This window comes from Neolamprologus multifasciatus, chromosome 22 (genome assembly GCF_963576455.1).
Source record: "Neolamprologus multifasciatus chromosome 22, fNeoMul1.2, whole genome shotgun sequence".
In the NCBI taxonomy this organism is placed as follows: domain Eukaryota; kingdom Metazoa; phylum Chordata; class Actinopteri; order Cichliformes; family Cichlidae; genus Neolamprologus; species Neolamprologus multifasciatus.
Window position 1 is genome coordinate 4534857 of NC_140459.1, and position 489497 is coordinate 5024353.

General features: G+C 40.4%; 2 protein-coding genes, 7 long non-coding RNA genes and 1 pseudogene across 10 annotated transcripts; 4 read left to right on the forward strand and 6 right to left on the reverse strand.

Moving 5' to 3' along the window:
• Positions 1-2443: 2443 nt before the first annotated feature.
• LOC146492689 (uncharacterized) lies at positions 2444-248770 on the reverse strand. 2 transcript variants are annotated; one of them, XM_085148350.1, is made up of 19 exons: positions 247950-248770; positions 215226-215854; positions 210906-211043; positions 200134-200400; positions 185350-185537; positions 175006-175146; positions 121286-121400; positions 105101-105306; positions 95010-95178; positions 85582-85735; positions 65037-65162; positions 61359-61471; positions 55595-55711; positions 53129-53289; positions 45606-45675; positions 44843-44960; positions 26376-26437; positions 24711-24881; positions 2444-13964 (listed from the first exon to the last, which is right to left on the reverse strand). In XM_085148350.1, exons 2-19 carry the CDS (start codon positions 215673-215675, stop codon positions 10803-10805), a joined length of 5928 nt encoding a protein of 1975 aa, XP_085004476.1. In that variant the 5' UTR covers positions 215676-215854; positions 247950-248770; the 3' UTR covers positions 2444-10802. The 2 variants fall into 2 exon arrangements, with proteins under 2 accessions (XP_085004476.1, XP_085004477.1); XM_085148351.1 differs by lacking the exon at positions 247950-248770 and adding an exon at positions 212130-212197 and having other exon boundaries at positions 215226-215340.
• Positions 28390-29550, forward strand: LOC146492690 (uncharacterized; annotated as a pseudogene).
• Positions 90290-91609, forward strand: LOC146492691 (uncharacterized). The gene is made up of 2 exons (XR_014871893.1): positions 90290-91392; positions 91443-91609. It is a non-coding gene; the product is annotated as an uncharacterized LOC146492691 (long non-coding RNA).
• On the reverse strand, positions 106959-118375 carry LOC146492692 (uncharacterized). The gene is made up of 2 exons (XR_014871900.1): positions 112446-118375; positions 106959-111385 (listed from the first exon to the last, which is right to left on the reverse strand). It is a non-coding gene; the product is annotated as an uncharacterized LOC146492692 (long non-coding RNA).
• LOC146492693 (uncharacterized) lies at positions 136291-165294 on the reverse strand. Its single transcript, XR_014871896.1, has 2 exons — positions 139062-165294; positions 136291-138792 (listed from the first exon to the last, which is right to left on the reverse strand). It is a non-coding gene; the product is annotated as an uncharacterized LOC146492693 (long non-coding RNA).
• LOC146492694 (uncharacterized) lies at positions 166431-171699 on the reverse strand. The gene is made up of 2 exons (XR_014871901.1): positions 170827-171699; positions 166431-169903 (listed from the first exon to the last, which is right to left on the reverse strand). It is a non-coding gene; the product is annotated as an uncharacterized LOC146492694 (long non-coding RNA).
• LOC146492695 (uncharacterized) lies at positions 176027-185341 on the reverse strand. The gene is made up of 2 exons (XR_014871902.1): positions 177805-185341; positions 176027-177766 (listed from the first exon to the last, which is right to left on the reverse strand). It is a non-coding gene; the product is annotated as an uncharacterized LOC146492695 (long non-coding RNA).
• Positions 248771-324464: 75694 nt separating the features above from the next.
• On the reverse strand, positions 324465-342524 carry LOC146492696 (uncharacterized). Its single transcript, XM_085148379.1, has 3 exons — positions 341860-342524; positions 333909-333978; positions 324465-333784 (listed from the first exon to the last, which is right to left on the reverse strand). The coding sequence occupies exons 1-3, from the start codon at positions 341966-341968 to the stop codon at positions 333658-333660; spliced, it is 306 nt and encodes a 101-aa protein (XP_085004505.1). The 5' UTR covers positions 341969-342524; the 3' UTR covers positions 324465-333657.
• Positions 342525-353778: 11254 nt separating this feature from the next.
• On the forward strand, positions 353779-356930 carry LOC146492697 (uncharacterized). Its single transcript, XR_014872109.1, has 2 exons — positions 353779-355072; positions 355827-356930. It is a non-coding gene; the product is annotated as an uncharacterized LOC146492697 (long non-coding RNA).
• A 59523-nt stretch (positions 356931-416453) lies between these two features.
• Positions 416454-416905, forward strand: LOC146492698 (uncharacterized). Its single transcript, XR_014871868.1, has 2 exons — positions 416454-416702; positions 416785-416905. It is a non-coding gene; the product is annotated as an uncharacterized LOC146492698 (long non-coding RNA).
• Positions 416906-489497: the final 72592 nt, after the last annotated feature.

The window sequence follows — 489497 nt, forward strand, 5'->3', positions numbered from 1 at the left end:
TGCGGGTGTGGTGCCTGTTATCGGACCCGGAGTCAGCAACATCCCCCAAAAACCCGAAGAGGAGAGTCCTGGCCCCTAGCCCTGCCAGTGTAGCAGAAATGATGAGGATGATGATGCAGCAGCAGCCGTTCTTCTCTGTGTGAGTAGCTTAATGTTGCTCGTGTGTAATTTACGTTGAGTAGGCTAACCACGTTATTACATTAATGCATGTAAGGTGAACTAGCAAACACCATCATAGCTACATGCGGCTGTCTTCTTGTTTGATGGCAGATACTCCCTTCACCCTGGACAAAAAGGCTAAAATGACCAAAGAAAAAGTGGGAAACAGCTAAACATGAGAGATTTTTGGACAAAGTTTGTGTTATTTTTCCCATTGTTTAAGCACTGCTTCCAGCCAAGAGTGATACCATATATGCCCCATAGCTGCAGAAAAGGCTAACATTGTTATCTTTTTACAAAAAAACATCTGAACATGAGAGGTTTTTGGACAAAATGTATGTTCTCCATTCTTTAAGCACCGGTTCGAGCACCGTTTAAGCACCGGCACCGTTTTAAAAGTACCGGTTTGGTACTGGTATTGGATAAAACCTAAACGATACCCATCCCTTGCTACATGTCAGTAGATTGCAGATACTGTTTACTGAATACTGTTTTCTTCTCTTTCCCAGTTCAAGTGCATAATTCTAGCTATGGTGGGTGCTGTGGCAGCTTTTTAGTCAGAAAATATTCATCAAAAACATTACATTCAGACTGTAAATGAAGATGACTCTGGCAACCCAGCATGTTTTTCTGCATGTTTCTGTGTGTTAGAGCCCTGACATCAGTTCAGGAGATGAGGCTAGAGGTGAGGATGACAGTGGCATTGTCTCACTGCTTCAGCTTTTTATTTCTTTGGTGAAGGGGACTCCATCTCCAGCTGTAAAATTGAGTCTGAAGGTGCACACAAATTTAAATGCCCCTCTACAGCAAACACCTACGGCTTCACCTCTGCTAGTGTTTCACCTACTTGACCAATCTGTAGCCACATTACTCAATGTGATTATTCAGAAGGGAGATGTCATTCCCTGCCACTATATTCATATGGTGAGGCAAACCCACTCTGATGCATTTTTAATGTGTTATTTACAAGTTTATGGAAATGCTACAGTTTGATGGAAATTATAATTACACACTCATCTACGTATATTTACGAGCCCAGTATCCTTTTTTTCTATTAAATAACCCCCAAAATTACCAACAGTACCTTTTAACAACTAATGCATGAAAATTCTGCCCATCAACAACACAGCATATAATAAATGCCTTGATCTATTGTCACTATGTGGGTTTTCACAACGTAGTCTTGCAAATGTTTCTTAATAAAAGCCACGGTGAGAAATGAAGGGTGTCTGTTAAATTGAAACAAATACAGAGAGTGCTTTAATTCGTACAACAAAATTCAGTAACGCTGCTTTTGATGCATTGTTTCAAATAAAGCCCTGCTAGCGTCTGCAACCCTTATTTTCTGAGGTAAAAACTGCACAAACTATATGTAGTGCTGCTGGATATCAGTGAGTGTCAATCAACGGCTGCAAATACTGAACTTAAATTATGACTGGCAGTGATTGGTTCTTAAGAATTACCGTATTTCCCGGACTACAAAGCGCACCGAATATTAGCCGCACAAGCTAAAAACAGGGGAAAATCCTGTTTTGTACATACATTAGCCGCACCTGACTAAAAGCCGCAGGTGTTTCAATGTTGACTTATCACATGTAAGAGAATATGCACAAAGGGAATTGTCAGGAAAGAGATGGCTGTTTGGAGACACACCCCTTTTATTAATATTTTGAAAAACAAGTTATGGGTACATATTTGCATAACTTTTTAGGTATATGTACAAGTAGCGGTAATTACAAGTACGAAACATGTACTGTGCTTCATTACGGAGCCCCGCAGGGGACATGGGAGAAAAAAAAATTAAGACGGACTTTTGCGAGATCTCGCAAAACTAACTCGGGATTTTGCAAAACTTTTGCGAGATCTCGCAAAACAAACTCGGGATCTTGCAAAACACACTCGGGATCTCGCAAAAGTTTTAGCCGCATTCTTCCCATTAGCTCGAAGCTAACGGGAGGTCGAGACCTCCCGTTAGCTTTGAGCTAAATTTCTTAATTTAGCTTTGAGCTAAATTAAGACGGACTTTTGCGAGATCTCGCAAGACTAACTCGCAAAAGTTTTAGCCGCATTCTTCCCATTAGCTCAAAGCTAACAGGAGGTCGAGACCTCCTGTTAGCTTTGAGCTAATGGGAAGAAGCCGGGAGGAACACCGCTTTCCCGGTACATCGTGCCTCGACCGCCCGGTCGGCTTCGAGCCAGCGTCCGAAGAATGCGGCTAAAACGTTTGCGAGATCTCGCAAAAGTTTTGCGAGATCCCGAGTTTGTTTTGCGAGATCTCGCAAAAGTTTTGCGAGATCCCGAGTTTGTTTTGCGAGATCTCACAAAAGTTTTGCGAGATCCCGAGTTTGTTTTGCGAGATCCCGAGTTTGTTTTGCGAGATCTCGCAAAAGTCCGTCTTAATTTTTTTTTCTCCCATGTCCCCTGCGGGGCTCCGTACTTCATAAATGAGTAACAAATGTAGCACATAACAATAACCTACAGCATACCAGATAAATAGATTTCAGAATCCACCGGTGGAGTTGAGCATAACTTGCTTTTCGCAAGTTTATCGCCGCTTGTCATCCACGCCTCCCACTGAACGCGTAGCGCTACTTTGAAGTTTGTTTTTCGTGCTACGTCGTACGGCACTACGTTGCCTGGCGGACGGACATGTGACCAACATACCACTCTTGAACCCCGATCCTTCCGCCAGGCAACGTAGTGCCGTACAACAGCGGAACAAACAAAACAAATCCTCTTACGATATGACAAAAATCATGGACAATCCATAGAAAAGCCGCACCTGACTAAAAGCCGCAGGGTTCAAAGCTTGTGCAAAAAGTAGCGGCTTATAGCCCGACAATTACGGTAATAATAGAGCTTTTGCATAAACAGTGAAATCTGTTATGCAGACTGGAAGCAGTGAATGAATCCAACTGATAAAGACCCAAACTGACGGGGCTTGATCAGTCCAACTGCATTCGTATTTTTATCGGAAATGTTTGACCTTTGACCTGATTTGCTGATTTCACCTGAACTGCTGAAATCTGCCGATGTGTGTTAATGCATTTTAATATTTACATTTTGAAGTGGCAAACTCATAATGTCCATTTACCATGACGACAAATCAAGATGTCTCATAAATATGACACTGAGTGCTTTGCGGGGAAAAAGCTCCATCTTGATTAACTGTAACTGTGACATTTTACGACCTTTCACAGAGGAAGTTATTGAGTTGGGGGGGTTTGTAGACACACATGTATGCTGGTTGGCACCCCACGAGAGACATTAAGAGGAGACGTTAATCAAAGTGCACAAACACTTGACAGCAGAAATTTAGCGCGTCGCCTTTTTATGGCGTGTGCTTTCCATTTTCAGTCAACGCGTTTGAACTCCTGAACCTGCTGTCTAAGTATAGGACTGCAAAACGTCAAGCAGAGGAAGTATTAGGAGGTAATTCCTGCTGAGTTGAGAGGGAGAAAGTGTGTGTGCTTTGTGTGGCTGATAATATGACTGCAATATGTTTCACTGAAGGATGGCAAGAGACGGAGGTAAATAATGTGTGCGAGTGTGTGTGAGAGAGTGATTTATCCATATCTGCTGTGCTCCTAATACAGGCGATGCTCTGTGGTGGCCTATTGTTGGCAGAAATGACAACTGCCTCTATCTTGTCCTGCAGAGAGTCACTTCTCCGCTTCCTTCTACATCTCTCTTTAGTCATCTCTATCAGAGTTGGTGTCTTCAACTGGCACTTCCCTTCTTTTCTTCATTGCCTAGTTCTGTCACTTGTTCTCTAACTGATTTACTTTATCTTGGCCTTTTCTCCCCCTCTTTTCCATCATTTCTGTTGCATTTAGCAGGCAAACTTCATTGGCCTTCTTGGATTTTTGCCCTATTATGCCCTATATAAACTGTGTTAAACTAGCCACCACATTGTTCATTACTTATGTCTGAGAGATCAATTTTCAATTCAGTTTCATCCATCCATCCATTCGCTTCCATTTATCCTTTTCAGGGTCGCGGGGGGCGCTGGAGCCTATCCCAGCTGTCATAGGGCGAGAGGCGGGGTACACCCTGGACAGGTCGCCAGTCTGTCGCAGGGCCAACACACAGGGACAGACAACCATTCACTCCCGCATTCACACCTATGGGCAATTTAGATTTTCCAATTAACCTATCCCCACAATTCAGTTTCAGTCCAGCATTAACCAAGGCGTTGGGTTACAGTCACTCTGTCTGCAGAACGTCTTGATGCATTCTCAATCATCCAGGAAAATAAATCTCCAAAAGGCCAACAGGCTAGTGGACACTCTTTCAAGGAGGAGGATGTACACATCCTGGACAGGGAAGAACGCTGGTTTGAGCGTGGAGTCAAGGAGGCCATTTACGTGAAAAGGGAAAGACCATCTCTGAATCGAGGAGGGGGCCTAAGGGTACATCTTTCACCATCCTACAATGCTGTGATTGCAGTCATTCCCCAACTCTCTGTGAATGGTACTCATGGCCATTGATCAGTGGTCTTTGATCAATGGGTTTTGATCAGTGGTCATGAGAATTTGCATTATTATGATTAAGGAACTGACCTCCCAGCCCATTGTTCCTTCAGTGCGCTGGTTTCAGTCATTATGCAAATGTACTGTTTATAAGTTTGGGGAAACCTGCAGTCAGCTGAGACTGAAGAAGTCACTTGGATGAGTGACGAAACGTTTCTCCCACAAAACGCTACGTCCAGATGAACAGAATCAACTTTTGGAGATCTGTCTGCAGAAGACACACCAAGAAACTGCTGTGCATTTCACTAGCATCATGTATCTCTTATGCAGAGTTCTACCATGCTGATCTCTTACATGTAAGATTCAAACGAACACACGTCACATGACAGGCTAGTTAGCGAAAACACACCTTCCTAGTTTATCTCAAGCAACTCACGCACACACACAAAAATCCACCTGAATTGAACAAATCATTCCTCAGATTTAACCTACCTTTATGTTTTTTTAAACATGTTGTCAGGGTAGAAATTCACAATGGTAGACTGACATATTTTCCCACCACTTTTATCATTTCTTTACTAAAATGACTTAAATGATACTAAAAATCAAGCATTAGTCAGTTTATAAAGATGTTTCGAAAACTGATTTTGGAAGAATATGAAACTGATAAAGTTGATCACCCATTGTATATATAACTATGCTAAATTGTATCTAAATTATATCTATCACTGTAGTTGTACTTGTTTATTGTGTGGGGTAAGTGATGATGGGAATTAGGTGAATAGTGGGATTCAATAGAATGTTGAGCATGGGGTAGGGATTAATAAGTATGTTATACTTCTTCCTACTCCATTTCAGACCTAATAATTGTCATTTCATGTCATTTAGACTCTGTTTTATTTTATTTATTTTCTTTTTTTGTTTTATCTGAGCACATACGTGTGTGTATTTACATATATATTCATATTTGTAAATGCAAGTATGTGTACTTGTGTATATATTGTTTTTTTTTCTGTATATGTCTGAAATAAATAAAGATACAATACAATACAAAAAAAATCGTGTTTTTTTCCTCACCTGGCTAAGAACAAGTCTTTTCCCTTACATGTTCTGGGGCAAGCGTCAGCCAGGATCCTCGAATGTCAAGAAAAAAATAAAGCTGAAAATAAAATCAGACCATTGCTTCAGTTCTTTATTAAAATCATTTTATTTTTGTCCTGCTTGCAGTACAGCACAGTATTGTCATTATCCCCACTGGTGGTAGATGTGGCTGAAGCAGAGGGATGGCAACATCTAACCACATCTGTGCATGTGTGTGGTGTGTGTCTGTGTTTGCGTGTGTGTGAGGTGCTGACAATAAAGTGCAGCACCACCAGCCATCAACCCATACAGTCACTCAAAACAGCAGTATTATTACAAGGCCTTGAGACATTGTTCGGAGGCATACAGGCAGAAATTGTGGACAACCTCCCACTGCAGGCGAAAACTGGGCTTGCCAGGGCTCAGGAACAATAAATGCAATAAATGTTAGAAGCTTTAAATACACTTAAACACACTTTGGAATATGAATATATCAGTGTCCATAGAGGAATACTATACATTTAATGCATCTTAAACATGTAAAAGTATAAGATGTTCTACATTTGGAGCTTTTACTTTCTCGTTGGCGAAAAGTGGCGATATCGTTTATGTTGTCTGAAAATATGATGATCAAAGTAAAGCCCTGGTTCGACCATTTTTGGCCTTAGTGGAAACCACACTAGCAGATTTGGCTCTGCCCCTGACATGTGTCGTATTAGCTTCCCCAGTTTTGTAAAATTAAGAAAGAAACTTTGTGTTTGTTGTGTGTAACTATTTCTTTCCTTTTTTTTTGAGTTTTGTTTTATAGCACAGCAGCTTGGCAGATACAACACACTATGTATGGATATCAAAGTCCTTATACAGTATTTACCATATAGGTTGGTTGGCAGGGGTAGCTGTGCATGGTTCGTATAGCAATACAGCTACTAAGAGATGCAAAAGAGCAAAGGAGGAAAAAAAAGAAGCCTGTGCTGCTCGCTACATTGTTTTTTAAAGAGGTCACCTCACTGTACACTAAGGTATAAAGTCATGGGTCTGGAGAACCCGAAACAGGGTCAAGAATGTGACCCCCGCCTACACAAGTGAGAGTTGTGGTAAAAGCTGCTGTATCCATAAAAGGTTTAATTAGTCATTAATCTGTAGCCCAAACCAAAAAGAAAGGCCCCTCTGGGTAATCAAACACATGCCACCACTGCTACAGTGACACGGTCGTAAGACACTCACGCACGCCTCCATGTTGTCACTTTGATGAACCCTTAAATGTTAGCTACAGTACATAGCTAATGGAGGTGGATGGTTGGTCTTAAGTGAGCAAAAACACAGTTACATACTGGTCTCTGTTTTCACTGGGCGCTAAGGAGCGGTGCAGGAGTTTCAAGACAAGGAGAGACGGACAAACGGACAAAAAAGACACACTCGTTGAGATAATACCGTAAATTTAGTAGACAAACTTATATAACATAGATTTTAATCTTGAAATATAGTGCCATATATATTTAGATATGCTTTTTTTTGATGAAATAAATATATCCACAGATACTCTTCTTCTTTTTAAAAAACAGACCAGCTTTACAGTGGCAGACACGCACTGATGCGATGGATCGACATGAGGACAAAGAGGAAAGGGGAAAGAAGGAAAGGTCGGTGGCTCGTTTTTCTAAAGAAACACCCGAGCTTTGTATTCACACCGCTAGCAGCTGCTGTGTTACCGAGCTAGTGCTTTAGTGTAGGAGTGTAGCAACAAGGCTTCTTCACTCAAATGAATATGTTCTTATTCCTAGCATCAATAATACCAGTGCTATTTACACAACCGCACTGGCAAAACTGAACACCGAGTGCGAACATTTTCGAAAAAGTGACGTAGTCTAAAAAAGACATGCAGAAAGGGTAGTGGCGATACCAATCACCAGACATTTGACCAGTTGTCTGAGCTTCATATACAGTGTTAGAGTTTTGTGAACTAATTTTATTTTTTAACTGACTGGTTTTTGGTTTGTCGTTCATCATTTAGGCACAAAAATCATTTGGCTTTTGGGAACAGATCGTGGTTTGGGTCAAAATATGCATGCATGATGACAAAGCTAACCCTGCAGGCTGGACAGTTACCCTAAAGCAGGGGTGTCCAACTCCAGTCCTCGAGAGCTGCTGTCCTGCAGCTTTTAGATGCATCCCTACTCCAACACAGCTGAATCAAATGGATGGATTACCTCTTCAGTGGGCCGTCACATTTGGCAAAGGCCTGATAACAAGCCATTCATTTGATTCAGATGTGTTACAACAAGGATGTGTCTAAAAGCTGCAGGACATGAATGGAGTTGGACACCCCTGTGCTAAAGGATAGCCACGGCATTCAAGTATGATGCATTCAAAGAGTTGGGAGTGAAAGCGTGCTCGCCAAACGAGATTAAAGTATTGAGTGTAATTTTTGGCAACAAACATGAATAGCTTGCGATGTGAATGCACAGAAACATATTACCCTTCATGTTTTTCCAGCTTTCACTTCAATTAGTTGTTGCTGCTGATTGTAATAAGTACTGAACTCTATAACTTGATGTAATACAGTCTCACGTTTGAAGAATGGAAATCTATAATCTGGTGTAAGGAACGTCCCTGTGGTCTGTGAAGATTATTAAGACAAAGTAATTATATACTTTATTTTTTATTATAATGAAGTGGAAATGAGAAACAATATCCCCAAATATCAAGATGCTAAACAACAATTTTATCTAACGCTACCCACCGCCACAAATATATATATATAATATATATATCTAGATTTTTAGTTAAAAGAAAGTCAGACAAACTCTACACAGCAAGTTCATGTTAAAAAACACAAGTTCTTTTTTTTGTTTTCTTCAGCTGAAGTAAATTATGGCTCAGATGCAGTTAGAGGCAAACGACATGAGCTGACCGGACGTATGGGAACGTTGGCTCAGACACCTTGACCAAATGAAAAAACACAAACAGCATTGTGCCGGCGGGTCTTGCCTATTTAATTGTACTCCGCTGATGTCCAGTGTCCTGATGCTGAACGCTAACGTTGATGGTTCTAACAGACTACTCTTGCTAAGTGCTTGACATCGGAGTGTAACTGCTGGTGTCAGCTCGGTAATGGATTAAAAAGCTATAGCTCTTGGTTACACGTTTACAAGGTGAGAAATACTTAAAAACAAACAAAAAAAAACAAAAAAATATCACAGGAGGTTCTACTGTGTCTTCTATACACTCAAACCCAACACTTTCTCAAACCCCGCTATCATAACAACACAGCCATAATCTCTTTGACATCAAAACGACGCTCACACAAGGTCTAATTTTGCTCCAACAGAATCCTTGCCTGACCGTCCTGTCCACACATGTTGACTAAAACTTCATAATTTACACAAAACATATGGCAGGAGCAATTAGCATAAGGCTATAAGTATTTATTTCCCTGCATCTTTGCCTAACAATCCGTGTAGCCCCATGTAAAGTAGACTGATCCATCATGTCACGCAAAACCTGGATTGCTAAGTTTAACACAAGCAAAAATCAAGTAATTTCTAACCCATAACCCCATTGCAGCTTCGCTTTTTCAGTAGCTTACCTTACCAGGTTAGTACAGCGTTGTTTACGTCAGCAGGAACTGAGCTCTGTCACTAAACTGTCAGAGATGCTACAATTTCCTTCTTAAAGTGTCTTAATTGTTGTTGCAGCGCACTTGTTTAGAGGCTGACTTTACATTCAGTCGAATACAGGGAGGAAACAGACACTCCATTGTCGCAGTTAGGTAGTTGAGAGAATGTTTCATTTGCACCCAAGCTTGAGTAGTATGGCACAGTGCTTACATTGTATTTGATTTAATACGTGTGTTGATATATAGAACACCATCAATAACAACAACAACTACAACACAGAAGTAAAGGTTTTTTTAAAGAATAAAGCTGTGACATGAACAGAGGGTGAACAAGATATTGCTCAAAACCAGGATTGGATGAAGTGACTTTTTAGGCTGCACGTGTCATTGGATGTAGCTTCATCTGAGTGTGTGTGCGTCCATGTGTGTGTGTGTGTGAGTGTTAGCATGTGTGCATATTTTGGAGATGATGGAATACTCCGCAAGATAAAAGGAAACACAGCTGCTAACGTTGTTACAGATTGATGTCGAGCTCTACTTAAGTTTGGCACTCAGCTTTTCATTAAGCCAGTAGAATATCAGTCACAGTTGACTTACCCTGTTGTCAAAAATACAAACACAGAAAAGCACAGACACACAGAATAATCACATCAAGGAGAAGAGCCGAGAGGGGAGGACGGGAGAGGAGATGACAAGAGAGATGATAAGGTAGACGTGTGAATAAGGCGGGAAAGGAATTGGAAAACACATTGAAAGAATAGAACAAAACAAAAAAAATAAAGGGGGTAGAATACGTTGGGGGAAGGGGGCAGTGGTGTAAACGAAAGAAAAACAGAAAGACAAGGTGGTTACCACCCTCCTCTTCTTCTAAGCAAGAAGGTATTGATCATACACAACAAAGGTGCCTCAAACGGGCGTCACAGTTCTGCGGGGGTGTAAACAGTTTGTTAAGGACAAAGAAAAAAAGGGAAATAAGGGGTAAGCGATTTGTGTAAGAAAAAAACAACAACACAAAAACAAAAAGCAAGAAAGTGTTCTGTTTTAAAGGCTTCCGAGAGCAGCAGGTATACAGTACTACAAAGTTCCTGAGCCCTCAGTAAGCATTAAGAATCCTATGAATACAAACTACTGCTCTGCTTCAACATCCAAAGCCCTTTACTTTCTAGAGCAAAGGATTGTCCTTCGTTTGTACCACTTTTGATGTTTGATTTGCTTTCGGTGTCTTCGTTAACTTACTTCAGAATGCAAGTTGTCGCTGTGGTTGTAGTCTTTCACATACTGAGAGGAATAAAAGGAAGTAACAAGAGATTGCTCGTGTTTTCCTTTGACCTACCCCATTGGGTTTGTTTGGCTTTCTGGTTTGTTTATTTGTGCAGAACTTTAGGAAAGGGCTCAGTGCGTATGCTGTACTGTCCAGTTCAACCGCTTTAGCCTCGAAGGGCTCTCTCTTATGACTTTTGATACCTTGTTGAACTTCAGACCTCACTCTCCACGCTGGAGAAATGGGCAGAGCCCCTTCGGGAGCAAAGGCTCTTGGTTTTCAGGGGTAAATGAGGGGATTGAGGAAATCTCTGGGGCTGGGGTACAGAGCGCAATCTCTGGTACTGCAGTTTGGCACTTGCCGAAGCCATGGACGAGGCTTGGGGTGCCCCTGGTGTCGATGAGACCACAGAAGGTGAAGATACAGAAGAGGAAGGAGTAGGTGGAGGGACGTGTATAGAAAGAGATGAGGAGGGTGGAGCTGGAAGGGCAGGGAGCGGAGGTGGCATGTTAGGGATAAGTGTTGGAGGAGGGGAAGCCTGTCTTCCTCGATCTCGATCCCTGTCTGTTCTCTGTGTGCGCTGCTGGATGCTGAGGTTTGACTGGCTGCCAGATTTCGATGGATTCTGTGAGCGATCGGGTTTGGACGAAGATGAAGAGTCATGTTTCGACTTCATGGGGCCACTAAAGCTCTGGCAGTGGTGGTAAAGCTCTTCCTGGCTTCGTGAAGTTACGCGAGCCCATTTGGAGGAATGGGAGTGCGGGTGGTGTCTCGGGGAGTGACAGGAGGAACAAGCAGCGTGCCCTCTTCCCTTATCCTTTGATTTGCGCTTACTCCTCTTCTCATCCTGTATGTGGAGCTTGTCCACTGACCAGTATCGCCGAGGAGGAGGTGGCGTGAGAGGAGGCGGGGGCCAGTGAGAACCTGATCCCCACCCTCGCTCTGCTCGCTCTCCTCCCCCTGATCCCCAGCCACTCTCCGCTGTTCCCCACCTCTCGCCTCGCTCCAGGAACAGGTCATCTCTGCTGATGATGCTGCCAGCTTTTTCCCGGGAAGGATAGGTACTGAAAAACCAACCTCCCCCTCCAATCCCTCCCACTGCTCTACCTTCGTGATCTTCCCAGTACCTCTCGAATTTCCCAAACTCCCCCGAAGAACCGTCATCATCAGAATATATCCCGACTACCTTATCACGTTCACGCTCATCATCAGACATTGTCCTTCCTCCTCCACGCCTCTTCACGTGCTCCGTTTTCCTCCTGTCACGCTCCGAATCTTCTTCTTCATCATCCACTTCAGATTCCCACTCATGGAAGGACAGCCCCTCCTTGGAGTGCACCTCCACTCTTTCATTACGTCCCAACAATGGCCTCCTCTCTCCTTCTACTCCTACAGCATCCCTGTCTGAACTTTTACTCTTCCTCCTTTTAGAAGAGGCAGGCAACAAGGGCAGGAAGGCAGATGGGATGGCATCAGAGGATGGGTTGCCCCCTCCCCAGAACTTGACTGATGTAGAAGGCTTGCTACTCGAGCTCTGATAGTGCTTGCTGTTTCTTCGCCGGTGTTGTCTTTCCTTTCCTCTGCTGTCTTCCCCATCATCCCTGGTTTTCTCTTCTCTTTCTTTTCGCTCATCTTCACCTGGGATGTTCCATCCGTAACTCCTCACCGAGCTCTCACTTTTTTTCCGAAAGGACTCTCGCCTCAGTGCTGGGTAAGATGGGAAGTCTGGTGTTCCCGATTTGAGTTCCTCTCTTTTTTCAGGATCCCCTCCTTCCTGCTCTGACCTTTTCCGGTCTCTCTTCCTCATCTTATCATCTTTCTTCCTCTTTTTCTTTGCTTTGCGCCGCTTTCGCTCCCTTTCTCGCTCTCTCTCCTCCCTCTTCTTCTTCTTTCGACCTTTCTTCCTTCTCTTTTTTTCACGCTCCCTCTCTTTGTGGTGTCTCTTCTCCTCTCTACCCACTCCTCCTTCTCCTCGGCTCGTTGCTCCACTTCTCCCTCGGTCTCTGTCACCCCATGATGCCCACCACTCCTGTAACTGGGCCAGTTGGCTGCCAGTCCTCTCTCTACCATAATCTCTTTGGGGCCGTGGCTTGCGTGGTGGTACCGGTGGAGGTGGCGGGCTGCACGGCAGTGAGCGCGATGACATTCGGCGTGATCGAATTTTCTTCCTCCCAAGAAGGAGGCTGGACTCCTCTGTAAGGAGATCCGAGTCATATTCATCGTCTACGATAAAATCCCGATCACCTGCTCGATACCGAAAACTAAGCGAGGAGTTGTAGGAGCTGTCACTTGAGCAAGAAGAAGGTGAGTTTGAACGAGAAAGTGACACTGAGGATGAAGAAGAGGATGAGGACGATGTGGACGAAGAGGAAGAAGACGAGGCACTGGAACAAGACGAGTAGAAATGGCACGGGGACGAGGGAGTGGTAGGGGTGTGTGTTGGAGAAGAAAGAGGGGCAGGAAGAGGTGGAGGTGGAGGGGGACGACGTCCTCTTCTTCCACCTCCATCGCTTGCTCCGTATCGCCCACCTCCTCGCCTCCCCAGAGGGAGGATGTTCTCATACAGGGGACCTCCTGAGCCTTTTCTTCTTGTCTGAGCTAAGCTGCCTCGTCGCCAGAAGGGAGGCCTTCGTGGAGAAGATGGGATTGGTGGAGGAGGCTTGGAGATTAAGTGCCCCGGGCCTTGTTGGGAGCCTTTAGGAGGTAGCCTTGGCATACCTGAGGCCTTGGGGCCTCGAGAATTGGCTTTGGGAGTCTGCTGGGGGCCCCCTGCCTGTTGGTCCGAGTTAGATCCTAGCCCCTCTGGATCAATAGGACCATAGTAGCGCTTATATTCATCTAGCCCTGTGTCACCTACTCCCACTGCTCCACCTGCAACTCCTCCTTGCAGGCTCCAGCGCTGCCCAAGGTTTTGTTGATACTGCTGCTGGGCCTGTAGTTCAGTGATCCCACCAGCTATCCCTCCAACACCAACGCCTCCAGAACTGCCTGCGCTCACAACCTTTTCTGGCTTTGGCCTGTTCCAGCGATCAACCACAGCCAGTCTGCGGTCGTGTCGAGGCAAGAAAGTGGAGCAAGGCATGGGGCCCTCTAGTAAGGGACTAGTCGAGGGACCAAGAGCCATTGCTGAGTGTCCAGCAGTTGGCGGAGACCCAGGCAACATAGTGGTATAGGTCTGCCCTGGTTGCTGTTGGTGGTGCTTCTGTGGTTGTTGCTGCTGCACCATGGCAATGGCAGTTGTGTTGTTTACTGTGGCTGTAACAAGGTGTTGTTGGGGTACACTAGGCATGTTGGTCACGGTGTGGTACTGGGGCAAAGAGCTTTTGCTCCCTCTCGGTGTTGTCTCATCCTCAAACTGGCAGCAACTGTACATCCCCTGGGTGGAGAGATAACAGAGAGATTGCAATTAGACCAGCAGGCTGTCAAGAATGATAAGAAAGAACTGTGTGTCTATGTGTCAGAGACAGAGACACAGAGAGCCTGACATCCCCAATTTTGAAAAGGAAACTCACAGAGCTGCTTTGATCTGATATCTTTACAAACCAAATGAAAGCTATCCACAGAAGACTGTGCAGGGATGAAATACAGTACAGCAGGACCATCAGTTCAACCTTTACTAGCATCAAGATCCATTCGTCAACCCATTTTCAACTGACACTAAACAATGTGTTTTTGTACATTCGACAAGTGTGAGAGACGCATTTTTATAAACACACTTCTGTTGATGGTAAATGTATCGTTACAGACCATAAAAATAGAATAATAGTGTTAATGAGATACTGTATGGTGTTATACAGAAAGTCTCTTTAAGGCAGCTGCTACAGATACCTTCTATGAGTGATATGTTTTATTGATTAGCATTCAAATATCTCAGTGAAGACAGAACAAAGATCTACCACAAAGCAAGAAAGCATGAGACAAGGCTAATCAAAAGGTATTGGCTGAAGCATTTGCTGATTACGCCAACCCTTTTAACCCAAAAACAAAACAAACAAACAAACAAACAAGAAAAAAAAACTTTCCACCTTAGATAAGTAACTACATCAAAGCAAAAGAATCAATTGTTTTTGGGGTTTTTTTGCTCTTTTCATTCTTGATATATATATTTTTCTAATTTTTCTCTATTTTTAAACATATTTTTAAACATGGAAAATGAACTACACCTTTTTAAATCACTGTCATAACTATTCCACAGGTTAACTCCTCTAACAGAAACACATCTCTGCTTTATATTTGTCCTTATCTTGTTTTTTTTAAAGAAATCTGTTCCCCTTAAGTCATAGTCACAGATGAATGATGATGATGACATGTACAGACAACGATGCAAGCTCTATGTGCAGGCAAATACGATTGCACGCAAATTCAGCTTTTGTTCACTTCCAGTTAAAGTGGCTTTGTTTAAAGCGTATTGCACACCGCTATATACTGCCCCCTTGTGGTCATCCTACAAACAATGTAGCATGCTGAAGCTGCATGTTGCATATAATGATGCGATGAGAATCCTTTGCAGGATACCTAGAAGTGGTAGTGCCAGCCAGATGTTTGTAGCTGTGGGTGTTTGGACTTTTAAAGCACTTTTAAGAAAGTTAATGTTCAATTTTAGAGAACGACTGGATGGTTCGAGTAACAGTATAATTTTAGCACTTACAGATCCGACAGTGAGTGGTTCCCGTTACTCATCCAGTCTGAGAAAGCACTGGTTAAAGTGTTTGTGTATTTATTGATTTATTTTAAGTAATTGTGTTTTATGTATATTATGGTTTTATATTTTTACAAATGCTTTATATACTTATTTATATACTTATATATATTTAATGGTCTATACCTTGTGTTGGGGGGGGGGGGGGTGTGTTTCTGTCTTGTTCTTATGGACATGAAGTCTGTCAATAAAGATTGAATTGAATTGAATATTGACTCTCTCTGACTTTGAACAGCTTCTGAGTACTGGGCCAAAGCAAGTTATTTTGTGCTTTATACATTATCTGTGCCATTTTATATTCAACTAAATCATAAAATTTCAGGGTATTCAGATTAATAAACAAAATGTTAGTTGGTTCTATATAGTTTGATTGGTTTATAATTCTTATAGCTCTTTTTTGTAACTTGAAAATAGGAAGAGTGTTCGTTTTATATGCATTACCCCATATCTCCAGACAGTAAGTCATATATGGAAGCAACAGAGTACAATAGAGTGTGTATAATGATTTTTTGTTCAGGACATGCTTTGTTTTATAGAGAATAGCAATGGTTTTTGACATTTTTGTTTTCACATGGTTTATATGAGACTTCCAACTCAGCTTATCATCAATTATCACTCCAAGAAATTTATTTTCGTTCACTCTTTCAATTTCAATTCCATTAACCCTGATTTTTGATCATACCTCACAGAGCATGAGTTAAAATTGCGTGCATTGTAACCTTTTACCAGAATATTATTCAGACTGAGAACACAGACTCTGTAGCTTAGCAGGTTCAAAATAAAGGATTTCTATTCTGTAAATAACACATTTTCCTTTCTCTCAGAATGGTGGGAATTTGCTGTAGGTGGTTTCCAACTACCTATTGTTTTCCGCTCGATCATATCTCATCTGAAGGGAGTAGTCAAAGAGTGCTGCCCACTAAATATTAATGAGTTTTGGGGGGAAAAAACAAACACAACTTTGGGCTGAGTTTACCAGGCTTCTGGGATTGTCAATTTTCCCACTATGAAACCAAACAAAGCTTTCAGCAAACAAAGTGTCACTCAGTTGGAACAGGACTATGTTTTCTCCAAAAGCACTGTGAAAATCAATTGAAGAGAGCGCTATGTGCAAGTAGCATCCAGCTTCTGGAGTGGAGTCAAAAGAAAGGGGAGAGCAGAAGCAACAAAAACTATTTTGTCACTGAGCAATAAAACAAATGATGACTGAAGCTTCATTTAACTGAACCGCTCTTCTTTCCAGCTGCCAGTTTGGTTACTTAACCGAAACTAAACACAAGCTTCGTGTGTCCGCACTGCTTATTTTCCCAATGCACAAATTAAGATTAACCCTTTAAGACCTACCATAGAACCAAGTCCGCCAGAGCTTATATTATATTTTTACATGCTGTGGAGCCATTTTTGGGAGCATTTCAAGTTGCTATATATCAATTCAACCATTACAGCCTAGATTTTAATAATATGTCTGCATTAAGTGCATAGTAATTACATGAATTGCAAAAAAGTGCAATAAACTACAAAAAAATTGAAAATCGTTTTTGTTTTTTTAACATATATTTCTAGTTAGAGAAATTTAAGAGGCTTATCCCTCAAAACTGTAAATACAAAAAAGTGGCACAAAATAGTTTCCCACCACAGGAAATTTATTTTGAGTGTCTTCATAGTTTTATTTTTGAAATACACCAATTTTTATATACTGCAGGAAAAACGAAAATAAATATTATAGTGCAAATTTGCAAAAAAGCAGCATGTGCATCAAAATAAACTATTTCCAGCAGTGCAATATGAGTCCTAAGCATCCCAGAAACAACACGGAAAGTCATAAAGTCAAAGATAACTTTTAAAAACACCAGTATAGGCTCATGAGGCTTAATGGTAAAAAAAACTACATTTCCGCGAAAATGACGTCACTTCCGGTTTCGGGCAGGTCATGGCGGACATGCGAAAGTTCGCGCTGACGTCTATTCCAACGTAGGAAGTGTTATGAACAGCTGATCGGATCGGCAAAGCGTGTTTCTGGAATATTATGTTTTTGTTGCTGCAAGTGCTTTTTATGCAGTTTTTGCAAAGCTATATGTGGAAGGAAACTGTGACCGAGGACAAGCTGATGGCATAAGATGTAAGTACAACTCCTCCGGTTTCATATGCAAAAAAAATTATTGCGCTAGCTTACGTGGTTGCAGAGCTACCAGGATTTAAAAATAGTTACGCAAAACAGAGCGTGCTGCTCTGACCGGCTTTAAAGGGTTAAAATATTTTCTTTGATCTTAACTAGAGGAGATTTCAGTGGCAACCAAAACAATTCTGCTTCTAAAACTTTGTGTAGATTTCACTTTTCTGACATGTTATTGTAAAAAAAACTGTCCAGAAAACAAAAAAGAAAGATTTTTTTTGTACTTAGAAAACATGGATATAAAATCAAATCTTGATAATTTTTCTCATATTAAATATTTTGGACATCCTTCCATTGTGGCTAGACAATATCAGGACAGAAAGGCTCACTTTCAAATGTACTGCTGTTGTTATTTTCTGTCATTTGAGCAGAAAGAAATGAATAAAGATTCTTACTTGGTTTTAATGAACTACTCCAAACTGGAGAGAGCACTTTAAAATCACCAGTCAAGTATTTTCCATCTGTTCAGCAACCTTTCAGCAAAACTTATGAATAACACATGACACGAGTGAGTCAGACTGATGGCATCATGACATTTTTAAACATTTTAAAACTTTTGCAATTCCAAATCCCAAACAGGAGTAATCAATTCTAACTTTGTCTTAGGTGAGCAACTCCATCTCTGCTGTGTCTGGATGCTCTTTCTCTCCTGCCTGTGTTGTTACAGCTTACTGTAGACAGATGGTAATCCATTAGCACTACTAAATAGCTATGTGAATCAAAGAAAGAAAGGAAACTCCATTATTCCTCACATGTGAGAATGATTTATATGATCTACCGATATCTGCCAGATCTCAGTGATAAAATGTGTGGAACTTCCTGTGAATCTCCGCTCCTCACCCGAACCCAGATCTGATGGAGGGGCTGTAATAATGGCCTTTCTGGACGCATGAATCAGCAAACCTAGTGGCAGAAGTGCTATCACAGTCCCCAGAGCATGGGGCGCAGCACACTGTGAAATTGAAACTTGGGAGTCTCTGACTGGGTTAAAGCAGGCCAGCTGCAAAGACTTTGCAGCGAGCATTGGATATAGCATGGGAGGTAGAAGCTAACTGGGCCTTCTACATCTAAGTGAGATTTTTATTCTTAAGGTCTAGAGATCGAGAGACTAGAGATTTCTCAGGTAAGAAAAAATCCTGAAACGTTCTGAATGTATGACTGAAGGTTAACGTGCACTCCAAAGGATCCGACAGCAAGCCCAACAGGGAATACGTGCATGGATATCAAAGATTGCAAAGAACACAATAGATTTTCACCAAGATGGTAAAAACAAATATAAGTGCATACAGAAAATCACACTTGGTTCTTGTATCTTTACACACAGAACCAACAGATGCACTTGTACACACATATTACCTGACAGAGCTAACAGAGTAACAGAGAGAATAAAAATGTCAGGAATCACTTAAAACAGATATGGAAGCATCTTTACCCTTCCATATCCCCAGTACAAATTCCATGTACCGTAATTGTCGGGCTATAAGCCGCTACTTTTTGCACAAGCTTTGAACCCTGCGGCTTTTAGTCAGGTGCGGCTTTTCTATGGATTGTCCATGATTTTTGTCATATCGTAAGACAATTTGTTTTGTTTGTTCTGCTGTTGTACGGCACTACGTTGCCTGGCGGAACTTCATGTGATCAGACACACAGTATCGGGGTTCAAGAGTGGTATGTTGGTCACATGTCCATCCGCCAGGCAACATAGTGCCGTACGAAGTAGTGCAAAAAACAAACTTCAAAGTAGCGTTCGTGGATGACAAGCGGCGATAAACTTGCTAAAAGCAAGTTATGCTCAACTCCGGTGGATTCTGACAGCGTGGAAAAGTGTGAAAACATCCACGATCACCAACGGATTTCGAAGGGCTGGACTGCTGCATGATGGAGAGCAGGACACCGCCACGGCCCTTCTGTTCGACTCTGACACTGACAACGAGGATTTGTTTGGTTTTGAAAGTGACAACGAAGGAAAGAAGCGGAGAGTGGATGACGAAGCCATCCTGAGCCTGTTCGTATCCGACACTGGAGAAGAGGACTTTGGTGGTTTTAGTGGCAGGAAGAAGAGAAAGATGGCGGTGAATGACTGACTTTTCTTCTTGTTAAAGCCGTGTCACTGCACCTGAGCCTAAAAGGTAGTCCGAATCTATTTTTCTGGTGTGCTGTAGGTTATTGTTATGTACTACATTTGTTACTCATTTATGAAGCACAGTACATGTTTCGTACTTGTAATTACCGCTACTTGTACATATACCTAAAAAGTTATGCAAATATGTACCCATAACTTGTTTTTCAAAATATTAATAAAGGGGTGTGTCTTCAAACAGCCATCTCTTTCCTGACAATTCGCTTTGTGCATATTCTCTTACATATGATAAGTCAACATTGAAACACCTGCGGCTTTTAGTCAGGTGCGGCTAATGTATGTACAAAACAGGATTTCCCCTGATTTTAACTTGTGCGGCTAATATTCAGGTGCGCTTTGTAGTCCGGGAAATACGGTAACATAAGACTGTGTCTATGTGAGACAATCGTCTGCTGAATTCTCAGCAAGCAGTTGGATCATTATGTGTCATGCCTCCTCAATGATCACTCCAGGCAGTACACTTAACCACAGTTAATGTGTGTGTGGTACGTGCACATTAAAGGAACAGTCTTTTCCCTCTAGTTTATAGAAACATTTAATTTAAAGTATTTCAGATTATACTCCTTTCTTACTGGGGTCCCCTTAAGCTTAGCTCAACTGCTACCTGCACACTTCCTTTGGCTGGTGGATGGAGACGAAGAAGAAAGAAAATAGTTCCTACAAAATCTGCAACAACAAGATTTGTGGGTGTTTTTGTGTCTGAGTCATGACTCTGGAAAGAAACAGTGCTGCTGAGTTTTTCCTTTCATTATTATTTCTTTCTGGTACCACAAGGCCAGGGCTTTTTAGTTCCTTTATACTAAACACAAAGGACATCTCGCATCAGCAGATGTCACCAAAATCAGGCAAATCACTAAAACAGTCCACATGGATACATTTCACTATATCTAAGCGTAAAAAAGCGAAACATTGAATTTACTAGGTTAAATTCCTTAAAGTCAGGTGTTTAATCAGTGCAATGCATGACTGCAATGATCAAATCTCGACCTTCCTTTTATGACACTTTCCAAAGAAGTTCAATTCTGTTGTATCACAGACCTACAAATCTACATTTGCGTCACTAAATCTATCTAAGAATGTGTACTATAGAGTGGAAAAGCAATCAACAGAAAGTACGAGTCAGACTCTAGTGGCGCTTGAGTAGTCTCCTCATACAGTATGCTGGATCCCAAATGTCAGAAATAAACACCCCAGTGTTCCCATCTGTGTAAATTAGCCGTTTCTGCTGCACTGTGTCACAGGAGGAGCTAATAAATCAATCTTTTGTTTTCCTTCCAGCATGGTGGTATTACAGTTACAGCCACAGGTACACATCAGGCATCGCAGCATCTTCTGACAAATAAAAATATCTCTGCGGTGCTCGATGAAGCCTGCTTCGCACTTCAACAGTCTCACCCTCCCCTCCACCTCACCTCTGTCATTCCTCCTCCTATCTGTCCCTGTGTTTTCTTTCCCTCCTCCACCTCCTTCCGGCATCCCCGTCCAACTCCTGTTATGCTCCACTACCTCCACCATCCAAACCTCCAGCTGTCTCCTCAGCCAACTCTTTTCTTATCTCAAAGTTCCCCTCCCTTACCTTTCCACTTCCCCTCACTTCCTCCCTCCCACTACACCATCCATCCCCTTTTCATCCCTTTTGATACCTCCTGTTTACTCTCATCTTTCTAGTCATTTCTTCTCTCATCACTTTCTTCTTGCATCTGTTTTTCACTGCAACATATGCACAAAGTATTTCCATGACCCCGAGCTGAACTTGCAAAAACTGTACTGGCAGTAAAAGAAAATAGACGTGCAACAGCTAAGTGATCACTCTGCCTTGGACCTTTGGGTTAACCCTGGACCAATGCCAAGGATAAAGATTGCTGATGTTCCTGTTTTTGGCTGTCTGCTCTTGTCCCTGCTGAGTGCAAGAAAAAAAGTCCTGATATTGGTATCCAATTCTGCACAGTCCACATCTCGATTGTGTCTGAAAACAGTCTATTAACCTTCTATCTCTTTTGAGTGAACCTCAAGGCTGTAAGCACTGATGGATATTCATTGTGTTGCTTGTGCCAAAAAAAAAGAAAAAAAAAAGCAGTAGATTAGCAAATATTTCTTCACCTTTCTGTCTGTCACAACACAAGGCCTGCAGAAACCATTTACCAGTTCTCCTTGAGCACACTTTTGTGAATTTTTAACAAAATTGCACTGATTAGTTCTCCCTTCTCATGTGAGAGTGCACAAATCAGTGAGATCAGCTGCTTCACTGTGGCTCAAAATGAATGAAAACATTCATGTGCTTATTTCTCACTTCTTATTGGTACTTTTGAGCATTTTCTTTACATCTGGCAGGGATAAACTATACTTATCCAAACCATCATTAGGCATCTTTGGATTTAAATTCATGCGTATTATTTCAAAGTAGCAAAAGAGTGAGCAATCTGAAATCTTTTCATCTGGGATCGACTCCAAAGCAAAAACAAGTAGTCAGTCTGAGCATATGAACAACACGTGGTTTACCACAATATATTCTGGTACGTCCTGTACTGCAGTGTGGGACATTTTCATCAGTCTCCTAAAAAGTCTCCTAAAAGTGAAGCTGAATCCAGGCAATTACAGATGAAAAAACACTATTGACAGCACAAAGGGGGGGCGGGTCCTCAAAAAACGATTCTAAACTTTGAGACGAGTGAGAGTGACCAATTAGGAAAAGTTCAACGGTGAATAACTATCAGTGCAACAAGCAAATCGTTCCCTGAGTGAAGAAAGATTCAATCCTGCTGTGTGAAAGTCTTGAGCCAACCCTTAGTATGCTAGACTTTCAATAGTGGCTGCCTTTTCACTCATTTTCAGTGCAGCACTTGTATCTGCCTATTTTAAGGGTTTTTTCTTCTTTATTTTTGTTTTATTCACTTAACACTATAATGTGTATGTGTTAGTCCACATAGGGAAATTGCTCCTCTGCATTTAACCCATTCACCCAGTGAACCACCAATGCAGCGCCCGGGGAGCAGTGTGTAGGGACGGTACCTTGCTCAGGGGCACCTCAGGGTAGCCGTTCAGTGGAGTCGAACCCCCGACCTTCCGATCATGGGGCCACCCACTCTACCTACTGAGCTATCCCTGCCCCCACACTAAACCATTCAAACAAAAAAGCACATCATTCAAACATGAGCCAGTGTTATGTTTAGCATAAAATAGTATTGTTGTACCAAGAAGTTGATTCGTAAAGAACTATCAGCTGAAACTTGGCATATCATGACACGCTGTGCTGTATGTTCTTTGAAACTGTTGATCTAGACAAATAGAAGACAAAAGGCCTAAACTGAATCTGTTATTTTCTCAAGAAATAATCCAGCTAAGACTGACACGGGACTTAAGGATGTATAACAGTGAGTGTCTACAGGCATCTGTAAAAAACAGTGACTGGCTCTGTCATGGTTTGGAGCTTCATTTCAGTCAGTGGTTTTGGATCTTGTCAGTAAATCCAAAAAAGTACCGTTAGATATTGATCCACCATGCAACAGTATCTGGAAACCCTCAGCTTCATTTGACAGCATGACATTGATCCCAAACACACTTCCAATGATTCATGCTTGGATAGAAAAGCACACAGTCACCACACAGTCACCACAGTCACCACAACACCATCGGTCACAGTTTGGTCTCTCCAGAACTCAGACCTCAAAATTAATATTAAAACAGTGTGGGATCATCTTAACAGAGAAAGGGAGAAAAGGCTTTGAAAGTCTTTCAAGAAGCCTGGAGAAAAGGCTTTCTTAACCCTTTAAGACCTACCATAGAACCAAGTCCTCCAGAGCTTATATTATATTTTTACATGTTGTAGAGCCAATTTTGGGAGCATTTCAAGTTGCTATACATCAATACAACCATTATAGCCTAAACTTTAATAATATGTCTGCATTAAGTGCATAGTAATTACATAAATTGCAAAAAAGTGCAATAAACTACAAAAAAATTGAAAATCGTTTTTGTTTTTTTAACATATATTTCTAGTTAGAGACATTTAAGAGGCTTATCCCTCAAAACTGTAAATACAAAAAAGTTGCACAAAATAGTTTCCCACCACAGGAAATTTATTTATTATTTATTTATTATTCTTTTATTTTTGAAATACACCATTTTTTATATACTGCAGGAAAAACAAAAAATAAATATTATAATGCAAATTTGCAAAAAAGCAGCATGTGCATCAAAATAAACTATTTCCAGCAGTGCAATATGAGTCCTAAGCATCCCAGAAACCACACAGAAAGTCATAAAGTCAAACATAACTTTTAAAAACACCAGTATAGGCTCATGAGGCCCTGATGGTAAAAAACTACATTTCCGCGAAAATGACGTCACTTCCGGTTTCGGGCAGGTCATGGCGGACATGCGATAGTTCGCTGACGTCTATTCCAACGTAGGAAGTGTTATGAACAGCTGATCGGATCGGCAAAGCGTGTTTCTGGAATATTATGTTTGTGTTGCTGCTGCAAGCGCTTTTTATGCAGTTTTTGCAAAGCTATATGTGGAAGGAAACCGTGACCGAGGACAAGCTGATGGCATAAGATGCAAGTACAACTCCTCCGGTTTCATATGCAAAAAAAAATATTGCGCTAGCTTACGTGGTTGCAGAGCTACCGGGATTTAAAAGTAGTTACGCAAAACGGAGCGTGCCAGATCTGACCGGTTTTAAAGGGTTAAGGTTTCAGGCTGTGTTGGAAAAATGAGGGTAATCATAAAAACTGATTTTCAGTGGTTAGGCTACAAAAACTGTTTTTGACTTGTATGCTACATTATCAGTTATGTTTGCATAAATTGCTGCACTTATTTCCAATAAGGGGTGACTCAAGACTTCTGCACAGTATTGTGTTATTTTGCATAGTGTATCAATCAAACTTTACTTAATGCTCTGTATTGGGCATGTAAGGTACACATCTGTCAATTAATGATAAGTATTCACTGAAATTACACAATAACTAGTATCTTTAGAGAAAATATCCTTACTATGTTCTATTACTTCTACATAATTTCTATGATTTTACATTTAAATATCCAAGAGTTTTTATGTGCCTGATAGCAGTAGTTTGATTACTATTGTTGTTGAATGAGTCTTCCCTCTTACCCTGCTGAGAGCCAGGAGAAAGTCCATCCCGCCCGATCGCTTAACACAGTGCCGTAGTTTCCAATACACCAGATGCTCCCAGGCAAACACCAAGAGGCTGAGGCCCATTGCCACCAGCAGCATATAAAAGACCCCCGCCATGTTGTCAATGTCCAGTTTACTGCTCATCACCTGACAGACAAGGACAGAAAGGGGAAAGGTTATGGGAGGACAGGAAAGTGTATTTATTACCAACAAGAACCAAAAATACTGACAACAGCCAGTGCGACCCCTCAGTCTCCTGGTAGACTCGCCTATAGTGTTGGTTTCAAAACCCTACAGTACGTCAACTTGTTTTCAAGTTATTCACGAAATCTTTAAAAAACCTTGATCTCTGAGGTTCAAACTCACCAGAGATTTTTAGAGATTATATGCTATCAATTGGAAAATCCCTAATTGCAGCATTCTTGAGTTATTGCATTTATACGATTTTTTTTGAAAACTTGACCTCTGACCTATGGGTTTAGGCCAGGGGTGGGCAATCTCAGTCCACAAGGGCCGGTGTCCCTGCAGGTTTTAGATGTGTCCTCAAACCAACACAGCTGATTTAAATGGCTAAATTAGCTCCTCAACATGTCCTGAGGTTGTCCAGAGGCCTGGTAACCAACTAATCGTGTGATTCAGGTGTGTTGACCCAAGGTGAGATCTAAAACCTGCAGGGACACCGGCCCTAGTGGACTGAGATTGCCCACCCCTGGTTTAGGCCACTGAGATTCGAACTTGTTCGAGCTTTTTCGCAGATACACCTATGCTATCAATTTGACACTCCTGCGTTGCCTCATTCCCGAATGTCCGTGCTGTCCGCCCGTAGGGTGGCAACAATACCTCATCAGCCTTTTAAGGCTGAGGGCTCAAAAGTTCTACACATCTGCCCATCAAAAGATAAACACAACATGGTTTTATTCTTAATTTCTTAGGGTCAAACTTCCCACACTGAGTTCTGCTTTCTCATTATGAGGCATGAAAGAAAGCCATGCAGAAGTGATGGGCTATATCTAGAGGCAGGCTCAGCATGTGGCACGGAATAGGGGTAAACTGAGGGAACATAATGTGGTCTTACTACCACACACTGATGGGGATAAGAATAGGAACATTTTGGGGCATGTTGGGGAAAAAATCCCATATAAATGATCTCAACCCTTGTAAAACCAAGAAGAGCAGTGGAGACATTTTTTCTTTCCACATCAACACAATGTTCACTCACTAACTGAACCACTTTCCTGTCCTGTTTCCCCAAATTAAATTCAATTTGAAGCCATTTTGACAGTGCACATTTATGTGCATGTGAACATAATCAGAACAGAAGCAAACTAAAGATTGCAGAAACTCTGAAAGCAGAGCATGGCGACAATATTGAAATGGCTATTTTTGAATAAGGTAAGGCTCCTGCTTTAGGAGGTCACATCTAGTAGGTATGAGAGATTGAGTTAGTCCTGTGATTTTAGACATTTTTGTCATACATACTTTTCTGCCAAGAGGAATAAATAAACAACAATAAATAAATAAACACCAGTGATTCCCTGGTTTGGTGTTTGGTGAAAAGGACTGACGCGAAGCTCATTTTGAAATAGCTGAAGAGGATATATATTCATCAGGTTAATGGAGAAAAGTTGTAAAACATCATACCTCAATCTTATCATTGTGGCAGATGCCCGACAACCAGAGACGCTCCAACATATCAATCTCATCTGGAAGAGAAAGGGTAAGGGGAGAAAAAGAAGATTAAAATGAAGGGAATGTGGGGAAAAGACAAGAAAAACAAGAGGTTTAAGGTTCAGTGAAGAGTGACATACAGCAGGGACGAAAACGGGGAAAGGGAAAAGAAAAGTAGGAAGTGAAGAAGTAGAAAGGAGAAGAATCGTGAGAGAAGGACAATTAGGAAGAAGGATTTAAAAATAAGAGTGTTAAAAAATGAAAGTAAGAGAAAAAAATATATAGAGAGAGGATTACCACCCCTTTGTTATGAGAGCAAGGTGTTTGATCCCCCGAGGGAAGAAAGAAGCAAGAGAAGGAAAGCTGAAGAGGCGAAGAGACAGGAGATGAGAGGAATGGAGGAGTGTATTGTTACGACTAAAATATAGAGTAAGGAGATGATGAAATATAGCGTGGAAGAAAGAAATGAGAGGAGCAAGCGAAGCTTTGTTTGTATATTGTTAAAATAGGAATGACAGATGAGACTGATTGGAGTTAGCAAACCAAAGAAATAAATATACAGCTGTGGGCAGATGTTTACATAGACACCATGGACATGGATGTCATGGTAATTTAGGACTTTTTGAAATACAGCACTTTAGAAAACAACGATTGGTTACAAAGTTTGAATTTATTTAGGATTTTCTCTAATCCACACAGGTGTAAAGGTATACATATTGCTTCAGATATATACATACACCCCACTTGATTTGGTTAAATGTATTTGGTAGCCGTCTACAATCTTGTGGCATAATTCCGACTATTTGAGCACACTTCTTGGCAGAGTTGATAGAGTTTCCTAGCATGTGCTTTACCCAACTTCAAAGCTTAGTCCTATAGGGTTGAGACTAGGTTTTGGTTAGCCCATTTTACCCATTCCAAAACCAGTTTAGATGTGTGTTTGGGATCCCTGTCTTCCTAGAACACTCAGCTCTGTCCAAGTCTAGTCTAGCTGTTGATTTAAACTTAAAGGTTGGGAAGCGTATCTGTAACCGGAAGGTCGCCGGTTCGATCCCCGGGCTCTCTGTCCTGGTCGTTGTGTCCTTGGGCAAGACACTTCACCTACTGCCTACTGGTGTTGGCCAGAGGGGCCGATGGCGCGATATGGCAGCCTCGCTTCTGTCAGTCTGCCCCAGGGCAGCTGTGGCTACAACTGTAGCTTGCTTCTACCAGTGTGTGAGTGTGAGAGTGAATGAATAGTGGAATTGTAAAGCGCTTTGGGTGCCTTTAAAAGTGCTATATAAGTCCAAGCCATTATTATTATTATTATTTCATCATTATTCCATTCTCTTTGTGGAGCCACTGATATCAAAACAGCCCCAGATAATGATGCTACCACCTCCATGCTTGACAGCTGGTGCTGTCATGAATCGCTGTATGGCAGGCAGGAGATTGGACCCAAAATGCAGGACTCACAACACACGGGAATAACCTCAAAACTAAACTAGGCAGGGAAAATAAAAACTAAACGTCACTGAGAGGCACACAAGGGAACACACAGCATGAGGGAGGACACGACAGAGGACTCAGGGAGACGCTGACCTAAATTCAGTGCGCATGCGACAACCAGCGTGCAGCCTGTTACAGTCGCTCCTGCTTTTTCTCTTAGTTTAGCTGTTTTCTTACGTATTCTTTGATTTTCATCTGTTTATTATCTTTCACTCAATCATGTGGATCGAGAGAGTTTTTGTTCTTCTGGTGGCCGTGGAACTGTTACTTTTATCAAGGAACGGGACCGCGGCACATCTCCTACATGCACGGACTGTTTACTCCAGAGATCAGCTGATCGCCCTGATGCCGGCCGGCTCGCTGGCCAGACCCGCAGAAGTACCAGCTGAGATTTGGAGAAAAACACATCGCGGATGCAGAGGTCAAGGACAGAAGAGAAGAAAGAAGGAGACAGTGAGACAGCGGCGGCACGAAGCGAGGTGGAGGTATAAACCGTGTCTGCCGTCTATCGTAATGGAAATGTGCGATCGTTATCGAATAAAATCGACGAGCTCTCAGCACTGGTACGGAGTCAGGGGGAATACCGAGAGTGTAGCCTGATGTGTTTCACTGAATCATGGATGCAGCAGGACATTCCCGACGGGAATGCTTCCGTGGAAGGCTTCGACACTGTTCGGGCGGACAGGGACAGCATCGCTAGCGGTAAGCGGAAAGGAGGTGGGCTTGCTGCTTTAGTTAACAACCGGTGGTGTAACCCTGCCAACATAACAATCAAAGAAAGGATTTGTTGCCCGGACATTGAACTGTGTGCTGTAGGACTCAGGCCGTATTATTTACCCAGGGAATTCTCTCACGCCATCTTGGCGGCTGTTTATGTTCCTCCCTCTGCTAACATTCAGACAATATGTGGACTGTCCCACCAGGGGAGAGAAAATTTTAGACCTACTGTATGCTAATGTCAAGGATGCATACAGCTCCTCCTCCCTCCCCCCACTCGGTAGGTCAGATCATAACCTGATTCACCTCACGCTACGCTATGTGTCAATTGTGAGGAGGGAACCTGTGACCACGAGGAGCGTTAGGAGGTGGTCAGAGGAGGCCTTAGCGGAACTACAGGGCTGTTTCGAGGTGACCGACTGGGAAACACTGTGAGCCTCACGCCGAGGACATCAATGGGCTTGCTGAGTGTATCACAGACTACATAACTTTCTGCACCGACTCCGTTGTTCCAGCTCAGACTGTTCATTGTTACCCAAATAACAAGCCGTGGGTGACTAAGGACATCAAAGCCCTCCCCAACGACAAGAAGACGGCTTTCAGAGGGGGCAATAAAGAGGAGGTGAGGAAGGTCTAGGTGTTACTAAAGGACAAGATCAGAGAGGCTAAGGACAATTACAGGAGGAAGCTGGAGTGGAAACTCCAGCAGAACAGCATGAGAGAGGTGTGGAGGGGCATGAAGACCATCACTGGATTCAGGCCAACCAACAGCAGAGGAGCTGAGGGAGGTGAGGATAGAGCTAACGAGTTGAATCTGTTTTTCAATAGATTCGACACCACAGTGTCTGCTCACACCCCCACAACCTCACCTGTAGTCAGTCTGGAATCCAGAGCCACACCACTGTGCCAGCCTCTCTCTTCACATGCTCAGGATTTTCTATGAGTCTGTTGTGGCCAGTGCGATCCTCTATGCTGTTGCATGCTGGGGGAGCAGGCTGAGGGTCGCAGATGCCAACAGACTCGATAAACTGATTCGTAAGGCCAGTAATGTTGTGGGGATGGAGCAGGACTCCCTCAAGGTGGTGTCGGAGAGGCGGATGCTGTCCAAGATAAAGACAATGTTGGATAACACCTCCCACCCACTCCATGACATGCTGGTCAGTCACAGGAGCTCGTTCAGTGAGAGACTGAGATTACTATAAAGCACCACGGAACGACACAGGAAATCATTCCTGCCTGTGACTCCCTGTACGACTCCTCCACTTAACACACTGTTTACTGCAACAGCTACACCCTTCTTGCACATGTTCTATGTCAGCTATTTATTAATAGTGACTTTTATGTATATATATATATGCCTGTATATATTGTGCTATTCTTAGTTAGTGTATTCTGTCTCTGTTTACGTTTGTTTATAACGGAGCACCGTAACGAAAAATAATTTCCCCTAGGGATCAATAAAGTATTCTGATTCTGATTCTGATTTGATAAATGCACAGAGGGATAACAAGGAAGTGAAAACACACGAGAAACACAGCTGACACGAATAACCATAATGAGACAGGGGAGGCTGGACTGAACAGAATGAACATGCAAACGCGGGACCTTTGCAATAAAACGGGAATCATGATGTGGGAGTGGAGGAGAGGCAGACGAGGGAGAGCACGGACATGACGCGCTGAGGAAGGATGGAAAACATAACACAAAGGGAAACACGGCACAAGAACTCACACCCCGATATAAACACAGACACAGAGGGAGACACAGAGGGCAGAGACACACGGGGGAATCTAATAAACGAAACGGAACAACCTAGGAACCATAAAAGAAATAATGAACAAAATAAAACAACACAAGAAAACTAAGAACGCTGAGATGTACATGTATATATTTGACCCTGTGTTTATAATGTTGGATTAGAGAAAATCCGCACCCATGATGGGTGCAAGTAAACTCTGGAGCACATCTGTACATTTATGTAATGCAGGATAGAAGCGATTTTAATCACCACAATGTAAATTTGACATGCTATAGAACATCTTACAAACAACTAGTCAACAAACCCGTATACTTAAGTTGTACTACGGCTGTTATAATACGCAAGCACATGAATGCAAAATGTGCACGAACACTAAGAACAGGCTCAGGAAATAGGGAAAGGGAGCAAGAAAAAGATTTAAAGGATTTAGGAAAAGATTTGCAGCAAAAGTTATGAGATCGAAAAGGGAAATTGGGAATTAGAGACAGTGACTGCAAGAGACAGGAGCCCTTTGAAGCGGGCTGTGAAATGGCCTGGTGTCTACACCGAGGGCAGAGCGATGCGACAGCACATGGGAGATGAAAGGGGGAAATGCACACAAACATTACTCTTCCTATTCAAACGATCAAAAACGTGCACACTCGTGTGATACACACTTTGAGCTCCAGCGTAATGGGACTCTCAGCGCTGGCTATTAATGCATTAATCAAAAAGACGGAGGCAGCGGGGAAGAAATCATGCTTTCCCCTCCCATGCACACACACTCATGCAGACAGATGTGCGTGACCGGGGTGCAGAGGTCTTTTAAATCTAGCACACACACACTGTTTTGAAAATACACTCGGAATGTGGAGGTTCCAATTCCCAATCCTCACTGTTACAATATTAATCGACCTGTGGGTTAATTAACCTTGTCTGAAAACCTTTCCATAAAGCCCTGCCACATGGATTAGTCTCCGTCGTGTTGACTAAAACATCAAATCTGAGTCCAGCGTGAAGGATCGTGTGCCACGTTTCACTTCGCCAACAGTCGTGGAGGAATTCAAATGTTCTCTGACAGCTGAATTAAACTGAGCTCAACTCGATTGACCCTTCTTCCTCTCACCCCACTTCCTGCGCAAATCCTCACAATAAAGGCTAATACGCATGTTCATCCTGCGTATGGCTCGCTCCCATAATCTAATTCATCAAGTTTCAATGAATGTTCAGTTGATTTCTCTCCCTCTGCCCGGCTCTCTCCCTCGCTCCCTTTATCTCCCTGTAAATACGTTAATCGTGGCAGTCGGGGCTGCATAAAGCTGCTCTTTGGGAGAAATCTTCCCTACAAAGAGCTGACAGACGGGCAGAATTTCCTCCTTTACCTGCGCGGAGGAGGAAAATGCCACGGAGTGAAGATGGAGAATCGTCTCAACAAATGAAAGGAGCAGGCGTGCAAACCAAGACAGACCATAAAATCGAATCCGTGTTTCATTCTGCTGATTTTTGGCAGTTTTGTTGTGATTTGGGAACAATTCAATTTATGCTATTCCTTAATATTCTAACCTGTGCCTCTATAACATCAATGGCTTTATGTTGGTGTGCAGTGAGGAATTAAGCTCCTTTATTCTTTAATCCTCTCAGGGGCATAATAAATATCCCCTTTATCCAATCTGTGCAGAAATAGCATTAAGAAAATTGTATTATGACCTGGGGCAGTTTTATACTTCACCTACAATGTCTTCTAAAGCAGTCAAATAATAATAAAAATAAAAATAAAACTGTGTATCTGATCAATTCCAAGTTTGTGTGTGCATAAAAACTATAAATAGCATAACCATGGACACACTCTATAACGTTTAGTTGGCTCTTAAACACACCTAAGCACAGAGGTGAAGCACAAATATAAGTTTTGATCATTTCTTTATAAACCAGTGAAGAAATGTTTCCCTTTCTTCATGAGTTTAGGCCAGGAAAACTATATCGGTTTGGCTTTCAGTTTCTTTTTCCAAATCAATGCTAATGCTGTCATTGTGTAATACGGAGCCCCGCAGGGGACATGGGAGAAAAAAAAATTAAGACGGACTTTTGCGAGATCTCGCAAAACAAACTCGGATCTCGCAAAAGTTTTGCGAGATCTCGCAAAACAAACTCGGGATCTCGCAAAACTTTTGCGAGATCTCGCAAAACAAACTCGGGAAGTTTCGGGAATGGGAAGAATGCGGCTAAAACTTTTGCGAGATCTCGCAAAAGTTTTGCGAGATCTCGCAAAAGTTTTAGCCGCATTCTTCCCATTAGCTTGAAGCTAACGGGAGGTCGAGACCTACTACAGCCGGGAGGAACACCACTTTCCCGGCACATCGTACCTCGACCTCCCGGTCGGCTTCGAGCCAGCGTCCGAAGAATGCGGCTAAAACGTTTGCGAGATCTTGCAAAACTTTTGCGAGATCCCGAGTTTGTTTTGCGAGATCTCGCAAAACTTTTGCGAGATCCCGAGTTAGTTTTGCGAGATCTCGCAAAACTTTTGCGAGATCTCGCAAAAGTCCGTTTTAATTTTTTTTTCCCCCATGTCCCCTGCGGGGCTCCGTAGTGTAATAACAATAATTTGCTAACCTTTTCAAGTAAAAGTGTAAAGTTTCATTCAAAATCCCCAAAACTGGGGAGTAGCACCCTGACTGACCAGATGATCTGCAAAAATGCAGCTCATGGCGTCCATTCTTCACAAAAAGAGCTTTAATCACCAACATGGGATCATTTCCCTTATACAATACTGATTAAAAGCCAGTTTTTCCAAGTCAGATTTGGGCATATTGGAAATTCTTAAAAGAGGAAGTCAAGTGTTTTTTGTTTTTGTTTTTTTGTTAACAAGTCTGCTTGATCATATAGTTCGTTTGGCCTGGTCTCTTCAATTTTGGATCACATTTACTGTCATATGTGTAATATTTGGATTGGATTAAGTTTTATTTGTAACACTGTGGACAGCAGCAATATTTAGCATATAAATAACCGAAAGAGAACTGTGCTGGGAAAAAAGCAAATCGTTTGAAGTTACTGTAACTGCTTCGTGTGAGTGACAGAAGTAAATTATAGGAGATACAGTTCCTCCATCACAGAAAGAAATTGCTTTGTTCAGACATCAGCCAAAATGTAAAAGTACAAATAAGAACTGGGACATGGAGAGGCAAAGGCTGTTTTTTTGGGCGAGAGTGATGGGAATCGGGTGGAGGAGGTCGTCAAGTCTAATTGATCTCTTAGACCAGCGGTCCCCAACCTTTTTTGCGCCACGGACCGGTTTATGCCCGACAATATTTTCATGGACCGGCCTTTAAGGTGTCGCGGATAAATGCATAATAAATAAAACTAGTAAAAAAAGAAAAGAAAAAAAGAAGATTTATTCATAACAAACATGAAAAGACCCAGGAAAACCGAGTTAACGATAAAAACGATAACAAAATAACGCTGAAAACCGATAAAAACCCTGAAAACTATACATTTCACACCTGAGTCTCAACTCTCGCGGCCCGGTACCAAACGACTCACGGACCGGTATCGGTCCGAGGCCCGGGGGTTGGGGACCGCTGTCTTAGACCGATCCTTTTCCCCCCTAAAGATGCTAAGTGTACATATCTTGTCCAGCAGTCAGATAAACTTGACTTTTATAGATATCAAATTTACTTCTGTGAGAGGACTGAATTTCGCTTGCTAAAATAATTATAACTGAATATTTTATAATAGAAGGAAGATCATATTAATCAGCTGCACGGCTCAGACTTTCTGCATGTATACGTGAAAGTGTACGCTGGAAAAAGCAGCGTCAAATGTCTTTGCTGAGCTTAAGATGGTGAAATCCTATACAGATAAAAATCTATTGTTTCAGGGATTATGATTCATTTTCTGCCATTTTTAGTGCTTTGTTCATTAATTCATTTATGTTTAAATGCTGATCACAAACAATCTGCAGCTTTGGTTCGTCTGTGCAAAGTAAACAAAAGATTATAAACAAAATTGCAGGTTCAGAGAAAAATCTGTGGCTCTGTTCCGAATCTATAAAATGAAAATCAACATCTGGGTCTCTGAAGACTCAAAGCCATTTACACACAAAAAAAGAAAAAATGAAATCAATTTCCCCAGGGTGAGCTGTGTCGCTCTACTTTGTTCCACCCTTAGTGCCAAAAGCTGTTCATATTCACATCCTGTTATCATTCTTTTGTGTGCGAGCTGTTCTTATTGGCTTTGCTCAGTCAGCATGAATCACTGTGAGTGACACAAAGGGGAAGTGGAATGGAGGCGAACCTTGGATGCATGCTACTGTGGGATTTGAGCTCAGGTGCAACATCAGCATTTGTAACAGTGCGCATTCCTGGATCTCTGTCCTTTTCGGCATCGCTTTGAAGAAAGTTTATTTCTTGGAAATACAGTGCAGCCACGTGGGACCCGACACACAGATGCCTCATCTTCAAACAGTTTTCTTTTATCAAAAGTATTGCTGTGCATCTGCTGTCCTTTGAATTTTCCTCTTTATACTTTAGCAAATGAGGGTCAGCAGCGCGACAAAATCAGAGTTCAACAGGTGGTAGCTGCTATAACAGATGGTAGCTAAAAGAAGACACGATTCTTTATCGGGAAATAGATAAATGGTTGAATCGAGGAAGGCTAGTTCAAGAATGTTTACAAGACTCGTAGGGAAATTGCCCGTGTTCCCACAACGAAGATTTATGAGGGAACTGATCAGTCAGTATTTCAGAGCTGCAACAAGGGTCTAAGGCTAAGACTTCCTGTTCTGTGTACAGTTGTTATTTAGAAATGCACATAAAGTTTTTAAAAAGGTGTTAAATAACAAAATTGTTTAGATTTTGTTGAGATTTTAGCTTACCTGCATGTAACCAAAGCCTGATCAAACATGACTTCTCAATGCTACATTGGTACCAAATGGGAACTAAAACCCTCTCAGAAGCTGGAAACAAACAACAAAAGTAGAAGAAACTTGAACTTTTTAATAATATGTTAAAAAGTGTTAACACACAGGGACAGTGTCTGTCCCTGTGTGTTGGCCCTGCGACAGACTGGCGACCTGTCCAGGGTGTACCCCGCCTCTCGCCCTATGACAGCTGGGATAGGCTCCAGCGTCCCCTCCAGCGGAAGCGAATGGATGGATGGATGTTAAAAAGTTTAAAATAATTTCTTCTATTTCTTCTACATCGACAGCTTTGCAGTCGTGGTTGTCGTCCAACCAAACAGCCAGACATCTCATTTTAAGGACAAACTCACACATCTCTGTTTGAATTTTGTATCACATACCATCAGCCTCCAGTGTTGTCTTCCCCTGGGAGCTGCTGTCACCGCTGCCACTGAGGCATTTTCCACCTGCCTCTCGCTCTCTCTAATTGCGAAGAGGCTAAATTGCTCCCCAGAGTAGGCAATTTGGTGACTGACCAGTCATGTGCTAAGAAAGGAAACGACAGCACTCTAACAAAGAGATGCATTGCTAGGAAACCTTATAGGACTCTTAAAGGGCCACGCTGCTTGTGCAGTGCGTAATGAATTCATGTCATGTGTTTGGGGTTGGTTATGAAACTGCTGTAGCTCGGTGTTGAGGTTTTAAAGAGCGCAATTATCACAATTAGCCAAATATGTGAAATGCAGTTTGAGCAGGTCCTCTAGTGCTGTTCACACAATTATTGTTTTTTAATCAAATTGGGATTATTACACAGAACGAGGATGTTAGTCACAGCCCTGGATAAATAACAGCGTTACCTATTTATACACTCTTTCGAGGATGCCAATGTTCACATTTTGGACAGAGAGGACAGATGGTTTGAAAGAGGAGTGAAAGAAGCCATCGATGTCCACTGTGAGCGACCATCTTTGAACAGAGGCGGTGGTTTACGACACCAACTCTCTGCCATCTATAATCCAGTTTTGAGATCCCTTCCCAGACGCCTTAACGCCCACTCACACCCTGGGCCATCTGACCTCAGGAATTCGCATGATAAGGTGGGGCCAGTTTTCACAATGAAATCACCCGAAACTCTGGCTGATTGGGACCCACACCCAGTTCCACACCTTGGCTCAGGCGATTAGAGGATCATCAGGGGGTCCTTTTGTCCCTCTGTGGGGGGACACTCCCACTAGGGTTATATCTGGGACTCTCCACCATTTGACCTTAGAACTGAAGAAGCTTCTCGGATGAGAGGTGAAACGTCTTCAAGTAACTTAAAGAAGTCCAGACGCTTTTCTTTGCAAGCTCCTTGACTACGATGACCTGGATGACTGAGAACCTTCACAGACATGTTACCTATTTATGCAGGTGCGCTTTTCAGATTTTTATCTACTTCTTCTACTCTCGCTTATCTGTTCAGATCAGGAGGAACCAACTTCACCTAAAGGCTGATGCATTTTAATGACATCTGCTCAATTTGGCTTTTCTAGCATTTCACTATAAAATACTATAGGAACCAATCATATGTCAGCTTTGCAGATGCCAGAATTTAAAAGCCACTGTAAGTTATTTATCACCATAAATAAGACTTATAAGCCATGTAATCGGATATTTGTATATAAATATATCAAATATTTTTGGGATGAGAAAGGACAGCCAGTAAGACTGTGTGTGGCGTTGGTTTTTAAAGGATAGTATTATTTTATTTTATGTCTTTTGTTGTCAGATATGTGTGTGCTAATCGTCTTTGTGACTTTTCCAACGTTCCTGTTTGTCAGTGGCTTTTATATTGGCATAGTAATAAATCTGAGCTCCTCTTGGTCGGCACTAAATCAACATCCAGAACCAACAGTTTCTCTATTGCTATCGATAACTCACCGGTCTTCATTTCTTCCTCTGTGAAAAGTTCGGGTGTCATCCTCGACAGTACTCTATCTTTCAATTCACACATTAACAATGTCACTCGGTCTGCATATTTTCAATTGCGCAACATTAATCGTCTCCGTCCTTTTCTCCCCCCACATGCCGCTGCCATTCTTGTCCACAGCCTTGTTACTTCCTGGATTGATTATTGTAATTCCCTTCTTTTTGGTCTTACTCAAAAATCCACCCACAAGCTCCAACGCGTCCAGAACTCTGCTGCTCGTATCATCACCAGGACCCCTTCTGCCCACCACATCACTCCTGTCCTGCAGCAGCTTCATTGGTCAAATATCGCATCAATTTCAAAATACTCTTGTGCACATTTAAGGCTATTCATCATCTCTCCTCCATATCTCTCTGACCTGGTTAAGATCACCGCCCCATCTCGTTGTGTCAGATCTTCTTCTTCCCTTTCACTCTCCGTCCCTTCCCCCCGTCTTGCAACCACGGGGAGCCGGGCTTTCCGCTGCTCTGCTCCACGACTCTGGAATTCCCGACCTCCTGATTTAAGAAACATCTCTTCCTTCTCTCTCTTTAAGTCCAAACTCAAAACCCACTTGTTCAAAATAGCTTATCCCACACAACCTTTCCACTCTCCTATTTTATTTGTTTATGTCTTATGCTTTTATGATTCTGTCAACTTCTTGCTTTTATGTTGCTTTTATTCTACTGTGTACAGCGACCTTGAGTGTTTTGAAAGGCGCTTTCAAATAAAATGTATCATTATTATTATTATTATTATTGTCACATGGTTTAATTAATATACTGACATTTACTGAATAACTTTAAGCAATTTTTTGTTACATCATAACTGCATAGATCCAGGCAGGATCTGACAATGTTTAGGAGCTAATTTCCATCCAGCTTCGTCCACCAGGCTGTCAGGATCTTCCTGCTGTGTCCCTCTCGACTCTCACACACAGACTCCAGACCTGCATCCACTCCTTCTCTCTTCGGTATTTAAAATTAAGGCTTGTAAAATTTTAAATGCATAACTGAATTCCTTCGTGCATTGAACAGGAAGTCTTTGGCCCAGCTGACAACAGCCTACAGGTTCTATAAAGTATATTAAACTATGTTTTTGAAACATAGTCTACAAATATCTAACACCAGAATTCATCTGAATGAATGTTGTAGTCTTTGTAGTTCATTGGGTACAAATTCATCCCTGATATTCTTTTTTCTCATAGTTCAAATGCAGTTTTAATACATTAGTATCCAGAATCAGTGCTGACACATACAGGAAAAATAACAGAACATTTCATTTGGTTAGAAATAGGCACAGCAGAAACTTGACAAACGCTTTCATAAAAACGACCTGTGCTGCCAGAAATGATCAGAAAAGACCAAAGCTGGGTATCTACTTATTTAGTACGTGTTTCTTATTTTGTCACACTTGGAAAGTTTGAAAGTTCAAATGTGACTGCGACAGACTGGTGACCTGTCCAGGCTCTTCCTCACCGTACCTCCTGACCTCTGACAAGACAGCGAGCTGCTGAAATAGACTGCTGCCTCCCTGAACCCTGCACTTGGATAAGTGGAAGATGGATGGATGTTCAAATACAGCTGGAAATGTAGATTTATCTCATGTTTTCCTTTGGCTGTAATCCACAAAATTCTATGAACCTTCTCTTGTTGTGTCATCATGTTGAATTGGTGCCACAGATCATGTTCACTCGTCTGCAGGATTTGCTGTAACTTTATTGGAGACTGTTTAAAACAAACAACCCAGAGGTTCAAGTGTTCAGTATTTCAGCTGCTGCTAAGAGACCAGGACTGAAACAATGAGAAACAGGCTGGTTAACATTACCACTGTTTAAATGTACTCTGTAGTACCAATGAGCGCTTTGAGCTCCTTCACTGCTCCTCAGATCTTTTGTCTCCTGTTTCTTTCTGTGCTGAACGGATCCACTCATCAATCTTCTTTGGACGCTTTGCCATTACTGAGCTACTAATGACAAATATGTAAATAAAAATGTGATTAACACATAAATAGCCAGAGTTCTTGGAAATGTTCACGATCACCAAATGTGATATCGTCATAGCAGCATGAACAAAGTCTGAGAAGAGCTGTGTTTAACCCTTTAAGATCTACCATAGAACCAAGTCCTCCAGAGCTTATATTATATGTTTACATGCTGTGGAGCCATTTTTGGGAGCATTTCAAGTTGCTATACATCAATACAACCATTACAGCCTAAATTTTAATAATATGTCTGCATTAAGAGCATAGTAATTACATAAATTGCAAGAAAGTGCAATAAACTACAAAGAAATTGAAAATCGTTTTTTGTTTTTTTAACATATATTTCTAGTTAGAGAAATTTAAGAGGCGTATCCCTCAAAACTGTAAATACAAAAAAGTTGCACAAACTAGTTTCCCACCACAGGAAATTTATTTTGAGTGTCTTCATAGTTTTATTTTTGAAATACACCAATTTTTATACACTGCAGGAAAAACGAAAATAAATATTATAGTGCAAATTTGCAAAAAAGCAGCATATGCATCAAAATAAACTATTTCCAGCAGTGCAATATGAGTCCTAAGCATCCCAGAAACAACTCAGAAAGTCATAAAGTCAAAGATAACTTTTAAAAACACCAGTATAGGCTCATGAGGCCCTGATGGTAAAAAACTACATTTCCGCGAAAATGACGTCACTTCCAGTTTCAGGCAGGTCATGGCGGACATGCGATAGTTTGCGCTGATGGACGTAGGAAGTGTTATGAACAGCTGATCAGATCAGCAAAGCGTGTTTCTGGAATATTATGTTTTTGTTGCTGCAAGTGCTTTTTATGCAGTTTTTGCAAAGCTATATGTGGAAGGAAACTGTGACCGAGGACAAGCTGATGGCATAAGATGTAAGTACAACTCCTCCGGTTTCATATGCAAAAAAAATATTGCGCTAGCTTACGTGGTTGCAGAGCTACCGGGATTTAAAAATAGTTACGCAAAACGGAGTGTGCAGCTCTGACCGGTTTTAAAGGGTTAAATCCTGTTTCTGTGATCTTTTTACATCATCACGAGCAACACAATCAAAAACTGAAGTCTTGAAATTCAACAGAGACCTAAGAAAATGCAAAGAGGCTGAAATTACTATCAGACTATAAGTCAGAGGATGGGAACAAAAACAGGCAAAAATGTGTATGCAACAAACCAAACAATAACTTTGAGGGTAAAATATTTAGAGGAGTGAAGTCAGTCTGAAGTCTGAGTGCAGTAGGTGTATTTGTGTATAATCAGGTCAGACAGAGAATATGGGAAGTGTTACTGAGTGCATGAACCAGAAAAAGAGAAATGTGTGTGTGCAAGTGTGCGTATGTGTTATCTGACAGCTTTAGCAGAGATCACACGACCCTCCCTCTTCCTCTCTGCTCCTCCTCCCTCTGACCTTCTCTATTGATCTTCCTCTCCCTCACAACCACCACCTCTTTAATTTATCTACTGACCCTCACCTATCACACCTTTCTCCATCCACATCCCTCTTGCCTCTCTTCTCTCTTCCTCACCCCCAGCTTTAAACTTTATCCTCCTATAACACTCAACCATCAAAACCTGTGTAAACTTTTTGATCATTATTCATTTGCAGTGGAATTAAAGAACTAGAAGTTAAAAAAATAACTAAATAAATAAATAAAATCTTTTTCTCCAGTACAAGCTCTTCCTGAACATCATGACCCAGCCATTTTTAAAACGTATAAAACTTGGATAATCTTCATAAAGAGGACTCCTGGTCAACCTGCTGTTACCATAAAAATGTAAGTTTTTGCTGCATTTTCACCAAAAGTGTTGCCACCTTCCCAATCGACCCACGTCAGTGAGCTTGAACAGCATGTTTAGATTCTGCAAGGTTTGTGATTTTGTTTACAGAGGCGCATATCTTGGTGACCTTGGGTGCTAACTCCATATTTTGGGGTCTGATGAGCAGATTCCTTAGTAATTCTCAATCAAAGGTTTTGACATGTCTTGGTTTGTGGAGCGGTTATGGCGTAAGAGGGACAAACGGCATAAGTAGCGAATCAGAATTACCTGTTACTTCTGTAGTAATTAGCGCAGTAATTAGGACGCATTAATGAAAGGATCATTTAAAAAGGAAAATTAATATAGTCCTCAGTACTGCAGTCATGAACACAGACATGAATGTGATAAATGTTTTTGACATATGACGACTCTTCCTTTGAATGTGCTGTTTGCTGCTGGGCAGTAAGATTACATGAAATGCGGTGGGAGTGCAAAGAAAACGGCGAGCAACAATGGCGATCAAGTAACTTATTAAGCTAACTGAGCTGTAACAGAGTAGCTTTGCATGACATGTAGCTCAGCATAATCCTTATTTCTCTTAGGTAAACATATATAATATCCACTCTTTAGCTTTGAGGAGGCTGTATGTTTAATCCCAGCCCGTTCTCACTCCCGAGGCGTAACATGCCGACGTTTTGTCACGTCCCGCGGCGTTCCTGAGGAACGCGAAAGGAGACCTTCGGCGTTCTTATGGTACGCGGCCGGTTATGGCTGAAATCCAGTGAAATGACGCTCCCGCGGTAATAGACGTTCCAGCCCTGTATTCCAGCCCTAAACCTAACCTTATCCCTAGCCCTAACCATAACCTTTTTCCTGATCTTAACCAGGACTTTAATGATGTTAAATAGCGTGTTTCTAAGCGATTTGAAGAAAAAGAGCGAACATGTGTAGATTGAGTCCATACGGTTCTCGTATTTCCTCATTTTTCCGAGGTCGTCATTTAGGAATGTGGTGGGTAGCCGAAAACGTAATATGTTGACGATTTGTCACCTAGCGTGAAATGTTACGCTTTGGGAGTGAGAACGTGTTGGTAACAGAGTAGCTTTGCATGACATGTAGCTCAGCATAATCCTTATTTCTCTTAGGTAAACATATATAATATCCACTCTTTAGCTTTGAGGAGGCTGTATGTTTAATGCAGTTGTCTGATGAGTTCGCTCTGCTCAACAGAAGATTTCAACAGCAGATGACTGGGACCTCCATGCTCTTAGTAAGAACTAGCATCATACAGAGCCAAGAGTAGAACAAAAACTGGCTGAAACACAGTTTAGAGTAGATTTTGATTCACTGCCATTTCAGCTACTTATACCATATAGATACACTGACCTCATTATTTAAAAGTTTGGCCCTGTTTAGCATGAGAAGGTGTGATCGGTCTCCTTTAACCATCATCTGTGCAGACCTCTCAAAAACTTTTTTTACATTTCAATATTTTATGACTTTGTCACGTTGTTCCTAATGATTTGACATTACTATTTTCTGTTTATACTTTGATTGGAGCTTTTTTTTTTTAGGAACAATGGTTTGGGGTCTCAGAGGATCCCGGTGTGAAGGATCCACTTCTCCCTACACAGTTTTAATAAATTAAACTATCTGTTCAATAAATATATTCTATGAGTCTAAAATTAAAGTAAAATACAACATAACGTGACAATAATAAAACTCTGTCAATCATTTAAAAAAATGATTACCTTCATTTTTCTCTGTATCTATGAAGCGCCTTGAGGCGACTTTTGTTGTGATTTGGCGCTATATAAATAAAATTCAATTGAATTGAATTGAATTCATCATATACATGAGGAATTTCCCAGATTGGAAGTAATCCAAATGTTGGGAATGTGGCTGGATTAAATGCGCCTGAGAGAGCTGGGGCATGTGATGCTCATGCTGTATATAAAAAGAGCTGATACTACATTGCGAGCCCCAGTCTGAGCAGCAATGACTCTCCAAGGAGACAGGAAAACTCTACCTCCTGATGTGACTGTCTAATGCTCAGCTGGAAGACCTACTTGACAAAAGTATTACCTTTGCTCCTGAAATATAGACAGCAAGGTAGTAACTCTCCCTCCTCCTGTTACAGGCCAGCATGCCCTGAGCAAAGCATGAGGCAAATTGGGTGTTATCAGTGCCTGAAGTGTCTGACTAGCTTCAGTCGCTTTAAGCTGTTTCTGAAACAACCCTAGTGAGAGCTTGGTTCGTATCAGCAGACAAAAGTCAGACTGGGCAGGCAGGCCGTCCCTTTGTCATCAATTCTGCTTAAAATATTTATGGACAGAATGTCCAGGCACACCCAGTGGGTGGGGGTATCAGTTCAATGGTCTCAGATTTCAGGTTCTGTTCTGGAGATCATGACTTCATTGAGTCATTTCTTCCAGCTTGCACTGGGAGACAATTAGCTCCTCCAAGTCTGAGGCCATGGTTCCCAGCTGGAAACGGGTGGAGGAGTTTAAGTTTGTTCATGAGTGAGAGGGAGAGATTGACAAACATACTGAAGTGGCATCTGCAGAAATGTGGACTCTTTACCGGTCTGATTCAAAGGAGCTTGCAAAGAAAAGCGTCTGGACTTCTTTAAGTTGCTTGAAGACGTTTCACCTCTCATCCGAGAAGCTTCTTCAGGTCTAAGGTCAAATGGTGGAGAGTCCCAGATATAAACCTAGTGGGAGTTTCCCCCCACAGAGGGACAAAAGGACCCCCTGATGATTCCTGAGGTCAGATGGCCCAGGATGTGAGTGGGCGTTAAGGCGTCTGGGGAGGGAACTCAAAACTGGATTATAGATGGCAGAGAGTTGGTGTCGTAAACCACCGCCTCTGTTCAAAGATGGTCGCTCACAGTGGACATAGATGCTTCTTTCACTCCTCTTTCAAACCATCTGTGCTCTCTGTCCAAAATGTGAACATTGGCATCCTCAAAAGAGTGACCTTTGACCTTAAGATGCAGATGGACAGCTGAGTCTTGTCCTGTGGAGGTGGCTCTTCTGTGTTGTGCCATGCACTTGTGAAGTGGCTGTTTGGTCTCTCCAATGTAGAAGTCTGGGCATTCCTCGCTGCACTGTACAGCATTACAGTGCAGTACATTATGCCAATGTTCACATTTTGGACAGAGAGGACAGATGGTTTGAAAGAGGAGTGAAAGAAGCATCTATGTCCACTGTGAGCGACCATCTTTGAACAGAGGCGGTGGTTTACGACACCAACTGTCTGCCATCTATAATCCAGTTTTGAGTTCCCTCCCCAGACGCCTTAACGCCCACTCACATCCTGGGCCATCTGACCTCAGGAATCATCATGGGGTCCTTTTGTCCCTCTGTGGGGGGAAACTCCCACTAGGTTTATATCTGGGACTCTCCACCATTTGACCTTAGAACTGAAGAAGCTTCTCGGATGAGAGGTGAAACGTCTTCAAGTAACTTTAAGAAGTCCAGACGCTTTTCTTTGCAAGCTCCTTTGACTACGATGACCTGGATGACTGCGTGTCTGGACTCCTTTAGCGATACGTGCTAAAGGTACGCCGCTATGCCTCCACACTGAAAGGAGCCACTGGAGGTGGTACCAGCATCTGACGAGGATGCTTCCTGGGCAACTTCTAGGTGAGGTGTTTTGGGCTCCTCCTGCCAAGAGGAGGCCCCGGAGCAGGCGAAGGACACAACCAGGTTGTGATTGGCTTTATGAAATTTTTTGTTTTTAGATGATATTAATTACTTAATTAACTTTTATTATTACTTATTGGGGTTTTCAAGTTGGTAAGATGAGCGTTAACTATGCGCTTCTTGTTCTCTCCTTCGTCCTTCCTGCTAGCGCGTCTTACGTGTTGCTTTCTGGTCCCTTTTTCAACTTACCATCTCCAACTAACTGCAGCAGAGCCAGGTCCAGTGGGCGTTTCCAGCGGGAATTCTTGTGCAGTGCAATACCGTAACCCGTAGTGGCGAACACCTTACCAGAGCCGATGGTCATAACCTTTTTGAATTAAACACATAAAGGTCCATAAATCCACGTATACACACAAACACATTAATTCACACAGAGCCAGATATGAAGACGCAGATGGCAATGAGAAAAAGATAAATTAGTTTAATTTTAGCTGTAATTTCTTTGTGTACTGTCACGGTCACATAAATTCAGTTGGCTGAGGTCTAATATCGACATCCCAGAGTGCGGGATATTGTTTCAGTGGAGGAATTAATATAGATCCACATCAGTTGTAATAATTACTGCAGCAGTGGCTGTTGTATGAGGCTGCTGGGAGCTCCGGCCTCCCACAGACCTTATTATAAATGATCACCAGCAAGGATTTTCATTCTTGCTGTGGGAGCCGTATCAAATACAAACTTATAAATAAATCAACACCAGCGCCAACCAGAAATGACAATATTAACCAGCTACAGGCCGCAAGGGGAAATATAAATGCATTGGGTGTGTTTGATTTATTTAATGCAGATGTACATCTTGTACAAGTGCTCATTTAGCATGCTTGTTGTGTTTTTTGTTTTGGTTTTTTGCACACGGTAACAGGACAAAGAAACTTGAGCAACGGTTGCCCGTATGCACGAAAGTGTCACCGTGCAGAGGTGTGAAATCACCGCGCACAGATGCATTTCCTACCTTGCAGCCCTCGTCCTTCCTGGCCATGTAGTTCAACACTGCAGCATCATAAATGAAGGCATCTAGTTTTCTGCAGGGGAGAAATGAAGGAGGAAAATTACAACAAAGCAATGGAAATCACTGACCTGGATCTAAATGACAAAAGCAACTAGAGAACAAAACGACAAGATGTGATGGACAAACCAGCAGTGAGACAATGTCTCTACAAAGACATCAGCAAACAGACGGCTCTTTCCAAACACAGCTTTTCACCAACTTTCAACAATCACACAGTGAAACATTCATAAATGGAGGAAGAGATGCCAATTCTCCTCCTACAATAGCTTGAATAGAGCATAATTGAATGCAGCGACAGGAGAGGGGGTAATTTAAGCAAAGGATGTGAAATTCACTTTTGCTCAGAAGGAAAAAATCCAACAGTTGTTGTAATTTCTGACAGCAGCTACTCACAAAAAATGCAGTTTTTTTACATAAATGTTCAGGAAGTTTACAAAAGCCTCGTTTCTTTCAAAGTCACCACATGATTGGGTAAGGCTTAGTATATTTCGGCAACATTTAATCTAACTGAAAAAGAAATAAACCATAAATCACTGCGAATGATGATATTTAAAGCTAACTAGGAAATTCATCTTACGGCAGATCAGTCTGTAAATGTGTTATGTAAAGGCTGTTATCAAAGCTGTTGGACTGCATTAGTCATACCCACCTGTTTCAAATCTTATCAGCCCATCGAATGCCCATTATATGTTGTTATCAGTCCCTAGCAGCACCTCTTAGTGGTGGTAATTTCACCCTGCTGAACAGCAGCAACCCGAGCTGTGTTTCTAGGTTAAAACAGCAGCAAAAGCATCTTTTGGACGTTTCCTTTGTTACGTTGGAAGGTCTTTGATTTCTTTTTGAGCTCAAAAGGTAGTTGGTAATGTTCAGGAGAAGATAATGGTTTAAAATAAAGATACTTTTACATTTATTACAATGAATAACAGCCTACTGCGTCTGGCGGAAGGTAGAGGAAGGTGTTTCATTGGTGATGTGTGTGAACAACGATCTGTTATCACACATATTCAATCAATCAAGTGAAGTAAGTAAAGTGAAGTTCTGGCTTGATGATAACAAATTATCATTAAATTTGAATAAATCTAAACTTATGTTATTTGGAAATAGTCGTTTAAATACAAATGCAAAGATTCAAATAAATGGTGTTGATATTGAAAGAGTCAGTGAAAATAAATTTCTGGGGTAATAATAGATGAAAAACTTAACTGGAGAGCTCACGTAAGATGTATTCATTCCAAAGTATCATGAAGCATTGCAGTACTCAACATGGCAAACCAGGAATTAGACAGAACATGGGTAACAGGCATCTCCGAAAACGTTATTCATTCTCGCATGAAAATATCTTAAAAGTTTATTTTGTGACCCAGAAAGAGTAACATTTCAAACTCTGCCACTCTGTGTTCCTCCGCCACTGCCTCGTTTGAGTTTTGGACGAAATGGTCAAATCGTCATTTTGAGCTGATTGGAGACCAGAACAGCCAATCAGATATTTTTGCATCCAAGTCTGTGATTGGCTGGTTTTGTGGCACAAATATAACGGTGTAGAGAAAGAGTTGAGCGCACGGGCAGAAATGTTGAGAGCGCGAGCAACACATTGCGAGCGAGCGCAAATGCAAAAACTGAGCGAGAGGGGCTGCTATTGTGTGTGTGGATAACAGCAAACACTGAAATACAGTTTTTGCACGCAGGAATGAATTTTGTTCACTCAAATTCAGCTTTTCTTCGCTCAAAATAAATCTCTCCTCAAAATGCAACACTTGCACCTGCAAACTTTTTTTCACGTGCGCTCAGAATAGTGGCACAAAAATAACGCCATATGTTCACTGGTTTCACCATACTTAAGCTATTGTGCAGAGGTCTGAGGCAATAACTATAAAACAACATTACATTCACTTTTTACTCTTCGAAGAAAAGATATTCGAATCATCCACAATGCAGGTTATAGGAACATACAAACTCACTATTTTTGCAGTCTGAAATATTGAAGATTGACGATCTAGTGAAATTCCAAACCGCACAAATTCTATTCAAAGCAAAAAATAAAGAACTGCCAGGTAATATTCAGAGTTCTTTTTGAAAGAATGAAGTTATAATTTAAGGGTTTTTTGTAACTTCAAAACAGGGAAGGTACGTACGACAAGAAAAGACTTTTGTGTTTCTGTTCATGGAGTGAAACTATGGAACAGTCTGAAGATGGAATTAAAGCAACGTCCAAACATAAAACTGTTCAAAAAGAGTTATAAAAATATGATCTTCTCGAACTATAAAGAAAAGGAAAATATTGAAATTAAGTGAATGTCTCTCCATCCATCCATCCATCTTCATCCGCTTATCCGAGGCCGGGTCGCGGGGGCAGCAGCCTAAGCAAAGAGGCCCAGACCTCCCTCTCCCCAGCCACCTCCTCCAGCTTATCCGGGGGAACACCAAGGCGTTCCCAGGCCAGCCGAGAGATATAATCTCTCCAGCGTGTCCTGGGTCTGCCCCGGGGCCTCCTCCTGGTGGGACATGCCTGGAACACCTCACCCAGGAGGCACCCAGGAGGCATCCTTGTCAGATGCCCAAACCACCTCAGCTGCCTCCTTTCGATGTGGAGCAGCGGCTCTACTCTGAGCCCCTCCCGGATGGCCGAACTTCTCACCCTATCTCTAAGGGAGGGGCCAGCCACCCTTCGGAGGAAGCTCATTTCTGCCGCTTGTATCCGCGATCTCGTTCTTTCGGTCACTACCCACAACTGAATGTCTCTATTTAAAAAAATAAAATAAAATCATGATGTGATATTATAGTATATAGTCTATCAGAAATCTGTTCACTATTTTTATTACAAATTATATCAGTAAGGAAGCTGACTAAATATTAACTGATAATTTATGGCAAAGGGGTGGGATTAAATAAGTGTTTACTTCTTCCCTTTCAACATGTAAATCAATCAGAACGTTTTTTTGTATAGTATTTTTTTTCTCTCTTATTTTTCTTTTCTAAATGTATATTGTTCACATGTTGAAATAAATTACCAATCAATCAAACCAGCTTTAATTCATTTTCTACAGCAGTGATGTTGTAGCTACTTTGGATAATGTGGTTCAAATCTGAATCATGTTGCAGATATGAGGAGTTTTCTGTGATGCAGCTGCATTTATATGCATTTTTTCTTTGCAACATTATCCAGCTGTACATATCTTAGGAATTAGAAACTGACCAAGTGCCATTCTCAAAACTGCAACTCCCAGGGTGTCATGGGAGGGTTTCCTAAATTCACACACTACATCATATGGTGTGATGTCTTGATGCATTCTCAATCATCCAGGAAAATAAATCTCCAAAAGGCCAACAGGCTAGTGGACACTCTTTCAAGGATGAGGATGTAACATCCTGGTTTGAGCGTGGAGTCAAGGAGGCCATTTACGTGAAAAGGGAAAGACCATCTCTGAATCGAGGAGGGGGTCTAAGGGTACATCTGTCACCATCTTACAATGCTGTGATTAATTATGGAGTTCCACAGGGTTCAGTGCTAGGACCAATTCTGTTTACATTATACATGCTTCCCCTAGGCAGCATCATTAGAAGACATAGCATACATTTTCACTGCTATGCAGATGACACCCAGCTCTATCTGTCCATGAAGCCAGCTAACACACACCAATTAGTTAAACTGCAGGAATGTCTTAAAGACATAAAGACTTGGATGGCCACTAACTTTCTGCTTCTTAACTCAGATAAAACTGAGGTCATTGTACTCAGCGCTGAAAAGCTTAGAAATATGGTATCTAACCAGATTCTTACTCTGGATGGCATTACCTTGGCCTCCAGTAACACTGTGAGGAACCTTGGAGTCATTTTTGACCAGGACATGTCCTTCAACGCACATATCAAACAAATATGTAAGACTGCGTTCTTCCATTTGTGCAACATCTCTAAAGTTAGAAATATCCTGTCTCAGAGTGACGCTGAAAAACTAGTTCATGCATTTATTACTTCCAGGCTGGACTACTGCAATTCATTATTATCAGGATGTCCAAAAAACTCACTGAAAAGCCTTCAGTTAATCCAAAATGCTGCAGCAAGAGTCCTGACAGGGACTAGAAAGAGAGAGCATATTTCTCCTGTTTTGGCTTCCCTTCATTGGCTTCCTGTTAAATCCAGAATTGAATTCAAAATCCTGCTCCTCACATACAAGGTCTTAAATAATCAGGCCCCATCTTATCTTAATGACCTTGTAGTACCATATCACCCTATTAGAGCACTTCGCTCCCGCTCTGCAGGCCTACTTGTTGTTCCTAGAGTATTTAAAAGTAGAATGGGAGGGAGAGCCTTCAGTTTTCAGGCCCCTCTTCTGTGGAACCAGCTTCCAGTTTGAATTCGGGAGACAGACACTATCTCTACTTTTAAGATTAGGCTTAAAACCTTCCTTTTTGCTAAAGCATATAGTTAGGGCTGGACCAGGTGACCCTGAATCCTCCCTTAGTTATGCTGCAATAGACGTAGGCTGCTGGGGGATTCCCATGATGCATTGAGTTTTTCCTTTCCAGTCACCTTTCTCACTCACTATGTATTAACAGACCTCTCTGTATTGAATCATATCTGTTATTAACCTCTGTCTCTCTTCCACAGCATGTCTTTATCCTGTCTTCCTTCTCTCACCCCAACCGGTCGCAGCAGATGGCCCCGCCCCTCCCTGAGCCTGGTTCTGCCAGAGGTTTCTTCCTGTTAAAAGGGAGTTTTTCCTTCCCACTGTCGCCAAAGTGCTTGCTCATAGGGGGTCATATGATTGTTGGGCTTTTCTCTGTATCTATGAAGCGCCTTGAGGCGACATTTGTTGTGATTTGGCGCTATATAAATAAAATTGAATTGAATTGAATTGTGATTGCAGTCATTCCCCAACTCTCTGTGAATGGTACTCATAGCCATTGATCAGTGGTCTTTGATCAGTGGGTTTTGGTCAGTGGTTGTTGATCAATGGTCATGAGAATTTGCATAATTATGATTAAGGAACTGACCTCACTGTTGTGGCGAATCCACTAAGCCAAAAAAATGGATCGGACATCAGTTGTAGAAATGATAGTCTTTATATAAGGCTTCAAAAAGGGAAATGTACAACAAAACTTCTCGGCATTCGGAGCAACATATAATGGCTTCCCGAAACTTTCTTTGCTAGCTAAAACCCCAGAGTAACTTTTGTCTACCACAAAGAATTCTGGGAAACGCAGTTTTCTAATGAAAATACCTGTTAAATGCTCCCCTTTAGCAGAAAATTAAATCTATAATTAACAGCTCTCACTAAACATGTGACTAGCATTTAAATCACTTACAAAATAACAACACTCCCAGCCCATTGTTCCTTCAGTGGGCTGGTTTCAGTCATTATGCAAATGTCCTGTTTATAAGATTGGAAACCTGCAGTCAGCTGAGACTGAAGAAGTCACTTGGATGAGTGACGAAACCTTTCTCCCAGAAAACGCTACGTCCAGATGAACAGAATCAACTTTTGGAGACATATGGTGTGATAATTACACAGCCTGTGGTTTCACTCTTTGGGAAAATGAAGAAATTCTTAGTTATAATAATCTAAAATATTGAGACTAGCATTAATTCAGGCAAGACAAAAACTGAAGCTCAGACTGTAATCCTCACAGACCGGCTGATAACAGCGAGCCTCCCTGTGGTTGCTGCACATCTGAAACCCGGCTCCGTCCTAGCTTCTTCTTTTAATGCCACATCTCATTTAATCACTGTTATATCACTTCTCACTGATGCCAGATTGTTTCTGCATGCTGCTCTCTCACCTCAGGCTTTCTATCTGCGCACATGCAAGGGCAGAGACATACCACCAAATATAAATTACTGCAGGAAGAATCTTCTCCAGTAATCCAGTAGTAACAGTAATAATTAAAAAGAAAAAAAATCAGGATTAAAGTATCGGGAAAAAATGAATCATTTGAAATCTGCTACTGGAGTGGAAGCAGTGCAAAAGGGATATACATCAAAAGTGAATTACAACAGTTCATCATCAAGTAATGGATTAAATGTAACAGCTCAGCTCACACTGGTGATGTACATCTGAGAGGCGGATGATAGATTTGTCACTACACCTGCTCTTCTACTTCACATTCATTTATATTCACAGTCAGGGAGCTGCACAGATCCACCAAATTGTTACTGCGGGGAAAGCGCTCGGTTGAAGGGTGGAAGATTTTAAAAAAAGGTGACGAAGAGGCTACACAAAGCAGGAGGGGAAGAGGTGGGTGACAGCAAAAGGAGAGAAAAGGGAAGCTCAGATATTATTATCGGGTGGCAAAGGAAGCGCACGGGAGTTGATGAACTGGGAGCAAGGAGTTAATGAGAGAGGGAGGAATAGACCAGTGAAAGGACAGAAAAAAATCATCATGAGAAGAAAAGGAGAAAAGATGAGATGGAGAGGCGGTGCTCAGTGCCATCAAACAGAAATCTTCATATCACTTTGCCTCGACGGATATTTCCTTTGTATATAATGTCAGGATGAGAGGGGAGGATAAGGAAGAGGGAGATAAACAGCGTGTAATGAAAGAGACGACGGACAGACTGATTGAAGTGAGATAGAGAGAGAGGTGGAAAATTAATGTAAGAGGGGCAAGCGAGTATGATAAAAAGGAATGCATCGTTGTGTTTTAATAACACGCTACGTCAAATCTACTAAAGAGCGCCCGCTGCTCGCCAGCTCGTGTGTGCTTGCTTGTCCCATTAAACATTTGAACCCTAATCTGCATCACTCCCCCCTTTCCCCTCCACCTCGCCCGCTTCCACATCAAACGCAATGAGCGAGTGTATATTTTATGGAAAGTGCTTTGTGTACTTTGTAGTCCCACAGGCGTATAATAACCCCCCCTTTGTCGAAGACAAGAGGCGCCCGAGTGTCAGCCAGTGCTGAGATGGCGCAATTTCCCACCGCACTGCGGTTGCTGCTAGCATCTATTATTTAAAAGTTTCCAGCCCTCCACACCTCTTCTCCAACTGCATTTAGTAGCCATGATCCTGATGGGGCTGCACAGGTTACAACAGTTTGCCGTGGCTCCCGGGGCGAGGCGATCGATGCGCTAACAGGGTGAGTCAGGCAAAAAACGGCTCGCGTAATTGAACCGAGCGCGGACGACAACACCGCCTCGAGTTAAAAATAAAAGATATATAAAAAGCAGGGGAGATGGCACGGTGTCTGTTTAAAGTAAAGTGCTGTTGTCGAAAAATGTGCAGCTTTAACTTGAATCTGGGTGGATGACAGCAGAAGTATATTTGTAGAAATGAGATGTCTAGTGCAGGCAGAGTGTGGTTGCGTTCGGTCGTAACAATGTCTGACATTTTTTACTTCATGCTCTTCCAAGTCCTGATCTACTTCCAATATTGTTCTGTTCGTATCTAACCGAACACGTAGGCTTTGATTTCTTCTATTCACATGACAAATCCACACTCCAAGTGGTTGCTAATAGTTCTTCTATCCTTACCCAGTCTTGAGGTTTTCAATGGCTTCCTCTACACCCTTCTGGTTGTTGCGAATCATATACTGGTGCATGTTGGGATAGTTGGAGCGGATGTTCTCCTCGGTGCTGCCGTTTGGCACCGTGCCGAAACGCAGCGGTGGGTACTGCTCTGTCGGCTGCTGAAACTGCACAAGGAGAGGAAGAGGAGGAGGTGGGCTGAGATTAAAGTGACAGGAGGAAGGACAGAAGTTAAAGAGCGGTAGCTGAAATGAGGGAGAGGAGCCGATCCGTGCTGCGGGATGAAGAGCTGCAGAGATTCAAAGACTTCACTTTCAAAGAAGAGCTCCTGTGCTACACTTTTCTAAAGAGCTCAGACGCAGAGAGAGAGAGTGATAAAACAGATGAGGTTTTAAAGTGTCAAAGCAGCGGGACACAGTTTTGTGAGTTGTGGTGAAACTGCGCTGGAAAAATCAAAATAATAAAAAAAGGAAAGTACACAGTTTTCCACTTCTGTTAACTTAAGCTATTCTGATGTGCTCTCTTAAAGGCAGATATGAGAGAGAGCATATTTGTGGCATAATCGTATTTACAACCCCGATTCCAAAAAGATGTTGGTTTGCTGAAGGTATGAGGGGGAAGGAACTGCAGCTTCTTTTAGTCTGCGTCGATAACAGACGGGTGACATACTCTCTGTGATGTGCAAAGATGAATTAAAATTTGGATTCGTGATCCCAGTGAAGAGATTCCGGCTTCTCCCTGCTTCTTTATTCCACCCAAAATGACCTTTGACCCGGAGAACGTGTTAGCATCTCTCTCTATTCATTTATTCGTCATTGTAAATGGTAAAATGGTAAATGGCCTGTATTTGTATAGCGCTTTACTAGTCCCTAAGGACCCCAAAGCGCTTTACATATCCAGTCATCCACACATTCACACACTGGTGATGGCAGCTACATTGTAGCCACAGCCACCCTGGGGCGCACTGACAGAGGCGAGGCTGCTGAACACTGGCGCCACCGGGCCCTCTGACCACCACCAGTAGGCAACGGGTGAAGTGTCTTGCCCAAGGACACAACGACCGAGACTGTCCAAGCCGGGGCTCGAACCGGCAACCTTCCGATTACAAGGCGAACTCCCAACTCTTGAGCCACGATCGCCATCGCGATTGTACACAGCATTCCATGTTTTTGGAAGCAGGGTTGTATTTATTTTGAAAGATGACCCTGAGTCTGGGGGACTTTGGTGCTGTAAGTTTTAAATCACGTAAAATAGCCATGAATCTCTCAATATCAAATATGTGGAATTTCTTGCTAACCATTCAGTCCATCATTTGACTATTCACCTGTTTGTAAATCATGTATCCTGTCACTGTCTGCGGAGACAGGCCGTGTGGTGGTGTGTGTGATGGACCCAGGTGCGTACTCAAGTGAGGGGACGGGAGTGAACTTAACAGAAAGTGAGCCTTTATTATGGCCGAAGACAAAGTGTACAAACACAGCAGGGATAGTGTAACTAAACTAGACTATAACTAAACTGGGAAAACTAATACTGTGACAAACTAAGAAGACTCAGAGACTATGATGATGATCACTGCAAAGACTGACCGTGAAAACATGGACACAGACGACGCGACACCGAACACAGCAAGGTCGTGTCCAAATTCATGGGCTGCATCCTCCTGAGGACCCGGCCTTCGCGGTCTACGTGGGCCGGGTCCTCAGGAGGTCGGGTAGGCCGGAAGTAAATAGCTATGGAATTGGACGGTCTAGCCTTCTCGATCTACTCCCGCCCTTAATTCAGAGTATTTCCGGTTGTCAGCGCCACGGCACGAAAATCGAAAATGGATCCCGAAATCTTTCTCCGTTTTTTGTGTTCATTTTTAATTATCAACGAGCTAACCCACATTCTCGCCTGAAAATATGTTTAAAGTTTATTTTGTGGCCCAGAAAGATTAATAAGAGTAATTTTAAAACTTAGTGGCGGCCGCCATTGCCGGAAACTGGCTGGGCCGCGCTATGAATTCTGGGATATGGTGGGCCAAGAAGGACACACCCGACCCATCCTTCAAATTTGGGGAAAAGGAGGACGCATTTGTCGGCTGCATTCGGAGGAGTCTACGAATTTGGACAGCCTTCGGCGCATCGCTGTGACGTAATCGGTCTACAAATGCGGCCTCAGGAGGAAGCAGTCCATGAATTTGGACACGACCAAAGAACACCAGACTCTTTCAAAATAAAACAGGAAACCCAGAGACATGAAGATAAATCATGACATGAACTTAACATAACCACACAGACATGAAACATGACAGGTAGACGCACGAATCAGGGAGACTGAGTACAGGGGGAGACGACAGAAACAACTAAGAAATGAAGGACTAAATAGCCACCTAGAAATTAACTCGATCAAAAATGGATACAAAAATACATAAAACTCAAACACTGGGTCACACGACCCAGCCCATGACATATCCATCCATCCATATCATACCTTCTTATCTGACAGCCCTGACACCGTGTCGATGTACTCCTCCTGGATCATGAAGGCAGCCAGGTTGGCAGTGTAGGAGGCCAGGAAGATGACAGCGAAAAAAGCCCACACCAGCACCTGAAGGTAGAATGTGGTGGAGGAAGATCAATGAGGACTGAGCCTGACAGGTGTGAAAGTATTTTAGGATCCCGGTGACTCTATTTCCACTCCCTGGCATTTCGTTGCTAAACTCACAGCTCTGAAACTCTGTCTTGCCTGCAGGGCCGGTTCATACTTTCCAGCGTGGCATTTCTGCCTCCTAAAGCTGCAACCCAGGAATCTGTCGCACAATTAAATGAACTTAAATTGTAAATAATATGAAACTAGTTGCATATTTTCATGCAATACACTCCTTACATCATCACGTCCATCACAGTGGATATAAAAATACCTTCTGCCCACCTTAAAATTCATTTAGGACCATTGATGCAAATATGCTAGTTGAATCAAAGCACTTGGTTAAGTATTTAAGCACAATTTTGAAATACATAATTCAAGTAATTAATTAAATTTAAAAGGTATTTTTCAAATAAAAAAAAATTGTGTAAAAGTTATTTAATATTGCATCTCCACAAAGGAGGGAAACTTGGTGAGATATGTTATGTTTAGTGCTTTGTATAATTCAAGCTTCAAGCGCTACATCCTTCATCATTCAAGCAGTTGAACTGCTATTTCATTCACATAGCCTTTAGCTCAGAAAACAGATGGTGCAAATTTATTCCAGGCTTGGGCTGATTGCCTGTTAGCCTGTAGCTATTTGATTGGTTATTTGCTACATAATCGTGTTTTTCTTGCACAGATACTCGTTGGCAGAAATTCATATTTTATTGTTGAAGACGTGATCAAATGTATTCAGCATAAACAAAGTGGATTATCTTTTGCAGTATAAAAATAAAAATAAAAAAATCTTCCATTTGAAGAAGAAGAAAGATTCGAGAACGGCCTGGAGACTCAAGTACAAAACTGTGGCTGACTGATTTGTTTTAATAGTTTTTGGAGAAACGCAAACATAAGGTGAGAAATCGAAAATTGTTAAAAAAGGAAAAAAAGCATCCCTTTCAAGGTTACATATTTGCACCCCTCTGGAGTGCTTCCAGCACCACTGCAGTTTTTAGATCGCTCCTTGGAGGTCCTATTTTGGCATGTCAATGCCACCGTCTTCTTCAGGAGTTCTTCTTCTTCTTGATGTTTACTTAAAGAGTAATCAACTTCTGTGCCAAACTGATGCAAATTTCCTCCTGATGACTGTGGGTATCACTAGTGGGCAGTGCTGGGGAGTAACGGAATACATGTACCGCCGTTACGTATTTAAAATACAAAATATGAGTAACTGTATTCCGTTACAGTTACCGTTTAAAAAGGTGGTATTTAGAATACAGTTACTTTGTTGAAATAAATGGATTACACGGCGGTACTTCCCTGTTTCATATTGTGGCGGGTCAGGACTGTTTGGGTTTTGTTTGACAGCTACATTCTGTTGTTCCAGGTGGCAGCGTTACGGTTGCCATGGTTACAGGGTGACGCTCTCTCTCTGCGTGTTTCCTGGGTGAGAGAGCGCCTGTTGTTGTTGTGCTAAGCTAACAGGCAGAATGCTACAGGTATAGCTCTAAAGAATGTAGCATCATAGGCAGTGTAGTCCGTGCTGCAGGGAGAATGGACTGCCATACCCGTTATGTGTCTGTGAGCGAGGGAGGGAGAAAAAGGAAAAGTACGAGCTGTCATCGAGCAAAAACGGGAGCTGGAAGCATGTAAATATAATAATAACCACTGCAGCCAAGAAGAGTGTCTGACGAGCCCAGCTGTAAGTAAGCTATTAAGACTCGACTGTACACCGTGTTCGTGTTTTCCTCCAAAAACAATAAGTTCTGTTGGAGCAGCCTTTCAACGCCTCTCTCTGTCTCTGCTAGCAAAGTTGACCCAGACAACTAAGTAAAGCTAGTTTTCAGCTACGAGCCGACACAGAACCCACCGTATTAGCCAGAGGTCCCTTTACTACGGTTCGGAGCCGCGGACCTTCAGTAACAGTAATAAATCACAGCAATAGTACATTCATGTAGTTGTAAACAGCATGATAATATATTAAGTAATCCAAAGTATTCAGAATACGTTACTCTCATTGAGTAACGTAACGGAATACGTTACAGAATACATTTTGGGGCATGTATTCTGTATTCTGTAATGAAATACATTTTAAAAGTAACCTTCCCAACACTGCTGATGATCATATGACCTGGTATCATATTCAGCGACAATCCAGCGACAATCAAACAACAGTCTTCAGAGGAAGAGTTTGCAGTGTTTGTCATGGCCTAAAGGTGGCGCACCGGGTCAGTTTTCATGAAGTGGTGCAGAGGTATACAAAAAGCCCTTAACGAGCATGGACGCCACATTAAATCAGATAAAGATTATGACTTTTATGAGAGAACTGCAACAAGTGAGGTTAATATTTCTTTATGTTTTTTATTTAAACACTAGATTTTCACCAGATAATGGCTGTTGTCACATTGTAGTATTGCTGTCTGAGTAAGGAATCAAAATATATTAACTACCCCAAATTACTTTAGCAAATTAATACGATTCTTCAAAAGGTTTTTTAGGCAATTCAGTATGGAGACATTTAGCCGTACAGAAGAGCTTTTACTGCTATAAGATGGTTGAATGCTGACATTCAGCCAGGAAGCAGAGATGTGGATTAGCCGGAGCAATAAATTTGCACTTGCAATTTGTGGTGAATAGGACTATTTGTTTCCACAGTACTCTGTTTGTGCCAAAAGTTAATTTGCATAATTTTCTTAGTGATTAAGAAAGTAAATGCACACCCCTACTAACTGTGGCAAATCAGCATAATTAAAAAATATAACTCCTCAGTGGAGGCTTGAACTGCTGTGGACTGTCTGTTTAAATGGTTAATATCAATAATAAATGGTTGACAATTATCCTTCCAGTGCATAGTGGGGTACTTACTGATAACCCTGAATAAGCTTAGGCAGGTATGAAAAATGAAGTGGAAGTCATTTGGCAAATAAACCGCCATTAAAATTGGATTTATCTTGTAATCATCCTTTCTTTTTTCCTTTTAATTAGACGTGGTTGCCTCGTAGAATATTTTGGCTGGCAAGTGTTGCAAAAACATATCAGATACAGAGTGCTGGTGCTGCTAAAGGGGAACCTTAAATACACAGTTTTCTCTTCAGTGGATTTTTTAATCTTAAATTAAACATAGGAAATGGTTCAATGGGCAAGAAAACCATTAATAACTCTTACCTGCAGGCTGAAATACAACTAACTTTAAATCCAGGTTAAAAAAAAAAGCACACATACGATGTTGAATAATCATCTTCTCTGCTCTAACCCCCTTTTGTGAAGCCTATCAAGCAGCTAATGAGCTCTTAAGATGATTGGGGTTTTGTTGAAAAGCACTTGGGCAAGCAGTCGAACAAAATACACCTCGAGTTTTCCCCTCCTGTGGCTTTACTCTGCATTAGAGATTGCAAGCCCAAAGTAACAGCAGGTACTGAAAGGACCACCACGGTGAAACAAGTGACTAAATAGTCTGTTAAATAATTGTCTTGTAGACACATAGATTACACTGAAACATGACATTTTTAATGACTACAGTTTGATGTCACACAGGTATTCGCTTGATGGTGAGAATGTAGTCATTTGAAAGTTGAACTACTTTTGACTCACAAATCGTTAATTTACGCTTGTTAATAGATAGAAGTTTTATCATTTTGCTTCTGTAGACCACCACAAATTAACATCACTCAAAATTATTGTTTTTAATTAGGGATGCACCGATACCGATACTGGTATCGGTATCAGTATCGGCCCCGATACCCGATACCAATACTGGTATCGGGTATCAGGGCCGATACTGTAAAATGTGTGTGTACTCATACTCGTAAAAGTTAACCGATACCATGAACCGATACCAACTTATTTCATTAATCAGAGGGTGGCTTGTCATTTTTGTTGTAGTTTTTTAGATTGGCCACTAGGGGGACATCCCACGCTACACAGGCACAGGGTTAGGCGAGTGAGACTGGCGACTCCAGATAAAAAAGAGAAACTGGAGGCGGCTGTAGCTAGGCTAAACAAAATGTCAGCAGTGTGGAACAGCCAACTTTAACTCAGGTTTTGGAAAAGCGATGAAAAATGTCAAGAGAAAATCCACGGGCAGTTAAAATAACAGAGGCTCTGACTCATTTTATCGCTCTGGATGACCAGCCAATGCCGGTCGTGGAAAACATAGGATTGCACCGTCTTCTCAGCATACTCGAGCTGCGATATGAAATTCCCACCCGCCCAGACAGTGCCAATAGTTCAGTGATATTTTGTAAAATTACAATGTGGAGACTGCAATAATTTAACAGAAGTGCTTATTTTTCACTTGAAATTTTTGTGGGCATTTTTATTAAGATTTTATTTTTTATCGGCAGGGAATATAATAAAACCTGTCTTCCAATTAATTGTATTTGTGTGTGTGTGTGGTAGAAGTATCGTTTTTTGTACTCTGTATCGGCAAGTACTCAGATCCAAGTATTGGTATCGTATCGGTTTGAAAAAATTGGTATCGTTGCATCCCTATTTTTAATACTTAATGAAAATCAAGTATGAAAATCCTTTGTATTCAATGACGCATTAAAGTTTAGAACCCGTGGCCATCTCCAAACGCTGTGTTACCTCCTGAGGGTGGCTGCAGTAAAGACCTTCCCTGCACTCACCTTCAGTTGCTCTTTCTCTGCCGGCCTTTGGTTTTATAAAACTGAATAAATTTTAGCGCTTTGGTTAAAATCCCATTTCTCATCTCACATTCCATTGCCTTAAGAAACTCTTGGGTTCCTAGTATGCTTTGGTTCACTATCCATTTGCACTGTTTGCCAGCATTTGGAGTACAACCCTGTACACTTCAGAAGTCATCCTGCTACTTTTATTAGCAGTTACAGCCAATGAAGACTAACAGCACAACATTCCCTCCACTGTGTCTGACAGATGACGTGCTATGTTTTGGATCATGAGCTCTTCCTCTCCTTACTTTCCTTTCTGATCTCTAATCTTGGGTTCATCTGTCCAAAGAATCTTTTCCAGAACTCTGCAGGCTCTTTTATGTGTTTTCTGGCAAAGTGCAATCTGGTCTTCTTGTTCTTGTGCGTAACTAGTGATTTATACATTGTTGTATCCATCAATTTTCTTCTGCATACCCAGTTCAGGATCTGGAATCTAGCCCAGCTGTCACACAGGTACACCCTGGACAGATTGGCAGTCCATGTACATAAACAACCATTGACACATTCACACATATGACTAATTTAAAATTGCCAAGTAGCTCAAACTTTGTAATGTGGAGAAAACTGGAGCTCTCAGAGAAAACCCACCCGAGTATGAGGAGAACATGAATTCAAATCCAGGACGTTCTCGCTGTGAGGCAACCACTGCAAAACTGTGCTACTCCACTCGGTTGTAAGTCCTCTGTATTATATGAAGTCACCTGTTCATTGTAGACCGTGATGATGATAAAACTTCCTCCTCGAGAATGTTCTTGACTTGGTTAGATGCTATGAAGCTATTTTCCTTAAACATGGAACAAATTTAATGGACAAAAATTGACCAATAAATATTGGACCTGGAGTTGACTGTAATCAATGCTCTAGTTTGATGAGTCATTCACACAATTAATAAATTAAAAAAACAAAATAAAACACAGCCATTTGACTAAATTTACCATGATCTTGCTGGTGGTTCCTCTGGGATTCTCCACAGGCACAGAGTTATTGAAGACCAGAGCCCAGAGCAGCCAGACAGATTTCCCTATGGTGAACTTAGATCCCCCTGACTCTGAGAAACAGACAGACAGACAGTGTGTTTATGAAGGAAAGTAATACCTGTTTAAGACATTACTGGAAATTTTGCTGGGTGATGAATTAAGGCCAGAGTTGGGGGGAAAAAAAGCTATTTTCAAAGAAATATTAAGAGATGACTTAAATATCCAAATTTATGCTCTTAGGAAGAAACACATCACTGTTAGAGTAGCAACAAAGACATTAATATTTGTGACACGGTGCTCACATCCATACGGAGAACTGTTATCCTTGATGGATAATCCTGAGTACCCTTTGCACCATTTACCGGCAGGCTGATTCAGCACCGCTGCCACAGATATTATAGTATTCTATAGCATGTACTATCATCCTCTATAACTACTACTAGCAGTGGTAATAGAAGTATAAATATTTCCCATATCTTCACTCATTCATAAAGACTTCCTTTTAGTCCTTTTAGTCACTTAAGATCATTGCTGAGGTCCAGGTTCCAGGTCCGGGTTCATGGTTCTGGGTAAAATTGAGTCTTTTGTGGTTTCACAGAAAGCAAAGCCAACAGGTAACAAGTAGTGGAGGTTCTGTGGGGCAGGACTGATCCAACAGGAATTTTCAAGACAATGAGATGCAGAAGAAACAGTTTTATATAAAACGTATATGAAAAGTATTTCAAAAGTTACAGAACACTATTGAAAGTATTCTGTACTTTGAAAAAATAATTCCAGGATGCTTCTGTCACAATACGGCTGTGTGCAGGCAAGAGTAGGACCCAAACGCAAACTCGCAGAGACAAAAAGTAAACTCAAAAAACAGCTTTATTGCTGGCGTGGAGTGGGACACAAAAAACAATACAAAACTAAACTAAACTGGGAAAACTAAAGCACAAGGAGCCACAGGGAAAAATCACACAGCTATGAGGAAGGACGCAACACTGACAAAGAGAAACATGGGGCTTAAATACAATGAGGGATAACGAGGGGGAATGAGCCACAGGAGGAGAGCACAGCTGGGAGTAATTAGGCAGGACGAGACAAGGGAAGCAAAACTAGAGACATTAACAAAGGACAGACTGTGAAAGTAAAACAGGAAACATAGGGACCTGAAACATGGAACAGAAAGGCACAGTAGACACAACATGAACATAACGCCACAGGGGAAGAGTAAAACAAAATGCAGGAACACAGGACCTCTTTCAAAATAAAATGGGAAACATAATGAAACACAAACATGAAGCACATGAAGGACAAGGGAGACTTAACAGGGGTTGGATACACAAGGGGAATCTAATAAACAAATGAACTTAGATAACCTAATGAGCAAAATAAACTCAAACTTAAAACGCTGGGTCAAAAGACCCAGGATCATGACGGATTCAAGGACAGAAACTAGTTGGTTTTATTATAGTTTGGTTAACCGCCATTACAGAGCAGCGCATAAGTGTGTGGCCTTGGTGACATTGTGAATGAAATATTTGCCTAAAATCAGGTAATGCTAGCAAACAGAAGCACGTTGTTATCTGTAATAGTCACAGTCCACTGTTGCTTTAAGACTTTTAATTGGAAATACAGGGACAGAGCCCAGACTTTGAAATGAAAGTAGAAATTAGACATGTGGACGCTGTTGCTGTGACAACACAGAACGTCAACATTAACACGCTGAGTTGCAGCGATTGTATGGACCAGCTGCCCTGCAGTGATCTAAGAAATGTCTCATGTTGAAAGTTCAAACAGACGTAACTGAGAAGAGGACTTATTTAAAGTTATTAAGCCTGGCAGTACACACCCTCGTGTTGAATGTAAGGTCATTACGCTGTGAATCACTATGCTGTGAAGTCTCAGAAGGATGAGAAAGAAAAGAACAAAAAGACCCCGACTATAGCTCATTGTTCAACATTAAAGGTGAAGCTGCACGTTTATGGAAACAAAGTCAGTATGTAAATGTGGTACAGATGTGTGGAGATTACTTTGAAGTATCTGAAGTACCTTTTCTTCAAGTAATGAGTGCACAAATTAAGCACACGAGGCACTTTATAGTGTCTTTACACTTTAAAGTGTATTATATTTGAGTGAAGTGGAAGTTAATTTGACATATTTAAGTCATAGAATGGATAATATGTTACTGTTTTGTCAAAGCCACTGAAGTGTGAACTCATCACATATAGATCCTCCTTAAACTCAAACAGTACTTTTAAATGTTTAATGTGTAGAGACCATAATATTTTCCTAAATCTGGTGATTAACTCTGACTAAGTAGCAAGGAAAGCAAAAAGCATGTTAAAAGATCCCAAAGTGGACCATCGTCTAGCTACCAAACTGGTGAAGTAGGTCAACACCAACCCTTCCATGAGCTTTATGCTCTTGGAAAAAAAAGGACTCAGGGCTCGCAAAATCGCTAGCCCGACGTCCCGGGGCTAGCGATTTTTCCAGTCGGGCTACCAAAATCTATCTCTGCCCTGCCCGTCGGGCTGTCATAGGAAGGAAAAATTTTTGTCAATGCTTTTGCATTCTTTTGGAAATGTAGCTGGGTAATTATGTCATTGGCATCGGTGAGCCACTGTCAATATGTGACATATTGAAATCGCGTTTGAATTTGCGCTTGTTTTTTGCTTTCACTTTGCAATCGCGCGAACTGTGTTCAACAATTTTTTGATTAATGTTTTGTTTCCGTTACAATATTATACTTTAATGTATAATATTGTAACGGAAACAAAACAGGAAACAAAACATCAATCAAAAATTGCTCTCTTTTTTATTCGGGCTACTTAAATTTATTTTGGGCTACCAAAAACTGAAGAGTCCCTGCCCGAAAGGCTACCAGGGATTTTGAAATTTTGTGAGCCCTGGGACTGCTATATAGTACGTCTTATACTATCTACCATTGCAATGGTCAGTGTGTCAAGGTTTTGTATTTCTGGGAAGCTGGCAGCTTCTGACACAACACTAGTGTTTGACATCCTGGAAATGTTGGAAAAAAAGAGGACGACAGAGATGCACAAGTCTCTGCGACCGCCAAAAACTGGTAAGTAGACCGTTAAACTTTAGCTTATTCGACTTTTGTCAGGATATAAACTATAGAAACGATTATATAATAAGATAAGAATAAGATTTAAACATGCTTGAAGCGGATACAGAAGAAAGAAAAATGACGAGCGTGCGCAGACATCTACCTGTCACATAAAATGAGTTCACTTCTACTTGTGTCAGTTTATTAAAACATAAAGAACAACAGGTTCTAATTAAAAATAAATGTGTCTGGGCAGAGACGCACACAGTAAATCGTTGCAATAATGGTGAAGTGACAAGTACTGTAAAGACGTCAACATCAACCACCACCACGCAGTCGGCGTTTGTTTCATTATTATTAAATAAGCCACATTGTGGGTGTGAAGTGATTGTTTTGAATCATGTGCAGTCAAAAAAAAAAGCGGAACGCTTAATTATAATAATTTGGACAAACACCCTCCTCAAATCAGCCCCCCCTCGCTTACATAACTGACAAAGTGACAAGTTGGTAATAATGCTGTGAAATGAGCAGTGGTGGTGGGTTGATTGGCGTGCAGACACTGGAGCGACTCCGTCACTTACTCTTAGCGCTCTGCAGGCTGCGGTTGTATCCCACGGGGCTGAAGAACTCGAAGATGAAGACGGTGACAGCCACGACCGACAGGCACATCACAAACATCATCACCCACACCGCTGGGCTGTAGGGCTCTGCAACACACCAGCACACACACACAAGAACGAAAACTTTAGGAAGTTTTCCTGACATTTACTAATTACCACTTCATAAAATGGGAATCTGTGTGGACAGTGAACAAAGATTGATGTCTAACAACTATAGGTTTGAGAAGACCCTTGTCATCCCATGCACCAACTGTTTCTGGTGCAGGGTTAGGATTAGCACATGGGGTTACTTAGACCCCAGAGGGTTAAATCACTTGTTCTAAACTAGCAAACAAAACTTTTCACTGCACGTTTCTAAATGTCACTGTGAACCTGATCTAAACACGAGGCATCGTAAGGCAGCGACAACGAGAAGTTGTTTGATAGTTTGCTGGGATGAGCTACACACAATCATAGCGTCAGCACTCTGTAGTACAAGTACAACCTGCATCCATCCTTTTCAAGGTCGCACTGGAGCCTATCCCAACTGACTTAGGGCGAGAGGCAGGGTACACCCTTCAATTAACCTATCCCCACTAAGAGTGTCTTTGGACTGTGGGAGGAAGCTGTGAGAACCCACACAAATGAGAACATGCAAACTCCACACAGCTTTGCCTGATAGTGGAACTGAACCCAGGACCTTCTTGCTTTGAGGGAACAGTGCTAACCACCGTGCTGCCCCAACCTGCAAGTGAATCACTTTTTTTATTTCAACCTGCAAGTGAAATAAAAATAAAAAAATTTCAAACTATATTTTGGTGCAAAGTAACTGAACTTTTTACAGGGTTTTATCGACTCTGACGGTTGAATCTATACAGTACACACAGTTTTCACATCCCAGTAGCCATTGAAATTGCAGTTATGGCTCGCTCCATATTAATTTTCACAAGAGCTTGATCCTTTTACCATGAAATACTCAGACACAGCAGAGTGTCAAGCTCCAAGCGTGACCTTACCACTGGTACAACTGAGCTTTTTTTGCCTTTGTAAAAAGACTGCATTTGAACTAGGGCTGGGTATCGTCACTGATTTCTAGAATCGATTCAATTCCGATTCACAAGGTCCCGAATCGATTCGATCCACGATTCGATTTAATTCGATTCGATTCGATTCGATTCGATTCGAATCTGGGAAATTTTGACAGTCAGAAATATTATAATTCAGATCAGTACATTTACATATTTTTGTATCTATAAAAAGGAAGCTGACACACGCAAGACTTTATCAAAGGTGTGAGCGTCACAGCAGAGGCCTTTGTGTCAAAGTAGCTGAAGATAAAACAGAAAAACATGAAGGTGATTTTCCTGTTCTGGGATTTTATAAAAATATTCTGCAGTAGATCAAAAACAAAAGAAAACCATTAATCAACATATGAACATCACCTCTGAAGTTACAGCGGTTTTATTAGTGACACGGCTAAGCGTTTTGCATTTTGCATAATTTTAAAAAGTTTCAATTTGGTCAGTATTGAACGGCAGAAATTAGGTTTTCTTTTAGGAAGTAAGTAAAAGGAAAAAAAAAACATCGGCCGACAGAATTTTAGATGGGAAACTGTTCTTGAAGTACAGTACAGAGAGAGAGAGAGAGCTGTGCATCGTGGTCAAAGCAAAACAGTAAAAGTCAGAGTGAAAACATGACGATGTTTATGTGAAGCCTACTTTGGATCTTCTTTTGCTGCTGGTTCGGTCAATATTGTTTGGAGAGACATCAAACTAACAGCTTTAGAATCGGCGCATAAAGGGCGTGAACACAAAGCTCGACCCGCCGACAGATCAGAATCGGCGCGCTGTCGGCTTTCAGCTCTGACTGTGAGAAAGGCGACATCTAACTGATTCTGATCCGCGGGTCGCGCTGTGTGTTTACGTCTTTGTGCAGAATCCGTGTTCCTGCTCTCATTTACTGTCTTAGCTGTTTGGTGGTTGTTGAAATTTTGTGAGATTTCACCAGAGATTCTGGCATTTCGGGGAAAATAAATTTATATTAAAAAATCGATTCAGAATCGATTTTAATCAATAAATCGATTATAAAAACCCACCCCTAATTTGAACGTCTTGATGGTAAGATGAAGATGGCGAAAGATGGTGAAATCTTACAATGCTGTGATTGCAGCCATTCCCCAACTTTCTGTGAATGGTACTCATGGCCATTGATCAGTGGTCTTTGATCAGTGGTCTTTGATCAGTGGGTTTTGGTCAGTGGTTGGTGATCAATGGTCATGAGAATTTGCATAATTAAGATTAAGGAACTGACCTCTCAGCCCATTGTTCCTTCAGTGGGCTGGTTTCAGCCATTATGCAAATGTCCTGTTTATAAGATTGAAACCTGCAGTCAGCTGAGACTGAAGAAGTCACTTGGATGATGACGAAACGTTTCTTCCAGAAAACGCTACGTCCAGATGATCAGAATCAACTTTTTGGAGACTGCATTTGAACATTTTGAAAATTACAGAGAAAAATAGAAACCAAGGTAGTAAAACAAAGCTAGATACTTTCTGTTGTTGGTTCTATTCTGTGTCAGCTCAGATTCATAGTAAATTCAACCAAAACATAAACTGTAATGAGAGAAAAAACATAGAAGTGATGAAACATTGAATGGGATGTAAATATTTTAATCAAAAATAATATAAAACATCTGAAGTCCGAGTCAGGGATTTGATTTTAATGTTTTTATTGTGTCCATGAATATGGAGCGAGCATCCATGTATCATACATTTCAGGAAAAGAAATGTGCGCTGAATAATTTACACATTGACACTTTGTGTTTTTGCCACTGTGTAGCTGCATGACACAGCAAATGAGCACTCTTGTATTAAATTGTTAGACGTCTGGATGTAGACAGGAGGAAATTGTCTCTCCTCATATCAAGTAATGGGTGCTAGTCTAACTGCCGGCAGAGGAAACAAGCAGATTCTCCTGAGATTTGCCAAATTAGTGAGGGATTTGCTGCCTAGACCGACATTGGCAGATGTAACACTAATCAAACAGCACCGGAGCGATGGGCTGAGCTACTGGGTCGCCTCATCAACACTTTAGTCTCTCCTTGTGTTACTTCCAGGATGAGATGCTAAATCAAACGTGACTGTGTGCTGACATACCAAAGAGTAACGAGCGCTGTTTATATACGAGGCTTTCAGCTGTGGCTCCCGTGCAGAGAGACACACAGCGAGGGAGCAGGTGGAGAGGCTCAGGATTATCCATTAAACTTACTGCCAGACAGGGTTAATATGCTTTTAAGGCTGCACGGGCTGCCAACCCGTGTGCCACAAGGACTGCGACGATGCATTATCATTTCAGCTAGGCTTTCATTGTTAAATTGAATAATAATTTCATTTCATTCTGTTTATGATAATCATTTTCTTTTTATTCAATTTTGGTAGAAACATTTTCAAAATATGCACGGAGGATAGATTTTTAACACAAAAAGCATCAAACTAGATATGCATCATAATCACAAGGAGACCTGAATTTTAATCGAGCTTAATGCTCGTACAAGCAGGCACAAAGTCAAGCTTAGCTGAAATCACAGCAAGAGAGCTGATGTCAGTGTCAGCCCATATCGTCTGATGGCTCAGATTACACAACTTTAACCCTTTAAGACCTACCATAGAACCAAGTCCGCCAGAGCTTATATTATATTTTTACATGCTGTGGAGCCATTTTTGGGAGCATTTCAAGTTGCTATACATCAATACAACCATTACAGCCTAAATTTTAATAATATGCGTGCATTAAGTGCATAGTAATTACATAAATTGCAAAAAAGTGCAATAAACTACAAAAAAATTGAAAATGTTTTTTGTTTTTTAACATATATTTCTAGTTAGAGAAATTTAAGAGGCTTATCCCTCAAAACTGTAAATACAAAAAAGTTGCACAAAATAGTTTCCCACCACAGGAAATTTATTTTGAGTGTCTTCATTGTTTTATTTTTGAAATACACCAATTTTTATATACTGCAGGAAAAAACGAAAATAAATATTATAATGCAAATTTGCAAAAAACCAGCATATGCATCAAAATAAACTATTTCCAGCAGTGCAATATGAGTCCTAAGCATCCCAGAAACGACACAGAAAGTCATAAAGTCAAACATAACTTTTAAAAACACCAGTATAGGCTCATTGAGGCCCTGATGGTAAAAAAAAAACTACATTTCCGCAAAAATGATGTCACTTCCGGTTTCGGGCAGGTCATGGCGGACAAGCGAAAGTTCACGCTGAGGTCTAATCCAATGTAGGAAGTGTTATGAACAGCTGATCTGATCGGCAAAGCGTGTTTCTGGAATATTATGTTTTTGTTGCTGCAAGTGCTTTTTATGTAGTTTTTGCAAAGCTATATGTGGAAGGAAACTGTGACCGAGGACAAGCTGATGGCATAAGATGTAAGTACAACTCCTCCGGTTTCATATGCAAAAAAAATTATTGCGCTAGCTCACGTGGTTGCAGAGCTACCGGGATTTAAAAATAGTTACCCAAAACGGAGCGTGCTGCTCTGACCGGTTTTAAAGGGTTAAATGACAAATTCCATTTTTGAGTGTGGTTTAAGCTGCTTTAGTCTGCCTATGTTGCTATGCATCTGCAAGCTACTTTGCAACCCAACTCCACACCTTTTCATGCTATATCTGACCTAATCAGTTTCAGATGGTGTGCTTTAGGTGGGGTGGCTGTGGGTCATCTACTAACAGGAAGGTTGGTGGTTTGATCCCTGGCCGTTCCAATAGACATGCCAAAATATCCTTGGGCAAGGCACTGACGGAAAGCACTTAGGCACAGAAAGAAATGCTTGTATGAATAGGTGAAAAACGCATGTTGTTTAAAGCACATTGATAATGTTTAATATTTGCAAACTAATCTTTGTTTGACTATCCTGAATGACATACAGAACTGCCTGCAAATAAGATTGTTTTGGAGAGCGAGGATTTCATCTTTCTTCCCAAGTGTGTAACTACAGTATGTGTGCACAAGGTTCCTCTGTTTAAACACCATCGTTTGAAACAATCTGTCCACCTGACAGTTACATTTATTAAAGAACAAGTCCTTCAGGAGCAGCAGGGAGGCTCCAAGATAACTGCGTTTTTTACCAATCGCATGTGTGCTGTTAAACATGTAAAGTGAGAGGTGTTGGTGCCTGTAATTTATGTACGAAGATGTGCATGTTTGCATTGGTTTACGGTTGACAGTGCAAACAGCTTCTTTGCTCAGATGTTGTTTTTTTTATGTGCACCCATTTAATATGTTTTTATTGTGATGTTTAGTAATATCTGGTTTCATGCAGCAGTTCCTTTCATCCAAAACAGTTTTCTCCTTTAGGGAGACAATAAAGTAATCTCAACCTTAAAACATTTAAAAAAGATTGATGAACTACAGTTTTGGGGAAAAGGAGGCCTACAGAACAATAGTTTGTTTTTATTATAAAACATTATTCATTGCAACCCACATTAAAGTTTTATAATGAAAATAAATGCTGAGTTTATTTTAGTATATGTGAAACCTTCTTAAGTTTGCCATGCAACATTATGGATGATTAATAATGTAATAAACTGTGTGTCACAAAAACAACATAAAAGTTGCATAAGAGTCAATGAATTATAAATTTATAATGATTTTAAATTAAATCAAGAGTTGGACTGCATGGACACGTTTGCTGGATTTGTGCTGAATCTAGCCGATGCCCACGGTTGCTTTAGATGTTTTCTTCAAATTTCTTTTAAATTTTCATATTAATTTATTTCTTTTCAGGTTCTAAATCTAGTTTTGAATGACGCGTTCTGACTTTTGAAAGGCACTCACTGACGTTTTTAACAAAAGCCAATAAATAAATACTGGTTGTCTGCTTGTTTTGTGAATGACTTTTCCTATACAAAGAAAACGGTTTAATGATTGTTTTGTTTTCTGTGTCTAGTGTTGTAGTGGAGGAGAGCGAACATAATAACAGTCATTAACAGAATGCTGAAAATGATGCTACTGAGTAGAATAATCTTTGTAATATCTAATTTTAGGAACACCTCACAGACACGACAGACTACAGTGCAATGAAACAAAACAACTACAAGCAGAGGTAATGTACACGTGCCTGGCGTAGCACCAATGACGAATCAATACGGTCCTTGTTGAAGCGACCACACAAAAGAGGATTTATTGCAGCGTCATTGGACAGAATTATGCCGCCATGGTCGTAAAGAAATTGATAGCAAAATGTAAAGCAGCTCATTTGTGTGACAATAGCAGCACAACTGCAGCAGTGTTGCAATGCTCGAGGGGGTTTAAAGAATTACAAACAACAATGACGATTATGTAGCAAGTCATTTTTGTGTATCTGTGAGACATTTCAAATGATTTTTTTCTTTAACCATTTCAAAGCATTTCGTGTGAGTTTTGGAAGCAGTGCTGAGCCTCTCTTTAGTATATTCTGAGGGAAGTGATTCGATATGTTTGATTACATTTTTTGGCATTTTCAAACTCAGCAGCAGCGAACGCTGAACAAGCAAAGTTTGGGGAATTGTGAGTTCAGATTAGACACAGCAGTGGATTTATTGACCTGCAGGTGTCGGGAGGTATTTGTGTCTTTGTGTAGTTGAATCAAAGTTGAACTTGATCAGGTTTACTTCACTTTCACTTATTGATGACATGCGTATGCTGGGTTTTGTAGTGCTATGAGCTTTGAGTTGTACTCTCTCAGTGATGTTTGGTTTCCAGCAGCTACATCACCATTTTGCAGAGGAGTGCGTTTTGTGATGGCATCAGCCACACAGGGGTAAATTAGTCCATTTTTTACTTTATTAGTTTGCTTTGCAGTTTCTTCATTAATCATTTGGTTAAACCTAACACTGGTATTATGAGGCGCGCACATACTAACATTGTGTGGTTTTTCTAAAATGTTTTGTTATATTAATTATGTTTCTCTTTCTTTGAGTTATCTGGGTTTGGGCGGTGGCTGTTTCCTGTCTTTTGCCTGGCAAAAGGCGTGGCTGAGGACTCTGGGAACAACAACCAACCATGGGCTTACCAGGAGCAGGGGTGTTTTAGGTTTAGTTAGGCTATTCTGTGCTTAGTTAATATTAGTGTGTTTTTGTTTGCCCCCCTATTGTGTTCAAATGGTTTGGCCAAATCATTATAAAAGCTACCCTCATGTGTCTTTGTAATTAGGTCAGTTTGTGAGTTAAGTTGTGTCTTACGGAGCCCCACGGGATGTCGCAAAACTTTTGCGAGATCTCGCAAAACAAACTCGGGATCTCGCAAAACTTTTGCGAGATCTCGCAAACGTTTTAGCCGCATTCTTCGGACGCTGACTCGAAGCCGTCTGGGAGGTCGAGGCACGATGTGCCGGGAAAGCGGTGTTCCTCCCGGCTGTAGTAGGTCTCGACCTCCCGTTAGCTTCGAGCTAACGGGAAGATCCCGAGTTTCTTTTGCGAGATCTCGCAAACGTTTTAGCCGCATTCTTCGGACGCTGGCTCGAAGCCGACTGGGAGGTCGAGGCACGATGTGCCGGGAAAGCGGTGTTCCTCCCGGCTGTAGTAGGTCTCGACCTCCCGTTAGCTTCGAGCTAACGGGAAGATCCCGAGTTTCTTTTGCGAGATCTCGCAAACGTTTTAGCCGCATTCTTCGGACGCTGGCTCGAAGCCGACTGGGAGGTCGAGGCACGATGTGCCGGGAAAGCGGTGTTCCTCCCGGCTGTAGTAGGTCTCGACCTCCCGTTAGCTTCGAGCTAACGGGAAGATCCCGAGTTTCTTTTGCGAGATCTCGCAAAAGTCCGTCTTAATTTTTTTTTCTTCCATGTCCCCTGTGGGGCTCCGTAGTGTCTCACTTTGTTTTGTTTAAGTTTCTGGAAATTCCTTTTTGTAGTTATATTTAGTTGACCTCTTTTATGGGCCTGCTAAGTATGTTTTTTTGGACATTTTTAGGGTTAAAATAAAGAAAACCCTTTTTGAAGATACTTTTTTTGCCTGTGTCCTCTTTGCTTTGGCTGCTTGGTCCCTCACAATTTAAACAGGGAAAGTCAATTCAAGACACGTGTTCTTTTTCAAAGATGGCCTCTTTAATATTCACACCTGGAAGCCACCAGGTATAACCACAGTCTGGTACTGGTGCCAGCAAGCAGAGCCACTGGAGTACAAGAACCTAGGGCTGGGTTAATAAGGTGTATGCGGCCTTGCTCAAGGGCATTTTAGCAGTGGTTGTTAAGTAAAGTGACAATATTATTAATTCAATTTGGTTGCCAGCATGTTCCCAGCAGTAATAGGCAGATTCAAACTGGTGACCCTAGTTCTCTATAGAACCAGAGTGGGAATAACCCAGAAAAGTCGCCTTATGTCATAAGTCTGTTTTAGTGAGAATGGTAACAACATTATAAAACTGAGTGCTGATGCAGTTAGAAGCTGAACAGCATAGGACATGGACACAGTTATGACATATTTAACACAGTAATGTCATTATACTGTAAAGTTCATCTGCTTAATTTATTTTGAGATTTTACCTCATGCACCAATGCTCACGATAAGGAATACAGCTTACTAGTTCAACACTGATACCGTGTCAGCATGCACAGGTAGCCATGATGTTGGTATGGTCTCACAATTAGAAACCGCTGAATTGCTGTAACGCACGTTTAAGTAGTTGTTATTTAATTTGCTTCTATAGCATGTGCACAAAGTTTCACAACAATTTGGTATAATTACCGGCTTAATCCAGAGTGCCATAAACAATTACGACCACCTTCTCTGCCTCATCCCACCAGAGTACTTCAGTAAATGGTATGCTAATCTGCATTACGTATACAGCAGGCCAAGGAAAACGATAAGTACAATTAGGTTTGCCTGCCACTACACATTTAAAGCTTAACTGTGCAGAGGCACACATGTAGAAGTACATATATTTTAATGTCTCTGGGAATATTAATACCAATACAATGATTGAATCCTGTATAGGAGGTAATATTAACAACTGTAACACTGTTGCTTTATCGTGCTTTTTCTTAATATTGAATGATAACAAACATTTGGGAAAAGTGAAATATTGGAATATGAAATATTATAATATTTAATTTAAACTTGCATTTCAAAATAAAATACGGCTTAATTTCACCTGTTGGCTCATAAGATGCCCATCTGGAGACAACAGTGCTGAGAATGCAATGCTAAATCAGTGACGTACTCTTTGAACATTAGATAACATAGTTCATCACTCACTTTTATTGACTTTAACTTGTAGAAGCACGAACACACACACACACACACACAGAATTTTTTTTGAGAAGCTGAATTCACTAAGCTCACAGTACGGAGCCCCGCAGGGGACATGGGAGAAAAAAAATTAAGACGGACTTTTGTGAGATCTCGTAAAACTAACTCGGGATCTCGCAAAACTAACTCAGGATCTCACAAAACTAACTCGGGATCTCGCAAAACTAACTCGGGATCTCGCAAAACTAACTCGGGATCTCGCAAAACTAACTCGGGATCTTGCAAAACTAACTCGGGATCTCGCAAAACTAACTCAGGATCTCGCAAAACTAACTCAGGATCTCGCAAAACTAACTCGGGATCTCGCAAAACTAACTCGGGATCTCGCAAAATTGAATTCCAACAATGGCGGCAGCTACTTAGTTGTAATGTTACTCTTTCTGGGTCACAAAATACACTTTTAAGATATTTTGAGGCGTGAACGTAGTTGTGTAAACGTCAGATACCTGCTCCGTTTACAAGACATCACATATTTGCAAAAGTGCTCCGACGTTTTCGGAGATCTGACACCCACTAGCTCGTAGCTAACGGGAGGTCGAGACCTACTACAGCCGGGAGGAACACCGCTTTCCCGGCACATCGTGCCTCGACCTCCCGGTCGGCTTCAAGCTGGTGGCCTCCGAAGAATGCGGCTGAAACTTTTGCGAGATCTCGCAAAAGTCCGTCTTAATTTTTTTTTCTCCCATGTCCCCTGCGGGGCTCCGTATCACAGAAACTCTTAAGAAGATCCTCACAAATTATGACTTGGGAGTTTTGTTTTACTGTTAGTGTTTAAAAGCTTTTACCTCTGAAACGCCAATATGAGTGGCAGGCCTTCTGCAGCTGACCATCCTTCAAAACAAAGCACACGCACACACACACACACACACACACCTCTGCCTTTATTTCTCTTCAGTCGCTCAGTTTTCACGTCCCCCTTTACTGGGTCCCTTGGCAGTTTAAGCGTTTGTTATTATCCAGGCTTTGAGTGTGTGTCCTGTCTCACTCTCAGCTTTGTAGCCTGGAGTTTGTGCGTCTGTAATAAGACCTTTGTGTCTGTTTCACATTCACAAAGGTCACTGAGACTTTAGAGAATTAAATACGTCACAATTATTACTCTGAGTTTAGATTGTAGAGATTTGAAAATATTATGTAAAGGAAGAAAAAACAGAGAAATAATAAATAATAAATTTTCATTCAGTAGCACAACAAAGAAAACAGATCTTTAGAAAACTGTGAGCCCAGCTTTGAAAGAAGCACTAATGCACGCTGCAGGCGAGTAAATGCACCAGGACAATAAAAACTGCAGAGTCAGCCATTTCTCTGCCAAAAGCGAGAGTTGAGGCGGTGCTGCAGCATGCGTTTGGCATGGTTTTATTCAAATCTATGACAGCAGGGCTACACAAAAACTACCAAGCTGAATTTCATTAAACTTGGTAGAAAGGTGACGAAGAGTAAAAGGAAAGAAATGCAGTCGTTCATGTGTGGATCAGGATCATTTCGCTCCGGTCAGGGGAAGCATGTAGTTCTTTCTGAGTATCCTCGTAGTCATTTTTATTTATCTTTCTCACTGACGCTGAGAGAAGCTTGCTCAATAATTAATGTTTAGGTATTTCAAATCTGTTAATTAGTCATTAGTTACAGTAACAGATATGCATTTAAATGTGAGTAACAGCAAATCACGATAAATTAGTTACTTCCTTATTATTAATGGATCATTCCCTAATGTGGGAATGGTCTGGGAATATGCAGAGGGCACCCTTGGAAAGGTTCAAGCATGTGCAGTTCAAAGTGCAGGAGGTATCTGCATGCATTCTCATGTCATGTTTTGCTACTATGAAAGAAAAGTACAGAGAAAGTCCAGAACAGAGACATCAAACAAGGTTTTAGTGAGAAAACGCTGCTTTAGAGGATGTCAGGTTTGAGAAAGGGACCCCAGCAGGACAGTCTTAAATATTTAAAGCCACAGAAAATGTTTTCATGCTTTTTTAAACTGAACACAAGAACCTGACAGAAGAGCATGAGACAGAAAACAGAAAGAAGGAGCTCAGCCCAACTTTGAGGATATTAAACCAATGAGTCCACTGCAGAATGCATCTATTTTCTTTAAGATAAAATCGCCTCTTTAAGGACTGTACTGCTTTATTGTTGTTGGTTTAATTTACTGTATTGTCGTCTAAGGAGCTTGGGAAAAAAAAGCATCTGGACTTCACCTCTCATCCAAGAAGCTTCTTCAGTTCTAAGTAGGGATGGGTATTGATAAGATTTTCACGATTCCGATTCCATTTTCGATTCTGTTTAACGATTCGATTCTTTATCGATTCTCTTATCGATTTTTTTTTTTTTTAAAAAAGGAGAACACTAAGGTCAATTAGCTTAGATCTTTGTTTTATATCTTCTCTTTGAACAAGATAGAAATTTAGGAGTAACATGGCCTTACAAACCCAACAGTGAGATCTTAACAGATCCAACCTACGGCTCTTCAATGGGGTGTCACAGGGTCCCCAGGAAAAAAAATTGTGAATCTAAAATAATAAAATAAATATTCTTCTGTAGCAATTACACAAGAATATCCAGTAATGTCCCTGCCTACAATTAAACACATTCACTTACCGAAAATCGGGGCATCTGCTGTGGCAAATGGGTGCAAGCCTTTTACCACAAACTTAGTCACAGCTCGGTGACATTCGTCTATCCTGGCCTGAAAGGAGACGCTACCGATAGACTGTAGCAAGAACTGCCAGCATCTGAGCCAGACTCTGTCTCTCTCATCATGGTCACTTAAATGCACAGTAATGACAGGTTTTGTAATAAGGCAGATCGCGCTAACATAATACACACTGTTAGTTGATTATTTACCTGCCGCATTAACGGGAGAGGACGTGCAAACGTTACCGCTGCTGCTGGGTTGAGATTCACGAGTCCGGAGCGGAATTAAAAACACGACATTCATTTAAGGTTATCGCGTGTTTTGTGAGCAAATGCTTTTGCATATTCGTAGTGTTTCCTCCCTTAAATGAAATATCTACTTTTCAAGTATTGCAAGTTGCCCTGTTGTCATCCGTTCTCGTAAAGTATAACCAAACTTTTTAGCGTTTGAGCCGCCATGTTTCCTGCCAGGTAAATGACGCTCCGCAACGTGGTGACGTCATTCGGGGCGACTGGAATCGATAAGGGAATCGTTTGCAAAAATGGCAAACAATTCCAAAGAATTGAAACAGTGGGAACCGGTTCTCAACAAGAACCGGTTTTCGATACCCATCCCTAGTTCTAAGTCAAATGGTGGAAAGTCCCAGATTTAAGCCCTGTGGGAGTGTCTTCCGGGAGGGACACGGACCCCCCCTAGTAACACAATCACACGAGCTAAGGTGTGAAAATGGGTGTGGGTCACAATCAGCCAAGGTTTCGGGTGAGCTCATTGTGAAACCTGGCCCCACCCTATCATGTGATTTCCTGAGGTCAGATGGCCCAGGATGTGAGTGGGCGTTAAGGCGTCTGGGGAGGGAACTCAAAACTGGATTATAGATGGCAGACAGTTGGTGTCGTAAACCACCGCCTCTGTTCAAAGATGGTCGCTCACAGTGGACATAGATGCTTCTTTCACTCCTCTTTCAAACCATCTGTCCTCTCTGTCCAAAATGTGAACATTGGCATCCTCGAAAGAGTGACCTTTGACCTTAAGATGCAGATGTACCGCCGAGTCTTCAAGCAACTTAAAGAAGTCCAGATGCTTTTTTTTTTCAAGCTCCTTAGACCACAATGACCTGGATGTCTGAGAACCTTCACAGATTTACTGTGTTGTCATTTAAATGTAAAAATATGAAAAAAATAACCCGAATGCGGCATGTCTCTTTTAATTTTATACATGAACATTTTCAGAGATTCTTATCATCAAGATAATATCGTTATAATAAAAATCTGGCCAATGAGTTTTTCTTCCACATTGAAAGAAGAAACTAAAACTAATAAAAAGAGGCAAAGCTTTTACAAATGACACATTTTCTTAACTGCTTGTCCAATTCTAGGTTTTTTGGAGCCTATCATAGGTGCACGAGCTCATCACATTAACCATCAACTGACATTTAACCCTACCATAGAACCAAGTCCGCCAGAGCTTATATTATATTTTTACATGCTGTGGAGCCATTTTTGGGAGCATTTCAAGTTGCTATACATCAATACAACCATTATAGCCCAGATTTTAATAATATGTCTGCATTAAGTGCATAGTAATTACATAAATTGCAAAAAAGTGCAATAAACTACAAAAAAATTGAAAATCGTTTTTGTTTTTTTAACATATATTTCTAGTTAGAGAAATTTAAGAGGCTTATCCCTCAAAACTGTAAATACAAAAAAGTTGCACAAAATAGTTTCCCACCACAGGAAATTTATTTTGAGTGTCTTCATAGTTTTATTTTTGAAATACACCAATTTTTATACACTGCAGGAAAAACGAAAATAAATATTAAATTTGTAAAAAAGCAGCATCTGCATCAAAATAAACTATTTCCAGCAGTGCAATATGAGTCCTAAGCATCCCAGAAACGACACAGAAAGTCAGAAAGTCAAAGATAACTTTTAAAAACACCAGTATAGGCTCATGAGGCCCTGACGGTAAAAAACTACATTTCCACGAAAATGACGTCACTTCCGGTTTCGGGCAGGTCATGGTGGACATGCAAAAGTTCGCTCTGACGTCTATTCCAACGTAGGAAGTGTTATGAACAGCTGATCGGATCGGCAAAGCGTGTTTCTGGAATATTATGTTTTTGTTGCTGCAAGTGCTTTTTATGCAGTTTTTGCAAAGCTATATGTGGAAGGAAACTGTGACCGAGGACAAGCTGATGGCATAAGATGTAAGTACAACTCCTCCGGTTTCATATGCAAAAAAAATTATTGCGCTAGCTCACGTGGTTGCAGAGCTACCGGGATTTAAAAATAGTTACGCAAAACAGAGCGTGCCGCTCCGACCGGCTTTAAAGGGTTAAACCTATGTTCAATTTAGAACCACTAATTAAACTGACAGCAGCTCACTGGTGGATTCAAACCACCACAGCGTCGACCACAATGGTATCAGATTCCTAGGATTCATTACCATTTATTCTATTTTTCTTTACAAGGCCGAACGAACAGCAAGTGCATTTTAAACAAGTCGAGCATCGTGCGGTTTGTCCACATATTGCAGCTGCCTTCCTCACAGTTGGCCTCTTGTTGGCCTGCACGTTTTTCCCTCTTCACCTCTTGTTATTATTCTCTGGCTTTTCTGAGACTCCTCCGTCAGAAAGGATTACCCTGCCTCTCAAGGCACTTCTTCCTCACTTGATTATTTCCTTCACCGTTGACCTCTCCTTACGTGTTTGTGCTCACTCTTACCTCTGTCTGACCCTAATTTTTTCTTTTATATTCCATGCATTCACATGCGCCCACACACACACACAAATGGCCAAAGCAACAGTATGGACTTGCTGTCAGCCCTGTGGCCCAGCAGACTTTAGACAAAATGGCCTTGGGAGCCTTGCACCTCCGTCCAACCATGACATGTTTCAGATTGTCTCTTAAATCTCCTCTGACAGATGGATAGATGTACTACTGCAGCTGTGCAAGTATGAAATCAATCCCTTAAGGAGTCCTGCGGAGGAGTCGGGTCTATGATGGAGGAATATTAGTGAACTTTTAGAGCAGACTCGGTCGTTATTAAACAAGCAAAAATGAAGAAAAAAAATTGCACTTTTATTACAGGCTGGGCTTTAAGGGCTATAGAGAAACGGACAGTATATGGCAATATGATAGGACGGTTATTTCCAACTATTTATGACATAATTCGTCATACAGTGTATGATGTTCTGCAGGTCTGATTTATAACGTCATGCATACAGTATGTGTGGCAGTAGAATATGCGCTTCATTCACGCAGGCAGGTTTTAAGCACAGGTTTAAAAAGTAGTCGCCTGAGACGCTGCTCTGTGTTAACAAGTCATTTTTGCTACAGGTTATGATCTCATCTGGTCTGCACGACACGCGCACACACAAATGCGCAGCAGCATGTCAACCAGCCGCTGCTCAGATTAAAATATCTGAGAGCATCTGACACAGCTCTATCAGTCTCTCTATCAAAGCCACTCAACCTTTCTCTCGCTCTCGTTTGTGTTGGGTTTATAGTGGTACATGACAGCACTTTCTCTCTGTGTAACACCATCTCTTTCTTCATCCATCACTTCCTTTCTTTGTTGTCATTTCCAACTCTCTACTTCTCTCAAATTCCATCTTTTCGTGGTTGGAAGTGCCTGGAATTAGTCTGAGAAGATTTGTAAATTAAGAGGTGTTATCTTAGGAGAGGCCAACTTTGATTGAGGCATAAGCTGTATTTTTTTAAAAAATGACTGGAGAAAAAAAAGTTAGCTTGTATTGCTGTGGGGGCTTCTTTGAATGCAGGGAATAGTAAAGCTAACTGTGCATTTTGAGCTGCGCTTTGAGATGCAAAGCTGGGAGTTTGAACCTTTTTTAACTGAAAGACAAAAGTCACATCAGAAATGAAGGCCACTTACATAATTTAGAGAAAATGTACAGCGTTATGTAAGCTATCAAGGCTGTTTTAGTACATTAATTAATTAATCCTTCAACAATCCTTAAGATTAAAGGAAACTTGAAAGCATTGTAAAGTCCATTAGTGAATAATAGCTTATGCATCTGGGTCCTCTTTTGATGACTCGTGTAGTTGTGATTTAAAAAAATAAAATGTTACTTTGCTAATAAGCAAGTGTGTAAGAGTCTCAGATGTTCAAGACCCCGGGGTCAGAGCTGCACAGTAATGTCCCGTGGGAAACAAACTCTGACTTGTACTGCACCATTGTGCACCTCAACACTGTAAAAAATTGTTTGGCTACCAAGATTATCGGTGACTGCCATTACATTCTACTCGACTCCCTGCAACTTTGTTGTCGCCGCTGAAACTCAGGTTGCAGGGTCACTGTTGTGACACAGTATAAGAGATACTTGGCTGTTTCCCAATTCAGGGTCTGCAGCCTTAAAGTACGCAGCCTCAACGATCCTCAAGGGCCGCGTACTCAAAGACCGCTAAGGCCGGAAGTGCGAGGCTTGTGAAATGGGACGGTCTAGCCTCCGTTGCGCTGCCCAGGTTGCCTAGCAACCATGATACTAACAGCTGGAAACGTTTCATACGGCTTTGTTTGACAGAAATGAAGGAGAAAATCTTTTGTTCGTTTGTTTGTTTCTACATGAGCTTTGATCATTCTCTGATTAAGCTCAGCTATTGAACGGCGTATATTTTAAAGTAAAGGCTTTAAAACCAAGTTAGTACAAACGTCACTAATGTCACATAACTTTGCCGACATGTGGCCAACAGGAATGTTTTAATGTTCTTCGTTATTAAACATTTGCACATAAATAAGTGACATAATATTCAGTACTTAAAGTTTACTCTTCGGGCGCCCCTCATCCGCCGTTTTTTTTTGGCAAAATTATCCACACCCACCGCCGCGCTATGCATTCTGGGATATGTTGGGCCACGAAGTCTACACCGCCACGTCCTTAAAATTCAGGGAAATGAAGGACGCATTTGAGGGCCGGATTTCGAGCAGCCTTCGAATTGGGACAGCCTTCGTCGCGTCGCTGTGACGTAATCAGCCTTAAAATGCGGCCTTTAAGGCTGCAGACCCTGAATTGGGACACAGCCACAGTCTAACGCAGGTGGATGTGGACACGATGGGACTTCCAGGTAGCAGCAGTGCTGAAGTCTTATACATCTTACGTTAAATTTGTTTTAGCTATGGTCTTTGTCTGGAGTTGAGATTTTCATTTGCACCTCGTATAACCCCACAGTTTCATCAAATTGATTTTGATTCAGGTTGATTTTGAATTGTTATGCCGTGTGTTACGTTCCCCTGAGGGGTCTAGGCAGTGAAGTAACATAAAGTGTCCGGGTCAGGAAAAGGAGTTAAGGAGGCAAAAGGGTTAAATTAAATAGTTTTATTAAAGTAGCTCAACTAGAAGAGACGGACAAGCTGCTATCACCATTTAAGGAAAACAAACAACTCAAGCGGTGGTCAATAAAGTAAAAAGTAAGTCAAAAAGAGAGAAGCTCACTAGCTGCAACCACACTAATGGCACTCTGGCCCAGAGCTCACCTTTCCCTGGGCTTAAATACTTTTAATTACTGATGTGAGTCAGCTGTGTAAAAGGTGGCACCTCAGGCAGAAGAGGTGGTGGGACACGCCCACACAGGCACCTTCAGGAGGAGGCCCTGCTAGGGCCGTAACACCTGTTACAGCTGCCCTCTCCATTATAGGACTGTGCAGCATTTGCATGGTGTTCTTGATGGGCAGCAAACAATAGTTTTATAATCACAAAATGTTCAGCTGAACATCTTGACAAATGCTTCACAAATCGCCCAGGTAAGGAAACCCCACAAAGTTGATTGTGTTCACCTTGACATTGTGTTTTCAGCAGGAGAAACTGCAATGGACTGACTAACAATGGCTCTGACAGCCCATTGTTAGTCAGCGGTGCTAGTTTTGACCATTATGCAAACGATTGTTTATAAGGTTTGGGAAACCCGCAGTGAGCTGAGATGAAGTCAGAATCAACTTTCTGGATGTTCAGCTGAACATTAACCCTTTAAGACCTACCATAGAACCAAGTCCGTCAGAGCTTATATTATACTTTTACATGCTGTGGAGCCATTTTTGGGAGCATTTCAAGCTGATATACATCAATACAACCATTATAGCCCAGATTTTAATAATATGTCTGCATTAAGTTCATAGTAATTACATAAATTGCAAAAAAGTGCAATAAACTACAAAAAAATTGAAAATCATTTGTTTTTTTTAACATATATTTCTAGTTAGAGAAATTTAAGAGGCTTATCCCTCAAAACTGTAAATACAAAAAAGTTGCACAAAATAGTTTCCCACCACAGGAAATTTATTTTAAGTGTCTTCATAGTTTTATTTTTGAAATACACCAATTTTTATATACTGCAGGAAAAATGAAAATAAATATTATAGTGCAAATTTGCAAATACAGCAGCATATGCATCAAAATAAATTATTTCCAGCAGTGCAATATGAGTCCTAAGCATCCCAGAAACGACACAGAGAGTCATAAAGTCAAACATAACTTTTAAAAACACCAGTATAGGCTCATGAGGCCTTGATGGTAAAAAACTACATTTCCGCGAAAATGACGTCACTTCCGGTTTCGGGCAGGTCATGACGGACATGCGAAAGTTCGCGCTGACATCTATTCCAACGTAGGAAGTGTTATGAACAGCTGATCGGATTGGCAAAGCGTGTTTCTGGAATATTATGTTTTTGTTGCTGCAAGTGCTTTTTATGCAGTTTTTGCAAAGCTATATGTGGAAGGAAACTGTGACCGAGGACAAGCTGATGGCATAAGATGTAAGTACAACTCCTCCGGTTTCATATGCAAAAAAAATTATTGCGCTAGCTCACGTGGTTGCAGAGCTACCGGGATTTAAAAATAGTTACGCAAAACAGAGCGTGCCCGCTCCGACCGGTTTTAAAGGGTTAATGGATGCGTCCTTCATTTCTATAATCTATAGATTATATAATCTTCAATCTATATTAATATGTAAAACAGTTGTACAGCTTCCACAATCTTTACGGTGTATGCTTTGGAAAAAACACGTAATGAAAATAGACGACTCCATGCAGACGTGTGAAATGTAGAAAGCTGAGATTTGAGAGTGGATTTTAACACAAACTGTGTTCTTTTCTTTAACCTGATCAAAGTGGTTTCGGTGCCTAAATCCAGCCAAACAGCTAGTCAAACCAAAAGCAAAAAAACTCAGTACGAACTTTAAATTCAACACGAGACAGGAGGGTCAGGCCTCCAAGTTGAAAATCTTCTGCTTTTACATGAGTACCAGCCTGCTGTATAATAAGACCTCAGGGCCTCTTGTAAACACTTGGGCAATGAGGTGGATTTAGAAGGATGTTCCACACTAGCGGTAAAATGATATTTGGTCAATACTTTAAGAGCTGTTTGTTCTTCTAATCTCTCTCTAACGACTGCCACACAGCTCTCACTACATAACCACACACAGCTCTACCTCACTCAGTCAGGATGTCTTTTAGTAAAAGAAGTCCAGACGCTTTTCTTTGCAAGCTCCTTTGACTACGATGACCTGGATGACTGAGAACCTTCATAGACTTTTAGTAAAAGTATTTCAACATGTAAATTTCAATTATTTTGATGAGCTCATCTTTACCTGTGGAAGGGAATAAAGTCCGACTGATGACAAAAACAAAACAGCGAAAATCCCCTTTGGTTTGTTTCAAAACGACACAGCTAAGTAGGGCACAGAGAGAGTGCATAACATGTGAGTGTTTCTAAGTATATATTCTTTATGCTTTCTGGGCCTATTATAAGCCCGGTATTTCATTTTGTGCAGTGCACAAATTTAACATTTAAATTTAGTTTAGCGATATTTTCTTCACAGTCTACCCGTCTTTCATCCACAGCTGACCTGAATTGCTTTTTAAAGGGATTCTTACCTTCCTCTTATGTAGCACCATTTAGAGTAGAATTTAATTTTGCATTAGAGAGCTTGAAAAGGGTTTGTGATGCTTCATGCGCATCTATAAATCCCATTTTAATGTTGTGTATACAGAATTTAGTGGAATACAAATAGACTACTGAGTTTATGATCCCTACTTTAAAGCTGAACATGGAGAATAAACATTCCTACGCAGACTTATAATCCAGGGTGTTCATATTCAGCAATCTCATAAACTACGAATGCAATGTCAATTATTGTTTTTGGATTGTAGGTGAGCCTCTGCTCATTGAAACAGCAGCTCTTCACCAGTGGCAGAGTTCTATCAGTTTAGACACAGCTTATAGAAGCAAAATAGGTATTGATTTAAGCATTTTTGCCAATTTGTCCTGATGGTTTAAAATACTTCTTGGGAAAATAGACTGAAAAAAGCTAAATTAAAAAATGAGTAATTTCATCATAAATTCACTAAAAAACTTCACCAGAACTTCAGATTTGTCAGATCGCAATAACAAGGGAAAATATATAAAATGAGCCCAGTAAGTAAGACACAAGATGACACAGAATGAAAAGAAGGAGCTAGGGTGGAGATGGGTTGCCAAGTAGCTTGCATCTGCAGGTAGGCAGGCATGTTACAGGTACTAAGCTTGACTTGGAGAAATGACAGACTTATAAAATGCTAAAGTGTACGTTATTAAAAACATCTTACCAAGGAAAGCAGAAGGTGATACTGTGCCGTTACTGCGCGAAACCATGACACTGATGCCAGTCTCCACAAATGGAACCGAAAACTCAACAACCTCTGACCTCTCTTCATTAATGGTGAGTGAGCCGATGGCCATGTCTGCCCTGTTGGACACCACCTGTAAAACAGGAGATCTGAAGTTAAACACAAAGAACTATAAAACATTATATACAAGGTAAAAAGAACCAAGAAAAAGCTGATTCAATTTTTAAAAAATAATTTTTGTGGTATACAGATGGCAAGGAATAGACAGTTTCTCATAGTCATTGTGCAGGAGAAATGCCATAACATGGTTCTGTGTAGACCTATCATTTCAGATCAGCATGCTGTGTCTATTTATATGAGCAACACTATAACAAACTCATTAAAAAGTCATTAAAAGTGCTTTTAATGACTTTCACAGCTACTACACACCAAGAAAACCTGATTGAAGCTGATGTCCTGTGGCAAATCTGAAAGAAGTCCATACCCTGGTGGAACGAAACTCTGTGTTGGCACACAAACAACACCTGTCCCTATCCAGTCACTACCAACTTGTGACTGCTGAGGATAGAAACAAAGATCAATTTGTAAACTGACAGTTTTTGCTGTCCGCCCAGCTTTCTATTCACCACAACAAACCAGAATAGCATCCTCACCAGCTTGTTGCTGTCCTAATTCACTCTCCCCTCACCTGTGAATAAGATTACAGGATACTTCAACTCCTCTAGTTGGGGCAGCGACTCATCTCTAACCTGCAGTGGATACTCCATCATTTTACTTTTAAGAACAATGGCCTCAGATTTGGAAATGCTAATGCTTTGCACTCAGTTGCAAACCAAGCTGCAGGTCACCCAGAGAGAACCACATCATCTGCAAAAAACAGAGCTCCTGAGACCACCAAGTCTGACACCCTCCATCCCCTGACTACTGCTAGAAATTTTGTCCATAAAAATTATGAACAGAATTCTTGATGGAGACTGAAAACCCACCAGGAAGAATCTTGACTTTTCCTGGCAAGATTCAACCTCTCACTCTCATCAGAAAATAAGAAAGCAACACGATGAACAGACTCTATAGGCAGTTATAGCACACACATTTCAATTATAGCACACAAATTTTACCTCATGCAATGCAGTCACATTAACAGGTGGAATTTTCTTGATCGCTTCTTGGATTAGTTCTTGGAATGTAGGCAGATCAGCTCTTCTTTTAATCTGTGGCAAAATCTTTTGACTGGGGTCTCTTGGCAAATGTGTATTTTCAAAAAGCACTAACCAAAATATACCTCTTTGGTCTCAATGGATGGCAGTTGGTAGGACAGAGCTACAATGTTATGCTCTATAACTATCTATAACTAAAACACCTTGAACAAACAGCATAGGGATCCTTTTTGCCATGACTTGCAACATGAAGCTGTGCTGTGGTCCTCCTCACAGCTCCTCAGGCAGCTGTAAACGAGGCTCAGGTGGACAGAAGGTGATGAAGTCAGGGGATTCACAGCCCTGTTGGTGTTTTGCCTGGCAGGAAGCAGAGGTTACTTGACTGCAGCAGAGGGACTGTGGAGGTTAGAGGAGCTGGCTGCTGACCAGAAGTTCATTAGTCAGGTCTGGCCTGGCACCAAAACTCTGTGAAAGACAAAAGGCTGTGCAGTCTCTCAGCAGACACAACGGAGATGCTTTTCATCAGGCTCATAAAGTAGCCTCCTCTAAAATGTTCTTCCTCCTTATTTGTTACAATCTTAAGCACTGATTGATACATTGTTTCACACAGTTATCAACTGTGAACAGTGGAGTGTTACAATTCTGTACATGGAACTCTTTTGGCAAGTAATTTTAGGAACTGTATATACGGTCAGTGTCGTGACTATTTGGAAAACAACAAAACAGTTTTTTAAGTGAAGCATCCAAAGTTTTAATTTACAGGGTTCATCAAAAGCATTGTATGAACTATTTGCATGTACAGCCATTTTTAATCAGTCTTCCATTTTCAAAGGCTGAAAAGTAATCGGACAATTGACTGAAAAGTCGTTCCATCATTTTTCCCATGAAGGATTCTCAACTTCTACTATACCACTAATCACCAACTAGGCATTGCGGAAATAATTAAAAAATCTTTGTATTTGGTCTTTTAACTTTTTGCAAGAAACATTAAAAGACCAAATGCTGAGCGTTTAACTGTCTGCTTCTGACACATTCCTCTAATTAGGATTTTAATTTGTTTTAACCTCTTGCAACTGGACAACTTCAGTCAGTTTAGCAGCTCATTTCCTGGCTGGTCATGCAAGAGAGGCCAGTGGAACGGTCGAGTTTTAGGTTGGCAAAGGGACCAACATGAAAAATCTATTTCATCTTTTTATACTTAGATTAATAATGTTGATATTTACATACAATAAACTCCAATCCATTGATTGTTTTTTTTTTAAACTAGTAACTTTAACTTTATTGCATTATAATAATCAGTGTTGTTTCAGGAGACCGTGTTGGTAATAGATGATTATCTCCCATGTGAAATGGCATCTTACAGTTACCTCCAGTTTTGTTACTGATGTTGTTCAGATATGTCTGTAATGCAATCGCTAATGATTAAATATGGTAAATTACACCTATAAAGATGGTGAAAGATGATAACTGCTACAGATGCAGCAAATCAGCAGCTGCAATAATGAAAGTTTGTGTGATACAGTTACAGTGTTACATTTTTATTTTTTACTTCTGTTCCCTTTTCACTCCCACAGCCACCCTGTTAAAGATTAATGTGTAGATTATCAGTAAAATACTGGCAGCAATGCTGCCGGTGGGTTAGCTTTACAGTTCTCCAACTGTTATCTCATGCTACTCAAATGATGTCATGCTCTGAATTACAGTGCACAGCTGTATTCCTTCACTTTTTCCCCTCTGTTTGCTTATGAACAATACATTTATATTATATAGCTTTCTTTTCTTACAATTCCACTTAAAAACTTTGTATTTTTTAACTGAAGTTCGTTACAACCCAGCAAGCTCAGATGGCCACATAACAGCAACTGCCAGCTATTACTCATCAGTTATCATGTACTGTTATCTCTTGCCATTTTTTTTATGTATTTTTTGAAATACATTGCTGGACATTATTGGACAGTCCTCAAAATAAAGTCCAAAGTCAGCTTAATACATGGTGGGTTCAGTTATTTGAGATACAGCCAATACTTTTAACATTGAGAGTGTAACGGTATTCAAAATTGATCACAATGATTTTGACTGACTGTTCAAATAAATAAAATGTAATGAATTCAAGTGTTTATAACTGTCGCACTGGAATTACTCTGTCTCTTCTCTTTTTTGATACTTTATACTTATTGGTTAATAGATAAACCTCACAGCCTCATTGTGTTCTTGAATGAAGCACAGATGAGAGTGACCGAAAAGAAAAGAAAGACTCCATGTTCATGTCCTTTATTGCTTATGATATACATACTGAGCAAGTCAACACTCTCTGTATGAGATCAATCGACCTTCTTTGAATAAGTCCAGCCAGAAACTGTTGAACCACTAAAGTTTTTTTTATTGGAAAAATAGTTTGTGAAGCCTGTGGAGACCATAAACTTCTCTAAGAGTCTGATAACAGGTTTCGCACTTTTCATAACCTGTCATTAGTTTCTTTTCTGCTTGTCAAACTCAATCATTCCATGGTAATTACTCCATTTAATCCAACTTGTTAATTTCAAGATTTTTGAATACAGCGAGGTCTGAAAGCAACACCTGTGACACTTCTCTTCAGGAAGTGCTTCACTGCTGCATAGACTTCAAGCTGCGAACAAAAATGATTATACTAGGGTGATTCACTGTAAAGGGTGAAGAAAAAAAATAACTTTAAGAATGTAGGAAATTACTGGCTGATTGAAAGGCATTCAGGGAAGAAGGTCATAATATAGGTTCTGATAGAAACGATGAAAAATAAATTTTTTTCATCGTTCAAAATTTTTTTTTTTTTAATTTAATTTTATTTTTTTTTTCTGCTTATTCTGTTGGTTTTTGTTTTTTGCCCTTCTCCCCCGTCCCTCTTCTCAACTGTTTTTCTTTCCCTCTTTCTTTCTCCCTTTTCTTTCCCCCAGTCAAGTCTGTCCCGTATTCAGCAAGTGAAAATAAAATAAAGAATAAAAGGTGAATCAAATGGACCGTTACGGCAAAGCTGGGATGGTCAATTTGGTAAAGAAAATCCGTTGGGCATCTTTCTTCGCCTTTAGACAATAATTCTGATGGCAAAAGAGCCAAACGGGACAGGCAACAACAAAAAAAAAAAAGAAACGATGAAAAATAGTAAAAACTGCGCAACTATAAAGTCTTTCACTTGAGAAGCAAGGTCACTGAGGTTTGCTGATGTCTGAGGGATTATACGCATTTGTCTCGGTGATATGTAACTTTGACAGGATATGATAGTTGGTTGGTTGGAATAGGATGAAATAGCAGCACAGAGGAGGAAAAGGACAAACAAATAAAAACAGTGCACTGCTGCATATTTTCAACAGAATTGCATATGACAAGTAAAGGAAAAAAAAGGGGGTTCATGTGGGCGGGGCTGTCCCTGTGCACATGTGTTTGTCTGCTGCGATAATTAGGCAGCTTAATGAGTTACTTAGCAAAGCTGAGCAAGAAGCAGCTGGGATGCAAGAAAGAAGGCCACCTGCATCTCTGAGGCCTATCTGAGAATGAAGCACAGCATACACAGCCTGTCCTCACACTGTGATCGCATAATAATAATATTTAGTCAGGACCAGTAGACTCCACATTGCATATTTAAAAATTATGCTTACAGGATATCCAAAGCATTGCAGAGTAATCCAATGGTCAATAGGCCTTCAGTGTCTCAAGAAGACACCATGAGTCGGTTTGACCATGGTAAACAAAGGTAGGGGAAAATAACTGGAAAAGCATGAAGGGCAATACTCCATGCTGCTGGCATCACAGTCACGTTTTCATACGAAGAATATTAAAGATGTGCTCTTTTAGGAATATCTTTGGAAGCTCAGGAGTGTCAAACATTAATCATTGTCGAGAAGGATTCAGTGCACCACCATACAAATGAGACCCAACAAACCACAAAGCATTGCAGTAGTTTGAGGCCGCACATTCAAGGAGGTGCCACGGACTCTGCACTCGCCTGATCTCCATCCTATCGAACGATTACTTGAAAATGTGGAAAGCCAAATTGTTATGCCTTTTGGCCAGAAGTCAGTAGTTAGTGCATAGTCTGATTAAGTTACATAAGCAAAGTGATAAATAAGTTCAAAGTTAAGAAATGTTATAAGTAATTCATGCTAAAAACAGTTAAAATGTCTGGGTTCGAAATTTGCTCAGAGTGAGACATCGTTATCACAAGCGATCTTTGTATTGTATGTGCGGAAATGGGAGCGAGGGAGCGCTCTGATCATTCGCCTATCTTTGACGTATTTTCTCCGTTAATGCTGTGAAAAGTGCTTCGGCAGTATTAAAAGAGTGAACGAGTTCATGTACACGCTAAGAGTGCCCTACACGCTTGTACCTTGGGGAATGTTCGTGTTTGTGAGTATTAATGTGTTCAGAAATAACTTTTATATGTGTTTACATGGAGTTAACTGTGATGCTAATGTAACGCATGTGTTAAGCTAGGCTAATCTTTAAGTTTGTCATTAAGATGTGTATTAGCTAGCAATTTATTTTCACTTTCTGTATATTTCAGTTACAAATAAGAAATAGCAAGGAGAAGCCTTGAGAGAGGATAAGGCTTTAAAGGATCTTCATTAAAAGCAAGAAAAGCAAGCCTTGTGTGGAAGATCTCGTCTATTTTGTTCGCTAGCTGTATAGCTTCACATGGTCACGTGTCGTGAGGGCAGTGTTGCCAACTCCTCAGTAAGGAAAATCGCTATTGGCTGTCCTAAAAGTCGCTAGAAGTCGCTAAATGACGTCATCACCTAATTTGCATAATTGGTCATGCTAATGTAATTGTAACCTACGTTGTTGGAGAGAGAAATAACATCGTGGAAGAGACATAAAGTGAGTAAAAAACGTCCTAAATGCATTTAGAGTTTATTTAGAACTACAAATTAAATTTATTTTAGCAATTATTGTTTTTTTAATGTCACAATACCAACCCTGCTCCTTTACCCAGGCTTGGACCGGCAAAAGTGACCCGAAATAGGCACTCTGGTGGAGTTACTTTGTGTGTTTATAAGTAGTTTTAAACCTTGTGATCCACAAAACAGCATAAGAGTAAAAGAGTAAGAGTACTGCGTTACAGCACCCGCTGCTTGTTGGGAGTAAAAGCGATATGTGCTTTCACATCTTTTTTTAGCGACTTTTTTTGAAAAAAAGTCGGGGGTCTGAAAACTCGCTAAATATAGCGACAAAGTCGCTAAGTTGGCAACACTGGTCACGTGTCGTGAGGGCAGTGTTGCCAACTCCTCAGTAAGGAAAATCGCTATTGGCTGTCCTAAAAGTCGCTAGAAGTCGCTAAATGACGTCATCACCTAATTTGCATAATTGGTCATGCTAATGTAATTGTAACCTACGTTGTTGGAGAGAGAAATAACATCGTGGAAGAGACATAAAGTGAGTAAACAACGTCCTAAATGCATTTAGAGTTTATTTAGAACTACAAATTAAATTTCTTTTAGCAATTTTTTTTTTTTTAATGTCACAATTCCAACCCTGCTCCTTAATCCGGGCTTGGACCGGCAAAAGTGACCCGAAATAGGCACTCTGGTGGAGTTACTTTGTGTGTGTGTGTTTATAAGTAGTTTTAAACCTTGTGATCCACAAAACAGCATAAGAGTAAAAGAAGAACTGACTGCGTTACAGCACCCGCTGCTTGTTGAGAGTAAAAGCAATATGCGCTTTCACGTCTTTTTCTAGCGACTTTTTTTTTAGAAAAAAAGTCGCTAGGGGGTCTGAAAACTCGCTAAATATAGCGACAAAGTCGCTAAGTTGGCAACACTGCGTGAGGGCAGCATACAAATATTCCTGGCAATGCACAAATGTTTTTGGAACGTTGTCAAATGGGAAAACATGTTACGAGGTACTGCACAGACTTGTGGAGCTCATGCCAAGTCGAGTAAATGCTTGTGCAAAAACGACATGCAATCCTCAACCTTAGAATGAGTGCACACCAGAAATGTCTGACTTTTTCCAAAACTGTCTTCATTTGTATGAAATAAAACTGCCCTCACAAAGTCCACACACACAAATACACATCGACTGTGATAATTTGCATTCCCATGTTTAACTCCATGTTAAACCAACTTCATTAATCCAGCCGCCGCAGGGGGGACTGGCATCACAGAAACACCATGGTATCTGCCAACACACACATGGTCATGTACAAGCAATGCACACACACAAACACACACACACACACACTTCTCCAGCACTAATCTTTCTGACAGACTCCCTCCATATTTCCTCGCTCCGTCTTCGATTCAGGCCCAATCCTCTCTCTCAATGGGTCACGTTTTAAAGGGTTTGAAGCAGGATAAAAAGAATTTCACAGGAGCCCTCGAATCAAACCCCTTTTTTGTAAACACAACAAAAGAAAGAAAAACAGAATAGAAAAAAATGATAGCAGCGCTCTGTACTGGGAAAACGGAGAATTAAAAACATAACTACAATATCTTACTGAGACACACAAAAAAGGGTCACGGTGTGTTTGTGAGCCGGGCTGCGAAATGTTCAAACACACTCCCAGAGGAAATGCTGGATCTTTTTGCTACTGAGCACACATTTTTATAAACTTCCACTTTATCTCTCCCACATGCTGCTATTTGCATTCTGTCAGACAGTGACAAGAGTTAGATACAAGTTATTTACTTGTGCGTTAAATACAAACATCCTTGAACAGAACGTAAATAGCTTTGCTAAGGAAAAGAACTGATGGCAAAAATGTAGTACAAATTTATACTTTTCTTTTTTCGTGCAAGAGTTAAACAAAACAAAATATTATGCTTTGTTTTAAACAAATAAGGGATCAAATTTATTCATTTCAACAAGGAGAAACCAAGCACACAGCTGTAACTCGGGTTCTTATGCTTATGAAACAAAATATAAAACTCCTGAATTATCACGATGAAGATTATTGACTCAGTATCATGCCTACTGTTACAGGTAGCAGTGTGGTCCTAACCTGAATAAGAGACTGGACAAATGAGTGGATAAATGCATAGATGGGCCAGCCTATTCTAGTGTCTATCACTGTGTAATTTTAGTCAACACCCTGTAATCAGAAGCATGTCATCTATATGCTGGTTGAGTCAGTCCTCTGCTTAGACCATAAAAACCTCGGTGTCTCCTAAATGTAGAGATGTTTACAACAGCAGTGCCTGTTTCCTGTTGTCCTGCTAGGCTGGCTCCACCTTTTACACAGATGTCGAACCAACATTGTGAAAAGATCTCCTGCCGACTTAACCCTTTAAGACCTACCATAGAACCAAGTCCGCCAGAGCTTATATTATATTTTTACATGCTGTGGAGCCATTTTTGGGAGCATTTCAAGTTGCTATACATCAATACAACCATTATAGCCCAGATTTTAATAATATGTATGAATTAAGTGCATAGTAATTACATAAATTGTAAAAAAGTGCAATAAACTACAAAAAAATTGAAAATCGTTTTTGCTTTTTTAACATATATTTCTAGTTAGAGAAATTTAAGAGGCTTATCCCTCAAAACTGTAAATACAAAAAAGTTGCACAAAATAGTTTCCCACCACAGGAAATTTATTTTGAGTGTCTTCATAGTTTTACTTTTGAAATACACCAATTTTTATATACTGCAGGAAAAAACGAAAATAAATATTATAGTGCAAATTTGCAAAAAAGCAGCATATGCATCAAAATAAACTATTTCCAGCAGTGCAATATGAGTCCTAAGCATCCCAGAAACGACACAGAAAGTCATAAAGTCAAACATAACTTTTAAAAACACCAGTATAGGCTCATGAGGCCCTGATGGTAAAAAACTACATTTCCGCGAAAATGACGTCACTTCCGGTTTCAGGCAGGTCATGGTGGACATGCGATAGTTCGCGCTGATGTCTATTCCAACATAGGAAGTGTTATGAACAGCTGATCGGATTGGCAAAGCGTGTTTCTGGAATATTATGTTTGTGTTGCTGCAAGTGCTTTTTATGCAGTTTTTGCAAAGCTATATGTGGAAGGAAACTGTGACCGAGGACAAGCTGATGGCATAAGATGTAAGTACAACTCCTCCGGTTTCATATGCAAAAGATTTTTTTGCGCTAGCTTACGTGGTTGCAGATCTACCGGGATTTAAAAATAGTTACGCAAAACAGAGCGTGTCCGCTCTGACCGGTTTTAAAGGGTTAATGGCAGCGCAACATTGCCCACATCCCCCCTGGTCCCACAAATAACAGGCAGCATACAAGAGGTTTCGAAGGCTTACCTCTCCTACCATGCCGTTCCACTCCCCATCAATGTTTTTCCCGTGCCTCCCATTTGTCACCAGGTAAAGGTCATAGGTGAAGCCTACAATCTTGGCGAGGCGCTTTAGTACGTCGATGCAGAACCCTTTACAGCAGTGCTTCATGGGTCTAACACCATCCACCACCAAGCTGAGGAGATGATGAGAGAAAGGTGACATAGTTAAAACACTCTTAAAAACATGTTGTAAGATTGTTTTTCAGGTCACTTTGATCTAAACAAGGTTCTTTTCTGTTAAAGAAATTGAAAATGAAAGAAGTGAGGTTCTTGGGGAGTGAGAAAATGAGTTCTCCCCCTGAGGTGCTCATAACGGAGGAAGAACTAAAAGCTGAGGAAGGCGAGGAAGGTATGAATTATTATCGAGGGACTGTGAGTGGATCGATTCTGACAGTTTGGCTGTTGTGTATGGGGAAGCAACGCTCGACAGGTCAGACAGTTCAGGAGGAAAAAGTGTTGCATTATTAAAATGGAAATCAACTCCTTTTTTTGCACTTATTTCCAATTTAAAGAAACAAATTTCCTGCAAAGACCTTCACATGTCTCCCTTCTCCCTTGCTTCATACAGCAAACACTTTACCAAAGCACCATGCACATCTATATGGACATATGGGAATCCAAGTACATTTAGATGACTATCAGTCAAGTGCCTTCTGTGCCCTCCATCAGCTCTTTACAGCTCGTGGCCATTTGATGGTCCTTCAGTTGTGGCCCCCTTTTGGCTCTGTTCTCTAACAATGCAGAATGTGCATTTGTCTTAACTGACAAAACAATGTCCAACCCACAAGATTGAAATATTTAACTCCTCTTTACGTTTGTATAGATGATAAAATTACTATTACAGAAACTGTTAAAATACGTTTGAATGGATCATGTGAAATCTAAATGGTTTTGTTTGTTTATTTAGAAAGTCAGTATTTGGTGTGATTGTCTTTACTCTTCAACACTTCCTGAGCTCTTTTAGGCAAACTTGCACATAATTGCTTTCTTCAGGCTTCTTGAAGGACATTTAAAGCTCTTCTTTGGACACTGCTAATGTTTGTCCTGTTATCTGTCAAAATGACCCTCTGGAGAACTTCAAGACATGTTGAGGAGGTAATTTAGCCATTTAAATCAGCTGTGTTGGATCAAGGACACATCTAAAACCTGCAGGACACCGGCCCTTGAGGCCTGGAGGTGGACATCCCTGCTCTAGGGAGACCATTGAATGGCTCATAGTTAGGGCTGCCACAAACGATTATTTTGATAGTCGACTAGTCACCAATTATTTTTGTGATTAGTCGACTAATCAGATCATCATCCATTGAACGTAAAACGTACAGCTTATTGCACCAGCAGCATCTGCTCTTATAAAACTATCATTAGCTTACAGCTTTAAGTGTTTAAGGTATGTGCTAACTAAAAATAAAGACAAGATGATAGTTTATTAAATTTTAATGAAATTTGCAGATTGTTTCGGTGAAGTTTAATAAACTCCTTACTATCTAAAATATAACAGGACACAGGAGTAAATTCTCGAGCATCTCACACTTCTGATAATCAGCTGTCTGCTAATCTCAGCCAGACAGATTTACTCAGGAACAAATAAAATACTAAAAAAAGCCAAACAATAACATTTTTAAGTTATCTAAGTGACTTATATATCATGTTTAACCTGAGTAGCGAAGACCGCGGTGGGTTTGAAAACGATTTGCGTTGAGTCTGGTGTTCTCACGGCTCTAGTGAGCCTAGCTCCCGGCTAACTATCGAGCTAGTGGGTAACAGACATCTCTGAAAACGTCGGAGCGCTTTTGAAAATATGTGGTGTCTTGATAAACAAAAAGACAAAAAACAAACAACTTAAACAATCACAAAGAAAGAATAATACAGTATCCACATCTGAACCAAAGAGTAAAATAGTGAAATGTGGATTATTAAATATTAGGTCTCTCTCCTCCAAGTCTCTGTTAGTACATGACTTAATAATTGATCAACAAATTGATTTACTCTGCCTTACAGAAACCTGGTTGCAGCAGGATGATTATGTTAGTTTAAATGAATCAACACCCCCGAGTCATTCTAACTACCAGAAATCTCGAAGCACAGGTCGAGGGGGCGGTGTGGCAGCAATTTTTCACACCAGTCTATTAATTAATGATAGACCAAGACAGACTTTTAATTCATTTGAAAGCCTGATGCTTAGCATTGTCCACCCCAGCTGTGAAACTCAGAAACCAGTCTTACTTGTTATCATCTATCGTCCACCTGGGCCTTACACAGAGTTTCTGTCTGATTTCTCAGACTTTATATCTAATTTAGTTCTGAGCTCAGATAAAATAATTATTGTGGGTGATTTTAACATCCATGTTGATGCTAAAAATGACAGCCTCAACATGGCATTTAATCTGTTGTTAGACTCAATTGGTTTCTCTCAAAATGTAAAAGAACCCACCCACCACTTTAATCACACTCTAGATCTTGTTTTAACATATGGCATAGAAACTGAACATTTAACAGTGTTTCCTGAAAACCCTCTCCTGTCTGATCATTTCTTGATAACATTTACATTTACAATAATTGATTACGCAGCAGTGGAGAGTGGACTTTATCAAAGTAGATGTCTTTCTGAAAGCGCTGTAACTAAGTTTAAGAATATAATCCAGCCACTGTTATCATCGTCAATGCCCTGTACCAACACAGAGCAGAGCAGCTATCTGAACGCTACCCCAACAGAGGTCGATTATCTTGTTAATAATTTCACCTCCTCACTACGTACGACTCTGGATACTGTAGCTCCAGTGAAAACTAAGGTCTCTAATCAGAAGTACCTGACCCCGTGGTATAATTCTCAAACACGTACCCTAAAGCAGATGACTCGTAATCTGGAGAGGAAATGGCGTGTCACAAATTTAGAGGATCATCATTTAGCCTGGAGAAATAGTTTGTTGCTTTATAAGAAAGCCCTCCGCGAAGCCAGAACAGCTTACTACTCATCACTGATTGAAGAAAATAAGAACAACCCCAGGTTTCTCTTCAGCACTGTAGCCAGGCTGACAAAAAGTCAGAGCTCTGTTGAGCCAACCATCCCTTTAACGTTAACTAGTGATGACTTCATGAACTTCTTCACAAATAAAATTTTTATCATTAGAGAAAAAATTACCAATAATCATCCCACAGATGTAATATTATCTACAGCTACTCTTAGTTCCATTGATGTTAAGTTAGACTCTTTTTTTCCAATCGATCTTTCTGAGTTAACTTCAATAATTACTTCCTCCAAACCATCAACGTGTCTTTTAGACCCCATTCCTACAAAACTGCTCAAAGAAGTCCTGCCATTGATTAATTCTTCGATCTTATATATGATCAACCTATCTCTAATAATCGGCTATGTACCACAGGCCTTCAAGGTGGCTGCAGTTAAACCTTTACTCAAAAAGCCATCTCTAGACCCAGCAGTCTTAGCTAATTATAGGCCAATCTCCAACCTTCCTTTCATATCAAAAATCCTTGAAAGAGTAGTTGTCAAACAGCTAACAGATCATCTGCAGAGGAATGGTTTATTTGAAGAGTTTCAGTCAGGTTTCAGAGTTCATCACAGCACAGAAACAGCTTTATTGAAGGTTACAAATGATCTTCTTATGGCCTCTGACAGTGGACTCATCTCTGTGCTTGTCCTTCTTGACCTTAGTGCAGCATTCGATACTGTTGACCATAATATTCTATTAGAGCGATTAGAACATGCTGTAGGTATTACAGGTATTGCACTGCAGTGGTTTGTATCATATCTATCTAATATACTCCAATTTGTGCATGTAAATGGAGAGTCCTCTTCACACACTGAGGTTAATTATGGAGTTCCACAGGGTTCGGTGCTAGGACCAATTCTGTTTACATTATACATGCTTCCCCTAGGCAGCATCATTAGAAGACATAGCATACATTTTCACTGCTATGCAGATGACACCCAGCTCTATCTGTCCATGAAGCCAGATAACACACACCAATTAGTTAAACTGCAGGAATGTCTTAAAGACATAAAGACTTGGATGGCCACTAACTTTCTGCTTCTTAACTCAGATAAAACTGAGGTCATTGTACTCGGCGCTGAAAAGCTTAGAAATATGGTATCTAACCAGATTCTTACTCTGGATGGCATTACCTTGGCCTCCAGTAACACTGTGAGGAACCTTGGAGTCATTTTTGACCAGGATATGTCCTTCAACGCACATATTAAACAAATATGTAAGACTGCGTTCTTCCATTTGCGCAACATCTCTAAAATTAGAAATATCCTGTCTCAGAGTGACGCTGAAAAACTAGTTCATGCATTTATTACTTCCAGGCTGGACTACTGCAATTCATTATTATCAGGATGTCCAAAAAACTCACTGAAAAGCCTTCAGTTAATCCAAAATGCTGCAGCAAGAGTACTGACAGGGACTAGAAAGAGAGAGCATATTTCTCCTGTTTTGGCTTCCCTTCATTGGCTTCCTGTTAAATCCAGAATTGAATTCAAAATCCTGCTCCTCACATACAAGGTCTTAAATAATCAGGCCCCATCTTATCTTAATGACCTTGTAGTACCATATCACCCTATTAGAGCACTTCGCTCCCGCTCTGCAGGCCTACTTGTTGTTCCTAGAGTATTTAAAAGTAGAATGGGAGGGAGAGCCTTCAGTTTTCAGGCCCCTCTTCTGTGGAACCAGCTTCCAGTTTGGATTCAGGAGACAGACACTATCTCTACTTTTAAGATTAGGCTTAAAACCTTCCTTTTTGCTAAAGCATATAGTTAGGGCTGGACCAGGTGACCCTGAATCCTCCCTTAGTTATGCTGCAATAGATGTAGGCTGCCGGGGGATTCCCATGATGCATTGAGTTTTTCCTTTCCAGTCACCTTTCTCACTCACTATGTATTAATAGACCTCTCTGTATTGAATCGTATCTGTTATTAATCTCTGTCTCTCTTCCACAGCATGTCTTTATCCTGTCTTCCTTCTCTCACCCCAACCGGTCGCAGCAGATGGCCGCCCCTCCCTGAGCCTGGTTCTGCCGGAGGTTTCTTCCTGTTAAAAGGGAGTTTTTCCTTCCCACTGTCGCCAAAGTGCTTGCTCATAGGGGGTCATATGATTGTTGGGCTTTTCTCTGTATCTATGAAGCGCCTTGAGGCGACATTTGTTGTGATTTGGCGCTATATAAATAAAATTGAATTGAATTGAATTGAATAAACTGAGCAGATATTTGAGGTTTACACAGCTACATTCTCGCCTGAAAATATGTTAAACGGTTATTTTGTGACCCAGAAAGAATAATAAGAGTAATATTAAAACTAACTAGCTGCCGCCATTGTTGACAACTGAGCTGGGCTGCGCTATGAATTCTGGGACACAGCTTCTTCTTCTTCGGGGTTTAACGGCAGCTGGCATCCTTGTACATGCAGTGCTGCCATCTTCTGTTTCACTCCGTTATTACACTCTTAAATCCTACTACTTATTCCTGCGTCTTTTGTGATCTTACAAAGCTTCAAACGACGCGTCGACTATTAAATCAGTCGTTGACAATCGTGACTAGTCGACTAATCGTGGCAGCCCTACTCATAGTGTCCCACTGTGTATTTTTCTATACAGGTATGTGTTTGATGCACTGGCAGTCATTTCGGCATCATCGTCATACTGAAAAATCAAGCTGTGGCCAATCAGATGCCTTCCAGATGGCCCTGCATGGCGAATCAAAGTCTGCTGGCACTTTTCTGCATTTATAACTCCATCAATTTTTACAAGATCCCCAAAACCACCGACTGAAATGTAGCTCCAAACTATAATTGAGCCTCCGTGTGTTTTGATCTTGGCTGTAGACACTCAGAGTCGTATCTCTCTCCTAACTTCCTCCAAAACAAATTGACAATTTGAACTGAAACTTTTTTAGTCAGTAATTTTGTGTCAGCATTCCTCACCCTTGCTTATGAATGGCTTCTTGACAGTCAGCCTTCCATTTCTGATTAGGCTACTACGTGAATCACGTCGAGATTCATCTCTTAGGTCCTGTCTCAGATCTTTGTTGAATCTTTCTTCCCTATTTCTTAAACACATGCCATTCAGGCACTGTTCATCTGCTGTATATTTTCTGTACTCTGTGATTCATTGGTCAGTGTTCCTCTGGTCAAGTACGATGACTGAATATCTACAGTTCTGTTGCTTTTACAGTACGATTGATCATTTTTCGTGCATGTTATTTTTCAAGGCATTTTACAGGAGTGATGTGACACTGAAAAAGGACAAGCAACGTGTTGAGAAAAATACAGTTGCCATTTAGTGGCTGCTTTTGCTCAGGTATTTTTTTTGTGTGTGTGTTTATTTTAAAAACTGAGCAAACAACCGTGACCTTGGTGGTGATCACAGGAGAAAATAAAAGGAAAAACAACTTTCAAACACAGTGCAGCAGATCAAGGGAGCTGTGACAGGTTAAGAAAAACGATAGCAAATCAGCCAAACAGAAAATGCTTATATGTGTAATTAAAAAAAGAAAAATGAGAGTAAGAAGCAAGTATAGAAATGTATATAATGGAAAGTTATAAAAAGAAGTGGGTTGATTAGTAAAGGAGCAAACGACTCTCAGCCAAAAATAATTGATGGAGGATGAACTTGTTATCTCTCTGTTGGCCAGGTCATATACTGGCAGGAAGGAAGCTTATCTGGGATAGACAAGGGGTGCAGAACACACACACACACACACAGTGTTGGGAAGGTTACTTTTAAAATGTATTCCATTACAGATTACAGAATACATGCCCCAAAATGTATTCTGTAACGTATTCCGTTACGTTACTCAATGAGAGTAACGTATTCTGAATACTTTGGATTACTTAATATATTATCATGCTGTTTACAACTACATGAATGTACTATTGCTGTGATTTATTACTGTTACTGAAGGTCCGCGGCTCCGAACCGTAGTAAAGGGACCTCTGGCTAATACGGTGGGTTCTGTGTCGGCTCGTAGCTGAAAACTAGCTTTACTTTGTTGTCTGGGTCAACTTTGCTAGCAGAGACAGAGAGAGGCGTTGAAAGGCTGCTCCAACAGAACTTATTGTTTTTGGAGGAAAACACGAACACGGTGTACAGTCGAGTCTTAATAGCTTACTTACAACTGGGCTCGTCAGGCTCTCTTCTTGGCTGCAGTGGTTATTATTATATTTACATGCTTCCAGCTCCCGTTTTTGCTCGATGACAGCTCGTACTTTTCCTTTTTCTCCCTCCCTCGCTCACAGACACATAACGGGTACAGCAGTCCATTCTCCCTGCAGCACGGACTACACTGCCCATGATGCTACATTCTTTAGAGCTATACCTGTAGCATTCTGCCTATTAGCTTAGCACAACAACAACAACAAGGCCTCTCTCACCCAGGAAACACGCAGAGAGAGAGAGCGTCATCCTGTAACCATGGCAACCGTAACGCTGCCGCCTGGAACAACAGAACGTAGCTGTCAAACAAAACCCAAACAGTCCTGACCCGCCACAATATGAAACAGGGAAGTACCGCCGTGTAATCCATTTATTTCAACAAAGTAACTGTATTCTAAATACCACCTTTTTAAACGGTAACTGTAACGGAATACAGTTACTCATATTTTGTATTTTAAATACGTAACGGCGGTACATGTATTCCGTTACTCCCCAACACTGCGCACACACACACACACACACACACACACACAGTTAGAGACATGCCCGATTTCTGCAGGACAACAAAAGATTAACCTGCCTTTACTTTGCTTCTTCCATCATGCTTCTATTAAAGAGCTGTAAGAAATCCATGTTTCTTTCAACACGCTTTAATCTGATGTCAACTAACTTCATACATATACACACACAGATAGAGAGACAGAGACACAAATGTATTTTCTCAAATTCAGCCAAAATAATTCAGCTGTTTTTCATTTTTTAATCTACTGATTGCAGAAGGTAAGCCTTTCTTTAAACCTTTTTCTGTATGCACGCTCCACCTGGAAACGATAACGATTTACTGTCCTGTTCTTTGATGTGTGGCCAGACGGCTCAATTTTACAATGGATTAAGGCAGAGGTCCTTGTGGTTTCAGGGCGGTCTTTATCTAACAACTTTTTGAAACTTCTTTTCCACTCTCTGCTACCGTTTACCAGCTGATAAGAGCTCAGAGAAAATAACACTAGGAGAAAACACATATTATGTACTGAAGCACCTCGATGTATTTGCTGATAGAAAATTGGGGTATCTAGTCTTCTGTTTCTCTCAGCTTATGGCCAAACAACAGGTCATCTTGCCTTGCCACCTATTTCAAATTGTTACAAAAACATATTGCAACTCTGTTTCTATTTGTTTTCACAGCAATTACTTTGTTTTTCATATTTTTGCGTATACCTATGGTGGTTCTTGGAGGTCAAACGAGAACAAGAGCCAGCAAATGGGAAAAAAAACAGCAAAAGCTAAAAATAAATAAATAAACGTATAAACAAAAGGACTCAGTAAACACAACAGAAGTGAGTTTGAGGAGAAAATAATATGATGGGGAAAAAACTAATTGCAAACATATATCATCAGTATTATTTGAATTATGCAAAAATAACAGATTTTTCTTGCATTTTTTTCTCGCTCACAACACCAACAAATAGGGATGCACCGATACCGGGGCCGATACTGTAAAATGTGTGTGTACTCATACTCGTAAAAGTTAACCGATACCATGAACCGATACCAACTTATTTCATTAATCAGAGGGTGGCTTGTCATTTCTGTTGTAGTTTTTTAGATTGGCCACTAGGGGGCCAATTATTATTTTATTTATTATTTATTTTATAATAATTATTTTGTATGTTTGTTTACAATATGGACACTCTGCAATAATTTAAAAGTTTATTTTATTCTCAAACCTAATTTGTATTTATTTTATTCCAAACAGAAGTGTTTATTTATTATTCTGAAAGCTCGAGACAGTGCCAATAGTTCAGTGATATTTTGTTAAATTACAATGTGGAGACTCTGCAATAATTTAACAGAAGTGCTTATTTTTCACTTGAAATTTTTTTGTGGTCATTTTTATTAAGATTTTATTTTTTATCGGCAGGAAATATAATAAAACCTGTCTTCCAATTAATTGTATTTGTGTGTGTGTGTGTGTGGTAGAAGTATCGTTTTTTGTACTTTGTATCGGCAAATACTCAGATCCAAGTATCGGTATCGTATCGGTTTGAAAAAATTGGTATCGTTGCATCCCTACCAACAAACCTTATTCTTTGAAGTGCAATCTGTTGCATGTTTCAGTTTCTGTCACTTCTGCAGCTGTTTTGCGATGCTGTTGTCCTTTTAACTTCTATTTTTTTTGTATGCTTTTGCAATATTTTCCTATTTGCTGATGTTGTTATAAGTTGCATTGCACCTGACGTCTCAGGGCCGCCGTACATCCCATATATGATCTCTCTCTGTGAGCCAAACCAAAGGTTTCACCCCTGCAGTGATGAAGACAGTGTGGCACTTTGAGTAGCGTAGTGTAGACGTGCACATTTTCAGGCTAAAGATGGATTTTTGGATGCTACGAATAACCATTTAATTTGTGGAGTGTTTAGAAGTGTTGTGTTGTGTTTATTGTTTAGAAGATTGTTTTTCTGTACATAAATCATATGAACTAAAATACCATCTCAACCAGTTTTTATACATGCATGAAAACCCGAACATTTTGACATCACCAGCTAGAGCAGTGTATGAGGATGTAAATGACAGATTGTACATTAAATGGTGTTTAACTGAGCAATTATGCATGTCTTGTTCATACCCATGAGAGAGCAGCACATTACATTTTTTAACAAAATCACAGTGATCTGATGTCTCCTCATTAGCTACCAGTAGGAAAACTGAGCCCAGAGCCGAATATATTCCCTCTACTTGTGAGGAACGGCAATTCCAAATGTTCTCCTGATCTCGTGTGGAGTTGATGTGTGGAAACGGCAAGACACTTGAATAATTTATTATTTTTTTGCAACGCAATGAATGGATTATTTGATGTTTTCACTTCTCTGTTCGTCCATCCATGGCTGTGAATTACCTGGAGTTAACGGGCATGCGGCAGGGTACAGAGTCCCGGATGCAGGAGCCAGTTCCTGGGTCAGCAGGTTCCACAATGACAAAGGGCCTCTCCTCCAATGTGACCACTCGAAGATGTTGGGAGTCATCCAGGGGCTTCAAGAAAGAGCCATAGCGAGACCAGGGGTGATACCGTAGTCGCAGGTGTCCATTCTCCCACCAGCCAACCTGTAGAGCATTCAAACCCACAATCAGCTTATTTCAGGACATGTAGCTGCAAACATCTGGTCACTTCTATATGTGTATGTTGGTTTAAAATATAGTGCAATATAATAAGAAAATGTTGAAGTTCCTTGTTCACGTCATCTCTAAGACTGAGACTGGGTGCCTTATGTTGAAAACTCATTTCAAGCAGCTGGTATAAAGACACTGCTACAGCTAATGACAAAACCTGAGAGTTTAAGCTTGGACTGATTGAGAAAAGCTTTGCCCTCCAGGTTTGCTCCTTCTTTGCCATAACAGTGTGACCCCGCATCAAATGAGCCTCTTCATCTCATGCTTTATTTTACCACAGTGTCTCTGGTAAACAAGAACCAGTGTTAATCCCACTTTTCCACAGTTTTTCCTTCAAAAAACGATCACCTTGTATATTTGCACATACATGGAAACTGAGCGTCAGCTGAAGGTTGAGGAGGCCGACAGAACATCATATTCAAAAAGCAGAGCTACTCAAACCAGACGCCCTGCTTAATTCAATTCAATTCAATTTTATTTATATAGCGCCAAATCACAACAAAAGTCGCCTCAAGGCGCTTCATAGATACAGAGAAAAACCCAACAATCATATGACCCCCTATGAGCAAGCAGTTTGGCGACAGGCTTACATCGTTTACTTTCTCAGATCCCATCTCTAAAGATTGTGTAGTTCAAATAGAGCTGAAAACACAGGTCATCTATGACAAAATGCAACCATTTCTGACTTTGTGTGAAGAATATTGAAATAGTTATACGTCTGCAATACTAACACTTAGTTTCATTTCAAAGGGAAACTCTTGATTTGTCCCCAGGATGCCCCTCCAGAGGTCAAATTCAATCGCATTGTGGAAAAGTAAAACGACCAACAATTTCAAACCACTATAACGTTCCATTGTTCCAACCCCAAGTATTTTGAAATTTGGGGTGTTTTTGTGTCCCAGCGCTTTATTTGCACATGATTTCTCCTCCTTTGTCTTTGGTGCATGTCATGTCATCTAATGACACAGTAAAGTCTGTTTTAAAAATCCGGGCATGTCCGATGTACTTTATTTCCCTCCAGTCTTTGGATGCACAAAGTAGCGATTCAGAAGTAGTTAGTGCTCATCTGCCATTGTTCATGTTAGTTGAGTCGTTACGCACAGTCAGTTGAATAGTGTTTGTATACATTTGTGCTGTCATTATGAACTGAGTTTTATAGTTTGCTACTATCCTGTGTGCATCCATTGTAGGGCTGAGCGATATGACCAAAATCTCATATCCTGATATAAGACATCTATCGTCCCGATAACGATATAAATCACAAAAATGTAACATTTTCTGTAAATTCTGTGAATCTCGGGCAGCTCGACTTGCGTGAAGTGTTTCCAGCTGCGCGTCATGTAGCTGGAGTCGAGTGTTTTAACAGATGCATGAAACGATACATTTTTAGACATAAGTTGTAACGGCCGCCGTTTTCTTTGTGAGTATTTATTACACGGCGTGCTGCGGGGAAAAGCCTGTTCTAACGTTTGAGTCTAAGGTTTATTTTTTAGCACCTGACGACTCTTTTTTACTTCTCATCCGTAAATAATCTGCTCTTTCACGCGATTCAGTTTATTTTGAAAAGTCTCAACAGGATCTTGAGCTTTATTGTGAAAGGTTTATGTGGAACATAAACAAGCGGACACGCGATGGTGTTACCGTTGTTGTTGCTAACCACAACGCATAAACAGGCGCTTGTCCGTCTGTAGTGTGGTTATATTAAATATAAGAGAAAGAGAGAACTTTAAGAAATTAATATAACCACTACAGTGACATCAAAACGGTGAAAAAATATTGCTGTAAACAATTTATTTTGCGACACCACGAAACAAACGATAGCGTAAAATGAAACATTTCGTCAATAACAGGCCTTTTATCACAAACCAAAAATGTTATCTGTGTCTCTGATTTGAATTTCTGTCTCTTTCCATAGAGAAACACTTGTAAAACCTGCACTTACACCATATCAGCAGTTGGTACATTGCTCCAGCCCTCATTGGGTCATCTTATATTATGTGCACTTATAACACCATCACATACAGTTGCCATTGTGACTATGCCCTGCTCAACTTCATCGCCTCCTCCTTGAGACACCTTTTTCATAACATAACACTTTGCAAAAATAATGATTACTTCAGACATTGTCTACCAGTCACTGCACCCAAAATGCTTTGCAGGATCAATCATCATACAGAACACTGATTTTCTACCCTTCTCTTGTCAATAATTTGACAATAATCCCACCACTTCTTACAAAGCTTTTAAAATCAATATTTAGAATATTTGATTTTCTTTATATTTGTACTTCTGCTTACTCTCACACACACAAACACACACAAACACAGCTCATTGTAACACTGCGTGTCTTCTGTTTACTATAAAACAAACCACTGCTGCTGCAGCTGTGAAGGTAATACCCATCACCATCTGAGCACCAGAGGACCCTTTTCATTCAAAGACCAAACACTCAAACGCTCAGTGATGATGAGAGTAGCAATTGCAAAGATTGTTTCAGGCCAACTCACTGTTACAACAGTCTCTTTTTACTAAGTAGCAAAGCACATTCAATTACAAGACTATAAATGTTCTTAAAATAAGAGCTGCCTATGAGTTTACATCAATATGAGTAAATCTGGCAATGGATAAATGAGGTTTTAGTTGATTTGTGAAAGCTATTTTTAACTCTTTGGTCCTACTCATCAGTTTTATTATTGTTTATATTTTTGGTTAAATTCTGTTCCTTTTCCAAGTGATGTTTCTCAGCTATGTAAACTTCCAAACTTCTTAAAAAAAAAGTTATCTTCTAGCATTCGTTAAAACTCTACTCCAATGTTTTAAAGAGGCAGATCTAGATGGATTCTTCACTTCTAACAAAAACAGTAAGAATACATGCAACTTTTTTTCAACAGTGGCCTCATAAACCACTATTAAGTGATGTCTGGCTTTATGTTACTCTGTTGGTCTGTTATGTGTGCACAACAGCTGCATCAAGCTCTCCAAGAAAAACCTCTCATAAAGCTGCAGAGACAAGACGATTCTAAAAGCATTATAAATTATGGTGTCGACGTCATCATCTTGAGTAAAGAGTGATTTAATTAAATATATTCTGATACACAGAGATCAAAACAAGACATCAAGATGGGAGCATTCGGTCTCTAGATCCGGCTATAAAAAGTCTGTGTCTATATCTGACTCAAACAGGAGTTGCTGTATTTTAAATTCTCATTAAATATGAAAAAAGGCTTTTGGTAAGAACAGGTAAGTATTGATGAGCAGAGACGTGGAGACTGTGGCCTTGAGATTTTAAAGGGGAACAATGGCACAAAAAATCGGTAAACTCCAAAACTTTAGGTTTTTTTTTTATATATATCAAAAAACTTAGATAAAATCATACCTACATTGCAGCTTTTTTAGTGATGCAATCAAATACATGCATGCAACCAAAATGCTTTCAATGGTTTTCTTATTGTAACCAACATTAGTCTGCATATTATTTTAACAATTTGCATTTGTTTTTAAAACCTCATTTGATGTTCCTATCCTCCATAGGTGGCCGGGAGTGTACACTGTGTACAAGTCCACTGTGAAAGCCTGGTCTCTTGTAAAGTACCTTCTGAATCACTGTAATCGACCCACATCTCTTATCAAGTCCACAGTGCACATACATTGTGATCCCTCTGTGTTATGAGGTTGTAAAACTCTTATTACACTTTTAAACTCAACTGAAATTGGATTAGGACTTGTGTGGTTTAAGATTATAGCTCTCTTATCAGATTGATTAAATAGGTAGTCATCTTTCTTATTTTATTTGCTCATCGATCCTCTGTAAACTCCAATGTTTACGCTTCTCTCAAAGAACAAACTAATGCAATACGACTTGCTGTAGTGTTGCATCACATAACAGCCAACTTCATAAAATTTACAGAACAAGATTTTCAAATCGTCATGTGAAATAAGGCTTTGCTGACAGCTGAACATCAACAATCAACAAGAATCCTTTCATTTCCAGCATCATTTGTATTGGAGTGCACATTCTTACAACACATTAGACAACATTATAATCCATTCATCTAGTCACTGTCACAGTTCCCCATCACTTAAAACCAACAGAACTGTATCATCTGCAAAAAGCAGAGAAAAGATCCTGAGAGGACTGAACTTTACACCCTTGGCTGCATCTAAAGTTTGGCCCTTAAAAAGTATGGACTAGAATCAGTAGCATCCCAGCAGAGTCCAACAAGCAATGTGAACCAAGATCCCTGTTGATGTACACGGTGTCCAGCACATATGGCCTTAAATCACATATGATTATTGCGCTCACATTGACCAGCAGAAAAGTCCAGCAACAATGGAGGAGAGAATTAACAGTCACTAATGAGTAGGGATGGTTATCGTTTAGGTTTTATCCGATACCGGTGCCAAACCGGTACTTTTGAAACGGTGCCGGTGCTTAAACGGTGCTCAAACCGGTGCTTAAAGAATGGAGAACACAAAATTGGTCCAAAAACCTCTCATGTTCAGCTGTTTTTTTGTAAAAAGATAACAATGTTAACCTTTTCTGCAGCTATAGGGCATATATGGTATCACTCTTGGCTGGAAGCAGCTTAAACAATGGAAAAAACACAAACTTTGTCCAAAAACCTCTCATGTTTAACTGTTTTCCACTTTTTCTTTGGTCATTTTAGCCTTTTTGTCCAGGGTGAAGGGAGTATCTGCCATCAAACAAGAAGACAGCCGCATGTAGCTATGATGATGTTTGCTAGTTCACCTTACATGCATTAATGTAATAACGTGGTTAGCCTACTCAACGTAAATTACACACGAACAACATGAAGCTACTCACGCAGAGAAGAACGGCTGCTGCTGCATTATCATCCTCATCATTTCTGCTACACTGGCAGGGCTAGGGGCCAGGATTCTCCTCTTCGGGTTTTTGGGGGATGTTGCAAACTCCGGGTCCGATAACAGGCACCACACCCGCAGTAGATGTGCTCGGTGTGAGGTCTCGCAGCAAGCTATCAAATACGGCGCATTTTTCGGCTTTTAAAAAAAACGCTATGCGTCGCCAGGTGTTTCATCAGATTTGAGGTGTTACCTCCTTTGACAGTATCACAGTATCAGCTTAAAGCACTTGTTGCAGGCTGCTGAGTTTGACTTTTGACCGCTTCGCCTTGAGCATTTTAATCTGTAGCTCTGCTCTAAAAGAACGTACGTACCTGGACCCGCCTACTATCCTTGGAAACGTAAAAATGATTGGCTAGAATCTAAAGTGTATCACATCTCAGGAAAAAAAAGCACCGATATAAAGCACCGAAATGTGCGCTGCTTTTCGGTCTGGTTACTACCGTTTATGTCACAACCGGTGCCATCATGGCACCGGACACCGGTACCCATCCCTACTAATGAGTGACTACAAACAGCACTTCCTGCTCCCACAGACTACAATTTTTTTTAAACTATGCAATCTAGAGATTAGTAACACCTGACACCCATTTCATATAACTGATATATCATTCTTGAGATTGTGAAGCAAAGCATCATTGTCATCACATGACCCCTCAACTTGAATGTAGGGAATAAACCTCCCAAAATCTATGGGAAACTGGAGGAGTGTCTGAATCCTAATGATGGAAGCATAACTTTAATAACATGATTTGTGAAATATATTACGTGGTTGTCTTAGCAGTATTTTTATTGATAATGTTTGGATTGCATCATTTTAATGCAGTAAATCGCCCGTTGTGAACCACCTGTATTTTTTATTTAAAGCCTTCTGTGCTCTGCACGTTTCTGGTAAATCTCTGCAGTAATTTTAAGGCCAAAGCCAACACTCCACAGGTAAGAGAGTGCAGACTATCATCAACATCACAGCAGATTCAGTTCAAATGAGATGTTTTCTTTTCTTATTTAGTGTTTGTTGTTCCGCTGCTGCACTTTACATTGAAAGCATCACCACCTTCTAATGATCATGAAATAAAAGCCTTCTACAGACAATACTACACCTTCATTTGTATGTTTGCAAAGTTAAAACCTAGCTTGAGAATCAAAGGAGCTTGCAAAGAAAAGCATCTGGACTTCTTTAAGTTGCTTGAAGACGTTTCACCTTCATCCGAGAAGCTTCTTCAGTTCTAAGGTCAAATGGTGGAGAGTCCCAGATATAAACCTAGTGGGAGTTTCCCCCCACAGAGGGACAAAAGGACCCCCTGATGATCCTCTAATCGCCTGAACCAAGGTGTGGAACTGGGTGTGGGTCCCAATCAGCCAGAGTTTCGGGTGAGCTCATTGTGAAACCTGGCCCCACCTTATCATGCGAATTCCTGAGGTCAGATGGCCCAGGATGTGAGTGGGCGTTAAGGCGTCTGGGGAGGGATCTCAAAACTGGATTATAGATGGCAGAGAGTTGGTGTCGTAAACCACCGCCTCTGTTCAAAGATGGTCGCTCACAGTGGACATCGATGCTTCTTTCACTCCTCTTTCAAACCATCTGTCCTCTCTGTCCAAAATGTGAACGTTGGCATCCTCGAAAGAGTGACCTTTGACCTTAAGATGCAGATGGACAGCTGAGTCTTGTCCTGTGGAGGTCGCTCTTCTGTGTTGTGCCATGCGCTTGTGAAGTGGCTGTTTGGTCTCTCCAATGTAGAGGTCTGGGCATTCCTCGCTGCACTGTACAGCATACACCACATTGTTAAGTCTGTGTTTTGGCGTTTTGTCTTTCGGGTGAACCAGTTTTTGTCTGAGCGTGTTGCTGGGTCTGAAGTACACCGGGATGTCATGCTTGGAGAAAACCCTCCTGAGTTTTTCTGATACACCGGCTACATAGGGGATGACAATGTTGTTGCGTCTGTCCTTCTTATCCTCCCTCGCTGGTGTCTGATCTTCTTTTCTGTGCCTCTTTGCTGACTTTAAGAACGCCCATTTAGGATAGCCGCACGTTTTGAGTGCTTCAAACTCCCCACCATTTGACCTTAGAACTGAAGAAGCTTCTCGGATGAAGGTGAAACGTCTTCAAGTAAACTTAAAGAAGTCCAGACGCTTTTCTTTGCAAGCTCCTTTGACTACGATGACCTGGATGACTGAGAACCTTCACAGACCTAGCTTGAGAATATATTCTCCTTCAGGTACAAGAACTGAACTGAAAATGATTTAAAAAGCAGCCGACTTTGAAAGACCTTCATAAAGCCTGGCCTCTCTTATACAAAAAGCCAGAGAAATTAAGGGTCGCACTAGACTTTTGCACAATGTTAAAGAAATTTTAACCTAACAGAAAGCATGTAAGCCATGCTTATAAGTCAAAGAGAAGTCTGAACAAGTAACAATGCAGCAAATGATAAAATGAACTAACAGTCTCAGTTATAGCCTCCACATCTCGTTTGAGATCTATAAGGAAGCCTGTGTGCAACAATATCATTTTCTTTATTTAATTTTCTTTTATATTACAGGACTGTGCAAAAGTTTCAGGCAGGTGTGAAAAATGCTGTTAACAAAGAATGCTTTCAGAAATATAAATGATTGTTTATTGGCTCCAAATGTATTCTCCAGCAGGACAACGACCCCAAACATGCAGCCAACGTCGTTAAGAACTATCTTCAGCATAAAGAAGAACAAGAAGTAATGGAAGTGATGGTCCGGCCCCCACAGAGTCCTGATCTCAACATCATCGAGTGTCTCTGGGATTTCATGAAGAGACAGAAGGATGTGGGGAAGCCTACATCCACAGAAGACCTGTGGTTAGTTCTCCAAGATTTGGAACAACCTACCAGCCGAGTTCCTTCAAAAACTGTGTGCAAGTGTACCTGGAAGAACTGATGCTGTTTTGAAGGCAAAGGGTGGTCACAGCAAATATTGATTTGATTTACATTTCTCTTTTGTTCATCCACAGCATTTTGTTGACTGATAGAGGTAAAGACTCTACAATAATACTGCGAAAATCTTCTGTAGCTAACATTAGAAACTGTGTTTGTGTCCATGATGAATTTAAACGCACTGTTCTTTTATCTCTAATCTCCATTGCATTTCTCATCCTTAAGCTGATAAATGCTCTTTTTCACCCCTAAATGCCAAGAACAATATGTTTGACACCTAGTTAGCATTTCTTTAAATCTGCTGTTTGATGTGGTTGTGGCCTCGTAAACCAAAGATGATGAGCTAAATGCTGAAATGCTCGACACAGTTGGGGTAACATTCTCTATTGGGAAATTTCTCTACAAAATAACCTGATCATAAGATATAAAAGAGCAGCACAACAGTCACCTTTGTGAGCAACGGTGCAACATAACCTCTTATCTTTCAGTTTTTCTGCTTGCTGCAGCCAGTTTTCTTTTTTAATTCTATCTTCCCCAAGCGTATGGAAAACAAGTCAGAAGCCTATCTCCTCTGTCAATATTGCAGCCTTCATTCAGCAAAAATTCAATAAAAGGAAAGGTGAGACGCTTCAGAAAAGGGCTGAAGATTGTACTATGATTCCCACTGATAGAGCAGTACTTCAGTTTGCTGCCTCTTAGCGCCAGGCAGAACTATAAATCTTCGCTTTTGTGTAAGGTTAACTATTGTCAGAAAACTGAAGAAATACAGCAGAAATACAGAACTCAAAAGCAAAGCGAGACGGGGTGAGAAAAAACATAACTAAAAAAGCCGAGACGTTACAAAATAAGTGCCCGTTGTTCAGCAGTCACTAAGCGTCGTCAACATTATCACTGATCTGAATCTTGATGAGGCTTGTTATCTGCTGCAAAACAACCACCACCGCCCTCAAACCACACCAGCATTCAATTTAACATTTTAAACCTCAGAGTCCAGCATTGCAGCATGCTGCAAGCATTGCAGTGCAGCATTGTCAAGTTAATATGTTTTATCAAGAATGTGGGCAAGTGAAGAGAGAGTCCTAGAGGCCCTCTCAGATCATATATTTGCCATGACACACAGAGAAGAAGTGAAGCTGGTGACAAAAGAAAGGCCAAATGAGATTGTACAACTGAATCTGACATCAAACAGAGCAAAACATTTCATTTGTTCTCTCAAATACTTCCACAGTCTCTTACTGTCTCTTTGATATATTGTTCATATTTCATGGTTTAGTTCACTATAATCATATGCTGTATAATCAGCATAATACAATGAGGACCAAATCTTGCAATTGCAGTGTGGCCACCTCTATAAAAGCAGATGTTTTGGCTATTTGCTGATCTTTGCAGGCGTGTGTGTCCCAGCAAATACACCCCTAAATCATATTGTACTATGCTCTGAGAAACCTAAAAATGCTGGCAGCCAGTGCCAGCGGTGCCTCAGCCTCCTATAGTAGATGTACCTATGGGATGAATTTGAAGTTCTAGGTGATTTTCAGAAAAAGTTGACATCTGACCTCGACCTTGAAGTCAAGGTCACTGAGATTTAAAATTTTCTAAAATTTTGAGTCAATATGGTGAAGAATTTCAAAATTCTAGGTGACATCATTCTTCAGTTATTCCATTTACAAGACTTTGAGAAAACCTGACCTCTGACTTCGACCTTTAGGTCCTCAATGTTAGGTTTTGTATTGTTGATTGTCATTTATGCTTAGAAATATCTACTTATATATGCTTAGAGTTTCATAATTAGTTGTAGATTGGTAGAGGTTTGATCCTTAACCCTTTAAAACCGGTCAGAGCAGCACGCTCTGTTTTGCGTAACTATTTTTAAATCCTGGTAGCTCTACAACCACGTAAGCTAGCGCAATAATTTTTTTTGCATATGAAACCGGAGGAGTTGTACTTACATCTTATGCCATCAGCTTGTCCTCGGTCACAGTTTCCTTCCACATATAGCTTTGCAACAACTGCATAAAAAGCACTTGCAGCAACAAAAACATAATATTCCAGAAACACGCTTTGCCGATCCGATCAGCTGTTCATAACACTTCCTACATTGGAATAGACGTCAGCGCGAACTATCGCATGTCCGCCATGACCTGCCCGAAACCGGAAGTGACGTCATTTTCGCGGAAATGTCGTTTTTTTACCGTCCGGGCCTCAATGAGCCTATACTGGTGTTTTTAAAAGTTATCTTTGACTTTATGACTTTCTGTGTCGTTTCTGGGATGCTTAGGACTCATATTGCACTGCTGGAAATAGTTTATTTTGATGCATATGCTGCTTTTTTGCAAATTTGCATTATAATATTTATTTTCGTTTTTCCTGCAGTGTATAAAAATTGGTGTATTTCAAAAATAAAACTATGAAGACACTCAAAAGAAATTTCCTGTGGTGGTGATCAACAAATTGATTTACTCTGCCTTACAGAAACCTGGTTGCAGCAGGATGATTATGTTAGTTTAAATGAATCAACACCCCCGAGTCATTCTAACTACCAGAAATCTCGAAGCACAGGTCGAGGGGGCGGTGTGGCAGCAATTTTTCACACCAGTCTATTAATTAATGAAAGACCAAGACAGACTTTTAATTCATTTGAAAGCCTGATGCTTAGCATTGTCCACCCCAGCTGTGAAACTCAGAAACCAGTCTTACTTGTTATCATCTATCGTCCACCTGGGCCTTACACAGAGTTTCTGTCTGATTTCTCAGACTTTATATCTAATTTAGTTCTGAGCTCAGATAAAATAATTATTGTGGGTGATTTTAACATCCATGTAGATGCTAAAAATGACAGCCTCAACATGGCATTTAATCTGTTGTTAGATTCAATTGGTTTCTCTCAAAATGTAAAAGAACCCACCCACCACTTTAATCACACTCTAGATCTTGTTTTAACATATGGCATAGAAACTGAACATTTAACAGTGTTTCCTGAAAACCCTCTCCTGTCTGATCATTTCTTGATAACATTTACATTTACAATAATTGATTATGCAGCAGTGGAGAGTGGACTTTATCAAAGTAGATGTCTTTCTGAAAGCGCTGTAACTAAGTTTAAGAATATAATCCAGCCACTGTTATCATCGTCAATGCCCTGTACCAACACAGAGCAGAGCAGCTATCTGAACGCTACCCCAACAGAGGTCGATTATCTTGTTAATAATTTCACCTCCTCACTACGTACGACTCTGGATACTGTAGCTCCAGTGAAAACTAAGGTCTCTAATCAGAAGTACCTGACCCCGTGGTATAATTCTCAAACACGTACCCTAAAGCAGATGACTCGTAATCTGGAGAGGAAATGGCGTGTCACAAATTTAGAGGATCATCATTTAGCCTGGAGAAATAGTTTGTTGCTTTATAAGAAAGCCCTCCGCAAAGCCAGAACAGCTTACTACTCATCACTGATTGAAGAAAATAAGAACAACCCCAGGTTTCTCTTCAGCACTGTAGCCAGGCTGACAAAAAGTCAGAGCTCTTTTGAGCCAACCATCCCTTTAACGTTAACTAGTGATGACTTCATGAACTTCTTCACAAATAAAATTTTTATCATTAGAGAAAAAATTACCAATAATCATCCCACAGATGTAATATTATCTACAGCTACTCTTAGTTTCATTGATGTTAAGTTAGACTCTTTTTTTCCAATCGATCTTTCTGAGTTAACTTCAATAATTACTTCCTCCAAACCATCAACGTGTCTTTTAGACCCCATTCCTACAAAACTGCTCAAAGAAGTCCTGCCATTGATTAATTCTTCGATCTTATATATGATCAACCTATCTCTAATAATCGGCTATGTACCACAGGCCTTCAAGGTGGCTGCAGTTAAACCTTTACTCAAAAAGCCATCTCTAGACCCAGCAGTCTTAGCTAATTATAGGCCAATCTCCAACCTTCCTTTCATATCAAAAATCCTTGAAAGAGTAGTTGTCAAACAGCTAACAGATCATCTGCAGAGGAATGGTTTATTTGAAGAGTTTCAGTCAGGTTTCAGAGTTCATCACAGCACAGAAACAGCTTTATTGAAGGTTACAAATGATCTTCTTATGGCCTCTGACAGTGGACTCATCTCTGTGCTTGTCCTTCTTGACCTTAGTGCAGCATTCGATACTGTTGACCATAATATTCTATTAGAGCGATTAGAACATGCTGTAGGTATTACAGGTATTGCACTGCAGTGGTTTGTATCATATCTATCTAATAGACTCCAATTTGTGCATGTAAATGGAGAGTCCTCTTCACACACTGAGGTTAATTATGGAGTTCCACAGGGTTCGGTGCTAGGACCAATTCTGTTTACATTATACATGCTTCCCCTAGGCAGCATCATTAGAAGACATAGCATACATTTTCACTGCTATGCAGATGACACCCAGCTCTATCTGTCCATGAAGCCAGATAACACACACCAATTAGTTAAACTGCAGGAATGTCTTAAAGACATAAAGACTTGGATGGCCACTAACTTTCTGCTTCTTAACTCAGATAAAACTGAGGTCATTGTACTCGGCGCTGAAAAGCTTAGAAATATGGTATCTAACCAGATTCTTACTCTGGATGGCATTACCTTGGCCTCCAGTAACACTGTGAGGAACCTTGGAGTCATTTTTGACCAGGATATGTCCTTCAACGCACATATTAAACAAATATGTAAGACTGCGTTCTTCCATTTGCGCAACATCTCTAAAATTAGAAATATCCTGTCTCAGAGTGACGCTGAAAAACTAGTTCATGCATTTATTACTTCCAGGCTAGACTACTGCAATTCATTATTATCAGGATGTCCAAAAAACTCACTGAAAAGCCTTCAGTTAATCCAAAATGCTGCAGCAAGAGTACTGACAGGGACTAGAAGGAGAGAGCATATTTCTCCTGTTTTGGCTTCCCTTCATTGGCTTCCTGTTAAATCCAGAATTGAATTCAAAATCCTGCTCCTCACATACAAGGTCTTAAATAATCAGGCCCCATCTTATCTTAATGACCTTGTAGTACCATATCACCCTATTAGAGCACTTCGCTCCCGCTCTGCAGGCCTACTTGTTGTTCCTAGAGTATTTAAAAGTAGAATGGGAGGGAGAGCCTTCAGTTTTCAGGCCCCTCTTCTGTGGAACCAGCTTCCAGTTTGGATTCAGGAGACAGACACTATCTCTACTTTTAAGATTAGGCTTAAAACCTTTGCTTTTTGCTAAAGCATATAGTTAGGGCTGGACCAGGTGACCCTGAATCCTCCCTTAGTTATGCTGCAATAGATGTAGGCTGCCGGGGGATTCCCATGATGCATTGAGTTTTTCCTTTCCAGTCACCTTTCTCACTCACTATGTATTAACAGACCTCTCTGTATTGAATCGTATCTGTTATTAATCTTTGTCTCTCTTCCACAGCATGTCTTTATCCTGTCTTCCTTCTCTCACCCCAACCGGTCGCAGCAGATGGCCGCCCCTCCCTGAGCCTGGTTCTGCCGGAGGTTTCTTCCTGTTAAAAGGGAGTTTTTCCTTCCCACTGTCGCCAAAGTGCTTGCTCATAGGGGGTCATATGATTGTTGGGCTTTTCTCTGTATCTATGAAGCGCCTTGAGGCGACATTTGTTGTGATTTGGCGCTATATAAATAAAATTGAATTGAATTGAATTGAATTGGGAAACTATTTTGTGCAACTTTTTTGTATTTACAGTTTTGAGGGATAAACCTCTTAAATTTCTCCAACTAGAAATATATGTTAAAAAAACAAAAACGATTTTCAATTTCTTTGTAGTTTATTGCACTTTTTTACAATTTATGTAATTACTATGCACTTAATGCATACATATTATTAAAATCTAGGCTGTATTGGTTGTATTGATGTATAGCAACTTGAAATGCTCCCAAAAATGGCTCCACAGCATGTAAAAATATAATATAAGCTCTGGCGGACTTGGTTCTATGGTAGGTCTTAAAGGGTTAATAGTCTGCAAACTTTGTGTGCATTCCAGAGCACTCTGGGAGCATGGGAGAGGTCGTACCTTCTATTATTGTTTTATGGTAGGATAAACGTATCTATATCTGTTTTAGTCTAAGTGCCTTTTGTTTAGATGAACTGCTGGACTTCCAGACCAGCAGGTTTAGGGAAGTCATTTATGGGGTCACACTCTGACTCCACACACACAGGCAAGGTACTCTTTGTTTGTATGTAGACGTCGTATGTTAATGAACCTATGCATATTCATGTAACCTCAATAAAAGAGCAGTGTTACGGGGGAGCGGACGAGAGCAACTGGGGTCAAGCGAAGGAACGGCGTTTGTCCCGTTCTCTCCCGTGCACGAGAAACATGAAGAACTTTGCCTACTCGTGTCTTGGTTGCTGTGTAATTATATTGTCTTCAACGTTCCAGCGAATAGGTTCAAGCTACAAACCTATCACTCAAGATCACTGAAATTTGAACTTGTCCAAGATTTTTAGCAGATGCACCTATAGTATAAAGTTCAAACTCCTACATCATCTTTTTCTCGAGTTATTGCATTCACAATCTTGGACCTGGGTGACCGCATTGTGCTTTTAAGCCTGCAGGGTAAAAACAGTAACCATCCTAAATGTGAAAGTTCATGAAAGCAAGAAAAAACAAAACACTGAATAAGTGTGGCCTGGTTAGAAGGGTTCCCAGGAGTAAAGCGTCCAACTTCTAAAAAGAACGCCTTGCAAAGTTGCATCGGCATAACCCACAGGAGTTCTGGAACAATGTCCCTTGGACAGACAAGATCAAAGAGGACATGTTTGACAAAATGCACAGCGGCACATTTGCAGAAAACAAAATATAGCTCAAACACTTCATGCTAATTACCAAACGTAACGGTCGGGGGGGTGATTTGGGCTTTTGCAGCCACAGGAACTGGGCACCTTGCTGTCACTGTCACAAACTCCTGTACATCAAAGTATTCTAGAGTCAAATGTGAGGCCATCTGTCTGACAGCTAAAGCTTGGCCAAAAGTGGGTTATGCAAAAGGACAACGATCCCAAGCACAACTCAAATCTACAACTGAATGGCTAAAAAGACAATAATTAGAGTTTTGAGTGACTCGACCAAAATTCACCCACTTAAATGTTACGGCAGGACTTTGAGAGAACTGTGTATAACTGGATGCCTGCAAACTTCAATAACTGAAGCAACATGAGAAACAGAAGTGTTGCTGTGAGAGACATTAACATAAACAATCATGTGATTGAAATTCCCTTTGAAATTTACAGTATTGGCAGATTTGTTCAAAACAATATTTCCTTACTGTTAAAAATTATTTGCAAAAATACTTGATTCTAATATTATTTTAGTTTGCATACTATAATTTGCTGTAAAAAATATCGGTACTTGTTCCTCAAAGACATATGTATTTGCAGTATTTTGTGTTATCTTCTCTTTAAATGCTCCTTAAATCATTTTAAATGGATCTTTTGTCCAGATTCTTACATGAATACTCCTTAAATCTGTACAGTGCTGAACTTTTAGGTCAGTGTCGAGCGACTGTAGACAGGTAACACACTACAACAATGAGGGACTTACTGTGATGCTATGCAGTTAAAACAATGTTCTTGTGTGTGTTTATGTTTTTCTTTAAAAGGTTGATTTTTTTTCCTTTCAGGTTTTCATCCTCAAAATTAGGGAGACCTTGAGTCTGCTACTTGCCAGTAAACATATTGAGTCTTAAAAGGTCAGGAGCAAATGGAACACAGTGGGAAGAACAAAAAGGTTTACTTATTTCTTCAGGTCGAAGGAAAGCTTGAGGAATTTAAAGTAGCCACAGAGGGAAGACCTTGGATTTAGTACTATTACCGTACAACTGCTCCTGATGTCAAAGATATTGGACTGTGCATTAGCACCTACTAACAAGGCTGAAAAACACAGACAGGAGTAGTAGGATGGAAAGGAGGAGGCCTAGGGGACATCTAATATTGGAGAGAGGAAAGGAGGAAGAAGAGATGAGCTTCAGGCAGAGAGAGCATAAAAGGTGAAATTGAGCAGTGATGAGTTAGTTTGATGGTGTGTGAAATTGTGGTTAACCTATCTAGTTGCTACGTTTGGGTAATTAGTGCCAATTTACACAGATATGTACTGACCTCCTCCCAGCCTCTCCCGTTGGAATAGGAGATAACATCAAGCAGCGGGTTGGATAAGTAGCCGTCACTGTTGAAAGAGTAGTCCCGTCCACCTATGGATATATTGGTGAAGTACCTGCAACAGAGATTGGAGAGCAGATAAGTTCTTTTTTCTTTAATCTATATACCTCAAATATGAATCAATCAATTTGAGTGGAATAGAAAATGGGAATGATGATATGTTTCTGCTGTTTTTAACCCTTTAAGACCTACCATAGAACCAAGTCCGCCAGAGCTTATATTATATTTTTACATGCTGTGGAGCCATTTTTGGGAGCATTTCAAGTTGATATACATCAATACAACCATTATAGCCCAGATTTTAATAATATGTATGAATTAAGTGCATAGTAATTACATAAATTGTAAAAAAGTGCAATAAGCTACAAAAAATTGAAAATCGTTTTTGTTTTTTAACATATATTTCTAGTTAGAGAAATTTAAGAGGCTTATCCCTCAAAACTGTAAATACAAAAAAGTTGCACAAAATAGTTTCCTACCACAGGAAATTTATTTTGAGTGCCTTCATAGTTTTATTTTTGAAATACACCAATTTTTATACACTGCAGGAAAAACGAAAATAAATATTATACTGCAAATTTGCAAAAAAGCAGCATATGCATCAAAATAAACTATTTCCAGCAGTGCAATATGAGTCCTCAGCATCCCAGAAACCACACAGAAAGTCATAAAGTCAAAGATAACTTTTAAAAACACCAGTATAAGCTCATGAGGCCTTGATGGTAAAAAGCTACATTTCTACGAAAATGACGTCACTTCCGGTTTCGGGCAGGTCATGGCGGACATGCGATAGTTCGCGCTGACGTCTATTCCAATGTAGGAAGTGTTATGAACAGCTGATCGGATCGGCAAAGCGTGTTTCTGGAATATTATGTTTTTGTTGCTGCAAGTGCTTTTTATGCAGTTTTTGCAAAGCTATATGTGGAAGGAAACTGTGACCGAGGACAAGCTGATGGCATAAGATGTAAGTACAACTCCTCCGGTTTCATATGCAAAAAAAATTATTGTGCTAGCTTACGTGGTTGCAGAGCTACCGGGATTTAAAAATAGTTACGCAAAACAGAGCGTGCTGCTCCGACCGGTTTTAAAGGGTTAAGGCATTAATGTGTTATTAAATTGTTTCCAGAAAAGCATCTGTTTTGCCATCTTATTTTTCACTGACGAATTTCCATGATGTCTACTGAGTGCATCCATGAACCCACAGCATTAAGCTCTGCTCACTTCTACTCTATTCCTATCCTTGTTATCCTGTGTCTAATACAAAAGTTCTAGGAAATCTGCAACACACAATTTTCAACCTTATTACTTCTTATAGAAATTAAAAACAGCAGAAACGTTGAGCAATTTCTGCTTCTTTTTATTAGAAAGAAATAAAGAAGCAAAAAAGAAAAAGTCCAGAAACAAGAATCAAGTAATCAGAGCTGTGAAGGTAGGGCTGAGACCTGCACTGCAGGGCACAAACATCAGGGATTCTGTGCTAAAGACAAAACACATTTCTAAGAGGAAATGACATTGTTGAGGTGCTGAGACCATGAGGTGAAGCAAAGACAAGATGAGGTGAGGCTACGAGGGGGATGCGAGATAAAGCGGTAAATTCGCTAAAATGTTTCCCCGACTTCAACTACAACAGCGGGAGGCTTGCAGAAGAACAATGTGAGTGTAAGCCATGAAGGTCTTGAGCGCATTTTTAATACTTGAAAAGAAGCAAGTAGCATTGGTGCAAAACAGATAGTGAGAGAGAAAGAGAAGGCTTTGCCTTTGATGTTTTGTAATGAAACATCTACCCTAAAAGCACCTGGAAAAGAGCACATCAAAGCATCCTAATGAAGCCTGCATGTTCCCAAAAACAAGCAACCGCACTGAAAGAAAGCCTCAAGTAACCCTTAATCAACAGTAATCAGTCGTGGAAACACAAAAGTATACACTGCAGAAACGAGATGAAAAAGTGACATATCGTAGTAACTAAACTGTTAGCAGCCCAACATCTGACTATACTGAAACTAATTCAATTGAATTCAGATGTTTGCAGGCCCATTGCCACAGGAGGATAAAATCAGTCTACCTCTGCAAACATTTATGAAAGATTCGGTTGTTCTAAAGAGCTCACTGAATTTCAGCATGGGACTGTAATAAGATACGAACAGAGCAAAGAGTGGTATTATTACAAAGTGGAAGCACTTTGAAACCACAGCATCTCAGCCACAAAGTGTCGGACAACATCAAGTTAAAGAGTGAGGCTGCTGAGTGCTGAGGGGGCAACGACATGTTGACTCAGTATCTGCAGAGCTCTAAAGCACCTCTGGTGTTAACGCCAAAGGTGTTAACACCACAGGGAGCTTCGTGGCATGGGTTTCCAATGCGGCCACAGAACCTGGGCACCTTGCACTCAATGCGTCAATCATGCAATTCTCTGTATACCAAAGTATTCTAGAGTTAAATGTCCGACAGCTAAAGCTTGGCTGAAACAAGTTTATGCAACAGAAGAACAATCCCGTGCACACAAGAATGGTTGATAAAGAAAGGAACCAAGGTAATGCAATTGTGCAAAGTCCAGACTTCAACCTGATTGAAATGTTGTGATGGGAACTTGTAGAGGTGGGAATCACCATACATCCCACGATACGATATTATCACAATACTTAACGCACGATACGATATTATTGCAATTTTTTAAAATATTTTGCGATATTCAGATTCTGTACATAAAGGTAAACTTTATCAATATTCACTTTATCTAATATCAAAGTCTCACACTCAGTCTTTCTCTCATTTCAGTTTGATTGTTGACAAACTGAACGGTTTGTATTACAGTCTAGTCCAACTTAACTGAATCAACCATCTGGTACAATTATAGCTATTCTGAACTATGCAGTTTATGAAAACTATGCAGCCCCTTCAGCAACTGAAGAATTTGAAAGTAAATTAAAACAAAATATAATTTTAAATAAAAAATAAAATAAATAAAAACGTTTTAAACTTAATTAAAATAAAACATGTCTTAAATTAAAATAAGTAAACTGTCACATTTGGACAGTGAAGGAATGTCAGGATTCTTGCTCGGAAAAAGGATCAACATGCTCTGAAGTCAGAGCACAAAAACCTTTTTTGTAACAAAATATCGATTTCTGCTGTCCCTGTATCGATACATTATTAGCAAACAAAATATCACCATACTACACAGTATCAATTTTTTTCCCCCACCCCTAGGAACTTGCAAGTGACAGCAAACCTTGAACTGAAGCACCCTTGTTATGATGAGTGGATCAAAACTCTTCCACACTGATTTAAAAAGACTGATAAAGTCATCTAGAAAATGATTACTTCAAGTTATTGCTGATAAAGATGGTTCCACAAGCGAGGGAATTATTGAGTGTACTACAGTTACACTGCCCACTGTCTTTGGACTGTGGGAGGAGCTGGAGGACCCAAAGAAAGCACATGAAAAACTCCAAACAGAAAGGCCCGAGCTGACCAGAATCCTTGAAACTACTTGATGTGAAGTTAAAGTGGCAACACTGCATGACCTTGCAAGTAGGTTCTTGGTTGAAAACACTTCTAACTTCACATCTACTCAAAATATACTCCAGTCAGAAACTCTAAGATCAGAATAACTAATTAATGTCTGAAAAATGAGGCTAAAAGCCTGCTGTCATAACCTTTCCCATCCAGGCTCACAGTGCAGAACTGCTGCCAATACAAGAGCTCTCAGTCATTTTACTTATTTTTCTTTTTTAAATTCAGCACAATGAACAGCAAAGGAGCACAAGTGAAATGAGATTTGGCTCCTTTATAAGCAACAAATGGTGGATTCAGTTGACTTTGTTCCCACTTCTCAAAGGGAAACTGGCAGGTTTATAGCCACTGCTGTAAAATAAAAACTTTCTTTCAGCACGGTCATGCAATCTATGCACAAAAATGATAATTCGCTTCACAGCTTATATGCAAGAGATTTGGGCAAAACTGAACTGCAACTTTAACTTGTCATAAGCAAAAAAACAGAAAATCATGAGGCTCGGTGGATTAATTTTCGGTTATATTAACCGGGCACGCTCTGTTTTGCGTAACTATTTTTAAATCCCGGTAGCTCTGCAACCACCTAAGCTAGCACAATAAATTTTTTTGCATATGAAACCGGAGGAGTTGTACTTACATCTTATGCCATCAGCTTGTCCTCGGTCACAGTTTCCTTCCACATATAACTTTGCAAAAACTGCATAAAAAGCACTTGCAGCAACAAAAACATAATATTCCAGAAACACGCTTTGCCGATCTGATCAGCTGTTTGTACCACTTCCTAGTCCATCAGCGCGAACTATCACATGTCCGCCATGACCTGCCCAAAACCGGAAGTGACGTCATTTTTGCGGAAATGTAGTTTTTTACCATCAGGGCCTCATGAGCCTATACTGGTGTTTTTAAAAGTTATCTTTGACTTTATGACTTTCTGTGTCGTTTCTGGGATGCTTAGGACTCATATTGCACTGCTGGAAATAGTTTATTTTGATGCATATGCTGCTTTTTTGCAAATTTGCATTATAATATTTATTTTCGTTTTTTCCTGTAGTGTATAAAAATTGGTGTATTTCAAAAATAAAACTATGAAGACACTCAAAATAAATTTCCTGTGGTGGGAAACTATTTTGTGCAACTTTTTTGTATTTACAGTTTTGAGGGATAAGCTTCTTAAATTTCTCTAACTAGAAATATATGTTAAAAAAACAAAAACGATTTTCAATTTTTTTGTAGTTTATTGCACTTTTTTGCAATTTATGTAATTACTATGCACTTAATGCAGACATATTATTAAAATTTAGGCTGTAATGGTTGAATTGATGTATAGCAACTTGAAATGCTCCCAAAAATGGCTCCACAGCATGTAAAAATATAATATAAGCTCTGGCGGACTTGGTTCTATGGTAGGTCTTAAAGGGTTAAAATACATTTCTACCCTTTTATATATCCATAACAACCTCAAAACACCACAGCTGCCATTATATCAGAATACAGTTGTGTATATGATCATCTCAGCCTTCAGCAGCCGAAACAGCGAGAACACCTTCGGCACATCAGCTACAGATGTAACCTCGTAGACCACGCACCTCTGATGGCATTCTTACAAAAAGAAGGCACTTGTGTATGTGCCTCTGAATTCATGAGTACCCATTTCATGACTGGAAAGTGTTTGACTTTCCTGAAAATGGAAAGCTTCTAACCCGCTGCTGTGCCCACAAGCAGCTGATGTTGCCTGACATCTGGCAGGTCCCCGAGGTCGTCAGTATTTCTGTTTCACCTGCTTTTACACCTGAGAAAAAGTCTGCCTCGAGGCTCGCAGTGGCACGAGAAAGAAATGTCTCCATCCCTTCTGCCAGGTAACGCTGGATTGCAGCTGAGTGTAGGCTACAATGTCACACCCCCCACCCTCACCTCCCTTTTTCCTTTTACTTCCACTATCCTTTTATCCTTTACTCTGCCTCTGCTTCTTGCCCCCACCCCACCATCTCAAATTCTCTTGATTCCCCCCCCCCCCCCCCCACACACACACACGGTACAGTACAGCGCAGAGATGCAGAGTACCAGCAGTGACAGCAGCAAGAAAGTCTGAAAGAGCAGCAGGAGCTGGAGGAGGTTGAGAGAGAGCATGAGAAATAAAGATAAGGTGGAAGGGAAAAAAGAACATCTTGGAAACTGTGACTAGGATAAAAGTAAGAAGATAGAGAAAGAAGAGTGCAACAGAAGAGGGAGACAGACGGAGACAGCGAGAGCGTACGCAATACAGAGAATAAGACAAAGAGGGCTGCGTGGCACAGAAGCATGATTCACTGAAGTGCTTCGCTGAAATGGGTCCCAGCAAATAGGCCTGCGCCAGCAGCTGCTACAGGAAACATCCAAAAGATGAGTTTAAGAAGCTCTTTAACCCGCAATGTAAATTTAACAACCATTTCTCTCCCCGACAATGTCAAATCAAAGGAACAGTTAATAGAATAATAGTTCATTATTTGACTTTTCAAGGCAAAGATAAGATGCAACGAGTCACCTCTCAGTAAGTGCAAGGTTTCATCTCAGTGGTTTATTCTGTTATACATAAATCGATCAATGACTGAAATCACCAGAAATCCCAAAGAGGCAAAGGCATTGGCTCTGTAGCAGGAAGCAACTGGATGTAAGGGGTGCTTCGTGTAATTTTAAGTGCCTTTACTCTAAAGACCCCTTACAAGATCGCTGTTGTATGTGTGACGTCTTCATTGGAAAGCTTTGGTTTTGTTTGCGTTTTCTGTCCTGTAGGTTCTACTTGTCAATCAGACGAGCCGCGAGTTCCTTTTCTATGAATGTTTGTGTACTGAGCTGCCAGCGCTCATGCTAACTGCCCAGAGCTTATTCTACATGTACCAAAGAAACATCTGCTAAAGCCTCAGGAAACACCTTTGTTAAAAAAACAAAAAAACAAAAACATAACTAAACATGTTTGTCACAGTTTTGTTTTTTTCACCTTCTGATGTCACTCCTGATACAAGTATTCGAAATTTAAAAGAAATCACTTGATTTATTCTTTATTATTATTATTTTCAATCAGGGTAGGTCACTGGTAACTGCTAACTTTACTTTGCACACTGTTTAGCATGAATATCCAAATACCCCCTTCTTATTATTCTTATTATATTCTTATATTATCATTATGGTTGTATAAATGTTGGGATAATTATCCAAAATTCATCATACAAATTGTAAAAAATAAATAAACAGTGTTCTCTCTTCTGTCATATCTCTAGCCATCTGATAAGATAAATTATGGATTTATATCTGTGGAATTGGTTTGCAGTGTTGGAGAGTAACGGAATACATGTACCGCTGTTACGTATTTAAAATACAAAATATGAGTAACTGTATTCCGTTACAGTTACCGTTTAAAAAGGTGGTATTTAGAATACAGTTACTTTGTTGAAATAAATGGATTACACGGCGGTACTTCCCTGTTTCATATTGTGGCGGGTCAGGACTGTTTGGGTTTTGTTTGACAGCTACGTTCTGTTGTTCCAGGCGGCAGCGTTGCGGTTGCCATGGTTACAGGGTGATGCTCTCGCTCTGCGTGTTTCCTGGGTGAGAGAGCGCCTGTTGTTGTTGTTGTGCTAAGCTAATAGGCAGAATGCTACCGGTATAGCGCTAAAGAATGTAGCATCATGGGCAGTGTAGTCCGTGCTGCAGGGAGAATGGACTGCCATACACGTTATGTGTCTGTGAGCGAGGGAGGGAGAAAAAGGAAAAGTACGAGCTGTCATCGAGCAAAAACGGGAGCTGGAAGCATGTAAATATAATAATAACCACTGCAGCCAAGAAGAGAGCCTGACGAGCCCAGTTGTAAGTAAGCTATTAAGACTCGACTGTACACCGTGTTCGTGTTTTCCTCCAAAAACAATAAGTTCCGTTGGAGCAGCCTTTCAACGCCTCTCTCTGTCTCTGCTAGCAAAGTTGACCCAGACAACAAAGTAAAGCTAGTTTTCAGCTACGACCCGACACAGAACCCACCGTATTAGCCAGAGGTCCCTTTACTACGGTTCGGAGCCGCGGACCTTCAGTAACAGTAATAAATCACAGCAATAGTACATTCATGTAGTTGTAAACAGCATGATAATATATTAAGTAATCCAAAGTATTCAGAATACATTACTCTCATTGAGTAATGTAACGTTCCCAACACTGTTGGTTTGATAGTGGTTAATGGGACTGACATGAAGTCTGATGGAATTTATATTTTGGTTCACCTTATTTGTGCAGTTTTACACTTTATTCATATTTGCAGATTTCTGTTAAAAAAAGGGTGTAAATATAAATCTTATTTTCATAAGCTAGCTAGAGACACAGTGACCACCCAGTGACACAAATTTTTGTCTGTCATGGAAGCTTCTGTAGGAGCAGTTCATTGCAGCTTGATCCATAAGAGACCTACACAGCTTTGTTAGTGTCTTCTACATGTTCTTTTTCACTGATGTTGTAGCCATTTCTTAATGTTTCACCAACTTCCCTTTATCCACTAGGAGGTATTTAGCTATTAAAAGTCATCACATATACATATTTTTAGATTCAATATGTTTTAAAAGTGAATGAAAATAAATAAGTTTTAGTAAATATTATATTTACATCAGTAATGTTGACTGTGATAAAATTAACATGATTTCCTGAAAAAAAACAAAAACAACTTGTGACCTTGTGAACAAGGAGGTAGAGTCACGTGAAGACAGAAAAGAAAAAAAAGAGGAAAAAGAACGACAGAGTGAAGCAGGAGCTTGACAGACTCTCAGCGGGAAACCAGGCTCTATGTATTACACCTACACAACAGCAGAGCTCAGATGGAGCCTGATGTAATCGATGAATCTACTACTGAGACATGTGACAGCTGTGCATCAAACAGTGGAGGAAGAAACGTTCCCAGTGGAATTAGTACCTGTTTTATGAGCATCCTAGCTGGGAGGCAAGAGAAACATAAATATCATGGGGCTACAGCTGAAAAGAAGAAATTAAAGAACAGAAAGACAGCGGAGGGAAAAAAAGCAAGACAGGGAAAGAAATAGACCCATCAATGTTGAGAAAGAAATAATTCAGGGATTCGGTGGAGGATAACACTCGGCTCACCCTGGTTAATCCACCTTTTCATTTGTAGCAATAAAGTTTACCCAAGCCTACATCTATCCCAGCTCACAGAGGGGCAGAGAAAAGCTCGCCTAAAGATTGTGGAAATCCTGGGCTAGACGGAAAGAAGCTCGTCTTAGCGTCGATTTTCAGTAGGATGAATTGGATGTCAAGTATTTAGATCTGATTCAATACTGATGCTAACTTTAGAAATACTGTGCCATTAACACAGAAAACATGTTGAGGTCAGAATCTATTTTTCCCATTTTTCCCTTAACATTAACCAGAAGCTGAAAATTAACCAAAACAAAATTGTGGTATACAGTGTATGTATTTATTTATTTATTTGGCCTCTGCACACCATAAACCACTGCCACCATGATAACATCAGCCCCTCCCCTTTTCAGCTTTAATTCAAGGTATTATACCCCAAAATCCATTAACTATTTAACCTATTTTTAGAGGCTAAAAAATATTTTTTAATACTGCCTACCTTGAGATATTCTCCTAGGCCATGGAGAGGGGGGGGGAACTCCAGGCATCGAGGGCCAGTGTCCTGCAGGTTTTAGATGTGTCCTTGATCCATCACAGCTGATTTAAATGGCTAAATTACCTCCTCATCATGTCTTGAAGTTCTCCAGAGGCCTGTAATGAACTAAACATTTGATTGAGGTCTGTTGATGCAGGGTGAGATCTAAAACCTGCAGGACACCGGCCCTTCAGGCCTGGAGTCCCCCCCCCCGTCCTATGCCTTTAGTACAACAACCGTCAGCTGTTCATGGGTGTTTTTGGCTTTGGTTTTGTCTTTGATAACTAAGCTCTACTGAGTTGAAACCAGAGGACTGACACTGACTTGATCATCAAAGAATAACTAATTCATTCACCTTTAAAATCTCTTGGGTTGCTTTTGCAGTGTGTGTTGGACCATTATCTGTTGGCACTGTGAAAAAATGATCAGTTTTGAGCAGAGAGAGTCCTACAGTTCACATTCATCCTGCTACTTTTGTTAGCACTCACATCATGAATACACATTAATGACCCAATTCCAGTGAGAGCCATAGGTGCCCATATACACCATCATGTTTCTCTCCTTCTCCATACTTTTCTTGTCCAGTAAATCCTGGTTTCATCTGTCCAAACATTTTTTTGTTCAGAATTATGCAGGCCTTTTGTGGTTAAATCTATTCTCTTCTTGTTGTTCTAAAGTGGAACCAGTGGTTTGCACCTTGTGGTAAACCCTCTATTTCTATTCATAAAGGCTTCTCCTGATTTGACACTGACATGAATTTTGCCACCGGCTGCCCACATATTTGGTCAAAGTTGCTGGTTCTAATTATATGTCATCAACAATGAATGCAGATTGTTTTTTTTTTTACATTATTTAAATTTTGTTATTGTGTAAAGCATCTTCTTTTATATTAACTGTGTTAGTCGTCACAAAAAAGGGGGCAAGCAAGTCTATTGTTCTATGGCAGAAAAGTGAGTTAAAGGTAAAGTCATTACAGTATATCATTCACTAAGGCCAGAGACTGACTAACCAGTCGCTTAATAAATAAAAAACTGTGTTATTTAACATCAAATAAATGGGGGAAAAGAAAAAAAAACACACAACCTATTCTAATCTCAGAACATGAAACAGACACAAGCCTCGATGCATCAGCCGTGACAAAAAGGGGCTAATACTCCTGTTTAAAATAGAAAATGGTATTTATTCAGCACTTTTCTGCTCTTGCTGAGCACTCAAAGCACTTCTACACCACAAGCCACATTCATCCACTTACGCACACATTCATACAGCACTTTAATCTATGCACTTTAAGCACTTAAAAACAATCGATTTCTGATGGATCCATCAGGGGCAGTGGATGTTGGATCCTCCAGATTAGCAGACAGCCTAATCTACCACTAAAGTCAAACTTTGTTTCTGTGATGTGATAACAAAGTCACCATGAGAAGATAGAAGGGGAAGTGAAGTACAAGTTTGTTGACTGGGAAACCTTTGATTGTATTTAATAGGCTTAGACAGAAATGTTTCATAACAATGAAAGGTTAATAAATACTAAAGGGTAGAAAGTGGATGTGAGGATCCTCGTACATGGTGATGGTGATGGGGCTAACACGTTTCAACTGCTCCTTTTACCAGAAAAGTCTTTGTTGGTTTGTTTGTCTTAACTTTACAGGGATATTAATTCCATGCTGATTATGAATAATTATGCTTCATGTTTGGTTATTGGTTGATCAGTTACCTATAGCTCACTGTTCCGTCATTCGCCACACTCACCTCGCTGTTGTTTCTTCTAACCAATCACACTAAACTCCTTCACAGCTTGGCAACTACAAGTGGAGCTGTCAGGACAGGAGTTGTTTCAAATTACACAACAGAAATTAGAGAGTCCCTGTGGTGAAAATGATGAATCAATACGGTTTCATTTCAGATTCTGAAATGAAAGACTGAAAAGATTCGGCATGAGCCCCCGCATCCTCAGCCCCCGCATCCTCAGAACCTTCTATCGCTGTGCCATTGAGAGCATCCTCACTGGATGCATCACCACCTGGTACGGCAACAGCACCGCTTACAACTGCAAAGCTCTCCAGAGAGTAGTGCGGTGTTCTGAACAGATAATTGGAGGTGAGCTTCCCTCCCTCCAGGACATCTACAGGAAGCGGTGCCTGAGGAAAGCGGGGAGGATCATCAAGGACTCCAGTCACCCCAGCCATAAACTGTTCAGACTACTTCCATCAGGAAGGAGGTTCTGCAGCATCTGGTCCCGAACCAGCAGACTGAGAGAAGCTTTTTCCACCAGGCCATCAGACTGCTGAACACTTCATAGACACCTCACCTCCACTACTGGAACTTCAACATTATGCACTACATACTGTACATTAATGCCACTGTTTTGCACAATATCCAACTACAAACCTCTGTATATTTTATTGTTTACTCTATTTAATTTGTAAAATATGTACACACACACACACACACACGTAGAAAAACATATTTAGTATACACATCCAGTAATGCATATACTATTATATATTGTACATATATTTATTCGTCTCAGATTTAGCCATTCTTATATTTTGCTTGTTTTATTGTATTGTCGTTATTGTATTTTTGCACAACTCTGTTGCTTGTGAAGCTCGCACACAAGAATTTCACTCGCATGTACTGTACCAGTGTACCTGCACATGTGATGTGACAATAAAAGTGATTTGATTTTGATTTGATGAATCGATACGGTTTCATTTCAGATTCAGCAACTCACATCTAATATACTGGAAAAACAGGTGGAAAATTTGCCAAAAAACAGGCAAAAAATGGTTACATTTTGACAAAAAAAGTTATCAAGGAATTAGCGAACCCATCAAACATTAAAAAGCAATATATATATATATATATATATATATATATATATATAATATATATATATATAAATAAAATAAAAAAATATATATATATATATATATATATATATATATATATAAAGAATTCTAATATCTTATCACATATTTTGTCTCAATCCCAGTATCTATGAACATATCTTAAGATGAGGAAAAAAAATTATCAAAAAATACTTTTGATTTTTAAATATCATTTTTCATTCAGTCCATTACAAATGACAAGAACATCAAATTCCCCACTGTAATCAGAGGAATATCTCAGACGGGAGGTGTGCAGTACATTAGAGAGAGACTGTTCAAATGATCCATTTGGGCAGAGACATGACAAAGAGACTGCCCGTCTCTCTGTTTGATATGGAGGATGTCCTAATGGTTTTTATCCTGCCCTAATAAGCTGGCTGGTGTGATTTTTCCATCAGTGAAAACATTCAGCCTTTTTGCAGGCAGTTGCAGAAAAGATTTCTTTGTAACCATGACAACTTATTCAAAAGTAAAAAAGAGATGCGCGGAGAGCAAGATGGAGAGTTAACGAGAAAGATGAAAAACAGCAATGGAGAGAGAGTTAGCCGGAATGATCAAGAACCATTTCATGCTCGGTGTAATGAAAGTCAGAGATTTGTCAGCATTTATTCACCATCTCTCTTTATCTTATATCCTCTTATCTTCACTCTCATGTTGATGCTACATATTCCTGAATATATTTTCAGGAGGAAAGAAAAAAAATGAACAAAGCATTACAGGAAGATAGCTTTGTGATCACCACCTTTTCAAAGAAAATATCACTTCACGCACATATGTATAGATATTGTACTGGAAGCTTGCACAAGTGTTCCAGAACTCTAAACATTAAAAGCCTGTTAGGATGTTTACATAGGAAAAACCTTGTTTACAGATAGTTTATCTTGAATGCATTTGGCCATGGATATAATTATTCAGCATTTTTGAAAGAGAAATGCAGAAGACTCATCTTTAAAATTTACTACTGAAACTTGAAACAACTTAGTGCAAACACCAACACAACTGGAAATGGATTTCTTCCATTCTGAATCTATCCATGGCTTTTCAATATGCCGCCAAGTGCTGGCAGTGTGTTTCAGTGGGAAAGCCAGCGCTAAAAGAAAGAAAAATGAAACATATTTCAAGCAGATTTGAATCAAAGCAGATCCTCATGAAACATGTAGGAACATTCCTACTGAGTGCCAAACAGGTGCCTCGCCATCTACATAAGAATTCCCTGCAAAGGTGAGATCTGCAACTTCTCACTTGTTCAATTGCAGTCATGCAATAAAACCATTAACCCTTTAAGACCTACCATAGAACCAAGTCCGCCAGAGCTTATATTATATTTTTACATGCTGTGGAGCCATTTTTGGGAGCATTTCAAGTTGCTATACATCAATACAACCATTATAGCCCAGATTTTAATAATATGTCTGCATTAAGTGCATAGTAATTACATAAATTGTAAAAAAGTGCAATAAACTACCAAAAAATTGAAAATCGTTTTTTCTTTTTTAACATATATTTCTAGTTAGAGAAATTTAAGAGGCTTATCCCTCAAAACTGTAAATACAAAAAAGTTACACAAAATAGTTTCCCACCACAGGAAATTTATTTTGAGTGTCTTCATAGTTTTATTTTTGAAATACACCAATTTTTATATACTGCAGGAAAAACGAAAATAAATATTATAATGCAAATTTGCAAAAAAGCAGCATATGCATCAAAACAAACTATTTCCAGCAGTGCAATATGAGTCCTAAGCATCCCAGAAACGACACAGAAAGTCATAAAGTCAAACATAACTTTTAAAAACACCAGTATAGGCTCATGAGGCCCTGATGGTAAAAAACTACATTTCCGCGAAAATGACATCACTTCCGGTTTCGGGTGGGTCATGGCGGACACACGATAGTTCGTGCTGACGTCTATTCCAACGTAGGAAGTGTTACAAACAGCTGATCAGATCGGCAAAGCGTGTTCCTGGAATATTATGTTTTTGTTGCTGCAAGTGCTTTTTATGCAGTTTTTGCAAAGCTATATGTGGAAGGAAACTGTGACCGAGGACAAGCTGATGGCATAAGATGTAAGTACAACTCCTCCGGTTTCATATGCAAAAAAAATTATTGCACTAGCTCACGTGGTTGCAGAGCTACCGGGATTTAAAAGTACTTCCGCAAAACGGAGTGTGCACGCTATGACCGGTTTTAAAGGGTTAATATACAAGATGCCTCTGTAGAAGCTCGGCGTTTAGGGCTTGTTAGTTATTCCAGTTGGTGGTGATGCTATAATAAAGTAGCCGCTCTTGCATGATGATCGCTCCACAGATAAACAAAGACGGCAACGAAGCAGATTGTTATCTTATTCTGACCAGCAGAAAAACATGGCAGTAGCCTAAATGATCAATTATCTATTTGATTGAAACATTTGGTTTAATGTGTAAGAATTCAAATTAAATATTGAAGCTGGAACAAAAGGTTGAGTGATGCAATTTGGAAAGGGAATGAAAATCTGGCTTGTTAAAATGCCATTTAACTGTTTTAATTATGTTTGATTGTATCCCCTCTGTCTACAAGAGAACACGTGACACTGAAATTATTGTCTAAATGAATGCTTTTATACAGGCATTAATCTTGAGAATGTACATTGAAATTTTATACTTTATACTTTTGTAAATGTATAATTATTCTGTAGATGTTACACTGAGAGCAGTGATAAATAATCACGCTAACAGGTATCAGAGTCTTTGTCCTTCTGTGTTTTTATTTTTCTACTTTTTGTTCCAATCCAATCTTATTTATAAAGCACTTTAAAATACCCAGCACAGGAACAAAGTGCTGTACAGAAAATAAGTTAAAACAATAGAATAACAGAAAACAGCAAAATAAATAAATAAAACACATAAAACATAAAATTAAAAATTTTGTTCTTTCACAAATCACATCTAAGTCACATCCAGCACACGACTACATGACACAGTTCAGTGAAAGGTTTGTTCAGGGTTGGCAGAATCATATTTCTTGTTACTGTCAGAAAGCAGGAAATACTGCGACCCAGTAGGTTGTCCTGTTGTATCTCCAACCTTAGGTGCCACCCTCGTGTCCAGCTGACTCTACTCAGCAATTAGGTCACAGTAGTTAAGACAAGACAGGGTGTTGTTTAGTGATTTAGACTTTTTAACTTACTCTTTGTTGACCAGCTTCTGGGATTTGTTTTGTCTCAAACTCATGATGGTGATCGTGTCTTGTCTGTCTCTTTCAATTTAATTATGAACAGAGTTTCTGCTTTGACCAGTTAGCCTCCTTTTTCTACCTGGACACTTTTGTTGCTTTCCTACATCCTCTGGATTTGTTCAGGAGAATATAACAAGTGGGGGCTTGTCTAGGATCTGAAAAAGGGGGTCCAGCATAAGCAGTATTTGGTTTTTGATTGTATTTTGCTTGAGATGGTTGCCACTACCTGTGGTTTCATCTGTCTAAACATAGTACTACCTGTGCTAACTGTGGAAAATGCAAATTTACCCTATCTCGAACACACCAAACTTCACCTAATTATCTTCTGGAGCATGCTAGGCGTGAAGTATCTTGAAAGGCAAAAATATCGGTAACTGGCGCCCTTAACTGCCTAACCCCAACAAGGAAGTTATGTCCACCCAGGATTATAGTGACATTTTTTTAAAAGCAAAATAATAAAAGAACGCCCAAAGAAAGAAGGTAAAAAGCTCAATAGGACACTCAACTCACCTCACAGTGTTTCACTTGTTCCACATTTTGTAATATTACAGCTTTATTCCAAAATAACCAAAATTTAAAACTGCTTTTGGTTAATTTTTCGCCTGTTTTATTTTCTCTTTTTAAATCTTTTTATGACTTGTAATCTCCTGTGCAGCACTTTGTGATTCTGTCTTGAAAGGTGCTATATAAATAAAAATGTATTTATTTTATTTAAAATGGACCAATTTTTAATTCTAAATTCTAAACACCAGATAACAAAGTGCATATTATTATTTTTATTTTTAATAAGAAAGCTAAAAAATAATTTCATCATTTTTTCCACTTCATTATCATGCAGTATGTAGAATTTTGAGATGAAAAATAAAAAATAAAGGCTGTAACATGATGAAATGTGGAAGAAGTGGAGCGCTGTGAATATTTTCCGGATACACTATTACCAGGAAAGTCACAGTTTACGAGGGAATAGCTGATAATGTTGTAGTCATGAACCTGAGGGTAGACAGACTTCAGACAGGTCACAGAGTCAAGCTCAGCTTTAATCCTAGAAATTCAGATGATCTCAGTGATGCCAAAATCAGCTGATTGGTCAGCCTCTTAATCCAGTTGGAAAGCTAAGTTTTCCAGTTTTCATAGAGGATAATTAAGCTGATGTAGCCTGCTAACACTGCCTGTGCATCTGGAAGCTGCAACTTTTGCTCTTGCTCATCTGGCTTTTGGGGAAGTGTGGTCGGAAAAAAGCAGAAAATGTTGTTGGTGAAAATGAAAGTCTTTGACCACAGTGGTCAAGTTTTTTTGTTTTGTGAAAAGAGCGAAGAAACAAATTGACAATATTTTCTTTACTTGTCATGAATAAAGTATAATTTCAAAGAAGTTTTAAAATGGATGTTGAGAACGGATGTATCCATGCAGGAGTGTGTTCAAAAAAACAGTTGCATCATTGTTTGTTACTGAAATAAAAAAGAAAAACTGACCAAACTAAAAATAGATCAATCAATCAAAAAGACATGCAGTGATTGACCAGCAAACTACAGGGCGCACAACAGCAACACACTAACATGTCTTTAGCGTCTCACTGTGAGTAAAGACACAAAGTTTGCCAAAGTAAAGTGCAGGAGTCCACCGTGAAAACATTTCTAACCACAAACCTAATCAGACACTAATTACCGTCACCTTCAGTGAACTCAGAGCCGACCACAAGCCAGTAGCCTCAGTAAGAGCAGTGAACACATCAAAACAGTTACAAGGTAAGTTATGGAGATGAGTGAAAAAGAGATAAGAGTTAATTTCATGGTAGTCAGGTGTGCCTTTGTTGGACTACTTGGTTGTGTGATAGACTTTTACACATGATCAAGCTTTTCCCCAGCTACAGTGATGGGATTGTGCTATATTATTTTAGCTTTCTTTGGATGGACTTTGGTGCTAATTAGGTGTTGACCTTACACTGAACAGCATTTTGTAATGCTAGAAGCAGTTATGGTCGTTCAAGGGAACCAAGCAAATTAACTTGCCCTACCTCCCATTGCTGACACAGAGGATACCGCCAATTAAATCATAATTTAATTTTTTCACCATTATTTTAAATCCTTAAATTATCACAAAACTGCTAAGTTATGACTGATGTCGTAAGGTGCTGCTTTCAATATATAAATCTAAGTGTACAGGTGCCTCTCTGTGATTGGTGGATACAGACTGTGTTAGATTTGTGTTCTCATAAGTAAATATATCAACTTATCTTATTTTGTACAAACGTTTTCTGGTTGTCATTTTATTTTAGAAATGATTTTATTTTGGTGATTACAGGTGACTTCACTTCTTGTTCCGTATGTTGTAAAGCACACTCTGCAAAAGGAATGTATGTTTTTCCCTCCGGTGTTGCTGTCAATACAGAAAAAGGGAAAAGTAAGCAACAAACCAAGTGTGTGCATTATTGAGAGAACATGGCCGAAGAAGAAGAAAACTCTTCGAGCTCAACAGACTGGTTACCTAAATAGTGGTGCTGTCAGCGTTAATCTCGTTAAAATGACATTAACACCATAACCGCATTAACGTGGCAAATCTCCGTTAGCACGGATCGCCCTTGCGTGGGGCTGCACGGCATCAACACGTTAGCATGGTTAGCTCGTTAAAGCGTTAGCGGCGTGCAGCCCCACGCACACCCTATTGCAGTTATGGTGTTAGTGTCATTTTAACAAGATTAACGCTGACAGCACTGCTAAATAGAGATGACATAGATGATGATGCTACTGTGGACTATGGAGGGCCAGGAGTGACAAAATGAATTAATTAAATACATCAATAAATGTCTCATTAATGAATTAAAATAATCATATCGATAATTAAATGCCCATTCATTTCAACACTTAATAAATTATTTATTTCAAATTGTATTTAATTAATGACAGATTTAATAAATTATTTAATGACGTATTTAAATAATTCATTTTGTCACTCCTGGCCCTCTATAGAGGCCGGCCAGTCATTCATCCTCTGCTCATCCCAAACAGCCACACCTTTACCTGTGAAGCATATTCTAAAAACCTTAAATGTTGTTTGCTACATCGAGGAGTTTGTAGGGATGGACTGATCCTAGTTTTCTCCTGTTTGACTTTGTTAGGGAGGCACCTTATTGTTACCTGGTTTATTAATTTTAGAAATGTTTAGTAAATAATTCAGATAGTTTCCTTGCGTTTGTTGTTTTGGCATAAAGTCCACTGTGAACTTGCATCCAGCTCCTTCTAAGTGTTCAAATCCAAAGTTAAATAACATATTGCAAATAAATCATTGTAAAGTTGTACAAACTGTGTGTCGTGGCTGCTTGAGGTCTGAGGATGGATCACCTTTATGTTGTGGTCTGGCCACCCCTAGACATGCCATAACAGTTAGTAAAATGAATAAAGAGAAGGTTTAATAAAGAAAGAAATGCCAGCCCTGTGCAGCAAATATTCAATGAGATTTTTTATCAGTATCCCCCTCCTTCCTGTTCCTTCCTGCTCTCTCTTGGACTCTCTCACTCATTCACTCCTTCTCATATCGACTGATATGATTCATAGTTCATTACTTTTCATGACAGAGCCACTATGAGCCAGAGTCCTGTCCTCTGGTTTTGAACGCACCAGCAGAGCTGTCTCTGCTCTTACAGTGTGGAGAATAATGCTTGTATTTTATGCTATTGTGCACACACACACACACACACACACAGTGTATGAGAGAGGTAGAAATGAGCTCGGGTTGAATCACACAACACAAATGAAAGGCTTGTGACCATGAACTCCAAAGGGAGAGGCGGCCTGACAGCTGAAAAAGCTATCGTGACTCCTGTGTGATTCAGATTCTGCAGTGAAGGAGAAGGTGGTGTGAGCTAGATGGGCTACGTGTATCTGTAATATTCATAAATCATCACAGGATATTTTGTGAGACATCTAGAGATGTCATCATGAAGAAGCTCTGCAAAAGTCATTCTCTCAAAGCCTGAATTGCTGGATTTTAAACAGCAAGTCAATGAGGAGACATGAGTAGAATGGCTTAAAGGAGACTGTCCTCCACCAGAAAATGGCCACGATTTGTTCAACAGAGATGTAGTAATTGTACATTTTTTGGCCATTTCTGTGTGACTTGCCATTCACAATTTTTGCCTATTCCAATTTTATTTTTAAGAACTATATAAAGTATATGCATACAAAAATAAACTTTTCTTCATTGCACAATTTTATTTTCACAATAGAGTAAATTGGTAAACTTGACAATTTCTCCCAAACTGCAGTAAGTTACAGGATCGTCTCTCATCTAAGGCTACGTCCACACGTACACGGGTATTTTTGAAAACGCAGATTTTTCTATGGTTTGCACCTTTCGTCCACACGTAAACAGCGTTTTTGGTCACTGAAAACGGAGATTTTTGAAAACTCAGTTTTTGCATTTACGTGTGGACGAGAAAAACGGAGAAAACGCAGCGTCAAAGCTGTGCGCATTTTTTGACGTCACACTGTGCGCCACGTTATTGTTTCGGTGAAATGAATTTCTACAATACTGTTACTGTTAATTGTTCTCTCTGCAGTGTTTAAATGCTTACATATACACACAGTTACTGTCCCTCCACACATACCAGTCGGTTCTGCTTCTATTCCCCAGCTTTGTTTACTTTTTCCCACCGAGGCTTCTAGACTTCTGATTGGCCAACATTTCTACACGGTTAGGAATATAGCGCCACCTGCTGCTTTGGCATGTTCCTAGCAGCATTTTCCTTCACTTCTGCCTTTACGTGTGGACGGGATTATTTTTTAAAACGAAAACAGAAAATCTCCGTTTTCAAAAATACCCGTGTACGTGTGGACGTCGCCTAAGTTAAAATAAAGTGTCCTGCTACGGCAAAGAGGTCAAACTGATGAGCTTAAAATAAGCTGCTGAACACCCACCTTTATTTCACATTTTCATGATGATCCCCTATGTGCATGCTAACAAAATGTTAGTGTGTGGCTGTAAGTGTGCGTGCAGCTATTTGACTGCACCACTCTGAGTGATGCATGTGCGTGAAACGAACTAGCTCATAATTGGATCTCTACTCAGGGCAGAGATTGCTGTAAATCTGGAGATTCCAGTCAGTCTGTCAGTGCACGTCTATTGTTGAAGTGGCATTTAGTAGAGCCTTCAACTTTCAGCAGAGCTATGCACTCTGGTAACATATGAAATAATGTTGTCTAACATGTTTTCTTACAGCCATAATTTGGTTGTCGAAACTAGTTGAAGTGATTTCTGTAATAATTCGTCAGAGTCCGCTTGATCAGCTTTTGTGTCCTAGCTTATACTGTAGTGTGGCGTTTCTGCAGAGGAGCCTGTGAGGTCCCGAAAACAGGTTTTTTGACAAAATAGGTGTGTGGTTTTCTGAACTTGTAGTGATGGTTTCATTTAAATTTAGAGTTAAAATGTTCTGGAAAGTGAGTTGTATGTAAACCATCTGACTCAGGCACCTCCAGTTTCCAATTCAGTTCAATTCAAGTTTACTCATATAGCACCAAATCGCAACAACCGTCGCGATTCGGCACAACAATACAGAGAAAAACCCAACAATCATATGACCCCCTATGAGCAGCACTTTGGCGACAGTGGGAAGGAAAAACTCCCTTTTAACAGGAAGAAACCTCCGGCAGAACCAGGCTCAGGGAGGGGCGGGGCCATCTGCTGCGACCGGTTGGGGTGAGAGAAGGAAGACAGGCTAAAGACATGCTGTGGAAGAGAGACAGAGATTATCATCCTTTGCTAAAATTCATAAATATTTAGTTCAAAATGTCTGAACCATGGATAAAATTGATTTTAAAAAAAGTTTTAATTAAAAAAAGTTTTGCACACTTGAACGAGCCTTTGCAGAAAAAAAAAAACTGTGAAAAATTTGAGTTGTGTATATTTGTCACTACACAAATGATGAACAGATGGATCTTGAGCCCCTGAGAGCTGGATAATGAAAGTGAAAAACATCATAAGAAATAATCAATATGTTCCACGGTGCACAGCTCACCACTCGAGCCGTCACTGGGGAGGAAGAGCAGCACTAAGCAACAGTCCAAAAAAAAAAAGATTGAGAGAAAATGTAAGCAGGGAAATAAATAAATAATGATAACAAATAAAAACCAAGATGTTGTCTGGAAGGACTATGCCCTTGGTCTGTGGTCCATAGCAGAATAATTATTTTGTGCTTTTGAGATGCGAGTTTAAAAAAAAAAAATCCTGCTGACAAATAAGAAATTATTCATGCAGCCGGGCCTTTGATTCATCTGTGCACCAAATGCAAAAGTATTCTGCTTTTTCAACAAGGATAAAAATGGGCAATATATCACGAGAAACTCTCACTTCAGCATGTTATTCCATTCCATTTCTGACCTGAAACTCAAATCATCCTTTCCGTTGCATACTGCTTCCTCCTCTATTTGTCTTTCACCCCTCATTTCCCTTCTAAACTGTTTGTCTTTTCCTTCCCCTTCCTCCCACTTTAAATCGCATAAAGCTCCAGTTGCTTGGTTCTATTCTCTACCCAAGTCTATCAATTTCTGTCTTTCATCTTTTAATCTTTTGTTCCATCACTGCCTTGTTCCAGTGGGCTTTCTCGTGGTAAAGTAGGTTTTCATTTCAGGTGGTTTTAGTTTAACCCTTTAAAACCGGTCGGAGCGGGCACGCTCTGTTTTGCGTAACTACTTTTAAATCCCGGTAGCACTGCAACCACGTGAGCTAGCGCAATAATTTTTTTTGCATATGAAACCTGAGGAGTTGTACTTACATCTTATGCCATCAGCTTGTCCTAGTTCACAGTTTCCTTCCACATATAGCTTTGCAAAAACTGCATAAAAAGCACTTGCAGCAACAAAAACATAATATTCCAGAAACACGCTTTGCCGATCCGATCAGCTGTTTGTAACACTTCCTACGTTGGATTAGACGTCAGCGCGAACTATCGCATGTCCGCCATTACCTGCCCGAAACCGGAAGTGACGTCATTTTCGCGGAAATGTAGTTTTTTACCATCCGGGCCTCAATGAGCCTATACTGGTGTTTTTAAAAGTTATCTTTGACTTTATGACTTTCTGTGTCGTTTCTGGGATGCTGAGGACTCATATTGCACTGCTGGAAATAGTTTATTTTGATGCATATGCTGCTTTTTTGCAAATTTGCATTATAATATTTATTTTCATTTTTCCTGCAGTATATAAAAATTGGTGTATTTCAAAAATAAAACTATGAAGACACTCAAAATAAATTTCCTGTGGTAGGAAACTATTTTGTGCAACTTTTTTGTATTTACAGTTTTGAGGGATAAGCCTCTTAAATTTCTCTAACTAGAAATATATGTTAAAAAAACAAAAACGATTTTCATTTTTTTGTAGTTTATTGCACTTTTTTGCAATTTATGTAATCACTATGCACTTAATGCAGACATATTATTAAAATCTAGGTTGTAATGGTTGTATTGATGTATAGCAACTTGAAATGCTCCCAAAAATGGCTCCACAGCATGTAAAAATATAATATAAGCTCTGGCGGACTTGGTTCTATGGTAGGTCTTAAAGGGTTAACATAAAAACAATATGGTTGGTGTGGATTCTGGGTTAAACCACGTTTCCTCGGAAAAGTGTGCATTTTCTCTCATTTGATTAGAAGTGTTACCAATGCGCAAAATGTGCACACAATGGATGCCACAGATGTTACGTGTCCCTAACAAAACATGGTGTTCTACCAGCCTGTTCTCATCTTAGGGTGTCAAGTTACTATTGTGTGTACATACTCTGACTTTATTACTTGAATCTTTTGCCTGGCTTAGCTCTTTCCTCCACAAAGACAGCATGTAACAACTCCACTAATAGACCTCTGAGGGGGTACGAGTTGATATGAGCATCCACTAAAGCAGCACAGGTCCCCATTAAAGCATGTAGGATATGCAATAAACATGTTTCACGGAGGACATTCTGACTTGGCGCCGTGAGATTTATAGTGAACCATGACAGTGAACCAGGGTGCAGAAAAGGTGGGCATCCCTAAGTGAAATGCAGCTTTCATCTAACACACCTAATGTACCTGCGCTTTCTCTGCTGTGACAAGTCAAGATGTCTGCTGTGAAGAGGAAGCGCAGGAAACACACAAACGTGCCTCCTCACCAGCTTTCCTTTCAGCAGCAATAAGGACATAACCTGAATCACAGTAGTAGTGTTTTGGTAAACTGGCATTGTGATAACCCTCACACGAATCCCCTGCATCAGCACGGCCTTGCAGCATCATTGTGAAGGTCGAGGCTTACATGCTACCACACTCAGTCATAAATAATATATATTAAAATGTCAAATTAAGGGTGGAGTAATAAGTCAAAAATATGCAATCAATAAAACATTAAATAAGAGGTTGTAACGGTGTAATAAAGTGTCTTTAAATTAGTTTTAATTTGCATAATTATGTAATAAAGTGCTTGAAATGGAGCAGCGTCTGGGAGGGAGAGTAGGTCAGAGAGGGTGAGGGTGAGAACGAAGACAGGAAGTAACTGTTTGGAGCAAAGAGAGAGGGAAAGAGTAAAGGAGAGATGGAGGAAACTGCAGGAAGGAGGACAGAAAAGGAGGAAGGACACAAGGAGCTAAGGGGCAAAGAGGAAACAGCTGAAGAGAAGCAGACAGAGGAAACATGAAGTGATGGAGAGGCAGGGAGAAGCAGAAAGATAATTAATGGGGAAGAGAAAGATGCTGAGGGGGAGGAGGAAGGAGAGCGCTGAGAGCAGAGTAAGAGTAGCTATTTCAACATCAAACAGCATCGGGAGGAACTTAATGTTCCTTTTACAGCTTCATTTGCATGTTTATAAGCAGGAGTGGCAGCTCTTGTATTGGACACACACAAACAAAGCAGAAGGGCACACATTCATATTAGCACTTCGCCGCCATCATCACACTACCTTCATTAGCACTGATAGCGCAGGTCGCAGCAAGGATAACAGGGGAGTGCAATCACGCGTGAGAGTGTGACTTGACAGCTTTCACAGCGATGGCGGCAGAAGTCACAGGGCCAGAGGAGATCCGCTCCCCGTTACCGACGACTGGTAATTTAACATGCAGCAAATGCACATCAGCAGCATCTGCTCGGTGCTCTTCAGCTGAGGCGAGAAGGTGAGTCTAAGTGAGGCCTTCGATTCCTCACTGATTAAATTACATCTCAGGTAATGTGATTGTTAGCGGCTTCTTGTCCTCGTTGGCTCTCAGGCGGGCCGTCATTATATGCATACAGTGTGAGGTCATAAAAATGCCGCGATGTGTAAATGGCGGAAAAAGCCATTTCATAATGACACATACGAGACACAGAACAGAGGAGCTTCTAATACAAACATTTTTAAAAGAATTACTGCGATTACAATAACCTCTGAGTGAGCCCTGGAGCAAAGCTTTTATTACAACCCCTAAATTAGGCTCAAGCATCTATAAAGAAAAGATTAGTGCTTAAGAAATCCTGTAAAATCAAATAGCCAAGGCTCCCTTTCCCCTGCAACTTATTCCAGCTCTTTCACAGGGTGGGCTAGTCCGACGCCAGCACCACCTTAACTGGCTCCTTTTGATGTGTAGGAGTAACAGCGATCATCTGAGTTACGCCCGAACTCCAGCTGACTGCTTGTATCAGCAATCGTATCCTTTCTGCCATCACAGTTCATGGCGATAGATGAAAGCAGGAATGCAGATTGACAAGCTCTTCCTTCACTACAGCTTCCACATTACTGCCGATGCAGCACCGCTTTGTCAGGCAGTCTCCCGTCCACGTGTGAACAACACGCAGAAATACTTGAACTCCTCCGCTTGGGGCAGAAACTCATTCTCCTCCTAGAGTGGGCACTAGGGATGGGTACCGGTATCCGGTGCCATGATGGCACCGGTTCTGACATAAACGGTAGTAACCAGACCGAAAAGCAGCGCACATTTCGGTGCTTTATTTCGGTGCTTTTTTTTCCTGAGCTGTGGTACACTTTCTTCTTCCTTACATTTATATTGGCGGTTGGCAAACAGCTGAAAGGTGCATTACCGCCACCAACTGGTATGGAATGATACACTTTAGATTCTAGCCAATCATTTTACGTTTCCGGATAGTAGGCGGGTCCATGTACGTACGTTCTTTTAGAGCAGAGCTACAGATTAAAAATGGCCAAGGCGAAGCGGTCAAAAGTCTGGCTGTACTTCACAGCAAAATATGCAAACTCAGCAGCCTGCAACAAGTGCTTTAAGCTGATACTGTCAAAGAAGGTAACACCTCAAATCCGATGAAACACCTGGCGACGGATAGCGTTTTTTTTAAAAGCCGAAAAATGCGCCGTATTTGATAGCTTGCTGCAAGACCTAACACCAGCGCATCGACTGCGGGTGGGTTGCCTGTTATCGGACCCGGAGTTAGCAACATCCTCCAAAAACCCGAAGAGGAGAGTCCTGGCCCCTAGCCCTGCCAGTGTAGCAGAAATGATGACGGATGATGATGGCAGCAGCAGCCGTTCTTCTCTGCGTGAGTAGCTTAGTAGGCTAACCACGTTATTAAATTAATGCATGTAAGGTGAACTAGCAAACACCGTCATAGTTACATGCAGCTGTCTTCTTGTTTGATGGCAGATACTCCCTTCACCCTGGCCAAAAAGGCTAAAATGACCAAAGAAAAAGTGGAAAACAGCTAAACATGAGAGGTTTTTGGACAAAGTTTGTGTTTTTTCCATTGATTAAGCACTGCTTCCAGCCAAGAGTGATACCATAAATCCCCTATAGCTGCAGAAAAGGCTAACATTGTTATCTTTTTACAAAAAAACAGCTGAACATAAGATGTTTTTGGACCAATTTTGTGTTCTCCATTCTTTAAGCACCGGTTTGAGCACCGTTTAAGCACCGGCACCGTTTCAAAAGTACCGGTTTGGCACCGGTATCGGATAAAACCTAAACGATACCCATCCCTAGTGGGCACTGCACCGTTTTACAGCTGAGAAGCAGAGCCTCACACTTCCCATCCCACACTCTGCTGCAAAGTAAACGTGAAGTGAAGCCAGAAGATAATACTTCCGGAAAATCTCATGATAGTGAGCGCTTTACATAAAATATGTTTTTCTGTTCTGTTATGGTCTTTAAGTTTGTATTTATCGTCTTCACTTGTGTGTTGATGCATTCAAATGCGCAAAACACTCATTTTGTCTCTTCCATTTCTCCTGCTTCTTTTCATGTTTCCTCATATCCCAGATTTCCTTCTTTCCGTCCTTTCTTCCTGCGTGGCATCATTATGCATTGCGTCCAAATCCAATTATCCAATTTGCATGCAAAAGCGGCACATCAGATGTTTTTGTGAATGTGTTTCTCAGAGGAGCTGAGAAACACATTCACAAAGATGGAGGGCAGAGATGGTCAGAGTGGAAGAGATAGATGAATGGAAGGAAAGCTGGACAGAGGGGTGGGCGTGGTGGGGGGTAATTTAATAGGTAAAAAGATGAAAAAAGAGATTAACAAAAATCAGACACATGACAAAAGTTAAAAGGCGTATAAGAAGAGAGAAAGGGGAGATTTGTATAAGACCTGGAGAGATGGAGGAGCAGAAGAAAACATGATGGAGAAAGATGCAAACCAGTTGAATGAATGCTTCAAATCAATGAAATTAAATCTGAGTTCATTTTCCACCCAAATATAATATCAGAGAGATCAGAAAATTCTGTGAAATCACAAAAAATGGAAACAAAAGAATAAAACAAAAAATCCAGATTAGATTTGACAATACTGGATTTCAAGAGATGAGACAGGCTCTGTTGAAATAAAACGTCTCATTGTCTAAAGGTTATTTGTAAACCAGCTAGCATGAATTGTTATTGTAAATACAATCCATGCTTCACAAATGCTTTACAAAGAACTTCATAGCAGTAACAATCTTGCTATTGCAAAGTTGCAACTGATGTCGATAAAACCTAGTAAACTGTTAACTAGTAAAAAAACTTTCCTTTTTGCTAAAGCATATAGTTAGGGCTGGACCAGGTGACCCTGAATCCTCCCTTAGTTATGCTGCAATAGACGTAGGCTGCCGGGGGATTCCCATGATGCATTGAGTTTTTCCTTTCCAGTCACCTTTCTCGCTCACTATGTGTTAATAGACCTCTCTGCATTGAATCATATCTGTTATTAATCTCTGTCTCTCTTCCACAGCATGTCTTTATCCTGTCTTCCTTCTCTCACCCCAACCGGTCGCAGCAGATGGCCCCGCCCCTCCCTGAGCCTGGTTCTGCCGGAGGTTTCTTCCTGTTAAAAGGGAGTTTTTCCTTCCCACTGTCGCCAAAGTGCTGCTCATAGGGGGTCATATGATTGTTGGGTTTTTCTCTGTATCTATGAAGCGCCTTGAGGCGACATTTGTTGTGATTTGGCGCTATATAAATAAAATTGAATTGAATTGAATTGAATTAATAAACATTAAAAACAAAAATCTGAGCAGTAACAATGACTACCAGATATCATCAGTTAATTATTAATTAACAATACCTATTATAAAGTGTTACCACAAAGGGGCACAATTGCATAGTTGAATCCAAAGATTGTTCCAACACCTTACAGTAATGATAAAAATATAAAAAGAACAAAACGCAAACAGAAAACTCTACATCAACATAAATTAACCAGCTGCTCTTGCCGGCAGGCTGAAATGCACTACTGCATGAGTAATTGGCTACAGGCAGTCCCTACTGCTACTTAACTTAGTCCCTCTGCTTGTGCCTTGAAACTTCTCAGCATAATGCTGCCTCCTATTGATCTCTTAGAGGCTGTTTGTTTTCTTTGAAGGCTGTCAGGGGTCGGGGTGAGACGGTTTCTGACCCCCAGGCTGATATGCAGTCTAACCCCATACCCTGAATATTACCCACAGCCAAGTAACTTTTCTAAATGTTTATTTTTTTATGTACAATAATAGGATTGTTTATTGTCCCCCAAAAGGTAGTCCTATCCATAATATTGTCTGACACCAGTCGAGGTAAAAATAAGTTCAGCGATCAGCTGTTCCATGATTTCAGCAAGAAAAAGTTAGTGACAACATGTCTTTGTTACTCTTTTCTTTCACTGTATAGAGTACACGACCTCGACAAACCACAAGACGATACTGTGTATGAGCAAACAGCTCATTCACTGCTGCTGCTCTGTGCCGCTCAGTGACCGGAGCAGACACCGAAGGGCCTGCGGCGAAGGGACTGAAGGATGAGGCCCCCACTCCCAGGACAGCACTGCAACTGTTTGCTCAAAAAGTCACTGGTATGAGTCTGTGAGTGGGCTGAGCAGCTCCTTTAGTCAGAGACTGAAACACCCTCGCTGCAGGAAGGAGCGCTTTCGCAGATCATTCATCCCAACAGCAGTTAGACTCTAAAACTCCTCAATCACGATGTCGTAAGTCACTGGACACTGTGAACATCCACGGTCACCACTTCATGCATAATGGACCTTCCATGTGTACGGACATGTGCAGGTATATATGTCTGTATATGTATACATATGTATATTTAGTGTGTACATGTGTGTGTGTCTGTAAATAGGAATAGTAGTGGTACAACAGCTATATCAAGCTATATAGTTTATGTCTTCCATATTTCCAACTATATCCATAATCACATACTGTGTATGCTACCATTGTATATAGTGTATTATCTTACTTTTTTCATTGATTGTACTTATTTGTATTTTTGTATTTCCTTCTGATATCTGTACCTGAGCTGAGGTGACGCAAAAATTTCCCCGTTGTGGGATCAATAAAGTCTTATCTTATCTTAAACAGTGAGGTGAGCTGAAGTCTCATTTGGAACAAGTGTAAATGTTCAATCAATCAATCAATCAAAATTTATTTATATAGCACATTTAAAAACAACAGTTTTGATCAAAGTGCTTCACAAATTAAAAAATATATAAAAAAAAATAAAAATAAAATAAGACAAATACAACGCAAGACGAGACAAACATAGAAACCAACCAAATGATAATCAAACTATCTTACATCAAAGCCAGAGTAAAAAGATGGGTCTTTAAACGAGATTTAAAAGACTGAACAGTCTCAGAGGAGCGAATGGCAATAGGGAGGTTGTTCCACAGTTTAGGAGCTACGATAGCAAAGGTCGCCTCTGGTTTTCAACCTAGACTTAGGTTGCATTAAGAGCATCTGGTTAGAAGATCTTAGGGCTTTTATAGGATTAAACAAATGAAGAAGTTCTGTTAAATAGCTAGGGGCAGTGTTATTTAAGATTTTATAAGTGAATAAAATAATTTTAAAATCAATGCGAAATTTCACAGGAAGCCAGTGTAACTTGGTTAAAACTGGAGTCACATGGTCATGAATTCTGGCACCCGATAAAAGACGTGCAGCAGCGTTCTGTACTAATTGCAACCGGTGAAGAGAGGAGTGGGGGAGGCCTAAATAGAGGGAGTTACAATAGTCCAGTCTAGAGGTAATGAATGCATGAATAAGCTTTTCCAGGTCCTTGGGGGAGAGGAAAAGCTTAACTTCAGAAATTTGACGTAGCTGATAGAAACTGGATTTAACCACAGTAGATACTTGTGTGTTGTAACTGAAAACTCACCTGACCAAGTATTCAAATAGTTCAATCCAAGAAGCACAATAACCAAAGAACAAAGAACACCAAAAAACCCAAAGTGAACCTAAGAAAAAAATATATAACAAATGTAACTGATGCACCAGATTATTGTAAAAAGACAAAGACATTTACTTCTGAGAGACAAGCAAATTGGGTTTTGGGCAATGAAGAAACACAAAGGGAATGTGAATCAGTCTAATGAACAATGGGGAAAACACTGAAGGAAAAGCTCATATTGTTTAGAGAAAATGTAAGACGGGCAACTCTGAAGCCTGTGCTTTTATTTTTTAATGTACACCTAGTAGGCATCTGTGCTTATTATGTGTGCATTGTTTTCCCAGTAGCAGGGCCATAAATTAAAAACAGCTTACCTACAGCAAGTTCAAAAAAAGAAAAAATACCTTGAAAGTTCCCAAAAAAGGCCCTAAAAACAAAAACCCAATAAGCCCACTTTTAAAACACTGTGCTAATTTCTACAATTTCTAACAACACTGTGTATTTACTCATGTTGGTTGAGAGATGTTGGTTAAAGCAGTGGTTCCCAAAATTTTTTGCTGAGCCCCCCTTGTTTTACAAGAAAAATGTTCGCGCCCCCCCCCTCGCACGCACGCACGCAAGAACACGTCCTCCAAAGGCAGAGGCGTCACGGTGTAATTATTTTACATGTAGTTGTTTTTTTTTTTTCCTGTGTAATAATATTTAACATTGCTATCAATACATTTTTCAAAAAATCCCTCTGCAAAATGGGTTCAAAAACATAAACAACTGTTGGATGCTGTTTGTCCGTGATTTGAACCGGGGGAACAAATCGTGGCAGGATCAGCCTGATATTATTTGTATCCCGCTGTAACTTTACTGTATAAAGAGCTAACATCTCCAAAATGTCAGGAGTAGTTAGTCATTACAACAAGTGTTTGTGAACTACAAATCAAGAATGTGGGATACTGTTTGTCCGTGATTTAAACAGCCCAGCACTGCTCCCGACGAAGGGAAAACCAATCCTGCAGGGAGACCTACCTCGGCACTTGTGCAGGTAAAACCAAAGGGAAGATGTGCTTCACCATATTTTCTAGTCTTTGGCTTAGAATGAAGTTGGTTTGGAAACATATTCAGCTATGCTTCATCTCCTGCTTTGCGTTTGTGTGGGCGCCCGTGCTAGCAGTGTCCAAGCGTTGTTGTTGTTTTTTGTTTTTTTTCCCTTTTCATGCCGCGCCCCCCCTGCAATGGCTCTGCGCCCCCCCTAGGGGGCGGGCCCCACACTTTGGGAACGTCTGGGTTAAAGGAAGATGGAGTCCCTCGGGAAGACGAGCCAGTGTTTTGAAGGCTTGTCACATAATTGGTCAGACGATGAGGAGAGAACAGAATAACATTAGAGCCACCATTACTCCAGGCAGAACCATTAACAAACCCTTGGTATAATTATGCAGTAAATTTGACCCTCTGCTTTAAAATCCCCTAAGCGCCCTTTACCGATCTCATTCTCAGCTTGCCCTCTCATTGGTTATTCCATGTCGCTAAATTATTCCGACCGCCGCGGACGCGAGTCATGTAACTTTAACTCGACTCTCGGGGACACACTTCATGTATGTTTAAGAAGAGTCAGAACATGACAGGTCAGTGCTGACAGCGAGCGAGAGAGAGACGCCACAGAGGAGGACAGATATCATGACCTGAGCCCGAGTCCGTCTACTTGTTATTCAAAAGCAAATTTCAGGTTTCGTGTCAGTTCTTCAAAGCAGACATTTTGCACTAACGCTCAAAAACGAGGCAGGTAAGAAGCGAAGGAGGCAACAACATACAGAGCAAAGCAACCGCAGGCTCAGAAGAGCAGAAAGCTTTGCAGGGGCAAAATATGTTGAAGAGAGTTAAAGGCTGAAATGCTGGAGATCCTTTTACTCTCTTCTCGTGCTTTTACAGCAGCCCTGTTAGGTATGGCAGATTTCATGGGCTGAATGCAAGCTCAGACTCACACTGTTGGTGCTGTCCTAAGGAAATATAAAAAACTTCTCAGTAAAGGCAGACATGGCATCCATCCATCAACTTTTCAAACTGCTTATCCAATTCAAGTTCGCAGGAGGGATGGAGCTTATCCCGGCTGTCGTAGGGCGTAAGGCAAGGAACAGGGCAGGTTGGCAGTCTATCACAGGGCTACGGTAGACACTGAATGTTTGAGCACAAAGACACCTCTAAATATTAATGTACTTCTACTATTCCAAAAATATTAGCGTAAGCTCCACAGTATGGTTTGGAAAGAAGCCACACAGTGTTTTAGAGATTCTTGGGATAAAAACAGTACATGTCTGTTGAATTTGTTTTAAGGGGCTAAATTTTCTGTTCTGTTAGATACTGCATAGAGTGTGCACTGGAACTGGTGCATTGACCTACTGGCTTGGGCAATACTGGATGCCTAAACACCATCATGTATAATTCATGCTCTGATTTGTTTTGATTTCACTCACTGGTTAAGTTTAAATCCAAAAAACATGCTTTGTTGGGTTTACGAGAATCACCGTACAATCACCGCCTTGTACAGAAATTAAGACACCAGCAGCTCTGACAAACTGGTATAATCAGGTAAAAGATGGCGCTGCAGTGTGGTGAGGTATGGCCATCTGAACAGGGGGTTAAATGGAGGAAAAACAGGATTATTAGTCTACGCTCAGTTACTTGTCCATGAAAAGGCAAATGGTAATTGCTTGTCTGTGACCCCCAACCTCCAGTTATTTTGTGTCTCACCACAGAAAGCCCACACTACCTGCTGTTGTAGTTTATGAGGGAAAAGGTTGTCTTATTAACTTGTAACTGGCATGTTTCCTTAACAGATGCTGGGATTGTTCCAAATTCAGATCATTTAAACTCTTTTTTTTGTTCCCAACAAACAGTCTTGTTTTTGATGACAGAGAAGGACAACTATACAACCTTTGCAGCCACTTTGTTATATTACCAGCTCATAGTAAAAGCACACAGACCTGTTACAGGCAAGGCAGAGACAGTTTAGATAAGCCAGTGAGTCAGAAATATTACTGAAGCTCCTACATAAAGAGGGAAATGAGTTAGAAGCCAAGGAAACCAGTAACAGGTGGCCCTCTGCATCAGTAAGAGGAAAAACTAAACAGAGCAGATTAATGGCTGGAGGAAAAAAAGGGGAAATACAAACACTAGTACATGTAATGAATCTAAAGCAATAGTTCAGAGCCAAAACACAATTTAAAAATGGCTAAAACAAGACAGCTGCAGGAAATACCTGTTAGAAATGAATAAAAAGAAAAACAATTGTTATCCAGAGTCCATCCTTCCACAAGAGCACTCAGAGAGCACAACTACCCCCTAGGGGCAAAGGCTATGCTAAAGCATTGATGTTTTATGATGTTTTCATTACAGCGTGCTGATGTCAGCCTGTTTTTTTATTAAAATGCGATGACATCGACGTTTGTTATAGATCATTTATGCTGATGTTAGCATTGGTAGTATAGGCATCCCCAATGAAGGCATCAGTATTGTTTTCATAGATCATTTGTGCTAATGTCAGTGTTGGTAATACTGAAATCTACTGTTTTTGTGTCATTGTGAAGTCATACAATAGTGTATAAAAAAAACTGTTATAACGAGATCAAAGAAAGACAGAAAGTGCTCGTGTCCCCAAGTGACTCATATGTTGCTTTAAACTTTGTTGATGATCCAATGGAAATGAAACCTTTTTCTAATTTGTGTGACCCTGACCTTTGACCTTGAAGCATTACAGCTTCTAGAAGCGATTTCAGCCAATTAAGCTTCAATCATATGGATAAAGATACTCAAATAGACCATTTTAATAAGTGAAGTTGAGATTTTAATATGTATTCATGCAGGGTGTGATTTTGCAACACTGTGACATTATATGGCAAAAATTAAAACACCACCATCTGTCAATGGATGGATGGATGGATGGATGGATGTGTGGATGGATGTGTGGATGTGTGGATGGATGGATGGATGGATGGATGGATGGATGGATGGATGGATGTGTGGATGGATGGATGTGTGGATGAATGGATGAATGGATGGATGGATGGATGGATGGATGGATGGATGGATGTGTGGATGGATGTGTGGATGGATGGATGGATGGGTGGATGGATGGATGGATGTGTGGATGGATGGATGGATGGATGGATGTGTGGATGGATGGATGGATGGATGGATGTGTGGATGGATGAATGGATGGATGTGTGGATGGATGGATGGATGTGTGGATGGATGTGTGGATGGATGGATGGATGGATGGGTGGATGGATGGATGTGTGGATGGATGGATGGATGTGTGGATGGATGGATGGATGGATGTGTGGATGGATGGATGGATGGATGGATGTGTGGATGGATGGATGGATGTGTGGATGGATGGATGTGTGGATGGATGGATGGATGGATGGATGGATGGATGGATGTGTGGATGGATGGATGGATGGATGGATGGATGTGTGGTTGGATGTGTGGATGGATGGATGGGTGGATGGATGGATGGATGTGTGGATGGATGGATGGATGGATGTGTGGATGGATGGATGTGTGGATGGATGGATGGAGTCACACTGAGCTCCCCATGCCCTTTATATTGATGATATTTTACTCTGTGTTTTAATAAGATTTTTCCCAAGGTCAACTTTGATCTTAGGCACTAACATTGAAGGTCAAACTCGAATCCTTAGCAAACCTAGGTACGCCTATCCCCCAAGGCCTAATGTATCCTTGTCAAGTTTGAACACAGTCCATAAAAACTGTTGATATGTTTTTACTGATTTTCACATCCTGACTTTGACCTGATTTTCACCAAAATTCAACCAGCTCAAGCTGTTATTATTTTCTACCATCACACAAAATTTGAACATGATAGCTTAAAAACTGTGGATGAGAGACTGCAAACTAACAGACAAACAAACAATATGGACTTCATGCTGAGGATGACTTCATCTTACTACCAGGCACTAGTCAACCAAACAGAGAGCTGAGCTATAACACCAGGATCTGATTGTAACAGAAAGAAAACTCCCTAAACATGGTTTAAGAGTTCCATTTTCAACATACCTGCAACCAGAATGAGAAACAACACCAAGAAAAACTGAATAATGGATTGCAGGTGTTCCTTCAAATCAAGCTCTGAATGGAGAGCTAAAGGAAGAATCAAGGTCAATGCTGTGTTCAAAAGCACTACTCGGGCGAGGAACATATTTCTGAGAATTCCCCAGCACAGGACCAAAATAGTCCACTTAAGATGAATTTGCACTAAGGCAAACACACCATGTTATTTGATGTCTGATGTCTAGAAGAGTTCAAGGTTGCATGTTCATGTTTAAACAGTTTTAAGTGATATTTATTTGGGTTTAAACGGGTCCACCTTTTCTCAGGTGTATTCTTGTCTAGTTCTGACTCTCATCTCCCAGTAACCTTCAGATTGAAGCATTTTTAGTGACAATTACAGATTTATTGATACTGACTGATACTGTTGGGATATGTATCAATATAAAGGAAAGAAATAGATATAGAGAGAGGGAACTACAAGCGTTGAGAAAGTGCAACAGGAAAGAAAACCAACAGAGAGGAAAAGGTGGAAAGGTGTCTCACCCAATAATTAAAACAAAGAAAGTGAATATATGTGTGAGCCAGGAGAGCGAACGAGCCCTTACCAGGAAACTCGACAGATGGGAAGGTGACAAGTCGACATGTTGATGAGCAACAAGAGAAGGTGTGAAAAGGAGGGAAGGAAAGGCAGGGAATGGCAGATGAGAAAAGTCCCGATATTCCTCCATTACAGTTCCTGTCTTTCATTGCAATTGTTTTTTATTGAGAGGCATAAAGGTTGCAAAATCATGTGATAGCAAAAGCAATAAAGTCACATTTTACCAGTTTGATCGGATTAAATGTGTGTAGATTTCATCCTCAACATAAACTGTGCAAACAAGTCCCATCTCACATTACTAATTAGGATTTTATTTGACAGTAACTTTGGCTTCCAGCTCCCAGAGATCTCATCTGATCACATTTCCTGTTTCAGTTGAGTCACTGTGAGTCACTGGTACATCTGACAGCAACCTACATGTTTGTCACCTATATTTTTAGATTTATTTAAACTGTTTACACTTCATAAATGCCACTGTTAGCTATCGAGACTGTAGGTTTAAGTGTTAAATGAATATATACTGTCGTTTTGAAAAGGACAGTGAAATGCTTTAGTTAATGTAATCAGAAGCTCACCTGCTGTGTGATGGCGTGATCAAAAAATAACTAAGAAGATTTAATGGGTGTTGGAAATGTCAATTAAAGGACAAAGTGATGTAGTTTCTGAAATCTTGCAGAAGTCAGGGGGAGAGTTTAGAAGATTGTGGTTAATCAAGCTCACGTGGAGCGGTTATTAAAGAGTGAGATGGACAGCGAGCATGTGCCATGACACTCCTCCGCTCCAGATGAGCAGTCAGTCCCCCTGAGGGTTCGAGGTGACTGGATAAGCTTCGGTCTGACTCTTCCTCCTCCGCTGTCTCCCTTTACTCCCACCACTTTTGGCATCGTCTTCTTCCTGCTCTCCTGTTTGTATTTCACGTTGCCTTATTTCTTCCTCGTGCTCTTTTTTCCAGCTTCCTCCCCTGCTTTAAGTTTTCCCTTTCTCAGCCTTTTTTTAATCTACAACTTTTTTCCTATTCTGACCTTCCTCTTCGGCTCCATCTCATTAAGTTTTTGCATTAAGCTTTATCATTTCAGTGAGAAACAATACGCTATATTGCAATTAACGGCAGCTACTTATAACACAGTACCCATTTTCTTCCATCCCTTCTGCCTTCTTGCCTGCATGTTATGGCCTACATTCTGCTTGTCTGTGTTTCTATATTTAAGCTAATGCTTCGATTTAGTGAAAATTACAATATGCAATTTGAAAAACACAAATAGAACTGTCAAACGGAAAAGATGTGCTCCTTTACGGTGATTTTTCTTATTAGACAGAACACATCCTGGCTGTCCTATTCTGGTCCTCCCGACTCACTGTCTCCCTTCTGTCCGATCCTCCTCTAGACACCCCCCCCCCTTCAGTCCACACTTGTGCATTTTACTTATTCAGTTACAATGCACTGCAAGTCTCAGCTGTCTGAAGGCATTACATCCTTTTTAAGCCAATCCTTCCTACTTTCCCTGCATGTCAGATGGATGAAGTGGCTCTAATCGTCATGCTCAGAATGACTGGCTTTTACCCGGATTCACCTGGGTGAGTTTATAAAAAGCCAGGAGTTAGTGTTTCTTTCAGTCCTGCTAAAGTAGCTTTTCCCCCCTCATTAGTCTGGTAAAAGGATTCTGATTATTGGAAAAGGTGAAGTGACAGTTTTAAGTTTAGGCCTTTATAAAGTGAGGTTTAGGCTAATTCATTGGTATTCAGTTGCTGAGCAGGTGGCGATGTACTGCTTCGGGTACAAGTAAGACAAGGGACAGAGCTCGGCTATCATCACAGATTGAGTTGAGGATTCTCTAAGGGCATGTCTGAGCAAGTCATTTGAAAATGTACAACTGTAAAATAGCTGATGTGTGCTATCAACCCTTGTAATGAATGTTTTAAGTAAAAGTACCCAAAGGAAAATGTGAGGATTATGATATATTAGTGTTAATATAAAAGCAGCATTTAGCTTTTGTAATTGATGAAAATACAGCATACCTACTATATATCAGGTTTGGTCTGTAAAACCAAAAATTCTGCAATTCTGCTTCGTCCAACCAATAAGCAAACTCTCTAAATTAGAAAAATAATGAAAATGAAATGCTCCAAATCCCCAAATATACAGTATACAGTTATTGCATGAAAATGAATTTTTGTGCACTTCTATATAGTCTCAACCTAAGATCTCCAAGTAATTCATTCAGTACTAATGTATGCTGTTATGGCCACCTGCTTAACCTCTCGAGGCAGGCGTTGCCGATTTGCAACAGTTAAAAACGAACAACCTGATTACCCCACATACATATTTTATGAGTTTTTTTTACTCACAAGTACCACTGCAGGACTTGGTTGTGCATTAGCAACAAAACGTTTAATTTGAGCCTGAGAGGGTTAATATTGTGCTCTGACTCATTGACTCCACAAAGTCCCCAAAGGTGTGCTGCGATATCTGCCACCAAGACGTTAGTAACAGATCCTTTGAGTCCCATAAGTTGCGAAGTGGGGGCTTCGTGGATTAAAACTGTTTGTCCAGCACATTCCACAGATGCTTAATTGGATTGAGATTTGGGGAATTTGTGAGCCAAGACAACACCTCAAACTCACTGTTGTTCTCTTCAATCCATTTGTGAACCATTTACATTCTGTGGGATGTACTAATCAGTGTGTTTTTTGGGAGTCCTCTGCATAACCCATTGTACAAGGCCACTATGTCAATTCAAAGATTTAAAGATATTCGCCGTTTCTTGCACTTTAATAACAAGAGGACCAGAGCCTACCGACTGAAAACAAACCACATGGCAGCTTTCCGCTACATATGGGGCCTGTTCCTGGTCAAGTGCAGGCAGAAATTCATCCTCAGTGATTGTGTTACAGTGGATGAACAACTTGTGCCTTCCAGAAGGAAAACCAACCTTCTGCAGTATATGCCGAGCAAGCATACAAAAGTGATACAACTGATACAAAAACTGCAATTTCTTAAAATTAATGAATAAATAAATAAAAATGCAAAGGGCCTTATGTCACAAACATGTTTTATGAGGAATACCTCAAATATGAAAATATTACAACTCTTCGTTTTAAAGATTTTGAAGAATAAATACAGAGTTTATAGCAAAATGCATTGATTTGATTTGGGGTCATTTTTGACCCCACTCATGGAAGAGTGTAGGTAATGGTAGGTTGTGCATCCAAGGGTTGAGTCCCATAAGTTGCGAAGTGGGGGCTTCATGGATTAAAACTGTTTGTCCAGCACATTCCACAGATGCTTAATTGGATTGAGATTTGGGGAATTTGTGAGCCAAGACAACACCTCAAACTCACTGTTGTGCTCTTCAATCCATTTGTGAACCATTTACATTCTGTGGCAGTGTGCATTATCCTGCTGCAGGAGGCCACAACCATCAGGGAACACCCTGAGAGGGTATATACGGTCTGCAACAATGCTGAGGAAGGTGCTACGTGTCAAAGTAACATAACGTGGAAGGCAGGACCCAAGGTTTCCCAGCAGTACACTGCCTCTGCCAACTTGAGCTCTTCCCATAGTGCATCTTAGTGTCAAGTGTTCCCCAGGTAGGCGACGCACATGCTCAGCTATCCCCATTGCTCTGTGGTCCAAGTCTGAAGTTCATTGTTGTTGCAGCCATTGTTGGTGCTTTTAACAGGGGACAATGGTGAGCGTGGGCACCCTGATTGTTCTGCAGCTTTGCAGCCCCATATACAAAAAATGTAATTAGCATTACATTTTTCAGCTTTTGGAGCTAAAGTGGCTCGTGTGTTGGACTGGACAGGCCAGCCTTTTCTCCCCACGTGCATCAGTGAACCCAGTGGTGGTTCACCACTGTTCCTTCCTTGGACCAGATTCTTCCTTTTGCCAGATATTGATTCCTTAATACCAGGAACACCCCAAAAGAGCTGCAGTTTTGGAGATCCTCTGACCCAGTTTTCTAGCCGTTACAATTTTCCTCTCGTCAAACTCTTAAAGCTTAAATCTCTGCACTTACCAATTTCAGTGTTCTTTACTTCACCTGTCAGTACTCATAAGGTTATGTTTGATCAGTGTATATCTGGTTAAATAGCTCAGTGCGTCTGACTGATAAAAATAGTAGATTGCAAAGAAGCCTCTATCATTTGAAGATTTGAAACTGTTAAGTAAATAAAGATTGCAACTTCATACTTCAGTAAAGCATTTAAACCACTGTAACTGTCACTTACAGTACTGTTTACAGCACTGTAATGTTTAAGCGCTGAACTGTTTGTAAATTGATTGACAAACCCATAGCCTGCAGGTGCATTTTCTCAGTACTGTGTCTTTAAAACAGACAGCAGTAGAAGACTGTACAATGGTCAGGCACTAAGACAACAGCTGCTGAGACTGAGCAAAGAGAGGGGAGCAGAAGATGTTTGCAGCACTTTACTTCACCTCCTTTTGACACACCTTGAGGGCTTAGGGACTCACAGTAGACTAGGAAACTCCCATCTGCTTTTAATACTATTCAGCCAAATATTCTAACCCAAAACATGTTGAGTGTTTTTATTCTTTATTATTCTAAATAGCAACAACTGCAGAAGCCAGAATGCAAACAGGCATATCCTTAAATTTGAAGACAACACTGGCTGTAGCTCAGGTGGTAGAGCAGGTCATCCACTGATCGGAAGGTTGGTGGTTCGATTCCTGGCTTCCCCTAGTCTACATGCCAAATATCCTTGGGCAAAATACTAACCCTAAATTGCTCTCCGATGCATCCATCGGTATGAATGTGTGTGAATGTTAGCTATGAAGCACTTAGAAAGATGTGCTGGTGTGAATGGGTGAATGCACAAGTTGTGTAAAGCGCTTTAAGTGCTCAGATGAGTAGAAAAGCGCTATATAAGAACCAGTCCATTTACCATTTACCAACACAGTCATCATCACGCTTAATACTGATGTAGATAAACATCGGCCGGTGGTGGAGAAATTTGTCCAATGAGTGACCAAACCCACCAACGGCTAAACACTGAGAACACCAAGGACATGGTTATCAAGTTCAAAAAGTTCTCTCACCCCCATTGAAGACCAATATGAAGTGTAGATATATTGAATTGGTGGAACATCCTATAATATAAATACTTTGAATTGGTCATTGATAATAATTTGATGCCAATGTGGAGGCAGTTGTTAAGAAGCGCTATCAATGCCTGTAATTATTGAGTAAGTTGCACATATTTAATGTAGGTAGAGAAATGACGACTCGGCTCGGTTTGGAAATGTTAGAACCAAAGATAGCACAACAGGCAGCAAAGTAACAGGCCTCCCACAGAATCCACTACCTGCAATATATGAGCTGCAGGTAGAAAGACCCGAGCGACTGCTTCCTTCAGGCTGCAGATACAGAACACCATGAGTAAGTGTAATAAGACCAAAAAGACTTTGTTCCCCGTGCACTTGTTAAATCAGTTTATGTTATATCTGAACCCTACCGTCATGTGTTTTTTATAACTGCAGGACTATGTCTTATGATTTAGTATTGTTTTTATTTTTGGAATATATATATGGATGATTTCTTGAGACCTTTCTGTAAAACTAATTTCTAGTCGGGACAATAAATCAATAAATAAATGAATGGAAACAATCTATACTAGATTGTTTTCTTGGCATTTCACACATGACTTGTTCTCCCCATCGTGCCGTTAAAGTTACTCATCACACTTTCTGTTTAATTGCATCTGCTTTGTCAGCATCTTCTCAAATTTTACCATTTTAATAGATTAAGAAATAATAATAAAAACATTTTTAAATGGGGCATCAGGCTGAAAAATTGTGTAACTTCCCACTGTTAGTAGGGAATGCTGCACTCCAGCCAAACACTAGCTCAGCAGGACCCTGGCTGGCCTCCATGCTCCATGTGATCTAAAGAAAAAAAACTGGTTCGCAATCCTCAGAGGTAGCTTTTTCCAAAAATTGCATCCTTTGTCAAAATTATCAGAAGACACTTTGCACTTTGGAATCATCATCCTGTTGAGAAGCAACAATTTACCCACAAACACGTCTCGACTTGATCATTTTGGATGTTGCCAGAAGTGATGAGTGAAGGGTGCACCTGACTGCAAACTGCATGCTTATACAGGAGTAATCACAAAGTACCCACAAGCTAATAATAGATGCCTTTCCTTATATTCCAGTTTGCATTGACAGGGATGCAAATTTCCAAAATGAACATCATGTTGTATTAAATAAGACTTAAGGAACTTGGCTTTAAAACAAATTCAAATCAATGTTTTAACTTAGGTCAAAAGTCAAGTGATAAGTAGGGTAATTTTCTCTTTACAGACCAACTTTTTTTGCAACAGGCAGGGTCAAACCGCGTTGAAAGACTGCACAGGGTTAACATTTCCGAGTCTTTGGTATCAAGTAAACTGAATCTTTTTGCTTGTAGCGTTAACAGAAATGTCACAAAGCACTTTACCAGGAAAGTCCGCTTTGCTGTCATTTATCTGAATGCTCTGTACCAATGTAGTGCAACGACTCTCCAGATAAAACTCTTAAAGTCAAATTCATGCAGGTGGTTTGACAATAAAATGGCATTTTTTGCTGAAAAACAAATCTTTTGACATTGTAAATACTCTTTATCTCAAATGCGTATCTTTGAATAAAAGCTAAAGTCTTGCTTGTCACGGCATCTTTTGAAATGTAGTTTATTTCAACTTTTTGAGTGAGTTTACGGCACTGACTGAATGTCATCGTTACGGCTCGATCTGTTGTGCCGTACGCGTTCGCATTCTGCACTGCTGCTGTTGTTTGCAATCTGATGGCTGGAAGCTGCAAAATGATTTCCGAGCAGACAGCCAAATCACCATCATCATCGTCGTTATCGCTGCCTTTGTCTGCTGTCATCTACATCTTCAATTTACTCTCTCTCTCTCCCCTCATCCAGCCGTCCTCTCGACTCTCTTCCAGCTCTGCCTGCCAAACTTCCATCTCACACGTTCCCTTTCTTTCAGTCCCCTCCTTTTCTTCTTTCTCCACATCCTGATATTTGTGTGGCAAAGTCTGTCTACACAAGTGAAGCTCTGTAGCAATAGTTGTGTATTATGTGTTTTACTCACTTGTCAGAAACACAAAGAGTAGAAAGACTGACTAATGGAGATTGTTATGAAGCAAAAAGGCTCCAAAACGTCCTTTTTCTCCACCTGATTTTTCATAGAATGAGAGTTGGCTGAATGCAGCAGTGGAGTGGGAATCTGGCATACCGCGCATTTTCCCAGTGGGCTGACGCACTTTTGGGCCAATGGGCTGGCTTTAAGGGCCCCTGTGCAGCTGTCGTACAAACACTGACAGCAGCCCATTCGATCATTTTCATTACTGACACTGGATTGCTATGGAACGCCAGGACTGCCATAATGAATTAATTAAATACACCATTAAATAATTAATTAAATGTGTCAATAATTAATTAAAATGGGAAATAATTAATTAAATAAATAGTTATGACACATGTAATTAATTAATTATTGACACATTAAATTAATTATTTATTGACACATTTAATTAATTATTTATGTATTTCACATTTTAATTAATTATTGACACATTTAATTAATTATTTAATGATATATTTATTTATTTCATTTTGGCAGTCCTGGCGCCTGGCTCTCATCATGAAATAATTTTATCTGTCAACCTCACCCATCAAACTCAGGGGGCGGGGTTAACGCTGCCCATGCAGCTTGTCTAACATTTGATTGGTTGCCGTGCAAAGTAAGTCAAAACAGGTCGATCCTAGATAATCGATTGCTTGTGTAAACTTGGGGCAGCCAGGTATCCCAGAATGCATTTCAAATCACAGGCAGCAATGTTGGTGGTGTAGTTTTAAAATACCCCGTTTTTCTGTCACCAACTACACTTTTAACAGTGTTTTAGCCGCGAATGTCGCGCTGTAATCTTCACATGTCGGGTCAGGTTGTCAACATAGAACATGTTTGCAAAGGTGCTCAGATGTTTTCAGAGATTTCAGTAGCTCTGCTAACAGTCAGCATGCAGAGTGCACCGAGGGGGTTACGTTAACCGGTTTGTTTACATATTCCACTCTCCGTGTTCCACGTGTTGCATTCGCAGATTCTCATTTTCACCGAACGATTGTCTCTTTCCACCTGGTCTTGTGTCTCTGTGCTTCTGTAACATAAAGAACGAGCTGACATTTTTCTCACGAAACCAGCGATCAGCTCAACAGACCCTCAGTTTACCTGCATGCATCCTCCTCCTCACCTGTCAGCTGTTCAACACCTGCTGCTAATTCAAGAAACACGCCCACGTTATCTGGTGATAGTCACAGTTTAACTGGGCAGCCGGTGCTCGATATTACGCAACCTCAGCACATTTTTCTGCACAAGATAAGTAAATATAGTTTTTCCCGAGCGCAGAGCTGCTGGAGCTTGTTTCCCCACAGAGCACTTTATAGGCGAACCCACTTTATCCGTGGCTGATGTCCTATCAGCGGCTGATGTCCAATCACCGGCACAGCGTTGAAACCTCAGCTGAGTTTTAGCTCTCAGTGGTTAAACGCTGGACTTAATTCACTCAGGTTCTGTCTGTCGGGTCACGTTTACTTCGCTGTTTTATTTACAACTGAGCAAATCGGTTTGGCTGAGGTTAAAGTTACGTTTCAGAACTGCACAGTTTTACAGACGTTTAATGGTTCACTGGCACATGTGTTAGACTGAACCATTCGCTTTTCTTTATCTGGTGTGTTTTGGATTTAACAGTAAATTTTGAGATTAAACTGACTTTTAAAATGTTTTTATACAAAGAGGAAAGAGAAGGCGCATTTCCACTGAGAGGAGCAGAGTTTCCAACTACATGTTCATAATGCAGACTGCAACCTGGACAGAAATATTATATCATCTGTTTTTTAATAGTTATTCAACTGTATTCTAGGCACCAGCGATCTGTTAGAATTTTTAGAGTTTACTTAACTAAAAATAAATGAGGTTAACATATAATTTGTGTGATTTTTTTTCTCTCTCTCTCTCTTTTTATTCATTTTTTTTTTTTTTTGCTTTTTCGGTCATGTTATGTTTAACTGTCAAAGGTTTGTTACAAACTATGAAACACATGGTGCAGACTTCTGGATGTTAGAAGAAAACTAATACTGCTAATGAATTAGACTAAAGGCAGGAAGGTGTCCTTTAAAACTAAACATGTTAGTAGGACTTTATATCATAGTTTATGAAATAGCACGTGTATTTCAGTAATAGCCTACTGATTTCAGTGTAGTAGTGAACAGTCACACAGCTCACGTGGGTGTTATCTGTGATACTCCTTAACTATAATTTATCCAGGTTAACTTCAGTTAACTCTGAGCGGCTGGATCGACGGAGGTCAGACAACAATTTTACATGTATGATCTTAAAACAAGACACAGCCATTATCCGTCCTGGCCTCATATCAAATGTGAACGCAGACTGAGTCTATGTTTGACGATTGCTTTATATCTAATCTTCCTCTCAAACATTTAAACAGTCTGCAGCTGAGGGAACACAAACTCAAATTGTCGGAACAGGTTTGCTCGTTTCTTGCGTTCATTTGGTAATTTATTAAATGTATAACTGTTATAACTGCTGAGTCTCTTACGCTGATGAAAATGCAGAAAACACAGATCACGAACACCTGTTCAACCAATCACTTTCATTCCACTTTGATCTGCGACAAACTGACGCGTTCATCTCTGTTACAGTGTTGCGTTAGACTGCTATATTTTTTGTTCTTTATGCTGTAGATTTTCACGTCTCTGGGATAGTTGGCAGTATTAAGGATGCTTTTCTGTAAAATCATATTGACATGACCCGTGAATTATTCGTAGATGACAGTTAGATTAGTCAGCTGGGAAACTCTGTGTTAACTCAGAGAGCTGAAGATATCGTGGATATGCTGACCTCGCTCTGTGGTGTACAGGTCAGTTTACCCTCATGATTAATATTCACAATAAAAATATTAGCCGAACATCATGAAGTCTGTATGTGTGTCATAGTTTCGAACAACCTTTGTACAGTTAAAGCAGTTACTACATGAGGAAACACCAACGTTATCTCTTTTATGTGTTTATACACAGGTCACGCTGATTACTGAACAAAAGCCCAAAGATCAGCTGTTAATCGAATTTATTTGCTCTCTCTCCTCCTTAAACATGTTTTTAATGTTAGTTATAATTCAGAATTGGCGACTGAAACACGTAGGACACATACGAACATCAGGAAATAAAACCCTGATAAATATAACCTCAGTAAAAGAAGCCCGTGTCAGCGGGGATTATTACAGCTGTGTACCGGGGCCTGCGCTTTGTCGGTGGTAATAACAGCTCGATTGCTTGCGAGGCGAGCGGGTCTATCCACGCTTTGCCGTGAGACTGGGCAGACATCTCCGAAATCATCGAAGCACTTTTGCAAAGAGGCTCTATCTTGAGAAACCGACCAGACACATGAAGATTAAACCACTACATTCTCGGCTTAAAAAATATTAAAACTGTATTTGGTGACACACACAAACAGGGTTTTTCAAAGTTCAGTTCTGTTAGTTTCCACATGCTGGTTGTTGCGTGCTAAAAACAATGGCCACCAGGCCAAAGCAATGGTTTTGAGTCGATCAGCGTTAACCCCGCCCCCTGAGTTTGATGGGTGAGGTTGACAGATAAAATTATTTCATGATGAGAGCCAGGCGCCAGGACTGCCAAAATGAAATAAATAAATATATCATTAAATAATTAATTAAATGTGTCAATAATTAATTAAAATGTGAAATACATAAATAATTAATTAAATGTGTCAATAAATAATTAATTAAATGTGTCAATAATTAATTAAAATGTGAAATACATAAATAATTAATTAAATGTGTCAATAATTAATTAATTACATGTGTCATAACTATTTATTTAATTAATTATTTCCCATTTTAATTAATTATTGACACATTTAATTAATTATTTAATGGTGTATTTAATTAATTCATTATGGCAGTCCTGGCGTTCCATAGATTGCCCAATAAAATCTCTTAATGCAATTAGCCCCTCCCCTACCTTGGCTGTGCAGATCCATTAATAAACCCAAAGCTAAGGGTTTCTTCTGTTGTCTAAGCATAGATAGCATGAATTTAACCTGTTAAATCCTGAACCATGAAATAACCGCCAGGAAATTCTAATTTCTTTAATAATGGACAATTACAAAATCAAAACATTTAAAAAAAAAATTCAAATATGAATTTTCATTTGTCATTTGTTGCAATTTGTTGTTTAAAAATGTATTGAGCAATTTATTTAGAAGGAAACTCAGGAAAACTGTATCAAATATGACATACGAGGGATTAAGGGGTTAAAAAGGTACGAGTACTGTAACACTACGTTGCAGCTTTAAAAAAAAACAAAAACAAACAAGCATTGTACGGGAGGCTTTTTCTGAAAGCGCCTCACAACAGATTGCACGATCAGTCATGAAGGAGCATTTATTCCTATAATAGCTCTGAATCAAAACACAGATAAAAAACTGAATATAAAACAAATTCATATCATTTCAAGGTCAAACATTTTCCACTCTATTCACTGCCTCCACCCTATTAATCTGGGGTTTTTGAAAAATCATCCTCAATCAGTGTTTTTGCGCTGTTGAAAAATTCAACAGTGGAAATATTACACCAATAAAAACAACTCATATTTAAGGTATCAACCATGTCTTGTAGTTTAAAAAGCATGTAGCTTTATTATTTGTTTCTCTGGCACAGAGCATGACGGTAGAATTAATGGTGTTGTAAAGAACATATTTATGTTTGGAGTTGTTTTAGTCTGAAGAAGATTCAAAGTGAAGAATTAAAGCTGGTCTTAATGGAGGTTTCTTTTGAATTTTATAACCTTGAAAGCCGAGTACAGCCGTCATCCTCACTGTGGAAGCATGATTGGACTTTTGTTTATTTGTTTATTTGAATACTTTATGCTCTTTGCTCAGAAGAGCCTCATAGTTTGGTTTGAGGAGGTGATCATGAGCATTTTTTCTTTGCCAACTGTTTCGTGCACAGAGGCAATAATGGGAAATAACTGCAAACTGAGCAAACAGCTTTCATTTATTTAGTTGTTTATTTTTTCCAAATAGGAAGTGGAGGATTTTAACTGTAACCACATGGATTTATTCTAGATTAAATAGTCAAACAGTCTATTTGATGTCTTACTGTGCTTTGCTAGGGTCATTTTACAGCTTTCACTGTGTAACATATTTATTTGGATTCTTTTTCTTTCTCCCAAACCAATCTTTCAGTTTACGACTGGCAAAGAAATTTAATCTGTAAATCTGTGGGCACTGCTCATCTCTGACAGCACAGTTTATTAACCATCAGTAAAGATTTACACATAGATTTGTTTGCCCCTTCTCAATTGTCTCTTGTTTAGCTTGGTATATAAAGTAGGTTTAACTGCATGTGAGCTAAACTGTATTGAATTGCATTGGATTTCATCAGCTCTAACTTCTAAAATGACAAGTTGGGCTTTCAAGATTTCCAGTGGGGTTTTCATATATTACTATTAATTCAGAATTAAGTGTTCCCAAGTTGTTTGCATGTGAATAAGGCCACACGGCAGCTAAAAACAGGTTAAGTTTGATTTCGCAGTGCCACTTCAGTCAGAGCAGAGATATTTTTGGAAAGGTGTATATCTCCCCGGAGAGAAAAACCCTTCATGTGTTACAGGTGTCGTTCATGCAGCTGTAGCAAGGACTATCACTGCCACTCGATGAGAGTCCCATGAGCCTCTGCGCCCGTCAGCGTGACAGACAGCCCTGCTGCTGATGGAGAGCAAGATTCTGAAGGGCATGAAATGTTTTGCCGAGTTTAAAATGAACCTGCTCACTTCATTAAAGAGTGCAGGCAGGCAACCTGCGGTAACCATCCATCTGCAGTTGATCTGCTCGTCTGTGCAGGCGAGATTTCCCTGATATTGTCATCAATCTGTCATATACGTACAAACTACAACTGCTTTTTCTTTTTTGTGGTTAAGTGTTGTAATTTAGACTTATTGTTGAGTCTCTCCTTAACCCTTTAAGACCTACCATAGAACCAAGTCCGCCAGAGGTTATATTATATTTTTACATGCTGTGGTGACATTTTTGGGAGCATTTCAAGTTGCTATACATCAATACAACCATTACAGCCTAGATTTTAATAATATGTCTGCATTAAGTGCATAGTAATTACATAAATTGTAAAAAAGTGCAATAAACTACAAAAAAATTGAAAATCGTTTTTGTTTTTTTAACATATATTTCTAGTTAGAGAAATTTAAGAGGCTTATCCCTCAAAACTGTAAATACAAAAAAGTTGCACAAAATAGTTTCCTACCACAGGAAATTTATTTTGAGTGTCTTCATAGTTTTATTTTTGAAATACACCAATTTTTATACACTGCAGGAAAAACGAAAATAAATATTATAGTGCAAATTAGCAAAAAAGCAGCATATGCATCAAAATAAACTATTTCCAGCAGTGCAATATGAGTCCTAAGCATCCCAGAAACGACACAGAAAGTCATAAAGTCAAACATAACTTTTAAAAACACCAGTATAGGCTCATGAGGCCCGGACGGTAAAAAACTACATTTCCGCGAAAATGATGTCACTTCCGGTTTCGGGCAGGTCATGGCGGACATGCGATAGTTCGCGCTGACGTCTAATCCAATGTAGGAAGTGTTACAAACAGCTGATCGGATCGGCAAAGCGTGTTTCTGGAATATTATGTTTTTGTTGCTGCAAGCGCTTTTTATGCAGTTTTTGCAAAGTTATATGTGGAAGGAAACTGTGACCGAGGACAAGCTGATGGCATAAGATGTAAGTACAACTCCTCAGGTTTCATATGCAAAAAAAAATTATTGCGCTAGCTTACGCGGTTGCAGAGCTACCGGGATTTAAAAATAGTTACGCAAAACAGAGCGTGCCCGCTCCGACCGGTTTTAAAGGGTTAAACCTGCCTCATGTTCACTGGGTTAATGTGGCAGAATTGTTTTGTTTTGTTCACTTGTCAGTTCATTTTCTTGCTCAAGGAGCAAGGAGTTTGATGATAACTCGTATGGGCAGTTACAAATATTAAAAAAACAAAAACAGAATGTGGGAGTAAAGTAGTGGGGTTATTACCCCCCTTGACACCTGTACCTGGAAACTCAGAAGTGTCAAAACTGTCATTCCTCCAGTGGCCACTAGGGTGCAAAGGTTGTTTCCTATAAATGTCCGTGAAAAAATGCCCAACTTCACAGGAGAAATAAACAGCATCATACAAAGATAATGTTGGTCTACATTTTCAAAGTTTTCTCAAAGTTTACTCTTTGAGAAAACTTTTTTTAATAACAGAATTTACCTGTACATAGACTTAAGCCATGCATTATTAAGAGCTTAACTGTTTTTCATGACAGGTGCATGCTGGTGCCATCTGCTAGGCTTCGCCTTGGCTATTTTGAGTTGTTGAACTGGAGCCTATCCAGTGTTTCTGTGTTTCTTTTAAAACATTATCTGACAAATATGACTTCCTGTGCACTTAACAGTACAAGTATTGCTACCAAGATGTATTGGTAACAAGTATTAATTGATGACTTAGTAATTAGGGGTGGGGGAAAAAATCGATACTGTGTAGCATCGTGATATTTTGTTTGCTAATAATGTATCGATACAGGGACAGCAGAAATCGATATTTTGTTACAAAAAAAGGTTTTTGTGCTCTGACTTCAGAGCATGTTGATCCTTTTTCTGAGCAAGAATCCTGACATTCCTTCACTGTCCAAATGTGACAGTTTACTTATTTTAATTTAAGACATGTTTTATTTTAATTAAGTTTAAAACTTTTTTTTATTTAATGTAAAATTATATTTTGTTTTAATTTACCCTCAAATTCTTCAGTTGCTGAAGGGGCTGCATAATTTTCATAAACTGCATAGTTCAGAATAGCTATAATTGTACCAGATGGTTGATTCAGTTAAGTTGGACTAGACTGTAATACAAACCGTTCAGTTTGTCAACAATAAAACTGAAATGAGAGAAAGACTGAGTGTGAGACTTTGATATTAGATAAAATGAATATTGATAAAGTTTACCTTTATGTACAGAATCTGAATATCGCAAAATATTGTAAAAAATTGCAATAATATCGTATCGTGCGTTAAGCATTGTGATAATATCGTATCGTGGGATGTATGGTGATTCCCACCTCTATTAGTAATGCACCCATTAAAGTCATCACTGGGGACAAAACCCAAGATGCCTGCTGCCATGATGCTAATTCAAAACTTAAAAATGGTAGCCACAAACAAACCCATCCTCAAAGTGTCAGAGTCACAAATTTCACTGTTACCATCATTTTGACCTCAAACACCTGTAAATGTTTGTAACTGCATCTTTTGCAGTTTTACGGCATTGAGAAAAAAAAATCCCCAGACAGTCCGACATTACAAAAATCTTTTACAAACTATCCAAAAATGAACTTTGGAGTATTTAATACCAGCAACACATTTTGCTGTGACAGAGGCACGAGATATGAGAAACAGCTGGTGATGAAGACACAGCCACAACTCATTTAGTATTCTCGCTCAATACTTACACAATATTAATACATTGTTTTTGTACTTATGACTACACCAACTGCTTTCCATGCATATATTTTACTCTTCTTGATTAGCATACAATTTAAATGAACTCTGGGGACTTTGGCTTTGCAGACAGCATACCAACACCATCCATCCACAAACAATACTAGATCCAAGTGTACAACAATATATAAACCTTGAGGGGAAATGTTCAAAATATGCTTAAAAACAAATAGCCAAGAGCCAAACGGGACAGGCAAAAAAAAACCAAAAAAACAATTACTTTAATTCATACAATTCTTATTATTCCATACAAACACTTTTGAGCATTAACCATCTGGAGGGGAGATGAGCGCGGGAGGGTGTCCGCCTGATCTCAACGTGTCTGACCGTTTCTCACATTCTTATAGCTTCAGCCTCCCTCCAAACTAAAAATCCACATGCTTTCTCTGTTACGGCGCCTAAGTGACGGCCTTGGCTTCCTGTTTTATCTCCACCTGATGAGATGGGGCAGAAAACCTCTACGGTATGTTCTGTTCTCTTTGTAATCAGAAAAATAAGGCCATGATTCTCTGAAAACAGTATTTGAAAACAGACAAATCAGTCTAAAACTACATGATAATTTCACAATCTTTAATTAGGGGTATAACGTGGAAAGAAAAAGAAAGACGAAAAAAAGATAAAAACAAAAAAAACAAAAAAAACAATAGCCGACGGAACAAATGACTTTCTTTTGGCATTACAAAGATGGAACCATCTGGAACTCCATGTTGTAAAAGATGGTAAGGGTCAAAATGATGGTCTGTGCCCTTGAAAGAACACTATGCAGAAGGTGTTTAAGTGTTACAGTTAATAGCAGATAATTTGTGAATGCAATACAACTGCACACAATTAACAAGCATACAGTAGCAGTAGGTACCAGACGGTAACTCTGGCACAGCTGAGAGTAAAACCCAACTCCACCAAACAGTTCCCAGAGGGAACCGTGCCAAAGAGCAGGAGCAGTCGAACAAGCTTGTAGTTAAAAGTTGGACTTCTGCTATTTTACTTCTTTGCTTCACATATTTAAAGTTTCCCTGATTGTGAAGGGCAAACTGTCCTAAATGCAAATGTTAAATTTGGTTGTAACCAGTTTGTCAACTCATCCATTGCACCTAATGTCACTATATTCACAGTCAAACTAGAAATGCAGCCATTTGTGTGACACAGGCTACAATACTACACCTCACTCGCCTCACAAAATATACCAAACAGACACCAATAAGGCAGTCTCTGTAAGCAGAAAACATTCCTCCTCCTCCATCGGACATGTAAGTATTACTGCTGCCCTGCATCTGCTGCCTGACATCAATCAGCATCCACCATCACACTCAAATTGTATTTGTAACATATCTGCAGAGTGATCAACCAAACTCTCTATACTCTGCTGCTGTAATGAACCATTTCAAATGCAAGTCATCTGACTGAACTTAACGAACTTGAGTCTGAGTCATTAACGAAAAGTAAAGACTTTCCACTAAACACTGGAGAAAATATATTAGGTTTTAATCTGCATATAAACAGACCTTTAAAATCATTAATAAATATCATTATTAGCTGCTGTTTTAAGCACCAAGCAGCAGTGCACAACTCAAAATACTCCCTACAAATCTATCAATTGTTTTCTTATATTAGTGAAGCTCGCACATATTTAAGTTTTGTCTTGAAACAAACAGCCCATTTTTTAAATAAACAACTGCATCAATTCAGTCATACAGAATAAAGGAGCACTAATGGACTAAGACTGAGGACGATGTTGCACGGTTGCTAAATCAGTCAACTATTTGCACGTTCCTTTATTATGCAATTTAATGGTCGTTGCAAAGCAAAAACAATGTTTGATTGACAGCATGATTGCAATGCACTCCAATCAGTCACTAAACTATCAATCTGTCGATTGGTCTTATTTTGGCGGGTCCTGATCGGTTTTGGGTTCTGGGTAGTTTGGAGGCCTTGGGTTCTTTGTGCTGTTCCCTGAGCTATTTCTCAGTGGTTCTGGTAGTGTGACAGTGCACATTGTCCTGCTCGGAGAGGCTGCTGGCACCAGTGTCAGTGAGTAGTCTTTGGAATGAGTGTCCTTGAGCTCTAACAGACAATTAGACGGATCTTATGTGTCAAAGTAGTATGAACGCCAGGGCCAAAGATTTCCCAGCAGCATATTGCATCGTAATGAGATGATCGATATTATTCACTTCACTTGTCAGTGTCTTTAATGTTGTGGCTGATTTGCGCTGTAAATCTTTAGCATTAACAAATGCAGAATGAAACCAGCAGTGAAAACATGGATTTTCTATGTGGAGTTTATCCATCTGTAAAACGTTGCTATAAAAACAAAGCAGCTGTTTTCAGGGCAGAATGACTCAGCTCTCTGGGTTTGCTTTGAATGAGGACATTTGATTAAAACTGTTGGCAACTATTTGCCTTTCCATGCCGTTGCACTGTTTGCTTGTTCGCTCTGATGCCAGTCACATTAGATTCTCACATACAGCAAACTTCAAAGTCACCCTCTGTCCCTCGCGCTCCCTGCCACTTACTTGATTCTGTCTGGCACTCGATGGGTCTGGTTGCCGTCGCTCTGACAGTTGCCAGCGTACTGCGCTCGGCTTGTGGCTCCCTGGTCCCTCCGCAGAGCCATCGCTCCGTGGGTGAGGACAGAAACACCTTTGGCAATACGCCTGTAGGATTACAAAGAGAACAACATGAGACCGAGAGACTAGATTTGTTTTAAAGGTCTTTTTTTTACCTGATGGGTCCCAGGAAATGCACAGATACTGGAGAGGACAGAGACTTAAGCTTGAAAAACTACTCAAATGCATATGACAACCTGAAATAATGAATGTGAATTCACAGAATAGATGACTCCTCCACTAGGTACGCTGAAATGTGCACAGTTTTTTCATTATTGTGGGAAACAGAGTTTTGCTGATTTGACAATTTAATATTCAGTTCAGGTTATCAAGTCTCTAGATCAGCGGTCTCCAACCTTTTTTGCGCCACGGACCGGTTTATGCCCGACAATATTTTCATGGACCGGCCTTTAAGGTGTCGCGGATAAATACAACAAAATAAAACTAGTACCGGTACCGAAAAAAAGAAAATTTATTCATAACACACGTGAAAAGACCCAGGAAAACAGAGTAAACGATAAAAACGATAACAAAATAACGCTGAAAACCGATAAAAACCCTGAGCCTCAACTCTCGCGGCCCGGTACCAAACGACTCACGGACCGGTCCGAGGCCCGGGGGTTGGGGACCACTGCTCTAGATGATTAGCCTCCCTGATGACCCATTGTAATCCCACTGGACTAATATGACCAAGTAGATTTATTTGATTATTTTATTTACTTTATTTACTTATTTGCTTTCTCCACCCTATATTGTGTACAAATATTACTCATACCAGAAAAAAAATTGTTTCTTAGTCTTTTGCAGATTAATTGAATTACTTTAGATCAAGCTACCGGGGCAAAAGAGATTATTCCATGACACGTTTATCAGGTAGACATGAGAAAATATACACCTTCCAACATAATAAAGAACTCTTTTTTTAAAAAAAATTCAACTTCTAGAATCCTTTTGCACATGTTCAAGCAAGGGATGCTGTTTTTTTTTTCCTTATTTAAATACACTGAAATAGAAAAAAAATACAAGTGTGTTTGATGGTCTCAGAAAACTATCACAGACTAGTTTGCAAGAGTTTCTTTGAATCCAAGGACTCAGTCCACTCATGATGTGAAGGGAATTTTCATCCTTAGCAAAGGAATGTAGCCTTTTAGTGCCCTTGTTTAGCACAAGTGTCTAACCTACATCTAGTGGAAATCTTTCTACTCCTACATAGCTTGAATTCCAGTAGAATCATAGAGATCATGACTTTAATGAGGTAAGCAGTGTTATAAAGGCTACTTTATAAATGTGCTTGGATGTCACTCTGGGCATCGTAAGTCAGTTTGTAGTCAAGCAGCTGATGAATGTCCCAGTGACAATAAAACAGCTGATGACAAGCGAATTCAAGCACAACTTCAATAAAAAACTGAATATCCAGTTTCTAAATTTATTTGTGTGTCAAGTATTCTCAGTTTGAGTAAATAAATATTAGCAGACTCGCTCTTTGTCTAAGGAAAATTTAATAATAGATCAGACTTTGATCTGCTGGAAGCTCTCCTGCAGCGAAAGGCGCAGCTTTTAATGTGGCTGTAAAGTCAACACTGATTTGTAACTTGCATTAAAAAACAACAACTGTCTTACATCCTATCATACAGAATGCTGTTATTTATTATGGAAAATCCCCAAAAGTTGATGAAGATTACTTCAGACTGAACAAGTCACTTAAAGAGTGATGAAACGTTTCTCCTGCTGAAAATGTTTTTTTTGGGATTTCCTTACCTGGATGATTGAGCATCAACATATTATGTAAAATAAACAGCACATCTTGCTCTAGTCTTGATGACAAGGCCTTCTACCAATCGAGCACGAAATGTGAATGCTGCCAACTTCATAAAGCATTTCAGTGGAGTTTCCATAATTCTGCAAATTACCACTTTAAAACAGCTGGTGAGCAGGACAGTTTTGTAGCCTCTCTCACTCTTTTTTTAACGATTTAAATATGTTTAAAACGTTTAATGTGGTCCAAGTGTTAACTTTCTATTATTATGCTATTTTTTTTAAATGATTTGCATTAAAAACGTGTTTTTCCTCAAGACAGGGTCAGATTTTTGATATGCAGGTCTTCATTTTACTTTCCACATCCTGAACTTCCCATGACCCTGTGATGTGACTTTTGTCACCTCATTGACACTGAGTTTTGTAAGACTTGGGGCCTCGGCCTGCTCATTTTTTATATGACCACAGAAACTTGCCAACATAGACTTTACATTACGATGAACTGATTACCCATATGGAAAAGAAATAGTAAAAACATATATGATTTACTCATGAAAGTGGCCACTTTCTCATTACTTTCATATATTTTTTTAGTAAGTATACAAAACATACAAGTTTCATTATATAATTTTTTAAGGGATCTTATATGTGTTTTCACTCTTGTATGCTTTACATACAAGTTTCATACAAGACAGATACAAACTTTATAAGATTTATATATATCTTTTCCATATGGGTATGCACACACCTGAGGCAGAAGATTCCAAGCACAGTTCAAACAAGTATAAGAGGAGTGACTAATCAACAGTCTCCAGCTGTACGCGTCTCTAACAGAGAGTCATGGCTTCAGACCTTTCGGGGCTAACACACTCATGGGGGTAAAGAATGTAGGCTTTAATAATCACCCACTGGTCTGTTAAATATCATAAATAATCTTTTCATCTATGAGACATATTTCAGAATTAACATTTTTTAATGCTTTGAACCAGCAACAGTTTTTGTCGTGTGTCGACTGCAATAATGCATTTCTCTGTGACATGTGGAATACACTTTATTTTATGTATTTTAAAACAATACATCTCCTTTGAGGGCAGCAGAGGTTGCAGTGGTTAACACCATCACCTCACAGCAGCTGGGGCCTTTCTGCGTGGAGCTGTCCCACTGACTGGGTGGATTCTCTCCTCGTAGTCTGGCTTTCTCTCACAATTCAAAAAGTGTCAAGTTAAGTTAACTAGTGATTGGTGGCCTTGGATGACTGGCTCTCTGTGTTAGCCCTGTAATGGACTGGTGACCTATCTAGTCACTGCCTCTTGCCCATTGCTATATCAGAGGGGATTGGGCGTTTGCTGTGGCAGCACCAAAATTGTGGAATGAGTTGCCTTTACATATTAGACAGGCACCTTCCTCATCTGTTTTTAAATCACGTCTTGAAACATATTTATTTACCTTGGCTTTTAGCACAGCAGGACTTGTTGATGTCTCTTAATATGTTTTCTTATTAATTATATTATTTTTAATTTTAAGATATTTTATATGTAATTTAAACTGTTTCCTCTCTGTTTTATATTTGTAGCACTTTGGTCAACATTGTTGGATGTAAAGTGCATTATAAATAAAGATGCTATGCTATGCTATATGATAGGCTTCAGCTCCCTGCGGCCCTGAATTGGAAGGATGGATGACCTCTAAAGTGTCCGGCTCTTGGTTTCTGTGAAACAGGTTGCTGTGATGAGCTAATGTAAAGTCAAGAATGTTATCAAGGACAGTTCACAGAATTTACAACTTCAGTATCCGTACAACTTCAGTATCCGTACAATAGCCACAAATCCTTTTGTGGCTCACCCTTTGAAGTGGACCCTTCACAGGGCCAGTGGCTGCTCTTTCTCTGTACTTCACAGCCTCTTAGTACTTTTATAATTTCCCTAAGTTGCGTGTCAGTGCTGATATAATAAATTCCTTTGTGACTAATACAGAATGACAGTGCAGTTGGTCTTCTGCTCACATCCCAGTCATTAGGATTTTTTTGTGCATTTCTGTCATCTCTTTTTTGGGTTTAAATAATCTAAATTTTGCAGCAATGTCAACCATATCATAGCTACAATGACAGCACTTTTTGTGGCCATGAATTACAAAGTAAATGAGTTGCGAGTTGTACAATGATAACATTTCTTTGTTGAATTATCAAATTATACTTTTGGTGTTTAGAAAAGTTCTATAAAATATCCATCATAAGCAGCAGAAGTGTGGAAAACACTCAAAAGTATCAAACACATAAACACCGATATAGTGACGGGGTTATTTTTCAGATTCATTCACAACTGGAGAAGACATATCTAGTGCATCCAATATTGCAACATGGCAGCAGTGTAAACACTCCGCTCCAGGCTTCAATCACTAATCACTGAGCGGAAACCATGATGATTGCTCACTCCATCCAGGTAGAAACCTCACACTAGATATCAAGGAAGGTGGGCTTCATTTAGTATGGAGCTGTTTTCAATGTTTAATGGTAAAAATCCATTTATACAGTATGTATAAGAGTATATATGTATGACAATGAGTGTGCCATGTGTATATGAGTAAAGTGCAAGAAGTGCATGTTAACCTACGAGGTTTGGGGACTTAATGCACTTGTCTTTTCGACTATGTTGTAACTGTAGTGCAATATGTTGGGTAACTAGCTGAAATGAAATTATTAACATTCGTTCTACATTGTAATCTTTATATCGGAGGATGGATTAATAGGATTTAGACAGTCAGAATAGCCAGTCCGTGTACATCTTATGACATATGTAGCCTCGTTCTTGGGATGCAGCATCTGTTTCAGTATGAACTCTGCCGCTGGAAGTGGTGACAAGTAGGGATGCACCGATACCGATACTGGTATCGGGTATCGGGACCGATACTGTAAAATGTGGTATCGGTTAACTCGTAAAAGTTAACCGATACCACGAACCGATACTAACTTATTTCATTAATCAGAGGGTGGCTTGTCATTTTTGTTGTAGTTTTTTAGATTGGCCACTAGGAGGACATCCCGCACTAAACAGGCACAGGGTTAGGCGAGTGAGGCTGGCGGCTCCAGATAAAAAAAGAGAAACTGGAGGCTGCTGTAGCTAGGCTAAACAAAATGTCAGCAGTGTGGACCGGAACAGCCAACTTTAACTCAGGTTTTGGAAAAGCGATGAAAAATGTCAAGAGAAAATCCACGGGCAGTTAAAATAACAGAGGCTCGACTCATTTTATCGCTCTGGATGACCAGCCAATGCCAGTCGTGGAAAACATAGGATTGCACCGTCTTCTCAGCATACTCGAGCTGTGATATGAAATTCCCAGCCGCCCACACATCAGGGAGATAATGGTGCCAAAACTTTCTAAAGAGGTAAAGACAAGCAGTGTGTGCGCGATGTCAGTCCTTGGTTTAACGGCACAGTGGACTGATGATCCACGGGCAGATGGGGAGATCGTTCGTCAATGCCAAATACTTTCGTTATTTTGTTTGTTTGTTTACAATATGGACACTCTGCAACAATTTAAAAGTTTATTTTATTCTCAAACCTAATTTGTATTTATTTTATTCCAAACAGAAGTGTTTATTTATTATTCTGAAAGCTCGAGACAGTGCCAATAGTTCAGTGATATTTTGTTAAATTACAATGTGGAGACTCCGCAATAATTTAACAGAAGTGCTTATTTTTCACTTGAAATTTTTTTGTGGTCATTTTTAATAAGATATTATTTTTTATCGGCAGAGAATAAAATAAAACCTGTCTTCCAATTCATTGTATTTGTGTGTGTGTGTGTGGTAGAAGTATCGGTTTTTGTACTCGGTATCGGCAAGTACTCAGATCCAAGTATCGGTATCGTATCGGTTTGAAAAAATTGGTATCGTTGCATCCCTAGTGACAAGTGAACCGCTCACTTGGGCTTTCCTTCTAGTCTGGGCGTACATTTTACAAGCACAGTGACACGATACATTAAAAAACTGACTGAAAAGCTAGAAAAGGATCCTGGATTTCACAGGAGCCAAGATGACTGGTAGACAGTGAAGGTAGAGAGATGGCGAGTGAAGTGAACATTTTCCAGGTGATATATGGAATCACATTGAAGGCTGTGTCGTCATGTTGTGTGAAATGTTTTGTATCCAGGGAAATCTCGTTGACCTTGTTTGGATTTATGTTGCAACTAAATTTTATATTTGCATAATTTAATTATATAAAGAGTTAGAACCACCACACATTTCACATTATGAGGTGCGGCAGACATGAGTTTAAAGGTAATAAAGAAAAATCAATAGAGAATTGTATCTTTCACCTGGATACACTCGGTCAATTTATTTCGATTAGATTGGATGTAAATGTTATGATCCCAGTGAAGAGGTCATGCTTACAGAGAGTGCATCATGAACATGCAGGTGGTTGTAAAATTTAACTGTGTACTCGTGTGCAAAAAGTGTGCTCTTCAGGGATGAAGAGAAGAATATTTATCTTCTCATGTATTTTTTAATCATAAGGTTTCTCCATCTGCAAGGCTTCGTACAGCAAAACTCAATGAATTCTCAATTCAGCAGAGTGAAAAGAAACTACAAAATTGATAATGCATAAAGTTTCAGCATTAGAAACAGTCTGCTGAAACATAACATATAACATATACTTTATATAGGATCACAAAATGAGGTAAAACTCTTTAGCTACAGATTCCTAATTAAAGAAATGTAACATTTTAACAAGGATCAACAGTACAGTAGCAGCACTAATTGATGAGCAATTTTGTCATTTTACTCAAGGTTTTACTATTTTGGGGATTTTCATATATGAGCTGCTTGGAAAATCATATGACACCAAAAATAAAGGTTTTTCACAGAGTATAGACATGAATGCTGTTAGAATGGGACGTGTTATAAAAACAGAAAAAAAAACAGAATTTTTTAAGTGAGTGAAGTTTTGAAAACAGTAAATAGAAAAAAAGCTGAATATCAATAAAATCATATTTTTATTTTATTTTTTTTAGTTTGGTTCAGTTTGTTGATTTGGGTTTGATTGAATTGAAAAGATTTTATACAGTGGCTAATATTGTATAATGTTAGCACCAATAATAAATCCGAACTAAATATTCACTTGTTCCACTGCAACACGTAAAAAGCATCAAACTGAGCAGACCATACATTTTAAAGATTTACTGCGAATATAAAAACATAGATCCAGGTGGATATCCACATGTTGAGATTAAAAAAAAAAAAAAAGACATCTTCTCAGGTCATTGGAAAGCTGTATGGAAAATAAGGCTTTTTTTTTTTTTAAATCAAATATTTTTTGAAAGGACATCTCATCCTTGTCAACACTCCTCATGATCATTCTTGTTGTAAACCAGCACTACTCATCCATCCACTAATGAAGCAGTCCCCAACCTTTTTTGCGTTATGGACCGGACACAGATAAATACAACAAAACAAAACTAGTACCGATACCGAAAAAAATAAGATGTATTCATAACACACGTGAAAAGACCCAGGAAAACCGAGTAAACGATAAAAACGATAACAAAATAACACTGAAAACCGATAAAAACCCTGAAAACCATACATTTCACACCTGAGCCTCAACTCTCGCGGCCCGGTACCAAACGACTCACGGACCGGTACCGGTCCGAGGCCCGGGGGTTGGGGACCGCTGCACTAATTGACAGCCCCAACAGGATAGGGACAATAAGTTTTGACTGAAGCTTAATATTAATCTGTGTATCTGGAGTCAGTGTTGTGCAGCAGATCACAACAATTTCACACAAAAACATCTATTAAATTTCACTTTCAAAACAGATTTAATTCAATTTTAGTCTCAGTGGTTGTTTTACCATTTAGATGTCTTTTAGATCTCTAATAAACAGAAAAGAGTAAACATGACTCTATGACTGTGTGAGAGCCTTAAAATATTACTATCCATCTTTAATTTTCCAGACATAATAAAATGTCTTTTTTCTTTTTCCTTTCTTCAAAGACTATGACTGACCAATCAGATCAAGCCCACAAAACGAAGTGCATGGATGTCTGGTGTTCGGTGTGTAGTGGATATGACAGATCTCACTGCATCTGGTGTTCACTTTCATTCTGTTTCTAAAAAGGGTTGTCTGGATAATGTCATGTGGAGGAGGCGTTGGTAATAAGAGGCATACTAATTACTTTGATTCAGTGGAGTATCTGATCAAATCTCAGTATGCAAATCAGGTACTAGGTTGAGCTAGTAGCATCGTCAACAAATATGACACATCCTTATGTGGCTTCAGTGGCTTGTCAAGTTTTCTTTCACCATGGAGGGTGAAAGAAGACTTTAATCAGGCTTTGCAGTTGGTGCTTCACATAACAGTTGACGAGTTGACACAAACAAATATTTTGTACTGTTCTGACCTGGTTTTGCATGAATCAAAGCCAAACTATGCATAGAAAACCTATAATTACAAAGTTAAAAACAAATCCCCTTTATAGAATTATTTTATTTTAGGCAGCGTTCAAAACATTTGAGGTAACCTTATATAAAAACATCTATAAAATATATAAATATATAAATATAAAATCATAAAGAAAAGAGGATTTGTGAGACAAATGGATGATGATCAGTCTTTATACTCGTTTTAACCCTTTAAGACCTACCATAGAACCAAGTCCGCCAGAGCTTATATTATATTTTTACATGCTGTGGAGCCATTTTTGGGAGCATTTCAAGTTGCTATACATCAATTCAACCATTACAGCCTAAATTTTAATAATATGTCTGCATTAAGTGCATAGTAATTACATAAATTGTAAAAAAGTGCAATAAACTACAAAAAATTTGAAAATCGTTTTTGTTTTTTTAACATATCTTTCTAGTTAGAGAAATTTAAGAGGCTTATCCCTCAAAACTGTAAATACAAAAAAGTTGCACAAAATAGTTTCCCACCACAGGAAATTTATTTTGAGTGTCTTCATAGTTTTATTTTTGAAATACACCAATTTTTATACACTGCAGGAAAAACAAAAATAAATATTACAATGCAAATTTGCAAAAAAGCAGCATATGCATCAAAATAAACTATTTCCAGCAGTGCAATATGAGTCCTAAGCATCCCAGAAACCACACAGAAAGTCATAAAGACAAACATAACTTTTAAAAACACCAGTATAAGCTCATGAGGCCTTGATGGTAAAAAACTACATTTCCGCGAAAATGACGTCACTTTCGGGCAGGTCATGGCGGACATGCGATAGTTCGCGCTGATGGAGTAGGAAGTGTTATGAACAGCCAATTGGATCGGCAAAGCGTGTTTCTGGAATATTATGTTTTTGTTGCTGCAAGTGCTTTTTATGCAGTTTTTGCAAAGCTATATGTGGAAGGAAACTGTGACCGAGGACAAGCTGATGGCATAAGATGTAAGTACAACTCCTCCGGTTTCATATGCAAAAAAAATTATTGCGCTAGCTTACATGGTTGCAGAGCTACCGGGATTTAAAAATAGTTACGCAAAACGGAGCGTGCTGCTCTGACCGGTTTTAAAGGGTTAAGAGGTGCATTTTAAGATGGGTTTTAAATGTGTAGCAGTGTAACAGATGTCTGGTAAGAGGGAGTACCACAGGCAGAGGACAGAGCAACTAAAGTCTTTTGACCCCATGGTAGTCAATGGGTGGATGGTACGGTGAGATGGACAGAAGAACCAGAAGGCCTGAGTGCAAACAGGTGTGTTGAGGTGCAGAACTTCAAAGTGGTACTCTAGAGAAAGGTTGTGGATTGCTTTAAATGTGAGGAATAGAAATCAATACAATATTCAACCAGGATCCAGTTAAGTTGTTGAATGATAGACTTTATGTGGCGAACGATGTTGATGCAACTAGCAGAGTTCTGGACCAGTTGAAATTTAGGGATGGACTGGATGGGAAGACCAAAGAGACGAGACTTATGATCAATAACTGATGTGTGAATTAGACCAAATGTGGTACCTGATGTGAGCAAAAACTGAGAAACGGTCAACGGTTTAGTCTTGGCAAGGGGGATTTGGTGTCAAATAAGAGAACCGTGGTTTATAAAAGTTCCTGGAAAACTAGGATCTGATTTCTTGGAGGCAAACACAGAGGGAGGTGGATGAGAGAGCAGAAGTAGTTTTTTTTGGACAGGTAGAGCTGTGTGTCGTCGACGTAGCAGTGGAAATGACATCATATTTATGAATGATATGGCCAATAGCAGATGGACAACAAACAGAAGGGCTCGGGAGATCATTAGTAGCAATTAAAACTGGCTAAGATTTGAACTTTATGAATTAATGATGAGGCCTGTTTAAGGGCATGTCAATGATTCCCATAGAGATTTGTCTTTCAGCAAGTATGCTGTGAGTTTTAGTGTTACAGAGCCAGACATGGATGAGAACGCTTAACAGTCAACTTTATCCACAGATTCCTTGAACCCACAGAAGCCCCCGTTTGAAGCCCCCGCGACCTGTGAACCCCTGATATTTTAAAGCCTGGGTTCGTACCTGCGTGGCTCATCCCTCCACCCCTGTGGCCGGATGGCAAACAAAGCCTTTGGAAGCCCCTCCAGACCCAACCCGGATAGGGCTGGTCCCACAGCAAACCACATATGGCTGGGCCCGGCCTGACCCGCTGCCCAAGCTGCCCGGAAAATGAGCTCAGCCTCTTCCAGGGAGCAGTACAGAAGGCGGACCTGGAGGAAGAGAAAAAGAGGAAGACAGTTACTGCAGTGGGTGGATGAGAGAAGGAAGAGGCAGAAAAACAAGATTTTTCTTCCTCCCCATTTCTTGCTGCGTGGCCCTATAATACACTTTCATGATTTCTTTACTAAAATAGATTATATTCAAGTATAAATCAAGACATTTGGTACACTTACACATTCATACTTCACTTTATTTTTTCAGAACACAGTGAACTGCACTTGAAAATTGATGCCTCTTGGTCTGCTTGCATTTTCTCTTCATACATTATTAAAAAGGGGGAATTGAATCGAGGGGGGGCAACATTAAAGAGACAAAGTGAGAGTAAGAAAACACAAAACTCGAGGAGTGCGAGACGGAGGACAGCAGCTGTGTGTGTGGTTGATGAGGGCACTTCAGATGATTACTCAGGAAGCACTTTGGGAGAATTTGCGCCACAGTTTTGTAAGACAATTGAAGAGGTTATAAAACTGAAATTAGCCAAAACCAAAATGTGAAGTGCTTTACTAACACGCAGTGAGAGCAGCAGGCGAGTAGTGTGTGGATCCTGCCACATGCTGCACATTCACCGCCGAGGATGGCGAGATGACGCTGATCCCTCCTACTCGGTTGACAGCAAATGGGATCAAAGTCGGCATGAGGTCCATGCTCACACTCAGTCTCTATCAATCACATCCTCTGAACAGTCAGCATATATTTAGCCTTTATATGGCATCTGCAAGCACGAATTTTATCACACTGAAATTAAAAGTGTTCTCCTCCTCTGATTTTGGAGAAAGAAGTTGACTTCCCTGCTTGCTGTCATCCCTCACAAAAAGATGTAATTTGTTATAATTTTCTCCCATCAATCACTTTGTTAGCACAGGTGACTCATTTTTCAAACGTTGGACATCTCATTTTGGAAGAGAACATTTCATTTAGATCCCTGTGGGTCGTCATATTTTATTGTGACAGAGCTTAACTGCGTCAACATCCAGGTCGAAATGAAAGTCCCCAACAAAAATAGTGAATATACACCATATATATGGTGTATATATATATATATAAACACACATATTTTTTGGCAGTGCTAGTATGAGTAATTACTACACGACTTACCTACATACTAATAATCTCAGCAGTCAAAGTGTCGATTACAAAAAACAGCTTTAATCTACCTTAGCAGGACTACTTGGATGCCAATGCACTTTTATTTATTATGAAACGGTTAACCTGTAGTAACAATCCTCTGTGTTAAATACAACATTTTAACAGGTTTCAGCTTTGTTTAGGTTTTTCAGTTGCTCTTACCATTCTTTACTCTCACTGTGCACTGGATATTCTACACATTACACCTACAGGAACTGTCCAGCTATGAAAAGCCCTGACACAACGCTCCCAGCACACAATGCTTCTGCTGTTGTTAATGCTAGAGGAGGTTTGGAGTTAGGTTGTCCAGTCAGCACAACACTGTCCCTCAACAACCCCGTTCTAGCCAGAGTTTTCAGGTGACGTCAAAGCTACTGGGACACGCCCACTTGCCGGCCAAAAGAGTACTCTGGTCCTTTGTAGGGCTGCCACGATTAGTCGACTAGTCACGATTACGTCGACTATCAAAATTGTCAACGACTGATTTAATAGTCGACGCGTTTGAAGCTTTGTAAGATCCCAAAAGACGCAGGAATAAGTAGTAGGATTTAAGAGTGTAATAACGGACTGAAACAGAAGATGGCAGCACTGCATGTACAAGGATGCCAGCTGCCGTTAAACCCCGAAGAAGAAGAAGCTGTGTCCCAGAATTCATAGCGCAGCCCAGCTCAGTTTCCAACAATGGCGGCAGCTAGTTAGCTTTAATGTTACTCTTATTATTCTTTCTGGGTCACAAAATAAACGTTTAACATATTTTCAGGCGAGAATGTAGCTGTGTAAACCTCAAATATCTGCTCAGTTTATCAAGACACCACATATTTTCAAAAGCGCTCCGACGTTTTCGGAGACGTCTGTTACCCACTAGCTCGATAGTTAGCCGGGGGCTAGGCTAACTAGAGCCCGTGAGAACACCGGACTCGGGCAAATCGTTTTCAAACCCATCGCTGTCTTTCGCTACTCAGGTTAAATATGATATATAAGTCATTTAGATAACTTAAAATGTTATTGTTTGGCTTTTTTTTTTTTAGTATTTTATTTGTTCCAGAGTGAATCGGTTTGGCTGAGATTAAAACTATTATCTTGTCTTTATTTTTAGTTAGCACATTCCTTAAACACTTAAAGCTGTAAGCTAATGATAGTTCTATAAGAGCAGATACAGCTTATTGCACCAGCATGCATGTTTTACGTCCAATGGATGATGATCTGATTAGTCGACTAATCGCAAAAATAATCGGTGACTAGTCGACTATCAAAATAATCGTTTGTGGCAGCCCTAGCCCTTCGCTCTGCAGCCATCCTTTGAACGTCTTCAAGTTTAGCTTAACCAAAATGCCTGATAGTTGCTGTCCTATCGGATACACTAATCACGCCAATCATTGCTTCTCCACAGCGACCCTGGCTGTCAGCGGCGGCTCATTAAACTGTAGGAACGATACTCTGTCAGCTTTACTGTTATGACACTGTAAATGTCCAAGTCAACAAAACTAAAATTTACGTGTGGTAGCCCGTTTAAGATAGCTATGTAGTGCTTTACTTTACTAATAAATGAAGAACAATTGTTCTTCACCTCCAACATAGTGGCATTATTTACCCATCCAGATTAAAAATACATGTAGCTGTCCATACTGTGAAAGCTTTCATCCTGGCAGCAGGTAAAGTGAGCAAATCTCTAGAAGATACCTGTAGATGTCACTAAACTCCAGCTCTGGGAAAGACATCGCCAGGGATTTAAATAAAGCTGATGGGCAGAATATGGATCACCAAAGTTCCCAAATTTGAATTTTTCTTCATGAGATGAAAAGGAGAGGTGAAAACCCCTACTTTACTCCAGCAGTGCTATCTGCTGTTTACGCTTTGCGATAAAGGTGGAGCACTGCTTTGTCTGCCAGGGCAGTGAGTCGGTCACGTGACTGAAAATGATGGATAACTTTCCAGTGAGCTGGTGTGAGTCTTAAGAGCACTTCCACTTTGCTGAATTCCTTCACACCTTGATAATCAATGATCAGCAGTAAGGGATATTATTGCAAACTGACTTCTTGCACTATTGCATACTATTGCAGTACTACGTTTGAATCCATTAAGCCCATTCTTTTACAAATGTCTGCAAAGGTGATTTTACTTGACAAGTTGTTTGGCACTGCATTGGCTTCATAGCTGAGTTAGACAGACAGATGTGGTAGTTGCTGTTCAGAGGGTACATTTGTCCAGCAGCTGTGTAACGAGCTCACTGGGATGTTGTAGAGTTATCGGTGAACAAACGCTAATATGTCATTGTGAACATCAAGAACTACAGCTGTTGAGATCTGGGCTTTGAACTGACTTACTTTCAAACTTTTTTGCAAATGATATGTTTAAAACTAGCGTGAAATGCTAATGACTGATCAAATTCAATCAGCCCTTGATCTCTGTCCGTTCCCAATGTAAAGTCAGATCCATTAAATGCTAATATAGATCCATAACAATGGAGGCATCACCTAGAGATTATTGATGTGCATGTTATTGCAGACTTTAGGACATCAGAGAGGGGCCAATATAAACTTATCAGAAGTAGTGAACTTGGATTTTAAAATCACTGAAACTAACTCAGAAGATGGTCTGAGTTGTGGTGTAACACTTTAATACCAATATCTCCTCTGGCTCCTGGTCAGGTCACACATTACTCACGAGATTTTTCTTACTTACAAATCTCTCAATGCTCTGGCACCTCAGTATCTCTCTGACCTGCTGCAAACCATACACACAGTCTCGGATGCATTGGTCCTTCTCTGTTTTCTGTACCTCGCACCAACATCAGAACCTTTGGGCCTTCAGTGTGGTGGCCCCCACCCTCCAGAACTCTCTCATATATGAGCTTCGCAATGCCCGTCACTGGAGTCCTTCAAGAAACTTGTCAAAACTCACCTCTAGACTTATTTAAAATTTATTTTTGCTACTCTTGTGTACAGCGTAATTTGTTTTCTTGAAAGTTATAATTATAATAATAAATGAAAAGTTAAAAATAGCATTGCACGTTGCATTCTGTTGGTGCACTGCTCGGTTTGTAATGATTAAGCATGCAGAAGAAAAACAGCAAGCCTGCCGCCTTACTTACCAGTCAGTGAGATACAAATCCTCATCTTATGCCTGTGTTATGTTAATGTGCCGGCTTTGAGGTGAACAATAACCCATGCAGCACTACAGCTTCAAAGATCACAAAAACAAAAAAGAAAAAGGAAAGATTAAAGGCAGGTCACCGAGGTATATTTATGTTTGGGAGTGGTGGAATGCTCCGGAAGCACTGGAGGCAAATTTTAATTACAGGTCTAAAGATATACAGATTGTTCACATCCAGATACCATCTGCTTGCGAGACATGTTAATGTATGATGAGAGAAACAGCGAGGGAAACAAGCAGAAGAAAAAAAGAAAAAGAGGGGGACCAGGAGCCAGGGAGAGCAGTAATAAAAGCCTCAGTGGGAATATGTTGTTTATGAACCATCACAGTAAAGATTAACCTAATTTAATCAATAATTGTAGCATCAGGTGTGTTTGTGGAGAGCATTTGACTAGACACTCAGTCTACTTTACCATTTTGTAAATGCCATTCAGTACTAAACCTGCACTATAAAACCACTACAGACACATTATGAGACAGTAACCTTTTGGATATCCACCAAAGAATTGAACATTTTGGGAGGATTATGCAAGTCCCACCAGCAGCATTTGGAAACAGCCCAGTGATGGTGGTGACAAGGTCTGAGCAACGCTGCCCGTTACGAAGTGGAGAATTAATTACTGTGCAGTCTGTTGGCATAAGATCTGAAAACAGCAATCACTGTCTGGCAGATGATCACTTTTTGGCACAACACCTGGAGCTAGGGGGACAAAACAATCGCATGAGTGCTGCTGTTTGGCTGAGGAAGAATATAGTAGTCGTGGTAAGCCAATCACATGACTACTTCAAGATGACAAAGCAACAAGGTGATATATGCAAGTTTTTAAATTGTGCAGATAGGCCATGTAAAACCAGAGTCATGATAAACAATATATACGCGGCGTTTTTTCCTCAATATTTTCATCACATTTACTGTCTAAGGACAACGCTAGCAAGCACTCTCTGCTTACGAGCAAACAAAAAACAGCCTGTTTGTTTTGGTGGAAAAATGCACCATGTCAACCAATCAAAAATGATATGGCAACATGACATTTGGTTGTTTAGGAAGAGGTGGAAGTTTTAGGAGTGACGGCGGGCGAGAGAGAGAGAGTTTTGAGATGTGAGAGATTTGTGATGTTTAGCGTGTTTGGAGTGTGTAGGTAATGTGTTGTCTTGTGTAGTTAGTGTGTAGTGTTTTGGATAGTTTTGTGTGGTGACTGCTGTCTCCAGGTAGAAAAAGCAGTGATACACCTGCTGCTGTCAGACCTGCAGGTATCAGGCTGTGATGTTCTCCTTTATAGTGGACAGAAATTATTGGACTGGCACAAATAATTTGTGTGGCATCTTATTAAATGCAGAACACCTGATTGTTCTGTAAATAGTTTGAAATGGTTATTTTAAAAAAGGGTAAAAGGTACATGGCTGCAAAGAACTTGTGCATATGATTTTAAAATTGACAATTTATATTTGCATTTAAAGTTATGAAATATGATTCATTAAACATGTTTGTGGTTGTTAAAGTAAAAATAAACTTTCTACTGGGATTTGATGTTTTTTGTCTGATTTTAGATGAATTGTGTTAATACAGTATATCAAAATGAAAACATAACTGTAAATTCAGACACGTGAGGTTGTGCTGAAAAGAATGATACCAAACAAGGCAAACAAATAGTTTTTAAAGGTGAAATGTGGAGGAAACATCAAAAGTAGTCAAAAATGGCCAATTATACCCTGGACCCCAGAGGGTTAAACTTTTTTTTTTTTTAAGTAACGCAATCGTTTCGACATCTTCTTTTGTTCTTGACGAAGGCGGTCGCACTTTTCTCCTCTCCCTTAGCTTCCCTGCTTAGCCTCTTATGTCCTTGTCTAGTCTCGTGGTTTTTTTATTACTTTTTCCCTGGAACACTCTCTCACAGCCTGCTCTCTAAAACCTAAAAGAGGAATTATGGATTTGATCAACTGGTCTCTGAATGCTATTGACACCCTTTTCTCAACGGGAAGTCTGGGCTCGGGTGAGCCCGAGTGTCCTGGAGGTACTTTCCCTGCTGGATACACAATGGACGGGTGGCAGAACTGGAGGATTGTGTGCCTGGCGGGACTGTCGGTCGAGGACGCTGAAGATATCTACCTATTCGGAACCATGATAACAGGGTTCTTGCTGATCGGAGCTGGTTTGGCCCTGGCTTATTGAAGAATTAAGAAAGCGGAACCGGCTGTTCAAACCCCCACAAGGCTGCGTGAGTTCTCAGAATGGGCTCATTGAGTGCAGCACGGATAAGATCTTGGAGAAGCTTACGGCTGCCGTGAACATTCAGAATAAGACCTCTGAGCACAAACTGGATCACATCTTCAAGAAGCTCACTGCGGTCGTGAGTTCTCAGAATCTGCTCTTTGAGCACAAGAATGACAACATCACGGAGCGCAAGGTTGATAACATCATGGAGAAGTTCACGGCTCTCCAACGGGAGATTGAGAGACCAGTGTTGGACTGTTAGAACTGCTTTGAAATTCTGATGAGTTGTTCGTACTAAAGTAAAAACCACCATCACTTCATGCGGCTATGACTTCGGCGCCAGCTACGGTCTCAAGACTGGAGCTGAACAACAACACCCTGATAACCACTGTGTTTAGACTGTTCTTCCCATTCCATGCATACTTAGCCTAGCAGGGCGAAGGACACTGTCTCAGCTGAACTCTGGACACACACACACACGCACACAGACACAGACATATATACACATGCAGACATACACTCATCCCCCCTCCAAACGCCTTCCACGCCTATTCCCTTCCGATGCTGACAGTGGATCAAGGACCAGCGTTTATGCTGCAGGCCCGGATGCACTGTCTACACAGCCTGTCTCTCACCCTTTACCCATCCCTGTTGCTTGTCATGTGTTTCTTTGGTGTATTAAGAGTTTTTTCATGTGCTTTGTGCTTTTTTTCTGTTCTCAAACTGATCTCCCTGTTGGAGCTCAGTCTGGGGGGAGTTATTTTTTTCTCCTTATCTTTCCTCATGTGGTGCAGTTTCCATTGTTATACCTCTCTGACCTGTCTTCCCCATGTGATGCTTTTGTGTAATGTGTGTATGGTTGGAGGGTAAGATGGCGCCGCCATTGTGTGCAATAGGTCGGCAGCCTTAACATTAAATTTCCCACTTGTCGGACTAATAAAGGTATCTTATCTTATCTTAGTTACTTTTCAAGTCATTAATTACTTTTAGAATCTTGTAACGCAGTTACTAACTCAGTTACTTATTTGAAGAAGTAACTAGTAACTGTAATTAATTACTTTTTCAAAGTAACTTGCCCAACGCTGCTGGCAGCACACCCCATTTAATAGTGTTCTTTAAAACAAAGGGGACGTTAGTACTAATTCCATCTAATCCAAAACAGACTGACATGTATTAGGATATACTGCTGATAGTAAAAGAGACCAGATCAGTTGCAGCAAGAGAAAAAAAGGAGGAGACAGAAAAAAACCATCTATGAGCCAAAAACTAACTGGGCTGCTTCTAAAACACCTTGAAAGACAGTAAAAACAAGAGTAAGCTACTTTTTCCAAGGACGTGCACTCACATATTTGTTTTGAAAATAAAAAATTTAGATAGATGATACTGACCCTGGGACTGGGGAACACAATCCTCGGAGGGCAACATTTCAGTCAAAGTAAGAGAGAGGAAAAAAAAAAGATGCATGACCTTGGAGACAATCCCAAACTTTCCATTACAGCCCTGTTTGTATTTACTATTGCTGAGACGGAAGTGACGATTTTAGTAAGGAAATGGGAGAAGGGAGTTTGGGGAGCGACTTGTTTACTGACATCTGAATTTTAGCACTTTTTTTAGGTGGTTTGTGTATCCAGTGTAAGCTCTTAAAATACCTTTAAATCCAACAGAAACAAACAGATGAACAACATCAACAAAGAGATGTCAAGTTTAAAATGAATGAAGCCTCATTTCACAAATCAGGTGTTCATAGATATAAAAACATTTCAGTGCTTTTGCTTTGAAAAACACTGACAAACACTTTGTCACCATTTCTAAAAATATTCCTCAAACATAAAGTCATCTACTCAAAAAGTAAATAAATAAATAAATAAATAAAATAACTCAGAATATGTACATGTGAAGATCTAAAGGCCATTCGCCGCTACTTTGCTGTTCAAAATTTCGTCTCACTTTCATTAGATTACATCATGTTCACTCATGTTCATCCTTTTTCTTTGGTCCACTCATCCCGTCTACATTTCTTCCTCCCTTTGATGGACTTTATTTTGACAAAAAGTCATTGAAGCTGACAACAGTAAAAAAAGATGAGAGCAAGGAATCAATATGTATGAACCGGATACAGTGAGAGACGAGAAGGACGGTGGGAAGAAACACAATCCTTGGGTAAACAGAAACTGATGTGTTAAGCCACAGCTAAGGTCAACTCAGAAGATGTCTGTTCTACTTTTTCTGTAGTTATCTGTAGATGGTAAATGGCCTGTATTTGTATTTACTTTTACTAGTCCCACTAGGGACCCCAAAGCGCTTTACACACCCAGTCATCCACCCATTCACACACTGGTGGAGGCAAGCTACAGCTTGCCACAGCTGCCCTGGGGCAGACTGACAGAAGCGAGGCTGCCATATCGCGCCATCGGCCCTTCTGGCCAACACCAGTAGGCGGTAGGTGAAGTTGCCCAAGGACACAACGACCGTCCGAGCCGGGGCTCGAACCGGCAACCTTCCGATTACAAGGTGAACTCCCAACTCTTGAGCCACGATCGCCCTCTAGATGATGTTTATGCTCTTCAACTTATGTTTAACAGCAGTCCATTCATGGCCTTTTATGTTGTTCAAGGTTGAAAGTAATGCACAATATCACTCCTACTACATGACCAGAGTAATTCCTCAAACCTATTTCAAGCTCAAGTTTGCAAACCAAGAGTCAAGAGATTATAATATTTAGCTTAATATATAACAGGAATGTTTTGCTTTTCCAAATGAAGGAAGGAGAATTTCCCTCTCTGGCTCTCTTCCACAGTGTGTCTTTGTCCTGTCTCTTCCATACCCCAACCAGTCGCCAGCAGATGTCCGCCCCTCCCTGACCCCTCCCTGACCCCTCCCTAAGGTTTCTTCCTGTTAAGAGGGAGTTTTTCCTTCTGTCACCAAAGTGCTTGCTCATATGGATTTTCCCTGTGTTATTGCAGGGTCTTTATGTTACAATATAAAGTGCCCCGAGGTAATTATATTTGTGATTTGGCACTATATAAAGTGAATTTGGAAATAGCCTCTGCACTGAGCTTCGTGCACGAGCCTTTCAGTGAGTAAAACTGTAGCAATGCAGAAGTTAGCAAAGCGATGATCCCGGCTGTGAAAAGAGCAGAGTAATGCAGAGCTGCAATAGCTAAAAGTTGTAGTTACACTACGAAACTCCTATGTGTCTGTGGACATGCTGTGTGGGTGGGTGTGAGTGGACCCCCAGGATATCACAGTAAATGAATAGCATATCCTCAGTCGACCCAAAATAGGGCTTTTACTGTAAGTGAAGGGGCAATTTTTAAACGCCTCGATGCTTTAGCCTTCTTCACAATAGTTCAAAGAACTAAGTTCTGGGCCAGTGTTTCAACTTCATAGTTATTGCTGATATGCTGATCTGGGGAAAAACGCTGATGAATCTGGATTTGTGTTTAGAGAAATGTCCTTCTGCAGCTTATAGAAGAAAGCTGGGTATGTTTTACTTGTGTGATCATGGCACACGTTTATGTATGCGAGTAATGAAATAAGAAAATTCTTTCACAGCTGTAATTACAGAAAGCGATGGTGTCAAACATAACACCTGGGGGCCAGAATCGGACCGGCAAAGACTCAAATCTGCCCCACCGGACAGCTTTGGAAAATGTGAGGGGGGCATCAATGTTGGACTTTTGTTTTAATCAAATGTAACTTTAGAAAAATATGTTTTACAGCTTTTCTTACTGAAAAATGGCAAAGTGTTTTACTCTTTACTACAGAAATAATAATACAAATCTACAGTAAAAAGGACATGTTTTTTTAAATTAACAAGAGCTTTGTTTTATTAATACAGAGCAGGCTGGCCAATAAGCTACCAGCACTTTTCATATAATTTTAAACATTCTGTACAGCGTAAGAGTCATGCTGAAAATGTTTCCTCATCTACTACAGCAGCGTTTTCTATCATGTAGACAAAGCTGTACGATGTAGCTTTGACACAAAGGTGAGTTTCAGTGGTCTGGTCCATTTAGGAAAAAAGTGAGCCCAATTTGGCCCGTGATGTAAAATGAATTCGACATTCCTCACATAAAGTATAAACTGTCACTGTGATGTGAGTGGGTGACTGTCATATTGGCTACATTTACTTGAAGCCTAATATTATGATTGGCATTTCTATCAATCATAATCACAGAAAAAGTAAATGCCTCAGTCAGACAACGCTGTGAAACCATTTTATAAAGAGACAAGAAGAATGACTCGACCCATAGTTTATTTAACCTGAATACCCATAAAGGAAATTTTGTTACATTTTATGTGACACAAGCATAACCACAGGTACAAAAAAACCTATCCTCGCTTCAGGTAAATTTTACTTACTTATTATTCATACGTTTATTCATCAGTAAACTAGGCTGTTATCGACTAGAGGTTTACTCACAATAGTGGTCCATATCATAAAGTGCATTTAACCCACAGTTCCATTCATCCATGACCAGTATTTGATGACTGGCACGGCTAAGGAAACTGACCCCTGGGCCAGTTCAAGAGGGGAAGCCAAGTCTACATCTGGGTCTGAGAAACACTATCTATAATAAATGGTAAATGGCCACCCACAGCTCGTAATCTACCTGCACCTGAGGTAAAGTATATAACTCATTAAGGGCACAAAAAATTAAATCATAAGCCCTAAAGGCTTTTGTGGTGTTCTATCCTGTCCCTGATTACGACTAAACATCCCCTCTGGTGATAATATACAGAGTTTTGTTTTTGTTTCTTTTTTTAAAAATATATATATACACATACTGTTAAAAAATTAAAAGCAAGACAAAACCATACTAAACAGTCAGGAAGTTGATCATGCATGTGTCCAAGTAAGCTGAGTATTTGCCGTTGAAGGAGACGAATGCAGGACATATTCATCATTTAATGCACTGCACACAATTCTAACTAAGTGTGTGTACAATCATGTAAATATTAGTGTTGCTAGTATTAAATCACATCCTATTTAAAAAGCTGACCACAGATTTTCAGTGTGAATGATTTCAATCAGACCTCCAAATGGCACAATGCAAAGAATCGCTTCCTCCTCATCTTTAGTTTAGATCTTCAATGTTTTGTTTCACCTTAGCTGCTTTGCACTACAAACATCGCTTTGAGGTCCACAGCAAGAAAAAAGCAATGGAAAAAATTGTGTTTGCATTTCTTATTGATTTGGGTGAGTAATAACCACAATCAATATTTTTTTTTCAATAGACCCTGTAGTTTTTAAAATATTGATCTCTACCAAACGGTTGAGATGTCACTTAATGGTAAAAGTATGAAATGTCATGCAAATACAAGATAATATAGTTGAAAAAAAATCAAATAAAGGGCCAAATTATAATTAAATTAATAACAAAAACTATCCAGAGCATTGGATACAGTTTATTTCTAGTAGCATGCAGGTGAACATTGCTGTATTCATTCCATCAAAGGAAAGTATTATCTCAAACAACAAAATACATAGTTTTCTAATCTGCAAATGTGAAAAATGTGCTACAGCACAAAATACTCACATTCAGGCCACTTCTGATTGAATACTACTGTGCAAAATCATTTTTGTTTAAAAAATAAATAAATGAATAAAAACAGTGCAAATCAAGCACATCTGCTTGTGGTTTTGGTCGTTGGGGTCTATAGCATTGATTCTGCGGTCTTGGAGAGCTGAATCATGGTTGTCCAACTCTAGATGCTGGCTTGTTAACTTGGTTCAGACACAGCCAGGTTGAAACCTTTTGAGAGCCATTGGTTTCTGGCCCAGTATGGCACAGTCCCTCGTGTAGACCAGGTATTCAAGTCAGGGATGTTATCCGAACAGTGGAATATGTCATCTCCTTAACTTGTTACTTATAACTTGTCTTATACAGGTGTAATAGCATATATGAAAGCTTAATTCCTCCCATATGCTAATTATATACAGGGATGAGTGATGGGCATGGAATGGTGATCTTTGCATTGGACTCTTTGCTCCACTGTTTGACCGATGAAAGAAGCATGAACCCACAGGCATTGTTCATCTGGTTTATTGGCAATATACTGGTGGAGAGTGCCAGCTCTTGTGGCTTCATATGAAACCATGACCTCAAACACACTGTGGTTGAAGATGGATGGTATCATGAGTATCACGCCACAGGACCATGTGATTTTTAGACATATAATTGTTTAGCGTCCATATAGTACTTTTTAAACATGAAATTGTAATTTTGACAACTTAATAATATTAATTTACCAGCTACTGTAATTTGGTTAAAAGGTAATCAGTTGTGATATTTGTGATTTCCACATGTTGTTCTTGATTTTTACAATATTTACTAATATTAACTCAGAAAGTTACAAAAATTACTTACTGAGGAAATTATTTCAACATATTCTTGCTGTGCTAACACTTAATGTGATTTATCAATAACAATGGATAAACATGAGTCTAGTGGTCTGACTTTATGGCAAATAATACATTTTAATAACATTTAGGTTATGTTAGAATTAAAAGGGACAAATCAACTGTTTGGTTGACCACTTTTTAAAAAAAATATTAAACATTTAATTTCACTTTTTTAATGCTGTTAAGTGACATACATCTGTTTAGTAAGTCCTCTAACACTATCATATATCAAAAAATTATATCTTCCTATCTTAGTTTCATCAAAAAACACTCAAAATATGTTGGATGGTTTTTTGTTTCTGACTTCCTGGTTTGGAGAGGTATAAGAAGAGCCAACAGTTTCCATTCACGGTGCCTTCTGGAGGATTTTTTGGCATTACAGATGTAAACCAATTGGTAGAAAAGACTCAACAAGGTAAGTCAATTTCAGTGAAAGCCTCAGTTAGATATAAAGCCTGAAAATGTGCTCTACCAATTGGTTGAGCAGAACGCTAAAGGGTTGAAGGCTAGTTAGTAGAGCTGGGCGATATATCGAGTTTTTAAAAAATATCGATATATTTTTATACGAGATATAAGATGTGACAATATCCTTTATATCGATATAGTCTATGTTACGTTATAACTACACTTGTGGAGCCGCAAGTTTGCCTCTCTTTCGTCCACTTTTGTCTTTACGCAACATTACTCGGCCTCGCCCCTCCTTCACTGAACACAACTGCCCCTCCTCCCCCATCGCTTCACCTGCAGGAAGCGACAAGATGGACACGGCAAATCTCCGTTAATGAGTTACTGCGCATCGCCCCGTGCGTGGGGCTGGACGCCGTCAACGTGTTAGCTAGCTAACCACGCTAACGAGCTAACCACGCTAACGAGCTAACTGACTGCACAATTGTGAGCTTTTTGTTATGCACAAAAACAACATTGTTTTCTTTTATTTATGGAGCATTATTATTTAATAAATGCTGATAATTTATTTTTGAGTAAATTTTATGTACATCTATGCTCTATGTTAATAAAAGTGCCTGTGTGACATCTGGGACACAGCTTTGACTAAGAACTCTCTTTTTGTTCTTACTTTATGGCTTAAAAAAAAAAAAATCGAGATATGAATTTTGGGTCATATCGCCCAGCCCTACTAGTTAGCTAAATAAAGAACCCACAGTATGTGAACAGTTCAAAAGTGTATTTTGCAAATGTCAATGCTGATGATTTTAGATGAAGAATCTAGACCTCTCCATTGCTGTGTATGTAGCTAAAAGCTTCCTCACATACTGCAATGCACTATTAAAATTGCAGAAGGCCTAAGCGAACAGTACAGCCTTATAGTGTGTGAGACATTTTATCTTTCTAGGGGCAAGACCATTGAAGGTTGTGACTTTCAACGTGAACCTAGAAGCTGAAAGCATGAGGTCACATTAACAATAGAGGAAAATATGATTTTTGAGGGAGAGATCACCATCTGCTTCTTCAAGGCTTGTGAAGCCTTCACAGATGTCCCCCACCTGAGCCTCGGGCTACAGAAGTGATTTCAAGGTTGGCAGCTCATCAAAATGAGTGGCAGGTGGTACAGATATCTTTCATTAAATATATTTCTTTGTATTTTTTCCTTTTTATTCACCATAAGATAAATGAAACCTTTTTCATGGATGTGTACAGCAGGAAATGGCATTTGTGTTTCCAGCCTTACCTGGGCTTCATTGTCCTTGAGCAGTCGTTTCGTCCGTGCCCCACCGGGGTCGTCCGTTACATTAAGAATCACCACACTCTTCCTTTCCCAACCAATGAAAGAGCCATCGGTCATACCCTCCACCATGGCCAGGAAGTCCTCATAGCCATGGTGACGAGTGGTCACTACAGAGAAGGAGGTCCAGTCATACTCTTCAAGCACCTCGAAGATAACCTCAAGCTGGAGCAATGTGGAGCAGGTGAACTGGAGGTAGATGGAACCGCTCTCCTAAAAGATAGGAAGGAGACGCCATAAGACAGAAATTTATTTGGGGACTTGGACAAAGCAAACACAGAATTAAATGTCCATTAATTAAATAATAATATTATAGCTTTAAAAGGCCCATTTAGTGTCAGCATCATAATCGGGAAATGGCATCTTCTTTAAACACACCTGACAAATTAAATGAAAAGCTAAACCCTTGACCCCCCCCACACTAAAGGGGATCTTGTGTTTCATTTACACATTTCTGCTGGCATGGATTGACACCACTTGTCCTTTTCAGGGAATGGCCTCTGCAAATTAATACAAAGTTGACTCATCACATTTATCTCAAGTCATTTTTATCCTGATGATGATGACGACCCATTCATAGGCATGAGTGGTGATGTTTGCCCTCTGAATGGTCTGAATGTGACCTTCTCAGTGACCAGATCTCAACCCAACTGAACAGATGACTAATGTTAGGCCAACATTTTACAGTGTTACTTGTAATGTTCATGTTCGGTCCACTGCTGGACCAGAAGAAAGTCTCGTTTGTACTCTCCTGACAGTAGAACCACCGCCATGAGACATGCGATTCTGTATTTTTATCTCTTTTTCTATATCGCGTTAAACACAATATCAGTCATTCATATACCGTCAATTCTCTGCTGCTTATCCTTTTTAGGGCCATGGGGGGGCTGGAGCCTATCCCAGCTGTCTTGGGGGAGAGGCAGGGTACACCCTGGACAGGTTAACACAGACAGATTCACACCTATGGGAAATTTAGAGTTTCCAATTAACCTATCCCGACGCAGTCAAAACACATCTTAGATATTTTTTGGCCAACAATGAATGACCATGTTCTTACTTTCTGTGCATCTACTGACACAATTTCCTGTTTCAAACATTAAGATCTGCAGTTAAAATCCACACTGCTTAACCCTTAACCGGTCGGAGCGGGAACCCTCTGTTTTGCATAACTATTTTTAAATCCCGGTAGCTCTGCAACCACGTAAGCTAGCGCAATATTTTTTTTTTGCATACGAAACCGGAGGAGTTGTACTTACATCTTATGCCATCAGCTTGTCCTCGGTCACAGTTTCCTTCCACATATAGCTTTGCAAAAACTGCATAAAAAGCGCTTGCAGCAACAAAAACATAATATTCCAGAAACAAGCTTTGCCGATCCGATCAGCTGTTCATAACACTTCCTACGTTGGAATAGACGTCAGCGAACTTTCGCTTGTCCGCCATGACCTGCCCGAAACCGGAAGTGACGTCATTTTCGCGGAAATGTCATTTTTTTTTTTACCATCAGGGCCTCATGAGCCTATACTGGTGTTTTTAAAAGTTATCTTTGACTTTATGACTTTCTGTGTCGTTTCTGGGATGCTTAGGACTCATATTGCACTGCTGGAAATAGTTTATTTTGATGCATATGCTGCTTTTTTGCAAATTTGCATTATAATATTTATTTTGTTTTTCCTGCAGTATATAAAAATTGGTGTATTTCAAAAATAAAACTATGAAGACACTCAAAATAAATTTCCTGTGGTGGGAAACTATTTTGTGCAACTTGTTTGTATTTACAGTTTTGAGGGATAAGCCTCTTAAATTTCTCTAACTAGAAATATATGTTAAAAAAGCAAAAACGATTTTCAATTTTTTTGTAGTTTATTGCACTTTTTTGCAATTTATGTAATTACTATGCACTTAATGCAGACATATTATTAAAATCTGGGCTATAATGGTTGTATTGATGTATAGCAACTTGAAATGCTCCCAACTTGGTTCTATGGTAGGTCTTAAAGGGTTAACTGCTCTGGATGTAATTCAGTGATACTGGACTGGATAAATACTGTAAGTGTGTAAAAGTGAGCAAATTCATACAGTAGCTGTCTAAGCAAGTTCTCTGCCAGCTTAGCCCTTTTCTTTGTGTGAGACTGACTTTGGTCCTAATAAGAGGGAAGCACTCAGAGGAATAAGACAGTCTGTCAAAAAAGTCCTTGGTTTCTGAATAAAGCTTTCAGTGTCAATGAAGGAAACAATGATGGCCGTCCTCTCTGCTTCTCCACTCATGTTTAATCTGGACAGATGAGCTACTCAGTGAATTCTTTTCTATTGACTTTTGTGCCATTGTATTTTTTGCTGAAATGAGAACAAAGTATCAGGATGGGAAAATCCATAAAGGTTGAGAGTTGGAATGAATGTGAGCTAAAACACTGAATATATAGTAAAAAACTTATCATGACAGCGTGCATATTCCAGCGCTCTTTTGCTGTCCGAGGCTTTTATCGGTTATCTTGTACTAATTTTGGCTCTTTCTCAACATTAAACAAAGAGGTAGAGGGCATGTGTTTAAATTAATCATCAAGGCTCTGCATCTGCGGGTACATGTGGATGATCAAAGAGGAAACTTCAGGGCGTAACTTTCCACCCGTCCATGTCGACTGAGGGCTCACCTCAGGTTGCGCTAAACTGAACTAGGTCAAATATCAAACCAGCAGCCTGATTTATGATGTAAGCTTGTCTGCTTTCTTTAACCCAGCTGAGAGTGGAGTGTGCTGGGAACGTGCATCGAGTGAGCAGTTGGGTGGTGGTGCATGAAACAAAAATCAAAGCGCATGTGTCCCCTTGGATGCTGGAGCAAAAGAGAAGAAAGAAAAACACTCAACTTGCACTCTTGTAATTTAAACACTCACCAGAAACAATGAATGACTGACGTTGTGTCCCAAATCACAGCTGTAGAAGCACTCGTGACACAAGGTTGATTAATTCTTAAAGCGCATTAGGAAACATGTCTGACTCAGCGTCCCGGAGGCAATTAAGAACTGATTAGAGTTCACTTATCAGACATTTCTCAAATGCAAAGCTATACTCTGGAGGTAAAAATACCCATTTGTTGTGTTAAACCTCAATTGGCGGGGTCAAACAATTGTGGCTTTTCTAGATAACATTTAAATCAGTCACAGTGGAAAAGGCAAGACAAGCTATATCCTAGTACACTGCTAGGAAACTGCAATGTACTCTTGTTACATTAGCCTTACTGAATTCTCAAGTTCCATCCAACCAGCATGCTTCTACAAGCACAGATGCTGTCACTTAAACTAAATGTATGCTGTATACTGTTTTAAAGTCTGTTTTGATACACAAACTGCCAATTAGGTTCCCAGAACTAGATAGATTCTTACTTATATTCATAGGGAACTTAACATCTCAATATACCAGAAACAGACATTTGTTTAGAACTCTTAAAGATGTCGAAGAAGCATGCTCCTTTAAGCAATTACTTTGGTGTTGTTGTGGGATTTCTCTTTAATGTATCGTCAGTGTTGGGAAGTAACGGAATACATGTACCGCCGTTACGTATTTAAAATACAAAATATGAGTAACTGTATTCCGTTACAGTTACCGTTTAAAAAGGTGGTATTTAGAATACAGTTACTTTGTTGAAATAAATGGATTACACGGCGGTACTTCCCTGTTTCATATTGTGGCGGGTCAGGACTGTTTGGGTTTTGTTTGACAGCTACGTTCTGTTGTTCCAGGCGACAGCGTTACGGTTGCCATGGTTATAGGGTGATGCTCTCTCTCTGTGTGTTTCCTGGGTGAGAGAGGCCTTTTTGTTGTTGTTGTGCTAAGCTAATAGGCAGAATGCTACAGGTATAGCTCTAAAGAATGTAGCATCATAGGCAGTGCAGTCCGTGCTGCAGGGAGAATGGACTGCCATACACGTTATGTGTCTGTGAGCGAGGGAGGGAGAAAAAGGAAAAGTACGAGCTGTCATCAACAAAAACGGGAGCTGGAAGCATGTAAATATAATAATAACCACTGCAGCCAAGAAGAGAGCCTGACGAGCCCAGTTGTAAGTAAGCTATTAAGACTCGACTGTACACCGTGTTCGTGTTTTCCTCCGAAACAATAAGTTCTGTTGGAGCAGCCTTTCAACGCCTCTCTCTGTCTCTCGCTAGCAAAGTTGACCCAGACAACAAAGTAAAGCTATTTTTCAGCTACGAACCCGACACAGAACCCACCGTATTAGCCAGAGGTCCCTTTACTACGGTTCGGAGCCGCGGACCTTCAGTAACAGTAATAAATCACAGCAATAGTACATTCATGTAGTTGTAAACAGCATGATAATATATTAAGTAATCCAAAGTATTCAGAATACGTTACTCTCATTGAGTAACGTAACAGAATACGTTACAGAATACATTTTGGGGCATGTATTCTGTAATCTGTAATGGAATACATTTTAAAAGTAACCTTCCCAACACTGTGTATTGTCTTGATGAGATGCTTTGATGTTACTTAGTTTAGTATGTGTGGTTCACGCCTCATTCACGCTGGGAAACAGACGGTGAGGACCTGGTGAATGTCTCCCAGGAGACGAAGCTCACAGAGGAAGGCTTGGCCCCACAGTGGGGGAGAGTCTCACAGGTGATAGAGGGTTTTCTGTTTAGAGCCAAGGTGTGAACTGCAACTGTAAAAACCTTTTTTTCTGTGACTGTGTTTAAAAGGGACCTGAACTGTTCATTGTCAGAGACAACTCTCAGTGTCCCCTGACTGACGTCTCTCCTCATGCATGGGAAATAAAGTGTTGGGTTTTAACTGCTCATCGTGTCTGCAGGCTTTGTTAATGACAAAACACAACAAAATGATCAGAAGCATATGACACATTATCTCAGCTGAGAATCTTTTTCACTCTTAGAGCATAATGTCATGAAAAGCTGGAGCTTTCAGGAGGTTTGAGACTGAAAAGATACACCAATTTTTATATATTGCAGGAAATAATCCAAATTTGAAAAAAAAAAAAAACCAGCATATGCATCAAAATAAACTATTTCCAGCAGTGCAATTTGAGTTTTAAGCATCCCAGAAACTATTCAGAAAAGCATAAAGTCAAACAGGAAGTGTTTTGAACAGCTGATCGGATCGGCAAAGCGTGTTTCTGGAATATTATGTTTTTGTTGCTGCAAGTGCTTTTTATACAATTTTTGCAAAGCTATATGTGGAAGGAAACTGAGACCGAGGACAAGCTGATGGCATAAGATGTAAGTACAACTCCTCCGGTTTCATATGCAAAAAAAATCATTGCGCTAGCTTACATGGTTCCGGTTCTACAAGGATTTAAAAATAGTTACGCAAAGCCGAGCGTGCCCGCTCTGACCGGTTTTAAAGGGTTAAACAACTTAGGAAATGCAGGGTACACCCTGAACAGGTCACCAGTCCATCACAGGGATGGCCATTTTAAAAGAGAACTGTCTTTATTAGGCTAAAAACTCTGACTTTGCATTCAAAATAACTTTCCAACTCATTAACCTACTTTGTTTTATCATTCTTTTATTGAGTCTGTTTTATCTTTTTGTTGTGTGGCATGGTTCGGTCAGACCTCCATCACAGAGAAAAGCTCACTGAATCAGACAGTGAGAGGGTCCAGTCGAGTCACAGCCCTGTTTAGCCTCCCTGTACTCCAAACAGTTACACTGATGGATTTAGCAATTCTTAATAATGGTTCCCATCATCTACAGCAGGGATGGGGAACTCCAGGCCTCAAAGGCCGGTGTCCTGCAGGTTTTAGATGGTTCCTTGATCCAACACAGCTGATTTAAATGGCTAAATCACCTCCTCAACATGGCTTGAAGTTCTCCAGATTCTTGGTAATGAGCTAATCATTTGATTGGTGTGTTGACCCAGGATGATGTCTAAAACCTTCAGGACACCGGCCCTCAAGGCCTGGAGTTCGACACCCCTGGTCTACAGCAGGGATGGGGAACTCCAGGCCTCAAAGGCCGGTGTCCTGCAGGTTTTAGATGTGTCCTTGATCCAACACAGCTGATTTAAATAGCTAAATGACCTCCTCAACATGTCTTGAAGTTCTCCAGAGGCCTGGTAATGAACTAATCATTTGATTCAGGTGTGTTGACCCAGGGTCATATGACCTAACCCTGCTGCCGTCACTGAACTTAATAGGAACTTTTTTCTTTTAATCTGACTCATCTTGTCTAAATACCAAATATATATCTGTCAGGTTGTTATAGGAGTGTGTGTTTTGTGAAGGGATGCCTTCATGCTATCATGTTTCTGTACAGCAAATTTAGCTATGGGTATAAATAAAGTAACCTTGAACTTTAACCTTGGTTTCCACTATAGAACTGAAGTAAGAATACCGTTAGCAGAAAATGCCATCAGTGAGCAGCCAACGCGATCATTCACATGGAGCACTAAACATGAATGAAAATAAACAACAATTGAACATGGCTGCTGGTTGATTACAGGAAGTAAAAGACAATGTGGATCTGAATAAGGGAAAGCTGCAGCGTATATATGAGTGACTGATTAGCTGATTGAGCACGGCTGTGTCATATAATTGACAGGAAACGGAACAAAGGGCAGACAGACGAACAACATTTACAAAGTAGAACAGAGTGAAAGAAGAAGAGAGTCAGAACCATGACTCCTGACGATGAATCAAGTCTCTTCTTATCTCGTTTTATCAACTGGCAGAGGTTTGCAGCAGCTCCTCTTCTTTGATTGCCAGACCACAGATTTAAAAACCTCAGGTCACTGAGTCTACAGATGAGATTATTTAAAAGGTAAAATACATATTAGACTTTGTAAAAACCCAAGCGTCCATATTTAAATTAGCAGCATAAACATATGGAGTCTTTGCTGGCTCTGTAATGATTCTGTACCTTGTGCTACTTCAAAGGAACCTCACCTCCTTCTATAAACAAAGTTGCTTTTGATTACGAATATGCTGACAGTTCAGTGCCTGAACGTGTATCATCGACCAGTATTTATATTCATCTATTCACAGAACTGCTCAGAAGTTCATTGATGTAAAAATCACAATAACCACATCGTATTGTCAAGATGATCCACTTAAAATAAATTGGCCCACTTATTACGCATCACACCTGTCGCAGTGAGCCGCTTTGTTAGCTTGAGCTGCTTATCGCTAATCAGTCAGAAGGCATTACCTTTTTGCCACACACAGATTAACTAGCTGGAGAGCAAACACCAAATAATTGGCCTACAACAATGAACAAAGCAAGAATCGTTTTAAAGAAGACGCCACTGTCATGGTTACGAACAGCTTCACGAATTTCGCCACTAAAATGGTGATAAAAACATCAGTGGTGGGAAAATAAATAAATAAATAAAAACACAGTTACTGCAATTACTAATCCACCACTTCCCAGCTGTACGATAGTGGATTGCATTATTACTCACGTCTGCTTCTAATGTCAAAAATCCAACACATTTTTCTTCACTGTGAAACCGCTGATGCTGACGAGCTCGGCAGCAGCACCAACAAAAGCGGAGCAGCTCGAACAGACATTTGCTTTCTCTTCATCGTGCTTACCGAGGAGATCAGAGGAGCAGTTGTCTGACTTTTTAAAGTATTTAGAAAATAACTGCCTCCTACGAGAGACTCGTAGGATAGAAGTTACATATTTCTCACCACCTCTATTTTCTGCTACCGGAAGTATGACATACACCCGACTTTTTCATATAGAGAGAGTTACATCCATATTACTCACACGCCTAGATCATTTGTCAACTCTAAAGCTTTTTTATCTTTCTAAAAGAGTTATGAGCATTGAATCAAGGCTGCGCCAGCCCTGCTTCTACAGTACGCCGAGACCAAGGTGGAGAAAAGAAGTGAGGAGAAACTGTACACTTTTAATAACTTCTCAGATTTCATCTCTGGCTCATCTACATAAAAAGTGCCATGCTGCTCTAATTTATATTCTTATATTAACAATCAATCAAATCACAATAGTTGCCATCCCTCACAGTGCCAAACCCGCAGAGAGTGATCACAACGCCGCAGTACCGCTCATTAAGGTTCTGAGCTTCTTCGTTTTGGTTTTGCAGTTCACAAATTTCTGGTTTAGTCTCACTGCTTTTATTAAACTCATTTTCCACCACAGCAGGCAGCCATCAAAAGACTTCCAATAAACCTATTATACACCACCTGCCCAGCGCCAAACAGCAGACACTAAGTCGGGCTGGCAGTGCGAACTTAGTGGAGGTTTTAGGAGCTAATGGACCTGATATTTCCCAGCTCCTTGACACAAAGTGGAGTGACATCCTTCAGGTGGCAAAAAAAATTCAATTAAATTAAAAAATAATATTTGATGAAGTTTCAGCTTTGAGGGCAAAACATTAATTTTCTTGCTTGAAATCGCATTTTTAATTATTTATCAAAGTAAATGTTTAAAAGCTATTCTGCCAAGTCAATAATGTACTTTTCATGAAGAAAAAGCTCATTAGGAAAGCGTTCTTATCCAGTGTCAGGTCGCAGGAGGTGTGATTCTGCACCCACTTAATCAGAAGCAAAAATGAACAAATGTGCCAGTAATTAACTGATCGTACATAATCTAATTAAAAGACAGTGTAAACAAAAAAGAGCTTTAGCCATTACTGAACCATGAATATGCTTTAAATTAATGGATAGATTCATGTTTTCACATGTGAATTTTAAAGCAGTCACATCCAAATATAGACACAATCCCTGCTTTGCTTTTCTGTAGCCCACATTTCTCTGTTAAGCTCCAACAAAAACAGGAACTTTGTCCCAGTAAAAATGCATCTTAGATATTAATATCTATAATATAAAATATAAATATATAAATATAAATATTATATAATTATTAGATATTATTATATAATATATATAATAATATATTATATAATATAATAAATATAAAATATAAAATAAGATATTAATATCTTCCCAGAAATTTAAGCTTAAATTTCAAAACTTACATTTTAACTATTGACTTTATCTACTGTTCTGATTTTATCTGTTTTGATTTTATATACTGTTTTGTTTTGTTTGTTTGTTAATTAGTTAGTTTGTTTGCTTGTTTTAATCAATTTTAAATCATGCTTTTTATTTGTTTTTGTTTCTAATGTCTCTGTAAAGCACTTTGAATCACCTTGTTGTTGAATTGTGCTATACAAATAAACTTGCCTTGCCTAAATAACTACAGAAAACAAGCGAGCAGGATGGTTTAACAAATCGGCACATAAATCACGTTTTAAGAACAAATACGTGATTCACCAATATTTTCATACCTGAATATGTTGAAGCCCCTCTGAGTCTTTAAAATTACTTCTAGCACTTATTATTATTATTATTAATATTATTGCGTTTTGTCATTATTTAGTTTACCAAAACACCAAAAGTCACAAAATTCTCAAAAATAAAAAAACACTAAAGAGCATAAGAAAACAAAAGGAAAAGAAAAGAAAATCCTAAATGGAAATGTTTTAAAGCTTTAAATATTTCAGTGAATTAAAAATTACATATCATTGGTGGATGTCATCGCCTCACTCCAGTCTAATATGTTGCCATTAGCCTGCCTGCTTTATTGTTGATAGGTAGGAAAGCTAAACTAAAGTTCAGAGCAACAGTGGAAAAGGTTTCCTTTAAGGCTGGGATAACGGAGGCCAAATGGTTGCAAACAAGCGGTCATGCAGAAGTACAGGGAGCCCAAACAGGAAACATAAACAAAGAGGGAGACCAGATTTCTTAAAAACCTTGGCTGATTAGAAAACGAGATACAGGTGGAAGTGATTACACACACGAAGAGGAAGTAAAACTGGTATCATGAAGCCATGAAAGGAAAACTGTCCTTCAAAGTAAAACAGGAATAAAACAAAGCTCTGAATCAAGAGGAATCCTGCTCATCACAACAGAGAAAATGAAACAGGCACAGAAAGACGAGACAGAAAGGCCTAAAACAACTACAAAACATGAACCATGACACTGGAAACATCTCGACAAAATAACCATATGGTAACATCAAGCTTGAAAGATTGAAAATCACATGAACCAAGACTCACAATATGCCAGAATCAGAACAGGGACCCAAAGGCTGCACAAAAACAAAACTCCAACTGTAGAACAACAGCAAACAGAAGGCAAAATACAAAAGCACAAAACAGTGGAAGCACAACAGGCTCAACAACAGCCTAAATGCTAACTAGAAAAAGGACATACAGCCATTTGGATCACTGGTGAACGGACTCTAGTGTTTACATCGGTGTGTAAACTTTGTCTTAGTAATAAAAAAAACTCTATACTACAGCAAGAGGTGAACATGAAGGCAGCCAATCAGATGAAACTCAGGGAGGGGCGCCCTTAAACAGACAGGAATAAAAATGGCTGATGGAAGTGGAAATGAGCATTGGAGAAAATTGTAAACATGACATGATTGCACAATACTACCAGGTGTAAAAGGCACAATTTGAACTTCTTTTCATGCAGATCACTAAACATTTTCATTGGTTCTAATTTTAGTTTCACTAAATATTAAATATAAAATATAACTTTTAATTAAAAATACTAAAAACTGTCTCCTGGCCCCCTTCAAATGGTCTGAGGTCAGGAGGCAATTATCACTTGGCTTATTTCTTAAAGTGTTTCATCTTCCAAGCCACAGAAAGTTCCTGGTTTAGTTCAAATGAAATTAACTGGGTTGGTGATGCAATGATAGGTAATCCATTTTTACCTGTGGCTCTCTTCCCAGACTGGCTCCTCCCCCAACGGCAACAACGGGAACCCCTGTCTGGGCTGAGACGAACTCCAGCATCGGGGCCAGAGGGGCGCGGTTCGGCGGTGGCGGTCTCTCTTCCTCAAACACTAAACCCTGGAAGTAAAACAAAGGTTGCACATTGAAACCTGGCACATCAGACGGAAGACATTACATCAGCCTCATTGAGAAGCAATTTCATAATCATCTCACCAGAATTCTATTCATCAAAGCCATTTTTTTTTAATCGCGGCGCTCCGAACCCCGAGAATAATTCAAAGACTAACCAATTGAGCAAAAGTTAATGGAACAATAAGTACATTCACATGCTGTTCACAAAATTCCCAATAACACTTCATTCTAATGAAGACTGTATTTTCTTATCCTGCTCAGAAACTGAATCTCTCCAAAGACTTTTCGAAATTTAATGAAGTCTTGAAACATCTATCAGATGCTGGGCTTTGCTTCTCTGCTTGGCAATCAGTGTTCAGAGATATAATCAGAGTTAAATCCCTGCAGTGGACTGGCATCCTGTCAGGACAATAGGGTGTGTTGTACCTGTGCTGCTTAAGCTGCTTCACACCACAGAAACAACAGATAAGCTCCTGGCTTATGGGCCACCTCAGCTCCTGAAGGGCCTGCTAGGTGTGGCTGTTGCATGCATGCTGAACTATTTCTGCAAAATCTCTGTCTCTCTCTCGATATATATGATTTCTTATTGAAATCTGTGTTGCTAATGGTGTTTTGTGCGACTATTTTTCTAGAAATCCCTGTCACGTTATAAATAAAATCATGAAAAATGCATGAACTTCTGGCGAGGCTATTGCTCTACATAATAATATGAGGTGGAGCTACTGTGATTTGAGGTTGGCTTGATGACTTAATGCTTGTTTTCTTGTAGCGATTCGGGGAAGTGAATTGAAGTTAAGTGTAGATGACAGCTCAATTCTCAAAGGGAAGCATTTGATATGCAAATAGCTTATAAACAGGACTGGAGATAGGGTGGCAAGTGTTACTTAATAGTTAATATCATACTCGATCGAAGACATTCATAACAAGACCCTTCACTCTGCTAACATGAAAACAGACAGAGACACGGATTGGATACACACATGCATAATGTATTTTTCTGTTGATGAATGGATGGATTAATATATGGCCGAGTAAATAAATCAGCAGTATAGTATGCAGCACATTTATTACCTCTCTGTATGGTCACGAGCAGCTCTCAAGTTGCAAACTCAGATCTGCTCCCATCCACAAGAGTCATGCTATGAATGAATGAGTGAATAGATGAACAGTGAACATGGATGAATAAAATAAAAGCACAAAACACCAAACCATGACACTGCCCTGACGACCCAACACAGTTAATGCATTTCTCTACTAGAAACCTCTGTGACGCGTCCAGTGTTGGGAAGGTTACTTTTAAAATGTATTCCATTACAGATTACAGAATACATGCCCCAAAATGTATTCTGTAACGTATTCCGTTACGTTACTCAATGAGAGTAACGTATTCTGAATACTTTGGATTACTTAATATATTATCATGCTGTTTACAACTACATGAATGTACTATTGCTGTGATTTATTACTGTTACTGAAGGTCCGCGGCTCCGAACCGTAGTAAAGGGACCTCTGGCTAATACGGTGGGTTCTGTGTCGGCTCGTAGCTGAAAACTAGCTTTACTTTGTTGTCTGGGTCAACTTTGCTAGCAGAGACAGAGAGAGGCGTTGAAAGGCTGCTCCAACGGAACTTATTGTTTTTGGAGGAAAACACGAACACGGTGTACAGTCGAGTCTTAATAGCTTACTTACAACTGGGCTCGTCAGGCTCTCTTCTTGGCTCAAGGCTCGCAAAATTTCAAAATCTCTGGTAGCCCTTTGGACAGGCATTGTTCAGTTTTTGGTAGCCCAAAATAAATTTAAGTAGCCCGAATAAAAAATAAAGCAATTTTTTTTATGTTTTGTTTCCATTACAATATTATACATTAAAGTATAATATTGTAATGGAAACAAAAATTAATAAAAAAAAAATTGTTAAAATAAAAATTACAACAACTGTATAAAAATTACAATCATCAACTCAAATACTTGGTTCAAATTGAACAGAAATTTCTATGAACTTGTAAGAACTGTGTAGAACATGAATCAGTCTGTGTCAGATCCTGAATCTGAAATTTCCACTGAAGTCACGGGTAAGAGGCAAGTGGAACCAAGATCGAGGCCATTTGCTTTTTGAAGTTTGCAAAGACTGCTAAATTTTGCCAATGGTAGTTCACTCTTTGCAACATAGCACGCTGTTCTAAACAGATTTTTCAGGAGTTCTTGTTGTGCTTGGTTTATTTTTAGTATGTTTTTTGCAATTGGTGTTTGTTCTGGGAAAGATACTGCAGACTGGGCAATAATGCATTTCTTGCATTTCTCATGGGTTCTGATGGGGTCTTTCTTAAAATTACTGGTCCCAGTAACAAAGGCGCTTGTCGACTCAGAAATCAAATGAAACTCACAACACACCTGTCAGAACATCATGTTATTTAGCTCGTCATATTCCAGCCACAGAAATTATTTTGTCCATGAAACCAAAAAAGCTGCGCTTTCTTTTTGCCTCATAGTCTGATTTGTCATAAGTTTTCCGTTTTGTGGTAAGCTTTTCTTTGGCTGCTCCTTCTTCACCCTGACCTGTCTTATTTGGCTCAGCAGAACTAAAATACCAGCGTAAATCCTGCTGCTTTTACACACGTATTTACATAATGGTCAGCGATTCTTTGCGCACTCAACCTCTCACATGTTTAAGCTTGCTGCGAGAGATTTCACTTGTCATGTTTGAATAGTAAGCTAATGAGTGATAAGACAAAGTCAGAGGAATTGGTGCGCAATTAATCGTCACTCACCAATCAGTGCTGCCCCTCTCTACACACCGTTCGCGCGATGGCAAAATGAAAGTGAAAGCGAAAATAACAAGCGCAAATTCAAACGCGATTTCAATATGTCACATATTGACAGTGGCTCATCGATGCCAATGACATAATTACTCAGCTACATTGGCGAAAGAATGCAAAAACATTGACATATATTTTCCTTCCTATGATAGCCCGACGGGCAGGGCTGACTTAGATTTTGGTAGCCCGACTGGAAAAATCGCTAGCCCCGGGACGTCAGGCTAGCCAGGAAACACAGAGAGAGAGAGAGAGAGAGCGTCACCCTGTAACCATGGCAACCGTAACGCTGCCACCTGGAACAACAGAACGTAGCTGTCAAACAAAACCCAAACAGTCCTGACCCGCCACAATATGAAACAGGGAAGTACCGCCGTGTAATCCATTTATTTCAACAAAGTAACTGTATTCTAAATACCACCTTTTTAAACGGTAACTGTAACGGAATACAGTTACTCATATTTTGTATTTTAAATACGTAACGGCGGTACATGTATTCCGTTACTCCCCAACACTGGACGCGTCACAGTTTGAGTACCTGAATCATCACATACACGGTCCCATGCATGAAAAAGCATTCACTGATTCATTTAAATGACCTATCAGGAAGGTAAATGAAAAGAACCTCACGCATGCTTTCCAACAAAGTCCATCTGACAGTCGCAGCGCTTCATACTGAGACTGGCCAACTGTGCAGATGTGAGTAATTATGCAGGATTTGGAGTTCTCCTTTTATTCTTCCTCCGTAACACCTTTTGTCAGAGTGCATCACTGTGACCAACTGGTAATTTCAATTAAACGAATCCTCATTAAATCTAATAGTTATAATCACAAAAGCTGCAGTGATACAGAATCCTTTGTATGTCATACAGATGATGATTATCATAGTACTGAAGAGCCATTCCAAAACCGATTAAGGCTACTCAGATTCAGTCTGAACCAAACACACTGCATATAATCTTAATCTTTCTTATCTTTAAAAAATATTTTCAGAGTCAATTAATTTTCTTGCAGACCAGTATTGTTTACATCAGTATTTCTACATTTGAACTGTTGTTGCATTTGTTAGTGCTTTGCTGTCTTTATCGCTCTGCCCCTTGTGAATTAAACTAAATTTGTCTCAAAAAATGATTTATAGGGGACAAAAAGTCATGTGCATTATCATGTATAAGATGTTTAAGAGTAACCACATTGGATCTTGACATCCAGCCATTATCACATTTTGACCTGAAGGGAACTTTTTTTTTTTTTTTTATCTCTATTTATGATCATTTTCTTCCAATTTTGGCGATGTTAACAGTTTCTCTCTTACAGTCTCTGGGAATGTAACAGCAGCTTTGTGTACTTGTTTGTGTACCTGCAGTGGTGTTGTGGCCAGCAGCTCACACAGCTGCAGCAGCAGGGTCCCGGGACTGCTCTCATTCACAGCCAGGTAGATGACGTTGGCCTGACCCGAGGGCGTCATCACCGTCTCCCCCACGAGCGCGGCCAGCGACAGGTGTGACGAGGAGGAAAATGAAGTCATCTCGGCCGCTTCGGCTAGTGAAGCTGTCTCTGTTACTCCCCTTCCTCCCCCTCCTCCCGGACCGTTTCCCAGACCGGGCCCCGGCTCCCCGACCCCCGCACCTCCCACCACCGGCGTCTCCGGGAGCAGGGAGGAGCCCGAGTGGACCACGGCGATGTTGACACCACCTGAGTCCCTCTCTCTCTCCCGGGGCCGGAGAAGCAGGGGGGGCGAGGGGCGCGCGGGCCCCGTACAGGCCAGGACAGCCAATAGCAGTGAGAGGGCGGGCCTTGGGGCCACCATGGGGTAAAAGGGGGGCCAGTTGCAGCTGTCGGAGGGAGTTCGGCAGGTGTTGGCAGGTGGGGTTTGGGGATTTAAGGGTAGTGGGTGGTGCCTCTAGGGAAAGAGGGGAGGAGGAGAGGAGGGAGGGCGGTGAGGGGGTCGGCGGTTCACAGTGCTTCACCTGATGAGGAGAAGAGACCCTGGAAAGAGAACAGAGAGAAGAGCGTGTTTGATTGAAGAACTGCAGCTGACCTGCTGTCATACAGCTTCTCTAACCATAACACGGATTTCAAACAGTCACTTATTTTTCTTTGTTATATACCAAGTATGCATTTATGCATTATCTCAAGTGGGACGGCTGATTTATGTAGGCGTTGCGAAACACTTATTCTCCAGTAAACAATGTACATAAATGACACAGTACACCTACTCATCCTTGAATTTAATGCTTCTGTTCCGACATCCTGCACGTCTGTAAACAAAGGAAGGATTCAGGCAGGCAGAAGCTGCTCGTTTTCTTAACGCCGCTTCCATCCCTAACAGCAAAACTCTGCTGACATTTCGGATTAAATAGGACAGCACATAAAAGTTAAAAAGATTCCCATTTGTCAGAGTGCAGTGCAAAAACTCCAGTGACTTTATCATCAAAGGTGCCGTATCAAAACGAGGATCTCGTGGATTAATTCTTATTCCAAATACAACACGGGGCTGAAGTCTGGAGAGGATGGTGGCTTTTATTCTTGTATTCATAATGGAGCAACAGAATTAAACCAGAAAAATCTCATTAAGCAAAACCATCAAATCCTCTCTGTCTATGGACCAATAAGAAGACACCGGGTGTCTTGTTTCCTTTATATTTATTAGGCCAACGTTGCATCTGAAGTCCTTTTATTCAAGTAACAAAACATATCTAAACTCAGCAGTTTAGTGTTACTTCACTGGTCTCAGTGCTAGCTCATGTCACCTGCCCTTTTGCAAATCACACATGCATGTCACAAAATGACACACCACCATTTAAGTGGCTACAGCCTCACTCATGTTGCTGCACATCTGCTACCAGCTCTGCACCTTATGTCCTCTTTGTCATGATTTGTGTGAATAAATGATGAATAATCCTGAAAAGAACCATCCCAGTGTTTAGTGTGGAATCCAGCCAAAGTGAAACTAGAAGTGGAGGAAAAAAGCACAGTAAGCAGGTCAGGTCATTTCCTCCGAGATAGAAAGTTCAGAAGACAGGTTTTCATCTCTAACAAATTTGGATTGTTTTTCGGGGTTTGTTTTTTGCACCTTTCAGCAGAGACGGAGAAGCGAGTTGGAGCATGGCAGTGTGGGGATGAGCCCAAAGGAACAAGCAGGAGCAAGACCACAGAGAATAAATGGAGAGAACAATTGGAATAAAGAAACAAAGAGCGAGCTGCAGGTGACAATGGTATAAAAGATGAACTGAGGGATGAAAGGAGTAGAAGAGCCTCAGAGTGTAGATTCAGCTGCAGAGAGAACATACCGTTTGTGTTTGTAAAGGAGAGCAAAAGGGTGAATAGACCTCTGTGGATTTATGAAAGTGGAAAGGAAAGAATGTTAGGAATGTGCACAGAGCACTGGTGTATGTATAAGTAGGTGCAAAAGACAGAAAAAGAAGGGCCAACCAGTGCATTAACAGATGGGCAATATGGTAAATGGCCTGTATTTATATAGCGCTTTACTCAGTCCCTAAGGACCCCAAAGCGCTTTACACGTTCAGTCATCCACACATTCACACACTGGTGATGGCAGCTACATTGTAGCCACAGCCACCCTGGGGCGCACTGACAGAGGCGAGGCTGCCAGACACTGGCGCCACCGGGCCCTCTGACCACCACCAGCAGGCAACGGGTGAAGTGTCTTGCCCAAGGACACAACGACCGAGACAGTCCGAGCCGGGGCTCGAACCGGCAACCTTCCGATTACAAGACGAACTGCCAACTCTTGAGCCACGATCGCAATATGACTGCAATGAGCTGCATACTACTGTATATGATGATTCTACCTATAAAATAATAATAATAATAATTTGTGCATGATCTAACATTATGACCAAAGTCCAAATGTTCCAGCTAAGCTGAAATGCAGAAAAAGCAATCACAATAAAGACTGCAAATTCTTTCCAGAGCTGCCCTTTGGCACTGTAGTTGATGGTTTTCCAGAGGAATCCTCGGTGGAAGTAACGATTATTTTCCTCATATTTCCCACTACTAGTTGCTTAAGATGTTGATTATGCAAATGAAATGCACACTTTGAAGTTTCTGTATACTACAGTCTAAGCTAAGCCACTGCCAGGAGGACTACCTGCTTGCATAGTTGCAATGAATTAAAACATGTTGGCTTTTACTCTGACAAAAATGAAAAATCTGACACTTGTCTCCTTTGCAACTTGACAACATTAACTGTAATATAATTACAATTATCCGATACTGAAATACTGTAATAATTCAAATCCTTTAAATGCAGTAGTCTTTGGTGAGCAGGTGATCTTTAATTTATTTCATGAAAATTATTCTATTTGAGTGAATTTTAAAACTCTAAGTCTGTAATTTTTTTAATGATCTAGATTTCATACTTCATCAGTTGTCTCATCTTATAAGTCTCGTGATTGCTGCCTATCTTTATACGCGTTATACATTAAACAAAATTATTACCATCATGAGATTACCCAGATCCCTGTATATGTCTTAGGTCTGCAGTCATAAAATAATCAGTCTGACAAGGACTCGTCTTTGCAAATATGTGTAGGTAGGCATTCATGGGCTCTTAGAAATACCCAATTGGATAAATCAACTAAAGATAAGCCTTAACAATATACTAATATGCACCACTGCAATTTGCTTTTTCTCTCAGTGTCCTTTTGGTTGGTTGATGTTAGCTCATGGTAGATGGTGAAACAAACTGCTTGTCCAATCACAAAATGAAAAGGAACTATTCGTGTGCCTACCCTTGCCCACACAGGTTCCAAGGACAATTTCCCAGGTGGCTCTGTGTAACAAACCATCTGGTGTGTCAGGTTAATCATCAGGTATCCCACCTGACAGTCATGTACACCTTTCTGCTGCCTGTTGTGCACTTTGACCACTTGATGATAACAATAAAAAAAGAAGCCACAATTCAACAGCTGACGAGGAACCTGTTTACCGTTTGTTGGCTGCATCGCCCTTAAACGTTGCACACGTTCACACATCTAGGACAACACACACACACACATCGACGTAGTTGTTCCAGGTTAAACAACTTGCTCGAGGGCACCTCAACTGTAATTGCTGAGGGAGTCAAGAAAGCTGGTTTTTCAGACACAATTAAATTTTACAATAATTTGATAAGACTCTGTACACTGTGCTCAGCTCTACTAAAGATGTCCATGTAAGAGCTAAAAGAGGTAACAACACTATCCTGCAGCAGGTTAACAAGTAAGTCTGCCTGACCGAGGCACCACAGACATTTCCTCCCCTCTCACTGTCTAGTTGAAGTAGGTAGAAGACTAACAGGCTGATTCTGACACTATTTTATTTCCACTTTTTACCAAAGGAAAAATGTAGAGATCAGAGATTTGATCAGGACAGTTGACACAATAATATGTGGATGAAGATAGGGCTGACACAAACGATTATTTTGATAATCGACTAGTCACCGATTATTTTTGCGATTAGTCGACTAATCAGATCATCATCCATTGAACGTAAAACGTACAGCTTATTGCACCAGCATGCATCTGCTCTTATATAACTATCATTAGCTTACAGCTTTAAGTGTTTAAGGTATGTGCTAACTAAAAATAAAGACAAGATGATAGTTTGTTCAATTTTAATGAAATTTGCAGATTGTTTTGGTGAAGTTTAATAAACTCCTTGTTATCTAAAATATAACAGGACACCGGAGTAAATTCTGAGCATCTCACACTTCTGATAATCAGCTGTCTGCTTGACGTTTATTCAGCTGTGTAAAAACTATAACTTTAATCTCAGCCAAACCGATTTACTCAGGAACAAATAAAATACTAAAAAAAAAGCCAAACAATAACATTTTAAGCTATCTAAATGACTTATATATCATGTTTAACCTGAGTAGCGAAAGATGGCGGTGGGTTTGAAAACGACGCTCTAGTGAGCCTAGCCCCCGGCTAGCTATCGAGCTAGTGGGTAACAGACGTCTCCGAAAATGTCGGAGCGCTTTTGAAAATATGTGGTGTCTTGATAAACTGAGCAGATATTTGAGGTTTACACAGCTACATTCTCGCCTGAAAATATGTTAAACGTTTATTTTGTGACCCAGAAAGAATAATAAGAGTAATATTAAAACTAACTACCTGCCGCCATTGTTGACAACTGAACTGGGCCGCGCTATGAATTCTGGGACACAGCTTCTTCTTCTTCGTGGTTTAACAGCAGCTGGCATCCTTGTACATGCAGTGCTGCCATCTTCTGTTTCAGTCCGTTATTACACTCTTAAATCCTACTACTTATTCCTGCGGCTTTTGTGATTTTACAAAGCTTCAAACGACGCGTCGACTATTAAATCAGTCGTCGACGATTTTGATAGTCGACATAATCGTGACTAGTCGACTAATCGTGGCAGCCCTAGATGAAGATGAAGCATCTAAACAGCATGATAAAATAAAACATTAGCTTAGAGACCCGTGAGGCTGAAACACAATGATCATTTACAGTATACATTCTATGAAATATAGACAAAGTTTGCGTGAATCAAATTACAGAATCATTACCACAGTAAAAATACAACTATTGGGTAAAATAATTCAAGCAGCATAGTCTACTGTGAACTGATCCCTTATTAATCACATACTGAACATAGAAAATAATTAAAGATGTTATAAACAGACTTGTATTAAATACAAAAAGTGATGTGAGTACATGGAGATACACCTACAGAGAAATCATTAAGCCACGGCTCTCCTTGGCTCTATAGCTTACAGCGAGTTTTAGTTTATTGTTACAGCTGTGCCTCTACTTCACTTGGTTTTGTTTACTGTCACTCTCATTGACTTCTTCTCAAAGAAGACAGCTGCTTTGTGGAGAAATCCCACTAAGCAAAACGTGGCAAAAAGGTAGCGAACGTAGTGGGACATGGTTGCTACAAGAAAGTGAATAAAAAATTTACATTAAACAGATGCGACTAAGATTACAAAGGTGATTCAAGTGTCTGTGAATGTGATGTTTGCTGGTACCAGATGGGCTGGTCTGAATATTTCAGAAACTGCTGAGCTAGTGGAGTTTGAAGAGTATACAGTGAAAGGTCTGAGAAGGGAAAATATCAGTGAGCAGCAGTTCTCTGTAACAGAATTCCTTGTTGCAGCCAGAGGTCAGAGAGCAGTCTGACTGTTATGATCTAAGGTAACAGTAACTCAAATAATCACTTGTTACCACTAAGATATGCAGAAGAACATCTCTACACACACAACCAGAGATGGGCAGTAATGCGTTACTGTAATCAGATTACTTTTTTCAGGTAACGAGTAAAGTAAGGGATTACTATCGCAAAAACGGTAATTAGATTACCGTTACTTTCCCGTAGGAACGCTGCGTTACTGCGTTACTAAAACCGTGATTTTTTGGCGAGAATGTCTCATGACAGTCACGTAAGCGAGTGCGCCTTTCGTGACAACAGCTGTGTGCAGATCAACAATGGATCATATATCGAGTGCAGAGAGAGTATGAGCGTGCAGCGTTTAAAGCGTGGAAGTACTGACCTTACTTTGAGTTTGATTCCATAAAAAGTGACAAAAACATTAGTGTCCGTTGTGCGTGGGAAGAAAACTTCTTTTTACAGCAAAAAAACCCTAAACTTCCAAACAAGCACCGAGTAGCTACGACACAATGGGAAATTCACAGAGAAACTCGCAGATTCTTCCACTGACCGCGGCACACCTGCACCAGGGTAACCCTCCGCCTACCGTATACCTGCTTTACAGGTGAAAATAGAGCAACAGGACCGCTAGTCTTTGACTTTATTTATTTTCTGCTGTGTTTTACTTGCATCTATTTGAAAGACTGAGTGTAAACACACAAAAAAAATTATTTCATGTGCTGGAATGTGCAGAAAACAGGTTTAAATGTTAAACAAATTTCTTCCAGTCAGAGAATGTTGCATATAATTAAATTTTTGTTTGATGCATAAAGTTAAAAGATTAAAACTAATAAAACAAGTTTTAAAAAGAGACTTTTCCATTTGATTACATTTTGTATGATGATTATGCAGAAAAAGTAGAATTGGGCTGAAAGATCTATCGCTTTATCACCTATTCAGGTTGTAAATCGTGTTTTTAAAAAGTAACTAAGTAACCAAGTAATTAATTACTTTTGAAAATAAGTAATCAGTAAAGTAACGGGATTACTTTTTGGGGAAGTAATCGGTAATTAGTTACTGATTACTTTTTTCAAGTAACTTGACCAACACTGCACACAACACATTGACCTTTGAAGGTTACGGCAGGAGAAGACCACACCAGGTGTCACTGCTGTCAGGTAAGAAATTAAGGTTACAGCTTACAGCCTCTCTGAAATTAGACACTAAAATACTGTAGAAAATGTTGCCTGGCCTGATGTGTCTTTATTCTGATTTCTACATTTTGGAGGGTAGAATCAGAATAAACAACATAAAAGCATGGATCCATCCTGCTTTCTCTCAGTGACTCAAGCTGGTGGTGCTGTAATGGTGTGGGCTTTTTTTTCTTGGCACACTTTGTGTCCCTTAGTTCCAAATAAGCATTAATTAAACCCGACAGACTGACTATGGCAGCTGACCACGTCCATCTCTTTATGACCACACTGTACCCTGCATCTAGCGGGATATCGTGCCATGTGACAAACCAGTTTTTTGAATATGTAAATGGCCTGTATTTGTATGGCGCTTTTCTAGTCCCTAAGGACCCCAAAGCGCTTTACACAACCAGTCATCCGGTGCTGGACACTGGCGCCACCGGGCCCTCTGACCACCACCAGTAGGCAACGGGTGAAGTGTCTTGCCCAAGGACACAACGACAAGACTGTCCAAGCCGGGGCTCGAACCAGCAACCTTCCGATTACAAGGCAAACTCCCAACTCTTGAGCCACGATCATAGTGTCTATGACCTCCATGGACTGTGGAGATCGCAGTTCAGAGCACCTTCGGGATGTGGTGGAATTCACATCAGGAATCTGCAGCAACTGTCACACTGTCATCACAGACTCGACCAAAATCAATGAGGAACGTTTCCAACAGCTCTTCGAATCTATGCCTCCAAGAATTACGGCTTAATAAAGTGGCAGCTACCTCTGTTGTCTCAGAGTTCATAATTGTACACAGAGATTTAATTTAATCAAGAATTTGCATATATTGTATATATTACAATACAGAGCACTGTGACCTAGTTACACCACCTCCTATTAATAAATGTTAATGTGAGCAGTGTGCATTATCACTACTATCCTCTACTGGATAAGATATTAAGACATCACTTATCTACTCTACATTAGTGCGTTACTAGGTTGCTAAAACGTCTGCAAGAACTGATTTCCCGGGTGAGGACAGAGAGACCCCAGTTGTCTCTCTGTGGCTCTTACACTGTCAAACACCATCGGTCACACACTTCAGTACATTCCAGAAGTTGATAAGTGTTGTAATTTTCTTTTTGGGTGTCCCCTCAGATAACCTCTTTTCAGTAACAACATTATCTGTTTTTAGCTTTGGGGTTAAAATTGGAGTTAAATCGAATGTAACTGACTGAAAGGGGGAAAAAAAATACCACTAAATTACCACTAAAGTAAATCCTGATTCTTGTGCAATGCTGCCAGTGACGGAAAAGGCTGGATTGTAGGGGATCATGGATTTATATTACAGTTTCATAAAGGGCCGTGTGTCGTTCCCAAATGGATCAAGAAACAGCAGCAGGAGTCATTTTACAATCTGTGAATATGTGGATGTGAAATGTAGTAGCTTCAACTGTATTTAAGATATGCAATATTCATGGGATTGCGTGCGTTTACTGCAACTGTTCCTGTGAACGTTCCCCAATATACTGACGGGACTGCAATGCACAAAACAAAGCTTTAAACATGTCCCTTCAGTCTGAGTGCTGTGTAATATACTGCCAAGAGCAGTCCAGCAAACAGGAGCTTTTTCTAAGCATTACGGTGAATGTGAGGATATAAGGTATATATTACGCTGTGGTTCCATATCGTCTCCAAACTCTATTTTTTTTAGCATTTCATAGCTGGTGAATTAAATTAATGATATGAAGAAAGATATAATTGCCTCTGTTAAAGTAAACCTATTATGCTTTAATATATTCTGCCACTTACATATTTTTACAGCGCTGATGGTCCAAATTACCAATAAGCAGCCCAACGTTTTTACGATGTTGACTGAGAATGTCATTAATACGATCATATCAGGTTCAGAGAAGCTAAAATGGTTTGTTTCATACTGTGAACTTAATGTCTTCACATGCAATGAGCTGCACTATATGAAAGTAGGGTCCACAAATCTAAAATATGGAGTTTAGCTCTCCTTTAAATGCAAATTTTTGCAATTTTCTGCTTTTAATTTATTAAAAACAATAAACAATCAAAAACAAAACGAGCCTATGAGCATGTTCTTTAGTAGCCACTTTAAAATTCTTCACATGACAGGCTTTGTTTCTTCCATACGGAGCCCCGCAGGGGACATGGGAGAAAAAAAATTAAGACGGACTTCTGCGAGATCTCGCAAAACAAACTCGGGATCTCGCAAAACTTTTGCGAGATCTCGCAAAACAAACTCGGGATCTCGCAAAACAAACTCGGGATCTCGCAAAACAAACTCTCGCAAAACAAACTCGGGATCTCGCAAAACTTTTGCGAGATCTCGCAAAACAAACTCGGGATCTCGCAAAACAAACTCGGGATCTCGCAAAACTTTTGCGAGATCTCGCAAAACAAACTCGGGATCTCGCAAAACAAACTCGGGATCTCGCAAAACAAACTCGGGATCTCGCAAAACAAACTCTCGCAAAACAAACTCGGGATCTCGCAAAACTTTTGCGAGATCTCGCAAAACAAACTCGGGATCTCGCAAAACAAACTCGGGATCTCGCAAAACTTTTGCGAGATCTCGCAAAACAAACTCGGGATCTCGCAAAACTTTTGCGAGATATCGCAAAAGTTGAATTCCAACAATGGCGGCAGCTACTTAGTTGTAATATCACTCTTTCTGGGTCACAAAATACACTTTTAAGATATTTTGAGGCGTGAATGTAGTTGTGTAAACGTCAGATACCTGCTCGGTTTACAAGACATCACATATTTGCAAAAGTGCTGCGACGTTTTCGGAGATCTGACACCCGCTAGCTCGAAGCTAACGGGAGGTCGAGACCTACTACAGCCGGGAGGAACACCGCTTTCCCGGCACATCGTGCCTCGACCTCCCGGTCGGCTTCGAGCTGGCGGCCTCCGAAGAATGCGGCTAAAACTTTTGCGAGATCCCGAGTTAGTTTTTGCGAGATCTCGCAAAAGTCCGTCTTAATTTTTTTTCTCCCATGTCCCCTGCAGGGCTCCGTACTTCCATGAGGATTAGTGTTTCATAGCATCCGAATTGTTCAATAAAACAAAAAGGTTTTTTTTTATTTTAGCAAGATCATCTTCATAATGTGTTAAATTGATGTGCATTAAAAAACATTAAAGGTTTGAACATTACAAAGATACATTAAAATGTTGTTGTTCATTAGACAACACGTTCTCACTCCCAAAGCGTAACATACGCTAGGTGACAAATCGTCAACATATTACGTTTTCGGCTACCCACCACGTTCCTGAATGACGACCTCGGAAAAATGAGGGAATATGAGAACCGTATGGACTCAATCTACACATGTTCGTTCTTTTTCTTCAAATCGCTTAGAAACACGCTATTTAACATCATTAAAGTCCTGGTTAAGGTCAGGAAAAAGGTTATGGTTAGGGCTAGGGATAAGGTTAGGTTTAGGGCTGGAATACAGGGCTGGAACGTCTATTACCGCGGGAGCGTCATTGCACTGGATTTCGGCCATAACCCGCCGCGTACCATAAGAACGCCGAAGGTCTCCTTTCGCGTTCCTCAGGTACGCCGCGGGACGTGACAAAACGTCGGCATGTCACGCCTCGGGAGTGAGAACGGGCTCCACTAGATCGTAAAAAGCCTCAAACAGCCTGGTGAACGCCAGACCGAGTGTGACATTGCAACCGTCACATATGGAAAACAGAAAATAGAGAGCAGGCGTTGTGACGAGACTTGACTTTCTCCCTAAAGACGTTGGCAAAAAGTTGGTAAAACACGAAGTCCTGAAAGCTCGGTGTAATACCTGAGACATAAGCCTGACCATAGGTCTCATCATCCAACCTCACGAGTGCAATCTGAACATTTATTCAGCCACAAAGCAAAGATTTGTGAAATACCTGAAGCCTGAAAACTGGAGGTGCTTTATAAGAGCAGACCAATGCAAATGGTTTTATAATGAAACGTTTAGCAGTCAGACATGAGTGGCTTGATTGAATGTTTATGACTTTCTTTTCAGAACTGAAAAAAGTTGCTCAAATTTTCTTGCAAGTGTATGAAAACTAAAGCAGTAAGGTAACATTTTTCTGTGGGAACCATCAGAGTCGCTCTGCTTAAAATGTAATGAATGCTGGAGAGCACACAGAGAGACTGCATGTGAATCATACCTGTTATGCTACATAGTCTTAATACCAGCCATTAGTCATGCTGTTGGCCTTGGCTATACAGGCTCAAGCTGTTGACACGTATCAGACTTAAATACACGGAGAAAGGGAAGCAGTCTGAGGACTGCAGGCTGCCAAAGTGCAGACGCACAAAGCTGTCAAGACAGCAGCATTATCACAGCTTTCAGTGACTGTCTGTTTATTTAAAGTAAATGCTTGAACCAAACCTGTCTATTTAAGTTAATTTATTTATTTTCTTGCCTGCACATCTTAGGGACACACTTTATCATGTGGCACACATGGATGCAGCAAAGTCACCTGTGCTGCTTTATGCAATTTATAATGTAAACAGTGTGTCTAACAGTGTGTCTTTGCACATACAGGCTCCTTTAAGAAAGGAAATACTTTGAAGCTATTTTTGGCTGAGTCTGATCAGTGATTTGATTAATGAAGATAAAGGTCGCTTGTTATCTTTTCTCCAATCGTCACTGTGTTGTAGCTGTTATATTTTCTTCAATATTGCTCTTTGCTGCTGCAGTGACCCACTTTCCCATCGGCATCGTTAAAACTTCATCTTGTTCTATGTTGTTATCTTTTTAGAGGACAAGATAATCTTCATTGTATCGATTAAAGTTAACGTGAGCCACAGGGCAGTTGTGTAAAGAGAAGCGTGGAACTGAAAACCATTTAGCATCCCGTACATGTAGCAGGAATTTTGACTTCCGCAGCCTTAAGCCTGCCTTCAAAGTGACATCAAGTATTTGATGAGCTGTTCTGGAGTTGTGAATGGTAAAAATACAGTCATTTAACCTCGAATCCAAACTACCACATATTCTATCGCAAATCAAATTTTTCTTGACTCCTTTGGAGGCTGCAAATATGCATGAAATGACGTGGATCATTGTGCACTTGTCAAATGCAATAAAAGAAATTCTGAAAGTTTTCAGACTTTGGAGGAAATTACTTCTCTTTTAGTCAGAGTCTACATGCTTATAGCAAAGAAAGAAAGGACGAATGAAAGGCAGAAAAGAGAGAGTGCTAGAAAGCCGGAGATACAGTGGCTACAGTGCTGGGAATTCATAGTTTTCTGATGCATTGAGGTTTACTGATTGGCCTCTGCAGTGAGAGCAGTGTAAGCATATGGCTTTAACCTAGAGGCATATCTGCTACTCGGCACACAGAGCAGCAAACAACACATGCAAGTCATGCAGCATTCATGGTCCTGTGTTGGTGTCTGTAAAACCTTCCAGGGCTAAACCACACAGCTGTGTACAGTTCTTCAATGAGCCAACAGGAAGTAGCCCGATGGCAATGATGGCACGCATTGGTTGCAAAGTTGACTTGAACAGGAAAGACAATGGCAGCAAAATAAAAGGAGAATGGACAAAACAACAATTATAAGCACGGAAAACTATTTTTGGTAACTAGGTAGGTAGTAGAGGTGGGAATCACCATACAACTCACGATACGATATTATCACAATACTTAAGTCACGATACGATATTATTGCAATTTTTTAAAATATTTTGCGATATTCAGATTCTGTACATAAAGGTAAACTTTATCAATCATCATTTTCTCTAATATCAAAGTCTCACACTCAGTCTTTCTCTCATTTCAGTTTTATTGTTGACAAACTGAACGGTTTGTATTACAGTCTAGTCCAACTTAACTGAATCAACCATCTGGTACAATTATAGCTATTCTGAACTATGCAGTTTATGAAAACTATGCAGCCCCTTCAGCAACTGAAGAATTTGAAAGTAAATTAAAACAAAATATAATTTTACATTAAATAAAAAAGTTTTAAACTTAATTAAAATAAAACATGTCTTAAATTAAAATAAGTAAACTGTCATGTTTATTGCTGCCAAAAACAAGTGAAACACATTTGGACAGTGAAGGAATGTCAGGATTCTTGCTCAGAAAAAGGATCAACATGCTCTGAAGTCAGAGCACAAAAACCTTTTTGTAACAAAATATCGATTTCTGCTGTCCCTGTATCGATACATTATTAGCAAACAAAATATCACGATGCTACACAGTATCGATTTTTTTCCCCCACCCCTAGTAGGTAGCAGGTTTTTCCCATGAAAAGCAATTATTACTATTACCTGCTGCTAAATTACCTATATGTTACCCTGTTTTAGGTGTTTATGCATAAATTATGACCGATGGGTGGCACAGGAAGCCACAGAAGAATAAGAAGCCCAGAAGCTCCTGAAACTTGTGTGTCACCATTGCGCATAGCCACCCATCAAAGGTTGATGCAGACACATCAAAAATCCTGAAAAAGGGTACTTACATAAACAGTAAGATAAAAAGTTCATGCCAGTTTTTCAAGTTACACATTTTTAACACCGCGCCTATCTTATATCTGACCGTGAAACATGTCATTGTCCCTTCTGTAGCTGTTCAGGCTTCCAGTCCAATACATGTAAGTGTTCTGCCAATGTTGTGGTTCCGTTTTCAATGTTGTGTGAACGTTTACCAAATCTGAGACTTATTCAAGAATATTTATGCTAATTTACTTGGCCTCTGGTAAGAACTTAGCTGATTCTAACAGGTCCTATATCCATTTAAAATAGTAAAAAATAGTTGCAAATGAACCTTTTTGTTGAAAATCTTGATATAAATAATATGAAAAAGCACCTCTGATAAAAAAGGAAAACCTTGTTTGTGGAATTAGGATTGTTAATTATTCCTTTTTTATTGAATGTGCTTTTGTTGATGCAACCGGAATTGACATTTAATAGGTTTAATAAAAAAAAAAGGCATGAAAAATCTGAAGTGAACAGCTGTGGTGGCAGTAAATGTGTCAAAACCTGGATGCAAATTAAGCTGTTGTTGGAAAAACAAATTGCATCCTACACAAACACTCTCCGGAGGGATGAGAACAAGAAATGTCAAAGCGGCGGCTTGTGGGAAAGATGCTAGAGCACATTGTGCATTTAGCACATTGCAGTGCTGGAGAGATGGATGTTTTTCTGTGCCTGTGTGAACGCTGCTAATACATGATTGATTATCAATCAGTATTCTGCTGCCTTAGAAACCGTGGGATGCACCAGACCTGCAGCATTTGGAACAACTGCAGCTGTGAAAGCAGACACCAAATCCTGTATGTGGCAAACCATATATGTTTAAATTTTTTAAGTTCCCCGTATGACCAACACAGCGATCTACAGGTTGAGGTGTGTGTGAGTGTGTGAGTGTGGTTATGTGTGTATAGAAATAATGACTACTAAAAGAAAGATGAAGATGTTCAGCAAGAACCAAAAAGAAACCACACAGACAGAGAAAAGGTGCAAAGAGGATATGCAGAAATGCAGTGGCAACAGCGTCTGCAGAGGGGAAAGGCAGACGAGGGGCGGGGGGAGGCGCGGCTGGCAATGTACGCAACGATCAATCAACATCACTTTATGTCAGCATACTCACAGGGTGGAGTACAGTGTGTTTCCTTAGGAGCTACGAACCTCCGGCTCTGAGGGCAGAGCGAGCGTGGCCACTCCCCTGTGTATCGATTATGGCTACTTATGGCACCCACGGGTTTCATGTGCCTCTTCATTTTTCTCTTTCGCTGCGTTTCTTATAGAACATACTGCTCTCATGCTGGCAGTAGAGCCAATCACTCTCATTCCACGAGTGCTGCTACAAAATTAATTAACTTTACTGCACTCTGCCTACATTTTTAGCTAATGCTAATTATGAGAACTTTTCATAGATACATCACGCTATGGAAATTGGATTCTGTTTTCCAATATTTTATTTATTTATAGTTTTGTTTGTTTATTTGTTCTGGTAATCTCAGTGTCACACCTTAGCTAAGACATTAGACACTATGGCCCCACATGTGGTTACTTTAACCCTTTAAGACCTACCATAGAACCAAGTCCGCCAGAGCTTATATTATATTTTTACATGCTGTGGAGCCATTTTTGGGAGCATTTCAAGTTGCTATACATCAATACAACCATTACAGCCTAACTTTTAATAATATGTCTGCATTAAGTGCATAGTAATTACATAAATTGCAAAAAAGTGCAATAAACTACAAAAACATTGAAAATCGTTTTTGTTTTTTAACATATATTTCTAGTTAGAGAAATTTAAGAGGCTTATCCCTCAAAACTGTAAATACAAAAAAGTTGCACAAAATAGTTTCCCACCACAGGAAATTTATTTTGAGTGTCTTCATAGTTTTATTTTTGAAATACACCAATTTTTATACACTGCAGGAAAAACGAAAATAAATATTATAATGCTAATTTGCAAAAAAGCAGCATATGCATCAAAATAAACTATTTCCAGCAGTGCAATATGAGTCCTAAGCATCCCAGAAACGACACAGAAAGTCATAAAGTCAAAGATAACTTTTAAAAACACCAGTATAGGCTCATGAGGCCCTGATGGTAAAAAAACTACATTTCTGCGAAAATGACGTCACTTCCGGTTTCGGGCAGGTCATGGCAGATATGCGATAGTTCGCGCTGATAGATGTAGGAAGTGTTATGAACAGCTGATCGGATCGGAAAAGCGTGTTTCTGGAATATTATGTTTTTGTTGCTGCAAGTGCTTTTTATGTAGTTTTTGCAAAGCTATATGTGGAAGGAAACTGTGACCGAGGACAAGCTGATGGCATAAGATGTAAGTACAACTCCTCCGGTTTCATATGCAAAAAAAATTATTGCGCTAGCTTACATGGTTGCAGAGCTACCGGGATTTAAAAATAGTTACGCAAAACGGAGCGTGCTGCTCTGACCGGCTTTAAAGGGTTAAGTAACAGACAGACTTTCATTATTATTATTAATTACAAATAATTATAATAATTTGTAATAAACTGTGACAAAAAGATTATGTATGTGTGTGGATGATTTATTTATTTAAAAAAAATAAACTTTAGTTGCTTATTGTGTTATGAGATCAGTGTGGACTTTAATTACTTTAAAAACTAATCAATCACTAATTATTTAATCACTCGTGGTGATTTGATGTGGACCAGTATATGCTCTCTGATGTGCAAATAAATGTTTTGCTTGGTGCTGTATTGTCTGATTTGGGCTTTCATGTTCTGCAAAGAGGCAGAATGGACTCGTGCTGTAATTGTGTGCTTAGAGCAACACAAACTGATACAGAATGGGAGCAGCTGATTGACAGAAGGATTCAATAATTGCTTCTTTGCTTGCTTTGTAAAGAATGTGAAGAACAACGTTAGATATAAAGAAGAACGAGGAAAGTTAGCAATGGGAGTTTTGATTGAAATTGAAAGAGTTATTAAAAGCAGGAGATTAAAAAATCGGCCCTTTATTTGTATAACCATGCTGCTACAGTAAGAGGTGCAATATGATGTACCAAACAATAATAACTGGGATCATTAAAGGGGCCTATTATGCTTGTTTCTATATGTTTTATTGTTGGACTCTATCTTACTCTTATTATTTAAATCTCACTTTATCCTCTGAATGCAACATGCTGTTTTAACCCCCCACCCCTTTTTTCCCCTCTTCTAATTGGCTGTACTGTGCAAAAACAAGATTTGAACAAGAGGTGGGCGTGGCCGTTTTACTCACAGTCAGTGTGACTTTTTTTTTGTTGAAGTCAAATTAGTAATAAAAAATAATTAGAAATTAGACAGATTTGATGTTCAATAGAATAGCAATTACAGCAATCCAACATAGCAATTAAAGGAGATTGCTGAGTGTGTGATAGTCAGATGAAACAGATGAAACCATATCAGAGATTTTTAATGAGAGTTTTCCAAGATTAATCATTCAAAACTGATATGGAGAGAAATATCTCAGTTAGGCTTTTTTTTAAACTACACTTAGTTAACCCAAATGTGTTTAGCTGTAACGGATTTTATACAGTCAGGATGTACCTAATAAAGTGGCATTATTAGGTACATCCTGCAATTACTGGATTGGACCTTCTTTTAACTTCAGAATTTTTAATTTTTATACAGCAGCAAATCAACAACAGTCGCCTCAAGGTTTCTCAGATTAATTTTACCAATGTTACAAAGAATTATCTTCTGTTGTCCAATTATGGCCAACGTGTACACAACCTGTGCAAAATGTAGTCTCTGTTCTGCTTGCAGCAGTGGCGCCCAGTGTAGTCTTCTGCTTCATAGTTCAATGTGTTGTACAAAGAACTGCACATAGGCTATTTTGACTTTTTAGTTTGTCTCCTAGTGATGGTTGTGCAGGAAAATCCCAGTAGATCAGCAGTTTCTGAAAAACTCATACCAGCCCACCGGGCACAACCAAGCATGCCTAGTTCAAAGTCATGTAGACATGGCATGTGATTGGCTGATTATACAGTTGTGTTAACAACCTTTTGAATAGGTGTACCAAACAAAGTGAACGGTGCATGTATGTAACTGTCAAAAACAACAACCAAACAAAAAAAAAAAGCAATAAAATAACTGCTCACTTTGACGATGGAAGAGCTTAAACAGTCCGTTTTTTTAAATGTGAGGACCAAATTGACTAAACCCACACATACGTGGCAACCTTCCTCATTTTTTCCTTACATTATCACTTTTCCAGTCACCCCACCCTCCACTTTTTCTCTCTCCTGTCATTTCCACACATTCTCCCCTTTCTTTCCATCTCCCTTCCTCTCCCTCCTACACTGCCTCCTCCTCATCTTCCTCCTCTCTTCCTCCCCTTTCTCTCCTGTGGGCCATCAGAATTCATTACAGGCTGAGTTGATTCATGGCTCAGTCCCACATCATCGGAGAGCATGGAGGCATGCCTATAAATCTACACACTACTGAGAGACACATGCGCACAAACACGCACCGTGTCACAAAAACGACACTGCATGCATACTTATCAGCATATCAAAGACATGGCTAAATGAACTTAGTGCACGGACATGTCCGCTCACTATTACACACAGCATGCAGTTACGCATGCACATCGCACAGGCTCATCAGCAGAGCGCGCAGCCTTCGTCCTGCAGACCATCATCATAGGCAGCAACCTGCTGAGCATCCAGCTCTGTGCATGTGCAGGAAACTCCTCTTCTAGCTTCATAACAAGCAGGGGGACTTGAGGTCTCTTAAATGTGTAGATGCTCTGTGCGTAGAGTCACAGTGAAAATTGCACAATTTAATGCGTGAGAGAGAAATCAAGTATAATTCCATTACTAGGTAAGTTGTCGGTTCTGTCTGTACTAGCAGCATTTTTGCCCTCTTTCACGATGCTGTTTAACCCTTTAAGACCTACCATAGAACCAAGTCTGCCAGAGCTTATATTATATTTTTACATGCTGTGGAGCCATTTTTAGGAGCATTTCAAGTTGCTATATATCAATACAACCATTATAGCCTAAATTTTAATAATATGTCTGCATTAAGTGCATAGTAATTACATAAATTGCGAAAAAGTGCAATAAACTACAAAAACATTGAAAATCGTTTTTGTTTTTTAACATATATTTGTAGTTAGAGAAATTTAAGAGGCTTATCCCTCAAAACTGTAAATACAAAAAAGTTGCACAAAATAGTTTCCCACCACAGGAAATTTCTTTTGAGTGTCTTCATAGTTTTATTTTTGAAATACACCAATTTTTATATACTGCAGGAAAAACGAAAATAAATATTATAATGCAAATTTGCAAAAAAGCAGCATATGCATCAAAATAAACTATTTCCAGCAGTGTAATATGAGTCCTAAGCATCCCAGAAACGACACAGAAAGTCATAAAGTCAAAGATAACTTTTAAAAACACCAGTATAGGCTCATGAGGCCCTGATGGTAAAAAACTACATTTCCGCGAAAATGACGTCACTTCCGGTTTCGGGCAGGTCATGGCGGACATGCGATAGTTCGCGCTGATGGACGTAGGAAGTGTTACAAACAGCTGATCGGATCAGCAAAGCGTGTTTCTGGAATATTATGTTTTTGTTGCTGCAAGTGCTTTTTATGCAGTTTTTGCAAAACTATATGTGGAAGGAAACTGTGACCGAGGACAAGCTGATGGCATAAGATGTAAGTACAACTCCTCCGGTTTCATATGCAAAAAAAAATATTGCGCTAGCTCACGTGGTTGCAGAGCTACCGGGATTTAAAAATAGTTATGCAAAACGGAGCGTGCCCGCTCCGACCGGCTTTAAAGGGTTAAGTATTAAAAATAAGAAAAGGATGCATGAGAGTTTCAGTACATTCAAGACGATTCAGTAACATGCATTTCTCTCTCATTTTTAGCTTTGTTTCTTGACATGAACTATCTATGATTGTGAAGGATTAATGCATTCAGACAGAGCATTACATTTGTGCATGGATCAGTGATGCAGAATCAACTTCATGCTTATCCATCAGGGCCTCGTTCATCAGTGTCTTGGCTACCAGCTGACACGTAACATCATATTACAGGTTACTGTGCTGCGCAATTCACGCCAATGCTTTGCCCGAGGTGGTGGAATAGCTGATGCAGCAGAAGCTTTTGCTTTTTTGGGGGTTTTGTTTTTCTTTTCTACAGAAGACAGTTTGACATACGACAGTAGGGAAAAGATGCGGAGGCATAAAGAGAAACTGATTCTGATTGAAATGTGTTTCGATGCTTTGGTTGCAGGATCCCAGTATTATGGATGCTGGCTCACTGTTATTTATTCACCAAGTAACACCTGTGGTTTTCCACTGCTGTGGAAAGGTCCTGTTGTTGACTTCATGCCACCTAAAGTAGCAAATATTCTGACATTTTCCTGCATGTGCTTAACAAAGTTTATGAAGTTTATTCAGGACCACTATGATGAAATGTAGTCAAGAGACTATAATGATTATTGACATTTCCTTCTTTGGCAGTCTGGCACTGTTCTGGGGCATCTCCATCCCTCCATGCTCGAATAATAAAGGTTGAAGGGAATGTAACCACGGTGACTTCTGTCCCCACTTCCGCCAGTCCCTTTATTGTGGCGGGAATGATCCCCGTATAACTTCCGGGTCAATCAGCTGCATCTTCCCTGCTTCCCTGGCTGCTGTTGTCCCTGTGGTTGGCGTACTTGTCAGATATTGACAAATTTTACACTGCATACTAGTTGACAGCGCGCAATAACCCGGCCGATTCATTCATCTTTACACCACCTCACCATCGACTCAACGGTCAGGTTTTTTTCCCCGCGATCAGCCCTGATCAGCGCGGGATGGCGAGCCACCCGACCACCGCTACGTTGCGGTAGGAATCGTAAACCTATGGACTGAATTAAAAAACTGTTGACGCATGACCTATCACAGGTCCATGGAACTGAACTAAATCTCATACTGGACTAAACCTCATCCCACCTCCTTTTGGAACATAATAAGCTGTTTTGTATTGTTAACATTATTTTGTTTGTAATATATATGCATATATTTTTTATTTTTTTGTATATCTGTCTCTATATTTATCATAACATACACAATATATATATAATTTTGAGCTCTATTTTTGGGTTCCTGTGTTTTATTCACACACTCAGGCTCCATAGTCGAGACTACTTCTGAAAGCTCATTGTCTATGAAGCTGCAGTCAGGCGCCCTGGTCCTTTAACCGCGTTACAGGAAGGTACAAATGCAAAACTGAATCACTGTTCAACAAAGTTATGTCTGTAACTGTATCTAGAGACTGTTGAGGCATATACTACCACACATTTCAGCAGTGGGAAACTGAAATTCAGGATTTGCAACAATTTTTCTGACTTTTCCTCTCTGAAACGGTCCTTTATACCATCCATTTTCACAGGAAAATTTTGATGTTGTTGTTGTTTTGGATGCTTACTGAGTTTCCCAACATCCAGGGATAATGTTTTGAAGGTAAAAGGTTCAGCTCAAGCCATCACCTTTCACTAAACAAGAAAACAAACAAGGATTCAAATATTAAGGAGGGATACTGGAGGTAATCCAAGAATAACAACACTGATCCTGCCAGGTGAAGTCAAACGATGGTTTTAATGACACGCGTGGAGGGACCAGCGCTGTACGCAGACAGCGTTGATCTCCAGCTAACAAAGCATACGCAGATGTTTTATAGCATCAGGGTTTAAATTTAATGACGCCCCTTCAACGTCAAACAGATACAATACATACATAGGTTTCAAAACCACAATGACTTTTAACACAGTTTAAAAAGAACATTGTCTCCGTCTCCACGGCAGGTGCTTCCTGTCAACCTTCTGACTCTCGCTTCTCCAAAAGGCCATGCTCTGCAACAAACTAGCAATTCTGCACGCACAAAAATGCAGTTGCAAGCAAATATGATTAACCTCTCACCCATAAATGAGTCTATCTACTGTGTGGGTGTGTGTGTGTCAGCATGAAATGCACTCAGCTTCACCTCTCACCTCACCAGCTGAACCTTGTAACCTTTTCCACCAGACAAAAGGCCAGCACGTACACAACTGAAACTATTCAATTCAATTCAATTCAATTTTATTTATATAGCGCCAAATCACAACAAAAGTCCCCTCAAGGCGCTTCATAGATACAGAGAAAAACCCAACAATCATATGACCCCCTATGAGCAGCACTTTGGCGACAGTGGGAAGGAAAAACTCCCTTTTAACAGGAAGAAACCTCCGGCAGAACCAGGCTCAGGGAGGGGCGGCCATCTGCTGCGACCGGTTGGGGTGAGAGAAGGAAGACAGGATAAAAGACATGCTGTGGAAGAGAGACAGAGGTTAATAACAGATACGATTCAATGCAGAGAGGTCTGTTAATACATAGTGAGTGAGAAAGGTGACTGGAAAGGAAAAACTCAATGCATCATGGGAATCCCCCGGCAGCCTACGTCTATTGCAGCATAACTAAGGGAGGATTCAGGGTCACCTGGTCCAGCCCTAACTATATGCTTTAGCAAAAAGGAAAGTTTGAAGCCTAATCTTAAAAGTAGAGATAGTGTCTGTCTCCCGAATCCAAACTGGAAGCTGGTTCCACAGAAGAACCTATGTGTAATATATTGGATAAATGTTTTAATCAAATGATGCTACTTAAAACTTAATAAAAGATACTAAAGAATAACCTGATATAAGTGTTTTGTAAGCATGTATTGCAATTCCTTCCACAGCTCTAGCCAACCTCACACTGGATTGGCCAGACATATCGCTGAGCCAAAGCTCTTGACCTTCAATTAACTCTTCAATTAACAACTCTTTAAAAGGCACAAACTGCAAGGTGTATAAAAATAGTTATAACTGCATCTGGAATACAAGGTTAATACAATAACAGTATGCATAAACATTTTAAGGCCATCTTAAAGCTATCTGTTACATTGTTAAGGCAATGATCATACTGCGGATTATATTGTACTGATAAAATACTTTTGTTCAATCCCACAATTCCCAGTGGGAACAACAACTCTTTCCCCAAGTGTTTTTTGCTGCCAAACTTCAGCAGAGAGTTTAAAAGAAAAGTAAAAACTGAGTGAAAATGAAACAAATCAGCAAATAAAAACAGTGAACGCGACGTGAACATGAGCAAAAAACACCAAAAGAGTTCCTGGCAGCCAATAAACTGAATGCAGGTTTGAGGTACTAGCTATTTATTATACACAGTCTATATTACCACCACATTTCATTTATGAAAATCCCACTAATATCATAAAATAATCAGTAACTTTGCACTTTACTGGACAGCATAAGTACACATAACTTACAAATGTAGGTTCACTGAGTACAGGTCGAATCAGCCAGCAGAAACACAGTAATGTTGTGCATGTGTTTCCAGGTGTTTATATATGCATATGCATTTGTACTTACATCGGTCTCAGTATGTGAATGATTTATGAGGCTGGAAGCGAGTTGAGAGGCTGACTGGTGTACTAGAACTTGAGACATAAGCAGTACTCGTCGATGTATCATCTTCACGCACACACGCTTTTTAAACATCACCTGCACACATCCTCCATCTTTCTTTCTTATTACCTTCATTACAATCTGTTACACACTCCCTTATTCCAGTCACTTTCTTTAATTAACCCCCCTCCTTCCTAGTTTTCCCTTCAGGCTAGCACAGAAGTATGCCGAAGCACTGAAAAGCATTTTCCTTATGAAATAGCACTTCTACAGACACAGCACAAACTTTGCACCATACATGTATATCTGTCATCTGCAACAGGAGCCACAGATTTACTATCCTGATGTTAGTCCTTATAGTGAAGGCATGGTCTTTTATCCTGATATAAACAATCAAATTACACATTCACATTATGGGAGAATATATTACTGCGGGTTAAAAGCCTTGCTGTGGCATTTTGGGCCGCTTGAAGGTGATTTAAGGAAGCCCTAGACAGACAGGAAAAGAGTGCGTTACAATAGTCTAACCGGGAGGAGATGAAGGACAAGCATCTCCAGTTCACCTTTGAAGACAACAGTCCTACGTTTAGTGATATTTCTTAAATGAAAAAAACAGGAGCGGGTCACAGATTTGATATGAGCATCAAAAGATTGATCAAAAATTATCCCAAGATTCCGATCGGCCCAGAGCATCTTTAACATTTAATACAGAAAGACCCACAAACAAGCAGCAACTGAAGGTGGCTGCAGCATGAACACAGCTTTTGGTGATCTCCATGAGTCCTAGACTGCAGGCAGTCGCTGACTGCAAGGGATATGTTTGCTAAACATTGCATGTTTTTCCTTAAACCTCTGGAATTAAAGCTGAACATGTGCACTTCAGTTACGTTGTGCTTATGAATAAATGAACAAATACACATGCAAAAGTCCACATGCAACTGATGTTATGTTTTCCTTAGAATTCAGCATCCCCGTGTTGAGCTAAGATTTTCAAGTTATTCACAAAATGTAAACCTATACTTTGATTTAGGCGAGAACTCCATTCAAATGGATGTAACAGCGAGAAACGCACTGTATTGGTGAAATAAAGTGTTTTTCTACAACTTCATGAAGATAGATGTAACTTAGAAGAAGAAGATTATTATCAGGATGTCCAAAAAACTCGCTGAAAAGCCTTCAGCTAATCCAAAATGCTGCAGCAAGAGTCCTGACAGGGACTAGAAAGAGAGAGCATATTTCTCCTGTTTTGGCTTCCCTTCATTGGCTTCCTGTTAAATCCAGAATTCAAAATCCTGCTCCTCACATACAAGGTCTTAAATAATCAGGCCCCATCTGATCTTAATGACCTTGTAGTACCATATCACCCTATTAGAGCACTTCGCCCCCGCTCTGCAGGCCTACTTGTTGTTCCTAGAGTATTTAAAAGTAGAATGGGAGGCAGAGCCTTCAGTTTTCAGGCCCCTCTTCTGTGGAACCAGCTTCCAGTTTGGATTCAGGAGACAGACACTATCTCTACTTTTAAGATTAGGCTTAAAACTTTCCTTTTTGCTAAAGCATATAGTTAGGGCTGGACCAGGTGACCCTGAATCCTCCCTTAGTTATGCTGCAATAGACGTAGGCTGCCGGGGGATTCCCATGATGCATTGAGTTTTTCCTTTCCAGTCACCTTTCTCACTCACTATGTATTAACAGACCTCTCTGCATTGAATCATATCTGTTATTAACCTCTGTCTCTCTTCCACAGCATGTCTTTATCCTGTCTTCCTTCTCTCACCCCAACCAATCACAGCAGATGGCCCCGCCCCTCCCTGAGTCTGGTTCTGCTGGAGGTTTCTTCCTGTTAAAAGGGAGTTTTTCCTTCCCACTGTCGCCAAAGTGCTTGCTCATAGGGGGTCATATGATTGTTGGGTTTTTCTCTGTATCTATGAAGCGCCTTGAGGCGACTTTTGTCGTGATTTGGCGCTATATAAATAAAATTGAATTGAATTGAACTTTTGATATAAGACTCAAACACACATATTTATGGCTTTTCCTCTTAAGGGTCAGTGCACGCATGCCCATCCATGCATTTTCTTAAATGCTTATCCAATTCTGTGTCACAGGTATAATTGGAGCCTATTCTAGTTTTTTAAAAATGTTTCATTCATATCACTTGTTTAATATTATATTATTATATTTTTTTCTAAGTGTAAGTTTAAACTGAAGTTAAAAGTATATAGTATATACCATGTGTGCTTAGTGAAAAGCACACAAATGTGGATGGTATGTACACTCAAACACACATTCACACACACACAATCCATAACTGTCACCCTCTCCCATATTGGCTGTTTTCCAAACATCACTTATTGCTTTGAACCAGCAGGCTTCTTGACGAAGTCTGCCTCCCTCACTTTCTCCTTCTCGACTCTCCTCCTGTTTTCTCCCCCTAATCCCATTTCTGCATCCCTTATCCAGGCTTTTCCAGTCTGTGAGGAGCCTTAAGAGTGAAGAAACAGATGGGACACAGGGATTAAGGTGATGAAAACTTCTCATTTTGGAAATTAAGAGCACTAACCGCAACAGATGATGAAACAAGTACTGTAGCTTTGGGGAAAATCTAATAAAGAATGGTTAAGATATGCTTTAGCCAAGACAGAGAGGGTGACTGATTGAAGAAATCAGAGCGATGGCGTGCATGTTTGCATGAACGCATTTTCACGCACTTGCGTTGCAGAGAGGACGAGCGAGCCCAAGAGCAGAAAGAAGACAGTTGGAGCAATAAACTACAGTAAGTGCAGCATATAATGAGGAGAGCAGCAGGGGGAGAAGAGTGAGATACAGGAAATGGAAGGCAGGGAGGGAAAAGGGAGGAAAGAGATATTAAGGCGACGGGAGAAAAATAAATATTCCTGATATCTCTCGCCGAGGCTGTGCCGGGCGGCGAGGCCTGGAATGAGGCGAGGGACGACTCCTGGTTTGTGAAATGCCTTTGCATTATTCAGGCAGATATTAAAGGACTCACACAGCCGTCGGTCACGATGGGAGGAGATGGCAACAATGTGTGTGTTTGAGTGTGTATGTGAGAAAATAGGAGAGCTGTTATTCCTCAACTCGCAAAAATACCGTTGTTCCGAGCTGAAGCGATCTACGAACATAATTTTCAATTTTTACCTCAGAGCGTTTCATCCACAAAGTTGAAGTGTCTCACTGTAAGCGTGTTGCTTTGTGATTATGCTGCAGAAATATTGTAGCTCAGCGTTCATTAGACAGCATGTAAGAAACAGAGTTCAGGAAACATCAGCTTGTAGAGTAAAGCCAACGCTGCATTTTTAGGCCTCTTCTTTCATTTCACTTCAGGTCATTACACTTGTTTGGTATCTATTGCTTAGCAGACAGTCTTATACAGAAGAAAACTCTGAACTTTCAACAACTCAAATTACACAAAGCATCATCTCAGTTTACAGTACTGTAAAAAATATTGAGCAACAACTGATTTTTGTTATATTTTGCTAGGCAGAGATGGGCAGTAACGTGTTACTGTAATCCGATTACTTTTTTCAAGTAACAAGTAAAGTAAGGGATTACTATTGCAAAAACGGTAATTAGATTACCGTTACTTTCCCGTAGGAACGCTGCGTTACTGCGTTACTAAAACCGTGATTTTTTTTTTGCTAGAATGTCTCATGACAGTGACGTAAGCGAGTGCGACGTTCGTGACAACAGCTGTGTGCAGATCAACAATGGATCATATATCGAGTGCAGAGAGAGTATGAGCGTGCAGCGTTTAAAGCGTGGAAGTACTGACCTTACTTTGAGTTTGATTCCATAAAAAGTGACAAAAACATTAGTGTCCGTTGTGCGTGGGAAGAAAACTTCTTTTTACAGTGAAGAAAACCCTAAACTTCCAAACAAGCACCGAGTAGCTACGACGTAATGGGAAACTCACAGAGAAACTCGCGGATTCTTCCACTGACCGCGGCACACCTGCACTAGGGTAACCCTCCGCCTACTGCACTCCTGCTTTACAGGTGAAAATAGAGCAACAGGACCGCTAGTCTTTGACTTTATTTATTTTCTGCTGTGTTTTACTTGCATCTATTTGAAAGACTGAGTGTAAACACAAAAAAATATATATTTTATGTGCTGGAATGTGCAGAAAATAGGTTTAAATATTAAACTAATTTCTTCCAGTCAGAGAATGTTGCATATAATTAAATTTTTGCTTGATGCATAAAGTTAAAAGATTAAAACTAATAAAACAAGTTTTAAAAAGAGACTTTTCCATTTGATTACATTTTGTATGATGATTATGTAGAAAAAGTAGAATTGGGCTGAAAGATCTATCGCTTTATCACCTATTCAGGTTGTAAATCGTGTTTTTAAAAAGTAACTAAGTAACTAAGTAATTAATTACTTTTGAAAATTAGTCAGTAAAGTAACGGGATTACTTTTTTGGGGAAGTAATCAGTAATTAGTAACGGATTACTTTTTTCAAGTAACTTGACCAACACTGTTGCTAGGTAATGTGACATAATGAGACGCAGATATTAGCTGAGTTTGTACAGTTCTAACAAGCTTTAAACTCAGTATTTAAACACATACTGAACTCTCTTAGCCAAGTTTGCTTCTAATTTCTTTAAGTAGTCTTCAGGAGGTCCAGGCTGTGGGGAGGAGTCTATTGTGTGCTTTTCTATTCAGGCATGCTTTTACTGCATAGTTAGTGCGGAAAAATGAAGCCATTGTTAATCGGATGCTTTCTAGATGGTACAGCATGCTGGATGAAAATCTGATGGTACTTTTCTGTGTTCATAATTCCCTCAGTTTTGACCTGAAGCCATTGGCTGAAATGGAACCTCATACCAAGACCGAGCCTACGCTGTATTTTACTGACGGTTGTCGACAGTCACTGTTGTACCTCTCTACTGACCTACTTGAACAAAAAAAATTTAATTTTTTAGATTTGTTACTCCATAAGACCCATTTCCAATTAAAGTTATGATTTTGTGTTTATATTTTTAATGCAGCTGTTCAAACCGACCACATCATTTTACTGGACGGAAGTTGGGCCGTTTATTTTTTCAAACCAAGCTTGATTTTTCTGATCCGAATACACAAATCTCACCAATCAGACCATTTCATTTGTCAACAAGTTTGATCATAAGTCGAAAAATTCATTTACACAATGAGATGTAAATAGTTAAATTGTACTATTTTACCTCAGACACACAGCTAGATGGTGATCCAGGTCAATCGCCTCCTCAGATGTGGTCCTAACTCTACTAACAAGAGTTCAAACTGTCCCACAGACATCCCATTATACAGTGGGGCAAAAAAGTATTTAGTCAGCCACCGATTGTGCAAGTTCCCCCACTTAAAATGATGACAGAGGTCAGTAATTTGCACCAGAGGTACACTTCAACTGTGAGAGACAGAATGTGAAAAAAAAATCCATGAATTCACATGGTAGGATTTGTAAAGAATTTATTCGTAAATCAGGGTGGAAAATAAGTATTTGGTCAATAACAAAAATACAACTCAATACTTTGTAACATAACCTTTGTTGGCAATAACAGAGGTCAAACGTTTACTATAGGTCTTTACCAGGTTTGCACACACAGTAGCTGGTATTTTGGCCCATTCCTCCATGCAGATCTTCTCAAGAGCAGTGATGTTTTGGGGCTGTCGCCGAGCAACACGGACTTTCAACTCCCGCCACAGATTTTCTATGGGGTTGAGGTCTGGAGACTGGCTAGGCCACTCCAGGACTTTCAAATGCTTCTTACGGAGCCACTCCTTTGTTGCCCGGGCGGTGTGTTTTGGATCATTGTCATGTTGGAAGACCCAGTCTCGTTTCATCTTCAAAGTTCTCACTGATGGAAGGAGGTTTTGGCTCAAAATCTCACGATACTTGGCCCCATTCATTCTGTCCTTAACACGGATCAGTCATCCTGTCCCCTTGGCAGAAAAACAGCCCCATAGCATGATGTTTCCACCCCCATGCTTCACAGTAGGTATGGTGTTCTTGGGATGCAACTCAGTATTCTTCTTCCTCCAAACACGACGAGTTGAGTTTATACCAAAAAGTTCTACTTTGGTTTCATCTGACCACATGACATTCTCCCAATCCTCTGCTGTATCATCCATGTGCTCTCTGGCAAACTTCAGACGGGCCTGGACATGCACTGGCTTCAGCAGCGGAACACGTCTGGCACTGCGGGATTTGATTCCCTGCCGTTGTAGTGTGTTACTGATGGTGACCTTTGTTACTTTGGTCCCAGCTCTCTGCAGGTCATTCACCAGGTCCCCCCGTGTGGTTCTGGGATCTTTGCTCACCGTTCTCATGATCATTTTGACCCCACGGGATGAGATCTTGCGTGGAGCCCCAGATCGAGGGAGATTATCAGTGGTCTTGTATGTCTTCCATTTTCTGATGATTGCTCCCACAGTTGATTTTTTCACACCAAGCTGCTTGCCTATTGTAGATTCACTCTTCCCAGTCTGGTGCAGGTCTACAATTCTTTTCCTGGTGTCCTTCGAAAGCTCTTTGGTCTTGGCCATGGCGGAGTTTGGAGTCTGACTGGTTGAGGCTGTGGACAGGTGTCTTTTATACAGATGATGAGGTCAAACAGGTGCCATTCATACAGGTAACGAGTGGGGGACAGAAAAGCTTCTTACAGAAGACGTTACAGGTCTGTGAGAGCCAGGGATTTTCCTTGTTTGAGGTGACCAAATACTTATTTTCCACCCTGATTTACGAATAAATTCTTTACAAATCCTACCATGTGAATTCATGGATTTTTTTTTCACATCCTGTCTCTCACAGTTGAAGTGTACCTCTGGTGCAAATTACTGACCTCTGTCATCATTTTAAGTGGGGGAACTTGCACAATCGGTGGCTGACTAAATACTTTTTTGCCCCACTGTATGCACAAAAGCAGTCGGGATATAGCTTAAATTCTTGTATTGAACCATGAAATTCTCTCTGCTGTTACCTTTTTGTGAGGATGAACCTATAATCAAAGTTTCTTACGTTTCTTGTTTAGAAACATCAGGATCGCGACACGTTTGTTGAGTAACGTAACAGCCATTATTCTCTTCCTTTAAAAAGGTTTGCCACTCTTCCACTGTCACCATTTCTAATGAGGCTTCACTGAACAGTGAATGGATCAGCTGAAGGGCAGATGCATCTCTCACATCCCCTGTTTTTGGTTTTTGTTGGGGTTTTTTTTTCACTTTTTCTTTGCATTAAAAGCTTTCAGGCCTCCCACTTCATCTTTTATCCTTCTTTTGTCTGACACACAGCACATCATGCTGAGATATCCCCATATCTTAGGCATTTTTCACAGATACAGCTAAGAAATGGGAGCAAATAATGTGTTTTTCCAGCAGGCTGCTGATGGAAAAACACAGCCTGCTGGAAAAACACAGGCAGAACAGCAAAAACACTGTTTCATTTTGGATGAAACAGTTTAGGCAGTTTCATCCAAAATGAAACTGCCTAAATAAAAGAAATAGATTGTTTCTTTGCTAATCTGGTATTTGTAGATGACACAATACCGGCTCATCCTTTGAGTTGGGTGCTTAAAATGCTTGAATGATTCACAGGTCAGTGTTAAGTAGCCTGAATAACAAATAAACAAATAAAGAAAATGCATTCCTTTGAAAATGGTTAGATACAAGGTCTGGACTGAAAAATAAATCAAAAGTAGCCAATGTCCAAAGACAAACTTTGAAAGACCTTTCAGAAGCTGGAGAACTGTGAAGACCACTGAAAATATTAGAAGAAAGTCTTTACTGTGGATGAACAATATAAAGAAATGAGAGGGGGCTCAAGACTTTTGCACAGTACTAACTGTCATGAAAAAATATTTAACAGGGTGAAAAAATGAGCAGAGCTGGGTGTAACTGATATGAGCCTGACCTGGATGATATTCAGAGCATTTCCAGCAGGTTATTAAGCTACTTTATGTTACTACGCTACTAGAAATGGCTACTTTCTGTCTTTGTTTACACCCTTTTCCTGGAAAAAGCTCCCACACACTGAAGTATGTTATATTATTATAGTTTGCCATCTCTCAGGGATGAAAAGGTGAGAGTTTAAGACTACAATTGCCTAATTTGTCACAGTGATCATTGTAAAAGACAAAAATATAATGTAGTTACAAAGTTACAAAGACTGTCGTTACAAAGAAACTCGTTGATCTGCTCAGAATACGTTTGGTTTGTTATGAGAAATCGATTTCTCTTTCAGATATCTGATCGATTACAGAAATCATTTTAGAGTAATTCGATTTTTCCTTCAGTTGCCACAAAACAAACAAACAAACAAACAAAAAGAACATGTTCAGTGGGTTTCTTTTGGCAAAAGCTGGAGATAAACAAGCTTGTTGATGGCTATGAAGGGGATGCTCCCAATTCCAACTCAAAATGAAACTTAGAAAATAATTGTACAATACACACCTGGAAATAGAGGCCACATGCACAGGAAAGTACAAATCGGTGATTGCTTTTAATGATGAAAAGGATACATCACTTGGGCTAGTAGATAACTATTTAATGTCTGTGTACACTCTCAGTCATACAGCTCATGGTAATGTAAGGAGTTTGGAAAGAAAAGCCAGGTATCCCACCAGGGCTTAAATACCTGGGAGTCTCCACCGTTTGCTCTTAGAACTGGAGGTGAAACATCTTCAGGAAACTTAAAGAAGTCTAGTCACTTTTCTTTCTAAGCTCCTTAGATTTGTCTATAATCTTATCATCATCATCTTCATCATAACTGTCATAAATGTGCCATCATCTGTTGTTAAAAAACAACTTAATTAGGCAGAACCATCTTGGCTGATAGAGCCCATCGTTTATTTCTTGTCTTCTTGTCTTTCTAAAATCCATCTCTCCCAGAGCTCCAATCCTCCCAGATTGTTTCCAGCATCACGTAAGTTGTGTAAATATTTAACTCTGTGGCCATTTTTACTCCACACTTCTTGCACTGACCCAACTCGCTGAAGAGCAACTGCAAACAGTGAACGACAAGCAGAAAGACTGTAATTGCTGTTTACTCCACAGCCACAGAGAATAGCTGTGTCTGTTACACTACCAGGTGTGTACAGATACTGCATATCGGGACACCAGAAACATCACTTACCCTTGTTAGCTCCCTTTTCACACGCTCGTGTTTTTTCACCGTACATCCATTTGCAGGAAGACAAACAATTTCCAAAATGAAAAGTGACTTTCGCCCTTCTGTTAAACCAGCTGAGCATCGGAAAAATAGGTCACTGGATTTCACGGGTCAGAGTTTAATCAGATCCAAACACAGTGCCACAAAATAATATGAAATAATGTAAACAATTAGCTCATGAACATAGTTTAATTTATTGTTTACTTTATTTTAAATTAGATCTTCTCTATTTATTGTCTTTTTAACTTATAATGTATTTACATGTGTAAAATCAAGTAAAACTAAATAAAATTACACACTAAATCTAATCAGGCTTGGAACTGCAGAAGAGTGCTGTCATATTACATCATTTCCTCAAACAGCGACCGGCACATTGATTTAGTTTAGGAGCAGACGGGAGCCGGGCGTACACTTCAAGCAGGCTTTCATTCCTGCGCCCCACTGTTCCACAGGATGAATTGATTACCTCTGATACACTTCTATTTGCTCAATTTAAGTTACTGCCTCATTCTTATTACAGCATAACAAACACTGACTAGCATATTAGATTGGAAAGCCTTCCGTGAGCAAACCTATCACTTTATTTTTAACAAGGAGCTGCACGTTAATCCACTCGCAATCATCTGCATCTACTAACACATTGCACATTTCAGTGTTGCTTGACTTACCGGACATGCCAGGCTGGGATACTGCGATACAACCTGAAGACTTCGTGTGACCATTCCCAAGTTAATTCACTCATGTCAGTGGAAAGAAAGCCTTCATTTATTAACAATGATTCTGCAATCGCACCATTTGGATCAACAGCCTGACAGGATTAATTTTTGGTTGGTGCTGGACTGGATAAGCCGGATGGCTGCTCTGTTTCTACAAACACACACACAGAAAGTGAAACTATGAAACATTTGCGAATATATTGAAGTTTTCAATAAAACAAAAGTGATAGCACTAATATAGTTGTTATTTTTATTAGGTAGGGGCATTCAAAGTCTATTTTTTAAATATTATATTTTAAAGTTGCAAAGCTGCAAAATTACAAATTTTCCAGACTTTGGTTCAATTCTGTATCAGAAGCAATGCATCTTGTTCTCTTCCACACAGTAATCACTGATGTAAAATAGGATTTATGAAGTCCTATATGTGATGTTTAGGTATGCTATCACAGGAGAGAGAAGCCAAAGAAATGCTACCAGCCTGTCAGTGTAGAGAAGCGATACTACGGAGCCCCGCAGTGGACATGGGAGAAAAAAAATTTAAGACGGACTTTTGCGAGATCTCGCAAAACAAACTCGGGATCTCGCAAAACAAACTCGGGATCTCGCAAAACTTTTGCGAGATCTCGCAAACGTTTTAGCCGCATTCTTCGGACGCTGGCTCGAAGCCGACCGGGAGGTCGAGGCACGATGTGCCGGGAAAGCGGTGTTCCTCCCGGCTGTAGTAGGTCTCGACCTCCCGTTAGCTCGGGAGGTTAGCTAACGGGAGGTCTCGACCTCCCGTTAGCTTCGAGCTAATGGGAAGAATGCGGCTAAAACTTTTGCGAGATCTCGAGTTTGTTTTGCGAGATCTCGCAAAAGTCCGTCTTAATTTTTTTTTCTCCCATGTCCCCTGCGGGGCTCCGTACAATACAAATACTGTGGCGCTTTAAAAAATTGAAACAGTAAAAATAAAGTGTAAACATAATATTTAAGGGTATAAGTACTGACCCTGTGTGGGATTCAAACTGTCTTGTTTATTTATTTATTTTTTTTAATTTAGGATTATTTCACTTCCACCACATTTTGCCACCAAAGAGAAACTTTCAGCTCGTTCAAGCTGGAAAACAGTTTATGGCCAAAATATTTAGAGCATCTTTTGTTAATCAGTATTAAGATCACATAATTCATCATTATTATTCAGATTGTTTTGTTACACTGTCACAAAAAGACCACACTATGTAGAACAAGCTTAGGGCCTTGGTGTTTATAGCTTTGGAAAGATGAGTGCACATCGAGTTAGCATCTTTTGTTCAGTATGTTGAACATTTTTTGAAGCCTCCATTAGTCAATGTGTTTATTAGACACAGATCGTCGGCTAAATGCCGCTGGTCGGTGATTTCAGTGTGTATCGATGATATGTTACATAAGTGTGCTGAGGAGATGTTTGCCACTTTCTATTAGCAACCATTGCATTGTTTTTCTTGACCTTCATCCATTCATCACACTGCAGCCTGTAGTGTTTTTTCAGGCGGTTGAATAATTTGGTTGTTTGCTTTGCAGCACAGTTACTACATCACTCTTTGCATATGATTTGTTCTTGATTAACATCACTTGTGCTAAATCCAAAGGATTTCTAAACAACAGAGGATGATTTACTTGGAGAGACAGGCTCTTCTCCTTATGCTGTGCCAGACATTTGATTTGTATCTGCCTTTTAATGTCATGTTACTTGTCCAGAATACGTTCAAGATGCTGCAGGGTGCAGCTTTGGTTGCCTCATGCACGCACAGGCATAAGATTTGCTTATTCTTTGCATTTTCAGTACTGGTTAATCATATTACTTTAATTGTGGACGGCAAAAATAATGATTGCCATTAAAATTCAATTGACTGTGCAGCTCAACTGGAGGCACAGCAATATGTGCCCATGATCACGAATTGATACATTTATAACAATTTAATAAACTTACATTTCTGTGCTGCAGAAACTGCGTCTGCAAACATGAGTAACACAAACTAACATCAAATATGTAACATTTTGTGATCAGTTCAGGAGTTGCTATGAGACTGTGTTGGAAAGGTGTTTCATAGAGGTCACAACAACCTTTTTGTCTTCGAAAATGGAAAAAATATTTCAACTGTAGTTACCCAGTTTTATAACCAGCTATCACGATGACTATCACTGACATGCCAGTAGCTGCTCCAAACTTTTCTGGGTTATCCTGCTGGCTCAAAAAACGGGAAGTAGGTCAGCTAATCAATACAGCAGCCTCCCTTAGGCCAATAAAAGCACGATAGATGTACCTGCCAAAATGCTGAAAAGCCCAACATAAAGGGTTTTTAATAGGCTAACACAGGCCACCCAGATGGCTTCAGTGAGTCCTGACTGATGACATCAGCTCATTCTCTGGTGGTTGTCTTCAAAGCAGAGAGAGGAGGCTTTGCTTCTCCACAGGGATGACTAGATATCACACAGAAGCCTGAATTAAACATGACAGAAACCCCATTTCCATATAAAGACAGCCTTTATTGACTGTGCTAACGCTCAGGCTGTAGAAGATGAAGTTGGGTGTCTGAAATGTAAATGAATTCCTTTTGAGATTACAGTAATCAAGTCTTATCCATTTGTTGCATGGTCTACTGAGGTATCTCTGTTCATTTCACTTCAGCCAACAAGAAAAATTAGTATTTAGTTGTGATCAACACAAACCTTTGGGAAATTTGCTGTGTGAGCAGCTACTGACAAAAATTGTGTGGTGCTTTTTTTGGGACTGGACACATTTTTAATTTCATCTTCCTTTTGTTGCATCTATTATTTGTTTCTTTTTGTTGTTTTCTCTCACCTTTCCAGCTAAAAAATTTCACCACTTAGCCAGTAACTGAGAGAAGTGTTTGTAGGGCCTGTGCACAGGGGACCTTCAGGCTGGTCCGGGCACACAAAAGTGCATCAGCCCACCAGGAAAATGCCCAATATACCAGTCCATCCCTGATGATAGTGCTAGTAAAGATGGACAATGCTGTGGTATAAACCACTTAATCTGTTTGGGAGCTGGTAACAGTGTTGGTCAAGTTACTTGAAAAAAGTAATCAGTAACTAATTACTGATTACTTCCCCAAAAAAGTCATCCCATTACTTTACTGATTACTTATTTTCAAAGTAATTAATTACTTAGTTACTTTTTAAAAACACAATTTACAACCTGAATAGGTGATAAAGTGATAGATCTTTCAGCCCAATTCTACTTTTTCTACATAATCATCATACAAAATGTAATCAAATGGAAAAGTCTCTTTTTAAAACTTGTTTTATTAGTTTTAATCTTTTAACTTTATGCATCAAACAAAAATGTAATTATATGCAACATTCTCTGACTGGAAGAAATTAGTTTAACATTTAAACCTATTTTCTGCACATTCCAGCACATAATTTTTTTTGTGTGTTTACACTCAGTCTTTCAAATAGATGCAAGTAAAACACAGCAGAAAATAAATAAAATCAAAGACTAGCGGTCCTGTTGCTCTATTTTCACCTGTAAAGCAGGAGTGCGGTAGGCGGAGGTTTACCCTGGTGCAGGTGTGCCGCAGCGGTCAGTTGAAGAATCCGCGAGTTTCTCTGTGAGTTTCCCATTACGTCGTAGCTACTTGGTGCTAGCTCGGAAGTTTAGGAGTTTTTTCGCTGTAAAAAGAAGTTTTCTTCCCACGCACAATGGACACGAATGTTTTTGTCACTTTTTATGGAATCAAACTCAAAGTAAGGTCAGTACTTCCACGCTTTAAACGCTGCACGCTCATACTCTCTCCCGCACTCGATATATGATCCATTGTTGATCTGCACACAGCTGTTGTCACGAACGTCGCACTCGCTTACGTCACTGTCATGAGACATTCTCGCAAAAAATCACGGTTTTAGTAACGCAGTAACGCAGCGTTCCTACAGGAAAGTAACAGTAATCTAATTACCGTTTTTGCAATAGTAATCCCTTACTTTACTCGTTACTTGAAAAAAGTAATCGGATTACAGTAACGCGTTACAAGTAACGCATTACTGCCCATCTCTGGCTGGTAACTGTTTATTCTCAAGTCTCAAGGTGGCAAAAATAACATGTTTTTACATGTTACAGATCCAGTTAAGTCATGTCAACATATGCCAGCAGTGGAAACTTACTTAATAATAAATCAAATGCAAATCAGAGTGTGAAGTTGCTTTTTAGACATATAAACAGAGCTTACGTGTGCGATTCATTTCCTGTGAATTAAACAGGACAGTTTCTAGTACCTTGCACTGATATTAAATAAGATCCTCAGATGAATTCAGCCTTTGCTCAAGCAATACTTGCTCCACTGTTTCATAACTATTGATTCTAATATTTGTCTGTAGTGATATGTTTGTCAGTTATAATTCAACTCATCATCTTTTCAGTCACAGGAGATTCGTGTGGTAAGAACACAAACATTATGAGAGAACTGATGGAAAGTTTAATTGGGTCAAAATCATTTCTTTGAATTTTAGGAAAAACTGACCCGGATCAGCAGGCAGAATGGAAAAAAAAACGTGGAAGATCCATTGCTCCTGGAATGCACTTCATGCAGCCTTTAAAGCAATGTCAGCAGTGGAAATAAACAGTGAATCTATGACCTTCCTTTCCAATTTACCAACCTTCCACGCATTCTGATTCATTCCACCATTCTTCCTTCCCTGACCCTCTGCAGTGCACCATTAACCCACTCCATCCCCCCCCCCCCCCCCCCCCACCCCCCAAAACAAAAACAGGTCTCCTGCTGGCTGTCAACTGCTATCCATCGCACTTTTACTGTGAGGTTTCCCCATGACTTGCTAGTGTGATGAGATGCTGTAAGTGTGTGCATCCCTGTTTTTGAGAAACGGCGTTCTGGCTCCCAGGCTGGTGATTGTGTATAAGTGTGTGACTGAGACGTTTCTGCTTTATAGGCTCTGGATTGTGAGAGTGGAGATGTGTGCCTGCAGTGAATCCTGTGTGCATAATGTGCACTTGTGAATTTAATGCGTGCTGTGTTTTGGTTCGAAAAAGGGAGTTGCAATGTTCAGGGAACTGCCAACACCGGAGGTCTTCTTTACCCATGTGAAGGAACTACAGAGAGGTTAAAGTCACCAATAGATAAATTATAAGTGTAGAGTTTGATCCCTAGAGGAGACAGAAATTCCTTGGGGGTTGCATCAGAGAGATTTTCCAATTCAAACATGTGGTGCTACTCGCTGTGGCGACCCATTGTGAACAGTCGAAAGCAGCATTAAAGTACAGAGGAGTATCAACTAAAACCACCAGCTGAGATGAGATTTTGTGGTCTGCCTGAATCAGCACTGGTGGTTTTCATTGACTACTGTCCACATACAGTACAGCACTGCCATATTTACTATTCATTCCACCACCACCAAGGCTGGACTCTACTTAACAGCAGTTAATAAGAGGTACTTCTACTTGCTTGAGAGCAGAATAACAATCAAGCAAGGAATTTAAATAAAAATGAAAATCTTCCTTTTTCATTACTGTACTCTACGCAGTGATAATATATAATAATAATTTAAAATGATGGTATTTTTAAAGACAAATTCTGACACCGTGCTTCAGAATGCTCACAATAAAGAAACACTTTAAAGCATGTGTCTTTTCAAGTGTTCAGACGCGCTCGTGAAAGAACGTTTGCTGTAGCCAGACGTGAAGCAAAGCAGACATTTAAATGAACCATCAATCGGTTTCTTTCCCGGACAGGTCCCCAGTCTATCACCGTCTATTACAGGGCTAACACAGAGAAACAAGAGCAACTGTTAACCACTCATGCTCAGAATCACCAATTTAGATTTGGACTGTGAAAGCTGGAGTACTCAGGAGAAATCCCAAACTAACGTGGAGAGAAAATGCCACTCTACAAAACTCCATAAAGAAAGCCCCCAGCCAGCCACTTGGTGGATTTGGACATTCTAGGTAACAGTGCTAATCAATGGGCCATTATATTTATTCTAATAAATATTCTAATATTCTAATAAATTCTAATAAATTTATTCATTTATTCTACTGTATATAGTATCTTATTCTATTCTGTACAGTTGTGTACTGTATTTATTCTTATTGTATTCTAATTTTTGCTTCATAACTTTTGCACTGTCCACTTCCTGCTGTGACAAAACAAATTTCCCACGTGTGGGACTAATAAAGGTCATCTCATCTCATCTCATCGCATCTTATCTTATCTTATCTTATCTTATTTTATCACATCTTATCGCATCTTATCTTATCTTATCACATCTTATCGCATCTTATCTTATCTTATCTTATTTTATCACATCTTATCGCATCTTATCTTATCTTATCTTATCACATCTTATCGCATCTTATCTTATCTTATCTTATTTTATCACATCTTATCGCATCTTATCTTATCTTATCTTATCTTATCGCATCTTATCACATCTTATTTTATCGCATCTTATCTTATTTTATCGCATGTTATCGCATGTTATCGCATGTTATCGCATCTTATCTTATCACATCTTATCGCATCTTATCGCATCTTATCGCATCTTATCTTATCGCCCACAACCTTGGCTAGGTTTAAAATAAGAACATGAAACAATGAATTGATCAGATGATTGGAAAGACTGACTGGTGGATCCTTTAAGCACTGGCCTGTCAATGCTTTGTGCTTTGTATATGATTAATAGCATTTTTAAAGCGATTCAAAAATTCCCTGAAACCCACTGAAGGAGTAAATGAGTAACCAGAATGAACTGCACTGCAAATATAGAAAGATAAGTCAAAGGGCACACAAACACTACACCTATGTGTTGTTCCAAAACCACAGGTAATATAATAGTCTGCTTCTGTGACAGCCCTCAGTCCTCTGAGAAGATTTCCCACAGGACATTGTACGCTGGGATTTCTTCCTGATTACTGTAAGAGCTTTAGGCCACATTTATAATGATTCTAGTCCCCTCGTTCAGTTTAATGGACCCATTCCATCAATGCCAATGCAGAGAACTTTGTTTAAAAAAAGCAGACAAATAGAAAAAGTATCTAGATTGCAGGAAGTGTTGTTATTCATTCAAACGAAACTTCAACACATAAAATGTGGATTAAAATCATAAGCCAGTCAATTCCAGGCTTTGCCATGTTGGTAACATTGGGGTCTTACCCATCTATTACCACTAAGTTGGAAGTGCTTCACAAAACAATGGAGCTGCACATCATTTCAACTTTGTTTTTTAGCAACATGCTGCCAGCTCTGACAGGCATCAGTGGCCCCTTTTCACCAGCTTAACTCGGTTTCTGCCTTTCATTCATAACAATTGTCTTTAAATGAAGGCCTGTGAGTGATTCTTCTTCTATGAAGATTTTGTCTTAACCATGAGTAGCTATTGCTTTAGGTCACATAGCTCTTGGGGTCACAGAGGGGTGTAAACCTCTTCACTCTCTCCTTTTGAAGATAGGTTGAGGAAAAAAAAACCTCCACAGAATGTGTTCAAAGAAAATGCTTGAGGTAGTTCAGGATGCTTTTCTAGGGTTGTTCAAACAAGAGACACCAGGGCATACCCAGAACGTGCTTCGGAGATTATACTGTATTTCCATGCCAGCGCTTCAGTGCTGCTGGACCCTCTAACTGATTTGCAGGCAAGTGAGCGTGCAAGGCTCTGTGCCTCTGGAAGCAGACTTTACAATTTTCGACTCCATCACAGCACACTATGTGACCATGGAAACTACAGGAACCATAGCGAGGTAGACAATACATGAGCTGATTTCCCTGCATTAGCATGGCATACTGGCTATGGTGAACAGAGCCAGCCGAAAGTAGTGCTGTGCTGCTGTTGATACAAAGAACAGAAGACTAATGCTGCTGGCTGCAGCAGCTGCTCACTGTCTGAAACTTCACTCGGAGTTTTATTTACAAAAATTAGGAATTAGCAGTTTCTGGCAAAGCAGCCAGCAATCCAAAATTGTATTGCTATTGGAAAAAAAACTGACTAAAGCCCCAACCGTTGGCCATATTTAGAAGTGTATTTTACTACACTGCAGAGGTCAGCTGAGCATACATGCTGCTTTACACCCTGTTAGCAGTTCAATCAGCATGCTAGGTATCTTGACAGTCTTTGAGCAGGCTTCTCGCTGTTACTCGAGCTCAAGAGGTTATAAAGCAGCCCTGTGAGATCTTTTCCACTGGTCGCTTGACTGACTGACTATTAATGTGCACTTGGTGCCACACATTCACATGCTCACACATGCACTAACCATTTACTCTTACTGACTTGCTGACAGGCAGTAGAGGACATAAGAGAGATGGCATGCAAAGACTCCGGAACTGAGATCGATGGGATTTTTCTACAAGCGGCAAAACTCATGGAAGAAGTACAGATTTCAGAAAGAAACGAAAAACTAAAATAAAAATTGCAGCTTAGAGTAAAGTCAGCAAACTCTGGATGTGGTTTACATTGAATATGACTTTATATGAAGCCTTCCAGACACACTTTGTAGATGCAAACTGCGGCTATCTAAATAACTAAGAAGACTATGTGTGGTCTTCCTCAAACCTCATCATGCATGTTACGGTTTTAAAGACATAAATCCACCCCAGCAAATCGTCATGACTAATTAAACTAACTTATGTTTCTGATTACACCTTGATACAACTGTCCCCAAAAAACAAACATGTTCTCATTTGGATTTTCTGTAAACACTCACACAACACCCACTATGGTTATGGTTATGGTTCTCAGTATCTCCTTGGCTCTGCCGGCCTGCCAGTGACAGCTGAGATATCTTGCCAATATCTTGCCAGATGTCTGGCTCCCGGCTCTGGCAGCCTGTATTTCAGGTTTATGAATACATTTTGTGCTGATGAATGCCAACATTATACATTCCATTTGCCACAGAGCTGCACAATTGATTCGTAAAAATGGCCAGCGCGTGTTAAGTTGGCATAATTGGTAATTGCAGAATTCTGCATCATATCACATCGTGCATTAAATAACATTTCACTTGACTCACAGCAGCTGTGGTTGGAAAAAAAAAGTCAAGATTAGTATAATAGAGCAATTTTAGCTGATTCACTGAGATGGATAATCACAGTTAATACTAATGATCACAGTGTGTTGAGTCTAATACATTCAGCTTGATATTCTGCAGCCAATAATCAGATGTTCCCTTCAGGGCTGATCAATGGGAAAAGCAGCTGGAGATCATATCAGAAAAGGCTTTAATTATAATTTAAGCTTTTTGCCATCAAGTCTATGGAGGGAAGATTGTAGGTTCAATTCCTGGGACAGGAAATGAGGAAATCAGTCTATTTATCAGAAAAACTGGGTGTGGTGTTACTCCCAACTCGTGGCATAGGCATTGTTTTTCAACATGGAGCATTTCTGTGTAAGTCCCTGAACACTGGAAATATAGGCAGCATGAGAACGTAGACAAATATTTTCTACTGATGGGTTTGTTTTGGGATTCTTCACCAGTCCAAGCCAAGTTGCTTTTACAAACAGTACTGAAGATGGAAAGTCAAAAATGAAGCCTGAAGACGGCAGTCATGCACAGGACTTCAATCAATGACTTTGGGGTCAAACTCAGTAGTTTTTAGTTATTTTGTAGTGTAGTTATCTGGTTTAATTTACCAAAGCAGATGAGAGAGCGCAACACTAACAGAGCGCAACACTAACAGAGCGCAACACTAACAAGTGAATACCTCCCTTTTATAACACTACTGAGTAAATTACTGTGCTTTTCTACTCCCGGTAAGAGAAATTCTTTGGACTTTCTCGTGACATTGCCTCTGCTGACCTGAAATTTTAGCAGTACATTAAAGGTGTAGAAACGTACTTTTACCTTGGAGAGATTGGAAAGTTCAGACTTTTCCACTCTCTCGAGGCCGCTGGAGGACTAATGCATGCTTTTATCGCAACCAGGACGAATTATTGGAATGTGAAAACGCACTGTCACTGAGTGCAGCTCGTTCAGAAAGCTGCTGAGAGTTTCCTGAGATTCAGCGTTAATCAACTTAAGCAATTATGCGGATGTAAAAACAAAGATAAACACCAGACGTCCGTTATATTTGTCTCTTACCTTCTTAATGCAGCCTCATATAACTGTAGTCACTTTTTACTGGTTATTTAAAGAAAAAAAAAAAACGCTAGGCTTTTTTTCACTAGCTGACATTAAAAAAATAAAATGTCAGAGCTCTGTCAGAAATTAGGCATTATCCTCTCTTTGCCTTTTCAAACTTTTAAATGTCATTTCAAATCATGAGTTTGCAGTCTTTGCAGCGGCTCTCCAACTGTCTTTACAATACAGCCCATTTGTTTGGAGAAACCTGAAAACCAGATTCTATAAATTGTGTTTATTTACTGCATAAAATAAACAGCAAGCTGAAGGCCTGCTGTTTATTTATGTTTCGCTTTGTCAGCCGTTTCCTGCAGGTCATTATACACTTTGTTCATTAATTATACTTTCTTTACAATCACAAATACAACAGAGATGAAATATTTATGAAGGGTTTTAATATTTTCCATTTGACTCTTTGAACTCTTGGTGTTTTTTAATGAGTTTCCCTTAGAGGCACCAATTCACCATTCGTTTTAAATAGGTCTGTGACCTGTGGAAATGAAGTACTTACACTTGAAATTTCATTTAACCCAAATATCTTTACATTTCAGAAATATACACCATGCAACGTCATGTTGCATCACGGTTTGAAACAGAACTGTAACAGATAACAGTAGTCCATCCATCCATCCATTCTTTAACAGGTATCAAATTCAGCCTGTTGCCAGCTGCAATAGGGCGAGAGGCAGGGTAACTCCCAGCATTATGTTCTATAGGTCTTCCACAGTTAAGACCTATGTAACCATTCCCGAAGCAACATGTACCGAGGCTTCCGACTCACAACCAGAGATGGGCAGTAACGCGTTACCTGTAACGTGTTACTGTAATCTGATTACTTTTTTCATGTAACGAGTAAAGTAAGGGATTACTATTGCAAAAACGGTAATTAGATTACCGTTACTTTCCCGTAGGAACGCTGCGTTACTGCGTTACTAAAACCGTGATTTTTTGCGAGAATGTCTCATGACAGTGACGTAAGCGAGTGCGACGTTCGTGACAACAGCTGTGTGCAGATCAACAATGGATCATATATCGAGTGCGGGAGAGAGTATGAGCGTGCAGCGTTTAAAGCGTGGAAGTACTGACCTTACTTTGAGTTTGATTCCATAAAAAGTGACAAAAACATTAGTTTCCGTTGTGCGTGGGAAGAAAACTTCTTTTTACAGCGAAAAAAAACCTAAACTTCCAAGCAAGCACCGAGTAGCTACGACGTAATGGGAAATTCACAGAGAAGCTGCCGTATCCTTCCGCTGACCGCTGCGGCACACCTGCACCAGGGTAACCCTCCGCCTACCCCACTCCTGCTTTACAGGTGAAAATAGAGCAAAAGGACCGCTAGTCTTTGACTTTATTTATTTTCTGCTGTGTTTTACTTGCATCTGTTTGAAAGAGTGAGTGTAGCACAAAAAAATATTTTATTTTATGTGCTGGAATGTGCAGAAAATAAGTTTAAATGTTAAACAAATTTCTTCCAGTCAGAGAATGTTGCATATAATTTAATTTTTACTTGATGCATAAAGTTAAAAGATTAAAACTAATAAAACAAGTTTTAAAAACAGACTTTTCCATTTGATTACATTTTGTATGATGAATTATGTAGAAAAAGTAGAATTTGGCTGAAAGATCTATCACTTTATCACCTATTCAGGTTGTAAATCGTGTTTTTAAAAAGTAACTAAGTAACTAAGTAATTAATTACTTTTGAAAATAAGTAATCAGTAAAGTAACGGGATTACTTTTTTGGGGAAGTAATCGGTAATTAGTTACTGATTATTTTTTTCAAGTAACTTGACCAACACTGCTCACAACACTGAGAAAGTGCATATTAGGAGGCTCATTCTCACTCATTCTCACCTCCAAGCACCCGGGTTATTAAAACATGACCAGATGATACTCTTCTACCGGCTACTGTTTTGATCTGATAGACTGATCCATCTATAAACAGCAGGACCTGGAGACCTTCGCTCAATCTGTCCTTTTCTACATTTATGTGACAGAAAATCATCTGGGCTTTTCCTAACCGAAAACCTTGGACGACAGGCGAAGTTCAAGCTCTGATGAGAAATCGTAACTCAACCTTCAGGCTGTAAAGCACAGCCAGAGCCAACCTGAGGAGAGTCATCAAACAGGCCGAGGAGGCCTACAGGAGGAGGATAGAGGGCTTCCTCACTGATAACAACCCTCATTCAGGTATGGAAAGAAATCCAAGCCCTCACCTACTGCAAAGGCCAGAGCCCCCCAACCCTCGACAGCAGCCTGAAACTCGCAGAGGAGCTCAACACCTTCTTTGCTCAGCACATCCTGCATTCTCAAGCCCCTGCTGTACGCCCAGTAAACTTATGACTGCACACCAACCCACCCAATCAACATCATTGCCAATTAAACCACCATGGACGGGCTCATCTCAGATGGATGGGGCAGAGGTCAATCAGGTCCCACACCTCCAGACTCACAAATAGCTTCTTTCCCCGGGCCATTTGGGCTCTCACCAAACCCATGTTATAGTAACCTTCATCAGTCATGACACTCACACACTCTTTTCAGACCAAGTCTTTTCTTTGCTCTACCTCTGAGCACTTTGCAACTATTTTGTTGTCCAGCATGTGCCTTTCTTTTATTTTTGTATATATTTCTCTTCTTTTGTATATCCCTCAAGACTGTATATAGTTCTCCTGTTGGCTATTTATTCCTGCTGTCTACTATTAATATTTTACTCCAGCACAGTTGAGGTGGAGCATCTTCAATTTTGTTGTATATGTACATTAACAATAGAGGGTAGGGGTGCAACGATACTCGTATCGATATTGAACCGTTCGATACAGTGCTTTCGGTTCGGTATGCATATGTATGAACAATACAAAATTTTTAATTTATTTTATCAACTTTCCTTCTGACGATGCTGTCTGTGTTGAGCGCTCAGTGGATCTGCACTCGACAGTGCAGCCTAGGCGGAGTAGTAGAACGCAGATTCACTGAGCGCAGGGCAAGCTAGCAAGACAGAAGTTAAGCTCTCGTTGCAACATGGCAAATTGAACCTCCCCCACCCTCATTCAGATCTGGCGTTTGGAACTATTTTGGTTTTCATGTGAAGTATGACCCTGAAGGTAAGCGCGTCATGGACTAAAGTAAAACAGTATGTTGGATGTGCCACGCAATGCTCAATTACATTGGTGGTAACTAGTGCGTTAGCAGGTTAGCTCGTTAACGTGTTAGCCATCCAGCCCCACACACGGGGCGATCCGCGGTAGCTCGTTAACGGAGATTTGCCGTGTTGTGGCGTTAACGTCATTTCAGATTAACGCTGACAGCACTAGTGGGAACACAACCAATATGACTGCACATTTACTCCGACATCATCCTCGTGCAAAGACAAGTGGAAGCAGACAAAAACAACAAGCACGCATGCTACAAACTTTACCCGAGTCATTTAGACAGCCGTTAGCACATGATTCTCCTTATGGGGACCTGATATGTTTAATATGCTGCTGAGAATATAGCCCAGAAGAAGCGTATAGTATAGCTTTTATTTTGGAAAGAGCCATTTCTCTGTAATAAACTCTCTTTTCCAAAGATGAGTGATTTCTCAATCAGATAGATTTATTATTTTATCCCTTTGTTGTTTCAGCAACATTAAATTTAAAAACTGTACTTTTGAGTTAAAATATATATTTATAATTTTAATAAATGACAAATTAAAAAAGGCATGAACATTTTTTTGTATTGAAAAAATAACGAACCGTGACACCAAAGTATCGAACCGAACCATGAATTTTGTGTATCGTTGCACCCCTAATAGAGGGGTATTCTTTTCTATTCTATTCTTTCCTATTCTATTCTATTCTATATGCACTTATAGATCATAATAAAAATTCACATGAAATACAGGTGGACACTTTCAGTGATCCTTCTCTGCATCACCAGCTGATGTTTCGTAATGTCTATGGAGTGAAGCAAAGTTTTCTTCAGCCATTTGTTTACTCTTCTTTACTAAACTCTGCAGTCTTCTATCTTTTACCTGCACGTGGGACTCTCTAATTTATTAACCACCAAAGATCTCTGTTACACTCTGTTTGACATTCAAGCTGATCCAAAACCCTGCAGTGACTGTACAGACAGGAATAAGACAGAGAACATTTTCCCCCACACTAGCTTCTCTTCATTGGCTCCTCTTAAATTTGAAATCCCTCTTAAGGATCAGATGTAATCATATCTTAAAAACCCTATAGTGTCATATTATCCTAATACAGGACCCCCACCGCAAGAGTACAGTAGTCTGGGAGGTATAGCCTCTTAGAAGAGACTCGATTAGCCTGAAATCTTAATGTATATATAGTTGAGCTACCATAGGGTAAAGGTGCTGAGGGACCTCCTATGATGCACTGAGCACTTCTCCCTCCTGACGGTTTTAATGGTTTTACTCCCCATGCATGCATAAGTCACCAGCATATTTAATTAACTACACCTTCTCGCTCCCCTGTGGTGTGTGCTCTATAACTCTAGTAAATGTCTACCAAACACTTGCTCTAAAATAAACTCGCGTTTATCTATTTATTTTACATATAAAGTGCTCTGAGATGATTGTTGTTGTGAACGGTGTTACGTAATTAAAACTGAATGGAGCTCGCATAAATAACTCTTGCAGTCACAGCCGGCATTTGGTGCCTTGTGAAATCCTTCGCTGCAGGTCTCGGTGACCGCTCTGCAGATCCAGCCCGTGCTGGTCTGGTTACAGGACTATATCTGTAACCACCAGACCGAGCTGGGACCCAAATATTGACCACTACATGGATTTGCTCGTGGGTAGTTTGTGTGGCCCGAGTTAATCTGCTCAGTATCAGCCTTCTGTTTGCATTTGAGCTTCAACAGGCTGGCAGCGCCAACAACTAACTTAACAAAACAGCTGTGCAGTCATGTGAAGTTCAACACACTTACACCCAAGAGAAAGCAGGAAATTCTTCACTCGACACACTAAATCATCAAACACACACACACCTAAAGTCATAGCAGCTTTTTACAAGCAACCGCATAGCTGAACACTTCTGTTAGCTAAATTCTAGAAACACTCACTCAAACACATTCACACAAAACCAACCAAACAAATGTGACAGTCCCAGAGTCCCTGAAGGACCACTCCTTGGCAATAAACTGAACATATCCAGCAGCAGCAGATTGGATTATGGCTTAGCAAGCAGCCTGGCCTGCACCATGCGCTGAGGCAGCTGTTTCCTTATCTGCATGTGTAGATATATATGACAGCAGCAAAGCTATAAGCGAGATTTTATGCTATTGACAAAACAATAAAACGTGTGTGTGTGTGTGTGCCTCCCTTGACCCCTCATCCCTATGAAGTGCTTGTGAGAAATGTCCTCACACCCTGTAAAAGACGTATGGAAATCAATTTCCATTTTAACCCGTGATAGATATCGACAGTTTGATTGAATTGCATTAAAGTGAAGGAACTGAGCAACAAGAGAACATAAAAAGAATGAATAGCTGCTGCTGGTTCGTGCACTGCAGTGCAAAACCAACTTCCTGACTCCTACCTTAAATAGTTTCACCTAATTTTAATTCTCAAGTCTCTTCTCTTAATAGTCTCATTTGAATTCCACCCCCCCAAAAAAAGAATTTGGAAACCAGCCTCCAGGCCATAACAGATTTATCATTTTGCGCATTTGTTTATTGGCAAGGGAAGAGGGGGATCGGCTGTTGTTTGGGAAGCTGATCTTGCGTGACAGTTCAATATTAAATCCTCTGAGGAACACATTATTTTTATGGTTGGACACATTCCTTAACTGAAAGCTGAATGAAAGAGACAATTTCATGACATTTGTAAGGAACAAAAGAGGTCAGGACACATAAAGGCAATTAGGGAAACCTATAGATAAGTTATTTGTTTGGACTGGGTTTAAAAAATGTAAAAAAAAAAATGTTTGTGTGTGTAGGATGATGGTCTACACTATTCACATGAAGGTGCCTTTTTTTAGTGGAATTCTGATATTTCACACTGAGGGACCAACGTCACTTTAAGCATGGATAATAGGAAATATCTCTGTGGTCAGAAAAAAGTCTGAACATGTTTGCATATCTTACTTCTGTCACTCGGGATGATTTGGCGACTCCCTTTGTACCTTAATGAAAAGTAGAAAACTTTTTAAATACAGGATTCACATTTTTGGAACCAATCATGCACTTGGAGCTTAAAATAAAGGGACTTAATATGATGTTGTAACAAACTGCAACCACCAAGGGTAAAACTGAAAAGTGCTAAAAACTGCAGTTCTTTGAATGGTCACTTTAGTTTCTCCAAAATCAAGTAGATCTCCAGGTTTTCATGTTACAGCTGGAATGAACACATTTACAGCCTAGTGTCTGCATCACATTCATATATCATTCATGTTTTCTTTTGTTCTTTTTGCAGCTCACCTGTTTATTTGTTGCTGAAGCTTCAAATCTGCACTCAAACATTTGCTAGATTGAGCTACACTGCATGACTATTTCTATGTTGTCGGTACTTTTTGAAACATTTATAAGGACTTTAGACATTATAACAAAGTTTGTATGTTGTTAATACTCCTAAAATCCCCTAAGAAGTCTTTTCAAATGTTGTTAGGTGAAAAAATGTTTAACAAAGTGCTTTGTAATGTACGGAGCCCCGCAGGGGACATGGGAGAAAAAAAATTAAGACGGATTTTTGCGAGATCTCGCAAAAGTTTTAGCCGCATTCTTTGGAGGCCGCCAGCTTGAAGCCAACCGGGAGGTCGAGGCACGATGTGCCAGGAAAGCGGTAGTAGGTCTCGACCTCCCGTTAGCTTCGAGCTAGTGGGTGTCAAATCTCCGAAAACGTTGGAGCACTTTTGCAAATATGTGATGTCTTGTAAACCGAGCAGGTATCTGACTTTTACACAACTACATTCACGCCCCAACATATCTTAAAAGTGTATTTTGTGACCCAGAAAGAGTAATATTACAACTAAGTAGCTGCCGCCATTGTTGGAATTCAACTTTTGCGAGATCCCGCAAAAGTCAGTCTTAATTTTTCTTTCTCCCATGTCCCCTGCGGGGCTCCGTAGTAATGAGTTGTAATTAAAGCTAAAAAAGGAAAGTCAACAGAGCAGAGGAGACCAAATCCTATTCTAAGACATATAATTCAATAATGGAGAGGATTACTCGATGTGGGTTGTGGAGCTACTCCTACCCTAAATAAAAGCATACAAAGTTTGGTTACTGACAGTCCGCTGTCCTCATAAAAGACTGGGTGGTGTGAATGCTGTTTCAATCACAGCAACTTTCTAAAGAAGCTGGAAAAAGCCCCAAAGCACTTCTAAATGTTTGGGTGTCCAACATTGCACAATAACTGTGGCTACTCTCCACAGTTGAGTAGGTATCCTACATCACACCAACAGCACAACATTCAAGTCTGATAGAGATAAAACACACACACACACACACAGGGTAAAGCGATACAAAAAGCTATACAACCTGACACGATCTTAGTACATGTGTCAACCTTTTGGCAAACATTATTATATGTAAAGAAAAAAAACGATTGCCAGAATCCTGGAAATAACTCAGCTGACATGATCAACACGTTCTCACTCCCAAAGCTTCACATTTTAGGCTAGGTGACAAATCGTCAACATATTACGTTTTCGGGTACCCACCACGTTCCTAAATGACGACCTCGGAAAAATGAGGAAAAATGAGAACCATATGGACTCAATCTACACATGTTCGCTCTTTTTCTTCAAATCACTTAGAAACACGCTATTTAACATCATTAAAGTCCTGGTTAAGATCAGGAAAAAGGTTATGGTTAGGGCTAGGGATAAGGTTAGGTTTAGGGCTGGAATACAGGGCTGGAACGTCTATTACCGCGGGAGCGTCATTGCACTGGATTTCGACCATAACCCACCGCGTACCATAAGAACGCCGAAGGTCTCCTTTTGCGTTCCTCAGGAACGCCGCGGGACGTGACAAAACGTCGACATGTTACGCCTCGGGAGTGAGAACGGGCTGACATGATACGTCACGAACTGAAATTATTTTGTAATCTTCCAAAATTGTTCCTTATCATGTGTGTTGGAATTTGTTGCTATTAAAGAAGGTTCAAGAATTCTTTAAACTTTGGGTCTAACTTCAAACACCTTAGTGACCATTCCAAAAATAACAGGTATCTGATGATCTGCAAACTGCATCCTCAGGTCTTGTAAATTGTACCTTAAAACATTTGGTTGGGGTTAGAAAAAAAGTAATTGCGTTAAATAATAATTTTTGTCAGGGGATTAAATGTGAACCAATGTCTCGTGTGTCTAAGTAAACGTTTAATCATCCTTCTTAACCTCGTCTCCAGAGTCTGCACTGGCTTAACACGGCACTACATCCATTTTGGCTAATAGCAGACACAAAATATTTCATCTTTTTCATACATATTGTTGAACATGAATCTATTTGAATCTCGATTTTTTTATTTTTTTAAATACAAGGAAAAGACTTGTCCTCGGTGTGTTTGTGCAGCTGGTGCACAGGGGAAGAGCCAGCTGTATCCTTGACCCTTCACTGCTGCATGGCTATCCATCTCCGTCTACGATAATGGCAACGTCACTGACTCACACAGGCACCACTCAGGAAGGCTACAGTGTATGTGATTGTGCAGATACACACACAAAGAAAATACAAGTACATACACACATACAGATTGGCATCTGGAGGATTTTGTACTCTACACACAGCTGTCAACTGGATTAATATATTGCATGTAAAATATTGCTGTTCACAAAACAAAACCCAGATGCCACATTTCACCCTAAGGAAGACCTCCTCCCTGAGGGCAGTGGATAAAAGAAAAATAAATAAATAAGAAGGCAAATACTGTGGTCATCCCAAAGCTGCAGTCCAAAAGATACTGGACGTACTGTAGGCACTTAGCCAGCCTAAAAGACATGACTCTGAGCCGTGAGCCTACGCGCCAAGACGCTGTGATTATATCCAGAATTTCTGCCAGCGAACATGTCGACATGCTCTTTCATGACACTCTGCTCTCGTCGAAAAGAGCAACAGAAAGCTGTCTGGCCTGTCTCAGTGTCTGTATGACTGCTAACGCACGCCGCTGTAAAAATGTGTGCGCATACTGTCACAGTGTGTCTGCCTAACCAAGGACATGTAGTTACAAAGATGCAGGTGCAAAAGACATACTGTAGAATTCTAACATTGTCAAAAATAAGCTTCCATCAAATGCCAAAGTACAGCAGGGTGGAACAGAATGGCATTCTGGCACTCGATGAGCATGTGAATGTGTTTAAAACAAAATACCGAACAGCAAGTTAATTTTTCATGTTTGGTTCATGCCTGGCAGTCCTTCCAGCAGATGCCACAGAGTCAGTTAAGCCACTGCATGGTCCTGTCTGCACACATCCTTTATTTCCTTCTTGGCCCTGTCATATGTTCATGCATGCAGTGTTAGCAGGCAGGGGCAGTCTGAATTTCTGCCCCTGCCTGCTGGAGCCCTTGGATTATTTTGGTGACTGTAAGGAGTTTTGTTTCCTCCCTAGGATTTTGCCTCGACTGGTTTGTTTTCCGTCTGGAGGTTTTGGCATCAAACAGTACCAAGTAAGCTCTCCAACTCTCGGTAAAGGTTACTCTAAGCTTTTCTTGGTTATCAGGCAAGACCCTCCTAATTCTCGTCCCTCTCCTTTTTTAGATCGAGTGCACTACCTGTGTGTGTTTTCGTCACCTGCACGTCCTGGCTCCACGTCCTGGCTCCACATCCTGGCTCCATGTCCTGGCTCCGCATCCCCATTCATACACTGTTATATATATACCTCCCCCTCACTGTAAATAAACTATGTTCACCGCAACTCTGCCTCCGTGCGTTCTGCTTCCTGGGTCCATCTGCATTTGCCATAACATGCAGATGTCAGTAAAGTCCCATTAAACTACTTCCGCATCTGGACAGCTCTACTGAACAAGAGTGAGCATAACATGAGGAACTATGTACGTTTTAAATCCAAAATTTCATCAGATATAAAAAAATTGAACTCAGAGATGAAGAAAGTTCTAAGAAAGAGATGACAGGAGAGTGAAGATAAGAGATCATTTTGAAGATAACGACTGCTCTGTGAGTGACATCTCATCTTTCATGTAATATCCAAAATCACTTTAGCCTTTTTTAATCAGACAGTGAATCTGTGCATGATGTTCCGATTATTTCATATTGAAAAATGTCTTTTATTTATTTATTTATTTTTAAAAAAAACCTTAAATGATAATAACATCATCTTATTCATAAATGCAGGACAGAAAGTGCAGGCTAAACTGGGTCAGTTGCAGGGTTGTGGTACGGCTCACAGTGATGGACTGATGCAGTAGAGACTGTAGCATCCACAATCATTGCTAGGTAAGGTCCAGAAAACATAATAAGACATATTACCATCTTTTATAAGGATATTAGAAGATGGATATTCTGAATATGCAGCTTTTAATGTTGAATATTTAAAGTTAAATTAGATTAAGGTTTAAAATAAATGCCCAAATAAATCCTCAGCTGTGTTTCAGTATCACTACAGAAAAACAGAACTCACAGAAGTAATCAAATTGAATTAAACACATTTATGTTCTTTTGTAACACTTTCCAAATTCCTCCTTCATAGCAGCTTTACACTGGCTCTAGGTTAGAAAAGCAGCCACGATGACTCATGAAACATGTCCTTATAAATTGTAGAATGTATTTGGTCAAATCCACAAAGAGCAATAAACTCAGAAGCAGGTTAAATATGTGTCTTTCAAAGTGCTGGAGTTCTTAGTCAAAACAGTGCTGCATTATGATGCTTACTTACTCGCTGTAGAAGGTCAATCTGAGCTCTATTTATTGCATTACCTTTGAATTTCTCTTCAACAGGTCTGTTTGGTAGCGCTGTGCAGGGCGGCTGCTGTGTTCGCTTCGTATTACTCCTCACCCCCCACCCGATCCTGTGGCTTGTCATGTCTTTCACAAAGTTGTGCTGTGGACATTTATCTGCTTTTTTGTGCAGAGGAGTTTTTTTGTTTCCTGTTCTCATGCTGTCCTACCATGGAAGCACAGCATGAGTAGAGGTCTCTTTTTTCCTCTTGTATTTTCCCATTGTAGTGTACATTTCAGTGTTTTTCTGTAACACTACCGATCTCCGACTTGTATCCCCATCTAATGTCTGTGTTATGTGTGTAAGGTCGGGGGGTCCCACTCACTGCAGGGCAACCTGCATGTGGCGAATAAAGCTTTGATTGATTGGTTTGTCACAAAAGAGTTAATAATGCAAACCTCAGGCTTCACACCAAATCATATACATCTCTATAAGCAGAGACACATGATGTATTTCTTTTACTCTTCAGGTAAAATCAACAGCAAAGATTGTGGAAAAACAGCCCAAAGAGATCTTAGGAGGAAAAACACTGTTATGGCTACACTGACTGCATTATAAAAACATGTATGGTTAGCATTGGAGGCTTCAGTCTTGCAGAGTAGAAATATGGCTGCTCCTTTTGTTTTCTGTTGAAAATCGAGCTTTGGCTTTTAGTTGGCAGAACGTTGGTGGACTGTAGACTATCTAAAGGTGTGAAAAGCATGTGTGTGTTGCATTGACGTTGGGTCTCTACAGTGCCATACTGGACAACCTGCATCTGCAGGAAAACCTCTGAGGCCTCTGTTGAATTGTTTCACATGACTGTGTTTTATGGTAAGGCTGGTAAGCTAGACGATCGCACAGCTAAAAGGAAACAGATCGCATGTCTTTTCACGTAACACAAAATATGACAGAGAAGATGAGGAAATTTAAGTTTAAATGTTTCACAGCAACCAGGGAAAGTCCAGTTCTTAATACCTCTTTATTTACCAAAAGGCTAAAATCTGCTAATGATTGTTTCCTCACATTTCATGATGAGTTTGGCTGAAAAAGTCTTTATAGAGGAAACATATGGTGGCTGCAATAGCTTTGAAACCACAGAAACCACAGCGGTGCAGAGAACGGCAGCTGTGAAGCTGCCTGTTCGAAAGAGGAAACACATCCAATAATCCATCATCCTGTTCCATGACCCCCTAAACGCCAATGGCCTCCTACAGTCCCGCCTCCTTAATAATGTACCAAGACAACACCAAACCAGCCACACCCCCAGAAACACAAAAGCACGTAATAGCACACGTGGAAGGTCACACATCCATTACACACTCAGTGTTACGCACTCTCTTTTTGTCTCTCCTTCACACACACGGACACAGCAATAGATGAAATTCAATTATATGAGTGCTTTTCATGGACATTCATGATCCACACCTGCTATAAACAGAAATTTAATACACTTAAATGTTTCAGTAATGCACATGATGATGTTTTTGACCCACTGCAGACTTCCTAAAGCTGTCATGGCCAAACAACAGGAGCATCTGGGGGGTTTCCTGCTTTGCTCAAAGACACCTGCAACTCTTACCAGTATAACTAATATAACCAGTGTTGGGACTAACGCGTTATTAAGTAACGCGTTACAGTAACTACGTTATTATTGTGGTAACGAGCACGGTAACTAGTTATTATGCCAAAATCAGGAACGCGTTAGTCGTTACTGGGATTTAGATAGGGTCGTTACTCGTTACTTTGTGTGGTGGCTATCGCGGAGCTTCCACAGATTCTGTAACATTAGCAAGTGGTGGAGGCAGCAGGTGGAGGAGAGAAAGGGGAGGCAGGAGGAAAAGAGACCCGAGGCGGCCGCCGGTCCAAGTGTGAACTGAACTTCAGGTAAGAAGTTATGACCTGCAGGCTATCTGGGTCAGATATAAACCAAGTTTAGGTGGAGTTTATTTTCGTTGTGCTGACCTTTTCCATACTGCGTACTAGCTAGCATGACGGAGTTTCTATACAGCTGGGTGGGTGCTATGAAGTTAATGATGTTGAACTTTATTTTGTTCATAAGTTATTAGAGTTGCCAACCGTCCCGTCTGGTATTCAGAGAAAATATTACGCGTTTCTTATTGAGGTGAACAGGAACAGTTTGTCCCGTAATTCAGCTACAATGAAAAAGACACAAAGCTGGAGTTATTCTGTGTCTTTGCTGCACAGCTGCCTCTTCTTCTTTCATTCTCCTCCCTCTCCCGTTTTTACTTCAATCATGAAAACTGATCAATGATCAGCGGATCGGCTCTCTTGTTTGTTTATCGCCCACTTTGCGCCAGAAAGAGGAAACCAGCCGATGTCGCGTTAAACAACAGCCGCACGTTTAAGCTTGATCAGCAGTTGTTAGAATTTATTTAATATTAATTTCTAGTATCAGCTGATGTTTGCTGGAGCCACAGCTGCAAAAAAGCTGCTGGTCATGATATCGGTTTGGTTATCTGGTGAGAGGGAAACATGAAGATGAAACCAGGAGATGTCCTTACTGAATCATCAGAGCTGAACAGGTGATGGAGAAACAGGTTTACCTTTTAGGTGACATGAATGAGTTGAAGGAAGTTATGATCTGTTTCTGAGAGACAAATAACACCAGGATCCTTTTTTTATGTAGCTGACAGCTGGTAACTGTGCAGGGGCGGATCTAGCAAAGTTTTGCCAGGGGGGCCAGGTAGGGCATTAACAGGGAGAGGGGGGCACAAAGAAATACTTTTCTTTCTTATTCTCATTTAAAATGTCTGGCTTTGAAAAAATAATTATCTGAATCTTACAACAAACAATTGATAGATTGATGCATATATACCATCAAAACTGTGAACATCACTGTCAGAACAGTGTTTGTTTTCATTCAAAGGCTTTATGATTTTTCCTATAATGGCGGCCGGTCTCTAGTCAAAATGCCCGGGCCGATTTTTTGTCCCAGTCCAGCCCTGTATGCAGCTCATCTGCAGTCTGGTGTTACCTACATCTTCATATTCAGAAGGCAGAATTTCCGAGTTCTGAGTACAATCAAAGCACCACGACTGCAGTTTTTGTGTTGGATGTAAAAGGCGCACATGACGCTGTGACGTAGGCTAGAATCATGGCAGCAGTCAATGACAGTCCAGGCGTGGGATTTCTCTCGTGGAAAAATGCACATTATCTTTTCCTTTCTATTGGTAGGTGGCACAGTGCACTTGTGGCAAGTAAGCAAGCTAGAAGACTGGCAAAGTTATGGAAGCAACACATTAACAAGAGAATTCTGAGTAAAACCAAAGTTACTTTCCCTAGTAACTAGTTACTTTGAAAGTAACGAGTAACTTGAAGTAACTGAGTTACTTTTGATAGAAGTAACTAGTAATGTAACTAAGTTACTATTTTAAAGTAACTTACCCAACACTGAATATAACAAAGAAGGAACAGGAACATCGCTGAGTGTCTATACTTCGAGTCCGCGGACCGCAAGTTGACTTACACGTTGCACAGGAGTTTTTTCACCACTGGGTCACCAAGTTCAAACCGCGGCTCATTGTCCTAATCCTTACCGAAAGTCCGGTCGATGAACTGCTGGGCGAGCCCGTTCTCACTCCCGAGGCGTAACATGCCGACGTTTTGTCACGTCCCGCGGCGTTCCTGTGGAACGCGAAAGGAGACCTTCGACGTTCTTATGGTACGCGGCGGGTTATGGCTGAAATCCAGTGCAATGACGCTCCCGCGGTAATAGACGTTCCAGCCCTGTATTCCAGCCCTAAACCTAACCTTATCCCTAGCCCTAACCATAACCTTTTTCCTGATCTTAACCAAGACTTTAATTATGTTAAATAGCGTGTTTCTAAGCGATTTGAAGAAAAAGAGCGAACATGTGTAGATTGAGTCCATACGGCTCTCATATTTCCTCATTTTTCCGAGGTCGTCATTTAGGAACGTGGTGGGTAGCCGAAAACGTTATATGTTGACGATTTGTCACCTAGCGTAAAATGTTACGCTTTGGGAGTGAGAACGTGTTGGCTGGGCTTCATCAGGTGAGTCAAAGGTGAGCCTATCGTCTCCGTGCATCACTCGCAGCCGGGCTGGATACAACAGGTGAAATCTGACGTTCTTCTGGTACAGCGCTTGCTTGACGCTGTTAAACGTGGCTCTCTTTTTGGCGAGCAAAACGCTGACATCCTGATAGATCCTAATAGTGGCACCTTGGTACCGGAGCTGATGGTTCCTGGCCCAGCGCAAAGCGGCCTCTGGCTGGTTTTGGAAAACGGGGTTCGGTGAGCTCTCTCCAGGTCATTACTACTATCTTGCCTGCTGACAAGCCTACATCTTCACCTTTTGGCTGATGCTTTTTTTAATCAAACCATTTCAGATTTCATAGACAAAAGAAACAGGAAAACTTTTCAAGCAATTCATTCAAGTCTTCCTAAATACTAGCTGAAAACGTTAGTTCTGCCAGGAAAGACACAGTCAAAAGAAGACTGTTATTTCCAGTGGCTGCCATTTATATTTGGTTCTACAGTATAAGAATGGAGGAACTGGGTCCCAAAGTGGCTTGCAGTTTGTAGGCCCAACGCTATGCTTAATCGTTTGGACTGGTCATTTGAAATTTACAACCTAGATAAGGACACCACTGGCTTCTGGTGAATGAACAGCGAAAACGTTGTTGTCGTATTGATGTATTGGAATAATGTCAGGTAAGTCTACTGGTCTGTGATTAGTTCAACTGTGAAAATCCAAAGAAAAAACACATTTATTGTAATTCTGCCAGTTTCACAGCTGTTGGTTTAAAGCTTGTGTGACTTCCATAGTTGTCTTCATTGAGATTAAGCCTTTTTTTCCCCCTTTTGCCTTTTTTGTGGAAATTTCTGGCCACATTAGCAGCGCAGTGATGAAGTAATTGAGACAGACTCACTGCTCTTTGACCCTAACACACTGTGCAGCTTAATTAGTGTAAAAACCAGTGCCAGCAGATCTTACTCATCTAGATGTTCTTGTCCACACGTGACTTTGCTAATCAAGTGATGCCTGGACACAGTTTTTCCCCTTAGTGAGTCTAACTGTCTGACAATGGCTTCCTTTTAACCCTGCGTGTTTTAACTTCATCTCACCACCCCATTAGTGTTTGACACTGCTTAATAAGCACACCAACAGAGAGAACTCATGGAAAACAGGGCTTTGAGTTATTTCTTTAGCTGTAGCTCTAAGGATGACAACGCTGGTTCAGCAACAGAAGAAATATCTGGTCAGTGTTGGTTCATGTTTTTAGTGATCTGCTCAGCTGTGACTCCAAAAGTCTTACCTGATATTAAATGGATTATCACATTTATCACCAATATTAGTGTCCTATATATTATAATAATCTTAATCAGTTGGATTTTAAAATTAGAGTTTATCTTACTCATTTGTTTCATCATCAAATATACTCAATGATACGTGTTGTTATGACGATCAGCTGAACTAAGGAAGTGAAACCTGCTAAAATGTAACTGAAGCCATTATAAGCAGTAGTGTGGTTCACTGTGACAATGTACGGCATCAGACCTGATTAGCATGACTATAGATTTGTAGTTTTACCTATAATTTATAGCAATTAGATTGTTATGATTTTATTATTGTTACAAATAGACAAAATAATCCTTCTTGGACACATGAACACTCAGTGACACTCTTCTCCCGTTCTGAGTCCATAAAGAACTGAAATGGACACAAGGAGCAGGAAATTAGAGCAGACAGGCTGTTTTATTCATAAGTAGTGCCGCTGATGTGTAAACTGGCAGCTCAATAAACCAGTTGCCTGCAGCGATGTTACCCGACTAATAGACTATAAAGTGTTGAGCAACGCTTTCTCGGATGCTCTGCTAAAGTAGCTGCTGCATATTTTATAGGGGCAGGTGCACTGATTAAAGAATCCAAATCCTTTACTTGCAATTTGTATGCAAAGATATTGATATTCCTAGATTACATGACAAGTTACACGCCAAAAGCCTAGTGTATAAGGACCATCGTGGAACTGTAGGTGTGTTTCTTGCTTAGTTCGCAATAACTGAAATTGGTTCTGTCACTTCAATTGCTTAATAAGACCCCTAAAGAAACTACTAATGAGTCTGCCAGGACTGCTCTGCATCCAGCCTTTGCACTAATTGCAATGTACAGACAGAGAGGTCAAACAAAAAGCTTCATTTTCACATTTTAGACAAGATGATATGTGGACTTGTCTTGGAATCTAGAAAAAAATGTCTATTTGTCCTCTTTGCCTATAGAGTCATTCATAGAGTTGAAATACTAATGCAAAGCCTCCTGAATCCTTTTCAAAGCCTCCATTGACCCCGTCGACATACATTGATTGAGTTCAGCCTCCAATTATCTGATCTGTGAACATCTCTCCATCTTGAGCCACTTATTTTTGCATTCATTTGCCATTTCTTCTAAAAAACCTACATGCTTTTCTTCTCTCATGTCCTATTTTCGACCTTGCAGTGGCAGTCTCGGTCATTGGGCAAGACACTTCACCTGCCGCCTACTGGTCATTGGCCAGAGTGGCGGATGGCGCGATATGGCAGCCTCGCTTCTGTCAATCTGCCCCAGGGCAGCTGTGGCTACAACTGTAGCTGCCTCCACCAGTGTGTGAATGTGAGAGTGAATGAATAGTGGAATTGTAAAGCGCTTTGAGGGCCCCGAAAAGCGCTATATAAGTGCAATCCATTATTATTATTATTAGAAATCCCCATTCACTAATATGTGCATAGAAATGTTCGTACCCTGCAAAAGAATAAATGAACAAAATCACCTCTGGATTCATAAAATGTGTGCATCAGCCAATTTCTTTTCATGTGGAAACACACTGACATAAAGGGTAAAATCCTGAAAGTGGTGATCATGTTATACGAGCGATCCCTGCACCGGAGTGACTAAATATCCAATCCAATCCAATTTTATTTATAAAGCACTTTAAAATACCCAGCACAGGAACAAAGTGCTGTACAGAAAATAAGAAATAAGAAAACAGCAAAATAAATAAATAAAACACATAAAACATAAAATTAAAACAAAAACAAGATAAAACAGCATCGAATCACCTAAAAACAACTGAAATAAAAATAAAAATCAACATCTCACGTGGTGTCAAAGGTCAGGGTAAAGAGGTGGGTTTTCAAGTTTGACTTAAAAACAGATAAAGATCTGGCCTGTCTGATCTCTAAAGGAAGCTCGTTCCACAGTTTTGGAGCTGCTACAGCAAAAGCACGATCTCCTCTAAGTTCACGCCCAGTCCTGGGTATCTTCAGGAGCAGCTGATCAGCTGACCTGAGAGAGCGGGTGGGTGTATGAGGCTGTAGCAGCTCAGAGAGATAAGATGGAGCTAGGCCATGGAGGGCTTTAAAAGCAAATAAAATAATTTTAAAATGAATCCTAAAAGAAACAGGCAGCCAATGAAGTGAAGCTAAAACAGGGGAAATGTGCTCAAACCTTCGAGTGCCAGTTAAAAGACGAGCTGCGGCATTTTGCACCCTCTGTAGACGGGTAATATATGATACGCTGACCCCAATATAAAGTGCATTACAGTAATCCAGCCGAGTGCTAACAAAGGCGTGGATCACTGTCTCAAAGTGCTGCCGTGAAAGAATTGGCTTTATTTTTGCTGCTGCCTGAGCTGAAAGAAGCTTGATTTTACCACTGCCTTAATCTGATTGTCAAACTTCAGATCACAATCCACTTTGACCCCCAGGTTTGTGACAGTTGGCTTAACATACTGGGCCAAGGAATCTACATACACATTGGGGGTCTCAGTGGGGCTACCAAAAACCATCACCTCGGTCTTTTTATCACTGAATTTTAAAAAGTTAACAGACATCCAAGCCTTAATGTCAAAACTTACATTTTAACTACTGATTTTATCTACTGTTCTGATTGTATCTGTTTTGATTTTATATACTGTTTTGTTTGTTTGTTTGTTTGTTAATTAGTTAGTTTGTTTGCTTGTTTTAATCAATTTTAAATCATGCTTTTTATTTGTTTTTGTTTCTAATGTCTCTGTAAAGCACTTTGAATCACCTTGTTGTTGAATTGTGCTATACAAATAAACTTGCCTTGCCTTGCCTAATGTCATCGAGACACTGAAGTAATGGCTGTGTAAGGTATCTGCCTTTTTTCTTTAGAGGGACATAGATCTGACAGTCATCAGCAAAAAAGTGGAAAGCAATGCCGTGCTTTCTCAGCACAGAACCAATAGGAAGCAGATATAAAGAGAAGAGGAGGGGGCCTAGAACTGAGCCCTGTGGGACACCACACAAGAGGGGAGCGGAGGACGGCACATAAAGTTATACCTAGTAAATACCTAAAGTAAATACCTTCATGTGAGACCTCTGCTGCTGCTCAAGTAAAAATCATTTTGACATCAAAGCTGATAAAAAACAGAGAAAAAACAGAAAATCAGTACAAGAGTCCATCTTCAGTCAGGCAAACATGAGAAAATCATGAAAAATATTACAGACAAAAACCAAAAAAATCCATATTCTCCATCTGTGGGAAGCTGGCAAGGACGGAGGATGTAAGTCATGTCTAATGAATAATAAGAGACGATACAATAATATGAGGCATTTAGTGTTTGTTTCATGTTGATTTAAAATCTTATTGTTATGTATTTATTTCAAGGTTTTTTGGTCATCATGATGGTCGTCTCATGGAAAACTAAATAATGAACAAAAAGAACGATGTTTTATTTTTCTTCTTCTGCATTATTATAATGTAGGGTCTTTACCTTGCAACATGAAGTACCTTGAGGCAACTGTTGTGGTGATTTGGAGCTCTATTAGTAAAACTGAATTAAATTAAATTATTTTATTACAACTATCATAATATAACACACCAATTCTTTTTATTGACTTTGAGTTATTAAGTAAGTTTTGACAAAACTAAATGTTAGAAGAAAAAAAGTTCAGGATTTTGAAATACCAGGAGAACTTTTTGAGACTCCTGGAAAGTAAAAGCCGGAATTAAGTCTCTGCAATGATTTGTTACATCAAATTAAACTAACATTTCTTCCAGTTAGTAATGGCTACATGCAAACCTAATGACAACCCTACAATAAAAGAGACGCCAAAAATGAGTCATTCTTTCCAATTTTCATGCAACTTAATTTAATGCATTATTAGAATAGTCCTGAAGGCTGTAAATCCTCATCATCTGAGAAGCAAATGTAATCTTTTCACAGAAGGATATGAGGGTATATTAGGACTATAATTTCTCACTTTCATTAAGTTTTTTTGGACCACCCAAAACTATTTACCACCTGTATGGGCTCAAAACTCCCAATGCAGAATCACTGACTGGTTCTCATATTCTGTTATTATTATTCTGTGTGATACTAAGTGATTGATACCAGGGTGCTATATGTAGAGAGTCTGACAATCCATGAGAAAACTCCAGATTCCTTGAACTTTTTTGTTTTCACCCGGCAGCACAAACAGCATCAGCAAGCAGCTCAGTCTCAAGCGCATTCATTTTCCATCACATCCAAAAATGACAAATGCTCAGCTTCATAAACAATCAATTGAAATGCAGTTATAGCACACCAGCAACTGAAATTAATAGATGTGCCAGCGATGATGACAAACAGTGTTTGTGATACATTTGTCCCTTGAGTCATTATGCAAACCAGACTGATTTAGTTTTACTTGTTATCTTATGTGTTGGAGCCGTTTCTCAACAGGTTGAGTATGTCCTAAAAATGATAAAAAACCCTTCCTAAAAATGTGTTTTTCTTCGATTTATTCTTGATATTTTAACTAGTTTCTTCCAGTTCTGAGGCCCAGTTACCAGTCCACTTTAGCCCTTGCCTCTGTTAAGTGTTTAGTTGTCCTGTGGAGGCTGCACACAGGCATCTGTGCTTCTTTTACCCTGTAACAACTTCACCAGTGGGGTGCTACACATTCATGTTGCCCCCACGAGTTATGCTTGTTGTGTGGAGCTCCAGCTGCATCCATTTGCTTCAGTGTTTGCCTGCAGAGGCAGCAGAAGGCTCCTGACAAATGTGCTCAAAAAACCCAACAGCATGTAGCTCAGCAGAGACCTATGTGTGTAGTTTAAATGTTCATTGTTTCAAGTGGAACAGAAGACTGGGACTTTTTTTTTAAATGACGGCCTGAAAAGTACAGACAGTGACTACAGTGGACACATTGTTTCTAACACTTGGTTCCATTAACTTTGCTTGTGTCTGCAGTTTGGTGATGGTCCAACAACAGTACAAGCAAGAGTAGTCCACTATCAGTCCACTACACCACATACTTTGGACACTTCCTCTATCTGGCCATAGATAGAGGTAGACAGGGTATCTGTGGCTCCCTACAGTCTGCCAACAGAAAGCCACATTCAGCCGATTACACCCCAGTGTGGTAAGTAGGGATGCAACGATACCAATTTTTTCAAACCGATACGATACCGATACTTGGATCTGAGTACTTGCTGATACAGAGTACAAAAAAAGATACTTCTACCACACACACACACACACACAAATGCAATGAATTGGATGCCGATAAAAAATAAAATCTTAATAAAAATGACCACAAAAAAATTTCAAGTGAAAAATAAGCACTTCTGTTAAATTATTGCAGAGTCTCCACATTGTAATTTAACAAAATATCACTGAACTATTGGCACTGTCTCGAGCTTTCAGAATAATAAATAAACACTTCTGTTTGGAATAAAATAAATACAAATCAGCTTTGAGAATAAAATAAACTTTTAAATTTTTGCAGAGTGTCCATATTGTAAACAAACAAACAAAATAACGAAAGTATTTGGCATTGACGAACGAACTCCTCATCTGCCCGTGGATCATCAGTCCACTGTGCCGTTAAACCAAGGACTGACATCGCACACACACTGCTTGTCTTTACCTCTTCAGAAAGTTTTGGCACCATTATCTCCCTGATGTCTGGGCGGCTGGGAATTTCATATCACAGCTCGAGTATGCTGAGAAGACGGTGCAATCCTATGTTTTCCACGACCGGCATTGGCTGGTCATCCAGAGTGATAAAATGAGTCAGAGCCTCTGACTCTTGACATTTTTCATCGCTTTTCCAAAACCTGAGTTAAAGTTGGCTGTTCCACACTGCTGACATTTTGTTTAGCCTAGCTACAGCAGCCTCCAGTTTCTCTTTTTTATCTGGAGCCGCCAGTCTCACTCGTCTAACCCTGTGCCTGTTTAGCGCGGGATGTCCCCCTAGTGGCCAATCTAAAAAAACTACAACAGAAATGACAAGCCACCCTCTGATTAATGAAATAAGTTAGTATCATGGTATCGGTTAACTTTTACGAGTATGAGTACACACACATTTTACAGTATCGGCCCCGATACCCGATACCAGTATTGGTATCGGTGCATCCCTAGTGGTAAGGTCAGGTTTTAACTCAGTCCATTCTTCACCCAAATACTATTGTAACGTTTATGTGCATAGCTTAATAAAAAAGCACAAAAAGGAGGGAGAGGGACTATTTTCTCTTATATTTCTTTGCATCAAGAGTACAAAGATACAACAGAGACATCGTTGTTGGAGTTCCACCACAGCAGTCCTTTTAGATCTTCCAGTGTAGACATTTATAAACACTTAATCAGTGCTGCTTTGTTGTATCATTATTACATTTTAATATATTCAGGCGAAGTCAATTGCTTTTGCTTTTGGATGCTTTCCATGGTAATATCTTGTTGCGTGAACTAATCTTGAAAGTTTGGCTGTAATCCTTTCTCAGAATTAGACTAATTTGTGAGTGCTGTCATGTCCCTGGCTAATATCAGAGTGAATCTTGCATGTCTACAAATCTACCCTCTTGCTATAGAGAGTGAAACCCTGGGAAAAAGAATTAAAACAACTTGAAACCAAACTAAATGAGGTCATGAGGGGCATATAAATATTCCTAAAATTGTAACAAATCAAGGTTAAAAGTGTCAGTTAAAGCCGCACGGACTGAACACAAAGATATATTGTATACAAAAAGAACAGACATTAGATCGTATCTTTGTCATTTAAACAAAACATTGTTCCTGTCTTCAGCTGTTTCCAGTCAAACTGCTGTCCGAGTCTACAGCATCGGGTCTAAAAGGCATAAAAAGGCTTTTAGCAGTGAAAACATGTCCCATCTTCATTAATGTCCACTCTAACTTCTTCTTGCTTTATGCAGCTTTTAGTTCACAGTAGTTACCACAAAGTGCTTTTGGCTTTTAACGCAGAGTTGACATCTGCTGCTCTCAAATCTTCCACATCTTCTTCCAAAAAGCATCAGTCCAACAAAACATCTAACTCTGCAGCTCTCTCACTGATTGCACACATAAATACCGCTTCTGCAATTATCTGCAGGTAATTAGCACTTTCATGCGAGGTTATCTTTCAGTTTATCATTGCAGCCACCGAGCTTGATTCATGTTTCTGTATCTGCTGTTTACAAAGAAATGACTTATTTGCAGGTTGGAGTCAAAAAAACCCTCAAGTCAGAAATCTATGGAAAGCAACAATTTGAGTTTGCAATATCGAAGAAAGAACAAACTGCCTTACTCAATGCAGCACAGGCACAAGCACAAAAAAGAGATGTGACAGGGCCCTTCTGTGATGGCTGTAGTTACGCTAAATCACAGCACTCTGTGGTAGCAAAGGCAACATGGCTCCCAAGAAATAAACTTCTAAGACATAGAGGTCTGTTTTGACAAACCGTTTCTGCTAAATAGATCAGAGTTGATATATTGCAAATGAACTAATACTATCACTGAAATTGTGCCTGACAGTGATGGCTAAGATTGAAAACTGAAGCTCCAATTTCCCCACAAAGCTCCATTTTCCTATCTGACTGGCCTGTTACTGAATGCATCAAAAGCTGTCCAGAGGGGAAACGTTGAAACATGAAGTGACAGAGAGAGATGACAGCTATGTGAGGATGGGAACAAGACTAACTCTGCTGCGACATCTTAAATTAGTCAAAGTGATGCTGAAACCGTTTTAAACAGTTGTCAGACGGAGCAGAGCTGATGGTTCTTAATGAGACATTCAAAGAGTGGATGTTGTTTAATAATACATTCAGAGAAGATCTTCTGCAGTTTAATTTCAACTTCTTCTCTAAAATGAAGTTACTTTACACCACTTGCATCCAGCATTGATTGTTGATTGTTTATATACCTAAAGAACTATTTGTAACCGTTGAGCAGTGATGGGAAGGTTACTTTTAAAATGTATTCCATTACAGAATACAGAATACATGCCCCAAAATGTATTCTGTAACGTATTCCGTTACGTTACTCAATGAGAGTAACGTATTCTGAATACTTTGGATTACTTAATATATTATCATGCTGTTTACAACTACATGAATGTACTATTGCTGTGATTTATTACTGTTACTGAAGGTCCGCGGCTCCGAACCGTAGTAAAGGGACCTCTGGCTAATACGGTGGGTTCTGTGTCGGGCTTGTAGCCGAAAACTAGCTTTACTTTGTTGTCTGGGTCACTTTGCTAGCAGAGACAGAGAGAGGCGTTGAAAGGCTGCTCCAACGGAACTTATTGTTTTGGAGGAAAACACGAACACGGTGTACAGTCGAGTCTTAATAGCTTACTTACAACTGGGCTCGTCAGGCACTCGTCTTGGCTGCTGTGGTTATTATTATATTTACATGCTTCCAGCTCCCGTTTTTGCTCGATGACAGCTCGTACTTTTCCTTTTTCTCCCTCCCTCGCTCACAGACACATAACGGGTACAGCAGTCCATTCTCCCTGCAGCACGGACTACACTGCCCATGATGCTACATTCTTTAGAGCTATACCGGTAGCATTCTGCCTGTTAGCTTAGCACAACAACAACAACAGGCGCTCTCTCACCCAGGAAACACGCAGAGAGAGCGCGCCACCCTGTAACCATGGCAACCGTAACGCTGCCGCCTGGAACAACAGAACGTAGCTGTCAAACAAAACCCAAACAGTCCTGACCCGCCACAATATGAAACAGGGAAGTACCGCCGTGTAATCCATTTATTTCAACAAAGTAACTGTATTCTAAATACCACCTTTTTAAACGGTAACTGTAACGGAATACAGTTACTCATATTTTGTATTTTAAATACGTAACGGCGGTACATGTATTCCGTTACTCCCCAACACTGCCGTTGAGTCTTTTAGAAGATTTTTCCAGTGTGAAAAATCAATCAAACTTCAAAAAGCAGTAGAACATTATTCTGTTTTAACATGTTTTTTTTTTTTCCACTTCTATTAACTGTGTTTTAATTTTCTATTCCATTCTATTAAACTGTTATTGTGAGTCTAACCCACTTAGTGACTTTGTGTCCGTGAAACGTGCTCTATAAATAAACTTTACTTACTTAGAATATTTTGTTAAGCTTTCAAGTCAATATAATAAAAAAAACAACAATGACATCACTGCAGATAATAGCCACATAAAAAATCCAAAATAAACCAATGTGACATAGATGGATGGAAAGTGAACACAAGCCTGCTTTTAACATCAATCACCCTGTAAAAACTCGAGCTCATTACCTGGGACAACACTGACTCAGCCTCGGTTTTTATAAAGAACCCGGTGTCTTCTTTTCTGTCGCATCAGTTAATAACCTGGGGTGGCTCACCTACATCTTTAGCTGAATATGATGTGTTATTAGTTCTCCTTTTATATAATGAGAAGGAGGAGGAGGTTTCTGCTCCACCCTACGTCCTAGATTATGCATCTACAAACAATTATTACAGTAAGAAATACAAGATTTATCTAGCTCATGAGAACTTATTTTTTTAGTAGTTCAGGTCTGGATGATGATGATGATAATGATGTGTTGAGTATGATCCAGTAAAAAGTATAAGATTATTTAACCAGTAGGGTTTACTATGAAGCAAGTTCCACAAACAGAGTCTAAAACCTCAACGACTTTGTACAAAAGGAGTTGTTTTATGCACCATTTGACTCTTCTTTTTGCACAAACTTGATCCAAGCACAGGCTATTTTGGTCAGAGACAAATTAAAAGGAACTGAGGAACAGTGAAATGCAACACTGGTTCTGCAATTAAAACATGAGAGAAACACTACAGAGAATCGTTAATCTTATGAATTCATGGTCATCGCAAGCACGCCAAGCAGGGAAAAAAGGAAACGTTATCTCAAGCTACAATATTTATTTTACCACTTAGTGCACTATCAGTGATGCTGTTTATTTCTACTGTGACAGCTGCACATTAGAGCTGTGAATTTTAAACCCGGATACATTTAAACATTAAACGTTACTCAGTGTGTTCACATCTGACAGTCTCTCATAGCCTGATAAAAGAGACACGGAAAACACTTTAGTTTGTCACCAAAGCAAAGTGAAATAAATTTTATTGACTGAATATTCTTGGTGATTAATAATCTACAGCTACATGAAAGTCTACACCGAAAATGTTCATCTGTGTTCGTGTAGCTGCGAGTCCAACAGTGTGAAATGGACCGAGCAGCAGTTTAAGATCACTCGTAAAAACACTCGTGCATTTTTCTGCTTCAGCAAATAAATGTGCACAAATGCCAGGCATGCAGGCTGTATTTGCTTTAGCTTTACATCTGGGTTTTATTTGGTATTAGTAGTGGAAAGTCTCAAGAACACTGAACTTCATATTAATCATGAATGATACAAATATCTTTTTGTCCAGTGAGAGTTTACGACAGCTTTTATTAAAAGAGGAAAACAAAACAGAAATGAATATCCTGAAACAGGGGTTTGTTTGAGTAAATAATGGAAGAAGCTATATGTATAGAAATAATGTGTGAGAACACATTTTTGGGTGTAATGTTAGACCATAAAATCTGCTCATGTTAGACATGGAGAGCATCGCAGTGCTGGAGAAAAAAGGCACATTCTGAAGCAGAAATCATGACTAATGTTCAGCGATTTTATCTTACTTGAAGTATTGTGTGGAGATATGAGGAAACACATACAAAAGCATACAAAAGACCACTGTAGCCATTATAAAAAGAGCAATGCGGATGGTTAATATGATTGGTTATGTGAGTCAAACATGTTGAAAAGTGTGAATCAGGTAAAAGCAGTGAAATAATGCACAGAGCCAGAAATAATCTCTTAACAACAAATATTAGAAAATAGCTAAAGCTAAAGAGCTAAATTTAAAAAATACTGTATTATATACTACAATTGTATATACTGACATATTAAAGTTAATTGTTAATATATAAGTATGTATCTGTTATTATAACAAGGGGCTGTGTATTCAGTGATACGGTTTCATCTGTTTTTTACTTGTATTAACACGTGTTACTTACTGTATATGTTTAATTAGATTCAGATCCCTGAAAAAGTGATTTTAAACCAGACTTCACTTCATCGTAGATCCTTCTGATCTAAACTTTCTATGAAAACTAATTAACGTACGTTTGTTGCCTACATCACAACAGAAACCTGAAGTTTCCTTTCGTATGAAAATTACGTGCAAATGAATTATAAAAGGAGATGTTTGTTTGTGACTTGCTTGTTTTTGTTTAATAAAAGACTTCCACCTCTCTTCTATAACTGATGCAGAAAAACAGGAAAGCCACTATTTCAGTGTTTGTGTCATTACAGTATTCAGATTTCCTGAATATTCTGCTACAAAACACCAACATTTGATGGAAGAGAGTTGATAGACATTCACTAAAACCTCCTCATGCATTTGCTGCTGACTACTTTGACATAATATCATTTTTTGAAACACTTTCTCTAAAATCTAGATTTATTTTTATTAGTTTTATATAGGGATGGGTATCGTTTAGGTTTTATCCGATACCGGTGCCAAACCGGTACTTTTGAAACGGTGCCGGTGCTTAAACGGTGCCCAAACCGGTGCTTAAAGAATGGAGAACACAAAATTGGTCCAAAAACCTCTCATGTTCAGCTGTTTTTTTGTAAAAAGATAACAATGTTAGCCTTTTCTGCAGCTATGGGGCATATATGGTATCACTCTTGGCTGGAAGCAGTGCTTAAACAATGGAAAAAACACAAACTTTGTCCAAAAACCTCTCATGTTTAACTGTTTTCCACTTTTTCTTTGGTCATTTTAGCCTTTTTGGCCAGGGTGAAGGGAGTATCTGCCATCAAACAAGAAGACAGCTGCATGTAGCTATGATGGTGTTTGCTAGTTCACCTTACATGCGTTAATGTAATAACGTGGTTAGCCTACTCAACGTAAATTACACACGAACAACATTAAGCTACTCACGCAGAGAAGAACGGCTGCTGCTGCATCATCATCTAAAGCCTCCTCGTGCATTTGCTGCTGACTTTGACATAATATCGTTTTTTGAAACACATATAACAACTTTGGGCTATTTCCATCTCCACTGGTTGCACTGCTACTTGAATTAAATTTTCTTTAAAGAGAAAAACATTCCTGTGGAATGTTTGCAAAACACGTAACGTTCAGTTTCTTCATGATATGAAGTTATAATTATCACGAGTGCTTCTCGTGTGGTTCAGAGCAACCTCTCCTTCCTTATGTTTTCAAATAAACAGGTAGCCTGAGGACAGCATGTTGCAGCAAGTAAAACTGATTATGAAACATGAGTTGCTGCTGCACACAGTGGCTTACATTAACATCTGGTGAATATTTAACAAAGTGCCTTTGGTACTTCTGTGGGTTTGGACTTTTGCAACAACCGCAGCATCAACACACCGGAACAAACTGAAACACAAACACACTCCGTTCACTTTATTGTAGTTATGACATGAATGTGATTTCAAGTAAGTTTAGTTTTTCTTTCTTTTTTTAACACTCGCCTTCTAGTGATCCAGTCAGTTTGAAGATGGAAATGAAGACATCCTGCTACTGTATGTCTTCATTCCCATGTTTATAATCACTGCCTAGCTGTCAAAATCACATTTTCTCATTCAGTGTATTGTGTCCTCTTTCAGTATAACTCGTAAAGTCGCAGAGATGAGCCAGCCTAATCTTTAATTCATTCACATGATTTAAATCTTCTCGCGCACCAAGGACTGCAATGCAGATTGGTTCTTTGAGCCATCTGAACATAAATGTCATGCAAATTAATCTTAATGACAGGCAAACATTAGTTTATAGGCTGAGGATCTCTGCAGACGTTTCACCCACTGGCTTAAACTCTTCTGCTTATTTCATATTCTGATTTCAGATGATTATTTTTCTCATGTAGCTGGATCCACATCGTTGTGTTTCACCATCTTTGCATGAAAGCAATTTTGGCATTGGGAATGGTGTCAGAGAGCCAAAGCCGTGCATGCAGAGAACAGGTTTTATTTTATTCCCTGCCGATAAAAAATAAAATCTTAAAAAAGTGAAAAATAAGCACTTATGTTAAATTATTGCAGAGTCTCCACATTGTAATTTAACAAAATATCACTGAACTATTGGCACTGTCTCGAGCTTTCAGAATAATAAATAAACACTTCTGTTTGGAATAAAATAAATACAAATTAGGTTTGAGAATAAAATTAACTTTTAAATTATTGCAGAGTGTCCATATTGTAAACAAACAAAATAATTATTATTATATAAATAATAAAATATAAAAAAATTATAAAATAAATAATAAATAAAATAATAATTGGCCCCCTAGTGGCCAATCTAACAAACTACAACAGAAATGACAAGCCACCCTCTGATTAATGAAATAAGTTAGTATCGGTTCATGGTATCGGTTAACTTTTACGAGTATGAGTACACACACATTTTACAGTATCGGCCCCGATACCCGATACCAGTATCGGTATCGGTGCATCCCTAAATCGAGCATTTGCACAAATCATGAAAAGCAAAGAAATGGGTGTGTTTTGTGCACATATTGAGCTCTTAAGACAAGACTAGTGAATTTACCTGCATAAACAAGCACATTCACAGTATGCTATTTTTTAACACAATCCAGAGAGTTGGTAGAGTGCAAGCAATACCTTACAAAGACGGGGATGCTGTTCTATTTCTGGTTTGTCTGTGATTACTCCATTTGTATACAATTATTGATCCAACTGTGTTTTTTATTGATTATGCTGAAATGATTTTCATTCTTGGATAAGACCTGGTGTTGCAAAGAGCAATGACCCAAATATCTAGCAACAAATAAGAAACAAAGAAAATTATATTGAGCAGGTATGACTAACTGTGAAATGCTGTTTCACAGCCCAGTGCATTTTAAAGTTTTGCATTATGATGAACTATGACTGGAGACTAGCCAATCAGCCTCTGATGTATCCACTTATGTGCCAATCTTATTTGCATGTGCTGCAGCTGAGATATACCTCTTCAAGAGGGCTAACATGTTATTGTACTGCAGAAAGCAACAAGTATGATTCTTCCACTAAGAAACAAAATGTTGTGTATTTATTAAAAGCATTATAATCACAACAGATTGAGGCTTCTCTGAAATAGTACAGTATACACAATCGGCTGTGATTTTATTTGACCGTCATAATCTAAAAACTGTAGCGATTATTCTGCCGTCTCTTCATTTTCCTTCATTTTCCTGTCCCTATCAGACAGATATGGCTAATTTTTAACCGTAGATTGCCAACATATTGCAATCAATCAATCAATCAATCAATAAGTGCAAATGCTTTGTCCCAACTCTGCCAACAAGAACTAAAAGCTCCCAGGGCATTTCTTAAGGACGGGTTTTCCATGAAAACGCAACATGAGTGTGCACACATGTTACACGACAAGTTCGAATGCAAAAAATTCAGCATGTCTTGTTGTTTTTTTGCAACGCGCTTGCAACAATGAGTGCAACTCATCCGTGACACGTCTCGTAGGGGATTAGACTGAGCTGGTGGTCAACTGGTTGTATATACCCATATAAAAGCAAAGTGCCCGTGTCATTATGCAGCAATTCTTGCTGATTTGTCACAGTTCATCTCAGATTAATTATACAGTGTACTGCATGTGACTGCTAACGCCACCACATCCTATCTCAGGCTGTTTGGAGTGAATCTGTCTTATTGCTGTTTCATCAACACTTTGATGAACCAAAATCACTTTGAAGATGGCAACTTTAACTATCTGCAAGTGGTCTCTGCCTCTAAAGCAACCGCTTAAAAGGCATCAGTATGAAAAGTTTACTGGTTGAAATAATTCTGGTCATCCCGCGCTATCAGACCACTGGGTATCCAACCACTAGGTGAGTGTGGAATTACTGAGTCCATGCAGAGTCCAACATTTTTACAGAGTCTACAGTTCTGACATCTTGTCAGTCATATCAATGGACCAACAGTCATTGAATAAAACAATGAACAAGCACTGGCATCAGGCAACACTGAGGTAAGTAAGTAAGTAAAACTTTATTTATATAGCACCTTTCAAGATAAAAATCACAAAGTGCTTCACAGAAGCTAAAACCTAAAAATAAAAATCAACCAAAAGCAAGTTTAAAAAGATGAGTTTTTAGCTGTTTTTTAAAAGCGACCACTGAGTCCAGCCTCGTGTGTTGGACAGCAAGCAAGCCCTGGTCACATGACCTCAGGGACCTGCTGGGAATGTATGGATGTAAAAGTTCACTTATATATGTTGGTGCTTGTCCATGCAGAGCCCTGAAAGTCAAGGTCAAAACCTTAAACTGGATTCTGAATTTAACGGGGAGCCAGTGCACCTGAATCAGGTCTAGTGCCTGCAGAAAGCCAGTATCGTGAAGCCTCTCCAGCACCTCACTGTGCATGATGACTGAGGATTTCAGTGCGGTAGCAGTGTCTGATGATGGCTGACAAGGAACACCACATTTATTAAAGAAAGTAGCTAAAAAAACTAATAGCACCACTTTGGATCAGCAAACCTTTGTAGACCAAATTATTCTACATACTGTGAAGATGTTAATTTCGTTGTGTCGTCTTTTTCTCCATCGTTCATACATTGGATTTTTTTTCTCTACTTTTTCAACTAATTTTGAGAAATGTCTCTAATTAACAAAATGTGTTTTGATGCGACACCGTTTTATAATTTAAATAACTGTGTTTGTAAATGTTGATTGAAATAAAAGTAGAAAAGGAAAGTATTAGGAGGATTTTTTTCTGTCTCTTTGTATTTTTGCACAGCATCTTGTTAAAAACCCATTCATAACCATAGACAGATGGCGATTGTCTGACCTTCTTAACAGCTGACACGTGTGGCTATTAACCTTGTGGACACGTCCACACAGATTTCAGTATTGTGCTTTAGCCAGACATGCTTTTCAAAGCTCCACTGCTCAAACTGCAAAAATCGAAAATCAAACTGAAAAACTAGGGGTGATAAAAGCAAAGACATGCACAAGTATGCAGTGAAACAGCATGCGCAGAAAGAAAGATGATATTGACGGGTGCTTCTCTCTGCTGAAGCGTCTTCAGAGTAATTACGAAAGGCTCATCGGTGACCTTACAGATGCCATTTTTAACGGTCGTTACCTTAATTGTAATTTGAGAAATGGTGGATTGGTGGGGTGGGGGTGGGTGTTGAAGCAAAGTCAAGGTGAGTAAACATAAGAGCGCTTCATGTGTAGGATAAAGAGAGTGTGAGAGAGGTGCATCTCTCTGTGGCTCTGTCTGTTTTCTTAATGACTCGTGTTTGTGCAGCTCAGGATGCTAAACTTGAACCTCAGGGGAGCCAAGATTACAGGACTCAAGGACTGATGTGTGTGTGTCACGTGAGCGTGTTTATTTGTGGTCGTGGTTTAAATTACTTTGACAGTCCACTTCCTCTGGAGGGCGGACTCTTAATGAACTCTACAGGAGTCCATATACAGTAACTACCAAACCTAATTATTTTACAATTAGTGTTTTATTAGTGTGACTTGTGTCACCTTTAGCTGTAGTATGTGTTTTGTAGTTTTCTACATGACATTTATCACATCCACTATATTTGAATAATTAAATCAGGTAACATTTTCATGTATTTAATTTAAATTTGTGTGTTTGGTTTCAGGAGAAAGGCACACAAACATATTTTAACAGTCCACAGAAGAAATGTTTTTTTTTCTTTTAAGAAACTAGAAAAACATTTTTAGTTTTCTGCTTTCAAAAATTCTCAAAGTTGTTACAAAACAGTTCCAGTTTGTTGGGGGTGTTTGTTTTGTGTTTTAATGCGAGAGTTTATGTTTTAATGATCTTTGGCAAAAACCTTCTTGTGGTTAATGTATCAAAGCTAGATGTTTGCTAGTGGGTCTCAAAGCAGAGTGGGCCCTTAAGTATCATGGACCCACTGCAAAAGGGTTCTGTAAAGTAATCGGCTATATCATATGTGCTGTTTAATGTAAAAGAAAAAGAAAAAAGCATCTGCACAAATCGGAACATTTACAAACTCCTGATTGTAACCCGCCACATCAGTTGCTTAGGAAATCACATTCTTATGGTGTAACAAAATATTCCTGCTGCTGCTGAGTAGCTTGGTTAGGCTTAGCCTTATTAGCTAGCTGGCAAGTACAATGAATTGTTGAAATCATGAAACAATGTCAAGTGACTCAGAGCTCAAACAAACATAATTAGAGTTCGGATTATGAGGAAGTCTTTAAGAAACATTTTCTGCTGGCTTGGCTTTGTCTCTAAAAGCCCCGACAGTTCCTGAATAGTTTATGCAATGCTTTTGTTAAACCCCTTGAACTGAAAGTGAAACGCTGCATTTCAGTCACATCTAGATTTTTGATTTTAAAATCCAGTATGGCGTAGTATTACAGGGTGCAAACTGCAAAAATACCAAATTAATAAGATAAACAATTGGTATACCTTCAGGACTTTATTTGTCACTTCCAGTGTTGGTCAAGTTACTTGAAAAAAGTAATCAGTAGCTAATTACCGATTACTTCCCCAAAAAAGTAATCCCGTTACTTTACTGATTACTTATTTTCAAAAGTAATTAATTACTTAGTTACTTAGTTACTTTTTTAAAACACGATTTACAACCTGAATAGGTGATAAAGTGATAGATCTTTCAGCCCAATTCTACTTTTTCTACATAATCATCATACAAAATGTAATCAAATGGAAAAGTCTCTTTTTAAAACTTGTTTTATTAGTTTTAATCTTTTAACTTTATGCATCAAGCAAAAATTTAATTATATGCAACATTCTCTGACTGGAAGAAATTAGTTTAATATTTAAACCTATTTTCTGCACATTCCAGCACATAAAATAAAATATATTTTTTTGTGTGTTTACACTCAGTCTTTCAAATAGATGCAAGTAAAACACAGCAAAAAATAAATAAAGTCAAAGACTAGTGGTCCTGTTGTTCTATTTTCACCTGTAAAGCAGGAGTGGGGGTAGGCGGAGGTTTACCCTGGTGCAGGTGTGCCGCGGTCAGTGGAAGAATCCGCGAGTTTCTCTGTGAGTTTCCCATTACGTCGTAGCTACTCGCTGCTTGTTTGGAAGTTTAGGGTTTTTTTCGCTGTAAAAAGAAGTTTTCTTCCCACGCACAACGGACACTAATGTTTTTGTCACTTTTTATGGAATCAAACTCAAAGTAAGGTCAGTACTTCCACGCTTTAAACGCTGCACGCTCATACTCTCTCTGCACTCGATATATGATCCATTGTTGATCTGCACACAGCTGTTGTCACGAACGTCGCACTCGCTTACGTCACTGTCATGAGACATACTCGCAAAAAATCACGGTTTTAGTAACGCAGTAACGCAGCGTTCCTACGGGAAAGTAACGGTAATCTAATTACCGTTTTTGCAATAGGAATCCCTTACTTTACTCGTTACATGAAAAAAGTAATCAGATTACAGTAACGCGTTACTTGTAACGCGTTACTGTAATCTGATTACTGCCCATCTCTGGTCACTTCTGGTACAAAACAAAAGGTCTGACGCACAAAACTGGCACCAACACTTTTTGTATTATGATATGTGTTAGTCAGCATCTACACAGCAAATCCAGCATGTCCAAATTAACACTGTCAGATTTGATTTCAACACTTTTAAAGTGTCTATATGGGTCCACACCAGAGAGTGTTAATTTAACTCTTTTTGGAGAGTTGGTATGTTAACTCTGATTTAGTGTTAAACACCAAATCTCTCTGGAGTTGATAATTTAACACTTGGTGTTAAGAGTTTATATATTAACTCTCAAAGAGTATTTTAGTTTAACTACGTAAGAGTTATCTTCTAATTAATTCTAAAAAGCGGGAATTTTACTGTTCTGAACTTCTAGAAATTTCTTTTGGAAATAAACATTTACTAAAAAGACGCAATGGTTTTTGAAAAACATTTATTCTGAACTGTGCACCACAATTTCAAAACATTTTCTGAAAGATGTAACAGTGTACATGTTCTCACTCATTAGAATTTCGTTTATCAAAAGGTCTGACATAGGTGAGCTGGTAAATGCAAATAACAGCATTCTCATCACTTATTTCAATAAATACAAAATACAATATGCATGTCCTTCATTCATCACTTTGTGGAACTTCAACGCACTTCTGCTCTCCCCCATATTCCATCTTCACAAGCATATCCTATGTGGAGATTGAATAAAAATTAGTTGACACTAATTAATGGCACAAATCAATTGCAGCACAGTAAAAAAAAAAAAAAAAAAAAAAAAGGAATCCTTTTTGAGACATTACTTGTGTAAAGTATTTTCCCAAAAAATAAGGACACAGGCAACAGGTAGTACTGAACTAAATGTAAAACCGTGTGCACAAAACTCTGGAGGGATCTAAATGCTAACGTAGAACCCAGTCAGGACATCTGCTACTGCTGTTTGCTCGTTTTTTATGGGAGATCGTTTTCAGGCTTCAAGTAGCACCATTATACCAACATTTCACATTCTAGACATTGTTTTAGGTGTATTTGACCAAAAAATTTAACCGAAAATTCACATGCAAGCTTTTTTTCAAGGCTGTGGTATTTGCCGAAAACAATACCTTTCAGCTAGCTAAAACAGCGAGCGGTGCTATCAGCGAGCAACACGGCTAATGCCTTTCACACAGCTTTGTCTCAACTCCAAAGAGCCACAGAAGTAAAAGCTAATAATAATAATTGAAACAATCTTTGAAAAAATGACTTACCAAGCATGGCAAACAACTCAAATATGTAGAGCAAAATGTTCTGAAACGGCTTCACTCCAGCTTCGATTGGAGCCGTGCTGGGGGCGGAGTCTGTGAATTTACTCTATTAGTGTCATAGCCCCTGTAGGAGTTCAGAGTTAAGAGGTCAAGAGTTAATGTTTCCATTGTAACACCTCCAGATTTGAAATAGAAACACTCATTTTTAACACTCGATTTTAACTACTATCATTTTACACCTCAGAGTTACATTAAAAGCATGTGACTCTACTTAGAGTAAAATTAACTCTAAGACTACTAACACCAAAACATTTAACACTTTTGAATTTGCTGTGTAGTTGCCTAAATCCAATAATAAGACTGTTTTAGTTCTCCCCACTTCTCACATAATTTGTAGCCACCTTGAACAGAGAAAAAGTCAGATGACAAAGATGGAGACAGCAAGTAAGAAAAAGTACAAACATAATCAGTAGGAGGGATGAGTAAGAAAAAGAGAGGGAAAGATGACTCACTTTAGGTGAGAGAAGGAAAGGAGGAAAATTAAATTGAAGATGAAAAAGAAATTTGGATGGTAGGAAACGAGGGTCAGTGAAGGAAACAGGATGGAAGAAAAAAATGATGGAGAGGAGGGGAAAGGAAAATAGTAATCAAGTAAGGGAAGAGGAGATCATGTAGGAAAAAGAAGGAAGCATAAACAGAACGACAGGATGAAAGGAGGAGGAAGGTGTGACAAAGATAATGGATGAAGGGGAAAAACAAAAATAATCCTGAGGGGAAAATCGCAGCTTTGTAATTTCAGTATCTTTAATACAGCCTAGCTCCTCTCCGGCATCTCTCTCCTCCTGCACATCCCCTTCATTTCGCGGTGGGTTTTTTCCACCAGCTCGTCCATCTTTCAGGTTGAGCAGAAAGGAGAGAAAACCTTTTGGAAACAGACTGATTCATCATTCAACACTATTCATCGTCCTGCTGTCAGATTTGCCCACAAGGATGCCAGTCAAAAAACAGGCAGCCAATAAACCACCTGGCACTCAATAGAGGGGGGGGGGGGGGGGGGGGGGGAAGAGAATCTGGCCTGCTACAACACCCCCACCCCCACCAACTTCGTCATGTCTGAGGAAACGGACAGTTGATTTGGGAAGCGGTGAGAGGAAGAGTGATGAGACGGCTGTGGTAACGCTTTGCAGAAGGTCGTGTCAAACAAGAGGATCTGCCAGCAGAAAGTGATGCGTTTTTTCTCTCTCCGTCTCGATTATCAGTCACCATCTTCTGCCTGTGCCGTTTAATGACTTTGGCAGAGGCAGAAGATGGTAAGTGTGCCAAAGAAAAGGCTTCATACATTTGGGAAGAGAAACACTGGAGGAGTGTGGGAGGGGTATTTACAATTAGCACCTTTAGCCAAATGTTCAAACTGTGGCACAGCTAGGCCATTTATGGCCCTTTATTAAAACACAGTATTTAAACAGTGGAGGGGAGCCATCTGCTCGCCACTCTCGAGCCCTCTTATGTTCACATGTGTCAGAGCAGGCCCGTTGCAGTCCGTACGCTGACAGTCTCTTGGAGGGATGAACAACGTCAGGCTGATTGTGTGAATAGGAGCAGTTGGTTGTTGCACAGTTTTGTTGATCCACGGGGCATAAGGGTAAGCACTGGTAACACTGCTGGAATGAATCTCCTGAAGAAGTTGAGCATAGAAAGCAAAGATGCAGTACCGTCTATTCATGCATGATTAGAAATGAAAGCAAAGTGGACTTAAGGTTGTAAATAAGCAATCTTCTTAGGTTTCTTCAGATAAGCAAAGCATTTACCCACCAAACTCCAAATGGACTCAACAAAAGACTTGTTGATTTCAGCGTGCCCAGAAAAGCTAAACAAAAAAAGAAGACCAGACGAGATTACAAGTATAGCATGAAAAAGTACCTGTACCCTTCCTGATATCTTAGTTTTTTGCATATTGGTCACACTTTTATTTTAATGCAGCCATATCAGAGGACATTTACATGTATAGATTCATTCATGCCGAATGCGTAACATGCAAATCGTCGGCGTAACTGACGATTTGCATTAAATAGCATCGGTATGTTACCAGCTGGGATGAGAGTGTGTTGATCTTGCCTTTGGCTCCACCCGCACAACGGCGGTGCCAAGGTAGGTCTCCCCGGCAGAATTTGTTTCCCTGGCTTCGGGAGCATGCGCTGGACAGTGCAAGTCACAGACAAACAGTATCCTAATGACTAATTACTGCTTCAGGATTTTGAGGTACAAATCGGAATCAATGGTTCCTTCAGTTACAGCAAGTCGTCGAGATCCTGAAGCACCAAGCAGTCCCAGATAATCACCCAGGCACCATCATGTTCGACTGTTTGCCTGATGTTCATTTTCTGGAAAATTCTGACAGTTTTACACCAGATGTAACGGAACACAAACTTTCCAAAATGTTCAACTTTCTCTCTTAACTTTCCCAGAAGTCATGGGGATCATCATGTTTCCTTTGGGGTCAGCAGTGGTTTTCACCTTGCAACTCTCCCACATGTGTTATTTTTGCACAGTCTCGTTCATATTGTTGAATAATGAACGCTGACTTTAACTCAGGCAAGTAAACCCTGAAGCTCTTTAGATGTTGTTCTGGGATTTTTTGTGACCTGGCCACTCGGAGGTTTACCACTGTTGCAAGTTTTCTCTGTTTCTGGATAACAGCTCCCCAACTCCCAAGTCACAATGGCTTTGTTCTCAGCTGGTTCTTTAGTTTGTAGCATGATGTGCTGCTTTGGAGATTTTTAAGACTACTTCAGCACACGGGTCACACAGGTGCTGACAGTAATCAGGTCTAGATGTGGAAATTGCACTTAGCATTCCAAACAATGTGATTAATTGCAGCTAATCCATCATTTAACAGGGAGCGGTGGGTTAAATACTTTTTCAGACAAGGCCAGGCAGGTTTGAATATCTTATTTTGCCTTTAAGAAAATAAACTGAAAGCACTGCATTTCGTATGCATTCAGTTTACCTTTGTCTAATATTAACATTTGTTTTATGATCCGAAAAGCTAGGTGTGAGAAAAATGCAAAAGAAACTGGGCGAAAAGTATTTGAAGTATATCTTCAGTGGGTTTAGTTTCTACTTTGGAGTCATCTTTCAGTTGTGTGTGCCTGGAAAACCTCCAAAAAAGGATAACGTCCTGATTAGATGCTGGAAACAAATCATCTGGTACGTTTTCTTTGCATTGGGGCAGTAGCACAACTCCTTACTCTACTTCCTAAGGCGGAGCCCAGATACCCTACAGAGGAAACTCATTTTAACTGTTAGCTCATTTTTAGCTCATTACCAAGAGCTAATGAGCATAGGTGAGGGTTCCAACTTTGAACAACCAATGGATCAAAAGTTTCAACTTCTAGCTAGGGTGACCATATTTTGATTTCCAAAGTAGAGGACACTTGGCCCAGTCATAAAAAACCAACACGTTCTCACTCCCACAGCGTAACATTTTACGCTAGGTGACAAATCGTCAACATATTACGTTTTCGGCTACCCACCACGTTCCTAAATGACGACCTTGGAAAAATGAGGAAAAATGAGAACCGTATGGACTCAATCTACACATGTTCGCTCTTTTTCTTCAAATCGCTTAGAAACACGCTATTTAACATCATTAAAGTCCTGGTTAAGATCAGGAAAAAGGTTATGGTTAGGGCTAGGGATAAGGTTAGGTTTAGGGCTGGAATACAGGGCTGGAACGTCTATTACCGCGGGAGCGTCATTGCACTGGATTTCGGCCATAACCCGCCGCGTACCATAAGAACGCCGAAGGTCTCCTTTCGCGTTCCTCAGGAACACTGCGGGACGTGACAAAACGTCGGCATGTTACGCCTCGGGAGTGAGAACGGGCTGAAAAAACATAAACAATACTGTTTGCTTAAACAAAAGTTTAACATATTTAAACGATACCTTCACTGTGCGGTTAATGAATGGTGAAATAAAAAACGTCATATAGGCTTTTACAATCAGCAAATGCAAAAAAAGTAGTGGACTAATATGCACAGCTCTATTTGAATATACTTTCTTTACTGACTGACCAACTGAAGAAACATAAAGGTGCAGATTTACAGCAGTACAAAAGATATGCAGCAATCTGGACTGCATCTGTTTTGTGTAAACACTTGAAACACAGTAGTTTCTACGCCAGCTAGGTCACACATATGAGTTTTTGGGGGGGTATTAAGGTTATTTCTCGCTCTATCGGGGGCCAGCAATATGAAAAGAATGGCTATTCTTTCCCTAATAGCCATTAGCACTTGCAGACGATATCAACCCAAGCACTGAACACTGTACTGATACTGCATTAACAGCTGTGGAGCTTAGTGCATATTCTCTCCTGACCATCCCCTTACCAGACCTCACATGTCCCTGAACGCTGCAGCAGCCAAACCACCAGCCACATCCTTGAAGACTGTCCAGCCACCAGGCTGGCAGACGGCTACCTCATCAACACAGCTGAACCAGATGGTAAAGGTAAAGACAAGGTGCCAAAGGGGATTATGCTATGTGTGGGTTTCTGATTGTGTGTCGCTTTGTGAAAATATGCTCCTTTAGTTTTTTCTTTTTTTAAATACGCAGATTGAATGTTGTGTTTTTGCTGGGAAAGCTGGTGTGTCATACCGAAACAATCTGTCGTGTTGAGAGAAATTTAACGTGGCTATAAAGACGCATACATCATCTGCCTACAGCTACCTAAATGCAGTAATCTTCCACGCATAGGCTGAAACGTAACAAAAGAGGGATAACACACATTCTGCAGCTGTGTTCGGCTGTAAATATGGTTATCTACCACTTTGACATGTTCTCATCTATCTTCTGCTTATTTGTTTTTAATAATGAAGTCAAAGTGCAAACGGGTAAACAATACTGCAACATTTTATCTCATCAAGTTAATTTCCTCTGTTACTGAGTCCCAAATGTCTTCTTTTTCTAAGACAAGTGTAAGAAATCGTCTAAACACAGAGTTAATTTAAAAATGATTCCAATACAAATCCACTTATTTCAAGAAACTGCAGCAGTCTGCCTTACGGCAGGAACAAAGGATAAAACTGGTGAGCCAATTATGGACGATTTGATAGTGAAGAGTGATGGGACCAATTTGGTCAGGTCAGCTGATATGAAAATGTGCTGAGAAGGTTTCCATCTATGAAATGGAATAAACTGGCATTCAGATAGCACTTTTCTGATCTTACGGACATCTTCAAATGCTTCACACTAAAACCACATTCCCTTTCTTTACGCAGCACTTTACTCTAACACTTTGTCTACTTTACACACCTGTGGGAGATTTAGGTTCATTGGGGACGCTTGTTTTTTTGACTCTCAGAAGAAGCTGGAGCATCCAGATAAAACCTTAGTTTCACAAAAACGTCTTGCTGTGATCTGGCTACTCTTCACTTCACCACTGCCGCTGAGCCATCAATGAAGTCCCCATTTTCTTAAAAATTCATACAGCTAAGTGGTAGAGGCTATACCAGATGACACTGAGATGGGTATACGTTGAACAAGTGACCATTTCATCACAAAGGCTAACGGAAAGAGAACCAGACACTTCAGCGTCACTAGTTAACCTAACATGGATGTCTGTTGACTGTACACGAAGCTGGAGCAACTGGAGGACACCCACACAGGCACAGGGAGAACCTGGAAGATCCAAACACAAAGACCCAAGTAGAGGAGCACGTTATTTCTCCTGTTTTGGCTTCCCTTCATTGGCTTCCTGTTAAATCCAGAATTGAATTCAAAATCCTGCTCCTCACATACAAGGTCTTAAATAATCAGGCCCCATCTTATCTTAATGACCTTGTAGTACCATATCACCCTATTAGAGCACTTCGCTCTCGCTCTGTAGGCCTACTTGTTGTTCCTAGAGTATTTAAAAGTAGAATGGGAGGGAGAGCCTTCAGTTTTCAGGCCCCTCTTCTGTGGAACCAGCTTCCAGTTTGGATTCGGGAGACAGACATTATCTCTACTTTTAAGATTAGGTTTCAAACTTTCCTTTTTGCTAAAGCATATAGTTAGGGCTGGACCAGGTGACCCTGAATCCTCCCTTAGTTATGCTGCAATAGACGTAGGCTGCCGGGGGATTCCCATGATGCATTGAGTTTTTCCTTTCCAGTCACCTTTCTCACTCACTATGTGTTAACAGACCTCTCTGTATTGAATCATATCTGTTATTAACCTCTGTCTCTCTTCCACAGCATGTCTTTATCCTGTCTTCCTTCTCTCAGCAGATGGCCGCCCCTCCCTGAGCCTGGTTCTGCCGGAGGTTTCTTCCTGTTAAAAGGGAGTTTTTCCTTCCCACTGTCGCCAAAATGCTTGCTCATATGATTGTTGGGTTTTTCTCTGTATCTATGAAGCGCCTTTTGTTGTGATTTGGCGCTATATAAATAAAATTGAATTGAATTGAGTTTGAACCCATACGATCTCCAATTTCTTTCTAGCATTTACAATCTATGTTGCTAAACGTCTCCATAGGCTTATCTCTTCTTAAAAATGAACTTTTTCCCCCACTTCATTCTGGCTGTTCCATCACAAATGTTGCCACATTTGAACAGTTACAGTCACCGAATGCCATCATTTTTCTGGAAACCTTTTAATATTTCACCAGAACGCGAGTCCTTTTCACCAGTTATTCATTATTATTTAGTGTGCTTCCTCAGTTTTATGCTACTTATGTTTTATGCTGTTTTAAATAAATCTGTAAAAGTCAGAGGTCTAACGCCACACATAGACCTGAAGGAGAAACCAGGTTGTCCATAGTCCATTGGAGCATCATGGTTATGGCTATTTCAGTCAGGTCACCTGGAATATTCCATTCAAAATGCCTCTTTTAAGACCGCGTTCATTCTGTTTCATTGACACGTGTTTGTAATATTGTTATTGTGATTCTAGTTTACTATGTGGAACCACTTAATCTTTTTCATGAAAGTGTCATCATAATAGCGAACTGTCTTTTGTTAAACACACTCATTTTCATCTGCTACAAAAGCAAGTCAGGTTCTGTAGAAAACAATGATGCCTTTGTTTTTAACAAAAATAGTTGCATGCTGGGCACTGAAGTGTTTGTGGATTCCTGCTTAAGGACTTCATGGTTGCTTTCTCTTGTCAACAAATGTTTGCAGCTACCGTCATACCTGAAATGTAATAATGTAAATATCCAGATAATAACAAACACAGATGAGTGAGTTTTATTCAGAGATGAATCAATTTTAGATTAGCATTATTATAACAAAGCAACAATGAAACTAAATATCAGGATTAAGATGCTCTATTAAGAGCATCTTAATCTGCAGGAACCGTAGCTGTTTTTACTCCTTCACTTGTGAGAGTCCTCCTGATGGCCTCTATGGACCCTTCCCTGTCTCAGTGTAATATCTCTCTCAGCACACTACAAAGAGCTCCCATCCAGGTGTTTGCACAGGATTTGAAAAAAACGAGAGCAAAAATCAATAAGCTGCAAGGTTATTCGCTCTGGTTCTGGATAGAGGCCTGCATGCACTGCCAGGCAGCGAGCTCAACTTCACTATAAAGCTAAAAAAAAAAGCAAAAAAGAAAGTATTTTTAATTAATGCACATGTGAACATAGAATCCAACTGCAAAACTCCACACTATGATTTTATGTGTGTGACCTGACCAGTGTTGGGAAGGTTACTTTTAAAATGTATTCCATTACAGAATACAGAATACATGCCCCAAAATGTATTCTGTAACGTATTCCGTTACGTTACTCAATGAGAGTAACGTATTCTGAATACTTTGGATTACTTAATATATTATCATGCTGTTTACAACTACATGAATGTACTATTGCTGTGATTTATTACTGTTACTGAAGGTCCGCGGCTCTGAACCGTAGTAAAGGGACCTCTGGCTAATACGGTGGGTTCTGTGTCGGCTCGTAGCCGAAAACTAGCTTTACTTTGTTGTCTGGGTCAACTTTGCTAGCAGAGACAGAGAGAGGCGTTGAAAGGCTGCTCCAACAGAACTTATTGTTTTTGGAGGAAAACACGAACACGGTGTACAGTCGAGTCTTAATAGCTTACTTACAACTGGGCTCGTCAGGCTCTCTTCTTGGCTGCTGTGGTTATTATTATATTTACATGCTTCCAGCTCCCGTTTCTGCTCGATGACAGCTCGTACTTTTCCTTTTTCTCCCTCCCTCGCTCACAGACACATAACGTGTATGGCAGTCCATTCTCCCTGCAGCACGGACTACACTGCCTATGATGCTACATTCTTTAGAGCTATACCTGTAGCATTCTGCCTGTTAGCTTAGCACAACAACAACAACAGGCGCTCTCTCACTCGCAGAGAGAGAGCGTCACCCTGTAACCATGGCAACCGTAACGCTGCCGCCTGGAACAACAGAACGTAGCTGTCAAACAAAACCCAAACAGTCCTGACCCGCCACAATATGAAACAGGGAAGTACCGCCGTGTAATCCATTTATTTCAACAAAGTAACTGTATTCTAAATACCACCTTTTTAAACGGTAACTGTAACGGAATACAGTTACTCATATTTTGTATTTTAAATACGTAACGGTGGTACATGTATTCCGTTACTCCCCAACACTGGACCTGACTGAAATAGCCATAACCACGATGCTCCACTGGACTACAGTGAACCTGGTTCTCCTTTAGGTCTATAAGCAGGGCAATAACAAAGGTGTGAACTGTAAATATAACAGACTGAGTATAAGTAAAAAGAGTGAGAACACTGTCAGTGTGTAAATTTAATCACTGTTAAAATGAGCTAAACTCCTGGAGCAAGAGAAAGTGATATGGGGAGACCTATAAAAAACAAAGTGTGTGAGCATGTTGTTGTTGTGTGTGCCCGCTTTGCCTCCAAGCTTGTTATCATTGCAAAGTCCTCCTGCATTATTTACGAGCCTGTCAAAGGACTGGAGAAAGGATAAGACAACACAGAAAAACAGCTCGAGGTACTCGCAATGCATTTGCAGAGTTAATCTGAGCCTGGGACATGTCGCTCTCTCACTGCCAAGTGACACTGGCCACAGCAGCTCAGCTGATTGCACTGATTGCATGGAAAAAAGATCCTGCACATGTGACTGACTGCAGGTATGATAATACAGCGGAGCCCCTGCTGACCAAAGTGAAAATTACCTTTTTTTTGAGCAGTTCTAAATATTGTTTTACTAGCATGCTTTGTTCTGGTATTTTTATGGTGATATACTTTACTGAATGTTGTATGCACATCCCAATGCTCTAAAATGCTTTCACACTAAACATCAATAGTTGCTAAAGTCTTCTCCACAGTGACCGATCCTTTATTTTTGGTCTTTTCCCTGAGAATTCCCATTCAAGCATTTCCTTATTTTCTGTCATATAATATCAGGTCAGATGTCTGGCTGCTTTAAATGCTTTGTTTTTAACAATTTTTTTTATACTTTGGCTCTGTGTGATGTCAGTGGGTGTGGAGGGGTGGGGTATCCTTAGTGGGTCATCTCAGGCACACTGTAGAAGTAGAATCCACCTACTGTTCAAATGAGCTATTTGTGAGGGGAATCCAATCTTTAAAAATAAAAAAAAGCCAACATGATGCAGGTAATGACCTAAAATGAGCTAACAAAAAATAACTTCACTCTCTGGGGAGGCCAATCCATGACTGATAGCGTTCCATCGTGTGGTTTTCTAACCAGGTATGCTTTTACTACATTGGCAAAAGAGAAAAAAACCCCCAAAGAGCTAACAGTTAACATTTGCTTCTGTAGGGTTTCTGGCCTCAGCCTTGTAGGGTTGAGGAGCTTGTACATCTGGAAAAGCTCAGATTATAACTGCTGCCGCCTTCTCTTGGAGGTTTTCTAGGGACACACAACTTGGACGAGACTTCAGGGTAGATCTGCATTCTGCTGAAAAGATATATCTCGAATGGAGTGGGAGGGCTTTAGAATTTGGAGATTGGGAGGAACTGGAAACATATTGCTGAAAAGCAAGTGGGATATTCTCCTTAGCCTTCTAGCCTGACGATAGATGGATGGTCTGTAATGAAGCCAAATGAATTTGGATTCCTTTTTAAGATGAGGTATAGAGCTGAACGTTGTAAATTTGCTGAGATGTGGACCTCAACACCAAAAACAACCTTTGCTAGCTGTATGTACTGTCATTCTGGCTTGAAACTGCTGTACCTGCTACAAACACTGCTGCCATTGTCCTTAACAGCATTTCAGATGGCCCACTTCAACACTTGCATCCGCCTGCAGAGTAGATTGGAAGTTATTGTCATTACTCCTTAATCTCCACTGTACCATGCTGGAGTATCCTTTCAGAAAGTGACAAGGTCACAGCCAACAGATGCCAAACATTAGCTTTAGTATACACAAAATACAGTGCTCACATGGACCATATGCGCGATCTGATATCCTCGTGTTGGTGTTGTTCCCAGATCATCATACTAAAGGTTGTTCCAGGATCAACATTGCAAGTGACCAATCAGAATGTTGTGATGTCATACTTTTGCGACTTCGGGAAAAACCGGTGTAAAACAAAAAACTGTACTTAAGCTGCGAGAAACCGCCTTTGTCCGCCGATCAACGGACCCTAACCCTTTAATAAACGCTAAGCAGAATTGATATTGTCCTTGCAACATTGGAATTTCATAAATGCACGAATGGGTTGGTGCGCAAAAGAATAACGTCACAATAATGTGATTGGTCACTTGCAATGTTGAACCTGGAACAACATTTTCATGATGATCTGGGAACAACACCAACACGACGATATCAGATCATCCTGGACCATATATGCTTTAGATTTATGGGAACAATCTAATGTAATGAGCTTAATTTGTTTCTTTGTCACTTACAGCAAAAAGCTATTTGTTTGCTATTAGGACTGATTCTTCCTGGTTTGTGATTGTCTGCATGTGTGTGTATGTCAGTGAGTATCTGTGGACGACTGTGTAATCTACTGCTCACACTGAAATACTTTTGTCAGTATTATACTGTACACTCTAGAAGAGGTCAGTTACAGGAAAGGTAACTGATTTTACTTACCTTCTCCCACAGACCTCTGTAAACTGTCAGAATGACAGGTCATCAAAGTGTGTTCGGATTATTTATGTGACAGTACAGCACTGATAAGAGCACATTCATGTGAGATGGAGTTTACTCTAGGGGGTAGAAGTTTATTCCAAACATAGGTGTTAACATTTGACAGGACATTAATTCAGGAGCTACTCTAAGACATGAAGGTTGAATATCCCCTAGATATAACAGCACATGCATGAACATTTAATGATATGTCAAAGGAATGCTATGAAAAACTAGAACCCAAGCAGGCAACATGTATCATTATACTTTAAAGGTCTGAGTGAACAAGAGCCAAAGCTGTCAACAGCTTTGATATTACAGAGAAGCCATGGGGGCGGTGGATGGGGGGACTCTTTGAAGTCCGCTGCTGCCCTGGATTTCTGGTGGCCTAAACTCCCCAGTCATCTGTGTTCTGTCCAATTGCTACTGGCTCCCATTTGGACATTTTTGTAAAGAATTTCAGAGAACTCCACCATGATGTCCACTTTGAAGGACCGGCCAAATGATATTAATAGTTTGCTTTTTCAAATTGTTTGTCAGTGAACTTTTTTTCACCTGTCTGAAGAACCACCATGGATTTGTGTGTCCTGGTAATGTCTGTCAATACAAACTGGTTACAGGAGGGGGAGGGACAGTAGCAAAACAAACTGGTGGAAAAGGAGCTGCAGCACTCAGTCCTGAATGCAAACATACGGTGGCCTACTCAGGCTCTTTTCAAAAACAGACAAAAACAACATGGACCCATCACTCACTGTGACAGGAGTTCAAGCCATATGCAAGATAAGGCAAAACTAGGGGTCCAGTTGTTGTTTAATCCTTCACAGACTGGTCCTAGATTGGACACTTACTTCTCAAAGGAATGCACTTGTCCCAGCAGACAAGTGCATTCTGATTATTGATTTATTTGCTGTTGCAGACACTGATATGAACAGCCTGGACACCATTGTTGAGTAGTTATTCCTGTTTAAGCTTTTGCAAGTCTGTAAACTGAGGCACATATGGACTTGGTACATTGTAATGTAATAATAATAAGCGCTTTACAATTCCACTATTCATTCACTCTCACATTCACACACTGGTGGAGGCAGCTACGGTTGTAGCCACAGCTACCCTGGGGCAGACTGACAGAGGCGAGGCTGCCATATCGCGCCATCGGCCCCTCTGGCCATCACCAGTAGGCGGCAGGTGAAGTGTCTTGCCCAAGGACACAACGACCGAGACTGCCCGAGCCGGGGCTCGAACCGGCGACCTTCCGGTTACAAGACGAACTGCCAACTCTTTGAGCCACGATCGCCCCTAAAGTCTCCAGTTATTCATTTACAGTCACAAAATATTGCAGATGAATAACAGGAAAATAATTCAGGTATAAGAGACTTCAGATCAAAAGGTTACATTATTTTTTTATTATGACCATGGTCAAGACAAACCCAATTTTCAAAAAAAAATAGTGGATTGAAACTGAACTGATTTGATGAGGCAGTCAGATGCTACTATAAAACTGGGGGGGGGGGGGACTTTTGGCCCCCCACCTTATAAACACAGAATCCAAAACCTTCGTGTTCAACAGGGTTGAGAACAGATGACTGAAAAGTCCAAATCTTAAGATTCACAAAACTTATTCACCTGCCAAATGATTCCTTCTACCCTGTGTTTGAGGCCCTTCTCATTCTGGAAGAGTACACTCCCATCAGGATACAACTGTTTCATCACTGGATAAAGGATATCTCTCACAAAAAGCTTTACACTGATTTGTACAGAACTTTCCATTTAGGGAAAAGAAACCCAAAATCTCACCAGCAAAGCACCGTCTCCCCTTTTTGAAAGAATATAAAGAACTTTTATTTATGAAGGATATAAAGTAGATAAAACTGGATATAGTTCATATTTCACTGTCTCTCAATAAATGTCTGTGGTACACTGGTGTAGTAGAATTGGTTTCTCTGCTGTAGGGCTTTTAGTGTGCCACTAATGTTGGCCCTGTGCAAGTAAAGGCAGCACAAAAGCCTAGAGTGTTGTCAACAGCAACAAAGGGACTGGTAAACAAACCCCAAACAATTATCAAATGGTTATTGGTCTCCTTACTCAAAAACGACTTGAATAATGTGGCCTAAGCAACAGGGAAACAACGTGTAAATTGTCTTTGGCTTAAAATTGCCCCAGTCATTTTCAGTAACAGTTGTTTAATTCCCTCCTGATATCACACTGGAAATAAATTGCTTCCCTGCTATACAAACATCCATTGATTTGCACCACCTTTCCACTAATTAGGAAACCACACTGAAACTGGTCTGATTTGTGCTTGACGTTCACAAAGAGACCACAAACGCTGGTGGGGACTTATGCAGCCAAGGCAATTAACAAAACAACACAACAATGGCTTGGGATTCTTATCTACTCTGTCATTGCTAAAGGTTGTAAAAGAGTAGCGACATTCGGGGAAACAATTTCTTGCTTCAAAAGCTTTCTGAGCACGTCCTCAAAGGCCTGCAGAGTAGGAACTTTCTTACAAGATTACATATTCAGACGGTTACAGTGGAAGTTCCGACAGTTACATCACTACAAGCACAGACGTAGATTTCAATAGGTAGTGATCAAAAGTACAGGAACACTTAAAATTGCAATGGGAAAACTAACAACTACAAAAGAGCCCCAAAACACATTTGAGGAGATGTGAGAAGCAAAAAGAAAAAACAGAGAAGGATGAGTGACAGTTTTTTGACAGGTTTTTGTTTTGGTGCTCAACAAAATGACTCTCAACACTCCGATCTTACTAACTTTTAGCACCCACAGGCCGCCCGCCCAGTAATGGTAAATGGCCTGTATTTGTATAGCGCTTTACTAGTCCCTAAGGACCCCAAAGCGCTTTATACAACCAGTCATCCATCCAGTCATCCACCCATTCACACACTGGTGATGGCAGCTACATTGTAGCCACAGCCACCCTGGGGCGCACTGACAGAGGCGAAGCTGCCGGACACTGGCGCCACCGGGCCCTCTGACCACCACCAGTAGGCAGCGGGTGAAGCGTCTTGCCCAAGGACACAACGACCGAGACTGTCCAAGCCGGGGCTCGAACCGGCAACCTTCCGGTTACAAGACGAACTCCCAACTCTTGAGCCACGATCGTAATAAACAACCGATCATTTTAGAAACTCCCTGATGAACATAATCAAACATTTAGTAGTTCAAAACTGGAACCACTGGAATTCCATCAGAACTAAAAGTCTTATGTACGCAAACCGGCGTTGCAACTCCTTATCTGGTGCGTGTCTTTTATTTCGACGGCGAATGGGCACCTGCGGACCACTTATGTGCACACCTGTTTATACACCACTCTGCATTTAATCATTAGTTACTATTAATTTCTGTCTCTCTTCCACAGCATGTCGCTTTCTTGCCTTCCTTCCCTCACCCTGGCCAGTCACGTCAAATGGCTTCCTCTCCCTGATCCTGGTTCTGCCAGACGTTTCTTCCTGTTAAAAGGGAGTTTTTCCCTTCCCACTGTCGCCAAAGCACTTGATCATAGGAGGTCATATGATTGTTTGGCTTTGGTTTTATCTGTGTTAGGGTGTTTTGAATTGAACCGAATAATAATAATAATAATAAGAAAAAAAAGCAACAGTCTTACTAAAAACACAAGTTTAAAAACCAGTAGGTGACATTATCGAGGTTAAATTGATCTCTTTTCTCTGCACTGCCCAATGGCAAAAAACGTTAGTGCCAGCCTGTTCAATGCAGGGAGTAGTTCCCTGTCAGACACTGATAAAGGCCAAACCACGCATTAAAGAAGAGTGAATATTGGAGCTGTAGCCCAAATGTTCACCAACAAGTCAGTGGTGATGAGGTGGAATGTGTTAACAGGCAAATGTGGCCAAACATTCTTAATAATTCAAAGGTGCGAGACTGTGTTATGCTAAGTTTTTTTTCCCATTCTTCTTCTATTCTGTTTTCTTTTCTGCCTCCAAGTGCAGAGAAAAATAAAGGTAAAAAAATTCTCGTGCTTTAAAGTTGGAAACCCTACCAAAGAGAATATGAAGGCTTTCTATATTTAGTTAACTGGTAGATGGAAATACCCCACATGATTTAACTCTGAGAATACAGCACCTCCAAAACATAAACACAAACTCAACTCTCATGGGACATCTGGAAGATAACAGTAGATTCCCAAATGCCCAAATTCCCAAAATTACTATATATAATCCTTTTAAAGGTGAAAAAAATGCTTTTAGAGCTCTAAGGTTTGAACAGCGTGTGTAGCAGTATCTTCAGTCAGCCGGTACTGCGCTGATGTACCCTTGAGCAATGCAGTAAACCCTCAGCTTCTCTTGGGAAACAGCTTTTTTGCTCAGTGAAAGAGGGCCGTGCAGATGTGAACGTGGTGAAGCAGGGCACAACTGTTAAACATTATGTTCACCCTGCAAAACCTTCCTTGAAGAAAAAGAGCTGGTGCAACACCTGAACAATTACTGATGCTGTAATTATCGTTAAACATATTTTAATGTCATTCTGCTCTGACCTTAGGCTGCGATTAAAACCTGCTGCATTTGTTAATTCGGATAGTGGAAAAAAATATTGCCTTGGCTATTGACTCACAGAAGGGCGCACATATTAACTTTTACATCCTTGAGTCTGGAAACTTTTTGACTACTTCCAGACAGAAGCCTTTTACATCAGCTTTCCTCTGTATGTACTGAAAGAGTCTAGTCCAATATGTCATTGGCGTCCCCCTCATTTCCTCGCTGAGAATGTCAAATTAACAATATGATGGTATAATTAAGGATAATTTCCCAGTAAAGCAAACGTAGGCTGGATCATAATGTTTAAAATGACTGTTTTCATTATGATGCAACATAAAAAACAGAGTTTTAGAACTGCATCCTGCATTAGACTGGGCCCGAAACAAGGACAGAAACAAACAAAAAAAAAACCCCACAAGCCCCTTTGCAACATTAAATTAAACAGGAAACACTAAGGATGTTTCTGGTATTATGCAGCTACATATATGAACTAGTCCAAATAAGTCATTTTTTACTTGCACTTGGGGGAATGTTAAAGTAGAGGTCTGGGCATTGGATGCAAGGACAAGGCCGGGCAAATTGCTCTGTCTCTGGCAATCAAGTAATGTCCTTTTACTTATTTATTTATTTTTTGTGTGACCTTGCAGCTGGATGCCGCCAACCTTTGTTGAATTTTAAAGAGGCTGGTTGCAGCTGAACATATTGTCTAGTATTTTACTTCAGAAAGAAGATAGTTTATGCTTTTTTTATTTGTCATTCCATAAGTCTCCAAATAAGGTCTCGAATGAAGCAAACAATACCTTTATTAAGTTTCGTAGCACTTAAAGCACTTCTCTGCTTTAGTAATCATTCCAATTCATTGCTGACCTTGAAATGATTTCATAATGAAATTCAAAGCTCACTTTCTGTTTTCTTCCAACTGCATCTCATTAATCCACAAATAAGTTTAGAAATATTTTTTTCCTTGTTAAAGGTCAGGAATGAACAGAGCTGCTGACTCCTCATTTTTTACTTATAGGGTACGTGTGACGTTATTTTGAACCACAGAGAAGTACGTGATCTTTATAAAGCAATCTTCAAAATTAGAAACTGTGCATCTCCAGAAGGTCACCACACAAAACAAAGTTTGTCTTTCTTTTTAAAAGTCACATAATGAAGCTTATGCTTAAGTTTGGTAAGGGAGATCTGCATTTTGGCCTGCTAGACTACTATTTACATCACTTCCACTTTCACACGCTGTCAAACTCAATTCTGTTATCATCACTCTGGTCCAATCATTTTCTTGCCCTCCTTTGGCAAACCAATCAGCCTCTGTTCATTCTGCCATCCGGGCTCTTATTTGTGTGACCTGAATCCTCGTCATTTCCACCTAAACCTGTTCAAGAGACCCTATCCACGTTTCCACCTACTTCATCTTCACCACGGCAAATGTGTGGCTCTCAGGGGAATGAGGTGGAGGTGCATCCTGGTTCCTACCATTGTTGGGCCTCCGCTCTGCTAATTAGTTTCACTGGAGTCTAGTTTAATCATCGCACTCTTTGCTTCAATTAATTGTCGTCATCTTTCTTCGGTGATCTTTTCTTATTCCCAGTGCTTAATTCCACTGGTATTTTAAAAAAAAAAGTAAAAATTCACTAGCTGGGCCCACGTCCTCATTTTAGGTTTGACAGCATTTTAGTAGGTAAAGGTGATGCTTTGACATGATTTGAGCTGCGGTTTGGGGAAGGCCTCGAAGGGGACTGGCGATGGCTCCCGTGCCTGGCAGATCCCTGTGTACTAAATAGAAGTGAAGAAGTTAAATAATTGAAAACAAGGAGGGAGGGTGGGGCATGTAAGTGAGAATGAACTGGTGAAACCTATACAGATGACAACCGGAAGGAGTGTGTTTGGAGGCGTGGTCCCGCTCCTGAAATTCCGATTCATAATCTACAAAAAACAAGCTGCTTGCAAATATTAAAAATCAGTGGTTGTTTGGTGATTTAGGTTTTTGCATTCAGCCACTGCTTGCAGGTCAGTCTGTCTCCAAAAAAATATTTTGTTCGACTTAGAAATAATTGACATTTAATTTGCAAGAAGAGATTTTCTGAAATTTCTTTTTCATTTCTTTGAGATTTCGGCTGGACTCTGACTATAACTAGTTTATGTAAATTTCTTTTTTTTTTTTTTTTGCCTGTCCCATTTGGTTCTTTAGCCGTCAGAATTGTTGTCTGAAGACCAACAAGGATACCCAATGGATTTATTTTGCCAAATGGATCATCATGGCATTGCCGTATTGGTCCATTTGATCGACCTTTGTTTTTATTATTTATTTTCTTTTCTTTTCAGTTGTTACAGACGGGACAGACATGAGTGAGGGATAGGAAAGGGAGAAAGAAAGAGGAAGGAAAAGAAAAACAGAAGGGGAGAGAGACAGTGAGAAAGGGGGAAAAAATATCCCCTGGATCACCTGTTGAGAGAGAAAATAGAAAACAAGCAAAAAAAACCAAAACAAAGCAACATACTAAACACAACACCATCGCATTAATCTCGCTAAGTGTAAACAGCAGTAAATACTAAATATTGAATGTTGTTGTGCAGCACGCAGGACAGACAGCGCACAATGTGCTTTGAAGTAGCAGCCAAGAAAGGTGTGATTTAAGTCTACGAACAGTGAACACCCGTGTGCACACCTGTGTGGAGCAGCGCGCTTGTATTCAAATGGTTTCCCCATGTAATGGTCTGCAAGAGGATGTAGAGAGCCATAGCCCTGTCCCCCAGGACATGAAGCAGGCACAGAGGAGATCCAGGCCCCAGACATCCAGAGGCCCCAGAGTGCAAGAGCCCAAGGAGGACCACCGGAGGGGCATCCGTGCCACCTTCATGGGAAGGGCTGAGGATCCCCAGACGAGGGGTCACCCAGTAGCCACCGGGCAGAAGCTAGAAGCTAGCTAGCTTTATGTAAATTTCTGTTTAAAATGAATTTCTATGCATTTGTGTGCCAATTTGACCCAATTCAAACACCAACTGACTCCATCGTATTGCTGTTTCGCCGTTGTCTTGATGCACCAAAGTGTTCGCAAACACAGCAAACATTTCGAAGACGACATGATCACAACATTTGTTCATAAGTTTGATCAGTCATGGTCTCAAACCATTTTTCCCTACAGTGAATCTTGTATTACTGATTTTTTTTAATGTTTTAATTCACTATCAAGATTCTGACCTTTTGCCAAGGCCAAACAGTGTGTCCCCCAGAAGGTCACTATTAAAATGAAATGAGGGACTATGTGATTACGTGAGGCGAAAAAACAATCATTCAAACGGTGAATGTATTGCAGAATATTTTGAGCATTTATAATCCTTAAAATGTCCTCAGACACTTTCCTGTTTTCCTCTTTCTGTAGAACAAACTGCTGAACATCTTTACATAGTCGGTCTCAAGACACCAAAGTTTCCATCCTGCTCCATTTGTGTGTGAAAACATGATTGACATCCATAAGTTAAATTTAGGGAAGGTGGTTTTAGGACAATCAACAAACTCTGAAGAAAACATTAGTGTCTCTGAGTGGAAAGGAAGAGATGGAGTAAGAGAAAAGAAGTGATGGAAAAAAAAACCTAACTTAGAGGAATAATACAGAGTTGAAAGTTTGAAGGTCAGGAAGATTTTTTTTCTGCACCATACCTCACAACAGAGACTAGAGAGGTGTAGAGATGACATTTTGAATTATTGTTGCTTTTTTTTCTTCAGCACCAGACACCGTTTCTTAAGGACTTTTTCCTCCTTGTTTTTTTGCTAACACAGCTTCATTTGATGAAAATCAAGGGCCACAGGTGCAACTCACAAGGCCTATTTTTTTTAAGGCAGAGTCAATAAACGGGGATGTTTAAAGTGAGCAGGAAACGAGGTCAAAAAAGAACCCGTAACCTTTTATAAGCTGCAAACTCTGTATTGAGAATAGTGCTGTGGCCTGTACCGTGTGGTGGGTTTAGTTGCACAGGTTTAATTTAAACATATAATGTGTGATTTTTTTCCCCTGGAAATGTCATACATACATATCAGTGTTAGAAACATAGTATAAGTAAGTTCAGAAATCAATTAATAAAATTAAATAAAGTGGATTAAATGTAGGCTGCTTGTAAATGGCATTATGCTCTAAACCAGTGGTTCTTAACCTTGTTGGAGCTACCGAACCCCACCAGTTTCATATGCGCATTCACTGAACCCCTCTTTAGTGAAAAATAAAATGTGATTTTTTTCAAATTCAAGACATACATATGGTTTTTACTGGTGCACAAAATGAGCCATGCATGTCTGCCGAACCCCTGAGACCGACTCACCGAACCCCTAGGGTTCGATCGAACCCAGGTTAAGAACCACTGCTCTAAACAATTAACACTGGATAATAATACAATAATTTGAAAATATTTTTTTCACTGATTAAGTTGTTAGTTTGACAGGTAGACTCTCCTTCAGTTGATCACATTCAAATGACTGCACGTCCTTTATGTTGTGTGAAGCTTCTCTCTGTTGTTTTTCCTGTTCTTAAACCGTCTTCCTGTAGGAGCTCAGTCTGGGTGGAGTTCCTTTTTCTCCCCCTCATATTTCATTGTTTCCATCCTACTTCTCTCCGACCTCTTCCCAATGTGATGTACATGAAATGTAAGTAATGTCGGAAGGGGTTTAATTTCATTGCATATGCACGTGACAAATAAAGGGCTATCTATTTGCAGTTAATGCATTTGAGTGAAATGACTTGAGCATAGGGCAGCACGGTGGCACAATGGTTAGCACTGTTGCCGCACAGCAAGAAGGTCCTGAGTTCAATTGCACCATCAGGCCGGGGTCTTTCTGTGTGGAGTTTGCATGTTCTCCCCGTGTTTGCGTGGGTTCCCTCCGGGTACTCCGGCTTCCTCCCACCGTCCAAAGACATGCAGCTTGACATGCAGCTAATTGGATAATCCAAATTGCCATTAGGTGTGAATGTGCGAGTGAAAGTGAGTGCAAATGGTTGTCTGTCTCTGTGTGTTGGCCCTGCGACAGACTGGCGACCTGTCCAGGGTGTACCCGCCTCTCGCCCTATGACAGCTGGGATAGGCTCCAGCGCCCCCCGCAACCCTGAAAAGGATAAGTGGAAGTGAATGGATGGATGGATGGATGACTTGAGCATATATGACTAAATGTAGCATGAATTGATATTTGTGAATGAATTGAATTCATTCATAAATATCTGTTTTCGTTTTAACTGACAGACGCCTAGCAACTGAAATGGCAAACACATGCTTAAGTCACTGGTGTTACATCCTTAGTGGACAAAAAGACTTGACATTGAAACATTCAGCTCCTACCCATGACGTGTGCAACTGCAGAGATGTGAATGAGGACCTTGTATTAATAAAAGAGCTTGCAAGCTCAGCAAAACCCTAGGCTGGATAAATAAAGACTCAAAGACAGACCGAGAGAGTGACAATCTCAGACACGAACAAAGAAGCTCACACAAAGCTGGAAAAGAGAAAGACAGGTGAAGGCAGAAAAAGAGATTTGCCATGGGTGATTTAGGGACCGAGATCTGCTCCACGGTGTCTGTTGTTGTCACTCAGAGTCTTTCGCTGTCAGAAAAGAGAAGGAATAAAGAGCAAAAGGAGGCGAACCAAAAGAAGACATGAAGATGTGAAAAACGAGTCTCAGAAAAATAGGGCGCAGCCTAAAACTGTATCTGGCAAAACTCAGCACACAGACAATATACCACCTGGAAGCTAAATATAGAATAGAATAGAATAGAATAGAATAGAATAGCCTTTATTGTCATTGTACAAAGTACAACGAAATTGGAGTGCCACTCCCTTGGTGCAAAATGCAATATAAATATAAATGTAAAATATAAAAAGTACAATAAAACAACCGTAGTACTCAGACAATAATAATAAGTTAAGCAAGATGGCGGCGCGCTCGGGTGCAGCGGCTCTTAGCTCTAATTTATTTAAGTTTTGTTGATTAATATTTGTTCACATTAGGGATGCACCGATACCGATACTGGTATCGGTACCGATACCATGAACCGATACCAACTTATTTCATTAATCAGAGGGTGGCTTGTCATTTCTGTTGTAGTTTTTTAGATTGGCCACTAGGAGGACATCCCGCGCTAAACAGGCACAGGGTTAGACGAGTGAGACTGGCGGCTCCAGATAAAAAAGAGAAACTGGAGGCTGCTGTAGCTAGGCTAAACAAAATGTCAGCAGTGTGGAACAGCCAACTTTAACTCAGGTTTTGGAAAAGCGAAGAAAATTTTTATTTTTTTTTTGTGGTCATTTTTATTAAGATTTTACTTTTTATCGGCAGAGAATAAAATAAAACTTGTCTGCATTTGTGTGTGTGTGTGGTAGAAGTATCGGTTTTTGTACTCTGTATCGGGAAGTACTCAGATCCAAGTATCGGTATCGTATCGGTTTGAAAAAATTGGTATCGTTGCATCCCTAGTTCACATAATTCATGGTGTACCACAGATATAGCATAATACCATTTTTGACATATTTACTTGTTTTAAAATTGTTCAAGTTGCTTCACGGCATGTATATTAAATATAGCATACGCCTGATAATCCCCCACATTCATGCAGTGTATTTGTATCTTGTTATGTACACCAACTGTTTACAGCAGTCAGAAGATTAGAATATCATTACCGAACACGAAGGAGTGGCCACGCAGAGTGAAAACATGTGAATTATTTACTTCAGACACAAGATAATCAGACTGGTTCTTCACAAATTAGCAAACAGGACACGTCGTGGATGTGCACAAACTCACAAGGTCGTTTTTATCTCAGGTTAAAGAATAGAAGCTGTCATCTCAGGAGCCTTGAAAACAAACAAAAGCAGGAACAAAAAAGGAAGCCTTAAGAGAAGACGGAGCACTGGAAACCTTTGATTTATGTTTCAGTAATACAGAAAAATGTTTATACATTACTGTGAAATGTGTGGCCGAGGTTAACCTTTAAATGTATTTATAACCACACATTGTTTTCTGGAATTTCCCATCTTTGTCATTCTTTTGTAGCTTTGTTTCTGTGCTCGTCGCTTAAACGAGAATTTAAAAGCAGCTTTTGTTTTTGTTTTTTAAACACCTCTCACGTTTCACTGGCTCACTAACTGGCAGCTGTCAAGTTTCCTTTTGTGGTCCATCACCATATTTTCATCACCCGCCCACGAAGCATCTCCCAAATCCCTGACCAAGCCCACCGAAGCAGGTGTAGCTGACTACAAACCTCGGAAGGCCAAGAGTCTGCAGAATTGGCAGCTTTACTTCAGAGTGGATGACTCACTTTGCTAAAGAATGATAATAGATGATTAGAGTCTCCAATTAAACTCCTGCCAGGGCACATTTTGGGCAGTGCTTAGTGATATGATTAAAAACACTCATATACATAAGATTAATAGCAAATTATATGCTGCAATGGTGCTGAACTGTGAAGTGTGAAAAGGAGTTAAGTTGGTGAAAGAAGCCACTCTCGAGAGAGAGACACGTGTGTCATTTAAGTCTTTAGAAAGAGAAAATGAAGTCTCTGCCTACCAGAGTTAGCAGCGGCATGTTTGGAAAGTCTGTTAAAATTTGGTCAGTTGTAAAATAAGGGTGATACTGACTTAATTTCACTTCTATTAAAATTTTATCATTTGCACTATATTGCCAAAAGTGTGTGTTTATGGGAATTTTGGACCATTCCTCACGAAGTGCATTTGTGAGGTCAGGCACTGATGTTGGACGTGAAGGGCCGGCTCGGAGTTTCTGATTCATCCCAAAGGTGTTCTGTCGGGTTGAGGTCAGGACTCTGTGCAGGCCGGTCAAGTTGTTCCACACCAAATTCACTCATCCATGTCTTTATGGAACTACTTCGTGCACTGATGCACGGGCATGACGGAAAAGAAGGGGGTCGTCTCCAAGCTGTTGCTGCAAAGCTGAGAGCATGAAATTATCCAAAACATTTTGGTATGCTGAAGCATTAAGAGTTCATTTCACTGGAACTAAGTGGCTGAGGTCAACTCCTGAAAAACATCCCCACACCATAATCCCCCCCGTCCACCAACTCCACTTTCTGACTCTGCAGAAAGATAGGCTACGATCACTCTGCAGGTCTTAATGCTCATTGTACTCGGCGCTGAAAAGCTTAGAAATATGGTATCTAACCAGATTCTTACTCTGGATGGCATTACCTTGGCCTCCAGTAACACTGTGAGGAACCTTGGAGTCATTTTTGACCAGGATATGTCCTTCAACGCACATATTAAACAAATATGTAAGACTGCATTCTTCCATTTGCGCAACATCTCTAAAATTAGAAATATCCTGTCTCAGAGTGACGCTGAAAAACTAGTTCATGCATTTATTACTTCCAGGCTGGACTACTGCAATTCATTATTATCAGGATGTCCAAAAAACTCACTGAAAAGCCTTCAGTTAATCCAAAATGCTGCAGCAAGAGTACTGACAGGGACTAGAAAGAGAGAGCATATTTCTCCTGTTTTGGCTTCCCTTCATTGGCTTCCTGTTAAATCCAGAATTGAATTCAAAATCCTGCTCCTCACATACAAGGTCTTAAATAATCAGGCCCCATCTTATCTTAATGACCTTGTAGTACCATATCACCCTATTAGAGCACTTCGCTCTCGCTCTGCAGGCCTACTTGTTGTTCCTAGAGTATTTAAAAGTAGAATGGGAGGGAGAGCCTTCAGTTTTCAGGCCCCTCTTCTGTGGAACCAGCTTCCAGTTTGGATTCGGGAGACAGACACTATCTCTACTTTTAAGATTAGGCTTAAAACTTTCCTTTTTGCTAAAGCATATAGTTAGGGCTGGACCAGGTGACCCTGAATCCTCCCTTAGTTATGCTGCAATAGATGTAGGCTGCCGGGGGATTCCCATGATGCATTGAGTTTTTCCTTTCCAGTCACCTTTCTCACTCACTATGTGTTAATAGACCTCTCTGTATTGAATCATACCTGTTATTAATCTCTGTCTCTCTTCCACAGCATGTCTTTTATCCTGTCTTCCTTCTCTCACCCCAACCAATCACAGCAGATGGCCCCACCCCTCCCTGAGCCTGGTTCTGCCGGAGGTTTCTTCCTGTTAAAAGGGAGTTTTTCCTTCCCACTGTCGCCAAAGTGCTTGCTCATAGGGGGTCATATGATTGTTGGGCTTTTCTCTGTATCTATGAAGCGCCTTGAGGTGACATTTGTTGTGATTTGGCGCTATATAAATAAAATTGAATTGAATTGAATTGATGGCCCTTAATATAAAAACTTCGGACTTCACGTTTCCCAATTTTTGCTTTAAGTTATTTTGTTATTTACATAATAATGTAAATAACCTAATAATGATCCTTATTGCTGTTTTAGAGAAGCGGTGCTTCAAAGGATAGTTGCAGATTTCTGTCAGAATCTGCAGATTATACAGTACAAAGAAAATGTTCACGTTTCTCCAACGTTGTCTTCCCAACAGTTTCACCGGATGGCCAGGAAGCGTTCGCGATGTCTTCTCCGGCGCTGATAATTGGCGTCTGTCTTGTGTCAGTGACGTAAAAGACGGATTTAATGCGACTTGACCATCAAACAGCAGTCGCTTTCTAAAACATCAGATATGTATCGGATTCAGAACCACATACGAAAGTGACCCAGATCAGATTTGAAAATATCGGATTTGTGCCATTCACACTGTCACACCATGATCGGATATGGGTCTCATAGGGTCAAAAAAATCGGATTTGATGCGCTTTCGCCTGCAGTGTGAACGTAGCCTTAGTGACCTGAGATTTGTCGTCACCTGTGACCCTGGACGTGACTGGAACGCCTGAATTCAATGATTTGGACGGGAGAGTGAATACTGTTTATTGATATGTGCATTTCACAGGCTTATTGGTGGCACCAATATTTATGTCTTATGAATTGATGAAAGATTTTTGATTGCAATATTTGATGATATTGCATGGCGCCACCCCCCACCCACCTCTTGACAACCTTGAGCCTTTACATAAGTCCAGAAGCACTTTACATGATTTTTACTGCAAATTTGTGTTTGAATAGAACGTGATTCATGTCATTATTGCATTCATCAGCAGGCGAAAATAAATGCTAAGAAAACGATAAGTCCCCGCAGATAGTATGGTGTCAATACCTTGTTCAGTTCTGAAAGCCGACCAGCCTTGGTTTCATACCTCGTGCTTCTATTATGTTACAAGGGCTCCTTTTGGACTGTGACAAATTTGATCTGTGACAAACTGTTAACTCTGTGTCCTATCTGTCTGATACTGTCCTCTTCGTCACCTCTCTGGCAGCTCCATTTCATCTGTCCTTCACACTCCCCATCCCCCATGCCTTTTATTCCTCCTCTCTTCAGTCCTGGTCATTAAAAGGACGCAGTCAACATATGCCACCCAAAATCTCACCAAAATCCCCATTTTGCAGTGTAATGTTTAAATCATAAAATATAACTCATTTTTTAATTTTTTTTTTTTTTTTAACAATTTGTTTGAATATAGACAGTATTCAAAGACAGCATCAAAGGATGCAAAAATCAAATATGAATGCACTATTCTGCTCTATTTAAGTTAAAATAGTTAGGATTTACACAGTTGTAATTATAAGTAATGATGTAGCCACAGAGCTCGGATAGCTATCTAGAGAATGTGCTTCATAACCATTATGAGTCTGGATAAGGCAACGGCACTTTTACATTGTGACTCATCTGCATCTACAGCAGTGGGAGCTCACACAACATTTACCTCCTCCAGCCTTGACTGCCTCGAGTTTTACTTATACTTTTTAACAGCCTTTTATCCATACACTTGATCGCTCGTGGATATACGAACCTTCTTTGTGATTTAGCTTGACCTGCCCGCTCACAAGCTGAGAGTCTGAGAGAACAAGCTGACTCATTTTTACCTGTAAGCTCTGTATCATTTATGAGTTAACACAAATAATTTAGATGGCATCAAATGTCCATTAGTAAAGGACACGTCAGGCAAATGTGATAAAATTGCTTAATGCTGAAAATAGGATAGTAGTTGCCACCAGTAAATGGTCTTACATAGAAAACAGCGGTTTTGACCTTTATAACTCCAGAGAATCGACTGGGGTAATGACCAGTTGGGAGAATCTGGCTGCTTAGAAGAACCTTTTGTTAATAACTACTGCAACTCAAAATCCGTTTTCACACATGAAATCCTGACAATGTTGGGATAATCAGGTCAGAACATTATCAGGTGACGTCCTTTCTCCAGTCCACACAGGCAGAATGGCAAACAGGTAGCACTCTTGCAAGTGAATGTGATAAAACTGCTCCCTGTCTGGAGACAGCCATGCATCCCTGCATTGAAGTCAACTCGTATTATCGTTTCATGTAATCACTAGTTTTAATTAAAAATAGAAAAAGAAAAAAAAAGAAAAACAGTAGCCCTCACATTTTAGCCCACACCCTGCAAGTTTTATTTTTTACACGTGAAGATGAAAGTTTTCATAAACTTGTGTGTATTAATCTCTGTCTCTCTTCCACAGCATGTCTTTATCCTGTCTTCTTCCTCTCACCCCAACCGGTCGCAGCAGATGGCCCCGCCCCTCCCTGAGCCTGGTTCTGCCGGAGGTTTCTTCCTGTTGAAAGGGAGTTTTTCCTTCCCACTGTCGCCAAAGTGCTTGCTCATAGGGGGTCATCTCTGTATGCATTAATCTAGGGTCTACCTTGCAATATAAAGCGCCTTAAGCCAACTCGTTGTGATTTGGTGCTGTATAAATAAAATTGAATTGAACTGAACTGTGAAAAATAATAATTTTCTATATGACTTTCTGTGTTTCTTACTTCCTTACTTCCAATGCCTGTTCAGTTGATTGAGGTTTGCAAGCATGTGTTTTATGTACAGTTCTTTTAAGGTCCCATCACAGCATTTCAATCAGGCTGAGGTCTGGACATGTACTTCACCACAGCAACACCTTATCTATCTTCGTTTTTGGCCATTCTGTTATAGAGTTGTTGATGTGCAGGGGATCATTGTCCTCTACCAAGATCTAGTTTTATCAAGCTATATTTTTATACCGATGGCCTCTAGAATACATTGATATGCAGAAGAGTTGGTGGTCAACTAAATGACTGCAAAGTGCCCAGGTTCTAAGGCTGTGCATAATAGTTTGTATGAGGAAATATTGGAGTGTGAAGAGTGGACCCAGGTGCAGAACTCAAACTTAACTGATGATGAGCTGTTTATTAAGGCAGACAGAACAGTACAAAATAAAAGGGCAAAAACAATGCAAACTAAGCAATAACCTAAACTGGGTAAACTAGAAAGGAAGCACCAACTATGAAAAACCCTGGCAAACAGAAAAACAACCAAAACTCTAAACATGGCGATGATGATGAGCATATATATATATGAAAACCTGGTCGCAGGACTTGGCATGGGACGAACACAGACGATCCGACAAAGACTGAATGAGAACGCACAGACTAAATACACACAGGAGGGTAATGAGAGAAGTGGGAACACATGGGGGACAGCTGACACACATGAACATAACGACGTCACAGTGGAAGAGTAAAACTAAACACAATGGCTGTGTCCCAATTCAGGGTCTGCAGCCTTAAAGGCCGCATTTTAAGGCCGATTACGTCACCGCGACGCGACGAAGGCTGTCCCAATTCGAAGGCTGCTCGAAATGCGGCCCTCAAATGCGTCCTTCATTTCCCTGAAATTTAAGGACGTGGCGGTGTAGACTTCGTGGCCCAACATATCCCAGAATGCATAGCGCGGCGGTGGGTGTGGATAATTTTGCAGAAAAAAACAGCGGATGAGGGGCACCCGAAGAGTAAACTTTAAGTAAGTACTGAATATCATGTCACTTATTTATGTGCAAATGTTTAATAACGAAGAACATTAAAACATTACTGTTGGCCACATGTCGGCAAAGTTATGTGACATAAGTGACGTTTGTACTAACTTGGTTTTACAGCCTTTACTTTAAAATATACGCCGTTCAATAGCTGAGCTTAATCAGAGAATGATCAAAGCTCATGTAGAAACAAACAAACAAATGAACAAAAGATTTTCTCCTTCATTTCTGTCAAACAAAGCTGTATGAAACGTTTCCAGCTGTTAGTATCATGGTTGCTAGGCAACCTGGGCAGCGCGACGGAGGCTAGACCGTCCCATTTCACAAGCCTCGCACTTCCGGCCTTAGCGGTCTTTAAGTACGCGGCCCTTGAGGATCGTTGAGGCTGCGTACTTTAAGGCTGCAGACCCTGAATTGGGATACAGCCAACGAACACCAGACCTCTTCAAAATAAACCCGGAAACATAAGACGCAGACATGACAACCTGAACTAGACAACGTAAGACACAGACATGAAACACATGAAGGGCAAGGGAGACTTAACATGGGTGGAAGACACAAGGGGAATCTAATAACAAAGAACAACCGAGGCATGATAAAAAAATGAACTTAGAAAACCTGAAGGGCTTAAACATAAACTAAAACTCAAAACGCTGGGTCAAATATGCTGTATTTGATTTTCTCTGAACACACCACTGCATCACGTGCAAATATCATGACTTTGGTCTTTGGTGTGTGCAAAGGATATTGCTCTGGGAGGCCTGTGGTTTGTTCAGATACAGTTTTGCAAATCTAAGCTGTGTTGCCATATTCTTGTTTGAGAGGAAAGTCTTTTTACCTGAATGTTCAGAAAGGAACAGCAAATCGATAAAACTTCTGCTTTTATGGTGTCAGACATGCTGATTGTCAATTATTTAAGCATATTTAAATACAAGCACTTAGCGGCTACATATACTCCTAATTTCAATGGAAGCAGTAATGGTGGGACTGCATAGAGTCTCGTGAACGAATTATTTTTTACATGAATCACAGTTTAAGAGCTCCATGTCTTTAACAACTGCTGCCAGCGTGCCTTTGAGCAAAACGCTGAATCCTGAATGTTTTGCTAGAAAATTATAGACACTATAAACTGTGTGAGATTTAATACTTTGTTGACAACAAAACAAAAAAAAATGTTCAGCAAATCTTTTATGTGTAAACAAAGGATTTAAAGGAAGCAGACGAGTTTAATACCTGTCACAAGCAGAGCTCGGAGCAAATAAGACGGGAACGTCGCTTTTTGGGTTCGCGGATATAGCCGACACACTCATCCAAAACACCCGGCAGCAATTATAATAAGCTTATAATTCACTAATATTACAAGGAGGCAGTTATTCGAGAATGCACAGGTCACATCAGCTTCAGGGAAAGCAAAGAAAAATGTTCCTTATCCGTTTTCCACACAATGATAGAAACACCAGGAAATACAGAAAGTAAGAGGCACAAAAGTCTGTCTGAATGTAATCATCAATTGTGCACAGCTGATTGATTGTGCAATAGCATTTTTATCTCTGCCCAACGTGAACAAAGGTTGTTACTAAAGTGGGTAAATGAGCAAATTAGAAGGGATTTAGGTAGAACTAAAGAGATCTTCTCAAGCAAATGGTGCTTATCATCTTATTAGCCTGCTGGACTGTGGGCAGCTGGGGGCATCTGCAGAAACTGCTTTGGGCAAAAGGCTCTGGAGCTGCAGAAGAAGACATTGGGTGAAATTAAATTACAGTTACAGTCAGTGATGTCTACAGAAAGTCATTTTAACTAAAGACCCAAATGAAACATCGCTGCAGAGCTGCTTCACCATCGCTCATCCCGCAGGCTGACGATACGCTCGCTGTTTGGAGGTCATGTGCTTGAACATACCTGATCTTTTCCTATAGTCTCTGTTTGTGATGCACCAAAGCTATTTATGTGCTGTAAATGCCAAAGTGATTTTTCCTCATCTGCTGACACAAATGCCACATGCTGCCTGTTTGGCAATGGAAGAAACCTACTTTTTTTCCCCCAGAGTTATTATTTGCATGTGCTGCTATGCTGTGATTATCAATCAGTCTGAGTGTTGTTTATCCACCTCATCACAATATCTTACAGAGAAGTCAGTTCATTACTCTCCCCATAATCGAATTCAACCACTCATAATGGATACCTGTCAAACTGAATGATATGTGACAGTTTCCAGTTCACAATTTATTGAATATGTTCAATAATTTGTGCCAAATCCATCTTTAATTAAAGCCACCTTAATTAAATTATACGCAAAAAAAAAAAAAGGCTTTTCAGTGGACATTAGCAACTGGGACTAAACCCTACAATAAATTGACTGTATATTAAATTTTATACTTCTAGATTCCAATCTTAAGATACATATTCTGGTAAAAAACAAACAAACAAAACAAAATTCTTATCTACGTGCATATGCAAAAGTAGGTTTTTAAAAATTTGTATTAACTATTCAGTTTTTAAATACTCTCTAATTTTCTAATTTCTAATTGACCAATCTTTCCTTTTTATGTTCCGAACAGTCAAACAGGAAAAGCACCGGAACAAAACTACAGCTTCAGACTACAGCAGTTATTAAGTCAGAACAATATAAAACAAATGTGAATCAAGATTCTCATGAAGTTATCACACCAAAAGCCTTGTGAGCACAGACTTAAAAAAAAAGTCTCCACGTTGGGCTTTTTTAAGACTGTGGTTCTTTGCATAGAACAGCAGAATGGTTGCAGTTTATCTAGGCTACAGGTCATTTACAGCTTTATTGTTTAAGCCATCACTAAGACACTAAAACCAACCAAAAGACACTGAGAGCCAGTGGAGTTCAAATGCATGAGATCGAAATGTGGATTAGACCATCGACATACTTTCAAGATGTTAGGTTGATCACTATAATCTCAAATCAGAGTCAAAGATAACACAAAGGCTCATAGCTTTTGATCGAACCCAAGAAACCACCAATTCCAAATCCCTGGTTGGTGCATCTCTTTTTCACCCGGAGGCCAGGACTTTCTGTTTTGTCTTTGCTGAACTTTAAAAGAGTTTTCCTGACTTTTTTGCTTGGAAAAGAATTATAGCTGCACTCAAACCATGCATGCCATTTGGCTCTGCAAAAAAATTAGACACGTGTCATCAGCATAACTTTGAATTTATGTTAAACATTTAAATTGTGCACAAGTGAAAATTATGCAAAGACGTAAATGGAAGCTTTCTGAACGCGGCTTACTTCGAAACCCAAAATCAAATTTTCAGTTGTTTAGAGCGAGACTAAAGGCTTTCTCTGTTCCAAATAAGCCATACTTGTTCAGTCTGTCTTTCTAATTTTAGTTTGACGAACTTTAATATTTAAATACTAACTGAGGGCTGCACAGTCTCTTGGGCGGGTGATGGTTTTTCTGATAATTGTTCATGTCCACTGTAATGTTAAAACACACCCGAATGAAACCGTCACACTTCCTGATGATCAATTATTCAAGTGCATTTTATTAGCAGCAGCTGGTTAATTTCTGTGCAGGCGTCGCTGCACTTATCTTCCACAGAACTCTATAAAGTCCTCAGACAACTTTTTCATTTGAGTGCATGAATGAAATTTATTTACAGACGTTCACAGAAGCTTTGTGAATGTGTTCCACTTTGAAAATCAGAAAGTAGAACACACAATTTAATATTTAAAAAGACATTTGTGTAATGAATTGTATCAAACAGAGCACTCACATGAAACCTGAGGGAACATGCTTGTATTAAAACTAAAGCATTTTTTAACAAATTATTGCCAGGCCCAAAAGATGTAGTAATGACTACAAACAGTAAATGAATGGTTTGAATTAATAGAGTTTTTATGTATTTGTTTCTATCAATATTTCTGCACAGGGTGGGCGTTTTAAGAGCTTTATATTTTTTTTCTAATGAAGCAGGGCATGTCAATGTTAATTTAAAACTTTGATTTTACCAACATAAATGAACAATTAGCTTTGGGTTGACAAAAATTATATATCTATCTAACAGTGTATTGTTGGCTGTAGATTCTTTTTTCATTCTTTTTCTTTTCATACATAAATTTCTATAAATTGATCGGGCTTCAAAAGTTAACTCAGAGAACCTGTAGTGCAGTTTGCTTTTTGTGTTAATGGAGACACTTGCTGGCATGCGTTTATGGTAGCATTGACAAAATGACTGCAGTGATGTTAAAATGGAGAGACAGATCAATGCACCCAGGCCCATTAAAGTAGCAAAAACAAACAGAGATTTAAATCTGAAAGACATTTTTATAGTAAAACCAAAAATATGAAAAGGAATCACCCAAGTTTAGTGTTATCAATGATTATATTGCAGACTTTCTTCCACCACTGACCCACTTCGAATGCAGTTCACTCATTTTTGGCTGCACTAACCCTAGTTGTCCTCTGTTAGCCAAAAACCAGCTGGAGGCTAAGTGCCTTGCGTGCCTGCACTTGGGTAGGAGTCTTTAAGCGAGGTGAAAGTGTCATTCATTCAGCTTTCCCCACCGCGCCCGTGCAAGGATTCGAACCCCGTCTAATTGACTACATCGCATTCACTGCACTGTAGTCACCGCAACCTTGAGATGTAGTGTGAGGCAAGGATCTCGTCTAAACTGCACCCTAAGCCTCTGACACTGGGAAGAGTCACGCAGGCATTTTCTCAACGACACATCAAAAAATTGCCTCCCTCTCCAAAGCTCCTCTAACAATATTCAGCTCGGATTTTGGGAGAGAAGGATATTCAGGCTGGCTGTGGGCTAATAGCCTACAAAGTCAAAAATGCACAGTGGCTGCAGGCTAATAGGCAGCCGCGGCTGAGCTGGCTGAATGGCTGAAAAGGAAATAAGGCTGGTAGGAGGGATGGAAAGGGAAGAAAGGAAAGAAAGGCCAAGGAAATATAGGATGACACGGAGAGGGAAAGCGATGAACAAAAATGAGGTGAAGTAAGAGACAGAGAAAGACTGCTAATCCTCAGCTGATGCAATGCTACAGGTGCAGGTTTCGCCCTCACCTCGGTATGCTCAGTCGCTTTCTTTTCCCTTCATCCTTCATTCTTTTTCGCACCACTCGCCCTCTGTTATTCCCTGCTGCCCTTGTCTCTGAGAGCTACATCAGGTGGGGTTACAGGTGCGACGAACAAATCCCTCACCTCCCTCCTCCCCAACTCTCTCCTCAGCTGGCTCAAGCCACATTAATCCAGTGATGTAGATGTACAGCGACAGGCCGGCCCGGTGAGCCCCTGGTTAGTTCTCTTCAATTCTAGAATGTTCTTCTGAGTGTCCTTTTGTTTTTTACCCTGGTCTTTCCTCCTCCTCCACCTCTGCTCAAGATGCCTTTCTCGTGTTCCACAAGCTGTTGTGCCTTTTTCTCATTGCTACTGATGTTTTTGACAAATTTCTTTCAAATATTTCATGTAGCTGCTCGGCTAATCCCAAGTGATGGATTAGCGCGACACCTGACCCAGTCGGTGAGTAAAACCAAAGATGAAGAGCAGCTCACTCTGCACACGTATTCAGTCTTATTGCCATTATGTCTTTTGATGGAAAGAAGGTCAATTAATGCTTGCTGAGAGATTTTATACAGAAACGTGTCATTGCTTTCATGATTTTTTGGTAATAAAGTTTGGGTCTGTTGGTTAAGGTGCAAATGTGATGGCCTGGTTTTAAATCCCTCCCAGAAATGTTACTGCATGTCATCCACTTGATTTGCTTCCTTATCCTTCACTTTCTTTTTACCTTGAAATGTTTTACAGAGTAAAAGAAAGCTGAAAAAATAAATATATTTATTAGAAAAGCAGGGAGACTTAGTTCACACACTATCAAATTGGGTATGTATCTGCAGCTGAGTAAAGTTTCCCATGTTATACTGCATATGCCCAAGTGTTGCCCAAGTAAATTTAATAGAAAATATATGCATTAAAGAATAAGAAGGTAAGGAAAGCAGGCTGTATGTGTAACAAAACAAATAACTTCCATGTTTTGTATTACTGACATCTTGTGGCTGCAGTTGGCTTTTGTCTCTGGAAGCAGGATTAACACTACTTGCCCCCAACTTTACTGGAATCAAGCGCACTAGATTTCATAGATAACTGTGTCCTGTTAACAAGAGCTGGAGCTCGTCAAGTTGAAAGACTCATGGATATTGTAGATAACCCCTCTGGTCTTCGACAAGAGCTTTATGGTACTTAGTGTGCTAGACAAGCTCTGCTTTCACTGATCTGAGATCATTTAACATCTGCACTTTATGTTGAAACAGCTAGCCTTAGAAAGTGACTTATCACCCTATGATTTATCATCATAACACTTATTTTTTCTCTAACTAACCACATTGGTCAAAATCTGTGCTGTAGTGGAATCAGCAAAGAAAGCACTGACAACAGAGAGGAGGTGTTAGCTCTTACTATGTGTAGTTTTAATTAAAAAAAACAGACAAGTTGAACTGGTGCAGGTGTCACCAACACTTTTAGATTAGTGTCTCTGAGTAATCACTTTAACCAGCTGTTTTAATACACCACCTTTATTCTTCATTAATGCTTCTTATAGTAGAGATTTTTGTACAATTTGCCAATAGTGGTTCCACAGTTTTATCTAACAGTGACCGATCCCCAGTTTGATCCCAAAGGGAGCAATTTTGATGTAGGAGTGGTCAAAAAAACCTCCTCTGCAGTTTTCAGCTAATAGTTAATATGCAGTAGATAACTAGAGAGGTAATAACGTTTTACAATTCTTCAGCAGAAATCAGTGCAGGAAGGTGAAAATACCCTGGATGAGTGAAGGACGGTGGAGGGTGTCATCTTCTCTTCACAAGGTAACAACAAGGTAACTGTTGCAGCGGTGCTGTTACCACTGGTAATAATTTGTGTTGTACAGTTATCAAATTTTTTAATTTTTAACTTAATTTTTATATTTTATTTTATTTTATTTTATTCCTTCCTAGTTAAATTTACCCTTTTTAATTTTCATATTTATTTCCTATCTTATTCATAGCCTTTTCTTTTTTTCTTTAGGTCACGAGCAGTTGTCTAAGCACTTCACTGCACATCGTACTGTGTATGACTGTGTATGTGACAAATAAAATTTGAATTTGATTTGGTTTATTGAATCTTAAACAATGATTAGGTATGTAAGTAACTTCAACACAAATGCCAAAACCCAAGATTTCCCAGTTGAACGTTGCATTGTAACAAGGTGATCAATGTTACTCACTTCACCTGTCAGTGGTTTCGAAGCTGACCTATGTATTGATTAATATGTGCAGCCATGGATTCAGTGCAGCCACAGAGGTTTTTGGGCTGCTGCACAAATCAGTTCATGCCTTGGCTGTTTGAGATGCTTAAACTGGAAAGAACCTCTTAACATTACAACCTCGGTAGTTACAGCAGTGTTCAAAGTCTATGTGAGGTCAATTCTGGTGTGTTTCAAAAGGCACAATTCACGTTAGAACGTAAACAATTTGGGGGGAGATATTTTGGACAGAACCATAATCATACACATATCCCTGCCCCGCCATTATAAACTAAGTTAAGATTAAACATGGTCATTTCGTTACATTATCAAGTACAAAAAATAAGGCATTTACTAACATACTAACAATATGTCAGTAAATGTGGCCCTAAAGATCATAGCACATCAGGATTAATGGCAAGAGGTCATTCCCCTCCATACAGAAGTTAAAAAAGGGTCGAGCTTAGGGTCTGTGAAGGTTCTCAGTCATCCAGGTCATCGTAGTCAAAGGAGCTTGTAAAGAAAAGCGTCTGGACTTCTTTAAGTTACTTGAAGATGTTTCACCTCTCATCCGAGAAGCTTCTTCAGTTCTAAGGTCAAATGGTGGAGAGTCCCAGATTTAAACCTAGTGGGAGTGTCCCCCCACAGAGGGACAAAAGGACCCCCTGATGATCCTCTAATTGGCTGAGCCAAGGTGTGAAACTGGGTGTGGGTCCCAATCAGCCAGGGTTTCGGGTGAGTTCATTGTGAAACCTGGCCCCACCTTATCATGCGAATTCCTGAGGTCAGATGGCCCAGGATGTGAGTGGGCGTTAAGGCGTCTGGGGAGGGAACTCAAAACTGGATTATAGATGGCAGAGAGTTGGTGTCGTAAACCACCGCCTCTGTTCAAAGATGGTCGCTCACAGTGGACATAGATGCTTCTTTCACTCCTCTTTCAAACCATCTGTCCTCTCTGTCCAAAATGTGAACATTGGCATCCTCAAAAGAGTGACCTTTAACCTTAAGATGCAGATGGACAGCTGAGTCTTGTCCTGTGGAGGTGGCTCTTCTATGTTGTGGCATGCGCTTGTGAAGTGGCTGTTTGGTCTCTCCAATGTAGAGGTCTGGGCATTCCTCGCTGCACTGTACAGCATACACCACATTGTTAAGTCTGTGTTTTGGAGTTTTGTCTTTCGGGTGAACCAGTTGAGCTTAGGGGGTTTGCTGTAATATGAGGGGATAAAATACTAGTAGTGGAAAGACAGGACAGACCTGGGGTTATAACCCAAACACGTGGTTTTGCTTCTTCTTCTTGGTTGGTAAGAATGCAGTAAATATCCCAAAGTCTTACAGCTGAGGAAGGTGGTTATTTAAAAGTTACTTAAGATTTCTTTTTTCTTGTGGTTGACAGCACTTGCTGTTTCAGCGTAGAGGTTAGTAACTAGCTATATTCACACCACCAATTCATCTTCCCTCACTGAATTTGCAGAACAGTTGGTCTCCATAACCAATGGCGAATAGTCTAATAATGAAATAGTTCTGTTAAGCCTTCCCAACCTTCCCGACCACTCACCCACACAATAATACAGTACTTTATTTTGTATTCTAATTGCTTTATCTATCACACATATACATGACTGGATATATCAGGGACAATGTGGGGTTATTTACCCAAAGATACATCATCCTGTGTACTGGAGAAGCCAGAGAATGAACCATAAACCTTCTTGGTTGGTGAGCAACCAGTCTGCCTCTAGAGCCAAAGCCGCCAAATGATGCATATTGGTTAATGAAGAGTCACACTGATACAGAGCTGTGGATTACCACAAACACCTGTCCCCAAACTTTCATCTGGGACAACTAGAAATCTGCTGTTAGTCATGAATCAGGACGACATGAATCAGGCGTCCTCCCTCTTGTCCTTCCTCCTGTCCTGCCAACATATGGTGCCATCATCATCATCATCAAGATAGAGAGCAAATTTAATTTGGCTCTAATTTAATCTACACCTCATAAATTTATGTCATTAAGTGTCACGTCAGTCTTTGGTACAATAGATGTTTTCTGTTGTCCTTTTTGTTTCTCACCCACTGTTTCACGCCAAGCCAACCAGAAACATACACGTTCCTGACAACATGTCCACAAATTGGATATGTTAACTTGGTGTGCATCAATTAACTTTGACCCTGTAACACCTATCTCACAGTGTGCCCGCCGTCTCCTCTACCTGTCATCTATCACCTTATTGGTCTACCTTCACTCTTCCTATTCTTTCTATCATATTTCCTCCCTCCCCACAACTTAATTCCCTCCTTCCTGTCTCCCTACATAATTTCCTTTTTTCATTTTCTTTTTCATCCAGTTTTCAATCCACTGTTATCTCTTCCCTCTTTTTCCTTCCCTCCCCCTTTGCAGATCATTCATTTCCTTTTATCCCTTCCATTTCTCTTCCTTCTCTTCTTCATCACCATTCCTTTCTTCACCTCTTCTTGCTTTTGCAACCACTTCTTTCTATTAGTATTCCTTTATTTCTCACTCGTTTCATCACTTCTGTCCTGCTCCTACCATTCTTCTTCTATCACAGTATTCCTTTTTTCCTCCCTCCTCCACCATCCCATCAGACCTTACCCATTTTGCTCTTTCACTTAACTTCAGTGCTTCCTTGCTTCCTTTCTGCTTTTTTCCTCGCCTTTTCTTTTCTTCTCAACCCCTCATTTCTTTATTTTGCCTCCAAGAACCCAGACTTTCTTGTCATTTCTGAAGTGGTTTTGAACTATGGTTCTCCAGGCTTTCTCAAGAACATTCAAGGGTTTTTTTGACATTAGTTGTTTTTTTCATTTACATACATATAAGATTAGAGGACATTAGAGGCCCTTCAATTGATCCACGACTGTTTGCCAAGCCTCATGAGAAACCTCAGTGGAAGGGTGGGTATCAAGAAGCCATTCTTTAACCCTTTAAGACCTACCATAGAACCAAGTCCGCCAGAGCTTATATTATATTTTTACATGCTGTGGAGCCATTTTTGGGAGCATTTCAAGTTGCTATACATCAATACAGCCATTACAGCCTAGATTTTAATAATATGTATGCACTAAGAGCATAGTAATTACATAAATTGCAAAAAAGTGCAATAAACTACAAAAAATTTGAAAATCGTTTTTGTTTTTTTAACATATCTTTCTAGTTAGAGAAATTTAAGAGGCTTATCCCTCAAAACTGTAAATACAAAAAAGTTGCACAAAATAGTTTCCCACCACAGGAAATTTATTTTGAGTGTCTTCATAGTTTTATTTTTGAAATACACCAATTTTTATATACTGCAGGAAAAACGAAAATAAATATTATAATGCAAATTTGCAAAAAAGCAGCATATGCATCAAAATAAACTATTTCCAGCAGTGCAATATGAGTCCTAAACATCCCAGAAACGACACAGAAAGTCATAAAGTCAAAGATAACTTTTAAAAACACCAGTATAGGCTCATGAGGCCTTGATGGTAAAAAACTACATTTCCGCAAAAATGACATCACTTCCGGTTTCGGGCAGGTCATGATGGACAAGCGATAGTTCGCGCTGTGTTATGAACAGCTGATCGGCAAAGCGTGTTTCTGGAATATTGTTTTTGTTGCTGCAAGTGCTTTTTATGCAGTTTTTGCAAAGCTATATGTGGAAGGAAACTGTGACCGAGGACAAGCTGATGGCCTAAGATGTAAGTACAACTCCTCCGGTTTCATATGCAAAAAAATTATTGCGCTAGCTTACGTGGTTGCAGAGCTACCGGGATTTAAAGGTAGTTGCGCAAAAAGGAGCATGCCCGCTATGACCGGCTGTAAAGGGTTAAGAAAGGAAACAGGGAGAAACAGAAAGACTGAGGTATGCTTAAATCATTTGAAAGGTTCAACTATATTCACACATAACTGTTGCATCCATTTCCCCCTGCAAAATCTAAAAACATGAGGGATGACTCCAGACTTTTCCACAGTACAGTACGTCCTTTAATCTTCCAGCTTCCTGTCATCATCTCTTTTTCGCCTTTCCTTCTCTTTCTCCTCCTTCACCTCCCACCTCCATGCCAATCTCTCTTGATTTGGCACTGCAGGTTCACTTAGTTCCCTCTCTTCACTGTTGACAGTGGCACAAGTTCTGAATCAGATATGCTCAAAGATAGTGTGAGTGTGTGTGTGTGTGTGTGTGTTAGGGGCAATGGAGGACAAGGGGTGTCACGTCAGTGTATGATGAAACACACCTAGAGATGAATGCAGGTCCATTCATCTCCTTGCTCTCAGGCATCCATTCACAAAGGCTGATGGAGCGCACTGATAAAAAAGGATGAAGAAAAAAAAATCAGCAAACACGAACGGTCTGATTGTGAGTAGGAGGGAAGAGAGGAGCGAGGAACAAGTAGACAACAAGTAGTCTAAAATGGAATGAGGGAAGGATGTGAGGGAAAAGTACTGAGGTGAAGGAAAAAAACACGGATGAGGGAGGGGGAGGATTGGGGGGAAAGAAGTGGAGAGATTTATTGAAAAGGAGTAGAGAGAGATGCAAAAGGAACTGAAGTAAGCATAAAATGTGGAGCAACGGATGGAAGAAAAGGTAAAAGGTCAGAGCAAATAGAAGACGAGTAGCATGAAATATGAACCGCTGCATGCAATCACAATACATTTTAAGGTATGTGGTTTCAATTAAGGACAACCTAGACCTGACCCATACACCAACTGTTAAAAGATTTTGAATTTTATTACTTTTATTATTTTTTATTCAACTGTGATAATTGCTTATGTTTAGCTTTATTTGAATTTCGCAGTAATGCCTGTACATAGCGTGCCTACAATTCCTTTAACTGGAGCAAAGTGACCACATGAGGAAGTTGCTCAAGTTTAGACAACACCCACATGTATTGTTTCAACCCATCACAAGACCGATAATCAACTTGTTCCTCTTTGTCTTGCAAGGCTGCATCCTGTGCAGCCTCGTATGCAATCACCAGATAAGAAGTTGTTTTTACTTGTTGTTGTCTTACCACCCATGAGTAAGACAGTATATAATAAAGTGTGAGCAGATGCCCGGCGCGCATTCCTGCACGACTCTGTAGTTGACGGATCGTGCTCAGGAATCGCCCATGTACATGAATTAACTCTGGGCCCGTGATTCTTTGCTTCCTGAGGTTTTCTCCTAACACCAACCTTTCTTTAATGCCACGAAATAACAGAAATGTTCCGCAGGTGATTCAGGAATATCACGTGGGAAATGGGGGAAGAAGAAGAAAAAGGAAAGAAGACAAAAATGAAGAACTGAAGGAAGATAGTGGACAAAGGAGAGAAGAAATAGAGGAATGAGTACTAAAAGGATGGAGTGAAGGATAGAAGGAAGGAAGAATGAAAGGCATGATGGTGGCAGTATAATCAGAGACCAAAGATGAACAGAAATAATCAGCATAATGAACAAACAAAAGGCAAGAAGAAAAAAATAAACGAAGTTAGGAGAAGAGGAACAAAAAGTATAAAAATGACCAAGAGATTGGAAGAGAGGTAGGAATGAATGAAGGAGAGAAAGACAGGAAAGATAGGGGAAGAAAAAAAGGTAAAAGAAGAAAAAACAAAGTTAATCAATAAAGCAAAAACTGAATAAAGTCCATCCGACTCCTGAAAATGACCCAAAATGGCTGAACTCATTTAGCCTGTCGCAGCCCTTCAGTGGATATGATGTCATTGCCACACACTCACTCCTGCGCTCTCTCCCCCACTCTCGTGTGTGTGTGTAAATGTGTTTCAACAACACTTGGGGATTATGTGACTGAAATGAAGTATTCAGACGGCTTAGTGTCACAATTAAACGTGTGCGATTTTGGCAAAGAGACGGAGAACGAGAGAGGAAGACTGACAACGAGCGGCGAGAGAGACACACAGCCTTCGGTCGCTCTGTCTGTCTGCCATTCGCTCTGCTTCACCGCCACCATGCTGTGATGGATTGTGGGAAGTGATGACACATGACAACTTCTACTGCTGTATTCATACACAGAGACACAGCAGACCAGGTGGCAGCTTCAGAGAGGCACCTCTGCACACTAAGTGGGGGGTTTGAGTCATATCTCTCTCCTTGTCAGTTTGCTTCTGTAGTCCCTTTTCTGTCTTGACCCCTTCTTTCCTCCCTTTCTCCTCCTACTCCTTAGATTTTCTTTCTTCGTTTACTTTACAGGTGGCGACAGCAGTCACACAGTTTAGCCTTACCAGCATCCCGACAGCTGTAGCTAACAAGCTACCAGATGCTGTTAAACTCTGTTGGCCTCACAATTTTTAAAACTAATTGTACAGTCTGTTCGCTCGGTAACCTGAAAGTCTAAGTGGCTTCAAGGCAAGTTAAAAGAAAATTACAGATAAGAAATATTTCTTATTTTAATGGCTTTAACTATTGTTTCTAACACTGCAATCACAAAAGACCTTTTCCATAGCAGACAACTGGCCTTGTCCCAAAGGAAGGTACAGGTACATAACTGATTGCTCAGTTCCACTTTTTTGCATGATGGTTCACTGTCACATTGTAGTGAGTCCTGGTTGATTTCACTTGTTTTCCCTGCACCAGTGTAAAATGTCAGCTATACTGAAAGTCTGCCCTCAACATCCAGGCTCACAGAAACACTTCTGAAGCCTGCTGCCCAAAACAGCCGACTGCAAACAAACTAACAAACTTGAGGCTTCTCAAGACATCGACTGAAGTTCCTCTTTCACGAATATAACACATAGCAGAAGGCAGCCCGCTTACCAGACAGTCTCGTGTCTGGAAATACTTTGGTTAGGTAAATGTTAGGGGTGGGGGAAAAAATCGATACTTTGTAGTATGGTGATATTTTGTTTGCTAATAATGTATCGATACAGGGACAGCAGAAATCAATATTTTGTTACAAAAAAGGTTTTTGTGGACTGGAACATGCTCTGACTTCAGAGAATCCTGACATTCCTTCACTGTCCAAATGTGTTTAACTTGTTTTTGGCAGCAATAAACATGACAGTTTACTTATTTTAATTTAAGACATGTTTTATTTTAATTAAGTTTAAAACTTTATTTAATGTAAAATTATATTTTGTTTTAATTTACTTTCAAATTCTTCAGTTGCTGAAGGGGCTGCATAGTTTTCATAAACTGCATAGTTCAGAATAGCTATAATTGTACCAGATGGTTGATTCAGTTAAGTTGGACTAGACTGTAATACAAACCGTTCAGTTTGTCAACAATAAAACTGAAATGAGAGAAAGACTGAGTGTGAGACTTTGATATTAGATAAAATGAATATTGATAAAGTTTACCTTTATGTACAGAATCTGAATATCGCAAAATATTTTTAAAAATTGCAATAATATCGTATCGTGGGATGTATGGTGATTCCCACCTCTAGTAAATGTCCTCCATGTTTAAATGTTCAGGATGTGGGACACATGAAGAACACACATTTACTTCAGCTGTTTTTTGTGCACTATGGGACTTTGTACTAGGAAGCTGGCAGGAAAAAGACATTTAAAGAACTACACATTTGCGTTCTCACATACAGCTCTTTTGGTTAATGCCTTCAAAGGTTCGGGACTGCAATGCAGATATAAACAGCATAAAGCAAATTATGCACTGATAATCTTTAAAGTACAGTATGTGCATCTGAAATGTCAACAGAGAGCATTCTCATTGCCCATGAGTATGGTGAACCACCTGCATCCCTAAAGTATTCCACCCAGGGCAAGCACCGGATAGTAATTTCACAGTTCACCAAGTAAATTTGGCTAATCTCTTGTCTTGTTTACAACCTGTCTGATCATCATCTCTGGCCCTTTTTTGGGATCTTGGCTGTTCACATGGTGTGTAAAACACTGTAATAAACCAGAATTATGCACTGACAGATGTAATCCCCCAGAAGCTGTTGGTATCCATCACACTGGGCCTCTGTGAACATGTGCAGGTGGTGTTACACATTAAAATTTGCATTGATGTCTGATGTTATATTTCCCAATATAATTAAAGTGTACAACAATAACCGGCCTTGCAATCACCGAATCCCGAGTTTTTGTTTAAAGTATGCTAATGTGTGCCGAGGCTGCATCTGCGCAGAGTTTATATCTGCCCTCGTGTCTGTATCTCCTTCATGAGAAATGAGAAATGTCAGCAAGGCAACCATGCTTTATAAAACACATTTTCTGAAAAGGCGTTCCCTCCTCCGTGAATCGCTACGTTATCGTGGTGGAGGGGTTTGTGTGTCCCAGGGATCCCAGTGGCTATGTTGTCTGGGGGCTTTTGCCCCCTGGTAGGGTCTCCCATGGCAAATTGGTCCTGGGTGAGGGACCAGACAAAGAGCGATTTAGAAGACTCTTATGAATAGAACACTGAGGGAACAGTTTACCCTGCCCGGGATAGGGTTACCGGGGCCCCGCCCTGGAGCCAGGCCCGGGGAGGGTGCCCGAGGGCGAGCGTCTGGTGGCCGGGCCTTAGTCCATGGGGCCCGGCCGGGCACAGCCCAAAGAGGAGACATGGGCCCATCCTCCCGCAGGAGGCACCATAGGGGTCGGGTGCATTGTGTGCCGGGTGGCGGCCAGGAGCGGAGGCCCTGGCGGACTGACCCCCAGCTGCCAAGACTGGCAATAGGGACATGGAATGTCACCTCTCTGGTGGGGAAGGAGCCTGAGTTAGTGCGTGAGGTTGAGAGGTACCGGCTAGATATAGTCGGGCTCACCTCTACGCACGGCTTGGCCTCTGGAACCAGTCCCCTGGAGAGGGGCTGGACTCTGTCTCAGTCTGGAGTTGCCCCTGGTGAGAGGTGGCGGGCTGGGGTGGGTATTCTAATATCCCCTCGGCTTGCTGCCGGTACGTTGGGGTTCCCAGGCCAGGCCTGGGAACGCCTTGGTGTTCCCCCGGATAAGCTGGAGGAGGTGGCTGGGGAGAGGGAGGTCTGGGCCTCTTTGCTTAGGCTGCTGCCCCCGCGACCCGGCCTCGGAATAAAGCGGAGGAAGATGGATGGATGGATTTTCTGAAAACATCCCCAGCCATCATCCTCACAAATAATGAATTCAATACAGTACAGTACAGTCTGCAATTCTTCATTTCACTTAAACATGCACCACTTCGTAGCCCACAGATTCCTCTACCTGAAGACATCTACTTTAAATCTCATGCTCTGGTGCAGTAACATCGTGGAAAAAGTATGAATATTGTAAGAATGAATGATTGTGCTAATTTGTTAGTGCAGGAGATCATGGCTCTGTGGTGTAGAGCAGCTATAATGATCCTGCTGTTCTTGAAACTAAAGGCTGCTAGTTGCAGCTTCAGACCTGATTTGTCCCCCCCCCCCCCCCCCCCCCCCGCTAAGAATTAGAGGCAAGTGGTCTGCTTACATCTTTTAAAAAGTTAAATATGTTAAAGCTGCTAAAAAAAATTCTTGCTTGGACAAAAATCCCTTAAAAATAGCAAAATGTAAGCAGTGTTTACACTGATTTCAGTACTCTTTGGTGTAGAACCAACAAGGCAATAAAGACCGATGGATAGCAGTGCACACTGGAGATTAGAGAGCAGTTTCACCTTCTGTTTCTCGTGCAGCTCAACCACCAATTAATTCCAATTTTGCTCAGCTCCTATTTGGTTGTTGCCAGACTTTTGCAGGCATTCAGTGTTTTTTTTAATGCACATGCTAACTACGGTAGAAGTCATTATAGCAATGTAGTACTTTCATTACAGATCACTACAAGAAACATTAGTTATTTCAAACGGATCACTGAAGCATTAAGGAAATATCACACTTTGGGTTAAAATACAGCGATTATCAGTTAGAGGTCAGTTTTTCAGCTTGAAAATCTTCTGAGGGGATGAATTACAGATGTACATATGTGATGTAGGCGTGAAACCAGACCTTGAATTAATATACAGCATAAATATATATACAGTAAGTTTCTAAGTCTTACTGGCTGTCATGGAAAAAGGACAGTTTGTACATAATCTAGTAGCAAAGCATGAAATGGTAATTTAAAAAAATGTTTCTAGGCTACATTTGATATGCTGTGCCACATGAGACACAGAGCTGTCCAACATGAATCTGAAGGGATACTTGGCTGATCAGTAGCCACTAAATCATGTACACAAGCACCTGCATTTGGCTTTGCTCTGCTCATCATCTGATTCTTGGAGAGATTTTCTTTCTTTCCCATTTAGATGAATAAATGATGCCCTTTTTGTCAACTTTTTAACTGCAGCTGTATATTTTAAACTTAATTAACATCACAAGTGGAATATTTGTAGTCTCTGGGTTTTTTTAATCAACTTTTCTGCTGTTGGATCATTATCTGTCACGGTCTAACCTCCAGTGAATTTGACAGCTACTACAGTTGCCCCATTTATCCTCTTGTTTCATTTCAAGGTCCCTGACATGACAAAAGACCGCCTTATCCTCATCACCTTTGAAGTCATGCTGCTGTATGACCTCAGACTCACATGATGTTTTGGCAAGTTGAGGGCTTCACAAAAGGAAGGCGGGGAAAGTGAATATGGAATAAGACTTGCGGTGTGTGATAGTCTGAGCCAAAAAGCTACCATCTTTATCCATCACGCCTTGTCCAGCTTAAGTATCTAACAAGAGATAAAACGCCGGAATCGGGCCAAACAGCCCGCTGGCGTCAGAAACAGCATAATGAAAACTCTGCTGCCTCAGCAGTTGAACAGTGGAAGCAGGAGATCAGCACAGCCAAGATGTTTTTCCTCTACTACGAGGGGCATAAGGTCACACAAACATGTCCAAGATGTCAATCGTGACTGAATATAAGACAGAAATGTTGATACTGTTGCTCTCAGCTTGGGTAGAGACCCTCAATAGCGCCAGCACTTCTAGTTTCTGAAACCATGAAATTAAAAAGGAACATGTATCCATTCATCTCAGTTTGAAGCTTATAGTGAAAGGCAGTAAACAATACCTATGAGCATTTAAGTAAGAGAGGAATCCATATCCACACTCCTATGTAGTTGTTTCAGACTTCTATTTCCCTGGGAAAAGAAAATGGGAGTCTTTACTGTTAATGTCACACTGACCATCAGCTCCCACTCTGCCATATAACTCAATTACAGACACACTCATACAGTCTGCTGTATAGAAATAGATGGGATGAATAGTGTGTTTATACTACATGACTAGAAATTCAATTCACAGTGGGCTCAAGCCAAGCGTATATCCAAACTGTTGAATCAGCCACACGCACACACGCTGCTGGAACTAAATCATCATCAGTGCCAGAAGTGTTTTATCTTATTGTGTTTTAAGGAATAGTGTGTGTGTGTGTGTGTGTGTGTGTATTGGTTGGTTGGAGTGAAGGAGCAGGAGGAAGAGAAGGGAGCAGGGAGGGGTTCATTCTCCTAGCTCTGAATCCCAATTTCCCCTGTCTGTCCTGGGGAGTGATCTTCACGCACACAGCCTGCTGCTTGCTGGTGCACCAGCTGCTGATGCGCGCGCGCACACACAGACGAGTGATCCCGGATCTGATAGCTGCCCTACAGCTAATAATACTGAAGCAGGGAGAGCAAAAGGGGTGAGAAAGACGAGGTTTGGTGGGGTAAACAGCGGGTGGAGGGTAACACATATGTGAGACCCCTGAGGTGCAGTAAGACTGAAGCTGGAGAGGGCAAAACGCACATATGCGCAACAACCGGTTGGAAAATTGCAGAATGCAAATGCCTGTATGGTGAGGACGCGAAAAGGCATGTATGCGGTTTTCTTTAGAAATGTCACATCTGAATCACAGCTGCTTTCATCTGTCTGTCACTGGCAGCAACTTGCGCTCTGACTTCACGCGTGACAGGCAGATTGAGGAGGGATGGATAGATTGCGCACCGGTCCTTACGTGCGTGCGCGTCCGGGTGAAAGACAGACACGCACGGCCATGTAGCCAAGCACGCGCATCAATGACAGAGGGGTCAAAGCCTCGCGCGCCGGCCGGCTGCGTCCTAGCCGTGACAGCACGAGCCAGTAGAAAGTATCTCGGGATTCACATACGTGCACAACGAGCCCCGTAGAAATGCAGCAGAACATCTCACATCTAACAGCCGGAATGTGAAGGGCAAAGCCAGAGACAGTTGTCTGAGACACGGCGCAACATTTTCACCTTCAGCGTAAAAGACAAGAAAGCAAAAAGGGGGAAGAGAAGAGGGTCCAAATTGAGACATGACAAGAATCTACTCACTGTTTTCAGGAGCCCCGCACTCTTTTTCTTCTCTTTTTGCTCTCCGCGTCTTCTCTCCGTGCACCACAATCCATCCGTCCATCCCTCCGCTGGACATTTCCTGCGGCATAGAGCCTGATCGATTCTAATGTTGCGGGATAATGTCCTCGGGATGAAAGCGAAACATCTCACCCCTCCCGACAAAAAAAAGAAAATAGCAAAGAATCGCGCGCACGCACAGTTTCGACCTTTCCTCCACTCGGCGAGGCTACATGTTGCTGACTGCTACCTCTCTGTCCCTCTCACTCACTCTCTCCTCTCCCGTTATTTTGTTAAAATTCAGTATGTACGCTCCGTCACCTAGCAACGTCTCTCTACCTCCCTCTCTCTCCCATCCACCTCTCTGGGTCCTCATTACTTCCTCACGACACGTGTTGAATGCTAAACTAAGTTGTCCGATGTAAACTGTTTTATTTTAACTTCACCTAAATATTTGCTTAGCCTTCATCACTAATCTCTCTCCCTACCCCCCCACAGACCTCATCCTCTCCTTCATCCTCCACCTCTGTCTCTCCATCACTCCCCAGGGATGCTTTTCCTTTATTTTTCACCAATTCACTCAAACATCTTTTTTATACCTCTGTTTTCATGCGGATCTTCCCATTTTCAGTCCACACTAAAATTTGAGGGGCACAAATATGTTTTATGCAATTCATTTTAACCTTGTATCTATCTACACTAGTCTATTTCTTATTCTGATGACTGAATATGTATTTTCGAAGTGCAGTTGCTGAGTGCAGCACACAGATTGCTTTTTGGTAATCACTGTTTATGGAAATTAAGAAATAGAGAGGCAGCTCATTAGCCTAGAACAGAACTTTGGCTGGCCTTTGTTATTGCTTTCATCCAGATAGTATTTTTACATAATTGCATAATCAGATGTTTATAATTTGGGAAGCCAACGGCTAGTGTGCTGATTTAGACTCTGGGGGCAAAAGCCAGTTTTTCATGGCCTCCGGTGGCAATAACAGAACCAGGACTTCTTGTTCTTGATCTGTCTATCAGTCAACATTCATGATGAGGCATTTAACAAGATAATAAAATGACACTTATTAAAAGATGATTGTCAATGTTTTCGTGTCAGCTTGTTTTTTTTTTTGTTTTTTTTAATAAATATCTTAGAGTCGAAATCTGTCAGTTTCTCTCCACATTAACTTTTTACAAGCATCCGACAAAAATCTGTTCAAACGTGATTGGTCAGTGGTGCTGGACTACAGATGGAAACATTTAGGTATCAGTTTAGTGGCACTTCTTAAACTTTTTGTAACAACAAATATCAATCTATGTCAATCAAACATAGAAAAATAGGGGTTAAAGCTTAATTTCATGATGATTAATGATCATAGCAAACTCATTTTGATGTATTTTTGCAGTAAAAAAGTAAATAAATAAATAAACAAGTTCGATAAAGTTTTGCAGTCCTCATCAGCACCTGGGCCCACCATAAAGTTTCAGTTTATATGAACTGAGTTATGTAAGATGCAATGATTAAACATAACTAATACTGACTCATGGTCTTAAAGTGAGAGTCATTTTTTCAGGGATTTTTGCGTCAATATGTACAACACAGCTCTGCTGATGCTGTATAACCCAGCAGAATATAAATATTTCAAGTCCCTAGGTTCTGTAAATGAAAAGGTTGGTAAATTATCATTGCTACCTGATGTACATGCATACAAAACATTTGATACGGTGGTGGTTTTGAAATCCTCTTTCTCCTCTTCACATTAACTGTTTACCTGCTTCCAGGATAAGCCTCCTCAAACACAGCTGGAGCTCAGAGGGCTTTTTCTGGCATGCCCAGCTTCAGAAGCTTAAAAAAAGATCACAACCTATATTCTGCATACAAGCAAAACAGAAAAATGAGAATCAAAGAGGAATTTCTGGAAAAAAAAATGTAATAATCATCACAAATTCCTTTTGGTTTATCTTCCCTACAGAAAATAAACCATCTTTTTTTCTACAGAAATAAACATTCCTAATAGTTTAAACTCTAATTTCCTGGTGGTCAGCATCACTGTCAGTGGTTCTGTTTCCCACCACTGTGGTCTTCCCCAAAGTCTAACAACTACTGCTTTACAGAGAAGTGCTGATTTATGCACCACATAGTTCATCAAGTCAATGACAACAACTGTAACCTTAAGTCCCTACAATAATACAGAGAAAACCCCAACAATCAAACCCCTTTTGAACGAGCACTTATGTGGCAGGAATAAGGCACGGCGGGTCCAGGGATCAGCGTTTTCAGACATTTTATTTCCGACACCACCCACCACACACCTGAGTCCCCGTGTTTTAAACTTGGTGGACGTGATTAAGGATGCCGTGAGGGTGCGTCCGCCCTCCCTGCACGGCACCGCAAGCCACGCCCCACCACATACCCCCATCGCCCGACTGAGGCCGGGGAGCCATCCGGCCGAACCTACTCCCCCCCCCCCCCCCCGCGAGCGGGAGAGGGGATCAGCCCGGACCGTCGGCACCCCCGGGCCCTGGCCTAGCGAGAGGGAGGTGTCTGTTCTGGTGGCCGTCCACTTATCCAGCGGCGCCGGTGATGAGGTGAGTCCGGGGGTCGCCCACGTATCCAATGGCCGCCCCGGAGATGGACCGGAGGCCACCCATGTGGCAAGCAGCGGCGCAGCCGGCGTGACCTTGAACCGGGGCTCATGGGCGGCTGGGCAGGCGTCCAGCACGCCGAACCACACCACACCCCGGCCTCTGGTGGAGGCGAGGCCACTCTGCTCCGCCCGCCGACCTCGGGTTTCGGTGGCGCGGACTCCCCTTGCACGGGCACCTCGGGCGGCTGGAGCGGCTCCTCGGGCGCCGCCTCCGCCGCTGCCTCTCCCGGCTGGAGCGGCTCCTCGGGCGCCGCCTCCGCCGCTGCCGCCGCCTCGAGCGGCTCCTCGGGCGCCGCCTCCGCTGCCGCCGCCTCAAGCAGCCCCTCGCGTGGCTCCTCCGTCACCACCCGCGGCTCCTCTCCCTCCAGCCGGCGCAGACCCTCGCCCGCCTCGTCCTCCGCCTCCGATTGGAGCGGCTCCTCCACCGCTCCCGGCAGGAGCAGCCCTTCACCCGGCTGTTCCTCCTCCTCCGGCAGGCTCGGACCCCCGCGTGACTCGTCCACCACCTCCGGCTGCCGAGGTGCCTCCACCGCTTTACCACCGTCAGTATACCCCGGTGGGGGTGGCGGCGTCGAGGTCGCCCAGGCCTGGAGCAGCGCTGCCAGCTCCGCCATCTTCCCCAGGTGGCGTTCGCTCTCCTTCTGCAGCTCTTCCTGTTGGCGACGCACCTCCGCCGCCTGCTCCCGCTGGGTGGCCGCTATTTCGGCCACCATCTGGGCCAGCTCCTCCCTTCCCTGGCTCCGGTAAGGACCCGCCATGCCGCCTCCTGGGTTTCGGCACCACTGTGGCAGGACTAAGGCACGGCGGGTCCAGGGATCAGCGTTTTCAGACATTTTATTTCCGACACCACCCACCACACACCTGAGTCCCCGTGTTTTAAACTTGGTGGATGTGATTAAGGATGCCGTGCAGGTGCGTCCGCCCTCCCTGCACGGCACCGCAAGCCACGCCCCACCACAACTTAGTTCAAGTGGGGAGGAGAAACTCCCTTTTCACAGGAAGACACCTCAGGCTCAAGCAGCCATCTGCTGTGACCGGATGGAGGTAAATGAAAAGGTTGGTAAATTATCATTGCTACCTGATGTACATGCATACAAAACATTTGATACGGTGGTGGTTTTGAAATCCTCTTTCTCCTCTTCACATTAACTGTTTACCTGCTTCCAGGATAAGCCTCCTCAAACACAGCTGGAGCTCAAAGGGCTTTTTCTGGCATGCCCAGCTTCAGAAGCTTAAAAAAAGATCACAACCTATATTCTGGACTGTTTCCTATATAGCGCTTTTCTACTCATCTGAGCACTCAAAGCGCTTTAAACAACTTGTTCATTCACCAAATCACACCCATTCGCACAAGCACTTTTTCCTAAACTGTTTTTCCTAACTAACATTCACACATCATTCATACTCCGATGGATGCATCAGAGAGCAACAGGGGGTTCGTATCTTGCTCAAGGATATTTGGCATGTAGACTGGAGCAGACTAGGATCAAACTACCAACTTTCCAGGTAGTAGGTGATCTGCTCTACCACCTGAGCTACAGCCACCAGGTGATGGGAGGAAGACAGGACAAAAGACCCGCTGTGGAAGAGAGCCAGACAGAAATAATAACTAATGATTAAAGACACAGTGATTAAAGTTAGAAAGGTAACGTGCATAAGTCAGATATCATTTCTCTTCATATTGCTCAAGTATTTTTATTTCATGCACCTTTATTGCTATGTAGTTTAGAACTCTTTAATCTACTAAATAGACATAATTTATATAAGATGATTAATACACAGCTTGCAGAATATGATGAAGCTGTACTAATAGCGTCTAACTCAGTAGAATAGAAAATAGCTCAAGTTCAAGGCTGATTTTTTTCATTAACAAGATGCTGAATGTATAAACTATTTCTATCTCTAAGCTTAGAAAAATAATGAGTTTACTGATATATAAAAAAATTTCTAGGTTGGTAGTTTTAAAGTTGATTTATTGGATAGTTTAATATATATCTATCTCTATATCTATATATCTCTATCTCTATTTATCTCTATCTATCTTTATACATCTATATCTATCTATATATCTATATCTCTATATCTCTATATCTATATCTCTATATATATATATCTATATCTCTCTATATATAGATATATCTCTATATAGATCTCTCTCTCTCTCTCTCTCTCTCTATATATATATATATATATATATAGATATATCTATATCTATATATATATATAGATATATCTCTCTCTCTCTCTCTCTCTCTCTCTCTCTCTCTATATATATATATATATATATATAGATATATAGATATATAGATAGCTATATCTATCTATCAATATATCTATATCTATCTATCTCTAGATATATCTCTCTATCTATCTCTAGATATATCTATCTATCTATAGATAGATATAGATATAGATATAGATATATAGATATAGATATATATATAGGAGGAACACACAGACAAGCAAAAAACACCAAGCTTTGTTAGTTTTTCCGGCTTTTGTTTGCCTCCTCTTCACCTCACACTTCGTTCATTTCACTTGTTTGTCAAATCGAGTTGTTATTCTCGACTCTGCTGTTGTGAATGTGAAACAATGCATTTCTCATTTTATATTCTGATTTTGAATCAGCATTCGCCGCTTATAAACATAATTAATGAGGTGTGATGAAAAACATGTACTTGACATTTTGCTGTTTTATCTTCTAATTGTGGAACCGGAGTTCTTTCTCACGGCAGCTTTCTCTCCCGTCCAGAGCGGAGAAAGCCGACTGCTGCTGTGGTTTATTCTTTACAAGTTCCCCGCTTGCTCTTCTCTCTAACAGATTCCTGTCACATTCACCGGCTTGCAGTTTCAGATTTAGCCGTCAAGATGAGAAAAATCGTTAGCCAATTAGCTTAATTTAACGTCGTTTGTATCTGTGTAAATCATTACGTTCCTCAGTTGTCAGAATGACTCCCCTTCACGTTTAATTACTACAAAATGTTCCCACCACAAGATATTTGCATGAAAACGGCGTCCTTGTTATCACTTTGATCATCAAATGCTCGAAAGCCGTTTCATTGTAAGATGCTTATAATTGTGAGTGCGCAGGGTTTATTTTTAGCTTCAACCTCATTGTAAAGTCTGCAGCACGTTCAGCGCTAAAAGGTGAAAAATTAGCTTTTTCCTGCCTTATCTGGACTGAAACTATTACACAGCAGCAGAGTAAGAAATGAATGATCCCACAGCCTTACTTTTGTCTTCCAGCCCATCATCGTTAATGGACCTGTGCCTGAGCGAGTGTGTGTGTCGGTGTGTGTGTGAGAGAGAAAGAAAGACAAAGACAGAAAGAGATATTGTTGTTGTTCGTGTGTGTTTTCATTCTTTTTCCTCCCAACACTTGTTCTGTCCATGGCTGCCACAGTACATGTTGTCTTCTTGGCATAAATATAGAAAAGACGAGCAGCAGCCGGTCGCTCGGCCAGTCAGCCGGTTCGCAGACATTTAAAAACAGGCCCTAATCATCAGACGAAGGCTCAGACAGACAGACAGGCGGCCATCTTGGTTCTTGTTTACGCTGCGGTGCTGCTGTTGTAAATTGGACTCCGGGAATCGACTTCTGCGCTCGAAAAAGCCTGCCTGCCTGCCAGAGTACAAATAAAGTGGAGAGAGACTGGTGGGCAAAATACAAAGAGGGTAACACTCAAATACACACACTTTACAGATTAAGATGGCACGTACGCACACTTGTGCATCGGCAAATAGACAGAATACACACTGTCACATGCGGGCGATCACTCATGCAAGCATTTCACAACTATTTCTAATGACGAATCCCCCTCTTGGGATGACACTAGCTCCATTACTCATCCATTTTTGAGTCAAATAGACGTTAACCTGTCATTAGTATCTAGATCATTCGCATTTGATTAGAGAAGCTGCATTCAAATCTTTTATTAGTAATCCATTAAAAGCACTGAATTATTACCAAAATATCTACTTTAAATATCAAAAGTGAAAATACTAATTTTAACATTTGTTCAAGTGTATCTGCTTTTAACTACTTTACTAATTGGTTGTCAAGCTTACAGAAAATTGCATCTTTTAAGCTCATCCTGTTAAGCGTATGTATTATATTGATTCTTTAATGTAATGGAATAGAAGAAACCAGCATGGTTCTTTTGTTTATGTGGTTCTTAATCAAAAAAAGTCCCACATTGTTAAGGGGACTTTACCCGGATGGATTTAGTGGCAGAAACACACACGAGCACAGGATAGTAGTGATGCAGATTTATATACACAGATGAGGGAATATTTACAAGGGAAGGGGCTATATACAGTGACAGATAAAAATGTGCACGGAGAGCAGCGCTGAAAGGATGAGACGGAGCCGAGGTATGCGGGCGGACCGATGACGCACCGGAATTACCTAAAAGCGAGGGACAAACAAAGTTACAGAGTACGTCGATAGCCGAGAGTTAAACTAAAAGTGGACGAGGAGAGTTGGAGAGCTTACTTGCAACACCGACATACAGCTGTAGCGGTGGTCACAGCCTGGTACGAAGTAATTCTCCGTCACGGATCCACAGAAGCCCACACACAGAAAACTAGGCAGGCGAGCAGGCAGCGGGACAGGCTAAAACAAAGGAGAAGCAGGCAGGTGATGGATCCTAAAACATGTAGCTCAATCGCGTGGAATCAACAGATTCAGCTTGCACCAACACGTTACCACTTATGAAAACGACAATACTCCGACACCAGACGTCCGAGATTCAGCTCCATAAAAGCGCTCACTGATGACGTCCGATGCGCCGCAGGTGTGCCGGAATGCCATCAAGCCCCGCCCCGCCTACCTGTGCCAAGAAGGGAAACAAAACCCAAAAAACAACAATACACCTACCCACCACCTCCTAACACACATATAAACACTGTAATATGAGATTAAAGGTAATGAAAGAGAGATGACAAAAATAAAGGAATAAAGAAAATTGGAATTATCTATGAATAACATTGTTGTAAAATTAGGGTTAATCTTCAAATTTTTAAGCAAATCAGACCCTGCTCATTATTTCAAAGAGCTCATATAATCAAATTTTTCATTCCTATGTTCCCATACATATTTCAACTTTCTAAATTTTTAATAAAAATATGCAGTTTTCTCAGTTTTGATCCGTTTATTCATGACCTTAATCAGTCACTCGTGCGATTTACATTTCTTCATCATTAGGTGCTGTCAGTGCTGACGTCTCTATACCATACTAGTCACATGAAATACATCATAAATAGATTGAGACAACGCGAGCCTTCCTTTGCACAAATTTCATTCTTAATTAAGGAGAAAAAATTGGAACTTCCAAACTGTGAGTTTAAGCCAAAGTCAGGATTTTAAACTTTCTGTAAAACAGTCAAGTCCTGGTTAAAATCTGGCCACAAATGCAAAAACAACATTAACTAGTTGTGCACATGAACTCTAGAAATGTTCGGTGATCCGTTTTGTTTTAATTTGGATTTTTCCTGCCACTATTTTTCCACCAGCAGCTTATAGATACTAATCTTTCTGCACAATTGAACAGCATTACTATGAAACAAATGACTCTGTAATATTACTCTACATCTATGTACGCATGGGGCACTGCTGTCTTGTTCTTTTTCTTCACAAATAAACTACTAAATAAATGAAATAAAGTGATAATAAAGTTTACTACCTCGAACAAGTACTAAAATAGAACACCTGGCATTAATATCACCATGTCTCCCTCCTATCTCTGCACAGCTGGTCCACAACTGGACTCAGCATCTCATTAGGCAACTTAAGGTCAAAACGAGTCTAGACATCTCTTTAAAAATAAGGCCTAACTTTGGTAAAAAGTTTAATTTCTACGGAGCCCCGCAGGGGACATGGGAGAAAAAAAAAATTAAGACGGACAAAACAAACTCGGGATCTTGCAAAACTTTTGCGAGATCTCGCAAAACAAACTCGGGATCTCGCAAAACTTTTGCAAGATCTTGCAAGCGTTTTAGTCGCATTCTTCGGACGCTGGCTCGAAGCCGACCGGGAGGTCGAGGCACGATGTGCCGGGAAAGTGGTGTTCCTCCCGGCTGTAGTAGGTCTCGACCTCCCGTTAATGGGAAGAATGTGGCTAAAACTTTTGCGAAATCTCGCAAAAGTTTTGCGAGATCCCGAGTTAGTTTTGCGAGATCTCGCAAAAGTTTTGCGAGATCCCGAGTTAGTTTTGCGAGATCTCGCAAAAGTTTTGCGAGATCCCGAGTTAGTTTTGCGATATCTCGCAAAACTTTTGCGAGATCCCGAGTTAGTTTTGCGATATCTCGCAAAACTTTTGCGAGATCCCGAGTTAGTTTTGCGATATCTCGCAAAACTTTTGCGAGATCCCGAGTTAGTTTTGCGAGATCTCGCAAAACTTTTGCGAGATCCCGAGTTAGTTTTGCGAGATCCCGCGTTAGTTTTGCGAGATCCCGAGTTAGTTTTGCGAGATCCCGAGTTAGTTTTGCGAGATCTCGCAAAAGTTTTGCGAGATCCCGAGTTAGTTTTGCGATATCTCGCAAAACTTTTGCGAGATCCCGAGTTAGTTTTGCGATATCTCGCAAAACTTTTGCGAGATCCCGAGTTAGTTTTGCGAGATCTCGCAAAACTTTTGCGAGATCCCGAGTTAGTTTTGCGAGATCCCGCGTTAGTTTTGCGAGATCCCGCGTTAGTTTTGCGAGATCCCGAGTTAGTTTTGCGAGATCCCGAGTTAGTTTTGCGAGATCTCGCAAAAGTTTTGCGAGATCCCGAGTTAGTTTTGCGATATCTCGCAAAACTTTTGCGAGATCCCGAGTTAGTTTTGCGATATCTCGCAAAACTTTTGCGAGATCCCGAGTTAGTTTTGCGAGATCTCGCAAAACTTTTGCGAGATCCCGAGTTAGTTTTGCGAGATCCCGCGTTAGTTTTGCGAGATCCCGCGTTAGTTTTGCGAGATCCCGAGTTAGTTTTGCGAGATCCCGAGTTAGTTTTGTGAGATCCCGAGTTAGTTTTGCGAGATCTCGCAAAAGTTTTGCGAGATCCCGAGTTAGTTTTGCGAGATCTCGCAAAAGTTTTGCGAGATCCCGAGTTAGTTTTGCGAGATCTCGCAAAAGTTTTGCGAGATCCCGAGTTAGTTTTGCGAGATCTCGCAAAAGTTTTGCGAGATCCCGAGTTAGTTTTGCGAGATCTCGCAAAAGTCCGTCTTAATTTTTTTTTCTCCCATGTCCCCTGCGGGGCTCCGTAAATTTCTTTTAGACAGTGAAGCTGCAGTTTATTAGAGCATTCTTGTGACACTGTCTTAGTGTAAAGCAAAAAAAAAAAACAAGCCAACAAGCAGTAGTTGAGTCACCTTTAATTAACATTGTCTGCAATGGGCCTGGGATCACTGTGATGTCACAGACTGCTCTGTGGTCTTATGTTTAAACAGTACGTACGGTTTAAATGATTAAAACTGACTTCCTAAATAACATATTACCCAAAAAGTTAATAAGCTGTTTCAGTGGCATTTCAGTATGTGCGCTGCAGCTTGTCAGACGTGCTCCACTTTCAAATATAGTGTAACAAACATTCACCTGTCAACTATTTAAAGCCAGTTTAGACATAGATGTCCAGGCACATCACTGAAAGGAGAAAAAAACACTTGAAAATCTCTTCTTTTATCAAAACACTGACACTTTCAAACTACCGGGAAAAAAAACAGTCCAGGAAAAAATAACTCATAATGTCAGACACTCCAGTTTGTTCTCATTTTTAACAGCCCGTCTGACACCTCAGAGATGTGTAGAAGGTGTCTTTTGGCACAGGTGCCATAATATACTTGGTCATGGCAATAATGATAAGAGTTTCACTCGCAAATAGACCCAATCACATCCTAACCCAAACCACAATTGATTCATTTAAATCGAAGTAATTACTGGTACCCAAATACAACCCAGTGGTTTTTGGTGCCTAAAACAAACCCAGCTGTGTGTGGAGAGAGACAAATCAAAAAGTCAAACAAGGTGACACAAAATCGCAGTTTAGGAAACCTGTGATGCTCCTTCCCTCCTACGTGCATTTCACTCTTTAAAACAGTACCATGGCAAGTACAATGCATTTCAACTAAATAAAGTTGCAACTATAATATAGTGGATCACTCAACTCACATTTTTGAGGTTCTCCCTCTTGTTGGTCGGTTTAAATCTGCCAGCCGACTCAGAATTACTGTCCACCTCAGCCACTGAATCGCTTCATGTATACACTGCTTCATTCATTCTTAAAATATTTGATCCACTGTCCATATAAAACATGTTTTTTTTAATTTATTTATTTTTTTTGCCTGTCCCATTTGGTTTTTTAGCCGTCAGAATTGTTGTCTGAAGACCAACAAGGATACCCAATGGATTTATTTTGCCAAATGGATCATCATGGCATTGCCGTATTGGTCCATTTGATCGACCTTTGTTTTTATTATTTATTTTGTTTTATTTTCAGTTGTTACAGACGGGACAGACATGAGTGAGGGATCGGAAAGGGAGAAAGAAAGAGGAAGGAAAAGAAAAACAGAAGGGGAGAGGGACAGTGAGAAAGGGGGGAAAAAATATCTCCTGGATCACCTGTTGAGAGAGAAAGAAAACAAGCAAAAAAAAAAACAAAGCAACATACTAAACACAACACCATCGCATTAATCTCGCTAAGTGTAAACAGCGGTAGATACTAAATATTGAATGTTGTTGTGCAGCACGCAGGACAGACAGCGCACAATGTGCTTTGAAGTAGCAGCCAAGAAAGGTGTGATTTAAGTCTACGAACAGTGAACACCCGTGTGCACACCTGTGTGGATCGGCGCGCTTGTATTCAAATGGTTTCTCCATGTAATGGTCTGCAAGAGGATGTAGAGAGCCATAGCCCTGTCCCCCAGGGCATGAAGCAGGCATGGAGGAGATCCAGGCCCCAGACATCCAGAGGCCCCAGAGTGCAAGAGCCCAAGGAGGACCACCGGAGGGGCATCCGTGCCACCTTCATGGGAAGGGCTGAGGATCCCCAGACGAGGGGTCACCCAGTAGCCACCGGGCAGAAGCTAGAGGGGGCTGCACCGGCGTGCCCGCCGGCAGCCAGCTGTGCCAGAGTGAACTGAGCCGCAGGCACAGAGGCCGGAGGCCCGAGGGCCCCCCGCGCCCCGGAAGAGGCCTGACCAAGCAACAGGCGCCAGGCCCCGCCAAGTAGTCACCGGGAGTGAGCTGGTACATACCTGAGCGCCAAGCCCTGGACACCAAGAACCACCAACCCCTGCTTCATTCATTCTTAAAATATTTGATCCACTGTCCATATAAATCATGTAATTTTAAAAAATGTTATGGCACAGATAGTCAGACTGGAGGAAGGCTTATTAACGGCACAATTCAGATTCATTTTCCACACAAAATCCAAAATAATTCTGCATCCCAAAAAACAAGGAAGCTGCACAAACTCCAGCTAAGTTGGGATATTGATCCAAAGCAGGTTTGCTACAGCCTTAACAACATTCAACAAGTTGAAGCTTTGATAAATCGGCTCATGTCTCTAGCTCGCAGAGGGAGAAAGTGTGTGTTCGAGCGCGTGCACACGCTTGTGTGTATTTGTCTCATTCAGCAGTTGTGGGCTACAACTGTGAGGAATTACAACCGCAGCTGTGAGCATAAATCATATTTGACTTAGCAGATGATACGTAAGAGAAGAGCTGCAGACTGGAATCATTAAAGTATTTCATCAGCAGCATCTTAGTAAGACTAGAAGCGCCGTCACCACACGTGGCGAACTAAAACATCACATCCGCAGGACACAACAGAGGAAATACTCATGAATCTGTCAGGGAGGCTGGATGCTAACCATATAATAATATGTGTGTGTCCTCACTTTCTCTGATGCTTGCACAGTGGATGTTGATGGGTGAGCACTTCAGTCTGGAAATAGCTCTCCCTTTAACCTGCCGAATGGCTTTGTAATAACATCCTGTATAATGTGCAGTGTAATGCCTGCTCAGATGATGATGCATCTGCATTTGTTGGCAGAGAAAAAGGTCTGGTAAACGGTGCTCCTGTGACCTGCACAAAGATCGAAACCCTGGTTTGAGAAATGGTCAAAGCTGATGCCATTACAGAGATGTATTTCCTCACTGCAGCTCTGGTGATTTCAAATAGCAGGATGCTTATCATTGCTACTAAAAGCTACTTATCCTTGCCTGTCCTTAATTATGTCATTCAGAGAACTGGATAGCAAGGAGCAAGAAAGATGTCGTAGCATGACTACAACCTGCTTTATACCACCAAAATGAGAGATCATGGCTGATTTCAACTGTTACTAAACAGTTTCTTACAGACCTGTATGGGTTTTTTTGTGACACACATCCCACGATACCAGGAGTAAACGTGCTGGCTTCAGAGTGGTTTGCAGCTAGCTTGTTATTAGTAAATGTACTGTCCAATCTAGTGCTCTGACTAAAGTGAAGCAGTGAAGTGAATCAGGAGGAGAGAGGGTGCTACTGTGCTGATGAAGAAGGACTGCTAATACAGGACTGGGAAAGGATCAGTCTTTGGAAAGGGTGCTGTGGTGGGGCGTGGTCTGCGGTGCCGTGCGGACGCACCTGCACGGCATCCGCAATCACGCCCGCCGTGTTAAAACACGGGGACTCAGGGGTTGGTGTGGGGTTGTGGTGGTGTGATGCCAATATTAAATAAAGATGGCTCAAAACATGGATCTGTGGTCCCGTCGTGCCTTAATTCCACCACATTGGTGCCGAAACCCAGGAGGCGGCAAGACGGGCCCACAACAGAGCCAGGGAAGGGAGGAGCTGTCCCAGATGATGGCTGAGACGGCGGCTATCCAGCCGGAGCAGGCGGCAGAGGTGCGTCGCCAGCAGGAAGAGCTGCGGGACCAGACCGAGCGCCACCTGAAAAGGATTGGGGATCTGGCGGCGCTGCTCTGGACCTGGGCAACACCCCCACAGGGGTGTCCCCACGGTGGTGAAGCAGTGGAGGCACTTCAGCAACCGGAGGTGGTAGACGAGGGGCACAGCGGTCCGCTCCGACCGGAGGAGGAAGAGCAGCCGGGTGAAGGGCTGCTCCTGCCGGGAGCGGTGGAGGAGCCGCTCCAGTCGGAGGCGGCGGACGAGGCACACGAGGGTCTACACCTGCCGGAGGTAGAGGAGCCGCTGCAGGAAGGGCTGCTTCAGCCGGGAGCGGACGTGACAGCACAAAGTGAGCGGGAGTGTCTGTGAATGAAACCACAACTTCAAATAAAAGTTCTGCTGTCAAAATAGTCGCTCCAGCATATGTTTATTGGGTCCAACACTACAGGTGCGTTTGACTGTAGCGCCTGTCTTCGGGTGTGTTACACTGCTCTGTCTTTGGAGCCGAAGCTAAAACTGTGACTCAAAATGAAGAGTTCATAGGCTCTGTTAAACCTCAGAGGTATTGCCAGGGAAAAAGATTTGTCAGCCAGAAGTGTGTGCATGTGTTAGTGAACCGTTGTCCTCATGAACCTGCAATCTGCATACTGTTACATCCCATTTCTCTGTGTAAGGAAATATTTATGTCATGATGAAGTGGAAAACAGCTGGAGATGTTGTGGCAGTCGAACAAAAGAAACTGAATCAATAGTGTCCAAAGAGGAAGCCTGGAAAGGCCACATCTTTTTAAAGTCTTTCCACGGGAGTGAGGAGCAAGGTTTGGGAAAAATGAGGGAGGAGCTTAATATTGTTTAACCGTTAAAATAGATGCAGAGTATAATCCAGGCTTAAAACATAGAGACAGACAACCAGTCACACTAACTACATGTCTTTGGGCAATGGGAGGAAGAGAGAGTCCCTTTAGAGAACCCAAGCAGACATGGGGAGAACAGGGCAGATGATGGATTTGAACCTAGGACCTTCTTCCACCAGTGTACCGCTCTAATTCTGCAGATGGTTTTTGCCACTTCTACATATGTTTGCTGAGCACAAATTCAGATAAGAAAACTTTGATAAAAAGGTAGGTTTGATGCTGCTAAATGAACTAACATGAACTTAGATTTTTGTACCAACCGAAGTGAATTCTACAACTGAAACATGTTTCTGTAGCTTTGAAAAGCTTTCCCACATTATTATTATTATTATTTTTTTTTTTTGTCCCGTTTGGATCTTTAGCATCAGAATTGTTGTCTTAAGGCCAAGAAAGATGCCAAGCGGATTTATTTTACCAAGTGGATCATCATGGCCTTGCCATATTGGTCCATTTGATTGACCTTTATTATAATTATGTATTTATTTTATTTTCGGTTGCTACAAACGGGACAGACATGACTGGGGGATAGGACAGGGAGAAAGAATGAAAGAAAGAGAGGGAGAGAAAGAAAAATAGAGGGGAGAAGAGACGGTGAGAAAGGGGGGAAGAAAGAAAAACAAACAAAACACCTGGATCACCTGTATGGAGAAAAAAAAAAAACAGAACAGAAAGCAAACAAAAAAAGAGCAACATAATAAAAACAGCACCATCACAATAAACTAGCTAGCAGTAGATAACAGTAGATACTGAATATTAAATGATATTGTGCAGCACGCAAGATAGACAGCGCACAATGTGCTTTGAGGCAGCAGCCAAGAAAGGTGTAGTTTGTGTCAGTGTACACCTGTGTGGATCAGCACGCTTGTATTCCAAAGGTTTCTCCATGTAACCATCTGCCAGGGAGTGTGGGGAGCCATAGCCCCGTCCCCCAGGGTATGAAGCAGGTATGGAGGAGATCCAGGCCCCAGACATCCAGAGGCCCCAGAGTACGAGGACCCGAGGAGGACCACCAAAAGGGGGGGAACCGTGCCAACCTCCTAGGAAGAGCTGAGTAGAGCCCCAAACGAGAGGTCACCCAGCAGCTATGGAGCAGAGGCCAGAGGGGGTTGCAGTGCCGGCAGCCAGCTGTGCCGGAGAGGACGGAAGGAGCCCAGCCGGGCCACAGGCGCCAGGCCCCGCCAATCGGCCACCAGGAGTGAGCCGGTACATACATGAGCACCCAGCCCCAGTCGACAAGAATCACCAACACACCAACGTCTGAGGGCATCAGCCACCGGCAGGGAGGCACGATCTGATATCCTCGTGTTGGTGTTGTTCCCAGATCATCATACTAAAGGTTGTTCCAGGATCAACATTGCAAGTGACCAATCAGAATGTTGTGATGTCATACTTTTGCGACTTCGGGAAAAAAACGGCGTAAAACAAAAAACTGTACTTAAGCTGCGAGAAACCGCCTTTGTCGGCCGATCAACGGACCCTAACCCTGACCCTGACCCTAACCCTTTAATAAACGCTAAGCAGAATTGATATTGTCCTTGCAACATTGGAATTTCATAAATGCACGAATGGGTTGGTGCGTAAAAGAATAACGTCACAATAATGCGATTGGTCACTTGCAATGTTGAACCTGGAACAACACTTTCATGATGATCTGGGAACAACACCAACACGAGGATATCAGATCATCCGGCAGGGAGTGTGGTGAGGGGAGATAGGCCTCCGTACCCCGGAGAGCCTGAGATGTTCCCAGAGAGGTGGAGTCTAAGACCCAACCTGACATATCGACACAGACAAACAGGCGCACGCGGACACAAACGTGCATTCCCACCCTCATATACACAACCAAATACTCGGCACTCACCCAACGTGTAGACAGACACAAATAGAAACTGCTTTCCCACATTATTAAGTCGGGATACTGGGTGACTAAATCAGCTGCATATTCATTTGAACACGCCATCTTACTTGTGTGTGACAAGCTCATCTGACAATGCAAATTAAATGCTGGATTACCCTGGGGACAGTAATGAGTACAGTCTCAACTGTTTCCAGTATGATTGTGAACAATTTTATTGGAAACTACAAACCACAGAAGAGGAGCCGGCTCAAACAGAAGACAAAATACAGACGATGAAGATAAAGGCAGACAGACAACATGACATTATGACAAACAGCATCGTTTTGCTGCAGAGAGAACAACCTGTTGATGTCACACTTGTAACATATAACATTTCCCAGCTGTGAAGCTACAATTAATGGAACTGAGACCTTGGTAAACACGGTCACCGAGACACAATCTTTTACTTAAAATAAAAAAAAAAAACAGCTGGACTAAAGGCTCAGTGCTTAAAAAGACCCGTGCTGATTATAACAAGCAAACAAACCATTTATTTCAAACACCACCTGTTGTTATTAGAACGTTATCATATTAAATTTCTGTCAGAAATAGGTGACATTTAAGAAAATAGCTATTTCCCTTTTAAGTCACACTTTGGCCTAATGGGCACAGAAATAGTCACTTCACTATTTTTAGAGTAACTATTTCTTTTTGACATTCAGTGGTGAAATACCAACAACACAAAAGGCAAAGAGTAGGAGAACAGAAGTCTTTGCACCAAGGTTTCAATGAGCAACAAATGGATCAATTCTACCAATTTTGCAGAGAAACACTATGACTCATGAGCGTCAGTGAGTGTGAAAGTATTCCTCCAGCACAGATACAGTATATGTGACAATAAGTGATTGTTGGAAGTTCAAATCTTACTTGATAAACAAGGATAAAATATTATTTACTTGATAAACTTTGGACATTTTGGAATTAAAGGCTGTGAACATTCAAACAGACCTTCAAGGTTTGCGCGCAATTTGTATAACAGGTGCTTTAATTCTGTTGGCTCGTGGTGTGTTTATCGTGTAGAGATGGAGTAAGACAGGCTCTTTCTTCCAAGGTGCAAAATGCATAGCTGGAGCGCTGGGATTTCTTACTTTTTGGCATATTTATCAGTTTTTAAACCATTATTTTATTTATTAAATAAATAAATAAAGGTTTACAAACCCTACAACACCTGGCACTCTTTTAAAAGCTAACTTGCCTTTGTCTAATATTGAAATTTGTTGGATAATTGGAAACATCCAACAAATATTTAAAGAAAAAAAGCAGGAAGTGTTTTTTAAATCCCGTCCACATGTTCAGTGTTGAAAACAAATATCTCCATCCACATGTAAACGCCAAAAACAAAGTCAAACTCTGAAGAACATGACAAATCTTAACCGTGTAGAAATGTTTGCCAATCAGAAGTCTAGAAGCCTGGGAGGGAAAGAGTAAACGGGGATTTGTGCCCTCACAAAACCTTAAATATTAAGGCAGCTCATTTTGTGTTACTTTTCAATTAACATTTCAAATGTTAATTACTAAAACTGTATTTTGGATGGTGTAGACTCACAACTTAGGAGTGGACAAAATGCATACAGCATGCATACATTTAATTTTATTTTATTTATTCAAAACTGACGGTGACGCTGGCGTCAGGATTTGGGTTGTGAGAGTGTGTTGAATTTGGAAGCCATGTCTGAAGTTCACTCTGACACCTCTGTCTTTGTAAATGGAGGAACAGTAACTGTGTGTGTGTTTAACCCTTTAAAACCGGTCAGAGCGGGCACGCTCAGTTTTGCGTAACTATTTTTAAATCCCGGTAGCCATCAGCTTGTCCTAGGTCACAGTTTCCTTCCACATAAAGCTTTGCAAAAACTGCATAAAAAGCACTTGCAGCAACAAAAACATAATATTCCAGAAACAGGCTTTACCGATCCGATCAGCTGTTCATAACACTTCCTATGTTGGGATAGACGTCAGCGCGAACTTTTGCATGTCCGCCATTACCTGCCCGAAACCGGAAGTGACGTCATTTTCGCGGAAATGTAGTTTGTTATTAAGTTATGTTTGACTTTATGACTTTCTGTGTCGTTTCTGGGATGCTTAGGACTCATATTGCACTGCTGGAAATAGTTTATTTTGATGCACATGCTGCTTTTTTGCAAATTTGCGTTATAATATTTATTTTCGTTTTTCCTGCAGTGTATAAAAATTGGTGTATTTCAAAAATAAAACTATGAAGACACTCAAAATAAATTTCCTGTGGTGGGAAACTATTTTGTGCAACTTTTTTGTATTTACAGTTTTGAGGGATAAGCCTCTTAAATTTCTCTAACTAGAAATATATGTTAAAAAAACAATTTTTTTGTAGTTTATTGCACTTTTTTGCAATTTATGTAATTAATATGAACTTAATGCAGACATATTACTAAAATTTAGGCTGTAATGGTTGTATTGATGTATAGCAACTTGAAATGCTCCCAAAAATGGCTCCACAGCATGTAAAAATATAATATAAGCTCTGGCGGACTTGGTTCTATGGTAGGTCTTAAAGGGTTAAACTGCAGATAGTAAGATTAACAGCAACAGTCTTTTGTCTCTAACCACCATTGTAGAAATTAATCTCATGTAAACAATAGTGCGGACACAACGTGACGTCAAAAACGGCGCACACCTTTGACGTTGCGTGAACAAATCTCCGTTTGCCTCGTCCACACGTAAACACTAAAACAACGTTTTTGAAAATGTCCGACCTGGCAGGAGTTTTTTAAATTCGGTTTTCAGTGACCCAAAACGCAGTTTACGTGAGGACAAACGGCCCAAACACAAAGGAAAAGCTGAGTTTTCAAAAATACCCGTGGACGTAGCCTCAGTCAAGTGAATTTTCTGACAAATTTGAAATACCTTAAACTCAGGAAGGCTTATTCATCCTTGTCTGCATCACCCTGTACAAATTTTAGGCAGTTCGTCATTGCAAAGACTTTATATGCCGCACAAAAACTTTTACTTAGCTCTTGGTCTATAAACACCATTATGCTCATTCACATCCTCTCTCCTCTGCAATCACAGAGGATCTTCTAGTTCTTTAAACTGGTCCTCAAGGAGAAGAGGTGCAAGGAGAGATGAATCTTTGAGATGAGCTCCAAGCATGGATCTAGGCTTATCTTTCTTTCTCTATGTCTGTCTCTCAAGAGGTAAGATGAAAGAATCAGGCATGAGTAAGAGAAGCAAAGAAACATAATACCACGATGAAAGCAACTAATGTATCCTAGAAGACAATTAACATCATAACTGGTTCTTTGATTTGTGTGAGTGTTGAGATTTTAATACACAGGGAAGTCTTTTTATTCCTCTGATACACGTACAGTATATACGAAACAGAGCACAGCATGTTCGAGCATTTCTCTCAGGAAAAATGGCACATAGGTAAATGTCGAAGGTGGTTAGGTTGAGGAAAAAATATTCACTGAGAAGAACAACATTTCATAAACATGACAAGAATTCACTGAACCCTACAGACTGATGACATAACACTGTAAGAGGATTTGAGGATAGATATTTAAATTTTGAATCGTAGCCCAAAACCATCAGGTCAGGCCCGGCTGTTGTTCCCTACGGCTCGATCAGGTCGAGTCTCATTTAATTCATTTTATATTTGTTTTCTATTTTTAGACTGGAAATCTAACTTGTGAAACCATCGTGTTAAACAAGTGGACACGGACCACCTTCCAGCTCCACCTAAACTTACTATGACATTTAGAAGCTTGTCAGTTTAGCCAAGGGCGAAGTAAAATGAAGTGAGGAAGAAATTAACGTTATAGGAATCGACTTACAGTCTGGGATACAAGTCTGAGTAGCAACTTCAATATTACTGCCAGTAGTGACAAGATGTCTGAGCGGTTTGTGAAATGTCAGCGGGGGGGAAGAAACAAAAAGGCTAAGGTGTATGAAACAATCTGTAATTGGAGTTTTAATCAGGACTCACTGAATGGTGCTTGAGTCGGCCTGATTAACAATGGATTTTGATGAAAGATGTTAACACGTAACGGACAAAATGAAAGGCACTGAAATGTCAACATAGGGGAAATTATGATTCAGGATACTTGTTTTTATTATTCCTTGTGCTCTCAGTAGGTAAATAAAGGTGACAGAGAAGTTAAATTTCCAATAAATGTCACCAAGCCATATTAATATCAATGTGTTCCTTGTATAAAGATGTCGACATTGTGGTATAACCCACTTTTATAGCACTAATGTGCTAGGATATTATAGAGTAATGCTCTGGGCAATAAGCTCAGGTAAGCGGCAAGTTGCATTTTGTGTCTTAAAACAGCAGGAGGTTCTCAATCACTGGTTCTGAAGTTTTCTTGTCTGCTAAGTATGATAAACCCCTTAAAAACCTTTAATCTTTGAGCTCAGGTGTTTTCAGTCGTATTCCCACAGATATATATCTCTATATCTATATCTCTAGATATATAGATATCTATAGATATATATCTATATATCTCTATATCTATAGATATCTATAGATATATATCTCTATATCTCTCTATATCTATATATCTATAGATATATATCTCTATATCTCTCTATACCTATATATCTATATATCAATATATATCTATAGATCTATATCTATATATCTAGATATATATAGATATATATCTATAGATATATATCTCTATATCTATATATCTAGATATATAGATATCTATAGATATACATCTCTATATCTCTATATCTCTATATCTAGATATATAGAGATATATCTCTATCTCTATATATATCTCTATATCTCTATCTCTATATATATCTATCTCTATATATCTCTCTCTCTATATATCTCTCTCTCTCTATATATCTATCTCTATATATCTCTCTCTCTATATATATATATACACATATATCTATATCTCTATATATATACATACATATATACATATATATATATATATATATATATATATATATACACACACACACACACACACATACACACACATATATATACATATCTCTATATATATATATATATATATATATATATATATATATATATATATAAATTCAAGTCCCTCATGCAGTCTGCTTTTACAAATGTAAAATTGGAGAGTGGGGGTATCAAGTGGTGATGCACACAGTACGGTTCTACCAAACCAACATTTGGATCGAATATCAGTCCAGTACTGATCCAAAAGCTGGGATGTATACCAGTGACAGCGAGCTGAGCCATGGTTCACTACGTAGGAGGAGTCTGACAGTAAAGGGACAGAGTTCGGAGGCATTTTACGCTGCAACACCAACAGCTTGTAACTGCATGTTCGACCAGAGTTTCCAGTTAAGTAAACAACACTTTTGCAAAGTGAGTTGACATGAGTGCCAACCTGTTACCCGTTCACTTTCATTTTCATCCTATTTGGTCAGAGACTTTAAGAAGCTAGAAGGATGCTAGTTGTTGCTAAGCTTTTATTATAATTATGATCACAGAACAGGCTGTTCTCAATGTGTTTAAACTCAAACTTGTTGTCTTCTGTCAGCTCCACACCTGTATGTGAAAAAGGGAAAAACTACTGTGACTGTAAATGACAGCAGCTTCCAGCCACAACTTTCACTTTAATCTAAAATAAGACTGTATCTATCCATCCATCCATCTACTTTGTTCAACTTATCTGGGGCTGGGTCTTGGGGGCAGCAGCCTAAGCAGAGAGGCAAATACAGTGCCTCCCACTCCCCAACTACTTCTTCGATCTTATCTGTGGAAACACCAAGATGTTCCCAGATGAGCCGAGAGATAACCTCTCCATTGTATCCTGGGTCTGCCCCAGGGCCTCCTTGAGAGGGACATGCCTGAAACACCTCACCCAGGAAGCACCCAGGAGGCATCCGAATCTGATGCCCGAACCACCTTGACTGGCTCCTTTGGGCACGGAGGAGCAACGGCTCTACTCTGAGCTCCTCTCGAAGGACTGAACTCTTCACCCCATCTCTAAGGGAAAGGCCGACCACCCTTGACTCTGCCATTTCTGATCTCATTGTTTTGGTCACTTCCCAGAGCTCGTGACCTTGACATGAGGGTAAGGACATATACTGATAAATATTAAAAATGCATTAAAATACATTAAATTTGTATTTCTGAATATATACCAACAGCCAAAGCCGTTAACATAACAAAAACTGTGCACTGGAGACTCCGTGCCATGAGTTTCTAATGCCGCTCCTGTATAATGTAATGTGTAAACAGCCCAGTCCATACAACGTATCACAGGAAGTATAGTGTATAGTATATAATGAAGTGTGTATCAGAATCTAATGTCTGCCAACTGTCTACAATTTGGTAAAAAATAATTTAAAAAAAAAAGAAAAAAGAGTGAACTTGCTGATATGGATGTACTGGCATGTATGTAAACACAAACCTTGTCTGAGAATCCTTCAGGTTTTTCATTTTAAAGTAATCCAGAGAAAGTTCCCAGTACATCCAATCATACACAGCAAAAGGAACTGTTAATAAATAAATTAATACAGTTCCTGCTCATGTCAACAAACAGAATAAAATTTTAAATCTCATTCAGTACATGGCTCTTTGAATGTGAAAGCACGAAAACAAGCTATTATTTATTTGTTTGTCTTGGTGTTGGACTGGTCATGTGGTGAATAGTAAAATAACTATTAATGAGTCAATGACGGGAACAATAAGAATCAAGGGCAAGATTTAATAACCTTTTTCTTGCTCTGACATTTGACTGTTTGTTGCAGCCCGTTCTCACTCCCGAGGCATAACATGCCGACGTTTTGTCACGTCCCGCGGCGTTCCTGAGGAACGCGAAAGGAGACCTTCGACGTTCTTATGGTACGCGGCGGGTTATGGCCGAAATCCAGTGCAATGACGCTCCCGCGGTAATAGACGTTCCAGCCCTGTATTCCAGGCCTAAACCTAACCTTATTCCTAGCCCTAACCATAACTTTAATGATGTTAAATAGCGTGTTTCTAAGCGATTTGAAGAAAAAGAGCGAACATGTGTAGATTGAGTCCATACGGTTATTTCCTCATTTTTCCGAGGTCGTCATTTAGGAACGTGGTGGGTAGCTGAAAACGTAATATGTTGACGATTTGTCACCTAGCGTAAAATGTGACGCTTTGGGAGTGAGAACGTGTTGCTGTTGGTTTTTTGTGGTGGACCAACACAAATCCAGCTGTGTGCAGTTTGTGTGACACACACAAACACGACTCCCCTTATAGAAAACCTGTGCTGATATTGTTAACACAAGTTGTAGAGTTCTGGAGATTACACACACGTTTAGTAAATCTAGCCCTCGGTGGCCAAAAGGTACAAATAGCTTCCATAAAGAGAATATTTTCATTATCATCCAGGCCATTGCACAAATGTAGATTTCTTTTTCAGAGAATATCTTAATTTATTAGAAACAGGCAAACAAAAGGAAACAAATAGAAGAAAAATCTTTGCATTCAACAAAGCAATTCACATCCTCAAAAGGAAAAAGAGCAAAAAGAAAAATAATTCTATAGAAAAAGAAAAAGCTTTGTAAATGAAATGTTCAAATCCATGCAAAAACCATAACAATAAAATAAAAAACAACTAAATCAAATTATATGGTTCCAAACAGGGAAAGAAATGCCAGTAGATTATCCCAATCCATCACAACTACTCTAGAGAGAGAAACACCACCTGCATGAACCTCAGGTGAACCTGAAAGAGACTGCAGCAAGTGTGTTTGCCACAGACACAATGCTTGAAATGCAGTTCATCTGTATAGCATACTCTCCTCTCTGCAACACAAATCCAATACTGCTTTTTAATGATGCTGGTGCACTTCTGCTGCCCTGTTTACTCTTGTGCTCCTTTGTGCTGCTTCTACTGTCTCTGAAACACTTTAATATTTGAGTATCCTATTCACACATGTTGGCTGGACTAACACTAGTAATCAGATGTTCACTTTGTGACATTTCAAAATGTGGACAAGAGCAAGTAGAGACTCGCAATTGGTCCACAAGACACCTGTTCCTGCTGAGTCTCACCTCCACCCCTAAATCCACCTGCTTTCAGCTGTCATTAATTCAAAGTTGATATGTAGATGTTAACCTTGTTACGATCTCTCAACAGAAATGCTCTTTATTTATCATCACAGAAGGTTCTCTTTTCTTTCTGTATCATGTTGCAGGAAAATTCTTATTTGTAGCCATACTTAGGATTGAAACTTCACCATAAATGGTCACATTCATTACGTAGTATGGACTTAGTTTTTTTTTCCTGAACGCATACCCAAAAAACTGCCAGAAACTGACTAAACCCCCTACCAAATTGACCGATGCTTCCTTATAGTATAACAGTGGATCGTTGGAGAAAGAAAATGGGCTGGATAGTGTTGTAGCAACATTAAGGTAGCACGGTGGCATGGTGGCTAGGACTGTTGCTGCACAGCAAGAAGGTCCTGAGTTCAATTCCACCATCAGACCCCGGCCTCCACACAGGCCGGGGTCTTTCTGTGTGGAGTTTGCATGTTCTCCCCGTGTTTGCGTGGGTTCCCTCCGGGTACTCCGGCTTCCTCCCACCGTCCAAAGACATGCAGCTTGTGGGGATAGGTTAATTGGAAAATCCAAATTGCCACTAGGTGTGAATGTGAGTGCGAATGGTTTTCTGTCCCTGTGTGTTGGCCCTGCGACAGACTGGCGACCTGTCCAGGGTGTACCCCGCCTCTCGCCCTATGACAGCTGGGATAGGCTCCAGCGCCCCCCGCAACCCTGAAAAGGATAAGCGGAAGTGAATGGATGGAACAATAGCTTAGGTTTCCAATCAGTGAGAGTTTGACAACTAAAGCAAGCTTGGGCGTTGGAGAACTCCATGTCAGGAACTGGCAGCTGGGCTACATGGACAAGGACAGAGAACATGAAAGTAACCAAATGCTATTTTGAGAATGTCCAATGAGGGACTCGTGTAGGAACTATGGGCCAACAAAAGACCAACATTTGCACTGATCTAGATGCACTTTATAGCTCAGTGCTGTAACATCATTAAAAGAAAGCTACTATCAAAGCTGGAGGTCCAGAGGCTAAATGAGCTAGATGTTGCACAATCACCTATACTGACAGATCAATCTACTAAGCTGAGTATAAAGATCGTGGCCAAGGGCATGACTCCTTCAGCTCACTCACCCATCAGAGGAGGTGCTTGCACACAGCTCTACTAACCATCCTCACCACCGGTACTGCTGAAACCAGTGAGCTTATTTATGCCACTGCCACAGTAATCCTAGAAAAACAAGGCTGCATGCAGAGAAAGTGGAAAAGTAGGTTGGAAACAAAAACAGAGAAGCCCAGAAGGATGTTAGTCTTTGCCTTTATTTGGGTGTCAAGTGCAAAAAATAAGACAAGCAACTATATTTAACACAGCAAAAAAATGTGTGTCATGTTTTTATTAAATGATTTCATCTCTTTATTTATAAATATTTTGTTAGAGAAAGGAACTCCTAGAAATGCATTTGCAACAGGGTGAGTTGCAAAAATCTCTGAGTTCCCATTTTACAACTCGGCTGTCTTTGTAAACACCAGCAGTGCTTTTTTTCTTTTTTTAAATGCAGAAACAGAGTTTGCAGAGTTTGCTTACAACTCAGTGCACCACATACGGATACTGGAGTGCTTGGCACTGTGGGTAATAGTGTGTTCATAACATTCATTAGGAATGCGACTACGGAGCACAACACCGGAGGCCAACTTCGAGTTAGTCACCATGAAGTGCACTATATATGCACTATCCTGCTGTTTTGTCCTCACAGTTCCTGTACTTTGATATTGTGAAAGAAATTGCAGTTTACACCCCCATGTTGGATTGATGAATGCATGATCCTTCACTGAGTTGTTGCTGACTCATGAGGAAAAAAGTTGTTTTATTAAAGTTAGCCTTATCACCCCAGAAGATATTTCTACAGCATCAAAACTGTCAGTGAAGAATTAAAAATTACGACTTATGTCATCTGTTCATAAGTTTAGGTCACCTAATGTTAAATACGTCACTTTAAATTACTGAAAAAACGTCATGAGTAGTGTCTGAATCCTTACTGACAGCATAGACACAAGACTTTATCAGAGCATAATAAATACAGAGGGTATAGCCGTGTGTTGCCTGTGCTTAATGAATAAAAACGCTGCATTACCATAAGATAATCCTAATGCTGCACATTTATCATCTTGAAAATTTAGCCAGCAAAATGAAAGTCAAAACAATCTATTGAACTCACAGGAAAATGAATTACCTTGGAAGTGCGCCAAAGAAAACATGAATGCCTTTCTGGTCCGTTTTAAAGGATTTGCAGTCTACAGGGAGGATTACAGTTGACAAATTAACACAGTGTTTGAATTTTTGGTTTTCTTCAGTTAAAAAGGGCTCGGTGTGAAATTGTTGCATGTGGTACAGATGTGGTGTCGTCTCATGTGATCAAAAATAATTAGCTTTGTTGTTTGAGTGTATTCAAAATCGACAGAGAAAAACAGTTACGGTTCACAGGAATGTTTTATGATCCGTTTCCATCCTTGGTAAGACTAAATTACACATTTAATTCTCAGATTTGCTTACACAGCTGCTGAGATTGCTAAAATGAGCTCATTTGATTTGAAGTTACTGTAAGGAGAAGCCCTTCTGTTTATAGTAACTCTACAGTTTGCTGCCAACAGGGTTGGCAGCAAAGAGTTTAATGAATAATGGAAGAAACTCTGCAGCCTGCATTTGCTCTGTTAGTGACTCGGTGCCTTTATAGTTCACATGGTTGAGATGGTGGCCTGTAAGCCAAAGACTACTGTGAGCATCTGGGTTCAATTCCACCCCAGGTCATTTCCTCAAATCTCTCTTAACTTTTATTAGACAGAATAGTTTTTAGAGTTGTTAGGAAAGCAGAAAGTCTTCAAAAGGAATCGAGCTGCCATCTTTCTGTACTTCTGATCAGTCAATGAGATCACTGCCATGAACAAGGGCCAAAAAAGGCAACCAGGTGCTTAAGACAAAAGCTATGTAACAGTCCAGACATTATGAGGCATGGGCAAGATATCTAGGAGCCCAGAAAGAGTCCTTCGTAGATAAGAGGATTGACCTGTTCCCAAAATGTTAGGGGACTGGAGACATAACAGCCAACCAAGTCATGGCAATAACCAAATCCATGAGTATTAGGGCTGTGCCATATGCTATTATCTGTAATAATACATGTCTAGGAGCAAGAGCAGCACATCAGCCTACAGTGAGTTGGTACCTAAATTGAAGCTATTTCGTAAACCTCCAGCAAAGCACAGTAATTAAGAAAGAATTGCAAGAAAACTTTTCCCACCAAAGTTGGAAGCATCCAATGTGTTTCACCACTTCAGGCAAATGTACACCGCTGAGCACAACCAGGCTACGAAGGAGGTGATACTAGCATGTGCAAGCCAAATGTAAACACACTTAGCTGCACTTCATATGAAAGGAGGAGCAAAAAGTCGAGGGAACTTCCTGATGCGGTTTAGTGTTGGAAAAGCAGCTGGTTAGGCTTAACAACATTCCAGGTATAAAACATGTTTCACTTTTTTATGTGACAAAATATGGAGTTGTTGAAGTTGCAAGGTTAAGTCACTTTAGTTATTGTTAAACTAAATAACACTTAAATACTTACAATTTCCAGAGGATAAATTTGCATAGGCTACTTATGCCGGGCTCACACTGTGCGATTTTTGGCCCATTTTGAGCCGATTTTTGAGTCGTGCGACCGTTTTGACGATCGGCCCGATTTTGGCCTTCATCGTGCGTCGTGCATCGTGTAGTATACGTGGGGTAACGAGAAGCGATTAACACCTCACGACCAGCTCCGGATCATCAATCACTTGGTCGTGAGGGTGTCACCGCAGTTTCTCACACTGCGCACGCGCAAACACAAATGTCAGCGAAAAAGACGGCGCAGCACGGCAGTGCAGCGTGTGATCTGGACACAAGCAATGGAGGTACTTGTAGAACTTTGGAAAGCTCATCCGAGCCTTTTCGATGTGGCCTCACAAAATTATCACGACCACAACAACCGTGACAATAGTTGGATGGACATTGCTGCTCAATCACAGCTGCCTGATCAATGTTTTTCATTAGCAATTTAGCAAAGTTGATGGCGGTGGTGTGCGTGTCTGTGTGAGTGAAAGACAGAGAGGGAGAGCGAGCCACAGAATTTCTGTTATAACCTTCATTTTATGGACGCACAGTGTGAGCACTCGGGTCGCATCAGAGCATCGGGTCGTATAGTGTGAGACCCTGCATCGTGACCTATGAACTTCTAACCCCTGCGAGTCAATCGTACAGTTTGAGCAGGAGCTGAATCGCGCGACTGACAAAATCGCACAGTGTGAGGCCGGCATAAGTTATTGCACTGCTATTACTGCTGCTGCACCTTGTTTTAATAGAATTACCCTTCATATTAGGTGGTGTGCCATCAGTGACAGTAGCTCACTGAGAAACAAGGATGGAAAATGTCCTGAAGATGTTTTTGATTAGATTTGACTGGTGTTTCTAAATTTGCACATTTTTTTTATATTGATCTGGTATTTCCTAAATAACTCCACAGAGGAGCTCCAAAGGCAACAGGGTGGCTAGGTTTGTTCCTAGAAAGATACAACAATTTCTAAGGTTCAAAGAGAATGATATGAAAAAAATAAAATAAAATCCTGTGAGAAGCAGTACCTTGAACATTAAAGAGACCACACCAGGTCCCAGCTGAACATGGGAAACTGAGGCTACAACTCACACAGGTTCACCAAAATTAGTCAACAGAAGATTGTGAATGGTTGTTTCCAATCAACATTTTTATATTTACACCTACAGCCAGTCAATTTAGAATCATCAGTTAAGCCTTTAAAACCGGTCAGAGCTGCACGCGCCGTTTTGGCAACTACTTTTAAATCCCGGTAGCTCTGCAACCACGTGAGCTAGCGCAATAACTTTTTTTGCATATGAAACCGGAGGAGTTGTACTTACATCTTATGCCATCAGCTTGTCCTCGGTCACAGTTTCCTTCCACATATAACTTTGCAAAAACTGCATAAAAAGCACTTGCAGCAACAAAAACATAATATTCCAGAAACACGCTTTGCCGATCCGATCAGCTGTTTGTAACACTTCCTACAGGAATAGACGTCAGCGCAAACTATCGCATGTCCGCCATGACCTGCCCGAAACCGGAAGTGACGTCATTTTGCGGAAATGTAGTTTTTTTACCACCAGGGCCTCAATGAGCCTATACTGGTGTTTTTAAAAGTTATGTTTGACTTTATGACTTTCTGTGTCGTTTCTGGGATGCTTAGGACTCATATTGCACTGCTGGAAATAGTTTATTTTGATGCATATGCTGCTTTTTTGCAAATTTGCATTATAATATTTATTTTCGTTTTTCCTGCAGTGTATAAAAATTGGTGTATTTCAAAAATAAAACTATGAAGACACTTAAAATAAATTTCCTGTGGTGGGAAACTATTTTGTGCAACTTTTTTGTATTTACAATTTTGAGGGATAAGCCTCTTAAATTTCTCTAACTAGAAATATATGTTAAAAAAAAAAAAAAGATTTTCAATTTTTTTGTAGTTTATTGCACTTTTTTGCAATGTATGTAATTACTATGCACTTAATGCATACATATTATTACAATTTAGGCTGTAATGGTTGTATTGATGTATAGCAACTTGAAATGCACCCAAAAATGGCTCCACAGCATCTAAAACTATAATATAAGCTCTGGCGGACTTGGTTCTATGGTAGGTCTTAAAGGGTTAACCTAATGAGTTATATTAGTTACAGTTTGCATTTGTGTACATAGTGGTTTGTAGCAAAAATACATATTTGAAACATGTTTCAAAATAAAGCAATACAGAGAGGACTCCTAAGGTTGACCTCTCCAAATGTTGAGTATGTTATATTTGATAGTATTTATTTAATTTTATTTCAGTTCAGTTTTATTAATATAGTGCTAAATCACAACAACAGTAACCTCGAAGTGTTTTATGAATTAATAATAATAATAATAATAATAATAATGGGTCTTTACTATACAGAGTCTATATAAGATGTATTTTTGAGTATAGTCATTTTGCCTCAAGAGTCTGTTTTAACAAGTTATTAAGCTGCCTACAAACTTTCAGTACATTCATTTCACTCTTATCAGTAATATACTAAAAGGAGTGCAGTACCACTCCCTTTTTTCAGATAAGAATGTCACTTTAAATTAAAGTTAAACTTAAAAAAATTAAATTAAATTAAATATTCAGAGCTTCCAAATCCTGACAAGCAGCAAGAATATCAACAGTCAATTTATCTTCCTTTTAGGTGGTTCCCCTGAGTATGAATGTGTTTGTCAGGAGAGCCCAGGCTGAGAAATCACTGACAAAAAGCCATTTTTGAAAACAGCATGTCAGTGTTCAGAGAGTCAGCTGCAGCAGCATAGCGGCAGAAGGAAGCCGGAATAAGTCCCAGCCAAACCAAACACAGGCAAATTCTCATCAAGTCTGCCTCAAGATCCTTCATAATCACTTTAAACTCACCACGGGAGCAACTCCAAGAATACCACCATCACTAACATGCTTATTCGGCAAATCAAATCCCATACAGCTCTGATCTATAGAAATGTCATCAAACTGACAGAAGTAGCAGTTAGTTGCCGTTTGATGGATTGAACTTTATTTCTCCTCCTTCAGCAGAGACGCTGCAGTTATCACTTGCAGCCTTTCACACTCTTGACTTCCTCGTTTATCTTGTAAATGTCAAAAATGATTATCTGTGTTTTCATGTAAGCAGATGCATGCATTTATACTGCAGTTGGTAACACAACAGGTACTTATGAAGGACTGATGGCAGTGCTGTTGTGTTAGACTGAATGATTTTTAAAGGCCTAAACATCACAAGCAAGCACATTTCAGTTTAATCTAAAGATACTTTGACATGTGGATTGGAGAAATGTGGGATCAAACCTAGAGCCAGCTTCTAGTGGGTGACCCTGTTGAGCCACCACCACCCAATAAGAACTGGAATCCCAGTTATCACAAACCTTTCCACTAGGTTTTAAAGTTTAAAATCTTAAATAAGCTTTATCTCAACAAGTTGTTGAGCACCACTCAGATGAACACAATTGAGGTGTGTGATTTTCTTTTAGTGGATCACGTCTCTGAACCGAGACAATCATGTGAGACTCTTGCTCACCACTGAAAGCAATGTGATTATCAGCAGCACAAGTGTGACCTATGAAATCAAATCAAGACAAAGGGCAAACCGGCCTGTTGCGGTGCCCCAAGGAGACAGTGTGGGAGTTTAAAAGTCAACTTTTATTTCTTTTCGTGTATTTATTTCAGCTTTATATAAATCAAATAAAACGTGCTTTTCAGATTGATTTAAAATGAGAAAGCCACCAAAGGGTGAGACGATTTAATTTTCTGTTTCACATGTTGCTGTGCAGACTGGTTTGCAAGGTCTGCATCTGATGAGTAACTCAATACTGAATGAGAAAAGACAGAACACAATGCAGATGGCTTTAAGTCCACGTTTTAGAGAAGAACTCTGGAGTTGTAAATGCTTAATTTGTCAGTATAATAATGGTACAAATCTGTGCAGGTGGTACTAAATAAATGAAGCCACCACACACAAGCAGAACACATCCTTCCAGGTTGAAATGACTGATTCAAATGTCAGATCAGACGTAACAAATTACTTCCATAGCTGATCGACGTGGTAGATTTACTGCTGTTTCTTTCAGACTATGTGTTTGTGTTCCAAGAACTGAAAGCTACTGTGAAAACTTGAACATATGTATAGCATGTAATAATGTAGCATGCAGTTAGTTTATTGGTAAATGTGACTAATTATTGTGTGTTTTAAAGGATTCGTTTTGGACACTTTAGTCCAAGATAATCCCTGATGTGGCAAAAATGGTCACGCTAGGTCACCCATTACACTTTGTCCGTTTACATTCAAAACTGTTAATGATTAGTCTACTTTGCAAGGGATTATTTTTTTTATTTATTTATTTTTTTTTTAAATTGTTAAATTTGATGCAATTATTGATTTATATAATAAATCTGTCCCTTGTGGGTGGTCTTTATCCTTCAAGCTGCACTGCACCTAGCGCTCTGAACCACTGTTACCTTCACCCTCCCCATCTTGTCGAGCTCTTCTCTGAGCCCTTGGTACCTCTCCAGCTTCTCGTGTTCCTCATTCTTGATTTTGCTGTCATTTGCTACATCCATGACCAGTGTTGGTCAAGTTACTTGAAAAAAGTAATCAGTAACTAATTACTGATTACTTCCCCCAAAAAGTAATCCTGTTACTTTACTGATTACTTATTTCCAAAAGTAATTAATTACTTAGTTACTTTTTAAAAACACGATTTACAACCTGAATAGGTGATAAAGCGATAGATCTTTCAGCCCAATTCTACTTTTTCTACATAATCCATCATACAAAATGTAATCAAATGGAAAAATCTCTTTTTAAAACTTGTTTTATTAGTTTTAATCTTTTAACTTTATGCATCAAACAAAAATTTAATTATCTGCAACATTCTCTGACTGGAAGAAATTAGTTTAATATTTAAACCTATTTTCTGCACATTCCAGCACATAAAATAATTTTATTTTGTGTGTGTTTACACTCAGTCTTTCAAATAGATGCAAGTAAAACACAGCAGAAAATAAATAAAGTCAAAGACTAGCGGTCCTGTTGCTCTATTTTCACCTGTAAAGCAGTAGTAGGGTAGGCGGAGGTTTACCCTGGTGCAGGTGTGCCGCAGCGGTCAGTGGAAGAATCCGCGAGTTTCTCTGTGAGTTTCCCATTACGTCGTAGCTACTCGGTGCTTGCTCGGAAGTTTAGGGGGTTTTTTTCGCTGTAAAAAGAAGTTTTCTTCCCACGCACAACGGACACGAATGTTTTTGTCACTTTTTATGGAATCAAACTCAAAGTAAGGTCAGTACTTCCACGCTTTAAACGCTGCACGCTCATACTCTCTCCCGCACTCGATATATGATCCATTGTTGATCTGCACACAGCTGTTGTCACTAACGTTGCACTTGCTTATGTCACTGTCATGAGACATTCTAGCAAAATTTTAGTAACGCAGTAACCCAGCGTTCCTACGGGAAAGTAACGGTAATCTAATTACCGTTTTTGCAATAGTAATCCCTTACTTTACTCGTTACTTGAAAAAAGTAATCGGATTACAGTAACGCGTTACTGCCCATCTCTGTCCATGACCACAACCGTCTTCCTCTGCTTGTCCACCGCTACTGTCCGGTTGCCAAAAAAGTTCTAATTGACAGTTCTGATAGAAAGGTGTCGCAGTGCAGCATCTGAGCCACAGACCACTCAGGGTGTCCATTTTAACCCCTGTCCGCCACCAAAAGTGCCAACAATGCCGAGGCCAATAAACAAAGTGGTCTCATCTGGTGAAACACTTGTGTTTTTTTTTTCTTGACAAGGATGGCTGGCTGCATGAGTGTCACTTATCTGGGGAACACTTGGCACCTGGCAGGCAGTATGATGCTTTGGAGCCAGACCAGTCTCCTTCCGAACGTGTAACATACCGACAAACTGTCACATCCCGAGGCGTCCCTCAGGAACGCGAAAGGTAACCTTCCGCCCACAGCGAAAAAGCAAAAGCGGTTAAAAATTAAAACTGCCACTCAAAGAGGGAAAGAAGTGGGTGAAATGACAATAGGGGTCCCACAACACCAGGACCAAGCCGCCAATATGAGTAATGACTCTTTGGATCCCCACTATTTTAATCTAAATGTGAATTTCTGCCTGAGCAGTAACGACAGTGAAGCTGCTGATGAACTCAAAAACGCGTGGAGTTGGGATTTAGTGTGAGATGAGCGGAGGGTGGGGCGATTGCATACGCACACGTACCTTCGAGCACGGATAAGCCGCAAGTTGCAGGGCTGGAAAATCCGAGCTAACAAGCCCGTGGTTTTCCGAGGGGATTCAAATCTCAATAGAGTGCCCCCTTTTAGAAATGGACAAATTGTCACGATCCCGGGTCTCTGACCCAACGTTTTCAGTTTACATTTTGAGTTCTTAAGTTATCCATTTGAATTTTGAGTAACAGGATTGTCATTTGGTTTTCTCAAGTTTAGTTTAATTATGTTTCTTGCCTTCTTGTCCATGTTGTTAAGTTTGTATTGTTATGTCTGCGTTCCATACTGTTTCCTGTTTTATTGTGAAAGTCCCTGCCCTATGTGCAGTGTGTCTAGTTTTGCTTCCCCTTGTCTTGTTAGGTCTGATTTGTCCCAGCTGTGTTCCCACCTGTTCCCCCATCGCCTCATTCCCTTTGTTCAGTGTCAGGTCATCTGTTGTTCTCGTCATGTTTCCATGTCTCCAGAGTTTTCCACGTTCAAGGTTTTGGTTCTTTGTCTTTTGTGTTTAGCCTTTAGTTTCCCCCCAGTGTGTATTTGCTCTTTGTTTTGTACCTTTTTGTCAGCCTAATTAAATGGCTGGCCTTTTGTTATATTCAAGTTTCTTTTCTCGTTCCTTCATGTCTGCATTTTGGGTCCGCTACTCATATTTATACAGTCAGCTTTGCATGGGCTGTTTTCCTGAATGCAGACATTTTTGTTGCACAAATCCACTTTTCCAAATCACTTTCCAAAACAGAGGTACAATCATGTGACGATTAACAACTTCATAGGTATCCACTATAATTATTTAACATGCATTCTACAACAACATTTCCATACGAAAGCAGACGAAATACATTGGACGGAGGAGACAGCGGCAAGAATTTTTAACCATTGGTGTGAGGGCCTGCAGTTGAATGCGGGTTTAGGAGAACAATAGAGCTGCATGTGGAGCGGCGGCGTTTGGAGAGAAACTCCACTCCTCTACTGAACTTGGGCTGATCATCCTCCTCTATTATTTTAAATTTATCCAATTGTTTTACTCCATCTGCAGCACAAGTATGTTGGATAGGGGACTGACTTTTATTCCAGCTCCATACAAAATTCACACGGGTGGAGCTTCGTTGGGACCTTCACTGGTACCATAGGCATCTAAAATTACGGGACTATGTTGAGAACGATGACTTCTGCAGGGAACCCCTCATCCTACCATCGGTATGGGAGCCTGAGTGGGAAACGCTGAGTGACCCAGTCAAGGAGTTAATGAAAAGAGATTCGCATTTTCCACTCGTTCCCACCAATGGTGGGAAGGGAGGGCAGCCTTACGATGGAGGAAGAACGTGCGCTCAGGGAATTGAAAGGTAGAGAGATTAATGAAGGTTTCTGAAACTCCTCACTATGCAAATTGGGCTGACAGAGATGGGCCAGGTGTGGGCACCAACATGAGTACATTGTCATCGGGTTTAAAAGAACGCTGCACTGCCTTTGTGTCATAATGCCACTTCATTTTTCCTTGAGCTGCTGACAAACGAGCATGGTAGAGTCGTTGCCAGCACTGCGTGACAAACTTGAGCACATTTGATTGCAGCTGTGTATCCAACAAAAGCTGTTCTTTTAGAACCTTTTATTGACCTTCTCACACTATGCCAAAAAACTAATTCAGCAGGGCTAAAACCCAGGGACTCCTGTTTTGCTTCTCGAGCTGTAAGAACGGCAGTCCTTCATCCCAGTTCCTGACAGACACCCAGACAGTATTTTCGCATCATCGCCTTTATAGTCTGATGCCATCTTTCTGGTGCGCCTTGTGATTGGGGATGGTAAGGGCTGGAAATGATATGTTTGATTCCGAAAGATTATAAAGTCTGCTTTGGTCAGTTTGAGTAACTCTGGGCACACCAAATGAATCTGAGAATGAATCATCACACAGTGTGGCTGAGCTGGAGAAGCTTCCGACCACACTGTTGGAAATGGAGATAAAGCTCAGCTCGGCATCCAGTGAACACCAAGGCGTGGTTGCCAGTCAGCAGGCAGAGATGATAAAAGGGAAGAACAGAGCAAGCTGAAGGTGAGGAGCAAAGAGGAAAACGGAAAGGCTTCGAACACCTGGCTCTCCCATCAATAGAGGCTTGTGGGCCCTCGGAAGTGCCTCCTATTTTGTTGTTGCCACCTTTTCTTTTTTGGTCTTATTGATAAAGTGGCATTGCTGTCTCTTTATAATAATAATAATCGTTAAGATTATTTGTAACAAAACCTTAATATATGTTAAACACCTCTGGTTTCCTTTTCATTCTTTCCCGGTCCTATTTGTTACTGTTCCCCACCCCTTCCCCTAGACCTCATTTAAGTGTCTGCATGTCACTTAATAGGGGACGCATCACACACACCAATGAGTTAAACTGCAGGAATGTCTTAAAGACATAAAGACTTGGATGGCCACTAACTTTCTGCTTCTTAACTCAGATAAAACTGAGGTCATTGTACTCGGCGCTGAAAAGCTTAGAAATATGGTATCTAACCAGATTCTTACTCTGGATGGCATTACCTTGGCCTCCAGTAACACTGTGAGGAACCTTGGAGTCATTTTTGACCAGGATATGTCCTTCAGTGCACATATTAAACAAATATGTAAGACTGCGTTCTTCCATTTGCGCAACATCTCTAAAATTAGAAATATCCTGTCTCAGAGTGACGCTGAAAAACTAGTTCATGCATTTATTACTTCCAGGCTGGACGACTGCAATTCATTATTATCAGGATGTCCAAAAAACTCACTGAAAAGCCTTCAGTTAATCCAAAATGCTGCAGCAAGAGTCCTGACAGGGACTAGAAAGAGAGAGCATATTTCTCCTGTTTTGGTTTCCCTTCATTGGCTTCCTGTTAAATCCAGAATTCAAAATCCTGCTCCTCACATACAAGGTCTTAAATAATCAGGCCCCATCTTATCTTAATGACCTTGTAGTACCATATCACCCTATTAGAGCACTTCGCTCTCGCTCTGCAGGCCTACTTGTTGTTCCTAGAGTATTTAAAAGTAGAATGGGAGGCAGAGCCTTCAGTTTTCAGGCCCCTCTTCTGTGGAACCAGCTTCCAGTTTGGATTCGGGAGACAGACACTATCTCTACTTTCAAGATTAGGCTTAAAACTTTCCTTTTTGCTAAAGCATATAGTTAGGGCTGGACCAGGTGACCCTGAATCCTCCCTTAGTTATGCTGCAATAGATGTAGGCTGCCGGGGGATTCCCATGATGCATTGAGTTTTTGCTTTCCAGTCACCTTTCTCACTCACTATGTATTAACAGACCTCTCTGTATTGAATCATATCTGTTATTAATCTCTGTCTCTCTTCCACAGCATGTCTTTATCCTGTCTTCCTTCTCTCACCCCAACCAATCACAGCAGATGGCCCCGCCCCTCCCTGAGCCTGGTTCTGCCGGAGGTTTCTTCCTGTTAAAAGGGAGTTTTTCCTTCCCACTGTCGCCAAAGTTCTTGCTCATAGGGGGTCATATGATTGTTGGGTTTTTCTCTGTATCTATGAAGCGCCTTGAGGTGACTTTTGTTGTGATTTGGCGCTATATAAATAAAATTGAATTGAATCACCACGATAATGTTGTGCTTTAATACTCAAGTCCTAGAGGGTACCCCCCTCCCATAAATAAAAACCAGTGGTTTGTCACAGAACGTCCTGTAGCAGGATGAATATTATGTTCTGGTTGACCCCACTTTTAGTCCGGCACATTAGGGGCCGCTAGTATAAATAGTAGCGGCTATCTGGGCATCTCCGAATCGCATACCTCTTGTCGTCTCCTTTCAGTCACCTGACTTCCCCCAGTGTTGCAGGTAGGAGCTGCACACATGTCAGTGCAACCGGTCGCAGCAGATGGCCGCCCCTCCCTGAGCCTGGTTCTGCCGGAGGTTTCTTCCTGTTAAAAGGGAGTTTTTCCTTCCCACTGTCGCCAAAGTGCTTGCTCATAGGGGGTCATATGATTGTTGGGCTTTTCTCTGTATCTATGAAGCGCCTTGAGGCGACATTTGTTGTGATTTGGCGCTATATAAATAAAATTGAATTGAAATTGAATTGAATTGCTGCCTCAGCCTGAATTGGCTGTTCTCCTGTTGATTGTGTTGTTCATGTTACAGAGATCACCCACAGATTACCTTCCTGAAGCTTCCATCGTGACTGGTATGTGTTGATTCGGTGCAATGCGTACATCATTTCACTCGGTGGAAAACCAATGTTGTTTATAGGTCGTAGCTGCAGAAGCGTCCTATGAGCCACTCTGTTAATAAATCGAGTGACGCTGTTTAATTGGTGCGTAACTCAGATTTGTCACAGTCTGTCTTTTATAGTAAACATTCATTATGTATTGCAGGAAGTGTGGGCCTAAGTGGGCGGCAGTAGCTTTACAGCGGGGCCACTACGACAAAAGTGCTGCTGCTTTGCCTTTCCCCGTCTGTTTTCAGCTTGTGACGGTTCTTTTTCTCTGCTGCTGCCAGCCTCTTAGGAGTGGACGTCGGCGTGGACAGCGGCTTCATACATGCCGGCTATGGGAGTTGGCTGGCGTGCATGTTGACTGACTTAATTATTGAAGTAGAGTAGTCGGGCGGACGGCAATTTGGAATAATACAGTGACTCCGTCTGCTCCAGTTTTAAGGTTTAATTTAGTTTTTATGTCTGGCTCTCTTGTTTTGATTTGTAATTTTGTTACACCACTGGTAAGAGGCCCTTTTCTAGTTTTTTTTGGAATATATTATAATTTCCTTTGTTTCTTTTGTTCAGATGCGGAGGGCCTGATGTGGAGGAGACTGGGGTGCCTTGGTGGTGGGATCCTTTGAGTATTACACACTTGCGTTTTTAGTTCATTAGTGTGAGCGTGTGACAGCGTGCTGCTGCACTTGTGTATTGGTGAGTTTTCTTTTCGAACTGTTTTTGTGTGGCATCACTGTCCCCCCACTGGCAAGCCTCGGCTCTGAATACTTTTTAGAGTATTTGTATATGCTTGTGCTTACAAATACAGCTTTTATATCCCGTTTCAAAAAATTATTAATAAATTGTCAGTCTGTTTTATGATTGAACCACGTCTCTGTACTGAGTTTAACGAACCTAAGTGTCTTCTTGGTGGTTAGTATAATCTCAAACCAGTAATCTCTGGGTGGTGTTGTCGGGTTTTTGTCAAATTGTGAAGAGTCTCCATATATATCACCTACCAAACACCACAGTAACGGTTACGCATATCCTGCGGAATCTGCCAACATATTTTTCCCCCCAATGGGTCCGAAACACTGAATTAGGTTGGCCGAATTCCTTCAAAACAGTGTGTCCCATGTGACAATAAGAGGAATAAGAATAAGAGGGCCTGGCAGAGCATGACAGAGGAGCAGAGAGAAATGGAGTGGTAGCCGGGGCCAGGCGGTTGTCACAGGGAGCGGCACGGAAACCTGGAAGAGGCAGCCTGGGAGGCAGGGGACATTCTGCAAGAGGTGAGCTCGACTGGTGGCAGTGGCAGGTTGTGGAAGGCCTGCCAGCGCCTAGAGCTCAGGAGAGGGAGACACACAATCGGGTGATGAAGAGAGAGGTGATGGTCAGACGCCTGGCTCGGGAGATGAGAGGCCTGATACACACTTGAGCCTAAGTTAGCGGTGGGCAGAGTTTGGAGCTCTGCCCTTGCGGGGTAAGTCTCGCCTGCAAATGATTAAAAGGCGCTCGGGCTATTTTAAGAAGAGTGACTGCTGCTTTCCTCCTGTCCCGCAGTGGCTACTGGGGAGGAGTGGTGAAGATCGGGCGTCGGGAGGATGCCGCCGGCGTCACAAATTTAATGGACTATTCTTGGAACTTTCAGTGTTTTAGCGGACTATATTAATGTTATTTGGCTGTTTTCTTTTATTTTAATAATTGTTGTCCCTTACCAGGGTACGTGATTACTTGTTAGGATCCAATGATCCCCGCCCACGCCAATTTTACTTACACCCCGATACTTGGACGGTGCAGTCTGAAGTCCTGGGAGACAGATAGGTTCTGATTGCTGCAGTGCCGCTTACAATATCTCCTAGTATATTGGATCATTTCTCAGACTTCTCTCAAAACAGACACCCCAGCTACTTAAAGGATATGCATCATTTTCGCTCCATAATAGTGCCCAGTAATGCATTTTTACTAGGCCCATGGTGCGGACACTTTTAGACAATTTCTCCACATTTTAAACACACACCATCCGTCCATAAAGCTTAAACAGGAATGTAGCGACTCGGAAATCAATTTCCAGGACACTACAGTCTTTTTTTGGGAAAGATCATAAGAGCATGTGGACCAGACCAGAGTAGCCACATAGATTTCGGGGTATAGTAAAATCACAGATATTCAGGTTTTATAGAATATGCAGTAGAGAGGTGGATTTTCACGAGGCGACTACCACATTGTTTAAGAGCCTAAAAAAAGCAGGGATACTCGCGCTCCTTTCTGAGAAGGGTACGCAGACAGATTCTCTCTGGCTCTCTGTGATACTCTTCAAATTTAGGTTCGGAGAGTCTTTCTGTGCATTTGTTGTTTTTTAGGTTCTTTTTGGTTGTTTTTGATTTAAATAAAAAGGTATAGACTACACTTACAAGATGATATCGGGGAGATTACTTTATTGCTTATATATATAACATGGAATCAAAGATGTGAATAAAGGAGACCCTAAAAGGACACGGACTGAAATCCTATTGCGGCCCACCGTTTAGGTGGCCCTACAGGAGCAGGAACAAGGAGATGGGAAAAATATTGCCCCAACTGCTTCATGTGAAAAACTGAAAATAAAGACTAAGAGGGTCTCTAACAGAGAGAGTTGTTTTGCACTCATTAATTTCACCCCCCCCCCCCCCCCAAAAAACCCTACAAACTGGGAACTAAATACAAAACACTGGGAAACTAGGGCTGGCGATCTCAGGGAGCACGACAGGAGAAACCCACACAGCGTGAGGGGACAACACAACACTAACAGAGAGAAACACGGGGCTAAAATACACTGAGGGATAACGAGGGAATCGGACGCAGGAGGAGAGCACAGCTGGGACTAATCACACTTGACGAGACTAAGGGGAGGCAAGGCTAGAGACTAGGGCTGGGTTTTTATAATCGATTTATCGATTAAAATCGATTCTGGCTTGGATAACGTAAAATCGATTCATTAAAATCCTGAATCGATTTTTTAATATAAATTTATTTTCCCCGAAATGCCAGAATCTCTGGTGAAATCTCACAAAATTTCAACAACCACCAAACAGCTAAGACAGTAAATGAGAGCAGGAACACGGATTCTGCACAAAGACTTAAACACAAAGCGTGGACCCGCGGATCAGAATCAGTTAGATGTCGCCTTTCTCACAGTCGGGCTGAAAGCCGACAGCTCGCTGATTCTGATCTGTCGGCGGGTCCGCGCTTTGTGTTCACGCCCTTTATGCACCGATTCTAAAGCTGTTAGTTTGATGTCTCTCCAAACAATATTGACCGAACCAGCAGCAAAAGAAGATCCAAAGTAGGCTTCACATAAACATCGTCATGTGTTCACTCTGACTTTTGCTGCTTTGCTTTGACCACGATGCACAGCTCTCTCTCTCTCTCTCTCTCTGTACTGTTTTCTTCATTATTCGCTTGCTTGTTACGCACAAGTCTACCGTTGTTTACAGGCTGTCGGCCGACGTTTTTTTTCGTTTTATATACTTCTGAATAGAAAACCTAATTTCTGCCGTTCAATACTGAACAAATTTAAACTTTTTAAAATTATACAAAATGCTTAGCCCTGTCTCTAATAAAACCGCTGTAACTTCAGAGGTAATGTTCATGTGCTGATTAATGGTTTTCTTTCGTTTTTGATGTACTGCAGAATATTTTTATAAAATCCCAGAACAGGAAAATCACCTTCATGTTTTTCTGTTTTATCTTCAGCTACTTTGACACAAAGGCCTCTGCTGTGACGCTCACACCTTTGATAAAATCTTGCGTGTGTCAGCTTCCTTTTTATAGATACAAAAATATGTAAATGTACTGATCTGAATTATAATATTTCTGACTGTCAAAATTTCCCAGATTCAAATCGAATCGAATCGAATCAAATCGAATCGTGGATCGAATCGATTCGGGACCTTGTGAATCGGAATTGAATCGATTCTAGAAATCAGTGACGATACCCAGCCCTACTAGAGACGCAGACATGAGACGGACTGTCAATGTAAAGTGGCATGAACACAAGAGGAGCACAGACAACACCTAAACACTGGGAGAAAAAATATCAATTTTTAGAGTTTTCTGTTTTTTTGTTAAACGCAAAACATAAACATGGAATCACGAGACCATGACGATCACATTGATTAGAGATCACAGCAGGTACTTTATAATTAAATGGGGGAGATGGATAATACCGTCAATACACAAGAATGACATTCATCAAGGACAACAAAGAGGAGGAGGGAACCAGGATCTGTGGGACCTGTTGGATCCATGCAGACCCGATCTCACATCTTGGTGCCAGATATCACAGCACACCTTCGGGGGTCTAAAGGAGTCCACACTTCAGTGTATCAGGGCTATTTTGGCCTGATCAGTTTGTGTGTGTGTTTTTGTACTGGTCTCAAAAACAGTATCACCTTACTTCAAAACAAGGTGCCTCAATTTTTCTGTTTGGCCACATAATAGCTAACAAGCTATTTTAATATAGCTTTATTTTACCAGCCCTGCTGACGAGCACCTGTCTGATCAGAGAGCAGAGCATCTTTCCCTGTTTGTAAATAATTACATCATGAAAGAGAAATACTCATCTGACTCATCATTTCTGCTACAAATACCCATGACTTCCTTACAATAAGCTGAACTAAAATCATGTCATCGGTTTAGTTCAAACTGAGTAGAGACAGACCAAGAAAAAGCTATAGAGAGAAGAAAGTAAATGATTGATTTATAGCCAATCAGGATTAAAAACAGAGAAAATGATGAGATTGGAGACATATCACAACTCTCATAAGCCATGTATCAGTAAATCAATAATATTTACCATCAATAATAAGATGGAAAGTCAACATAATTTCAACCTTCTGTTTGAACCCCTCAAACCAAGAAATATAGTCCCTGTTTTAACTTTATTTAGGTATTTTCCAACAAATTGGATACACTCTTTCAGTTGTTTGTGAGATAAAAATGCTAAAAAAAAAAAGGGGGGATTAACTGTGAATAAAATTGGATTATCACCTTAATCTGTTTTCCCCAACACTATCGTTCACCATCATATAAACTTGTTAAGCTATAAAGGTGGGAATGAATTTGAAATATGATTTAAATGAATTTCATCCTCAGTAGTTAGAATCACTCAGTGTTTAGGGAAAAAGAGGAAATTGAATTCAAAGACTGTACTTTTGCTCAGCATTCACTCCAACATGCATCCTATCATATGAACATCAAATCAGGATTTTCTGTGTGTGAATCAAAAAGCAGTTAAGTTTGACTAACAATAAAGACTGCCAACAGACCGAGCACGGGGAGAGATAAGTACTGACCTCAGCAGTAAAAGGCTCACTCATCAATCATACATACTCAGTCCTCTCTAGATAAACGAATGATAAACATGTCTACAGATAAAGTATCTGGGTATAATCAGCAGATTTCTATGGAGCCCGGCAGGGGACATGGGAGAAAAAAAAATTAGGAAGGAATTTTGCGAGATCTCGCAAAACAAACTCGGGATCTCGCAAAAGTTTTGCGAGATCTCGCAAACGTTTTAGCCGCATTCTTCGGACGCTGGCTCGAAGCCGACCGGGCGGTCGAGGCACGATGTGCCGGGAAAGCGGTGTTCCTCCCGGCTGTAGTAGGTCTCAACCTCCCGTTAGCTTCGAGCTAATGAGAAGAATGCGGCTAAAACTTTTGCGAAATCCCGAGTTAGTTTTGCGAGATCTCGCAAAAGTCCGTCTTAATTTTTTTTTTCTCCCATGTCCCCTGCGGGGCTCCGTAGATTTCAATACAGTGAGATCCAGGAGTTTTTAATTGGACCAGTGACCACAATGCTAAAGATCAATATTTTGGCATTATATTTCTTGAAACTGGTACAATAAAGTCTCCACAAATGAAATATAAAAAAGCATAAATCTAAAGAAAGTATAATGACATGAATTCACATTTCTCTTACTGACACCTGTGAGTGTTTTGAAATTTCGTGATGAGTATTTCAAGGGTCTGAGGATCAGAAAAGTCGGAGCTGTACTTTAAACCTTCATGCCACAGGTACTGCAGGAAGCCACCTCAATCCCCAGCCTCAGAGGAGGTAGCGTGCGTACGCCTCGCATGCCAAGGCGTTCCTAACGAGGCAGATGGCTTCAACAACTCTCTCCAGCTTGACTATGATTTCACCATGCGGAGGGGGCTCAAAGCTACTTTAATCACAGAACATGACAAGGTCCTGAAGCAGAAATGCTGAGTGTTGTGTAAGCTGGCTGACAACTTTGTAAATTCAACATGAGTGTCAGATTTGACTTTGTTTATTGTGTCTTCTGTCACATCTTCTTTCGATATTTAATAAGGCGCTCTTCTTTCTCCTTCCCGGTTTCATTAGACTTTCTAATTCCACCTTTCTTCTTAATAATTCCCTCTCTATCTTCTCTCTGTGAGAAATCTATCCCGGCTCCGTGTTGTCTAATTTATTCTTTTCTCTTTGGTCCAACACAAAGACGTGATATGTAAATTACTTTCTTACGAGCAGGAGGATTTGTACGCGATGTGCGCGCATGCGTTTGCATGTCCGTGTGTGTGTGTGCTTATGGTCTCGTATGCACATGAACATGCACTTATTAAAAATGGGATTCAGGCAATTAAGATGCAGTTTGAGAATCTGAAAATAGAATCCAGTGCCTTTTGATTTTAGAGCTTGCACACGGCTCGAGCTGAAATTTCAGAGAGAGGACCAGCTGTCTGGTTTTCACAACATCAGTGGGTCCAAGGACATTGTGGCATGAATAAGGCACGGCGGGTCCAGGGATCAGTGTTTTCAGACATTTATTCACAGCACCTCACACCACACACCACCAACCCCTGAGTCCCTGTGTTTTAACACGGCGGGGGTGATTGCGGATGCCGTGCAGGTGCGTCCGCACGGCACCGCAGACCACGCCCCACCACACACCCCCATCGCCCGATTGAGGCCGGGGAGTCATCCGGCCGAACCTACTTCCCCCCCCACCCCACCGGTTGGGGGGAGCAACGTCCGTTGCGGAGGCCGCCCACACCTCCAATGGCGGCGAGCCTTGTCCGGGGGTCGGCCACGCCTCCAGCAGCAGCGGCGAAACCGGTCCAGAGGCCGGCTCACTACCCGGCGCATCTGACGCTCCGGGGCAGCTCGATCCTCGACCTCGGGCACAGGTCGAGCAGGCTCCCCTGGCACGGGGACCGCCATCTCCCCTCCCGGTTTCTCCACCTCTTCCGGCTGGAGCGGCTCGTCCGCCGCTGGCTGGGGCGCTGGCGGGAGCGGCTCGTCCGCCGCTGGCTGGGGCGCTGGCGGGAGCGGCTCGTCCGCCGCTGGCTGGGGCGCTGGCGGGAGCGGCTCGTCCGCCGCTGGCTGGGGCGCTGGCGGGAGCGGCTCGTCCGCCGCTGGCTGGGGCGCTGGCGGGAGCGGCTCCGGCAGCCCCTCCCGCGATTCCTCTTCCTCCAGCCGGTGCAGACCCTCGCGCGCCTCGTCACACTTGGTACACACCTGTGGGGGTGGCGCCCAGGCCCAGAGCAGCGCCGCCAGCTCCCCGATCCGTCGCAGGTGGCGCTCGGACTGGTCCTGTAGCTCTAGCTGCTGGCGACGCACCTCCGCCGCCTGCTCCCGCTGGGCGGCCGCCATTTCGGCCACCCTCTGGGCCAGCTCCTCCACTCCCTGGCTCCGATAAGAACCCGCCGTGCCGCCTCCCGGGTTTCGGCACCACTGTGGCATGAATAAGGCACGGCGGGTCCAGGGATCAGTGTTTTCAGACATTTATTCACAGCACCTCACACCACACACCACCAACCCCAGAGTCCCTGTGTTTTAACACGGCGGGGGTGATTGCGGATGCCGTGCAGGTGCGTCCGCACGGCACCGCAGACCACGCCCCACCACAGACATTTTTACAGTAAGTTTTAAGTATTGTTTTAGGGACATGAAATAGTTGCATCCAAATCAAAGTTCCCTCTGTGGCTACAGTTACGTTCAGACAGTTGTTAGGTGAACAGACTGTCATATAAAAGTGCCAATTAACTTTATAGTGCGAGGCATAAATGGATAATTGTCCTCCTAAGTATATAAACAACATTACAAACTGAGATTTGTTTGGGTATTTCTGAGACGCTACAAAAATAAGAGGCAGTTTGAGAATTATGCTGCAAGCGAACTCCATCAATGTCTGTCAATTAACCAATATTGCTGCCTCTTCTTTAATGAAACTCTCCCTTTCCCCTCCAGCTAATGTCAGGACTGATGAATTTGATTTCCGATGAAGTGGTCACGTCCCTGACAGATCGGCGCTGACGCTTTTTTGTAATACTCGGCCAAGATACGGTCTCAGATGTGGATCTAGTTCAGACTCGGGCGAAAATGTACCGCCATACGTTCTGAATAAAACATGAAGCGAGCTTGATTTGTCTTATCTTGTAAGACGACACGTGTGCTTTTTGAAGCTGCGCTCGAGTTGAACAGAGTGGAAAAAATGTATTAGGGATGCTTTGCTTGTATTGATTCACGGCGCCTTTGCATAATTAAAGTCTAACTTTTTCTTTTTCAGGCCTTCGTGTCTGGTTTTAACTGAGTTTTTCTGCTTTGTCAGTAACAGTTAGAATCACCACTTTTACCTGGATGCAACTTTTTGGTTTATATAACATGCTTAAAAGACTTTACATCATCACTGGTGCATACAACCCCAATTCCAAAAAAGCCGGGAAGTGCCGTAAAATGTAAATAAAAACCGAATTCAAGTCATGTTTTATTCACAGCAGTGAATCAAAGACAAATTTGTTGTTTATACAGAGATATTTCAATATCTGACAAAAAAAATATATCAGCTCATTTTTAGTGTGATGGCAGCAAAACATCTCTATATCTGTCATGGTTGGCTGTGTGGCAGGCAGGAGTCTTAGGAAACGAGGTTTCAACTGAAAATGCAGCTTTATTGCTGGAACAAAACTTCAACATAAAATGAAACTCACAAAAGCAAACAAAACTCTAAACTGAGATGCAGGAAATCATGAACACACAGCAAGTTGAGGGTACGACGCGACACTGACCAACACGTTCTCACTCCCAAAGCGTCACATTTTAGGCTAGGTGACAAATCGTCAACATATTACGTTTTCGGCTACCCACCACGTTCCTAAATGACCTCTGAAAAATGAGGAAATATGAGAACCGTATGGACTCAATCTACACATGTTCGCTCTTTTTCTTCAAATTGCTTAGAAACACGCTATTTAACATCATCAAAGTCCTGGTTAAGCTCAGGAAAAAGGTTATGGTTAGGGCTAGGGATAAGGTTAGGTTTAGGGCTGGAATACAGGGCTGGAACGTCTATTACCGCGGGAGCGTCATTGCACTGGATTTCGGCCATAACCCGCCGCGTACCATAAGAACGCCGAAGGTCTCCTTTCGCGTTCCTCAGGAACGCCGCGGGACGTGACAAAACGTCAGCATGTTACGCCTCGGGAGTGAGAACGGGCTGCACTGACACAGAGAAACACAGGGCTTAAATACACAGACGGCAGTGATCAAGAGATGAGAGACAGGAGGGGAACACACCTGGGAGAAATCACAGCTGACGAGACAGGGGAAACGTAAACTGAGCACACTCACATAAGACACTGACCTTCACAATAAAACAGGAAACTCAGACACAGCGAACCAGACAAGACGCTGAACTGAACAGACAGATTCACAAACAGACGGGGTGACACCACAGACAGAGATACAGACGCAGACTCAGAGGCAGACCGAAGAGAACTCAAACCATAATAATCATCATAATAATAAACTAGAAAATGATAATAATAAACTTAAAGCGCTGGGTCACCGACCCAGGACCATGACAATATCTGATTGGATATACACAGAGCAACTCAGAGAACCAGAACTTTATAGAAGTAAAAATACCCACAGGTTCAACAATGTTCAAAACAGTGTGTGGAACAATTCAGAACAATCAAATATAACAGTGAGAAGGTTTTAAATATCATCACACATTCAGAGAATCTGGAGAAATCAGACTAGGAATGAATGCAAAGATCAGTATTGGATGTCTATCATCTTCAGGCCTGCAGGTGGCACTGCGTCAAAAAAGGACATGATTGTGTCGTGGAAGTCACTGCATGAGCTCAAGAAGTGATCTCCATGACAACAGTTCTCTGTACTATCAACAAATGCAGTTTAGAGCTCTACCATTCGAAGAAGAAGCCATATTTGAACATGATCCAGCCGCCTCTTCTGTTTCAAAGCTCACTTTAAATGGAAGCGATGTGGAAAACCGTTATATAAAAATATAAAATTCTTTTTTTTGGAAGGCACCCTTCAGACGAGAGAGGACAAGCTCCATCTGTTTTGTTGTTATTTCTCAGTTCAAAAGCCTGCATCTCTGATGGTACAGGATGCGTTAGTGCCTATAGAGTTGGCAGCTTGTAGATCTGGAAAGACATCATCCGTGCTGCATCGTGCTCCCATCTAGATCACGTGTTTTTCAGGGAAGGCCTCACATATTTCAACAAGAGAAGGCTAAATCACGTCTTGCATCTATTCCAACAGCGCTGGAACAGAACAGAACAGCCCAGGTGCTAAACTGGCCTGCCTGCAGTGCAGACCTTTCATCAACTGAAAACATTCAGCCCATCATGAAATGAAAAATACAACAAAGACTCAGGACTGTTGAGCAGCGAGAATCCAATATCAGTCAGAAATGGGACAACATTCCCGTCCCACAAGTCCAGCAGCTGCTCTCCTCAGTCCCCAGATGTTTGCGGGCTGTTGTTAAAAGATGAGGAGATGTCACACAGTGGAAAACATGACCAGGTGCCAACTTTTTCAAGCTACGTTGCTACCATCAAATTCAAAATAACCTTCATTTTCAGGATTTACAGGGTTTCAGGATTTGATGTTTTCAGTGTTCTAGTGTGAATGGAGAGGAGGTTTATTAAAATTTTACACAATATTTTGCATAAGACAGTGTTTCTTGTACAATTAAATATTAATAATAAACCAATGTCCACATTTTTAAATTTAACAGACTTAATGTGGCTAATGGTTTTTAAAATGTAGCTTCTATTCCTGTTCTTCCGACTTCTCTGCAGTGTCTGTAGCTCCAGAGCTACATGCACTGACCAACCTGTGAAGTGTGTATTGTAAATGTCTTTCTCTATGCTCTTCATTTGTCAGTTTCCTCTACACTCAACCTCAGTGCTTGTGTTACAGCTCAGTGTGTACTTACCCACGTACCTGAATTCCTCTTTGTTCTACTAGTTTCTCATGCTGTCAAACTTCATTTTGTCGACATCACTCTGGCCCAATCACTTTCTTCCCCACCTTCTGTGAGCCAATCAGCCTCTGTCCCATGTGCTTTAAATCTCAGCACTCTTCTGTTATTCTGTCATTTAGTTTCTCATTCATGCAGCCTGCCTTCTCCCCATCTCCACGTCACCCTGGTCAGACACGTCGTTGTACAAGCCTCCACCTGCTTCATCTCTGTCACCACGAGCACCTACACTCCACGGGGTCCCGTCCTATTTCCTACCACTGTTGGACTCTGCTGTGTAGCTTCGTCAGAGTCTAATCACCAAATATTTTATTACTCGCACTCTTCAATAAATCATGTTCAGCTCCTTCAAATTGATCTCTCCTTAATGAAATACCAGATACTTGTCCTTACTGATTCTTACTCTGTTATATCCTTTTATCTTATATGCATTGTACTGATTCTGGTTCCTCTCACTATCATCAGAGTCGATTATAATGGAATAATTGGGTTTTTTTCATTACTTATCACTAAATTGTGCTCAAATATCGTTTTGAATTTGCATTCTATAACTTAACCTCAAGATGAAATAAAGTATTTGTAGTACAACGGAGATATTTTAGCTTATTGTGCAGTCAGCCTCTTTTATATTTTATAAGCTTGACACATTCAGGAGCAGCATATGCAGCAATTTTTTTTTCAATTTATTCACTATAAAGATCATTCATATTCAGCCTACTGCCTGCATGTCAATACATCCATGGTACAAATTATGTGATAGAAATAGACACGAGTCAAGACGCCGGTTTAGCTTACTAGGATGAGCAGGAGGCCATATGCCGTATGGCAGCCAGCCCGGGTTCAAATCCAACCTGTGGCCCTTTGTCTTTCCCTCTCTCTTCCTCTGCTTTCCTGTCACTCTTCACTATATTTATTGAAAAAGGATAAAAAAAATATTAGAAATAGCCTTTCTGTTCCTTTCTTATCAATGAGATAGATAGATAGATAGATAGCTAGCTAGATAGCTAGCTAGGTAGATAGATAGCTAGCTAGCTAGGTAGATAGCTAGCTAATCGATCACGTAAGCTCAGCTGAAAAATGTAAAGACGGGGAAATCTGAGCTAGTCTCCGTCTGGAGCACCGGTGTTTTCGGGTCTCAAAATGCTTCTTAAATAGATTTATTTGTGACATCACCAACTTTTTTCTTTCTCATCCCGTTAGAGCCAGTTCCTGAATCGCCTTTATTTCTGAGAACAATCATTCTTGTGTTTCAGACCTTTTTTTCTGTTTGTTTTGTTTGTTTTTGACCATTTTGAAACTAATCAAACCCACAGAGCCGGATGCTCCAGACACTCCAGTAGTCACATTTATTACTTCTTTAATCAGCACAGCATTTTTAGCTGTGCCAATGTTATTCAAAAAGAGTTGTTTATAAATCAGGCTTTTAACATAATTAACAGTCATCACGTAACATCATGTATCACTGGGGCAAAGGAGTGATGGTTACTGAAAACGGGGCAGCTTTGAAGTTTAAAATCTTTAAATGATTTATGAGGAGTCATTCTAGGGATCGTTCACAAGCGTGATCAATTCACTACTATATTACTTGAAAACACCCCATAGATACTCAGTGTCCTACTAACAACTGTGTTTACCATTTGTGATCTTACAGTGAAATGTTAAAAATGCAGGATACAGCTTCAGGGAAGCCACTTTTCCTTATTTTCCCTTTTTCTTAGTCACTCACCGACTTCATGTATACGGCCAAGGTTTCAAATAATGAGGCAGCATCAAAGGTAGCACCCTTTGATCACCTTTTGAATTCCCACACTTGTAATTTTCAGCTGGAAAATCCCCTCAAGTCCGATTTCTAACTTGAACATGCGGAGTCCCCCCGACTTAACAATCCAACAGTAAAGGTACAAAGTAGGAAAACTGTAAAACTTGTAATCTTTGCTGCTGCTGCTGCTAATGTGTGTGTGCGACTCACTAAATAAGCCATACACAGACTTTATCCATGAGCATGATGCAACAGCAAGCGCATCGCTAAACATATCGTGCTTTTCTTTGCCTGTCCGACTCAACTCAGGAGTGACTTCACTCTCAATTCCAAAATCTGACTTCCAGGTTAATGCAATCCAGTATAAATGCAACAGTCCCATCGATCTAATGTTAAAATCTTCTGTTTGCCATGGGCAGCCAGTCAGAAGAAAGTTATTGTAAATGAGGAGGAGCCTTCAAAGGAGGGGTGACAGTGGATGAAGTGCACTCAGTATAGGCCCAGAATAAGATTAAAGTAGGGATGCAACGATACCAATTTTTTCAAACCGATACGATACCGATACTTGGATCTGAGTACTTGCCGATACAGAGTACAAAAACCGATACTTCTACCACACACACACACACACAAATGCAGACAAGTTTTATTTTATTCTCTGCCGATAAAAAATAAAATCTTAATAAAAATGACCACAAAAAAAAAAAAAAAAAATTTTCTTTGCTTTTCCAAAACGTTAAAGTTGGCTGTTCCAGTCCACACTGCTGACATTTTGTTTAGCCTAGCTGCAGCAGCCTCCAGTTTCTCAGTTTTTATCTGGAGCTGCCAGTCTCACTCGTCTAACCCTGTGCCTGTTTAGCGCGGGATGTCCCCCTAGTGGCCAATCTAAAAAACTACAACAGAAATGACAAGCCACCCTCTGATTAATGAAATAAGTTGGTATCGGTCCATGGTATCGGTTAACTTTTACCAGTATGAGTACACACACATTTTACAGTATCGGCCCCGATACCCGATACCAGTATCGGTATCGGTGCATCCCTAGATTAAAGCAACATAATGTTACCCTGTTTTAAGCTTCTGTATAAATATCATTTATTGTGATTATAATTATTGTGAAACTGTGAATCATATGAACAGGGGCATAATTTCCAGGGGTTTAGGGGGGCTATGACCCCCCAAAAATCAGACCCAACCAATAACACCGCCCCCAATAAAATTATTAATTATCTTGCATAAAAAGGCTGTTGAATGTCTTTACTCATTACAGTTATTACCAACAAAATAGTTGCATGTTTAATCATCCTGGTATTTAACCAGATGTATTTATGCATATGCATTACTGAAGCTACTCTCAGTCCACAAATACAAATATGGAGTTTGGAGTGAACGTAATGACTCCACTTCAATATCCATTTTAGTCACAGCAGATTTATTTTGAGCTCTGTTCACATATTTATATCCAACTTTGATAAAACTGACTATATTTTCTTCAAAGCAGAGCTGTGAAAGGAAATTCTGCCCGCTTTACTAAGAATAGAGTACAGGTTCTATATGCAGTGTACACTATATTTAAGTCTTATCTGCCTCGTGAGCCTTCTCCATCTCCCGCTGCGTAGTATTATGAGCAACTTAAGTCGGGTCATACAGAGGTTTTATATATCCTCAGAAAATGATGTGACTACTTCATTAGCACCACTTTGATTTAACTGAGTTTGACTTGATTCTTATGGCACGTTTAAATCACAGACTATTATTTTTAGCGAGCTGGGTCCACTTTCCTGCTCAGTGGAACTACAGCATATCCTCGTAGCCACTCTGGGCCTCAAACAGACTCCTTTCAGTCATACGTTCACCTCTTTAACCTCTGTGCAATTCATCTTTATAAAGTTGTCACAGAGATGAACAAGAAGAAGAGACTGTGCAAGATGACTGAATTCCCCCTGAGGTACGTGTGTCTCAGCCATTTTTCTCCTGCAGTTCCCGCTCTTGGAAAAAAAACAATACCCAGCACTGTTCTCTTTTCCAGTCTTTTGTCGCCCGCTCCCCTGATGCTGCTGCTCAGGATGTTTATAGATCTGAGGAAATCTGAGGGGATCTGACAGCCATGGGGAGAGTCAGGCGAGAGCAACCGAAATGGAGAAGCCTCGACTGGAGAGATGGCTATAATGGAATCACTCACCGCCTCTGTGGAATAATGATCGCAATTAGCGGTGAATAAAGGGGAGATTACTGAAGGAGCGGCTGCTCTTTAGAGGAAGTCTTGTTTTCAGCAGCCTGCTGTCAGTTCAGGGCTCAAACATGTTGTACAAAAAAGACATTTATTTTGTCATTATCAAAAAAGACAATTATTGTGCCATTTATTGTGCATAAATAGGTCATCTTTCTCTTAACCAAGACCATCTAGATCAGTTGCTCAGTTTAATGTCTGGTGGTTGTTTTCCTCACATTTCTGACCAGCTGAAAAGAAGCCCAGACAGAGAGTTTTCCATCCACCAACATTAGATCTCGCTGCCTCTCTCGTGTGTTCACTTTCCTTTGATATGATGCATCAAAAATGGACTACACTGGATTTGGGGGTTTTGAAGTTCACATTTTCAAACAGAATCTTCTTACTGCCACCTGGAGCTGCCAACTTGTGAGCTACTTTTACTGTATCTTCAACCACTCCAGGCCCCCTATAGACCAATTATTGTCCACTCTGTACAACAAATATATAACTTTGGTTTCAGGAAAAAGTTTTAAAAATGAGGACAAGAGTACGCTCCCTCAATCAGAATACTCGCATTAGTGCACATGCTGCAGAACACTTTGCACTATATGCGAGTCGTAGGACATGAGCAATGCAAGTTGCGCTCTTACTCTGTGGAGTTCGGTTGTTCCCTCCATGGTTCCACTGGGAGAACATGCAAACACACCCTCAATAAGCTCAAATATTTGACCACAAAGCATGCAGTTTATTTGATATGCTGCTTAGCGATACTGGTGACACTGAAAGCAGAGACAATAAGGACCCAATAAGACTTGATAAAGAGACAAACTGTTATATTAATAATGGAATTGGAATCACTAAATTCTTATGAATTTACATCCTTACTTATAACCAGTGTTGGGGAGTAACGGAATACATGTACCGCCGTTACGTATTTAAAATACAAAATATGAGTAACTGTATTCCGTTACAGTTACCGTTTAAAAAGGTGGTATTTAGAATACAGTTACTTTGTTGAAATAAATGGATTACACGGCGGTACTTCCCTGTTTCATATTGTGGCGGGTCAGGACTGTTTGGGTTTTGTTTGACAGCTACGTTCTGTTGTTCCAGGTGGCAGCGTTACGGTTGCCATGGTTACAGGGTGACGCTCTCTCTCTGCGTGTTTCCTGGGTGAGAGAGCGCCTGTTGTTGTTGTGCTAAGCTAATAGGCAGAATGCTACAGGTATAGCTCTAAAGAATGTAGCATCATGGGCAGTGTAGTCCGTGCTGCAGGGAGAATGGACTGCCATACACGTTATGTGTCTGTGAGAGAGGGAGGAAGAAAAAGGAAAAGGACGAGCTGTCATCGAGCAAAAACGGGAGCTGGAAGCATGTAAATATAATAATAACCACTGCAGCCAAGAAGAGAGCCTGACGAGCCCAGCTGTAAGTAAGCTATTAAGACTCGACTGTACACCGTGTTCGTGTTTTCCTCCAAAAACAATAAGTTCCGTTGCAGCAGCCTTTCAATGTCTCTCTCTGTCTCTCGCTAGCAAAGTTGACCCAGACAACAAAGTAAAGCTAGTTTTCAGCTACGAGCCCGACACAGAACCCACCGTATTAGCCAGAGGTCCCTTTACTACGGTTCGGAGCCGCGGACCTTCAGTTACAGTAATAAATCACAGCAATAGTGCATTCATGTAGTTGTAAACAGCATGATAATATATTAAGTAATCCAAAGTATTCAGAATACGTTACTCTCATTGAGTAACGTAACGGAATACGTTACAGAATACATTTTGGGGCATGTATTCTGTCATTTGTAACGGAATACATCTTAAAAGTAACCTTCCCAACACTGCTTATAACATATGTATAACCAGGAAGGAGGTTCTGCAGCATCCGGTCCCGAACCAGCAGACTGAGAGAAGCTTTTTCCACCAGGCCATCAGATTGCTGAACACTTCATAGACACCTCACCTCCACTACTGGAACTTCAACATTATGCACTCCACACTGTACATTAATGCCACTGTTTTTGCACATGTCCAACTGCCAACCTCTGTATATTTTATATATTTTATTTTATTGTTTACTCTATTTAATTTGTAAAATATGTATACACACACACACACGTAGAAAAACATATTTACATCCAGTAATGCATATACTATTATATATTGTACATATATTTATTCGTCTCAGATTTAGCCATTCTTATATTTTGCTTGCTTTACGTTATTGTATTTTTGCACAACTCTGTTGCTTGTGAAGCTCGCACACAAGAATTTCACTCACATGTACTGTACCAGTGTACCTGCACATGTGATGTGACAATAAAAGTGATTTGATTTGATTTAGATATATTGGTAAAAACACAAATCACTGACAGCACCATCAGCACTGGGAATGTATGCATTCTGCTGCTGGCAGAAATCTTTCTTGTGGTCCAACAGCCGAACAAAATAATGTACAAACTCAATTTTTTGAGTGCAATAAGTGCTGGATTTATGCACTGCAAAGCTGCAGGTTATGTGCAAGCGTGTGAACACATACTTTTACTAAAAACACTGGAATAAGTTAAGTAGAGACAAATGAAGGTTTCAGTTTGAGTATTTCAATAAGTACTCTATAAAGCATTGGTGTAGGCAGACAGCACTTAATTATTATTAAGCAGTGAGTCAGAGAAATAACCAGTGTTGGGAAGATTACTTTTAAAATGTATTCCATTACAGAATACAGAAAACATGCCCCAAAATGTATTCTGTAACGTATTCCGTTACGTTACTCAATGAGAGTAACGTATTCTGAATACTTTGGATTACTTAATATATTATCATGCTGTTTACAACTACATGAATGTACTATTGCTGTGATTTATTACTGTTACTGAAGGTCCGCGGCTCCGAACCGTAGTACGTAGTAAAGGGACCTCTGGCTAATACGGTGGGTTCGTGTCGGGCTCGTAGCCGAAAACTAGCTTTACTTTGTTGTCTGGGTCAACTTTGCTAGCAGAGACAGAGAGAGGCGTTGAAAGGCTGCTCCAACAGAACTTATTGTTTTTGGAGGAAAACACGAACACGGTGTACAGTCGAGTCTTAATAGCTTACTTACAACTGGGCTCGTCAGGCTCTCTTCTTGGCTGCAGTGGTTATTATTATATTTACATGCTTCCAGCTCCCGTTTTTGCTCGATGACAGCTCGTACTTTTCCTTTTTCTCCCTCCCTCGCTCACAGACACATAACGGGTACAGCAGTCCATTCTCCCTGCAGCACGGACTACACTGCCTATGATGCTACATTCTTTAGAGCTATACCTTCAGCTAGCCTTCAGTTAATCCAAAATGCTGCAGCAAGAGTCCTGACAGGGACTAGAAAGAGAGAGCATATTTCTCCTGTTTTGGCTTCCCTTCATTGGCTTCCTGTTAAATCCAGAATTGAATTCAAAATCCTGCTCCTCACATTACAAGGTCTTAAATAATCAGGCCCCATCTTATCTTAATGACCTTGTAGTACCATATCACCCTATTAGAGCACTTCGCTCTCGCTCTGCAGGCCTACTTGTTGTTCCTAGAGTATTTAAAAGTAGAATGGGAGGGAGAGCCTTCAGTTTTCAGGCCCCTCTTCTGTGGAACCAGCTTCCAGTTTGGATTCGGGAGACAGACACTATCTCTACTTTTAAGATTAGGCTTCAAACTTTCCTTTTTGCTAAAGCATATAGTTAGGGCTGGACCAGGTGACCCTGAATCCTCCCTTAGTTATGCTACAATAGACGTAGGCTGCCGGGGGATTCCCATGATGCATTGAGTTTTTCCTTTCCAGTCACCTTTCTCGCTCACTATGTATTAACAGACCTCTCTGCATTGAATCATATCTGTTATTAATCTCTGTCTCTCTTCCACAGCATGTCTTTATCCTGTCTTCCTTCTCTCACCCCAACCGGTCGCAGCAGATGGCCGCCCCTCCCTGAGCCTGGTTCTGCTGGAGGTTTCTTCCTGTTAAAAGGGAGTTTTTCCTTCCCACTGTCGCCAAAGTGCTGCTCATAGGGGGTCATATGATTGTTGGGTTTTTCTCTGTATCTATGAAGCGCCTTGAGGCGACTTTTGTTGTGATTTGGCGCTATATAAATAAAATTGAATTGAATTGAATACCTGTAGCATTCTGCCTGTTAGCTTAGCACAACAACAACAACAGGCGCTCTCTCACCCAGGAAACACGCAGAGAGAGAGCGTCACCCTGTAACCATGGCAACCGTAACACTGCCGCCTGGAACAACAGAACGTAGCTGTCAAACAAAACCCAAACAGGCCTGACCCGCCACAATATGAAACAGGGAAGTACCGCCGTGTAATCCATTTATTTCAACAAAGTAACTGTATTCTAAATACCACCTTTTTAAACGGTAACTGTAACGGAATACAGTTACTCATATTTTGTATTTTAAATACGTAACGGCGGTACATGTATTCCGTTACTCCCCAACACTGGAAATAAATAAGGTTTAAGGTAGGCTATAGGATGGGAGTTTATTATATAACAATTATACTTTTCTAAAAGTCCATATTCCATTTTTCTTTTTTCTTTTGTTAGTGCTAGACACCATGTGATACCTATTTTAAACCTTTAAGCAATGAATCATAAACTATCATGACTCTCCTGTTTAAATAAGTGAATAAAAAAAATGCCACAAAATGACAATATTTATTATAAAGAAAACAAGTGACGTGATGTTATTAGAAAGTGGCAAACATGTATGCAGCGAGGAGACCAGGGCTGAATATACAGAAGATCATCATCTTTAAACTTTACCAACCTTACCAAGTCATTGTTATGTAACCTTTATTTTAAGATATAAAGTTTTGACACTCCAGTGTGATCCTGTTTGCCCACAGCTCTGTGTGGATTTACGTGCAGGTATGATAATAAAAGAGAAATGAAAGAGTCTCAGTAACCCTGAAGAGGAAAACATCTTCTGTTTGAGTGGATGATGTAAAGCTGTGTGAATGTAAAGGAACCTTTAGTCACAGCATGAGTCAGTCAGTTGTCAGCTACTGTTAATGGCACTGCTGCTGGGTGTACAGTGTGATATTAGAGATTAAACCCTATAGCTTCCTGTTCCCTACCTCCGAGGCCGCTCTTTCTAGGCTTAAATGCTATTGTGATTATGCTTCTTAACATTTAGTTTGTCATCATCTCAGGAGGTAGGCGGTGTTTAGCACAGCAGGACTTTTCTCACAATGTCAGGTAAGCTGGCAATGACAAAAGTGATTTAGCAGACAGAGCAGATGAACATTTACTGCACTGTGAAAAAAGTTCATTCTCAAACAGGTCCAACATGCCATTTTTGATCAGTGTATTTGTACAAGAATGGTATTGGATGGACATATATTTTTATTTTGTTATTATTTTTGTTATTGCAGCTTCCTTTGCGGTTGGTGACCCAAACATTGGGACTGGATACTATAGGAAAGCAATGTGTTCAAACACGAGACAAATCATCATCTTCCATGCAAACTATGGGTAACTGCGGCAACGGGTGAGTGATTAAAGTGATCACAAGGATTTTTTTGGAGTAGCTCCCTCCTTACCGCCAGTTTCACCTAGCAACGGCCCGAAACTTTTAACAACCACTCCCGAGCCATTTGGGGAATACAAATGTTTTATTAGCGACCAGAGCTTGCCAGGATGTTGCAACCAGTATCTCGGCCTGTGTGACTGAGGCTTTAGTGTCTGCACATCTTTTAGCCCACTAACAGCCAGCTACACTTTTCATGCTGTGGCTGAAATAATCATTGTCTGACCATAAATTTAAAAAAGAAATCTCTGAGCATACTGATGTTACTGCAAAGTAACTCTAAGTCTCTAAGTAAGTCGTTGACAGCTTGTAGATTTTGAGTTGTCAGACTTTATCAACGTAACTACATAACATAGCAAAAAATAAGTAAATAAATAAAAATCCCACCTTAACCCATATTAGCACTACAGCATCTTGACAAGTGTTGGTCTTGCCGCACTGCCCTCGTCTCAGACGTGACAGGAGTGACATTATCTTCTGGTTCTGTCTTTAAACACATCTCACATTCAATTTTGCTTTATTTATTTTTCTGTTTATTTATTTATTTATTTTCACTTGATCACCAGGCAGCTGCAGGCACAGAGTTCAGAGTGGAAAAAAAGCCGCCTTTGTGAGGAAAATGTCAAACGTGCACAAAAGGACGTCTACGCGTGTGGCATATATCGACATCATTTCAAATGCTGTGTCAAACTGCTTAAAACAAGCACAATTGACAATGTGCTACAACGGTAGTGTAGTTTTAGATGCTGATAGCGGTGTAGCTGTCAGAAGCTTTAAGAATCAGAAGCTGCCGCGGTGTGACCTGCTTTCTTTTAAAATGAGACGGCAGTCTGCGCTGGGCTACCACTGAGCTGAATTCAATATAAATCCATCAGGATTCTGCTGAACACATAATGGCCTCAGTAGGATGACGTTTGTGTCGACTTGTGTCGACATGAAAGAGGTATGCACTGAAACACCTAATGCCCTAAATTGAAAGCACAGAATGGTCCTTATTTTTCTGTCAGCATTGATCAGTATGACAGCTCGTACTAGTAATCCAATAGTCTGATCTGTAGTAATCTGTGGCCACAAAGGAATGTGGCTTTTCCTGAGATAATGCCCTTTTTAATCGATCAGATGCAGACCTAGGCATCCGGGTATTGATCGTTTGGTCAACACTAAAATATGAGGCACGCTTCCATGTTCAGTAAACACAAAATTTAACAGAAATACATACTCAGATACACACACACACTGTATATATTAAACGTTATTCATGTGACACACTACAATAATCAACTTTCCTTTTGTCAGCTCATCATTGAGCTAATAATGTACAGGGTGGGCCATTTATATGGATACACCGTAATAACATGGGAATGGTTGGTGATATTAAAGTCCTGTTTGTGGCACATTAGTATATGTGAGGGGGCAAACTCCTCAAGATGGGTGGTGACCATGGTGGCCATTTAGAAGTCGGCCATCTTGGATACAACTTTTGTTTTTTTCAATAGGAAGAGGGTCATGTGACACATCAAACTTATTGGTAATGTCACAAGAAAAACAACGGTGTAGCATCCAGTCGAACTGAGAAGGCCAGAACTGATGGTTGTTGAATGACCTTTATTATTCCTTGCCGTGTGTCAGACAACGAACCAACGTAAGAGCTAGACAAACAAATAAAACAATTACCATGTTATTTATGTAACACCATTTTAACTGCTCATTACGCTGGTCTAACCGTGTTCTATTAAACTATATAATACATATTATGCATTTCAGATTGCTCAAATTTAATCATATACATTACAAACCTTGTTCCCCTGTCGACTGTAGCTAGAACCATTCACTTTTGTACAATTTAACCATATTTTCTCTCTCCCTTTTCTCCGTTAGCAATAGTTTACCGTTTTCTTCCGTCTTTTTTGTACATCAAGTTGGTTACCGTTACATCGTTAAACTTCCGGTCACACAGGAAGTTACCAAAATAAAAGCACATACGTTATATTACGTGAATATGAGCTAGCTTTACATATCCGCCGTTAGAAACGGTGTGCTTGGTTTCAACGTAACTTTATTCTTTCATGAGTTATTTACAAGTTTCTCTTTGTTCACAGCCATTGACATGTCGAAGAGGTTAACACGTGAGGAGCGGATCGAAATCGTGTTGATATCTGGTGAATGCAGTAACCGGGTCATTGCAGCAGATTTCAATAGGAATGTTGTTACGGTGTATCCATATAAATGTCCCATCCTGTATAGTCTAATGCAGGGGTCTCAAACTCCAGTCCTCGAGGGCCGGTGTCCTGCAACTTTTCCATGTGTCCCTGTAGCAACACACCTGAATACAATTAGTAGGCCCTCAAGGACTGGAGTTTGAGACCCCTGGTCTAATGTCACATCTTTATTATTATTTTTTATTGTGGTCATAATGAATAAACAATCATCTGCTAAAGCAGTGTTTTCCAACCACTATGTGCTGTGAGAAATGATCAGGTGTGATCAGGTATACTGGGGACAAACCGAGCCAATACCTGGTGCGCAGGGAAAAATTCTCAATATACTTTCTGCAACATTTTTGTTTGTTGGTGTGCCGAGTGATTTTTCTAATGTGGAACTGTCAAGTGTTCTCTGTCTGTGAGGTGCCCACACTTGAAAAAGACCAGACTTTGAATTTCACTCAATTTATTGTGACCAGTTTCAAGTTCAGTCAGTCAATCAGGTAGTTAGCTAGTTAGCTAGCTGTTTTGCTAGATAGATAGGTGAAAAACCCTTAAACACAAAAAATAACGAACATTTTGTTAATCACAACAACAATCTTTATTTATAGAGCACATTTAAAAACCAGAGGTATACCAAAGTGCTTAACATAAGAGACAGAGAAGTAACACGAGTATTATAAGGCCTTAGCAAAGTATCAAATATCCTCACAGGTCAATGCCACTAATACACAGGGGTAATATAAAATGCATATCAAAATAAAAACATAATAAAAGCACAAGCCATAAAAATATGTATAAGAAAAAATAGAATATGTCTAAAAGTCAGGTGCGAGCATTAACAAGCAGGAAAGGCAAGATTAAACAAATAGGTTTTTAACCGTTTTAATCATTCAGATAAATTAAATGCATTATACAGTAAAGCCATTTAACATAGACAAAAGTATTTAGTTTTAGCTAAACTATCATTTAACCCAGTTGAAGTTAGTTTTAATCACAGAGCTGGGTAACGTCAAACAAACGAAGATGAAATAAACTGTGGTTCTTAAATACACAAAATGTGTCTACCTTGCCTTTTATACTTTTTTATAAACAATACATTTTAAAGTTTTGCAAATATTTTAATAGAAACTTTAACCAAGGATTTGGGGTAGCTATTTTTAGTATTAATTAACATAAATATGTGGGAAACACCATCTACATAAGCAATTTATTCAAACTTAAACATTCATTTCAATATCAATATATTTTTTTAAGCTTAAATACAGTAACTTTTTCCCAAAGCATAAATACATTTCCACAATTGAGCTTCCATAGTTCCCAAGCATATAAGCAGCAAATATGATCCAAGAGCTTATCGATAGCCCGTCTAGCTCAAAGTCTTCCTCACAGTGGAAAGTGGATTGTGCTTTGTTTGCTGTCCTCTCAGTATGTCGCGCCCGGGTCAAATGACTGCTGCATGCATTTTAAGGTCTACTAGGCACGCCAGCCCTTTATTGCTTTAACCCTTGTGATGTCCACGGGTCATTTTTGTCCTCTAAAGAAATCTTTTGCTATCAAAAATGTGTTTTTTATTCATTAAATGGTCTGAAAATAACAGAAGTTATTCATTACTATACTATGCGTGATTGGAATAAGTTTTAAGTAATTTGATTTATTTATGGGGTTTTTATTGGATTTTATAACAGCTGCTGTCCTCAGGGGTCAAAAATGACCCCAAAGTACAAAGTGTTGCAAAGGGCCGTATTTTCACAACACACTGCTTTCAAACATCTTTGATCTTGGATCACTGATGTGTGGGGTCAAGCACTGGTCATAACAACCAAAACAACAACAACAACAGGCAGCACAATGAGGAGGCAGGTGCTCTATATTCAATGAAAGTTTATTTACACAGCACCGAATCACAACAACAGTCGCATCAAAGTGCTTGGTATTGTAAGGTCGACCCTACAATAATACATACACAGAAAGTAGCTCACAAGCCTCCATTGCACTAGAGATTTGCATACTTTGATGAGCATACATTTTTTTACCATGTTGTGCAAAGCAATGAGCAGCAGGCCAAAGCACATATTGTCCTCTAGTATAATGAGGAGGGAGAATCAATGTTCAGGAAGATCCAGGGTTAGAAGATAATGAAAATATAGCCAATATTTAGAGCACATGTTAACCTTTCTCTGAAAAAGCACATCACCCACCTGCAGAAGTGGAAGAAGACTATGAAGTGAAGGAAAGTGATGAAGAATCTGAACTATGTTCAAGTAGGTTCTCAGGCCTCCAGGGCTTGGTAGTCTGAGGAGCTTGGAAAGAAAGTGACTGGGCTTCTTGAAGTTTCTTGAATTTTCAGGATGTGAAACTGAAATAGAAGATGTGTCAGAGGACTGCACATCTTCTATTTTAATTATGATGAAGACAAAGAATCAAGCAGGAAAGAGGAGTCAGCTGAGACAGAGGAGTATTTACAGTAATGTGAGGAAACATTGATCTGGTCTTCTATCTTCCCAGTGTCAGACGATGCATGACTCTCTCATGGGCCTCAGAGAAAGACGATCTACCACAGTCCAAGCACATGTGCCAGGTCCCATACTCCTTCAGTTACTTTTCTACTCGAGTACTGAAAGCATTACACACAGTGTATTCTGCTTGTATTCTGCCTTTGAACGTTTACATGCCAATGGATGCATCAGAGACCAAGTTGGGGTTCAGTAACTTGCCCAAGGACACCTTGGTAAGAACTCCAGACTAGAGCACACAGAGATTGAACCAACAACCATCCAATCAGCAGATGACCTGCTCTACAGCCAACTCAATGACGAACAAGGAGGGACAACGAGAGAGGAAGAAAAATGGATCGAATGCAGCTGTAGGCGTATGTGGGTGTGTTGATTCTTACTGCCGAGCATCCAGTAGAGTCGCTACGGCCAGTTTATGACATCCTGAGTCTGGTAGAGAAGTTTTAAAGGTGACACAAGATTAATCATAGAAGCACAAAAAGGATATAATTTCTTGATAAAGACACAATAGATGATCATCGTTCATGACACAAACGTGCTCCCATTTGAGGTGTATGGAGCAAGTGGGCGTGTCTCCTGCTGTGATGTCAGACCCTGGTACTGATGTGACTGTATGAGCACCAAGTCCCCTTCAGAGGACTCTGTCCAACAGAACATCCAAGTAAACCAGGGATGAGATAAAAACATGGGCAGCATGTGATGCAGGTCCAGCTGTACATGGAACATGCTAGTGTACGATGGCAAACCGTCTCCTGCAGTCAGGACACGCGAGTTGTCCCTAACATTGCAGAAGGTTTCCAAAAGAAAACAATCACCTGTAACAACTTGTTTACTGTATATGACCCTTGGCCTGCAACTGCAGAAAGAAAGCTGTCCATGATGGGACCAGTGCAGAGGAATAAACCTGAGCTTCCTCCTGATAGGACCAGTGCAGAGGAATAAATCTGAGCTTCCTCCTGCACTTGGGTAAAACATGGACACGCCTTTGTTCTTGCTTCAGGCTCTCATGTGTTCACTCAGACTCATGCCCTGCTGTCCTATCATGCCAAAATATAGAAAACTGTCAGGTAATGAGTTGGAATAAAGTTGAATAAAACCTTGAAACACAGAGATGGATGATATTTTATACTTCTTGCTTTATAAACAGTCAAAGCAAACGGGGTCATTTTTGAGCCCAGAGGACAACAGATGTGATTATTTGCTGCCAGTAAAAAACTTTAAGTAGTTTAAAAACAGCTTTCTAAATTAACTTTGACATAAACACGTCTGTGATCATCTGTTAAAGCAGCCGACTCTGGTTGTGAAACGATAATCACAATAACTGATGATTTAATTTATTTTTTACCCAAAAACAAAGAAAAAAAATCATTTTTATGAGGTTTTTATCAGACTTAAATTTGAAATGGAATAAAAAAAAATGTTTAAAAATGTTTGAATTAAGTTTTAATTAAAAGTGGGGGAAAAAATCCACTTCATATTAATTAAGTATCAATCAAACCAGATGGGGACATTTTTGACCCCTGAGGACCACAGGTGTGATTATGTGCTGCCATATAAAATTTATAAATGGTTCAAAAAAAACTTTCTCACTAAAGTTCAACATACAGCACTCTGTAGTTATTCAGATAGTCAAAATAATTTGAACATTTAAATATTTTATTTTCTCAATTTGTTTTTGCTCAAAAACACAGTGTACTTTATGTAAACAAGGTCTGGTGGCCCTAAAATGTAAAATGTTGGGTAAATTTTGTGTTAATGTGTTGGTCTTAAATAAAACTAAGGTGTAACACTGAATTGATTGACAATTTATACTTTATATTTTAAAAAACACTCAAATGAAGTGGGGACATTTTTGACCCCTGAGGACCACAGGTGTGATTATGTGCTGCCATTTAAAATTTATAAACGCTTGAAAAAAAACTTTCTCACTAAAGTTCAACATACAGCACTCTTTAGTTAGACAAATAGTCAAAATTATCTAAACAATTAAATATTTTATTTTCTTGTTTTATTTCCACTCGAAAACACAGTGTACTTTATGTAAACAAGGTGTGGTGGCCCTAAAATGTAAAATGTTGGGTAAATTTTGTGTTAATGTGTTGGTCTTAAGTAAAACTAAGATGTAACACTGAATTAATTAACAATTTGTACTTTATACTTTAAAAAACACTCAAATGAAGTGGGGACATTTTTGACCCCTGAGGACCACAGGTGTGATTATGTGCTGCCATTTAAAAATTTAAATGGTTCAAAAAAAAAATTCTCACTAAAGTTCAACATACAGCACTCTGTAGTTAGTCAGATAGTCAAAATTATCTAAACAATTAAATATTTAATTTTCTTGTTTTATTTTCGCTTAAAAAACAGGGTGTATTTTTTGTAAACAAGGTGTGGTGGCCCTAAAATGTAAAATGTTGGGTAAATTTTGTGTTAATGTGTTGGTCTTAAGTAAAACTAAGGTGTAACACTGAATTGATTGACAATTTATACTTTATACTTTAAAAAACACTCAAATGAAGCGGGGACAGTTTTGACCCCTGATCACCCCAGTTGTATGGAAATCGGGAGGACATTATGAGGGTTAATTCAGCTCACCTGGCGGAGCAGCGCGCACCAGGCCGCGCTTAGTTGTAGATTGCACAAGGTCTAATCAGCGGCCACGCGCAAGCAGCAGCGCAGACCAGGTAGTGGGCAAGAGGAGGGAGAGAAGAGTAACAGCCACACCTACTAGGTCAGCGCGACAGAAACAATAAGGTTGGGACACACTGATATAAAGAAGTCTTTACTGAGTTAATCCAATAGCACAGGTTCAGTGTTATCTGTGCACAAACAATGCCGCTGTACAGAAAAGGCTGAGGTTAAAAATTAATATTCATTTAATCAATAAAGCAATCACTGTAATCCGCAGAGTAATCAAAAGTGACTCAAGGGGAAAAGAGAAGGTTAGTAGTGAAGAAGGTAGTGATTGAATAAAGCACGCTGGATAGTGAGGACTAATAGAATGAGTGACTCTTGGGCATTTAGACAAGTCCTGTGTCTAATCAGAGTACAAACTAATAACATGTCTGCTGCTAAAGACACGGGAGGATGAAAGGCACAATGCCAACCCTCCCTTTGTTTTATTCCATCACTCATCTCGTCCCCCAGCACATCGAGGCACTCAACGGCCTTAACAAGCTCTCCCACGACATTTACTGGAGCTTAATGGATAGAAAACGTGTGTCTGAGTGTGTGGCGCCTGTGTTTTCTGCTTTTCTCTGATGATGAACAGATGCCTTTGACTTACTTATGAGTTTCTTAAAGCCACATCTTTAAAGGAAAGGGAGTTTTTAAATTATTCGACAAACCTTTGATGTACAAATAACAGCAGCTACTGGTGGTTCTCTCAGTGCTAATGCAGACACAACCTTTGTCACAAGGCAAGATTTCCACATATGTAAAGTTTAGTAAAAATAACACATTTGCTCTCACTGTACCCAAGCTGTAAGGGGATTACTGTAACGTGTGGTAATCTAACCCAGATTTAAATATGCAGATATCACATGAAGACTACAGTAGATAAACAGACTCTTAGTTTGCCAATTAAAGTAAATTTCAATGAAGTATAGTTCGTCTTTGAAATAATGAGGGCTCTTGAGATGGATGGCTGTTTTGAAGTACATTAAAACGGCCAGGAAAACTTAACAAAGTGACATCAAAGCTACTTCACGGACGACAGGATGTAACGTTCTGCATTTCATGTCTTTGTATCCACAGTGTCTTGAAGGGAGACGTAATAAGAAAAAGCTTACTTTGCTGCAAACAGCCCTGATTTCTGTCTAGTTTTCACATTTAAACAACACATTTTGAAAGTTGTTGTTAAGTCTGAATAAAATCCAAGAAGACTCACCTGGTTTGAAGGTTTTGTTTACTAAGACTTAGGGATGGGTATTGATAAGATTTTCACGATTCCGATTCCATTTTCGATTCTGTTTAACGATTCGATTCTTTATCGATTCTTTTTAAAAAGGAGAACACTAAGGTCAAATAGCTTAGAACTTTGTTTTATATCTTCTCTTTGAACGAGATAGAAATTTAGGAGTAACATGGTCTTACAAACCCAACAGTGACATCTTAAGAGATCCACAGCCTACGGCTCTTCAATGGGGTGTCACAGGATTGTAAATGTAAAATAATAAAATAAATATTCTTCTGTAGCAATAAAACAAGAATATCCAGTAATGTCCCTGCCTACAATTAAACACATTCACTTACCAAAAATCATCTGCTGTGGCAAATGGGTGCAAACCTTTGACCACAAACTGAGTCACTGCTCGGTGACATTCGTCTATCCTGGCCTGAAAGGAGACGCTACCGGTAGACTGCAGCGACAACTGCCAGCATCTGAGCCAGACTCTGTCTGTCTCTCTCATCGTGGTCACCTAAACGCACAGTAATGGCAGGTTTTGTAATAAGGCAGATCGCGCTAACATAATATGCACTGTTAGTTGATTATTTACCTGCCGCATTAACGGGAGAGGACGTGCAAACGTTACCGCTGCTGCTGGGTTGAGATTCACGAGTCCGGAGCGGAATTAAAAACACGACATTCATTTAAGGTCATCGCGTGTTTTGTGAGCAAATGCTTTTGCATATTTGTAGTGTTTCCTCCCTTAAACGAAATATCTACTTTTCAAGTATTGCAAGTTGCCCTGTTGTCATCCGTTCTCGTAAAGTATAACCAAACTTTTGAGCGTTTGAGCCGCTTAGGCGCCGTGTTTCCTGCCAGGTAAATGACGCTCCGCAACGTGGTGACGTCATTCGGGGCGACTGGAATCGATAACGGAATCGTTTGTAAAAATGGCAAACAATTCCAAGGAATTGAAACAGTGGGAACCGGTTCTCAACAAGAACCGGTTTTCGATACCCATCCCTACTAAGACTAGACTATACTCTTTCCCTCTGTTCCAAGTCTAATCTAATCCAACATTTTTGAAATCAAACCTTTTGAAACCAGAGTTAGAATAAGAAAAGTTGATAAAGCCCAATGTGCAGCTGTGATGATTTGAGCTGAAGAGGGTAAAACTAAATTGGAATAAACTCAAGATGAATTAAAACTAATTACAACCTAATATAAGCCAGCTCTATGGTACTGCATTTCCCTTCACATTAGAGTCCACGTTTTATCTTTTATCATTAATAACAATGGAAAAGGAGGAAAAACACACACGCTCACAAAAAGAACACCTTAGCTTTAATCTGAACCTGGCCCATTATGATGCCACGTTTATAATAAAATGTGGAGAAAGATGATTTGGTCTTCAGAAACGCTAAGCATAGAAAACAAGAAGGCATAAGTCTGCAGGAAATGTTCATGTGTTTTGGTGTAATGGAGTAATTCCTCTAATGGTGCAATAATCCAATTTCCAAATAGCCTCTGTCTGCATGTCGCTCTCTAATACCGCATTACTAATGGAGAAGAGGAGCAGATACAAATGTTTGAGGAATAATGTGGCGCTAATGTTTGAAATCCAAGTAAAATTCCAATTCAACACTGCTGTAAACTGTGAAAAAAGCTCAAGATTACAATAGTGATAATAGATTCATGTCATGCCAACGAGCGCCATCCGAGGCTTACGGAGCGTTTGACACAGTATTATGGCGGCGTGCACGCCACAGCCTGTGGAAACATCATTTCTTTTCATTCAGAAAATCTTCCAGCTGGCAAAGCTGCCATGTGAAAATGTAATTTTCCAAACCTCCTGATCTCAGATCTGCTATCAGCCAGAGATAAGCTGGAAAGCCTTTTTCTAGGATCCCCATTCAGGAATAGAAGCTCTGGCTCCTGATTAATCGCTTTCTACGCTCTCCCTCTCTGATGGCCTGCGATAAAAAAAGCAAACAAATTCAAATTGCAGCTGTGAACAACCCGGGAGTTTGTGAATTAAATATGAACAAAGCCTGCCATGTAGACAGGCGGCTGGGCTAAAGAAGTGACTGACAAGCTGGAGATGTAACTGGAGATGTGGACAGACAGGCGGGCGGCAGAGATGGGAAGACATTAACGGGGAGATGGGAAAACCGGCACGACGACAGCCAGACGATGGAGTCGTGGGGTGGGGCAGCGGGAGTGATTGACAGACTCGAGGAGAAGGACGGACGGACGGGCGGGCGGGCAGATAGACAGCCGCGAAGGTCGACAGGTTCTCATACAGTGAGATTGCGTTACCCCGGCAACGAACAGCTGATCAGTCACTCGCAGATCACAGAGTTCAGTTCAATCTTTATTGTCCCCGGGGGACAATTAGGAAGGGCAAACAGGGAGACAGACGGGGGAGACAGGACGGCAGGGACGGACAAACAAGCAGAGAGACGGTGGCTCAACGCACTGCTGGACGGTCAACACACAATCCTGCTGCAGCCATGCCGCACGCCACTCTGGTGTTGTCATAACAACTGAAACCCCACATCAACATCGTTACTAGATGTGAGGCGTGAATTTAGACGGGAAATATAGGATGTTATCCGATATTTGGCAGAGAAACAAGTAAAAAGAGCAGGTGACAACGATGAGGAAAACGATGAAAGGTGGGAAGACTGAGCTAAGCAATGCCATCCAACAATATATCGCACCTGGAAGTTCTTCCCATCCAATTTAGTATCAACAAAGCCATTGACAAACTGATGCTAGGCAGCCAGTGTAGTGGAAAATCCACTCCAGGTTGTGGTGGAATACTCTTTCTTGCTTAGGAAGCTTCTTAACTGAGTTAGATGACCTGGAAACATTAAAGTTGCAGCTTGTTCTATAAATGCAATGCAAATAACAGTGTCTATGTTTTCTCCTCTAAAAACTCCATAATAATCTTACAAAAAAGGGTCGAAGATATGTGATCCACTATGATTGTTTCTCTCACTGTATTAGCCACTGGGATAGGTTGGCGTTCTGGCCAGGATGTAACCCCACGTTTTGCCCTCTGACAGCTGGATAGATCCAAACACTCCTCAACCCTATAATTGATGGATGGATGGATGGATGTCACAGCTGTGTGGTTTTCCTCTGATGCACTAGTTTCCAGTGCAAATGAATGCACATCTACAAGCTGCTTTGCAACACAACTCTACCCCAGCTCCTCCTCGCCATGCTGTATCTGACTTAGAGTGTACTTGCAGTAGAATCAGCTGCCTGGTATCAGGTTCAAGCAAAAAGCCAAAAATACACATGCATTTATCACAGCATCTCCCATTCCCTACACCCCTCAACCCCTCAGCACACCTTTGAAAAGTAAATGATTTGATCCATTTTGTAGTTTAATTGGAAACGTGATAACGCGTTGTCCCAGGACATATTTTCCAATTAAGCCATTTTACAGAGGCAGCTGTCATTCGGGTGCAATGACGGCGCTATCGGAGCAGACCCGCATATTTAAGCAGAGCAGGTTCACGTAACCGTGCCCAGACAAAGCACACAGCGATTGAACTAGTCAAACAAACTGAACTTTGGCAGTTCGGCGCACTCAGGCACATTACAGATATTCCAGCACGAGTACACCCTTAATTAGTGTCATTGATGCTGGCTCTGTGTTGTACAGGAGGGTCTAGCTGCTGCCTTCGGCTTGCTGTGCAAAACCATGGAAGGGCAAAGAGCATCCAGAACAGAGCAATAATGGCAAATGTAATTAGCGTGGATGGAAATAACGATCTTCTTTTAATTGTAGCTCATATTTAGTGTCTGCAAACACTCATGGATGTAAAAGGCAAAAAGGTATTGTTAATAAATGTTAATACAGGATGAATTTATTTTTATAATTTAGGTTTAATATTTAAACACAGCACATTTATTTTTCCTTTGTTTTCTTTTTTTGGGACCATCCAGAGGTGGACTAGCTGCTGTGTTTCAGGTCACTGTCCTACTGCATAACCAGTGTTGGGAAGGTTACTTTTAAAATGTATTCCATTACAGATTACAGAATACATGCCCCAAAATGTATTCTGTAACGTATTCCGTTACGTTACTCAATGAGAGTAACGTATTCTGAATACTTTGGATTACTTAATATATTATCATGCTGTTTACAACTACATGAATGTACTATTGCTGTGATTTATTACTGTTACTGAAGGTCCGCGGCTCCGAACCGTAGTAAAGGGACCTCTGGCTAATACGGTGGGTTCTGTGTCGGCTCGTAGCCGAAAACTAGCTTTACTTTGTTGTCTGGGTCAACTTTGCTAGTGAGAGACAGAGAGAGGCGTTGAAAGGCTGCTCCAACAGAACTTATTGTTTTTGGAGGAAAACACGAACACGGTGTACAGTCGAGTCTTAATAGCTTACTTACAACTGGGCTCGTCAGGCTCTCTTCTTGGCTGCAGTGGTTATTATTATATTTACATGCTTCCAGCTCCCGTTTCTGCTCGATGACAGCTCGTACTTTTCCTTTTTCTCCCTCCCTCGCTCACAGACACATAACGTGTATGGCAGTCCATTCTCCCTGCAGCACGGACTACACTGCCTATGACGCTACATTCTTTAGAGCTATACCTGTAGCATTCTGCCTATTAGCTTAGCACAACAACAACAACAGGCGCTCTCTCACCCAGGAAACACGCAGAGAGAGAGAGTCACCCTGTAACCATGGCAACCGTAACGCTGCCGCCTGGAACAACAGAACGTAGCTGTCAAACAAAACCCAAACAGTCCTGACCCGCCACAATATGAAACAGGGAAGTACCGCCGTGTAATCCATTTATTTCAACAAAGTAACTGTATTCTAAATACCACCTTTTTAAACGGTAACTGTAACAGAATACAGTTACTCATATTTTGTATTTTAAATACGTAACGGCGGTACATGTATTCCGTTACTCCCCAACACTGTGCATAACCCTAGTTCACTTCAGGCCACAAACTGATGGCCAGATTCTCTCCATCAGGATTTTCTGGTAGAGAGCAGAATTCACAGCTCTATTAATTACAGAAATCATCCAGGTCCTGAAGCAGCAAAGCACACCTAGACCATCACACCTCCACCACTATTTGACTGTTGGTATCATTTATTCATGAAATGTTGTGCTAGTTTTATGCAACAGGACTCAGACCTTCCAAAAAATAATATTTTCTTGGGGATCATCATGTTTTTTGAGAGAGGAGATGAGCCTTTGTGTTCCATTTAAACTCAACTTAACCAAGGCAAGTGATTCCTGCAAAAACTGTATTTTTTTATTGACTCTGAAAATCTTTAATATTAAAATTTACCCGATGACCTGAAATATTTAAGTGTGACAAATGTGCAAAACAACTAAGAAAACAGGAAGAAAGTATTTGCACTTCACAGCACTGTATCTGTGTTAGTCTGTGACTCTCAATAGAGAGTGTACGCCTTTATGTTTGCTCAGCTTCACACTGTATGAAGTGTCATTCTTTTTCATTCCTTACTTCGAGTTATTAGAAAACAACAAAAGGCAATTGCATCTGACATAACTCTGCACTCCTCGTGAGGAAGAGGACATGCATCTGTGATTTCGGAGCGCTGACACATCTTTTAGTCTAGATGTAGCCGAGGAACACTTTGAAATTTTCCCCATTGAGAGTGTGAGGTTTTGTTTCCCAGGAACCAAATGTGTCAGTGATCTGCTTGTCAACAAGTCTCCACAAATACTACCCCAGCAAATCATATTTTGTATGTATATAAAGAAAAATCATGCTGATTGTGACGTTTATCCACACCAGGTGTTTTAAAGCTGCACTTGGTAATCTCAGTAGGTGTCACCCACAGTTGTTCTGGGTTGGTAAACCGATGTCACTAAACTCCACAAAGCAGCCTCGTGTTCTGCAGCTCGGGTCTGTGATACTTAAAGGAACCACAAGAAAACAGAAATCTGTGATTGCTGCTGTTGAGATTCTATTTTGCTCGATTCTTTTGGTGCAGGCAGAAAAAGATTTCCTGTCAGTATCCATACCATTCATCATTTCTCCTCTTAGTCAGGGTTTATACGTAGCTCATCGCTGGTGATGTTTGTTGCAAATGAAGCATGTTAAACTGGCTTATTAGATCATCATGTCTGATCTAATGCTGCTTTAACTGATGAAAGCAAATTTCCATACATTTCTGCAGGATTTACAAAGAAGGCAGTCAGGTTTACTACCTCAGTGTAAACATTTCTATTCTCCCACTGAAAACGTTACATCCAGATAAATAAAATCAGCTTTTTGCGATTTCTTTCCCTGCATGATTGAGCAAGATGTTAAATATCTATCTTAACTAGGGATGGGTACCGGTATCTGGCGCCATGATGGCACCGGTTCTGACATAAACGGTAGTAACCAGACCGAAAAGCAGCGCACATTTTGGTGCTTTATTTCCTGAGCTGTGATACACTTTAGATTCTAGCCAATCATTTTACATTTCCGAGGATAGTAGGCGGGTCCAGGTACGTACGTTCTTTTAGAGCAGAGCTACAGATTAAAAATGTCCAAGGCGAAGCGGTCAAAAGTCTGGCTGTACTTCACAGCAAAAGATGCAAACTCAGCAGCTGCAACAAGTGCTTTAAGCTGATACTGTGATACTGTCAAAGGAGGTAACACCTCAAATCTGATGAAACACCTGGCGACGCATAGCGTTTTTTTTAAAGCCGAGAAATGCGCCGTATTTGATAGCTTGCTGCGAGACCTCACACCGTGCACATCTACTGCGGGTGTGTCACGGTCGGACGGTCCTCCCCGGACGACCTGCTTGTTTATTTGTGATGTGTGTGCGCCTTCCTCTCTTCCTCCCTATTCTGCGGGTCGGGCTATGCCTAGGGGCGGCGTCTCCGAGAGAGCGAGAAAGGCCGACCTCTGACCCGGAAGAGTAACCTTCAGCTCCAGCTGCCGCTAATCATTCCTCACTACACGGAGGTATTTAACGGTGTGTCCAGACGGCAGTCGACGCTGGATTGTACTCGGAGCTCGGTAGATAAGTGTGCTCGTGATCTTATAACCCGCATAGCGAGGCAAGCCTTCTTATCCGCTGTTGTGTTTGCTCGTCTCTCAGGTGGAGAAGTACGGGACGGAGGAGTGGAGAAAAGGGATTCACTGGTGTTTTCGGGAGGAGGAATTCACACGGAAGGAGTGCACACCGACCTCACGGGGAAACTCGCCTTCACCACTTTTGGGATTTAGAGAAAAGAAAATTGTTGGATATCTCACTGTTTGAAGACTGTATTTCAAGCACTGTAAATAAACGCACTGTCGGCTTCAACCCAGAGCTCCGCGCCTGAATCCATACCGCTCATTAGCCCTGACAGAGCGTGGTGCCTGTTATCGGACCCGGAGTTAGCAACATCCCCCAAGAACCCGAAGAGGAGAGTCCTGGCTAAAATGACCAAAGAAAAAGTGGAAAACAGTTAAACATGAGAGGTTTTTGGACAAAGTTTGTGTTCTCCATTCTTTAAGCACCGGCACCGTTTCAAAAGTACCGGTTTGGCACCGGTATCGGATAAAACCTAAACGATACCCATCCCTAGTCTTAACAGCTACAAAGTTCAAGCCCACAAGTATTTGAAGCTTTCAGTCAAAGTCTATTATTAAAACAGGCTGTTTAACAAGAAACAAGCTGAATTTGGTATATCATCTCATTTTCAAGCTGTAACTACACTTCAACTTCAGTTATTGTTATGTTTTTTGCAGAGCTTACACAACTCGAGTGGTATAACCTTTAAGTTCAGTAAATGTAAAAGTTTAAAGCTTAAACTCATTTAGATTCAGGAATAGGTTTGTTAAAATACAGCAAACAGGAGTTCAAAACCATGGCAGGAGGCAGACGTGTAAAGTGAGATATTATATTATAAAGCACAACATATCCCTGTTTTGTGCTCTATATGTTCAGCAATTCTTCATTATTATTATTTTTTGAAAAACCTAAGCAGCCATAGACACTAAGAAACAACATTAGCGGTTTATCATTATTGATTAATATTGCAACAAACTGTTGATTAATCGTTGATAATTTGGCTACATAAATACTTGTGCTGAATATATGTTTTTATCTCGGTAACATACAGTCAACACGTGTGACAGGGAAAACCAAACTGTGAAGGTGACATGGCTAAAATGTCATTTCTAGACCACATTAGACTGACCAGCAGTGGGCGACACCTCTAAATGGAAAAAGGACTTCTGGTTGTCTAACAAATCCTCAGTGAGCCGCTATCCCTCAATTTCACAGTCAGTCATGCCTCACTCTTCAAAAACAACAGGATGGTGATGGTTTTGCATGAGGACTTCACTGAGCAGGGACTGACCTCATTTCAACGATGTCCAGCTTTTATATACAATCTTTGTTACTGAGTAACTAAAAGCAAGACTGGAAAAATATAAGCTGATGCTGGAGTCATAAGCACTACCTACACTCACAACTACACATAGGTACAGCAAATATTAAAGTACCAGCTTTAGTTTGGCCGTATTCTTCATCTGCTATTTGATTTAGATCCTGATGATCCTGATTAACATTTTATCTATAAATTTTGGTTAAACTGTGAGACTGCAATCTCAAAAGCTTCGTCTGTCTTTTTCTTCTTCTGGTTCAGATGTTTACTCACATACAATAGAAAAACCAAACAACAGATAATATTGAGTTTGTTGTCAAGACACTCATAGACTTACCCTAATTTTACCAATTCCGGTGTTTGAACCTGCCTTTAGTAAAGAAGATTACCTGACAGTATTGCATTAAAATATGCTCATATGAACAAATATAGACAGACTTCTGACATTCTGACACACATATCATGAAGTAATTGGTTGTAGTCATAACCAACTGCAAGTGAGGAAAAATAAGTCAAAGTGGCACCTTAAAAACCCTGATTTTGAGTTAGTTGACAAAAACAGAACAGTGTAAGTCAGACACGCTTACAGTCAATGGATGTGTCCCAATTCAGGGTCTGCACGCTTGAAGTACGCATTTTAAGTGTGATTACGTCACTGCCACGTGACGACGGCTGTCCCAATTCGAAGTGTACTTCAAATGCATACTCCAAATGCACCGTCGATTTCTCCAAATATCAAGCGTGGTCTGGTGCACGCTTCGTGGTCCCATATATCCCACAATTCATAGCGCGGCGGTGGGTGTGGATAATTTATATATATATATATATACACACATATACACATATATATGTATATATATATATATATATATATATATATATACACATATACACATATATATGTATCTATATATGTTTATATATATATATATATATATATATATATGTATATATGTATATATCTCTATCTATCTCTATATCTCTATATATCTCTATCTCTCTCTCTCTCTATCTCTATATAGATATAGATATAGATATATATAATCATTTCTGTCAATCAAAGCTGTATGTAACGTTTCTCGCGGTTAGTATCATGGTTGCTAGGCAACCTGAACAGCGCAACGAAGGCTAGACCGTCCCATTTCACAAGCCTCTCACTTCCGCACTTCTCGTACTTATAGTACGCACCGTACGTAGTACTCGTAGTGTGCGTACTTCAAGCGTGCAGACCCTGAATTGGGACACAGCCAATGTTCACGAGTAAACGTCAAGGTGGGGAGGTCGGAAGGCTAATTTGGGATTTGACATATGAGACTAGTCAATGTCATCGACCGCCACAATGAACAACCCTCACAAAATACATCAGCTGACCTTTGACTGTGGCTGAGCGATGGTGTCTAACGCAGCGTGGATGTGTAATCTCCCTCATTAACACGCGCTGATTCTCCACTAACAGATGCAGAGTTGCATAGAAGTAGAAACGTTAACAGATACACACACAGGAATTCTGCCATCTGCACATTTGGAGCAAAGTGTGCCCAGATGGTTCAGCGACACACAAGCGCTGACTTACCTGGACACACACACACACTCTCCCACTTGATTCATACGAGCACCTGTCCCGCCCGCCTACAGCTGCACACGCTCCAGCGTCCATGTTTACTGCTGCCATACGGCCAATACACAGAGCTATTATAGCAGCACGCTGATGAGCGACAAGGTAATTTCCTCCTCCCTCAGGCCTCCTATGAAGGGAAAAATAAACAATGCATGAATGCCTCTGGGAGTATGATCTGCACAGTCGACCTGAAATTTTTCTCTCATTCCGTTTGCTGCTTGTTTTTTTTATGCGCTATCATGTCACAGAGTTGGATAGTTTGCCTTTTCAAGTATGCTTGTTCTATGCAAAATGGGGAAAAGTCATTCTTTTCACTTTTGATCCAATCACAGCAAATTATCATTCAGAGAGGCTCCTTCGCTTTTATATCACATAACCACAGAGCACAATCTCAAACCCACATGGGACAAAGGAAAAGAAAACACAATGTAGATGCTGTGGATGCATATCTCTACATATACTGCATGCATCATTTCTATGATGGCAACAAATCAGAAATTATACCACCTAAACTCACCCGAGAACATTCTGGTAGATAAAACATGGTAAAACATGAAGCCACAATGACATCAGTTCAGTTAAATTCAATTCACAAGATTATTCACGAAACAATTAAGCAATTAAAATGCAATTACCATCATGACAGATAAAACTGACATTTTTGAAATAAGACTCCCCAGAGGCTTTCCACAGCTTATAAATAGGAGCCCAGGCATCGAATATTATACATGAAATTAAAGTAGCATTTCTGAGCATTTTTGTAGTGGAAATATTTTTTAATAAGGTCACTAGAAGTTGTACACTTTGCATTTCTCTCCCATTAAGAGTGGTTTTCCCCTCATGTATGAAAAGAGATGGACACTGTCTGTCACAATAGTAACACAATACTTGAAGTAGGGCTTAAGTACAGAGTACAAGGTTAGATTTTTAAAAAATGACCCAAAATATTAACATAATTCCTTCAACAGTTCATCAATTAAATATGGGGACTAACACATACACATTATACATTATATAAAACAACATTCATGGATGCAACAGTAGGAAGTGGGAGAGACAAGACTATATGAACACAGAAGACTAACGGAGAAACATGATGCAGGTGAAAACAGTCAAGGAGGAGCAGAACATCACCAAGAAGCTTAAACGTAAGAAGTAAAACTGGAATGAGACAGAGGAAGAAACTAAAATTCAAAGTAAATCAAAAAAAATACCAACAGAAAAATAACTCATGACACAGGAGACTAAAGAAACTGACAGAGATGGTGAGAGAAAGAAGGAAAAACAATCTTGAGACTAATAAGATGAATAAAAACAGACCAGACACTGAAACCTAAACTATATCTCAGTGTCACTGGAGAGGCAGTGACATAAAAGCAAAAATCATCATGTAGAAATATGGCAGGAAGTGAAGCTTAACTTGACTAGAACATAGACACTATAAAATATGGACATTGCAAACCAGTGGGTGACATCACGGAAGCTAAGTCCATAAATGAAACTTTGAGATATGCGTTTTGAACATCGTCTGCCTGTGACACTGTACGCTCAGTGTCACAACTCATTAGCCAATGAATGCACTCTAGACCAGCGCTTCTCAAACTTTTCATAATGACCTCATAAAATATATGGCTCTTGAAGTTACCACCCTTATTAAAGTACAGTAGTATGCAGCCACCAATGCAGTATGCTGCATTGGTGGCTGCCCACTGCTTCACTGGGTGAATGGGTTAAATACAGAGGACCAATTTTCCTATGGGGACTAACACATTATACATTATAACATAAAACCTTAACTTTAGCATCATGTCTGCTGACTTTGCATCAAGTTAACAGTAGATTACTGGGTTAACAAGGTGGAGGGATAGCGTGTATGACTGCAACTCATAGACACTGATAGCTGCTAATTAGTGGAGAATACTGAAGTTATTCCAGCTGTAATGTTGGGAGCAACATAGGAAAATACTTCCTATAAACATCCATGGGAGCACTAGCTGATGTTGTTGTTGCAGCTTGTTTACGACACATGACAACAGCTGAGAGTTGAACCTCTGTCAGTGTTGTTACCTGATTATGCTCAGAGTGAGACATGAATTCTATAATAAGGTAGGCATACAGGAGTAAACCCATATATATGGCAGAGAGAGGACAAACTGTTACATCTAGAATAGAGACACAGACACACAACAGCAAAAACACTGAGATCATCACGCTGGTTGTGTATTCCTACTCATCTGACTGAGTGATTCAGCTGAAAGCATGACACAGTCGGACTCTGCTACGCTGTCTGAGCCAAACATGTCACTGCTGTGAAACTTTCAAAGTGTTCCTTTCTCTGCTGCCGTCGGTGTCAGATAAATGTGACCCTCATGCACTTTTCATCAGGACCTGCTTCCCTGGCTGCTTCCACTGAACTCATCAGGAGTCCTGCTTCACATCACATCTGCAACAAATACCCTTTATTCAGTAGCAGTAGCGTAAAGACTTCCTTCTGCATGAATATTCAGCGTATGGGATACATGCCTTAAAAAGGAGTCCCAACATGGACTTGCCAAATACCTCTGCGACTTTTCCTGTTGTGCACAGTCAGCTAAATATATCTTTCTGTCTTGATGGAAATGGTTTAGCAGCTGTGTTTTGTCGCTGCTTTTGCAAATACATCTTATCATGCGTGCACTCATTAAAGTTTTTGAAAACACCAAATCGTTTTAGCTCATTTCTTCTTCTTTTTTTCTCAGTGTTTGTTCCTCTTTCTTTGCAGTGAGGCTGAAGTGGTTCCTCTGGCATGTAAACAACTTTTGCAGGGAGTACAGTGGGGATTATTTTTTTAATCAGAGCCACAAGAAACCAATCGTCCCATTTCCACTGTGGTGTCGTTGCTGCAGACGCAGATAAGAACTGTTCTGAGCACAAATATTACGTCAAAATAGACTGTAGTCTTATGAAAAGAGGGGAATTTTGTTCTATTTACATATTTAAAATAAATTGACAGGCATTGCTTTACTCATTTTTCATCTCATCTCAAAAATAAAGTTTGCCATACCGCTACCTTCATTGGAAAACAGATTTATGTGCCCTATAAATGCGGGGGCGTGTCAACATGTCTGTCCTTGGCTGGCCAAACTGCCCCCCCTGCTGCGCCGCTCTGTGTGCACTGTTTGCTACACCCTGTCAGCTCCCTGTCGTCAGGCCCCGCTGCCTCCTGGCCATTCTCACTCGTTAATCATGATTAACATTCAGCTGGAAGCCGTTCATTACTGGCTAGGTCCTAACACCTGTGGTTCTGGACCCCCGACACATCTCCATCAATTCCCCCGGGCGAAGGATAAAAAGAGGGAAAGTACAGAGAAAGACAGGCCAAGAAGTAATCACATCTATTTAAGTCATTGGAAGAAAAGTGTTTAGTCATCCTAGGCAGAGAAAAAGGTTAGATGTGCTCAAAGCTGCTCTAAGACCAACGTACACTGGCTGCTTTTTTTAATTGAAGTTGCCAGCACTTGTGTTTTAGCACCATGTGTTCATTTTCTTGCAGAAATGTGAAGAAAGCGAGGCAGTTTTTCGACACAGATGTTGATAGACGTGACTGTTTTCCCAAAACAGTATTCCTGTCAGAGCGAAAAAGCCTCTTAACATGTATGTCGTGGGACAACAAAACTCTGCTCTGAAACTCAGAGAAAAGAACATCTGGAAGAAAAAGAAAACTCATTACTATTTGTCATGTTATTGTGTAGTTGTGTTAGAATTTATTAAAAAGCACAGTTGTTCCTCAGGTCTGCATTTTGTGAATTTGACTTAGAGGAATGACAGGTGGCATAAAGAATACCATTTTTAAGCTTTTAGCTGCCACTTTCATCCTGGATGATTGATAATGACTGAATGCAAGTTAAAATTGCTCAAGGACGCTCGAGAAGCCAAAGAGAGCTGAGAGTTTTAGTCCATGGACACATCCATTAGTGTAAACAGACAGCGGCCAGGTAGGCAAGGTAAACAGGTTAAGTTACTGGCAGCTGCAGAGCAACTCTCAAACAGACCTGCTGGCAGCTTCTGAAGGACTGCAGTGATATTAGCAGGTGCATGTAGCAGCTAAGTGTAACAAATGCACCAACTGGAGATGAAAACCAGTTTGATTTTAGTCAAAGGAGCTTGCAAAGAAAAGCGTCTGGACTTCTTTAAGTTACTTGAAGATGTTTCACCTCTCATTTGAGAAGCTTCTTCAGGTCTAAGGTCAAATGGTGGAGAGTCCCAGATATAAACCTAGTGGGAGTGTCCCCCCACAGAGGGACAAAAGGACCCCTGATGATCCTCTAATCGCCTGAGCCAAGGTGTGAAACTGGGTGTGGGTCCCAATCAGCCAGAGTTTCGGGTGAGCTCTTTGTGAAACCTGGCCCCACCTTGTCATGCGAATTCCTGAGGTCAGATGGCCCAGGATGTGAGTGGGCGTTAAGGCGTCTGGGGAGGGATCTCAAAACTGGATTATAGATGGCAGACAGTTGGTGTCGTAAACCACCGCCTCTGTTCAAAGATGGTCGCTCACAGTGGACATCGATGCTTCTTTCACTCCTCTTTCAAACCATGAGTTTGAAAGAGTCTGTCCTGTGGAGCCACCTCCACAGGACAAGGTGGGGCCAGGTTTCACAATGAACTCACCCGAAACTCTAGCTGATTGTGACCCACACCCAGTTTCACACCTTGGCTCAGGCAGTTAGAGGATCATCAGGGGGTCCTTTTGTCCCTCTGTGGGGGGACACTCCCACTAGGTTTATATCTGGGACTCTCCACCATTTGACCTTAGAACTGAAGAAGCTTCTCGGATGAAGGTGAAACGTCTTCAAGTAACTTAAAGAAGTCCAGACGCTTTTCTTTGCAAGCTCCTTTGACTACGATGACCTGGATGACTGAGAACCTTCACAGACAGTTTGATTTTACTGTTCAGCTGCTTTGTGTCAGAGACCACAACCCCCACCATCCCTTTTGGACCAAAGAGTGCGAGGGTCTCCCTTAAGATACCTGGCCACTGAGGTGAGATCTCCATGTCTCCTAGACCTTGTCGGTTTGGATTCACATTTACAACTCAGGCTTTAAGCCACATGTCAGGGGCTGGGTCTGTGACTCAGCATTTAGAGTTCATTTTGAGTTCTTATATTATATTGAATATAATTTTAGTTCTTGTGTTGCCATTATCAGTTAGGATTTGGCTGAGTGTCAGCTGTTTTCCCCATGTGTTTCCACTGCCCCCAAGTATCTCCTGTGTGTATTTAGTCTTTGTCAGGATGTCTGTTCTTCTTGTCTAGTCATGTACCTCGTGTTGTACTTCTCATAGTTTCATAGGTATTAAAGTGTTCATAGTTGTTTCCCAGTCTCACACAGCTTATGAGTTATTTAGTTTTTCCCACTTTAGTTTAGTTTTAGTTTCGCCCCACGTTTATCTTGCCTTGTATTTATGTTTCTCTTGTATCAGCCCAATAAAGGCTCGCCTTTTGTTCAAGCTCGCCTTTTGTTCTCTGTCTGCATTTGGGTCCTCCACTCACGCTCCATACGGTCTGCCCACAGACTGTGAGGCCACATTTTTTTGTGGGCCAATGGCTGCAAGCTGCCCAACAGGGAGGAGGGGGTTAACTTTGTGACATGGGGCAAGGACTATGTTATTTTTTTACTTTCTTGTGAACTTGTTTTAAGTTTGTTTTTACATTGGTATCCACAGATAGTGAAACAAAGGTAGGAAGGCAAGCAGTATTGCCAGCAAAAGCTTTGCTTTGAACCAGCATAGCACCTGCTGACTGTTATTGTTTTTTTTAAATATGATATAAGCAGGTTCTACAACAATTTGTCACCTAAAAATTCCTCCTGTGCAGAAAAGTTTCTACCCCAGAATAAGCAGGCGAAAACACCCCAAAGAGGGAGATATGAGAACTGTGATAGTTTCTGTTTCATAGACACACAAAAAAAGGTTGAACCACAGATTTGTAGAAACTATGAAAAACTGCATGTATATATATTTAACCCTTTAAGACCTACCATAGAACCAAGGCCGCCAGAGATTACTTTATATTTTTACATGCTGTGGAGCCATTTTTGGGAGCATTTCAAGTTGCTATACATCAATACAACTGTTATAGCCCATATTTTAATAATATGTCTGCATTAAGTCCATAGTAACTACATAAATTGCAAAAAAGCGCAATAAACTACAAAAAAAATTGAAAATCTTTTATTTATTTTTTTTACATATATTTCTACCTGGAGAAATTTAAGAAGTTTATCCCTCAAAACTTTAAATACAAAAAAGTTGCAAAAAATAGTTTCCCACCACAGGAAATTTATTTTGAGTGTCTTCATAGTTTTATTTTTGAGATACACCAATTTTATACACTGCAGGAAAAACGAAAAACAATCCTATGATGCAAATTTGCAAAGAAAACAGCATGTGCATCAAAATAAACTATTTTAAGCAGTGCAATTTGAGTTCTAAGCATCCCAGAAACTATTCAGAAAAGTCAAACATGACTTATAAAAAACACCAGTATAGGCTTTTAAGGCCTACAAGTAAAAAAAAACCTACATTTTCTGCGAAATTGACGTCACTTCCGGTTTCGGGCAGGTAATAGCGGACATGCGATCGTTCGTGCTGATGTCTGTTTCAATGTGGGAAGTGTTACGAACAGCTGATCGGATCGGCAAAGCGTGTTTCTGGAATATTATGTTTTTGTTCCTGCAAGCGCTTTTTATGCAATTTTTGCAAAGCTTTATGTGGAAGGAAACTGTGACCGAGGACAAGCTGATGGCATAAGATGTAAGTACAACTCCTCCGGTTTCATATGCAAAAAAAATTATTGCGCTAGCTTATGTGGCTCCGACCGGCTTTAAAGGGTTAAACATGCAAAATGCAACAATTCTGTGAAGAAGTTGATGTTTTGGAAGAGCTCAATGTCATTAGGTCACATTTCCACCCACTCACCAACTTTTAATGAGCTGAGATGCAAAATGTATTTAGTGCTACAATTAATATTTTTGTACAATGATGGTGCAGAGTTGCAGGGTGGTGGTTAGGTTATGGCATTCATTGACTTAGTTGTGACTTCGTGCTTGGATTATTCTAACTCGTTATCTTAATGAAAGTCTTCAGTTGACCTAAAATACTGCAATGAGAATACTAAGAGACTAGAAACAGCCCATATTAGCTTCTCTTTATTGGTTCCAGGTTAAATTAAGTTGAATTTAAAATCAGTCTCACATACAAAATCTTGCCCCATCACCTCTGGACCACAACAAGAACAACAACATCTCATGCTTGACCCTGAGATGTCATCTGATTGTTTGGATTTTCTTTCTAATATGTTAAATATCCCAATTCTTTGATCTTTGGGCTGACGGAAGAACAACACTCGGTGTATAAATACTCAATCAACAATCTCTTTATTCCATACAACACTTTGAGCATAAACGTCCGGACGGGAGATGTGGACAAAGTCATAAAACCTAAACATCCACTTTCTTTCTCTCTCAGTGAGCCTAAGTTATGAGCTTGGCTTCCTGTGCAGTATGTTCTGTTCTTTCTAATCAGACAAATAAGGCCATGATTCTCTGAAAACAGTATTTCTTATCAGTCAGCAGTATAATGCATCATAAAGCAGTGTAATGATTTCACAATCTTTAATCCAAGGTGGCCTATAGCCGTACAATGATTCAACAATTCTTTGATTAGACGTATAAAGGTGGCATAAGATCGTATAATAATCTCACAAATATTACAGAAACTTTTCTCAGAAAAGGACCTTCAGACGATTGTTGTTGTGAGTCGGTGCTATATAAATAAAAGTAAATTGAACTGCTAACATTTTCTATGCATCCAATACTAAAAGTAATCAGGAACATTTATAGGTAGTTTAGCTACAGTAATAATTTAATCAATAAAGCAGAGTGAATGGGGTGATACATCCAATTGACCTGTCCAATTCATTCAGGCTCAAGCAAAAGCCAATAGCTTATGTGCTCATGTGATGCCATGGACCCTGTAACAGTCAGGGTTGTTGTAGTTCTTTGCATTTCTAGCATCTCAGATTCCTCGAGCCCTCTGCGTTCTCTCGTCCTTCCCTTTCTTTGACCTGATGTTTGAATTATTCGCTTATTATAGTTATTTTTTTAGCTTTTTGAATATTAGTTTGGGGGGTTTTTGTTTTTATTTCCTGCCTTGATTCCTTTCCCTCCTTATAGATAGGTAGATCTTATTGGTTTCCACCTGTTTCACCTTTGTTATGTCATTTAAGTCTAATTTTGGCCTCATCCTTGTTTTTGTCCTCCTGCTTTCCTGTGAAACAACACACTATAATTAAGGTGTCACAATCCACCAAGGCCAGATCATGCAGTGCTCAGAGAAACTGAATAAAAAATAACAAGAGCTACATCTCAGACTCTAAAATCCTCAGTTAGCTGTTACATACTAAAGTTCACGACATCCATTCGCTTCCGCTTCTCCTTTTCAGGGTCGCGGGCGCTGGAGCCTATCCCAGCTGTCATAGGGCGAGAGGCGGGGTACACCCTGGACAGGTCGCCAGTCTGTCGCAGGGCTAACACACAGGAACAGACAACCATTCACACTCACATTCACTCGCAGTGACAATTTGGATTGTCCAATTAACCTATCCCCACAAGCTGCATGTCTTTGGACGGTGGGAGGAAGCCGGAGTACCCGGAGGGAACCCACGCAAACACGGGGAGAACATGCAAACTCCACACAGAAAGATCCCGGCCTGATGGTGGAATTGAACTCAGGACCTTCTTGCTGTGCGGCAACAGTGCTAACCACCGTGCCACCGTGCTGCCGAGTTCACGACAGTGCAATTAAAAAATATATAAATAAAAATCAGACTGAACAAGTATGCTTGTTTAGAAGTTTTCCAGGAGAAAGTCTTGTCTCTCTAAAAAAAAAGTACATGGCAGCACAGCTTAGGTTTACAAAGTTGAACAAGCCACAAGACTTTTGGAACAATGTAAATGGTAAATGGCCTGTTTTTATATAGCGCTTTACTAGTCCCTAAGGACCCCAAAGCACTTTACACATCCAGTCATCCACACATTCACACACTGGTGATGGCAGCTACATTGTAGCCACAGCCGCCCTGGGGCGCACTGACAGAGGCGAGGCTGCCAGACACTGGCGCCACCGGGCCCTCTGACCACCACCAGTAGGCAACGGGTGAAGTGTCTCGCCCAAGGAGACAACGACCGAGACTGTCCAAGCCGGGGCTCGAACCGGCAACCTTCCAATTACAAGGCGAACTCCCAACTCTTGAGCCACGATCGCCCACTTGTCTGTACTTTAGACAGACGAGACAAAGTGGAGATGCTTGACCATAATGCACCAGCGCTATGTTTGCCACAAACCAAACACACATATCAACACAAATATCTCACACCAACTGTCAGCAGTGGAGTGTTGATGATGGGCTTGTTTTGCAGCCACAGGTCCAGGGCACACTTGCAGAAAGTGAGTTGATCATGACTTCAGCAGTGAGTTTCATTAAGTATATATTCTGCTGTTGTCCCTACTGCATCTGTATATGATTTTGTTTTTTTGGGGGGGTGGTTTCTCTGACAGCAAAAGAGAACTTTGACATGCAAAATGTCCTTTATAAAAGTGGCATTTCATTAACAATGTTTTTCGTCAGCTTTCACAGAAGCTGCATAATTTACATATAAAGTCATGTTCTCTTTTCTCCTCGGGGTCAGTTTAATTAGCAGGTTTGTTTGAAGCTTTTCTTGGAATAATGAGGGACACATTTGGCACCTGTGCCCAGAATGATTGATTGCAATGAAGTCATCACAGACACTTTAAGACGTGGGCACAAAGACCTCGTAGCTTGGTCTCTTTATTTTTGCAAAAATGCCAGCTGATTATTTTGAGGCCACAGCTTTTAATAGATGGTAAACGAACAAATTGACTTGATTTTGTGTGTTGAAAGCATTTAATGTGAGAATATTTAGACAACACACGACAAAAGGCAGCACATTTTGTTCCAGTATTCACATGGCACCACTGTAACAAATCGCTCCATTGTTCATCTATTTTTAAAGCTGCTTGTCCAGGTTACAGACATGGTGTCAGCTGAGAATGCAGAGCAGCAGGTATGTTTTTCCCCTTTAGCCTCCACCTAATACATTATACAACATATACAAAACACATGGCAACACCATCGCCAAACTGACAGCACAGATATATCTGGAGATTAACAGGATTGGGCAGAGGTTTGCACTCCTCGGATGAAAGGAGACTCAAGTAAAATTCTCTTAAGAATTTCCTGAGAATAAAACATTATTCTTTTGTTCATTTTTCACAATATGAGTTCAACACACACACTCGGCTGCTTTGTGGCGTTCTACAGGAGGATAAAAATCTCTCATTTGCTGTGCGTCCAGGAGCCCATTATTACTTCTTTGGGCAGAGGTAAACCAAGTGAGACATTCCTATACACAGCCCATATTTAATCTGGTGTAGTGATGGGATTTCCGGCTCTTTTTAGAGATCCGGCTCTTTCGGTTCGGCTCACTAAAAAGAGCCGGCTCTTTCGGCTCCGAACCGGCTCTTCAGGTTGTTTTGTTGCTTTAATTAATTTATTATTAACAATAATATAAAATTATGCACAAAAGGAATTACTAACGTAAAAAAAAAAGTGGTTTTATTTATATATGTTTATATATAAATATATGCGGTGGCCCCTAGAGACAAAACACGTACAAACTCCAAAACACATTTCTAGCATGAACTGAACTTCCAAAGCAGAGCTACTAGATCACTTAAATTACACAATTGAAAGCATGTGTGTATTGTTTGTGTATTTATACACAGGCACTCATATATATATTCAAATAATTTAAAAAAAAGTTAATTTACCTGTTACTACCACACACCAAATCCGGTTGTTGGTACTTCCTGGCTTGTGTAGCCACGAGGTAAAAAAAGCTCAACACTGCGCCCAGCATCCTGGAGCACTTCTGTTGTGTTTTGTACGTGTTTTGAGTTTTTACGTGCTTCTGAGTTTTTACGTGTTTTGGAGTTTTTACGTGTTTTGAAGTTTGTACGTGCTTCAGAGTTTGCACATGATTTGAAGTTTGTACGTGCTTTGTCTGTAGAGGCCACCGTAAATATACTTTTATTTATTCACTCCACATAAAATGTAATAAATAAATCATATAATACAAAAATCAATAATTCACATTTCAACTTTTAACTATTTAAATTTTCAGCTTTTTCCTTTTACAAATTTAAAGTGAAACAACACAAAACACTGCAAACCACAACAAAATTAAATATAAATTAAAATATGAAAACAAAAAAAAGATGCATATTCTCTGTCATATGGACCTGCATGAATAAACTTTCTGAATCCTTTATCATCTGCAACTGAAAATAGTTCTGGATGATTACTTTACCTTTCTAATGTGACGTTATTGTCCCTGGCTCTCTTTCTCTCTCTCTCCCTCCTGCTCTGTTCCTGTGCTACTGAGTGTAACTACCGCCCCTCCCCCCTCTGCCCAGCGTAAAGCACAAGTCTCGCGTGCGGAGTGAAGCAGAAAAAAAGTGCGAGAGAGAGAGAGAGTGAGAGAAAGAAAAAAAAAAAAACCCACGTGACGGCTCGCGATAAGGAGCCGGCTCGCGTCGTTCACGTCAAAGAGCCGGCTCTAAGAGCCATTTCGTTCGCGAACGACCCATCACTAATCTGGTGGGAGAATCAGAAAGAGCGAGCTGATATGGAGACCAAAATGAATCCCGAACATCAAGAGACCCTGGTATCTGAAGGATCTGTTTCAGGATTTTTTTTTCCCGTAAGTGTGTTCAAGGGTAAAAGCTGCTGGGTACAGCCATCGAAATTACTTATTAAAATAGTCAGCTTTTATGTGGGAAGTATTTTGGACCTTGTATTTTTTTTTTAATGCTGGTTTATTATATGAATGCATTAAATGAATAAAAACCTTTCCTTGAATTGTAATTGGCTGATTTTATGTTAAGATCATCCATACAAGCTTCTAGTGTACCTGCTATTGTCAGATTGTCTCTGCAAGTACCTTCTTATACTTCAACCTGTACCCTTCTACCTCATTTTCATTTCTGGGATGTCGCTGAAGTTGCAGAAGGACAGATTTGCTGAGTGGGTCAGCAGCGAGTGAAGGTTATGTTTATGTGGTGAAAAGAACTCATGTGGTTTGAATGTGCAGTGGCTCGGCACTGGATTGCACACAATTCAGGTAATTTCCCCTGAATGTTCACCCTCAGATCCCTCAGGAAGTTAGAGTACAACTCCACATTATCATTTTCACCCTAGGTGAGAATTCATGGTGCACAACCCCGTGAATGCTGAAAAGAATGCAAACATGCTCCCGGTTTTTGGATGTGGAAACTCTTGAATTGAAAACTGCTCGGTTGTAGCAGGAGATCATGCTCTCACCAAAGAGACAAAATTCAGTTAGTCAGTAGTCAGGTCAATTTTAAAGAGAACCTGATGTTTGCTCTTCGCACAGGTTTGAGGTTCAGGGCGAATCCACACAGCGCTTAATGCAACTAGGCGAGATTTCCAGGAAAAGATCTAAAAATAGCCACCATGTGAGTGGCTGTGGGGAAACTGGAGATGATGTTGAAGGGGATTCAGTACTGATGTGAATATGTGCGGTTGTCCAGATTGTATTCCAGCTCTCACACTATGATGGGATATGCCCCAGCTTCCAGGTGACCCTGAATTGGGCACATGGTTAAGAAAGTAAACTTTTTTTCCCTCCTTCCTTTTTGGCAATCTAAGTGATATGAAAACTGAAAACCTCATAAGAGCTGGGCACAGCTTCTGTTATCTCATTTGCTCCAAACCTCACTGAGGTCTGAGTGTGTGATGATACAGTAAAGTCACTGATGCAGGCCCTTTATCTCACAGCTCTGTTTCCCTCCAGCTATATGCCAAACATTAATTGAAAACCCCATTTTCTAAAGCGAGAACAGTACAGTTGCAATTTAGAGGAACGACTAGTAAGGTAATAAATCACTAACCCATATAAAAGAATATATGACTATTTTATCATCTGCGTTTTCCTCCTATTTCAGGCCTCTGAACTTTTTTTTTTTTTTTAATTTTTCACCTAAAGCAGAAATGTTTCCTCAAATCTGATCAGTGTTGAGATGTTAACTCAAAGAAATTGAATGCAAGCTTATTATACTCCCTCTATATATAGTATTATCTATAGAGGGAGTATAATAAGGGAGGGTGATCTATAGTTTTCTGGGTGTATTAGTGGATGACAAGTTAACATGGAAATCACATATTGAACATGTTAAAAAAAAGTTGGCTAAAAGTATTTATATCCTGGGTAATGTTAGATATATTAGATTACAAGACAATGAGAATATTATATTTTTCATTGTTTCTACCCTATCTGAGTTATTGTGTTGAAGTATGGGGGAATACATATGTGACTAATATGAAACCATTATATTTATTACAGAAGAGAGCGCTTCGAATTATGCATAATGTTAAATATAGAGAACGCACTAATAGTTTGTTTATAAAATTGAAATTATTAAAACTAGAAGACATAGTGAAATTACAGACTTTAACTATTATGTTTAGGGCAAAAAATAAAACACTACCTCTTAAGTTACAAAGTTACGGAGCCCCGCAGGGGACATGGGAGAAAAAAAAATTAAGACGGAGTTTTGCGAGATCTCGCAAAAGTTTTGCGAGATTTCGCAAACGTTTTAGCCGCATTCTTCGGACGCTGGCTCGAAGCCGACCGGGAGGTCGAGGCACGATGTGCCGGGAAAGCGGTATTCCTCCCGGCTGTAGTAGGTCTCGACCTCCCGATAGCTTCAAGCTAATGGGAAGAATGCGGCTAAAACTTTTGCGAGATCTCGCAAAAGTTTTGCGAGATCCCGAGTTTGTTTTGCAAGATCTCGCAAAAGTCCGTCTTAATTTTTTTTTCTCCCATGTCCCCTGCGGGGCTCCGTACAAAGTTTATTTGTATTGTGTTCAGAAAATGGGGACGGCAGAAGGAAGTTTTATTTTAAGCACCGGTTTGCTCGAACCACACAAAGGCAAATGTGTCCAACAGTCAAAGGTATAAGAAACTGGAATTCTCTCAGTGATCATCTTAAGTGTTGTACAAATATTTCTCAATTTAAAATCTGCTATAAGAATAAAATGATAAACCAATATGAAGAAGTTGAAAATAATAGAATTTAATTGTAGAAAAATGATCATTTTAGTTTGATATTTAGTGGTATTGCTCATTGTTGAGTATATTGTTCTGTTTGCTTTGTTTTGTTATGTGCAGAAAATTGTCAGAGTGTAATTTTGCTTGCCTACTTGTATTATCACAGATAGGGGGCAGGTATCAATAAGAACTTATTCTTCTTCCTGCTCCTTTTCATGCATGGAAACAGTGCTACTTTAATTGAAAGGAAGGTTGTGTATGGGAATGAATTACTGCTGTACCATGTGTGAAACAAAACAAAAAAATGTTGAGCATTTCAGACAAACACAATTTGTAACCAGAGATGGGTAGTAACGCGTTACTTGTAATGCGTTACTGTAATCAGATTACTTTTTTCAAGTAACGAGTAAAGTAAGGGATTACTATTGCAAAAACGGTAATTAGATTACCGTTACTTCCCGTAGGAATACTGCGTTACTAAAACCGTGATTTTTTGCGAGAATGTCTCATGACAGTGACGTAAGCGAGTGCGACAGCTGTGTGCAGAGCAACAATGGATCATATATCGAGTGCAGAGAGAGTATGAGCGTGCAGCGTTTAAAGCGTGGAAGTACTGACCTTACTTTGAGTTTGACTCCATAAAAAGTGACAAAAACATTAGTGTCCGTTGTGCGTGGGAAGAAAACTTCTTTTTACAGCGAAAAAACCCCTAAACCTCCGAGCAAGCACCGAGTAGCTACGACGTAATGGGAAACTCACAGAGAAACTCGCGGATTCTTCCACTGACCGCTGCGGCTCACCTGCACCAGGGTAACCCTCCGCCTACAACACTCCTGCTTTACAGGTGAAAATAGAGCAACAGGACCGCTAGTCTTTGACTTTATTTATTTTCTGCTGTGTTTTACTTGCATCTATTTGAAAGACTGAGTGTAAACACAAAAATAATTATTTTATTTTATGTGCTGGAATGTGCAGAAAATAAGTTTAAATGTTAAACTAATTTCTTCCAGTCAGAGAATGTTGCATATAATTAAATTTTTTTTAAATTAAATTTCTTGATGCATAAAGTTAAAAGATTAAAACTAATAAAACAAGTTTTAAAAAGAGACTTTTCCATTTGATTACATTTTGTATGATGATTATGCAGAAAAAGTAGAATTGGGCTGAAAGATCTATCACTTTATCACCTATTCAGGTTGTAAATCGTGTTTTTAAAAAGTAACTAAGTAATTAATTACTTTTGAAAATAAGTAATCAGTAAAGTAACAGGATTACTTTTTTGGGGAAGTAATCAGTAATTAGTTACTGATTACTTTTTTCAAGTAACTTGACCAACACTGTAACTGTGAGAAATGTGTCGGGAGTTTTAAAAAGGCAGTAAAAACTTGGAATATATAACACAAAGCAATGAATAATAAAGAAAAAAACTTTTTTCCGTAATTAAATCTTCCAGCTGGATGAAGGAGCCGATTCCAAAACGAGCATCGTCTTAAAGCATCTCCACTGGTCAAGAATTCCACCACAACAGATGGATATGGTAATTAAATTGGTCTTTAGCTGAGGGTTACTTTAACTCTTACTCATTGCTCTTTTATGAATGTTGATGAGAATTAACTCTTTTTTTTTTTGAGAATTAGTGTTTTGTGCCCACCAGGTGACTTATAAGCTCTGCAGAGGTGTGATAAAGAGAAAATGCCTCAGAGGGGACTTCCCTAAATCCCCTGAAATGTGCTATAAATGTTGAAATGGTGCACTTATAGTGGAGAAGCAGTGGGCAGGTGTCCACGCCTGTGTGTGTGTGTGTTGTAATGACTGCAGCTGCCCCGGGCACTGAGCCCAGAGGAACCAACAACACAATCAAAATCCTTTAATACGGCAAGCTCAACTAATGAAGAGTTTTGTTGCAAAAGAAGACATCTGTCGCTCGGATTAGCATGAGCGCTTTACTCGTTCTGTGCACATTTGTAAATTTATGTTAAACAAGTTCACGATGCAACACAGCATATGTGCGGCAGTCAGCTCCACTAGCTCTACTTTTGAAAACTAAACAGAATTAGGTGAATATATTGAAATACACTTAATAAGTGTCACATTTTAAATTCAATTTTTTTTCCTTGTCTTCTTTGCAGAGTGGAAGATTTGCTTTTTGTTTAGGAACGCTACAGCAGGTCTCCTGTTTGAAACAAGGTTTTCTTCATACCATCCAACCTGGGAACTACAAAGTAGGGATGCACCGATACTGTTATCAGGTATCGGGGCCAATACTGTAAAATGTGTGTGTACTCATACTAAAAGTTAACCGATACCATGAACCGATACTAACTTATTTCATTAATCAGAGGGTGGCTTGTCATTTCTGTTGTAGTTCTTTAGATTGGCCACTAGGGGGACATCCCACGCTAAACAGGCACAGGGTTAGGCGAGTGAGACTGGCGGCTTCAGATAAAAAAGAGAAACTGGAGGCTGCTGTAGCTAGGCTAAACAAAATGTCAGCAGTGTGGACCGGAACATCAACTTTAACTCAGGTTTTGGAAAAGCGAAGAAAAATGTCAAGAGAAAATCCACGGGCAGTTAAAATAACAGAGGCTCTGACTCATTTTATCGCTCTGGATGACCAGCCAGTGCCAGTTGTGGAAAACATAGGATTGCACCGTCTTCTCAGCATACTCGAGCTGTGATATGAAATTCCCAACCGCCCACACATCAGGGAGATAATGGTGCCAAAACTTTCTGAAGAGGTAAAGACAAGCAGTGTGTGCGCGATGTCAGTCCTTGGTTTAACGGCACAGTGGACTGATGATCCACGGGCAGATGGGGAGTTCGTCAATGCCAAATACTTTCGTTATTTTGTTTGTTTGTTTACAATATGGACACTCTGCAAAAATTTAAAAGTTTATTTTATTCTCAAACCTAATTTGTATTTATTTTATTCCAAACAGAAGTGTTTATTTATTATTCTGAAAGCTCGAGACAGTGCCAATAGTTCAGTGATATTTTGTTAAATTACAATGTGGAGACTCTGCAATAATTTAACAGAAGTGCTTATTTTTCACTTCAAATTTTTTTGTGGTCATTTTTAATAAGATTTTATTTTTTATTGGCAGAGAATAAAATAAAACCTGTCTTCCAATTCATTGCATTTGTGTGTGGTAGAAGTATCGGTTTTTGTACTCTGTATCGGCAAGTACTCAGATCCAAGTATCGGTATCGCAACTGTTTGAAAAAATTGGTATCGTTGCATCCCTACTACAAAGCATATATATTCTTCAATATATAAACTATCATCAACTATTTTTCAAAGCATAAAAAGAAGATTTGGCCCGCTCAAACTATCGATTAAGTCTTGGAACAGTTCAGAGCTGCAGTTGCACGTGTAACGATGTAATTATTCGGGATTTTCCATCTCTAGGTTTGCAGAAAATGTTCCAAAAAGAGAAAATATCCAGTGGGCAGCAGTTCTCTGGGTGAAAATGTCTTGTTGATGTCAGACGTCAGAGGAGAATAGCCAGACTGTGACTCAAATAACCTGTTGTTGGAACACGTTGGACCTTGAGGTAGATGAGCTCCAGCAGCAGGAGTGCCGCTCGTGTCAGCTAACAACAGCAAACTGATTGTCTTGTATTAACAGCTCAGGCTGGTGGCTTAGAAATATTCCCATGCCATACTTTGGGCCCCTCAAGGGTCACAGATGCCAACGGATTTAATAACCTGATACACAATAAACTGCATAATTTCCTTAGGGATGAATAAAGTATTTTGATTCTGAATGCCAACTAAACATATTCTAAATGTCACAGCTGATTACCTGTGTGTTGTTGCGATTATGCCCATCCTGTTTTGAACACAGTGTACCCATCTTCTGGTGGCTCGCTTCACAACACTCAAACTAGTTCCTAGAACAACCATTACTAGACTTCAATCCAATAAAGCACCTTTGAAACGCAGGAATTGAAGTTTTGCATCATGATAATTCTAAAGCAGCTATGTGATGCAATCGTGTCAATATGACCAAATTCTCTTAAAAGCATTGTGACTGATTTCTGCCATAAAGAATTATGGTACAAGTATTTGATAGCAAATTCAAATTTTTATTTGTCACACACACACACACACACACAACCATACACAGTATGACATGGGGGTGAAATGCTTGTAGCCAATGCCCGACCATTAAATGACAAAAAAAAAAGTTTTACAGTATTTACAATTTACAGGTTACTACAAAATTTACAAATTAACTTAGAAATTTACAGTAAAAAATATGCAAATAGCAGAAAGAGATTATCAAGATTATAAATTATAGGATTATAGGAAATGTGTGGTGGTGCGTGTGGTGATGTGATGTGTGGGAGAGTCCAGTCCTACGCACGATCTGATATCCTCGTGTTGGTGTTGTTCCCAGATCATCATACTAAAGGTTGTTCCAGGATCAACATTGCAAGTGACCAATCAGAATGTTGTGATGTCATACTTTTGCGACTTTGGGAAAAACCGGCGTAAAACAAAAAACTGTACTTAAGCTGCGAGAAACCGCCTTTGTCCGCCGATCAACGGACCCTAACCCTTTAATAAACGCTAAGCAGAATTGATATTGTCCTTGCAACATTGGAATTTCATAAATGCACGAATGGGTTGGTGCGCAAAAGAATAACGTCACAATAATGTGATTGGTCACTTGCAATGTTGAACCTGGAACAACATTTTCATGATGATCTGGGAACAACACCAACACGACGATATCAGATCATCCCCAGTCCTGCACCTGGTTCAGGGCCCGAATAGCCTGGGGAAAGAAGCTCCTCCTCATTCTCTGTTTTGGCCTTAAGGGAGCAGAAGCGCTTCCCAGACCTCAACAGTGAGAAGAGTCCATCGTTGGGATGGGAGAGGTCCATCATAATCTTCCTAGCTTTGGACTTGCACCGCTTGGTGTAGATGGACAGCAGGTCAGGGAGCTCTGATTGAATGATGCGTTCGGCTGAGCGCACCACTCTTTGCAGATCTCGTCTGTCCTGCTTGGTGCTGTTCCCAAACCAGGTGCAGATGTTTGCCGTCAGGACGCTCTCGATGGTGCAGCAGTAGAAGTTCTTGAGCACCTTCAGTGGCAGATGGAAGTCTCTAAGTCTTCTGAGGAAGAAGAGACGCTGACGGGCTTTCTTAACCAGGGTGTTGATGTAGCAGGACCATGACAGGTCCTGATGTGGACACCCAGGTATCGGAAACTATCCACTCTCTCCACTGGCGTGCCACTGATGATGAGGGGTTTGTAATTCCTCGCCTGCTTTGTAGTAATCGATTTTCATCCACTACATTTGAGCCACGGTAACCCCCACATCGCTCAGGCCCTGTTACAGTCTTTTTCTTTGCACTACTTCCAAGTATTTTGCAACTTGTTCTCTAATATGTGCCTCTCTCTTGTTTTTTGTATAGATTTATTCCTGCTGCCTTTTCATCATTTATTCCAGCGCAGTTGGTGTGGAGCACCAACAATTTTGTCATACATGTACAATAACAGTAAAGAGCTCCATTCTATTTAGAAAAGCTGAAGTAATTGGCTGGCTATTTACCAAACCCCCTTTTCCATTTCTCTGTTTATACTTTAGTTCCTTTCCTCAACTCTTCTCCTCATGTCTCAGTCTCTTTCACCAAGGATGTGAGTGGCAGAGTGTTACGTCCCCCCCACCATGGTGGTGGCAAAGGCAGGAAGGAGACAGCAACACCGGACACCGGACGGAATCTATAAGAAAAAAGGTGGGGGAGGAGGACTGGGCGGTTGAGCCAAATCAAAGAAAGTAATAAAACAAAGAGTGCGAGAGCTCCCAGGGCCTAACTAAAACAAAAATGCAAAACAAAAGGCCTACCTAGCTGCTCGACAAAAGGTCAGAGAAAACATACAAAAGTGGCATCAACCGCATAACCTAGTGTGTCTAACAGTTTAACACCTGCAATCAGTGTATAGGGTACCCCAGCTTACCTGTCCAGCCTCCCACCACACAATAATACAAAGAAGCCTGTTCACAAATGTTTGTCATAGCAGAAGCCAGCAGCCACCAGCTGGCCAGGGAGCTGCTCATTTGTAGTAATCCTCGGCGTGTGATTGGCCAACTGGGCCCAGACCAGCCAATAGACACATGCCAATCAACTTCGAACTGGCCAATAGGTGGAGGCTTGACACCTGAAAGATAAATAGAACACAAAAGCAAAGCCACACCTCTTGGCACGTAACACAGAGAAAGGAGTTGAGGCAACAGGTATTTAACAGGAATGAAACATCCTCGCCTCTGAGCTTAAAGGAATGTCGATTAAATTTCACATGTGGCAAAATTACATGACAATTGTTCATTATAGACCACCTACAGATGTAGGAGTGCTCATGAGGTCTTTTCATATTTGATTTAATCTAATTACTTGGATTTACAGCATGTTGCAGTATAACAACATAAACCTGGTCCTGTGGAGGAATTTAATCAGGTGGTTGATCATCTTATATAACGAAATCAACTTATGAATAGGACATATGAGTTCGCTGAGGAGTCAGCATGTAGCACGACACTTTAATTCAGTTACATTTTATTTATATAGTGTTAAGTCACAACAGCAGATGCCTCAGGCACTGTTGCTGGGTATACAGTGAATGTAAAAACACTTCCACAAAAGGATACACCTGTGCTTCCTCCATTATCTCCTCTGGCTACCCTCCTCTAACCTCCAGATGGATTTTAGGAATTGAGACATCCTTCAACAAGCCATACTGAGATTGATTTGAGGCAAGAGGACAGAGGAGACAAGGAAGCTCAAATTAGAGAAATAACAGCATTTTATCCTTGAAGTCTGTAGTTTCATTAAAGCTGAAAAATGCCATTTGAAAACAAGATAAATCTCTTCTCCTCGGGCTTTTCCAAGTTTGTTTTTGAGTGTGAAATTGGGTTTGTTGTTGCCCCTTATGGCTATTAGGGGGGGAAAATCTCTCAAAGATCTAAGCATGTGTTTTGCCCCTCGGTCTGTAATAAGCACATTACAGACTGGCAGCACGCTCAAATGAAGATGGTGCCACATGGAAAACTTACTTTCACGAGCAACACAAAAGGTGAGATTGATTTTAACCCTTTAAAGCCGGTCAGAGCGGGCACGCTTCGTTTTGCGTAACTATTTTTAAATCCCTGTAGAACCGGAACCGCGTAAGCTGGCGCAATAATTTTTTTTGCATATGAAACCGGAGGAGTTGTACTTACATCTTATCCCATCAGCTTGTCCTCGGTCACAGTTTCCTTCCACATATAGCTTTGCAAAAACTGCATAAAAAGCACTTGCAGCAACAAAAACATAATATCCCAGAAACACACTTTGCTGATCCGATCAGCTGTTTGTAACACTTCCTACATTGAAATAGACATCAGCACGAACGATCGCATGTCCGCCATGACCTGCCCGAAACCGGAAGTGACGTCATTTTCGCGGAAAATTTAGTTTTTTACTTGTAGGTCTTAAAAGCCTGTACTGGTGTTTTTAAAAGTCATGTTTGACTTTATGCTTTTCTGAATAGTTTCTGGGATGCTTAGGACTCATATTGCACTGCTGGAAATAGTTTATTTTGATGCACATACTGTTTTCTTTGCAAATTTGCATCATAGGATTGTTTTTTGTTTTCTCTGCAGTGTATAAAAATTGGTGTATCTCAAAAATAAAACTATGAAGACACTCAAAATAAATTTCCTGTGGTGGGAAACTATTTTTTGCAACTTTTTTGTATTTAAAGTTTTGAGGGATAAGCCTAAAATTTCTCTAATTAGAAATATATGTAAAAAAAAAAACAAAAACGATTTTTCTGTAGTTTATTGCACTTTTTTGCAATTTATGTGGTTACTATGGATTTAATGCATAAATATTATTAGAATTTGGGTTATAACAGTTGTTTTGATGTATATCAACTTGAAATGCTCCCAAAAATGGCTCTACAACATGTAAAAATATAATATAAGCTCTGGCGGACTTGGTTCTATGGTAGGTCTTAAAGGGTTAATGAAGTGATTTAAAATATCCATTTGGTAACCGTCCCACTCGTCTTGCACAGAAGTGATGACTTTCACATTCATGGGTAATTCCAGGAATGTAGCCCACAGAGAAAATACATCACCAGCTGTTATTTTTCTGTACAGAAAACTCTCAAAACCACCAGTGTGATCCTTGGAAATCCTGCTTTTTCCCAGTATCCAAGTTAGCTTGCGGAAGTGAGTCATGCTTCGAGTCCTTGTCCTACCTGCTGTATTTACCACCAATGTTGATTTACAAGGACATCAATACTCCGCAGCATGCTAATGTTCTCAGCTGAGATTTACACTGATGTCAATACACAATGCTAATGAGGTCGGGCGATTGTTTGCTGACAGCATGTCACGACTGCTTGCGGGAGATTATCTCAGGAGCAATTTATCAAGGTGTCCTCTGTAGCCAAATAGGTGAAGCAAGACTGTAACACTGCAGGCTCCAATTCATTCTGTGGCTAAAGTGTTACTGTATTTTCATTAATGCGGATTCAAGCATGCGTGGACGTGCCTGTGAGACTGTAGGGCTTTCATTAAGCGCTTTTTGAAATGTACATCTGAAACGCCTGTGAAATTAATTTCCAAAGGTTAGCTAAGGGTCCCAATTTGCTACTCCTGCAGCTACTTTTCAATTCAATTGAACTGGAAGATTGATTTTCCACTTCACATTTCCATGCAACAGAGACTCCTGCTGGAAATTTCTCTCCCATTAGTGGAATTACTTGAAGTCCACTGATTTCCTGCGAAAGCTTGCTGTTACCATAGATAGTATAGATATTACCAAGGGACTACTGTGATAGAAAGTGGACTTTAAACTACAGTGTGCAACATCTAGCTTCCAGAAACATTTTTAATGAACTATATTTTGAGCACAGAAGTTCTCAAACTGGAAGATGATGACATTTTGGCCAATTTGGGCAGAGTACGCGGTGATACTGACAGGTTTTCAGTCCGTGGGATGAATTTACTCCTTCGTACATGACTCGCCCTCTCCCCATCTATCTGTTAAACCTGAGGGCTGAGCTGACAGGCCAGCAACTATTTGGCATAATTTCACCTAAAATAGAAAACTTACCAGTGTGCTGTAATATACAGCATGTTAAAATAATTACCAGTTACAAGTATTATCTGCAGGACTGCACATAAGGGGGGGGGGGGGGGGGGGGGGGGGGATGCAATGCAAAAACCCATTGTTATAAAAGTTTTAGTTGAAATTTGTGTATGAATATAATTTTAATGACAGCATTGCAGCTACTGTGCATGCTTTTAGACTGGTTATTTTCCATAGCAACAGGTGAGGAGACAATCCCCCAGAAAACAACCAACACAGGTTGTTTGTGCAAGCTACTATAGCAACCTGTACTTAGGTCTTAAATTTAAAGAGACTTGAATCTGCGATGTACAGTAAATGACAGAGCATCCAAAAACTTTAATCCCCAATATCTGCCAGCAGCCCATGTTAGCTAAATGTGTAGTCATTTTTCTTTTCTTTGATACATCCTTCAGTCGCTCCCATTTTAAAGAACTGCATCTGAACAGTCAAGATAATATCAGACAGTAAAGTTTCACACTTTGTTTTATTTCGGTTCCTCCCTTTGGGGTTCCCACAGTATTTAGCATCCACCTCCTGCCTTCTTTATAACTAATAGCCTTCCTCTTTTCTATCTGCCTGAGAACTCGATTTTAACAACCTTTTTTTTTTTTGTATCAGTGCACACAAAAGTTGTAATGGTGTATCCATTACCATTCTTATTGTGTTGTAGGGCTCAACCAATTTTAATATTTTATGTACAAAATAGTTTTCTATTTGCATTTTATTTTGAAAATTTAGAATTACTTCCTTGTGGGGATAGGTTGATTGGGTAATCCAAAATTGTCACTAGGTGTGAATGTGCGAATGAATGTGAGTGCGAATGGTTGTCTGTCCCTGTGTGTTGGCCCTGCGACAGACTGGCGACCTGTCCAGGGTGTACCCCGCCTCTCGCCCTATGACAGCTGGGATAGGCTCCAGCACCCCCCGCGACCCTGAAAAGGATAAGCGGAAGCGAATGGATGGATGGAGAATTACTTCCTGTCATTAGTTATTACTCTCTAGCTGTCTTCCACAGTGTGTCTTTGTCCTGTCTCCCTCCCGTCACCCCAACCATATGTGGCAGATGGCTAGCCCTCGCTGAGCCTGGTTCTTCCTGTTTAAAAGGGAGTTTTTCCCTTTCCACTTTCGCCAAATGCTCACTAAGAGGGGTTTATGTCATTGTAGGTTCTTTACCTTTCAATATAAAGTGCCTGTTGTGATTTTGTGCTAAAAATATGAAATGAACTGCACCGGCTCAGTCACCTGGTATAAAAGGAGACAGAAGGCCAGCACAGTGGTGGGCACAGCAGGATCAATACACCAGACCACACGGAGATTCAACAGAGCAACAGGAAAGCAGCAAAATGAACAGAAATCAAGGAAACCTGAGATTAGCCATGAAGCTGCATTGGTGAAACTGGCATTGGATTTTGAAGAAATGAGGGACCCAGTAAAACTGATTTAAAAAAAAAAATGCAATGATTTCTTGAGGATTTGGTTTTGGAGATATAGACATGGAATACTGCATTACTGCTATTTTGAAATGTGAGATTTTAGCTTGTTATTTCGAATTTCTCTTCCCTGGTTTGTGTGTCCTTCATTCGTTATCATCTCATCATTACCATTTTTTAAACTTCTCTCCACATGGTGGAAAAGAGCATGTCTTTTCACACACAGAGGCTCAAACAAAAAGGCAGACAAGCATAATTTAAGCATCATTTACAGCACTACACTCAGGGGTCTAAGTGAGAAGAAGCCAGAAATGCATTTTTGATGCAGATGTCCATAAATTATAGTGACAATACTTCAATATCTAGCTAGTCCTAGATGTTGAAGAATTTCTCACATCAAGGGGTTATTCACAAGCAGAGATGGGCAGTAACGCGTTACTAGTAATGCGTTACTGTAATCCGATTACTTTTTTCGAGTAACGAGTAAAGTAAGGGATTACTATTGAAAGAACGGTAATTAGATGACCGTTACTTTCCCGTAGGAACGCTGCGTTACTGCGTTACTAAAACCGTGATTTTTTGCGAGAATGTCTCATGACAGTGACGTAAGCGAGTGCGACGTTCGTGACAACAGCTGTGTGCAGATCAACAATGGATCATATATCGAGTGCAGAGAGAGTATGAGCGTGCAGCGTTTAAAGCGTGGAAGTACTGACCTTACTTTGAGTTTGATTCCATAAAAAGTGACAAAAACATTAGTGTCCGCTGTGCGTGGGAAGAAAACTTTCTTTTTAAAGCGAAAAAAACCCCTAAACTTCCAAACAAGCACCGAGTAGCTATGACGTAATGGGAAACTCACAGAGAAACTCGCGGATTCTTCCACTGACCGCTGCACACCTGCACCAGGGTAAACCTCCGCCTACCCCACTCCTGCTTTACAGGTGAAAATAGAGCAACAGGACCGCTAGTCTTTGACTTTATTTATTTTCTGCTGTGTTTTACTTGCATCTATTTGAAAGACTGAGTGTAAACACACAAAAAATATTTTATTTTATGTGCTGGAATGTGCAGAAAATAGGTTTAAATATTAAACTAATTTCTTCCAGTCAGAGAATGGTGCATATAATTAAACTTTTGCTTGATGCATAAAGTTAAAAGATTAAAACTAATAAAACAAGTTTTAAAAAGAGACTTTTCCATTTGATTACATTTTGTATGATGATTATGCAGAAAAAGTAGAATTGGGCGGAAAGATCTATCACTTTATCACCTATTCAGGTTGTAAATCGTGTTTTTAAAAAGTAACTAAGTAACTAAGTAATTAATTACTTTTGAAAATAAGTAGTCAGTAAAGTAACGGGATTACCTTTTGGGGGAAGTAATCAGTAATTAGTTACTGATTACTTTTTTTTTTTAAGTAACTTGACCAACACTGTTCACAAGTGTTATTTATAAGTGTCTGACTCTAGCAACGTTACATCTACTTCCCCACTGCCAGCTAGCAGCGGCTAACAGCAGCAAAAATGACAGAAAAGTTTAGGATGTCCTTAACAGCACAGCATCACTATCATTAGACAGATGTGAGTTTCACTGGCATTTCAACTTGTGTCAGACTCCATGAATGAGGTTCTACGGTCTCCTCCAGAGTAAAGACAACAGAGGCAAACCACAGACTAACAGCCTGCACTCACCACAGATAAACAAAGAGTTTGCTTCCCTACACAGATACTGTAGCTAGGATTACACTCTTAATTGGGAGGGGTAAGAAGACACAATTTTACTGACTGCAGTGGCTGTACTTTCGCCACCTGTCTCAGCCACTAAAGGGAAAGTACCAGAAAGACCAAATCAAACAAAGACATGCTGCCACTCTCAGCTGAAATGAGCAGACAAGGAGTGGATAGATGAGCCCATCCTGACATGCAGCAGGTGAGTTATTAGTTAATTAAACACAGGTGTGCCAGGCAGCGCTCCAGCTGGAGCCAGTGAGGAATCACGCCTCTGGGAGGACCTCGCACCGCAGATGTACACAGATTTATTTTTATCTACTATTTCTGGTGTGAACTGGGGGAAATTTTAAAAGCAGATCAATTTGAAATTGTTAAATATTTAAACAATCAAACTGGATTTTAAAAATACAACAACAACAACTTGATACCGCTGATGCCCAAAGTATAACATTTTGGCATGTTCTGCTCACAGACACGTGAAGATAATTATATGAATCATGTGGTCCAAAAGTTATGTGCACCTCAACACATTAGCACCAAACACACACTATTCTTTATCTAATTCAAAAAGGAAACCTCACACACCCACTTGCACATATTCCCAGACTGCGGTTGTCTGGTAAACAAGCTATCATCTCCCATTAGCAGCCTGTTGACCTGTTCATATCTGATATTAATCAGGCAGTGATTATGTGATCAAGCGAAAAGAGTGCTATGAAAAAAATAAAAACCTCCTTTGGGGAATTAAGGTTGCTTTTCCAAACGCTATCTGATTCTACATTATCGACTGTGTGCGATTCTGTTTCCACCTTCAGCATGCAGCATTACACTTGCACTCTGCAGCGCATGTGTAAATGAATGTACAGTGCATGAAAATGTATGCCTTTAAATATAGGAGTTGATGGGATTGAGGGGGCACGCTGCCAATTTTAAACATGATGGTAAATTTACACAACATTATGGAGCTATATCATTCATTCCTGCGTATGCAGCTGCAGTTTCATCATATAAACATATATTTTGCAAGCACAAGCATTGTTTTGTAGGGAATTTTATTATTCTGCAAATACAGTAGCTAAGTCATTATTTTTTCCTTCTTTTTGCCTTTTTTTAATACAATGAAAGATTTCCTATTATACATCTTAAACCAGGGGTGTCCAACTCCAGCTGATTTAAAAGGCTAATTGACCTCCTCAACATGTCTCGAAGTTCTCCAGAGGCCTGGTAATGAACTAATTTGATTCAGGTGTGTTGACCCAGGGTGAGCTCTAAAATATGCAAGACACTGGCCCCTGAGGCCTGGAGTTGGAAAATCCTGTCCTGAACTATTCACAAATCACTATGCAGCTGCTTGTTTGTCTGGAATTAGAAGGATCACAGGACCTTAGCACTGTTGTGTCATTGGAAATTGGAGACTTCGATGCTTAGGGCCTATTCTTGTGCTGCCAGGATCACAGCTCTGTGATGTCCTTTAGGCTGGCCTGTTCTAGCAACTGGTAGGATTTCTCACCCACTTCCTCTATTTGTCAATGGTACATCCCATGCAAGTACTGGATCTTCCATGATAATGTCTCCTCCTGTTCCCTATCAACGGCTGACTTGAACTACCCGAGTCAGTCTTTGAGAGCTAATCTCAGGGGGGCCATCCGAGTAGATTCTCCATATTTCCTCCTGAACTGTGGCTCTGAAACTCACAAACCCTGCTCGTCCCTCTTTCTGTCGCTTTTGAGGTTTCCGTGTTTTGACATCAGTGTCATGTATCTCCTACTGTGGTTCGCTTATTCTTCCAGTTGGGTATCTGATGACCAGTTTGTATTGATGGCTCAGATCTTATTCCTATCCCTGAGCTGGCTTCTTAGTATCTGCCTTACCTTCTGGAGGTATTTGGCTGTGGGTGATCTTCTTGCATCTTCAACATTGTTCCTGTCGGGGATGCCCAGGTACTTGTAGCTGTCCTGTATATTTGTTATTCTGCATTACACCCCTTTAGGATGGATCCACTTCCCTCTCTGCCACATTTATCCAGTTCAAATGACATTGCGTCCTCACTGCATCCTGTCAATGTCTCGCTCACTCTTGGCATACAGCTTGATATCATCTTTGTAGCGGAGTTACTGATGGTCGCTCTACTTCTGAAACTATATTTGAAACAGTTCTTAGTGATGAGCTGCAAAGGTCCCAACCCCCATGTGCAGATCAGCAGTGGGGACGGTGCATCACCTTGGTACATTCTGCACTTAATTTCTGCAATAGCGCTGAGGTTGCACTCTGGCGTTTTCATCCACACTGACGTCCTGATTAACGTTATGAATGTACTGTTAGACTTGTACAGGGCCCTTTGTTGCTGTGGTCTGTTCTTAGGTCCACCGATCACTTGTATTTGTGTGTGCGTGTGTGCAAATCATCTCCAGACACTTTATTAGGTATACCTTTTCACACTTTTTGTAGTCATCTAGACAAGGTCCAGACAACATGCTAAACTTCAAACTGAGAGTTGCATCAGAATGAGGAAGAACGTTGACTTCATTGACTTTGAACATGGTTGTTGGTACCAGATGGGCCGATCTGAGTATTCTAGAAACTGTTAATCTACAGGGATTTTCCCAAACAGCCATCTGTAGTGTTTACAGAAAATGGTGCAAAATAAAGAAAATATCCAGCAAGTGACAGTTCTCACTTTTGACCCCTTAGTAGCACCTCAGCATTGTTTAAATGCCACATCGTGTTTATCGCTACTCACCGTGTCCTTCCCTTTATGACGGCTGGTTCCAGCAGGGTAAACCATGTCACAAAGCTCATTTAATCTCAAACTGGTTTCTTTGACATGAAGACGAGTTCACTTTACTCAAATGGCCTCCACGCCTTTGGGATGTGGCTAAACAGGAGATTCACATCATGGATGTGCAGCATTGGCCCAATCTGCTGCAAGTGCGTGATGCTACCATGTCAACGTCATGTCTGAGGAATGTTTCTAACACCTTGTTGAATGAAGCCACAAAGATTTAAGGCAGTTGATATAGTTCCATGAATTGTTCAGAGTCTCTTATAGCTGGAACACCGTGTACTGGATTTTAGATCGCAGAGCAAAAAAAAATAAAGTGCATAAAAAAGGATCCCTGAGCACCCATAGCCTTTTATTATTAACTCTTTACTGGACCCCTCCTTCAGCTGCAAAAATACTTTGTCTCTGAAGCAAAGTCGTGTTTTACCATGGTGTTTCCTTCATGTCCTCCTCCGTGCACCATTGACTAACTGCAGAGAGTCTACTCCGGCTCACAGCAGATGTTTTTAAAGAACAAAGTTTAAAACAGGTCCATCCTAAGCCCCAAGCAGGTGCTGTTTTAAATCAGGACAGCACACATTTTTCTAAGACCTCCGAGATCATAATATTATGCCTTACATCAATATTACATCACCCCCCAAAAATTACTCTGGACTGGAGAAAGGGTTTTCTTTAGAGAGTCGGGGTGGTCACACTGGTAATAAATTTTCATAGGAGAAACACAGAGGCTGTCGTACAGGTAACCTCTTAAGCCCCAAACGGGTTTCTGAGCTTCCTGCTCAAAAATGCAATGCCCAAATGTAATTGATTATTTCTCTGCAATTACAAACTCTGTGCTTACAGTCTTGGTATCAAAATAAAGCTAACACTTGTGAAATTTCATCAGAGGTGTAAATACTGAAGCAGATATTACTGTGTCAAAGTTACTGAGACTGGAACACAGAAAAAGTAAGTCGATTTTATCCTCGCCTAATTTTTTTTTTCTTATTTTTTTTTTACTTTTTAGCAAAAAAATATGCCTTAGTTCACTTTTCATTCCAGAAATTCAGTAACCAACATATAAACATCATCTGTGCAAATATTTATGTTTCTAATGCCAAACGGTGAAAAATTATAACACTGTCAATACATAAATATCCACACATTGTACAAAAATGTCCAATTTTGGCACACGATTGGACACCATGCCAGTTGAATTTTTTAGGTATTAAAGAGCAGAAGTTAATTAATTTTATTAACAGGCCTAAAAATACTTTTTTTTAAATATATATTTGAAGAATTAACCACACATTTACATGGCAATGGGCCTTCTGCCGTGGGCATGGAGCATTTAATTGGCCTCTGGCCCTTTAAACTCTGAGGGGCTGTAACTTTGGTTTCTTTTGGTCAATTTGCATGATTGACACCTCTTTTTAATCGTTTGAGCCAATAGGATCACAGTAACAATGCCACGTTCATGTCATTTCAACCAATCAGATGTTGCAAGGCCAAAACCCACGTGGGCCCAAATTTACTGCATGTGACGTCTGTCCAGTCACGTGTCTATAGGTGGGTCTAAATCAGGGGTGTCAAACTCAAATACACAGTGGGCCAAAATTCAAAACTGGAACAAGGTCGCGGGCTAATGTTAATATTTATTGAAAAAAAAATCTTCCTCCAGATTTAAGAATGAATCTCTTCTTATGGACTCATACAAGTTTTGCTGAAAAACTGAGGAAACTGAAAAACTTAGCTGTATAATACCAGTAGGCCAGCTCTAATAATAATTTGGTATGGCTTTGCGGGCAAAGCCATACCAAATTATTATTAGAGCTGGGCCGCGGGCCAGAGTTTGACACCTATGGTCTAAATGGAGGTTGTTGACGGAAAACGGCTTTGATGCGGCTAGGTAGGCGTGGTAACTGCTGATAATCACGTGGCTACCAGCTACCGGCAAAAATAACGGAGGAAATCGGGATGGTAAGCCAATTTCTGTCTTAGCGCATTTGCGCCGCGATGTGTTTTTGTGGTCTTCTTTTGCGGCTCATTCAGTGAATTTTGGTCTGATCATGGTGAAACTTGGTGTGTGGAGTCAGTAACCAGCCTATCTTTAGCCGGTTACACGAAGTCTGACGAATTTCTGGTTCGGTTTTGTTTGTTTAGCGGACTAAAAAAACAAAACAAAACTGTAACTGCTCGTTTAATCACGGCTTGTTTTCGATGTGTTTGGTGGTTGTAGAAATGGTTTATATGACCCTTTAGCTGAGATTCAGAGGTTTCTGTCGATACCACACATGTCTGGACTTTGTAACAGCAGTCTGGCGAGGAAGGAGTGGCTAGCAGGTCCAGCGGGCATGTGGTGTGGAGGTTAGCCAGATAACTCGAAGCCAGTCAGTTAAATTAAACAACAGACCTTTATTCATTATCAGCAACATAAGACCATACAAGCCAGGTCCCCACGGCTCTACTCTGTCTGTACATACATGTGCGGGGTTCGGTAGTCGCCGGCGCCAGGCCATTACAACAGTAAGGTGTTTCCTCAGAGAATGGAACATGAGCAGCATGGAATGGCTGCCGCTAACAACACCACACCCACTAGGAGACTCCCACAACTACTACAATAGTAGGGCAACCCCCCCTAGTGGTGCTATAACCCAAAAGGGTTGTTACAACTTATATTTCTCACCCCATGTTATAACCAACTAAACGTGATCTCCTCCTTTTTGCCCCCGGTACCAGGGACATGGGGCTCATTAATATGATCTTACTGTAACAGAAAATGCTATATATGAACCCAGAACAGCATCACTGGGATGGAGAAAATGAAATCTGGGGATTTATCTACTGTTTCTTTGATACAGTAGATTTTTCAGTGTCTTCTCTGATCTGGTGACTGATTTTTGGAGGCTGCCAGCAACACTAGAAAATGGTCAGTAATAAATTAGCATTCCAGTAATCCTTTGAATTGTTCCATTTTTCATTGTGCATCTAAATAATAAAGTCCTCTTAGGATAGTGCAAAATGAATTTGGATGGTGTGTTAGTTTGAGCAGATACAAGAATCTCTCAAAGGCGTGTGCTCCTGAAACAAGCGGGAAAAAATGTCAGCGTATTATAAATGTCTCACAGTATTTCTAGAAATGAATGTCTTCAGCATAAGACAACACCGTTTAAAACTTTTAAAATTACCTTAATAATTTTTTTTCCTTTTCTAGAAAAAAAACATACATAAAGATTAAAAGCACATAAATTTAATAGATTGTAAGGGGCGCCTGAATTGACACTGTATCATTAAAAGAGGTTTAATAATAGCGGTTCTATACATCCAAGTGTTTCTGCAGTGGTTAGAAGTCACCAGAGAGTGGCAGCACTGTGCTACAGAGCAACATGATAAAGGATGCATGGTTGACATTTCCTCAAGTTTGATCACCTTAAAAGATGATTGTGTGTGTGTGTATGTGTGTGTGTGTGTGTGTGTGTGTGTGTTCAGGAGCCACATACACTACAGAAATATTGTAAACATTACAAAGTTATATAATAGCAGAGGTAACGTTGCACTCTCACTCTTCACACCTTCAGTCCATATTTTGTTTCACAAACTCAGACACCACACACAGTTATTTATTCTTGTGTGTGTGCTTGTGCGTGTGTGTGTGATGTCTGTAGTCTATTCTGGGTATGTGTAGCTATGATACAGCTCCTGCACCTCCATTCATACATATTTATTTACATAGACAAAGAGAGCACACCCTGTGAGGGCCTCCTGCAGGACTGAAATGCTACAGGCAGTGTGTTCCCATCTCTCTCTCTCTCACTCACACACACACACACACACATACACACACACCATGAGTGCATCTTTACACTGTGACACATTAGATGTACCGTGGCAACAAACTGACACCAAGACGCCATCACAATGCACACACCCACCCACGCACTAACACACCTTTCTCGCTATATATCTCTCTGTCAGCCACCTTCCCTCTAACAGATGGGATGATGGGATGGGGCCGTTGCCAGATTCAACATCCAAGCTGAAGCCTGACAATCTGAGGTGACAAACAGGAGAAAGACAGCGTGGAGGGTGCACAACAAGGGAATAGCAGGAGAATAGAAAAAGAGACCAAAGGTGTGACAAGAGCAGAGGGAGAAGGTGGTCATAAAACTATTTCATATGGTTTAAGCTTGTTTGATAGCTTGGAGGCTTATACCCAGTTTGCTCCCTCTATACTTCCCATAGAAGCTGCAGCCAGAGGTGGCGTTCAGACAGGCTTGTTAAATCAACCTCTTTGTCATCATCCTTACAATCTGAACATGGTTTAAAAACATCTGCAGCTTGCTAAAGTATTCCGGCCACCGGGGGCAGTAATGAGCCCACAATGATTTGAAGCACCTGAATCTGCCTTTAAGAAAATGGCCATGCATAATACCATGCATGTATTAATGGATATAAAGGCCTGTTATAATTATTATTATTATTATTATTATTATTATTATTGTAAGACTAATAGAAAAGTCAGGTCTGTCTTTCAGATGCCTGAGTACTGAGCAGACACTCGAACAGGCCTGATGCTTTTTGTAGAAGAACACAAGGAGGCAACAGCTTGTTGTTATTAAACTTTGTATTTTTCACACCAGTAGCTTAAAATCACCTTTAAAAGACCTAAAGTGTAAACATCGACTCTGTGCAACTTACTGAAGTTTGATTAAACTGCAGTATATGAGCCCATTAACTTACCTATACACAGGACAGAGTGTACAAGTTGTGAAGTTCCCTGAATTCATCCTTAAAATTAAACATGATGTGCAGCTTTAAAGCACCGTCTTTTAATCGTGCAGATGAATATGAAAATCCTCCAACCGCGATCGTGTCTGAATCCTTCATACTATTTCATATATAATTCATCGACACCTTGAAAAGGGTCACCATCTCTTGTGCTTTATCTCCACTTCAGGAAAATTTCTTTAGTTATTCTTTGTAAAACTTTTTTTTAGACATTTTTAGTCTTTATAGTTTTTAAGGAGCATGTGCCGTCTGAAGATCTGTTATGGATGTGTTTTCACAGGAAAAATGAATCTATGTGATTTTCTAATAATCAGCTGTGACTTTGAGAGTACAGTAGCTTTTTTGCTTTTTGGTATGGCTCACAGACAGTGATGATAATCATTTTTATTCTCAATCAATACATTTTAGCATAACAAAGAGCGAGTTTAGTCGGTAATGTCAGAAATGCTATAAAACATTGTGGGGATGATATCATTTTATATCAGGTTGATTCTTCTACATCTTTTTATTTAGCTTTGAGCAGTGTTGATTAAACATTTATTCCATTTATTAAACATACAGTTTCAATCAGGTTATTACACATTGCATTTGTGCTTATGATAGAGTTGAGCATATAGTCTAAGGAAGGTTAAAAGCGTCGTTCAGCGCTATGACTGAACTGATATATTGATGAAATGACCTGTATGCTGTGAATGAAGGCCTAACACGCTTACATACACATAGACATGAAGTATAATTTCTAGGGTAAAGGTGAAAGACATCTAGCTTTGTCTCTGCTTAGCAACTAGTGAGCCGGGGTCCACAATCAATCAATCAATCTTTATTTATAAAGCACTTTTCATACAAATAAAAATGTAGCACAAAGTGCTCTACATGGTTAAAAGCAGCCCACCCCACCCTCCAACTCACTCCCCACACTCTCATTAACATAAATGATGTGAATACACACATATCTCCCCCCCCCACACACACACACACACACACTTAAAAAGTAAAATTGGGCTGGGTACGCATGAGCCAAGTGAGGAAACACTATCACAGGGAGCCGTCTGCACCGGGAGCCGGTCACAGACCGCAGCCACCAGGCTGGGCACACAGCAGGAGGGGGCAAAGAAGCCCCCCAGCCAGGCTGAGAGGACCCCCAGAGCCCCAGCGGCCACGGTCGATCACAGCCCCGGTGCAGAGAGCGCCCTCCGAGGAAACACTGGAGATATGACACAATAGGATATATATAGGGTAAAAAGATAAAATAAATAAGAACGGGATACAATATAAATATAAATAGAGTAAGAAGATTAAAAAATGAATAAGAATAAAATCAATAAATATTAGGTAAAGCCTAAATTAAAAAATAGTATAACAGGATAGAATAAATAAGCATAAAATAAATAAACGTTAAGTAAAAGCTAAATTAAGGAAACAGGAAACATCTGGGGGGGGGGGCAGACAACCATATAAGGAGAAAATGCTGTTGAACACGGAAACTTGTTGAACTGTCGTTAATTATAACCTATACATGTGATGTTTTTTCTGACGTGAGAAGGGGCGTGAACCCTGACATAATAAAACCATGCTGAAAGTATGTTTTGACGGAAGATCTGTATTGACAATATAGAGCTGCATCTTTCCACACATGTGTTTAATAAAATCATTGTTTTGACGCACTTGGACCAGTAGTCGTTTGTCTCACACCTCAATCACGAATCGGGACAGTTTTTTGGTGCCGTGTACCCGGATTGAGGAGGGACGTTGTTTGGTGGTTCGGACGAGGGAGGCTGAGGTCCAGTGGTGTGGTCAAACGGACGGACAGGACCCAGCAGGTTGACTGAGTGGCGGGCCCTTAAAATAGAAAGGTAAGGCACCACCTGTTGATTAAAGAAATATCCAAAGGTGCTGAATTGGAGATTAAGCTAAATTAAATGTCCACTCAGTAGAGTTTCTGGTGAAATGTCCGTGGCGATTTTGGGTAATTAGCAGTGTTGGGAAGGTTACTTTTAAAATGTATTCCATTACAGAATACAGAATACATGCCCCAAAATGTATTCTGTAACGTATTCCGTTACGTTACTCAATGAGAGTAACGTATTCTGAATACTTTGGATTACTTAATATATTATCATGCTGTTTACAACTACATGAATGTACTATTGCTGTGATTTATTACTGTTACTGAAGGTCCGCGGCTCCGAACCGTAGTAAAGGGACCTCTGGCTAATACGGTGGGTTCGTGTCGGGCTCGTAGCCGAAAACTAGCTTAACTCTGTTGTCTGGGTCAACTTTGCTAGCGAGAGACAGAGAGAGGCGTTGAAAGGCTGCTCCAACAGAACTTATTGTTTTTGGAGGAAAACACGAACACGTACAGTCGAGTCTTAATAGCTTACTTACAACTGGGCTCGTCAGACACTCTTCTTGGCTGCAATGGTTATTATTATATTTACATGCTTCCAGCTCCCGTTTTTGCTCGATGACAGCTCATACTTTTCCTTTTTCTCCCTCCCTCGCTCACAGACACATAACGTGTATGGCAGTCCATTCTCCCTGCAGCACGGACTACACTGCCCATGATGCTACATTCTTTAGAGCTATACCTGTAGCATTCTGCCTATTAGCTTAGCACAACAACAACAGGCGCTCTCTCACCCAGGAAACACGCAGAGAGAGAGCGGCGCTCTGTAACCATGGCAACCGTAACGCTGCCGCCTGGAACAACAGAACATAGCTGTCAAACAAAACCCAAACAGTCCTGACCCGCCACAATATGAAACAGGGAAGTACCGCCGTGTAATCCATTTATTTCAACAAAGTAACTGTATTCTAAATACCACCTTTTTAAACGGTAACTGTAACGGAATACAGTTACTCATATTTTGTATTTTAAATACGTAACGGCAGTACATGTATTCCGTTACTCCCCAACACTGGTAATTAGTGATAAATTTAAAAAAACAAGATTTTGGGGAAACATTTGATTGATAAAATTTGCTGGGGTGCATTTAAGTTGATGTGATATGTTCAGTTCAGTGTTGACTTGACTGTACACCGTGTTCGTGTTTTCCTCCAAAAACAATAAGTTCTGTTGGAGCAGCCTTTCAACGCCTCTCTCTGTCTCTCGCTAGCAAAGTTGACCCAGACAACAAAGTAAAGCTATTTTTCAGCTACGAGCCGACACAGAACCCACCGTATTAGCCAGAGGTCCCTTTACTACGGTTCGGAGCCGCGGACCTTCAGTAACAGTAATAAATCACAGCAATAGTACATTCATGTAGTTGTAAACAGCATGATAATATATTAAGTAATCCAAAGTATTCAGAATACGTTACTCTCATTGAGTAACGTAACGGAATACATTACAGAATACATTTTGGGGCATGTATTCTGTATTCTGTAATGGAATACATTTTAAAAGTAACCTTCCCAACACTGGTTATGTTTGGTGACGTCAGCGAAGAAAAGAGATATTAGTTTAGGATATTTGGCCCTGTATTGATCACTGGAGTTAGACTCAGGCACCAGGTAATTTAGCTGTGGAATCCCCACAGTGGTGCTTTTAAATGTATTTAATAACATCCACCATTCCAACTCCGTTCATTCACACTTTAACTTTTTCATTCATTCACTTCCGAACTTGTTACATTTTGATTGTATTTCCATGACGACCAGGAACAGCCATTAAATCACAAACATATTAAAGTGAGAGAAAAGTGAAATGAAGAAGAAAATGATCTCCTCATGTTGGCACCTCCGAAACAGCAAGAGGTGACAGATTCAATTAGGAAACCATCTCTTCATGACAACAGTAAAATGCTGTTGGAGACCACCAATGTGGCACCTTAATGATAATAAAGGTCTTTCTAGATTAGCTTTTATGCCTTTAAAAGAGTTTTCCCAGTGTGTTATCAAGTGGTTTTTCAGTTCCAGCATTTAATAGTGATGGTTTAATTTTGCCAGATCTACTGGCTCATAACTAGTGGACGATCCTTGCTGCCAAAGCTACGGTTTCTAATTTAGTCTAATAGAAAGGAAGGAAAAACAACTATTTTCTTATGAAGAAGAAGATAAAGATTAAGAGACATGGGAGGTAGGGGAAAGAGAGTGGGGAGAAATGAGACGGAGGGAGTTGTTTGATGTTTACTGCTGGTGCTGAGGGTCCAGAAGGTCCCAGATGCATTATAGTCATGATGGAAAAACACAGAGCAGACAGATGGAGGGTGAAAGTGGAGGAGTCAAGGAGGAGAATGACACATATGGAAGAGGAAACTTTAAAAGAGAGAAGAAAGAAGGGGACAGTATGTCCTGGTAGCCTTGCAGCGGTCCCAGAAGTTTCTGCTTTACTTTTTGTAATTTGATCAACTGCAAATTTGTTTGGTAATTTTAATTTCTATGTATAATATCCACCAAGGCAGGTTTAGCACCTAGGGGGGCAAAGGTATCACATTTCTTGAAGAACACAATGTCAATTCTTCTGAGATTGATAGAAATGGGGAAAAAACTGCAGGAAAACAGAATAAAGTTGCTTAATTGTCTTATCTGTATCAAGCAAATAGTGATTTTACAGGTAAAACTCTTTCCTTTGTGCAACACTCCCCATATGGAAAAGAAATAGTAAAAACTTATAAAAGACTTGCATAAGATGTGGCCTACTTCATATAGAGCAGCGGTCTCCAACCTTTTTTGCGCCACAGACCGGTTTATGCCCCACAATATTTTCACGGACCGGCCTTTAAGGTGTCGCGGATAAATACAACAAAATAAAACTAGTACCGGTACCGAAAAAAAAAAGATTTATTCATAACACATGTGAAAAGACCCAGGAAAACCGAGTAACTGATAAAAACGATAACAAAATAACGCTGAAAACCGATAAAAACCCTGAAAACGATACATTTCACACCTGAGCCTCAACTCTTGCGGCCCGGTACCAAACGACTCACGGACCGGTACCAGTCCAAGGCCCGGGGGTTGGGGACCGCTGATATAGTGAATCATATAAGGCTTATATGATTTAGTCACGAAAGTGGCCACTTTCTCATTACTTTCATACATTGTTTTAGTAAGTATCCAAAACATACAAGTTTTATTTATATAATTTTTCAAGGGATCTTATATCTGTTTTCACTCTTGTATGCTTTTCATAGAAGTTTCACACAAGACAGATACAAACTTTATAAGATTTATATATATCTTTTCCATTGCATGCAATTCCATGCAATTCAGTTGTATATTTACAGCACAAGAAGATAAAGTGAATGTCAAATGCAGGTTATTAGAGTTAGAGCAAATAAAAGAGAGCGTACTTAGTAAGTCAATACTCTTTAAAAAAAGGCTTATTTAGACCAGGGTTGCAAGCGATTCAGCGCGATCCAAAAATGTGACTGCAACAGACTACAAGCTAACGATTGGCTACTCAGTGGTGTCACTTGATGAGTCGTGAGAGCGTCTCCTTCGCAAAAATCAAAACCACCAGGGAAATGTCCACACAGAAACAACCCTGTGGTCCCCGAGTCTGACAAAAAGCTACAGACTGAGCAGCAGGTAGAACATCGGCTCAACACATCGCCGTTTGTGTCGGGTAAAAACGATGTCACGGGATGTTCACTGCGTTTCTATAACGAACCTATGTGCATCAGACAGTACTCGAATGGAATGGAAAACGAGTCGAGCTGAACCCTTGTCGAATCGATAGTAGGTACTAATGGAAAAAGGGCTTTAGTTTGCCCTGTAATGACCACCACCAGCAAAGATCCCACCCCAAACATCAGACATGTCCTTCTCTTATGCAAACTTCTTACTGAAATGCATTTGGTATTTTCCCCCACCCAGCAGAAAAGTTTGTAGCTAATATGTTGATTCTATATTCATATAGATGATTCTATATTCCATCTGCCACTGAAGGTGCTCAAGAACTTCTACTCCTGCACCATCGAGAGCGTCCTGACGGCAAACATCTGCACCTGGTTTGGGAACAGCACCAAGCAGGACAGACGAGATCTGCAAAGAGTGGTGCGCTCGGCCGAACGCATCATTCAATCAGAGCTCCCTGACCTGCTGTCCATCTACACCAAGCGGTGCAAGTCCAAAGCTAGGAAGGTTATGATGGACTTCTCCCATTCCAGCAATGGACTCTTCTCACTGTTGAGGTCTGGGAAGCGCTTCTGCTCCCTTAAGGCCAAAACAGAGAGAAAGAGGAGGAGCTTCTTCCCCCAGGCTATTCAGGCCCTGAACCAGGTGTAGGACTGGACTCTCACACACATCACATCACCACACGCACCACCACTCATTTCCTATAATCCTATAATTCCTATAATTTATAATCTTTATAATCTCTTTCTGCTATTTGCACATTTTTTACTGCAAATTTCTAAGTTAATTTGTAAATTTTGTAGTAACCTGTAAATTGTAAATACTGTAAAACTTTTTTTCTGTCATTTAATGGTCGGGCATTGCACAGCTACAAGCATTTCACCCCCATGTCATACTGTGTATGGTTGTGTGTGTGTGACAAATAAAATTTGAATAGTATTTCTCTACTGCGTCTGGACAGCCAAGAATAAGTTATCGCAGGCTTCAGTAACAGGTTGCTACATAATTTCTATACCAACTCCAAAAAATATCATAGTTTTGAATGAAAAAACAGTCCCAATTCAAAAATAACCAGAAAAAATAGCTTTTCTTTCCCTGTTGTAGTTTAATTCTCACTGGATTATCTCAAAAAATGCGATGTAGATAATCTTGAAGTTTTGAGATACTGTAGATAAAATTAAACACACACACACTCACTCTACAATGCTGCTGGTAAAAAAAAACTGCTGTTGAAAAGAAATATTGTTAAAAGCATATCTGATGTAACCTGAAGTGACCACATTTTGAATGTGAAGAGCAGCAGGATGGAGGGAGAAACAGACCAACAGATCAGTGGAGGCCATGAGGGGGACAGAAGCACCTTCATCTCCTTTTCAAGCCGTTAGCGGCTGGCTAATGGCTTTGAAATAACAAACCCACTGACACTCTCATCGCACGTTTATTCAGCTGCAGTTAGTAATGCAAATAAGGAGGGTAAGCAGGAGCTTATGAGACAGAGAGAGGGGGGTATCATTTACATGCTAAAATGTTCCCCATTGTCGACATGTAGATTATTTCAGCGCACAGAAATATGAAATCTCTAAGAGACAGAGGCACTCCAGCGATGGAAGGATGGAAGAAAGCTTAGCTTCTGAAAAGCTTAAATGAGTACAATTATGTGCAGGCTGGGGCTGCGTATTAGCAAGCAAATGGGAGAGAGAATTTATGCAGAGAGGAGCCTGGGAAATTATGATGGTTGCAGCATAAAGAAGACAGAGTAAATTGTGTAGACTGCATGTCAGAAGGAAAGCGGGAGAGACGGGCGCATGGAGATGTACTGAGGAGGACTCTGCAGCACAATCAAAAGTAAGTAAGTAAGTAAGTAAAACTTTATTTATATAGCACCTTTCAAGATAAAAATCACAAAGTGCTTCACAGAAGCTAAAACCTAAAAATAAAAATCAACCAAAAGCAAGTTTAAAAAGATGAGTTTTTAGCTGTTTTTTAAAAGCGACCACTGAGTCCACAGATCTCAGGCTCAAAGGGAGAGAGTTCCACAGTCTGGGGGCCACAGTTCCAAAAGCTTTGTCGCCTTTTGTTTTCAGCCTCGTGTGTTGGACAGCAAGCAAGCCCTGGTCACATGACCTCAGGGACCTGCTGGGAATGTATGCATGTAAAAGTTCACTTATATATGTTGGTGCTTGTCCATGCAGAGCCCTGAAAGTCAAGGTCAAAACCTTAAACTGGATTCTGAATTTAACGGGGAGCCAGTGCAGCTGAATCAGCAGGGGTGTGACATGGGAAAATTTGGAGGACTTGGTCAGAAGCTTTGCAGCAGCGTTCTGAACGACTTGCAGACGCTCCAAAGAGGCTTTACATAAACAAGTAAACAAAGAGTTACAATAGTCCAGACGAGATGAAACAAATGCATGAATAACAATTTCTAATTCGGAGCGCGATACAATGGGACTCAGCTTAGCAATGTTTCTCAAGTGATAAAAACAGGAGCGAACCAAAGATTTTACATGGGCATCCAAAGTCAGAGCTGAGTCAATACTAACACCAAGGCTCCTGATAGACAGTTTTGCAAATGTAGCAAGTGGACCCAAGTTTTCCATAACACTAGGTACAACATTTTTAGGAGCACAAACAAGAACTTCAGTCTTCTCCTCATTTAGTTGAAGAAAGTTTCCAGCCATCCAACATCTAATGGAGTCTATGCACTTATGCAAAATCTGTAGCTTGGAAACCTCATGGGGCTTAAAGGAGATATATAACTGAATATCATCTGCATAGCAGTGATACACTCTCATCACAATCAAATTATAATGTCTCTCGAAAATAATGTGTGACAAAAGTGCTGAGATATGAAGACAGTTTAATTTCGGTAATAACAAACTCTCGTATGGAGAAAGATAAAGGATGAAATGAAGCAGATGAAAAGAAGGCAGAAAATAAACAGCCGTAAAAGATGAAACAGCAAACGATAACTTTAAAAAAACCAACAACAACAAAGCAATGACACTGCTTTACAGTGGATATTTAATCAAATCCGACAGCTGCAGGTATGTTACACTCAACGCCAACATCACTTTTTAGTGATATTGCATATCGATGGTGCTTCAGATTTAAGTTTAAAGTACATTTATCAAGTGTCTGTAGGACAAACTGAAAAGAAACCAAAAAAACATACATAGTCTGCTGGGCCTCGTATTGTGGATGGATTATCTCAGTTGTTCTCCTGACTGAAGTTTGGTCCAATTACAGCATCCTGCTATGCGATTACATTTCTCCCTAACCGCCAGAAACTCTCACGTTAACTTTTATCGAGCGGAAAAAAGTTAGTATTCATCCTCCAGCTTCACTGTGTTTATATTATGCTAACATAGCTGAGTAGCTAGCCACCATTATATACCAGCTAGTCCAACTTCAGTAACCCTACAAACGTCACTGCTGTTTGGTTTTCTGTCTTCTTTTATGTCGGAAGTGATAACTTTTTTGGGAGACTTCCCTGCGTACCACTAGAGGGAGTCACAGTTTGAGAATGACTGCCCTAGATCACCGGTCACCAACCTGTGGGCCACGGACCAATAGTCATTTGGTACCGGGCAGCGAGAGTTAAGGCTCAGGTGTGAAATTCATGGTTTTCAGGGTTTTTATTGGCTTTTATCGTTATTTTTTTTTATCATTTTTATCGTTAACTTAAAGTTTCCCAGGGTCTGATCCTGTGTGTCTTTCTCTTGCTTTTCTTTCAATAACCTTTAGTTTAACGTGCTTCATGAGAGACATCTGCTTGTGTCTCACGAAACATCAGCTCTTACACATTACATTTCAAATAAAGACATTTTTAACACTAAATATATATTCATGAAATTTTGTAACCCATTATAAATCAATCATCCACATCATGAACTCTACACAGAACACTACTTATCAGCATTTACAAATATTTTCAGACATAAACCGGTCCGTGGCGCAAAAAAGGTTGGGGACCATTGCCCCAGATAATCCTCTTTTTTTCACACTTAGAATCACCAACATTTACAAAATGCACGTGTAGTTTTATTCGGTATCGTCTGAAATGGGTGACTGAGTCCAGAGCTCACAGATTTCTATTGGATGGGAAATCGTTCTGCACCCACAGGTAATGCCATTAAAAAGAATGCAGGTTCACTGAGTCTCTGCGTTGGCTTCACTTTTCAGACCCAGAAGCTACATCCATCTTTTATACAGTCTGTGGAGTTGAATAATAATGAAATCAAAACTGGAATCCAAAACTTAAAAAAGCAACACAAAACCCAGGGACCATGACAAAAACTCAAAATAGGGGAAATTGGCTCCATAGGCAGTAAAAGCTGCCTACCAGCACTTCTCTAAGTAATACATTACATCTCACTGATGCATGAAGTTGTAGCTTTAGATGGAAATCTGTCTTTACTGAGTGGTTTGGACCACGACTAAATTAAATCAATTTGCACACAAGCTACTTTGCACATAGATTTTCAGCTTTGCTACTTTAGTTGCTGAACACAGTGATAACACCAACATTAGCTAACGTATACAGTATGCATACGTATACTGTGTGCAAACTGCAAAATTAAAAATTACACTGTTTGTTTATGGAGAGAGCTGATTATTTCAAAATAAAACTCATAAGAACAAAAAATAAATTTAAAAAAATTACAAAGCAACAATACAGGAAATGAAATCTTCACTTGTGAGGTATTTCCTTTTGAAATCCCTGAACAATGGGTCCTGTCTGCCAGTTGAGCTCACATTGACCTCCAAATAGCTCTCCTGTTATTTCCATATCACATATGAGTTGAACTCCCATTACCCACATTTCCATTTCCGCTGAATGCAGCAAAGATGTAGAGAAGGTGACGAAACATCATAATAGACCCATATGTAAGGGATTATTCTGGATTTGTGTGAAATCAAGCAGAGGATGAAGAGAAAATAGAAGCAAAGAAGAAGATTGGAATAATTTGTCTTTTCAGTCTTGATGAAAAAAAGGAAAAATGGCCATGATTGGAAGAAGAATGAATAAAAAGAATCAAGAAAGTAGGACGAAAATGCAAATGATCTTTTCAAAATGTTTATCTCTTTCCATGGCTGTGTGGATGACTGGATGTATGTCAGCAGCAGTGTTGGGACTACAGTAACTACGTTATTTTTGTGGTAACGAGCACGGTAACTAGTTATTATGCCAAAATCAGGAACGCGTTAGTCGTTACTGAGATTTAGGTAGGGTCGTTACTCGTTACTTCGTGTGGTGGCTATCGCGGAGCTTCCACAGATTCAGTAACATTAGCAAGTGGTGGAGGCAGCAGGTGGATGAGAGAAAGGGGACGCAGAAGGAAAAGAGACCCGAGGCGGCCGCCGGTCCAAGTGTGAACTGAACTTCAGGTAAGAAGTTATGACCTGCAGTCTATCTGGGTCAGATATAAACCAAGTTTAGGTGCAGTTTATTTTCGTTATTCTGACTTTTTCCGTACTGCGTACTAGCTAGCATGACGGAGTTTCTATACAGCTGGGTGGGTGCTATGAAGTTAATCATGTTGAACTTTATTTTGTTCATAAGTTATTAGAGTTGCCAACCGTCCCGTCTGGTATTAAGAGAAAATATTACGCGTTTTGAGGTGAAAAGGAACAGTTTGTCCCCTAATTCAGCTACAATGAAAAAGACACAAAGCTGGAGTTATTCTGTGTCTTTGCTGCACAGCTGCCTCTTCTTCTTTCATTCTCCCCCTCCCTCTCCTGTTTCTACTTCAATCATGAAAACTGATCAGTGATCAGCTGATCGGCTTTTCTCTCTTGTTTGTTTATCGCCCACTTTGCGCCAGAAAGAGGAAACCAGCCGATGTCGCGTTAAACAACAGCAGCACGTTTAAGCTTGATCAACTGTTGTTAGAATTTATTTAATATTAATTTCTACTATCAGCTGATGTTTGCTGGAGCCACAGCTGCAAAAAAGCTGCTGGTCATGATATCGGTTTGGTTATCTGGTGAGAGGGAAACATGAAGATGAAACCAGGAGATGTCCTTACTGAATCATCAGAGCTGAACAGGTGATGGAGAAACAGGTTTACCTTTTTACAGCTGGTAACTGTGCAGGGGCGGGTCTAGCAAAGTTTTGCCAGGGGGGCCAGGTAGGGCATTAACAGGGAGAGGTGGGCACAAGGAAATACTTTTCTTTCTTATTCTCATTTAAAATGTCTAGCTTTTAAAAAATAATTATCTCAATCTTACAACAAACGATTGATAGATTGATGCATATATACCATCAAGACAGTGTACATCACTGTCACAACAGCGTTTGTTTTCATTCAAAGGCTTTATGATTTTTCCTATAATGGTGGGCCAGTCTCTAGTCAAAATGCCCGGGACGATTTTTGGTCCCAGTCCAGCCCTGTATGCAGCTCATCTGCAGTCTGGTGTTACCTACATCTTCCTATTCAGAAGGCAGAATTTCCAAGTTCTGAGTACAATCAAAGCACCACGACTGCAGTTTTTGTGTTGGATGTAAAAGGCGCACATGACGCTGTGACCTAGGCTAGAATCATGGCAGCGGTCAATGACGGTCCAGGCGTGGGATTTCTCTCGTGGAAATATGCACATTATCTTTTCCTTTCTATTGGTAGGTGGCACAGTGCACTTGTGGCAAGTAAGCAAGCTAGAAGACTGGCAAAGTTATGGAAGCAACACATTAACAAGAGAATTCTGAGTAAAACCAAAGTTACTTTCCCTAGTAACTAGTTACTTTGAAAGTAACGAGTAACTTGAAGTAACTGAGTTACTTTTGATAGAAGTAACTAGTAATGTAACTTAGTTACTATTTTAAAGTAACTTACCCAACACTGGTCAGCAGTCATTCTATGTCTAAGTCTATGTTTTCACACAGCTGGCTAATTCTCAAAGTGGACAAATCTGAAGATCTGGACGAGGAAACAAGTTTCAGAAATCCCCTTTCTCCGTGCATTTTAGTTTTTTAAGTCCCACAAGGTAGAACCGGAGCTTCCTTATGTAAATCCAACACTCCCTGGGGTAGACCGAAAACTCACTGGAGGGATTGTGCATCTCATTTGTCCTGGCAGTGTCTCAGGATGCCCCAGGAGGAACTGGAAAATATGCCAGGAATACCCTGCTTAGCCTGCTAGCATCAGTGCTCAGCAAGCAGAAGAAAATGGATGGATGACAGACAGGAACTAGGAACTGGCCAAGTATGGAGAGGTAAAGGTGAATGCAGAGAGCACAAATCTGCCTGATAGGACCTGTCATTGCTCCCATTTTCTGTTACTATTTGGAGTAGTTTTAAAAAGTTGGAGAAAAAGTTTAAAAAAAATTCTTGTGTTGACCAAATAATTTTTTTAGGATGTTTAGTATAAAGACTAGAAACCACAAATGTGGCTTTGTCTTAAGTTGAATTTGTTTTATGCATTCATATTCATGCAAACAATGAATTCTACCAACTTTTGCAAAGTCTTGGCTTTTCAGCAACACGAGTAGCTGACTCAGCATATAAATGGGATCTGTCAGAAAAAGTAAGAAGGACTTCCTGACGTTAAGATCAGGGAATCATTCATTAACAGACTCCCTCTTCTTGTCACTGGATGCATTTACTCTCTGTGTTTGGGCTTTCTGTCCTCCTGCAGAAGGAAACTAAAATGGATTTTATGCCTACCTGATGACCCTGTGTGACCGAGAAGAATCTAAACATGCAAAATGCTGCATTTCCCAAAATGATATTCAATGACATTCAGCTTATTGCCAATTAAAACCCAATGATGGTAAACACTGCTAGCATTATACCTGCTAAATAACAGCATCCTCACACTGTAATCTTTAGGATTTATGGTCATTTTGCAGTTAGCTCAAAGCTAACTGAACTATTAGCATGCTAACCCGGCTATTTCTTGGGCCCTAAGTGTCAAAATAAGAGTCGCCCATTAACACTATGTGTAGTCCCTGAAGCGGCTATTTTTTTTCTTAATTTCTCAGTGTGTGCAGACACTGTGCTGCTCTGTAATCTCTTTGCAGTCTTCATGTAAAGATGAGGAGATGCTAACTTTTGGAAATGCACTCCTTTCATGCTGCATTGCTTGAACAGAACATCCTGCACTGTTTCTACCGCTAGATTCGGGCAAAATGGGTGTTAGAAAATCTACCAGAGCTGTGGTAACACAGATGTTTGTTCAAATGTGTGTGTGTGTGTGTGTGAGACAGTGAGAGAAAGATAAAGAGAGAAAAAAAACCCTACTCATTCATGGGTAATGAGCATCTGAAACATGTTTGACATCTGGCGATGATGGGCAAAGCCCTCCAAACTTCCCCCTCAATGTCTCATCTGGCACATGGGTTTCTCCGATGAATCCTCTTCACTCTGCCTCCCTTCCTCTTCCTCTGCTCTGGCATTCCTCCCCTCCTTCCTTCTCCCTCACTACCAGCTCTGCTCACTGAAATCCACATCAGAAACCCTGCAGTGGACAGATGCAAGCTGAAGGGAGTAATATAGCCAAAGGGATGATGAAGAGAAAGAGAAAATGCAGTAAGGGGGTGGGGGGAGGTGAAAGAGTGTTTTAGGAGGCAGGAGGTGCAAGATGAAGGCTAATGAGGCAACATGATGAGGGGGGACGGAAAGAGTGATGACTCATCTTAAGTGGAGAGTGAATGAAAGAAAAATCATGAAACACTTAAAGACGGGTGGCATTTTGAAGATCACAACAAGAGGAGAGTGTAGTAAGATGGAGTGAAAGCGGAGAGGAAATCTACAAACACACACACAGCTCGTGCTCGTCAGCCTGAAAGAGTACAGACGCTTAAATCCCCTCTGAAACCAGCAGCAATGCAGCTCAGCTCACCGCAACTGTATCCTCTCTCCATATTCCAAATCCCATGATGGTCTTATTACCATAATCGGCTCTGAGCGGAAGCACAACAAGAGCACACACACAGCTAGTCGCCCAGCCAGTCACCCAGTCACCCATACAGCCAGACACCCACAGCCTTACCTAAATCCCCAAATGTTCCTACCAAGCTCTAGAAGTAATGTTCTTGTTGCACGAGTCTGCAAGACACAGTTATTTCTGAGGCAACACAACGAGGAATATGATTTTAATATAATATGGAGGAAAAATAATGGTCGCGCCAGCAGTTGGGCTTTACAAACCAGATTAATACAACGATTATGAATGGCACTGTTGATCAGCTTGTTAGTCCAGACTGAAATCTCATATTAACTATTGGATAAATTACCATGGGATTTGTATTTGATAACACCAGAGTGTTCCTATAATGTTCATGTACAAAACAGGAGGTTTGAAGGGTCACGATGACCTAAGCTGCCAAGAGACTCTGATTCAAGTGTCACTGGGACCCTTGTATGTTTTTCATCTTTACTTGTTTGTAATATGAATTATTATTATTATTACTATTTTCATTATTTATTTATTTATGTGTGTGTTTTTTACTCATCTTTTTCTCTCACTGAGAAGTCAGGAGTCAGCCTCACTGTTGCCATAACCCAGAACATCAGGGCACAGGCGTCAGAGCTGGAGGTGCCAATGAACCACAACAGCACTAACAGACATGCCGGGTTCAAGAATGGGTTCAACTATATATTTTCCCCTCTTTAGTTATAAAGTTTTGCACATGTAATTTGACATATCAGGCCCAATACAGCAAGTACCAACTGATATAAAGACATATATCAAAACAAATTAGGCCATTAAGATTCGGATGATAACAATAAAACAGAAAAAAGAGAAGAAAAAAAAGGAAGAAAGGAAGAAAAACAAAAAAACAACAACCCACACACAGAACACAACAAACAAACAAACAAAAAAATAATAATTTAAAAAAAAATCAACTCCCTCCCAAAACCATAACAAAAGGGAACCCTGTGGTACAAAAGTTTAGTCTGTTGTAAGTGTTTTCAATGAATTAAAGTAAATGATAAAAGGCTGCCACATCTGTGACAACTTATTAACATTTCCTCTGAGTCTAAATTTTATTTTCTCCATTTTTAAAAAGAACATAACATCTTCCAGCCAACGTGATCGGGCTGGAGGGTGAGGAGCTTTCCAGGACAGCAAAATTCGACGCCGTGGCAGCAGTGAAGTGAAAGCGATAATATCCAGTTGCTTACGACTAAGGTTCAGGGTGGCGTCCTCAGAAACACCAAAAATGGCAACTAGTGGACATGGTTTGAGAGTAACGCTCAAAACATGAGAGAGCACTTCAGAGTAAAAAGTCCAGTATAATTGAAGTGACGGGCAGGCAAAAAACAGTTAAATCACAGGGGGACGTGTTGCATCTGTTGCACAGGTCAGGAATTGAGTAATTGCCCGATGCCATAATTCAATTCAATTCAATTTTATTTATATAGCGCCAAATCACAACAAAAGTCGCCTCAAGGCGCTTCATAGATACAGAGAAAAACCCAACAATCATACGACCCCCTATGAGCAAGCACTTTGGCGACAGTGGGAAGGAAAAACTCCCTTTTAACAGGAAGAAACCTCCAGCAGAACCAGGCTCAGGGAGGGGCGGGGCCATCTGCTGCGACCGGTTGGGGTGAGAGAAGAAAGACAGGATAAAAGACATGCTGTGGAAGAGAGACAGATAATTAAAGTATATATTTGTGATATTAGAGCCTTACTGTGAGGCTTCAACTGGAATAAGTCTTCCCACCAAGGCTTGAGAGGTTGACTTGGAAACTCTGGCAAGATAGAAGATGCACAGTGTCTTATTTGAAAGTAGCGGAACAAATGATACGAGGGCAAATCATACAAAGAACAAAGTTCACTATATAACAATGTCTTATAACTACAGCTTCAACCTACATGCAACATACATGTAGGGGCCTCAAAAACACCTCACCTAGGACGCGTCCTGGACAGATTTAAATCAGTTACCTGAACCACTTAAACTGACTTTTTTAGAGGAGTTTAATGACGAAGGCTTTCACCCTTTCTCTTAAACTAAGCCAGAAATAAAGGAAGCTTGTTTCTACTACCTCTACTATCCTATTCTTTCAGTAAGATAAGAGATGAGTTATCAAAGAGATGAGTTAGAAAGTTAAGAGCAGTAAACATAAAGAAAAACACAATAGAACAGGATAACATACTATACAAAATGGAACAAAATGCTTTTTTATAGTTGGAAAAATTGCATTTGGTACTATTGTACATGAAGGAGACAAGGCGAAAGTTGCAATTGTGTGTCAACATCTGCTAACTAACCACAGCTCATGGTCATAGGTAAGGGTCATAGGTAATCTCAGTTAAAACTGAGATTTTATTTTCAAAATAAGTTGTGTTTCTCTTTTAATACAAAGAAGCGGCTTGTTGCTGCAACATTGTTGCCTGTGCTGGATTATGGTGATAATCTATATATGAATGCTTCTGCTCAATGTCTTCGAATGGTTGATTCTGTGTATCGTGCTTCTCTGAGGTTCATCACTAACCGTAAATTTCAGACTCACCACTGTGAGTTATACTCTCAGGTGGGACGGCCTATAAACTCTCATTTATACAGTTTTATATATAAGGCGATACTTGGGTTGCTGCCTTCTTATCTATGTTCCCTGCTTGCAATGAAACATGCTGGTCGGTATTCTCTTCGTCCGCATGGTTACTTGTTGCTTTCTGTTCCATTTGCCAGAACTGAACTTGGTAAAAGAGCTTTTGTCCATTTAGCATCCTCGGCTTGGAACAAACTGCAGAAGGAAAATGACTGAATTTATTTCATTAAGTGCTTTTAAATCTAAACTACGAATCCTTGAGGCCAAGTCCATAACATGCAACTGTTTCAATTAGATTGATTGTCATTTTAACAGATTTATTTATTTATTTATTTTTATTAGAATTTTATTAAATTTTATTTTATTTGTATTCTTTCACTTATTGTTGCATGTGTGTTGTTGCTGCCTGTGTTTGAGTAATTTCTGTAACTGTGAGACACCTGCTGCTGCCTATCTTGGCCAGGTCTCCCTTGAAAAAGAGGTTTTTAATCTCAATGGGATTTTCCTGGTTAAATAAATAAAGGTTAATGATAATAATAATAATAATAATAATAATAATAATAATAATAATAATAATAATAAGGGTCGGATCCAACCAGTAAATCAACAGCCTTGCTTCACTCTCAGCTACTGAAATGTAGATTCTTACATTTTTGAGATATTTATGTTCTAGAATCAATTCTAAAATTAAAATACCGATATTTTAGTTATTTGGGGTAAATTTGTATTTATGATTAACAGGAACACAGTGGAAGGAAACTCGATTACTGGGATTGTCTAAATGAATGGTTGGAACTACTTGTTCTTCCGCCTATGATGAGTTTATGAGGACACAAATTGAAGGAAGAGGAGAGGGTGAGGCGAACGTCGTCATAACTCTAACCCTTCACCACAACAGACGGTACGATGTCCATGCTATTGTGAATGCTGCGTAAAACAGTCTTCAATCTTTGGCTTCACTCTTTCAGATCGAGCGACCTGTTCTCAACACAGAAAAACATTCAGGAGTTATTAAAATGTGTTTAATCAATTCCCATAATCTAACCATGCTTGCATTGTTTCTTGCTGTGAGTGAATTGGGCGTGAAAGATTTGTTGTTTCATCCCCTTTGACTGCTCCCAACCTGCAAGTATCTCATCACTTGCATATTTCATGAAGTACCATACACACAACTGAGTACTTGAGCCCTGTGATAGATAATCCAATTTATCAATAAAGTGCTACCTGCTGGGTTTCTTTTTATCGAATAACAGGGGACAATTGAATTAAGCACTTTATTTAGCAACATGCATGTGAGCACGGCAAGAAATACATTTTTGCACCTGCTGTTAATTAGAGCTTTGATATCATGCATGCCTCAATTACATGGGAACTTTAACTCTGCATGTTTTTAAACACGTTTGCCTGCCTCGCATGCTAATCCAGCTCAAACAAACACAGTCGAACATGCTGATCGGCTGCAGTCTGGTTGTGTTTCTTTAAGAGTCACTAATTGAAAACAGCATCTCTCTGTAAAGGTCTTGATTTATCCTGTGAGTCAGTCATGCGTTAGCTTGTAATTCACCACGATGCCAAAGCAGCCAGATGGCTAAAGTTTGTTCTGTCTTTAACAGCAAACCTTGTTACAGCTTCACCTCGATGACATAACACACAAGCAAACATTCTCACACAGACTCAACCAGATAACAAGGCCCGCAAATGAGGCTAACCTCGTGTAGCGGAGCAGCCAATTAAACCCCAGCAGCCTCATGCTACACCACTGCTGCTCATAATAACGATGATGGCAGTGATGATGCGCCTGCTCCGCTGAGACCAAACAAGATATGAAACTTCGCCTCCCTCTAATCGCTCATTGATTCCCCACTGAGACACAAAAAAAACATGAGAAGAGCGAGAGGAGGAGGGTGAAGGCAGGCAGCTGAAAGAGTTCACTGAGGCTTAGTTTAAAATATGCTTCTTCTTTTTTTATTTTCCATGAACTAAATTTAGATGCTAACAGAGCAGTCTGGCACTTTACACAGCAATTTAATGAAGCATGCAACCAGCACCAACAACACATCCCCACCCCCAAACAAGCAGTTATGAGAGAAAGTAGGAGGAAAATGGAACAACCGGGCCATGAATGAGCTTGTGTGTGATTCCCATATTTGGGAACATTTGGGTGTTTTGTTGTTGTAGGGGTGTGGGAGAAATCACCGATATCCAAAAATGTTTAGAACTTCAAGAAATCTTGGAACCCTAAATACGTAAAGTAACAGCGGTTTGCTCTCGACCAGAGATGGGCAGTAACGCGTTACTGTAATCTGATTACTTTTTTCAAGTAACGAGTAAAGTAAGGGATTACTATTGCAAAAACGGTAATTAGATTACCGTTACTTTCCCATAGTAAAACCGTGATTTTTTTTTGCGAGAATGTCTCATGACAGTGACGTAAGCGAGTGCGACGTTCCTGACAACAGCTGTGTGCAGATCAACAATGGATCATATATCGAGTGCAGAGAGAGTATGAGCGTGCAGCGTTGGAAGTACTGACCTTACTTTGAGTTTGATTCCATAAAAAGTGACAAAAACATTAGTGTCCGTTGTGCGTGGGAAGAAAACTTCTTTTTACACCGAAAAAAAACCCTAAACTTCCAAACAAGCACCGAGTAGCTACGACGTAATGGGAAACTCACAGAGAAACTCGCGGATTCTTCCACTGACCGCGGCACACCTGCACCAGGGTAAACCTCCGCCTACCCCACTCCTGCTTTACAGGTGAAAATAGAGCAACAGGACCGCTAGTCTTTGACTTTATTTATTTTCTGCTGTGTTTTACTTGCATCTATTTGAAAGACTGAGTGTAAACACAAAAAATATTTTATTTTATGTGCTGGAATGTGCAGAAAATAGGTTTAAATGTTAAACTAATTTTTTCAAGTCAGAGAATGTTGCATATAATTAAATTTTTGCTTGATGCATAAAGTTAAAAGATTAAAACTGATAAAACAAGTTTTAAAAAGAGACTTTTCCATTTGATTACATTTTGTATGATGATTATGCAGAAAAAGTAGAATTGGGCTGAAAGATCTATCGCTTTATCACCTATTCAGGTTGTAAATCGTGTTTTTAAAAAGTAACTAAGTAACTAAGTAATTAATTACTTTTGAAAATAAGTAATCAGTAAAGTAACGGGATTACTTTTTGGGGGGAAGTAATCAGTAGTTAGATACTGATTACTTTTTTCAAGTAACTTGACCAACACTGCTCTCGACAGGTTGTTACCTTCATTTGCTTAGAGATGTTTGAAATTTGACAGAGAAGGCGTTTGCAATGCTGCATGCACTCTACATGCAGTTCAGACCATAAATGCAATTTACTGGCGTCGGACCATTTTAGTATGCATGTTTGCGAAGAGCTCTACCAAGAGTAGACTCGCCCATTCTTCACACAGGATGATTTGGACACCTCATTAGGAAGTCTCAGCTGGAGGCTTGGTGAGCACATGAACCTGCTGAAGTCAGTTAACTGTGGCGCTTACAAACACTCTGATATGGTATTATCAAAGAAAGCCAGTCTGGTTCTTGCATTCTGTGTCACTCATAGTGTTTTTTTAATTTCCAGATGGCTTGGGTATTCCCTGCAATTGCACGGAAGATAATGAAAAATTACACCCAATAGAGAGATCAACCTGCTCAGCCACAAAGTGCTCCAAGTCCAGATGGATGACTGGACATTTTCATATCCGAAAGCAATTTACCTAATGAGATACAGCCTAACAGTCTGCTATGAAGATTGTGATCTCTCTTTTTTTGTTTTTTGTTTTTTTTAACTTGGGAGCGTGCCATTCTAGCCTTTTTCTAATCTTCTTTTTTGCTCAGGCTGAACACACAGACTACACCTCAGTATTTATTGCACTCACATGAGATTGATTTTAATTTCAACATACTTGGTAAAAGTTTAGTTATTTCACAATGTCAATGTGTTTTTTATCACGCATGGGCAATGGATAGGGCAGTTTGTCCAAATTCCAACTGTATGAATCATTTCTAAACCCTATTTTTGGACACTGATAGTCGGTGTTGGGAAGGTTACTTTTAAAATGTATTCCATTACAGATTACAGAATACATGCCCCAAAATGTATTCTGTAACGTATTCCGTTACGTTACTCAATGAGAGTAACGTATTCTGAATACTTTGGATTACTTAATATGATGTCATGCTTTTTACTACTACATGAATGTACTATTGCTGTGATTTATTACTGTTACTGAAGGTTACTCGCCATACCAATACCAACTAGATTTTTAAATCTTAATATAAAATGAGTCCCTTTACTATGGCTTCGAACCATAGTAAAGGGACCTCTGACTAATACGGTGGGTTCTGTGTCTGCTCGTAGCTGAAAACTAGCTTTACTTTGCTGTCTGGGTCAACTTTGCTAGCGAGAGACAGAGAGAGGCGTTGAAAGGCTGTTACACTACCTATGTGGTAGTGTGGTGTGTTGGAGCAGCAGTTTATCGGCAGCTGAGAGGAGGAGGTTGGATAAACTCATCAGGAAGGCCAGCTCTGTTCTGGGATGCACCCTGGACCCAGTGCAGGTGGTGGGAGACAGAAGGACTCTGGCCAAAATAACATCTCTGATGGACAGAGTCTCCCACCCCATGCATGTAGATGTTGCTGAACTGCAGAGCTCCTTCAGTGACAGACTGCTGCATCCTCGATGCATGAAGGAGCGTTTCCGCAGGTCCTTCCTCCCTGCAGCTGTCAGACTGTACAATCTGAACTGCTCCCAACAAACACAGATGTTTACATCAATGCTGTAACTGCAATAAGTTAGTTAATTAACCAATTCGCACTACAACCTGGTTTGCCTCTTACCTGTAATTATTTTTATTTAATTTAATAACTGTACAGTTCTCTCTGTTTATAGTAACCATTGTCCTTAATGTAAATATGTAAGAAAAATTGTGTATGTTTCTGTTCTGTGTCCTGTGTACTGTTTGTTTGTATATTTGTCTTTTTGGCTGCTGTTACAACCAAATTTCCCCTTGTGGGACAATTAAAGGATTATTCTATTCTATTGTTTCGGAGGAAAACACGAACACGGTGTACAGTCGAGTCTTAATAGCTTACTTACAACTGGGCTCGTCAGGCTCTCTTCTTGGCTGCAGTGGTTATTATTATATTTACATGCTTCCAGCTCCCGTTTTTGCTCAATGACAACTCGTACTTTTTCGACTCATAACCTATTACCTTCATATTAAATACTTTTTTGAATAATAATTTTTAATGATATTTCTTCATGTTATTATTATGGAAGTAGAGGTGACATGGGCGGCGAGACTGAGACACAGGCATTAGAGCCTCTTAATGTGTGTTTTGTTTGGGTTTCCACTGGCATGGAATTACCAAAAATAGAGAGGGCATAGCCCAACATACGAAACAGGAAAATACCGCCGTGTAATCCCTTTATTTCAAAAAAAGTAGCTGTATTCTGAATACCACCTTTTTAAACGGTAACTGTAACGGTAACTGTAAGCACTGTGGCCCTTCATGTGTGTTTTTAGGAGTCCATCACAGGCAGTAAAGATCGATAGAAACAAGATCTGAATCACCACTTCAAGTCCAATTTCTACTGTTTTTATCTCTACTGTACTTCACAGTTCCTGGGACCACTGTTCCCTCAGGGGAACAATAAAGTTGATCTAAATATTTCACAGTGTTGGAGGATTGGTTTACTCTTTTACCTCCAGGACATCCTGTTCTATTATCATTCATAATGGCTCCACTTTACTGAGTTTTTGTATTATTAATATTTCAATATGTTCTCTGACTGCATTAAAAATAAATTGCGCGCGATAAGGTTTTTCAGCGTTTGTTGTTGTGTTTGTTCTGAATAGACGGCTCCTTAATTTGAGGATTAAGGATGTTTTTGTTGTTGCTGTTGTAGCGCTGCTCTTAAATGTTGTTTTTAGTCTAGCAGAAAGCACGAGCGCGGCTTTCATGCTCTCTTAGTTAGATTTACATTTTCTGTCTGTCCAAGCTTGTTTTTCGTCAAATCATCACCTTGTTCTTCATCTGGTCCTTCTGTGACAGCTAAGGGCAGCTCTGCACACACACACACACACACACACACACACACACACACACAAAACAAACACTGAGCTCCAGGTGAGCTGCTCCCTGATGTGGAGAAGCGGCTTAAGTGTGAGTCTAAGCTCATCTTGCCTATAACTAATGCCACCCACACACAGATGGACACACACACACACAGGCATGCAGAATGTATGACCTGGTGGAAATTCAGCATACTGATGTGATAACAGACGGCTTGCTGACACACACACACACACACAAAACCGCACAATACTGTGGCCAAAAAAAAACCCTGCATCACGCACACACAGGCTAGAACAGAATGCTAATGTAAAGGGATATGGCTGTCAAACATGCATGCATAAACACACACACACACACACACACACACACACTCTGCACCCAGAAAAGGCCCACGCACTTGTTTTGCAAGGTCATGATGCAAAAAGATCTTTCTTTCACATACACATTGTGAGAAATCCATTGTCCATGCATCATTACATGAATGCACACACAGACCCACACACCAAGTGCACCAAAGTTTTACAAGCTCACGAAGTGCAAACATGCACTTAAACCTTCACGCACCTGCAGGACGAGAGCTGCCCACCCCAACCCCCAATCCCCCCCCAAACAGCAACAACACCCCTCCAGCGGCAGGCTGGAGGGGCTTCTGTCAGGCTCACTCCACTTTCTAGAGTGGAGCGAGCCTGACAGAAGTGGTAAAATTACAGACATTGTTCACTTACGTAGGAGTACAGATATGTGGGTTGAAAAAAAGAGTCTGATGAAAGTTGAAGGACTGATACAACATCTTTACTCAAGACAAAGTGAAAACGTATTCGCCCTGAAATGTAATTAAAGTATTAAAGCAAAAAGTAACTGAACCTCACGTCATATTAATATCACACTAAAATAATATTTAGACATGAGAATACCTTAATTCAACTTAAATTCTTTTTTAACCGTAATTAAATAAAAATAAATAAATTCTAATGAATTTGGTCTGCTTGAGTATCTGTTATGTAAAACACAAACAAGTTGTATTTGCTCTTGCCTACAGTGGAGATGGATGATTTAACCTGGGTCGGGGAATTATAAAATCAGTTTTAATGGGGCAGGAAAAAAAATCACCCCGAAAAAGTCATAATCATTTCTTTTTTCTTTTTTTTTTCATATTTTTATTGAGAGACAAGTGTACATTAGTTTACAATGACAATACAATCTGTTCCCCTCACATATTTTTTAGTTTTTCTTACATGAACAGATACGATAATACACACACACACAGGCACACCCACACACACGCTTAAATAAAATTAAAAAAACAAACAAACAAAACAAAACCTAAGAAGAAACCCAAAACAAACACAAACAACAAACCCCAAAACACACACACAAAAAAAAAAAAAAAAAAAAAAAAAAGGAGGGGGGGGGAAATATGATATTAATCAGCTGGTAGAGCGTTTAATGACTTGCAATAGTTTACGAAGGGGCCCCAGATACGATAAAATTCTCTGTATTTGCCCTTCGCCACAAGGCCTATCTTTTGCAATTTAAGAAATGACATCAATTCTCTAAACCAAAAAGAAACTGAAGGTGGCTTTGAAGATTTCCAAAGGAATAAGATGCAACGTCTAGCCAAAAGTGATGTAAAGGCTAATATTTTGAAGTGTGTAGGGTCGGTTAGACCAGTGTTGACTGGGAGCCCAAAAACAGCTAGAAAAGGGTCCATGCAGATTTGGGTCCCAAGATCCTTGGAAAGAATAACTGAATACTGACTCCAGAAGCCATGGAGTCTTGGGCACAGAAAGAACATATGGTCTAGGTCACATGGGGTGGCATGACATCTCTCACACTGATCCATTACTTGTGGGTAAATCTCAGACAGACAAGACTTTGAATAGTAAACCCTGTACAACACCTTGAACTGAGTCATAATCATTTCTGTTGTGAGCTTCTGTAGAATTAGCATACAGGCTCTTATCAGTTCACCTGTGTTCCTTCTTTTTGTGGATTGAGCCAACTGAGTTCAACAAGCTGTAAGCTGATGTCACATCAGCTATCAGGACTGATTTCACAGCTTTGACAGTATAAAGTTGAAATTCAGCGAGTGAATCACATCAGTATCATCACCCTAAAATTCCACTTGATATCTGCTACGCTTGATGAAATCTAATACTGACCATGAGCACCACAGCTGCTCTGCATCACTCCAACATTCCTGTAAACTTGACCAAATACTACAAACTACGAGTTTAAACTACTAAGCTATCCAGTGTTTTCATGCAACGTTTGAAGCAAGGTTATTATCGTTAACGAAAACTAACGAAATAACGAAAACTAGAAGTGAAAAAACATTTTCGTTAACGGAAATAAAAATAAAAACAAAAAAGGAAAACTAACTAAAACTGGAATGAGTGTTCACAAAACTAACTAAAATTAACTGAATTTATAGCAAAAATGTGTTTAGTTTTCGTTGATGTGTGCGTGTCATACAATAGTCAAGGGTGAAAATGAAGTTTAGTTTCCAGATTTTTTTCTTGCTGTGTCTCATTATGCCAGCAGGTGGCAGCACGTTAGTCGAGTCGTCTGTGTTGCTGCTCCGTCCACGCGCAGAATCATGTCAGGAAAAGTCGGAAGAAAGCGCCAGAGTCCAATTTGGGATTACTTTGAATATGACTGTGTTTTGGATTAAGCAAGTGTCTTGTAGTGGAAACAGACAAATTATGAGGGAAAAAAATCCCACAAACCTTAAAGTGCACTTGAAAAGCTCACACAAGAAGGCTAACCTAGCTTACCTAAAACAGAAGCTAACCCCAGGCAAGGCAGCGTGATGCATCCAGAGACAACAGGACGGGGATATCTACACAACTGTGTGAGTCAATTACCTTCAAAAAGTTTATCAATTCACTTGAACCAAAATTACGAACACCCGGTGCTGCAAGAGTTAATAGTCTCATTGGGGCCAAGATATACATTTTATAGTTGCCTGGTATCAATGGTTGTTCATCTGCCTTTATTTATTTAAAGAACCCATAGGTGGGAATGTGAGTTGTCTGTCTCTGCGTGTTAGCCCTGCGACAGACAGGCGACCTGTCCAGGGTGCAGTATGGTAGCTGCAATAGCAACATACCCAAGGATGAGCAGAATGACTGATATGATGAAACTGGGATTTTGTTACACTTAATTATTGCAAACACAACTAAAACTATAACTGAAACTAATCAAAACTAAACTGAAACTAAGGATTTTCAAAAAATAAAAACTAAACTAAACTAGCAAACAATTGGTAAAAACTAATTAAAACTGATATAAAATTGAAAATCTGAAGTCAAAACTAAATAAAAATAAAAACTAATGAAAATTGCAAAACTATTAAAACCCTGGTTTGAAGTTAATATACTTCAGTTTGTTTTCTGGGACTTTCAACATTTTGCAGCTGAGTTGTAGATGAGCCACAGTCAACCTGTAGAAAAGTGCGATTTAAGAATCAGTCCAATGTAAATGAAACATTAAAAAAATCTGTGTAGATCTAATATGTGTTTTAAAAAAGCAATGAGAACCTTACTTGTAAGCTTTAATCAGATTAATCACATGTAACTGCAGTCCCTACCTTTAAAAATAACCTCTTGTTGAGCTCTTAGAAATGATAGATTTGAAATTACCTGCCACTTAAAAATGTCACTCCCTTTATACTCATCCCTGTTATGCTAAGCAAACTAGATGGCATGACGACAACTTGTACATCTGCACCAAAAACACTGTTTCAGATTGTTCTGACACACTGTAACCCCTACGTAGTGCTATAAATGATATAATTTGCTGCCTCTTCATTCCTTTGTGGCTTTAATGTGTTTTTGTTCAAATGTCCTAAAGCAAAGGGCCTGTTTTGAAAATGTACGGACTACAAAATAGAGATATTTGTGTTAAAATGCAGAGATAAAATGTTGCGTTGTAGTTTAGCATACTGTTGGGGTTTTAGAAAGCATCATTTAGAATAATGTGCCTGTAGGCATACCACAGGCTGCTTCAGTGTGTGCTGAATCACTATGTGCGTGTAAATCATTCATATGAATTAATCAAAAATAGGAAGAAATTCAGTCAAAACATGAGAAAATCATTGAAACATGGGTCCAAATTGTGTCTTTATTCACACATTAAAACATGATCCCAATTATATGACAATTGCAAGTTCTGCAAGGGGAGAGAACAAATGGAAATAAATAAGTAAAGAGAGTGGGCGCATAGGCAAGAAAACAAATCAGCAGGAAAGGTGGGTAAGCTTCCAAAGAGGAAGGGAAAATATAGGAAATACAGGTAGAGTGAAAGACAAACGATGCTAAAACAAATGCACTGGGAAACATGAGGAAAGTGCATACTAAATAACTGAAAGACCAAAAACGAGAAATAGGTATTAAAAATACAAAACCAGCCAAGAGTTCACACAGCAAGAAATTAAGGACATAAGAGGCGTTTCTCGTTTCTCTGATTTATGCCTTTTGATCTCATTTGTCCTCTTTCCTGTGACCCAGGAATCAGTATACTGTATTAAAGTGTCTCACTTCCTAAAATGCAAGAACTCCGAAGGACAGAGGAAAGAGGAGAGGCTGCAGAGGAAAGAGGAGAGGAACAAAGGCAGGTGAGAATGGAGAGAAGAAAGGAAGAAGGAAAGGAGTAAAAGAAGCCTTCAGAAACAGATATGACGAAAGAAGGAAATGAAAAAGGGCGGGAAAGTGGAGAATATGAGGTATTCCAGGGATTTATGTGAGGACAGAATTAATTCAAGACAATCAAAAGGTAAGTGAAGCAGAAATGAGGGGCAAAGTTCACAAAGTGCTTTACCAGAGAAGCAAAAAGCAGTCAAGCAAAAGAGTATTCAGAAGGTGAATTTAAAAAATAACGTCAAACAAAATAAACCAATAACAAATAAATCCAGTTCAGTTCAGATGTATTTAAAATAAGAAGAAAAAATTCAAATTAAAAGGATTAGCTATAAAAAACAAGATTAACAAAATGTTCCAAAAGAGAGACATTAAGCACACAATGAAAGCGTAAAAGACAAAACATCACATAAAAGGAAGTCTATAAAAATGTGTTTTGAGAATTGATTTAAGGAAAGTTTAGAAAGATTCACTGAGACTAAACTTCTCAGCGAGGTCACTCACCAGTCGAGAGGGTGTGATGGCCAAACAGTCACCTTTGGATTTATGCCTGATCTTTGGAAAAGCCACAAGGATCCACCTGAGGATCCAGAGCTTCAAACGGGCATATAAGAGGTCAACATTTCTGCTCTGCAGCTTTGGGCTGCAGTAAAATCTCCACATCGATTCTAAGATGTACATAAAGCCAGTGGAGAGAAGTCAAACTCAGGTGATGTGACGGCGTCTTCTACACTCAGAGTGTAGAAATAATGAAGAGTACAGCCACATGTTTCCAAATGAACTCCAAAAAATACAGTATATAAATTACACTGTAGCATTTGAAAATCTTTATTATAGTAATAGATTCCTTCATTTCTACATACTCGCTGGGTTACACCAAAGCATTGTTGGGGTACCTGGCTCTGATGATCCAGTTTGACTTATCAGTATTCTTTAATGTTGTCTTTCTAATGGTACAGTCCTTTGTGTTTCCCCAAGTTATCTTTAGTATTTCCTGATTTCTAGTTCTTAGGTTTTGTTGCTGTGCCTCCTCTGTGTTCCTGGTGTCTTATTGTGAACATGTTATGTTTTCATATCTGTTCTTTCCCCATCGCTTTGTCAAGTCCTTGTCTCAGTGTGCGTCTCATGTTTCCTGTTTTACTTTGATAGTTCCTTGTGTTCTGTTTTGCTTCCTCACGGTCCCGTGTGTCTGTGTGTGATGAGTTTAGTTTCCAGTATTTTTTCCCTCCCCAGCAATAAAGCTGGGTTTTGAGTTCATTTTGCCGTTGAGCCTGTATTTCGGGTCCTCTATGCCTGCCACACACACCGAGCTGCTGAATAAATATTGAGTCATAAATGGCGCCATATGCCCCCCCAAAATAATTAAATGTACTTAATTCTTACTATTATTAAAAAAAATTAAGAATATACATGTAACTATTACAGTTACAGTTCTCTCTGCTGGTTTCTCCATCTTTCAGTTTTCTGTTTTATTTTGGTATTTGTTGTTTGCTTGTTTCCACCTGTGTCTGTTTCTCTGATAGAGGCTCATTTCTTCTTAATTTTTCTTGAGTTTGAGTCCTGGCCCTGCACAGTGAAGTAAGTTTGAAATACCCAGGTTCTATTTCTATAATTTGGCTTCACTTAGCCCAGGGGTGGGTAATCTCAGTCCACGAGGGCCGGTGTCCCTGCAGGTTTTAGATCTCACCTTGGGTCAACACACCTGAATCACATGATTAGTTCGTTACCAGGCCTCTGGAGAACTTCAGGACGTGTTGAGGAGCTAATTTAGCCATTTAAATCAGCTGTGTTGGTTCGAGGACACATCTAAAACCTGCAGGACACCAGCCCTCGTGGACTGAGATTGCCCACCCCTGACTTAGCCTGATATCCAGGGTGTCGAACTCCAATCCTCGAGGGCAGGTGTCCTGACACTTTTGCATGTCCCTCCTGCAACACAGCTGAATAAAATTTGTAGGTCATTAGGAAGACTTGACAGCATGTCGAGGTTACAACCCCTAACCCTACTCAAGTAAATTTAAATAAAATTGTAAGTTTGTTGATATGTTTTGAGAGACGTATTTCTAAAAGTACTTTTACTGCACCATGTTCATTCATTTGTGAGCTGCTATAACATGACTCAAATGGCTGAATTGCTACCTCAGCATGCAGTCAAGTTCTTGCTAATGACCTACTAATTGTATTCAGGTGTGTTGCAGCAGGGACACATGGAAAAGTTTCAGACACTGGCCGTCGAGGACTGGAGTTTGAGACCTGTGCAGTAAGAGGTCAAACAAAGGTAGCCATCAATGCAACGAGTTAACCCAGAGTCTCGTCTCATCTAGCTATGAGCAGATTTACATGGAAGTTTCAGAGTCAGCAGACAATGACAGACATGGACGGGTCTACTGGCAGCAGACTGATCTTCCAAAGGAAGATAAAAACAAGATATCAGAAAAATATGAAGAAGTTAAACACATGAAACTGTAAGCAACACAACTGCAGATGAATCGGTGGTATGAGTGTATGTGACAACGCACTGAACACTAGTATAGTATTGAAAGCACTGTGTGAATGTGTGTGAGCTTCAGTCTGTGGTCCATGAGACTGAAAGAGGCCTGCTATATTAATAGTAAATCCAGCCTATTTGAAGCCAAGAAGGGAAGCCAACAAAGATTTACACTGTGTGTGTTAATGGACTTCTCACAGCTCTGTCATTAAGAAATGGGAGAATCTGTATTGCAACTGCTATTCCATTAAATGAATGTTTAGACGGGCGTGAGACAGTTTCAGTTTTTATTATTTCAGCTGCGGGCCTCTGTGGAGTTTAGTCTGACAGCAACTAAAGATTAAATGTGTAAATACGATTCAAATGTAGGCATCGGCTGTGCAAAGTTGATATAAGATCAACAAATAGCTGGCCTGTTTCAGGATCACATATTCATCCTTTTACAAGTGGAATTGTTGAGTAATTGTTTGCAAGCAAAAAGAAAAAAATAGAGGAATAAAGTTGTGCTTGAGTATTGATCAGTCTTAAATGTTGCAGTGACTCCTGGGTTGGTTAGGTCTCCAGCACAGACCATAGTGATGTACCCCAGTAGGTTGAAGTCACCTGGATAAGCCTATACATCCTGCTTTATAGTACATAGCCTGTGTATTTGGGTGCTCTCTCTGCCGTCACCTGATACATACAAGTGTGTCAATACCAGTGTTGGTCAAGTTACTTGAAAAAAGTAATCAGTAACTAATTACTGATTACTCCCCCAAAAAAGTAATCCCATTACTTTACTGATTATTTATTTTCAAAAGTAATTAATTACTTAGTTACTTTTTAAAAACACGATTTACAACCTGAATAGGTGATAAAGTGATAGATTTTTCAGCTCAATTCTACTTTTTCTACATAATCCATCATACAAAATGTAATCAAATGGAAAAGTCTCTTTTTAAAACTTGTTTTATTAGTTTTAATCTTTTAACTTTATGCATCAAGTAAAAATTTAATTATATGCAACATTCTCTGACTGGAAGAAATTTGTTTAACATTTAAACCTATTTTCTGCACATTCCAGCACATAAAATATATTTTTTTTGTGTGTTTACACTCAGTCTTTCAAATAGATGCAAGTAAAACACAGCAGAAAATAAATAAAGTCAAAGACTAGTGGTCCTTTTGCTCTATTTTCACCTGTAAAGCAGGAGTGGGGTAGGCGGAGGTTTATCCTGGTGCAGGTGTGCCGCGGTCAGTGGAAGAATCCGCGAGTTTCTCTGTGAGTTTCCCATTACGTCGTAGCTACTCGGTGCTTGCTCGGAAGTTTAGGGGTTTTTTTCGCTGTAAAAAGAAGTTTTCTTCCCACGCACAGCGGACACTAATGTTTTTGTCACTTTTTATGGAATCAAACTCAAAGTAAGGTCAGTACTTCCACGCTTTAAACGCTGCACGCTCATACTCTCTCTGCACTCGATATATGATCCATTGTTGATCTGCACACAGCTGTTGTCACGAACGTCGCACTCGCTGACGTCACTGTCATGAGACATTCTCGCAAAAAATCACGGTTTTAGTAACGCAGTAACGCAGCGTTCCTACGGGAAAGTAACGGTAATCTAATTACCGTTTTTGCAATAGTAATCCCTTACTTTACTCGTTACTTGAAAAAAGTAATCGGATTACAGTAACGCGTTACCCATTTCTGGTCAGTACTCATAATCAAGATGAAGGTAAATAAGGAGGAAAAAAAGTGACTTATTGCAACTTAATAGGAAGAGCAGTCTGACCCTGCATACTTGGTGTCCTGCAGGTTTTAGATCTCACCTTGGGTCAACACACCTGAATCAAATGATTAGTTCATTACCAGCCTCCGGAGGACTTCGAGACATGTTGAGGAGGTAATTTAGCCATTTAAATCAGCTGTGTTGGATCAAGGACACATCTAAAACCTGCAGGACACCGGCCCTCGAGGCTAACGCAGACAACCATTTGCACTCACATGCACACCAATTAACCTAACCCCATTAACTGCATGTCTGTGAACTGTGGGTGGAAGCCAGAGTACAAGGAAAGCACCCATGCAAACACGGGGAGGACATGCAAAGTCCACACAGAAAGGTCCCAGCCAGAGTCGACACAACCACGCTAACCACTGCACCACCATTCTTTCTACACAGCTACAAAATTGTGAATTCATTGTCTACTTTATAGTAAATACTCAGATAAAAAATGATGTGAGAATCACCACAAAACTACTCCAGTACAGGTAATTATATCTCAAAGTGAGCAATGCAAAGGAACTTTAGTCCAGCTTTTACTCTCTGTGTGATATTTTGACGAGCAAATGTTTGCACTGCAGCAGCAGAGACGTGAAAGTGAGACTTGGAGATCTTTTTTAACTTCAAAGCCTCTGACCTGCATCACTCCTCATTTATCTCCCTGTACCGTGCTGTAATTAGCCAAAGAGCATGCAGCGGTGATGTAGAAGCAAACGACTCTCTCAGAGGCAACATTAATTAGAGATGGTGGGGGAAAAAAAACAATGCAATAGACAAAGAGATGTGGTTCAGTGAGCAAATGAGATGGCAAATGGGGCATAGCAAACTGGATGAAGAGCACACACACACAGCATCTGTACGTGTATGTTCACTTGCACATGTAGATGAATACATTTGTTGTTTACTCGTGTTGTGGAAGTCTGACAGGCAACGATACTTTTTCTAAAACCGTATATTCACAACCGCACAAGCTGTCAGATCTGGTGCTTTTGCGGTCGTGTCGATGTGAACTGAGTTTCTTTAAATTGTGGTTTGTGTGTGTGTTAGTGTGTTATAGAGTACATGGATGTGTGTGAGCTCTTGCAAGAAAGTCCTCATATTCGTTGGGGGCGACGGCTTCTTCAAAAAGCTTTTTCGCAGAAAGTCATTAACATTCATTCACGCAGGCAGCCTTCCATAAACAGTCATTAGCGGAGGAACACTTGGTGTAACGCCGGATCACTGAGCCTTTGCGCACTTCACATCACCGCCTTACTCCTAAGTCACCAATTTAATTTGAAGATCTATCAAACACTGTGTGAAACGAATACCTCCACTTTGCGTTAGAACCGCAAACTTTTCTCTTTTTATCATGCTGAGGACCCCCGGATAGAGACTTTATGGTGCAATCACACAGTTTTGTTGTCTTTGTTTTGCTGAGAGGAAACATTTATTTTGTTGGGCTTGTTAGTCTAATTACTGCCTAATTTAAAATGAATCAGGGCTTGTAAACAGAGTTTTGGTGATTCGTCATTGTGTCACATTTAATTTAAACGCTACATTCAACTGTGAATGGCACGTCGTTTGCTCTCTGTGGTTCATATTCAATTAAAAGTTGAGGCAACAAGTCTCAACAAATGGTCAAATTAAGCAGTGATGCATCCTAACCAAAGGATGCCACAGCAACTGGCATCACCCAGTGGTTTGTGAAATCCTGGTTTAGAAGCTTTGAGCATTTCATAACACGTCCTTCTGTCTCTCTCATGCAAGTTCATGGTAAAGTTGAAGCATCTAGTTAGCTACTAAAGCATGAAGTAGCACTTTTTTAAGTGGCAGATAACTTTTATTGCAAACAAATATCTTCAAACAGACAAAATGTTTCTGCACAATTTGTCACAAAATGTATCCGTGAGCTTAAAGTACAGCTGCTGTGTTCCTACGGCAGAGAAACAAATATTAATGTGCCGCACTGAGAGACGGAGAAAAATATATTTTTTAAGAAGAGAGACAGAGATTATTTTTGACCCCTCAGCAAGTCAAAAATTATATAAAAAAACATAAACTGGGAATTTTAATTTTCTAGGTAATTGCCTAATTCATCTTAGAATTTCTAAATCAGTTTATTGGATTCATAACTTAGAAGATTTGTGGTTTAATTATGTTTTTGTGGAGGTTCATGCTAAACTAGTTATTCAAAGGTTGCATGAAGATGCCAGGCAAAGGTTAGTTTGCAGTACTGTGATAAAGTTTACAGTGATGCACTACATTAAGGTATCTATCTATATAAGTACAATGGAATTTATGTATATGGTAATCTGGTAATATCTTGTTGATCACAGCCTGTGTGTAATGAAAAATCTGCTGGAGCTCACATGAGTTTGTTAATACAGGTTTGCTTTTAAAATGAGTACTTTCCACAGCAAACCTAATGTGCAGGGGTTGAAGTGGGATTTGGCAGGTGGGAGAACCTGGGGTTGGGTGTAGTGGTGAGGACAAGAATTACTCAAGAAAGAAACTGCTGAAAACAATCCAGAAAAATTCAATTGTCTACTGTGTGGCGATCGTGGCTCAAGAGTTGGGAGTTCGCCTTGTAATCGGAAGGTTGCCGGTTCGAGCCCCGGCTTGGACAGTCTTGGTCGTTGTGTCCTTGGGCAAGACACTTCACCCGTTGCCTACTTGTGGTGGTCAGAGGGCCCGGTGGCGCCAGTGTCCGGCAGCCTCGCCTCTGTCAATGTAGCTTGCTACATTGTAGCAATGTTACAATGTAGCTTGCTACATTGTAGCAAGTAGCTTGCTACATGTAGCATGTAGCTTGCTACATTGTAGCAATGTTACAATGTAGCGTGTTACATTGTGTTACAACGTAGCTTGTAGCAATGTTACATTGTAGCTTGCTACATTGTAGCTTGCCATCACCAGTGTGTGAATGGGTGGATGACTGAATCATCCTTTGGGGTCCTTAGGGACTAGAAAAGCACTATACAAATACAAATACACCATTGACTGTTTAGATAACATTTTAAACAAACCATACTGACCATCTGTTTTTAGTAAATTACTGAGTGTTTAGTTGTGAGCTAGAAGCCAAAACTTTCTGGCCGCACACAGAAGTAAAATTGAAAAGTTTTGATAGATGGACTAACACATCGTATGTTTCAGGGTAGCTAAATATGGTTTTGCTCCAAGCAAGATTTCATTTCATTCTTCTTGGCTCTCTTATGGATTCAGGGATCGATAATCCATCACTTTCTATCCATAAACTCTTCTGTTCTGGGTCATTTTGTGCAGGTGGTCTGGAATACATTCTCATATCCAACACACACCGCTGGTGGACACAAGAACAAAGGCTTTCTTTTAGATTAGCAGACTTCACCTTGCCTTAAAAGGGCAAAGATAGACATTTACCTGTTAAGTTTGGTTTTAGCGCCCATGGATTTTATCAAAAACTGTGTTTAAATATGAATATTTAAATATGAATGTAGGTTTTAAATTATTTTTTTATTGTCTGGCACTTAGTCAAAAAGAAAACTCACCATCTCACCCTTTAAAATATTTATAAAGTGTACTTGTTTTTCATAAACTGTTATGTTTGTTTAAATCAACATGAAATGGAGCCAAAATGCAACACAGTGAAGTTTGTAGTTCCAAAAACATGAATAAAAGTCAAAGGAGTAAAAAATAATAATGTATGCATCAAATGAAACTGTGTGCTGTCTCTCAGCTCATTAGCTAAA

Excerpts from the sequence above, each read along its gene's own strand:
- LOC146492689 (XM_085148350.1), bottom strand. The coding sequence starts at position 215,675 with ATGGTGGCCCCAAGGCCCGCCCTCTCACTGCTATTGGCTGTCCTGGCC. Across the intron at positions 45,676-53,128 it reads ATTGAAAACCTCAAGACTGG|AAAACTAGATGCCTTCATTT; the intron begins GTAAGGATAGAA and ends TCTCCCCTGCAG. Across the intron at positions 44,961-45,605 it reads GGAAGGACGAGGGCTGCAAG|GTTATGACCATCGGCTCTGG; the intron begins GTAGGAAATGCA and ends TAATTCAAAAAG.
- LOC146492696 (XM_085148379.1), bottom strand. The coding sequence starts at position 341,968 with ATGCCGCAGGAAATGTCCAGCGGAGGGATGGACGGATGGATTGTGGTG. Across the intron at positions 333,979-341,859 it reads GTGCGGGGCTCCTGAAAACA|TGCGCTCCATCAGCCTTTGT; the intron begins GTGAGTAGATTC and ends CTTTTTTATCAG. Across the intron at positions 333,785-333,908 it reads GGACCTGCATTCATCTCTAG|TGAAGAGAGGGAACTAAGTG; the intron begins GTGTGTTTCATC and ends CACTGTCAACAG.